At 34.7% G+C, this 576,716-nt stretch overlaps 1 long non-coding RNA gene and 1 other non-coding gene across 2 annotated transcripts; one reads left to right on the top strand and one right to left on the bottom strand.

Annotated features, from left to right (window-relative positions):
• The first annotated feature begins 507,994 nt into the window (after nt 1–507,994).
• LOC146938602 (small nucleolar RNA R71) lies at nt 507,995–508,101 on the top strand. The gene has a single exon (XR_015033645.1). It is a non-coding gene; the product is annotated as a small nucleolar RNA R71 (small nucleolar RNA).
• A 33,841-nt stretch (nt 508,102–541,942) lies between these two features.
• On the bottom strand, nt 541,943–544,350 carry LOC146938601 (uncharacterized). Its single transcript, XR_015033393.1, has 3 exons — nt 542,620–544,350; nt 542,126–542,463; nt 541,943–541,981 (listed from the first exon to the last, which is right to left on the bottom strand). It is a non-coding gene; the product is annotated as an uncharacterized LOC146938601 (long non-coding RNA).
• Nucleotides 544,351–576,716: the final 32,366 nt, after the last annotated feature.

Raw genomic sequence — 576,716 nt, 5'->3', positions numbered from 1 at the left:
ATGGTGGTAAAGTGAATTTCCTGGTTAATTTACGGATTTTACTCGTTTTTGACCCTTTTTCTTTCACAAAAAAGGGCATAAAGTGGCCTAGCCTTATCGAATGGAAGCATGTAATAGTTCCTAGGGAATCTAACGAGCATATCTACGACTTCCATGGTTGATTTTAGAAATTTCAAAAAGGCCAAAATGGTGGTAAAGTGAATTTCCTTGTTAATTTACGGATTTTACTCGATTTTGATCCTTTTTCTTTCACTAAAAAGGGCATAACGTGGTCTAGCCTTATCGAATCGAACCATGTAATAGTTCCTAGGAATTCTAGCAAACAAATATACGACTTCCATGGTTTATATTAGAATATTAAAAAATGGCTAAAATGGGGGTTAAGTTAATTTCCTTGTTAATTTACGGATTTTACTCGTTTTTGACCCTTTTTCTTTCACTAAAAAAGGCATAAAGTGGCCTAGTCTTATCGAATCGAAGAATGTAATAGTTCCTAGGAAATCTAACGAGCATATCTACGACTTCCATGGTTGATTTTTGAAATTTCAAAAACGGCCAAAAATGGTGGTAAAGTGAATTTCCTTGTCAATTTACGGATTTTACTCGTTTTTGACCCTTTTTCTTTCACTAAAAAGGGCATAAAGTGGCCTAGCCTTATCGAATCGAAGCATGTAATAGTTCCTAGGAAATCTAACGAGCATATCTACGACTTCCAAGGTTGATTTTAGAAATTTCAAAAACGGCCAAAATGGTGGTAAAGTGAATTTCCTTGTTAATTTACGGATTTTACTCGATTTTGATCCTTTTTCTTTCACTAAAAAGGGCATAACGTGGCCTAGCCTTATCGAATCAAACCATGTCATAGTTCCTAGGAATTCTAGCAAACATATATACGACTTCCATGGGTTATATTAGAATATTAAAAAACGGCTAAAATGGGGGTTAAGTTAATTTCCTTGTTAATTTACGGATTTTACTCGTTTTTGACCCTTTTTCTTTCACTAAAAAAGGCATAAAGTGGCCTAGTCTTATCGAATCAAAGAATGTAATAGTTCCTAGGAAATCTAACGAGCATATCTACGACTTCCATGGTTGATTTTAGAAATTTCAAAAACGGCAAAAATGGTGGTAAAGTGAATTTCCTTGTTAATTTACGGATTTTACTCGTTTTTGACCCTTTTTCCTTCACTAAAAAGGGCATAACGTGGCCTAGCCTTATCGAATCGAAGCATGTAATAGTTCCGAGGAAATCTAACGAGCATATCTACGACTTCCATGGTTGATTTTAGAAATTTCAAAAACGGCAAAAATGGTGGTAAAGTGAATTTCCTTGTTAAATTACGGATTTTACTCGATTTTGACCCTTTTTCTTTCACTAAAAAGGGCATAAAGTGGCCTAGTCTTATCGAGTCGAAGCATGTAATAGTTCCTAGGAAATCTAACGAGCATATCTATGACTTCCATGGTTGATTTTAGAAATTTCAAAAACGGCCAAAATGGTGGTAAAGTGAATTTCCTGGTTAATTTACGGATTTTACTCGTTTTTGACCCTTTTTCTTTCACAAAAAAGGGCATAAAGTGGCCTAGCCTTATCGAATGGAAGCATGTAATAGTTCCTAGGGAATCTAACGAGCATATCTACGACTTCCATGGTTGATTTTAGAAATTTCAAAAAGGCCAAAATGGTGGTAAAGTGAATTTCCTTGTTAATTTACGGATTTTACTCGATTTTGATCCTTTTTCTTTCACTAAAAAGGGCATAACGTGGTCTAGCCTTATCGAATCGAACCATGTAATAGTTCCTAGGAATTCTAGCAAACAAATATACGACTTCCATGGTTTATATTAGAATATTAAAAAATGGCTAAAATGGGGGTTAAGTTAATTTCCTTGTTAATTTACGGATTTTACTCGTTTTTGACCCTTTTTCTTTCACTAAAAAAGGCATAAAGTGGCCTAGTCTTATCGAATCGAAGAATGTAATAGTTCCTAGGAAATCTAACGAGCATATCTACGACTTCCATGGTTGATTTTTGAAATTTCAAAAACGGCCAAAAATGGTGGTAAAGTGAATTTCCTTGTCAATTTACGGATTTTACTCGTTTTTGACCCTTTTTCTTTCACTAAAAAGGGCATAAAGTGGCCTAGCCTTATCGAATCGAAGCATGTAATAGTTCCTAGGAAATCTAACGAGCATATCTACGACTTCCAAGGTTGATTTTAGAAATTTCAAAAACGGCCAAAATGGTGGTAAAGTGAATTTCCTGGATAATTTACGGATTTTACTCGTTTTTGACCCTTTTTCCTTCACTAAAAAGGGCATAAAGTGGCCTAACCTTATCGAATCGAAGCATGTAATAGTTCCTAGGAAATCTAACAAGCATATCTACGACTTCCATGGTTGATTTTAGAAATTTCAAAAACGGCCAAAATGGTGGTAAAGTGAATTTCCTTGTTAATTTACGGATTTTACTCGATTTTGATCCTTTTTCTTTCACTAAAAAGGGCATAACGTGGCCTAGCCTTATCGAATCGAACCATGTCATAGTTCCTAGGAATTCTAGCAAACATATATACGACTTCCATGGTCTATATTAGAATATTAAAAAACGGCTAAAATGGGGGTTAAGTTAATTTCCTTGTTAATTTACGGATTTTACTCGTTTTTGACCCTTTTTCTTTCACTAAAAAAGGCATAAAGTGGCCTAGTCTTATCGAATCGAAGAATGTAATAGTTCCTAGGAAATCTAACGAGCATATCTACGACTTCCATGGTTGATTTTAGAAATTTCAAAAACGGCAAAAATGGTGGTAAAGTGAATTTCCTTGTTAAGTTACGGATTTTACTCGTTTTTGACCCTTTTTCCTTCACTAAAAAGGGCATAACGTGGCCTAGCCTTATCGAATCGAAGCATGTAATAGTTCCGAGAAAATCTAACGAGCATATCTACGACTTCCATGGTTGATTTTAGAAATTTCAAAATGTCCAAAATGGTGGTAAAATGAATTTCCTTGTTAATTTACGGATTTTACTCGATTTTGATCCTTTTTCTTTGACTAAAAAGGGCATAAAGTGGCCTAGCCTTATCGAATCGAAGCATGTAATAGTTCCTAGGAAATCTAACGAGCATATCTACGACTTCCATGGTTGATTTTAGAAATTTCAAAAACGGCCAAAATGGTGGCAAAGTGAATTTCCGTATTAATTTACGGATTTTACTCGTTTTTGACCATTTTTCTTTCACTAAAAAGGGCATAAAGTGGCCTAGCCTTATCGAATCGAAGCATGTAATAGTTCCTAGGAAATCTAACGAGCATATCTACGACTTCCATGGTTGATTTTAGAAATTTCAAAAACGGCCAAAAATGGTGGTAAAGTGAATTTCCTTGTCAATTTACGGATTTTACTCGTTTTTGACCCTTTTTCTTTCACTAAAAAGGGCATAAAGTGGCCTAGCCTTATCGAATCGAAGCATGTAATAGTTCCTAGGAAATCTAACGAGCATATCTACGACTTCCATGGTTGATTTTAGAAATTTCAAAAACGGCCAAAATGGTGGTAAAGTGAATTTCCTGGATAATTTACGGATTTTACTCGTTTTTGACCCTTTTTCCTTCACTAAAAAGGGCATAAAGTGGCCTAGCCTTATCGAATCGAAGCATGTAATAGTTCCTAGGAAATCTAACGAGCATATCTACGACTTCCATGGTTGATTTTAGAAATTTCAAAAACGGCCAAAATGGTGGTAAAGTGAATTTCCTTGTTAATTTACGGATTTTACTCGATTTTGATCCTTTTTCTTTCACTAAAAAGGGCATAACGTGGCCTAGCCTTATCGAATCAAACCATGTCATAGTTCCTAGGAATTCTAGCAAACATATATACGACTTCCATGGGTTATATTAGAATATTAAAAAACGGCTAAAATGGGGGTTAAGTTAATTTCCTTGTTAATTTACGGATTTTACTCGTTTTTGACCCTTTTTCTTTCACTAAAAAAGGCATAAAGTGGCCTAGTCTTATCGAATCAAAGAATGTAATAGTTCCTAGGAAATCTAACGAGCATATCTACGACTTCCATGGTTGATTTTAGAAATTTCAAAAACGGCAAAAATGGTGGTAAAGTGAATTTCCTTGTTAATTTACGGATTTTACTCGTTTTTGACCCTTTTTCCTTCACTAAAAAGGGCATAACGTGGCCTAGCCTTATCGAATCGAAGCATGTAATAGTTCCGAGGAAATCTAACGAGCATATCTACGACTTCCATGGTTGATTTTAGAAATTTCAAAAACGGCAAAAATGGTGGTAAAGTGAATTTCCTTGTTAAATTACGGATTTTACTCGTTTTTGACCCTTTTTCTTTCACTAAAAAGGGCATAAAGTGGCCTAGTCTTATCGAGTCGAAGCATGTAATAGTTCCTAGGAAATCTAACGAGCATATCTATGACTTCCATGGTTGATTTTAGAAATTTCAAAAACGGCCAAAATGGTGGTAAAGTGAATTTCCTGGTTAATTTACGGATTTTACTCGTTTTTGACCCTTTTTCTTTCACAAAAAAGGGCATAAAGTGGCCTAGCCTTATCGAATGGAAGCATGTAATAGTTCCTAGGGAATCTAACGAGCATATCTACGACTTCCATGGTTGATTTTAGAAATTTCAAAAAGGCCAAAATGGTGGTAAAGTGAATTTCCTTGTTAATTTACGGATTTTACTCGATTTTGATCCTTTTTCTTTCACTAAAAAGGGCATAACGTGGTCTAGCCTTATCGAATCGAACCATGTAATAGTTCCTAGGAATTCTAGCAAACAAATATACGACTTCCATGGTTTATATTAGAATATTAAAAAATGGCTAAAATGGGGGTTAAGTTAATTTCCTTGTTAATTTACGGATTTTACTCGTTTTTGACCCTTTTTCTTTCACTAAAAAAGGCATAAAGTGGCCTAGTCTTATCGAATCGAAGAATGTAATAGTTCCTAGGAAATCTAACGAGCATATCTACGACTTCCATGGTTGATTTTTGAAATTTCAAAAACGGCCAAAAATGGTGGTAAAGTGAATTTCCTTGTCAATTTACGGATTTTACTCGTTTTTGACCCTTTTTCTTTCACTAAAAAGGGCATAAAGTGGCCTAGCCTTATCGAATCGAAGCATGTAATAGTTCCTAGGAAATCTAACGAGCATATCTACGACTTCCAAGGTTGATTTTAGAAATTTCAAAAACGGCCAAAATGGTGGTAAAGTGAATTTCCTTGTTAATTTACGGATTTTACTCGATTTTGATCCTTTTTCTTTCACTAAAAAGGGCATAACGTGGCCTAGCCTTATCGAATCAAACCATGTCATAGTTCCTAGGAATTCTAGCAAACATATATACGACTTCCATGGGTTATATTAGAATATTAAAAAACGGCTAAAATGGGGGTTAAGTTAATTTCCTTGTTAATTTACGGATTTTACTCGTTTTTGACCCTTTTTCTTTCACTAAAAAAGGCATAAAGTGGCCTAGTCTTATCGAATCAAAGAATGTAATAGTTCCTAGGAAATCTAACGAGCATATCTACGACTTCCATGGTTGATTTTAGAAATTTCAAAAACGGCAAAAATGGTGGTAAAGTGAATTTCCTTGTCAATTTACGGATTTTACTCGTTTTTGACCCTTTTTCTTTCACTAAAAAGGGCATAAAGTGGCCTAGCCTTATCGAATCGAAGCATGTAATAGTTCCTAGGAAATCTAACGAGCATATCTACGACTTCCAAGGTTGATTTTAGAAATTTCAAAAACGGCCAAAATGGTGGTAAAGTGAATTTCCTGGATAATTTACGGATTTTACTCGTTTTTGACCCTTTTTCCTTCACTAAAAAGGGCATAAAGTGGCCTAACCTTATCGAATCGAAGCATGTAATAGTTCCTAGGAAATCTAACGAGCATATCTACGACTTCCATGGTTGATTTTAGAAATTTCAAAAACGGCCAAAATGGTGGTAAAGTGAATTTCCTTGTTAATTTACGGATTTTACTCGATTTTGATCCTTTTTCTTTCACTAAAAAGGGCATAACGTGGCCTAGCCTTATCGAATCGAACCATGTCATAGTTCCTAGGAATTCTAGCAAACATATATACGACTTCCATGGTCTATATTAGAATATTAAAAAACGGCTAAAATGGGGGTTAAGTTAATTTCCTTGTTAATTTACGGATTTTACTCGTTTTTGACCCTTTTTCTTTCACTAAAAAAGGCATAAAGTGGCCTAGTCTTATCGAATCGAAGAATGTAATAGTTCCTAGGAAATCTAACGAGCATATCTACGACTTCCATGGTTGATTTTAGAAATTTCAAAAACGGCAAAAATGGTGGTAAAGTGAATTTCCTTGTTAATTTACGGATTTTACTCGTTTTTGACCCTTTTTCCTTCACTAAAAAGGGCATAACGTGGCCTAGCCTTATCGAATCGAAGCATGTAATAGTTCCGAGGAAATCTAACGAGCATATCTACGACTTCCATGGTTGATTTTAGAAATTTCAAAAACGGCAAAAATGGTGGTAAAGTGAATTTCCTTGTTAAATTACGGATTTTACTCGTTTTTGACCCTTTTTCTTTCACTAAAAAGGGCATAAAGTGGCCTAGTCTTATCGAGTCGAAGCATGTAATAGTTCCTAGGAAATCTAACGAGCATATCTACGACTTCCATGGTTGATTTTAGAAGTTTCAAAAACGGCCAAAATGGTGGTAAAGTGAATTTCCTGGTTAATTTACGGATTTTACTCGTTTTTGACCCTTTTTCTTTCACAAAAAAGGGCATAAAGTGGCCTAGCCTTATCGAATCGAAGCATGTAATAGTTCCTAGGGAATCTAACGAGCATATCTACGACTTCCATGGTTGATTTTAGAAATTTCAAAAAGGCCAAAATGGTGGTAAAGTGAATTTCCTTGTTAATTTACGGATTTTACTCGATTTTGATCCTTTTTCTTTCACTAAAAAGGGCATAACGTGGTCTAGCCTTATCGAATCGAACCATGTAATAGTTCCTAGGAATTCTAGCAAACAAATATACGACTTCCATGGTTTATATTAGAATATTAAAAAATGGCTAAAATGGGGGTTAAGTTAATTTCCTTGTTAATTTACGGATTTTACTCGTTTTTGACCCTTTTTCTTTCACTAAAAAAGGCATAAAGTGGCCTAGTCTTATCGAATCGAAGAATGTAATAGTTCCTAGGAAATCTAACGAGCATATCTACGACTTCCATGGTTGATTTTTGAAATTTCAAAAACGGCCAAAAATGGTGGTAAAGTGAATTTCCTTGTCAATTTACGGATTTTACTCGTTTTTGACCCTTTTTCTTTCACTAAAAAGGGCATAAAGTGGCCTAGCCTTATCGAATCGAAGCATGTAATAGTTCCTAGGAAATCTAACGAGCATATCTACGACTTCCATGGTTGATTTTAGAAATTTCAAAAACGGCCAAAATGGTGGTAAAGTGAATTTCCTGGATAATTTACGGATTTTACTCGTTTTTGACCCTTTTTCCTTCACTAAAAAGGGCATAAAGTGGCCTAACCTTATCGAATCGAAGCATGTAATAGTTCCTAGGAAATCTAACGAGCATATCTACGACTTCCATGGTTGATTTTAGAAATTTCAAAAACGGCCAAAATGGTGGTAAAGTGAATTTCCTTGTTAATTTACGGATTTTACTCGATTTTGATCCTTTTTCTTTCACTAAAAAGGGCATAACGTGGCCTAGCCTTATCGAATCGAACCATGTCATAGTTCCTAGGAATTCTAGCAAACATATATACGACTTCCATGGTTTATATTAGAATATTAAAAAACGGCTAAAATGGGGGTTAAGTTAATTTCCTTGTTAATTTACGGATTTTACTCGTTTTTGACCCTTTTTCTTTCACTAAAAAAGGCATAAAGTGGCCTAGTCTTATCGAATCGAAGAATGTAATAGTTCCTAGGAAATCTAACGAGCATATCTACGACTTCCATGGTTGATTTTAGAAATTTCAAAAACGGCAAAAATGGTGGTAAAGTGAATTTCCTTGTTAATTTACGGATTTTACTCGTTTTTGACCCTTTTTCCTTCACTAAAAAGGGCATAACGTGGCCTAGCCTTATCGAATCGAAGCATGTAATAGTTCCGAGGAAATCTAACGAGCATATCTACGACTTCCATGGTTGATTTTAGAAATTTCAAAAACGGCAAAAATGGTGGTAAAGTGAATTTCCTTGTGAAATTACGGATTTTACTCGTTTTTGACCCTTTTTCTTTCACTAAAAAGGGCATAAAGTGGCCTAGTCTTATCGAGTCGAAGCATGTAATAGTTCCTAGGAAATCTAACGAGCATATCTATGACTTCCATGGTTGATTTTAGAAGTTTCAAAAACGGCCAAAATGGTGGTAAAGTGAATTTCCTGGTTAATTTACGGATTTTACTCGTTTTTGACCCTTTTTCCTTCACTAAAAAGGGCATAACGTGGCCTAGCCTTATCGAATCGAAGCATGTAATAGTTCCGAGGAAATCTAACGAGCATATCTACGACTTCCATGGTTGATTTTAGAAATTTCAAAAACGGCAAAAATGGTGGTAAAGTGAATTTCCTTCTTAAATTACGGATTTTACTCGTTTTTGACCCTTTTTCTTTCACTAAAAAGGGCATAAAGTGGCCTAGTCTTATCGAGTCGAAGCATGTAATAGTTCCTAGGAAATCTAACGAGCATATCTATGACTTCCATGGTTGATTTTAGAAGTTTCAAAAACGGCCAAAATGGTGGTAAAGTGAATTTCCTGGTTAATTTACGGATTTTACTCGTTTTTGACCCTTTTTCTTTCACAAAAAAGGGCATAAAGTGGCCTAGCCTTATCGAATCGAAGCATGTAATAGTTCCTAGGGAATCTAACGAGCATATCTACGACTTCCATGGTTGATTTTAGAAATTTCAAAAACGGCCAAAATGGTGGTAAAGTGAATTTCCTTGTTAATTTACGGATTTTACTCGATTTTGATCCTTTTTCTTTCACTAAAAAGGGCATAACGTGGCCTAGCCTTATCGAATCGAACCATGTCATAGTTCCTAGGAATTCTAGCAAACATATATACGACTTCCATGGTTTATATTAGAATATTAAAAAACGGCTAAAATGGGGGTTAAGTTAATTTCCTTGTTAATTTACGGATTTTACTCGTTTTTGACCCTTTTTATTTCACTAAAAAAGGCATAAAGTGGCCTAGTCTTATCGAATCGAAGAATGTAATAGTTCCTAGGAAATCTAACGAGCATATCTACGACTTCCATGGTTGATTTTAGAAATTTCAAAAACGGCCAAAATGGTGGTAAAGTGAATTTCCTGGTTAATTTACGGATTTTACTCGTTTTTGACCCTTTTTCTTTCACAAAAAAGGGCATAAAGTGGCCTAGCCTTATCGAATCGAAGCATGTAATAGTTCCTAGGGAATCTAACGAGCATATCTACGACTTCCATGGTTGATTTTAGAAATTTCAAAAAGGCCAAAATGGTGGTAAAGTGAATTTCCTTGTTAATTTACGGATTTTACTCGATTTTGATCCTTTTTCTTTCACTAAAAAGGGCATAACGTGGTCTAGCCTTATCGAATCGAACCATGTAATAGTTCCTAGGAATTCTAGCAAACAAATATACGACTTCCATGGTTTATATTAGAATATTAAAAATTGGCTAAAATGGGGGTTAAGTTAATTTCCTTGTTAATTTACGGATTTTACTCGTTTTTGACCCTTTTTCTTTCACTAAAAAAGGCATAAAGTGGCCTAGTCTTATCGAATCGAAGAATGTAATAGTTCCTAGGAAATCTAACGAGCATATCTACGACTTCCATGGTTGATTTTAGAAATTTCAAAAACGGCCAAAAATGGTGGTAAAGTGAATTTCCTTGTCAATTTACGGATTTTACTCGTTTTTGACCCTTTTTCTTTCACTAAAAAGGGCATAAAGTGGCCTAGCCTTATCGAATCGAAGCATGTAATAGTTCCTAGGAAATCTAACGAGCATATCTACGACTTCCTTGGTTGATTTTAGAAATTTCAAAAACGGCCAAAATGGTGGTAAAGTGAATTTCCTGGATAATTTACGGATTTTACTCGTTTTTGACCCTTTTTCCTTCACTAAAAAGGGCATAAAGTGGCCTAACCTTATCGAATCGAAGCATGTAATAGTTCCTAGGAAATCTAACGAGCATATCTACGACTTCCATGGTTGATTTTAGAAATTTCAAAAACGGCCAAAATGGTGGTAAAGTGAATTTCCTGGTTAATTTACGGATTTTACTCGTTTTTGACCCTTTTTCTTTCACAAAAAAGGGCATAAAGTGGCCTAGCCTTATCGAATCGAAGCATGTAATAGTTCCTAGGGAATCTAACGAGCATATCTACGACTTCCATGGTTGACTTTAGAAATTTCAAAAAGGCCAAAATGGTGGTAAAGTGAATTTCCTTGTTAATTTACGGATTTTACTCGATTTTGATCCTTTTTCTTTCACTAAAAAGGGCATAACGTGGTCTAGCCTTATCGAATCGAACCATGTAATAGTTCCTAGGAATTCTAGCAAACAAATATACGACTTCCATGGTTTATATTAGAATATTAAAAAATGGCTAAAATGGGGGTTAAGTTAATTTCCTTGTTAATTTACGGATTTTACTCGTTTTTGACCCTTTTTCTTTCACTAAAAAAGGCATAAAGTGGCCTAGTCTTATCGAATCGAAGAATGTAATAGTTCCTAGGAAATCTAACGAGCATATCTACGACTTCCATGGTTGATTTTAGAAATTTCAAAAACGGCAAAAATGGTGGTAAAGTGAATTTCCTTGTTAAATTACGGATTTTACTCGTTTTTGACCCTTTTTCTTTCACTAAAAAGGGCATAACGTGGCCTAGCCTTATCGAATCGAACCATGTCATAGTTCCTAGGAATTCTAGCAAACATATATACGACTTCCATGGTTTATATTAGAATATTAAAAAACGGCTAAAATGGGGGTTAAGTTAATTTCCTTGTTAATTTACGGATTTTACTCGTTTTTGACCCTTTTTCTTTCACTAAAAAAGGCATAAAGTGGCCTAGTCTTATCGAATCGAAGAATGTAATAGTTCCTAGGAAATCTAACGAGCATATCTACGACTTCCATGGTTGATTTTAGAAATTTCAAAAACGGCAAAAATGGTGGTAAAGTGAATTTCCTGGATAATTTACGGATTTTACTCGTTTTTGACCCTTTTTCCTTCACTAAAAAGGGCATAAAGTGGCCTAACCTTATCGAATCGAAGCATGTAATAGTTCCTAGGAAATCTAACGAGCATATCTACGACTTCCATGGTTGATTTTAGAAATTTCAAAAACGGCCAAAATGGTGGTAAAGTGAATTTCCTTGTTAATTTACGGATTTTACTCGATTTTGATCCTTTTTCTTTCACTAAAAAGGGCATAACGTGGCCTAGCCTTATCGAATCGAACCATGTCATAGTTCCTAGGAATTCTAGCAAACATATATACGACTTCCATGGTTTATATTAGAATATTAAAAAACGGCTAAAATGGGGGTTAAGTTAATTTCCTTGTTAATTTACGGATTTTACTCGTTTTTGACCCTTTTTCTTTCACTAAAAAAGGCATAAAGTGGCCTAGTCTTATCGAATCGAAGAATGTAATAGTTCCTAGGAAATCTAACGAGCATATCTACGACTTCCATGGTTGATTTTAGAAATTTCAAAAACGGCAAAAATGGTGGTAAAGTGAATTTCCTTGTTAATTTACGGATTTCACTCGTTTTTGACCCTTTTTCCTTCACTAAAAAGGGCATAACGTGGCATAGCCTTATCGAATCGAAGCATGTAATAGTTCCGAGGAAATCTAACGAGCATATCTACGACTTCCATGGTTGATTTTAGAAATTTCAAAAACGGCAAAAATGGTGGTAAAGTCAATTTCCTTGTTAAATTACGGATTTTACTCGTTTTTGACCCTTTTTCTTTCACTAAAAAGGGCATAAAGTGGCCTAGTCTTATCGAGTCGAAGCATGTAATAGTTCCTAGGAAATCTAACGAGCATATCTATGACTTCCATGGTTGATTTTAGAAATTTCAAAAACGGCCAAAATGGTGGTAAAGTGAATTTCCTGGTTAATTTACGGATTTTACTCGTTTTTGACCCTTTTTCTTTCACAAAAAAGGGCATAAAGTGGCCTAGCCTTATCGAATCGAAGCATGTAATAGTTCCTAGGGAATCTAACGAGCATATCTACGACTTCCATGGTTGATTTTAGAAATTTCAAAAACGGCCAAAATGGTGGTAAAGTGAATTTCCTTGTTAATTTACGGATTTTACTCGATTTTGATCCTTTTTCTTACACTAAAAAGGGCATAACGTGGCCTAGCCTTATCGAATCGAACCATGTCATAGTTCCTAGGAATTCTAGCAAACATATATACGACTTCCATGGTTTATATTAGAATATTAAAAAACGGCTAAAATGGGGGTTAAGTTAATTTCCTTGTTAATTTACGGATTTTACTCGTTTTTGACCCTTTTTCTTTCACTAAAAAAGGCATAAAGTGGCCTAGTCTTATCGAATCGAAGAATGTAATAGTTCCTAGGAAATCTAACGAGCATATCTACGACTTCCATGGTTGATTTTAGAAATTTCAAAAACGGCAAAAATGGTGGTAAAGTGAATTTCCTTGTTAATTTACGGATTTTACTCGTTTTTGACCCTTTTTCCTTCACTAAAAAGGGCATAACGTGGCCTAGCCTTATCGAATCGAAGCATGTAATAGTTTCGAGGAAATCTAACGAGCATATCTACGACTTCCATGGTTGATTTTAGAAATTTCAAAAACGGCAAAAATGGTGGTAAAGTGAATTTCCTTGTTAAATTACGGATTTTACTCGTTTTTGACCCTTTTTCTTTCACTAAAAAGGGCATAAAGTGGCCTAGTCTTATCGAGTCGAAGCATGTAATAGTTCCTAGGAAATCTAACGAGCATATCTATGACTTCCATGGTTGATTTTAGAAATTTCAAAAACGGCCAAAATGGTGGTAAAGTGAATTTCCTGGTTAATTTACGGATTTTACTCGTTTTTGACCCTTTTTCTTTCACAAAAAAGGGCATAAAGTGGCCTAGCCTTATCGAATCGAAGCATGTAATAGTTCCTAGGGAATCTAACGAGCATGTCTACGACTTCCATGGTTGATTTTAGAAATTTCAAAAAGGCCAAAATGGTGGTAAAGTGAATTTCCTTGTTAATTTACGGATTTTACTCGATTTTGATCCTTTTTCTTTCACTAAAAAGGGCATAACGTGGTCTAGCCTTATCGAATCGAACCATGTAATAGTTCCTAGGAATTCTAGCAAACAAATATACGACTTCCATGGTTTATATTAGAATATTAAAAAATGGCTAAAATGGGGGTTAAGTTAATTTCCTTGTTAATTTACGGATTTTACTCGTTTTTGACCCCTTTTCTTTCACTAAAAAAGGCATAAAGTGGCCTAGTCTTATCGAATCGAAGAATGTAATAGTTCCTAGGAAATCTAACGAGCATATCTACGACTTCCATGGTTGATTTTAGAAATTTCAAAAACGGCAAAAATGGTGGTAAAGTGAATTTCCTTGTTAATTTACGGATTTTACTCGTTTTTGACCCTTTTTCCTTCACTAAAAAGGGCATAACGTGGCCTAGCCTTATCGAATCGAAGCATGTAATAGTTCCGAGGAAATCTAACGAGCATATCTACGACTTCCATGGTTGATTTTAGAAATTTCAAAACGGCCAAAATGGTGGTAAAATGAATTTCCTTGTTAATTTACGGATTTTACTCGATTTTGATCCTTTTTCTTTCACTAAAAAGGGCAAAAAGTGGCCTAGCCTTATCGAATCGAAGCATGTAATAGTTCCTAGGAAATCTAACGAGCATATCTACGACTTCCATGGTTGATTTTAGAAATTTCAAAAAGGCCAAAATGGTGGTAAAGTGAATTTCCTTGTTAATTTACGGATTTTACTCGATTTTGATCCTTTTTCTTTCACTAAAAAGGGCATAACGTGGTCTAGCCTTATCGAATCGAACCATGTAATAGTTCCTAGGAATTCTAGCAAACAAATATACGACTTCCATGGTTTATATTAGAATATTAAAAAATGGCTAAAATGGGGGTTAAGTTAATTTCCTTGTTAATTTACGGATTTTACTCGTTTTTGACCCTTTTTCTTTCACTAAAAAAGGCATAAAGTGGCCTAGTCTTATCGAATCGAAGAATGTAATAGTTCCTAGGAAATCTAACGAGCATATCTACGACTTCCATGGTTGATTTTAGAAATTTCAAAAACGGCCAAAAATGGTGGTAAAGTGAATTTCCTTGTCAATTTACGGATTTTACTCGTTTTTGACCCTTTTTCTTTCACTAAAAAGGGCATAAAGTGGCCTAGTCTTATCGAGTCGAAGCATGTAATAGTTCCTAGGAAATCTAACGAGCATATCTATGACTTCCATGGTTGATTTTAGAAATTTCAAAAACGGCCAAAATGGTGGTAAAGTGAATTTCCTGGTTAATTTACGGATTTTACTCGTTTTTGACCCTTTTTCTTTCACAAAAAAGGGCATAAAGTGGCCTAGCCTTATCGAATCGAAGCATGTAATAGTTCCTAGGGAATCTAACGAGCATGTCTACGACTTCCATGGTTGATTTTAGAAATTTCAAAAAGGCCAAAATGGTGGTAAAGTGAATTTCCTTGTTAATTTACGGATTTTACTCGATTTTGATCCTTTTTCTTTCACTAAAAAGGGCATAACGTGGTCTAGCCTTATCGAATCGAACCATGTAATAGTTCCTAGGAATTCTAGCAAACAAATATACGACTTCCATGGTTTATATTAGAATATTAAAAAATGGCTAAAATGGGGGTTAAGTTAATTTCCTTGTTAATTTACGGATTTTACTCGTTTTTGACCCCTTTTCTTTCACTAAAAAAGGCAAATAGTGGCCTAGTCTTATCGAATCGAAGAATGTAATAGTTCCTAGGAAATCTAACGAGCATATCTACGACTTCCATGGTTGATTTTAGAAATTTCAAAAACGGCAAAAATGGTGGTAAAGTGAATTTCCTTGTTAATTTACGGATTTTACTCGTTTTTGACCCTTTTTCCTTCACTAAAAAGGGCATAACGTGGCCTAGCCTTATCGAATCGAAGCATGTAATAGTTCCGAGGAAATCTAACGAGCATATCTACGACTTCCATGGTTGATTTTAGAAATTTCAAAACGGCCAAAATGGTGGTAAAATGAATTTCCTTGTTAATTTACGGATTTTACTCGATTTTGATCCTTTTTCTTTCACTAAAAAGGGCAAAAAGTGGCCTAGCCTTATCGAATCGAAGCATGTAATAGTTCCTAGGAAATCTAACGAGCATATCTACGACTTCCATGGTTGATTTTAGAAATTTCAAAAAGGCCAAAATGGTGGTAAAGTGAATTTCCTTGTTAATTTACGGATTTTACTCGATTTTGATCCTTTTTCTTTCACTAAAAAGGGCATAACGTGGTCTAGCCTTATCGAATCGAACCATGTAATAGTTCCTAGGAATTCTAGCAAACAAATATACGACTTCCATGGTTTATATTAGAATATTAAAAAATGGCTAAAATGGGGGTTAAGTTAATTTCCTTGTTAATTTACGGATTTTACTCGTTTTTGACCCTTTTTCTTTCACTAAAAAAGGCATAAAGTGGCCTAGTCTTATCGAATCGAAGAATGTAATAGTTCCTAGGAAATCTAACGAGCATATCTACGACTTCCATGGTTGATTTTAGAAATTTCAAAAACGGCCAAAAATGGTGGTAAAGTGAATTTCCTTGTCAATTTACGGATTTTACTCGTTTTTGACCCTTTTTCTTTCACTAAAAAGGGCATCAAGTGGCCTAGCCTTATCGAATCGAAGCATGTAATAGTTCCTAGGAAATCTAACGAGCATATCTACGACTTCCATGGTTGATTTTAGAAATTTCAAAAACGGCCAAAATGGTGGTAAAGTTTCCTGGATAATTTACGGATTTTACTCGTTTTTGACCCTTTTTCCTTCACTAAAAAGGGCATAAAGTGGCCTAACCTTATCGAATCGAAGCATGTAATAGTTCCTAGGAAATCTAACGAGCATATCTACGACTTCCATGGTTGATTTTAGAAATTTCAAAAACGGCCAAAATGGTGGTAAAGTGAATTTCCTTGTTAATTTACGGATTTTACTCGATTTTGATCCTTTTTCTTTCACTAAAAAGGGCATAATGTGGCCTAGCCTTATCGAATCGAACCATGTCATAGTTCCTAGGAATTCTAGCAAACATATATACGACTTCCATGGTTTATATTAGAATATTAAAAAACGGCTAAAATGGGGGTTAAGTTAATTTCCTTGTTAATTTACGGATTTTACTCGTTTTTGACCCTTTTTCTTTCACTAAAAAAGGCATAAAGTGGCCTAGTCTTATCGAATCGAAGAATGTAATAGTTCCTAGGAAATCTAACGAGCATATCTACGACTTCCACGGTTGATTTTAGAAATTTCAAAAACGGCAAAAATGGTGGTAAAGTGAATTTCCTTGTTAATTTACGGATTTTACTCGTTTTTGACCCTTTTTCCTTCACTAAAAAGGGCATAACGTGGCCTAGCCTTATCGAATCGAAGCATGTAATAGTTCCAAGGAAATCTAACGAGCATATCTACGACTTCCATGGTTGATTTTAGAAATTTCAAAAACGGCAAAAATGGTGGTAAAGTGAATTTCCTTGTTAAATTACGGATTTTACTCGTTTTTGACCCTTTTTCTTTCACTAAAAAGGGCATAAAGTGGCCTAGTCTTATCGAGTCGAAGCATGTAATAGTTCCTAGGAAATCTAACGAGCATATCTACGACTTCCATGGTTGATTTTAGAAATTTCAAAAACGGCCAAAATGGTGGTAAAGTGAATTTCCGTATTAATTTACGGATTTTACTCGTTTTTGACCATTTTTTTTCACTAAAAAGGGCATAAAGTGGCCTAGCATTATCGAATCGAAGCATGTAATAGTTCCTAGGAAATCTAACGATCATATCTACGACTTCCATGGTTGATATTAGAAATTTCAAAAACGGCCAAAAATGGTGGTAAAGTGAATTTCCTTGTTAATTTACGGATTTTACTCGATTTTGATCCTTTTTCTTTCACTAAAAAGGGCATAACGTGGTCTAGCCTTATCGAATCGAACCATGTAATAGTTCCTAGGAATTCTAGCAAACAAATATACGACTTCCATGGTTTATATTAGAATATTAAAAAATGGCTAAAATGGGGGTTAAGTTAATTTCCTTGTTAATTTACGGATTTTACTCGTTTTTGACCCTTTTTCTTTCACTAAAAAAGGCATAAAGTGGCCTAGTCTTATCGAATCGAAGAATGTAATAGTTCCTAGGAAATCTAACGAGCATATCTACGACTTCCATGGTTGATTTTAGAAATTTCAAAAACGGCCAAAAATGGTGGTAAAGTGAATTTCCTTGTCAATTTACGGATTTTACTCGTTTTTGACCCTTTTTCTTTCACTAAAAAGGGCATAAAGTGGCCTAGTCTTATCGAGTCGAAGCATGTAATAGTTCCTAGGAAATCTAACGAGCATATCTATGACTTCCATGGTTGATTTTAGAAATTTCAAAAACGGCCAAAATGGTGGTAAAGTGAATTTCCTGGTTAATTTACGGATTTTACTCGTTTTTGACCCTTTTTCTTTCACAAAAAAGGGCATAAAGTGGCCTAGCCTTATCGAATCGAAGCATGTAATAGTTCCTAGGGAATCTAACGAGCATGTCTACGACTTCCATGGTTGATTTTAGAAATTTCAAAAAGGCCAAAATGGTGGTAAAGTGAATTTCCTTGTTAATTTACGGATTTTACTCGATTTTGATCCTTTTTCTTTCACTAAAAAGGGCATAACGTGGTCTAGCCTTATCGAATCGAACCATGTAATAGTTCCTAGGAATTCTAGCAAACAAATATACGACTTCCATGGTTTATATTAGAATATTAAAAAATGGCTAAAATGGGGGTTAAGTTAATTTCCTTGTTAATTTACGGATTTTACTCGTTTTTGACCCCTTTTCTTTCACTAAAAAAGGCATAAAGTGGCCTAGTCTTATCGAATCGAAGAATGTAATAGTTCCTAGGAAATCTAACGAGCATATCTACGACTTCCATGGTTGATTTTAGAAATTTCAAAAACGGCAAAAATGGTGGTAAAGTGAATTTCCTTGTTAATTTACGGATTTTACTCGTTTTTGACCCTTTTTCCTTCACTAAAAAGGGCATAACGTGGCCTAGCCTTATCGAATCGAAGCATGTAATAGTTCCGAGGAAATCTAACGAGCATATCTACGACTTCCATGGTTGATTTTAGAAATTTCAAAACGGCCAAAATGGTGGTAAAATGAATTTCCTTGTTAATTTACGGATTTTACTCGATTTTGATCCTTTTTCTTTCACTAAAAAGGGCAAAAAGTGGCCTAGCCTTATCGAATCGAAGCATGTAATAGTTCCTAGGAAATCTAACGAGCATATCTACGACTTCCATGGTTGATTTTAGAAATTTCAAAAAGGCCAAAATGGTGGTAAAGTGAATTTCCTTGTTAATTTACGGATTTTACTCGATTTTGATCCTTTTTCTTTCACTAAAAAGGGCATAACGTGGTCTAGCCTTATCGAATCGAACCATGTAATAGTTCCTAGGAATTCTAGCAAACAAATATACGACTTCCATGGTTTATATTAGAATATTAAAAAATGGCTAAAATGGGGGTTAAGTTAATTTCCTTGTTAATTTACGGATTTTACTCGTTTTTGACCCTTTTTCTTTCACTAAAAAAGGCATAAAGTGGCCTAGTCTTATCGAATCGAAGAATGTAATAGTTCCTAGGAAATCTAACGAGCATATCTACGACTTCCATGGTTGATTTTAGAAATTTCAAAAACGGCCAAAAATGGTGGTAAAGTGAATTTCCTTGTCAATTTACGGATTTTACTCGTTTTTGACCCTTTTTCTTTCACTAAAAAGGGCATCAAGTGGCCTAGCCTTATCGAATCGAAGCATGTAATAGTTCCTAGGAAATCTAACGAGCATATCTACGACTTCCATGGTTGATTTTAGAAATTTCAAAAACGGCCAAAATGGTGGTAAAGTTTCCTGGATAATTTACGGATTTTACTCGTTTTTGACCCTTTTTCCTTCACTAAAAAGGGCATAAAGTGGCCTAACCTTATCGAATCGAAGCATGTAATAGTTCCTAGGAAATCTAACGAGCATATCTACGACTTCCATGGTTGATTTTAGAAATTTCAAAAACGGCCAAAATGGTGGTAAAGTGAATTTCCTTGTTAATTTACGGATTTTACTCGATTTTGATCCTTTTTCTTTCACTAAAAAGGGCATAATGTGGCCTAGCCTTATCGAATCGAACCATGTCATAGTTCCTAGGAATTCTAGCAAACATATATACGACTTCCATGGTTTATATTAGAATATTAAAAAACGGCTAAAATGGGGGTTAAGTTAATTTCCTTGTTAATTTACGGATTTTACTCGTTTTTGACCCTTTTTCTTTCACTAAAAAAGGCATAAAGTGGCCTAGTCTTATCGAATCGAAGAATGTAATAGTTCCTAGGAAATCTAACGAGCATATCTACGACTTCCACGGTTGATTTTAGAAATTTCAAAAACGGCAAAAATGGTGGTAAAGTGAATTTCCTTGTTAATTTACGGATTTTACTCGTTTTTGACCCTTTTTCCTTCACTAAAAAGGGCATAACGTGGCCTAGCCTTATCGAATCGAAGCATGTAATAGTTCCAAGGAAATCTAACGAGCATATCTACGACTTCCATGGTTGATTTTAGAAATTTCAAAAACGGCAAAAATGGTGGTAAAGTGAATTTCCTTGTTAAATTACGGATTTTACTCGTTTTTGACCCTTTTTCTTTCACTAAAAAGGGCATAAAGTGGCCTAGTCTTATCGAGTCGAAGCATGTAATAGTTCCTAGGAAATCTAACGAGCATATCTACGACTTCCATGGTTGATTTTAGAAATTTCAAAAACGGCCAAAATGGTGGTAAAGTGAATTTCCGTATTAATTTACGGATTTTACTCGTTTTTGACCATTTTTTTTCACTAAAAAGGGCATAAAGTGGCCTAGCATTATCGAATCGAAGCATGTAATAGTTCCTAGGAAATCTAACGATCATATCTACGACTTCCATGGTTGATATTAGAAATTTCAAAAACGGCCAAAAATGGTGGTAATGTGAATTTCCTTGTTAATTTACGGATTTTACTCGTTTTTGATCTTTTTTCTTTCACTAAAAAGGGCATAAAGTGGCCTAGCCTTATCGAATCGAAGCATGCAATAGTTCCTAGGAAATCTAACGAGCATATCTACGACTTCCATGGTTGATTTTAGAAATTTCAAAAATGGCCAAAAATGGTGGTAAAGTGAATTTCCTTGTTAATTTACGGATTTTACTCGTTTTTGACCCTTTTTCTTTCACTAAAAAGGGCATAAAGTAGCCTAGCCTTATCGAATCGAAGCATGTAATAGTTCCTAGGAAATCTAACGAGCATATCTACGACTTCCATGGTTGATTTTAGAAATTTGAAAAACGGCCAAAATGGTGGTAAAGTGAATTTCCTTGTTAATTTACGGATTTTACTCGTTTTTGACCCTTTTTCTTTCACTAAAAAGGGCATAAAGTAGCCTAGCCTTATCGAATCGAAGCATGTAATAGTTCCTAGGAAATCTAACGAGCATATCTACGACTTCCATGGTTGATTTTAGAAATTTCAAAAACGGCCAAAATGGTGGTAAAGTGAATTTCCTGGTTAATTTACGGATTTTACTCGATTTTGACCCTTTTTATTTCACTAAAAAGGGCATAAAGTGGCCTAGCCTTATCGAATCAAAGCACGTAATAGTTCCTTGGAAATCTAACGAGCATATCTACGACTTCCATGGTTGATTTTAGAAATTTGAAAAACGGCCAAAATGGTGGTAAAGTGAATTTCCTTGTTAATTTACGGATTTTACTCGTTTTTGACCCTTTTTCTTTCACTAAAAAGGGCATAAAGTGGCCTAGCCTTATCGAATCGAAGCATGTAATAGTTCCTAGGAAATCTAACGAGCATATCTACGACTTCCATGGTTGATTTTAGAAATTTCAAAAACGGCCAAAAATGGTGGTAAAGTGAATTTCCTTGTTAATTTACGGATTTTACTCGATTTTGATCCTTTTTCTTTCACTAAAAAGGGCAAAAAGTGGCCTAGCCTTATCGAATCGAAGCATGTAATAGTTCCTAGGAAATCTAACGAGCATATCTACGACTTCCATGGTTGATTTTAGAAATTTCAAAAACGGCCAAAATGGTGGTAAAGTGAATTTCCGTATTAATTTACGGATTTTACTCGTTTTTGACCATTTTTCTTTCACTAAAAAGGGCATAAAGTGGCCTAGCATTATCGAATCGAAGCATGTAATAGTTCCTAGGAAATCTAACGAGCATATCTACGACTTCCATGGTTGATTTTAGAAATTTCAAAAACGGCCAAAAATGGTGGTAAAGTGAATTTCCTTGTTAATTTACGGATTTTACTCGTTTTTGATCTTTTTTCTTTCACTAAAAAGGGCATAAAGTGGCCTAGCCTTATCGAATCGAAGCATGTAATAGTTCCTAGGAAATCTAACGAGCATATCTACGACTTCCATGGTTGATTTTAGAAATTTCAAAAACGGCCAAAATGGTGGTAAAGTGAATTTCCTGGTTAATTTACGGATTTTACTCGATTTTGACCCTTTTTATTTCACTAAAAAGGGCATAAAGTGGCCTAGCCTTATCGAATCAAAGCACGTAATAGTTCCTAGGAAATCTAACGAGCATATCTACGACTTCCATGGTTGATTTTAGAAATTTCAAAAACGGCCAAAATGGTGGTAAAGTGAATTTCCGTATTAATTTACGGATTTTACTCGTTTTTGACCATTTTTCTTTCACTAAAAAGGGCATAAAGTGGCCTAGCATTATCGAATCGAAGCATGTAATAGTTCCTAGGAAATCTAACGAGCATATCTACGACTTCCATGGTTGATTTTAGAAATTTCAAAAACGGCCAAAAATGGTGGTAAAGTGAATTTCCTTGTTAATTTACGGATTTTACTCGTTTTTGATCTTTTTTCTTTCACTAAAAAGGGCATAAAGTGGCCTAGCCTTATCGAATCGAAGCATGTAATAGTTCCTAGGAAATCTAACGAGCATATCTACGACTTCCATGGTTGATTTTAGAAATTTCAAAAACGGCCAAAAATGGTGGTAAAGTGAATTTCCTTGTTAATTTACGGATTTTACTCGTTTTTGACCCTTTTTCTTTCACTAAAAAGGGCATAAAGTAGCCTAGCCTTATCGAATCGAAGCATGTAATAGTTCCTAGGAAATCTAACGAGCATATCTACGACTTCCATGGTTGATTTTAGAAATTTCAAAAACGGCCAAAATGGTGGTAAAGTGAATTTCCTGGTTAATTTACGGATTTTACTCGATTTTGACCCTTTTTATTTCACTAAAAAGGGCATAAAGTGGCCTAGCCTTATCGAATCAAAGCACGTAATAGTTCCTAGGAAATCTAACGAGCATATCTACGACTTCCATGGTTGATTTTAGAAATTTCAAAAACGGCCAAAATGGTGGTAAAGTGAATTTCCTTGTTAATTTACGGATTTTACTCGTTTTTGACCCTTTTTCTTTCACTAAAAAGGGCATAAAGTGGCCTAGCCTTATCGAATCGAGGCATGTAATAGTTCCTAGGAAATCTAACGAGCATATCTACGACTTCCATGGTTGATTTTAGAAATTTCAAAAACGGCCAAAAATGGTGGTAAAGTGAATTTCCTTGTTAATTTACGGATTATACTCGTTTTTGACCCTTTTTCTTTCACTAAAAAGGCCATAAAGTGGCCTAGCCTTATCGAATCGAAGCATGTAATAGTTCCTAGGAAATCTAACGAGCATATCTACGACTTCCATGGTTGATTTTAGAAATTTCAAAAACGGCCAAAATGGTGGTAAAGTGAATTTCCTAGTTAATTTACGGATTTTACTCGATTTTGACCCTTTTTCCTTCACTAAAAAGGGCATAAAATGGCCTAGCCTTATCGAATCGAAGCATGTAATAGTTCCTAGGAAATCTAACGAGCATATCTACGACTTCCATGGTTGATTTTAGAAATTTCAAAAATGGCCAAAATGGTGGTAAAGTGAATTTCCGTATTAATTTACGGATTTTACTCGTTTTGACCCTTTTTCTTTCACTAAAAAGGGCATAAAGTGGCCTAGCCTTATCGAATCGAAGCATGTAATAGTTCCTAGGAAATCTAACGAGCATATCTACGACTTCCATGGTTGAATTTAGAAATTTCAAAAACGGCCAAAATGGTGGTAAAGTGAATTTCCTTGTTAAATTACGTATTTTACTCGTTTTTGACCCTTTTTCTTTCACTAAAAAGGGCATAAAGTGGCCTAGCCTTATCGAATCGAAGCATGTAATAGTTCCTAGGGAATCTAACGAGCATATCTACGACTTCCATGGTTGATTTTAGAAATTTCAAAAAGGCCAAAATGGTGGTAAAGTGAATTTCCTTGTTAATTTACGGATTTTACTCGATTTTGATCCTTTTTTCTTTCACTAAAAAGGGCATAACGTGGCCTAGCCTTATCGAATCGAACCATGTAATAGTTCCTAGGAATTCTAGCAAACATATATACGACTTCCATGGTTTATATTAGAATATTAAAAAACGGCTAAAATGGGGGTTAAGTTAATTTCCTTGTTAATTTACGGATTTTACTCGTTTTTGACCCTTTTTCTTTCACTAAAAAAGGCATAAAGTGGCCTAGTCTTATCGAATCGAAGAATGTAATAGTTCCTAGGAAATCTAACGAGCATATCTACGACTTCCATGGTTGATTTTAGAAATTTCAAAAACGGCAAAAATGGTGGTAAAGTGAATTTCCTTGTTAAGTTACGGATTTTACTCGTTTTTGACCCTTTTTCCTTCACTAAAAAGGGCATAACGTGGCCTAGCCTTATCGAATCGAAGCATGTAATAGTTCCGAGAAAATCTAACGAGCATATCTACGACTTCCATGGTTGATTTTAGAAATTTCAAAATGTCCAAAATGGTGGTAAAATGAATTTCCTTGTTAATTTACGGATTTTACTCGATTTTGATCCTTTTTCTTTGACTAAAAAGGGCATAAAGTGGCCTAGCCTTATCGAATCGAAGCATGTAATAGTTCCTAGGAAATCTAACGAGCATATCTACGACTTCCATGGTTGATTTTAGAAATTTCAAAAACGGCCAAAATGGTGGTAAAGTGAATTTCCGTATTAATTTACGGATTTTACTCGTTTTTGACCATTTTTCTTTCACTAAAAAGGGCATAAAGTGGCCTAGCCTTATCGAATCGAAGCATGTAATAGTTCCTAGGAAATCTAACGAGCATATCTACGACTTCCATGGTTGATTTTAGAAATTTCAAAAACGGCCAAAAATGGTGGTAAAGTGAATTTCCTTGTCAATTTACGGATTTTACTCGTTTTTGACCCATTTTCTTTCACTAAAAAGGGCATAAAGTGGCCTAGCCTTATCGAATCGAAGCATGTAATAGTTCCTAGGAAATCTAACGAGCATATCTACGACTTCCATGGTTGATTTTAGAAATTTCAAAAACGGCCAAAATGGTGGTAAAGTGAATTTCCGTATTAATTTACGGATTTTACTCGTTTTTGACCATTTTTCTTTCACTAAAAAGGGCATAAAGTGGCCTAGCATTATCGAATCGAAGCATGTAATAGTTCCTAGGAAATCTAACGAGCATATCTACGACTTCCATGGTTGATTTTAGAAATTTCAAAAACGGCCAAAAATGGTGGTAAAGTGAATTTCCTTGTTAATTTACGGATTTTACTCGTTTTTGATCTTTTTTCTTTCACTAAAAAGGGCATAAAGTGGCCTAGCCTTATCGAATCGAAGCATGTAATAGTTCCTAGGAAATCTAACGAGCATATCTACGACTTCCATGGTTGATTTTAGAAATTTCAAAAACGGCCAAAAATGGTGGTAAAGTGAATTTCCTTGTTAATTTACGGATTTTACTCGTTTTTGACCCTTTTTCTTTCACTAAAAAGGGCATAAAGTAGCCTAGCCTTATCGAATCGAAGCATGTAATAGTTCCTAGGAAATCTAACGAGCATATCTACGACTTCCATGGTTGATTTTAGAAATTTCAAAAACGGCCAAAATGGTGGTAAAGTGAATTTCCTGGTTAATTTACGGATTTTACTCGATTTTGACCCTTTTTATTTCACTAAAAAGGGCATAAAGTGGCCTAGCCTTATCGAATCAAAGCACGTAATAGTTCCTAGGAAATCTAACGAGCATATCTACGACTTCCATGGTTGATTTTAGAAATTTCAAAAACGGCCAAAATGGTGGTAAAGTGAATTTCCTTGTTAATTTACGGATTTTACTCGTTTTTGACCCTTTTTCTTTCACTAAAAAGGGCATAAAGTGGCCTAGCCTTATCGAATCGAGGCATGTAATAGTTCCTAGGAAATCTAACGAGCATATCTACGACTTCCATGGTTGATTTTAGAAATTTCAAAAACGGCCAAAAATGGTGGTAAAGTGAATTTCCTAGTTAATTTACGGATTTTACTCGATTTTGACCCTTTTTCCTTCACTAAAAAGGGCATAAAATGGCCTAGCCTTATCGAATCGAAGCATGTAATAGTTCCTAGGAAATCTAACGAGCATATCTACGACTTCCATGGTTGATTTTAGAAATTTCAAAAATGGCCAAAATGGTGGTAAAGTGAATTTCCGTATTAATTTACGGATTTTACTCGTTTTGACCCTTTTTCTTTCACTAAAAAGGGCATAAAGTGGCCTAGCCTTATCGAATCGAAGCATGTAATAGTTCCTAGGAAATCTAACGAGCATATCTACGACTTCCATGGTTGAATTTAGAAATTTCAAAAACGGCCAAAATGGTGGTAAAGTGAATTTCCTTGTTAAATTACGTATTTTACTCGTTTTTGACCCTTTTTCTTTCACTAAAAAGGGCATAAAGTGGCCTAGCCTTATCGAATCGAAGCATGTAATAGTTCCTAGGGAATCTAACGAGCATATCTACGACTTCCATGGTTGATTTTAGAAATTTCAAAAAGGCCAAAATGGTGGTAAAGTGAATTTCCTTGTTAATTTACGGATTTTACTCGATTTTGATCCTTTTTTCTTTCACTAAAAAGGGCATAACGTGGCCTAGCCTTATCGAATCGAACCATGTAATAGTTCCTAGGAATTCTAGCAAACATATATACGACTTCCATGGTTTATATTAGAATATTAAAAAACGGCTAAAATGGGGGTTAAGTTAATTTCCTTGTTAATTTACGGATTTTACTCGTTTTTGACCCTTTTTCTTTCACTAAAAAAGGCATAAAGTGGCCTAGTCTTATCGAATCGAAGAATGTAATAGTTCCTAGGAAATCTAACGAGCATATCTACGACTTCCATGGTTGATTTTAGAAATTTCAAAAACGGCAAAAATGGTGGTAAAGTGAATTTCCTTGTTAAGTTACGGATTTTACTCGTTTTTGACCCTTTTTCCTTCACTAAAAAGGGCATAACGTGGCCTAGCCTTATCGAATCGAAGCATGTAATAGTTCCGAGAAAATCTAACGAGCATATCTACGACTTCCATGGTTGATTTTAGAAATTTCAAAATGTCCAAAATGGTGGTAAAATGAATTTCCTTGTTAATTTACGGATTTTACTCGATTTTGATCCTTTTTCTTTGACTAAAAAGGGCATAAAGTGGCCTAGCCTTATCGAATCGAAGCATGTAATAGTTCCTAGGAAATCTAACGAGCATATCTACGACTTCCATGGTTGATTTTAGAAATTTCAAAAACGGCCAAAATGGTGGTAAAGTGAATTTCCGTATTAATTTACGGATTTTACTCGTTTTTGACCATTTTTCTTTCACTAAAAAGGGCATAAAGTGGCCTAGCCTTATCGAATCGAAGCATGTAATAGTTCCTAGGAAATCTAACGAGCATATCTACGACTTCCATGGTTGATTTTAGAAATTTCAAAAACGGCCAAAAATGGTGGTAAAGTGAATTTCCTTGTCAATTTACGGATTTTACTCGTTTTTGACCCATTTTCTTTCACTAAAAAGGGCATAAAGTGGCCTAGCCTTATCGAATCGAAGCATGTAATAGTTCCTAGGAAATCTAACGAGCATATCTACGACTTCCATGGTTGATTTTAGAAATTTCAAAAACGGCCAAAATGGTGGTAAAGTGAATTTCCGTATTAATTTACGGATTTTACTCGTTTTTGACCATTTTTCTTTCACTAAAAAGGGCATAAAGTGGCCTAGCATTATCGAATCGAAGCATGTAATAGTTCCTAGGAAATCTAACGAGCATATCTACGACTTCCATGGTTGATTTTAGAAATTTCAAAAACGGCCAAAAATGGTGGTAAAGTGAATTTCCTTGTTAATTTACGGATTTTACTCGTTTTTGATCTTTTTTCTTTCACTAAAAAGGGCATAAAGTGGCCTAGCCTTATCGAATCGAAGCATGTAATAGTTCCTAGGAAATCTAACGAGCATATCTACGACTTCCATGGTTGATTTTAGAAATTTCAAAAACGGCCAAAAATGGTGGTAAAGTGAATTTCCTTGTTAATTTACGGATTTTACTCGTTTTTGACCCTTTTTCTTTCACTAAAAAGGGCATAAAGTAGCCTAGCCTTATCGAATCGAAGCATGTAATAGTTCCTAGGAAATCTAACGAGCATATCTACGACTTCCATGGTTGATTTTAGAAATTTCAAAAACGGCCAAAATGGTGGTAAAGTGAATTTCCTGGTTAATTTACGGATTTTACTCGATTTTGACCCTTTTTATTTCACTAAAAAGGGCATAAAGTGGCCTAGCCTTATCGAATCAAAGCACGTAATAGTTCCTAGGAAATCTAACGAGCATATCTACGACTTCCATGGTTGATTTTAGAAATTTCAAAAACGGCCAAAATGGTGGTAAAGTGAATTTCCTTGTTAATTTACGGATTTTACTCGTTTTTGACCCTTTTTCTTTCACTAAAAAGGGCATAAAGTGGCCTAGCCTTATCGAATCGAGGCATGTAATAGTTCCTAGGAAATCTAACGAGCATATCTACGACTTCCATGGTTGATTTTAGAAATTTCAAAAACGGCCAAAAATGGTGGTAAAGTGAATTTCCTTGTTAATTTACGGATTATACTCGTTTTTGACCCTTTTTCTTTCACTAAAAAGGCCATAAAGTGGCCTAGCCTTATCGAATCGAAGCATGTAATAGTTCCTAGGAAATCTAACGAGCATATCTACGACTTCCATGGTTGATTTTAGAAATTTCAAAAACGGCCAAAATGGTGGTAAAGTGAATTTCCTAGTTAATTTACGGATTTTACTCGATTTTGACCCTTTTTCCTTCACTAAAAAGGGCATAAAATGGCCTAGCCTTATCGAATCGAAGCATGTAATAGTTCCTAGGAAATCTAACGAGCATATCTACGACTTCCATGGTTGATTTTAGAAATTTCAAAAATGGCCAAAATGGTGGTAAAGTGAATTTCCGTATTAATTTACGGATTTTACTCGTTTTGACCCTTTTTCTTTCACTAAAAAGGGCATAAAGTGGCCTAGCCTTATCGAATCGAAGCATGTAATAGTTCCTAGGAAATCTAACGAGCATATCTACGACTTCCATGGTTGAATTTAGAAATTTCAAAAACGGCCAAAATGGTGGTAAAGTGAATTTCCTTGTTAAATTACGTATTTTACTCGTTTTTGACCCTTTTTCTTTCACTAAAAAGGGCATAAAGTGGCCTAGCCTTATCGAATCGAAGCATGTAATAGTTCCTAGGGAATCTAACGAGCATATCTACGACTTCCATGGTTGATTTTAGAAATTTCAAAAAGGCCAAAATGGTGGTAAAGTGAATTTCCTTGTTAATTTACGGATTTTACTCGATTTTGATCCTTTTTTCTTTCACTAAAAAGGGCATAACGTGGCCTAGCCTTATCGAATCGAACCATGTAATAGTTCCTAGGAATTCTAGCAAACATATATACGACTTCCATGGTTTATATTAGAATATTAAAAAACGGCTAAAATGGGGGTTAAGTTAATTTCCTTGTTAATTTACGGATTTTACTCGTTTTTGACCCTTTTTCTTTCACTAAAAAAGGCATAAAGTGGCCTAGTCTTATCGAATCGAAGAATGTAATAGTTCCTAGGAAATCTAACGAGCATATCTACGACTTCCATGGTTGATTTTAGAAATTTCAAAAACGGCAAAAATGGTGGTAAAGTGAATTTCCTTGTTAAGTTACGGATTTTACTCGTTTTTGACCCTTTTTCCTTCACTAAAAAGGGCATAACGTGGCCTAGCCTTATCGAATCGAAGCATGTAATAGTTCCGAGAAAATCTAACGAGCATATCTACGACTTCCATGGTTGATTTTAGAAATTTCAAAATGTCCAAAATGGTGGTAAAATGAATTTCCTTGTTAATTTACGGATTTTACTCGATTTTGATCCTTTTTCTTTGACTAAAAAGGGCATAAAGTGGCCTAGCCTTATCGAATCGAAGCATGTAATAGTTCCTAGGAAATCTAACGAGCATATCTACGACTTCCATGGTTGATTTTAGAAATTTCAAAAACGGCCAAAATGGTGGTAAAGTGAATTTCCGTATTAATTTACGGATTTTACTCGTTTTTGACCATTTTTCTTTCACTAAAAAGGGCATAAAGTGGCCTAGCCTTATCGAATCGAAGCATGTAATAGTTCCTAGGAAATCTAACGAGCATATCTACGACTTCCATGGTTGATTTTAGAAATTTCAAAAACGGCCAAAAATGGTGGTAAAGTGAATTTCCTTGTCAATTTACGGATTTTACTCGTTTTTGACCCATTTTCTTTCACTAAAAAGGGCATAAAGTGGCCTAGCCTTATCGAATCGAAGCATGTAATAGTTCCTAGGAAATCTAACGAGCATATCTACGACTTCCATGGTTGATTTTAGAAATTTCAAAAACGGCCAAAATGGTGGTAAAGTGAATTTCCTGGATAATTTACGGATTTTACTCGTTTTTGACCCTTTTTCCTTCACTAAAAAGGGCATAAAGTGGCCTAGCCTTATCGAATCGAAGCATGTAATAGTTCCTAGGAAATCTAACGAGCATATCTACGACTTCCATGGTTGATTTTAGAAATTTCAAAAACGGCCAAAATGGTGGTAAAGTGAATTTCCTTGTTAATTTACGGATTTTACTCGATTTTGATCCTTTTTCTTTCACTAAAAAGGGCATAACGTGGCCTAGCCTTATCGAATCGAACCATGTCATAGTTCCTAGGAATTCTAGCAAACATATATACGACTTCCATGGTTTATATTAGAATATTAAAAAACGGCTAAAATGGGGGTTAAGTTAATTTCCTTGTTAATTTACGGATTTTACTCGTTTTTGACCCTTTTTCTTTCACTAAAAAAGGCATAAAGTGGCCTAGTCTTATCGAATCGAAGAATGTAATAGTTCCTAGGAAATCTAACGAGCATATCTACGACTTCCATGGTTGATTTTAGAAATTTCAAAAACGGCAAAAATGGTGGTAAAGTGAATTTCCTTGTTAATTTACGGATTTTACTCGTTTTTGACCCTTTTTCCTTCACTAAAAAGGGCATAACGTGGCCTAGCCTTATCGAATCGAAGCATGTAATAGTTCCGAGGAAATCTAACGAGCATATCTACGACTTCTATGGTTGATTTTAGAAATTTCAAAATGTCCAAAATGGTGGTAAAATGAATTTCCTTGTTAATTTACGGATTTTACTCGATTTTGATCCTTTTTCTTTCACTAAAAAGGGCATAAAGTGGCCTAGCCTTATCGAATCGAAGCATGTAATAGTTCCTAGGAAATCTAACGAGCATATCTACGACTTCCATGGTTGATTTTAGAAATTTCAAAAACGGCCAAAATGGTGGTAAAGTGAATTTCCGTATTAATTTACGGATTTTACTCGTTTTTGACCATTTTTCTTTCACTAAAAAGGGCATAAAGTGGCCTAGCCTTATCGAATCGAAGCATGTAATAGTTCCTAGGAAATCTAACGAGCATATCTATGACTTCCATGGTTGATTTTAGAAATTTCAAAAACGGCCAAAAATGGTGGTAAAGTGAATTTCCTTGACAATTTACGGATTTTACTCGTTTTTGACCCTTTTTCTTTCACTAAAAAGGGCATAAAGTGGCCTAGCCTTATCGAATCGAAGCATGTAATAGTTCCTAGGAAATCTAACGAGCATATCTACGACTTCCATGGTTGATTTTACAAATTTCAAAAACGGCCAAAATGGTGGTAAAGTGAATTTCCTGGATAATTTACGGATTTTACTCGTTTTTGACCCTTTTTCCTTCACTAAAAAGGGCATAAAGTGGCCTAGCCTTATCGAATCGAAGCATGTAATAGTTCCTAGGAAATCTAACGAGCATATCTACGACTTCCATGGTTGATTTTAGAAATTTCAAAAACGGCCAAAATGGTGGTAAAGTTAATTTCCTGGTTAATTTACGGATTTTACTCGTTTTTGACCCTTTTTCTTTCACAAAAAAGGGCATAAAGTGGCCTAGCTTTATCGAATCGAAGCATGTAATAGTTCCTAGGGAATCTAACGAGCATATCTACGACTTCCATGGTTGAATTTAGAAATTTCAAAAACGGCCAAAATGGTGGTAAAGTGAATTTCCTTGTTAAATTACGTATTTTACTCGTTTTTGACCCTTTTTCTTTCACTAAAAAGGGCATAAAGTGGCCTAGCCTTATCGAATCGAAGCATGTAATAGTTCCTAGGGAATCTAACGAGCATATCTACGACTTCCATGGTTGATTTTAGAAATTTCAAAAAGGCCAAAATGGTGGTAAAGTGAATTTCCTTGTTAATTTACGGATTTTACTCGATTTTGATCCTTTTTTCTTTCACTAAAAAGGGCATAACGTGGCCTAGCCTTATCGAATCGAACCATGTAATAGTTCCTAGGAATTCTAGCAAACATATATACGACTTCCATGGTTTATATTAGAATATTAAAAAACGGCTAAAATGGGGGTTAAGTTAATTTCCTTGTTAATTTACGGATTTTACTCGTTTTTGACCCTTTTTCTTTCACTAAAAAAGGCATAAAGTGGCCTAGTCTTATCGAATCGAAGAATGTAATAGTTCCTAGGAAATCTAACGAGCATATCTACGACTTCCATGGTTGATTTTAGAAATTTCAAAAACGGCAAAAATGGTGGTAAAGTGAATTTCCTTGTTAAGTTACGGATTTTACTCGTTTTTGACCCTTTTTCCTTCACTAAAAAGGGCATAACGTGGCCTAGCCTTATCGAATCGAAGCATGTAATAGTTCCGAGAAAATCTAACGAGCATATCTACGACTTCCATGGTTGATTTTAGAAATTTCAAAATGTCCAAAATGGTGGTAAAATGAATTTCCTTGTTAATTTACGGATTTTACTCGATTTTGATCCTTTTTCTTTGACTAAAAAGGGCATAAAGTGGCCTAGCCTTATCGAATCGAAGCATGTAATAGTTCCTAGGAAATCTAACGAGCATATCTACGACTTCCATGGTTGATTTTAGAAATTTCAAAAACGGCCAAAATGGTGGTAAAGTGAATTTCCGTATTAATTTACGGATTTTACTCGTTTTTGACCATTTTTCTTTCACTAAAAAGGGCATAAAGTGGCCTAGCCTTATCGAATCGAAGCATGTAATAGTTCCTAGGAAATCTAACGAGCATATCTACGACTTCCATGGTTGATTTTAGAAATTTCAAAAACGGCCAAAAATGGTGGTAAAGTGAATTTCCTTGTCAATTTACGGATTTTACTCGTTTTTGACCCATTTTCTTTCACTAAAAAGGGCATAAAGTGGCCTAGCCTTATCGAATCGAAGCATGTAATAGTTCCTAGGAAATCTAACGAGCATATCTACGACTTCCATGGTTGATTTTAGAAATTTCAAAAACGGCCAAAATGGTGGTAAAGTGAATTTCCTGGATAATTTACGGATTTTACTCGTTTTTGACCCTTTTTCCTTCACTAAAAAGGGCATAAAGTGGCCTAGCCTTATCGAATCGAAGCATGTAATAGTTCCTAGGAAATCTAACGAGCATATCTACGACTTCCATGGTTGATTTTAGAAATTTCAAAAACGGCCAAAATGGTGGTAAAGTGAATTTCCTTGTTAATTTACGGATTTTACTCGATTTTGATCCTTTTTCTTTCACTAAAAAGGGCATAACGTGGCCTAGCCTTATCGAATCGAACCATGTCATAGTTCCTAGGAATTCTAGCAAACATATATACGACTTCCATGGTTTATATTAGAATATTAAAAAACGGCTAAAATGGGGGTTAAGTTAATTTCCTTGTTAATTTATGGATTTTACTCGTTTTTGACCCTTTTTCTTTCACTAAAAAAGGCATAAAGTGGCCTAGTCTTATCGAATCGAAGAATGTAATAGTTCCTAGGAAATCTAACGAGCATATCTACGACTTCCATGGTTGATTTTAGAAATTTCAAAAACGGCAAAAATGGTGGTAAAGTGAATTTCCTTGTTAATTTACGGATTTTACTCGTTTTTGACCCTTTTTCCTTCACTAAAAAGGGCATAACGTGGCCTAGCCTTATCGAATCGAAGCATGTAATAGTTCCGAGGAAATCTAACGAGCATATCTACGACTTCTATGGTTGATTTTAGAAATTTCAAAATGTCCAAAATGGTGGTAAAATGAATTTCCTTGTTAATTTACGGATTTTACTCGATTTTGATCCTTTTTCTTTCACTAAAAAGGGCATAAAGTGGCCTAGCCTTATCGAATCGAAGCATGTAATAGTTCCTAGGAAATCTAACGAGCATATCTACGACTTCCATGGTTGATTTTAGAAATTTCAAAAACGGCCAAAATGGTGGTAAAGTGAATTTCCGTATTAATTTACGGATTTTACTCGTTTTTGACCATTTTTCTTTCACTAAAAAGGGCATAAAGTGGCCTAGCCTTATCGAATCGAAGCATGTAATAGTTCCTAGGAAATCTAACGAGCATATCTATGACTTCCATGGTTGATTTTAGAAATTTCAAAAACGGCCAAAAATGGTGGTAAAGTGAATTTCCTTGACAATTTACGGATTTTACTCGTTTTTGACCCTTTTTCTTTCACTAAAAAGGGCATAAAGTGGCCTAGCCTTATCGAATCGAAGCATGTAATAGTTCCTAGGAAATCTAACGAGCATATCTACGACTTCCATGGTTGATTTTACAAATTTCAAAAACGGCCAAAATGGTGGTAAAGTGAATTTCCTGGATAATTTACGGATTTTACTCGTTTTTGACCCTTTTTCCTTCACTAAAAAGGGCATAAAGTGGCCTAGCCTTATCGAATCGAAGCATGTAATAGTTCCTAGGAAATCTAACGAGCATATCTACGACTTCCATGGTTGATTTTAGAAATTTCAAAAACGGCCAAAATGGTGGTAAAGTTAATTTCCTGGTTAATTTACGGATTTTACTCGTTTTTGACCCTTTTTCTTTCACAAAAAAGGGCATAAAGTGGCCTAGCTTTATCGAATCGAAGCATGTAATAGTTCCTAGGGAATCTAACGAGCATATCTACGACTTCCATGGTTGATTTTAGAAATTTCAAAAAGGCCAAAATGGTGGTAAAGTGAATTTCCTTGTTAATTTACGGATTTTACTCGATTTTGATCCTTTTTCTTTCACTAAAAAGGGCATAACATGGCCTAGCCTTATCGAATCGAAGCATGTAATAGTTCCTAGGAAATCTAACGAGCATATCTACGACTTCCATGGTTGATTTTAGAAATTTCAAAAATGGCCAAAATGGTGGTAAAGTGAATTTCCGTATTAATTTACGGATTTTACTCGTTTTGACCCTTTTTCTTTCACTAAAAAGGGCATAAAGTGGCCTAGCCTTATCGAATCGAAGCATGTAATAGTTCCTAGGGAATCTAACGAGCATATCTACGACTTCCATGGTTGATTTTAGAAATTTCAAAAAGGCCAAAATGGTGGTAAAGTGAATTTCCTTGTTAATTTACGGATTTTACTCGATTTTGATCCTTTTTTCTTTCACTAAAAAGGGCATAACGTGGCCTAGCCTTATCGAATCGAACCATGTAATAGTTCCTAGGAATTCTAGCAAACATATATACGACTTCCATGGTTTATATTAGAATATTAAAAAACGGCTAAAATGGGGGTTAAGTTAATTTCCTTGTTAATTTACGGATTTTACTCGTTTTTGACCCTTTTTCTTTCACTAAAAAAGGCATAAAGTGGCCTAGTCTTATCGAATCGAAGAATGTAATAGTTCCTAGGGAATCTAACGAGCATATCTACGACTTCCATGGTTGATTTTAGAAATTTCAAAAAGGCCAAAATGGTGGTAAAGTGAATTTCCTTGTTAATTTACGGATTTTACTCGATTTTGATCCTTTTTCTTTCACTAAAAAGGGCATAACATGGCCTAGCCTTATCGAATCGAAGCATGTAATAGTTCCTAGGAAATCTAACGAGCATATCTACGACTTCCATGGTTGATTTTAGAAATTTCAAAAATGGCCAAAATGGTGGTAAAGTGAATTTCCGTACTAATTTACGGATTTTACTCGTTTTGACCCTTTTTCTTTCACTAAAAAGGGCATAAAGTGGCCTAGCCTTATCGAATCGAAGCATGTAATAGTTCCTAGGAAATCTAACGAGCATATCTACGACTTCCATGGTTGAATTTAGAAATTTCAAAAACGGCCAAAATGGTGGTAAAGTGAATTTCCTTGTTAAATTACGTATTTTACTCGTTTTTGACCCTTTTTCTTTCACTAAAAAGGGCATAAAGTGGCCTAGCCTTATCGAATCGAAGCATGTAATAGTTTCTAGGGAATCTAACGAGCATATCTACGACTTCCATGGTTGATTTTAGAAATTTCAAAAAGGCCAAAATGGTGGTAAAGTGAATTTCCTTGTTAATTTACGGATTTTACTCGATTTTGATCCTTTTTTCTTTCACTAAAAAGGGCATAACGTGGCCTAGCCTTATCGAATCGAACCATGTAATAGTTCCTAGGAATTCTAGCAAACATATATACGACTTCCATGGTTTATATTAGAATATTAAAAAACGGCTAAAATGGGGGTTAAGTTAATTTCCTTGTTAATTTACGGATTTTACTCGTTTTTGACCCTTTTTCTTTCACTAAAAAAGGCATAAAGTGGCCTAGTCTTATCGAATCGAAGAATGTAATAGTTCCTAGGAAATCTAACGAGCATATCTACGACTTCCATGGTTGATTTTAGAAATTTCAAAAACGGCAAAAATGGTGGTAAAGTGAATTTCCTTGTTAAGTTACGGATTTTACTCGTTTTTGACCCTTTTTCCTTCACTAAAAAGGGCATAACGTGGCCTAGCCTTATCGAATCGAAGCATGTAATAGTTCCGAGAAAATCTAACGAGCATATCTACGACTTCCATGGTTGATTTTAGAAATTTCAAAATGTCCAAAATGGTGGTAAAATGAATTTCCTTGTTAATTTACGGATTTTACTCGATTTTGATCCTTTTTCTTTGACTAAAAAGGGCATAAAGTGGCCTAGCCTTATCGAATCGAAGCATGTAATAGTTCCTAGGAAATCTAACGAGCATATCTACGACTTCCATGGTTGATTTTAGAAATTTCAAAAACGGCCAAAATGGTGGTAAAGTGAATTTCCGTATTAATTTACGGATTTTACTCGTTTTTGACCATTTTTCTTTCACTAAAAAGGGCATAAAGTGGCCTAGCCTTATCGAATCGAAGCATGTAATAGTTCCTAGGAAATCTAACGAGCATATCTACGACTTCCATGGTTGATTTTAGAAATTTCAAAAACGGCCAAAAATGGTGGTAAAGTGAATTTCCTTGTCAATTTACGGATTTTACTCGTTTTTGACCCTTTTTCTTTCACTAAAAAGGGCATAAAGTGGCCTAGCCTTATCGAATCGAAGCATGTAATAGTTCCTAGGAAATCTAACGAGCATATCTACGACTTCCATGGTTGATTTTAGAAATTTCAAAAACGGCCAAAATGGTGGTAAAGTGAATTTCCTGGATAATTTACGGATTTTACTCGTTTTTGACCCTTTTTCCTTCACTAAAAAGGGCATAAAGTGGCCTAGCCTTATCGAATCGAAGCATGTAATAGTTCCTAGGAAATCTAACGAGCATATCTACGACTTCCATGGTTGATTTTAGAAATTTCAAAAACGGCCAAAATGGTGGTAAAGTGAATTTCCTTGTTAATTTACGGATTTTACTCGATTTTGATCCTTTTTCTTTCACTAAAAAGGGCATAACGTGGCCTAGCCTTATCGAATCGAACCATGTCATAGTTCCTAGGAATTCTAGCAAACATATATACGACTTCCATGGTTTATATTAGAATATTAAAAAACGGCTAAAATGGGGGTTAAGTTAATTTCCTTGTTAATTTACGGATTTTACTCGTTTTTGACCCTTTTTCTTTCACTAAAAAAGGCATAAAGTGGCCTAGTCTTATCGAATCGAAGAATGTAATAGTTCCTAGGAAATCTAACGAGCATATCTACGACTTCCATGGTTGATTTTAGAAATTTCAAAAACGGCAAAAATGGTGGTAAAGTGAATTTCCTTGTTAATTTACGGATTTTACTCGTTTTTGACCCTTTTTCCTTCACTAAAAAGGGCATAACGTGGCCTAGCCTTATCGAATCGAAGCATGTAATAGTTTCGAGGAAATCTAACGAGCATATCTACGACTTCTATGGTTGATTTTAGAAATTTCAAAATGTCCAAAATGGTGGTAAAATGAATTTCCTTGTTAATTTACGGATTTTACTCGATTTTGATCCTTTTTCTTTCACTAAAAAGGGCATAAAGTGGCCTAGCCTTATCGAATCGAAGCATGTAATAGTTCCTAGGAAATCTAACGAGCATATCTACGACTTCCATGGTTGATTTTAGAAATTTCAAAAACGGCCAAAATGGTGGTAAAGTGAATTTCCGTATTAATTTACGGATTTTACTCGTTTTTGACCATTTTTCTTTCACTAAAAAGGGCATAAAGTGGCCTAGCCTTATCGAATCGAAGCATGTAATAGTTCCTAGGGAATCTAACGAGCATATCTACGACTTCCATGGTTGATTTTAGAAATTTCAAAAAGGCCAAAATGGTGGTAAAGTGAATTTCCTTGTTAATTTACGGATTTTACTCGATTTTGATCCTTTTTCTTTCACTAAAAAGGGCATAACATGGCCTAGCCTTATCGAATCGAAGCATGTAATAGTTCCTAGGAAATCTAACGAGCATATCTACGACTTCCATGGTTGATTTTAGAAATTTCAAAAATGGCCAAAATGGTGGTAAAGTGAATTTCCGTACTAATTTACGGATTTTACTCGTTTTGACCCTTTTTCTTTCACTAAAAAGGGCATAAAGTGGCCTAGCCTTATCGAATCGAAGCATGTAATAGTTCCTAGGAAATCTAACGAGCATATCTACGACTTCCATGGTTGAATTTAGAAATTTCAAAAACGGCCAAAATGGTGGTAAAGTGAATTTCCTTGTTAAATTACGTATTTTACTCGTTTTTGACCCTTTTTCTTTCACTAAAAAGGGCATAAAGTGGCCTAGCCTTATCGAATCGAAGCATGTAATAGTTCCTAGGGAATCTAACGAGCATATCTACGACTTCCATGGTTGATTTTAGAAATTTCAAAAAGGCCAAAATGGTGGTAAAGTGAATTTCCTTGTTAATTTACGGATTTTACTCGATTTTGATCCTTTTTTCTTTCACTAAAAAGGGCATAACGTGGCCTAGCCTTATCGAATCGAACCATGTAATAGTTCCTAGGAATTCTAGCAAACATATATACGACTTCCATGGTTTATATTAGAATATTAAAAAACGGCTAAAATGGGGGTTAAGTTAATTTCCTTGTTAATTTACGGATTTTACTCGTTTTTGACCCTTTTTCTTTCACTAAAAAAGGCATAAAGTGGCCTAGTCTTATCGAATCGAAGACTGTAATAGTTCCTAGGAAATATAACAAGCATATCTAGGACATCCACGGTCGATTTTAGAATTTTCAAAAACGGCCAAAATGGGGGTTAAGTTAATTTCCTTTTAAATTTACGAATTTTACTCGTTTTTAACCCTTTTTCTTTCACTAAAAAGGTCATAAAGTGGCCTAGCCTTATCGAATCGAAGCATGTAATAGTTCCTAGAAAATCTAACGAGCATATCTACGACTTCCATGGTTGATTTTAGAAATTTCAAAAACGGCAAAAATGGTGGTAAAGTGAATTTCCTTGTTAAGTTACGGATTTTACTCGTTTTTGACCCTTTTTCCTTCACTAAAAAGGGCATAACGTGGCCTAGCCTTATCGAATCGAAGCATGTAATAGTTCCGAGAAAATCTAACGAGCATATCTACGACTTCCATGGTTGATTTTAGAAATTTCAAAATGTCCAAAATGGTGGTAAAATGAATTTCCTTGTTAATTTACGGATTTTACTCGATTTTGATCCTTTTTCTTTGACTAAAAAGGGCATAAAGTGGCCTAGCCTTATCGAATCGAAGCATGTAATAGTTCCTAGGAAATCTAACGAGCATATCTACGACTTCCATGGTTGATTTTAGAAATTTCAAAAACGGCCAAAATGGTGGTAAAGTGAATTTCCGTATTACTTTACGGATTTTACTCGTTTTTGACCATTTTTCTTTCACTAAAAAGGGCATAAAGTGGCCTAGCCTTATCAAATCGAAGCATGTAATAGTTCCTAGGAAATCTAACGAGCATATCTACGACTTCCATGGTTGATTTTAGAAATTTCAAAAACGGCCAAAAATGGTGGTAAAGTGAATTTCCTTGTCAATTTACGGATTTTACTCGTTTTTGACCCTTTTTCTTTCACTAAAAAGGGCATAAAGTGGCCTAGCCTTATCGAATCGAAGCATGTAATAGTTCCTAGGAAATCTAACGAGCATATCTACGACTTCCATGGTTGATTTTAGAAATTTCAAAAACGGCCAAAATGGTGGTAAAGTGAATTTCCTGGATAATTTACGGATTTTACTCGTTTTTGACCCTTTTTCCTTCACTAAAAAGGGCATAAAGTGGCCTAGCCTTATCGAATCGAAGCATGTAATAGTTCCTAGGAAATCTAACGAGCATATCTACGACTTCCATGGTTGATTTTAGAAATTTCAAAAACGGCCAAAATGGTGGTAAAGTGAATTTCCTTGTTAATTTACGGATTTTACTCGATTTTGATCCTTTTTCTTTCACTAAAAAGGGCATAACGTGGCCTAGCCTTATCGAATCGAACCATGTCATAGTTCCTAGGAATTCTAGCAAACATATATACGACTTCCATGGTTTATATTAGAATATTAAAAAACGGCTAAAATGGGGGTTAAGTTAATTTCCTTGTTAATTTACGGATTTTACTCGTTTTTGACCCTTTTTCTTTCACTAAAAAAGGCATAAAGTGGCCTAGTCTTATCGAATCGAAGAATGTAATAGTTCCTAGGAAATCTAACGAGCATATCTACGACTTCCATGGTTGATTTTAGAAATTTCAAAAACGGCAAAAATGGTGGTAAAGTGAATTTCCTTGTTAATTTACGGATTTTACTCGTTTTTGACCCTTTTTCCTTCACTAAAAAGGGCATAACGTGGCCTAGCCTTATCGAATCGAAGCATGTAATAGTTCCGAGGAAATCTAACGAGCATATCTACGACTTCTATGGTTGATTTTAGAAATTTCAAAATGTCCAAAATGGTGGTAAAATGAATTTCCTTGTTAATTTACGGATTTTACTCGATTTTGATCCTTTTTCTTTCACTAAAAAGGGCATAAAGTGGCCTAGCCTTATCGAATCGAAGCATGTAATAGTTCCTAGGAAATCTAACGAGCATATCTACGACTTCCATGGTTGATTTTAGAAATTTCAAAAACGGCCAAAATGGTGGTAAAGTGAATTTCCGTATTAATTTACGGATTTTACTCGTTTTTGACCATTTTTCTTTCACTAAAAAGGGCATAAAGTGGCCTAGCCTTATCGAATCGAAGCATGTAATAGTTCCTAGGAAATCTAACGAGCATATCTACGACTTCCATGGTTGATTTTAGAAATTTCAAAAAGGCCAAAATGGTGGTAAAGTGAATTTCCTTGTTAATTTACGGATTTTACTCGATTTTGATCCTTTTTTCTTTCACTAAAAAGGGCATAACGTGGCCTAGCCTTATCGAATCGAACCATGTAATAGTTCCTAGGAATTCTAGCAAACATATATACGACTTCCATGGTTTATATTAGAATATTAAAAAACGGCTAAAATGGGGGTTAAGTTAATTTCCTTGTTAATTTACGGATTTTACTCGTTTTTGACCCTTTTTCTTTCACTAAAAAAGGCATAAAGTGGCCTAGTCTTATCGAATCGAAGAATGTAATAGTTCCTAGGGAATCTAACGAGCATATCTACGACTTCCATGGTTGATTTTAGAAATTTCAAAAAGGCCAAAATGGTGGTAAAGTGAATTTCCTTGTTAATTTACGGATTTTACTCGATTTTGATCCTTTTTTCTTTCACTAAAAAGGGCATAACGTGGCCTAGCCTTATCGAATCGAACCATGTAATAGTTCATAGGAATTCTAGCAAACATATATACGACTTCCATGGTTTATATTAGAATATTAAAAAACGGCTAAAATGGGGGTTAAGTTAATTTCCTTGTTAATTTACGGATTTTACTCGTTTTTGACCATTTTTCTTTCACTAAAAAAGGCATAAAGTGGCCTAGTCTTATCGAATCGAAGAATGTAATAGTTCCTAGGGAATCTAACGAGCATATCTACGACTTCCATGGTTGATTTTAGAAATTTCAAAAAGGCCAAAATGGTGGTAAAGTGAATTTCCTTGTTAATTTACGGATTTTACTCGATTTTGATCCTTTTTCTTTCACTAAAAAGGGCATAACATGGCCTAGCCTTATCGAATCGAAGCATGTAATAGTTCCTAGGAAATCTAACGAGCATATCTACGACTTCCATGGTTGATTTTAGAAATTTCAAAAATGGCCAAAATGGTGGTAAAGTGAATTTCCGTATTAATTTACGGATTTTACTCGTTTTGACCCTTTTTCTTTCACTAAAAAGGGCATAAAGTGGCCTAGCCTTATCGAATCGAAGCATGTAATAGTTCCTAGGAAATCTAACGAGCATATCTACGACTTCCATGGTTGAATTTAGAAATTTCAAAAACGGCCAAAATGGTGGTAAAGTGAATTTCCTTGTTAAATTACGTATTTTACTCGTTTTTGACCCTTTTTCTTTCACTAAAAAGGGCATAAAGTGGCCTAGCCTTATCGAATCGAAGCATGTAATAGTTCCTAGGGAATCTAACGAGCATATCTACGACTTCCATGGTTGATTTTAGAAATTTCAAAAAGGCCAAAATGGTGGTAAAGTGAATTTCCTTGTTAATTTACGGATTTTACTCGATTTTGATCCTTTTTTCTTTCACTAAAAAGGGCATAACGTGGCCTAGCCTTATCGAATCGAACCATGTAATAGTTCCTAGGAATTCTAGCAAACATATATACGACTTCCATGGTTTATATTAGAATATTAAAAAACGGCTAAAATGGGGGTTAAGTTAATTTCCTTGTTAATTTACGGATTTTACTCGTTTTTGACCCTTTTTCTTTCACTAAAAAAGGCATAAAGTGGCCTAGTCTTATCGAATCGAAGAATGTAATAGTTCCTAGGGAATCTAACGAGCATATCTACGACTTCCATGGTTGATTTTAGAAATTTCAAAAAGGCCAAAATGGTGGTAAAGTGAATTTCCTTGTTAATTTACGGATTTTACTCGATTTTGATCCTTTTTCTTTCACTAAAAAGGGCATAACATGGCCTAGCCTTATCGAATCGAAGCATGTAATAGTTCCTAGGAAATCTAACGAGCATATCTACGACTTCCATGGTTGATTTTAGAAATTTCAAAAATGGCCAAAATGGTGGTAAAGTGAATTTCCGTATTAATTTACGGATTTTACTCGTTTTGACCCTTTTTCTTTCACTAAAAAGGGCATAAAGTGGCCTAGCCTTATCGAATCGAAGCATGTAATAGTTCCTAGGAAATCTAACGAGCATATCTACGACTTCCATGGTTGAATTTAGAAATTTCAAAAACGGCCAAAATGGTGGTAAAGTGAATTTCCTTGTTAAATTACGTATTTTACTCGTTTTTGACCCTTTTTCTTTCACTAAAAAGGGCATAAAGTGGCCTAGCCTTATCGAATCGAAGCATGTAATAGTTCCTAGGGAATCTAACGAGCATATCTACGACTTCCATGGTTGATTTTAGAAATTTCAAAAAGGCCAAAATGGTGGTAAAGTGAATTTCCTTGTTAATTTACGGATTTTACTCGATTTTGATCCTTTTTTCTTTCACTAAAAAGGGCATAACGTGGCCTAGCCTTATCGAATCGAACCATGTAATAGTTCCTAGGAATTCTAGCAAACATATATACGACTTCCATGGTTTATATTAGAATATTAAAAAACGGCTAAAATGGGGGTTAAGTTAATTTCCTTGTTAATTTACGGATTTTACTCGTTTTTGACCCTTTTTCTTTCACTAAAAAAGGCATAAAGTGGCCTAGTCTTATCGAATCGAAGAATGTAATAGTTCCTAGGAAATCTAACGAGCATATCTACGACTTCCATGGTTGATTTTAGAAATTTCAAAAACGGCAAAAATGGTGGTAAAGTGAATTTCCTTGTTAAGTTACGGATTTAACTCGTTTTTGACCCTTTTTCCTTCACTAAAAAGGGCATAACGTGGCCTTGCCTTATCGAATCGAAGCATGTAATAGTTCCGAGAAAATCTAACGAGCATATCTACGACTTCCATGGTTGATTTTAGAAATTTCAAAATGTCCAAAATGGTGGTAAAATGAATTTCCTTGTTAATTTACGGATTTTACTCGATTTTGATCCTTTTTCTTTGACTAAAAAGGGCATAAAGTGGCCTAGCCTTATCGAATCGAAGCATGTAATAGTTCCTAGGAAATCTAACGAGCATATCTACGACTTCCATGGTTGATTTTAGAAATTTCAAAAACGGCCAAAATGGTGGTAAAGTGAATTTCCGTATTAATTTACGGATTTTACTCGTTTTTGACCATTTTTCTTTCACTAAAAAGGGCATAAAGTGGCCTAGCCTTATCGAATCGAAGCATGTAATAGTTCCTAGGAAATCTAACGAGCATATCTACGACTTCCATGGTTGATTTTACAAATTTCAAAAACGGCCAAAAATGGTGGTAAAGTGAATTTCCTTGTCAATTTACGGATTTTACTCGTTTTTGACCCTTTTTCTTTCACTAAAAAGGGCATAAAGTGGCCTAGCCTTATCGAATCGAAGCATGTAATAGTTCCTAGGGAATCTAACGAGCATATCTACGACTTCCATGGTTGATTTTAGAAATTTCAAAAAGGCCAAAATGGTGGTAAAGTGAATTTCCTTGTTAATTTACGGATTTTACTCGATTTTGATCCTTTTTTCTTTCACTAAAAAGGGCATAACGTGGCCTAGCCTTATCGAATCGAACCATGTAATAGTTCCTAGGAATTCTAGCAAACATATATACGACTTCCATGGTTTATATTAGAATATTAAAAAACGGCTAAAATGGGGGTTAAGTTAATTTCCTTGTTAATTTACGGATTTTACTCGTTTTTGACCCTTTTTCTTTCACTAAAAAAGGCATAAAGTGGCCTAGTCTTATCGAATCGAAGAATGTAATAGTTCCTAGGGAATCTAACGAGCATATCTACGACTTCCATGGTTGATTTTAGAAATTTCAAAAAGGCCAAAATGGTGGTAAAGTGAATTTCCTTGTTAATTTACGGATTTTACTCGATTTTGATCCTTTTTCTTTCACTAAAAAGGGCATAACATGGCCTAGCCTTATCGAATCGAAGCATGTAATAGTTCCTAGGAAATCTAACGAGCATATCTACGACTTCCATGGTTGATTTTAGAAATTTCAAAAATGGCCAAAATGGTGGTAAAGTGAATTTCCGTATTAATTTACGGATTTTACTCGTTTTGACCCTTTTTCTTTCACTAAAAAGGGTATAAAGTGGCCTAGCCTTATCGAATCGAAGCATGTAATAGTTCCTAGGAAATCTAACGAGCATATCTACGACTTCCATGGTTGAATTTAGAAATTTCAAAAACGGCCAAAATGGTGGTAAAGTGAATTTCCTTGTTAAATTACGTATTTTACTCGTTTTTGACCCTTTTTCTTTCACTAAAAAGGGCATAAAGTGGCCTAGCCTTATCGAATCGAAGCATGTAATAGTTCCTAGGGAATCTAACGAGCATATCTACGACTTCCATGGTTGATTTTAGAAATTTCAAAAAGGCCAAAATGGTGGTAAAGTGAATTTCCTTGTTAATTTACGGATTTTACTCGATTTTGATCCTTTTTTCTTTCACTAAAAAGGGCATAACGTGGCCTAGCCTTATCGAATCGAACCATGTAATAGTTCCTAGGAATTCTAGCAAACATATATACGACTTCCATGGTTTATATTAGAATATTAAAAAACGGCTAAAATGGGGGTTAAGTTAATTTCCTTGTTAATTTACGGATTTTACTCGTTTTTGACCCTTTTTCTTTCACTAAAAAAGGCATAAAGTGGCCTAGTCTTATCGAATCGAAGAATGTAATAGTTCCTAGGGAATCTAACGAGCATATCTACGACTTCCATGGTTGATTTTAGAAATTTCAAAAAGGCCAAAATGGTGGTAAAGTGAATTTCCTTGTTAATTTACGGATTTTACTCGATTTTGATCCTTTTTCTTTCACTAAAAAGGGCATAACATGGCCTAGCCTTATCGAATCGAAGCATGTAATAGTTCCTAGGAAATCTAACGAGCATATCTACGACTTCCATGGTTGATTTTAGAAATTTCAAAAATGGCCAAAATGGTGGTAAAGTGAATTTCCGTATTAATTTACGGATTTTACTCGTTTTGACCCTTTTTCTTTCACTAAAAAGGGCATAAAGTGGCCTAGCCTTATCGAATCGAAGCATGTAATAGTTCCTAGGAAATCTAACGAGCATATCTACGACTTCCATGGTTGAATTTAGAAATTTCAAAAACGGCCAAAATGGTGGTAAAGTGAATTTCCTTGTTAAATTACGTATTTTACTCGTTTTTGACCCTTTTTCTTTCACTAAAAAGGGCATAAAGTGGCCTAGCCTTATCGAATCGAAGCATGTAATAGTTCCTAGGGAATCTAACGAGCATATCTACGACTTCCATGGTTGATTTTAGAAATTTCAAAAAGGCCAAAATGGTGGTAAAGTGAATTTCCTTGTTAATTTACGGATTTTACTCGATTTTGATCCTTTTTTCTTTCACTAAAAAGGGCATAACGTGGCCTAGCCTTATCGAATCGAACCATGTAATAGTTCCTAGGAATTCTAGCAAACATATATACGACTTCCATGGTTTATATTAGAATATTAAAAAACGGCTAAAATGGGGGTTAAGTTAATTTCCTTGTTAATTTACGGATTTTACTCGTTTTTGACCCTTTTTCTTTCACTAAAAAAGGCATAAAGTGGCCTAGTCTTATCGAATCGAAGAATGTAATAGTTCCTAGGAAATCTAACGAGCATATCTACGACTTCCATGGTTGATTTTAGAAATTTCAAAAACGGCAAAAATGGTGGTAAAGTGAATTTCCTTGTTAAGTTACGGATTTTACTCGTTTTTGACCCTTTTTCCTTCACTAAAAAGGGCATAACGTGGCCTTGCCTTATCGAATCGAAGCATGTAATAGTTCCGAGAAAATCTAACGAGCATATCTACGACTTCCATGGTTGATTTTAGAAATTTCAAAAATGGCCAAAATGGTGGTAAAGTGAATTTCCGTATTAATTTACGGATTTTACTCGTTTTGACCCTTTTTCTTTCACTAAAAAGGGCATAAAGTGGCCTAGCCTTATCGAATCGAAGCATGTAATAGTTCCTAGGAAATCTAACGAGCATATCTACGACTTCCATGGTTGAATTTAGAAATTTCAAAAACGGCCAAAATGGTGGTAAAGTGAATTTCCTTGTTAAATTACGTATTTTACTCGTTTTTGACCCTTTTTCTTTCACTAAAAAGGGCATAAAGTGGCCTAGCCTTATCGAATCGAAGCATGTAATAGTTCCTAGGGAATCTAACGAGCATATCTACGACTTCCATGGTTGATTTTAGAAATTTCAAAAAGGCCAAAATGGTGGTAAAGTGAATTTCCTTGTTAATTTACGGATTTTACTCGATTTTGATCCTTTTTTCTTTCACTAAAAAGGGCATAACGTGGCCTAGCCTTATCGAATCGAACCATGTAATAGTTCCTAGGAATTCTAGCAAACATATATACGACTTCCATGGTTTATATTAGAATATTAAAAAACGGCTAAAATGGGGGTTAAGTTAATTTCCTTGTTAATTTACGGATTTTACTCGTTTTTGACCCTTTTTCTTTCACTAAAAAAGGCATAAAGTGGCCTAGTCTTATCGAATCGAAGAATGTAATAGTTCCTAGGAAATCTAACGAGCATATCTACGACTTCCATGGTTGATTTTAGAAATTTCAAAAACGGCAAAAATGGTGGTAAAGTGAATTTCCTTGTTAAGTTACGGATTTAACTCGTTTTTGACCCTTTTTCCTTCACTAAAAAGGGCATAACGTGGCCTTGCCTTATCGAATCGAAGCATGTAATAGTTCCGAGAAAATCTAACGAGCATATCTACGACTTCCATGGTTGATTTTAGAAATTTCAAAATGTCCAAAATGGTGGTAAAATGAATTTCCTTGTTAATTTACGGATTTTACTCGATTTTGATCCTTTTTCTTTGACTAAAAAGGGCATAAAGTGGCCTAGCCTTATCGAATCGAAGCATGTAATAGTTCCTAGGAAATCTAACGAGCATATCTACGACTTCCATGGTTGATTTTAGAAATTTCAAAAACGGCCAAAATGGTGGTAAAGTGAATTTCCGTATTAATTTACGGATTTTACTCGTTTTTGACCATTTTTCTTTCACTAAAAAGGGCATAAAGTGGCCTAGCCTTATCGAATCGAAGCATGTAATAGTTCCTAGGAAATCTAACGAGCATATCTACGACTTCCATGGTTGATTTTACAAATTTCAAAAACGGCCAAAAATGGTGGTAAAGTGAATTTCCTTGTCAATTTACGGATTTTACTCGTTTTTGACCCTTTTTCTTTCACTAAAAAGGGCATAAAGTGGCCTAGCCTTATCGAATCGAAGCATGTAATAGTTCCTAGGGAATCTAACGAGCATATCTACGACTTCCATGGTTGATTTTAGAAATTTCAAAAAGGCCAAAATGGTGGTAAAGTGAATTTCCTTGTTAATTTACGGATTTTACTCGATTTTGATCCTTTTTTCTTTCACTAAAAAGGGCATAACGTGGCCTAGCCTTATCGAATCGAACCATGTAATAGTTCCTAGGAATTCTAGCAAACATATATACGACTTCCATGGTTTATATTAGAATATTAAAAAACGGCTAAAATGGGGGTTAAGTTAATTTCCTTGTTAATTTACGGATTTTACTCGTTTTTGACCCTTTTTCTTTCACTAAAAAAGGCATAAAGTGGCCTAGTCTTATCGAATCGAAGAATGTAATAGTTCCTAGGGAATCTAACGAGCATATCTACGACTTCCATGGTTGATTTTAGAAATTTCAAAAAGGCCAAAATGGTGGTAAAGTGAATTTCCTTGTTAATTTACGGATTTTACTCGATTTTGATCCTTTTTCTTTCACTAAAAAGGGCATAACATGGCCTAGCCTTATCGAATCGAAGCATGTAATAGTTCCTAGGAAATCTAACGAGCATATCTACGACTTCCATGGTTGATTTTAGAAATTTCAAAAATGGCCAAAATGGTGGTAAAGTGAATTTCCGTATTAATTTACGGATTTTACTCGTTTTGACCCTTTTTCTTTCACTAAAAAGGGTATAAAGTGGCCTAGCCTTATCGAATCGAAGCATGTAATAGTTCCTAGGAAATCTAACGAGCATATCTACGACTTCCATGGTTGAATTTAGAAATTTCAAAAACGGCCAAAATGGTGGTAAAGTGAATTTCCTTGTTAAATTACGTATTTTACTCGTTTTTGACCCTTTTTCTTTCACTAAAAAGGGCATAAAGTGGCCTAGCCTTATCGAATCGAAGCATGTAATAGTTCCTAGGGAATCTAACGAGCATATCTACGACTTCCATGGTTGATTTTAGAAATTTCAAAAAGGCCAAAATGGTGGTAAAGTGAATTTCCTTGTTAATTTACGGATTTTACTCGATTTTGATCCTTTTTTCTTTCACTAAAAAGGGCATAACGTGGCCTAGCCTTATCGAATCGAACCATGTAATAGTTCCTAGGAATTCTAGCAAACATATATACGACTTCCATGGTTTATATTAGAATATTAAAAAACGGCTAAAATGGGGGTTAAGTTAATTTCCTTGTTAATTTACGGATTTTACTCGTTTTTGACCCTTTTTCTTTCACTAAAAAAGGCATAAAGTGGCCTAGTCTTATCGAATCGAAGAATGTAATAGTTCCTAGGGAATCTAACGAGCATATCTACGACTTCCATGGTTGATTTTAGAAATTTCAAAAAGGCCAAAATGGTGGTAAAGTGAATTTCCTTGTTAATTTACGGATTTTACTCGATTTTGATCCTTTTTCTTTCACTAAAAAGGGCATAACATGGCCTAGCCTTATCGAATCGAAGCATGTAATAGTTCCTAGGAAATCTAACGAGCATATCTACGACTTCCATGGTTGATTTTAGAAATTTCAAAAATGGCCAAAATGGTGGTAAAGTGAATTTCCGTATTAATTTACGGATTTTACTCGTTTTGACCCTTTTTCTTTCACTAAAAAGGGCATAAAGTGGCCTAGCCTTATCGAATCGAAGCATGTAATAGTTCCTAGGAAATCTAACGAGCATATCTACGACTTCCATGGTTGAATTTAGAAATTTCAAAAACGGCCAAAATGGTGGTAAAGTGAATTTCCTTGTTAAATTACGTATTTTACTCGTTTTTGACCCTTTTTCTTTCACTAAAAAGGGCATAAAGTGGCCTAGCCTTATCGAATCGAAGCATGTAATAGTTCCTAGGGAATCTAACGAGCATATCTACGACTTCCATGGTTGATTTTAGAAATTTCAAAAAGGCCAAAATGGTGGTAAAGTGAATTTCCTTGTTAATTTACGGATTTTACTCGATTTTGATCCTTTTTTCTTTCACTAAAAAGGGCATAACGTGGCCTAGCCTTATCGAATCGAACCATGTAATAGTTCCTAGGAATTCTAGCAAACATATATACGACTTCCATGGTTTATATTAGAATATTAAAAAACGGCTAAAATGGGGGTTAAGTTAATTTCCTTGTTAATTTACGGATTTTACTCGTTTTTGACCCTTTTTCTTTCACTAAAAAAGGCATAAAGTGGCCTAGTCTTATCGAATCGAAGAATGTAATAGTTCCTAGGAAATCTAACGAGCATATCTACGACTTCCATGGTTGATTTTAGAAATTTCAAAAACGGCAAAAATGGTGGTAAAGTGAATTTCCTTGTTAAGTTACGGATTTTACTCGTTTTTGACCCTTTTTCCTTCACTAAAAAGGGCATAACGTGGCCTTGCCTTATCGAATCGAAGCATGTAATAGTTCCGAGAAAATCTAACGAGCATATCTACGACTTCCATGGTTGATTTTAGAAATTTCAAAATGTCCAAAATGGTGGTAAAATGAATTTCCTTGTTAATTTACGGATTTTACTCGATTTTGATCCTTTTTCTTTGACTAAAAAGGGCATAAAGTGGCCTAGCCTTATCGAATCGAAGCATGTAATAGTTCCTAGGAAATCTAACGAGCATATCTACGACTTCCATGGTTGATTTTAGAAATTTCAAAAACGGCCAAAATGGTGGTAAAGTGAATTTCCGTATTAATTTACGGATTTTACTCGTTTTTGACCATTTTTCTTTCACTAAAAAGGGCATAAAGTGGCCTAGCCTTATCGAATCGAAGCATGTAATAGTTCCTAGGAAATCTAACGAGCATATCTACGACTTCCATGGTTGATTTTACAAATTTCAAAAACGGCCAAAAATGGTGGTAAAGTGAATTTCCTTGTCAATTTACGGATTTTACTCGTTTTTGACCCTTTTTCTTTCACTAAAAAGGGCATAAAGTGGCCTAGCCTTATCGAATCGAAGCATGTAATAGTTCCTAGGGAATCTAACGAGCATATCTACGACTTCCATGGTTGATTTTAGAAATTTCAAAAAGGCCAAAATGGTGGTAAAGTGAATTTCCTTGTTAATTTACGGATTTTACTCGATTTTGATCCTTTTTTCTTTCACTAAAAAGGGCATAACGTGGCCTAGCCTTATCGAATCGAACCATGTAATAGTTCCTAGGAATTCTAGCAAACATATATACGACTTCCATGGTTTATATTAGAATATTAAAAAACGGCTAAAATGGGGGTTAAGTTAATTTCCTTGTTAATTTACGGATTTTACTCGTTTTTGACCCTTTTTCTTTCACTAAAAAAGGCATAAAGTGGCCTAGTCTTATCGAATCGAAGAATGTAATAGTTCCTAGGGAATCTAACGAGCATATCTACGACTTCCATGGTTGATTTTAGAAATTTCAAAAAGGCCAAAATGGTGGTAAAGTGAATTTCCTTGTTAATTTACGGATTTTACTCGATTTTGATCCTTTTTCTTTCACTAAAAAGGGCATAACATGGCCTAGCCTTATCGAATCGAAGCATGTAATAGTTCCTAGGAAATCTAACGAGCATATCTACGACTTCCATGGTTGATTTTAGAAATTTCAAAAATGGCCAAAATGGTGGTAAAGTGAATTTCCGTATTAATTTACGGATTTTACTCGTTTTGACCCTTTTTCTTTCACTAAAAAGGGCATAAAGTGGCCTAGCCTTATCGAATCGAAGCATGTAATAGTTCCTAGGAAATCTAACGAGCATATCTACGACTTCCATGGTTGAATTTAGAAATTTCAAAAACGGCCAAAATGGTGGTAAAGTGAATTTCCTTGTTAAATTACGTATTTTACTCGTTTTTGACCCTTTTTCTTTCACTAAAAAGGGCATAAAGTGGCCTAGCCTTATCGAATCGAAGCATGTAATAGTTCCTAGGGAATCTAACGAGCATATCTACGACTTCCATGGTTGATTTTAGAAATTTCAAAAAGGCCAAAATGGTGGTAAAGTGAATTTCCTTGTTAATTTACGGATTTTACTCGTTTTTGACCCTTTTTCTTTCACTAAAAAAGGCATAAAGTGGCCTAGTCTTATCGAATCGAAGAATGTAATAGTTCCTAGGAAATCTAACGAGCATATCTACGACTTCCATGGTTGATTTTAGAAATTTCAAAAACGGCAAAAATGGTGGTAAAGTGAATTTCCTTGTTAAGTTACGGATTTTACTCGTTTTTGACCCTTTTTCCTTCACTAAAAAGGGCATAACGTGGCCTTGCCTTATCGAATCGAAGCATGTAATAGTTCCGAGAAAATCTAACGAGCATATCTACGACTTCCATGGTTGATTTTAGAAATTTCAAAATGTCCAAAATGGTGGTAAAATGAATTTCCTTGTTAATTTACGGATTTTACTCGATTTTGATCCTTTTTCTTTGACTAAAAAGGGCATAAAGTGGCCTAGCCTTATCGAATCGAAGCATGTAATAGTTCCTAGGAAATCTAACGAGCATATCTACGACTTCCATGGTTGATTTTAGAAATTTCAAAAACGGCCAAAATGGTGGTAAAGTGAATTTCCGTATTAATTTACGGATTTTACTCGTTTTTGACCATTTTTCTTTCACTAAAAAGGGCATAAAGTGGCCTAGCCTTATCGAATCGAAGCATGTAATAGTTCCTAGGAAATCTAACGAGCATATCTACGACTTCCATGGTTGATTTTACAAATTTCAAAAACGGCCAAAAATGGTGGTAAAGTGAATTTCCTTGTCAATTTACGGATTTTACTCGTTTTTGACCCTTTTTCTTTCACTAAAAAGGGCATAAAGTGGCCTAGCCTTATCGAATCGAAGCATGTAATAGTTCCTAGGGAATCTAACGAGCATATCTACGACTTCCATGGTTGATTTTAGAAATTTCAAAAAGGCCAAAATGGTGGTAAAGTGAATTTCCTTGTTAATTTACGGATTTTACTCGATTTTGATCCTTTTTTCTTTCACTAAAAAGGGCATAACGTGGCCTAGCCTTATCGAATCGAACCATGTAATAGTTCCTAGGAATTCTAGCAAACATATATACGACTTCCATGGTTTATATTAGAATATTAAAAAACGGCTAAAATGGGGGTTAAGTTAATTTCCTTGTTAATTTACGGATTTTACTCGTTTTTGACCCTTTTTCTTTCACTAAAAAAGGCATAAAGTGGCCTAGTCTTATCGAATCGAAGAATGTAATAGTTCCTAGGGAATCTAACGAGCATATCTACGACTTCCATGGTTGATTTTAGAAATTTCAAAAAGGCCAAAATGGTGGTAAAGTGAATTTCCTTGTTAATTTACGGATTTTACTCGATTTTGATCCTTTTTCTTTCACTAAAAAGGGCATAACATGGCCTAGCCTTATCGAATCGAAGCATGTAATAGTTCCTAGGAAATCTAACGAGCATATCTACGACTTCCATGGTTGATTTTAGAAATTTCAAAAATGGCCAAAATGGTGGTAAAGTGAATTTCCGTATTAATTTACGGATTTTACTCGTTTTGACCCTTTTTCTTTCACTAAAAAGGGCATAAAGTGGCCTAGCCTTATCGAATCGAAGCATGTAATAGTTCCTAGGAAATCTAACGAGCATATCTACGACTTCCATGGTTGAATTTAGAAATTTCAAAAACGGCCAAAATGGTGGTAAAGTGAATTTCCTTGTTAAATTACGTATTTTACTCGTTTTTGACCCTTTTTCTTTCACTAAAAAGGGCATAAAGTGGCCTAGCCTTATCGAATCGAAGCATGTAATAGTTCCTAGGGAATCTAACGAGCATATCTACGACTTCCATGGTTGATTTTAGAAATTTCAAAAAGGCCAAAATGGTGGTAAAGTGAATTTCCTTGTTAATTTACGGATTTTACTCGTTTTTGACCCTTTTTCTTTCACTAAAAAAGGCATAAAGTGGCCTAGTCTTATCGAATCGAAGAATGTAATAGTTCCTAGGAAATCTAACGAGCATATCTACGACTTCCATGGTTGATTTTAGAAATTTCAAAAACGGCAAAAATGGTGGTAAAGTGAATTTCCTTGTTAAGTTACGGATTTTACTCGTTTTTGACCCTTTTTCCTTCACTAAAAAGGGCATAACGTGGCCTTGCCTTATCGAATCGAAGCATGTAATAGTTCCGAGAAAATCTAACGAGCATATCTACGACTTCCATGGTTGATTTTAGAAATTTCAAAATGTCCAAAATGGTGGTAAAATGAATTTCCTTGTTAATTTACGGATTTTACTCGATTTTGATCCTTTTTCTTTGACTAAAAAGGGCATAAAGTGGCCTAGCCTTATCGAATCGAAGCATGTAATAGTTCCTAGGAAATCTAACGAGCATATCTACGACTTCCATGGTTGATTTTAGAAATTTCAAAAACGGCCAAAATGGTGGTAAAGTGAATTTCCGTATTAATTTACGGATTTTACTCGTTTTTGACCATTTTTCTTTCACTAAAAAGGGCATAAAGTGGCCTAGCCTTATCGAATCGAAGCATGTAATAGTTCCTAGGAAATCTAACGAGCATATCTACGACTTCCATGGTTGATTTTACAAATTTCAAAAACGGCCAAAAATGGTGGTAAAGTGAATTTCCTTGTCAATTTACGGATTTTACTCGTTTTTGACCCTTTTTCTTTCACTAAAAAGGGCATAAAGTGGCCTAGCCTTATCGAATCGAAGCATGTAATAGTTCCTAGGAAATCTAACGAGCATATCTACGACTTCCATGGTTGATTTTAGAAATTTCAAAAACGGCCAAAATGGTGGTAAAGTGAATTTCCTGGATAATTTACGGATTTTACTCGTTTTTGACCCTTTTTCCTTCACTAAAAAGGGCATAAAGTGGCCTAGCCTTATCGAATCGAAGCATGTAATAGTTCCTAGGAAATCTAACGAGCATATCTACGACTTCCATGGTTGATTTTAGAAATTTCAAAAACGGCCAAAATGGTGGTAAAGTGAATTTCCTTGTTAATTTACGGATTTTACTCGATTTTGATCCTTTTTCTTTCACTAAAAAGGGCATAACGTGGCCTAGCCTTATCAAATCGAACCATGTCATAGTTCCTAGGAATTCTAGCAAACATATATACGACTTCCATGGTTTATATTAGAATATTAAAAAACGGCTAAAATGGGGGTTAAGTTAATTTCCTTGTTAATTTACGGATTTTACTCGTTTTTGACCCTTTTTCTTTCACTAAAAAAGGCATAAAGTGGCCTAGTCTTATCGAATCGAAGAATGTAATAGTTCCTAGGGAATCTAACGAGCATATCTACGACTTCCATGGTTGATTTTAGAAATTTCAAAAAGGCCAAAATGGTGGTAAAGTGAATTTCCTTGTTAATTTACGGATTTTACTCGATTTTGATCCTTTTTCTTTCACTAAAAAGGGCATAACATGGCCTAGCCTTATCGAATCGAAGCATGTAATAGTTCCTAGGAAATCTAACGAGCATATCTACGACTTCCATGGTTGATTTTAGAAATTTCAAAAATGGCCAAAATGGTGGTAAAGTGAATTTCCGTATTAATTTACGGATTTTACTCGTTTTGACCCTTTTTCTTTCACTAAAAAGGGCATAAAGTGGCCTAGCCTTATCGAATCGAAGCATGTAATAGTTCCTAGGAAATCTAACGAGCATATCTACGACTTCCATGGTTGATTTTAGAAATTTCAAAAACGGCCAAAATGGTGGTAAAGTGAATTTCCTGGATAATTTACGGATTTTACTCGTTTTTGACCCTTTTTCCTTCACTAAAAAGGGCATAAAGTGGCCTAGCCTTATCGAATCGAAGCATGTAATAGTTCCTAGGAAATCTAACGAGCATATCTACGACTTCCATGGTTGATTTTAGAAATTTCAAAAACGGCCAAAATGGTGGTAAAGTGAATTTCCTTGTTAATTTACGGATTTTACTCGATTTTGATCCTTTTTCTTTCACTAAAAAGGGCATAACGTGGCCTAGCCTTATCAAATCGAACCATGTCATAGTTCCTAGGAATTCTAGCAAACATATATACGACTTCCATGGTTTATATTAGAATATTAAAAAACGGCTAAAATGGGGGTTAAGTTAATTTCCTTGTTAATTTACGGATTTTACTCGTTTTTGACCCTTTTTCTTTCACTAAAAAAGGCATAAAGTGGCCTAGTCTTATCGAATCGAAGAATGTAATAGTTCCTAGGGAATCTAACGAGCATATCTACGACTTCCATGGTTGATTTTAGAAATTTCAAAAACGGCCAAAATGGTGGTAAAGTGAATTTCCTTGTTAATTTACGGATTTTACTCGATTTTGATCCTTTTTCTTTCACTAAAAAGGGCATAACGTGGCCTAGCCTTATCAAATCGAACCATGTCATAGTTCCTAGGAATTCTAGCAAACATATATACGACTTCCATGGTTTATATTGGAATATTAAAAAACGGCTAAAATGGGGGTTAAGTTAATTTCCTTGTTAATTTACGGATTTTACTCGTTTTTGACCCTTTTTCTTTCACTAAAAAAGGCATAAAGTGGCCTAGTCTTATCGAATCGAAGAATGTAATAGTTCCTACGGAATCTAACGAGCATATCTACGACTTCCATGGTTGATTTTAGAAATTTCAAAAAGGCCAAAATGGTGGTAAAGTGAATTTCCTTGTTAATTTACGGATTTTACTCGATTTTGATCCTTTTTCTTTCACTAAAAAGGGCATAACATGGCCTAGCCTTATCGAATCGAAGCATGTAATAGTTCCTAGGAAATCTAACGAGCATATCTACGACTTCCATGGTTGATTTTAGAAATTTCAAAAATGGCCAAAATGGTGGTAAAGTGAATTTCCGTATTAATTTACGGATTTTACTCGTTTTGACCCTTTTTCTTTCACTAAAAAGGGCATAAAGTGGCCTAGCCTTATCGAATCGAAGCATGTAATAGTTCCTAGGAAATCTAACGAGCATATCTACGACTTCCATGGTTGAATTTAGAAATTTCAAAAACGGCCAAAATGGTGGTAAAGTGAATTTCCTTGTTAAATTACGTATTTTACTCGTTTTTGACCCTTTTTCTTTCACTAAAAAGGGCATAAAGTGGCCTAGCCTTATCGAATCGAAGCATGTAATAGTTCCTAGGGAATCTAACGAGCATATCTACGACTTCCATGGTTGATTTTAGAAATTTCAAAAAGGCCAAAATGGTGGTAAAGTGAATTTCCTTGTTAATTTACGGATTTTACTCGATTTTGATCCTTTTTTCTTTCACTAAAAAGGGCATAACGTGGCCTAGCCTTATCGAATCGAACCATGTAATAGTTCCTAGGAATTCTAGCAAACATATATACGACTTCCATGGTTTATATTAGAATATTAAAAAACGGCTAAAATGGGGGTTAAGTTAATTTCCTTGTTAATTTACGGATTTTACTCGTTTTTGACCCTTTTTCTTTCACTAAAAAAGGCATAAAGTGGCCTAGTCTTATCGAATCGAAGAATGTAATAGTTCCTAGGAAATCTAACGAGCATATCTACGACTTCCATGGTTGATTTTAGAAATTTCAAAAACGGCAAAAATGGTGGTAAAGTGAATTTCCTTGTTAAGTTACGGATTTTACTCGTTTTTGACCCTTTTTCCTTCACTAAAAAGGGCATAACGTGGCCTTGCCTTATCGAATCGAAGCATGTAATAGTTCCGAGAAAATCTAACGAGCATATCTACGACTTCCATGGTTGATTTTAGAAATTTCAAAATGTCCAAAATGGTGGTAAAATGAATTTCCTTGTTAATTTACGGATTTTACTCGATTTTGATCCTTTTTCTTTGACTAAAAAGGGCATAAAGTGGCCTAGCCTTATCGAATCGAAGCATGTAATAGTTCCTAGGAAATCTAACGAGCATATCTACGACTTCCATGGTTGATTTTAGAAATTTCAAAAACGGCCAAAATGGTGGTAAAGTGAATTTCCGTATTAATTTACGGATTTTACTCGTTTTTGACCATTTTTCTTTCACTAAAAAGGGCATAAAGTGGCCTAGCCTGATCGAATCGAAGCATGTAATAGTTCCTAGGAAATCTAACGAGCATATCTACGACTTCCATGGTTGATTTTAGAAATTTCAAAAACGGCCAAAAATGGTGGTAAAGTGAATTTCCTTGTCAATTTACGGATTTTACTCGTTTTTGACCCTTTTTCTTTCACTAAAAAGGGCATAAAGTGGCCTAGCCTTATCGAATCGAAGCATGTAATAGTTCCTAGGAAATCTAACGAGCATATCTACGACTTCCATGGTTGATTTTAGAAATTTCAAAAACGGCAAAAATGGTGGTAAAGTGAATTTCCTTGTTAAGTTACGGATTTTACTCGTTTTTGACCCTTTTTCCTTCACTAAAAAGGGCATAACGTGGCCTAGCCTTATCGAATCGAAGCATGTAATAGTTCCGAGGAAATCTAACGAGCATATCTACGACTTCTATGGTTGATTTTAGAAATTTCAAAATGTCCAAAATGGTGGTAAAATGAATTTCCTTGTTAATTTACGGATTTTACTCGATTTTGATCCTTTTTCTTTCACTAAAAAGGGCATAAAGTGGCCTAGCCTTATCGAATCGAAGCATGTAATAGTTCCTAGGAAATCTAACGAGCATATCTACGACTTCCATGGTTGATTTTAGAAATTTCAAAAACGGCCAAAATGGTGGTAAAGTGAATTTCCGTATTAATTTACGGATTTTACTCGTTTTGACCCTTTTTCTTTCACTAAAAAAGGCATAAAGTGGCCTAGTCTTATCGAATCGAAGAATGTAATAGTTCCTAGGAAATCTAACGAGCATATCTACGACTTCCATGGTTGATTTTAGAAATTTCAAAAACGGCCAAAATGGTGGTAAAGTGAATTTCCGTATTAATTTACGGATTTTACTCGTTTTTGACCATTTTTCTTTCACTAAAAAGGGCATAAAGTGGCCTAGCCTGATCGAATCGAAGCATGTAATAGTTCCTAGGAAATCTAACGAGCATATCTACGACTTCCATGGTTGATTTTAGAAATTTCAAAAACGGCCAAAAATGGTGGTAAAGTGAATTTCCTTGTCAATTTACGGATTTTACTCGTTTTTGACCCTTTTTCTTTCACTAAAAAGGGCATAAAGTGGCCTAGCCTTATCGAATCGAAGCATGTAATAGTTCCTAGGAAATCTAACGAGCATATCTACGACTTCCATGGTTGATTTTAGAAATTTCAAAAACGGCCAAAATGGTGGTAAAGTGAATTTCCTGGATAATTTACGGATTTTACTCGTTTTTGACCCTTTTTCCTTCACTAAAAAGGGCATAAAGTGGCCTAGCCTTATCGAATCGAAGCATGTAATAGTTCCTAGGAAATCTAACGAGCATATCTACGACTTCCATGGTTGATTTTAGAAATTTCAAAAACGGCCAAAATGGTGGTAAAGTGAATTTCCTTGTTAATTTACGGATTTTACTCGATTTTGATCCTTTTTCTTTCACTAAAAAGGGCATAACGTGGCCTAGCCTTATCGAATCGAACCATGTCATAGTTCCTAGGAATTCTAGCAAACATATATACGACTTCCATGGTTTATATTAGAATATTAAAAAACGGCTAAAATGGGGGTTAAGTTAATTTCCTTGTTAATTTACGGATTTTACTCGTTTTTGACCCTTTTTCTTTCACTAAAAAAGGCATAAAGTGGCCTAGTCTTATCGAATCGAAGAATGTAATAGTTTTTAGGAAATCTAACGAGCATATCTACGACTTCCATGGTTGATTTTAGAAATTTCAAAAACGGCAAAAATGGTGGTAAAGTGAATTTCCTTGTTAATTTACGGATTTTACTCGTTTTTGACCCTTTTTCCTTCACTAAAAAGGGCATAACGTGGCCTAGCCTTATCGAATCGAAGCATGTAATAGTTCCGAGGAAATCTAACGAGCATATCTACGACTTCTATGGTTGATTTTAGAAATTTCAAAATGTCCAAAATGGTGGTAAAATGAATTTCCTTGTTAATTTACGGATTTTACTCGATTTTGATCCTTTTTCTTTCACTAAAAAGGGCATAAAGTGGCCTAGCCTTATCGAATCGAAGCATGTAATAGTTCCTAGGAAATCTAACGAGCATATCTACGACTTCCATGGTTGATTTTAGAAATTTCAAAAACGGCCAAAATGGTGGTAAAGTGAATTTCCGTATTAATTTACGGATTTTACTCATTTTTGACCATTTTTCTTTCACTAAAAAGGGCATAAAGTGGCCTAGCCTTATCGAATCGAAGCATGTAATAGTTCCTAGGAAATCTAACGAGCATATCTACGACTTCCATGGTTGATTTTAGAAATTTCAAAAACGGCCAAAAATGGTGGTAAAGTGAATTTCCTTGTCAATTTACGGATTTTACTCGTTTTTGACCCTTTTTCTTTCACTAAAAAGGGCATAAAGTGGCCTAGCCTTATCGAATCGAAGCATGTAATAGTTCCTAGGAAATCTAACGAGCATATCTACGACTTCCATGGTTGATTTTACAAATTTCAAAAACGGCCAAAATGGTGGTAAAGTGAATTTCCTGGATAATTTACGGATTTTACTCGTTTTTGACCCTTTTTCCTTCACTAAAAAGGGCATAAAGTGGCCTAGCCTTATCGAATCGAAGCATGTAATAGTTCCTAGGAAATCTAACGAGCATATCTACGACTTCCATGGTTGATTTTAGAAATTTCAAAAACGGCCAAAATGGTGGTAAAGTTAATTTCCTTGTTAATTTACGGATTTTACTCGTTTTTGACCCTTTTTCTTTCACAAAAAAGGGCATAAAGTGGCCTAGCTTTATCGAATCGAAGCATGTAATAGTTCCTAGGGAATCTAACGAGCATATCTACGACTTCCATGGTTGATTTTAGAAATTTCAAAAAGGCCAAAATGGTGGTAAAGTGAATTTCCTTGTTAATTTACGGATTTTACTCGATTTTGATCCTTTTTCTTTCACTTAAAAAGGCATAACATGGCCTAGCCTTATCGAATCGAACCATGTCATAGTTCCTAGGAATTCTAGCAAACATATATACGACTTCCATGGTTTATATTAGAATATTAAAAAACGGCTAAAATGGGGGTTAAGTTAATTTCCTTGTTAATTTACGGATTTTACTCGTTTTTGACCCTTTTTCTTTCACTAAAAAAGGCATAAAGTGGCCTAGTCTTATCGAATCGAAGAATGTAATAGTTCCTAGGAAATCTAACGAGCATATCTACGACTTCCATGGTTGATTTTAGAAATTTCAAAATGTCCAAAATGGTGGTAAAATGAATTTCCTTGTTAATTTACGGATTTTACTCGATTTTGATCCTTTTTCTTTCACTAAAAAGGGCATAAAGTGGCCTAGCCTTATCGAATCGAAGCATGTAATAGTTCCTAGGAAATCTAACGAGCATATCTACGACTTCCATGGTTGATTTTAGAAATTTCAAAAACGGCCAAAATGGTGGTAAAGTGAATTTCCGTATTAATTTACGGATTTTACTCGTTTTTGACCATTTTTCTTTCACTAAAAAGGGCATAAAGTGGCCTAGCCTTATCGAATCGAAGCATGTAATAGTTCCTAGGAAATCTAACGAGCATATCTACGACTTCCATGGTTGATTTTAGAAATTTCAAAAACGGCCAAAAATGGTGGTAAAGTGAATTTCCTTGTCAATTTACGGATTTTACTCGTTTTTGACCCTTTTTCTTTCACTAAAAAGGGCATAAAGTGGCCTAGCCTTATCGAATCGAAGCATGTAATAGTTCCTAGGAAATCTAACGAGCATATCTACGACTTCCATGGTTGATTTTAGAAATTTCAAAAACGGCCAAAATGGTGGTAAAGTGAATTTCCTGGATAATTTACGGATTTTACTCGTTTTTGACCCTTTTTCCTTCACTAAAAAGGGCATAAAGTGGCCTAGCCTTATCGAATCGAAGCATGTAATAGTTCCTACGAAATCTAACGAGCATATCTACGACTTCCATGGTTGATTTTAGAAATTTCAAAAACGGCCAAAATGGTGGTAAAGTGAATTTCCTTGTTAATCTACGGATTTTACTCGATTTTGATCCTTTTTCTTTCACTAAAAAGGGCATAACGTGGCCTAGCCTTATCGAATCGAACCATGTCATAGTTCCTAGGAATTCTAGCAAACATATATACGACTTCCATGGTTTATATTAGAATATTAAAAAACGGCTAAAATGGGGGTTAAGTTAATTTCCTTGTTAATTTACGGATTTTACTCGTTTTTGACCCTTTTTCTTTCACTAAAAAAGGCATAAAGTGGCCTAGTCTTATCGAATCGAAGAATGTAATAGTTCCTAGGAAATCTAACGAGCATATCTACGACTTCCATGGTTGATTTTAGAAATTTCAAAAACGGAAAAAATGGTGGTAAAGTGAATTTCCTTGTTAATTTACGGATTTTACTCGTTTTTGACCCTTTTTCCTTCACTAAAAAGGGCATAACGTGGCCTAGCCTTATCGAATCGAAGCATGTAATAGTTCCGAGGAAATCTAACGAGCATATCTACGACTTCCATGGTTGATTTTAGAAATTTCAAAATGTCCAAAATGGTGGTAAAATGAATTTCCTTGTTAATTTACGGATTTTACTCGATTTTGATCCTTTTTCTTTCACTAAAAATGGCATAAAGTGGCCTAGCCTTATCGAATCGAAGCATGTAATAGTTCCTAGGAAATCTAACGAGCATATCTACGACTTCCATGGTTGATTTTAGAAATTTCAAAAACGGCCAAAAATGGTGGTAAAGTGAATTTCCTTGTCAATTTACGGATATTACTCGTTTTTTACCCTTTTTCTTTCACTAAAAAGGGCATAAAGTGGCCTAGCCTTATCGAATCGAAGCATGTAATAGTTCCTAGGAAATCTAACGAGCATATCTACGACTTCCATGGTTGATTTTACAAATTTCAAAAACGGCCAAAATGGTGGTAAAGTGAATTTCCTGGATAATTTACGGATTTTACTCGTTTTTGACCCTTTTTCCTTCACTAAAAAGGGCATAAAGTGGCCTAGCCTTATCGAATCGAAGCATGTAATAGTTCCTAGGAAATCTAACGAGCATATCTACGACTTCCATGGTTGATTTTAGAAATTTCAAAAACGGCCAAAATGGTGGTAAAGTTAATTTCCTGGTTAATTTACGGATTTTACTCGTTTTTCACCCTTTTTCTTTCACAAAAAAGGGCATAAAGTGGCCTAGCTTTATCGAATCGAAGCATGTAATAGTTCCTAGGGAATCGAACGAGCATATCTACGACTTCCATGGTTGCTTTTAGAAATTTCAAAAAGGCCAAAATGGTGGTAAAGTGAATTTCCTTGTTAATTTACGGATTTTACTCGATTTTGATCCTTTTTCTTTCACTAAAAAGGGCATAACATGGCCTAGCCTTATCGAATCGAACCATGTCATAGTTCCTAGGAATTCTAGCAAACATATATACGACTTCCATGGTTTATATTAGAATATTAAAAAACGGCTAAAATGGGGGTTAAGTTAATTTCCTTGTTAATTTACGGATTTTACTCGTTTTTGACCCTTTTTCTTTCACTAAAAAAGGCATAAAGTGGCCTAGTCTTATCGAATCGAAGAATGTAATAGTTCCTAGGAAATCTAACGAGCATATCTACGACTTCCATGGTTGATTTTAGAAATTCCAAAAACGGCAAAAATGGTGGTAAAGTGAATTTCCTTGTTAATTTACGGATTTTACTCGTTTTTGACCCTTTTTCCTTCACTAAAAAGGGCATAACGTGGCCTAGCCTTATCGAATCGAAGCATGTAATAGTTCCGAGGAAATCTAACGAGCATATCTACGACTTCCATGGTTGATTTTAGAAATTTCAAAATGTCCAAAATGGTGGTAAAATGAATTTCCTTGTTAATTTACGGATTTTACTCGATTTTGATCCTTTTTCTTTCACTAAAAAGGGCATAAAGTGGCCTAGCCTTATCGAATCGAAGCATGTAATAGTTCCTAGGAAATCTAACGAGCATATCTACGACTTCCATGGCTGATTTTAGAAATTTCAAAAACGGCCAAAATGGTGGTAAAATGAATTTCCTTGTTAATTTACGGATTTTACTCGATTTTGATCCTTTTTCTTTCACTAAAAAGGGCATAAAGTGGCCTAGCCTTATCGAATCGAAGCATGTAATAGTTCCGAGGAAATCTAACGAGCATATCTACGACTTCCATGGTTGATTTTAGAAATTTCAAAATGTCCAAAATGGTGGTAAAATGAATTTCCTTGTTAATTTACGGATTTTACTCGATTTTGATCCTTTTTCTTTCACTAAAAAGGGCATAAAGTGGCCTAGCCTTATCGAATCGAAGCATGTAATAGTTCCTAGGAAATCTAACGAGCATATCTACGACTTCCATGGTTGATTTTAGAAATTTCAAAATGTCCAAAATGGTGGTAAAATGAATTTCCTTGTTAATTTACGGATTTTACTCGATTTTGATCCTTTTTCTTTCACTAAAAAGGGCATAAAGTGGCCTAGCCTTATCGAATCGAAGCATGTAATAGTTCCTAGGAAATCTAACGAGCATATCTACGACTTCCATGGTTGATTTTAGAAATTTCAAAAACGGCCAAAATGGTGGTAAAGTGAATTTCCGTATTAATTTACGGATTTTACTCGTTTTTGACCATTTTTCTTTCACTAAAAAGGGCATAAAGTGGCCTAGCCTTATCGAATCGAAGCATGTAATAGTTCCTAGGAAATCTAACGAGCATATCTACGACTTCCATGGTTGATTTTAGAAATTTCAAAAACGGCCAAAAATGGTGGTAAAGTGAATTTCCTTGTCAATTTACGGATTTTACTCGTTTTTGACCCTTTTTCTTTCACTAAAAAGGGCATAAAGTGGCCTAGCCTTATCGAATCGAAGCATGTAATAGTTCCTAGGAAATCTAACGAGCATATCTACGACTTCCACGGTTGATTTTAGAAATTTCAAAAACGGCCAAAATGATGGTAAAGTGAATTTCCTGGATAATTTACGGATTTTACTCGTTTTTGACCCTTTTTCCTTCACTAAAAAGGGCATAAAGTGGCCTAGCCTTATCGAATCGAAGCATGTAATAGTTCCTAGGAAATCTAACGAGCATATCTACGACTTCCATGGTTGATTTTAGAAATTTCAAAAACGGCCAAAATGGTGGTAAAGTTAATTTCCTTGTTAATTTACGGATTTTACTCGTTTTTGACCCTTTTTCTTTCACAAAAAAGGGCATAAAGTGGCCTAGCTTTATCGAATCGAAGCATGTAATAGTTCCTAGGGAATCTAACGAGCATATCTACGACTTCCATGGTTGATTTTAGAAATTTCAAAAAGGCCAAAATGGTGGTAAAGTGAATTTCCTTGTTAATTTACGGATTTTACTCGATTTTGATCCTTTTTCTTTCACTAAAAAAGGCATAACATGGCCTAGCCTTATCGAATCGAACCATGTCATAGTTCCTAGGAATTCTAGCAAACATATATACGACTTCCATGGTTTATATTAGAATATTAAAAAACGGCTAAAATGGGGGTTAAGTTAATTTCCTTGTTAATTTACGGATTTTACTCGTTTTTGACCCTTTTTCTTTCACTAAAAAAGGCATAAAGTGGCCTAGTCTTATCGAATCGAAGAATGTAATAGTTCCTAGGAAATCTAACGAGCATATCTACGACTTCCATGGTTGATTTTAGAAATTTCAAAATGTCCAAAATGGTGGTAAAATGAATTTCCTTGTTAATTTACGGATTTTACTCGATTTTGATCCTTTTTCTTTCACTAAAAAGGGCATAAAGTGGCCTAGCCTTATCGAATCGAAGCATGTAATAGTTCCTAGGAAATCTAACGAGCATATCTACGACTTCCATGGTTGATTTTAGAAATTTCAAAAACGGCCAAAATGGTGGTAAAGTGAATTTCCGTATTAATTTACGGATTTTACTCGTTTTTGACCATTTTTCTTTCACTAAAAAGGGCATAAAGTGGCCTAGCCTTATCGAATCGAAGCATGTAATAGTTCCTAGGAAATCTAACGAGCATATCTACGACTTCCATGGTTGATTTTAGAAATTTCAAAAACGGCCAAAAATGGTGGTAAAGTGAATTTCCTTGTCAATTTACGGATTTTACTCGTTTTTGACCCTTTTTCTTTCACTAAAAAGGGCATAAAGTGGCCTAGCCTTATCGAATCGAAGCATGTAATAGTTCCTAGGAAATCTAACGAGCATATCTACGACTTCCATGGTTGATTTTAGAAATTTCAAAAACGGCCAAAATGGTGGTAAAGTGAATTTCCTGGATAATTTACGGATTTTACTCGTTTTTGACCCTTTTTCCTTCACTAAAAAGGGCATAAAGTGGCCTAGCCTTATCGAATCGAAGCATGTAATAGTTCCTACGAAATCTAACGAGCATATCTACGACTTCCATGGTTGATTTTAGAAATTTCAAAAACGGCCAAAATGGTGGTAAAGTGAATTTCCTTGTTAATCTACGGATTTTACTCGATTTTGATCCTTTTTCTTTCACTAAAAAGGGCATAACGTGGCCTAGCCTTATCGAATCGAACCATGTCATAGTTCCTAGGAATTCTAGCAAACATATATACGACTTCCATGGTTTATATTAGAATATTAAAAAACGGCTAAAATGGGGGTTAAGTTAATTTCCTTGTTAATTTACGGATTTTACTCGTTTTTGACCCTTTTTCTTTCACTAAAAAAGGCATAAAGTGGCCTAGTCTTATCGAATCGAAGAATGTAATAGTTCCTAGGAAATCTAACGAGCATATCTACGACTTCCATGGTTGATTTTAGAAATTTCAAAAACGGAAAAAATGGTGGTAAAGTGAATTTCCTTGTTAATTTACGGATTTTACTCGTTTTTGACCCTTTTTCCTTCACTAAAAAGGGCATAACGTGGCCTAGCCTTATCGAATCGAAGCATGTAATAGTTCCGAGGAAATCTAACGAGCATATCTACGACTTCCATGGTTGATTTTAGAAATTTCAAAATGTCCAAAATGGTGGTAAAATGAATTTCCTTGTTAATTTACGGATTTTACTCGATTTTGATCCTTTTTCTTTCACTAAAAATGGCATAAAGTGGCCTAGCCTTATCGAATCGAAGCATGTAATAGTTCCTAGGAAATCTAACGAGCATATCTACGACTTCCATGGTTGATTTTAGAAATTTCAAAAACGGCCAAAAATGGTGGTAAAGTGAATTTCCTTGTCAATTTACGGATATTACTCGTTTTTTACCCTTTTTCTTTCACTAAAAAGGGCATATAGTGGCCTAGCCTTATCGAATCGAAGCATGTAATAGTTCCTAGGAAATCTAACGAGCATATCTACGACTTCCATGGTTGATTTTACAAATTTCAAAAACGGCCAAAATGGTGGTAAAGTGAATTTCCTGGATAATTTACGGATTTTACTCGTTTTTGACCCTTTTTCCTTCACTAAAAAGGGCATAAAGTGGCCTAGCCTTATCGAATCGAAGCATGTAATAGTTCCTAGGAAATCTAACGAGCATATCTACGACTTCCATGGTTGATTTTAGAAATTTCAAAAACGGCCAAAATGGTGGTAAAGTTAATTTCCTGGTTAATTTACGGATTTTACTCGTTTTTCACCCTTTTTCTTTCACAAAAAAGGGCATAAAGTGGCCTAGCTTTATCGAATCGAAGCATGTAATAGTTCCTAGGGAATCGAACGAGCATATCTACGACTTCCATGGTTGCTTTTAGAAATTTCAAAAAGGCCAAAATGGTGGTAAAGTGAATTTCCTTGTTAATTTACGGATTTTACTCGATTTTGATCCTTTTTCTTTCACTAAAAAGGGCATAACATGGCCTAGCCTTATCGAATCGAACCATGTCATAGTTCCTAGGAATTCTAGCAAACATATATACGACTTCCATGGTTTATATTAGAATATTAAAAATCGGCTAAAATGGGGGTTAAGTTAATTTCCTTGTTAATTTACGGATTTTACTCGTTTTTGACCCTTTTTCTTTCACTAAAAAAGGCATAAAGTGGCCTAGTCTTATCGAATCGAAGAATGTAATAGTTCCTAGGAAATCTAACGAGCATATCTACGACTTCCATGGTTGATTTTAGAAATTCCAAAAACGGCAAAAATGGTGGTAAAGTGAATTTCCTTGTTAATTTACGGATTTTACTCGTTTTTGACCCTTTTTCCTTCACTAAAAAGGGCATAACGTGGCCTAGCCTTATCGAATCGAAGCATGTAATAGTTCCGAGGAAATCTAACGAGCATATCTACGACTTCCATGGTTGATTTTAGAAATTTCAAAATGTCCAAAATGGTGGTAAAATGAATTTCCTTGTTAATTTACGGATTTTACTCGATTTTGATCCTTTTTCTTTCACTAAAAAGGGCATAAAGTGGCCTAGCCTTATCGAATCGAAGCATGTAATAGTTCCTAGGAAATCTAACGAGCATATCTACGACTTCCATGGTTGATTTTAGAAATTTCAAAAACGGCCAAAATGGTGGTAAAATGAATTTCCTTGTTAATTTACGGATTTTACTCGATTTTGATCCTTTTTCTTTCACTAAAAAGGGCATAAAGTGGCCTAGCCTTATCGAATCGAAGCATGTAATAGTTCCGAGGAAATCTAACGAGCATATCTACGACTTCCATGGTTGATTTTAGAAATTTCAAAATGTCCAAAATGGTGGTAAAATGAATTTCCTTGTTAATTTACGGATTTTACTCGATTTTGATCCTTTTTCTTTCACTAAAAAGGGCATAAAGTGGCCTAGCCTTATCGAATCGAAGCATGTAATAGTTCCTAGGAAATCTAACGAGCATATCTACGACTTCCATGGTTGATTTTAGAAATTTCAAAATGTCCAAAATGGTGGTAAAATGAATTTCCTTGTTAATTTACGGATTTTACTCGATTTTGATCCTTTTTCTTTCACTAAAAAGGGCATAAAGTGGCCTAGCCTTATCGAATCGAAGCATGTAATAGTTCCTAGGAAATCTAACGAGCATATCTACGACTTCCATGGTTGATTTTAGAAATTTCAAAAACGGCCAAAATGGTGGTAAAGTGAATTTCCGTATTAATTTACGGATTTTACTCGTTTTTGACCATTTTTCTTTCACTAAAAAGGGCATAAAGTGGCCTAGCCTTATCGAATCGAAGCATGTAATAGTTCCTAGGAAATCTAACGAGCATATCTACGACTTCCATGGTTGATTTTAGAAATTTCAAAAACGGCCAAAAATGGTGGTAAAGTGAATTTCCTTGTCAATTTACGGATTTTACTCGTTTTTGACCCTTTTTCTTTCACTAAAAAGGGCATAAAGTGGCCTAGCCTTATCGAATCGAAGCATGTAATAGTTCCTAGGAAATCTAACGAGCATATCTACGACTTCCACGGTTGATTTTAGAAATTTCAAAAACGGCCAAAATGGTGGTAAAGTGAATTTCCTGGATAATTTACGGATTTTACTCGTTTTTGACCCTTTTTCCTTCACTAAAAAGGGCATAAAGTGGCCTAGCCTTATCGAATCGAAGCATGTAATAGTTCCTACGAAATCTAACGAGCATATCTACGACTTCCATGGTTGATTTTAGAAATTTCAAAAACGGCCAAAATGGTGGTAAAGTGAATTTCCTTGTTAATCTACGGATTTTACTCGATTTTGATCCTTTTTCTTTCACTAAAAAGGGCATAACGTGGCCTAGCCTTATCGAATCGAACCATGTCATAGTTCCTAGGAATTCTAGCAAACATATATACGACTTCCATGGTTTATATTAGAATATTAAAAAACGGCTAAAATGGGGGTTAAGTTAATTTCCTTGTTAATTTACGGATTTTACTCGTTTTTGACCCTTTTTCTTTCACTAAAAAAGGCATAAAGTGGCCTAGTCTTATCGAATCGAAGAATGTAATAGTTCCTAGGAAATCTAACGAGCATATCTACGACTTCCATGGTTGATTTTAGAAATTTCAAAAACGGAAAAAATGGTGGTAAAGTGAATTTCCTTGTTAATTTACGGATTTTACTCGATTTTGATCCTTTTTCTTTCACTAAAAATGGCATAAAGTGGCCTAGCCTTATCGAATCGAAGCATGTAATAGTTCCTAGGAAATCTAACGAGCATATCTACGACTTCCATGGTTGATTTTAGAAATTTCAAAAACGGCCAAAATGGTGGTAAAGTGAATTTCCGTATTAATTTACGGATTTTACTCGTTTTTGACCATTTTTCTTTCACTAAAAAGGGCATAAAGTGGCCTAGCCTTATCGAATCGAAGCATGTAATAGTTCCTAGGAAATCTAACGAGCATATCTACGACTTCCATGGTTGATTTTAGAAATTTCAAAAACGGCCAAAAATGGTGGTAAAGTGAATTTCCTTGTCAATTTACGGATTTTACTCATTTTTTACCCTTTTTCTTTCACTAAAAAGGGCATAAAGTGGCCTAGCCTTATCGAATCGAAGCATGTAATAGTTCCTAGGAAATCTAACGAGCATATCTACGACTTCCATGGTTGATTTTACAAATTTCAAAAACGGCCAAAATGGTGGTAAAGTGAATTTCCTGGATAATTTACGGATTTTACTCGTTTTTGACCCTTTTTCCTTCACTAAAAAGGGCATAAAGTGGCCTAGCCTTATCGAATCGAAGCATGTAATAGTTCCTAGGAAATCTAACGAGCATATTTACGACTTCCATGGTTGATTTTAGAAATTTCAAAAACGGCCAAAATGGTGGTAAAGTTAATTTCCTGGTTAATTTACGGATTTTACTCGTTTTTGACCCTTTTTCTTTCACAAAAAAGGGCATAAAGTGGCCTAGCTTTATCGAATCGAAGCATGTAATAGTTCCTAGGGAATCTAACGAGCATATCTACGACTTCCATGGTTGATTTTAGAAATTTCAAAAAGGCCAAAATGGTGGTAAAGTGAATTTCCTTGTTAATTTACGGATTTTACTCGATTTTGATCCTTTTTCTTTCACTAAAAAGGGCATAACATGGCCTAGCCTTATCGAATCGAACCATGTCATAGATCCTAGGAATTCTAGCAAACATATATACGACTTCCATGGTTTATATTAGAATATTAAAAAACGGCTAAAATGGGGGTTAAGTTAATTTCCTTGTTAATTTACGGATTTTACTCATTTTTGACCCTTTTTCTTTCACTAAAAAAGGCATAAAGTGGCCTAGTCTTATCGAATCGAAGAATGTAATAGTTCCTAGGAAATCTAACGAGCATATCTACGACTTCCATGGTTGATTTTAGAAATTTCAAAAACGGCAAAAATGGTGGTAAAGTGAATTTCCTTGTTAATTTACGGATTTTACTCGTTTTTGACCCTTTTTCCTTCACTAAAAAGAGCATAACGTGGCCTAGCCTTATCGAATCGAAGCATGTAATAGTTCCGAGGAAATCTAACGAGCATATCTACGACTTCCATGGTTGATTTTAGAAATTTCAAAATGTCCAAAATGGTGGTAAAATGAATTTCCTTGTTAATTTACGGATTTTACTCGATTTTGATCCTTTTTCTTTCACTAAAAAGGGCATAAAGTGGCCTAGCCTTATCGAATCGAAGCATGTAATAGTTCCTAGGAAATCTAACGAGCATATCTACGACTTCCATGGTTGATTTTAGAAATTTCAAAAACGGCCAAAATGGTGGTAAAGTGAATTTCCGTATTAATTTACGGATTTTACTCGTTTTTGACCATTTTTCTTTCACTAAAAAGGGCATAAAGTGGCCTAGCCTTATCGAATCGAAGCATGTAATAGTTCCTAGAAAATCTAACGAGCATATCTACGACTTCCATGGTTGATTTTAGAAATTTCAAAAATGGCCAAAAATGGTGGTAAAGTGAATTTACTTGTCAATTTACGGATTTTACTCGTTTTTGACCCTTTTTCTTTCACTAAAAAGGGCATAAAGTGGCCTAGCCTTATCGAATCGAAGCATGTAATAGTTCCTAGGAAATCTAACGAGCATATCTACGACTTCCATGGTTGATTTTACAAATTTCAAAAACGGCCAAAATGGTGGTAAAGTGAATTTCCTGGATAATTTTCGGATTTTACTCGTTTTTGACCCTTTTTCCTTCACTAAAAAGGGCATAAAGTGGCCTAGCCTTATCGAATCGAAGCATGTAATAGTTCCTAGGAAATCTAACGAGCATATCTACGACTTCCATGGTTGATTTTAGAAATTTCAAAAACGGCCAAAAATGGTGGTAAAGTGAATTTCCTTGTCAATTTACGGATTTTACTCGTTTTTTACCCTTTTTCTTTCACTAAAAAGGGCATAAAGTGGCCTAGCCTTATCGAATCGAAGCATGTAATAGTTCCTAGGAAATCTAACGAGCATATCTACGACTTCCATGGTTGATTTTACAAATTTCAAAAACGGCCAAAATGGTGGTAAAGTGAATTTCCTGGATAATTTACGGATTTTACTCGTTTTTGACCCTTTTTCCTTCACTAAAAAGGGCATAAAGTGGCCTAGCCTTATCGAATCGAAGCATGTAATAGTTCCTAGGAAATCTAACGAGCATATCTACGACTTCCATGGTTGATTTTAGAAATTTCAAAAACGGCCAAAATGGTGGTAAAGTTAATTTCCTGGTTAATTTACGGATTTTACTCGTTTTTGACCCTTTTTCTTTCACAAAAAAGGGCATAAAGTGGCCTAGCTTTATCGAATCGAAGCATGTAATAGTTCCTAGGGAATCTAACGAGCATATCTACGACTTCCATGGTTGATTTTAGAAATTTCAAAAAGGCCAAAATGGTGGTAAAGTGAATTTCCTTGTTAATTTACGGATTTTACTCGATTTTGATCCTTTTTCTTTCACTAAAAAGGGCATAAAGTGGCCTAGCCTTATCGAATCGAAGCATGTAATAGTTCCTAGGAAATCTAACGAGCATATCTACGACTTCCATGGTTGATTTTAGAAATTTCAAAAACGGCCAAAATGGTGGTAAAGTGAATTTCCGTATTAATTTACGGATTTTACTCGTTTTTGACCATTTTTCTTTCACTAAAAAGGGCATAAAGTGGCCTAGCCTTATCGAATCGAAGCATGTAATAGTTCCTAGAAAATCTAACGAGCATATCTACGACTTCCATGGTTGATTTTAGAAATTTCAAAAACGGCCAAAAATGGTGGTAAAGTGAATTTACTTGTCAATTTACGGATTTTACTCGTTTTTGACCCTTTTTCTTTCACTAAAAAGGGCATAAAGTGGCCTAGCCTTATCGAATCGAAGCATGTAATAGTTCCTAGGAAATCTAACGAGCATATCTACGACTTCCATGGTTGATTTTAGAAATTTCAAAAACGGCCAAAATGGTGGTAAAGTGAATTTCCGTATTAATTTACGGATTTTACTCGTTTTTGACCATTTTTCTTTCACTAAAAAGGGCATAAAGTGGCCTAGCCTTATCGAATCGAAGCATGTAATAGTTCCTAGAAAATCTAACGAGCATATCTACGACTTCCATGGTTGATTTTAGAAATTTCAAAAACGGCCAAAAATGGTGGTAAAGTGAATTTACTTGTCAATTTACGGATTTTACTCGTTTTTGACCCTTTTTCTTTCACTAAAAAGGGCATAAAGTGGCCTAGCCTTATCGAATCGAAGCATGTAATAGTTCCTAGGAAATCTAACGAGCATATCTACGACTTCCATGGTTGATTTTACAAATTTCAAAAACGGCCAAAATGGTGGTAAAGTGAATTTCCTGGATAATTTACGGATTTTACTCGTTTTTGACCCTTTTTCCTTCACTAAAAAGGGCATAAAGTGGCCTTGCCTTATCGAATCGAAGCATGTAATAGTTCCTAGGAAATCTAACGAGCATATCTACGACTTCCATGGTTGATTTTAGAAATTTCAAAAACGGCCAAAAATGGTGGTAAAGTGAATTTCCTTGTCAATTTACGGATTTTACTCGTTTTTTACCCTTTTTCTTTCACTAAAAAGGGCATAAAGTGGCCTAGCCTTATCGAATCGAAGCATGTAATAGTTCCTAGGAAATCTAACGAGCATATCTACGACTTCCATGGTTGATTTTACAAATTTCAAAAACGGCCAAAATGGTGGTAAAGTGAATTTCCTGGATAATTTACGGATTTTACTCGTTTTTGACCCTTTTTCCTTCACTAAAAAGGGCATAAAGTGGCCTAGCCTTATCGAATCGAAGCATGTAATAGTTCCTAGGAAATCTAACGAGCATATCTACGACTTCCATGGTTGATTTTAGAAATTTCAAAAACGGCCAAAATGGTGGTAAAGTTAATTTCCTGGTTAATTTACGGATTTTACTCGTTTTTGACCCTTTTTCTTTCACAAAAAAGGGCATAAAGTGGCCTAGCTTTATCGAATCGAAGCATGTAATAGTTCCTAGGGAATCTAACGAGCATATCTACGACTTCCATGGTTGATTTTAGAAATTTCAAAAAGGCCAAAATGGTGGTAAAGTGAATTTCCTTGTTAATTTACGGATTTTACTCGATTTTGATCCTTTTTCTTTCACTAAAAAGGGCATAACATGGCCTAGCCTTATCGAATCGAACCATGTCATAGATCCTAGGAATTCTAGCAAACATATATACGACTTCCATGGTTTATATTAGAATATTAAAAAACGGCTAAAATGGGGGTTAAGTTAATTTCCTTGTTAATTTACGGATTTTACTCATTTTTGACCCTTTTTCTTTCACTAAAAAAGGCATAAAGTGGCCTAGTCTTATCGAATCGAAGAATGTAATAGTTCCTAGGAAATCTAACGAGCATATCTACGACTTCCATGGTTGATTTTAGAAATTTCAAAAACGGCAAAAATGGTGGTAAAGTGAATTTCCTTGTTAATTTACGGATTTTACTCGTTTTTGACCCTTTTTCCTTCACTAAAAAGAGCATAACGTGGCCTAGCCTTATCGAATCGAAGCATGTAATAGTTCCGAGGAAATCTAACGAGCATATCTACGACTTTCATGGTTGATTTTAGAAATTTCAAAATGTCCAAAATGGTGGTAAAATGAATTTCCTTGTTAATTTACGGATTTTACTCGATTTTGATCCTTTTTCTTTCACTAAAAAGGGCATAAAGTGGCCTAGCCTTATCGAATCGAAGCATGTAATAGTTCCTAGGAAATCTAACGAGCATATCTACGACTTCCATGGTTGATTTTAGAAATTTCAAAAACGGCCAAAATGGTGGTAAAGTGAATTTCCGTATTAATTTACGGATTTTACTCGTTTTTGACCATTTTTCTTTCACTAAAAAGGGCATAAAGTGGCCTAGCCTTATCGAATCGAAGCATGTAATAGTTCCTAGAAAATCTAACGAGCATATCTACGACTTCCATGGTTGATTTTAGAAATTTCAAAAACGGCCAAAAATGGTGGTAAAGTGAATTTCCTGGTTAATTTACGGATTTTACTCGTTTTTGACCCTTTTTCTTTCACAAAAAAGGGCATAAAGTGGCCTAGCTTTATCGAATCGAAGCATGTAATAGTTCCTAGGGAATCTAACGAGCATATCTACGACTTCCATGGTTGATTTTAGAAATTTCAAAAAGGCCAAAATGGTGGTAAAGTGAATTTCCTTGTTAATTTACGAATTTTACTCGATTTTGATCCTTTTTCTTTCACTAAAAAGGGCATAACATGGCCTAGCCTTATCGAATCAAACCATGTCATAGTTCCTAGGAATTCTAGCAAACATATATACGACTTCCATGGTTTATATTAGAATATTAAAAAACGGCTAAAATGGGGGTTAAGTTAATTTCCTTGTTAATTTACGGATTTTACTCGTTTTTGACCCTTTTTCTTTCACTAAAAAAGGCATAAAGTGGCCTAGTCTTATCGAATCGAAGAATGTAATAGTTCCTAGGAAATCTAACGAGCATATCTACGACTTCCATGGTTGATTTTAGAAATTTCAAAATGTCCAAAATGGTGGTAAAATGAATTTCCTTGTTAATTTACGGATTTTACTCGATTTTGATCCTTTTTCTTTCACTAAAAAGGGCATAAAGTGGCCTAGCCTTATCGAATCGAAGCATGTAATAGTTCCTAGGAAATCTAACGAGCATATCTACGACTTCCATGGTTGATTTTAGAAATTTCAAAAACGGCCAAAATGGTGGTAAAGTGAATTTCCGTATTAATTTACGGATTTTACTCGTTTTTGACCATTTTTCTTTCACTAAAAAGGGCATAAAGTGGCCTAGCCTTATCGAATCGAAGCATGTAATAGTTCCTAGGAAATCTAACGAGCATATCTACGACTTCCATGGTTGATTTTAGAAATTTCAAAAACGGCCAAAAATGGTGGTAAAGTGAATTTCCTTGTCAATTTACGGATTTTACTCGTTTTTGACCCTTTTTCTTTCACTAAAAAGGGCATAAAGTGGCCTAGCCTTATCGAATCGAAGCATGTAATAGTTCCTAGGAAATCTAACGAGCATATCTACGACTTCCATGGTTGATTTTAGAAATTTCAAAAACGGCCAAAAATGGTGGTAAAGTGAATTTCCTTGTCAATTTACGGATTTTACTCGTTTTTGACCCTTTTTCTTTCACTAAAAAGGGCATAAAGTGGCCTAGCCTTATCGAATCGAAGCATGTAATAGTTCCTAGGAAATCTAACGAGCATATCTACGACTTCCATGGTTGATTTTACAAATTTCAAAAAGGCCAAAATGGTGGTAAAGTGAATTTCCTTGTTAATTTACGGATTTTACTCGATTTTGATCCTTTTTCTTTCACTAAAAAGGGCATAACATGGCCTAGCCTTATCGAATCGAACCATGTCATAGTTCCTAGGAATTCTAGCAAACATATATACGACTTCCATGGTTTATATTAGAATATTAAAAAACGGCTAAAATGGGGGTTAAGTTAATTTCCTTGTTAATTTACGGATTTTACTCGTTTTTGACCCTTTTTCTTTCACTAAAAAAGGCATAAAGTGGCCTAGTCTTATCGAATCGAAGAATGTAATAGTTCCTAGGAAATCTAACGAGCATATCTACGACTTCCATGGTTGATTTTAGAAATTTCAAAAACGGCAAAAATGGTGGTAAAGTGAATTTCCTTGTTAATTTACGGATTTTACTCGTTTTTGACCCTTTTTCCTTCACTAAAAAGGGCATAACGTGGCCTAGCCTTATCGAATCGAAGCATGTAATAGTTCCGAGGAAATCTAACGAGCATATCTACGACTTCCATGGTTGATTTTAGAAATTTCAAAATGTCCAAAATGGTGGTAAAATGAATTTCCTTGTTAATTTACGGATTTTACTCGATTTTGATCCTTTTTCTTTCACTAAAAAGGGCATAAAAGTGGCCTAGCCTTATCGAATCGAAGCATGTAATAGTTCCTAGGAAATCTAACGAGCATATCTACGACTTCCATGGTTGATTTTAGAAATTTCAAAAACGGCCAAAATGGTGGTAAAGTGAATTTCCGTATTAATTTACGGATTTTACTCGTTTTTGACCATTTTTCTTTCACTAAAAAGGGCATAAAGTGGCCTAGCCTTATCGAATCGAAGCATGTAATAGTTCCTAGGAAATCTAACGAGCATATCTACGACTTCCATGGTTGATTTTAGAAATTTCAAAAACGGCCAAAAATGGTGGTAAAGTGAATTTCCTTGTCAATTTACGGATTTTACTCGTTTTTGACTCTTTTTCTTTCACTAAAAAGGGCATAAAGTGGCCTAGCCTTATCGAATCGAAGCATGTAATAGTTCCTAGGAAATCTAACGAGCATATCTACGACTTCCATGGTTGATTTTACAAATTTCAAAAAGGCCAAAATGGTGGTAAAGTGAATTTCCTTGTTAATTTACGGATTTTACTCGATTTTGATCCTTTTTCTTTCACTAAAAAGGGCATAACATGGCCTAGCCTTATCGAATCGAACCATGTCATAGTTCCTAGGAATTCTAGCAAACATATATACGACTTCCATTGTTTATATTAGAATATTAAAAAACGGCTAAAATGGGGGTTAAGTTAATTTCCTTGTTAATTTACGGATTTTACTCGTTTTTGACCCTTTTTCTTTCACTAAAAAAGGCATAAAGTGGCCTAGTCTTATCGAATCGAAGAATGTAATAGTTCCTAGGAAATCTAACGAGCATATCTACGACTTCCATGGTTGATTTTAGAAATTTCAAAAACGGCAAAAATGGTGGTAAAGTGAATTTCCTTGTTAATTTACGGATTTTACTCGTTTTTGACCCTTTTTCCTTCACTAAAAAGGGCATAACGTGGCCTAGCCTTATCGAATCGAAGCATGTAATAGTTCCGAGGAAATCTAACGAGCATATCTACGACTTCCATGGTTGATTTTAGAAATTTCAAAATGTCCAAAATGGTGGTAAAATGAATTTCCTTGTTAATTTACGGATTTTACTCGATTTTGATCCTTTTTCTTTCACTAAAAAGGGCATAAAAGTGGCCTAGCCTTATCGAATCGAAGCATGTAATAGTTCCTAGGAAATCTAACGAGCATATCTACGACTTCCATGGTTGATTTTAGAAATTTCAAAAACGGCCAAAATGGTGGTAAAGTGAATTTCCGTATTAATTTACGGATTTTACTCGTTTTTGACCATTTTTCTTTCACTAAAAAGGGCATAAAGTGGCCTAGCCTTATCGAATCGAAGCATGTAATAGTTCCTAGGAAATCTAACGAGCATATCTACGACTTCCATGGTTGATTTTAGAAATTTCAAAAACGGCCAAAAATGGTGGTAAAGTGAATTTCCTTGTCAATTTACGGATTTTACTCGTTTTTGACCCTTTTTCTTTCACTAAAAAGGGCATAAAGTGGCCTAGCCTTATCGAATCGAAGCATGTAATAGTTCCTAGGAAATCTAACGAGCATATCTACGACTTCCATGGTTGATTTTAGAAATTTCAAAAACGGCCAAAAATGGTGGTAAAGTGAATTTCCTTGTCAATTTACGGATTTTACTCGTTTTTGACCCTTTTTCCTTCACTAAAAAGGGCATAACGTGGCCTAGCCTTATCGAATCGAAGCATGTAATAGTTCCGAGGAAATCTAACGAGCATATCTACGACTTCCATGGTTGATTTTAGAAATTTCAAAATGTCCAAAATGGTGGTAAAATGAATTTCCTTGTTAATTTACGGATTTTACTCGATTTTGATCCTTTTTCTTTCACTAAAAAGGGCATAAAAGTGGCCTAGCCTTATCGAATCGAAGCATGTAATAGTTCCTAGGAAATCTAACGAGCATATCTACGACTTCCGTGGTTGATTTTAGAAATTTCAAAAACGGCCAAAATGGTGGTAAAGTGAATTTCCGTATTAATTTACGGATTTTACTCGTTTTTGACCATTTTTCTTTCACTAAAAAGGGCATAAAGTGGCCTAGCCTTATCGAATCGAAGCATGTAATAGTTCCTAGGAAATCTAACGAGCATATCTACGACTTCCATGGTTGATTTTAGAAATTTCAAAAACGGCCAAAAATGGTGGTAAAGTGAATTTCCTTGTCAATTTACGGATTTTACTCGTTTTTGACCCTTTTTCTTTCACTAAAAAGGGCATAAAGTGGCCTAGCCTTATCGAATCGAAGCATGTAATAGTTCCTAGGAAATCTAACGAGCATATCTACGACTTCCATGGTTGATTTTACAAATTTCAAAAAGGCCAAAATGGTGGTAAAGTGAATTTCCTTGTTAATTTACGGATTTTACTCGATTTTGATCCTTTTTCTTTCACTAAAAAGGGCATAACATGGCCTAGCCTTATCGAATCGAACCATGTCATAGTTCCTAGGAATTCTAGCAAACATATATACGACTTCCATTGTTTATATTAGAATATTAAAAAACGGCTAAAATGGGGGTTAAGTTAATTTCCTTGTTAATTTACGGATTTTACTCGTTTTTGACCCTTTTTCTTTCACTAAAAAAGGCATAAAGTGGCCTAGTCTTATCGAATCGAAGAATGTAATAGTTCCTAGGAAATCTAACGAGCATATCTACGACTTCCATGGTTGATTTTAGAAATTTCAAAAACGGCAAAAATGGTGGTAAAGTGAATTTCCTTGTTAATTTACGGATTTTACTCGTTTTTGACCCTTTTTCCTTCACTAAAAAGGGCATAACGTGGCCTAGCCTTATCGAATCGAAGCATGTAATAGTTCCGAGGAAATCTAACGAGCATATCTACGACTTCCATGGTTGATTTTAGAAATTTCAAAATGTCCAAAATGGTGGTAAAATGAATTTCCTTGTTAATTTACGGATTTTACTCGATTTTGATCCTTTTTCTTTCACTAAAAAGGGCATAAAAGTGGCCTAGCCTTATCGAATCGAAGCATGTAATAGTTCCTAGGAAATCTAACGAGCATATCTACGACTTCCATGGTTGATTTTAGAAATTTCAAAAACGGCCAAAATGGTGGTAAAGTGAATTTCCGTATTAATTTACGGATTTTACTCGTTTTTGACCATTTTTCTTTCACTAAAAAGGGCATAAAGTGGCCTAGCCTTATCGAATCGAAGCATGTAATAGTTCCTAGGAAATCTAACGAGCATATCTACGACTTCCATGGTTGATTTTAGAAATTTCAAAAACGGCCAAAAATGGTGGTAAAGTGAATTTCCTTGTCAATTTACGGATTTTACTCGTTTTTGACCCTTTTTCTTTCACTAAAAAGGGCATAAAGTGGCCTAGCCTTATCGAATCGAAGCATGTAATAGTTCCTAGGAAATCTAACGAGCATATCTACGACTTCCATGGTTGATTTTAGAAATTTCAAAAACGGCCAAAAATGGTGGTAAAGTGAATTTCCTTGTCAATTTACGGATTTTACTCGTTTTTGACCCTTTTTCTTTCACTAAAAAGGGCATAAAGTGGCCTAGCCTTATCGAATCGAAGCATGTAATAGTTCCTAGGAAATCTAACGAGCATATCTACGACTTCCATGGTTGATTTTACAAATTTCAAAAAGGCCAAAATGGTGGTAAAGTGAATTTCCTTGTTAATTTACGGATTTTACTCGATTTTGATCCTTTTTCTTTCACTAAAAAGGGCATAACATGGCCTAGCCTTATCGAATCGAACCATGTCATAGTTCCTAGGAATTCTAGCAAACATATATACGACTTCCATGGTTTATATTAGAATATTAAAAAACGGCTAAAATGGGGGTTAAGTTAATTTCCTTGTTAATTTACGGATTTTACTCGTTTTTGACCCTTTTTCTTTCACTAAAAAAGGCATAAAGTGGCCTAGTCTTATCGAATCGAAGAATGTAATAGTTCCTAGGAAATCTAACGAGCATATCTACGACTTCCATGGTTGATTTTAGAAATTTCAAAAACGGCAAAAATGGTGGTAAAGTGAATTTCCTTGTTAATTTACGGATTTTACTCGTTTTTGACCCTTTTTCCTTCACTAAAAAGGGCATAACGTGGCCTAGCCTTATCGAATCGAAGGATGTAATAGTTCCTAGGAAATCTAACGAGCATATCTACGACTTCCATGGTTGATTTTAGAAATTTCAAAAACGGCCAAAATGGTGGTAAAGTGAATTTCCGTATTAATTTACGGATTTTACTCGTTTTTGACCATTTTTCTTTCACTAAAAAGGGCATAAAGTGGCCTAGCCTTATCGAATCGAAGCATGTAATAGTTCCTAGGAAATCTAACGAGCATATCTACGACTTCCATGGTTGATTTTAGAAATTTCAAAAACGGCCAAAAATGGTGGTAAAGTGAATTTCCTTGTCAATTTACGGATTTTACTCGTTTTTGACCCTTTTTCTTTCACTAAAAAGGGCATAAAGTGGCCTAGCCTTATCGAATCGAAGCATGTAATAGTTCCTAGGAAATCTAACGAGCATATCTACGACTTCCATGGTTGATTTTAGAAATTTCAAAAACGGCCAAAAATGGTGGTAAAGTGAATTTCCTTGTCAATTTACGGATTTTACTCGTTTTTGACCCTTTTTCTTTCACTAAAAAGGGCATAAAGTGGCCTAGCCTTATCGAATCGAAGCATGTAATAGTTCCTAGGAAATCTAACGAGCATATCTACGACTTCCATGGTTGATTTTACAAATTTCAAAAACGGCCAAAATGGTGGTAAAGTGAATTTTCTGGATAATTTACGGATTTTACTCGTTTTTGACCCTTTTTCCTTCACTAAAAAGGGCATAAAGTGGCCTAGCCTTATCGAATCGAAGCATGTAATAGTTCCTAGGAAATCTAACGAGCATATCTACGACTTCCATGGTTGATTTTAGAAATTTCAAAAACGGCCAAAAATGGTGGTAAAGTGAATTTCCTTGTCAATTTACGGATTTTACTCGTTTTTGACCCTTTTCCTTTCACTAAAAAGGGCATAAAGTGGCCTAGTCTTATCGAATCGAAGCATGTAATAGTTCCTAGGAAATCTAACGAGCATATCTACGACTTCCATGGTTGATTTTAGAAATTTCAAAAACGGCCAAAAATGGTGGTAAAGTGAATTTCCTTGTCAATTTACGGATTTTACTCGTTTTTGACCCTTTTTCTTTCACTAAAAAGGGCATAAAGTGGCCTAGCCTTATCGAATCGAAGCATGTAATAGTTCCTAGGAAATCTAACGAGCATATCTACGACTTCCATGGTTGATTTTACAAATTTCAAAAACGGCCAAAATGGTGGTAAAGTGAATTTCCTGGATAATTTACGGATTTTACTCGTTTTTGACCCTTTTTCCTTCACTAAAAAGGGCATAAAGTGGCCTAGCCTTATCGAATCGAAGCATGTAATAGTTCCTAGGAAATCTAACGAGCATATCTACGACTTCCATGGTTGATTTTAGAAATTTCAAAAACGGCCAAAATGGTGGTAAAGTTAATTTCCTGGTTAATTTACGGATTTTACTCGTTTTTGACCCTTTTTCTTTCAAAAAAAAGGGCATAAAGTGGCCTAGCTTTATCGAATCGAAGCATGTAATAGTTCCTAGGGAATCTAACGAGCATATCTACGACTTCCATCGTTGATTTTAGAAATTTCAAAAAGGCCAAAATGGTGGTAAAATGAATTTCCTTGTTAATTTACGGATTTTACTCGATTTTGATCCTTTTTCTTTCACTAAAAAGGGCATAAAGTGGCCTAGCCTTATCGAATCGAAGCATGTAATAGTTCCTAGGAAATCTAACGGGCATATCTACGACTTCCATGGTTGATTTTAGAAATTTCAAAAACGGCCAAAATGGTGGTAAAGTTAATTTCCTGGTTAATTTACGGATTTTACTCGTTTTTGACCCTTTTTCTTTCACAAAAAAGGGCATAAAGTGGCCTAGCTTTATCGAATCGAAGCATGTAATAGTTCCTAGGGAATCTAACGAGCATATCTACGACTTCCATCGTTGATTTTAGAAATTTCAAAAAGGCCAAAATGGTGGTAAAGTGAATTTCCTTGTTAATTTACGGATTTTACTCGATTTTGATCCTTTTTCTTTCACTAAAAAGGGCATAACGTGGCCTAGCCTTATCGAATCGAACCATGTCATAGTTCCTAGGAATTCTAGCAAAAATATATACGACTTCCATGGTTTATATTAGAATATTAAAAAACGGCTAAAATGGGGGTTAAGTTAATTTCCTTGTTAATTTACGGATTTTACTCGTTTTTGACCCTTTTTCTTTCGCTAAAAAAGGCATAAAGTGGCCTAGCCTTATCGAATCGAAGCATGTAATAGTTCCGAGGAAATCTAACGAGCATATCTACGACTTCCATGGTTGATTTTAGAAATTTCAAAATGTCCAAAATGGTGGTAAAATGAATTTCCTTGTTAATTTACGGATTTTACTCGATTTTGATCCTTTTTCTTTCACTAAAAAGGGCATAAAGTGGCCTAGCCTTATCGAATCGAAGCATGTAATAGTTCCTAGGAAATCTAACGAGCATATCTACGACTTCCATGGTTGATTTTAGAAATTTCAAAAACGGCAAAAATGGTGGTAAAGTGAATTTCCTTGTTAATTTACGGATTTTACTCGTTTTTGACCCTTTTTCCTTCACTAAAAAGGGCATAACGTGGCCTAGCCTTATCGAATCGAAGCATGTAATAGTTCCGAGGAAATCTAACGAGCATATCTACGACTTCCATGGTTGATTTTAGAAATTTCAAAATGTCCAAAATGGTGGTAAAATGAATTTCCTTGTTAATTTACGGATTTTACTCGATTTTGATCCTTTTTCTTTCACTAAAAAGGGCATAAAGTGGCCTAGCCTTATCGAATCGAAGCATGTAATAGTTCCTAGGAAATCTAACGAGCATATCTACGACTTCCATGGTTGATTTTAGAAATTTCAAAAACGGCCAAAATGGTGGTAAAGTGAATTTCCGTATTAATTTACGGATTTTACTCGTTTTTGACCATTTTTCTTTCACTAAAAAGGGCATAAAGTGGCCTAGCCTTATCGAATCGAAGCATGTAATAGTTCCTAGGAAATCTAACGAGCATATCTACGACTTCCATGGTTGATTTTAGAAATTTCAAAAACGGCCAAAAATGGTGGTAAAGTGAATTTCCTGGTCAATTTACGGATTTTACTCGTTTTTGACCCTTTTTCTTTCACTAAAAAGGGCATAAAGTGGCCTAGCCTTATCGAATCGAAGCATGTAATAGTTCCTAGGAAATCTAACGAGCATATCTACGACTTCCATGGTTGATTTTAGAAATTTCAAAAACGGCCAAAAATGGTGGTAAAGTGAATTTCCTTGTCAATTTACGGATTTTACTCGTTTTTGACCCTTTTTCTTTCACTAAAAAGGGCATAAAGTGGCCTAGCCTTATCGAATCGAAGCATGTAATAGTTCCTAGGAAATCTAACGAGCATATCTACGACTTCCATGGTTGATTTTACAAATTTCAAAAACGGCCAAAATGGTGGTAAAGTGAATTTCCTGGATAATTTAGGGATTTTACTCGTTTTTGACCCTTTTTCCTTCACTAAAAAGGGCATAAAGTGGCCTAGCCTTATCGAATCGAAGCATGTAATAGTTCCTAGGGAATCTAACGAGCATATTTACGACTTCCATGGTTGATTTTAGAAATTTCAAAAAGGCCAAAATGGTGGTAAAGTGAATTTCCTTGTTAATTTACGGATTTTACTCGATTTTGATCCTTTTTCTTTCACTAAAAAGGGCATAACGTGGCCTAGCCTTATCGAATCGAACCATGTCATAGTTCCTAGGAATTCTAGAAAACATATATACGACTTCCATGGTTTATATTAGAATATTAAAAAACGGCTAAAATGGGGGTTAAGTTAATTTCCTTGTTAATTTACGGATTTTACTCGTTTTTGACCCTTTTTCTTTCACTAAAAAAGGCATAAAGTGGCCTAGTCTTATCGAATCGAAGAATGTAATAGTTCCTAGGAAATCTAACGAGCATATCTACGACTTCCATGGTTGATTTTAGAAATTTCAAAAACGGCAAAAATGGTGGTAAAGTGAATTTCCTTGTTAATTTACGGATTTTACTCATTTTTGACCCTTTTTCCCTCACTAAAAAGGGCATAACGTGGCCTAGCCTTATCGAATCGAAGCATGTAATAGTTCCGAGGAAATCTAACGAGCATATCTACGACTTCCATGGTTGATTTTAGAAATTTCAAAATGTCCAAAATGGTGGTAAAATGAATTTCCTTGTTAATTTACAGATTTTACTCGATTTTGATCCTTTTTCTTTCACTAAAAAGGGCATAAAGTGGCCTAGCCTTATCGAATCGAAGCATGTAATAGTTCCGAGGAAATCTAACGAGCATATCTACGACTTCCATGGTTGATTTTAGAAATTTCAAAATGTCCAAAATGGTGGTAAAATGAATTTCCTTGTTAATTTACGGATTTTACTCGATTTTGATCCTTTTTCTTTGACTAAAAAGGGCATAAAGTGGCCTAGCCTTATCGAATCGAAGCATGTAATAGTTCCTTGGAAATCTAACGAGCATATCTACGACTTCCATGGTTGATTTTAGAAATTTCAAAAACGGCCAAAATGGTGGTAAAGTGAATTTCCTTGTTAAATTACGGATTTTACTCGATTTTGATCCTTTTTCTTTCACTAAAAAGGGCATAACGTGGCCTAGCCTTATCGAATCGAAGCATGTAATAGTTCCTAGGAAATCTAACGAGCATATCTACGACTTCCATGGTTGATTTTACAAATTTCAAAAACGGCCAAAATGGTGGTAAAGTGAATTTCCTGGATAATTTACGGATTTTACTCATTTTTGACCCTTTTTCCTTCACTAAAAAGGGCATAAAGTGGCCTAGCCTTATCGAATCGAAGCATGTAATAGTTCCTAGGGAATCTAACGAGCATATTTACGACTTCCATGGTTGATTTTAGAAATTTCAAAAACGGCAAAAATGGTGGTAAAGTGAATTTCCTTGTTAATTTACGGATTTTACTCATTTTTGACCCTTTTTCCCTCACTAAAAAGGGCATAACGTGGCCTAGCCTTATCGAATCGAAGCATGTAATAGTTCCGAGGAAATCTAACGAGCATATCTACGACTTCCATGGTTGATTTTAGAAATTTCAAAATGTCCAAAATGGTGGTAAAATGAATTTCCTTGTTAATTTACGGATTTTACTTGATTTTGATCCTTTTTCTTTCACTAAAAAGGGCATAAAGTGGCCTAGCCTTATCGAATCGAAGCATGTAATAGTTCCGAGGAAATCTAACGAGCATATCTACGACTTCCATGGTTGATTTTAGAAATTTCAAAATGTCCAAAATGGTGGTAAAATGAATTTCCTTGTTAATTTACGGATTTTACTCGATTTTGATCCTTTTTCTTTGACTAAAAAGGGCATAAAGTGGCCTAGCCTTATCGAATCGAAGCATGTAATAGTTCCTAGGAAATCTAACGAGCATATCTACGACTTCCATGGTTGATTTTAGAAATTTCAAAAACGGCCAAAATGGTGGTAAAGTGAATTTCCTTGTTAAATTACGGATTTTACTCGATTTTGATCCTTTTTCTTTCACTAAAAAGGGCATAACGTGGCCTAGCCTTATCGAATCGAAGCATGTAATAGTTCCTAGGAAATCTAACGAGCATATCTACGACTTCCATGGTTGATTTTAGAAATTTCCAAAACGGCCAAAATGGTGGTAAAGTTAATTTCCTGGTTAATTTACGGATTTTACTCGTTTTTGGCCCTTTTTCTTTCACAAAAAAGGGCATAAAGTGGCCTAGCTTTATCGAATCGAAGCATGTAATAGTTCCTAGGGAATCTAACGAGCATATCTACGACTTCCATCGTTGATTTTAGAAATTTCAAAAAGGCCAAAATGGTGGTAAAGTGAATTTCCTTGTTAATTTACGGATTTTACTCGATTTTGATCCTTTTTCTTTCACTAAAAAGGGCATAACGTGGCCTAGCCTTATCGAATCGAACCATGTCATAGTTCCTAGGAATTCTAGCAAAAATATATACGACTTCCATGGTTTATATTAGAATATTAAAAAACGGCTAAAATGGGGGTTAAGTTAATTTCCTTATTAATTTACGGATTTTACTCGTTTTTGACCCTTTTTCTTTCGCTAAAAAAGGCATAAAGTGGCCTAGTCTTATCGAATCGAAGAATGTAATAGTTCCTAGGAAATCTAACGAGCATATCTACGACTTCCATGGTTGATTTTAGAAATTTCAAAAACGGCAAAAATGGTGGTAAAGTGAATTTCCTTGTTAATTTACGGATTTTACTCGTTTTTGACCCTTTTTCCTTCACTAAAAAGGGCATAACGTGGCCTAGCCTTATCGAATCGAAGCATGTAATAGTTCCGAGGAAATCTAACGAGCATATCTACGACTTCCATGGTTGATTTTAGAAATTTCAAAATGTCCAAAATGGTGGTAAAATGAATTTCCTTGTTAATTTACGGATTTTACTCGATTTTGATCCTTTTTCTTTCACTAAAAAGGGCATAAAGTGGCCTAGCCTTATCGAATCGAAGCATGTAATAGTTCCTAGGAAATCTAACGAGCATATCTACGACTTCCATGGTTGATTTTAGAAATTTCAAAAACGGCCAAAATGGTGGTAAAGTGAATTTCCGTATTAATTTACGGATTTTACTCGTTTTTGACCATTTTTCTTTCACTAAAAAGGGCATAAAGTGGCCTAGCCTTATCGAATCGAAGCATGTAATAGTTCCTAGGAAATCTAACGAGCATATCTACGACTTCCATGGTTGATTTTAGAAATTTCAAAAACGGCCAAAAATGGTGGTAAAGTGAATTTCCTGGTCAATTTACGGATTTTACTCGTTTTTGACCCTTTTTCTTTCACTAAAAAGGGCATAAAGTGGCCTAGCCTTATCGAATCGAAGCATGTAATAGTTCCTAGGAAATCTAACGAGCATATCTACGACTTCCATGGTTGATTTTAGAAATTTCAAAAACGGCCAAAAATGGTGGTAAAGTGAATTTCCTTGTCAATTTACGGATTTTACTCGTTTTTGACCCTTTTTCTTTCACTAAAAAGGGCATAAAGTGGCCTAGCCTTATCGAATCGAAGCATGTAATAGTTCCTAGGAAATCTAACGAGCATATCTACGACTTCCATGGTTGATTTTACAAATTTCAAAAACGGCCAAAATGGTGGTAAAGTGAATTTCCTGGATAATTTAGGGATTTTACTCGTTTTTGACCCTTTTTCCTTCACTAAAAAGGGCATAAAGTGGCCTAGCCTTATCGAATCGAAGCATGTAATAGTTCCTAGGGAATCTAACGAGCATATTTACGACTTCCATGGTTGATTTTAGAAATTTCAAAAACGGCAAAAATGGTGGTAAAGTGAATTTCCTTGTTAATTTACGGATTTTACTCATTTTTGACCCTTTTTCCCTCACTAAAAAGGGCATAACGTGGCCTAGCCTTATCGAATCGAAGCATGTAATAGTTCCTAGGGAATCTAACGAGCATATTTACGACTTCCATGGTTGATTTTAGAAATTTCAAAAACGGCAAAAATGGTGGTAAAGTGAATTTCCTTGTTAATTTACGGATTTTACTCATTTTTGACCCTTTTTCCCTCACTAAAAAGGGCATAACGTGGCCTAGCCTTATCGAATCGAAGCATGTAATAGTTCCGAGGAAATCTAACGAGCATATCTACGACTTCCATGGTTGATTTTAGAAATTTCAAAATGTCCAAAATGGTGGTAAAATGAATTTCCTTGTTAATTTACGGATTTTACTTGATTTTGATCCTTTTTCTTTCACTAAAAAGGGCATAAAGTGGCCTAGCCTTATCGAATCGAAGCATGTAATAGTTCCGAGGAAATCTAACGAGCATATCTACGACTTCCATGGTTGATTTTAGAAATTTCAAAATGTCCAAAATGGTGGTAAAATGAATTTCCTTGTTAATTTACGGATTTTACTCGATTTTGATCCTTTTTCTTTGACTAAAAAGGGCATAAAGTGGCCTAGCCTTATCGAATCGAAGCATGTAATAGTTCCTAGGAAATCTAACGATCATATCTACGACTTCCATGGTTGATTTTAGAAATTTCAAAAACGGCCAAAATGGTGGTAAAGTGAATTTCCTTGTTAAATTACGGATTTTACTCGATTTTGATCCTTTTTCTTTCACTAAAAAGGGCATAACGTGGCCTAGCCTTATCGAATCGAAGCATGTAATAGTTCCTAGGAAATCTAACGAGCATATCTACGACTTCCATGGTTGATTTTAGAAATTTCAAAAACGGCCAAAATGGTGGTAAAGTTAATTTCCTGGTTAATTTACGGATTTTACTCGTTTTTGGCCCTTTTTCTTTCACAAAAAAGGGCATAAAGTGGCCTAGCTTTATCGAATCGAAGCATGTAATAGTTCCTAGGGAATCTAACGAGCATATCTACGACTTCCATCGTTGATTTTAGAAATTTCAAAAAGGCCAAAATGGTGGTAAAGTGAATTTCCTTGTTAATTTACGGATTTTACTCGATTTTGATCCTTTTTCTTTCACTAAAAAGGGCATAACGTGGCCTAGCCTTATCGAATCGAACCATGTCATAGTTCCTAGGAATTCTAGCAAAAATATATACGACTTCCATGGTTTATATTAGAATATTAAAAAACGGCTAAAATGGGGGTTAAGTTAATTTCCTTATTAATTTACGGATTTTACTCGTTTTTGACCCTTTTTCTTTCGCTAAAAAAGGCATAAAGTGGCCTAGTCTTATCGAATCGAAGAATGTAATAGTTCCTAGGAAATCTAACGAGCATATCTACGACTTCCATGGTTGATTTTAGAAATTTCAAAAACGGCAAAAATGGTGGTAAAGTGAATTTCCTTGTTAATTTACGGATTTTACTCGTTTTTGACCCTTTTTCCTTCACTAAAAAGGGCATAACGTGGCCTAGCCTTATCGAATCGAAGCATGTAATAGTTCCGAGGAAATCTAACGAGCATATCTACGACTTCCATGGTTGATTTTAGAAATTTCAAAATGTCCAAAATGGTGGTAAAATGAATTTCCTTGTTAATTTACGGATTTTACTCGATTTTGATCCTTTTTCTTTCACTAAAAAGGGCATAAAGTGGCCTAGCCTTATCGAATCGAAGCATGTAATAGTTCCTAGGAAATCTAACGAGCATATCTACGACTTCCATGGTTGATTTTAGAAATTTCAAAAACGGCCAAAATGGTGGTAAAGTGAATTTCCGTATTAATTTACGGATTTTACTCGTTTTTGACCATTTTTCTTTCACTAAAAAGGGCATAAAGTGGCCTAGCCTTATCGAATCGAAGCATGTAATAGTTCCTAGGAAATCTAACGAGCATATCTACGACTTCCATGGTTGATTTTAGAAATTTCAAAAACGGCCAAAAATGGTGGTAAAGTGAATTTCCTGGTCAATTTACGGATTTTACTCGTTTTTGACCCTTTTTCTTTCACTAAAAAGGGCATAAAGTGGCCTAGCCTTATCGAATCGAAGCATGTAATAGTTCCTAGGAAATCTAACGAGCATATCTACGACTTCCATGGTTGATTTTAGAAATTTCAAAAACGGCCAAAAATGGTGGTAAAGTGAATTTCCTTGTCAATTTACGGATTTTACTCGTTTTTGACCCTTTTTCTTTCACTAAAAAGGGCATAAAGTGGCCTAGCCTTATCGAATCGAAGCATGTAATAGTTCCTAGGAAATCTAACGAGCATATCTACGACTTCCATGGTTGATTTTACAAATTTCAAAAACGGCCAAAATGGTGGTAAAGTGAATTTCCTGGATAATTTAGGGATTTTACTCGTTTTTGACCCTTTTTCCTTCACTAAAAAGGGCATAAAGTGGCCTAGCCTTATCGAATCGAAGCATGTAATAGTTCCTAGGGAATCTAACGAGCATATTTACGACTTCCATGGTTGATTTTAGAAATTTCAAAAAGGCCAAAATGGTGGTAAAGTGAATTTCCTTGTTAATTTACGGATTTTACTCGATTTTGATCCTTTTTCTTTCACTAAAAAGGGCATAACGTGGCCTAGCCTTATCGAATCGAACCATGTCATAGTTCCTAGGAATTCTAGCAAACATATATACGACTTCCATGGTTTATATTAGAATATTAAAAAACGGCTAAAATGGGGGTTAAGTTAATTTCCTTGTTAATTTACGGATTTTACTCGTTTTTGACCCTTTTTCTTTCACTAAAAAAGGCATAAAGTGGCCTAGTCTTATCGAATCGAAGAATGTAATAGTTCCTAGGAAATCTAACGAGCATATCTACGACTTCCATGGTTGATTTTAGAAATTTCAAAAACGGCAAAAATGGTGGTAAAGTGAATTTCCTTGTTAATTTACGGATTTTACTCATTTTTGACCCTTTTTCCCTCACTAAAAAGGGCATAACGTGGCCTAGCCTTATCGAATCGAAGCATGTAATAGTTCCGAGGAAATCTAACGAGCATATCTACGACTTCCATGGTTGATTTTAGAAATTTCAAAATGTCCAAAATGGTGGTAAAATGAATTTCCTTGTTAATTTACAGATTTTACTCGATTTTGATCCTTTTTCTTTCACTAAAAAGGGCATAAAGTGGCCTAGCCTTATCGAATCGAAGCATGTAATAGTTCCGAGGAAATCTAACGAGCATATCTACGACTTCCATGGTTGATTTTAGAAATTTCAAAATGTCCAAAATGGTGGTAAAATGAATTTCCTTGTTAATTTACGGATTTTACTCGATTTTGATCCTTTTTCTTTGACTAAAAAGGGCATAAAGTGGCCTAGCCTTATCGAATCGAAGCATGTAATAGTTCCGAGGAAATCTAACGAGCATATCTACGACTTCCATGGTTGATTTTAGAAATTTCAAAAACGGCCAAAATGGTGGTAAAGTGAATTTCCTTGTTAAATTACGGATTTTACTCGATTTTGATCCTTTTTCTTTCACTAAAAAGGGCATAACGTGGCCTAGCCTTATCGAATCGAAGCATGTAATAGTTCCTAGGAAATCTAACGAGCATATCTACGACTTCCATGGTTGATTTTACAAATTTCAAAAACGGCCAAAATGGTGGTAAAGTGAATTTCCTGGATAATTTACGGATTTTACTCATTTTTGACCCTTTTTCCTTCACTAAAAAGGGCTTAAAGTGGCCTAGCCTTATCGAATCGAAGCATGTAATAGTTCCTAGGGAATCTAACGAGCATATTTACGACTTCCATGGTTGATTTTAGAAATTTCAAAAACGGCAAAAATGGTGGTAAAGTGAATTTCCTTGTTAATTTACGGATTTTACTCATTTTTGACCCTTTTTCCCTCACTAAAAAGGGCATAACGTGGCCTAGCCTTATCGAATCGAAGCATGTAATAGTTCCGAGGAAATCTAACGAGCATATCTACGACTTCCATGGTTGATTTTAGAAATTTCAAAATGTCCAAAATGGTGGTAAAATGAATTTCCTTGTTAATTTACGGATTTTACTCGATTTTGATCCTTTTTCTTTCACTAAAAAGGGCATAAAGTGGCCTAGCCTTATCGAATCGAAGCATGTAATAGTTCCGAGGAAATCTAACGAGCATATCTACGACTTCCATGGTTGATTTTAGAAATTTCAAAATGTCCAAAATGGTGGTAAAATGAATTTCCTTGTTAATTTACGGATTTTACTCGATTTTGATCCTTTTTCTTTGACTAAAAAGGGCATAAAGTGGCCTAGCCTTATCGAATCGAAGCATGTAATAGTTCCTAGGAAATCTAACGAGCATATCTACGACTTCCATGGTTGATTTTAGAAATTTCAAAAACGGCCAAAATGGTGGTAAAGTGAATTTCCTTGTTAAATTACGTATTTTACTCGATTTTGATCCTTTTTCTTTCACTAAAAAGGGCATAACGTGGCCTAGCCTTATCGAATCGAAGCATGTAATAGTTCCTAGGAAATCTAACGAGCATATCTACGACTTCCATGGTTGATTTTAGAAATTTCAAAAACGGCCAAAATGGTGGTAAAGTGAATTTCCGTATTAATTTACGGATTTTACTCGTTTTTGACCATTTTTCTTTCACTAAAAAGGGCATAAAGTGGCCTAGCCTTATCGAATCGAAGCATGTAATAGTTCCTAGGAAATCTAACGAGCATATCTACGACTTCCATGGTTGATTTTAGAAATTTCAAAAACGGCCAAAAATGGTGGTAAAGTGAATTTCCTTGTCAATTTACGGATTTTACTCGTTTTTGACCCTTTTTCTTTCACTAAAAAGGGCATAAAGTGGCCTAGCCTTATCGAATCGAAGCATGTAATAGTTCCTAGGAAATCTAACGAGCATATCTACGACTTCCATGGTTGATTTTACAAATTTCAAAAACGGCCAAAATGGTGGTAAAGTGAATTTCCTGGATAATTTACGGATTTTACTCATTTTTGACCCTTTTTCCTTCACTAAAAAGGGCATAAAGTGGCCTAGCCTTATCGAATCGAAGCATGTAATAGTTCCTAGGGAATCTAACGAGCATATTTACGACTTCCATGGTTGATTTTAGAAATTTCAAAAAGGCCAAAATGGTGGTAAAGTGAATTTCCTTGTTAATTTACGGATTTTACTCGATTTTGATCCTTTTTCTTTCACTAAAAAGGGCATAACGTGGCCTAGCCTTATCGAATCGAACCATGTCATAGTTCCTAGGAATTCTAGCAAACATATATACGACTTCCATGGTTTATATTAGAATATTAAAAAACGGCTAAAATGGGGGTTAAGTTAATTTCCTTGTTAATTTACGGATTTTACTCGTTTTTGACCCTTTTTCTTTCACTAAAAAAGGCATAAAGTGGCCTAGTCTTATCGAATCGAAGAATGTAATAGTTCCTAGGAAATCTAACGAGCATATCTACGACTTCCATGGTTGATTTTAGAAATTTCAAAAAAGGCAAAAATGGTGGTAAAGTGAATTTCCTTGTTAATTTACGGATTTTACTCGTTTTTGACCCTTTTTCCTTCACTAAAAAGGGCATAACGTGGCCTAGCCTTATCGAATCGAAGCATGTAATAGTTCCGAGGAAATCTAACGAGCATATCTACGACTTCCATGGTTGATTTTAGAAATTTCAAAATGTCCAAAATGGTGGTAAAATGAATTTCCTTGTTAATTTACGGATTTTACTCGATTTTGATCCTTTTTCTTTCACTAAAAAGGGCATAAAGTGGCCTAGCCTTATCGAATCGAAGCATGTAATAGTTCCTAGGAAATCTAACGAGCATATCTACGACTTCCATGGTTGATTTTAGAAATTTCAAAAACGGCCAAAATGGTGGTAAAGTGAATTTCCGTATTAATTTACGGATTTTACTCGTTTTTGACCATTTTTCTTTCACTAAAAAGGGCATAAAGTGGCCTAGCCTTATCGAATCGAAGCATGTAATAGTTCCTAGGAAATCTAACGAGCATATCTACGACTTCCATGGTTGATTTTAGAAATTTCAAAAACGGCCAAAAATGGTGGTAAAGTGAATTTCCTTGTCAATTTACGGATTTTACTCGTTTTTGACCCTTTTTCTTTCACTAAAAAGGGCATAAAGTGGCCTAGCCTTATCGAATCGAAGCATGTAATAGTTCCTAGGAAATCTAACGAGCATATCTACGACTTCCATGGTTGATTTTACAAATTTCAAAAACGGCCAAAATGGTGGTAAAGTGAATTTCCTGGATAATTTACGGATTTTACTCATTTTTGACCCTTTTTCCTTCACTAAAAAGGGCATAAAGTGGCCTAGCCTTATCGAATCGAAGCATGTAATAGTTTCTAGGGAATCTAACGAGCATATTTACGACTTCCATGGTTGATTTTAGAAATTTCAAAAAGGCCAAAATGGTGGTAAAGTGAATTTCCTTGTTAATTTACGGATTTTACTCGATTTTGATCCTTTTTCTTTCACTAAAAAGGGCATAACGTGGCCTAGCCTTATCGAATCGAACCATGTCATAGTTCCTAGGAATTCTAGCAAACATATATACGACTTCCATGGTTTATATTAGAATATTAAAAAACGGCTAAAATGGGGGTTAAGTTAATTTCCTTGTTAATTTACGGATTTTACTCGTTTTTGACCCTTTTTCTTTCACTAAAAAAGGCATAAAGTGGCCTAGTCTTATCGAATCGAAGAATGTAATAGTTCCTAGGAAATCTAACGAGCATATCTACGACTTCCATGGTTGATTTTAGAAATTTCAAAAACGGCAAAAATGGTGGTAAAGTGAATTTCCTTGTTAATTTACGGATTTTACTCGTTTTTGACCCTTTTTCCTTCACTAAAAAGGGCATAACGTGGCCTAGCCTTATCGAATCGAAGCATGTAATAGTTCCGAGGAAATCTAACGAGCATATCTACGAATTCCATGGTTGATTTAGAAATTTCAAAATGTCCAAAATGGTGGTAAAATGAATTTCCTTGTTAATTTACGGATTTTACTCAATTTTGATCCTTTTTCTTTCACTAAAAAGGACATAAAGTGGCCTAGCCTTATCGAATCGAAGCATGTAATAGTTCCTAGGAAATCTAACGAGCATATCTACGACTTCCATGGTTGATTTTAGAAATTTCAAAAACGGCCAAAATTGTGGTAAAGTGAATTTCCGTATTAATTTACGGATTTTACTCGTTTTTGACCATTTTTCTTTCACTAAAAAGGGCATAAAGTGGCCTAGCCTTATCGAATCGAAGCATGTAATAGTTCCTAGGAAATCTAACGAGCATATCTACGACTTCCATGGTTGATTTTAGAAATTTCAAAAACGGCCAAAAATGGTGGTAAAGTGAATTTCCTTGTCAATTTACGGATTTTACTCGTTTTTGACCCTTTTTCTTTCACTAAAAAGGGCATAAAGTGGCCTAGCCTTATCGAATCGAAGCATGTAATAGTTCCTAGGAAATATAACGAGCATATCTACGACTTCCATGGTTGATTTTACAAGTTTCAAAAACGGCCAAAATGGTGGTAAAGTGAATTTCCTGGATAATTTACGGATTTTACTCGTTTTTGACCCTTTTTCCTTCACTAAAAAGGGCATAAAGTGGCCTAGCCTTATCGAATCGAAGCATGTAATAGTTCCTAGGAAATCTAACGAGCATATCTACGACTTCCATGGTTGATTTTAGAAATTTCAAAAACGGCCAAAATGGTGGTAAAGTGAATTTCCTGGTTAATTTACGGATTTTACTCGTTTTTTGACCCTTTTTCTTTCACAAAAAAGGGCATAAAGTGGCCTAGATTTATCGAATCGAAGCATGTAATAGTTCCTAGGGAATCTAACGAGCATATCTACGACTTCCATGGTTGATTTTAGAAATTTCAAAAAGGCCAAAATGGTGGTAAAGTGAATTTCCTTGTTAATTTACGGATTTTACTCGATTTTGATCCTTTTTCTTTCACTAAAAAGGGCGTAACGTGGCCTAGCCTTATCGAATCGAACCATGTAATAGTTCCTAGGAATTCTAGCAAACATATATACGACTTCCATGGTTTATATTAGAATATTAAAAAACGGCTAAAATGGGGGTTAAGTTAATTTCCTTGTTAATTTACGGATTTTACTCGTTTTTGACCCTTTTTCTTTCACTAAAAAAGGCATAAAGTGGCCTAGTCTTATCGAATCGAAGAATGTAATAGTTCCTAGGAAATCTAACGAGCATATCTACGACTTCCATGGTTGATTTTAGAAATTTCAAAAATGGCAAAAATGGTGGTAAAGTGAATTTCCTTGTTAATTTACGGATTTTACTCGTTTTTGACCCTTTTTCCTTCACTAAAAAGGGCATAAAGTGGCCTAGCCTTATCGAATCGAAGCATGTAATAGTTCCTAGGAAATCTAACGAGCATATCTACGACTTCCATGGTTGATTTTAGAAATTTCAAAATGGCCAAAATGGTGGTAAAGTGAATTTCCTTGTTAATTTACGAATTTTACTCGATTTTGATCCTTTTTCTTTCACTAAAAAGGGCATAAAGTGGCCTAGCCTTATCGAATCGAAGCATGTAATAGTTCCTAGGAAATCTAACGAGCATATCTACGACTTCCATGGTTGATTTTAGAAATTTCAAAAACGGCCAAAATGGTGGTAAAGTGAATTTCCGTATTAATTTACGGATTTTACTCGTTTTTGACCATTTTTCTTTCACTAAAAAGGGCATAAAGTGGCCTAGCCTTATCGAATCGAAGCATGTAATAGTTCCTAGGAAATCTAACGAGCATATCTACGACTTCCATGGTTGATTTTAGAAATTTCAAAAACGGCCAAAAATGGTGGTAAAGTGAATTTCCTTGTTAATTTACGGATTTTACTCGTTTTTGATCTTTTTTCTTTCACTAAAAAGGGCATAAAGTGGCCTAGCCTTATCGAATCGAAGCATGTAATAGTTCCTAGGGAATCTAACGAGCATATCTACGACTTCCATGGTTGATTTTAGAAATTTCAAAAAGGCCAAAATGATGGTAAAGTGAATTTCCTTGTTAATTTATGGATTTTACTCGATTTTGATCCTTTTTCTTTCACTAAGAAGGGCATAACGTGGCCTAGCCTTATCGAATCGAACCATGTAATAGTTCCTAGGAATTCTAGCAAACATATATACGACTTCCATGGTTTATATTAGAATTTTAAAAAACGGCTAAAATGGGGGTTAAGTTAATTTCCTTGTTAATTTACGGATTTTACTCGTTTTTGACCCTTTTTCTTTCACTAAAAAAGGCATAAAGTGGCGTAGTCTTATCGAATCGAAGAATGTAATAGTTCCTAGGAAATATAACAAGCATGTCTACGACATCCATGGTCAATTTTAGAATTTTCAAAAACGGCCAAAATGGGGGTTAAGTTAATTTCATTGTAAATTTACGAATTTTACTCGTTTTTAACCCTTTTTCTTTCACTAAAAAGGTCATTAAGTGGCCCAGCCTTATCGAATCGAAGCATGTAATAGTTCCTAGGAAATCTAACGCGCATATCTACGACTTCCATGGTTGATTTTAGAAATTTCAAAAACGGCCAAAATGGTGGTAAAGTGAATTTCCTTGTTAATTTACGGATTTTACTTGTTTTTGACCCTTTTTACTTCACTAAAAAGGGCATAAAGTGGCCTAGCCTTATCGAATCGAAGCATGTAATAGTTCCTAGGAAATCTAACGAGCATATCTACGACTTCCATGGTTGATTTTAGAAATTTCAAAAACGGCCAAAATGATGGTAAAGTGAATTTCCTTGTTAAATCATGGATTTTACTCGTTTTTGACCCTTTTTCTTTCAATAAAAAGGGCATAAAGTGGCCTAGCTTTATCGAGTCGAAGCATGTAATAGTTCCTAGGAAATCTAACGAGCATATCTACGACTTCCATTGTTGATTTTAGAAATTTCAAAAACGGCCAAAATGGTGGTAAAGTGAATTTCCTGGTTAATTTACGGATTTTACTCGTTTTTACCCCTTTTTCTTTCACAAAAAAGGGCATAAAGTGGCCTAGCTTTATCGAATCGAAGCATGTAATAGTTCCTAGGAAATCTAACGGGCATATCTACGACTTCCACGGTTGATTTTAGAAATTTCAAAAACGGCCAAAAATGGTGGTAAAGTGAATTTCCTTGTTAATTTACGGATTTTACTCGTTTTTGATCCTTTTTCTTACACTAAAAAGGGCATAAAGTGGCCTAGCCTTATCGAATCGAAGCATGTAATAGTTCCTAGGGAATCTAACGAGCATTTCTACGACTTCCATGGTTGATTTTAGAAATTTCAAAAAGGCCAAAATGGTGGTAAAGTGAATTTCCTTGTTAATTTACGGATTTTACTCGATTTTGATCCTTTTTCTTTCACTAAAAAGGGCATAACGTGGCCTAGCCTTATCGAATCGAACCATGTAATAGTTCCTAGGAAATCTAACGAGCATATCTACGACTTCCATGGTTGATTTTAGAAATTTCAAAAACGGCCAAAATGGTGGTAAAGTGAATTTCCTTGTTAATTTACGGATTTTACTCGTTTTTGACCCTTTTTCCGTCACTAAAAAGGGCATAAAGTGGCCTAGCCTTATCGAATCGAAGCATGTAATAGTTCCTAGGAAATCTAACGAGCATATCTACGACTTCCATGGTTGATTTTAGAAATTTCAAAAACGGCCAAAATGGTGGTAAAGTGAATTTCCGTATTAATTTACGGATTTTACTCGTTTTTGACCCTTTTTCTTTCACTAAAAAGGGCATAAAGTGGCGTAGCCTTATCGAATCCAAGCATGTAATAGTTCCTAGGAAATCTAACGAGCATATCTACGACTTCCATGGTTGATTTTAGAAATTTCAAAAAGGCCAAAATGGTGGTAAAGTGAATTTCCTTGTTAATTTACGGATTTTACTCGATTTTGATCCTTTTTCTTTCACTAAAAAGGGCGTAACGTGGCCTAGCCTTATCGAATCGAACCATGTAATAGTTCCTAGGAATTCTAGCAAACATATATACGACTTCCATGGTTTATATTAGAATATTAAAAAACGGCTAAAATGGGGGTTAAGTTAATTTCCTTGTTAATTTACGGATTTTACTCGTTTTTGACCCTTTTTCTTTCACTAAAAAAGGCATAACGTGGCCTAGTCTTATCGAATCGAAGAATGTAATAATTCCTAGGAAATCTAACGAGCATATCTACGACTTCCATGGTTGATTTTAGAAATTTCAAAAGTGGCAAAAATGGTGGTAAAGTGAATTTCCTTGTTAATTTACGGATTTTACTCGTTTTTGACCCTTTTTCCTTCACTAAAAAGGGCATAAAGTGGCCTAGCCTTATCGAATCGAAGCATGTAATAGTTCCTAGGAAATCTAACGAGCATATCTACGACTTCCATGGTTGATTTTAGAAATTTCAAAATGGCCAAAATGGTGGTAAAGTGAATTTCCTGGTTAATTTACGGATTTTACTCGATTTTGATCCTTTTTCTTTCACTAAAAAGGGCATAAAGTGGCCTAGCCTTATCGAATCGAAGCATGTAATAGTTCCTAGGAAATCTAACGAGCATATCTACGACTTCCATGGTTGATTTTAGAAATTTCAAAAACGGCCAAAATGGTGGTAAAGTGAATTTCCGTATTAATTTACGGATTTTACTCGTTTTTGACCATTTTTCTTTCACTAAAAAGGGCATAAAGTGGCCTAGCCTTATCGAATCGAAGCATGTAATAGTTCCTAGGAAATCTAACGAGCATATCTACGACTTCCATGGTTGATTTTAGAAATTTCAAAAACGGCCAAAAATGGTGGTAAAGTGAATTTCCTTGTTAATTTACGGATTTTACTCGTTTTTGATCTTTTTTCTTTCACTAAAAAGGGCATAAAGTGGCCTAGCCTTATCGAATCGAAGCATGTAATAGTTCCTAGGGAATCTAACGAGCATATCTACGACTTCCATGGTTGATTTTAGAAATTTCAAAAAGGCCAAAATGATGGTAAAGTGAATTTCCTTGTTAATTTACGGATTTTACTCGATTTTGATCCTTTTTCTTTCACTAAGAAGGGCATAACGTGGCCTAGCCTTATCGAATCGAACCATGTAATAGTTCCTAGGAATTCTAGCAAACATATATACGACTTCCATGGTTTATATTAGAATTTTAAAAAACGGCTAAAATGGGGGTTAAGTTAATTTCCTTGTTAATTTACGGATTTTACTCGTTTTTGACCCTTTTTCTTTCACTAAAAAAGGCATAAAGTGGCGTAGTCTTATCGAATCGAAGAATGTAATAGTTCCTAGGAAATATAACAAGCATATCTACGACATCCATGGTCAATTTTAGAATTTTCAAAAACGGCCAAAATGGGGGTTAAGATAATTTCATTGTAAATTTACGAATTTTACTCGTTTTTAACCCTTTTTCTTTCACTAAAAAGGTCATTAAGTGGCCCAGCCTTATCGAATCGAAGCATGTAATAGTTCCTAGGAAATCTAACGCGCATATCTACGACTTCCATGGTTGATTTTAGAAATTTCAAAAACGGCCAAAATGGTGGTAAAGTGAATTTCCTTGTTAATTTACGGATTTTACTTGTTTTTGACCCTTTTTACTTCACTAAAAAGGGCATAAAGTGGCCTAGCCTTATCGAATCGAAGCATGTAATAGTTCCTAGGAAATCTAACGAGCATATCTACGACTTCCATGGTTGATTTTAGAAATTTCAAAAACGGCCAAAATGATGGTAAAGTGAATTTCCTTGTTAAATCATGGATTTTACTCGTTTTTGACCCTTTTTCTTTCAATAAAAAGGGCATAAAGTGGCCTAGCTTTATCGAGTCGAAGCATGTAATAGTTCCTAGGAAATCTAACGAGCATATCTACGACTTCCATTGTTGATTTTAGAAATTTCAAAAACGGCCAAAATGGTGGTAAAGTGAATTTCCTGGTTAATTTACGGATTTTACTCGTTTTTACCCCTTTTTCTTTCACAAAAAAGGGCATAAAGTGGCCTAGCTTTATCGAATCGAAGCATGTAATAGTTCCTAGGAAATCTAACGGGCATATCTACGACTTCCATGGTTGATTTTAGAAATTTCAAAAACGGCCAAAAATGGTGGTAAAGTGAATTTCCTTGTTAATTTACGGATTTTACTCGTTTTTGATCCTTTTTCTTACACTAAAAAGGGCATAAAGTGGCCTAGCCTTATCGAATCGAAGCATGTAATAGTTCCTAGGGAATCTAACGAGCATTTCTACGACTTCCATGGTTGATTTTAGAAATTTCAAAAAGGCCAAAATGGTGGTAAAGTGAATTTCCTTGTTAATTTACGGATTTTACTCGATTTTGATCCTTTTTCTTTCACTAAAAAGGGCATAACGTGGCCTAGCCTTATCGAATCGAACCATGTAATAGTTCCTAGGAAATCTAACGAGCATATCTACGACTTCCATGGTTTATTTTAGAAATTTCAAAAACGGCCAAAATGGTGGTAAAGTGAATTTCCTTGTTAATTTACGGATTTTACTCGTTTTTGACCCTTTTTCCGTCACTAAAAAGGGCATAAAGTGGCCTAGCCTTATCGAATCGAAGCATGTAATAGTTCCTAGGAAATCTAACGAGCATATCTACGACTTCCATGGTTGATTTTAGAAATTTCAAAAACGGCCAAAATGGTGGTAAAGTGAATTTCCGTATTAATTTACGGATTTTACTCGTTTTTGACCCTTTTTCTTTCACTAAAAAGGGCATAAAGTGGCGTAGCCTTATCGAATCCAAGCATGTAATAGTTCCTAGGAAATCTAACGAGCATATCTACGACTTCCATGGTTGATTTTAGAAATTTCAAAAACGGCCAAAAATGGTGGTAAAGTGAATTTCCTTGTTAAATTACGGATTTTACTCGTTTTTGACCCTTTTTCTTTCACTAAAAAGGGCATAAAGTGGCCTAGCTTTATCGAGTCGAAGCATGTAATAGTTCCTAGGAAATCTAATGAGCATATCTACGACTTCCATTGTTGATTTTAGAAATTTTAAACACGGCCAAAATGGTGGTAAAGTGAATTACCTGGTTAATTTACGGATTTTACTCTTTTTTGACCCTTTTTCTTTCACTAAAAAGGGCATAAAGTGGCGTAGCCTTATCGAATCGAAGCATGTAATAGTTCCTAGGAAATCTAACGAGCATATCTACGACTTCCATGGTTGATTTTATAAATTTCAAAAACGGCCAAAATGGTGGTAAAGTGAATTTCCTTGTTAATTTACGGATTTTACACGTTTTTGACCCTTTTTCCTTCACTAAAAAGGGCATAAAGTGGCCTAGCCTTATCGAATCGAAGCATGTAATAGTTCCTAGGAAATCTAACGAGCATATCTACGACTTGCATGGTTGATTTTTGAAATTTCAAAAACGGCCAAAATGGTGGGAAAGTGAATTTCCTTGTTAAATCACGGATTTTACTCGTTTTTGACCCTTTTTCTTTCAATAAAAAGGGCATAAAGTGGCCTAGCCTTATCGAATCGAAGCATGTCATAGTTCCTAGGAAATCTAACGAGCATATCTACGACTTCCATGGTTGATTTTAGAAATTTCAAAAACGGCCAAAATGGTGGTAAAGTGAATTTCCTTGTTAATTTACGGATTTTACTCGTTTTTGACCCTTTTTCCGTCACTAAAAAGGGCATAAAGTGGCCTAGCCTTATCGAATCGAAGAATGTAATAGTTCCTAGGAAATCTAACGAGCATATTTACGACTTCCATGGTTGATTTTAGAAATTTCAAAAACGGCCAAAAATGGTGGTAAAGTGAATTTCCTTGTTAATTTACGGATTTTACTCGTTTTTGATCCTTTTTCTTTCACTAAAAAGGGCATAAAGTGGCCTAGCCTTATCGAATCGAAGCATGTAATAGTTCCTAGGAAATCTAACGAGCATATTTACGACTTCCATGGTTGATTTTAGAAATTTCAAAAACGGCCAAAAATGGTGGTAAAGTGAATTTCCTTGTTAATTTACGGATTTTACTCGATTTTGATCCTTTTTCTTTCACTAAAAAGGGCATAAAGTGGCTAGCCTTATCGAATCGAACCATGTAATAGTTCCTAGGGAATCTAACGAGCATATCTACGACTTCCATGGTTGATTTTAGAAATTTCAAAAACGGCCAAAATGGTGGTAAAGTGAATTTCCTTGTTAATTTACGGATTTTACTCGTTTTTGACCCTTTTTCCGTCACTAAAAAGGGCATAAAGTGGCCTAGCCTTATCGAATCGAAGCATGTAATAGTTCCTAGGAAATCTAACGAGCATATCTACGACTTCCATGGTTGATTTTTGAAATTTAAAAAACGGCCAAAATGGTGGTAAAGTGAATTTCCGTATTAATTTACGGAATTTACTCGTTTTTGACCCTTTTTCTTTCACTAAAAAGGGCATAAAGTGACGTAGCCTTATCGAATCGAAGCATGTAATAGTTCCTAGGAAATCTAACGAGCATATCTACGACTTCCTTGGTTGATTTTAGAAATTTCAAAAACGGCCAAAATGGTGGTAAAGTGAATTTCCTTGTTATATTACGGATTTTACTCGTTTTTGACCCTTTTTATTTCACTAAAAAGGGCATAAAGTGGCCTAGCCTTATCGAATCGAAGCATGTAATAGTTCCTAGGAAATCTAACGAGCATATCTACGACTTCCATGGTTGATTTTAGAAATTTCAAAAACGGCCAAAATGGTGGTAAAGTGAATTTCCTTGTTAAATCACGGATTTTACTCGTTTTTGACCCTTTTTCTTTCACTAAAAAGGGCATAAAGTGGCGTAGCCTTATCGAATCCAAGCATGTAATAGTTCCTAGGAAATCTAACGAGCATATCTACGACTTCCATGGTTGATTTTAGAAATTTCAAAAACGGCCAAAAATGGTGGTAAAGTGAATTTCCTTGTTAAATTACGGATTTTACTCGTTTTTGACCCTTTTTCTTTCACTAAAAAGGGCATAAAGTGGCCTAGCTTTATCGAGTCGAAGCATGTAATAGTTCCTAGGAAATCTAATGAGCATATCTACGACTTCCATTGTTGATTTTAGAAATTTTAAACACGGCCAAAATGGTGGTAAAGTGAATTACCTGGTTAATTTACGGATTTTACTCTTTTTTGACCCTTTTTCTTTCACTAAAAAGGGCATAAAGTGGCGTAGCCTTATCGAATCGAAGCATGTAATAGTTCCTAGGAAATCTAACGAGCATATCTACGACTTCCATGGTTGATTTTATAAATTTCAAAAACGGCCAAAATGGTGGTAAAGTGAATTTCCTTGTTAATTTACGGATTTTACACGTTTTTGACCCTTTTTCCTTCACTAAAAAGGGCATAAAGTGGCCTAGCCTTATCGAATCGAAGCATGTAATAGTTCCTAGGAAATCTAACGAGCATATCTACGACTTCCATGGTTGATTTTTGAAATTTCAAAAACGGCCAAAATGGTGGGAAAGTGAATTTCCTTGTTAAATCACGGATTTTACTCGTTTTTGACCCTTTTTCTTTCAATAAAAAGGGCATAAAGTGGCCTAGCCTTATCGAATCGAAGCATGTCATAGTTCCTAGGAAATCTAACGAGCATATCTACGACTTCCATGGTTGATTTTAGAAATTTCAAAAACGGCCAAAATGGTGGTAAAGTGAATTTCCTTGTTAATTTACGGATTTTACTCGTTTTTGACCCTTTTTCCGTCACTAAAAAGGGCATAAAGTGGCCTAGCCTTATCGAATCGAAGAATGTAATAGTTCCTAGGAAATCTAACGAGCATATTTACGACTTCCATGGTTGATTTTAGAAATTTCAAAAACGGCCAAAAATGGTGGTAAAGTGAATTTCCTTGTTAATTTACGGATTTTACTCGTTTTTGATCCTTTTTCTTTCACTAAAAAGGGCATAAAGTGGCCTAGCCTTATCGAATCGAAGCATGTAATAGTTCCTAGGGAATCTAACGAGCATATCTACGAGTTCCATGGTTGATTTTAGAAATTTCAAAAAGGCCAAAATGGTGGTAAAGTGAATTTCCTTGTTAATTTACGGATTTTACTCGATTTTGATCCTTTTTCTTTCACTAAAAAGGGCATAAAGTGGCTAGCCTTATCGAATCGAACCATGTAATAGTTCCTAGGGAATCTAACGAGCATATCTACGACTTCCATGGTTGATTTTAGAAATTTCAAAAACGGCCAAAATGGTGGTAAAGTGAATTTCCTTGTTAATTTACGGATTTTACTCGTTTTTGACCCTTTTTCCGTCACTAAAAAGGGCATAAAGTGGCCTAGCCTTATCGAATCGAAGCATGTAATAGTTCCTAGGAAATCTAAGGAGCATATCTACGACTTCCATGGTTGATTTTTGAAATTTAAAAAACGGCCAAAATGGTGGTAAAGTGAATTTCCGTATTAATTTACGGAATTTACTCGTTTTTGACCCTTTTTCTTTCACTAAAAAGGGCATAAAGTGGCGTAGCCTTATCGAATCGAAGCATGTAATAGTTCCTAGGAAATCTAACGAGCATATCTACGACTTCCTTGGTTGATTTTAGAAATTTCAAAAACGGCCAAAATGGTGGTAAAGTGAATTTCCTTGTTATATTACGGATTTTACTCGTTTTTGACCCTTTTTATTTCACTAAAAAGGGCATAAAGTGGCCTAGCCTTATCGAATCGAAGCATGTAATAGTTCCTAGGAAATCTAACGAGCATATCTACGACTTCCATGGTTGATTTTAGAAATTTCAAAAACGGCCAAAATGGTGGTAAAGTGAATTTCCTTGTTAAATCACGGATTTTACTCGTTTTTGACCCTTTTTCTTTCACTAAAAAGGGCATAAAGTGGCGTAGCCTTATCGAATCCAAGCATGTAATAGTTCCTAGGAAATCTAACGAGCATATCTACGACTTCCATGGTTGATTTTAGAAATTTCAAAAACGGCCAAAATGGTGGTAAAGTGAATTTCCTTGTTAAATTACGGATTTTATACGTTTTTGACCCTTTTTCTGTCACTAAAAAGGGCATAAAGTGGCCTAGCCTTATCGAGTCAAAGCATGTAATAGTTCCTAGGAAATCTAACGAGCATATCTACGACTTCCATTGTTGATTTTAGAAATTTCAAAAACGGCCAAAATGGTGGTAAAGTGAATTTCCTTGTTAATTTACGGATTTTACTCGTTTTTGTCCCTTTTTCTTTCACTAAAAAGGGCATAAAGTGGCCTAGCCTTATCGAATCGAAGCATGTAATAGTTCCTAGGAAATCTAACGAGCATATCTACGACTTCCATGGTTGATTTTAGAAATTTCAAAAACGGCCAAAATGGTGGTAAAGTGAATTTCCTTGTTATATTACGGATTTTACTCGTTTTTGACCCTTTTTATTTCACTAAAAAGGGCATAAAGTGGCCTAGACTTATCGAATCGAAGCATGTAATAGTTCCTAGGAAATCTAACGAGCATATCTACGACTTCCATGGTTGATTTTAGAAATTTCAAAAACGGCCAAAATGGTGGTAAAGTGAATTTCCTTGTTAAATCACGGATTTTACTCGTTTTTGACCCTTTTTCTTTCAATAAAAAGGGCATAAAGTGGCCTAGCCTTATCGAATCGAAGCATGTAATAGTTCCTAGGAAATCTAACGAGCATATCTACGACTTCCATGGTTGATTTTAGAAATTTCAAAAACGGCCAAAATGGTGGTAAAGTGAATTTCCTTGTTAATTTACGGATTTTACTCGTTTTTGACCCTTTTTCCGTCACTAAAAAGGGCATAAAGTGGCCTAGCCTTATCGAATCGAAGAATGTAATAGTTCCTAGGAAATCTAACGAGCATATTTACGACTTCCATGGTTGATTTTAGAAATTTCAAAAACGGCCAAAATGGTGGTAAAGTGAATTTCCTTGTTAAATCACGGATTTTACTCGTTTTTGACCTTTTTTCTTTCAATAAAAAGGGCATAAAGTGGCCTAGCCTTATCGAATCGAAGCATGTAATAGTTTGTAGGAAAACTAACGAGCATATCTACGACTTCCATGGTTGATTTTAGAAATTTCAAAAACGGCCAAAATGGTGGTAAAGTGAATTTCCTTGTTAAATTACGGATTTTATTCGTTTTTGACCCTTTTTCTTTCACTAAAAAGGGCATAAAGTGCCCTAGCCTTATCGAGTCGAAGCATGTAATAGTTCCTAGGAAATCTAACGAGCATATCTACGACTTCCATTGTTGATTTTAGAAATTTCAAAAACGGCCAAAATGGTGGTAAAGTGAATTTCCTTGTTAATTTACGGATTTTACTCGTTTTTGTCCCTTTTTCTTTCACTAAAAAGGGCATAAAGTGGCCTAGCCTTATCGAATCGAAGCATGTAATAGTTCCTAGGAAATCTAACGAGCATATCTACGACTTCCATGGTTGATTTTAGAAATTTCAAAAACGGCCAAAATGGTGGTAAAGTGAATTTCCTTGTTAAATTACGGATTTTACTCGTTTTTGACCCTTTTTCTTTCACTAAAAAGGGCATAAAGTGGCATAGCCTTATCGAGTCGAAGCATGTAATAGTTCTTAGGAAATCTAACAAGCATATCTATGACTTCCATGGTTGATTTTAGAAATTTCAAAAACGGCCAAAATGGTGGTAAAGTGAATTTCCTTGTTAATTTACGGATTTTACTCGTTTTTGACCCTTTTTCCTTCACTAAAAAGGGCATAAAGTGGCCTAGCCTTATCGAATCGAAGCATGTAAAAGTTCCTAGGAAATCTAACGAGCAATCTACGACTTCCATGGTTGATTTTAGAAATTTCAAAAACGGCCAAAATGGTGGTAAAGTGAATTTCCTTGTCAATTTACGGATTTTACTCGTTTTTGACCCTTTTTCTTTCACTAAAAAGGGCATAAAGTGGCCTAGCCTTATCGAATCAAAGCATGTAATAGTTCCTAGGAAATCTAACGCGCATATCTACGACTTCCATGGTTGATTTTAGAAATTTCAAAAACGGCCAAAATGGTGGTAAAGTGAATTTCCTTGTTAATTTACGGATTTTACTCGTTTTTGACCCTTTTTCTTTCACTAAAAAAGGCATAAAGTGGCCTAGTCTTATCGAATCGAAGAATGTAATAGTTCCTATGAAATATAACAAGCATATCTACGACATCCACGGTCGATTTTAGAATTTTCAAAAACGGCCAAAATGGGGGTTAAGTTAATTTCCTTGTAAATTTACGAATTTTACTCGTTTTTAACCCTTTTTCTTTCACTAAAAAGGGCATAAAGTGGCCTAGCCTTATCGAATCGAAGCATGTAATAGTTCCTAGGAAATCTAACGAGCATATCTACGACTTCCATGGTTGATTTTAGAAATTTCAAAAACGGCCAAAATGGTGGTAAAGTGAATTTCCTTGTTAAATCACGGATTTTACTCGTTTTTGACCCCTTTTCTTTCAATAAAAAGGGCATAAAGTGGCCTAGCCTTATCGAATCGAAGCATGTAATAGTTCCTAGGAAATCTAACGAGCATATCTACGACTTCCATGGTTGATTTTAGAAATTTCAAAAACGGCCAAAATGGTGGTAAAGTGAATTTCCTTGTTAATTTACGGATTTTACTCGTTTTTGACCCTTTTTCCGTCACTAAAAAGGGCATAAAGTGGCCTAGCCTTATCGAATCGAAGAATGTAATAGTTCCTAGGAAATCTAACGAGCATATTTACGACTTCCATGGTTGATTTTAGAAATTTCAAAAACGGCCAAAATGGTGGTAAAGTGAATTTCCTTGTTAAATCACGGATTTTACTCGTTTTTGACCCTTTTTCTTTCAATAAAAAGGGCATAAAGTGGCCTAGCCTTATCGAATCGAAGCATGTAATAGTTTGTAAGAAATCTAACGAGCATATCTACGACTTCCATGGTTGATTTTAGAAATTTCAAAAACGGCCAAAATGGTGGTAAAGTGAATTTCCTTGTTAATTTACGGATTTTACTCGTTTTTGTCCCTTTTTCTTTCACTAAAAAGGGCATAAAGTGGCCTAGCCTTATCGAGTCGAAGCATGTAATAGTTCCTAGGAAATCTAACGAGCATATCTACGACTTCCATTGTTGATTTTAGAAATTTCAAAAACGGCCAAAATGGTGGTAAAGTGAATTTCCTTGTTAATTTACGGATTTTACTCGTTTTTGTCCCTTTTTCTTTCACTAAAAAGGGCATAAAGTGGCCTAGCCTTATCGAATCGAAGCATGTAATAGTTCCTAGGAAATCTAACGAGCATATCTACGACTTCCATGGTTGATTTTAGAAATTTCAAAAACGGCCAAAATGGTGGTAAAGTGAATTTCCTTGTTAAATTACGGATTTTACTCGTTTTTGACCCTTTTTCTTTCACTAAAAAGGGCATAAAGTGGCCTAGCCTTATCGAGTCGAAGCATGTAATAGTTCTTAGGAAATCTAACAAGCATATCTATGACTTCCATGGTTGATTTTAGAAATTTCAAAAATGGCCAAAATGGTGGTAAAGTGAATTTCCTTGTTAATTTACGGATTTTACTCGTTTTTGACCCTTTTTCCTTCACCAAAAAGGGCATAAAGTGGCCTAGCCTTATCGAATCGAAGCATGTAAAAGTTCCTAGGAAATCTAACGAGCAATCTACGACTTCCATGGTTGATTTTAGAAATTTCAAAAACGGCCAAAATGGTGGTAAAGTGAATTTCCTTGTCAATTTACGGATTTTACTCGTTTTTAACCCTTTTTCTTTCACTAAAAAGGGCATAAAGTGGCCTAGCCTTATCGAATCAAAGCATGTAATAGTTCCTAGGAAATCTAACGCGCATATCTACGACTTCCATGGTTGATTTTAGAAATTTCAAAAACGGCCAAAATGGTGGTAAAGTGAATTTCCTTGTTAATTTACGGATTTTACTCGTTTTTGACCCTTTTTCTTTCACTAAAAAAGGCATAAAGTGGCCTAGTCTTATCGAATCGAAGAATGTAATAGTTCCTATGAAATATAACAAGCATATCTACGACATCCACGGTCGATTTTAGAATTTTCAAAAACGGCCAAAATGGGGGTTAAGTTAATTTCCTTGTAAATTTACGAATTTTACTCGTTTTTAACCCTTTTTCTTTCACTAAAAAGGGCATAAAGTGGCCTAGCCTTATCGAATCGAAGCATGTAATAGTTCCTAGGAAATCTAACGAGCATATCTACGACTTCCATGGTTTGATTTTAGAAATTTCAAAAACGGCCAAAATGGTGGTAAAGTGAATTTCCTTGTTAAATTACGGATTTTACTCGTTTTTGACCCTTTTTCTTTCACTAAAAAGGGCATAAAGTGGCCTAGCCTTATCGAGTCGAAGCATGTAATAGTTCTTAGGAAATCTAACAAGCATATCTATGACTTCCATGGTTGATTTTAGAAATTTCAAAAACGGCCAAAATGGTGGTAAAGTGAATTTCCTTGTTAATTTACGGATTTTACTCGTTTTTGACCCTTTTTCCGTCACTAAAAAGGGCATAAAGTGGCCTAGCCTTATCGAATCGAAGCATGTAATAGTTCCTAGGAAATCTAACGAGCATATCTACGACTTCCATGGTTGATTTTTGAAATTTAAAAAACGGCCAAAATGGTGGTAAAGTGAATTTCCGTATTAATTTACGGAATTTACTCGTTTTTGACCCTTTTTCTTTCACTAAAAAGGGCATAAAGTGGCGTAGCCTTATCGACTCGAAGCATGTAATAGTTCCTAGGAAATCTAACAAGCATATCTACGACTTCCTTGGTTGATTTTAGAAATTTCAAAAACGGCCAAAATGGTGGTAAAGTGAATTTCCTTGTTATATTACGGATTTTACTCGTTTTTGACCCTTTTTATTTCACTAAAAAGGGCATAAAGTGGCCTAGCCTTATCGAATCGAAGCATGTAATAGTTCCTAGGAAATCTAACGAGCATATCTACGACTTCCATGGTTGATTTTAGAAATTTCAAAAACGGCCAAAATGGTGGTAAAGTGAATTTCCTTGTTAATTTACGGATTTTACTCGTTTTTGTCCCTTTTTCTTTCACTAAAAAGGGCATAAAGTGGCCTAGCCTTATCGAATCGAAGCATGTAATAGTTCCTAGGAAATCTAACGAGCATATCTACGACTTCCATGGTTGATTTTAGAAATTTCAAAAACGGCCAAAATGGTGGTAAAGTGAATTTCCTTGTTAAATTACGGATTTTACTCGTTTTTGACCCTTTTTCTTTCACTAAAAAGGGCATAAAGTGGCCTAGCCTTATCGAGTCGAAGCATGTAATAGTTCTTAGGAAATCTAACAAGCATATCTATGACTTCCATGGTTGATTTTAGAAATTTCAAAAACGGCCAAAATGGTGGTAAAGTGAATTTCCTTGTTAATTTACGGATTTTACTCGTTTTTGACCCTTTTTCCTTCACTAAAAAGGGCATAAAGTGGCCTAGCCTTATCGAATCGAAGCATGTAAAAGTTCCTAGGAAATCTAACGAGCAATCTACGACTTCCATGGTTGATTTTAGAAATTTCAAAAACGGCCAAAATGGTGGTAAAGTGAATTTCCTTGTCAATTTAAGGATTTTACTCGTTTTTAACCCTTTTTCTTTCACTAAAAAGGGCATAAAGTGGCCTAGCCTTATCGAATCAAAGCATGTAATAGTTCCTACGAAATCTAACGCGCATATCTACGACTTCCATGGTTGATTTTAGAAATTTCAAAAACGGCCAAAATGGTGGTAAAGTGAATTTCCTTGTTAAATTACGGATTTTACTCGTTTTTGACCCTTTTTCTTTCACTAAAAAGGGCATAAAGTGGCCTAGCCTTATCGAGTCGAAGCATGTAATAGTTCTTAGGAAATCTAACAAGCATATCTATGACTTCCATGGTTGATTTTAGAAATTTCAAAAACGGCCAAAATGGTGGTAAAGTGAATTTCCTTGTTAATTTACGGATTTTACTCGTTTTTGACCCTTTTTCCGTCACTAAAAAGGGCATAAAGTGGCCTAGCCTTATCGAATCGAAGCATGTAATAGTTCCTAGGAAATCTAACGAGCATATCTACGACTTCCATGGTTGATTTTTGAAATTTAAAAAACGGCCAAAATGGTGGTAAAGTGAATTTCCGTATTAATTTACGGAATTTACTCGTTTTTGACCCTTTTTCTTTCACTAAAAAGGGCATAAAGTGGCGTAGCCTTATCGACTCGAAGCATGTAATAGTTCCTAGGAAATCTAACGAGCATATCTACGACTTCCTTGGTTGATTTTAGAAATTTCAAAAACGGCCAAAATGGTGGTAAAGTGAATTTCCTTGTTATATTACGGATTTTACTCGTTTTTGACCCTTTTTATTTCACTAAAAAGGGCATAAAGTGGCCTAGCCTTATCGAATCGAAGCATGTAATAGTTCCTAGGAAATCTAACGAGCATATCTACGACTTCCATGGTTGATTTTAGAAATTTCAAAAACGGCCAAAATGGTGGTAAAGTGAATTTCCTTGTTAAATCACGGATTTTACTCGTTTTTGACCCTTTTTCTTTCAATAAAAAGGGCATAAAGTGGCCTAGCCTTATCGAATCGAAGCATGTAATAGTTTGTAGGAAATCTAACGAGCATATCTACAACTTCCATGGTTGATTTTAGAAATTTCAAAAACGGCCAAAATGGTGGTAAAGTGAATTTCCTTGTTAAATTACGGATTTTATTCGTTTTTGACCCTTTTTCTGTCACTAAAAAGGGCATAAAGTGGCCTAGCCTTATCGAGTCGAAGCATGTAATAGTTCCTAGGAAATCTAACGAGCATATCTACGACTTCCATTGTTGATTTTAGAAATTTCAAAAACGGCCAAAATGGTGGTAAAGTGAATTTCCTTGTTAATTTACGGATTTTACTCGTTTTTGTCCCTTTTTCTTTCACTAAAAAGGGCATAAAGTGGCCTAGCCTTATCGAATCGAAGCATGTAATAGTTCCTAGGAAATCTAACGAGCATATCTACGACTTCCATGGTTGATTTTAGAAATTTCAAAAACGGCCAAAATGGTGGTAAAGTGAATTTCCTTGTTATATTACGGATTTTACTCGTTTTTGACCCTTTTTATTTCACTAAAAAGGGCATAAAGTGGCCTAGACTTATCGAATCGAAGCATGTAATAGTTCCTAGGAAATCTAACGAGCATATCTACGACTTCCATGGTTGATTTTAGAAATTTCAAAAACGGCCAAAATGGTGGTAAAGTGAATTTCCTTGTTAAATCACGGATTTTACTCGTTTTTGACCCTTTTTCTTTCAATAAAAAGGGCATAAAGTGGCCTAGCCTTATCGAATCGAAGCATGTAATAGTTCCTAGGAAATCTAACGAGCATATCTACGACTTCCATGGTTGATTTTAGAAATTTCAAAAACGGCCAAAATGGTGGTAAAGTGAATTTCCTTGTTAAATCACGGATTTTACTCGTTTTTGACCCTTTTTCTTTCAATAAAAAGGGCATAAAGTGGCCTAGCCTTATCGAATCGAAGCATGTAATAGTTTGTAGGAAATCTAACGAGCATATCTACGACTTCCATGGTTGATTTTAGAAATTTCAAAAACGGCCAAAATGGTGGTAAAGTGAATTTCCTTGTTAAATTACGGATTTTATTCGTTTTTGACCCTTTTTCTGTCACTAAAAAGGGCATAAAGTGGCCTAGCCTTATCGAGTCGAAGCATGTAATAGTTCCTAGGAAATCTAACGAGCATATCTACGACTTCCATTGTTGATTTTAGAAATTTCAAAAACGGCCAAAATGGTGGTAAAGTGAATTTCCTTGTTAATTTACGGATTTTACTCGTTTTTGTCCCTTTTTCTTTCACTAAAAAGGGCATAAAGTGGCCTAGCCTTATCGAATCGAAGCATGTAATAGTTCCTAGGAAATCTAACGAGCATATCTACGACTTCCATGGTTGATTTTAGAAATTTCAAAAACGGCCAAAATGGTGGTAAAGTGAATTTCCTTGTTATATTACGGATTTTACTCGTTTTTGACCCTTTTTATTTCACTAAAAAGGGCATAAAGTGGCCTAGACTTATCGAATCGAAGCATGTAATAGTTCCTAGGAAATCTAACGAGCATATCTACGACTTCCATGGTTGATTTTAGAAATTTCAAAAACGGCCAAAATGGTGGTAAAGTGAATTTCCTTGTTAAATCACGGATTTTACTCGTTTTTGACCCTTTTTCTTTCAATAAAAAGGGCATAAAGTGGCCTAGCCTTATCGAATCGAAGCATGTAATAGTTCCTAGGAAATCTAACGAGCATATCTACGACTTCCATGGTTGATTTTAGAAATTTCAAAAACGGCCAAAATGGTGGTAAAGTGAATTTCCTTGTTATATTACGGATTTTACTCGTTTTTGACCCTTTTTATTTCACTAAAAAGGGCATAAAGTGGCCTAGACTTATCGAATCGAAGCATGTAATAGTTCCTAGGAAATCTAACGAGCATATCTACGACTTCCATGGTTGATTTTAGAAATTTCAAAAACGGCCAAAATGGTGGTAAAGTGAATTTCCTTGTTAAATCACGGATTTTACTCGTTTTTGACCCTTTTTCTTTCAATAAAAAGGGCATAAAGTGGCCTAGCCTTATCGAATCGAAGCATGTAATAGTTCCTAGGAAATCTAACGAGCATATCTACGACTTCCATGGTTGATTTTAGAAATTTCAAAAACGGCCAAAATGGTGGTAAAGTGAATTTCCTTGTTAAATCACGGATTTTACTCGTTTTTGACCCTTTTTCTTTCAATAAAAAGGGCATAAAGTGGCCTAGCCTTATCGAATCGAAGCATGTAATAGTTTGTAGGAAATCTAACGAGCATATCTACGACTTCCATGGTTGATTTTAGAAATTTCAAAAACGGCCAAAATGGTGGTAAAGTGAATTTCCTTGTTAAATTACGGATTTTATTCGTTTTTGACCCTTTTTCTGTCACTAAAAAGGGCATAAAGTGGCCTAGCCTTATCGAGTCGAAGAATGTAATAGTTCCTAGGAAATCTAACGAGCATATTTACGACTTCCATGGTTGATTTTAGAAATTTCAAAAACGGCCAAAATGGTGGTAAAGTGAATTTCCTTGTTAAATCACGGATTTTACTCGTTTTTGACCTTTTTTCTTTCAATAAAAAGGGCATAAAGTGGCCTAGCCTTATCGAATCGAAGCATGTAATAGTTTGTAGGAAAACTAACGAGCATATCTACGACTTCCATGGTTGATTTTAGAAATTTCAAAAACGGCCAAAATGGTGGTAAAGTGAATTTCCTTGTTAAATTACGGATTTTATTCGTTTTTGACCCTTTTTCTTTCACTAAAAAGGGCATAAAGTGGCCTAGCCTTATCGAGTCGAAGCATGTAATAGTTCCTAGGAAATCTAACGAGCATATCTACGACTTCCATTGTTGATTTTAGAAATTTCAAAAACGGCCAAAATGGTGGTAAAGTGAATTTCCTTGTTAATTTACGGATTTTACTCGTTTTTGTCCCTTTTTCTTTCACTAAAAAGGGCATAAAGTGGCCTAGCCTTATCGAATCGAAGCATGTAATAGTTCCTAGGAAATCTAACGAGCATATCTACGACTTCCATGGTTGATTTTAGAAATTTCAAAAACGGCCAAAATGGTGGTAAAGTGAATTTCCTTGTTAAATTACGGATTTTACTCGTTTTTGACCCTTTTTCTTTCACTAAAAAGGGCATAAAGTGGCCTAGCCTTATCGAGTCGAAGCATGTAATAGTTCTTAGGAAATCTAACAAGCATATCTATGACTTCCATGGTTGATTTTAGAAATTTCAAAAACGGCCAAAATGGTGGTAAAGTGAATTTCCTTGTTAATTTACGGATTTTACTCGTTTTTGACCCTTTTTCCTTCACTAAAAAGGGCATAAAGTGGCCTAGCCTTATCGAATCGAAGCATGTAAAAGTTCCTAGGAAATCTAACGAGCAATCTACGACTTCCATGGTTGATTTTAGAAATTTCAAAAACGGCCAAAATGGTGGTAAAGTGAATTTCCTTGTCAATTTACGGATTTTACTCGTTTTTGACCCTTTTTCTTTCACTAAAAAGGGCATAAAGTGGCCTAGCCTTATCGAATCAAAGCATGTAATAGTTCCTAGGAAATCTAACGCGCATATCTACGACTTCCATGGTTGATTTTAGAAATTTCAAAAACGGCCAAAATGGTGGTAAAGTGAATTTCCTTGTTAATTTACGGATTTTACTCGTTTTTGACCCTTTTTCTTTCACTAAAAAAGGCATAAAGTGGCCTAGTCTTATCGAATCGAAGAATGTAATAGTTCCTATGAAATATAACGAGCATATCTACGACTTCCATGGTTGATTTTAGAAATTTCAAAAACGGCCAAAATGGTGGTAAAGTGAATTTCCTTGTTAAATCACGGATTTTACTCGTTTTTGACCCTTTTTCTTTCAATAAAAAGGGCATAAAGTGGCCTAGCCTTATCGAATCGAAGCATGTAATAGTTTGTAGGAAATCTAACGAGCATATCTAAGACTTCCATGGTTGATTTTAGAAATTTCAAAAACGGCCAAAATGGTGGTAAAGTGAATTTCCTTGTTAATTTACGGATTTTACTCGTTTTTGACCCTTTTTCCTTCACTAAAAAGGGCATAAAGTGGCCTAGCCTTATCGAATCGAAGCATGTAAAAGTTCCTAGGAAATCTAACGAGCAATCTACGACTTCCATGGTTGATTTTAGAAATTTCAAAAACGGCCAAAATGGTGGTAAAGTGAATTTCCTTGTTAAATTACGGATTTTATTCGTTTTTGACCCTTTTTCTTTCACTAAAAAGGGCATAAAGTGGCCTAGCCTTATCGAGTCGAAGCATGTAATAGTTCCTAGGAAATCTAACGAGCATATCTACGACTTCCATTGTTGATTTTAGAAATTTCAAAAACGGCCAAAATGGTGGTAAAGTGAATTTCCTTGTTAATTTACGGATTTTACTCGTTTTTGTCCCTTTTTCTTTCACTAAAAAGGGCATAAAGTGGCCTAGCCTTATCGAATCGAAGCATGTAATAGTTCCTAGGAAATCTAACGAGCATATCTACGACTTCCATGGTTGATTTTAGAAATTTCAAAAACGGCCAAAATGGTGGTAAAGTGAATTTCCTTGTTAAATTACGGATTTTACTCGTTTTTGACCCTTTTTCTTTCACTAAAAAGGGCATAAAGTGGCCTAGCCTTATCGAGTCGAAGCATGTAATAGTTCTTAGGAAATCTAACAAGCATATCTATGACTTCCATGGTTGATTTTAGAAATTTCAAAAACGGCCAAAATGGTGGTAAAGTGAATTTCCTTGTTAAATTACGGATTTTATTCGTTTTTGACCCTTTTTCTGTCACTAAAAAGGGCATAAAGTGGCCTAGCCTTATCGAGTCGAAGAATGTAATAGTTCCTAGGAAATCTAACGAGCATATTTACGACTTCCATGGTTGATTTTAGAAATTTCAAAAACGGCCAAAATGGTGGTAAAGTGAATTTCCTTGTTAAATCACGGATTTTACTCGTTTTTGACCTTTTTTCTTTCAATAAAAAGGGCATAAAGTGGCCTAGCCTTATCGAATCGAAGCATGTAATAGTTTGTAGGAAAACTAACGAGCATATCTACGACTTCCATGGTTGATTTTAGAAATTTCAAAAACGGCCAAAATGGTGGTAAAGTGAATTTCCTTGTTAAATTACGGATTTTATTCGTTTTTGACCCTTTTTCTTTCACTAAAAAGGGCATAAAGTGGCCTAGCCTTATCGAGTCGAAGCATGTAATAGTTCCTAGGAAATCTAACGAGCATATCTACGACTTCCATTGTTGATTTTAGAAATTTCAAAAACGGCCAAAATGGTGGTAAAGTGAATTTCCTTGTTAATTTACGGATTTTACTCGTTTTTGTCCCTTTTTCTTTCACTAAAAAGGGCATAAAGTGGCCTAGCCTTATCGAATCGAAGCATGTAATAGTTCCTAGGAAATCTAACGAGCATATCTACGACTTCCATGGTTGATTTTAGAAATTTCAAAAACGGCCAAAATGGTGGTAAAGTGAATTTCCTTGTTAAATTACGGATTTTACTCGTTTTTGACCCTTTTTCTTTCACTAAAAAGGGCATAAAGTGGCCTAGCCTTATCGAGTCGAAGCATGTAATAGTTCTTAGGAAATCTAACAAGCATATCTATGACTTCCATGGTTGATTTTAGAAATTTCAAAAACGGCCAAAATGGTGGTAAAGTGAATTTCCTTGTTAATTTACGGATTTTACTCGTTTTTGACCCTTTTTCCTTCACTAAAAAGGGCATAAAGTGGCCTAGCCTTATCGAATCGAAGCATGTAAAAGTTCCTAGGAAATCTAACGAGCAATCTACGACTTCCATGGTTGATTTTAGAAATTTCAAAAACGGCCAAAATGGTGGTAAAGTGAATTTCCTTGTCAATTTACGGATTTTACTCGTTTTTGACCCTTTTTCTTTCACTAAAAAGGGCATAAAGTGGCCTAGCCTTATCGAATCAAAGCATGTAATAGTTCCTAGGAAATCTAACGCGCATATCTACGACTTCCATGGTTGATTTTAGAAATTTCAAAAACGGCCAAAATGGTGGTAAAGTGAATTTCCTTGTTAATTTACGGATTTTACTCGTTTTTGACCCTTTTTCTTTCACTAAAAAAGGCATAAAGTGGCCTAGTCTTATCGAATCGAAGAATGTAATAGTTCCTATGAAATATAACGAGCATATCTACGACTTCCATGGTTGATTTTAGAAATTTCAAAAACGGCCAAAATGGTGGTAAAGTGAATTTCCTTGTTAAATCACGGATTTTACTCGTTTTTGACCCTTTTTCTTTCAATAAAAAGGGCATAAAGTGGCCTAGCCTTATCGAATCGAAGCATGTAATAGTTTGTAGGAAATCTAACGAGCATATCTAAGACTTCCATGGTTGATTTTAGAAATTTCAAAAACGGCCAAAATGGTGGTAAAGTGAATTTCCTTGTTAATTTACGGATTTTACTCGTTTTTGACCCTTTTTCCTTCACTAAAAAGGGCATAAAGTGGCCTAGCCTTATCGAATCGAAGCATGTAAAAGTTCCTAGGAAATCTAACGAGCAATCTACGACTTCCATGGTTGATTTTAGAAATTTCAAAAACGGCCAAAATGGTGGTAAAGTGAATTTCCTTGTTAAATTACGGATTTTATTCGTTTTTGACCCTTTTTCTTTCACTAAAAAGGGCATAAAGTGGCCTAGCCTTATCGAGTCGAAGCATGTAATAGTTCCTAGGAAATCTAACGAGCATATCTACGACTTCCATTGTTGATTTTAGAAATTTCAAAAACGGCCAAAATGGTGGTAAAGTGAATTTCCTTGTTAATTTACGGATTTTACTCGTTTTTGTCCCTTTTTCTTTCACTAAAAAGGGCATAAAGTGGCCTAGCCTTATCGAATCGAAGCATGTAATAGTTCCTAGGAAATCTAACGAGCATATCTACGACTTCCATGGTTGATTTTAGAAATTTCAAAAACGGCCAAAATGGTGGTAAAGTGAATTTCCTTGTTAAATTACGGATTTTACTCGTTTTTGACCCTTTTTCTTTCACTAAAAAGGGCATAAAGTGGCCTAGCCTTATCGAGTCGAAGCATGTAATAGTTCTTAGGAAATCTAACAAGCATATCTATGACTTCCATGGTTGATTTTAGAAATTTCAAAAACGGCCAAAATGGTGGTAAAGTGAATTTCCTTGTTAATTTACGGATTTTACTCGTTTTTGACCCTTTTTCCTTCACTAAAAAGGGCATAAAGTGGCCTAGCCTTATCGAATCGAAGCATGTAAAAGTTCCTAGGAAATCTAACGAGCAATCTACGACTTCCATGGTTGATTTTAGAAATTTCAAAAACGGCCAAAATGGTGGTAAAGTGAATTTCCTTGTCAATTTACGGATTTTACTCGTTTTTGACCCTTTTTCTTTCACTAAAAAGGGCATAAAGTGGCCTAGCCTTATCGAATCAAAGCATGTAATAGTTCCTAGGAAATCTAACGCGCATATCTACGACTTCCATGGTTGATTTTAGAAATTTCAAAAACGGCCAAAATGGTGGTAAAGTGAATTTCCTTGTTAATTTACGGATTTTACTCGTTTTTGACCCTTTTTCTTTCACTAAAAAAGGCATAAAGTGGCCTAGTCTTATCGAATCGAAGAATGTAATAGTTCCTATGAAATATAACGAGCATATCTACGACTTCCATGGTTGATTTTAGAAATTTCAAAAACGGCCAAAATGGTGGTAAAGTGAATTTCCTTGTTAAATCACGGATTTTACTCGTTTTTGACCCTTTTTCTTTCAATAAAAAGGGCATAAAGTGGCCTAGCCTTATCGAATCGAAGCATGTAATAGTTTGTAGGAAATCTAACGAGCATATCTAAGACTTCCATGGTTGATTTTAGAAATTTCAAAAACGGCCAAAATGGTGGTAAAGTGAATTTCCTTGTTAAATTACGGATTTTACTCGTTTTTGACCCTTTTTCTTTCACTAAAAAGGGCATAAAGTGGCCTAGCCTTATCGAGTCGAAGCATGTAATAGTTCTTCGGAAATCTAACAAGCATATCTATGACTTCCATGGTTGATTTTAGAAATTTCAAAAACGGCCAAAATGGTGGTAAAGTGAATTTCCTTGTTAATTTACGGATTTTACTCGTTTTTGACCCTTTTTCCTTCACTAAAAAGGGCATAAAGTGGCCTAGCCTTATCGAATCGAAGCATGTAAAAGTTCCTAGGAAATCTAACGAGCAATCTACGACTTCCATGGTTGATTTTAGAAATTTCAAAAACGGCCAAAATGGTGGTAAAGTGAATTTCCTTGTCAATTTACGGATTTTACTCGTTTTTGACCCTTTTTCTTTCACTAAAAAGGGCATAAAGTGGCCTAGCCTTATCGAATCAAAGCATGTAATAGTTCCTAGGAAATCTAACGCGCATATCTACGACTTCCATGGTTGATTTTAGAAATTTCAAAAACGGCCAAAATGGTGGTAAAGTGAATTTCCTTGTTAATTTACGGATTTTACTCGTTTTTGACCCTTTTTCTTTCACTAAAAAAGGCATAAAGTGGCCTAGTCTTATCGAATCGAAGAATGTAATAGTTCCTATGAAATATAACGAGCATATCTACGACTTCCATGGTTGATTTTAGAAATTTCAAAAACGGCCAAAATGGTGGTAAAGTGAATTTCCTTGTTAAATCACGGATTTTACTCGTTTTTGACCCTTTTTCTTTCAATAAAAAGGGCATAAAGTGGCCTAGCCTTATCGAATCGAAGCATGTAATAGTTTGTAGGAAATCTAACGAGCATATCTACGACTTCCATGGTTGATTTTAGAAATTTCAAAAACGGCCAAAATGGTGGTAAAGTGAATTTCCTTGTTAAATTACGGATTTTATTCGTTTTTGACCCTTTTTCTGTCACTAAAAAGGGCATAAAGTGGCCTAGCCTTATCGAGTCGAAGCATGTAATAGTTCCTAGGAAATCTAACGAGCATATCTACGACTTCCATTGTTGATTTTAGAAATTTCAAAAACGGCCAAAATGGTGGTAAAGTGAATTTCCTTGTTAATTTACGGATTTTACTCGTTTTTGTCCCTTTTTCTTTCACTAAAAAGGGCATAAAGTGGCCTAGCCTTATCGAATCGAAGCATGTAATAGTTCCTAGGAAATCTAACGAGCATATCTACGACTTCCATGGTTGATTTTAGAAATTTCAAAAACGGCCAAAATGGTGGTAAAGTGAATTTCCTTGTTATATTACGGATTTTACTCGTTTTTGACCCTTTTTATTTCACTAAAAAGGGCATAAAGTGGCCTAGACTTATCGAATCGAAGCATGTAATAGTTCCTAGGAAATCTAACGAGCATATCTACGACTTCCATGGTTGATTTTAGAAATTTCAAAAACGGCCAAAATGGTGGTAAAGTGAATTTCCTTGTTAAATCACGGATTTTACTCGTTTTTGACCCTTTTTCTTTCAATAAAAAGGGCATAAAGTGGCCTAGCCTTATCGAATCGAAGCATGTAATAGTTTGTAGGAAATCTAACGAGCATATCTACGACTTCCATGGTTGATTTTAGAAATTTCAAAAACGGCCAAAATGGTGGTAAAGTGAATTTCCTTGTTAAATTACGGATTTTATTCGTTTTTGACCCTTTTTCTGTCACTAAAAAGGGCATAAAGTGGCCTAGCCTTATCGAGTCGAAGCATGTAATAGTTCCTAGGAAATCTAACGAGCATATCTACGACTTCCATTGTTGATTTTAGAAATTTCAAAAACGGCCAAAATGGTGGTAAAGTGAATTTCCTTGTTAATTTACGGATTTTACTCGTTTTTGTCCCTTTTTCTTTCACTAAAAAGGGCATAAAGTGGCCTAGCCTTATCGAATCGAAGCATGTAATAGTTCCTAGGAAATCTAACGAGCATATCTACGACTTCCATGGTTGATTTTAGAAATTTCAAAAACGGCCAAAATGGTGGTAAAGTGAATTTCCTTGTTATATTACGGATTTTACTCGTTTTTGACCCTTTTTATTTCACTAAAAAGGGCATAAAGTGGCCTAGACTTATCGAATCGAAGCATGTAATAGTTCCTAGGAAATCTAACGAGCATATCTACGACTTCCATGGTTGATTTTAGAAATTTCAAAAACGGCCAAAATGGTGGTAAAGTGAATTTCCTTGTTAAATCACGGATTTTACTCGTTTTTGACCCTTTTTCTTTCAATAAAAAGGGCATAAAGTGGCCTAGCCTTATCGAATCGAAGCATGTAATAGTTCCTAGGAAATCTAACGAGCATATCTACGACTTCCATGGTTGATTTTAGAAATTTCAAAAATGGCCAAAATGGTGGTAAAGTGAATTTCCTTGTTAAATCACGGATTTTACTCGTTTTTGACCCTTTTTCTTTCAATAAAAAGGGCATAAAGTGGCCTAGCCTTATCGAATCGAAGCATGTAATAGTTTGTAGGAAATCTAACGAGCATATCTACGACTTCCATGGTTGATTTTAGAAATTTCAAAAACGGCCAAAATGGTGGTAAAGTGAATTTCCTTGTTAAATTACGGATTTTATTCGTTTTTGACCCTTTTTCTGTCACTAAAAAGGGCATAAAGTGGCCTAGCCTTATCGAGTCGAAGCATGTAATAGTTCCTAGGAAATCTAACGAGCATATCTACGACTTCCATTGTTGATTTTAGAAATTTCAAAAACGGCCAAAATGGTGGTAAAGTGAATTTCCTTGTTAATTTACGGATTTTACTCGTTTTTGTCCCTTTTTCTTTCACTAAAAAGGGCATAAAGTGGCCTAGCCTTATCGAATCGAAGCATGTAATAGTTCCTAGGAAATCTAACGAGCATATCTACGACTTCCATGGTTGATTTTAGAAATTTCAAAAACGGCCAAAATGGTGGTAAAGTGAATTTCCTTGTTATATTACGGATTTTACTCGTTTTTGACCCTTTTTATTTCACTAAAAAGGGCATAAAGTGGCCTAGACTTATCGAATCGAAGCATGTAATAGTTCCTAGGAAATCTAACGAGCATATCTACGACTTCCATGGTTGATTTTAGAAATTTCAAAAACGGCCAAAATGGTGGTAAAGTGAATTTCCTTGTTAAATCACGGATTTTACTCGTTTTTGACCCTTTTTCTTTCAATAAAAAGGGCATAAAGTGGCCTAGCCTTATCGAATCGAAGCATGTAATAGTTCCTAGGAAATCTAACGAGCATATCTACGACTTCCATGGTTGATTTTAGAAATTTCAAAAACGGCCAAAATGGTGGTAAAGTGAATTTCCTTGTTAATTTACGGATTTTACTCGTTTTTGACCCTTTTTCCGTCACGAAAAAGGGCATAAAGTGGCCTAGCCTTATCGAATCGAAGAATGTAATAGTTCCTAGGAAATCTAACGAGCATATTTACGACTTCCATGGTTGATTTTAGAAATTTCAAAAACGGCCAAAATGGTGGTAAAGTGAATTTCCTTGTTAAATTACGGATTTTATTCGTTTTTGACCCTTTTTCTTTCACTAAAAAGGGCATAAAGTGGCCTAGCCTTATCGAGTCGAAGCATGTAATAGTTCCTAGGAAATCTAACGAGCATATCTACGACTTCCATTGTTGATTTTAGAAATTTCAAAAACGGCCAAAATGGTGGTAAAGTGAATTTCCTTGTTAATTTACGGATTTTACTCGTTTTTGTCCCTTTTTCTTTCACTAAAAAGGGCATAAAGTGGCCTAGCCTTATCGAATCGAAGCATGTAATAGTTCCTAGGAAATCTAACGAGCATATCTACGACTTCCATGGTTGATTTTAGAAATTTCAAAAACGGCCAAAATGGTGGTAAAGTGAATTTCCTTGTTAAATTACGGATTTTACTCGTTTTTGACCCTTTTTCTTTCACTAAAAAGGGCATAAAGTGGCCTAGCCTTATCGAGTCGAAGCATGTAATAGTTCTTAGGAAATCTAACAAGCATATCTATGACTTCCATGGTTGATTTTAGAAATTTCAAAAACGGCCAAAATGGTGGTAAAGTGAATTTCCTTGTTAATTTACGGATTTTACTCGTTTTTGACCCTTTTTCCTTCACTAAAAAGGGCATAAAGTGGCCTAGCCTTATCGAATCGAAGCATGTAAAAGTTCCTAGGAAATCTAACGAGCAATCTACGACTTCCATGGTTGATTTTAGAAATTTCAAAAACGGCCAAAATGGTGGTAAAGTGAATTTCCTTGTCAATTTACGGATTTTACTCGTTTTTGACCCTTTTTCTTTCACTAAAAAGGGCATAAAGTGGCCTAGCCTTATCGAATCAAAGCATGTAATAGTTCCTAGGAAATCTAACGCGCATATCTACGACTTCCATGGTTGATTTTAGAAATTTCAAAAACGGCCAAAATGGTGGTAAAGTGAATTTCCTTGTTAATTTACGGATTTTACTCGTTTTTGACCCTTTTTCTTTCACTAAAAAAGGCATAAAGTGGCCTAGTCTTATCGAATCGAAGAATGTAATAGTTCCTATGAAATATAACAAGCATATCTACGACATCCACGGTCGATTTTAGAATTTTCAAAAACGGCCAAAATGGGGGTTAAGTTAATTTCCTTGTAAATTTACGAATTTTACTCGTTTTTAACCCTTTTTCTTTCACTAAAAAGGGCATAAAGTGGCCTAGCCTTATCGAATCGAAGCATGTAATAGTTCCTAGGAAATCTAACGAGCATATCTACGACTTCCATGGTTGATTTTAGAAATTTCAAAAACGGCCAAAATGGTGGTAAAGTGAATTTCCTTGTTAAATCGCGGATTTTACTCGTTTTTGACCCTTTTTCTTTCAATAAAAAGGGCATAAAGTGGCCTAGCCTTATCGAATCGAAGCATGTAATAGTTCCTAGGAAATCTAACGAGCATATCTACGACTTCCATGGTTGATTTTAGAAATTTCAAAAACGGCCAAAATGGTGGTAAAGTGAATTTCCTTGTTAATTTACGGATTTTACTCGTTTTTGACCCTTTTTCCGTCACTAAAAAGGGCATAAAGTGGCCTAGCCTTATCGAATCGAAGAATGTAATAGTTCCTAGGAAATCTAACGAGCATATTTACGACTTCCATGGTTGATTTTAGAAATTTCAAAAACGGCCAAAATGGTGGTAAAGTGAATTTCCTTGTTAAATCACGGATTTTACTCGTTTTTGACCCTTTTTCTTTCAATAAAAAGGGCATAAAGTGGCCTAGCCTTATCGAATCGAAGCATGTAATAGTTTGTAGGAAATCTAACGAGCATATCTACGACTTCCATGGTTGATTTTAGAAATTTCAAAAACGGCCAAAATGGTGGTAAAGTGAATTTCCTTGTTAAATTACGGATTTTATTCGTTTTTGACCCTTTTTCTTTCACTAAAAAGGGCATAAAGTGGCATAGCCTTATCGAGTCGAAGCATGTAATAGTTCCTAGGAAATCTAACGAGCATATCTACGACTTCCATTGTTGATTTTAGAAATTTCAAAAACGGCCAAAATGGTGGTAAAGTGAATTTCCTTGTTAATTTACGGATTTTACTCGTTTTTGTCCCTTTTTCTTTCACTAAAAAGGGCATAAAGTGGCCTAGCCTTATCGAATCGAAGCATGTAATAGTTCCTAGGAAATCTAACGAGCATATCTACGACTTCCATGGTTGATTTTAGAAATTTCAAAAACGCCCAAAATGGTGGTAAAGTGAATTTCCTTGTTATATTACGGATTTTACTCGTTTTTGACCCTTTTTATTTCACTAAAAAGGGCATAAAGTGGCCTAGACTTATCGAATCGAAGCATGTAATAGTTCCTAGGAAATCTAACGAGCATATCTACGACTTCCATGGTTGATTTTAGAAATTTCAAAAACGGCCAAAATGGTGGTAAAGTGAATTTCCTTGTTAAATCACGGATTTTACTCGTTTTTGACCCTTTTTCTTTCAATAAAAAGGGCATAAAGTGGCCTAGCCTTATCGAATCGAAGCATGTAATAGTTCCTAGGAAATCTAACGAGCATATCTACGACTTCCATGGTTGATTTTAGAAATTTCAAAAACGGCCAAAATGGTGGTAAAGTGAATTTCCTTGTTAAATCACGGATTTTACTCGTTTTTGACCCTTTTTCTTTCAATAAAAAGGGCATAAAGTGGCCTAGCCTTATCGAATCGAAGCATGTAATAGTTTGTAGGAAATCTAACGAGCATATCTACGACTTCCATGGTTGATTTTAGAAATTTCAAAAACGGCCAAAATGGTGGTAAAGTGAATTTCCTTGTTAAATTACGGATTTTATTCGTTTTTGACCCTTTTTCTGTCACTAAAAAGGGCATAAAGTGGCCTAGCCTTATCGAGTCGAAGCATGTAATAGTTCCTAGGAAATCTAACGAGCATATCTACGACTTCCATTGTTGATTTTAGAAATTTCAAAAACGGCCAAAATGGTGGTAAAGTGAATTTCCTTGTTAATTTACGGATTTTACTCGTTTTTGTCCCTTTTTCTTTCACAAAAAAGGGCATAAAGTGGCCTAGCCTTATCGAATCGAAGCATGTAATAGTTCCTAGGAAATCTAACGAGCATATCTACGACTTCCATGGTTGATTTTAGAAATTTCAAAAACGGCCAAAATGGTGGTAAAGTGAATTTCCTTGTTATATTACGGATTTTACTCGTTTTTGACCCTTTTTATTTCACTAAAAAGGGCATAAAGTGGCCTAGACTTATCGAATCGAAGCATGTAATAGTTCCTAGGAAATCTAACGAGCATATCTACGACTTCCATGGTTGATTTTAGAAATTTCAAAAACGGCCAAAATGGTGGTAAAGTGAATTTCCTTGTTAAATCACGGATTTTACTCGTTTTTGACCCTTTTTCTTTCAATAAAAAGGGCATAAAGTGGCCTAGCCTTATCGAATCGAAGCATGTAATAGTTCCTAGGAAATCTAACGAGCATATCTACGACTTCCATGGTTGATTTTAGAAATTTCAAAAACGGCCAAAATGGTGGTAAAGTGAATTTCCTTGTTAATTTACGGATTTTACTCGTTTTTGACCCTTTTTCCGTCACTAAAAAGGGCATAAAGTGGCCTAGCCTTATCGAATCGAAGAATGTAATAGTTCCTAGGAAATCTAACGAGCATATTTACGACTTCCATGGTTGATTTTAGAAATTTCAAAAACGGCCAAAATGGTGGTAAAGTGAATTTCCTTGTTAAATTACGGATTTTATTCGTTTTTGACCCTTTTTCTTTCACTAAAAAGGGCATAAAGTGGCCTAGCCTTATCGAGTCGAAGCATGTAATAGTTCCTAGGAAATCTAACGAGCATATCTACGACTTCCATTGTTGATTTTAGAAATTTCAAAAACGGCCAAAATGGTGGTAAAGTGAATTTCCTTGTTAATTTACGGATTTTACTCGTTTTTGTCCCTTTTTCTTTCACTAAAAAGGGCATAAAGTGGCCTAGCCTTATCGAATCGAAGCATGTAATAGTTCCTAGGAAATCTAACGAGCATATCTACGACTTCCATGGTTGATTTTAGAAATTTCAAAAACGGCCAAAATGGTGGTAAAGTGAATTTCCTTGTTAAATTACGGATTTTACTCGTTTTTGACCCTTTTTCTTTCACTAAAAAGGGCATAAAGTGGCCTAGCCTTATCGAGTCGAAGCATGTAATAGTTCTTAGGAAATCTAACAAGCATATCTATGACTTCCATGGTTGATTTTAGAAATTTCAAAAACGGCCAAAATGGTGGTAAAGTGAATTTCCTTGTTAATTTACGGATTTTACTCGTTTTTGACCCTTTTTCCTTCACTAAAAAGGGCATAAAGTGGCCTAGCCTTATCGAATCGAAGCATGTAAAAGTTCCTAGGAAATCTAACGATCAATCTACGACTTCCATGGTTGATTTTAGAAATTTCAAAAACGGCCAAAATGGTGGTAAAGTGAATTTCCTTGTCAATTTACGGATTTTACTCGTTTTTGACCCTTTTTCTTTCACTAAAAAGGGCATAAAGTGGCCTAGCCTTATCGAATCAAAGCATGTAATAGTTCCTAGGAAATCTAACGCGCATATCTACGACTTCCATGGTTGATTTTAGAAATTTCAAAAACGGCCAAAATGGTGGTAAAGTGAATTTCCTTGTTAATTTACGGATTTTACTCGTTTTTGACCCTTTTTCTTTCACTAAAAAAGGCATAAAGTGGCCTAGTCTTATCGAATCGAAGAATGTAATAGTTCCTATGAAATATAACAAGCATATCTACGACATCCACGGTCGATTTTAGAATTTTCAAAAACGGCCAAAATGGGGGTTAAGTTAATTTCCTTGTAAATTTACGAATTTTACTCGTTTTTAACCCTTTTCTTTCAATAAAAAGGGCATAAAGTGGCCTAGCCTTATCGAATCGAAGCATGTAATAGTTCCTAGGAAATCTAACGAGCATATCTACGACTTCCATGGTTGATTTTAGAAATTTCAAAAACGGCCAAAATGGTGGTAAAGTGAATTTCCTTGTTAATTTACGGATTTTACTCGTTTTTGACCCTTTTTCCGTCACTAAAAAGGGCATAAAGTGGCCTAGCCTTATCGAATCGAAGAATGTAATAGTTCCTAGGAAATCTAACGAGCATATTTACGACTTCCATGGTTGATTTTAGAAATTTCAAAAACGGCCAAAATGGTGGTAAAGTGAATTTCCTTGTTAAATCACGGATTTTACTCGTTTTTGACCCTTTTTCTTTCAATAAAAAGGGCATAAAGTGGCCTAGCCTTATCGAATCGAAGCATGTAATAGTTTGTAGGAAATCTAACGAGCATATCTACGACTTCCATGGTTGATTTTAGAAATTTCAAAAACGGCCAAAATGGTGGTAAAGTGAATTTCCTTGTTAAATTACGGATTTTATTCGTTTTTGACCCTTTTTCTTTCACTAAAAAGGGCATAAAGTGGCCTAGCCTTATCGAGTCGAAGCATGTAATAGTTCCTGGGAAATCTAACGAGCATATCTACGACTTCCATTGTTGATTTTAGAAATTTCAAAAACGGCCAAAATGGTGGTAAAGTGAATTTCCTTGTTAATTTACGGATTTTACTCGTTTTTGTCCCTTTTTCTTTCACTAAAAAGGGCATAAAGTGGCCTAGCCTTATCGAATCGAAGCATGTAATAGTTCCTAGGAAATCTAACGAGCATATCTACGACTTCCATGGTTGATTTTAGAAATTTCAAAAACGGCCAAAATGGTGGTAAAGTGAATTTCCTTGTTAAATTACGGATTTTACTCGTTTTTGACCCTTTTTCTTTCACTAAAAAGGGCATAAAGTGGCCTAGCCTTATCGAGTCGAAGCATGTAATAGTTCTTAGGAAATCTAACAAGCATATCTATGACTTCCATGGTTGATTTTAGAAATTTCAAAAACGGCCAAAATGGTGGTAAAGTGAATTTCCTTGTTAATTTACGGATTTTACTCGTTTTTGACCCTTTTTCCTTCACTAAAAAGGGCATCAAGTGGCCTAGCCTTATCGAATCGAAGCATGTAAAAGTTCCTAGGAAATCTAACGAGCAATCTACGACTTCCATGGTTGATTTTAGAAATTTCAAAAACGGCCAAAATGGTGGTAAAGTGAATTTCCTTGTCAATTTACGGATTTTACTCGTTTTTAACCCTTTTTCTTTCACTAAAAAGGGCATAAAGTGGCCTAGCCTTATCGAATCAAAGCATGTAATAGTTCCTAGGAAATCTAACGCGCATATCTACGACTTCCATGGTTGATTTTAGAAATTTCAAAAACGGCCAAAATGGTGGTAAAGTGAATTTCCTTGTTAATTTACGGATTTTACTCGTTTTTGACCCTTTTTCTTTCACTAAAAAAGGCATAAAGTGGCCTAGTCTTATCGAATCGAAGAATGTAATAGTTCCTATGAAATATAACAAGCATATCTACGACATCCACGGTCGATTTTAGAATTTTCAAAAACGGCCAAAATGGGGGTTAAGTTAATTTCCTTGTAAATTTACGAATTTTACTCGTTTTTAACCCTTTTTCTTTCACTAAAAAGGGCATAAAGTGGCCTAGCCTTATCGAATCGAAGCATGTAATAGTTCCTAGGAAATCTAACGAGCATATCTACGACTTCCATGGTTTGATTTTAGAAATTTCAAAAACGGCCAAAATGGTGGTAAAGTGAATTTCCTTGTTAAATTACGGATTTTACTCGTTTTTGACCCTTTTTCTTTCACTAAAAAGGGCATAAAGTGGCCTAGCCTTATCGAGTCGAAGCATGTAATAGTTCTTAGGAAATCTAACAAGCATATCTATGACTTCCATGGTTGATTTTAGAAATTTCAAAAACGGCCAAAATGGTGGTAAAGTGAATTTCCTTGTTAATTTACGGATTTTACTCGTTTTTGACCCTTTTTCCTTCACTAAAAAGGGCATAAAGTGGCCTAGCCTTATCGAATCGAAGCATGTAAAAGTTCCTAGGAAATCTAACGAGCATATCTACGACTTCCATGGTTGATTTTAGAAATTTCAAAAACGGCCAATATGGTGGTAAAGTGAATTTCCTTGTCAATTTACGGATTTTACTCGTTTTTGACCCTTTTTCTTTCACTAAAAAGGGCATAAAGTGGCCTAGCCTTATCGAATCAAAGCATGTAATAGTTCCTAGGAAATCTAACGCGCATATCTACGACTTCCATGGTTGATTTTAGAAATTTCAAAAACGGCCAAAATGGTGGTAAAGTGAATTTCCTTGTTAATTTACGGATTTTACTCGTTTTTGACCCTTTTTCTTTCACTAAAAAAGGCATAAAGTGGCCTAGTCTTATCGAATCGAAGAATGTAATAGTTCCTATGAAATATAACAAGCATATCTACGACATCCACGGTCGATTTTAGAATTTTCAAAAACGGCCAAAATGGGGGTTAAGTTAATTTCCTTGTAAATTTACGAATTTTACTCGTTTTTAACCCTTTTTCTTTCACTAAAAAGGGCATAAAGTGGCCTAGCCTTATCGAATCGAAGCATGTAATAGTTCCTAGGAAATCTAACGAGCATATCTACGACTTCCATGGTTGATTTTAGAAATTTCAAAAACGGCCAAAATGGTGGTAAAGTGAATTTCCTTGTTAAATTACGGATTTTACTCGTTTTTGACCCTTTTTCTTTCACTAAAAAGGGCATAAAGTGGCCTAGCCTTATCGAGTCGAAGCATGTAATAGTTCTTAGGAAATCTAACAAGCATATCTATGACTTCCATGGTTGATTTTAGAAATTTCAAAAACGGCCAAAATGGTGGTAAAGTGAATTTCCTTGTTAATTTACGGATTTTACTCGTTTTTGACCCTTTTTCCTTCACTAAAAAGGGCATAAAGTGGCCTAGCCTTATCGAATCGAAGCATGTAAAAGTTCCTAGGAAATCTAACGAGCATATCTACGACTTCCATGGTTGATTTTAGAAATTTCAAAAACGGCCAAAATGGTGGTAAAGTGAATTTCCTTGTCAATTTACGGATTTTACTCGTTTTTGACCCTTTTTCTTTCACTAAAAAGGGCATAAAGTGGCCTAGCCTTATCGAATCAAAGCATGTAATAGTTCCTAGGAAATCTAACGCGCATATCTACGACTTCCATGGTTGATTTTAGAAATTTCAAAAACGGCCAAAATGGTGGTAAAGTGAATTTCCTTGTTAATTTACGGATTTTACTCGTTTTTGACCCTTTTTCTTTCACTAAAAAAGGCATAAAGTGGCCTAGTCTTATCGAATCGAAGAATGTAATAGTTCCTATGAAATATAACAAGCATATCTACGACATCCACGGTCGATTTTAGAATTTTCAAAAACGGCCAAATTGGGGGTTTAGTTAATTTCCTTGTAAATTTACGAATTTTACTCGTTTTTAACCCTTTTTCTTTCTCTAAAAAGGGCATAAAGTGGCCTAGCCTTATCGAATCGAAGCATGTAATAGTTCCTAGGAAATCTAACGAGCATATCTACGACTTCCATGGTTGATTTTAGAAATTTCAAAAACGGCCAAAATGGTGGTAAAGTGAATTTCCTTGTTAAATTACGGATTTTACTCGTTTTTGACCCTTTTTCTTTCACTAAAAAGGGCATAAAGTGGCCTAGCCTTATCGAGTCGAAGCATGTAATAGTTCTTAGGAAATCTAACAAGCATATCTATGACTTCCATGGTTGATTTTAGAAATTTCAAAAACGGCCAAAATGGTGGTAAAGTGAATTTCCTTGTTAATTTACGGATTTTACTCGTTTTTGACCCTTTTTCCTTCACTAAAAAGGGCATAAAGTGGCCTAGCCTTATCGAATCGAAGCATGTAATAGTTCTTAGGAAATCTAACAAGCATATCTATGACTTCCATGGTTGATTTTAGAAATTTCAAAAACGGCCAAAATGGTGGTAAAGTGAATTTCCTTGTTAATTTACGGATTTTACTCGTTTTTGACCCTTTTTCCTTCACTAAAAAGGGCATAAAGTGGCCTAGCCTTATCGAATCGAAGCATGTAAAAGTTCCTAGGAAATCTAACGAGCAATCTACGACTTCCATGGTTGATTTTAGAAATTTCAAAAACGGCCAAAATGGTGGTAAAGTGAATTTCCTTGTCAATTTACGGATTTTACTCGTTTTTAACCCTTTTTCTTTCACTAAAAAGGGCATAAAGTGGCCTAGCCTTATCGAATCAAAGCATGTAATAGTTCCTAGGAAATCTAACGCGCATATCTACGACTTCCATGGTTGATTTTAGAAATTTCAAAAACGGCCAAAATGGTGGTAAAGTGAATTTCCTTGTTAATTTACGGATTTTACTCGTTTTTGACCCTTTTTCTTTCACTAAAAAAGGCATAAAGTGGCCTAGTCTTATCGAATCGAAGAATGTAATAGTTCCTATGAAATATAACAAGCATATCTACGACATCCACGGTCGATTTTAGAATTTTCAAAAACGGCCAAAATGGGGGTTAAGTTAATTTCCTTGTAAATTTACGAATTTTACTCGTTTTTAACCCTTTTTCTTTCACTAAAAAGGGCATAAAGTGGCCTAGCCTTATCGAATCGAAGCATGTAATAGTTCCTAGGAAATCTAACGAGCATATCTACGACTTCCATGGTTTGATTTTAGAAATTTCAAAAACGGCCAAAATGGTGGTAAAGTGAATTTCCTTGTTAAATTACGGATTTTACTCGTTTTTGACCCTTTTTCTTTCACTAAAAAGGGCATAAAGTGGCCTAGACTTATCGAGTCGAAGCATGTAATAGTTCTTAGGAAATCTAACAAGCATATCTATGACTTCCATGGTTGATTTTAGAAATTTCAAAAACGGCCAAAATGGTGGTAAAGTGAATTTCCTTGTTAATTTACGGATTTTACTCGTTTTTGACCCTTTTTCCTTCACTAAAAAGGGCATAAAGTGGCCTAGCCTTATCGAATCGAAGCATGTAAAAGTTCCTAGGAAATCTAACGAGCATATCTACGACTTCCATGGTTGATTTTAGAAATTTCAAAAACGGCCAATATGGTGGTAAAGTGAATTTCCTTGTCAATTTACGGATTTTACTCGTTTTTGACCCTTTTTCTTTCACTAAAAAGGGCATAAAGTGGCCTAGCCTTATCGAATCAAAGCATGTAATAGTTCCTAGGAAATCTAACGCGCATATCTACGACTTCCATGGTTGATTTTAGAAATTTCAAAAACGGCCAAAATGGTGGTAAAGTGAATTTCCTTGTTAATTTACGGATTTTACTCGTTTTTGACCCTTTTTCTTTCACTAAAAAAGGCATAAAGTGGCCTAGTCTTATCGAATCGAAGAATGTAATAGTTCCTATGAAATATAACAAGCATATCTACGACATCCACGGTCGATTTTAGAATTTTCAAAAACGGCCAAAATGGGGGTTAAGTTAATTTCCTTGTAAATTTACGAATTTTACTCGTTTTTAACCCTTTTTCTTTCACTAAAAAGGGCATAAAGTGGCCTAGCCTTATCGAATCGAAGCATGTAATAGTTCCTAGGAAATCTAACGAGCATATCTATGACTTCCATGGTTGATTTTAGAAATTTCAAAAACGGCCAAAATGGTGGTAAAGTGAATTTCCTTGTTAAATTACGGATTTTACTCGTTTTTGACCCTTTTTCTTTCACTAAAAAGGGCATAAAGTGGCCTAGCCTTATCGAGTCGAAGCATGTAATAGTTCTTAGGAAATCTAACAAGCATATCTATGACTTCCATGGTTGATTTTAGAAATTTCAAAAACGGCCAAAATGGTGGTAAAGTGAATTTCCTTGTTAATTTACGGATTTTACTCGTTTTTGACCCTTTTTCCTTCACTAAAAAGGGCATAAAGTGGCCTAGCCTTATCGAATCGAAGCATGTAAAAGTTCCTAGGAAATCTAACGAGCATATCTACGACTTCCATGGTTGATTTTAGAAATTTCAAAAACGGCCAAAATGGTGGTAAAGTAAATTTCCTTGTCAATTTACGGATTTTACTCGTTTTTGACCCTTTTTCTTTCACTAAAAAGGGCATAAAGTGGCCTAGCCTTATCGAATCAAAGCATGTAATAGTTCCTAGGAAATCTAACGCGCATATCTACGACTTCCATGGTTGATTTTAGAAATTTCAAAAACGGCCAAAATGGTGGTAAAGTGAATTTCCTTGTTAATTTACGGATTTTACTCGTTTTTGACCCTTTTTCTTTCACTAAAAAAGGCATAAAGTGGCCTAGTCTTATCGAATCGAAGAATGTAATAGTTCCTATGAAATATAACAAGCATATCTACGACATCCACGGTCGATTTTAGAATTTTCAAAAACGGCCAAATTGGGGGTTTAGTTAATTTCCTTGTAAATTTACGAATTTTACTCGTTTTTAACCCTTTTTCTTTCTCTAAAAAGGGCATAAAGTGGCCTAGCCTTATCGAATCGAAGCATGTAATAGTTCCTAGGAAATCTAACGAGCATATCTACGACTTCCATGGTTGATTTTAGAAATTTCAAAAACGGCCAAAATGGTGGTAAAGTGAATTTCCTTGTTAAATTACGGATTTTACTCGTTTTTGACCCTTTTTCTTTCACTAAAAAGGGCATAAAGTGGCCTAGCCTTATCGAGTCGAAGCATGTAATAGTTCTTAGGAAATCTAACAAGCATATCTATGACTTCCATGGTTGATTTTAGAAATTTCAAAAACGGCCAAAATGGTGGTAAAGTGAATTTCCTTGTTAATTTACGGATTTTACTCGTTTTTGACCCTTTTTCCTTCACTAAAAAGGGCATAAAGTGGCCTAGCCTTATCGAATCGAAGCATGTAAAAGTTCCTAGGAAATATAACGAGCAATCTACGACTTCCATGGTTGATTTTAGAAATTTCAAAAAACGGCCAAAATGGTGGTAAAGTGAATTTCCTTGTCAATTTACGGATTTTACTCGTTTTTGACCCTTTTTCTTTCACTAAAAAGGGCATAAAGTGGCCTAGCCTTATCGAATCAAAGCATGTAATAGTTCCTAGGAAATCTAACGCGCATATCTACGACTTCCATGGTTGATTTTAGAAATTTCAAAAACGGCCAAAATGGTGGTAAAGTGAATTTCCTTGTTAATTTACGGATTTTACTCGTTTTTGACCCTTTTTCTTTCACTAAAAAAGGCATAAAGTGGCCTAGTCTTATCGAATCGAAGAATGTAATAGTTCCTATGAAATATAACAAGCATATCTACGACATCCACGGTCGATTTTAGAATTTTCAAAAACGGCCAAATTGGGGGTTTAGTTAATTTCCTTGTAAATTTACGAATTTTACTCGTTTTTAACCCTTTTTCTTTCTCTAAAAAGGGCATAAAGTGGCCTAGCCTTATCGAATCGAAGCATGTAATAGTTCCTAGGAAATCTAACGAGCATATCTACGACTTCCATGGTTGATTTTAGAAATTTCAAAAACGGCCAAAATGGTGGTAAAGTGAATTTCCTTGTTAAATTACGGATTTTACTCGTTTTTGACCCTTTTTCTTTCACTAAAAAGGGCATAAAGTGGCCTAGCCTTATCGAGCCGAAGCATGTAATAGTTCTTAGGAAATCTAACAAGCATATCTATGACTTCCATGGTTGATTTTAGAAATTTCAAAAACGGCCAAAATGGTGGTAAAGTGAATTTCCTTGTTAATTTACGGATTTTACTCGTTTTTGACCCTTTTTCCTTCACTAAAAAGGGCATAAAGTGGCCTAGCCTTATCGAATCGAAGCATGTAATAGTTCTTAGGAAATCTAACAAGCATATCTATGACTTCCATGGTTGATTTTAGAAATTTCAAAAACGGCCAAAATGGTGGTAAAGTGAATTTCCTTGTTAATTTACGGATTTTACTCGTTTTTGACCCTTTTTCCTTCACTAAAAAGGGCATAAAGTGGCCTAGCCTTATCGAATCGAAGCATGTAAAAGTTCCTAGGAAATCTAACGAGCAATCTACGACTTCCATGGTTGATTTTAGAAATTTCAAAAACGGCCAAAATGGTGGTAAAGTGAATTTCCTTGTCAATTTACGGATTTTACTCGTTTTTAACCCTTTTTCTTTCACTAAAAAGGGCATAAAGTGGCCTAGCCTTATCGAATCAAAGCATGTAATAGTTCCTAGGAAATCTAACGCGCATATCTACGACTTCCATGGTTGATTTTAGAAATTTCAAAAACGGCCAAAATGGTGGTAAAGTGAATTTCCTTGTTAATTTACGGATTTTACTCGTTTTTGACCCTTTTTCTTTCACTAAAAAAGGCATAAAGTGGCCTAGTCTTATCGAATCGAAGAATGTAATAGTTCCTATGAAATATAACAAGCATATCTACGACATCCACGGTCGATTTTAGAATTTTCAAAAACGGCCAAAATGGGGGTTAAGTTAATTTCCTTGTAAATTTACGAATTTTACTCGTTTTTAACCCTTTTTCTTTCACTAAAAAGGGCATAAAGTGGCCTAGCCTTATCGAATCGAAGCATGTAATAGTTCCTAGGAAATCTAACGAGCATATCTACGACTTCCATGGTTTGATTTTAGAAATTTCAAAAACGGCCAAAATGGTGGTAAAGTGAATTTCCTTGTTAAATTACGGATTTTACTCGTTTTTGACCCTTTTTCTTTCACTAAAAAGGGCATAAAGTGGCCTAGCCTTATCGAGTCGAAGCATGTAATAGTTCTTAGGAAATCTAACAAGCATATCTATGACTTCCATGGTTGATTTTAGAAATTTCAAAAACGGCCAAAATGGTGGTAAAGTGAATTTCCTTGTTAATTTACGGATTTTACTCGTTTTTGACCCTTTTTCCTTCACTAAAAAGGGCATAAAGTGGCCTAGCCTTATCGAATCGAAGCATGTAAAAGTTCCTAGGAAATCTAACGAGCATATCTACGACTTCCATGGTTGATTTTAGAAATTTCAAAAACGGCCAATATGGTGGTAAAGTGAATTTCCTTGTCAATTTACGGATTTTACTCGTTTTTGACCCTTTTTCTTTCACTAAAAAGGGCATAAAGTGGCCTAGCCTTATCGAATCAAAGCATGTAATAGTTCCTAGGAAATCTAACGCGCATATCTACGACTTCCATGGTTGATTTTAGAAATTTCAAAAACGGCCAAAATGGTGGTAAAGTGAATTTCCTTGTTAATTTACGGATTTTACTCGTTTTTGACCCTTTTTCTTTCACTAAAAAAGGCATAAAGTGGCCTAGTCTTATCGAATCGAAGAATGTAATAGTTCCTATGAAATATAACAAGCATATCTACGACATCCACGGTCGATTTTAGAATTTTCAAAAACGGCCAAAATGGGGGTTAAGTTAATTTCCTTGTAAATTTACGAATTTTACTCGTTTTTAACCCTTTTTCTTTCACTAAAAAGGGCATAAAGTGGCCTAGCCTTATCGAATCGAAGCATGTAATAGTTCCTAGGAAATCTAACGAGCATATCTATGACTTCCATGGTTGATTTTAGAAATTTCAAAAACGGCCAAAATGGTGGTAAAGTGAATTTCCTTGTTAAATTACGGATTTTACTCGTTTTTGACCCTTTTTCTTTCACTAAAAAGGGCATAAAGTGGCCTAGCCTTATCGAGTCGAAGCATGTAATAGTTCTTAGGAAATCTAACAAGCATATCTATGACTTCCATGGTTGATTTTAGAAATTTCAAAAACGGCCAAAATGGTGGTAAAGTGAATTTCCTTGTTAATTTACGGATTTTACTCGTTTTTGACCCTTTTTCCTTCACTAAAAAGGGCATAAAGTGGCCTAGCCTTATCGAATCGAAGCATGTAAAAGTTCCTAGGAAATCTAACGAGCATATCTACGACTTCCATGGTTGATTTTAGAAATTTCAAAAACGGCCAAAATGGTGGTAAAGTAAATTTCCTTGTCAATTTACGGATTTTACTCGTTTTTGACCCTTTTTCTTTCACTAAAAAGGGCATAAAGTGGCCTAGCCTTATCGAATCAAAGCATGTAATAGTTCCTAGGAAATCTAACGCGCATATCTACGACTTCCATGGTTGATTTTAGAAATTTCAAAAACGGCCAAAATGGTGGTAAAGTGAATTTCCTTGTTAATTTACGGATTTTACTCGTTTTTGACCCTTTTTCTTTCACTAAAAAAGGCATAAAGTGGCCTAGTCTTATCGAATCGAAGAATGTAATAGTTCCTATGAAATATAACAAGCATATCTACGACATCCACGGTCGATTTTAGAATTTTCAAAAACGGCCAAATTGGGGGTTTAGTTAATTTCCTTGTAAATTTACGAATTTTACTCGTTTTTAACCCTTTTTCTTTCTCTAAAAAGGGCATAAAGTGGCCTAGCCTTATCGAATCGAAGCATGTAATAGTTCCTAGGAAATCTAACGAGCATATCTACGACTTCCATGGTTGATTTTAGAAATTTCAAAAACGGCCAAAATGGTGGTAAAGTGAATTTCCTTGTTAAATTACGGATTTTACTCGTTTTTGACCCTTTTTCTTTCACTAAAAAGGGCATAAAGTGGCCTAGCCTTATCGAGTCGAAGCATGTAATAGTTCTTAGGAAATCTAACAAGCATATCTATGACTTCCATGGTTGATTTTAGAAATTTCAAAAACGGCCAAAATGGTGGTAAAGTGAATTTCCTTGTTAATTTACGGATTTTACTCGTTTTTGACCCTTTTTCCTTCACTAAAAAGGGCATAAAGTGGCCTAGCCTTATCGAATCGAAGCATGTAAAAGTTCCTAGGAAATATAACGAGCAATCTACGACTTCCATGGTTGATTTTAGAAATTTCAAAAACGGCCAAAATGGTGGTAAAGTGAATTTCCTTGTCAATTTACGGATTTTACTCGTTTTTGACCCTTTTTCTTTCACTAAAAAGGGCATAAAGTGGCCTAGCCTTATCGAATCAAAGCATGTAATAGTTCCTAGGAAATCTAACGCGCATATCTACGACTTCCATGGTTGATTTTAGAAATTTCAAAAACGGCCAAAATGGTGGTAAAGTGAATTTCCTTGTTAATTTACGGATTTTACTCGTTTTTGACCCTTTTTCTTTCACTAAAAAAGGCATAAAGTGGCCTAGTCTTATCGAATCGAAGAATGTAATAGTTCCTATGAAATATAACAAGCATATCTACGACATCCACGGTCGATTTTAGAATTTTCAAAAACGGCCAAAATGGGGGTTAAGTTAATTTCCTTGTAAATTTACGAATTTTACTCGTTTTTAACCCTTTTTCTTTCACTAAAAAGGGCATAAAGTGCCCTAGCCTTATCGAATCGAAGCATGTAATAGTTCCTAGGAAATCTAACGAGCATATCTACGACTTCCATGGTTGATTTTAGAAATTTCAAAAACGGCCAAAATGGTGGTAAAGTGAATTTCCTTGTTAAATTACGGATTTTACTCGTTTTTGACCCTTTTTCTTTCACTAAAAAGGGCATAAAGTGGCCTAGCCTTATCGAGTCGAAGCATGTAATAGTTCTTAGGAAATCTAACAAGCATATCTATGACTTCCATGGTTGATTTTAGAAATTTCAAAAACGGCCAAAATGGTGGTAAAGTGAATTTCCTTGTTAATTTACGGATTTTACTCGTTTTTGACCCTTTTTCCTTCACTAAAAAGGGCATAAAGTGGCCTAGCCTTATCGAATCGAAGCATGTAAAAGTTCCTAGGAAATCTAACGAGCATATCTACGACTTCCATGGTTGATTTTAGAAATTTCAAAAACGGCCAAAATGGTGGTAAAGTGAATTTCCTTGTCAATTTACGGATTTTACTCGTTTTTGACCCTTTTTCTTTCACTAAAAAGGGCATAAAGTGGCCTAGCCTTATCGAATCAAAGCATGTAATAGTTCCTAGGAAATCTAACGCGCATATCTACGACTTCCATGGTTGATTTTAGAAATTTCAAAAATGGCCAAAATGGTGGTATAGTGAATTTCCTTGTTAATTTACGGATTTTACTCGTTTTTGACCCTTTTTCTTTCACTAAAAAAGGCATAAAGTGGCCTAGTCTTATCGAATCGAAGAATGTAATAGTTCCTATGAAATATAACAAGCATATCTACGACATCCACGGTCGATTTTAGAATTTTCAAAAACGGCCAAAATGGGGGTTAAGTTAATTTCCTTGTAAATTTACGAATTTTACTCGTTTTTAACCCTTTTTCTTTCACTAAAAAGGGCATAAAGTGGCCTAGCCTTATCGAATCGAAGCATGTAATAGTTCCTAGGAAATCTAACGAGCATATCTACGACTTCCATGGTTGATTTTAGAAATTTCAAAAACGGCCAAAATGGTGGTAAAGTGAATTTCCTTGTTAAATTACGGATTTTACTCGTTTTTGACCCTTTTTCTTTCACTAAAAAGGGCATAAAGTGGCCTAGCCTTATCGAGTCGAAGCATGTAAAAGTTCCTAGGAAATCTAACGAGCATATCTACGACATCCATGGTTGATTTTAGAAATTTCAAAAACGGCCAAAATGGGGGTTAAGTTAATTTCCTTGTAAATTTACGAATTTTACTCGTTTTTAACCCTTTTTCTTTCACTAAAAAGGGCATAAAGTGGCCTAGTCTTATCGAATCGAAGAATGTAATAGTGGCCTTATCGAATCAAAGCATGTAATAGTTCCTAGGAAATCTAACGCGCATATCTACGACTTCCATGGTTGATTTTAGAAATTTCAAAAACGGCCAAAATGGTGGTAAAGTGAATTTCCTTGTTAATTTACGGATTTTACTCGTTTTTGACCCTTTTTCTTTCACTAAAAAAGGCATAAAGTGGCCTAGTCTTATCGAATCGAAGAATGTAATAGTTCCTATGAAATATAACAAGCATATTTACGACATCCACGGTCGATTTTAGAATTTTCAAAAACGGCCAAAATGGGGGTTAAGTTAATTTCCTTGTAAATTTACGAATTTTACTCGTTTTTAACCCTTTTTCTTTCACTAAAAAGGGCATAAAGTGGCCTAGCCTTATCGAATCGAAGCATGTAATAGTTCCTAGGAAATCTAACGAGCATATCTACGACTTCCATGGTTTGATTTTAGAAATTTCAAAAACGGCCAAAATGGTGGTAAAGTGAATTTCCTTGTTAAATTACGGATTTTACTCGTTTTTGACCCTTTTTCTTTCACTAAAAAGGGCATAAAGTGGCCTAGCCTTATCGAGTCGAAGCATGTAATAGTTCTTAGGAAATCTAACAAGCATATCTATGACTTCCATGGTTGATTTTAGAAATTTCAAAAACGGCCAAAATGGTGGTAAAGTGAATTTCCTTGTTAATTTACGGATTTTACTCGTTTTTGACCCTTTTTCCTTCACTAAAAAGGGCATAAAGTGGCCTAGCCTTATCGAATCGAAGCATGTAAAAGTTCCTAGGAAATCTAACGAGCATATCTACGACTTCCATGGTTGATTTTAGAAATTTCAAAAACGGCCAATATGGTGGTAAAGTGAATTTCCTTGTCAATTTACGGATTTTACTCGTTTTTGACCCTTTTTCTTTCACTAAAAAGGGCATAAAGTGGCCTAGCCTTATCGAATCAAAGCATGTAATAGTTCCTAGGAAATCTAACGCGCATATCTACGACTTCCATGGTTGATTTTAGAAATTTCAAAAACGGCCAAAATGGTGGTAAAGTGAATTTCCTTGTTAATTTACGGATTTTACTCGTTTTTGACCCTTTTTCTTTCACTAAAAAAGGCATAAAGTGGCCTAGTCTTATCGAATCGAAGAATGTAATAGTTCCTATGAAATATAACAAGCATATCTACGACATCCACGGTCGATTTTAGAATTTTCAAAAACGGCCAAAATGGGGGTTAAGTTAATTTCCTTGTAAATTTACGAATTTTACTCGTTTTTAACCCTTTTTCTTTCACTAAAAAGGGCATAAAGTGGCCTAGCCTTATCGAATCGAAGCATGTAATAGTTCCTAGGAAATCTAACGAGCATATCTATGACTTCCATGGTTGATTTTAGAAATTTCAAAAACGGCCAAAATGGTGGTAAAGTGAATTTCCTTGTTAAATTACGGATTTTACTCGTTTTTGACCCTTTTTCTTTCACTAAAAAGGGCATAAAGTGGCCTAGCCTTATCGAGTCGAAGCATGTAATAGTTCTTAGGAAATCTAACAAGCATATCTATGACTTCCATGGTTGATTTTAGAAATTTCAAAAACGGCCAAAATGGTGGTAAAGTGAATTTCCTTGTTAATTTACGGATTTTACTCGTTTTTGACCCTTTTTCCTTCACTAAAAAGGGCATAAAGTGGCCTAGCCTTATCGAATCGAAGCATGTAAAAGTTCCTAGGAAATCTAACGAGCATATCTACGACTTCCATGGTTGATTTTAGAAATTTCAAAAACGGCCAAAATGGTGGTAAAGTAAATTTCCTTGTCAATTTACGGATTTTACTCGTTTTTGACCCTTTTTCTTTCACTAAAAAGGGCATAAAGTGGCCTAGCCTTATCGAATCAAAGCATGTAATAGTTCCTAGGAAATCTAACGCGCATATCTACGACTTCCATGGTTGATTTTAGAAATTTCAAAAACGGCCAAAATGGTGGTAAAGTGAATTTCCTTGTTAATTTACGGATTTTACTCGTTTTTGACCCTTTTTCTTTCACTAAAAAAGGCATAAAGTGGCCTAGTCTTATCGAATCGAAGAATGTAATAGTTCCTATGAAATATAACAAGCATATCTACGACATCCACGGTCGATTTTAGAATTTTCAAAAACGGCCAAAATGGGGGTTAAGTTAATTTCCTTGTAAATTTACGAATTTTACTCGTTTTTAACCCTTTTTCTTTCACTAAAAAGGGCATAAAGTGGCCTAGCCTTATCGAATCGAAGCATGTAATAGTTCCTAGGAAATCTAACGAGCATATCTACGACTTCCATGGTTTGATTTTAGAAATTTCAAAAACGGCCAAAATGGTGGTAAAGTGAATTTCCTTGTTAAATTACGGATTTTACTCGTTTTTGACCCTTTTTCTTTCACTAAAAAGGGCATAAAGTGGCCTAGCCTTATCGAGTCGAAGCATGTAATAGTTCTTAGGAAATCTAACAAGCATATCTATGACTTCCATGGTTGATTTTAGAAATTTCAAAAACGGCCAAAATGGTGGTAAAGTGAATTTCCTTGTTAATTTACGGATTTTACTCGTTTTTGACCCTTTTTCCTTCACTAAAAAGGGCATAAAGTGGCCTAGCCTTATCGAATCGAAGCATGTAAAAGTTCCTAGGAAATCTAACGAGCATATCTACGACTTCCATGGTTGATTTTAGAAATTTCAAAAACGGCCAATATGGTGGTAAAGTGAATTTCCTTGTCAATTTACGGATTTTACTCGTTTTTGACCCTTTTTCTTTCACTAAAAAGGGCATAAAGTGGCCTAGCCTTATCGAATCAAAGCATGTAATAGTTCCTAGGAAATCTAACGCGCATATCTACGACTTCCATGGTTGATTTTAGAAATTTCAAAAACGGCCAAAATGGTGGTAAAGTGAATTTCCTTGTTAATTTACGGATTTTACTCGTTTTTGACCCTTTTTCTTTCACTAAAAAAGGCATAAAGTGGCCTAGTCTTATCGAATCGAAGAATGTAATAGTTCCTATGAAATATAACAAGCATATCTACGACATCCACGGTCGATTTTAGAATTTTCAAAAACGGCCAAAATGGGGGTTAAGTTAATTTCCTTGTAAATTTACGAATTTTACTCGTTTTTAACCCTTTTTCTTTCACTAAAAAGGGCATAAAGTGGCCTAGCCTTATCGAATCGAAGCATGTAATAGTTCCTAGGAAATCTAACGAGCATATCTATGACTTCCATGGTTGATTTTAGAAATTTCAAAAACGGCCAAAATGGTGGTAAAGTGAATTTCCTTGTTAAATTACGGATTTTACTCGTTTTTGACCCTTTTTCTTTCACTAAAAAGGGCATAAAGTGGCCTAGCCTTATCGAGTCGAAGCATGTAATAGTTCTTAGGAAATCTAACAAGCATATCTATGACTTCCATGGTTGATTTTAGAAATTTCAAAAACGGCCAAAATGGTGGTAAAGTGAATTTCCTTGTTAATTTACGGATTTTACTCGTTTTTGACCCTTTTTCCTTCACTAAAAAGGGCATAAAGTGGCCTAGCCTTATCGAATCGAAGCATGTAAAAGTTCCTAGGAAATCTAACGAGCATATCTACGACTTCCATGGTTGATTTTAGAAATTTCAAAAACGGCCAAAATGGTGGTAAAGTAAATTTCCTTGTCAATTTACGGATTTTACTCGTTTTTGACCCTTTTTCTTTCACTAAAAAGGGCATAAAGTGGCCTAGCCTTATCGAATCAAAGCATGTAATAGTTCCTAGGAAATCTAACGCGCATATCTACGACTTCCATGGTTGATTTTAGAAATTTCAAAAACGGCCAAAATGGTGGTAAAGTGAATTTCCTTGTTAATTTACGGATTTTACTCGTTTTTGACCCTTTTTCTTTCACTAAAAAAGGCATAAAGTGGCCTAGTCTTATCGAATCGAAGAATGTAATAGTTCCTATGAAATATAACAAGCATATCTACGACATCCACGGTCGATTTTAGAATTTTCAAAAACGGCCAAATTGGGGGTTTAGTTAATTTCCTTGTAAATTTACGAATTTTACTCGTTTTTAACCCTTTTTCTTTCTCTAAAAAGGGCATAAAGTGGCCTAGCCTTATCGAATCGAAGCATGTAATAGTTCCTAGGAAATCTAACGAGCATATCTACGACTTCCATGGTTGATTTTAGAAATATCAAAAACGGCCAAAATGGAGGTAAAGTGAATTTCCTTGTTAAATTACGGATTTTACTCGTTTTTGACCCTTTTTCTTTCACTAAAAAGGGCATAAAGTGGCCTAGCCTTATCGAGTCGAAGCATGTAATAGTTCTTAGGAAATCTAACAAGCATATCTATGACTTCCATGGTTGATTTTAGAAATTTCAAAAACGGCCAAAATGGTGGTAAAGTGAATTTCCTTGTTAATTTACGGATTTTACTCGTTTTTGACCCTTTTTCCTTCACTAAAAAGGGGCATAAAGTGGCCTAGCCTTATCGAATCGAAGCATGTAAAAGTTCCTAGGAAATATAACGAGCAATCTACGACTTCCATGGTTGATTTTAGAAATTTCAAAAACGGCCAAAATGGTGGTAAAGTGAATTTCCTTGTCAATTTACGGATTTTACTCGTTTTTGACCCTTTTTCTTTCACTAAAAAGGGCATAAAGTGGCCTAGCCTTATCGAATCAAAGCATGTAATAGTTCCTAGGAAATCTAACGCGCATATCTACGACTTCCATGGTTGATTTTAGAAATTTCAAAAACGGCCAAAATGGTGGTAAAGTGAATTTCCTTGTTAATTTACGGATTTTACTCGTTTTTGACCCTTTTTCTTTCACTAAAAAAGGCATAAAGTGGCCTAGTCTTATCGAATCGAAGAATGTAATAGTTCCTATGAAATATAACAAGCATATCTACGACATCCACGGTCGATTTTAGAATTTTCAAAAACGGCCAAAATGGGGGTTAAGTTAATTTCCTTGTAAATTTACGAATTTTACTCGTTTTTAACCCTTTTTCTTTCACTAAAAAGGGCATAAAGTGCCCTAGCCTTATCGAATCGAAGCATGTAATAGTTCCTAGGAAATCTAACGAGCATATCTACGACTTCCATGGTTGATTTTAGAAATTTCAAAAACGGCCAAAATGGTGGTAAAGTGAATTTCCTTGTTAAATTACGGATTTTACTCGTTTTTGACCCTTTTTCTTTCACTAAAAAGGGCATAAAGTGGCCTAGCCTTATCGAGTCGAAGCATGTAATAGTTCTTAGGAAATCTAACAAGCATATCTATGACTTCCATGGTTGATTTTAGAAATTTCAAAAACGGCCAAAATGGTGGTAAAGTGAATTTCCTTGTTAATTTACGGATTTTACTCGTTTTTGACCCTTTTTCCTTCACTAAAAAGGGCATAAAGTGGCCTAGCCTTATCGAATCGAAGCATGTAAAAGTTCCTAGGAAATATAACGAGCATATCTACGACTTCCATGGTTGATTTTAGAAATTTCAAAAACGGCCAAAATGGTGGTAAAGTGAATTTCCTTGTCAATTTACGGATTTTACTCGTTTTTGACCCTTTTTCTTTCACTAAAAAGGGCATAAAGTGGCCTAGCCTTATCGAATCAAAGCATGTAATAGTTCCTAGGAAATCTAACGCGCATATCTACGACTTCCATGGTTGATTTTAGAAATTTCAAAAATGGCCAAAATGGTGGTATAGTGAATTTCCTTGTTAATTTACGGATTTTACTCGTTTTTGACCCTTTTTCTTTCACTAAAAAAGGCATAAAGTGGCCTAGTCTTATCGAATCGAAGAATGTAATAGTTCCTATGAAATATAACAAGCATATCTACGACATCCACGGTCGATTTTAGAAATTTCAAAAACGGCCAAAATGGTGGTAAAGTGAATTTCCTTGTTAAATTACGGATTTTACTCGTTTTTGACCCTTTTTCTTTCACTAAAAAGGGCATAAAGTGGCCTAGCCTTATCGAGTCGAAGCATGTAATAGTTCTTAGGAAATCTAACAAGCATATCTATGACTTCCATGGTTGATTTTAGAAATTTCAAAAACGGCCAAAATGGTGGTAAAGTGAATTTCCTTGTTAATTTACGGATTTTACTCGTTTTTGACCCTTTTTCCTTCACTAAAAAGGGCATAAAGTGGCCTAGCCTTATCGAATCGAAGCATGTAAAAGTTCCTAGGAAATCTAACGAGCATATCTACGACTTCCATGGTTGATTTTAGAAATTTCAAAAACGGCCAAAATGGTGGTAAAGTGAATTTCCTTGTCAATTTACGGATTTTACTCGTTTTTGACCCTTTTTCTTTCACTAAAAAGGGCATAAAGTGGCCTAGCCTTATCGAATCAAAGCATGTAATAGTTCCTAGGAAATCTAACGCGCATATCTACGACTTCCATGGTTGATTTTAGAAATTTCAAAAATGGCCAAAATGGTGGTATAGTGAATTTCCTTGTTAATTTACGGATTTTACTCGTTTTTGACCCTTTTTCTTTCACTAAAAAAGGCATAAAGTGGCCTAGTCTTATCGAATCGAAGAATGTAATAGTTCCTATGAAATATAACAAGCATATCTACGACATCCACGGTCGATTTTAGAATTTTCAAAAACGGCCAAAATGGGGGTTAAGTTAATTTCCTTGTAAATTTACGAATTTTACTCGTTTTTAACCCTTTTTCTTTCACTAAAAAGGGCATAAAGTGGCCTAGCCTTATCGAATCGAAGCATGTAATAGTTCCTAGGAAATCTAACGAGCATATCTACGACTTCCATGGTTGATTTTAGAAATTTCAAAAACGGCCAAAATGGTGGTAAAGTGAATTTCCTTGTTAAATTACGGATTTTACTCGTTTTTGACCCTTTTTCTTTCACTAAAAAGGGCATAAAGTGGCCTAGCCTTATCGAGTCGAAGCATGTAATAGTTCTTAGGAAATCTAACAAGCATATCTATGACTTCCATGGTTGATTTTAGAAATTTCAAAAACGGCCAAAATGGTGGTAAAGTGAATTTCCTTGTTAATTTACGGATTTTACTCGTTTTTGACCCTTTTTCCTTCACTAAAAAGGGCATAAAGTGGCCTAGCCTTATCGAATCGAAGCATGTAAAAGTTCCTAGGAAATCTAACGAGCATATCTACGACTTCCATGGTTGATTTTAGAAATTTCAAAAACGGCCAAAATGGTGGTAAAGTGAATTTCCGTGTCAATTTACGGATTTTACTCGTTTTTGACCCTTTTTCTTTCACTAAAAAGGGCATAAAGTGGCCTAGCCTTATCGAATCAAAGCATGTAATAGTTCCTAGGAAATCTAACGCGCATATCTACGACTTCCATGGTTGATTTTAGAAATTTCAAAAACGGCCAAAATGGTGGTAAAGTGAATTTCCTTGTTAATTTACGGATTTTACTCGTTTTTGACCCTTTTTCGTTCACTAAAAAAGGCATAAAGTGGCCTAGTCTTATCGAATCGAAGAATGTAATAGTTCCTATGAAATATAACAAGCATATCTACGACATCCACGGTCGATTTTAGAATTTTCAAAAACGGCCAAATTGGGGGTTTAGTTAATTTCCTTGTAAATTTACGAATTTTACTCGTTTTTGACCCTTTTTCTTTCACTAAAAAAGGCATAAAGTGGCCTAGTCTTATCGAATCGAAGAATGTAATAGTTCCTAGGAAATCTAACGAGCATATCTACGACATCCACGGTCGATTTTAGAATTTTCAAAAACGGCCAAAATGGGGGTTAAGTTAATTTCCTTGTAAATTTACGAATTTTACTCGTTTTTAACCCTTTTTCTTTCACTAAAAAGGGCATAAAGTGGCCTAGCCTTATCGAATCGAAGCATGTAATAGTTCCTAGGAAATCTAACGAGCATATCTACGACTTCCATGGTTGATTTTAGAAATTTCAAAAACGGCCAAAATGGTGGTAAAGTGAATTTCCTTGTTAAATTACGGATTTTACTCGTTTTTGACCCTTTTTCTTTCACTAAAAAGGGCATAAAGTGGCCTAGCCTTATCGAATCGAAGCATGTAAAAGTTCCTAGGAAATCTAACGAGCATATCTACGACTTCCATGGTTGATTTTAGAAATTTCAAAAACGGCCAAAATGGTGGTAAAGTGAATTTCCTTGTCAATTTACGGATTTTACTCGTTTTTGACCCTTTTTCTTTCACTAAAAAGGGCATAAAGTGGCCTAGCCTTATCGAATCAAAGCATGTAATAGTTCCTAGGAAATCTAACGCGCATATCTACGACTTCCATGGTTGATTTTAGAAATTTCAAAAACGGCCAAAATGGTGGTAAAGTGAATTTCCTTGTTAATTTACGGATTTTACTCGTTTTTGACCCTTTTTCGTTCACTAAAAAAGGCATAAAGTGGCCTAGTCTTATCGAATCGAAGAATGTAATAGTTCCTATGAAATATAACAAGCATATCTACGACATCCACGGTCGATTTTAGAATTTTCAAAAACGGCCAAATTGGGGGTTTAGTTAATTTCCTTGTAAATTTACGAATTTTACTCGTTTTTAACCCTTTTTCTTTCTCTAAAAAGGGCATAAAGTGGCCTAGCCTTATCGAATCGAAGCATGTAATAGTTCCTAGGAAATCTAACGAGCATATCTACGACTTCCATGGTTGATTTTAGAAATTTCAAAAACGGCCAAAATGGTGGTTAAGTGAATTTCCTTGTTAATTTACGGATTTTACTCGTTTTTGTCCCTTTTTCTTTCACTAAAAAGGGCATTAAGTGGCCTAGCCTTATCGAATCGAAGCATGTAATAGTTCCTAGGAAATCTAACGAGCATATCTATGACTTCCATGGTTGATTTTAGAATTTTCAAAAACGGCCAAAATGGGGGTTAAGTTAATTTCCTTGTAAATTTACGAATTTTACTCGTTTTTAACCCTTTTTCTTTCACTAAAAAGGGCATAAAGTGGCCTAGCCTTATCGAATCGAAGCATGTAATAGTTCCTAGGAAATCTAACGAGCATATCTATGACTTCCATGGTTGATTTTAGAATTTTCAAAAACGGCCAAAATGGGGGTTAAGTTAATTTCCTTGTAAATTTACGAATTTTACTCGTTTTTAACCCTTTTTCTTTCACTAAAAAGGGCATAAAGTGGCCTAGCCTTATCGAATCGAAGCATGTAATAGTTCCTAGGAAATCTAACGAGCATATCTACGACATCCATGGTTTATATTAGAATTTTAAAAAACGGCTAAAATGGGGGTTAATTGTTAATTTACGGATTTTACTCGTTTTTGACCCTTTTTCTTTCACTAAAAAAGGCATAAAGTGACCTAGTCTTATCGAATCGAAGAATTTAATAGTTCCTAGGAAATATAACAAGCATATCTACGACATCCATGGTTGATTTTAGAAATTTCAAAAAATGCCAAAATGGTGGTAAAGTGAATTTCCTTGTTATATTACGGATTTTACTCGATTTTGATCCTTTTTCTTTCACTAAATAGGGCATAAAGTGGCCTAGCCTTATCGAATCGAAGCATGTAATAGTTCCTAGGAAATCTAACGAGCATATCTAAGACTTCCATGTTTGATTTTAAAAATTTCAAAAATGGCCAAAATGGTGGTAAAGTGAATTTCCTTGTTAATTTACGGATTTTACTCGTTTTTGACCCTTTTTCCTTCACTAAAAAGGGCATAAATTAGCCTAGACTTATCGAATCGAAGCATGTAATAGTTCCTAGGAAATCTAACGAGCATATCTACGACTTCCATGGGTGATTTTAGAAATTTGAAAAACGGCCAAAATGGTAGTAAAGTGAATTTCCTTGTTAATTGACGGATTTTACTCGTTTTTGACCCTTTTTCCTTCACTAAAAAGGGCATAAATTAGCCTAGACTTATCGAATCGAAGCATGTAATAGTTCCTAGGAAATCTAACGAGCATATCTACGACTTCCATGGTTGATTTTAGAAATTTGAAAAACGGCCAAAATGGTGGTAAAGTGAATTTCCTTGTTAATTTACGGATTTTACTCGTTTTTGACCCTTTTTCTTTCACTAAAAAAGGCATAAAGTGGCCTAGTCTTATCGAATCGAAGAATGTAATAGTTCCTATGAAATATAACAAGCATATCTACGACATCCACGGTCGATTTTAGAATTTTCAAAAACGGCCAAATTGGGGGTTTAGTTAATTTCCTTGTAAATTTACGAATTTTACTCGTTTTTAACCCTTTTTCTTTCTCTAAAAAGGGCATAAAGTGGCCTAGCCTTATCGAATCGAAGCATGTAATAGTTCCTAGGAAATCTAACGAGCATATCTACGACTTCCATGGTTGATTTTAGAAATTTCAAAAACGGCCAAAATGGTGGTTAAGTGAATTTCCTTGTTAATTTACGGATTTTACTCGTTTTTGTCCCTTTTTCTTTCACTAAAAAGGGCATTAAGTGGCCTAGCCTTATCGAATCGAAGCATGTAATAGTTCCTAGGAAATCTAACGAGCATATCTACGACTTCCATGGTTGATTTTAGAAATTTCAAAAACGGCCAAAATGGTGGTAAAGTGAATTTCCTTGTCAATTTACGGATTTTACTCGTTTTTGACCCTTTTTCTTTCACTAAAAAGGGCATAAAGTGGCCTAGCCTTATCGAATCAAAGCATGTAATAGTTCCTAGGAAATCTAACGAGCATATCTATGACTTCCATGGTTGAATTTAGAATTTTCAAAAACGGCCAAAATGGGGGTTAAGTTAATTTCCTTGTAAATTTACGAATTTTACTCGTTTTTGACCCTTTTTCTTTCACTAAAAAGGGCATAAAGTGGCCTAGTCTTATCGAATCGAAGAATGTAATAGTTCCTATGAAATATAACAAGCATATCTACGACATCCATGGTTTATATTAGAATTTTAAAAAACGGCTAAAATGGGGGTTAATTGTTAATTTACGGATTTTACTCGTTTTTGACCCTTTTTCTTTCACTAAAAAAGGCATAAAGTGGCCTAGTCTTATCGAATCGAAGAATTTAATAGTTCCTAGGAAATATAACAAGCATATCTACGACATCCATGGTTGATTTTAGAAATTTCAAAAAAGGCCAAAATGGTGGTAAAGTGAATTTCCTTGTTATATTACGGATTTTACTCGATTTTGACCCTTTTTCTTTCACTAAATAGGGCATAAAGTGGCCTAGCCTTATCGAATCGAAGCATGTAATAGTTCCTAGGAAATCTAACGAGCATATCTAAGACTTCCATGTTTGATTTTAAAAATTTCAAAAATGGCCAAAATGGTGGTAAAGTGAATTTCCTTGTTAATTTACGGATTTTACTCGTTTTTGACCCTTTTTCCTTCACTAAAAAGGGCATAAAGTGGCCTAGCCTTATCGAATCGAAGCATGTAATAGTTCCTAGGAAATCTAACGAGCATATCTACGACTTCCATGGGTGATTTTAGAAATTTGAAAAACGGCCAAAATGGTAGTAAAGTGAATTTCCTTGTTAATTGACGGATTTTACTCGTTTTTGACCCTTTTTCCTTCACTAAAAAGGGCATAAATTAGCCTAGACTTATCGAATCGAAGCATGTAATAGTTCCTAGGAAATCTAACGAGCATATCTACGACTTCCATGGTTGATTTTAGAAATTTGAAAAACGGCCAAAATGGTGGTAAAGTGAATTTCCTTGTTAATTTACGGATTTTACTCGTTTTTGACCCATTTTCTTTCACTAAAAAAGGCATAAAGTGGCCTAGTCTTATCGAATCGAAGAATGTAATAGTTCCTATGAAATATAACAAGCATATCTACGACATCCACGGTCGATTTTAGAATTTTCAAAAACGGCCAAATTGGGGGTTTAGTTAATTTCCTTGTAAATTTACGAATTTTACTCGTTTTTAACCCTTTTTCTTTCTCTAAAAAGTGCATAAAGTGGCCTAGCCTTATCGAATCGAAGCATGTAATAGTTCCTAGGAAATCTAACGAGCATATCTACGACTTCCATGGTTGATTTTAAAAATTTCAAAAACGGCCAAAATGGTGGTTAAGTGAATTTCCTTGTTAATTTACGGATTTTACTCGTTTTTGTCCCTTTTTCTTTCACTAAAAAGGGCATTAAATGGCCTAGCCTTATCGAATCGAAGCATGTAATAGTTCCTAGGAAATCTAACGAGCATATCTACGACTTCCATGGTTGATTTTAGAAATTTCAAAAACGGCCAAAATGGTGGTAAAGTGAATTTCCTTGTTAAATTACGGATTTTACTCGTTTTTGACCCTTTTTCTTTCACTAAAAAGGGCATAAAGTGGCCTAGCCTTATCGAGTCAAAGCATATAATAGTTCCTAGGAAATCTAACGAGCATATCTATGACTTCCATGGTTGATTTTAGAATTTTCAAAAACGGCCAAAATGGGGGTTAAGTTAATTTCCTTGTAAATTTACGAATTTTAGTCGTTTTTAACCCTTTTTCTTTCACTAAAAAGGGCATAAAGTGGCCTAGCCTTATCGAATCGAAGCATGTAATAGTTCCTAGGAAATCTAACGAGCATATCTACGACATCCATGGTTTATATTAGAATTTTAAAAAACGGCTAAAATGGGGGTTAATTGTTAATTTACGGATTTTACTCGTTTTTGACCCTTTTTCTTTCACTAAAAAAGGCATAAAGTGGCCTAGTCTTATCGAATCGAAGAATTTAATAGTTCCTAGGAAATCTAACGAGCATATCTAAGACTTCCATGTTTGATTTGAAAAATTTCAAAAATGGCCAAAATGGTGGTAAAGTGAATTTCCTTGTTAATTTACGGATTTTACTCGTTTTTGACCCTTTTTCCTTCACTAAAAAGGGCATAAATTAGCCTAGACTTATCGAATCGAAGCATGTAATAGTTCCTAGGAAATCTAACGAGCATATCTACGACTTCCATGGGTGATTTTAGAAATTTGAAAAACGGCCAAAATGGTAGTAAAGTGAATTTCCTTGTTAATTGACGGATTTTACTCGTTTTTGACCCTTTTTCCTTCACTAAAAAGGGCATAAATTAGCCTAGACTTATCGAATCGAAGCATGTAATAGTTCCTAGGAAATCTAACGAGCATATCTACGACTTCCATGGTTGATTTTAGAAATTTGAAAAACGGCCAAAATGGTGGTAAAGTGAATTTCCTTGTTAATTTACGGATTTTACTCGTTTTTGACCCTTTTTCTTTCACTAAAAAAGGCATAAAGTGGCCTAGTCTTATCGAATCGAAGAATGTAATAGTTCCTATGAAATATAACAAGCATATCTACGACATCCACGGTCGATTTTAGAATTTTCAAAAACGGCCAAATTGGGGGTTTAGTTAATTTCCTTGTAAATTTACGAATTTTACTCGTTTTTAACCCTTTTTCTTTCTCTAAAAAGGGCATAAAGTGGCCTAGCCTTATCGAATCGAAGCATGTAATAGTTCCTAGGAAATCTAACGAGCATATCTACGACTTCCATGGTTGATTTTAGAAATTTCAAAAACGGCCAAAATGGTGGTTAAGTGAATTTCCTTGTTAATTTACGGATTTTACTCGTTTTTGTCCCTTTTTCTTTCACTAAAAAGGGCATTAAGTGGCCTTGCCTTATCGAATCGAAGCATGTAATAGTTCCTAGGAAATCTAACGAGCATATCTACGACTTCCATGGTTGATTTTAGAAATTTCAAAAACGGCCAAAATGGTGGTAAAGTGAATTTCCTTGTTAAATTACGGATTTTACTCGTTTTTGACCCTTTTTCTTTCACTAAAAAGGGCATAAAGTGGCCTAGCCTTATCGAGTCAAAGCATATAATAGTTCCTAGGAAATCTAACGAGCATATCTATGACTTCCATGGTTGATTTTAGAATTTTCAAAAACGGCCAAAATGGGGGTTAAGTTAATTTCCTTGTAAATTTACGAATTTTACTCGTTTTTAACCCTTTTTCTTTCACTAAAAAGGGCATAAAGTGGCCTAGCCTTATCGAATCGAAGCATGTAATAGTTCCTAGGAAATCTAACGAGCATATCTACGACATCCATGGTTTATATTAGAATTTTAAAAAACGGCTAAAATGGGGGTTAATTGTTAATTTACGGATTTTACTCGTTTTTGACCCTTTTTCTGTCACTAAAAAAGGCATAAAGTGGCCTAGTCTTATCGAATCGAAGAATTTAATAGTTCCTAGGAAATATAACAAGCATATCTACGACATCCATGGTTGATTTTAGAAATTTCAAAAAAGGCCAAAATGGTGGTAAAGTGAATTTCCTTGTTATATTACGGATTTTACTCGATTTTGATCCTTTTTCTTTCACTAAAAAGGGCATAAAGTGGCCTAGCCTTATCGAATCAAAGCATGTAATAGTTCCTAGGAAATCTAACGCGCATATCTACGACTTCCATGGTTGATTTTAGAAATTTCAAAAATGGCCAAAATGGTGGTATAGTGAATTTCCTTGTTAATTTACGGATTTTACTCGTTTTTGACCCTTTTTCTTTCACTAAAAAAGGCATAAAGTGGCCTAGTCTTATCGAATCGAAGAATGTAATAGTTCCTATGAAATATAACAAGCATATCTACGACATCCACGGTCGATTTTAGAATTTTCAAAAACGGCCAAAATGGGGGTTAAGTTAATTTCCTTGTAAATTTACGAATTTTACTCGTTTTTAACCCTTTTTCTTTCACTAAAAAGGGCATAAAGTGGCCTAGCCTTATCGAATCGAAGCATGTAATAGTTCCTAGGAAATCTAACGAGCATATCTACGACTTCCATGGTTGATTTTAGAAATTTCAAAAACGGCCAAAATGGTGGTAAAGTGAATTTCCTTGTTAAATTACGGATTTTACTCGTTTTTGACCCTTTTTCTTTCACTAAAAAGGGCATAAAGTGGCCTAGCCTTATCGAGTCGAAGCATGTAATAGTTCTTAGGAAATCTAACAAGCATATCTATGACTTCCATGGTTGATTTTAGAAATTTCAAAAACGGCCAAAATGGTGGTAAAGTGAATTTCCTTGTTAATTTACGGATTTTACTCGTTTTTGACCCTTTTTCCTTCACTAAAAAGGGCATAAAGTGGCCTAGCCTTATCGAATCGAAGCATGTAAAAGTTCCTAGGAAATCTAACGAGCATATCTACGACTTCCATGGTTGATTTTAGAAATTTCAAAAACGGCCAAAATGGTGGTAAAGTGAATTTCCTTGTCAATTTACGGATTTTACTCGTTTTTGACCCTTTTTCTTTCACTAAAAAGGGCATAAAGTGGCCTAGCCTTATCGAATCAAAGCATGTAATAGTTCCTAGGAAATCTAACGCGCATATCTACGACTTCCATGGTTGATTTTAGAAATTTCAAAAACGGCCAAAATGGTGGTAAAGTGAATTTCCTTGTTAATTTACGGATTTTACTCGTTTTTGACCCTTTTTCTTTCACTAAAAAAGGCATAAAGTGGCCTAGTCTTATCAAATCGAAGAATGTAATAGTTCCTATGAAATATAACAAGCATATCTACGACATCCACGGTCGATTTTAGAATTTTCAAAAACGGCCAAATTGGGGGTTTAGTTAATTTCCTTGTAAATTTACGAATTTTACTCGTTTTTAACCCTTTTTCTTTCTCTAAAAAGGGCATAAAGTGGCCTAGCCTTATCGAATCGAAGCATGTAATAGTTCCTAGGAAATCTAACGAGCATATCTACGACTTCCATGGTTGATTTTAGAAATTTCAAAAACGGCCAAAATGGTGGTAAAGTGAATTTCCTTGTTAAATTACGGATTTTACTCGTTTTTGACCCTTTTTCTTTCACTAAAAAGGGCATAAAGTGGCCTAGCCTTATCGAATCGAAGCATGTAATAGTTCCTAGGAAATCTAACGAGCATATCTACGACATCCATGGTTTATATTAGAATTTTAAAAAACGGCTAAAATGGGGGTTAATTGTTAATTTACGGATTTTACTCGTTTTTGACCCTTTTTCTTTCACTAAAAAAGGCATAAAGTGGCCTAGTCTTATCGAATCGAAGAATTTAATAGTTCCTAGGAAATATAACAAGCATATCTACGACATCCATGGTTGATTTTAGAAATTTCAAAAAAGGCCAAAATGGTGGTAAAGTGAATTTCCTTGTTATATTACGGATTTTACTCGATTTTGATCCTTTTTCTTTCACTAAATAGGGCATAAAGTGGCCTAGCCTTATCGAATCGAAGCATGTAATAGTTCCTAGGAAATCTAACGAGCATATCTAAGACTTCCATGTTTGATTTTAAAAATTTCAAAAATGGCCAAAATGGTGGTAAAGTGAATTTCCTTGTTAATTTACGGATTTTACTCGTTTTTGACCCTTTTTCCTTCACTAAAAAGGGCATAAATTAGCCTAGACTTATCGAATCGAAGCATGTAATAGTTCCTAGGAAATCTAACGAGCATATCTACGACTTCCATGGGTGATTTTAGAAATTTGAAAAACGGCCAAAATGGTAGTAAAGTGAATTTCCTTGTTAATTGACGGATTTTACTCGTTTTTGACCCTTTTTCCTTCACTAAAAAGGGCATAAATTAGCCTAGACTTATCGAATCGAAGCATGTAATAGTTCCTAGGAAATCTAACGAGCATATCTACGACTTCCATGGTTGATTTTAGAAATTTGAAAAACGGCCAAAATGGTGGTAAAGTGAATTTCCTTGTTAATTTACGGATTTTACTCGTTTTTGACCCATTTTCTTTCACTAAAAAAGGCATAAAGTGGCCTAGTCTTATCGAATCGAAGAATGTAATAGTTCCTATGAAATATAACAAGCATATCTACGACATCCACGGTCGATTTTAGAATTTTCAAAAACGGCCAAATTGGGGGTTTAGTTAATTTCCTTGTAAATTTACGAATTTTACTCGTTTTTAACCCTTTTTCTTTCTCTAAAAAGGGCATAAAGTGGCCTAGCCTTATCGAATCGAAGCATGTAATAGTTCCTAGGAAATCTAACGAGCATATCTACGACTTCCATGGTTGATTTTAAAAATTTCAAAAACGGCCAAAATGGTGGTTAAGTGAATTTCCTTGTTAATTTACGGATTTTACTCGTTTTTGTCCCTTTTTCTTTCACTAAAAAGGGCATTAAATGGCCTAGCCTTATCGAATCGAAGCATGTAATAGTTCCTAGGAAATCTAACGAGCATATCTACGACTTCCATGGTTGATTTTAGAAATTTCAAAAACGGCCAAAATGGTGGTAAAGTGAATTTCCTTGTTAAATTACGGATTTTACTCGTTTTTGACCCTTTTTCTTTCACTAAAAAGGGCATAAAGTGGCCTAGCCTTATCGAGTCAAAGCATATAATAGTTCCTAGGAAATCTAACGAGCATATCTATGACTTCCATGGTTGATTTTAGAATTTTCAAAAACGGCCAAAATGGGGGTTAAGTTAATTTCCTTGTAAATTTACGAATTTTAGTCGTTTTTAACCCTTTTTCTTTCACTAAAAAGGGCATAAAGTGGCCTAGCCTTATCGAATCGTAGCATGTAATAGTTCCTAGGAAATCTAACGAGCATATCTACGACATCCATGGTTTATATTAGAATTTTAAAAAACGGCTAAAATGGGGGTTAATTGTTAATTTACGGATTTTACTCGTTTTTGACCCTTTTTCTTTCACTAAAAAAGGCATAAAGTGGCCTAGTCTTATCGAATCGAAGAATTTAATAGTTCCTAGGAAATCTAACGAGCATATCTAAGACTTCCATGTTTGATTTTAAAAATTTCAAAAATGGCCAAAATGGTGGTAAAGTGAATTTCCTTGTTAATTTACGGATTTTACTCGTTTTTGACCCTTTTTCCTTCACTAAAAAGGGCATAAATTAGCCTAGACTTATCGAATCGAAGCATGTAATAGTTCCTAGGAAATCTAACGAGCATATCTACGACTTCCATGGGTGATTTTAGAAATTTGAAAAACGGCCAAAATGGTAGTAAAGTGAATTTCCTTGTTAATTGACGGATTTTACTCGTTTTTGACCCTTTTTCCTTCACTAAAAAGGGCATAAATTAGCCTAGACTTATCGAATCGAAGCATGTAATAGTTCCTAGGAAATCTAACGAGCATATCTACGACTTCCATGGTTGATTTTAGAAATTTGAAAAACGGCCAAAATGGTGGTAAAGTGAATTTCCTTGTTAATTTACGGATTTTACTCGTTTTTGACCCTTTTTCTTTCACTAAAAAAGGCATAAAGTGGCCTAGTCTTATCGAATCGAAGAATGTAATAGTTCCTATGAAATATAACAAGCATATCTACGACATCCACGGTCGATTTTAGAATTTTCAAAAACGGCCAAATTGGGGGTTTAGTTAATTTCCTTGTAAATTTACGAATTTTACTCGTTTTTAACCCTTTTTCTTTCTCTAAAAAGGGCATAAAGTGGCCTAGCCTTATCGAATCGAAGCATGTAATAGTTCCTAGGAAATCTAACGAGCATATCTACGACTTCCATGGTTGATTTTAGAAATTTCAAAAACGGCCAAAATGGTGGTTAAGTGAATTTCCTTGTTAATTTACGGATTTTACTCGTTTTTGTCCCTTTTTCTTTCACTAAAAAGGGCATTAAGTGGCCTTGCCTTATCGAATCGAAGCATGTAATAGTTCCTAGGAAATCTAACGAGCATATCTACGACTTCCATGGTTGATTTTAGAAATTTCAAAAACGGCCAAAATGGTGGTAAAGTGAATTTCCTTGTTAAATTACGGATTTTACTCGTTTTTGACCCTTTTTCTTTCACTAAAAAGGGCATAAAGTGGCCTAGCCTTATCGAGTCAAAGCATATAATAGTTCCTAGGAAATCTAACGAGCATATCTATGACTTCCATGGTTGATTTTAGAATTTTCAAAAACGGCCAAAATGGGGGTTAAGTTAATTTCCTTGTAAATTTACGAATTTTACTCGTTTTTAACCCTTTTTCTTTCACTAAAAAGGGCATAAAGTGGCCTAGCCTTATCGAATCGAAGCATGTAATAGTTCCTAGGAAATCTAACGAGCATATCTACGACATCCATGGTTTATATTAGAATTTTAAAAAACGGCTAAAATGGGGGTTAATTGTTAATTTACGGATTTTACTCGTTTTTGACCCTTTTTCTGTCACTAAAAAAGGCATAAAGTGGCCTAGTCTTATCGAATCGAAGAATTTAATAGTTCCTAGGAAATATAACAAGCATATCTACGACATCCATGGTTGATTTTAGAAATTTCAAAAAAGGCCAAAATGGTGGTAAAGTGAATTTCCTTGTTATATTACGGATTTTACTCGATTTTGATCCTTTTTCTTTCACTAAAAAGGGCATAAAGTGGCCTAGCCTTATCGAATCAAAGCATGTAATAGTTCCTAGGAAATCTAACGCGCATATCTACGACTTCCATGGTTGATTTTAGAAATTTCAAAAATGGCCAAAATGGTGGTATAGTGAATTTCCTTGTTAATTTACGGATTTTACTCGTTTTTGACCCTTTTTCTTTCACTAAAAAAGGCATAAAGTGGCCTAGTCTTATCGAATCGAAGAATGTAATAGTTCCTATGAAATATAACAAGCATATCTACGACATCCACGGTCGATTTTAGAATTTTCAAAAACGGCCAAAATGGGGGTTAAGTTAATTTCCTTGTAAATTTACGAATTTTACTCGTTTTTAACCCTTTTTCTTTCACTAAAAAGGGCATAAAGTGGCTTAGCCTTATCGAATCGAAGCATGTAATAGTTCCTAGGAAATCTAACGAGCATATCTACGACTTCCATGGTTGATTTTAGAAATTTCAAAAACGGCCAAAATGGTGGTAAAGTGAATTTCCTTGTTAAATTACGGATTTTACTCGTTTTTGACCCTTTTTCTTTCACTAAAAAGGGCATAAAGTGGCCTAGCCTTATCGAGTCGAAGCATGTAATAGTTCTTAGGAAATCTAACAAGCATATCTATGACTTCCATGGTTGATTTTAGAAATTTCAAAAACGGCCAAAATGGTGGTAAAGTGAATTTCCTTGTTAATTTACGGATTTTACTCGTTTTTGACCCTTTTTCCTTCACTAAAAAGGGCATAAAGTGGCCTAGCCTTATCGAATCGAAGCATGTAAAAGTTCCTAGGAAATCTAACGAGCATATCTACGACTTCCATGGTTGATTTTAGAAATTTCAAAAACGGCCAAAATGGTGGTAAAGTGAATTTCCTTGTCAATTTACGGATTTTACTCGTTTTTGACCCTTTTTCTTTCACTAAAAAGGGCATAAAGTGGCCTAGCCTTATCGAATCAAAGCATGTAATAGTTCCTAGGAAATCTAACGCGCATATCTACGACTTCCATGGTTGATTTTAGAAATTTCAAAAACGGCCAAAATGGTGGTAAAGTGAATTTCCTTGTTAATTTACGGATTTTACTCGTTTTTGACCCTTTTTCTTTCACTAAAAAAGGCATAAAGTGGCCTAGTCTTATCAAATCGAAGAATGTAATAGTTCCTATGAAATATAACAAGCATATCTACGACATCCACGGTCGATTTTAGAATTTTCAAAAACGGCCAAATTGGGGGTTTAGTTAATTTCCTTGTAAATTTACGAATTTTACTCGTTTTTAACCCTTTTTCTTTCTCTAAAAAGGGCATAAAGTGGCCTAGCCTTATCGAATCGAAGCATGTAATAGTTCCTAGGAAATCTAACGAGCATATCTACGACTTCCATGGTTGATTTTAGAAATTTCAAAAACGGCCAAAATGGTGGTAAAGTGAATTTCCTTGTTAAATTACGGATTTTACTCGTTTTTGACCCTTTTTCTTTCACTAAAAAGGGCATAAAGTGGCCTAGCCTTATCGAATCGAAGCATGTAATAGTTCCTAGGAAATCTAACGAGCATATCTACGACATCCATGGTTTATATTAGAATTTTAAAAAACGGCTAAAATGGGGGTTAATTGTTAATTTACGGATTTTACTCGTTTTTGACCCTTTTTCTTTCACTAAAAAAGGCATAAAGTGGCCTAGTCTTATCGAATCGAAGAATTTAATAGTTCCTAGGAAATATAACAAGCATATCTACGACATCCATGGTTGATTTTAGAAATTTCAAAAAAGGCCAAAATGGTGGTAAAGTGAATTTCCTTGTTATATTACGGATTTTACTCGATTTTGATCCTTTTTCTTTCACTAAATAGGGCATAAAGTGGCCTAGCCTTATCGAATCGAAGCATGTAATAGTTCCTAGGAAATCTAACGAGCATATCTAAGACTTCCATGTTTGATTTTAAAAATTTCAAAAATGGCCAAAATGGTGGTAAAGTGAATTTCCTTGTTAATTTACGGATTTTACTCGTTTTTGACCCTTTTTCCTTCACTAAAAAGGGCATAAATTAGCCTAGACTTATCGAATCGAAGCATGTAATAGTTCCTAGGAAATCTAACGAGCATATCTACGACTTCCATGGGTGATTTTAGAAATTTGAAAAACGGCCAAAATGGTAGTAAAGTGAATTTCCTTGTTAATTGACGGATTTTACTCGTTTTTGACCCTTTTTCCTTCACTAAAAAGGGCATAAATTAGCCTAGACTTATCGAATCGAAGCATGTAATAGTTCCTAGGAAATCTAACGAGCATATCTACGACTTCCATGGTTGATTTTAGAAATTTGAAAAACGGCCAAAATGGTGGTAAAGTGAATTTCCTTGTTAATTTACGGATTTTACTCGTTTTTGACCCATTTTCTTTCACTAAAAAAGGCATAAAGTGGCCTAGTCTTATCGAATCGAAGAATGTAATAGTTCCTATGAAATATAACAAGCATATCTACGACATCCACGGTCGATTTTAGAATTTTCAAAAACGGCCAAATTGGGGGTTTAGTTAATTTCCTTGTAAATTTACGAATTTTACTCGTTTTTAACCCTTTTTCTTTCTCTAAAAAGGGCATAAAGTGGCCTAGCCTTATCGAATCGAAGCATGTAATAGTTCCTAGGAAATCTAACGAGCATATCTACGACTTCCATGGTTGATTTTAAAAATTTCAAAAACGGCCAAAATGGTGGTTAAGTGAATTTCCTTGTTAATTTACGGATTTTACTCGTTTTTGTCCCTTTTTCTTTCACTAAAAAGGGCATTAAATGGCCTAGCCTTATCGAATCGAAGCATGTAATAGTTCCTAGGAAATCTAACGAGCATATCTACGACTTCCATGGTTGATTTTAGAAATTTCAAAAACGGCCAAAATGGTGGTAAAGTGAATTTCCTTGTTAAATTACGGATTTTACTCGTTTTTGACCCTTTTTCTTTCACTAAAAAGGGCATAAAGTGGCCTAGCCTTATCGAGTCAAAGCATATAATAGTTCCTAGGAAATCTAACGAGCATATCTATGACTTCCATGGTTGATTTTAGAATTTTCAAAAACGGCCAAAATGGGGGTTAAGTTAATTTCCTTGTAAATTTACGAATTTTACTCGTTTTTAACCCTTTTTCTTTCACTAAAAAGGGCATAAAGTGGCCTAGCCTTATCGAATCGAAGCATGTAATAGTTCCTAGGAAATCTAACGAGCATATCTACGACATCCATGGTTTATATTAGAATTTTAAAAAACGGCTAAAATGGGGGTTAATTGTTAATTTACGGATTTTACTCGTTTTTGACCCTTTTTCTTTCACTAAAAAAGGCATAAAGTGGCCTAGTCTTATCGAATCGAAGAATTTAATAGTTCCTAGGAAATATAACAAGCATATCTACGACATCCATGGTTGATTTTAGAAATTTCAAAAAAGGCCAAAATGGTGGTAAAGTGAATTTCCTTGTTATATTACGGATTTTACTCGATTTTGATCCTTTTTCTTTCACTAAATAGGGCATAAAGTGGCCTAGCCTTATCGAATCGAAGCATGTAATAGTTCCTAGGAAATCTAACGAGCATATCTAAGACTTCCATGTTTGATTTTAAAAATTTCAAAAATGGCCAAAATGGTGGTAAAGTGAATTTCCTTGTTAATTTACGGATTTTACTCGTTTTTGACCCTTTTTCCTTCACTAAAAAGGGCATAAATTAGCCTAGACTTATCGAATCGAAGCATGTAATAGTTCCTAGGAAATCTAACGAGCATATCTACGACTTCCATGGGTGATTTTAGAAATTTGAAAAACGGCCAAAATGGTAGTAAAGTGAATTTCCTTGTTAATTGACGGATTTTACTCGTTTTTGACCCTTTTTCCTTCACTAAAAAGGGCATAAATTAGCCTAGACTTATCGAATCGAAGCATGTAATAGTTCCTAGGAAATCTAACGAGCATATCTACGACTTCCATGGTTGATTTTAGAAATTTGAAAAACGGCCAAAATGGTGGTAAAGTGAATTTCCTTGTTAATTTACGGATTTTACTCGTTTTTGACCCATTTTCTTTCACTAAAAAAGGCATAAAGTGGCCTAGTCTTATCGAATCGAAGAATGTAATAGTTCCTATGAAATATAACAAGCATATCTACGACATCCACGGTCGATTTTAGAATTTTCAAAAACGGCCAAATTGGGGGTTTAGTTAATTTCCTTGTAAATTTACGAATTTTACTCGTTTTTAACCCTTTTTCTTTCTCTAAAAAGGGCATAAAGTGGCCTAGCCTTATCGAATCGAAGCATGTAATAGTTCCTAGGAAATCTAACGAGCATATCTACGACTTCCATGGTTGATTTTAAAAATTTCAAAAACGGCCAAAATGGTGGTTAAGTGAATTTCCTTGTTAATTTACGGATTTTACTCGTTTTTGTCCCTTTTTCTTTCACTAAAAAGGGCATTAAATGGCCTAGCCTTATCGAATCGAAGCATGTAATAGTTCCTAGGAAATCTAACGAGCATATCTACGACTTCCATGGTTGATTTTAGAAATTTCAAAAACGGCCAAAATGGTGGTAAAGTGAATTTCCTTGTTAAATTACGGATTTTACTCGTTTTTGACCCTTTTTCTTTCACTAAAAAGGGCATAAAGTGGCCTAGCCTTATCGAGTCAAAGCATATAATAGTTCCTAGGAAATCTAACGAGCATATCTATGACTTCCATGGTTGATTTTAGAATTTTCAAAAACGGCCAAAATGGGGGTTAAGTTAATTTCCTTGTAAATTTACGAATTTTACTCGTTTTTAACCCTTTTTCTTTCACTAAAAAGGGCATAAAGTGGCCTAGCCTTATCGAATCGAAGCATGTAATAGTTCCTAGGAAATCTAACGAGCATATCTACGACATCCATGGTTTATATTAGAATTTTAAAAAACGGCTAAAATGGGGGTTAATTGTTAATTTACGGATTTTACTCGTTTTTGACCCTTTTTCTTTCACTAAAAAAGGCATAAAGTGGCCTAGTCTTATCGAATCGAAGAATTTAATAGTTCCTAGGAAATATAACAAGCATATCTACGACATCCATGGTTGATTTTAGAAATTTCAAAAAAGGCCAAAATGGTGGTAAAGTGAATTTCCTTGTTATATTACGGATTTTACTCGATTTTGATCCTTTTTCTTTCACTAAATAGGGCATAAAGTGGCCTAGCCTTATCGAATCGAAGCATGTAATAGTTCCTAGGAAATCTAACGAGCATATCTAAGACTTCCATGTTTGATTTTAAAAATTTCAAAAATGGCCAAAATGGTGGTAAAGTGAATTTCCTTGTTAATTTACGGATTTTACTCGTTTTTGACCCTTTTTCCTTCACTAAAAAGGGCATAAATTAGCCTAGACTTATCGAATCGAAGCATGTAATAGTTCCTAGGAAATCTAACGAGCATATCTACGACTTCCATGGGTGATTTTAGAAATTTGAAAAACGGCCAAAATGGTGGTAAAGTGAATTTCCTTGTTAATTTACGGATTTTACTCGTTTTTGACCCTTTTTCTTTCACTAAAAAAGGCATAAAGTGGCCTAGTCTTATCGAATCGAAGAATGTAATAGTTCCTATGAAATATAACAAGCATATCTACGACATCCACGGTCGATTTTAGAATTTTCAAAAACGGCCAAAATGGGGGTAAAGTTAATTTCCTTGTAAATTTACGAATTTTACTCGTTTTTAACCTTTTTTCTTTCACTAAAAAGGGCATAAAGTGGCCTAGCCTTATCGAATCGAAGCATGTAATAGTTCCTAGGAAATCTAACGAGCATATCTACGACTTCCATGGTTGATTTTAGAAATTTCAAAAACGGCCAAAATGGTGGTAAAGTGAATTTCCTTGTTAAATTACGGATTTTACTCGTTTTTGACCCTTTTTCTTTCACTAAAAAGGGCATAAAGTGGCCTAGCCTTATCGAGTCGAAGCATGTAATAGTTCTTAGGAAATCTAACAAGCATATCTATGACTTCCATGGTTGATTTTAGAAATTTCAAAAACGGCCAAAATGGTGGTAAAGTGAATTTCCTTGTTAATTTACGGATTTTACTCGTTTTTGACCCTTTTTCCTTCACTAAAAAGGGCATAAAGTGGCCTAGCCTTATCGAATCGAAGCATGTAAAAGTTCCTAGGAAATCTAACGAGCATATCTACGACTTCCATGGTTGATTTTAGAAATTTCAAAAACGGCCAAAATGGTGGTAAAGTGAATTTCCTTGTCAATTTACGGATTTTACTCGTTTTTGACCCTTTTTCTTTCACTAAAAAGGGCATAAAGTGGCCTAGCCTTATCGAATCAAAGCATGTAATAGTTCCTAGGAAATCTAACGCGCATATCTACGACTTCCATGGTTGATTTTAGAAATTTCAAAAACGGCCAAAATGGTGGTAAAGTGAATTTCCTTGTTAATTTACGGATTTTACTCGTTTTTGACCCTTTTTCTTTCACTAAAAAAGGCATAAAGTGGCCTAGTCTTATCGAATCGAAGAATGTAATAGTTCCTATGAAATATAACAAGCATATCTACGACATCCACGGTCGATTTTAGAATTTTCAAAAACGGCCAAAATGGGGTTAAGTTAATTTCCTTGTAAATTTACGAATTTTACTCGTTTTTAACCCTTTTTCTTTCACTAAAAAGGGCATAAAGTGGCCTAGCCTTATCGAATCGAAGCATGTAATAGTTCCTAGGAAATCTAACGAGCATATCTACGACTTCCATGGTTGATTTTAGAAATTTCAAAAACGGCCAAAATGGTGGTTAAGTGAATTTCCTTGTTAATTTACGAATTTTACTCGTTTTTGTCCCTTTTTCTTTCACTAAAAAGGGCATAAAGTGGCCTAGCCTTATCGAATCGAAGCATGTAATAGTTCCTAGGAAATCTAACGAGCATATCTACGACTTCCATGGTTGAATTTAGAAATTTCAAAAACGGCCAAAATGGTGGTAAAGAGAATTTCCTTGTTAAATTACGGATTTTACTCGTTTTTGACCCTTTTTCTTTCACTAAAAAGGGCATAAAGTGGCCTAGCCTTATCGAGTCGAAGCATATAATAGTTCCTAGGAAATCTAACGAGCATATCTACGACTTCCATGGTTGATTTTAGAATTTTCAAAAACGGCCAAAATGGGGGTTAAGTTAATTTCCTTGTAAATTTACGAATTTTACTCGTTTTTAACCCTTTTTCTTTCACTAAAAAGGGCATAAAGTGGCCTAGCCTTATCGAATCGAAGCATGTAATAGTTCCTAGGAAATCTAACGAGCATATCTACGACATCCATGGTTTATATTAGAATTTTAAAAAACGGCTAAAATGGGGGTTAATTGTTAATTTACGGATTTTACTCGTTTTTGACCCTTTTTCTTTCACTAAAAAAGGCATAAAGTGGCCTAGTCTTATCGAATCGAAGAATTTAATAGTTCCTAGGAAATATAACAAGCATATCTACGACATCCATGGTTGATTTTAGAAATTTCAAAAAAGGCCAAAATGGTGGTAAAGTGAATTTCCTAGTTATATTACGGATTTTACTCGATTTTGATCCTTTTTCTTTCACTAAATAGGGCATAAAGTGGCCTAGCCTTATCGAATCGAAGCATGTAATAGTTCCTAGGAAATCTAACGAGCATATCTACGACTTCCATGGTTGATTTTAGAAATTTGAAAAACGGCCAAAATGGTAGTAAAGTGAATTTCCTTCTTAATTTACGGATTTTACTCGTTTTTGACCCTTTTTCCTTCACTAAAAAGGGCATAAAGTGGCCTAGCGTTATTGAATCGAAGCATGTAATAGTTATTAGGAAATCTAACGAGCATATCTACAACTTCCATGGTTGATTTTAGAAATTTCAAAAACGGCCCAAATGGTGGTAAAGTGAATTTCCTTGTTAATTTACGGATTTTACTCGATTTTGATCCTTTTTCCTTCACTAAAAAGGGCATAAAGTGGCCTAGCCTTATCGAATCGAACCATGTAATAGTTCCTAGGAATTCTAGCAAGCATATATACGACTTCCATGGTTTATATTAGAATTTTAAAAAACGGCTAAAATGGGGGTTAAGTTAATTTCCTTGTTAATTTACGGATTTTACTCGTTTTTGACCCATTTTCTTTCACTAAAAAGGGCATAAAGTGGCCTAGCCTTATCGAATCGAAGCATGTAATAGTTCCTAGGAAATCTAACGAGCATATCTACGACTTCCATGGTTGATTTTAGAAATTTCAAAAACAGCCAAAATGGTGGTAAAGTGAATTTCCTTGTTAAATCACGGATTTTACTCGTTTTTGACCCTTTTTCTTTCAATAAAAAGGGCATAAAGTGGCCTAGCCTTATCGAATCGAAGCATGTAATAGTTCCTAGGAAATCTAACGAGCATATCTACGACTTCCATAGTTGATTTTAGAAATTTCAAAAACGGCCAAAATGGTGGTAAAGTGAATTTCCTTGTTAAATCACGGATTTTACTCGTTTTTGACCCTTTTTCTTTCAATAAAAAGGGCATAAAGTGGCCTAGCCTTATCGAATCGAAGCATGTAATAGTTCCTAGGAAATCTAACGAGCATATCTACGACTTCCATGGTTGATTTTAGAAATTTCAAAAACGGCCAAAATGGTGGTAAAGTGAATTTCCTTGTTAATTTACGGATTTTACTCGTTTTTGACCCTTTTTCCGTCACTAAAAAGGGCATAAAGTGGCCTAGCCTTATCGAATCGAAGAATGTAATAGTTCCTAGGAAATGTAACGAGCATATTTACGACTTCCATGGTTGATTTTAGAAATTTCAAAAACGGCCAAAAATGGTGGTAAAGTGAATTTCCTTGTTAATTTACGGATTTTACTCGTTTTTGATCCTTTTTCTTTCACTAAAAAGGGCATAAAGTGGCCTAGCCTTATCGAATCGAAGCATGTAATAGTTCCTAGGGAATCTAACGAGCATATCTACGACTTCCATGGTTGATTTTAGAAATTTCAAAAAGGCCAAAATGGTGGTAAAGTGAATTTCCTTGTTAATTTACGGATTTTACTCGTTTTTGACCCTTTTTCCTTCACTAAAAAGGGCATAAAGTGGCCTAGCCTTATCGAATCGAAGCATGTAAAAGTTCCTAGGAAATCTAACGAGCATATCTACGACTTCCATGGTTGATTTTAGAAATTTCAAAAACGGCCAAAATGGTGGTAAAGTGAATTTCCTTGTCAATTTACGGATTTTACTCGTTTTTGACCCTTTTTCTTTCACTAAAAAGGGCATAAAGTGGCCTAGCCTTATCGAATCAAAGCATGTAATAGTTCCTAGGAAATCTAACGCGCATATCTACGACTTCCATGGTTGATTTTAGAAATTTCAAAAACGGCCAAAATGGTGGTAAAGTGAATTTCCTTGTTAATTTACGGATTTTACTCGTTTTTGACCCTTTTTCTTTCACTAAAAAAGGCATAAAGTGGCCTAGTCTTATCGAATCGAAGAATGTAATAGTTCCTATGAAATATAACAAGCATATCTACGACATCCACGGTCGATTTTAGAATTTTCAAAAACGGCCAAAATGGGGTTAAGTTAATTTCCTTGTAAATTTACGAATTTTACTCGTTTTTAACCCTTTTTCTTTCACTAAAAAGGGCATAAAGTGGCCTAGCCTTATCGAATCGAAGCATGTAATAGTTCCTAGGAAATCTAACGAGCATATCTACGACTTCCATGGTTGATTTTAGAAATTTCAAAAACGGCCAAAATGGTGGTTAAGTGAATTTCCTTGTTAATTTACGAATTTTACTCGTTTTTGTCCCTTTTTCTTTCACTAAAAAGGGCATAAAGTGGCCTAGCCTTATCGAATCGAAGCATGTAATAGTTCCTAGGAAATCTAACGAGCATATCTACGACTTCCATGGTTGAATTTAGAAATTTCAAAAACGGCCAAAATGGGGGTTAAGTTAATTTCCTTGTAAATTTACGAATTTTACTCGTTTTTAACCCTTTTTCTTTCACTAAAAAGGGCATAAAGTGGCCTAGCCTTATCGAATCGAAGCATGTAATAGTTCCTAGGAAATCTAACGAGCATATCTACGACATCCATGGTTTATATTAGAATTTTAAAAAACGGCTAAAATGGGGGTTAATTGTTAATTTACGGATTTTACTCGTTTTTGACCCTTTTTCTTTCACTAAAAAAGGCATAAAGTGGCCTAGTCTTATCGAATCGAAGAATTTAATAGTTCCTAGGAAATATAACAAGCATATCTACGACATCCATGGTTGATTTTAGAAATTTCAAAAAAGGCCAAAATGGTGGTAAAGTGAATTTCCTAGTTATATTACGGATTTTACTCGATTTTGATCCTTTTTCTTTCACTAAATAGGGCATAAAGTGGCCTAGCCTTATCGAATCGAAGCATGTAATAGTTCCTAGGAAATCTAACGAGCATATCTACGACTTCCATGGTTGATTTTAGAAATTTGAAAAACGGCCAAAATGGTAGTAAAGTGAATTTCCTTCTTAATTTACGGATTTTACTCGTTTTTGACCCTTTTTCCTTCACTAAAAAGGGCATAAAGTGGCCTAGCGTTATTGAATCGAAGCATGTAATAGTTATTAGGAAATCTAACGAGCATATCTACAACTTCCATGGTTGATTTTAGAAATTTCAAAAACGGCCCAAATGGTGGTAAAGTGAATTTCCTTGTTAATTTACGGATTTTACTCGATTTTGATCCTTTTTCCTTCACTAAAAAGGGCATAAAGTGGCCTAGCCTTATCGAATCGAACCATGTAATAGTTCCTAGGAATTCTAGCAAGCATATATACGACTTCCATGGTTTATATTAGAATTTTAAAAAACGGCTAAAATGGGGGTTAAGTTAATTTCCTTGTTAATTTACGGATTTTACTCGTTTTTGACCCATTTTCTTTCACTAAAAAGGGCATAAAGTGGCCTAGCCTTATCGAATCGAAGCATGTAATAGTTCCTAGGAAATCTAACGAGCATATCTACGACTTCCATGGTTGATTTTAGAAATTTCAAAAACAGCCAAAATGGTGGTAAAGTGAATTTCCTTGTTAAATCACGGATTTTACTCGTTTTTGACCCTTTTTCTTTCAATAAAAAGGGCATAAAGTGGCCTAGCCTTATCGAATCGAAGCATGTAATAGTTCCTAGGAAATCTAACGAGCATATCTACGACTTCCATAGTTGATTTTAGAAATTTCAAAAACGGCCAAAATGGTGGTAAAGTGAATTTCCTTGTTAAATCACGGATTTTACTCGTTTTTGACCCTTTTTCTTTCAATAAAAAGGGCATAAAGTGGCCTAGCCTTATCGAATCGAAGCATGTAATAGTTCCTAGGAAATCTAACGAGCATATCTACGACTTCCATGGTTGATTTTAGAAATTTCAAAAACGGCCAAAATGGTGGTAAAGTGAATTTCCTTGTTAATTTACGGATTTTACTCGTTTTTGACCCTTTTTCCGTCACTAAAAAGGGCATAAAGTGGCCTAGCCTTATCGAATCGAAGAATGTAATAGTTCCTAGGAAATGTAACGAGCATATTTACGACTTCCATGGTTGATTTTAGAAATTTCAAAAACGGCCAAAAATGGTGGTAAAGTGAATTTCCTTGTTAATTTACGGATTTTACTCGTTTTTGATCCTTTTTCTTTCACTAAAAAGGGCATAAAGTGGCCTAGCCTTATCGAATCGAAGCATGTAATAGTTCCTAGGGAATCTAACGAGCATATCTACGACTTCCATGGTTGATTTTAGAAATTTCAAAAAGGCCAAAATGGTGGTAAAGTGAATTTCCTTGTTAATTTACGGATTTTACTCGTTTTTGACCCTTTTTCCTTCACTAAAAAGGGCATAAAGTGGCCTAGCCTTATCGAATCGAAGCATGTAAAAGTTCCTAGGAAATCTAACGAGCATATCTACGACTTCCATGGTTGATTTTAGAAATTTCAAAAACGGCCAAAATGGTGGTAAAGTGAATTTCCTTGTCAATTTACGGATTTTACTCGTTTTTGACCCTTTTTCTTTCACTAAAAAGGGCATAAAGTGGCCTAGCCTTATCGAATCAAAGCATGTAATAGTTCCTAGGAAATCTAACGCGCATATCTACGACTTCCATGGTTGATTTTAGAAATTTCAAAAACGGCCAAAATGGTGGTAAAGTGAATTTCCTTGTTAATTTACGGATTTTACTCGTTTTTGACCCTTTTTCTTTCACTAAAAAAGGCATAAAGTGGCCTAGTCTTATCGAATCGAAGAATGTAATAGTTCCTATGAAATATAACAAGCATATCTACGACATCCACGGTCGATTTTAGAATTTTCAAAAACGGCCAAAATGGGGTTAAGTTAATTTCCTTGTAAATTTACGAATTTTACTCGTTTTTAACCCTTTTTCTTTCACTAAAAAGGGCATAAAGTGGCCTAGCCTTATCGAATCGAAGCATGTAATAGTTCCTAGGAAATCTAACGAGCATATCTACGACTTCCATGGTTGATTTTAGAAATTTCAAAAACGGCCAAAATGGTGGTTAAGTGAATTTCCTTGTTAATTTACGAATTTTACTCGTTTTTGTCCCTTTTTCTTTCACTAAAAAGGGCATAAAGTGGCCTAGCCTTATCGAATCGAAGCATGTAATAGTTCCTAGGAAATCTAACGAGCATATCTACGACTTCCATGGTTGAATTTAGAAATTTCAAAAACGGCCAAAATGGTGGTAAAGAGAATTTCCTTGTTAAATTACGGATTTTACTCGTTTTTGACCCTTTTTCTTTCACTAAAAAGGGCATAAAGTGGCCTAGCCTTATCGAGTCGAAGCATATAATAGTTCCTAGGAAATCTAACGAGCATATCTACGACTTCCATGGTTGATTTTAGAATTTTCAAAAACGGCCAAAATGGGGGTTAAGTTAATTTCCTTGTAAATTTACGAATTTTACTCGTTTTTAACCCTTTTTCTTTCACTAAAAAGGGCATAAAGTGGCCTAGCCTTATCGAATCGAAGCATGTAATAGTTCCTAGGAAATCTAACGAGCATATCTACGACATCCATGGTTTATATTAGAATTTTAAAAAACGGCTAAAATGGGGGTTAATTGTTAATTTACGGATTTTACTCGTTTTTGACCCTTTTTCTTTCACTAAAAAAGGCATAAAGTGGCCTAGTCTTATCGAATCGAAGAATTTAATAGTTCCTAGGAAATATAACAAGCATATCTACGACATCCATGGTTGATTTTAGAAATTTCAAAAAAGGCCAAAATGGTGGTAAAGTGAATTTCCTAGTTATATTACGGATTTTACTCGATTTTGATCCTTTTTCTTTCACTAAATAGGGCATAAAGTGGCCTAGCCTTATCGAATCGAAGCATGTAATAGTTCCTAGGAAATCTAACGAGCATATCTACGACTTCCATGGTTGATTTTAGAAATTTGAAAAACGGCCAAAATGGTAGTAAAGTGAATTTCCTTCTTAATTTACGGATTTTACTCGTTTTTGACCCTTTTTCCTTCACTAAAAAGGGCATAAAGTGGCCTAGCGTTATTGAATCGAAGCATGTAATAGTTATTAGGAAATCTAACGAGCATATCTACAACTTCCATGGTTGATTTTAGAAATTTCAAAAACGGCCCAAATGGTGGTAAAGTGAATTTCCTTGTTAATTTACGGATTTTACTCGATTTTGATCCTTTTTCCTTCACTAAAAAGGGCATAAAGTGGCCTAGCCTTATCGAATCGAACCATGTAATAGTTCCTAGGAATTCTAGCAAGCATATATACGACTTCCATGGTTTATATTAGAATTTTAAAAAACGGCTAAAATGGGGGTTAAGTTAATTTCCTTGTTAATTTACGGATTTTACTCGTTTTTGACCCATTTTCTTTCACTAAAAAGGGCATAAAGTGGCCTAGCCTTATCGAATCGAAGCATGTAATAGTTCCTAGGAAATCTAACGAGCATATCTACGACTTCCATGGTTGATTTTAGAAATTTCAAAAACAGCCAAAATGGTGGTAAAGTGAATTTCCTTGTTAAATCACGGATTTTACTCGTTTTTGACCCTTTTTCTTTCAATAAAAAGGGCATAAAGTGGCCTAGCCTTATCGAATCGAAGCATGTAATAGTTCCTAGGAAATCTAACGAGCATATCTACGACTTCCATAGTTGATTTTAGAAATTTCAAAAACGGCCAAAATGGTGGTAAAGTGAATTTCCTTGTTAAATCACGGATTTTACTCGTTTTTGACCCTTTTTCTTTCAATAAAAAGGGCATAAAGTGGCCTAGCCTTATCGAATCGAAGCATGTAATAGTTCCTAGGAAATCTAACGAGCATATCTACGACTTCCATGGTTGATTTTAGAAATTTCAAAAACGGCCAAAATGGTGGTAAAGTGAATTTCCTTGTTAATTTACGGATTTTACTCGTTTTTGACCCTTTTTCCGTCACTAAAAAGGGCATAAAGTGGCCTAGCCTTATCGAATCGAAGAATGTAATAGTTCCTAGGAAATGTAACGAGCATATTTACGACTTCCATGGTTGATTTTAGAAATTTCAAAAACGGCCAAAAATGGTGGTAAAGTGAATTTCCTTGTTAATTTACGGATTTTACTCGTTTTTGATCCTTTTTCTTTCACTAAAAAGGGCATAAAGTGGCCTAGCCTTATCGAATCGAAGCATGTAATAGTTCCTAGGGAATCTAACGAGCATATCTACGACTTCCATGGTTGATTTTAGAAATTTCAAAAAGGCCAAAATGGTGGTAAAGTGAATTTCCTTGTTAATTTACGGATTTTACTCGATTTTGATCCTTTTTCTTTCACTAAAAAGGGCATAAAGTGGCCTAGCCTTATCGAATCGAACCATGTAATAGTTCCTAGGAATTCTAGCAAGCATATATACGACTTCCATGGTTTATATTAGAATTTTAAAAAACGGCTAAAATGGGGGTTAAGTTAATTTCCTTGTTAATTTACAGATTTTACTCGTTTTTGACCCTTTTTCTTTCACTAAAAAAGGCATAAAGTGGCCTAGTCTTAACGAATCGAAGAATGTAATAGTTCCTACGAAATTCAACAAGCATATCTACGACATCCACGGTCGATTTTAGAATTTTCAAAAACGGCTAAAATGGGGGTTAAGTGAATTTCCTTGTAAATTTACGAATTTTACTCGTGTTTAACCCTTCTTCTTTCACTAAAGAGGTCATAAAGTGGCCTAGCCTTATCGAATCGAAGCATGTAATAGTTCCTAGGAAATCTAATGAGCATATCTACGACTTCCATGGTTGATTTTAGAAATTTCAAAAACGGCCAAAATGGTGGTAAAGTGAATTTCCTTGTTATATTACGGATTTTACTCGATTTTGATCCTTTTTCTTTCACTAAAAACGGCATAACGTGGCCTAGCCTTATCGAATCGAACCATGTAATAGTTCCTAGGAATTCTAGCAAGCATATATACGACTTCCATGGTTTATATTAGAATTTTAAAAAACGGCTAAAATGGGGGTTAAGTTAATTTCCTTGTTAATTTACAGATTTTACTCGTTTTTGACCCTTTTTCTTTCACTAAAAAAGGCATAAAGTGGCCTAGTCTTAACGAATCGAAGAATGTAATAGTTCCTACGAAATTCAACAAGCATATCTACGACATCCACGGTCGATTTTAGAATTTTCAAAAACGGCTAAAATGGGGGTTAAGTGAATTTCCTTGTAAATTTACGAATTTTACTCGTGTTTAACCCTTCTTCTTTCACTAAAGAGGTCATAAAGTGGCCTAGCCTTATCGAATCGAAGCATGTAATAGTTCCTAGGAAATCTAATGAGCATATCTACGACTTCCATGGTTGATTTTAGAAATTTCAAAAACGGCCAAAATGGTGGTAAAGTGAATTTCCTTGTTATATTACGGATTTTACTCGATTTTGATCCTTTTTCTTTCACTAAAAACGGCATAACGTGGCCTAGCCTTATCGAATCAAACAATGTAATAGTTCCTAGGAATTCTAGCAAGCATATATACGACTTCCAAGGTTTATATTAGAATTTTAAAAAACGGCTAAAATGGGGGTTAAGTTAATTTCCTTGTTAATTTACGGATTTTACTCGTTTTTGACCCATTTTCTTTCACTAAAAAGGGCATAAAGTGGCCTAGCCTTATCGAATCGAAGCATGTAATAGTTCCTAGGAAATCTAACGAGCATATCTACGACTTCCATGGTTGATTTTAGAAATTTCAAAAACAGCCAAAATGGTGGCAAAGTGAATTTCCTTGTTAAATCACGGATTTTACTCGTTTTGACCCTTTTTCTTTCAATAAAAAGGGCATAAAGTGGCCTAGCCTTATCGAATCGAAGCATGTAATAGTTCCTAGGAAATCTAACGAGCATATCTACGACTTCCATAGTTGATTTTAGAAATTTCAAAAACGGCCAAAATGGTGGTAAAGTGAATTTCCTTGTTAAATCACGGATTTTACTCGTTTTTGACCCTTTTTCTTTCAATAAAAAGGGCATAAAGTGGCCTAGCCTTATCGAATCGAAGCATGTAATAGTTCCTAGGAAATCTAACGAGCATATCTACGACTTCCAAGGTTGATTTTAGAAATTTCAAAAACGGCCAAAATGGTGGTAAAGTGAATTTCCTTGTTAATTTACGGATTTTACTCGTTTTTGACCCTTTTTCCGTCACTAAAAAGGGCATAAAGTGGCCTAGCCTTATCGAATCGAAGAATGTAATAGTTCCTAGGAAATGTAACGAGCATATTTACGACTTCCATGGTTGATTTTAGAAATTTCAAAAACGGCCAAAAATGGTGGTAAAGTGAATTTCCTTGTTAATTTACGGATTTTACTCGTTTTTGATCCTTTTTCTTTCACTAAAAAGGGCATAAAGTGGCCTAGCCTTATCGAATCGAAGCATGTAATAGTTCCTAGGGAATCTAACGAGCATATCTACGACTTCCATGGTTGATTTTAGAAATTTCAAAAAGGCCAAAATGGTGGTATAGTGAATTTCCTTGTTAATTTACGGATTTTACTCGATTTTGATCCTTTTTCTTTCACTAAAAAGGGCATAAAGTGGCCTAGCCTTATCGAATCGAACCATGTAATAGTTCCTAGGAATTCTAGCAAGCATATATACGACTTCCATGGTTTATATTAGAATTTTAAAAAACGGCTAAAATGGGGGTTAAGTTAATTTCCTTGTTAATTTACAGATTTTACTCGTTTTTGACCCTTTTTCTTTCACTAAAAAAGGCATGAAGTGGCCTAGTCTTAACGAATCGAAGAATGTAATAGTTCCTACGAAATTCAACAAGCATATCTACGACATCCACGGTCGATTTTAGAATTTTCAAAAACGGCTAAAATGGGGGTTAAGTGAATTTCCTTGTAAATTTACGAATTTTACTCGTGTTTAACCCTTCTTCTTTCACTAAAGAGGTCATAAAGTGGCCTAGCCTTATCGAATCGAAGCATGTAATAGTTCCTAGGAAATCTAATGAGCATATCTACGACTTCCATGGTTGATTTTAGAAATTTCAAAAACGGCCAAAATGGTGGTAAAGTGAATTTCCTTGTTATATTACGGATTTTACTCGATTTTGATCCTTTTTCTTTCACTAAAAACGGCATAACGTGGCCTAGCCTTATCGAATCAAACAATGTAATAGTTCCTAGGAATTCTAGCAAGCATATATACGACTTCCATGGTTTATATTAGAATTTTAAAAAACGGCTAAAATGGGGGTTAAGTTAATTTCCTTGTTAATTTACGGATTTTACTCGTTTTTGACCCATTTTCTTTCACTAAAAAGGGCATAAAGTGGCCTAGCCTTATCGAATCGAAGCATGTAATAGTTCCTAGGAAATCTAACGAGCATATCTACGACTTCCATGGTTGATTTTAGAAATTTCAAAAACAGCCAAAATGGTGGCAAAGTGAATTTCCTTGTTAAATCACGGATTTTACTCGTTTTTGACCCTTTTTCTTTCAATAAAAAGGGCATAAAGTGGCCTAGCCTTATCGAATCGAAGCATGTAATAGTTCCTAGGAAATCTAACGAGCATATCTACGACTTCCATAGTTGATTTTAGAAATTTCAAAAACGGCCAAAATGGTGGTAAAGTGAATTTCCTTGTTAAATCACGGATTTTACTCGTTTTTGACCCTTTTTCTTTCAATAAAAAGGGCATAAAGTGGCCTAGCCTTATCGAATCGAAGCATGTAATAGTTCCTAGGAAATCTAACGAGCATATCTACGACTTCCATGGTTGATTTTAGAAATTTCAAAAACGGCCAAAATGGTGGTAAAGTGAATTTCCTTGTTAATTTACGGATTTTACTCGTTTTTGACCCTTTTTCCGTAACTAAATAGGGCATAAAGTGGCCTAGCCTTATCGAATCGAAGAATGTAATAGTTCCTAGGAAATGTAACGAGCATATTTACGACTTCCATGGTTGATTTTAGAAATTTCAAAAACGGCCAAAAATGGTGGTAAAGTGAATTTCCTTGTTAATTTACGGATTTTACTCGTTTTTGATCCTTTTTCTTTCACTAAAAAGGGCATAAAGTGGCCTAGCCTTATCGAATCGAAGCATGTAATAGTTCCTAGGGAATCTAACGAGCATATCTACGACTTCCATGGTTGATTTTAGAAATTTCAAAAAGGCCAAAATGGTGGTAAAGTGAATTTCCTTGTTAATTTACGGATTTTACTCGATTTTGATCCTTTTTCTTTCACTAAAAAGGGCATAAAGTGGCCTAGCCTTATCGAATCGAACCATGTAATAGTTCCTAGGAATTCTAGCAAGCATATATACGACTTCCATGGTTTATATTAGAATTTTAAAAAACGGCTAAAATGGGGGTTAAGTTAATTTCCTTGTTAATTTACAGATTTTACTCGTTTTTGACCCTTTTTCTTTCACTAAAAAAGGCATAAAGTGGCCTAGTCTTAACGAATCGAAGAATGTAATAGTTCCTACGAAATTCAACAAGCATATCTACGACATCCACGGTCGATTTTAGAATTTTCAAAAACGGCTAAAATGGGGGTTAAGTGAATTTCCTTGTAAATTTACGAATTTTACTCGTGTTTAACCCTTCTTCTTTCACTAAAGAGGTCATAAAGTGGCCTAGCCTTATCGAATCGAAGCATGTAATAGTTCCTAGGAAATCTAATGAGCATATCTACGACTTCCATGGTTGATTTTAGAAATTTCAAAAACGGCCAAAATGGTGGTAAAGTGAATTTCCTTGTTATATTACGGATTTTACTCGATTTTGATCCTTTTTCTTTCACTAAAAACGGCATAACGTGGCCTAGCCTTATCGAATCGAACCATGTAATAGTTCCTAGGAATTCTAGCAAGCATATATACGACTTCCATGGTTTATATTAGAATTTTAAAAAACGGCTAAAATGGGGGTTAAGTTAATTTCCTTGTTAATTTACAGATTTTACTCGTTTTTGACCCTTTTTCTTTCACTAAAAAAGGCATAAAGTGGCCTAGTCTTAACGAATCGAAGAATGTAATAGTTCCTACGAAATTCAACAAGCATATCTACGACATCCACGGTCGATTTTAGAATTTTCAAAAACGGCTAAAATGGGGGTTAAGTGAATTTCCTTGTAAATTTACGAATTTTACTCGTGTTTAACCCTTCTTCTTTCACTAAAGAGGTCATAAAGTGGCCTAGCCTTATCGAATCGAAGCATGTAATAGTTCCTAGGAAATCTAATGAGCATATCTACGACTTCCATGGTTGATTTTAGAAATTTCAAAAACGGCCAAAATGGTGGTAAAGTGAATTTCCTTGTTATATTACGGATTTTACTCGATTTTGATCCTTTTTCTTTCACTAAAAACGGCATAACGTGGCCTAGCCTTATCGAATCAAACAATGTAATAGTTCCTAGGAATTCTAGCAAGCATATATACGACTTCCATGGTTTATATTAGAATTTTAAAAAACGGCTAAAATGGGGGTTAAGTTAATTTCCTTGTTAATTTACGGATTTTACTCGTTTTTGACCCATTTTCTTTCACTAAAAAGGGCATAAAGTGGCCTAGCCTTATCGAATCGAAGCATGTAATAGTTCCTAGGAAATCTAACGAGCATATCTACGACTTCCATGGTTGATTTTAGAAATTTCAAAAACAGCCAAAATGGTGGCAAAGTGAATTTCCTTGTTAAATCACGGATTTTACTCGTTTTTGACCCTTTTTCTTTCAATAAAAAGGGCATAAAGTGGCCTAGCCTTATCGAATCGAAGCATGTAATAGTTCCTAGGAAATCTAACGAGCATATCTACGACTTCCATAGTTGATTTTAGAAATTTCAAAAACGGCCAAAATGGTGGTAAAGTGAATTTCCTTGTTAAATCACGGATTTTACTCGTTTTTGACCCTTTTTCTTTCAATAAAAAGGGCATAAAGTGGCCTAGCCTTATCGAATCGAAGCATGTAATAGTTCCTAGGAAATCTAACGAGCATATCTACGACTTCCATGGTTGATTTTAGAAATTTCAAAAACGGCCAAAATGGTGGTAAAGTGAATTTCCTTGTTAATTTACGGATTTTACTCGTTTTTGACCCTTTTTCCGTCACTAAAAATGGCATAAAGTGGCCTAGCCTTATCGAATCGAAGAATGTAATAGTTCCTAGGAAATGTAACGAGCATATTTACGACTTCCATGGTTGATTTCAGAAATTTCAAAAACGGCCAAAAATGGTGGTAAAGTGAATTTCCTTGTTAATTTACGGATTTTACTCGTTTTTGATCCTTTTTCTTTCGCTAAAAAGGGCATAAAGTGGCCTAGCCTTATCGAATCGAAGCATGTAATAGTTCCTAGGGAATCTAACGAGCATATCTACGACTTCCATGGTTGATTTTAGAAATTTCAAAAAGGCCAAAATGGTGGTAAAGTGAATTTCCTTGTTAATTTACGGATTTTACTCGATTTTGATCCTTTTTCTTTCACTAAAAAGGGCATAAAGTGGCCTAGCCTTATCGAATCGAACCATGTAATAGTTCCTAGGAATTCTAGCAAGCATATATACGACTTCCATGGTTTATATTAGAATTTTAAAAAACGGCTAAAATGGGGGTTAAGTTAATTTCCTTGTTAATTTACAGATTTTACTCGTTTTTGACCCTTTTTCTTTCACTAAAAAAGGCATAAAGTGGCCTAGTCTTAACGAATCGAAGAATGTAATAGTTCCTACGAAATTCAACAAGCATATCTACGACATCCACGGTCGATTTTAGAATTTTCAAAAACGGCTAAAATGGGGGTTAAGTGAATTTCCTTGTAAATTTACGAATTTTACTCGTGTTTAACCCTTCTTCTTTCACTAAAGAGGTCATAAAGTGGCCTAGCCTTATCGAATCGAAGCATGTAATAGTTCCTAGGAAATCTAATGAGCATATCTACGACTTCCATGGTTGATTTTAGAAATTTCAAAAACGGCCAAAATGGTGGTAAAGTGAATTTCCTTGTTATATTACGGATTTTACTCGATTTTGATCCTTTTTCTTTCACTAAAAACGGCATAACGTGGCCTAGCCTTATCGAATCAAACAATGTAATAGTTCCTAGGAATTCTAGCAAGCATATATACGACTTCCATGGTTTATATTAGAATTTTAAAAAACGGCTAAAATGGGGGTTAAGTTAATTTCCTTGTTAATTTACGGATTTTACTCGTTTTTGACCCATTTTCTTTCACTAAAAAGGGCATAAAGTGGCCTAGCCTTATCGAATCGAAGCATGTAATAGTTCCTAGGAAATCTAACGAGCATATCTACGACTTCCATGGTTGATTTTAGAAATTTCAAAAACAGCCAAAATGGTGGTAAAGTGAATTTCCTTGTTAAATCACGGATTTTACTCGTTTTTGACCCTTTTTCTTTCAATAAAAAGGGCATAAAGTGGCCTAGCCTTATCGAATCGAAGCATGTAATAGTTCCTAGGAAATCTAACGAGCATATCTACGACTTCCATAGTTGATTTTAGAAATTTCAAAAACGGCCAAAATGGTGGTAAAGTGAATTTCCTTGGATTTTACTCGTTTTTGACCCTTTTTCTTTCAATAAAAAGGGCATAAAGTGGCCTAGCCTTATCGAATCGAAGCATGTAATAGTTCCTAGGAAATCTAACGAGCATATCTACGACTTCCATGGTTGATTTTAGAAATTTCAAAAACGGCCAAAATGGTGGTAAAGTGAATTTCCTTGTTAATTTACGGATTTTACTCGTTTTTGACCCTTTTTCCGTCACTAAAAAGGGCATAAAGTGGCCTAGCCTTATCGAATCGAAGAATGTAATAGTTCCTAGGAAATGTAACGAGCATATTTACGACTTCCATGGTTGATTTTAGAAATTTCAAAAACGGCCAAAAATGGTGGTAAAGTGAATTTCCTTGTTAATTTACGGATTTTACTCGTTTTTGATCCTTTTTCTTTCACTAAAAAGGGCATAAAGCGGCCTAGCCTTATCGAATCGAAGCATGTAATAGTTCCTAGGGAATCTAACGAGCATATCTACGACTTCCATGGTTGATTTTAGAAATTTCAAAAAGGCCAAAATGGTGGTAAAGTGAATTTCCTTGTTAATTTACAGATTTTACTCGATTTTGATCCTTTTTCTTTCACTAAAAAGGGCATAAAGTGGCCTAGCCTTATCGAATCGAACCATGTAATAGTTCCTAGGAATTCTAGCAAGCATATATACGACTTCCATGGTTTATATTAGAATTTTAAAAAACGGCTAAAATGGGGGTTAAGTTAATTTCCTTGTTAATTTACAGATTTTACTCGTTTTTGACCCTTTTTCTTTCACTAAAAAAGGCATAAAGTGGCCTAGTCTTAACGAATCGAAGAATGTAATAGTTCCTACGAAATTCAACAAGCATATCTACGACATCCACGGTCGATTTTAGAATTTTCAAAAACGGCTAAAATGGGGGTTAAGTGAATTTCCTTGTAAATTTACGAATTTTACTCGTGTTTAACCCTTCTTCTTTCACTAAAGAGGTCATAAAGTGGCCTAGCCTTATCGAATCGAAGCATGTAATAGTTCCTAGGAAATCTAATGAGCATATCTACGACTTCCATGGTTGATTTTAGAAATTTCAAAAACGGCCAAAATGGTGGTAAAGTGAATTTCCTTGTTATATTACGGATTTTACTCGATTTTGATCCTTTTTCTTTCACTAAAAACGGCATAACGTGGCCTAGCCTTATCGAATCAAACAATGTAATAGTTCCTAGGAATTCTAGCAAGCATATATACGACTTCCATGGTTTATATTAGAATTTTAAAAAACGGCTAAAATGGGGGTTAAGTTAATTTCCTTGTTAATTTACGGATTTTACTCGTTTTTGACCCATTTTCTTTCACTAAAAAGGGCATAAAGTGGCCTAGCCTTATCGAATCGAAGCATGTAATAGTTCCTAGGAAATCTAACGAGCATATCTACGACTTCCATGGTTGATTTTAGAAATTTCAAAAACAGCCAAAATGGTGGTAAAGTGAATTTCCTTGTTAAATCACGGATTTTACTCGTTTTTGACCCTTTTTCTTTCAATAAAAAGGGCATAAAGTGGCCTAGCCTTATCGAATCGAAGCATGTAATAGTTCCTAGGAAATCTAACGAGCATATCTACGACTTCCATAGTTGATTTTAGAAATTTCAAAAACGGCCAAAATGGTGGTAAAGTGAATTTCCTTGTTAAATCACGGATTTTACTCGTTTTTGACCCTTTTTCTTTCAATAAAAAGGGCATAAAGTGGCCTAGCCTTATCGAATCGAAGCATGTAATAGTTCCTAGGAAATCTAACGAGCATATCTACGACTTCCATGGTTGATTTTAGAAATTTCAAAAACGGCCAAAATGGTGGTAAAGTGAATTTCCTTGTTAATTTACGGATTTTACTCGTTTTTGACCCTTTTTCCGTCACTAAAAAGGGCATAAAGTGGCCTAGCCTTATCGAATCGAAGAATGTAATAGTTCCTAGGAAATGTAACGAGCATATTTACGACTTCCATGGTTGATTTTAGAAATTTCAAAAACGGCCGAAAATGGTGGTAAAGTGAATTTCCTTGTTAATTTACGGATTTTACTCGTTTTTGATCCTTTTTCTTTCACTAAAAAGGGCATAAAGTGGCCTAGCCTTATCGAATCGAAGCATGTAATAGTTCCTAGGGAATCTAACGAGCATATCTACGACTTCCATGGTTGATTTTAGAAATTTTAAAAAGGCCAAAATGGTGGTAAAGTGAATTTCCTTGTTAATTTACGGATTTTACTCGATTTTGATCCTTTTTCTTTCACTAAAAAGGGCATAAAGTGGCCTAGCCTTATCGAATCGAACCATGTAATAGTTCCTAGGAATTCTAGCAAGCATATATACGACTTCCATGGTTTATATTAGAATTTTAAAAAACGGCTAAAATGGGGGTTAAGTTAATTTCCTTGTTAATTTACAGATTTTACTCGTTTTTGACCCTTTTTCTTTCACTAAAAAAGGCATAAAGTGGCCTAGTCTTAACGAATCAAAGAATGTAATAGTTCCTACGAAATTCAACAAGCATATCTACGACATCCACGGTCGATTTTAGAATTTTCAAAAACGGCTAAAATGGGGGTTAAGTGAATTTCCTTGTAAATTTACGAATTTTACTCGTGTTTAACCCTTCTTCTTTCACTAAAGAGGTCATAAAGTGGCCTAGCCTTATCGAATCGAAGCATGTAATAGTTCCTAGGAAATCTAATGAGCATATCTACGACTTCCATGGTTGATTTTAGAAATTTCAAAAACGGCCAAAATGGTGGTAAAGTGAATTTCCTTGTTATATTACGGATTTTACTCGATTTTGATCCTTTTTCTTTCACTAAAAACGGCATAACGTGGCCTAGCCTTATCGAATCAAACAATGTAATAGTTCCTAGGAATTCTAGCAAGCATATATACGACTTCCATGGTTTATATTAGAATTTTAAAAAACGGCTAAAATGGGGGTTAAGTTAATTTCCTTGTTAATTTACGGATTTTACTCGTTTTTGACCCATTTTCTTTCACTAAAAAGGGCATAAAGTGGCCTAGCCTTATCGAATCGAAGCATGTAATAGTTCCTAGGAAATCTAACGAGCATATCTACGACTTCCATGGTTGATTTTAGAAATTTCAAAAACAGCCAAAATGGTGGTAAAGTGAATTTCCTTGTTAAATCACGGATTTTACTCGTTTTTGACCCTTTTTCTTTCAATAAAAAGGGCATAAAGTGGCCTAGCCTTATCGAATCGAAGCATGTAATAGTTCCTAGGAAATCTAACGAGCATATCTACGACTTCCATAGTTGATTTTAGAAATTTCAAAAACGGCCAAAATGGTGGTAAAGTGAATTTCCTTGTTAAATCACGGATTTTACTCGTTTTTGACCGTTTTTCCTTCACTGAAAAGGGCATAAAGTGGCCTAGCCTTATTGAATCGAAGCATGTAATAGTTATTAGGAAATCTAACGAGCATATCTACGACTTCCATGGTTGATTTTAGAAATTTCAAAAACGGCCCAAATGGTGGTAAAGTGAATTTCCTTGTTAATTTACGGATTTTACTCGATTTTGATCCTTTTTCCTTCACTAAAAAGGGCATAAAGTGGCCTAGCCTTATCGAATCGAACCATGTAATAGTTCCTAGGAATTCTAGCAAGCATATATACGACTTCCATGGTTTATATTAGAATTTTAAAAAACGGCTAAAATGGGGGTTAAGTTAATTTCCTTGTTAATTTACAGATTTTACTCGTTTTTGACCCTTTTTCTTTCACTAAAAAAGGCATAAAGTGGCCTAGTCTTAACGAATCAAAGAATGTAATAGTTCCTACGAAATTCAACAAGCATATCTACGACATCCACGGTCGATTTTAGAATTTTCAAAAACGGCTAAAATGGGGGTTAAGTGAATTTCCTTGTAAATTTACGAATTTTACTCGTGTTTAACCCTTCTTCTTTCACTAAAGAGGTCATAAAGTGGCCTAGCCTTATCGAATCGAAGCATGTAATAGTTCCTAGGAAATCTAATGAGCATATCTACGACTTCCATGGTTGATTTTAGAAATTTCAAAAACGGCCAAAATGGTGGTAAAGTGAATTTCCTTGTTATATTACGGATTTTACTCGATTTTGATCCTTTTTCTTTCACTAAAAACGGCATAACGTGGCCTAGCCTTATCGAATCAAACAATGTAATAGTTCCTAGGAATTCTAGCAAGCATATATACGACTTCCATGGTTTATATTAGAATTTTAAAAAACGGCTAAAATGGGGGTTAAGTTAATTTCCTTGTTAATTTACGGATTTTACTCGTTTTTGACCCATTTTCTTTCACTAAAAAGGGCATAAAGTGGCCTAGCCTTATCGAATCGAAGCATGTAATAGTTCCTAGGAAATCTAACGAGCATATCTACGACTTCCATGGTTGATTTTAGAAATTTCAAAAACAGCCAAAATGGTGGTAAAGTGAATTTCCTTGTTAAATCACGGATTTTACTCGTTTTTGACCCTTTTTCTTTCAATAAAAAGGGCATAAAGTGGCCTAGCCTTATCGAATCGAAGCATGTAATAGTTCCTAGGAAATCTAACGAGCATATCTACGACTTCCATAGTTGATTTTAGAAATTTCAAAAACGGCCAAAATGGTGGTAAAGTGAATTTCCTTGTTAAATCACGGATTTTACTCGTTTTTGACCGTTTTTCCTTCACTGAAAAGGGCATAAAGTGGCCTAGCCTTATTGAATCGAAGCATGTAATAGTTATTAGGAAATCTAACGAGCATATCTACGACTTCCATGGTTGATTTTAGAAATTTCAAAAACGGCCCAAATGGTGGTAAAGTGAATTTCCTTGTTAATTTACGGATTTTACTCGATTTTGATCCTTTTTCCTTCACTAAAAAGGGCATAAAGTGGCCTAGCCTTATCGAATCGAACCATGTAATAGTTCCTAGGAATTCTAGCAAGCATATATACGACTTCCATGGTTTATATTAGAATTTTAAAAAACGGCTAAAATGGGGGTTAAGTTAATTTCCTTGTTAATTTACAGATTTTACTCGTTTTTGACCCTTTTTCTTTCACTAAAAAAGGCATAAAGTGGCCTAGTCTTAACGAATCGAAGAATGTAATAGTTCCTACGAAATTCAACAAGCATATCTACGACATCCACGGTCGATTTTAGAATTTTCAAAAACAGCTAAAATGGGGGTTAAGTGAATTTCCTTGTAAATTTACGAATTTTACTCGTGTTTAACCCTTCTTCTTTCACTAAAGAGGTCATAAAGTGGCCTAGCCTTATCGAATCAAAGCATGTAATAGTTCCTAGGAAATCTAATGAGCATATCTACGACTTCCATGGTTGATTTTAGAAATTTCAAAAACGGCCAAAATGGTGGTAAAGTGAATTTCCTTGTTATATTACGGATTTTACTCGATTTTGATCCTTTTTCTTTCACTAAAAACGGCATAACGTGGCCTAGCCTTATCGAATCAAACAATGTAATAGTTCCTAGGAATTCTAGCAAGCATATATACGACTTCCATGGTTTATATTAGAATTTTAAAAAACGGCTAAAATGGGGGTTAAGTTAATTTCCTTGTTAATTTACGGATTTTACTCGTTTTTGACCCATTTTCTTTCACTAAAAAGGGCATAAAGTGGCCTAGCCTTATCGAATCGAAGCATGTAATAGTTCCTAGGAAATCTAACGAGCATATCTACGACTTCCATGGTTGATTTTAGAAATTTCAAAAACAGCCAAAATGGTGGTAAAGTGAATTTCCTTGTTAAATCACGGATTTTACTCGTTTTTGACCCTTTTTCTTTCAATAAAAAGGGCATAAAGTGGCCTAGCCTTATCGAATCGAAGCATGTAATAGTTCCTAGGAAATCTAACGAGCATATCTACGACTTCCATAGTTGATTTTAGAAATTTCAAAAACGGCCAAAATGGTGGTAAAGTGAATTTCCTTGTTAAATCACGGATTTTACTCGTTTTTGACCGTTTTTCCGTCACTGAAAAGGGCATAAAGTGGCCTAGCCTTATTGAATCGAAGCATGTAATAGTTATTAGGAAATCTAACGAGCATATCTACGACTTCCATGGTTGATTTTAGAAATTTCAAAAACGGCCCAAATGGTGGTAAAGTGAATTTCCTTGTTAATTTACGGATTTTACTCGATTTTGATCCTTTTTCCTTCACTAAAAAGGGCATAAAGTGGCCTAGCCTTATCGAATCGAACCATGTAATAGTTCCTAGGAATTCTAGCAAGCATATATACGACTTCCATGGTTTATATTAGAATTTTAAAAAACGGCTAAAATGGGGGTTAAGTTAATTTCCTTGTTAATTTACAGATTTTACTCGTTTTTGACCCTTTTTCTTTCACTAAAAAAGGCATAAAGTGGCCTAGTCTTAACGAATCGAAGAATGTAATAGTTCCTACGAAATTCAACAAGCATATCTACGACATCCACGGTCGATTTTAGAATTTTCAAAAACAGCTAAAATGGGGGTTAAGTGAATTTCCTTGTAAATTTACGAATTTTACTCGTGTTTAACCCTTCTTCTTTCACTAAAGAGGTCATAAAGTGGCCTAGCCTTATCGAATCGAAGCATGTAATAGTTCCAAGGAAATCTAATGAGCATATCTACGACTTCCATGGTTGATTTTAGAAATTTCAAAAACGGCCAAAATGGTGGTAAAGTGAATTTCCTTGTTATATTACGGATTTTACTCGATTTTGATCCTTTTTCTTTCACTAAAAACGGCATAACGTGGCCTAGCCTTATCGAATCAAACAATGTAATAGTTCCTAGGAATTCTAGCAAGCATATATACGACTTCCATGGTTTATATTAGAATTTTAAAAAACGGCTAAAATGGGGGTTAAGTTAATTTCCTTGTTAATTTACGGATTTTACTCGTTTTTGACCCATTTTCTTTCACTAAAAAGGGCATAAAGTGGCCTAGCCTTATCGAATCGAAGCATGTAATAGTTCCTAGGAAATCTAACGAGCATATCTACGACTTCCATGGTTGATTTTAGAAATTTCAAAAACAGCCAAAATGGTGGTAAAGTGAATTTCCTTGTTAAATCACGGATTTTACTCGTTTTTGACCCTTTTTCTTTCAATAAAAAGGGCATAAAGTGGCCTAGCCTTATCGAATCGAAGCATGTAATAGTTCCTAGGAAATCTAACGAGCATATCTACGACTTCCATAGTTGATTTTAGAAATTTCAAAAACGGCCAAAATGGTGGTAAAGTGAATTTCCTTGTTAAATCACGGATTTTACTCGTTTTTGACCCTTTTTCTTTCAATAAAAAGGGCATAAAGTGGCCTAGCCTTATCGAATCGAAGCATGTAATAGTTCCTAGGAAATCTAACGAGCATATCTACGACTTCCATGGTTGATTTTAGAAATTTCAAAAACGGCCAAAATGGTGGTAAAGTGAATTTCCTTGTTAATTTACGGATTTTACTCGTTTTTGACCCTTTTTCCGTCACTAAAAAGGGCATAAAGTGGCCTAGCCTTATCGAATCGAAGAATGTAATAGTTCCTAGGAAATGTAACGAGCATATTTACGACTTCCATGGTTGATTTTAGAAATTTCAAAAACGGCCAAAAATGGTGGTAAAGTGAATTTCCTTGTTAATTTACGGATTTTACTCGTTTTTGATCCTTTTTCTTTCACTAAAAAGGGCATAAAGTGGCCTAGCCTTATCGAATCGAAGCATGAAATAGTTCCTAGGGAATCTAACGAGCATATCTACGACTTCCATGGTTGATTTTAGAAATTTCAAAAAGGCCAAAATGGTGGTAAAGTGAATTTCCTTGTTAATTTACGGATTTTACTCGATTTTGATCCTTTTTCTTTCACTAAAAAGGGCATAAAGTGGCCCAGCCTTATCGAATCAAACCATGTAATAGTTCCTAGGGAATCTAACGAGCATATCTACGACTTCCATGGTTTATTTTAGAAATTTCAAAAACGGCCAAAATGGTGGTAAAGTGAATTTCCTTGTTAATTTACGGATTTTACTCGTTTTTGACCCTTTTTCCGTCACTAAAAAGGGCATAAAATGGCCCATCCTTATCGAATCGAAGCATGTAATAGTTCCTACGAAATTCAACAAGCATATCTACGACATCCACGGTCGATTTTAGAATTTTCAAAAACGGCTAAAATGGGGGTTAAGTGAATTTCCTTGTAAATTTGCGAATTTTACTCGTGTTTAACCCTTCTTCTTTCACTAAAGAGGTCATAAAGTGGCCTAGCCTTATCGAATCGAAGCATGTAATAGTTCCTAGGAAATCTAATGAGCATATCTACTACTTCCATGGTTGATTTTAGAAATTTCAAAAACGGCCAAAATGGTGGTAAAGTGAATTTCCTTGTTATATTACGGATTTTACTCGATTTTGATCCTTTTTCTTTCACTAAATAGGGCATAACGTGGCCTAGCCTTATCGAATCAAACAATGTAATAGTTCCTAGGAATTCTAGCAAGCATATATACGACTTCCATGGTTTATATTAGAATTTTAAAAAACGGCTAAAATGGGGGTTAAGTTAATTTCCTTGTTAATTTACGGATTTGACTCGTTTTTGACCCATTTTCTTTCACTAAAAAGGGCATAAAGTGGCCTAGCCTTATCGAATCGAAGCATGTAATAGTTCCTAGGAAATCTAACGAGCATATCTACGACTTCCATGGTTGATTTTAGAAATTTCAAAAACGGCCAAAATGGTGGTAAAGTGAATTTCCTTGTTAAATCACGGATTTTACTCGTTTTTGACCCTTTTTCTTTCAATAAAAAGGGCATAAAGTGGCCTAGCCTTATCGAATCGAAGCATGTAATAGTTCCTAGGAAATCTAACGAGCATATCTACGACTTCCATGGTTGATTTTAGAAATTTCAAAAACGGCCAAAATGGTGGTAAAGTGAATTTCCTTGTTAATTTACGGATTTTACTCGTTTTTGACCCTTTTTCCGTCACTAAAAAGGGCATAAAGTGGCCTAGCCTTATCGAATCGAAGAATGTAATAGTTCCTAGGAAATGTAACGAGCATATTTACGACTTCCATGGTTGATTTTAGAAATTTCAAAAACGGCCAAAAATGGTGGTAAAGTGAATTTCCTTGTTAATTTACGGATTTTACTCGTTTTTGATCCTTTTTCTTTCACTAAAAAGGGCATAAAGTGGCCTAGCCTTATCGAATCGAAGCATGAAATAGTTCCTAGGGAATCTAACGAGCATATCTACGACTTCCATGGTTGATTTTAGAAATTTCAAAAAGGCCAAAATGGTGGTAAAGTGAATTTCCTTGTTAATTTACGGATTTTACTCGATTTTGATCCTTTTTCTTTCACTAAAAAGGGCATAAAGTGGCCTAGCCTTATCGAATCGAACCATGTAATAGTTCCTAGGGAATCTAACGAGCATATCTACGACTTCCATGGTTGATTTTAGAAATTTCAAAAACGGCCAAAATGGTGGTAAAGTGAATTTCCTTGTTAATTTACGGATTTTACTCGTTTTTGACCCTTTTTCCGTCACTAAAAAGGGCATAAAGTGGCCCAGCCTTATCGAATCGAACCATGTAATAGTTCCTACGAAATTCAACAAGCATATCTACGACATCCACTGTCGATTTTAGAATTTTCAAAAACGGCTAAAATGGGGGTTAAGTGAATTTCCTTGTAAATTTACGAATTTTACTCGTGTTTAACCCTTCTTCTTTCACTAAAGAGGTCATAAAGTGGCCTAGCCTTATCGAATCGAAGCATGTAATAGTTCCTAGGAAATCTAATGAGCATATCTACTACTTCCATGGTTGATTTTAGAAATTTCAAAAACGGCCAAAATGGTGGTAAAGTGAATTTCCTTGTTATATTACGGATTTTACTCGATTTTGATCCTTTTTCTTTCACTAAATAGGGCATAACGTGGCCTAGCCTTATCGAATCAAACAATGTAATAGTTCCTAGGAATTCTAGCAAGCATATATACGACTTCCATGGTTTATATTAGAATTTTAAAAAACGGCTAAAATGGGGGTTAAGTTAATTTCCTTGTTAATTTACGGATTTGACTCGTTTTTGACCCATTTTCTTTCACTAAAAAGGGCATAAAGTGGCCTAGCCTTATCGAATCGAAGCATGTAATAGTTCCTAGGAAATCTAACGAGCATATCTACGACTTCCATGGTTGATTTTAGAAATTTCAAAAACGGCCAAAATGGTGGTAAAGTGAATTTCCTTGTTAAATCACGGATTTTACTCGTTTTTGACCCTTTTTCCGTCACTAAAAAGGGCATAAAGTGGCCTAGCCTTATCGAATCGAAGAATGTAATAGTTCCTAGGAAATGTAACGAGCATATTTACGACTTCCATGGTTGATTTTAGAAATTTCAAAAACGGCCAAAAATGGTGGTAAAGTGAATTTCCTTGTTAATTTACGGATTTTACTCGTTTTTGATCCTTTTTCTTTCACTAAAAAGGGCATAAAGTGGCCTAGCCTTATCGAATCGAAGCATGAAATAGTTCCTAGGGAATCTAACGAGCATATCTACGACTTCCATGGTTGATTTTAGAAATTTCAAAAAGGCCAAAATGGTGGTAAAGTGAATTTCCTTGTTAATTTACGGATTTTACTCGATTTTGATCCTTTTTCTTTCACTAAAAAGGGCATAAAGTGGCCTAGCCTTATCGAATCGAACCATGTAATAGTTCCTAGGGAATCTAACGAGCATATCTACGACTTCCATGGTTGATTTTAGAAATTTCAAAAACGGCCAAAATGGTGGTAAAGTGAATTTCCTTGTTAATTTACGGATTTTACTCGTTTTTGACCCTTTTTCCGTCACTAAAAAGGGCATAAAGTGGCCCAGCCTTATCGAATCGAACCATGTAATAGTTCCTACGAAATTCAACAAGCATATCTACGACATCCACGGTCGATTTTAGAATTTTCAAAAACGGCTAAAATGGGGGTTAAGTGAATTTCCTTGTAAATTTGCGAATTTTACTCGTGTTTAACCCTTCTTCTTTCACTAAAGAGGTCATAAAGTGGCCTAGCCTTATCGAATCGAAGCATGTAATAGTTCCTAGGAAATCTAATGAGCATATCTACTACTTCCATGGTTGATTTTAGAAATTTCAAAAACGGCCAAAATGGTGGTAAAGTGAATTTCCTTGTTATATTACGGATTTTACTCGATTTTGATCCTTTTTCTTTCACTAAATAGGGCATAACGTGGCCTAGCCTTATCGAATCAAACAATGTAATAGTTCCTAGGAATTCTAGCAAGCATATATACGACTTCCATGGTTTATATTAGAATTTTAAAAAACGGCTAAAATGGGGGTTAAGTTAATTTCCTTGTTAATTTACGGATTTGACTCGTTTTTGACCCATTTTCTTTCACTAAAAAGGGCATAAAGTGGCCTAGCCTTATCGAATCGAAGCATGTAATAGTTCCTAGGAAATCTAACGAGCATATCTACGACTTCCATGGTTGATTTTAGAAATTTCAAAAACGGCCAAAATGGTGGTAAAGTGAATTTCCTTGTTAAATCACGGATTTTACTCGTTTTTGACCCTTTTTCTTTCAATAAAAAGGGCATAAAGTGGCCTAGCCTTATCGAATCGAAGCATGTAATAGTTCCTAGGAAATCTAACGAGCATATCTACGACTTCCATGGTTGATTTTAGAAATTTCAAAAACGGCCAAAATGGTGGTAAAGTGAATTTCCTTGTTAATTTACGGATTTTACTCGTTTTTGACCCTTTTTCCGTCACTAAAAAGGGCATAAAGTGGCCTAGCCTTATCGAATCGAAGAATGTAATAGTTCCTAGGAAATGTAACGAGCATATTTACGACTTCCATGGTTGATTTTAGAAATTTCAAAAACGGCCAAAAATGGTGGTAAAGTGAATTTCCTTGTTAATTTACGGATTTTACTCGTTTTTGATCCTTTTTCTTTCACTAAAAAGGGCATAAAGTGGCCTAGCCTTATCGAATCGAAGCATGAAATAGTTCCTAGGGAATCTAACGAGCATATCTACGACTTCCATGGTTGATTTTAGAAATTTCAAAAAGGCCAAAATGGTGGTAAAGTGAATTTCCTTGTTAATTTACGGATTTTACTCGATTTTGATCCTTTTTCTTTCACTAAAAAGGGCATAAAGTGGCCTAGCCTTATCGAATCGAACCATGTAATAGTTCCTAGGGAATCTAACGAGCATATCTACGACTTCCATGGTTGATTTTAGAAATTTCAAAAACGGCCAAAATGGTGGTAAAGTGAATTTCCTTGTTAATTTACGGATTTTACTCGTTTTTGACCCTTTTTCCGTCACTAAAAAGGGCATAAAGTGGCCCAGCCTTATCGAATCGAACCATGTAATAGTTCCTACGAAATTCAACAAGCATATCTACGACATCCACGGTCGATTTTAGAATTTTCAAAAACGGCTAAAATGGGGGTTAAGTGAATTTCCTTGTAAATTTACGAATTTTACTCGTGTTTAACCCTTCTTCTTTCACTAAAGAGGTCATAAAGTGGCCTAGCCTTATCGAATCGAAGCATGTAATAGTTCCTAGGAAATCTAATGAGCATATCTACTACTTCCATGGTTGATTTTAGAAATTTCAAAAACGGCCAAAATGGTGGTAAAGTGAATTTCCTTGTTATATTACGGATTTTACTCGATTTTGATCCTTTTTCTTTCACTAAATAGGGCATAACGTGGCCTAGCCTTATCGAATCAAACAATGTAATAGTTCCTAGGAATTCTAGCAAGCATATATACGACTTCCATGGTTTATATTAGAATTTTAAAAAACGGCTAAAATGGGGGTTAAGTTAATTTCCTTGTTAATTTACGGATTTGACTCGTTTTTGACCCATTTTCTTTCACTAAAAAGGGCATAAAGTGGCCTAGCCTTATCGAATCGAAGCATGTAATAGTTCCTAGGAAATCTAACGAGCATATCTACGACTTCCATGGTTGATTTTAGAAATTTCAAAAACGGCCAAAATGGTGGTAAAGTGAATTTCCTTGTTAAATCACGGATTTTACTCGTTTTTGACCCTTTTTCCGTCACTAAAAAGGGCATAAAGTGGCCTAGCCTTATCGAATCGAAGAATGTAATAGTTCCTAGGAAATGTAACGAGCATATTTACGACTTCCATGGTTGATTTTAGAAATTTCAAAAACGGCCAAAAATGGTGGTAAAGTGAATTTCCTTGTTAATTTACGGATTTTACTCGTTTTTGATCCTTTTTCTTTCACTAAAAAGGGCATAAAGTGGCCTAGCCTTATCGAATCGAAGCATGAAATAGTTCCTAGGGAATCTAACGAGCATATCTACGACTTCCATGGTTGATTTTAGAAATTTCAAAAAGGCCAAAATGGTGGTAAAGTGAATTTCCTTGTTAATTTACGGATTTTACTCGATTTTGATCCTTTTTCTTTCACTAAAAAGGGCATAAAGTGGCCTAGCCTTATCGAATCGAAGAATGTAATAGTTCCTAGGAAATGTAACGAGCATATTTACGACTTCCATGGTTGATTTTAGAAATTTCAAAAACGGCCAAAAATGGTGGTAAAGTGAATTTCCTTGTTAATTTACGGATTTTACTCGTTTTTGATCCTTTTTCTTTCACTAAAAAGGGCATAAAGTGGCCTAGCCTTATCGAATCGAAGCATGAAATAGTTCCTAGGGAATCTAACGAGCATATCTACGACTTCCATGGTTGATTTTAGAAATTTCAAAAAGGCCAAAATGGTGGTAAAGTGAATTTCCTTGTTAATTTACGGATTTTACTCGATTTTGATCCTTTTTCTTTCACTAAAAAGGGCATAAAGTGGCCTAGCCTTATCGAATCGAACCATGTAATAGTTCCTAGGGAATCTAACGAGCATATCTACGACTTCCATGGTTGATTTTAGAAATTTCAAAAACGGCCAAAATGGTGGTAAAGTGAATTTCCTTGTTAATTTACGGATTTTACTCGTTTTTGACCCTTTTTCCGTCACTAAAAAGGGCATAAAGTGGCCCAGCCTTATCGAATCGAACCATGTAATAGTTCCTACGAAATTCAACAAGCATATCTACGACATCCACGGTCGATTTTAGAATTTTCAAAAACGGCTAAAATGGGGGTTAAGTGAATTTCCTTGTAAATTTACGAATTTTACTCGTGTTTAACCCTTCTTCTTTCACTAAAGAGGTCATAAAGTGGCCTAGCCTTATCGAATCGAAGCATATAATAGTTCCTAGGAAATCTAATGAGCATATCTACTACTTCCATGGTTGATTTTAGAAATTTCAAAAACGGCCAAAATGGTGGTAAAGTGAATTTCCTTGTTATATTACGGATTTTACTCGATTTTGATCCTTTTTCTTTCACTAAATAGGGCATAACGTGGCCTAGCCTTATCGAATCAAACAATGTAATAGTTCCTAGGAATTCTAGCAAGCATATATACGACTTCCATGGTTTATATTAGAATTTTAAAAAACGGCTAAAATGGGGGTTAAGTTAATTTCCTTGTTAATTTACGGATTTGACTCGTTTTTGACCCATTTTCTTTCACTAAAAAGGGCATAAAGTGGCCTAGCCTTATCGAATCGAAGCATGTAATAGTTCCTAGGAAATCTAACGAGCATATCTACGACTTCCATGGTTGATTTTAGAAATTTCAAAAACGGCCAAAATGGTGGTAAAGTGAATTTCCTTGTTAAATCACGGATTTTACTCGTTTTTGACCCTTTTTCCGTCACTAAAAAGGGCATAAAGTGGCCTAGCCTTATCGAATCGAAGAATGTAATAGTTCCTAGGAAATGTAACGAGCATATTTACGACTTCCATGGTTGATTTTAGAAATTTCAAAAACGGCCAAAAATGGTGGTAAAGTGAATTTCCTTGTTAATTTACGGATTTTACTCGTTTTTGATCCTTTTTCTTTCACTAAAAAGGGCATAAAGTGGCCTAGCCTTATCGAATCGAAGCATGAAATAGTTCCTAGGGAATCTAACGAGCATATCTACGACTTCCATGGTTGATTTTAGAAATTTCAAAAAGGCCAAAATGGTGGTAAAGTGAATTTCCTTGTTAATTTACGGATTTTACTCGATTTTGATCCTTTTTCTTTCACTAAAAAGGGCATAAAGTGGCCTAGCCTTATCGAATCGAACCATGTAATAGTTCCTAGGGAATCTAACGAGCATATCTACGACTTCCATGGTTGATTTTAGAAATTTCAAAAACGGCCAAAATGGTGGTAAAGTGAATTTCCTTGTTAATTTACGGATTTTACTCGTTTTTGACCCTTTTTCCGTCACTAAAAAGGGCATAAAGTGGCCCAGCCTTATCGAATCGAACCATGTAATAGTTCCTACGAAATTCAACAAGCATATCTACGACATCCACGGTCGATTTTAGAATTTTCAAAAACGGCTAAAATGGGGGTTAAGTGAATTTCCTTGTAAATTTACGAATTTTACTCGTGTTTAACCCTTCTTCTTTCACTAAAGAGGTCATAAAGTGGCCTAGCCTTATCGAATCGAAGCATGTAATAGTTCCTAGGAAATCTAATGAGCATATCTACTACTTCCATGGTTGATTTTAGAAATTTCAAAAACGGCCAAAATGGTGGTAAAGTGAATTTCCTTGTTATATTACGGATTTTACTCGATTTTGATCCTTTTTCTTTCACTAAATAGGGCATAACGTGGCCTAGCCTTATCGAATCAAACAATGTAATAGTTCCTAGGAATTCTAGCAAGCATATATACGACTTCCATGGTTTATATTAGAATTTTAAAAAACGGCTAAAATGGGGGTTAAGTTAATTTCCTTGTTAATTTACGGATTTGACTCGTTTTTGACCCATTTTCTTTCATTAAAAAGGGCATAAAGTGGCCTAGCCTTATCGAATCGAAGCATGTAATAGTTCCTAGGAAATCTAACGAGCATATCTACGACTTCCATGGTTGATTTTAGAAATTTCAAAAACGGCCAAAATGGTGGTAAAGTGAATTTCCTTGTTAAATCACGGATTTTACTCGTTTTTGACCCTTTTTCCGTCACTAAAAAGGGCATAAAGTGGCCTAGCCTTATCGAATCGAAGAATGTAATAGTTCCTAGGAAATGTAACGAGCATATTTACGACTTCCATGGTTGATTTTAGAAATTTCAAAAACGGCCAAAAATGGTGGTAAAGTGAATTTCCTTGTTAATTTACGGATTTTACTCGTTTTTGATCCTTTTTCTTTCACTAAAAAGGGCATAAAGTGGCCTAGCCTTATCGAATCGAAGCATGAAATAGTTCCTAGGGAATCTAACGAGCATATCTACGACTTCCATGGTTGATTTTAGAAATTTCAAAAAGGCCAAAATGGTGGTAAAGTGAATTTCCTTGTTAATTTACGGATTTTACTCGATTTTGATCCTTTTTCTTTCACTAAAAAGGGCATAAAGTGGCCTAGCCTTATCGAATCGAAGAATGTAATAGTTCCTAGGAAATGTAACGAGCATATTTACGACTTCCATGGTTGATTTTAGAAATTTCAAAAACGGCCAAAAATGGTGGTAAAGTGAATTTCCTTGTTAATTTACGGATTTTACTCGTTTTTGATCCTTTTTCTTTCACTAAAAAGGGCATAAAGTGGCCTAGCCTTATCGAATCGAAGCATGAAATAGTTCCTAGGGAATCTAACGAGCATATCTACGACTTCCATGGTTGATTTTAGAAATTTCAAAAAGGCCAAAATGGTGGTAAAGTGAATTTCCTTGTTAATTTACGGATTTTACTCGATTTTGATCCTTTTTCTTTCACTAAAAAGGGCATAAAGTGGCCTAGCCTTATCGAATCGAACCATGTAATAGTTCCTAGGGAATCTAACGAGCATATCTACGACTTCCATGGTTGATTTTAGAAATTTCAAAAACGGCCAAAATGGTGGTAAAGTGAATTTCCTTGTTAATTTACGGATTTTACTCGTTTTTGACCCTTTTTCCGTCACTAAAAAGGGCATAAAGTGGCCCAGCCTTATCGAATCGAACCATGTAATAGTTCCTACGAAATTCAACAAGCATATCTACGACATCCACGGTCGATTTTAGAATTTTCAAAAACGGCTAAAATGGGGGTTAAGTGAATTTCCTTGTAAATTTACGAATTTTACTCGTGTTTAACCCTTCTTCTTTCACTAAAGAGGTCATAAAGTGGCCTAGCCTTATCGAATCGAAGCATGTAATAGTTCCTAGGAAATCTAATGAGCATATCTACTACTTCCATGGTTGATTTTAGAAATTTCAAAAACGGCCAAAATGGTGGTAAAGTGAATTTCCTTGTTATATTACGGATTTTACTAGATTTTGATCCTTTTTCTTTCACTAAATAGGGCATAACGTGGCCTAGCCTTATCGAATCAAACAATGTAATAGTTCCTAGGAATTCTAGCAAGCATATATACGACTTCCATGGTTTATATTAGAATTTTAAAAAACGGCTAAAATGGGGGTTAAGTTAATTTCCTTGTTAATTTACGGATTTGACTCGTTTTTGACCCATTTTCTTTCACTAAAAAGGGCATAAAGTGGCCTAGCCTTATCGAATCGAAGCATGAAATAGTTCCTAGGGAATCTAACGAGCATATCTACGACTTCCATGGTTGATTTTAGAAATTTCAAAAAGGCCAAAATGGTGGTAAAGTGAATTTCCTTGTTAATTTACGGATTTTACTCGATTTTGATCCTTTTTCTTTCACTAAAAAGGGCATAAAGTGGCCTAGCCTTATCGAATCGAACCATGTAATAGTTCCTAGGGAATCTAACGAGCATATCTACGACTTCCATGGTTGATTTTAGAAATTTCAAAAACGGCCAAAATGGTGGTAAAGTGAATTTCCTTGTTAATTTACGGATTTTACTCGTTTTTGACCCTTTTTCCGTCACTAAAAAGGGCATAAAGTGGCCCAGCCTTATCGAATCGAACCATGTAATAGTTCCTACGAAATTCAACAAGCATATCTACGACATCCACGGTCGATTTTAGAATTTTCAAAAACGGCTAAAATGGGGGTTAAGTGAATTTCCTTGTAAATTTACGAATTTTACTCGTGTTTAACCCTTCTTCTTTCACTAAAGAGGTCATAAAGTGGCCTAGCCTTATCGAATCGAAGCATGTAATAGTTCCTAGGAAATCTAATGAGCATATCTACTACTTCCATGGTTGATTTTAGAAATTTCAAAAACGGCCAAAATGGTGGTAAAGTGAATTTCCTTGTTATATTACGGATTTTACTAGATTTTGATCCTTTTTCTTTCACTAAATAGGGCATAACGTGGCCTAGCCTTATCGAATCAAACAATGTAATAGTTCCTAGGAATTCTAGCAAGCATATATACGACTTCCATGGTTTATATTAGAATTTTAAAAAACGGCTAAAATGGGGGTTAAGTTAATTTCCTTGTTAATTTACGGATTTGACTCGTTTTTGACCCATTTTCTTTCACTAAAAAGGGCATAAAGTGGCCTAGCCTTATCGAATCGAACCATGTAATAGTTCCTAGGGAATCTAACGAGCATATCTACGACTTCCATGGTTGATTTTAGAAATTTCAAAAACGGCCAAAATGGTGGTAAAGTGAATTTCCTTGTTAATTTACGGATTTTACTCGTTTTTGACCCTTTTTCCGTCACTAAAAAGGGCATAAAGTGGCCCAGCCTTATCGAATCGAACCATGTAATAGTTCCTACGAAATTCAACAAGCATATCTACGACATCCACGGTCGATTTTAGAATTTTCAAAAACGGCTAAAATGGGGGTTAAGTGAATTTCCTTGTAAATTTACGAATTTTACTCGTGTTTAACCCTTCTTCTTTCACTAAAGAGGTCATAAAGTGGCCTAGCCTTATCGAATCGAAGCATGTAATAGTTCCTAGGAAATCTAATGAGCATATCTACTACTTCCATGGTTGATTTTAGAAATTTCAAAAACGGCCAAAATGGTGGTAAAGTGAATTTCCTTGTTATATTACGGATTTTACTCGATTTTGATCCTTTTTCTTTCACTAAATAGGGCATAACGTGGCCTAGCCTTATCGAATCAAACAATGTAATAGTTCCTAGGAATTCTAGCAAGCATATATACGACTTCCATGGTTTATATTAGAATTTTAAAAAACGGCTAAAATGGGGGTTAAGTTAATTTCCTTGTTAATTTACGGATTTGACTCGTTTTTGACCCATTTTCTTTCACTAAAAAGGGCATAAAGTGGCCTAGCCTTATCGAATCGAAGCATGTAATAGTTCCTAGGAAATCTAACGAGCATATCTACGACTTCCATGGTTGATTTTAGAAATTTCAAAAACGGCCAAAATGGTGGTAAAGTGAATTTCCTTGTTAAATCACGGATTTTACTCGTTTTTGACCCTTTTTCTTTCAATAAAAAGGGCATAAAGTGGCCTAGCCTTATCGAATCGAAGCATGTAATAGTTCCTAGGAAATCTAACGAGCATATCTACGACTTCCATAGTTGATTTTAGAAATTTCAAAAACGGCCAAAATGGTGGTAAAGTGAATTTCCTTGTTAAATCACGGATTTTACTCGTTTTTGACCCTTTTTCTTTCAATAAAAAGGGCATAAAGTGGCCTAGCCTTATCGAATCGAAGCATGTAATAGTTCCTAGGAAATCTAACGAGCATATCTACGACTTCCATGGTTGATTTTAGAAATTTCAAAAACGGCCAAAATGGTGGTAAAGTGAATTTCCTTGTTAATTTACGGATTTTACTCGTTTTTGACCCTTTTTCCGTCACTAAAAAGGGCATAAAGTGGCCTAGCCTTATCGAATCGAAGAATGTAATAGTTCCTAGGAAATGTAACGAGCATATTTACGACTTCCATGGTTGATTTTAGAAATTTCAAAAACGGCCAAAAATGGTGGTAAAGTGAATTTCCTTGTTAATTTACGGATTTTACTCGATTTTGATCCTTTTTCTTTCACTAAAAAGGGCATAAAGTGGCCTAGCCTTATCGAATCGAACCATGTAATAGTTCCTAGGGAATCTAACGAGCATATCTACGACTTCCATGGTTGATTTTAGAAATTTCAAAAACGGCCAAAATGGTGGTAAAGTGAATTTCCTTGTTAATTTACGGATTTTACTCGTTTTTGACCCTTTTTCCGTCACTAAAAAGGGCATAAAGTGGCCCAGCCTTATCGAATCGAACCATGTAATAGTTCCTACGAAATTCAACAAGCATATCTACGACATCCACGGTCGATTTTAGAATTTTCAAAAACGGCTAAAATGGGGGTTAAGTGAATTTCCTTGTAAATTTACGAATTTTACTCGTGTTTAACCCTTCTTCTTTCACTAAAGAGGTCATAAAGTGGCCTAGCCTTATCGAATCGAAGCATGTAATAGTTCCTAGGAAATCTAATGAGCATATCTACTACTTCCATGGTTGATTTTAGAAATTTCAAAAACGGCCAAAATGGTGGTAAAGTGAATTTCCTTGTTATATTACGGATTTTACTCGATTTTGATCCTTTTTCTTTCACTAAATAGGGCATAACGTGGCCTAGCCTTATCGAATCAAACAATGTAATAGTTCCTAGGAATTCTAGCAAGCATATATACGACTTCCATGGTTTATATTAGAATTTTAAAAAACGGCTAAAATGGGGGTTAAGTTAATTTCCTTGTTAATTTACGGATTTGACTCGTTTTTGACCCATTTTCTTTCACTAAAAAGGGCATAAAGTGGCCTAGCCTTATCGAATCGAAGCATGTAATAGTTCCTAGGAAATCTAACGAGCATATCTACGACTTCCATGGTTGATTTTAGAAATTTCAAAAACGGCCAAAATGGTGGTAAAGTGAATTTCCTTGTTAAATCACGGATTTTACTCGTTTTTGACCCTTTTTCTTTCAATAAAAAGGGCATAAAGTGGCCTAGCCTTATCGAATCGAAGCATGTAATAGTTCCTAGGAAATCTAACGAGCATATCTACGACTTCCATAGTTGATTTTAGAAATTTCAAAAACGGCCAAAATGGTGGTAAAGTGAATTTCCTTGTTAAATCACGGATTTTACTCGTTTTTGACCCTTTTTCTTTCAATAAAAAGGGCATAAAGTGGCCTAGCCTTATCGAATCGAAGCATGTAATAGTTCCTAGGAAATCTAACGAGCATATCTACGACTTCCATGGTTGATTTTAGAAATTTCAAAAACGGCCAAAATGGTGGTAAAGTGAATTTCCTTGTTAATTTACGGATTTTACTCGTTTTTGACCCTTTTTCCGTCACTAAAAAGGGCATAAAGTGGCCTAGCCTTATCGAATCGAAGAATGTAATAGTTCCTAGGAAATGTAACGAGCATATTTACGACTTCCATGGTTGATTTTAGAAATTTCAAAAACGGCCAAAAATGGTGGTAAAGTGAATTTCCTTGTTAATTTACGGATTTTACTCGTTTTTGATCCTTTTTCTTTCACTAAAAAGGGCATAAAGTGGCCTAGCCTTATCGAATCGAAGCATGTAATAGTTCCTAGGGAATCTAACGAGCATATCTACGACTTCCATGGTTGATTTTAGAAATTTCAAAAAGGCCAAAATGGTGGTAAAGTGAATTTCCTTGTTAATTTACGGATTTTACTCGATTTTGATTCTTTTTCTTTCACTAAAAAGGGCATAAAGTGGCCTAGCCTTATCGAATCGAACCATGTAATAGTTCCTAGGGAATCTAACGAGCATATCTACGACTTCCATGGTTGATTTTAGAAATTTCAAAAACGGCCAAAATGGTGGTAAAGTGAATTTCCTTGTTAATTTACGGATTTTACTCGTTTTTGACCCTTTTTCCGTCACTAAAAAGGGCATAAAGTGGCCTAGCCTTATCGAATCGAAGCATGTAATAGTTCCTAGGAAATCTAACGAGCATATCTACGACTTCCATGGTTGATTTTTGAAATTTAAAAAACGGCCAAAATGGTGGTAAAGTGAATTTCCGTATTAATTTACGGATTTTACTCGTTTTTGACCCTTTTTCTTTCACTAAAAAGGGCATAAAGTGGCGTAGCCTTATCGAATCGAAGCATGTAATAGTTCCTAGGAAATCTAACGAGCATATCTACGACTTCCTTGGTTGATTTTAGAAATTTCAAAAACGGCCAAAATGGTGGTAAAGTGAATTTCCTTGTTATATTACGGATTTTACTCGTTTTTGACCCTTTTTATTTCACTAAAAAGGGCATAAAGTGGCCTAGCCTTATCGAATCGAAACATGTAATAGTTCCTAGGAAATCTAACGAGCATATCTACGACTTCCATGGTTGATTTTAGAAATTTCAAAAACGGCCAAAATGGTGGTAAAGTGAATTTCCTTGTTAAATCACGGATTTTACTCGTTTTTGACCCTTTTTCTTTCAATAAAAAGGGCATAAAGTGGCCTAGCCTTATCGAATCGAAGCATGTAATAGTTTCTAGGAAATCTAACGAGCATATCTACGACTTCCATGGTTGATTTTAGAAATTTCAAAAACGGCCAAAATGGTGGTAAAGTGAATTTCCTTGTTAAATTACGGATTTCATTCGTTTTTGACCCTTTTTCTTTCACTAAAAAGGGCATAAAGTGGCCTAGCCTTATCGAGTCGAAGCATGTAATAGTTCCTAGGAAATCTAACGAGCATATCTACGACTTCCATTGTTGATTTTAGAAATTTCAAAAACGGCCAAAATGGTGGTAAAGTGAATTTCCTTGTTAATTTACGGATTTTACTCGTTTTTGTCCCTTTTTCTTTCACTAAAAAGGGCATAAAGTGGCCTAGCCTTATCGAATCGAAGCATTTAATAGTTCCTAGGAAATCTAACGAGCATATCTACGACTTCCATGGTTTATTTTAGAAATTTCAAAAACGGCCAAAATGGTGGTAAAGTGAATTTCATTGTTAAATTACGGATTTTACTCGTTTTTGACCCTTTTTATTTCACTAAAAAGGGCATAAAGTGGCCTAGCCTTATCGAATCGAAACATGTAATAGTTCCTAGGAAATCTAACGAGCATATCTACGACTTCCATGGTTGATTTTAGAAATTTCAAAAACGGCCAAAATGGTGGTAAAGTGAATTTCCTTGTTAAATCACGGATTTTACTCGTTTTTGACCCTTTTTCTTTCAATAAAAAGGGCATAAAGTGGCCTAGCCTTATCGAATCGAACCATGTAATAGTTCCTAGGGAATCTAACGAGCATATCTACGACTTCCATGGTTGATTTTAGAAATTTCAAAAACGGCCAAAATGGTGGTAAAGTGAATTTCCTTGTTAATTTACGGATTTTACTCGTTTTTGACCCTTTTTCCGTCACTAAAAAGGGCATAAAGTGGCCCAGCCTTATCGAATCGAACCATGTAATAGTTCCTACGAAATTCAACAAGCATATCTACGACATCCACGGTCGATTTTAGAATTTTCAAAAACGGCTAAAATGGGGGTTAAGTGAATTTCCTTGTAAATTTACGAATTTTACTCGTGTTTAACCCTTCTTCTTTCACTAAAGAGGTCATAAAGTGGCCTAGCCTTATCGAATCGAAGCATGTAATAGTTCCTAGGAAATCTAATGAGCATATCTACTACTTCCATGGTTGATTTTAGAAATTTCAAAAACGGCCAAAATGGTGGTAAAGTGAATTTCCTTGTTATATTACGGATTTTACTCGATTTTGATCCTTTTTATTTCACTAAAAAGGGCATAAAGTGGCCTAGCCTTATCGAATCGAAACATGTAATAGTTCCTAGGAAATCTAACGAGCATATCTACGACTTCCATGGTTGATTTTAGAAATTTCAAAAACGGCCAAAAATGGTGGTAAAGTGAATTTCCTTGTTAATTTACGGATTTTACTCGATTTTGATCCTTTTTCTTTCACTAAAAAGGGCATAAAGTGGCCTAGCCTTATCGAATCGAACCATGTAATAGTTCCTAGGGAATCTAACGAGCATATCTACGACTTCCATGGTTGATTTTAGAAATTTCAAAAACGGCCAAAATGGTGGTAAAGTGAATTTCCTTGTTAATTTACGGATTTTACTCGTTTTTGACCCTTTTTCCGTCACTAAAAAGGGCATAAAGTGGCCCAGCCTTATCGAATCGAACCATGTAATAGTTCCTACGAAATTCAACAAGCATATCTACGACATCCACGGTCGATTTTAGAATTTTCAAAAACGGCTAAAATGGGGGTTAAGTGAATTTCCTTGTAAATTTACGAATTTTACTCGTGTTTAACCCTTCTTCTTTCACTAAAGAGGTCATAAAGTGGCCTAGCCTTATCGAATCGAAGCATGTAATAGTTCCTAGGAAATCTAATGAGCATATCTACTACTTCCATGGTTGATTTTAGAAATTTCAAAAACGGCCAAAATGGTGGTAAAGTGAATTTCCTTGTTATATTACGGATTTTACTCGATTTTGATCCTTTTTCTTTCACTAAATAGGGCATAACGTGGCCTAGCCTTATCGAATCAAACAATGTAATAGTTCCTAGGAATTCTAGCAAGCATATATACGACTTCCATGGTTTATATTAGAATTTTAAAAAACGGCTAAAATGGGGGTTAAGTTAATTTCCTTGTTAATTTACGGATTTGACTCGTTTTTGACCCATTTTCTTTCACTAAAAAGGGCATAAAGTGGCCTAGCCTTATCGAATCGAAGCATGTAATAGTTCCTAGGAAATCTAACGAGCATATCTACGACTTCCATGGTTGATTTTAGAAATTTCAAAAACGGCCAAAATGGTGGTAAAGTGAATTTCCTTGTTAAATCACGGATTTTACTCGTTTTTGACCCTTTTTCTTTCAATAAAAAGGGCATAAAGTGGCCTAGCCTTATCGAATCGAAGCATGTAATAGTTCCTAGGAAATCTAACGAGCATATCTACGACTTCCATAGTTGATTTTAGAAATTTCAAAAACGGCCAAAATGGTGGTAAAGTGAATTTCCTTGTTAAATCACGGATTTTACTCGTTTTTGACCCTTTTTCTTTCAATAAAAAGGGCATAAAGTGGCCTAGCCTTATCGAATCGAAGCATGTAATAGTTCCTAGGAAATCTAACGAGCATATCTACGACTTCCATGGTTGATTTTAGAAATTTCAAAAACGGCCAAAATGGTGGTAAAGTGAATTTCCTTGTTAATTTACGGATTTTACTCGTTTTTGACCCTTTTTCCGTCACTAAAAAGGGCATAAAGTGGCCTAGCCTTATCGAATCGAAGAATGTAATAGTTCCTAGGAAATGTAACGAGCATATTTACGACTTCCATGGTTGATTTTAGAAATTTCAAAAACGGCCAAAAATGGTGGTAAAGTGAATTTCCTTGTTAATTTACGGATTTTACTCGTTTTTGATCCTTTTTCTTTCACTAAAAAGGGCATAAAGTGGCCTAGCCTTATCGAATCGAAGCATGTAATAGTTCCTAGGGAATCTAACGAGCATATCTACGACTTCCATGGTTGATTTTAGAAATTTCAAAAAGGCCAAAATGGTGGTAAAGTGAATTTCCTTGTTAATTTACGGATTTTACTCGATTTTGATTCTTTTTCTTTCACTAAAAAGGGCATAAAGTGGCCTAGCCTTATCGAATCGAACCATGTAATAGTTCCTAGGGAATCTAACGAGCATATCTACGACTTCCATGGTTGATTTTAGAAATTTCAAAAACGGCCAAAATGGTGGTAAAGTGAATTTCCTTGTTAATTTACGGATTTTACTCGTTTTTGACCCTTTTTCCGTCACTAAAAAGGGCATAAAGTGGCCTAGCCTTATCGAATCGAAGCATGTAATAGTTCCTAGGAAATCTAACGAGCATATCTACGACTTCCATGGTTGATTTTTGAAATTTAAAAAACGGCCAAAATGGTGGTAAAGTGAATTTCCGTATTAATTTACGGATTTTACTCGTTTTTGACCCTTTTTCTTTCACTAAAAAGGGCATAAAGTGGCGTAGCCTTATCGAATCGAAGCATGTAATAGTTCCTAGGAAATCTAACGAGCATATCTACGACTTCCTTGGTTGATTTTAGAAATTTCAAAAACGGCCAAAATGGTGGTAAAGTGAATTTCCTTGTTATATTACGGATTTTACTCGTTTTTGACCCTTTTTATTTCACTAAAAAGGGCATAAAGTGGCCTAGCCTTATCGAATCGAAACATGTAATAGTTCCTAGGAAATCTAACGAGCATATCTACGACTTCCATGGTTGATTTTAGAAATTTCAAAAACGGCCAAAATGGTGGTAAAGTGAATTTCCTTGTTAAATCACGGATTTTACTCGTTTTTGACCCTTTTTCTTTCAATAAAAAGGGCATAAAGTGGCCTAGCCTTATCGAATCGAAGCATGTAATAGTTTCTAGGAAATCTAACGAGCATATCTACGACTTCCATGGTTGATTTTAGAAATTTCAAAAACGGCCAAAATGGTGGTAAAGTGAATTTCCTTGTTAAATTACGGATTTCATTCGTTTTTGACCCTTTTTCTTTCACTAAAAAGGGCATAAAGTGGCCTAGCCTTATCGAGTCGAAGCATGTAATAGTTCCTAGGAAATCTAACGAGCATATCTACGACTTCCATTGTTGATTTTAGAAATTTCAAAAACGGCCAAAATGGTGGTAAAGTGAATTTCCTTGTTAATTTACGGATTTTACTCGTTTTTGTCCCTTTTTCTTTCACTAAAAAGGGCATAAAGTGGCCTAGCCTTATCGAATCGAAGCATTTAATAGTTCCTAGGAAATCTAACGAGCATATCTACGACTTCCATGGTTTATTTTAGAAATTTCAAAAACGGCCAAAATGGTGGTAAAGTGAATTTCATTGTTAAATTACGGATTTTACTCGTTTTTGACCCTTTTTATTTCACTAAAAAGGGCATAAAGTGGCCTAGCCTTATCGAATCGAAACATGTAATAGTTCCTAGGAAATCTAACGAGCATATCTACGACTTCCATGGTTGATTTTAGAAATTTCAAAAACGGCCAAAATGGTGGTAAAGTGAATTTCCTTGTTAAATCACGGATTTTACTCGTTTTTGACCCTTTTTCTTTCAATAAAAAGGGCATAAAGTGGCCTAGCCTTATCGAATCGAACCATGTAATAGTTCCTAGGGAATCTAACGAGCATATCTACGACTTCCATGGTTGATTTTAGAAATTTCAAAAACGGCCAAAATGGTGGTAAAGTGAATTTCCTTGTTAATTTACGGATTTTACTCGTTTTTGACCCTTTTTCCGTCACTAAAAAGGGCATAAAGTGGCCCAGCCTTATCGAATCGAACCATGTAATAGTTCCTACGAAATTCAACAAGCATATCTACGACATCCACGGTCGATTTTAGAATTTTCAAAAACGGCTAAAATGGGGGTTAAGTGAATTTCCTTGTAAATTTACGAATTTTACTCGTGTTTAACCCTTCTTCTTTCACTAAAGAGGTCATAAAGTGGCCTAGCCTTATCGAATCGAAGCATGTAATAGTTCCTAGGAAATCTAATGAGCATATCTACTACTTCCATGGTTGATTTTAGAAATTTCAAAAACGGCCAAAATGGTGGTAAAGTGAATTTCCTTGTTATATTACGGATTTTACTCGATTTTGATCCTTTTTATTTCACTAAAAAGGGCATAAAGTGGCCTAGCCTTATCGAATCGAAACATGTAATAGTTCCTAGGAAATCTAACGAGCATATCTACGACTTCCATGGTTGATTTTAGAAATTTCAAAAACGGCCAAAAATGGTGGTAAAGTGAATTTCCTTGTTAATTTACGGATTTTACTCGATTTTGATCCTTTTTCTTTCACTAAAAAGGGCATAAAGTGGCCTAGCCTTATCGAATCGAACCATGTAATAGTTCCTAGGGAATCTAACGAGCATATCTATGACTTCCATGGTTGATTTTAGAAATTTCAAAAACGGCCAAAATGGTGGTAAAGTGAATTTCCTTGTTAATTTACGGATTTTACTCGTTTTTGACCCTTTTTCCGTCACTAAAAAGGGCATAAAGTGGCCCAGCCTTATCGAATCGAACCATGTAATAGTTCCTACGAAATTCAACAAGCATATCTACGACATCCACGGTCGATTTTAGAATTTTCAAAAACGGCTAAAATGGGGGTTAAGTGAATTTCCTTGTAAATTTACGAATTTTACTCGTGTTTAACCCTTCTTCTTTCACTAAAGAGGTCATAAAGTGGCCTAGCCTTATCGAATCGAAGCATGTAATAGTTCCTAGGAAATCTAATGAGCATATCTACTACTTCCATGGTTGATTTTAGAAATTTCAAAAACGGCCAAAATGGTGGTAAAGTGAATTTCCTTGTTATATTACGGATTTTACTCGATTTTGATCCTTTTTCTTTCACTAAATAGGGCATAACGTGGCCTAGCCTTATCGAATCAAACAATGTAATAGTTCCTAGGAATTCTAGCAAGCATATATACGACTTCCATGGTTTATATTAGAATTTTAAAAAACGGCTAAAATGGGGGTTAAGTTAATTTCCTTGTTAATTTACGGATTTGACTCGTTTTTGACCCATTTTCTTTCACTAAAAAGGGCATAAAGTGGCCTAGCCTTATCGAATCGAAGCATGTAATAGTTCCTAGGAAATCTAACGAGCATATCTACGACTTCCATGGTTGATTTTAGAAATTTCAAAAACGGCCAAAATGGTGGTAAAGTGAATTTCCTTGTTAAATCACGGATTTTACTCGTTTTTGACCCTTTTTCTTTCAATAAAAAGGGCATAAAGTGGCCTAGCCTTATCGAATCGAAGCATGTAATAGTTCCTAGGAAATCTAACGAGCATATCTACGACTTCCATAGTTGATTTTAGAAATTTCAAAAACGGCCAAAATGGTGGTAAAGTGAATTTCCTTGTTAAATCACGGATTTTACTCGTTTTTGACCCTTTTTCTTTCAATAAAAAGGGCATAAAGTGGCCTAGCCTTATCGAATCGAAGCATGTAATAGTTCCTAGGAAATCTAACGAGCATATCTACGACTTCCATGGTTGATTTTAGAAATTTCAAAAACGGCCAAAATGGTGGTAAAGTGAATTTCCTTGTTAATTTACGGATTTTACTCGTTTTTGACCCTTTTTCCGTCACTAAAAAGGGCATAAAGTGGCCTAGCCTTATCGAATCGAAGAATGTAATAGTTCCTAGGAAATGTAACGAGCATATTTACGACTTCCATGGTTGATTTTAGAAATTTCAAAAACGGCCAAAAATGGTGGTAAAGTGAATTTCCTTGTTAATTTACGGATTTTACTCGTTTTTGATCCTTTTTCTTTCACTAAAAAGGGCATAAAGTGGCCTAGCCTTATCGAATCGAAGCATGTAATAGTTCCTAGGGAATCTAACGAGCATATCTACGACTTCCATGGTTGATTTTAGAAATTTCAAAAAGGCCAAAATGGTGGTAAAGTGAATTTCCTTGTTAATTTACGGATTTTACTCGATTTTGATTCTTTTTCTTTCACTAAAAAGGGCATAAAGTGGCCTAGCCTTATCGAATCGAACCATGTAATAGTTCCTAGGGAATCTAACGAGCATATCTACGACTTCCATGGTTGATTTTAGAAATTTCAAAAACGGCCAAAATGGTGGTAAAGTGAATTTCCTTGTTAATTTACGGATTTTACTCGTTTTTGACCCTTTTTCCGTCACTAAAAAGGGCATAAAGTGGCCTAGCCTTATCGAATCGAAGCATGTAATAGTTCCTAGGAAATCTAACGAGCATATCTACGACTTCCATGGTTGATTTTTGAAATTTAAAAAACGGCCAAAATGGTGGTAAAGTGAATTTCCGTATTAATTTACGGATTTTACTCGTTTTTGACCCTTTTTCTTTCACTAAAAAGGGCATAAAGTGGCGTAGCCTTATCGAATCGAAGCATGTAATAGTTCCTAGGAAATCTAACGAGCATATCTACGACTTCCTTGGTTGATTTTAGAAATTTCAAAAACGGCCAAAATGGTGGTAAAGTGAATTTCCTTGTTATATTACGGATTTTACTCGTTTTTGACCCTTTTTATTTCACTAAAAAGGGCATAAAGTGGCCTAGCCTTATCGAATCGAAACATGTAATAGTTCCTAGGAAATCTAACGAGCATATCTACGACTTCCATGGTTGATTTTAGAAATTTCAAAAACGGCCAAAATGGTGGTAAAGTGAATTTCCTTGTTAAATCACGGATTTTACTCGTTTTTGACCCTTTTTCTTTCAATAAAAAGGGCATAAAGTGGCCTAGCCTTATCGAATCGAAGCATGTAATAGTTTCTAGGAAATCTAACGAGCATATCTACGACTTCCATGGTTGATTTTAGAAATTTCAAAAACGGCCAAAATGGTGGTAAAGTGAATTTCCTTGTTAAATTACGGATTTCATTCGTTTTTGACCCTTTTTCTTTCACTAAAAAGGGCATAAAGTGGCCTAGCCTTATCGAGTCGAAGCATGTAATAGTTCCTAGGAAATCTAACGAGCATATCTACGACTTCCATTGTTGATTTTAGAAATTTCAAAAACGGCCAAAATGGTGGTAAAGTGAATTTCCTTGTTAATTTACGGATTTTACTCGTTTTTGTCCCTTTTTCTTTCACTAAAAAGGGCATAAAGTGGCCTAGCCTTATCGAATCGAAGCATTTAATAGTTCCTAGGAAATCTAACGAGCATATCTACGACTTCCATGGTTTATTTTAGAAATTTCAAAAACGGCCAAAATGGTGGTAAAGTGAATTTCCTTGTTAATTTACGGATTTTACTCGTTTTAGACCCTTTTTCCTTCAATAAAAAGGGCATAAAGTGGCCTAGCCTTATCGAATCGAAACATGTAATAGTTCCTAGGAAATCTAACGAGCATATCTACGACTTCAATGGTTGAATTTAGAAATTTCAAAAACGGCCAAAATGGTGGTAAAGTGAATTTCCTTGATAATTTACGGATTTTACTCGTTTTTGTCCCTTTTTCTTTCAATAAAAAGGGCATAAAGTGGCCTAGCCTTATCGAATCGAAGCATGTAATAGTTCCTAGGAAATCTAACGAGCATATCTACGACTTCCATGGTTGATTTTAGAAATTTCAAAAACGGCCAAAATGGTGGTAAAGTGAATTTCCTTGTTAATTTACGGATTTTACTCGTTTTTGACCCTTTTTCCGTCACTAAAAAGGGCATAAAGTGGCCTAGCCTTATCGAATCGAAGCATGTAATAGTTCCTAGGAAATCTAACGAGCATATCTACGACTTCCATGGTTGATTTTTGAAATTTAAAAAACGGCCAAAATGGTGGTAAAGTGAATTTCCGTATTAATTTACGGATTTTACTCGTTTTTGACCCTTTTTCTTTCACTAAAAAGGGCATAAAGTGGCGTAGCCTTATCGAATCGAAGCATGTAATAGTTCCGAGGAAATCTAACGAGCATATCTACGACTTCCTTGGTTGATTTTAGAAATTTCAAAAACGGCCAAAATGGTGGTAAAGTGAATTTCCTTGTTATATTACGGATTTTACTCGTTTTTGACCCTTTTTATTTCACTAAAAAGGGCATAAAGTGGCCTAGCCTTATCGAATCGAAACATGTAATAGTTCCTAGGAAATCTAACGAGCATATCTACGACTTCCATGGTTGATTTTAGAAATTTCAAAAACGGCCAAAATGGTGGTAAAGTGAATTTCCTTGTTAAATCACGGATTTTACTCGTTTTTGACCCTTTTTCTTTCAATAAAAAGGGCATAAAGTGGCCTAGCCTTATCGAATCGAAGCATGTAATAGTTTCTAGGAAATCTAACGAGCATATCTACGACTTCCATGGTTGATTTTAGAAATTTCAAAAACGGCCAAAATGGTGGTAAAGTGAATTTCCTTGTTAAATTACGGATTTCATTCGTTTTTGACCCTTTTTCTTTCACTAAAAAGGGCATAAAGTGGCCTAGCCTTATCGAGTCGAAGCATGTAATAGTTCCTAGGAAATCTAACGAGCATATCTACGACTTCCATTGTTGATTTTAGAAATTTCAAAAACGGCCAAAATGGTGGTAAAGTGAATTTCCTTGTTAATTTACGGATTTTACTCGTTTTTGTCCCTTTTTCTTTCACTAAAAAGGGCATAAAGTGGCCTAGCCTTATCGAATCGAAGCATTTAATAGTTCCTAGGAAATCTAACGAGCATATCTACGACTTCCATGGTTTATTTTAGAAATTTCAAAAACGGCCAAAATGGTGGTAAAGCGAATTTCATTGTTAAATTACGGATTTTACTCGTTTTTGACCCTTTTTATTTCACTAAAAAGGGCATAAAGTGGCCTAGCCTTATCGAATCGAAACATGTAATAGTTCCTAGGAAATCTAACGAGCATATCTACGACTTCCATGGTTGATTTTAGAAATTTCAAAAACGGCCAAAATGGTGGTAAAGTGAATTTCCTTGTTAAATCACGGATTTTACTCGTTTTTGACCCTTTTTCTTTCAATAAAAAGGGCATAAAGTGGCCTAGCCTTATCGAATCGAAGCATGTAATAGTTCCTAGGAAATCTAACGAGCATATCTACGACTTCCATGGTTGATTTTAGAAATTTCAAAAACGGCCAAAATGGTGGTAAAGTGAATTTCCTTGTTAATTTACGGATTTTACTCGTTTTTGACCCTTTTTCCGTCACTAAAAAGGGCATAAAGTGGCCTAGCCTTATCGAATCGAAGAATGTAATAGTTCCTAGGAAATGTAACGAGCATATTTACGACTTCCATGGTTGATTTTAGAAATTTCAAAAACGGCCAAAAATGGTGGTAAAGTGAATTTCCTTGTTAATTTACGGATTTTACTCGTTTTTGATCCTTTTTCTTTCACTAAAAAGGGCATAAAGTGGCCTAGCCTTATCGAATCGAAGCATGTAATAGTTCCTAGGGAATCTAACGAGCATATCTACGACTTCCATGGTTGATTTTAGAAATTTCAAAAAGGCCAAAATGGTGGTAAAGTGAATTTCCTTGTTAATTTACGGATTTTACTCGATTTTGATCCTTTTTCTTTCACTAAAAAGGGCATAAAGTGGCCTAGCCTTATCGAATCGAAGCATGTAATAGTTCCTAGGGAATCTAACGAGCATATCTACGACTTCCATGGTTGATTTTAGAAATTTCAAAAAGGCCAAAATGGTGGTAAAGTGAATTTCCTTGTTAATTTACGGATTTTACTCGATTTTGATCCTTTTTCTTTCACTAAAAAGGGCATAAAGTGGCCTAGCCTTATCGAATCGAACCATGTAATAGTTCCTAGGGAATCTAACGAGCATATCTACGACTTCCATGGTTGATTTTAGAAATTTCAAAAACGGCCAAAATGGTGGTAAAGTGAATTTCCTTGTTAATTTACGGATTTTACTCGTTTTTGACCCTTTTTCCGTCACTAAAAAGGGCATAAAGTGGCCTAGCCTTATCGAATCGAAGCATGTAATAGTTCCTAGGAAATCTAACGAGCATATCTACGACTTCCATGGTTGATTTTTGAAATTTAAAAAACGGCCAAAATGGTGGTAAAGTGAATTTCCGTATTAATTTACGGATTTTACTCGTTTTTGACCCTTTTTCTTTCACTAAAAAGGGCATAAAGTGGCGTAGCCTTATCGAATCGAAGCATGTAATAGTTCCTAGGAAATCTAACGAGCATATCTACGACTTCCTTGGTTGATTTTAGAAATTTCAAAAACGGCCAAAATGGTGGTAAAGTGAATTTCCTTGTTATATTACGGATTTTACTCGTTTTTGACCCTTTTTATTTCACTAAAAAGGGCATAAAGTGGCCTAGCCTTATCGAATCGAAACATGTAATAGTTCCTAGGAAATCTAACGAGCATATCTACGACTTCCATGGTTGATTTTAGAAATTTCAAAAACGGCCAAAATGGTGGTAAAGTGAATTTCCTTGTTAAATCACGGATTTTACTCGTTTTTGACCCTTTTTCTTTCAATAAAAAGGGCATAAAGTGGCCTAGCCTTATCGAATCGAAGCATGTAATAGTTTCTAGGAAATCTAACGAGCATATCTACGACTTCCATGGTTGATTTTAGAAATTTCAAAAACGGCCAAAATGGTGGTAACGTGAATTTCCTTGTTAAATTACGGATTTCATTCGTTTTTGACCCTTTTTCTTTCACTAAAAGGGGCATAAAGTGGCCTAGCCTTATCGAGTCGAAGCATGTAATAGTTCCTAGGAAATCTAACGAGCATATCTACGACTTCCATTGTTGATTTTAGAAATTTCAAAAACGGCCAAAATGGTGGTAAAGTGAATTTCCTTGTTAATTTACGGATTTTACTCGTTTTTGTCCCTTTTTCTTTCACTAAAAAGGGCATAAAGTGGCCTAGCCTTATCGAATCGAAGCATTTAATAGTTCCTAGGAAATCTAACGAGCATATCTACGACTTCCATGGTTTATTTTAGAAATTTCAAAAACGGCCAAAATGGTGGTAAAGTGAATTTCATTGTTAAATCACGGATTTTACTCGTTTTTGACCCTTTTTATTTCACTAAAAAGGGCATAAAGTGGCCTAGCCTTATCGAATCGAAACATGTAATAGTTCCTAGGAAATCTAACGAGCATATCTACGACTTCCATGGTTGATTTTAGAAATTTCAAAAACGGCCAAAATGGTGGTAAAGTGAATTTCCTTGTTAAATCACGGATTTTACTCGTTTTTGACCCTTTTTCTTTCAATAAAAAGGGCATAAAGTGGCCTAGCCTTATCGAATCGAAGCATGTAATAGTTTCTAGGAAATCTAACGAGCATATCTACGACTTCCATGGTTGATTTTAGAAATTTCAAAAACGGCCAAAATGGTGGTAAAGTGAATTTCCTTGTTAAATTACGGATTTCATTCGTTTTTGACCCTTTTTCTTTCACTAAAAAGGGCATAAAGTGGCCTAGCCTTATCGAGTCGAAGCATGTAATAGTTCCTAGGAAATCTAACGAGCATATCTACGACTTCCATGGTTGATTTTAGAAATTTCAAAAACGGCCAAAATGGTGGTAAAGTGAATTTCCTTGTTAAATCACGGATTTTACTCGTTTTTGACCCTTTTTCTTTCAATAAAAAGGGCATAAAGTGGCCTAGCCTTATCGAATCGAAGCATGTAATAGTTTCTAGGAAATCTAACGAGCATATCTACGACTTCCATGGTTGATTTTAGAAATTTCAAAAACGGCCAAAATGGTGGTAAAGTGAATTTCCTTGTTAAATTACGGATTTCATTCGTTTTTGACCCTTTTTCTTTCACTAAAAAGGGCATAAAGTGGCCTAGCCTTATCGAGTCGAAGCATGTAATAGTTCCTAGGAAATCTAACGAGCATATCTACGACTTCCATTGTTGATTTTAGAAATTTCAAAAACGGCCAAAATGGTGGTAAAGTGAATTTCCTTGTTAATTTACGGATTTTACTCGTTTTTGTCCCTTTTTCTTTCACTAAAAAGGGCATAAAGTGGCCTAGCCTTATCGAATCGAAGAATGTAATAGTTCCTAGGAAATGTAACGAGCATATTTACGACTTCCATGGTTGATTTTAGAAATTTCAAAAACGGCCAAAAATGGTGGTAAAGTGAATTTCCTTGTTAATTTACGGATTTTACTCGTTTTTGATCCTTTTTCTTTCACTAAAAAGGGCATAAAGTGGCCTAGCCTTATCGAATCGAAGCATGTAATAGTTCCTAGGGAATCTAACGAGCATATCTACGACTTCCATGGTTGATTTTAGAAATTTCAAAAAGGCCAAAATGGTGGTAAAGTGAATTTCCTTGTTAATTTACGGATTTTACTCGATTTTGATCCTTTTTCTTTCACTAAAAAGGGCATAAAGTGGCCTAGCCTTATCGAATCGAAGCATGTAATAGTTCCTAGGGAATCTAACGAGCATATCTACGACTTCCATGGTTGATTTTAGAAATTTCAAAAAGGCCAAAATGGTGGTAAAGTGAATTTCCTTGTTAATTTACGGATTTTACTCGATTTTGATCCTTTTTCTTTCACTAAAAAGGGCATAAAGTGGCCTAGCCTTATCGAATCGAACCATGTAATAGTTCCTAGGGAATCTAACGAGCATATCTACGACTTCCATGGTTGATTTTAGAAATTTCAAAAACGGCCAAAATGGTGGTAAAGTGAATTTCCTTGTTAATTTACGGATTTTACTCGTTTTTGACCCTTTTTCCGTCACTAAAAAGGGCATAAAGTGGCCTAGCCTTATCGAATCGAAGCATGTAATAGTTCCTAGGAAATCTAACGAGCATATCTACGACTTCCATGGTTGATTTTTGAAATTTAAAAAACGGCCAAAATGGTGGTAAAGTGAATTTCCGTATTAATTTACGGATTTTACTCGTTTTTGACCCTTTTTCTTTCACTAAAAAGGGCATAAAGTGGCGTAGCCTTATCGAATCGAAGCATGTAATAGTTCCTAGGAAATCTAACGAGCATATCTACGACTTCCTTGGTTGATTTTAGAAATTTCAAAAACGGCCAAAATGGTGGTAAAGTGAATTTCCTTGTTATATTACGGATTTTACTCGTTTTTGACCCTTTTTATTTCACTAAAAAGGGCATAAAGTGGCCTAGCCTTATCGAATCGAAACATGTAATAGTTCCTAGGAAATCTAACGAGCATATCTACGACTTCCATGGTTGATTTTAGAAATTTCAAAAACGGCCAAAATGGTGGTAAAGTGAATTTCCTTGTTAAATCACGGATTTTACTCGTTTTTGACCCTTTTTCTTTCAATAAAAAGGGCATAAAGTGGCCTAGCCTTATCGAATCGAAGCATGTAATAGTTTCTAGGAAATCTAACGAGCATATCTACGACTTCCATGGTTGATTTTAGAAATTTCAAAAACGGCCAAAATGGTGGTAACGTGAATTTCCTTGTTAAATTACGGATTTCATTCGTTTTTGACCCTTTTTCTTTCACTAAAAGGGGCATAAAGTGGCCTAGCCTTATCGAGTCGAAGCATGTAATAGTTCCTAGGAAATCTAACGAGCATATCTACGACTTCCATTGTTGATTTTAGAAATTTCAAAAACGGCCAAAATGGTGGTAAAGTGAATTTCCTTGTTAATTTACGGATTTTACTCGTTTTTGTCCCTTTTTCTTTCACTAAAAAGGGCATAAAGTGGCCTAGCCTTATCGAATCGAAGCATTTAATAGTTCCTAGGAAATCTAACGAGCATATCTACGACTTCCATGGTTTATTTTAGAAATTTCAAAAACGGCCAAAATGGTGGTAAAGTGAATTTCATTGTTAAATCACGGATTTTACTCGTTTTTGACCCTTTTTATTTCACTAAAAAGGGCATAAAGTGGCCTAGCCTTATCGAATCGAAACATGTAATAGTTCCTAGGAAATCTAACGAGCATATCTACGACTTCCATGGTTGATTTTAGAAATTTCAAAAACGGCCAAAATGGTGGTAAAGTGAATTTCCTTGTTAAATCACGGATTTTACTCGTTTTTGACCCTTTTTCTTTCAATAAAAAGGGCATAAAGTGGCCTAGCCTTATCGAATCGAAGCATGTAATAGTTTCTAGGAAATCTAACGAGCATATCTACGACTTCCATGGTTGATTTTAGAAATTTCAAAAACGGCCAAAATGGTGGTAAAGTGAATTTCCTTGTTAAATTACGGATTTCATTCGTTTTTGACCCTTTTTCTTTCACTAAAAAGGGCATAAAGTGGCCTAGCCTTATCGAGTCGAAGCATGTAATAGTTCCTAGGAAATCTAACGAGCATATCTACGACTTCCATGGTTGATTTTAGAAATTTCAAAAACGGCCAAAATGGTGGTAAAGTGAATTTCCTTGTTAAATCACGGATTTTACTCGTTTTTGACCCTTTTTCTTTCAATAAAAAGGGCATAAAGTGGCCTAGCCTTATCGAATCGAAGCATGTAATAGTTTCTAGGAAATCTAACGAGCATATCTACGACTTCCATGGTTGATTTTAGAAATTTCAAAAACGGCCAAAATGGTGGTAAAGTGAATTTCCTTGTTAAATTACGGATTTCATTCGTTTTTGACCCTTTTTCTTTCACTAAAAAGGGCATAAAGTGGCCTAGCCTTATCGAGTCGAAGCATGTAATAGTTCCTAGGAAATCTAACGAGCATATCTACGACTTCCATTGTTGATTTTAGAAATTTCAAAAACGGCCAAAATGGTGGTAAAGTGAATTTCCTTGTTAATTTACGGATTTTACTCGTTTTTGTCCCTTTTTCTTTCACTAAAAAGGGCATAAAGTGGCCTAGCCTTATCGAATCGAAGCATTTAATAGTTCCTAGGAAATCTAACGAGCATATCTACGACTTCCATGGTTGATTTTAGAAATTTCAAAAACGGCCAAAATGGTGGTAAAGTGAATTTCATTGTTAAATTACGGATTTTACTCGTTTTTGACCCTTTTTATTTCACTAAAAAGGGCATAAAGTGGCCTAGCCTTATCGAATCGAAACATGTAATAGTTCCTAGGAAATCTAACGAGCATATCTACGACTTCCATGGTTGATTTTAGAAATTTCAAAAACGGCCAAAATGGTGGTAAAGTGAATTTCCTTGTTAAATCACGGATTTTACTCGTTTTTGACCCTTTTTCTTTCAATAAAAAGGGCATAAAGTGGCCTAGCCTTATCGAATCGAAGCATGTAATAGTTTCTAGGAAATCTAACGAGCATATCTACGACTTCCATGGTTGATTTTAGAAATTTCAAAAACGGCCAAAATGGTGGTAAAGTGAATTTCCTTGTTAAATTACGGATTTCATTCGTTTTTGACCCTTTTTCTTTCACTAAAAAGGGCATAAAGTGGCCTAGCCTTATCGAGTCGAAGCATGTAATAGTTCCTAGGAAATCTAACGAGCATATCTATGACTTCCATTGTTGATTTTAGAAATTTCAAAAACGGCCAAAATGGTGGTAAAGTGAATTTCCTTGTTAATTTACGGATTTTACTCGTTTTTGTCCCTTTTTCTTTCACTAAAAAGGGCATAAAGTGGCCTAGCCTTATCGAATCGAAGCATTTAATAGTTCCTAGGAAATCTAACGAGCATATCTACGACTTCCATGGTTGATTTTAGAAATTTCAAAAACGGCCAAAATGGTGGTAAAGTGAATTTCATTGTTAAATTACGGATTTTACTCGTTTTTGACCCTTTTTCTTTCACTAAAAAGGGCATAAAGTGGCCTAGCCTTATCGAATCGAAGCATGTAATAGTTCCTAGGAAATCTCACGAGCATATCTACGACTTCCATGGTTGATTTTAGAAATTTCAAAAACGGCCAAAATGGTGGTAAAGTGAATTTCCTTGTTAATTTACGGATTTTACTCGTTTTTGTCCCTTTTTCTTTCACTAAAAAGGGCATAAAGTGGCCTAGCCTTATCGAATCGAAGCATTTAATAGTTCCTAGGAAATCTAACGAGCATATCTACGACTTCCATGGTTGATTTTAGAAATTTCAAAAACGGCCAAAATGGTGGTAAAGTGAATTTCATTGTTAAATTACGGATTTTACTCGTTTTTGACCCTTTTTATTTCACTAAAAAGGGCATAAAGTGGCCTAGCCTTATCGAATCGAAACATGTAATAGTTCCTAGGAAATCTAACGAGCATATCTACGACTTCCATGGTTGATTTTAGAAATTTCAAAAACGGCCAAAATGGTGGTAAAGTGAATTTCCTTGTTAAATCACGGATTTTACTCGTTTTTGACCCTTTTTCTTTCAATAAAAAGGGCATAAAGTGGCCTAGCCTTATCGAATCGAAGCATGTAATAGTTTCTAGGAAATCTAACGAGCATATCTACGACTTCCATGGTTGATTTTAGAAATTTCAAAAACGGCCAAAATGGTGGTAAAGTGAATTTCCTTGTTAAATTACGGATTTCATTCGTTTTTGACCCTTTTTCTTTCACTAAAAAGGGCATAAAGTGGCCTAGCCTTATCGAGTCGAAGCATGTAATAGTTCCTAGGAAATCTAACGAGCATATCTACGACTTCCATTGTTGATTTTAGAAATTTCAAAAACGGCCAAAATGGTGGTAAAGTGAATTTCCTTGTTAATTTACGGATTTTACTCGTTTTTGTCCCTTTTTCTTTCACTAAAAAGGGCATAAAGTGGCCTAGCCTTATCGAATCGAAGCATTTAATAGTTCCTAGGAAATCTAACGAGCATATCTACGACTTCCATGGTTTATTTTAGAAATTTCAAAAACGGCCAAAATGGTGGTAAAGTGAATTTCATTGTTAAATCACGGATTTTACTCGTTTTTGACCCTTTTTATTTCACTAAAAAGGGCATAAAGTGGCCTAGCCTTATCGAATCGAAACATGTAATAGTTCCTAGGAAATCTAACGAGCATATCTACGACTTCCATGGTTGATTTTAGAAATTTCAAAAACGGCCAAAATGGTGGTAAAGTGAATTTCCTTGTTAAATCACGGATTTTACTCGTTTTTGACCCTTTTTCTTTCAATAAAAAGGGCATAAAGTGGCCTAGCCTTATCGAATCGAAGCATGTAATAGTTTCTAGGAAATCTAACGAGCATATCTACGACTTCCATGGTTGATTTTAGAAATTTCAAAAACGGCCAAAATGGTGGTAAAGTGAATTTCCTTGTTAAATTACGGATTTCATTCGTTTTTGACCCTTTTTCTTTCACTAAAAAGGGCATAAAGTGGCCTAGCCTTATCGAGTCGAAGCATGTAATAGTTCCTAGGAAATCTAACGAGCATATCTACGACTTCCATGGTTGATTTTAGAAATTTCAAAAACGGCCAAAATGGTGGTAAAGTGAATTTCCTTGTTAAATCACGGATTTTACTCGTTTTTGACCCTTTTTCTTTCAATAAAAAGGGCATAAAGTGGCCTAGCCTTATCGAATCGAAGCATGTAATAGTTTCTAGGAAATCTAACGAGCATATCTACGACTTCCATGGTTGATTTTAGAAATTTCAAAAACGGCCAAAATGGTGGTAAAGTGAATTTCCTTGTTAAATTACGGATTTCATTCGTTTTTGACCCTTTTTCTTTCACTAAAAAGGGCATAAAGTGGCCTAGCCTTATCGAGTCGAAGCATGTAATAGTTCCTAGGAAATCTAACGAGCATATCTACGACTTCCATTGTTGATTTTAGAAATTTCAAAAACGGCCAAAATGGTGGTAAAGTGAATTTCCTTGTTAATTTACGGATTTTACTCGTTTTTGTCCCTTTTTCTTTCACTAAAAAGGGCATAAAGTGGCCTAGCCTTATCGAATCGAAGCATTTAATAGTTCCTAGGAAATCTAACGAGCATATCTACGACTTCCATGGTTGATTTTAGAAATTTCAAAAACGGCCAAAATGGTGGTAAAGTGAATTTCATTGTTAAATTACGGATTTTACTCGTTTTTGACCCTTTTTATTTCACTAAAAAGGGCATAAAGTGGCCTAGCCTTATCGAATCGAAACATGTAATAGTTCCTAGGAAATCTAACGAGCATATCTACGACTTCCATGGTTGATTTTAGAAATTTCAAAAACGGCCAAAATGGTGGTAAAGTGAATTTCCTTGTTAAATCACGGATTTTACTCGTTTTTGACCCTTTTTCTTTCAATAAAAAGGGCATAAAGTGGCCTAGCCTTATCGAATCGAAGCATGTAATAGTTTCTAGGAAATCTAACGAGCATATCTACGACTTCCATGGTTGATTTTAGAAATTTCAAAAACGGCCAAAATGGTGGTAAAGTGAATTTCCTTGTTAAATTACGGATTTCATTCGTTTTTGACCCTTTTTCTTTCACTAAAAAGGGCATAAAGTGGCCTAGCCTTATCGAGTCGAAGCATGTAATAGTTCCTAGGAAATCTAACGAGCATATCTATGACTTCCATTGTTGATTTTAGAAATTTCAAAAACGGCCAAAATGGTGGTAAAGTGAATTTCCTTGTTAATTTACGGATTTTACTCGTTTTTGTCCCTTTTTCTTTCACTAAAAAGGGCATAAAGTGGCCTAGCCTTATCGAATCGAAGCATTTAATAGTTCCTAGGAAATCTAACGAGCATATCTACGACTTCCATGGTTGATTTTAGAAATTTCAAAAACGGCCAAAATGGTGGTAAAGTGAATTTCATTGTTAAATTACGGATTTTACTCGTTTTTGACCCTTTTTCTTTCACTAAAAAGGGCATAAAGTGGCCTAGCCTTATCGAATCGAAGCATGTAATAGTTCCTAGGAAATCTCACGAGCATATCTACGACTTCCATGGTTGATTTTAGAAATTTCAAAAACGGCCAAAATGGTGGTAAAGTGAATTTCCTTGTTAATTTACGGATTTTACTCGTTTTTGTCCCTTTTTCTTTCACTAAAAAGGGCATAAAGTGGCCTAGCCTTATCGAATCGAAGCATTTAATAGTTCCTAGGAAATCTAACGAGCATATCTACGACTTCCATGGTTGATTTTAGAAATTTCAAAAACGGCCAAAATGGTGGTAAAGTGAATTTCATTGTTAAATTACGGATTTTACTCGTTTTTGACCCTTTTTATTTCACTAAAAAGGGCATAAAGTGGCCTAGCCTTATCGAATCGAAACATGTAATAGTTCCTAGGAAATCTAACGAGCATATCTACGACTTCCATGGTTGATTTTAGAAATTTCAAAAACGGCCAAAATGGTGGTAAAGTGAATTTCCTTGTTAAATCACGGATTTTACTCGTTTTTGACCCTTTTTCTTTCAATAAAAAGGGCATAAAGTGGCCTAGCCTTATCGAATCGAAGCATGTAATAGTTTCTAGGAAATCTAACGAGCATATCTACGACTTCCATGGTTGATTTTAGAAATTTCAAAAACGGCCAAAATGGTGGTAAAGTGAATTTCCTTGTTAAATTACGGATTTCATTCGTTTTTGACCCTTTTTCTTTCACTAAAAAGGGCATAAAGTGGCCTAGCCTTATCGAGTCGAAGCATGTAATAGTTCCTAGGAAATCTAACGAGCATATCTATGACTTCCATTGTTGATTTTAGAAATTTCAAAAACGGCCAAAATGGTGGTAAAGTGAATTTCCTTGTTAATTTACGGATTTTACTCGTTTTTGTCCCTTTTTCTTTCACTAAAAAGGGCATAAAGTGGCCTAGCCTTATCGAATCGAAGCATTTAATAGTTCCTAGGAAATCTAACGAGCATATCTACGACTTCCATGGTTGATTTTAGAAATTTCAAAAACGGCCAAAATGGTGGTAAAGTGAATTTCATTGTTAAATTACGGATTTTACTCGTTTTTGACCCTTTTTCTTTCACTAAAAAGGGCATAAAGTGGCCTAGCCTTATCGAATCGAAGCATGTAATAGTTCCTAGGAAATCTCACGAGCATATCTACGACTTCCATGGTTGATTTTAGAAATTTCAAAAACGGCCAAAATGGTGGTAAAGTGAATTTCCTTGTTAATTTACGGATTTTACTCGTTTTTGACCCTTTTTCCTTCACTAAAAAGGGCATAAAGTGGCCTAGCCTTATCGAATCGAAGCATCTAATAGTTCCTAGGAAATCTCACGAGCATATCTACGACTTCCATGGTTGATTTTAGAAATTTCAAAAACGGCCAAAATGGTGGTAAAGTGAATTTCCTTGTTAATTTACGGATTTTACTCGTTTTTGTCCCTTTTTCTTTCACTAAAAAGGGCATAAAGTGGCCTAGCCTTATCGAATCGAAGCATTTAATAGTTCCTAGGAAATCTAACGAGCATATCTACGACTTCCATGGTTGATTTTAGAAATTTCAAAAACGGCCAAAATGGTGGTAAAGTGAATTTCCTTGTTAATTTACGGATTTTACTCGTTTTTGTCCCTTTTTCTTTCACTAAAAAGGGCATAAAGTGGCCTAGCCTTATCGAATCGAAACATGTAATAGTTCCTAGGACATCTAACGAGCATATCTACGACTTCCATGGTTGATTTTAGAAATTTCAAAAACGGCCAAAATGGTGGTAAAGTGAATTTCCTTGTTAAATCACGGATTTTACTCGTTTTTGACCCTTTTTCTTTCAATAAAAAGGGCATAAAGTGGCCTAGCCTTATCGAATCGAAGCATGTAATAGTTTCTAGGAAATCTAACGAGCATATCTACGACTTCCATGGTTGATTTTAGAAATTTCAAAAACGGCCAAAATGGTGGTAAAGTGAATTTCCTTGTTAAATCACGGATTTTACTCGTTTTTGACCCTTTTTCTTTCAATAAAAAGGGCATAAAGTGGCCTAGCCTTATCGAATCGAAGCATGTAATAGTTTCTAGGAAATCTAACGAGCATATCTACGACTTCCATGGTTGATTTTAGAAATTTCAAAAACGGCCAAAATGGTGGTAAAGTGAATTTCCTTGTTAAATTACGGATTTCATTCGTTTTTGACCCTTTTTCTTTCACTAAAAAGGGCATAAAGTGGCCTAGCCTTATCGAGTCGAAGCATGTAATAGTTCCTAGGAAATCTAACGAGCATATCTACGACTTCCATGGTTGATTTTAGAAATTTCAAAAACGGCCAAAATGGTGGTAAAGTGAATTTCCTTGTTAAATCACGGATTTTACTCGTTTTTGACCCTTTTTCTTTCAATAAAAAGGGCATAAAGTGGCCTAGCCTTATCGAATCGAAGCATGTAATAGTTTCTAGGAAATCTAACGAGCATATCTACGACTTCCATGGTTGATTTTAGAAATTTCAAAAACGGCCAAAATGGTGGTAAAGTGAATTTCCTTGTTAAATTACGGATTTCATTCGTTTTTGACCCTTTTTCTTTCACTAAAAAGGGCATAAAGTGGCCTAGCCTTATCGAGTCGAAGCATGTAATAGTTCCTAGGAAATCTAACGAGCATATCTACGACTTCCATGGTTGATTTTAGAAATTTCAAAAACGGCCAAAATGGTTGTAAAGTGAATTTCCTTGTTAAATCACGGATTTTACTCGTTTTTGACCCTTTTTCTTTCAATAAAAAGGGCATAAAGTGGCCTAGCCTTATCGAATCGAAGCATGTAATAGTTTCTAGGAAATCTAACGAGCATATCTACGACTTCCATGGTTGATTTTAGAAATTTCAAAAACGGCCAAAATGGTGGTAAAGTGAATTTCCTTGTTAAATTACGGATTTCATTCGTTTTTGACCTTTTTTCTTTCACTAAAAAGGGCATAAAGTGGCCTAGCCTTATCGAGTCGAAGCATGTAATAGTTCCTAGGAAATCTAACGAGCATATCTACGACTTCCATTGTTGATTTTAGAAATTTCAAAAACGGCCAAAATGGTGGTAAAGTGAATTTCCTTGTTAATTTACGGATTTTACTCGTTTTTGTCCCTTTTTCTTTCACTAAAAAGGGCATAAAGTGGCCTAGCCTTATCGAATCGAAGATGTAATAGTTTCTAGGAAATCTAACGAGCATATCTACGACTTCCATGGTTGATTTTAGAAATTTCAAAAACGGCCAAAATGGTGGTAAAGTGAATTTCCTTGTTAAATTACGGATTTCATTCGTTTTTGACCCTTTTTCTTTCACTAAAAAGGGCATAAAGTGGCCTAGCCTTATCGAGTCGAAGCATGTAATAGTTCCTAGGAAATCTAACGAGCATATCTACGACTTCCATTGTTGATTTTAGAAATTTCAAAAACGGCCAAAATGGTGGTAAAGTGAATTTCCTTGTTAATTTACGGATTTTACTCGTTTTTGTCCCTTTTTCTTTCACTAAAAAGGGCATAAAGTGGCCTAGCCTTATCGAATCGAAGCATTTAATAGTTCCTAGGAAATCTAACGAGCATATCTACGACTTCCATGGTTGATTTTAGAAATTTCAAAAACGGCCAAAATGGTGGTAAAGTGAATTTCATTGTTAAATTACGGATTTTACTCGTTTTTGACCCTTTTTATTTCACTAAAAAGGGCATAAAGTGGCCTAGCCTTATCGAATCGAAACATGTAATAGTTCCTAGGACATCTAACGAGCATATCTACGACTTCCATGGTTGATTTTAGAAATTTCAAAAACGGCCAAAATGGTGGTAAAGTGAATTTCCTTGTTAAATCACGGATTTTACTCGTTTTTGACCCTTTTTCTTTCAATAAAAAGGGCATAAAGTGGCCTAGCCTTATCGAATCGAAGCATGTAATAGTTTCTAGGAAATCTAACGAGCATATCTACGACTTCCATGGTTGATTTTAGAAATTTCAAAAACGGCCAAAATGGTGGTAAAGTGAATTTCCTTGTTAAATTACGGATTTCATTCGTTTTTGACCCTTTTTCTTTCACTAAAAAGGGCATAAAGTGGCCTAGCCTTATCGAGTCGAAGCATGTAATAGTTCCTAGGAAATCTAACGAGCATATCTATGACTTCCATTGTTGATTTTAGAAATTTCAAAAACGGCCAAAATGGTGGTAAAGTGAATTTCCTTGTTAATTTACGGATTTTACTCGTTTTTGTCCCTTTTTCTTTCACTAAAAAGGGCATAAAGTGGCCTAGCCTTATCGAATCGAAGCATTTAATAGTTCCTAGGAAATCTAACGAGCATATCTACGACTTCCATGGTTGATTTTAGAAATTTCAAAAACGGCCAAAATGGTGGTAAAGTGAATTTCATTGTTAAATTACGGATTTTACTCGTTTTTGACCCTTTTTCTTTCACTAAAAAGGGCATAAAGTGGCCTAGCCTTATCGAATCGAAGCATGTAATAGTTCCTAGGAAATCTCACGAGCATATCTACGACTTCCATGGTTGATTTTAGAAATTTCAAAAACGGCCAAAATGGTGGTAAAGTGAATTTCCTTGTTAATTTACGGATTTTACTCGTTTTTGACCCTTTTTCCTTCACTAAAAAGGGCATAAAGTGGCCTAGCCTTATCGAGTCGAAGCATGTAATAGTTCCTAGGAAATCTAACGAGCATATCTATGACTTCCATTGTTGATTTTAGAAATTTCAAAAACGGCCAAAATGGTGGTAAAGTGAATTTCCTTGTTAATTTACGGATTTTACTCGTTTTTGACCCTTTTTCCTTCACTAAAAAGGGCATAAAGTGGCCTAGCCTTATCGAATCGAAGCATGTAATAGTTTCTAGGAAATCTAACGAGCATATCTACGACTTCCATGGTTGATTTTAGAAATTTCAAAAACGGCCAAAATGGTGGTAAAGTGAATTTCCTTGTTAAATTACGGATTTCATTCGTTTTTGACCCTTTTTCTTTCACTAAAAAGGGCATAAAGTGGCCTAGCCTTATCGAGTCGAAGCATGTAATAGTTCCTAGGAAATCTAACGAGCATATCTACGACTTCCATTGTTGATTTTAGAAATTTCAAAAACGGCCAAAATGGTGGTAAAGTGAATTTCCTTGTTAATTTACGGATTTTACTCGTTTTTGTCCCTTTTTCTTTCACTAAAAAGGGCATAAAGTGGCCTAGCCTTATCGAATCGAAGCATTTAATAGTTCCTAGGAAATCTAACGAGCATATCTACGACTTCCATGGTTGATTTTAGAAATTTCAAAAACGGCCAAAATGGTGGTAAAGTGAATTTCATTGTTAAATTACGGATTTTACTCGTTTTTGACCCTTTTTATTTCACTAAAAAGGGCATAAAGTGGCCTAGCCTTATCGAATCGAAACATGTAATAGTTCCTAGGAAATCTAACGAGCATATCTACGACTTCCATGGTTGATTTTAGAAATTTCAAAAACGGCCAAAATGGTGGTAAAGTGAATTTCCTTGTTAAATCACGGATTTTACTCGTTTTTGACCCTTTTTCTTTCAATAAAAAGGGCATAAAGTGGCCTAGCCTTATCGAATCGAAGCATGTAATAGTTTCTAGGAAATCTAACGAGCATATCTACGACTTCCATGGTTGATTTTAGAAATTTCAAAAACGGCCAAAATGGTGGTAAAGTGAATTTCCTTGTTAAATTACGGATTTCATTCGTTTTTGACCCTTTTTCTTTCACTAAAAAGGGCATAAAGTGGCCTAGCCTTATCGAGTCGAAGCATGTAATAGTTCCTAGGAAATCTAACGAGCATATCTACGACTTCCATGGTTGATTTTAGAAATTTCAAAAACGGCCAAAATGGTGGTAAAGTGAATTTCCTTGTTAAATCACGGATTTTACTCGTTTTTGACCCTTTTTCTTTCAATAAAAAGGGCATAAAGTGGCCTAGCCTTATCGAATCGAAGCATGTAATAGTTTCTAGGAAATCTAACGAGCATATCTACGACTTCCATGGTTGATTTTAGAAATTTCAAAAACGGCCAAAATGGTGGTAAAGTGAATTTCCTTGTTAAATTACGGATTTCATTCGTTTTTGACCCTTTTTCTTTCACTAAAAAGGGCATAAAGTGGCCTAGCCTTATCGAGTCGAAGCATGTAATAGTTCCTAGGAAATCTAACGAGCATATCTACGACTTCCATTGTTGATTTTAGAAATTTCAAAAACGGCCAAAATGGTGGTAAAGTGAATTTCCTTGTTAATTTACGGATTTTACTCGTTTTTGTCCCTTTTTCTTTCACTAAAAAGGGCATAAAGTGGCCTAGCCTTATCGAATCGAAGCATGTAATAGTTTCTAGGAAATCTAACGAGCATATCTACGACTTCCATGGTTGATTTTAGAAATTTCAAAAACGGCCAAAATGGTGGTAAAGTGAATTTCCTTGTTAAATTACGGATTTCATTCGTTTTTGACCCTTTTTCTTTCACTAAAAAGGGCATAAAGTGGCCTAGCCTTATCGAGTCGAAGCATGTAATAGTTCCTAGGAAATCTAACGAGCATATCTACGACTTCCATTGTTGATTTTAGAAATTTCAAAAACGGCCAAAATGGTGGTAAAGTGAATTTCCTTGTTAATTTACGGATTTTACTCGTTTTTGTCCCTTTTTCTTTCACTAAAAAGGGCATAAAGTGGCCTAGCCTTATCGAATCGAAGCATTTAATAGTTCCTAGGAAATCTAACGAGCATATCTACGACTTCCATGGTTGATTTTAGAAATTTCAAAAACGGCCAAAATGGTGGTAAAGTGAATTTCATTGTTAAATTACGGATTTTACTCGTTTTTGACCCTTTTTATTTCACTAAAAAGGGCATAAAGTGGCCTAGCCTTATCGAATCGAAACATGTAATAGTTCCTAGGAAATCTAACGAGCATATCTACGACTTCCATGGTTGATTTTAGAAATTTCAAAAACGGCCAAAATGGTGGTAAAGTGAATTTCCTTGTTAAATCACGGATTTTACTCGTTTTTGACCCTTTTTCTTTCAATAAAAAGGGCATAAAGTGGCCTAGCCTTATCGAATCGAAGCATGTAATAGTTTCTAGGAAATCTAACGAGCATATCTACGACTTCCATGGTTGATTTTAGAAATTTCAAAAACGGCCAAAATGGTGGTAAAGTGAATTTCCTTGTTAAATTACGGATTTCATTCGTTTTTGACCCTTTTTCTTTCACTAAAAAGGGCATAAAGTGGCCTAGCCTTATCGAGTCGAAGCATGTAATAGTTCCTAGGAAATCTAACGAGCATATCTACGACTTCCATGGTTGATTTTAGAAATTTCAAAAACGGCCAAAATGGTGGTAAAGTGAATTTCCTTGTTAAATCACGGATTTTACTCGTTTTTGACCCTTTTTCTTTCAATAAAAAGGGCATAAAGTGGCCTAGCCTTATCGAATCGAAGCATGTAATAGTTTCTAGGAAATCTAACGAGCATATCTACGACTTCCATGGTTGATTTTAGAAATTTCAAAAACGGCCAAAATGGTGGTAAAGTGAATTTCCTTGTTAAATTACGGATTTCATTCGTTTTTGACCCTTTTTCTTTCACTAAAAAGGGCATAAAGTGGCCTAGCCTTATCGAGTCGAAGCATGTAATAGTTCCTAGGAAATCTAACGAGCATATCTACGACTTCCATTGTTGATTTTAGAAATTTCAAAAACGGCCAAAATGGTGGTAAAGTGAATTTCCTTGTTAATTTACGGATTTTACTCGTTTTTGTCCCTTTTTCTTTCACTAAAAAGGGCATAAAGTGGCCTAGCCTTATCGAATCGAAGCATGTAATAGTTTCTAGGAAATCTAACGAGCATATCTACGACTTCCATGGTTGATTTTAGAAATTTCAAAAACGGCCAAAATGGTGGTAAAGTGAATTTCCTTGTTAAATTACGGATTTCATTCGTTTTTGACCCTTTTTCTTTCACTAAAAAGGGCATAAAGTGGCCTAGCCTTATCGAGTCGAAGCATGTAATAGTTCCTAGGAAATCTAACGAGCATATCTACGACTTCCATTGTTGATTTTAGAAATTTCAAAAACGGCCAAAATGGTGGTAAAGTGAATTTCCTTGTTAATTTACGGATTTTACTCGTTTTTGTCCCTTTTTCTTTCACTAAAAAGGGCATAAAGTGGCCTAGCCTTATCGAATCGAAGCATTTAATAGTTCCTAGGAAATCTAACGAGCATATCTACGACTTCCATGGTTGATTTTAGAAATTTCAAAAACGGCCAAAATGGTGGTAAAGTGAATTTCATTGTTAAATTACGGATTTTACTCGTTTTTGACCCTTTTTATTTCACTAAAAAGGGCATAAAGTGGCCTAGCCTTATCGAATCGAAACATGTAATAGTTCCTAGGAAATCTAACGAGCATATCTACGACTTCCATGGTTGATTTTAGAAATTTCAAAAACGGCCAAAATGGTGGTAAAGTGAATTTCCTTGTTAAATCACGGATTTTACTCGTTTTTGACCCTTTTTCTTTCAATAAAAAGGGCATAAAGTGGCCTAGCCTTATCGAATCGAAGCATGTAATAGTTTCTAGGAAATCTAACGAGCATATCTACGACTTCCATGGTTGATTTTAGAAATTTCAAAAACGGCCAAAATGGTGGTAAAGTGAATTTCCTTGTTAAATTACGGATTTCATTCGTTTTTGACCCTTTTTCTTTCACTAAAAAGGGCATAAAGTGGCCTAGCCTTATCGAGTCGAAGCATGTAATAGTTCCTAGGAAATCTAACGAGCATATCTATGACTTCCATTGTTGATTTTAGAAATTTCAAAAACGGCCAAAATGGTGGTAAAGTGAATTTCCTTGTTAATTTACGGATTTTACTCGTTTTTGTCCCTTTTTCTTTCACTAAAAAGGGCATAAAGTGGCCTAGCCTTATCGAATCGAAGCATTTAATAGTTCCTAGGAAATCTAACGAGCATATCTACGACTTCCATGGTTGATTTTAGAAATTTCAAAAACGGCCAAAATGGTGGTAAAGTGAATTTCATTGTTAAATTACGGATTTTACTCGTTTTTGACCCTTTTTCTTTCACTAAAAAGGGCATAAAGTGGCCTAGCCTTATCGAATCGAAGCATGTAATAGTTCCTAGGAAATCTCACGAGCATATCTACGACTTCCATGGTTGATTTTAGAAATTTCAAAAACGGCCAAAATGGTGGTAAAGTGAATTTCCTTGTTAATTTACGGATTTTACTCGTTTTTGACCCTTTTTCCTTCACTAAAAAGGGCATAAAGTGGCCTAGCCTTATCGAATCGAAGCATCTAATAGTTCCTAGGAAATCTCACGAGCATATCTACGACTTCCATGGTTGATTTTATAAATTTCAAAAACGGCCAAAATGGTGGTAAAGTGAATTTCCGTATTAATTTACGGATTTTACTCATTTTTGACCTTTTTTCTTTCACTAAAAAGGGCATAAAGTGACCTAGCCTTATCGAATCGAAGCATGTAATAGTTCCTAGGAAATCTAACGAGCATATCTACGACTTCCATGGTTGATTTTAGAAATTTCAAAAACGGCCAAAATGGTGGTAAAGTGAATTTCCTTGTTAATTTACGGATTTTACTCGTTTTTGTCCCTTTTTCTTTCACTAAAAAGGGCATAAAGTGGCCTAGCCTTATCGAATCGAAGCATTTAATAGTTCCTAGGAAATCTAACGAGCATATCTACGACTTCCATGGTTTATTTTAGAAATTTCAAAAACGGCCAAAATGGTGGTAAAGTGAATTTCATTGTTAAATTACGGATTTTACTCGTTTTTGACCCTTTTTATTTCACTAAAAAGGGCATAAAGTGGCCTAGCCTTATCGAATCGAAACATGTAATAGTTCCTAGGAAATCTAACGAGCATATCTACGACTTCCATGGTTGATTTTAGAAATTTCAAAAACGGCCAAAATGGTGGTAAAGTGAATTTCCTTGTTAAATCACGGATTTTACTCGTTTTTGACCCTTTTTCTTTCAATAAAAAGGGCATAAAGTGGCCTAGCCTTATCGAATCGAAGCATGTAATAGTTTCTAGGAAATCTAACGAGCATATCTACGACTTCCATGGTTGATTTTAGAAATTTCAAAAACGGCCAAAATGGTGGTAAAGTGAATTTCCTTGTTAAATTACGGATTTCATTCGTTTTTGACCCTTTTTCTTTCACTAAAAAGGGCATAAAGTGGCCTAGCCTTATCGAGTCGAAGCATGTAATAGTTCCTAGGAAATCTAACGAGCATATCTACGACTTCCATGGTTGATTTTAGAAATTTCAAAAACGGCCAAAATGGTGGTAAAGTGAATTTCCTTGTTAAATCACGGATTTTACTCGTTTTTGACCCTTTTTCTTTCAATAAAAAGGGCATAAAGTGGCCTAGCCTTATCGAATCGAAGCATGTAATAGTTTCTAGGAAATCTAACGAGCATATCTACGACTTCCATGGTTGATTTTAGAAATTTCAAAAACGGCCAAAATGGTGGTAAAGTGAATTTCCTTGTTAAATTACGGATTTCATTCGTTTTTGACCCTTTTTCTTTCACTAAAAAGGGCATAAAGTGGCCTAGCCTTATCGAGTCGAAGCATGTAATAGTTCCTAGGAAATCTAACGAGCATATCTACGACTTCCATTGTTGATTTTAGAAATTTCAAAAACGGCCAAAATGGTGGTAAAGTGAATTTCCTTGTTAAATTACGGATTTCATTCGTTTTTGACCCTTTTTCTTTCACTAAAAAGGGCATAAAGTGGCCTAGCCTTATCGAGTCGAAGCATGTAATAGTTCATAGGAAATCTAACGAGCATATCTACGACTTCCATGGTTGATTTTAGAAATTTCAAAAACGGCCAAAATGGTGGTAAAGTGAATTTCCTTGTTAAATCACGGATTTTACTCGTTTTTGACCCTTTTTCTTTCAATAAAAAGGGCATAAAGTGGCCTAGCCTTATCGAATCGAAGCATGTAATAGTTTCTAGGAAATCTAACGAGCATATCTACGACTTCCATGGTTGATTTTAGAAATTTCAAAAACGGCCAAAATGGTGGTAAAGTGAATTTCCTTGTTAAATTACGGATTTCATTCGTTTTTGACCCTTTTTCTTTCACTAAAAAGGGCATAAAGTGGCCTAGCCTTATCGAGTCGAAGCATGTAATAGTTCCTAGGAAATCTAACGAGCATATCTACGACTTCCATTGTTGATTTTAGAAATTTCAAAAACGGCCAAAATGGTGGTAAAGTGAATTTCCTTGTTAATTTACGGATTTTACTCGTTTTTGTCCCTTTTTCTTTCACTAAAAAGGGCATAAAGTGGCCTAGCCTTATCGAATCGAAGCATTTAATAGTTCCTAGGAAATCTAACGAGCATATCTACGACTTCCATGGTTGATTTTAGAAATTTCAAAAACGGCCAAAATGGTGGTAAAGTGAATTTCATTGTTAAATTACGGATTTTACTCGTTTTTGACCCTTTTTATTTCACTAAAAAGGGCATAAAGTGGCCTAGCCTTATCGAATCGAAACATGTAATAGTTCCTAGGAAATCTAACGAGCATATCTACGACTTCCATGGTTGATTTTAGAAATTTCAAAAACGGCCAAAATGGTGGTAAAGTGAATTTCCTTGTTAAATCACGGATTTTACTCGTTTTTGACCCTTTTTCTTTCAATAAAAAGGGCATAAAGTGGCCTAGCCTTATCGAATCGAAGCATGTAATAGTTTCTAGGAAATCTAACGAGCATATCTACGACTTCCATGGTTGATTTTAGAAATTTCAAAAACGGCCAAAATGGTGGTAAAGTGAATTTCCTTGTTAAATTACGGATTTCATTCGTTTTTGACCCTTTTTCTTTCACTAAAAAGGGCATAAAGTGATCGAGTCGAAGCATGTAATAGTTCCTAGGAAATCTAACGAGCATATCTATGACTTCCATTGTTGATTTTAGAAATTTCAAAAACGGCCAAAATGGTGGTAAAGTGAATTTCCTTGTTAATTTACGGATTTTACTCGTTTTTGTCCCTTTTTCTTTCACTAAAAAGGGCATAAAGTGGCCTAGCCTTATCGAATCGAAGCATTTAATAGTTCCTAGGAAATCTAACGAGCATATCTACGACTTCCATGGTTGATTTTAGAAATTTCAAAAACGGCCAAAATGGTGGTAAAGTGAATTTCATTGTTAAATTACGGATTTTACTCGTTTTTGACCCTTTTTCTTTCACTAAAAAGGGCATAAAGTGGCCTAGCCTTATCGAATCGAAGCATGTAATAGTTCCTAGGAAATCTCACGAGCATATCTACGACTTCCATGGTTGATTTTAGAAATTTCAAAAACGGCCAAAATGGTGGTAAAGTGAATTTCCTTGTTAATTTACGGATTTTACTCGTTTTTGACCCTTTTTCCTTCACTAAAAAGGGCATAAAGTGGCCTAGCCTTATCGAATCGAAGCATCTAATAGTTCCTAGGAAATCTCACGAGCATATCTACGACTTCCATGGTTGATTTTAGAAATTTCAAAAACGGCCAAAATGGTGGTAAAGTGAATTTCCGTATTAATTTACGGATTTTACTCATTTTTGACCTTTTTTCTTTCACTAAAAAGGGCATAAAGTGACCTAGCCTTATCGAATCGAAGCATGTAATAGTTCCTAGGAAATCTAACGAGCATATCTACGACTTCCATGGTTGATTTTAGAAATTTCAAAAACGGCCAAAATGGTGGTAAAGTGAATTTCCTTGTTAAATCACGGATTTTACTCGTTTTTGACCATTTTTCTTTCAATAAAAAGGGCATAAAGTGGCCTAGCCTTATCGAATCGAAGCATGTAGTAGTTTCTAGGAAATCTAACGAGCATATCTACGACTTCCATGGTTGATTTTAGAAATTTCAAAAACGGCCAAAATGGTGGTAAAGTGAATTTCCTTGTTAAATTACGGATTTTACTCGTTTTTGACCCTTTTTCCTTCACTAAAAAGGGCATAAAGTGGCCTAGCCTTATCGAATCGAAGCATGTAATAGTTCCTAGGAAATCTCACGAGCATATCTACGACTTCCATGGTTGATTTTAGAAATTTCAAAAACGGCCAAAATGGTGGTAAAGTGAATTTCCTTGTTAAATCACGGATTTTACTCGTTTTTGACCCTTTTTCTTTCAATAAAAAGGGCATAAAGTGGCCTAGCCTTATCGAATCGAAGCATGTAATAGTTTCTAGGAAATCTAACGAGCATATCTACGACTTCCATGGTTGATTTTAGAAATTTCAAAAACGGCCAAAATGGTGGTAAAGTGAATTTCCTTGTTAAATTACGGATTTCATTCGTTTTTGACCCTTTTTCTTTCACTAAAAAGGGCATAAAGTGGCCTAGCCTTATCGAGTCGAAGCATGTAATAGTTCCTAGGAAATCTAACGAGCATATCTATGACTTCCATTGTTGATTTTAGAAATTTCAAAAACGGCCAAAATGGTGGTAAAGTGAATTTCCTTGTTAATTTACGGATTTTACTCGTTTTTGTCCCTTTTTCTTTCACTAAAAAGGGCATAAAGTGGCCTAGCCTTATCGAATCGAAGCATTTAATAGTTCCTAGGAAATCTAACGAGCATATCTACGACTTCCATGGTTGATTTTAGAAATTTCAAAAACGGCCAAAATGGTGGTAAAGTGAATTTCCTTGTTAAATTACGGATTTTACTCGTTTTTGACCCTTTTTCTTTCACTAAAAAGGGCATAAAGTGGCCTAGCCTTATCGAATCGAAGCATGTAATAGTTCCTAGGAAATCTCACGAGCATATCTACGACTTCCATGGTTGATTTTAGAAATTTCAAAAACGGCCAAAATGGTGGTAAAGTGAATTTCCTTGTTAATTTACGGATTTTACTCGTTTTTGACCCTTTTTCCTTCACTAAAAAGGGCATAAAGTGGCCTAGCCTTATCGAATCGAAGCATCTAATAGTTCCTAGGAAATCTCACGAGCATATCTACGACTTCCATGGTTGATTTTAGAAATTTCAAAAACGGCCAAAATGGTGGTAAAGTGAATTTCCGTATTAATTTACGGATTTTACTCATTTTTGACCTTTTTTCTTTCACTAAAAAGGGCATAAAGTGGCCTAGCCTTATCGAATCGAAGCATGTAATAGTTCCTAGGAAATCTAACGAGCATATCTACGACTTCCATGGTTGATTTTAGAAATTTCAAAAACGGCCAAAATGGTGGTAAAGTGAATTTCCTTGTTAAATCACGGATTTTACTCGTTTTTGACCCTTTTTCTTTCAATAAAAAGGGCATAAAGTGGCCTAGCCTTATCGAATCGAAGCATGTAATAGTTTCTAGGAAATCTAACGAGCATATCTACGACTTCCATGGTTGATTTTAGAAATTTCAAAAACGGCCAAAATGGTGGTAAAGTGAATTTCCTTGTTAAATTACGGATTTTACTCGTTTTTGACCCTTTTTCCTTCACTAAAAAGGGCATAAAGTGGCCTAGCCTTATCGAATCGAAGCATGTAATAGTTCCTAGGAAATCTCACGAGCATATCTACGACTTCCATGGTTAATTTTAGAAATTTCAAAAACGGCCAAAATGGTGGTAAATTGAATTTCCTTGTTAAATCACGGATTTTACTCGTTTTTGACCCTTTTTCTTTCAATAAAAAGGGCATAAAGTGGCCTAGCCTTATCGAATCGAAGCATGTAATAGTTTCTAGGAAATCTAACGAGCATATCTACGACTTCCATGGTTGATTTTAGAAATTTCAAAAACGGCCAAAATGGTGGTAAAGTGAATTTCCTTGTTAAATTACGGATTTCAATCGTTTTTGACCCTTTTTCTTTCACTAAAAAGGGCATAAAGTGGCCTAGCCTTATCGAGTCGAAGCATGTAATAGTTCCTAGGAAATCTAACGAGCATATCTATGACTTCCATTGTTGATTTTAGAAATTTCAAAAACGGCCAAAATGGTGGTAAAGTGAATTTCCTTGTTAATTTACGGATTTTACTCGTTTTTGTCCCTTTTTCTTTCACTAAAAAGGGCATAAAGTGGCCTAGCCTTATCGAATCGAAGCATGTAATAGTTCCTAGGAAATCTAACGAGCATATCTACGACTTCCATGGTTGATTTTAGAAATTTCAAAAACGGCCAAAATGGTGGTAAAGTGAATTTCCTTGTTAAATTACGGATTTTACTCGTTTTTGACCCTTTTTCTTTCACTAAAAAGGGCATAAAGTGGCCTAGCCTTATCGAATCGAAGCATGTAATAGTTCCTAGGAAATCTAACGAGCATATCTACGACTTCCATGGTTGATTTTAGAAATTTCAAAAACGGCCAAAATGGTGGTAAAGTGAATTTCCTTGTTAAATTACGGATTTTACTCGTTTTTGACCCTTTTTCTTTCAATAAAAAGGGCATAAAGTGGCCTAGCCTTATCGAGTCGAAGCATGTAATAGTTCTTAGGAAATCTAACAAGCATATCTATGACTTCCATGGTTGATTTTAGAAATTTCAAAAACGGCCAAAATGGTGGTAAAGTGAATTTCCTTGTTAATTTACGGATTTTACTCTTTTTTGACCCTTTTTCCGTCACTAAAAAGGGCATAAAGTGGCCTAGCCTTATCGAATCGAAGCATGTAAAAGTTCCTAGGAAATCTAACGAGCATATCTACGACTTCCATGGTTGAATTTAGAAATTTCAAAAACGGCCAAAATGGTTGTAAAGTGAATTTCCTTGTCAATTTACGGATTTTACTCGTTTTTGACCCTTTTTCTTTCACTAAAAAGGGCATAAAGTGGCCTAGCCTTATCGAATCAAAGCATGTAACAGTTCCTAGGAAATCTAACGTGCATATCTACGACTTCCATGGTTGATTTTAGAAATTTTAAAAACGGCCAAAATGGTGGTAAAGTGAATTTCCTTGTTAATTTACGGATTTTATTCGTTTTTGACCCTTTTTCTTTCACTAAAAAAGGCATAAAGTGGCCTAGTCTTATCGAATCGAAGAATGTAATAGTTCCTATGAAATATAACAAGCATATCTACGACATCCACGGTCGATTTTAGAATTTTCAAAATCGGCCAAAATGGGGGTTAAGTTAATTTCCTTGTAAATTTACGAATTTTACTCGTTTTTAACCCTTTTTCTTTCACTAAAAAGGGCATAAAGTGGCCTAGCCTTATCGAATCGAAGCATGTAATAGTTCCTAGGAAATCTAACGAGCATATCTACGACTTCCATGGTTGATTTTAGAAATTTCAAAAACGGCCAAAATGGTGGTAAAGTGAATTTCCTTGTTAAATTACGGATTTTACTCGTTTTTGACCCTTTTTCTTTCAATAAAAAGGGCATAAAGTGGCCTAGCCTTATCGAGTCGAAGCATGTAATAGTTCTTAGGAAATCTAACAAGCATATCTATGACTTCCATGGTTGATTTTAGAAATTTCAAAAACGGCCAAAATGGTGGTAAAGTGAATTTCCTTGTTAATTTACGGATTTTACTCTTTTTTGACCCTTTTTCCTTCACTAAAAAGGGCATAAAGTGGCCTAGCCTTATCGAATCGAAGCATGTAAAAGTTCCTAGGAAATCTAACGAGCATATCTACGACTTCCATGGTTGAATTTAGAAATTTCAAAAACGGCCAAAATGGTTGTAAAGTGAATTTCCTTGTCAATTTACGGATTTTACTCGTTTTTGACCCTTTTTCTTTCACTAAAAAGGGCATAAAGTGGCCTAGCCTTATCGAATCAAAGCATGTAACAGTTCCTAGGAAATCTAACGTGCATATCTACGACTTCCATGGTTGATTTTAGAAATTTTAAAAACGGCCAAAATGGTGGTAAAGTGAATTTCCTTGTTAATTTACGGATTTTATTCGTTTTTGACCCTTTTTCTTTCACTAAAAAAGGCATAAAGTGGCCTAGTCTTATCGAATCGAAGAATGTAATAGTTCCTATGAAATATAACAAGCATATCTACGACATCCACGGTCGATTTTAGAATTTTCAAAATCGGCCAAAATGGGGGTTAAGTTAATTTCCTTGTAAATTTACGAATTTTACTCGTTTTTAACCCTTTTTCTTTCACTAAAAAGGGCATAAAGTGGCCTAGCCTTATCGAATCGAAGCATGTAATAGTTCCTAGGAAATCTAACGAGCATATCTACGACTTCCATGGTTGATTTTAGAAATTTCAAAAACGGCCAAAATGGTGGTTAAGTGAATTTCCTTGTTAAATTACGGATTTTACTCGTTTTTGACCCTTTTTCTTTCACTAAAAAGGGCATAAAGTGGCCTAGCCTTATCGAATCGAAGCATGTAATAGTTCCTAGGAAATCTAACGAGCATATCTACGACTTCCATGGTTGATTTTAGAAATTTCAAAAACGGCCAAAATGGTGGTAAAGTGAATTTCCTTGTTAATTTACGGATTTTACTCGTTTTTGACCCTTTTTCCTTCACTAAAAAGGGCATAAAGTGGCCTAGCCTTATCGAATCGAAGCATGTAATAGTTCCTAGGAAATCTCACGAGCATATCTACGACTTCCATGGTTGATTTTAGAAATTTCAAAAACGGCCAAAATGGTGGTAAAGTGAATTTCCGTATTAATTTACGGATTTTACTCATTTTTGACCCTTTTTCTTTCACTAAAAAGGGCATAAAGTGGCCTAGCCTTATCGAATCGAAGCATGTAATAGTTCCTAGGAAATCTAACGAGCATATCTACGACTTCCATGGTTGATTTTAGAAATTTCAAAAACGGCCAAAATGGTGGTAAAGTGAATTTCCTTGTTAAATTACGGATTTTACTCGTTTTTGACCCTTTTTCCTTCACTAAAAAGGGCATAAAGTGGCCTAGCCTTATCGAATCGAAGCATGTAATAGTTCCTAGGAAATCTCACGAGCATATCTACGACTTCCATGGTTGATTTTAGAAATTTCAAAAACGGCCAAAATGGTGGTAAATTGAATTTCCTTGTTAAATCACGGATTTTACTCGTTTTTGACCCTTTTTCTTTCAATAAAAAGGGCATAAAGTGGCCTAGCCTTATCGAATCGAAGCATGTAATAGTTTCTAGGAAATCTAACGAGCATATCTACGACTTCCATGGTTGATTTTAGAAATTTCAAAAACGGCCAAAATGGTGGTAAAGTGAATTTCCTTGTTAAATTACGGATTTCAATCGTTTTTGACCCTTTTTCTTTCACTAAAAAGGGCATAAAGTGGCCTAGCCTTATCGAGTCGAAGCATGTAATAGTTCCTAGGAAATCTAACGAGCATATCTATGACTTCCATTGTTGATTTTAGAAATTTCAAAAACGGCCAAAATGGTGGTAAAGTGAATTTCCTTGTTAATTTACGGATTTTACTCGTTTTTGTCCCTTTTTCTTTCACTAAAAAGGGCATAAAGTGGCCTAGCCTTATCGAATCGAAGCATGTAATAGTTCCTAGGAAATCTAACGAGCATATCTACGACTTCCATGGTTGATTTTAGAAATTTCAAAAACGGCCAAAATGGTGGTAAAGTGAATTTCCTTGTTAAATTACGGATTTTACTCGTTTTTGACCCTTTTTCTTTCACTAAAAAGGGCATAAAGTGGCCTAGCCTTATCGAATCGAAGCATGTAATAGTTCCTAGGAAATCTAACGAGCATATCTACGACTTCCATGGTTGATTTTAGAAATTTCAAAAACGGCCAAAATGGTGGTAAAGTGAATTTCCTTGTTAAATTACGGATTTTACTCGTTTTTGACCCTTTTTCTTTCAATAAAAAGGGCATAAAGTGGCCTAGCCTTATCGAGTCGAAGCATGTAATAGTTCTTAGGAAATCTAACAAGCATATCTATGACTTCCATGGTTGATTTTAGAAATTTCAAAAACGGCCAAAATGGTGGTAAAGTGAATTTCCTTGTTAATTTACGGATTTTACTCTTTTTTGACCCTTTTTCCTTCACTAAAAAGGGCATAAAGTGGCCTAGCCTTATCGAATCGAAGCATGTAAAAGTTCCTAGGAAATCTAACGAGCATATCTACGACTTCCATGGTTGAATTTAGAAATTTCAAAAACGGCCAAAATGGTTGTAAAGTGAATTTCCTTGTCAATTTACGGATTTTACTCGTTTTTGACCCTTTTTCTTTCACTAAAAAGGGCATAAAGTGGCCTAGCCTTATCGAATCAAAGCATGTAACAGTTCCTAGGAAATCTAACGTGCATATCTACGACTTCCATGGTTGATTTTAGAAATTTTAAAAACGGCCAAAATGGTGGTAAAGTGAATTTCCTTGTTAATTTACGGATTTTATTCGTTTTTGACCCTTTTTCTTTCACTAAAAAAGGCATAAAGTGGCCTAGTCTTATCGAATCGAAGAATGTAATAGTTCCTATGAAATATAACAAGCATATCTACGACATCCACGGTCGATTTTAGAATTTTCAAAATCGGCCAAAATGGGGGTTAAGTTAATTTCCTTGTAAATTTACGAATTTTACTCGTTTTTAACCCTTTTTCTTTCACTAAAAAGGGCATAAAGTGGCCTAGCCTTATCGAATCGAAGCATGTAATAGTTCCTAGGAAATCTAACGAGCATATCTACGACTTCCATGGTTGATTTTAGAAATTTCAAAAACGGCCAAAATGGTGGTAAAGTGAATTTCCTTGTTAAATTACGGATTTTACTCGTTTTTGACCCTTTTTCTTTCAATAAAAAGGGCATAAAGTGGCCTAGCCTTATCGAGTCGAAGCATGTAATAGTTCTTAGGAAATCTAACAAGCATATCTATGACTTCCATGGTTGATTTTAGAAATTTCAAAAACGGCCAAAATGGTGGTAAAGTGAATTTCCTTGTTAATTTACGGATTTTACTCTTTTTTGACCCTTTTTCCTTCACTAAAAAGGGCATAAAGTGGCCTAGCCTTATCGAATCGAAGCATGTAAAAGTTCCTAGGAAATCTAACGAGCATATCTACGACTTCCATGGTTGAATTTAGAAATTTCAAAAACGGCCAAAATGGTTGTAAAGTGAATTTCCTTGTCAATTTACGGATTTTACTCGTTTTTGACCCTTTTTCTTTCACTAAAAAGGGCATAAAGTGGCCTAGCCTTATCGAATCAAAGCATGTAACAGTTCCTAGGAAATCTAACGTGCATATCTACGACTTCCATGGTTGATTTTAGAAATTTTAAAAACGGCCAAAATGGTGGTAAAGTGAATTTCCTTGTTAATTTACGGATTTTATTCGTTTTTGACCCTTTTTCTTTCACTAAAAAAGGCATAAAGTGGCCTAGTCTTATCGAATCGAAGAATGTAATAGTTCCTATGAAATATAACAAGCATATCTACGACATCCACGGTCGATTTTAGAATTTTCAAAATCGGCCAAAATGGGGGTTAAGTTAATTTCCTTGTAAATTTACGAATTTTACTCGTTTTTAACCCTTTTTCTTTCACTAAAAAGGGCATAAAGTGGCCTAGCCTTATCGAATCGAAGCATGTAATAGTTCCTAGGAAATCTAACGAGCATATCTACGACTTCCATGGTTGATTTTAGAAATTTCAAAAACGGCCAAAATGGTGGTTAAGTGAATTTCCTTGTTAAATTACGGATTTTACTCGTTTTTGACCCTTTTTCTTTCACTAAAAAGGGCATAAAGTGGCCTAGCCTTATCGAATCGAAGCATGTAATAGTTCCTAGGAAATCTAACGAGCATATCTACGACTTCCATGGTTGATTTTAGAAATTTCAAAAACGGCCAAAATGGTGGTAAAGTGAATTTCCTTGTTAATTTACGGATTTTACTCGTTTTTGACCCTTTTTCCTTCACTAAAAAGGGCATAAAGTGGCCTAGCCTTATCGAATCGAAGCATGTAATAGTTCCTAGGAAATCTCACGAGCATATCTACGACTTCCATGGTTGATTTTAGAAATTTCAAAAACGGCCAAAATGGTGGTAAAGTGAATTTCCGTATTAATTTACGGATTTTACTCATTTTTGACCCTTTTTCTTTCACTAAAAAGGGCATAAAGTGGCCTAGCCTTATCGAATCGAAGCATGTAATAGTTCCTAGGAAATCTAACGAGCATATCTACGACTTCCATGGTTGATTTTAGAAATTTCAAAAACGGCCAAAATGGTGGTAAAGTGAATTTCCTTGTTAAATTACGGATTTTACTCGTTTTTGACCCTTTTTCTTTCAATAAAAAGGGCATAAAGTGGCCTAGCCTTATCGAGTCGAAGCATGTAATAGTTCTTAGGAAATCTAACAAGCATATCTATGACTTCCATGGTTGATTTTAGAAATTTCAAAAACGGCCAAAATGGTGGTAAAGTGAATTTCCTTGTTAATTTACGGATTTTACTCGATTTTGATCCTTTTTCTTTCACTAAAAAGGGCATAAAGTGGCCTAGCCTTATCGAATCGAAGCATGTAATAGTTCCTAGGAAATCTAACGAGCATATCTACGACATCCATGGTTTATATTAGAATTTTAAAAAACGGCTAAAATGGGGGTTAATTGTTAATTTACGGATTTTACTCGTTTTTGACCCTTTTTCTTTCACTAAAAAAGGCATAAAGTGGCCTAGTCTTATCGAATCGAAGAATTTAATAGTTCCTAGGAAATATAACAAGCATATCTACGACATCCATGGTTGATTTTAGAAATTTCAAAAAAGGCCAAAATGGTGGTAAAGTGAATTTCCTTGTTATATTACGGATTTTACTCGATTTTGATCCTTTTTCTTTCACTAAATAGGGCATAAAGTGGCCTAGCCTTATCGAATCGAAGCATGAAATAGTTCCTAGGAAATCTAACGAGCATATCTACGACTTCCATGTTTGATTTTAAAAATTTCAAAAATGGCCAAAATGGTGGTAAAGTGAATTTCCTTGTTAATTTACGGATTTTACTCGTTTTTGACCCTTTTTCCTTCACTAAAAAGGGCATAAATTAGCCTAGACTTATCGAATCGAAGCATGTAATAGTTCCTAGGAAATCTAACGAGCATATCTACGACTTCCATGGTTGATTTTAGAAATTTGAAAAACGGCCAAAATGGTAGTAAAGTGAATTTCCTTGTTAATTTACGGATTTTACTCGTTTTTGACCCATTTTCCTTCACTAAAAAGGGCATAAAGTGGCCTAGCCTTATTGAATCGAAGCATGTAATAGTTATTAGGAAATCTAACGAGCATATCTACGACTTCCATGGTTGATTTTAGAAATTTCAAAAACGGCCAAAATGGTGGTAAAGTGAATTTCCTTGTTAATTTACGGATTTTACTCGATTTTGATCCTTTTTCCTTCACTAAAAAGGGCATAAAGTGGCCTAGCCTTATCGAATCGAACCATGTAATAGTTCCTAAGAATTCTAGCAAGCATATATACGACTTCCATGGTTTATATTAGAATTTTAAAAAATGTCTAAAATGGGGGTTAAGTTAATTTCCTTGATAATTTACAGATTTTACTCGTTTTTGACCCTTTTTCTTTCACTAAAAAAGGCATAAAGTGGCCTAGTCTTAACGAATCTAAGAATGTAATAGTTCCTACGAAATATAACAAGCATATCTACGACTTCCATGGTTGATTTTAGAAATTTCAAAAATGGCCAAAATGGTGGTAAAGTGAATTTCCTTGTTAATTTACGGATTTTACTCGTTTTTGACCCTTTTTCTTTCACTAAAAAGGGCATAAAGTGGCCTAGCCTTATCGAATCGAAGCATGTAATAGTTCCTAGGAAATCTAACGAGCATATCTACGACTTCCATGGTTGATTTTAGAAATTTCAAAAACGGCGAAAATGGTGGTAAAGTGAATTTCCTTGTTAAATTACGGATTTTACTCGTTTTTGACCCTTTTTCTTTCACTAAAAAGGGCATAAAGTGGCCTAGCCTTATCGAATCGAAGCATGAATAGTTCCTAGGAAATCTAACGAGCATATCTACGACTTCCATGGTTGATTTTAGAATTTTCAAAAACGGCCAAAATGGTGGTAAAGTTGATTTCCTTGTTAATTTACGGATTTTACTCGTTTTTGTCCCTTTTTCTTTCACTAAAAAGGGCATAAAGTGGCCTAGCCTTATTGAATCGAAGCATGTAATAGTTCCTAGGAAATCTAACGAGCATATCTACGACTTCCATGGTTGATTTTAGACATTTCAAAAAAGGCCAAAATGGTGGTAAAGTGAATTTCCTTGTTATATTACGGATTTTACTCGATTTTGATCCTTTTTCTTTCACTAAAAAGGGCATAAAGTGGCCTAGCCTTATCGAATCGAAGCATGTAATAGTTCCTAGGAAATCTAACGAGCATATCTACGACATCCATGGTTTATATTAGAATTTTAAAAAACGGCTAAAATGGGGGTTAATTGTTAATTTACGGATTTTACTCGTTTTTGACCCTTTTTCTTTCACTAAAAAAGGCATAAAGTGGCCTAGTCTTATCGAATCGAAGAATTTAATAGTTCCTAGGAAATATAACAAGCATATCTACGACATCCATGGTTGATTTTAGAAATTTCAAAAAAGGCCAAAATGGTGGTAAAGTGAATTTCCTTGTTATATTACGGATTTTACTCGATTTTGATCCTTTTTCTTTCACTAAATAGGGCATAAAGTGGCCTAGCCTTATCGAATCGAAGCATGAAATAGTTCCTAGGAAATCTAACGAGCATATCTACGACTTCCATGTTTGTTTTTAAAAATTTCAAAAATGGCCAAAATGGTGGTAAAGTGAATTTCCTTGTTAATTTACGGATTTTACTCGTTTTTGACCCTTTTTCCTTCACTAAAAAGGGCATAAATTAGCCTAGACTTATCGAATCGAAGCATGTAATAGTTCCTAGGAAATCTAACGAGCATATCTACGACTTCCATGGTTGATTTTAGAAATTTGAAAAACGGCCAAAATGGTAGTAAAGTGAATTTCCTTGTTAATTTACGGATTTTACTCGTTTTTGACCCATTTTCCTTCACTAAAAAGGGCATAAAGTGGCCTAGCCTTATTGAATCGAAGCATGTAATAGTTATTAGGAAATCTAACGAGCATATCTACGACTTCCATGGTTGATTTTAGAAATTTCAAAAACGGCCAAAATGGTGGTAAAGTGAATTTCCTTGTTAATTTACGGATTTTACTCGATTTTGATCCTTTTTCCTTCACTAAAAAGGGCATAAAGTGGCCTAGCCTTATCGAATCGAACCATGTAATAGTTCCTAAGAATTCTAGCAAGCATATATACGACTTCCATGGTTTATATTAGAATTTTAAAAAATGTCTAAAATGGGGGTTAAGTTAATTTCCTTGATAATTTACAGATTTTACTCGTTTTTGACCCTTTTTCTTTCACTAAAAAAGGCATAAAGTGGCCTAGTCTTAACGAATCTAAGAATGTAATAGTTCCTGCGAAATATAACAAGCATATCTACGACTTCCATGGTTGATTTTAGAAATTTCAAAAACGGCCAAAATGGTGGTAAAGTGAATTTCCTTGTTATATTACGGATTTTACTCGATTTTGATCCTTTTTCTTTCACTAAATAGGGCATAAAGTGGCCTAGCCTTATCGAATCGAAGCATGAAATAGTTCCTAGGAAATCTAACGAGCATATCTACGACTCCATGGTTGATTTTAGAAATTTCAAAAATGGCCAAAATGGTGGTAAAGTGAATTTCCTTGTTAATTTACGGATTTTACTCGTTTTTGACCCTTTTTCTTTCACTAAAAAGGGCATAAAGTGGCCTAGCCTTATTGAATCGAAGCATGTAATAGTTCCTAGGAAATCTAACGCGCATATCTACGACTTCCATGGTTGATTTTAGAAATTTCAAAAACGGTCAAAATGGTGGTAAAGTGAATTTCCTTGTTATATTACGGATTTTACTCGATTTTGATCCTTTTTCTTTCACTAAAAAGGGCATAACGTGGCCTAGCCTTATCGAATCAAACAATGTAATAGTTCCTAGGAATTCTAGCAAGCATATATACGACTTCCATGGTTTATATTAGAATTTTAAAAAACGGCTAAAATGGGGGTTAAGTTAATTTCCTTGTTAATTTGCGGATTTTACTCGTTTTTGACCCTTTTTCTTTCACTAAAAAGGGCATAAATTGGCCTAGCCTTATCGAATCGAAGCATGTAATAGTTCCTAGGAAATCTAACGAGCATATCTACGACTTCCATGGTTGATTTTAGAAATTTCAAAAATGGCCAAAATGGTGGTAAAGTGAATTTCCTTGTTAATTTACGGATTTTACTCGTTTTTGACCCTTTTTCTTTCACTAAAAAGGGCATAAAGTGGCCTAGCCTTATTGAATCGAAGCATGTAATAGTTCCTAGGAAATCTAACGCGCATATCTACGACTTCCATGGTTGATTTTAGAAATTTCAAAAACGGCCAAAATGGTGGTAAAGTGAATTTCCTTGTTAATTTACGGATTTTACTCGTTTTTGACCCTTTTTCTTTCACTAAAAAAGGCATAAAGTGGCCTAGTCTTATCGAATCGAAGAATGTAATAGTTCCTATGAAATATAACAAGCATATCTACAACATCCACGGTCGATTTTAGAATTTTCAAAAACGGCCAAAATGGGGGTTAATTTAATTTCCTTGTAAATTTACGAATGTTACTCGTTTTTAACCCTTTTTCTTTCACTAAAAAGGTCATAAAGTGGCCTAGCCTTATCGAATCGAAGCATGTAATAGTTCCTTGGAAATCTAACGAGCATATCTACGACTTCCATGGTTGATTTTAGAAATTTCAAAAACGGCCAAAATGGTGGTAAAGTGAATTTCCTGGTTAATTTACGGATTTTACTCGTTTTTGTCCCTTTTTCTTTCACTAAAAAGGGCATAAAGTGGCCTAGCCTTATCGAATCGAAGCATGTAATAGTTCCTAGGAAATCTAACGAGCATATCTACGACTTCCATGGTTGATTTTAGAAATTTCAAAAACGGCGAAAATGGTGGTAAAGTGAATTTCCTTGTTAAATTACGAATTTTACTCGTTTTTGACCCTTTTTCTTTCACTAAAAAGGGCATAAAGTGGCCTAGCCTTATCGAGTCGAAGCATGTAATAGTTCCTAGGAAATCTAACGAGCATATCTACGACTTCCATGGTTGATTTTAGAATTTTCAAAAACGGCCAAAATGGGGGTTAAGTTGATTTCCTTGTAAATTTACGAATTTTACTCGTTTTTAACCCTTTTTCTTTCACTAAAAAGGGCATAAAGTGGCCTAGCCTTATCGAATCGAAGCATGAATAGTTCCTAGGAAATCTAACGAGCATATCTACGACTTCCATGGTTGATTTTAGAAATTTCAAAAACGGCGAAAATGGTGGTAAAGTGAATTTCCTTGTTAAATTACGGATTTTACTCGTTTTCGACCCTTTTTCTTTCACTAAAAAGGGCATAAAGTGGCCTAGCCTTATCGAGTCGAAGCATGTAATAGTTCCTAGGAAATCTAACGAGCATATCTACGACTTCCATGGTTGATTTTAGAATTTTCAAAAACGGCCAAAATGGGGGTTAAGTTAATTTCCTTGTAAATTTACGAATTTTACTCATTTTTAACCCTTTTTCTTTCACTAAAAAGGGCATAAAGTGGCCTAGCCTTATCGAATCGAAGCATGAATAGTTCCAAGGAAATCTAACGAGCATATCTACGACTTCCATGGTTGATTTTAGAATTTTCAAAAACGGCCAAAATGGTGGTAAAGTTGATTTCCTTGTTAATTTACGGATTTTACTCGTTTTTGTCCCTTTTTCTTTCACTAAAAAGGGCATAAAGTGGCCTAGCCTTATTGAATCGAAGCATGTAATAGTTCCTAGGAAATCTAACGAGCATATCTACGACTTCCATGGTTGATTTTAGACATTTCAAAAAAGGCCAAAATGGTGGTAAAGTGAATTTCCTTGTTATATTACGGATTTTACTCGATTTTGATCCTTTTTCTTTCACTAAAAAGGGCATAAAGTGGCCTAGCCTTATCGAATCGAAGCATGTAATAGTTCCTAGGAAATCTAACGAGCATATCTACGACATCCATGGTTTATATTAGAATTTTAAAAAACGGCTAAAATGGGGGTTAATTGTTAATTTACGGATTTTACTCGTTTTTGACCCTTTTTCTTTCACTAAAAAAGGCATAAAGTGGCCTAGTCTTATCGAATCGAAGAATTTAATAGTTCCTAGGAAATATAACAAGCATATCTATGACATCCATGGTTGATTTTAGAAATTTCAAAAAAGGCCAAAATGGTGGTAAAGTGAATTTCCTTGTTATATTACGGATTTTACTCGATTTTGATCCTTTTTCTTTCACTAAATAGGGCATAAAGTGGCCTAGCCTTATCGAATCGAAGCATGAAATAGTTCCTAGGAAATCTAACGAGCATATCTACGACTTCCATGTTTGATTTTAAAAATTTCAAAAATGGCCAAAATGGTGGTAAAGTGAATTTCCTTGTTAATTTACGGATTTTACTCGTTTTTGACCCTTTTTCCTTCACTAAAAAGGGCATAAATTAGCCTAGACTTATCGAATCGAAGCATGTAATAGTTCCTAGGAAATCTAACGAGCATATCTATGACTTCCATGGTTGATTTTAGAAATTTGAAAAACGGCCAAAATGGTAGTAAAGTGAATTTCCTTGTTAATTTACGGATTTTACTCGTTTTTGACCCATTTTCCTTCACTAAAAAGGGCATAAAGTGGCCTAGCCTTATTGAATCGAAGCATGTAATAGTTATTAGGAAATCTAACGAGCATATCTACGACTTCCATGGTTGATTTTAGAAATTTCAAAAACGGCCAAAATGGTGGTAAAGTGAATTTCCTTGTTAATTTACGGATTTTACTCGATTTTGATCCTTTTTCCTTCACTAAAAAGGGCATAAAGTGGCCTAGCCTTATCGAATCGAACCATGTAATAGTTCCTAAGAATTCTAGCAAGCATATATACGACTTCCATGGTTTATATTAGAATTTTAAAAAATGGCTAAAATGGGGGTTAAGTTAATTTCCTTGATAATTTACAGATTTTACTCGTTTTTGACCCTTTTTCTTTCACTAAAAAAGGCATAAAGTGGCCTAGTCTTAACGAATCTAAGAATGTAATAGTTCCTACGAAATATAACAAGCATATCTACGACTTCCATGGTTGATTTTAGAAATTTCAAAAACGGCCAAAATGGTGGTAAAGTGAATTTCCTTGTTATATTACGGATTTTACTCGATTTTGATCCTTTTTCTTTCACTAAAAAGGGCATAACGTGGCCTAGCCTTATCGAATCAAACAATGTAATAGTTCCTAGGAATTCTAGCAAGCATATATACGACTTCCATGGTTTATATTAGAATTTTAAAAAACGGCTAAAATGGGGGTTAAGTTAATTTCCTTGTTAATTTGCGGATTTTACTCGTTTTTGACCCTTTTTCTTTCACTAAAAAGGGCATAAATTGGCCTAGCCTTATCGAATCGAAGCATGTAATAGTTCCTAGGAAATCTAACGAGCATATCTACGACTTCCATGGTTGATTTTAGAAATTTCAAAAATGGCCAAAATGGTGGTAAAGTGAATTTCCTTGTTAATTTACGGATTTTACTCGTTTTTGACCCTTTTTCTTTCACTAAAAAGGGCATAAAGTGGCCTAGCCTTATTGAATCGAAGCATGTAATAGTTCCTAGGAAATCTAACGAGCATATCTACGACTTCCATGGTTGATTTTAGAAATTTCAAAAATGGCCAAAATGGTGGTAAAGTGAATTTCCTTGTTAATTTACGGATTTTACTCGTTTTTGACCCTTTTTCTTTCACTAAAAAGGGCATAAAGTGGCCTAGCCTTATTGAATCGAAGCATGTAATAGTTCCTAGGAAATCTAACGCGCATATCTACGACTTCCATGGTTGATTTTAGAAATTTCAAAAACGGCCAAAATGGTGGTAAAGTGAATTTCCTTGTTAATTTACTGATTTTACTCGTTTTTGACCCTTTTTCTTTCACTAAAAAAGGCATAAAGTGGCCTAGTCTTATCGAATCGAAGAATGTAATAGTTCCTATGAAATATAACAAGCATATCTACAACATCCACGGTCGATTTTAGAATTTTCAAAAACGGCCAAAATGGGGGTTAATTTAATTTCCTTGTAAATTTACGAATGTTACTCGTTTTTAACCCTTTTTCTTTCACTAAAAAGGTCATAAAGTGGCCTAGCCTTATCGAATCGAAGCATGTAATAGTTCCTAGGAAATCTAACGAGCATATCTACGACTTCCATGGTTGATTTTAGAAATTTCAAAAACGGCCAAAATGGTGGTAAAGTGAATTTCCTGGTTAATTTACGGATTTTACTCGTTTTTGTCCCTTTTTCTTTCACTAAAAAGGGCATAAAGTGGCCTAGCCTTATCGAATCGAAGCATGTAATAGTTCCTAGGAAATCTAACGAGCATATCTACGACTTCCATGGTTGATTTTAGAAATTTCAAAAACGGCGAAAATGGTGGTAAAGTGAATTTCCTTGTTCAATTACGAATTTTACTCGTTTTTGACCCTTTTTCTTTCACTAAAAAGGGCATAAAGTGGCCTAGCCTTATCGAGTCGAAGCATGTAATAGTTCCTAGGAAATCTAACGAGCATATCTACGACTTCCATGGTTGATTTTAGAATTTTCAAAAACGGCCAAAATGGGGGTTAAGTTGATTTCCTTGTAAATTTACGAATTTTACTCGTTTTTAACCCTTTTTCTTTCACTAAAAAGGGCATAAAGTGGCCTAGCCTTATCGAATCGAAGCATGAATAGTTCCTAGGAAATCTAACGAGCATATCTACGACTTCCATGGTTGATTTTAGAATTTTCAAAAACGGCCAAAATGGTGGTAAAGTTGATTTCCTTGTTAATTTACGGATTTTACTCGTTTTTGTCCCTTTTTCTTTCACTAAAAAGGGCATAAAGTGGCCTAGCCTTATCGAATCGAACCATGTAATAGTTCCTAGGAATTCTAGCAAGCATATATACGACTTCCATGGTTTATATTAGAATTTTAAAAAATGGCTAAAATGGGGGTTAAGTTAATTTCCTTGTTAATTTACGGATTTTACTCGTTTTTGACCCATTTTCTTTCACTAAAAAGGGCATAAAGTGGCCTAGCCTTATCGAATCGAAGCATGTAATAGTTCCTAGGAAATCTAACGAGCATATCTACGACTTCCATGGTTGATCATAGAAATTTCAAAAATGGCCAAAATGGTGGTAAAGTGAATTTCCTTGTTAATTTACGGATTTTACTCGTTTTTGACCCTTTTTCTTTCACTAAAAAAGGCATAAAGTGGCCTAGTCTTATCGAATCGAAGAATGTAATAGTTCCTATGAAATATAACAAGCATATCTACGACATCCACGGTCGATTTTAGAATTTTCAAAAACGGCCAAAATGGGGGTTAAGTTAATTTCCATGTAAATTTACGAATTTTACTCGTTTTTAACCCTTTTTCTTTCACTAAATAGGGCATAAAGTGGCCTAGCCTTATCGAATCGAAGCATGAAATAGTTCCTAGGAAATCTAACGAGCATATCTACGACTTCCATGTTTGATTTTAAAAATTTCAAAAATGGCCAAAATGGTGGTAAAGTGAATTTCCTTGTTAATTTACGGATTTTACTCGTTTTTGACCCTTTTTCCTTCACTAAAAAGGGCATAAATTAGCCTAGACTTATCGAATCGAAGCATGTAATAGTTCCTAGGGAATCTAACGAGCATATCTACAACTTCCATGGTTGATTTTATAAATTTGAAAAACGGCCAAAATGGTAGTAAAGTGAATTTCCTTGTTAATTTACGGATTTTACTCGTTTTTGACCCATTTTCCTTCACTAAAAAGGGCATAAAGTGGCCTAGCCTTATTGAATCGAAGCATGTAATAGTTATTAGGAAATCTAACGAGCATATCTACGACTTCCATGGTTGATTTTAGAAATTTCAAAAACGGCCAAAATGGTGGTAAAGTGAATTTCCTTGTTAATTTACGGATTTTACTCGTTTTTGACCCTTTTTCTTTCACTAAAAAAGGCATAAAGTGGCCTAGTCTTATCGAATCGAAGAATGTAATAGTTCCTATGAAATATAACAAGCATATCTACAACATCCACGGTCGATTTTAGAATTTTCAAAAACGGCCAAAATGGGGGTTAATTTAATTTCCTTGTAAATTTACGAATGTTACTCGTTTTTAACCCTTTTTCTTTCACTAAAAAGGTCATAAAGTGGCCTAGCCTTATCGAATCGAAGCATGTAATAGTTCCTAGGAAATCTAACGAGCATATCTACGACTTCCATGGTTGATTTTAGAAATTTCAAAAACGGCCAAAATGGTGGTAAAGTGAATTTCCTGGTTAATTTACGGATTTTACTCGTTTTTGTCCCTTTTTCTTTCACTAAAAAGGGCATAAAGTGGCCTAGCCTTATCGAATCGAAGCATGTAATAGTTCCTAGGAATTCTAGCAAGCATATATACGACTTCCATGGTTTATATTAGAATTTTAAAAAATGGCTAAAATGGGGGTTAAGTTAATTTCCTTGTTAATTTACGGATTTTACTCGTTTTTGACCCATTTTCTTTCACTAAAAAGGGCATAAAGTGGCCTAGCCTTATCGAATCGAAGCATGTAATAGTTCCTAGGAAATCTAACGAGCATATCTACGACTTCCATGGTTGATCATAGAAATTTCAAAAATGGCCAAAATGGTGGTAAAGTGAATTTCCTTGTTAATTTACGGATTTTACTCGTTTTTGACCCTTTTTCTTTCACTAAAAAAGGCATAAAGTGGCCTAGTCTTATCGAATCGAAGAATGTAATAGTTCCTATGAAATATAACAAGCATATCTACGACATCCACGGTCGATTTTAGAATTTTCAAAAACGGCCAAAATGGGGGTTAAGTTAATTTCCATGTAAATTTACGAATTTTACTCGTTTTTAACCCTTTTTCTTTCACTAAATAGGGCATAAAGTGGCCTAGCCTTATCGAATCGAAGCATGAAATAGTTCCTAGGAAATCTAACGAGCATATCTACGACTTCCATGTTTGATTTTAAAAATTTCAAAAATGGCCAAAATGGTGGTAAAGTGAATTTCCTTGTTAATTTACGGATTTTACTCGTTTTTGACCCTTTTTCCTTCACTAAAAAGGGCATAAATTAGCCTAGACTTATCGAATCGAAGCATGTAATAGTTCCTAGGGAATCTAACGAGCATATCTACAACTTCCATGGTTGATTTTATAAATTTGAAAAACGGCCAAAATGGTAGTAAAGTGAATTTCCTTGTTAATTTACGGATTTTACTCGTTTTTGACCCATTTTCCTTCACTAAAAAGGGCATAAAGTGGCCTAGCCTTATTGAATCGAAGCATGTAATAGTTATTAGGAAATCTAACGAGCATATCTACGACTTCCATGGTTGATTTTAGAAATTTCAAAAACGGCCAAAATGGTGGTAAAGTGAATTTCCTTGTTAATTTACGGATTTTACTCGTTTTTGACCCTTTTTCTTTCACTAAAAAAGGCATAAAGTGGCCTAGTCTTATCGAATCGAAGAATGTAATAGTTCCTATGAAATATAACAAGCATATCTACCACATCCACGATCGATTTTAGAATTTTCAAAAACGGCCAACATGGGGGTTAATTTAATTTCCTTGTAAATTTACGAATGTTACTCGTTTTTAACCCTTTTTCTTTTCACTAAAAAGGTCATAAAGTGGCCTAGCCTTATCGAATCGAAGCATGTAATAGTTCCTAGGAAATCTAACGAGCATATCTACGACTTCCATGGTTGATTTTAGAAATTTCAAAAACGGCCAAAATGGTGGTAAAGTGAATTTCCTGGTTAATTTACGGATTTTACTCGTTTTTGTCCCTTTTTCTTTCACTAAAAAGGGCATAAAGTGGCCTAGCCTTATCGCATCGAAGCATGTAATAGTTCCTAGGAAATCTAACGAGCATATCTACGACTTCCATGGTTGATTTTAGAAATTTCAAAAACGGCGAAAATGGTGGTAAAGTGAATTTCCTTGTTCAATTACGAATTTTACTCGTTTTTGGCCCTTTTTCTTTCACTAAAAAGGGCATAAAGTGGCCTAGCCTTATCGAGTCGAAGCATGTAATAGTTCCTAGGAAATCTAACGAGCATATCTACGACTTCCATGGTTGATTTTAGAATTTTCAAAAACGGCCAAAATGGGGGTTAAGTTGATTTCCTTGTAAATTTACGAATTTTACTCGTTTTTAACCCTTTTTCTTTCACTAAAAAGGGCATAAAGTGGCCTAGCCTTATCGAATCGAAGCATGAATAGTTTCTAGGAAATCTAACGAGCATATCTACGACTTCCATGGTTGATTTTAGAATTTTCAAAAACGGCCAAAATGGTGGTAAAGTTGATTTCCTTGTTAATTTACGGATTTTACTCGTTTTTGTCCCTTTTTCTTTCACTAAAAAGGGCATAAAGTGGCCTAGCCTTATCGAATCGAACCATGTAATAGTTCCTAGGAATTCTAGCAAGCATATATACGACTTCCATGGTTTATATTAGAATTTTAAAAAATGGCTAAAATGGGGGTTAAGTTAATTTCCTTGTTAATTTACGGATTTTACTCGTTTTTGACCCATTTTCTTTCACTAAAAAGGGCATAAAGTGGCCTAGCCTTATCGAATCGAAGCATGTAATAGTTCCTAGGAAATCTAACGAGCATATCTACGACTTCCATGGTTGATCATAGAAATTTCAAAAATGGCCAAAATGGTGGTAAAGTGAATTTCCTTGTTAATTTACGGATTTTACTCGTTTTTGACCCTTTTTCTTTCACTAAAAAAGGCATAAAGTGGCCTAGTCTTATCGAATCGAAGAATGTAATAGTTCCTATGAAATATAACAAGCATATCTACGACATCCACGGTCGATTTTAGAATTTTCAAAAACGGCCAAAATGGGGGTTAAGTTAATTTCCATGTAAATTTACGAATTTTACTCGTTTTTAACCCTTTTTCTTTCACTAAATAGGGCATAAAGTGGCCTAGCCTTATCGAATCGAAGCATGAAATAGTTCCTAGGAAATCTAACGAGCATATCTACGACTTCCATGTTTGATTTTAAAAATTTCAAAAATGGCCAAAATGGTGGTAAAGTGAATTTCCTTGTTAATTTACGGATTTTACTCGTTTTTGACCCTTTTTCCTTCACTAAAAAGGGCATAAATTAGCCTAGACTTATCGAATCGAAGCATGTAATAGTTCCTAGGGAATCTAACGAGCATATCTACAACTTCCATGGTTGATTTTATAAATTTGAAAAACGGCCAAAATGGTAGTAAAGTGAATTTCCTTGTTAATTTACGGATTTTACTCGTTTTTGACCCATTTTCCTTCACTAAAAAGGGCATAAAGTGGCCTAGCCTTATTGAATCGAAGCATGTAATAGTTATTAGGAAATCTAACGAGCATATCTACGACTTCCATGGTTGATTTTAGAAATTTCAAAAACGGCCAAAATGGTGGTAAAGTGAATTTCCTTGTTAATTTACGGATTTTACTCGATTTTGATCCTTTTTCCTTCACTAAAAAGGGCATAAAGTGGCCTAGCCTTATCGAATCGAACCATGTAATAGTTCCTAGGAATTCTAGCAAGCATATATACGACTTCCATGGTTTATATTAGAATTTTAAAAAATGGCTAAAATGGGGGTTAAGTTAATTTCCTTGTTAATTTACGGATTTTACTCGTTTTTGACCCATTTTCTTTCACTAAAAAGGGCATAAAGTGGCCTAGCCTTATCGAATCGAAGCATGTAATAGTTCCTAGGAAATCTAACGAGCATATCTACGACTTCCATGGTTGATCATAGAAATTTCAAAAATGGCCAAAATGGTGGTAAAGTGAATTTCCTTGTTAATTTACGGATTTTACTCGTTTTTGACCCTTTTTCTTTCACTAAAAAAGGCATAAAGTGGCCTAGTCTTATCGAATCGAAGAATGTAATAGTTCCTATGAAATATAACAAGCATATCTACGACATCCACGGTCGATTTTAGAATTTTCAAAAACGGCCAAAATGGGGGTTAAGTTAATTTCCATGTAAATTTACGAATTTTGCTCGTTTTTAACCCTTTTTCTTTCACTAAATAGGGCATAAAGTGGCCTAGCCTTATCGAATCGAAGCATGAAATAGTTCCTAGGAAATCTAACGAGCATATCTACGACTTCCATGTTTGATTTTAAAAATTTCAAAAATGGCCAAAATGGTGGTAAAGTGAATTTCCTTGTTAATTTACGGATTTTACTCGTTTTTGACCCTTTTTCCTTCACTAAAAAGGGCATAAATTAGCCTAGACTTATCGAATCGAAGCATGTAATAGTTCCTAGGGAATCTAACGAGCATATCTACAACTTCCATGGTTGATTTTATAAATTTGAAAAACGGCCAAAATGGTAGTAAAGTGAATTTCCTTGTTAATTTACGGATTTTACTCGTTTTTGACCCATTTTCCTTCACTAAAAAGGGCATAAAGTGGCCTAGCCTTATTGAATCGAAGCATGTAATAGTTATTAGGAAATCTAACGAGCATATCTACGACTTCCATGGTTGATTTTAGAGATTTCAAAAACGGCCAAAATGGTGGTAAAGTGAATTTCCTTGTTAATTTACGGATTTTACTCGATTTTGATCCTTTTTCCTTCACTAAAAAGGGCATAAAGTGGCCTAGCCTTATCGAATCGAACCATGTAATAGTTCCTAGGAATTCTAGCAAGCATATATACGACTTCCATGGTTTATATTAGAATTTTAAAAAATGGCTAAAATGGGGGTTAAGTTAATTTCCTTGTTAATTTACGGATTTTACTCGTTTTTGACCCATTTTCTTTCACTAAAAAGGGCATAAAGTGGCCTAGCCTTATCGAATCGAAGCATGTAATAGTTCCTAGGAAATCTAACGAGCATATCTACGACTTCCATGGTTGATCATAGAAATTTCAAAAATGGCCAAAATGGTGGTAAAGTGAATTTCCTTGTTAATTTACGGATTTTACTCGTTTTTGACCCTTTTTCTTTCACTAAAAAAGGCATAAAGTGGCCTAGTCTTATCGAATCGAAGAATGTAATAGTTCCTATGAAATATAACAAGCATATCTACGACATCCACGGTCGATTTTAGAATTTTCAAAAACGGCCAAAATGGGGGTTAAGTTAATTTCCATGTAAATTTACGAATTTTACTCGTTTTTAACCCTTTTTCTTTCACTAAAAAGGGCATAAAGTGGCCTAGCCTTATCAAATCGAAGCATGTAATAGTTCCTAGGAAATCTAACGAGCATATCTACGACTTCCATGGTTGATTTTAGAAATTTCAAAAACGGCCAAAATGGTGGTAAAGTGAATTTCCTTGTTAATTTACGGATTTTACTCGTTTTTGTCCCTTTTTCTTTCACTAAAAAGGGCATAAAGTGGCCTAGCCTTATCGAATCGAAGCATGTAATAGTTCCTAGGAAATCTAACGAGCATATCTACGACTTCCATGGTTGATTTTAGAAATTTCAAAAACGGCCAAAATGGTGGTAAAGTGAATTTCCTTGTTAAATTACTGATTTTACTCGTTTTTGACCCTTTTTCTTTCACTAAAAAGGGCATAAAGTGGCCTAGCCTTATCAAGTCGAAGCATGTAATAGTTCCTAGGAAATCTAACGAGCATATCTACGACTTCCATGGTTGATTTTAGAATTTTCAAAAACGGCCAAATTGGGGGTTAAGTTAATTTCCTTGTAAATTTACGAATTTTACTCGTTTTTAACCCTTTTTCTTTCACTAAAAAGGGCATAAAGTGGCCTAGCCTTATCGAATCGAAGCATGTAATAGTTCCTAGGAAATCTAACGAGCATATCTACGACTTCGATGGTTGATTTTAAAAATTTCAAAAATGGCCAAAATGGTGGTAAAGTGAATTTCCTTGTTAATTTACGGATTTTACTCGTATTTGACCCTTTTTCCTTCACTAAAAAGGGCATAAAGTGGCCTAGCCTTATTGAATCGAAGCATGTAATAGTTATTAGGAAATCTAACGAGCATATCTACGACTTCCATGGTTGATTTTAGAAATTTCAAAAACGGCCAAAATGGTGGTAAAGTGAATTTCCTTGTTAATTTACGGATTTTACTCGATTTTGATCCTTTTTCCTTCACTAAAAAGGGCATAAAGTGGCCTAGCCTTATCGAATCGAACCATGTAATAGTTCCTAGGAATTCTAGCAAGCATATATACGACTTCCATGGTTTATATTAGAATTTTAAAAAATGGCTAAAATGGGGGTTAAGTTAATTTCCTTGTTAATTTACGGATTTTACTTGTTTTTGACCCATTTTCTTTCACTAAAAAGGGCATAAAGTGGCCTAGCCTTATCGAATCGAAGCATGTAATAGTTCCTAGGAAATCTAACGAGCATATCTACGACTTCCATGGTTGATCATAGAAATTTCAAAAATGGCCAAAATGGTGGTAAAGTGAATTTCCTTGTTAATTTACGGATTTTACTCGTTTTTGACCCTTTTTCTTTCACTAAAAAAGGCATAAAGTGGCCTAGTCTTATCGAATCGAAGAATGTAATCGTTCCTATGAAATATAACAAGCATATCTACGACATCCACGGTCGATTTTAGAATTTTCAAAAACGGCCAAAATGGGGGTTAAGTTAATTTCCATGTAAATTTACGAATTTTACTCGTTTTTAACCCTTTTTCTTTCACTAAAAAGGGCATAAAGTGGCCTAGCCTTATCGAATCGAAGCATGTAATAGTTCCTAGGAAATCTAACGAGCATATCTACGACTTCCATGGTTGATTTTAGAAATTTCAAAAACGGCCAAAATGGTGGTAAAGTGAATTTCCTTGTTAATTTACGGATTTTACTCGTTTTTGTCCCTTTTTCTTTCACTAAAAAGGGCATAAAGTGGCCTAGCCTTATCGAATCGAAGCATGTAATAGTTCCTAGGAAATCTAACGAGCATATCTACGACTTCCATGGTTGATTTTAGAAATTTCAAAAACGGCCAAAATGGTGGTAAAGTGAATTTCCTTGTTAAATTACGGATTTTACTCGTTTTTGACCCTTTTTCTTTCACTAAAAAGGGCATAAAGTGGCCTAGCCTTATCAAGTCGAAGCATGTAATAGTTCCTAGGAAATCTAACGAGCATATCTACGACTTCCATGGTTGATTTTAGAATTTTCAAAAACGGCCAAATTGGGGGTTAAGTTAATTTCCTTGTAAATTTACGAATTTTACTCGTTTTTAACCCTTTTTCTTTCACTAAAAAGGGCATAAAGTGGCCTAGCCTTATCGAATCGAAGCATGTAATAGTTCCTAGGAAATCTAACGAGCATATCTACGACTTCGATGGTTGATTTTAAAAATTTCAAAAATGGCCAAAATGGTGGTAAAGTGAATTTCCTTGTTAATTTACGGATTTTACTCGTTTTTGACCCTTTTTCCTTCACTAAAAAGGGCATAAAGCAGCCTAGCCTTATCGAATCGAAGCATGTAATAGTTCCTAGGAAATCTAACGAGCATATCATCGACTTCCATGGTTGATTTTAGAAATTTGAAAAACGGCCAAAATGGTAGTAAAGTGAATTTCCTTGTTAATTTACGGATTTTACTCGTTTTTGACCCTTTTTCCTTCACTAAAAAGGGCATAAAGTGGCCTAGCCTTATTGAATCGAAGCATGTAATAGTTAATAGGAAATCTAACGAGCATATCTACGACTTCCATGGTTGATTTTAGAAATTTCAAAAACGGCCAAAATGGTGGTAAAGTGAATTTCCTTGTTAATTTACGGATTTTACTCGATTTTGATCCTTTTTCCTTCACTAAAAAGGGCATAAAGTGGCCTAGCCTTATCGAATCGAACCATGTAATAGTTCCTAGGAATTCTAGCAAGCATATATACGACTTCCATGGTTTATATTAGAATTTTAAAAAATGGCTAAAATGGGGGTTAAGTTAATTTCCTTGTTAATTTACGGATTTTACTTGTTTTTGACCCATTTTCTTTCACTAAAAAGGGCATAAAGTGGCCTAGCCTTATCGAATCGAAGCATGTAATAGTTCCTAGGAAATCTAACGAGCATATCTACGACTTCCATGGTTGATCATAGAAATTTCAAAAATGGCCAAAATGGTGGTAAAGTGAATTTCCTTGTTAATTTACGGATTTTACTCGTTTTTGACCCTTTTTCTTTCACTAAAAAAGGCATAAAGTGGCCTAGTCTTATCGAATCGAAGAATGTAATCGTTCCTATGAAATATAACAAGCATATCTACGACATCCACGGTCGATTTTAGAATTTTCAAAAACGGCCAAAATGGGGGTTAAGTTAATTTCCATGTAAATTTACGAATTTTACTCGTTTTTAACCCTTTTTCTTTCACTAAAAAGGGCATAAAGTGGCCTAGCCTTATCGAATCGAAGCATGTAATAGTTCCTAGGAAATCTAACGAGCATATCTACGACTTCCATGGTTGATTTTAGAAATTTCAAAAACGGCCAAAATGGTGGTAAAGTGAATTTCCTTGTTAATTTACGGATTTTACTCGTTTTTGTCCCTTTTTCTTTCACTAAAAAGGGCATAAAGTGGCCTAGCCTTATCGAATCGAAGCATGTAATAGTTCCTAGGAAATCTAACGAGCATATCTACGACTTCCATGGTTGATTTTAGAAATTTCAAAAACGGCCAAAATGGTGGTAAAGTGAATTTCCTTGTTAAATTACGGATTTTACTCGTTTTTGACCCTTTTTCTTTCACTAAAAAGGGCATAAAGTGGCCTAGCCTTATCAAGTCGAAGCATGTAATAGTTCCTAGGAAATCTAACGAGCATATCTACGACTTCCATGGTTGATTTTAGAATTTTCAAAAACGGCCAAATTGGGGGTTAAGTTAATTTCCTTGTAAATTTACGAATTTTACTCGTTTTTAACCCTTTTTCTTTCACTAAAAAGGGCATAAAGTGGCCTAGCCTTATCGAATCGAAGCATGTAATAGTTCCTAGGAAATCTAACGAGCATATCTACGACTTCGATGGTTGATTTTAAAAATTTCAAAAATGGCCAAAATGGTGGTAAAGTGAATTTCCTTGTTAATTTACGGATTTTACTCGTTTTTGACCCTTTTTCCTTCACTAAAAAGGGCATAAAGCAGCCTAGCCTTATCGAATCGAAGCATGTAATAGTTCCTAGGAAATCTAACGAGCATATCATCGACTTCCATGGTTGATTTTAGAAATTTGAAAAACGGCCAAAATGGTAGTAAAGTGAATTTCCTTGTTAATTTACGGATTTTACTCGTTTTTGACCCTTTTTCCTTCACTAAAAAGGGCATAAAGTGGCCTAGCCTTATTGAATCGAAGCATGTAATAGTTAATAGGAAATCTAACGAGCATATCTACGACTTCCATGGTTGATTTTAGAAATTTCAAAAACGGCCAAAATGGTGGTAAAGTGAATTTCCTTGTTAATTTACGGATTTTACTCGATTTTGATCCTTTTTCCTTTACTAAAAAGGGCATAAAGTGGCCTAGCCTTATCGAATCGAACCATGTAATAGTTCCTAGGAATTCTAGCAAGCATATATACGACTTCCATGGTTTATATTAGAATTTTAAAAAATGGCTAAAATGGGGGTTAAGTTAATTTCCTTGTTAATTTACGGATTTTACTCGTTTTTGACCCATTTTCTTTCACTAAAAAGGGCATAAAGTGGCCTAGCCTTATCGAATCGAAGCATGTAATAGTTCCTAGGAAATCTAACGAGCATATCTACGACTTCCATGGTTGATCATAGAAATTTCAAAAATGGCCAAAATGGTGGTAAAGTGAATTTCCTTGTTAATTTACGGATTTTACTCGTTTTTGACCCTTTTTCTTTCACTAAAAAAGGCATAAAGTGGCCTAGTCTTATCGAATCGAAGAATGTAATAGTTCCTATGAAATATAACAAGCATATCTACGACATCCACGGTCGATTTTAGAATTTTCAAAAACGGCCAAAATGGGGGTTAAGTTAATTTCCATATAAATTTACGAATTTTACTCGTTTTTAACCCTTTTTCTTTCACTAAAAAGGGCATAAAGTGGCCTAGCCTTATCGAATCGAAGCATGTAATAGTTCCTAGGAAATCTAACGAGCATATCTACGACTTCCATGGTTGATTTTAGAAATTTCAAAAACGGCCAAAATGGTGGTAAAGTGAATTTCCTTGTTAATTTACGGATTTTACTCGTTTTTGTCCCTTTTTCTTTCACTAAAAAGGGCATAAAGTGGCCTAGCCTTATCGAATCGAAGCATGTAATAGTTCCTAGGAAATCTAACGAGCATATCTACGACTTCCATGGTTGATTTTAGAAATTTCAAAAACGGCCAAAATGGTGGTAAAGTGAATTTCCTTGTTAAATTACGGATTTTACTCGTTTTTGACCCTTTTTCTTTCACTAAAAAGGGCATAAAGTGGCCTAGCCTTATCAAGTCGAAGCATGTAATAGTTCCTAGGAAATCTAACGAGCATATCTACGACTTCCATGGTTGATTTTAGAATTTTCAAAAACGGCCAAATTGGGGGTTAAGTTAATTTCCTTGTAAATTTACGAATTTTACTCGTTTTTAACCCTTTTTCTTTCACTAAAAAGGGCATAAAGTGGCCTAGCCTTATCGAATCGAAGCATGTAATAGTTCCTAGGAAATCTAACGAGCATATCTACGACTTCGATGGTTGATTTTAAAAATTTCAAAAATGGCCAAAATGGTGGTAAAGTGAATTTCCTTGTTAATTTACGGATTTTACTCGTTTTTGACCCTTTTTCCTTCACTAAAAAGGGCATAAAGCAGCCTAGCCTTATCGAATCGAAGCATGTAATAGTTCCTAGGAAATCTAACGAGCATATCATCGACTTCCATGGTTGATTTTAGAAATTTGAAAAACGGCCAAAATGGTAGTAAAGTGAATTTCCTTGTTAATTTACGGATTTTACTCGTTTTTGACCCTTTTTCCTTCACTAAAAAGGGCATAAAGTGTCCTAGCCTTATTGAATCGAAGCATGTAATAGTTATTAGGAAATCTAACGAGCATATCTACGACTTCCATGGTTGATTTTAGAAATTTCAAAAACGGCCAAAATGGTGGTAAAGTGAATTTCCTTGTTAATTTACGGATTTTACTCGATTTTGATCCTTTTTCCTTTACTAAAAAGGGCATAAAGTGGCCTAGCCTTATCGAATCGAACCATGTAATAGTTCCTAGGAATTCTAGCAAGCATATATACGACTTCCATGGTTTATATTAGAATTTTAAAAAATGGCTAAAATGGGGGTTAAGTTAATTTCCTTGTTAATTTACGGATTTTACTCGTTTTTGACCCATTTTCTTTCACTAAAAAGGGCATAAAGTGGCCTAGCCTTATCGAATCGAAGCATGTAATAGTTCCGAGGAAATCTAACGAGCATATCTACGACTTCCATGGTTGATCATAGAAATTTCAAAAATGGCCAAAATGGTGGTAAAGTGAATTTCCTTGTTAATTTACGGATTTTACTCGTTTTTGACCCTTTTTCTTTCACTAAAAAAGGCATAAAGTGGCCTAGTCTTATCGAATCGAAGAATGTAATAGTTCCTATGAAATATAACAAGCATATCTACGACATCCACGGTCGATTTTAGAATTTTCAAAAACGGCCAAAATGGGGGTTAAGTTAATTTCCATGTAAATTTACGAATTTTACTCGTTTTTAACCCTTTTTCTTTCACTAAAAAGGGCATAAAGTGGCCTAGCCTTATCGAATCGAAGCATGTAATAGTTCCTAGGAAATCTAACGAGCATATCTACGACTTCCATGGTTGATTTTAGAAATTTCAAAAACGGCCAAAATGGTGGTAAAGTGAATTTCCTTGTTAATTTACGGATTTTACTCGTTTTTGTCCCTTTTTCTTTCACTAAAAAGGGCATAAAGTGGCCTAGCCTTATCGAATCGAAGCATGTAATAGTTCCTAGGAAATCTAACGAGCATATCTACGACTTCCATGGTTGATTTTAGAAATTTCAAAAACGGCCAAAATGGTGGTAAAGTGAATTTCCTTGTTAAATTACGGATTTTACTCGTTTTTGACCCTTTTTCTTTCACTAAAAAGGGCATAAAGTGGCCTAGCCTTATCAAGTCGAAGCATGTAATAGTTCCTAGGAAATCTAACGAGCATATCTACGACTTCCATGGTTGATTTTAGAATTTTCAAAAACGGCCAAATTGGGGGTTAAGTTAATTTCCTTGTAAATTTACGAATTTTACTCGTTTTTAACCCTTTTTCTTTCACTAAAAAGGGCATAAAGTGGCCTAGCCTTATCGAATCGAAGCATGTAATAGTTCCTAGGAAATCTAACGAGCATATCTACGACTTCGATGGTTGATTTTAAAAATTTCAAAAATGGCCAAAATGGTGGTAAAGTGAATTTCCTTGTTAATTTACGGATTTTACTCGTTTTTGACCCTTTTTCCCTCACTACAAAAGGGCATAAAGCAGCCTAGCCTTATCGAATCGAAGCATGTAATAGTTCCTAGGAAATCTAACGAGCATATCATCGACTTCCATGGTTGATTTTAGAAATTTGAAAAACGGCCAAAATGGTAGTAAAGTGAATTTCCTTGTTAATTTACGGATTTTACTCGTTTTTGACCCTTTTTCCTTCACTAAAAAGGGCATAAAGTGGCCTAGCCTTATTGAATCGAAGCATGTAATAGTTATTAGGAAATCTAACGAGCATATCTACGACTTCCATGGTTGATTTTAGAAATTTCAAAAACGGCCAAAATGGTGGTAAAGTGAATTTCCTTGTTAATTTACGGATTTTACTCGATTTTGATCCTTTTTCCTTTACTAAAAAGGGCATAAAGTGGCCTAGCCTTATCGAATCGAACCATGTAATAGTTCCTAGGAATTCTAGCAAGCATATATACGACTTCCATGGTTTATATTAGAATTTTAAAAAATGGCTAAAATGGGGGTTAAGTTAATTTCCTTGTTAATTTACGGATTTTACTCGTTTTTGACCCATTTTCTTTCACTAAAAAGGGCATAAAGTGGCCTAGCCTTATCGAATCGAAGCATGTAATAGTTCCGAGGAAATCTAACGAGCATATCTACGACTTCCATGGTTGATCATAGAAATTTCAAAAATGGCCAAAATGGTGGTAAAGTGAATTTCCTTGTTAATTTACGGATTTTACTCGTTTTTGACCCTTTTTCTTTCACTAAAAAAGGCATAAAGTGGCCTAGTCTTATCGAATCGAAGAATGTAATAGTTCCTATGAAATATAACAAGCATATCTACGACATCCACGGTCGATTTTAGAATTTTCAAAAACGGCCAAAATGGGGGTTAAGTTAATTTCCATGTAAATTTACGAATTTTACTCGTTTTTAACCCTTTTTCTTTCACTAAAAAGGGCATAAAGTGGCCTAGCCTTATCGAATCGAAGCATGTAATAGTTCCTAGGAAATCTAACGAGCATATCTACGACTTCCATGGTTGATTTTAGAAATTTCAAAAACGGCCAAAATGGTGGTAAAGTGAATTTCCTTGTTAATTTACGGATTTTACTCGTTTTTGTCCCTTTTTCTTTCACTAAAAAGGGCATAAAGTGGCCTAGCCTTATCGAATCGAAGCATGTAATAGTTCCTAGGAAATCTAACGAGCATATCTACGACTTCCATGGTTGATTTTAGAAATTTCAAAAACGGCCAAAATGGTGGTAAAGTGAATTTCCTTGTTAAATTACGGATTTTACTCGTTTTTGACCCTTTTTCTTTCACTAAAAAGGGCATAAAGTGGCCTAGCCTTATCAAGTCGAAGCATGTAATAGTTCCTAGGAAATCTAACGAGCATATCTACGACTTCCATGGTTGATTTTAGAATTTTCAAAAACGGCCAAATTGGGGGTTAAGTTAATTTCCTTGTAAATTTACGAATTTTACTCGTTTTTAACCCTTTTTCTTTCACTAAAAAGGGCATAAAGTGGCCTAGCCTTATCGAATCGAAGCATGTAATAGTTCCTAGGAAATCTAACGAGCATATCTACGACTTCGATGGTTGATTTTAAAAATTTCAAAAATGGCCAAAATGGTGGTAAAGTGAATTTCCTTGTTAATTTACGGATTTTACTCGTTTTTGACCCTTTTTCCCTCACTACAAAAGGGCATAAAGCAGCCTAGCCTTATCGAATCGAAGCATGTAATAGTTCCTAGGAAATCTAACGAGCATATCATCGACTTCCATGGTTGATTTTAGAAATTTGAAAAACGGCCAAAATGGTAGTAAAGTGAATTTCCTTGTTAATTTACGGATTTTACTCGTTTTTGACCCTTTTTCCTTCACTAAAAAGGGCATAAAGTGGCCTAGCCTTATTGAATCGAAGCATGTAATAGTTATTAGGAAATCTAACGAGCATATCTACGACTTCCATGGTTGATTTTAGAAATTTCAAAAACGGCCAAAATGGTGGTAAAGTGAATTTCCTTGTTAATTTACGGATTTTACTCGATTTTGATCCTTTTTCCTTTACTAAAAAGGGCATAAAGTGGCCTAGCCTTATCGAATCGAACCATGTAATAGTTCCTAGGAATTCTAGCAAGCATATATACGACTTCCATAGTTTATATTAGAATTTTAAAAAATGGCTAAAATGGGGGTTAAGTTAATTTCCTTGTTAATTTACGGATTTTACTCGTTTTTGACCCATTTTCTTTCACTAAAAAGGGCATAAAGTTGCCTAGCCTTATCGAATCGAAGCATGTAATAGTTCCTAGGAAATCTAACGAGCATATCTACGACTTCCATGGTTGATCATAGAAATTTAAAAAATGGCCAAAATGGTGGTAAAGTGAATTTCCTTGTTAATTTACGGATTTTACTCGTTTTTGACCCTTTTTCTTTCACTAAAAAAGGCATAAAGTGGCCAAGTCTTATCGAATCGAAGAATGTAATAGTTCCTATGAAATATAACAAGCATATCTACGACATCCACGGTCGATTTTAGAATTTTCAAAAACGGCCAAAATGGGGGTTAAGTTAATTTCCATGTAAATTTACGAATTTTACTCATTTTTAACCCTTTTTCTTTCACTAAAAAGGGCATAAAGTGGCCTAGCCTTATCGAATCGAAGCATGTAATAGTTCCTAGGAAATCTAACGAGCATATCTACGACTTCCATGGTTGATTTTAGAAATTTCAAAAACGGCCAAAATGGTGGTAAAGTGAATTTCCTTGTTAATTTACGGATTTTACTCGTTTTTGTCCCTTTTTCTTTCACTAAAAAGGGCATAAAGTGGCCTAGCCTTATCGAATCGAAGCATGTAATAGTTCCTAGGAAATCTAACGAGCATATCTACGACTTCCATGGTTGATTTTAGAAATTTCAAAAACGGCCAAAATGGTGGTAAAGTGAATTTCCTTGTTAAATTACGGATTTTACTCGTTTTTGACCCTTTTTCTTTCACTAAAAAGGGCATAAAGTGGCCTAGCCTTATCAAGTCGAAGCATGTAATAGTTCCTAGGAAATCTAACGAGCATATCTACGACTTCCATGGTTGATTTTAGAATTTTCAAAAACGGCCAAATTGGGGGTTAAGTTAATTTCCTTGTAAATTTACGAATTTTACTCGTTTTTAACCCTTTTTCTTTCACTAAAAAGGGCATAAAGTGGCCTAGCCTTATCGAATCGAAGCATGTAATAGTTCCTAGGAAATCTAACGAGCATATCTACGACTTCGATGGTTGATTTTAAAAATTTCAAAAATGGCCAAATTGGTGGTAAAGTGAATTTCCTTGTTAATTTACGGATTTTACTCGTTTTTGACCCTTTTTCCTTCACTACAAAAGGGCATAAAGCAGCCTAGCCTTATCGAATCGAAGCATGTAATAGTTCCTAGGAAATCTAACGAGCATATCATCGACTTCCATGGTTGATTTTAGAAATTTGAAAAACGGCCAAAATGGTAGTAAAGTGAATTTCCTTGTTAATTTACGGATTTTACTCGTTTTTGACCCTTTTTCCTTCACTAAAAAGGGCATAAAGTGGCCTAGCCTTATTGAATCGAAGCATGTAATAGTTATTAGGAAATCTAACGAGCATATCTACGACTTCCATGGTTGATTTTAGAAATTTCAAAAACGGCCAAAATGGTGGTAAAGTGAATTTCCTTGTTAATTTACGGATTTTACTCGATTTTGATCCTTTTTCCTTTACTAAAAAGGGCATAAAGTGGCCTAGCCTTATCGAATCGAACCATGTAATAGTTCCTAGGAATTCTAGCAAGCATATATACGACTTCCATAGTTTATATTAGAATTTTAAAAAATGGCTAAAATGGGGGTTAAGTTAATTTCCTTGTTAATTTACGGATTTTACTCGTTTTTGACCCATTTTCTTTCACTAAAAAGGGCATAAAGTGGCCTAGCCTTATCGAATCGAAGCATGTAATAGTTCCTAGGAAATCTAACGAGCATATCTACGACTTCCATGGTTGATCATAGAAATTTAAAAAATGGCCAAAATGGTGGTAAAGTGAATTTCCTTGTTAATTTACGGATTTTACTCGTTTTTGACCCTTTTTCTTTCACTAAAAAAGGCATAAAGTGGCCAAGTCTTATCGAATCGAAGAATGTAATAGTTCCTATGAAATATAACAAGCATATCTACGACATCCACGGTCGATTTTAGAATTTTCAAAAACGGCCAAAATGGGGGTTAAGTTAATTTCCATGTAAATTTACGAATTTTACTCATTTTTAACCCTTTTTCTTTCACTAAAAAGGGCATAAAGTGGCCTAGCCTTATCGAATCGAAGCATGTAATAGTTCCTAGGAAATCTAACGAGCATATCTACGACTTCCATGGTTGATTTTAGAAATTTCAAAAACGGCCAAAATGGTGGTAAAGTGAATTTCCTTGTTAATTTACGGATTTTACTCGTTTTTGTCCCTTTTTCTTTCCCTAAAAAGGGCATAAAGTGGCCTAGCCTTATCGAATCGAAGCATGTAATAGTTCCTAGGAAATCTAACGAGCATATCTACGACTTCCATGGTTGATTTTAGAAATTTCAAAAACGGCCAAAATGGTGGTAAAGTGAATTTCCTTGTTAAATTACGGATTTTACTCGTTTTTGACCCTTTTTCTTTCACTAAAAAGGGCATAAAGTGGCCTAGCCTTATCAAGTCGAAGCATGTAATAGTTCCTAGGAAATCTAACGAGCATATCTACGACTTCCATGGTTGATTTTAGAATTTTCAAAAACGGCCAAATTGGGGGTTAAGTTAATTTCCTTGTAAATTTACGAATTTTACTCGTTTTTAACCCTTTTTCTTTCACTAAAAAGGGCATAAAGTGGCCTAGCCTTATCGAATCGAAGCATGTAATAGTTCCTAGGAAATCTAACGAGCATATCTACGACTTCGATGGTTGATTTTAAAAATTTCAAAAATGGCCAAAATGGTGGTAAAGTGAATTTCCTTGTTAATTTACGGATTTTACTCGTTTTTGACCCTTTTTCCTTCACTAAAAAGGGCATAAAGCAGCCTAGCCTTATCGAATCGAAGCATGTAATAGTTCCTAGGAAATCTAACGAGCATATCATCGACTTCCATGGTTGATTTTAGAAATTTGAAAAACGGCCAAAATGGTAGTAAAGTGAATTTCCTTGTTAATTTACGGATTTTACTCGTTTTTGACCCTTTTTCCTTCACTAAAAAGGGCATAAAGTGGCCTAGCCTTATTGAATCGAAGCATGTAATAGTTATTAGGAAATCTAACGAGCATATCTACGACTTCCATGGTTGATTTTAGAAATTTCAAAAACGGCCAAAATGGTGGTAAAGTGAATTTCCTTGTTAATTTACGGATTTTACTCGATTTTGATCCTTTTTCCTTTACTAAAAAGGGCATAAAGTGGCCTAGCCTTATCGAATCGAACCATGTAATAGTTCCTAGGAATTCTAGCAAGCATATATACGACTTCCATGGTTTATATTAGAATTTTAAAAAATGGCTAAAATGGGGGTTAAGTTAATTTCCTTGTTAATTTACGGATTTTACTCGTTTTTGACCCATTTTCTTTCACTAAAAAGGGCATAAAGTGGCCTAGCCTTATCGAATCGAAGCATGTAATAGTTCCTAGGAAATCTAACGAGCATATCTACGACTTCCATGGTTGATCATAGAAATTTCAAAAATGGCCAAAATGGTGGTAAAGTGAATTTCCTTGTTAATTTACGGATTTTACTCGTTTTTGACCCTTTTTCTTTCACTAAAAAAGGCACAAAGTGGCCTAGTCTTATCGAATCGAAGAATGTAATAGTTCCTATGAAATATAACAAGCATATCTACGACATCCACGGTCGATTTTAGAATTTTCAAAAACGGCCAAAATGGGGGTAAAGTTAATTTCCATGTAAATTTACGAATTTTACTCGTTTTTAACCCTTTTTCTTTCACTAAAAAGGGCATAAAGTGGCCTAGCCTTATCGAATCGAAGCATGTAATAGTTCCTAGGAAATCTAACGAGCATATCTACGACTTCCATGGTTGATTTTAGAAATTTCAAAAACGGCCAAAATGGTGGTAAAGTGAATTTCCTTGTTAATTTACGGATTTTACTCGTTTTTGTCCCTTTTTCTTTCACTAAAAAGGGCATAAAGTGGCCTAGCCTTATCGAATCGAAGCATGTAATAGTTCCTAGGAAATCTAACGAGCATATCTACGACTTCCATGGTTGATTTTAGAAATTTCAAAAACGGCCAAAATGGTGGTAAAGTGAATTTCCTTGTTAAATTACGGATTTTACTCGTTTTTGACCCTTTTTCTTTCACTAAAAAGGGCATAAAGTGGCCTAGCCTTATCAAGTCGAAGCATGTAATAGTTCCTAGGAAATCTAACGAGCATATCTACGACTTCCATGGTTGATTTTAGAATTTTCAAAAACGGCCAAATTGGGGGTTAAGTTAATTTCCTTGTAAATTTACGAATTTTACTCGTTTTTAACCCTTTTTCTTTCACTAAAAAGGGCATAAAGTGGCCTAGCCTTATCGAATCGAAGCATGTAATAGTTCCTAGGAAATCTAACGAGCATATCTACGACTTCCATGGTTGATTTTAGAAATTTCAAAAAAGGCCAAAATGGTGGTAAAGTGAATTTCCTTGTTATATTACGGATTTTACTCGATTTTGATCCTTTTTCTTTCACTAAAAAGGGCATAAAGTGGCCTAGCCTTATCGAATCGAAGCATGTAATAGTTCCTAGGAAATCTAACGAGCATATCTACGACTTCCATGGTTGATTTTAGAAATTTCAAAAACGGCCAAAATGGTGGTAAAGTGAATTTCCTTGTTAAATTACGGATTTTACTCGTTTTTGACCCTTTTTCTTTCACTAAAAAGGGCATAAAGTGGCCTAGCCTTATCAAGTCGAAGCATGTAATAGTTCCTAGGAAATCTAACGAGCATATCTACGACTTCCATGGTTGATTTTAGAATTTTCAAAAACGGCCAAATTGGGGGTTAAGTTAATTTCCTTGTAAATTTACGAATTTTACTCGTTTTTAACCCTTTTTCTTTCACTAAAAAGGGCATAAAGTGGCCTAGCCTTATCGAATCGAAGCATGTAATAGTTCCTAGGAAATCTAACGAGCATATCTACGACTTCCATGGTTGATTTTAGAAATTTCAAAAACGGCCAAAATGGTGGTAAAGTGAATTTCCTTGTTAAATTACGGATTTTACTCGTTTTTGACCCTTTTTCTTTCACTAAAAAGGGCATAAAGTGGCCTAGCCTTATCAAGTCGAAGCATGTAATAGTTCCTAGGAAATCTAACGGGCATATCTACGACTTCCACGGTTGATTTTAGAATTTTCAAAAACGGCCAAATTGGGGGTTAAGTTAATTTCCTTGTAAATTTACGAATTTTACTCGTTTTTAACCCTTTTTCTTTCACTAAAAAGGGCATAAAGTGGCCTAGCCTTATCGAATCGAAGCATGTAATAGTTCCTAGGAAATCTAACGAGCATATCTACGACTTCCATGGTTTATTTTAGAAATTTCAAAAAAGGCCAAAATGGTGGTAAAGTGAATTTCCTTGTTAAATTACGGATTTTACTCGTTTTTGATCCTTTTTCTTTCACTAAAAAGGGCATAAAGTGGCCTAGCCTTATCGAATCGAAGCATGTAATAGTTCCTAGGAAATCTAACGAGCATATCTACGACTTCCATGGTTGATTTTAGAAATTTCAAAAACGGCCAAAATGGTGGTAAAGTGAATTTCCTTGTTAAATTACGGATTTTACTCGTTTTTGACCCTTTTTCTTTCACTAAAAAGGGCATAAAGTGGCCTAGCCTTATCAAGTCGAAGCATGTAATAGTTCCTAGGAAATCTAACGAGCATATCTACGACTTCCATGGTTGATTTTAGAATTTTCAAAAACGGCCAAATTGGGGGTTAAGTTAATTTCCTTGTAAATTTACGAATTTTACTCGTTTTTAACCCTTTTTCTTTCACTAAAAAGGGCATAAAGTGGCCTAGCCTTATCGAATCGAAGCATGTAATAGTTCCTAGGAAATCTAACGAGCATATCTACGACTTCGATGGTTGATTTTAAAAATTTCAAAAATGGCCAAAATGGCGGTAAGGTGAATTTCCTTGTTAATTTATGGATTTTACTCGTTTTTGACCCTTTTTCCTTCACTAAAAAGGGCATAAAGCAGCCTAGCCTTATCGAATCGAAGCATGTAATAGTTCCTAGGAAATCTAACGAGCATATCTACGACTTCCATGGTTGATTTTAGAAATTTCAAAAACGGCCAAAATGGTGGTAAAGTGAATTTCCTTGTTAATTTACGGATTTTACTCGTTTTTGTCCCTTTTTCTTTCACTAAAAAGGGCATAAAGTGGCCTAGCCTTATCGAATCGAAGCATGTAATAGTTCCTAGGAAATCTAACGAGCATATCTACGACTTCCACGGTTGATTTTAGAAATTTCAAAAACGGCCAAAATGGTGGTAAAGTGAATTTCCTTGTTAAATTACGGATTTTACTCGTTTTTGACCCTTTTTCTTTCACTAAAAAGGGCATAAAGTGGCCTAGCCTTATCAAGTCGAAGCATGTAATAGTTCCTAGGAAATCTAACGAGCATATCTACGACTTCCATGGTTGATTTTAGAATTTTCAAAAACGGCCAAATTGGGGGTTAAGTTAATTTCCTTGTAAATTTACGAATTTTACTCGTTTTTAACCCTTTTTCTTTCACTAAAAAGGGCATAAAGTGGCCTAGCCTTATCGAATCGAAGCATGTAATAGTTCCTAGGAAATCTAACGAGCATATCTACGACTTCCATGGTTGATTTTAGAAATTTCAAAAAAGGCCAAAATGGTGGTAAAGTGAATTTCCTTGTTATATTACGGATTTTACTCGATTTTGATCCTTTTTCTTTCACTAAAAAGGGCATAAAGTGGCCTAGCCTTATCGAATCGAAGCATGTAATAGTTCCTAGGAAATCTAACGAGCATATCTACGACTTCCATGGTTGATTTTAGAAATTTCAAAAACGGCCAAAATGGTGGTAAAGTGAATTTCCTTGTTAAATTACGGATTTTACTCGTTTTTGACCCTTTTTCTTTCACTAAAAAGGGCATAAAGTGGCCTAGCCTTATCAAGTCGAAGCATGTAATAGTTCCTAGGAAATCTAACGGGCATATCTACGACTTCCACGGTTGATTTTAGAATTTTCAAAAACGGCCAAATTGGGGGTTAAGTTAATTTCCTTGTAAATTTACGAATTTTACTCGTTTTTAACCCTTTTTCTTTCACTAAAAAGGGCATAAAGTGGCCTAGCCTTATCGAATCGAAGCATGTAATAGTTCCTAGGAAATCTAACGAGCATATCTACGACTTCCATGGTTGATTTTAGAAATTTCAAAAACGGCCAAAATGGTGGTAAAGTGAATTTCCTTGTTAAATTACGGATTTTACTCGTTTTTGACCCTTTTTCTTTCACTAAAAAGGGCATAAAGTGGCCTAGCCTTATCAAGTCGAAGCATGTAATAGTTCCTAGGAAATCTAACGGGCATATCTACGACTTCCACGGTTGATTTTAGAATTTTCAAAAACGGCCAAATTGGGGGTTAAGTTAATTTCCTTGTAAATTTACGAATTTTACTCGTTTTTAACCCTTTTTCTTTCACTAAAAAGGGCATAAAGTGGCCTAGCCTTATCGAATCGAAGCATGTAATAGTTCCTAGGAAATCTAACGAGCATATCTACGACTTCCATGGTTTATTTTAGAAATTTCAAAAAAGGCCAAAATGGTGGTAAAGTGAATTTCCTTGTTAAATTACGGATTTTACTCGTTTTTGATCCTTTTTCTTTCACTAAAAAGGGCATAAAGTGGCCTAGCCTTATCGAATCGAAGCATGTAATAGTTCCTAGGAAATCTAACGAGCATATCTACGACTTCCATGGTTGATTTTAGAAATTTCAAAAACGGCCAAAATGGTGGTAAAGTGAATTTCCTTGTTAAATTACGGATTTTACTCGTTTTTGACCCTTTTTCTTTCACTAAAAAGGGCATAAAGTGGCCTAGCCTTATCAAGTCGAAGCATGTAATAGTTCCTAGGAAATCTAACGAGCATATCTACGACTTCCATGGTTGATTTTAGAATTTTCAAAAACGGCCAAATTGGGGGTTAAGTTAATTTCCTTGTAAATTTACGAATTTTACTCGTTTTTAACCCTTTTTCTTTCACTAAAAAGGGCATAAAGTGGCCTAGCCTTATCGAATCGAAGCATGTAATAGTTCCTAGGAAATCTAACGAGCATATCTACGACTTCGATGGTTGATTTTAAAAATTTCAAAAATGGCCAAAATGGCGGTAAGGTGAATTTCCTTGTTAATTTATGGATTTTACTCGTTTTTGACCCTTTTTCCTTCACTAAAAAGGGCATAAAGCAGCCTAGCCTTATCGAATCGAAGCATGTAATAGTTCCTAGGAAATCTAACGAGCATATCTACGACTTCCATGGTTGATTTTAGAAATTTCAAAAACGGCCAAAATGGTGGTAAAGTGAATTTCCTTGTTAATTTACGGATTTTACTCGTTTTTGTCCCTTTTTCTTTCACTAAAAAGGGCATAAAGTGGCCTAGCCTTATCGAATCGAAGCATGTAATAGTTCCTAGGAAATCTAACGAGCATATCTACGACTTCCACGGTTGATTTTAGAAATTTCAAAAACGGCCAAAATGGTGGTAAAGTGAATTTCCTTGTTAAATTACGGATTTTACTCGTTTTTGACCCTTTTTCTTTCACTAAAAAGGGCATAAAGTGGCCTAGCCTTATCAAGTCGAAGCATGTAATAGTTCCTAGGAAATCTAACGAGCATATCTACGACTTCCATGGTTGATTTTAGAATTTTCAAAAACGGCCAAATTGGGGGTTAAGTTAATTTCCTTGTAAATTTACGAATTTTACTCGTTTTTAACCCTTTTTCTTTCACTAAAAAGGGCATAAAGTGGCCTAGCCTTATCGAATCGAAGCATGTAATAGTTCCTAGGAAATCTAACGAGCATATCTACGACTTCCATGGTTGATTTTAGAAATTTCAAAAAAGGCCAAAATGGTGGTAAAGTGAATTTCCTTGTTATATTACGGATTTTACTCGATTTTGATCCTTTTTCTTTCACTAAAAAGGGCATAAAGTGGCCTAGCCTTATCGAATCGAAGCATGTAATAGTTCCTAGGAAATCTAACGAGCATATCTACGACTTCCATGGTTGATTTTAGAAATTTCAAAAACGGCCAAAATGGTGGTAAAGTGAATTTCCTTGTTAAATTACGGATTTTACTCGTTTTTGACCCTTTTTCTTTCACTAAAAAGGGCATAAAGTGGCATAGCCTTATCAAGTCGAAGCATGTAATAGTTCCTAGGAAATCTAACGAGCATATCTACGACTTCCATGGTTGATTTTAGAATTTTCAAAAACGGCCAAATTGGGGGTTAAGTTAATTTCCTTGTAAATTTACGAATTTTACTCGTTTTTAACCCTTTTTCTTTCACTAAAAAGGGCATAAAGTGGCCTAGCCTTATCGAATCGAAGCATGTAATAGTTCCTAGGAAATCTAACGAGCATATCTACGACTTCCATGGTTGATTTTAGAAATTTCAAAAACGGCCAAAATGGTGGTAAAGTGAATTTCCTTGTTAAATTACGGATTTTACTCGTTTTTGACCCTTTTTCTTTCACTAAAAAGGGCATAAAGTGGCCTAGCCTTATCAAGTCGAAGCATGTAATAGTTCCTAGGAAATCTAACGAGCATATCTACGACTTCCACGGTTGATTTTAGAATTTTCAAAAACGGCCAAATTGGGGGTTAAGTTAATTTCCTTGTAAATTTACGAATTTTACTCGTTTTTAACCCTTTTTCTTTCACTAAAAAGGGCATAAAGTGGCCTAGCCTTATCGAATCGAAGCATGTAATAGTTCCTAGGAAATCTAACGAGAATATCTACGACTTCCATGGTTGATTTTAGAAATTTCAAAAAAGGCCAAAATGGTGGTAAAGTGAATTTCCTTGTTAAATTACGGATTTTACTCGTTTTTGATCCTTTTTCTTTCACTAAAAAGGGCATAAAGTGGCCTAGCCTTATCGAATCGAAGCATGTAATAGTTCCTAGGAAATCTAACGAGCATATCTACGACTTCCATGGTTGATTTTAGAAATTTCAAAAACGGCCAAAATGGTGGTAAAGTGAATTTCCTTGTTAAATTACGTATTTTACTCGTTTTTGACCCTTTTTCTTTCACTAAAAAGGGCATAAAGTGGCCTAGCCTTATCAAGTCGAAGCATGTAATAGTTCCTAGGAAATCTAACGAGCATATCTACGACTTCCATGGTTGATTTTAGAATTTTCAAAAACGGCCAAATTGGGGGTTAAGTTAATTTCCTTGTAAATTTACGAATTTTACTCGTTTTTAACCCTTTTTCTTTCACTAAAAAGGGCATAAAGTGGCCTAGCCTTATCGAATCGAAGCATGTAATAGTTCCTAGGAAATCTAACGAGCATATCTACGACTTCCATGGTTGATTTTAGAAATTTCAAAAAAGGCCAAAATGGTGGTAAAGTGAATTTCCTTGTTATATTACGGATTTTACTCGATTTTGATCCTTTTTCTTTCACTAAAAAGGGCATAAAGTGGCCTAGCCTTATCGAATCGAAGCATGTAATAGTTCCTAGGAAATCTAACGAGCATATCTACGACTTCCATGGTTGATTTTAGAAATTTCAAAAACGGCCAAAATGGTGGTAAAGTGAATTTCCTTGTTAAATTACGGATTTTACTCGTTTTTGACCCTTTTTCTTTCACTAAAAAGGGCATAAAGTGGCATAGCCTTATCAAGTCGAAGCATGTAATAGTTCCTAGGAAATCTAACGAGCATATCTACGACTTCCATGGTTGATTTTAGAATTTTCAAAAACGGCAAAATTGGGGGTTAAGTTAATTTCCTTGTAAATTTACGAATTTTACTCGTTTTTAACCCTTTTTCTTTCAGTAAAAAGGGCATAAAGTGGCCTAGCCTTATCGAATCGAAGCATGTAATAGTTCCTAGGAAATCTAACGAGCATATCTACGACTTCCATGGTTGATTTTAGAAATTTCAAAAACGGCCAAAATGGTGGTAAAGTGAATTTCCTTGTTAAATTACGGATTTTACTCGTTTTTGACCCTTTTTCTTTCACTAAAAAGGGCATAAAGTGGCCTAGCCTTATCAAGTCGAAGCATGTAATAGTTCCTAGGAAATCTAACGAGCATATCTACGACTTCCACGGTTGATTTTAGAATTTTCAAAAACGGCCAAATTGGGGGTTAAGTTAATTTCCTTGTAAATTTACGAATTTTACTCGTTTTTAACCCTTTTTCTTTCACTAAAAAGGGCATAAAGTGGCCTAGCCTTATCGAATCGAAGCATGTAATAGTTCCTAGGAAATCTAACGAGCATATCTACGACTTCCATGGTTGATTTTAGAAATTTCAAAAAAGGCCAAAATGGTGGTAAAGTGAATTTCCTTGTTAAATTACGGATTTTACTCGTTTTTGATCCTTTTTCTTTCACTAAAAAGGGCATAAAGTGGCCTAGCCTTATCGAATCGAAGCATGTAATAGTTCCTAGGAAATCTAACGAGCATATCTACGACTTCCATGGTTGATTTTAGAAATTTCAAAAACGGCCAAAATGGTGGTAAAGTGAATTTCCTTGTTAAATTACGTATTTTACTCGTTTTTGACCCTTTTTCTTTCACTAAAAAGGGCATAAAGTGGCCTAGCCTTATCAAGTCGAAGCATGTAATAGTTCCTAGGAAATCTAACGAGCATATCTACGACTTCCATGGTTGATTTTAGAATTTTCAAAAACGGCCAAATTGGGGGTTAAGTTAATTTCCTTGTAAATTTACGAATTTTACTCGTTTTTAACCCTTTTTCTTTCACTAAAAAGGGCATAAAGTGGCCTAGCCTTATCGAATCGAAGCATGTAATAGTTCCTAGGAAATCTAACAAGCATATCTACGACTTCCATGGTTGATTTTAGAAATTTCAAAAAAGGCCAAAATGGTGGTAAAGTGTATTTCCTTGTTATATTACGGATTTTACTCGATTTTGATCCTTTTTCATTCACTAAAAAGGGCATAAAGTGGCCTAGCCTTATCGAATCGAAGCATGTAATAGTTCCTAGGAAATCTAACGAGCATATCTACGACTTCGATGGTTGATTTTAAAAATTTCAAAAATGGCCAAAATGGTGGTAAAGTGAATTTCCTTGTTAATTTACGGATTTTACTCGTTTTTGACCCTTTTTCCTTCACTAAAAAGGGCATAAAGCAGCCTAGCCTTATCGAATCGAAGCATGTAATAGTTCCTAGGAAATCTAACGAGCATATCTACGACTTCCATGGTTGATTTTAGAAATTTCAAAAACGGCCAAAATGGTGGTAAAGTGAATTTCCTTGTTAATTTACGGATTTTACTCGTTTTTGTCCCTTTTTCTTTCACTAAAAAGGGCATAAAGTGGCCTAGCCTTATCGAATCGAAGCATGTAATAGTTCCTAGGAAATCTAACGAGCATATCTACGACTTCCACGGTTGATTTTAGAAATTTCAAAAACGGCCAAAATGGTGGTAAAGTGAATTTCCTTGTTAAATTACGGATTTTACTCGTTTTTGACCCTTTTTCTTTCACTAAAAAGGGCATAAAGTGGCCTAGCCTTATCAAGTCGAAGCATGTAATAGTTCCTAGGAAATCTAACGAGCATATCTACGACTTCCATGGTTGATTTTAGAATTTTCAAAAACGGCCAAATTGGGGGTTAAGTTAATTTCCTTGTAAATTTACGAATTTTACTCGTTTTTAACCCTTTTTCTTTCACTAAAAAGGGCATAAAGTGGCCTAGCCTTATCGAATCGAAGCATGTAATAGTTCCTAGGAAATCTAACGAGCATATCTACGACTTCCATGGTTGATGTTAGAAATTTCAAAAAAGGCCAAAATGGTGGTAAAGTGAATTTCCTTGTTATATTACGGATTTTACTCGATTTTGATCCTTTTTCTTTCACTAAAAAGGGCATAAAGTGGCCTAGCCTTATCGAATCGAAGCATGTAATAGTTCCTAGGAAATCTAACGAGCATATCTACGACTTCCATGGTTGATTTTAGAAATTTCAAAAACGGCCAAAATGGTGGTAAAGTGAATTTCCTTGTTAAATTACGGATTTTACTCGTTTTTGACCCTTTTTCTTTCACTAAAAAGGGCATAAAGTGGCCTAGCCTTATCAAGTCGAAGCATGTAATAGTTCCTAGGAAATCTAACGAGCATATCTACGACTTCCATGGTTGATTTTAGAATTTTCAAAAACGGCCAAATTGGGGGTTAAGTTAATTTCCTTGTAAATTTACGAATTTTACTCGTTTTTAACCCTTTTTCTTTCACTAAAAAGGGCATAAAGTGGCCTAGCCTTATCGAATCGAAGCATGTAATAGTTCCTAGGAAATCTAACGAGCATATCTACGACTTCCATGGTTGATTTTAGAAATTTCAAAAACGGCCAAAATGGTGGTAAAGTGAATTTCCTTGTTAAATTACGGATTTTACTCGTTTTTGACCCTTTTTCTTTCACTAAAAAGGGCATAAAGTGGCCTAGCCTTATCAAGTCGAAGCATGTAATAGTTCCTAGGAAATCTAACGAGCATATCTACGACTTCCACGGTTGATTTTAGAATTTTCAAAAACGGCCAAATTGGGGGTTAAGTTAATTTCCTTGTAAATTTACGAATTTTACTCGTTTTTAACCCTTTTTCTTTCACTAAAAAGGGCATAAAGTGGCCTAGCCTTATCGAATCGAAGCATGTAATAGTTCCTAGGAAATCTAACGAGCATATCTACGACTTCCATGGTTGATTTTAGAAATTTCAAAAAAGGCCAAAATGGTGGTAAAGTGAATTTCCTTGTTAAATTACGGATTTTACTCGTTTTTGATCCTTTTTCTTTCACTAAAAAGGGCATAAAGTGGCCTAGCCTTATCGAATCGAAGCATGTAATAGTTCCTAGGAAATCTAACGAGCATATCTACGACTTCCATGGTTGATTTTAGAAATTTCAAAAACGGCCAAAATGGTGGTAAAGTGAATTTCCTTGTTAAATTACGGATTTTACTCGTTTTTGACCCTTTTTCTTTCACTAAAAAGGGCATAAAGTGGCCTAGCCTTATCAAGTCGAAGCATGTAATAGTTCCTAGGAAATCTAACGAGCATATCTACGACTTCCATGGTTGATTTTAGAATTTTCAAAAACGGCCAAATTGGGGGTTAAGTTAATTTCCTTGTAAATTTACGAATTTTACTCGTTTTTAACCCTTTTTCTTTCACTAAAAAGGGCATAAAGTGGCCTAGCCTTATCGAATCGAAGCATGTAATAGTTCCTAGGAAATCTAACAAGCATATCTACGACTTCCATGGTTGATTTTAGAAATTTCAAAAAAGGCCAAAATGGTGGTAAAGTGTATTTCCTTGTTATATTACGGATTTTACTCGATTTTGATCCTTTTTCATTCACTAAAAAGGGCATAAAGTGGCCTAGCCTTATCGAATCGAAGCATGTAATAGTTCCTAGGAAATCTAACGAGCATATCTACGACTTCGATGGTTGATTTTAAAAATTTCAAAAATGGCCAAAATGGTGGTAAAGTGAATTTCCTTGTTAATTTACGGATTTTACTCGTTTTTGACCCTTTTTCCTTCACTAAAAAGGGCATAAAGCAGCCTAGCCTTATCGAATCGAAGCATGTAATAGTTCCTAGGAAATCTAACGAGCATATCTACGACTTCCATGGTTGATTTTAGAAATTTGAAAAACGGCCAAAATGGTAGTAAAGTGAATTTCCTTGTTAATTTACGGATTTTACTCGTTTTTGACCCTTTTTCCTTCACTAAAAAGGGCATAAACTGGCCTAGCCTTATTGAATCGAAGCATGCAATAGTTATTAGGAAATCTAACGAGCATATCTACGACTTCCATGGTTGATTTTAGAAATTTCAAAAACGGCCAAAATGGTGGTAAAGTGAATTTCCTTTTTAATTTACGGATTTTACTCGATTTTGATCCTTTTTCCTTCACAAAAAAGGGCATAAAGTGGCCTAGCCTTATCGAATCGAACCATGTAATAGTTCCTAGGAATTCTAGCAAGCATATATACGACTTCCATGGTTTATATTAGAATTTTTAAAAACGGCTAAAATGGGGGTTAAGTTAATTTCCTTGTTAATTTACGGATTTTACTCGTTTTTGACCCATTTTCTTTCACTAAAAAGGGCATAAAGTGGCCTAGCCTTATCGAATTGAAGCATGTAATAGTTCCTAGGAAATCTAACGAGCATATCTACGACTTCCATGGTTGATCATAGAAATTTCAAAAATGGACAAAATGGTGGTAAAGTGAATTTCCTTGTTAATTTACAGATTTTACTCGTTTTTGACCCTTTTTCTTTCACTAAAAAGGGCATAAAGTGGCCTAGCCTTATCGAATCGAAGCTTGTAATAGTTCCTAGGAAATCTAACGAGCATATCTACGACTTCCATGGTTGATTTTAGAAATTTCAAAAACGGCCAAAATGGTTGTAAAGTGAATTTCCTTGTTAAATTACGGATTTTACTCGTTTTTGACCCTTTTTCTTTCACTAAAAAGGGCATAAAGTGACCTAGCCTTATCAAGTCGAAGCATGTAATAGTTCCTAGGAAATCTAACGAGCATATCTACGACTTCCATGGTTGATTTTAGAATTTTCAAAAACGGCCAAATTGGGGGTTAAGTTAATTTCCTTGTAAATTTACGAATTTTACTCGTTTTTAACCCTTTTTCTTTCACTAAAAATGGCATAAAGTGGCCTAGCCTTATCGAATCGAAGCATGTAATAGTTCCTAGGAAATCTAACGAGCATATCTACGACTTCGATGGTTGATTTTAAAAATTTCAAAAATGGCCAAAATGGTGGTAAAGTGAATTTCCTTGTTAATTTACGGACTTTACTCGTTTTTGACCCTTTTTCCTTCACTAAAAAGGGCATAAAGCAGCCTAGCCTTATCGAATCGAAGCATGTAATAGTTCCTAGGAAATCTAACGAGCATATCATCGACTTCCATGGTTGATTTTAGAAATTTGAAAAACGGCCAAAATGGTAGTAAAGTGAATTTCCTTGTTAATTTACGGATTTTACTCGTTTTTGACCCTTTTTCCTTCACTAAAAAGGGCATAAAGTGGCCTAGCCTTATTGAATCGAAGCATGTAATAGTTATTAGGAAATCTAACGAGCATATCTACGACTTCCATGGTTGATTTTAGAAATTTCAAAAACGGCCAAAATGGTGGTAAAGTGAATTTCCTTGTTATATTACGGATTTTACTCGATTTTGATCCTTTTTCTTTCACTAAAAAAGGCATAAAGTGGCCTAGCCTTATCGAATCAAAGCATGTAATAGTTCCTAGGAAATCTAACGAGCATATCTACGACTTCCATGGTTGATTTTAGAAATTTCAAAAAAGGCCAAAATGGTGGTAAAGTGAATTTCCTTGTTATATTACGGATTTTACTCGATTTTGATCCTTTTTCTTTCACTAAAAAGGGCATAACGTGGCCTAGCCTTATCGAATCAAACAATGTAATAGTTCCTAGGAATTCTAGCAAGCATATATACGACTTCCATGGTTTATATTAGAATTTTAAAAAACGGCTAAAATGGGGGTTAAGTTAATTTCCTTGTTAATTTACGGATTTTACTCGTTTTTGACCCATTTTCTTTCACTAAAAAGGGCATAAAGTGGCCTAGCCTTATCGAATCGAAGCATGTAATAGTTCCTAGGAAATCTAACGAGCATATCTACGACTTCCATGGTTGATCATAGAAATTTCAAAAATGGCCAAAATGGTGGTAAAGTGAATTTCCTTGTTAATTTACGGATTTTACTCGTTTTTGACCCTTTTTCTTTCACTAAAAAAGGCATAAAGTGGCCTAGTCTTATCGAATCGAAGAATGTAATAGTTCCTATGAAATATAACAAGCATATCTACGACATCCACGGTCGATTTTAGAATTTTCAAAAACGGCCAAAATGGGGGTTAAGTTAATTTCCTTGTAAATTTACGAATTTTACTCGTTTTTAACCCTTTTTCTTTCACTAAAAATGGCATAAAGTGGCCTAGCCTTATCGAATCGAAGCATGTAATAGTTCCTAGGAAATCTAACGAGCATATCTACGACTTCGATGGTTGATTTTAAAAATTTCAAAAATGGCCAAAATGGTGGTAAAGTGAATTTCCTTGTTAATTTACGGACTTTACTCGTTTTTGACCCTTTTTCCTTCACTAAAAAGGGCATAAAGCAGCCTAGCCTTATCGAATCGAAGCATGTAATAGTTCCTAGGAAATCTAACGAGCATATCATCGACTTCCATGGTTGATTTTAGAAATTTGAAAAACGGCCAAAATGGTAGTAAAGTGAATTTCCTTGTTAATTTACGGATTTTACTCGTTTTTGACCCTTTTTCCTTCACTAAAAAGGGCATAAAGTGGCCTAGCCTTATTGAATCGAAGCATGTAATAGTTATTAGGAAATCTAACGAGCATATCTACGACTTCCATGGTTGATTTTAGAAATTTCAAAAACGGCCAAAATGGTGGTAAAGTGAATTTCCTTGTTATATTACGGATTTTACTCGATTTTGATCCTTTTTCTTTCACTAAAAAAGGCATAAAGTGGCCTAGCCTTATCGAATCAAAGCATGTAATAGTTCCTAGGAAATCTAACGAGCATATCTACGACTTCCATGGTTGATTTTAGAAATTTCAAAAAAGGCCAAAATGGTGGTAAAGTGAATTTCCTTGTTATATTACGGATTTTACTCGATTTTGATCCTTTTTCTTTCACTAAAAAGGGCATAACGTGGCCTAGCCTTATCGAATCAAACAATGTAATAGTTCCTAGGAATTCTAGCAAGCATATATACGACTTCCATGGTTTATATTAGAATTTTAAAAAACGGCTAAAATGGGGGTTAAGTTAATTTCCTTGTTAATTTACGGATTTTACTCGTTTTTGACCCATTTTCTTTCACTAAAAAGGGCATAAAGTGGCCTAGCCTTATCGAATCGAAGCATGTAATAGTTCCTAGGAAATCTAACGAGCATATCTACGACTTCCATGGTTGATCATAGAAATTTCAAAAATGGCCAAAATGGTGGTAAAGTGAATTTCCTTGTTAATTTACGGATTTTACTCGTTTTTGACCCTTTTTCTTTCACTAAAAAAGGCATAAAGTGGCCTAGTCTTATCGAATCGAAGAATGTAATAGTTCCTATGAAATATAACAAGCATATCTACGACATCCACGGTCGATTTTAGAATTTTCAAAAACGGCCAAAATGGGGGTTAAGTTAATTTCCTTGTAAATTTACGAATTTTACTCGTTTTTAACCCTTTTTCTTTCACTAAAAAGGGCATAAAGTGGCCTAGCCTTATCGAATCGAAGCATGTAATAGTTCCTAGGAAATCTAACGAGCATATCTACGACTTCCATGGTTGATTTTAGAAATTTCAAAAACGGCCAAAATGGTGGTAAAGTGAATTTCCTTGTTAAATTACGGATTTTACTCGTTTTTGACCCTTTTTCTTTCACTAAAAAGGGCATAAAGTGGCCTAGCCTTATCCAGTCGAAGCATGTAATAGTTCCTAGGAAATCTAACGAGCATATCTACGACTTCCACGGTTGATTTTAGAATTTTCAAAAACGGCCAAATTGGGGTTTAAGTTAATTTCCTTGTAAATTTACGAATTTTACTCGTTTTTAACCCTTTTTCTTTCACTAAAAAGGGCATAAAGTGGCCTAGCCTTATTGAATCGAAGCATGTAATAGTTCTTAGGAAATCTAACGAGCATATCTACGACTTCCATGGTTGATTTTAGAAATTTCAAAAAAGGCCAAAATGGTGGTAAAGTGAATTTCCTTGTTAATTTACGGATTTTACTTGTTTTTGACCCTTTTTCCTTCACTAAAAAGGGCATAAAGCAGCCTAGCCTTATCGAATCGAAGCATGTAATAGTTCCTAGGAAATCTAACGAGCATATCTACGACTTCCATGGTTGATTTTAGAAATTTGAAAAATGGCCAAAATGGTAGTAAAGTGAATTTCCTTGTTATTTTACGGATTTTACTCGTTTTTGACCCTTTTTCCTTCACTAAAAAGGGCATAAACTGGCCTAGCCTTATAGAATCGAAGCATGCAATAGTTATTAGGAAATCTAACGAGCATATCTACGACTTCCATGGTTGATTTTAGAAATTTCAAAAACGGCCAAAATGGTGGTAAAGTGAATTTCCTTGTTAATTTACGGATTTTACTCGATTTTGATCCTTTTTCCTTCACAAAAAAAGGGCATAAAGTGGCCTAGCCTTATCGAATCGAACCATGTAATAGTTCCTTGGAATTCTAGCAAGCATATATACGACTTCCATGGTTTATATTAGAATTTTTAAAAACGGCTAAAATGGGGGTTAAGTTAATTTCCTTGTTAATTTACAGATTTTACTCGTTTTTGACCCTTTTTCTTTCACTAAAAAAGGCATAAAGTGGCCTAGTCTTAACGAATCGAAGAATGTAATAGTTCCTACGAAATATAACAAGCATATCTACAACATCCACGGTCGATTTTAGAATTTTCAAAAACGGCCAAAATGGGGGTTAAGTGAATTTCCTTGTAAATTTACGAATTTTACTCGTGTTTAACCCTTCTTCTTTCACTAAAGAGGTCATAAAGTGGCCTAGCCTTATCGAATCGAAGCATGTAATAGTTCCTAGGAAATCTAATGAGCATATCTACGACTTCCATGGTTGATTTTAGAAATTTCAAAAACGGCCAAAATGGTGGTAAAGTGAATTTCCTTGTTATATTACGGATTTTACTCGATTTTGATCTTTTTTCTTTCACTAAAAAGGGCATAACGTGGCCTAGCCTTATCGAATCAAACAATGTAATAGTTCCTAGGAATTCTAGCAAGCATATATACGACTTCCATGGTTTATATTAGAATTTTAAAAAACGGCTAAAATGGGGGTTAAGTTAATTTCCTTGTTAATTTACGGATTTTACTCGTTTTTGACCCATTTTCTTTCACTAAAAAGGGCATAAAGTGGCCTAGCCTTATCGAATCGAAGCATGTAATAGTTCCTAGGAAATCTAACGAGCATATCTACGACTTCCATGGTTGATCATAGAAATTTCAAAAATGGACAAAATGGTGGTAAAGTGAATTTCCTTGTTAATTTATGGATTTTACTCGTTTTTGACCCTTTTTCTTTCACTAAAAAAGGCATAAAGTGGCCTAGTCTTATCGAATCGAAGAATGTAATAGTTCCTATGAAATATAACAAGCATATCTACGACATCCACGGTCGATTTTTGAATTTTCAAAAACGGCCAAAATGGGGGTTAAGTTAATTTCCTTGTAAATTTACGAATTTTACTCGTTTTTAACCCTTTTTCTTTCACTAAAAAGGGCATAAAGTGGCCTAACCTTATCGAATCGAAGCATGTAATAGTTCCTAGGAAATCTAACGAGCATATCTACGACTTCCATGGTTGATTTTAGAAATTTCAAAAACGGCCAAAATGGTGGTAAAGTGAATTTCCTTGTTAATTTACGGATTTTACTCGTTTTTGTCCCTTTTTCTTTCACTAAAAAGGGCATAAAGCGGCCTAGCCTTATCGAATCGAAGCTTGTAATAGTTCCTAGGAAATCTAACGAGCATATCTACGACTTCCATGGTTGATTTTAGAAATTTCAAAAACGGCCAAAATGGTGGTAAAGTGAATTTCCTTGTTAAATTACGGATTTTACTCGTTTTTGACCCTTTTTCTTTCACTAAAAAGGGCATAAAGTGGCCTAGCCTTATCAAGTCGAAGCATGTAATAGTTCCTAGGAAATCTAACGAGCATATCTACGACTTCCATGGTTGATTTTAGAATTTTCAAAAACGGCCAAATTGGGGGTTAAGTTAATTTCCTTGTAAATTTACGAATTTTACTCGTTTTTAACCCTTTTTCTTTCACTAAAAAGGGCATAAAGTGGCCTAGCCTTATCGAATCGAAGCATGTAATAGTTCCTAGGAAATCTAACGAGCATATCTACGACTTCCATGGTTGATTTTAGAAATTTCAAAAAAGGCCAAAATGGTGGTAAAGTGAATTTCCTTGTTATATTACGGATTTTACTCGATTTTGATCCTTTTTCTTTCACTAAAAAGGGCATAACGTGGCCTAGCCTTATCGAATCAAACAATGTAATAGTTCCTAGGAATTCTAGCAAGCATATATACGACTTCCATGGTTTATATTAGAATTTTAAAAAACGGCTAAAATGGGGGTTAAGTTAATTTCCTTGTTAATTTACGGATTTTACTCGTTTTTGACCCATTTTCTTTCACTAAAAAGGGCATAAAGTGGCCTAGCCTTATCGAATCGAAGCATGTAATAGTTCCTAGGAAATCTAACGAGCATATCTACGACTTCCATGGTTGATCATAGAAATTTCAAAAATGGCCAAAATGGTGGTAAAGTGAATTTCCTTGTTAATTTACGGATTTTACTCGTTTTTGACCCTTTTTCTTTCACTAAAAAAGGCATAAAGTGGCCTAGTCTTATCGAATCGAAGAATGTAATAGTTCCTATGAAATATAACAAGCATATCTACGACATCCACGGTCGATTTTAGAATTTTCAAAAACGGCCAAAATGGGGGTTAAGTTAATTTCCTTGTAAATTTACGAATTTTACTCGTTTTTAACCCTTTTTCTTTCACTAAAAAGGGCATAAAGTGGCCTAGCCTTATCGAATCGAAGCATGTAATAGTTCCTAGGAAATCTAACGAGCATATCTACGACTTCCATGGTTGATTTTAGAAATTTCAAAAACGGCCAAAATGGTGGTAAAGTGAATTTCCTTGTTAAATTACGGATTTTACTCGTTTTTGACCCTTTTTCTTTCACTAAAAAGGGCATAAAGTGGCCTAGCCTTATCCAGTCGAAGCATGTAATAGTTCCTAGGAAATCTAACGAGCATATCTACGACTTCCACGGTTGATTTTAGAATTTTCAAAAACGGCCAAATTGGGGTTTAAGTTAATTTCCTTGTAAATTTACGAATTTTACTCGTTTTTAACCCTTTTTCTTTCACTAAAAAGGGCATAAAGTGGCCTAGCCTTATTGAATCGAAGCATGTAATAGTTCTTAGGAAATCTAACGAGCATATCTACGACTTCCATGGTTGATTTTAGAAATTTCAAAAAAGGCCAAAATGGTGGTAAAGTGAATTTCCTTGTTATATTACGGATTTTACTCGATTTTGATCCTTTTTCATTCACTAAAAAGGGCATAAAGTGGCCTAGCCTTATCGAATCGAAGCATGTAATAGTTCCTAGGAAATCTAACGAGCATATCTACGACTTCGATGGTTGATTTTAAAAATTTCAAAAATGGCCAAAATGGTGGTAAAGTGAATTTCCTTGTTAATTTACGGATTTTACTTGTTTTTGACCCTTTTTCCATCACTAAAAAGGGCATAAAGCAGCCTAGCCTTATCGAATCGAAGCATGTAATAGTTCCTAGGAAATCTAACGAGCATATCTACGACTTCCATGGTTGATTTTAGAAATTTGAAAAATGGCCAAAATGGTAGTAAAGTGAATTTCCTTGTTAATTTACGGATTTTACTCGTTTTTGACCCTTTTTCCTTCACTAAAAAGGGCATAAACTGGCCTAGCCTTATTGAATCGAAGCATGCAATAGTTATTAGGAAATCTAACGAGCATATCTACGACTTCCATGGTTGATTTTAGAAATTTCAAAAACGGCCAAAATGGTGGTAAAGTGAATTTCCTTGTTAATTTACGGATTTTACTCGATTTTGATCCTTTTTCCTTCACAAAAAAGGGCATAAAGTGGCCTAGCCTTATCGAATCGAACCATGTAATAGTTCCTTGGAATTCTAGCAAGCATATATACGACTTCCATGGTTTATATTAGAATTTTTAAAAACGGCTAAAATGGGGGTTAAGTTAATTTCCTTGTTAATTTACAGATTTTACTCGTTTTTGACCCTTTTTCTTTCACTAAAAAAGGCATAAAGTGGCCTAGTCTTAACGAATCGAAGAATGTAATAGTTCCTACGAAATATAACAAGCATATCTACAACATCCACGGTCGATTTTAGAATTTTCAAAAACGGCCAAAATGGGGGTTAAGTGAATTTCCTTGTAAATTTACGAATTTTACTCGTGTTTAACCCTTCTTCTTTCACTAAAGAGGTCATAAAGTGGCCTAGCCTTATCGAATCGAAGCATGTAATAGTTCCTAGGAAATCTAATGAGCATATCTACGACTTCCATGGTTGATTTTAGAAATTTCAAAAACGGCCAAAATGGTGGTAAAGTGAATTTCCTTGTTATATTACGGATTTCACTCGATTTTGATCTTTTTTCTTTCACTAAAAAGGGCATAACGTGGCCTAGCCTTATCGAATCAAACAATGTAATAGTTCCTAGGAATTCTAGCAAGCATATATACGACTTCCATGGTTTATATTAGAATTTTAAAAAACGGCTAAAATGGGGGTTAAGTTAATTTCCTTGTTAATTTACGGATTTTACTCGTTTTTGACCCATTTTCTTTCACTAAAAAGGGCATAAAGTGGCCTAGCCTTATCGAATCGAAGCATGTAATAGTTCCTAGGAAATCTAACGAGCATATCTACGACTTCCATGGTTGATCATAGAAATTTCAAAAATGGCCAAAATGGTGGTAAAGTGAATTTCCTTGTTAATTTACGGATTTTACTCGTTTTTGACCCTTTTTCTTTCACTAAAAAAGGCATAAAGTGGCCTAGTCTTATCGAATCGAAGAATGTAATAGTTCCTATGAAATATAACAAGCATATCTACGACATCCACGGTCGATTTTAGAATTTTCAAAAACGGCCAAAATGGGGGTTAAGTTAATTTCCTTGTAAATTTACGAATTTTACTCGTTTTTAACCCTTTTTCTTTCACTAAAAAGGGCATAAAGTGGCCTAGCCTTATCGAATCGAAGCATGTAATAGTTCCTAGGAAATCTAACGAGCATATCTACGACTTCCATGGTTGATTTTAGAAATTTCAAAAACGGCCAAAATGGTGGTAAAGTGAATTTCCTTGTTAAATTACGGATTTTACTCGTTTTTGACCCTTTTTCTTTCACTAAAAAGGGCATAAAGTGGCCTAGCCTTATCCAGTCGAAGCATGTAATAGTTCCTAGGAAATCTAACGAGCATATCTACGACTTCCACGGTTGATTTTAGAATTTTCAAAAACGGCCAAATTGGGGTTTAAGTTAATTTCCTTGTAAATTTACGAATTTTACTCGTTTTTAACCCTTTTTCTTTCACTAAAAAGGGCATAAAGTGGCCTAGCCTTATTGAATCGAAGCATGTAATAGTTCTTAGGAAATCTAACGAGCATATCTACGACTTCCATGGTTGATTTTAGAAATTTCAAAAAAGGCCAAAATGGTGGTAAAGTGAATTTCCTTGTTATATTACGGATTTTACTCGATTTTGATCCTTTTTCATTCACTAAAAAGGGCATAAAGTGGCCTAGCCTTATCGAATCGAAGCATGTAATAGTTCCTAGGAAATCTAACGAGCATATCTACGACTTCGATGGTTGATTTTAAAAATTTCAAAAATGGCCAAAATGGTGGTAAAGTGAATTTCCTTGTTAATTTACGGATTTTACTTGTTTTTGACCCTTTTTCCATCACTAAAAAGGGCATAAAGCAGCCTAGCCTTATCGAATCGAAGCATGTAATAGTTCCTAGGAAATCTAACGAGCATATCTACGACTTCCATGGTTGATCATAGAAATTTCAAAAATGGCCAAAATGGTGGTAAAGTTAATTTCCTTGTTAATTTACGGATTTTACTCGTTTTTGACCCATTTTCTTTCACTAAAAAGGGCATAAAGTGGCCTAGCCTTATCGAATCGAAGCATGTAATAGTTCCTAGGAAATCTAACGAGCATATCTACGACTTCCATGGTTGATCATAGAAATTTCAAAAATGGCCAAAATGGTGGTAAAGTGAATTTCCTTGTTAATTTACGGATTTTACTCGTTTTTGACCCTTTTTCTTTCACTAAAAAAGGCATAAAGTGGCCTAGTCTTATCGAATCGAAGAATGTAATAGTTCCTATGAAATATAACAAGCATATCTACGACATCCACGGTCGATTTTAGAATTTTCAAAAACGGCCAAAATGGGGGTTAAGTTAATTTCCTTGTAAATTTACGAATTTTACTCGTTTTTAACCCTTTTTCTTTCACTAAAAAGGGCATAAAGTGGCCTAGCCTTATCGAATCGAAGCATGTAATAGTTCCTAGGAAATCTAACGAGCATATCTACGACTTCCATGGTTGATTTTAGAAATTTCAAAAACGGCCAAAATGGTGGTAAAGTGAATTTCCTTGTTAAATTACGGATTTTACTCGTTTTTGACCCTTTTTCTTTCACTAAAAAGGGCATAAAGTGGCCTAGCCTTATCCAGTCGAAGCATGTAATAGTTCCTAGGAAATCTAACGAGCATATCTACGACTTCCACGGTTGATTTTAGAATTTTCAAAAACGGCCAAATTGGGGTTTAAGTTAATTTCCTTGTAAATTTACGAATTTTACTCGTTTTTAACCCTTTTTCTTTCACTAAAAAGGGCATAAAGTGGCCTAGCCTTATTGAATCGAAGCATGTAATAGTTCTTAGGAAATCTAACGAGCATATCTACGACTTCCATGGTTGATTTTAGAAATTTCAAAAAAGGCCAAAATGGTGGTAAAGTGAATTTCCTTGTTATATTACGGATTTTACTCGATTTTGATCCTTTTTCATTCACTAAAAAGGGCATAAAGTGGCCTAGCCTTATCGAATCGAAGCATGTAATAGTTCCTAGGAAATCTAACGAGCATATCTACGACTTCGATGGTTGATTTTAAAAATTTCAAAAATGGCCAAAATGGTGGTAAAGTGAATTTCCTTGTTAATTTACGGATTTTACTTGTTTTTGACCCTTTTTCCATCACTAAAAAGGGCATAAAGCAGCCTAGCCTTATCGAATCGAAGCATGTAATAGTTCCTAGGAAATCTAACGAGCATATCTACGACTTCCATGGTTGATTTTAGAAATTTGAAAAATGGCCAAAATGGTAGTAAAGTGAATTTCCTTGTTAATTTACGGATTTTACTCGTTTTTGACCCTTTTTCCTTCACTAAAAAGGGCATAAACTGGCCTAGCCTTATTGAATCGAAGCATGCAATAGTTATTAGGAAATCTAACGAGCATATCTACGACTTCCATGGTTGATTTTAGAAATTTCAAAAACGGCCAAAATGGTGGTAAAGTGAATTTCCTTGTTAATTTACGGATTTTACTCGATTTTGATCCTTTTTCCTTCACAAAAAAGGGCATAAAGTGGCCTAGCCTTATCGAATCGAACCATGTAATAGTTCCTTGGAATTCTAGCAAGCATATATACGACTTCCATGGTTTATATTAGAATTTTTAAAAACGGCTAAAATGGGGGTTAAGTTAATTTCCTTGTTAATTTACAGATTTTACTCGTTTTTGACCCTTTTTCTTTCACTAAAAAAGGCATAAAGTGGCCTAGTCTTAACGAATCGAAGAATGTAATAGTTCCTACGAAATATAACAAGCATATCTACAACATCCACGGTCGATTTTAGAATTTTCAAAAACGGCCAAAATGGGGGTTAAGTGAATTTCCTTGTAAATTTACGAATTTTACTCGTGTTTAACCCTTCTTCTTTCACTAAAGAGGTCATAAAGTGGCCTAGCCTTATCGAATCGAAGCATGTAATAGTTCCTAGGAAATCTAATGAGCATATCTACGACTTCCATGGTTGATTTTAGAAATTTCAAAAACGGCCAAAATGGTGGTAAAGTGAATTTCCTTGTTATATTACGGATTTTACTCGATTTTGATCTTTTTTCTTTCACTAAAAAGGGCATAACGTGGCCTAGCCTTATCGAATCAAACAATGTAATAGTTCCTAGGAATTCTAGCAAGCATATATACGACTTCCATGGTTTATATTAGAATTTTAAAAAACAGCTAAAATGGGGGTTAAGTTAATTTCCTTGTTAATTTACGGATTTTACTCGTTTTTGACCCATTTTCTTTCACTAAAAAGGGCATAAAGTGGCCTAGCCTTATCGAATCGAAGCATGTAATAGTTCCTAGGAAATCTAACGAGCATATCTACGACTTCCATGGTTGATCATAGAAATTTCAAAAATGGCCAAAATGGTGGTAAAGTGAATTTCCTTGTTAATTTACGGATTTTACTCGTTTTTGACCCTTTTTCTTTCACTAAAAAAGGCATAAAGTGGCCTAGTCTTATCGAATCGAAGAATGTAATAGTTCCTATGAAATATAACAAGCATATCTACGACATCCACGGTCGATTTTAGAATTTTCAAAAACGGCCAAAATGGGGGTTAAGTTAATTTCCTTGTAAATTTACGAATTTTACTCGTTTTTAACCCTTTTTCTTTCACTAAAAAGGGCATAAAGTGGCCTAGCCTTATCGAATCGAAGCATGTAATAGTTCCTAGGAAATCTAACGAGCATATCTACGACTTCCATGGTTGATTTTAGAAATTTCAAAAACGGCCAAAATGGTGGTAAAGTGAATTTCCTTGTTAAATTACGGATTTTACTCGTTTTTGACCCTTTTTCTTTCACTAAAAAGGGCATAAAGTGGCCTAGCCTTATCCAGTCGAAGCATGTAATAGTTCCTAGGAAATCTAACGAGCATATCTACGACTTCCACGGTTGATTTTAGAATTTTCAAAAACGGCCAAATTGGGGTTTAAGTTAATTTCCTTGTAAATTTACGAATTTTACTCGTTTTTAACCCTTTTTCTTTCACTAAAAAGGGCATAAAGTGGCCTAGCCTTATTGAATCGAAGCATGTAATAGTTCTTAGGAAATCTAACGAGCATATCTACGACTTCCATGGTTGATTTTAGAAATTTCAAAAAAGGCCAAAATGGTGGTAAAGTGAATTTCCTTGTTATATTACGGATTTTACTCGATTTTGATCCTTTTTCATTCACTAAAAAGGGCATAAAGTGGCCTAGCCTTATCGAATCGAAGCATGTAATAGTTCCTAGGAAATCTAACGAGCATATCTACGACTTCGATGGTTGATTTTAAAAATTTCAAAAATGGCCAAAATGGTGGTAAAGTGAATTTCCTTGTTAATTTACGGATTTTACTTGTTTTTGACCCTTTTTCCATCACTAAAAAGGGCATAAAGCAGCCTAGCCTTATCGAATCGAAGCATGTAATAGTTCCTAGGAAATCTAACGAGCATATCTACGACTTCCATGGTTGATTTTAGAAATTTGAAAAATGGCCAAAATGGTAGTAAAGTGAATTTCCTTGTTAATTTACGGATTTTACTCGTTTTTGACCCTTTTTCCTTCACTAAAAAGGGCATAAACTGGCCTAGCCTTATTGAATCGAAGCATGCAATAGTTATTAGGAAATCTAACGAGCATATCTACGACTTCCATGGTTGATTTTAGAAATTTCAAAAACGGCCAAAATGGTGGTAAAGTGAATTTCCTTGTTAATTTACGGATTTTACTCGATTTTGATCCTTTTTCCTTCACAAAAAAGGGCATAAAGTGGCCTAGCCTTATCGAATCGAACCATGTAATAGTTCCTTGGAATTCTAGCAAGCATATATACGACTTCCATGGTTTATATTAGAATTTTTAAAAACGGCTAAAATGGGGGTTAAGTTAATTTCCTTGTTAATTTACAGATTTTACTCGTTTTTGACCCTTTTTCTTTCACTAAAAAAGGCATAAAGTGGCCTAGTCTTAACGAATCGAAGAATGTAATAGTTCCTACGAAATATAACAAGCATATCTACAACATCCACGGTCGATTTTAGAATTTTCAAAAACGGCCAAAATGGGGGTTAAGTGAATTTCCTTGTAAATTTACGAATTTTACTCGTGTTTAACCCTTCTTCTTTCACTAAAGAGGTCATAAAGTGGCCTAGCCTTATCGAATCGAAGCATGTAATAGTTCCTAGGAAATCTAATGAGCATATCTACGACTTCCATGGTTGATTTTAGAAATTTCAAAAACGGCCAAAATGGTGGTAAAGTGAATTTCCTTGTTATATTACGGATTTTACTCGATTTTGATCTTTTTTCTTTCACTAAAAAGGGCATAACGTGGCCTAGCCTTATCGAATCAAACAATGTAATAGTTCCTAGGAATTCTAGCAAGCATATATACGACTTCCATGGTTTATATTAGAATTTTAAAAAACGGCTAAAATGGGGGTTAAGTTAATTTCCTTGTTAATTTACGGATTTTACTCGTTTTTGACCCATTTTCTTTCACTAAAAAGGGCATAAAGTGGCCTAGCCTTATCGAATCGAAGCATGTAATAGTTCCTAGGAAATCTAACGAGCATATCTACGACTTCCATGGTTGATCATAGAAATTTCAAAAATGGCCAAAATGGTGGTAAAGTGAATTTCCTTGTTAATTTACGGATTTTACTCGTTTTTGACCCTTTTTCTTTCACTAAAAAAGGCATAAAGTGGCCTAGTCTTATCGAATCGAAGAATGTAATAGTTCCTATGAAATATAACAAGCATATCTACGACATCCACGGTCGATTTTAGAATTTTCAAAAACGGCCAAAATGGGGGTTAAGTTAATTTCCTTGTAAATTTACGAATTTTACTCGTTTTTAACCCTTTTTCTTTCACTAAAAAGGGCATAAAGTGGCCTAGCCTTATCGAATCGAAGCATGTAATAGTTCCTAGGAAATCTAACGAGCATATCTACGACTTCCATGGTTGATTTTAGAAATTTCAAAAACGGCCAAAATGGTGGTAAAGTGAATTTCCTTGTTAAATTACGGATTTTACTCGTTTTTGACCCTTTTTCTTTCACTAAAAAGGGCATAAAGTGGCCTAGCCTTATCCAGTCGAAGCATGTAATAGTTCCTAGGAAATCTAACGAGCATATCTACGACTTCCACGGTTGATTTTAGAATTTTCAAAAACGGCCAAATTGGGGTTTAAGTTAATTTCCTTGTAAATTTACGAATTTTACTCGTTTTTAACCCTTTTTCTTTCACTAAAAAGGGCATAAAGTGGCCTAGCCTTATTGAATCGAAGCATGTAATAGTTCTTAGGAAATCTAACGAGCATATCTACGACTTCCATGGTTGATTTTAGAAATTTCAAAAAAGGCCAAAATGGTGGTAAAGTGAATTTCCTTGTTATATTACGGATTTTACTCGATTTTGATCCTTTTTCATTCACTAAAAAGGGCATAAAGTGGCCTAGCCTTATCGAATCGAAGCATGTAATAGTTCCTAGGAAATCTAACGAGCATATCTACGACTTCGATGGTTGATTTTAAAAATTTCAAAAATGGCCAAAATGGTGGTAAAGTGAATTTCCTTGTTAATTTACGGATTTTACTTGTTTTTGACCCTTTTTCCATCACTAAAAAGGGCATAAAGCAGCCTAGCCTTATCGAATCGAAGCATGTAATAGTTCCTAGGAAATCTAACGAGCATATCTACGACTTCCATGGTTGATTTTAGAAATTTGAAAAATGGCCAAAATGGTAGTAAAGTGAATTTCCTTGTTAATTTACGGATTTTACTCGTTTTTGACCCTTTTTCCTTCACTAAAAAGGGCATAAACTGGCCTAGCCTTATTGAATCGAAGCATGCAATAGTTATTAGGAAATCTAACGAGCATATCTACGACTTCCATGGTTGATTTTAGAAATTTCAAAAACGGCCAAAATGGTGGTAAAGTGAATTTCCTTGTTAATTTACGGATTTTACTCGATTTTGATCCTTTTTCCTTCACAAAAAAGGGCATAAAGTGGCCTAGCCTTATCGAATCGAACCATGTAATAGTTCCTTGGAATTCTAGCAAGCATATATACGACTTCCATGGTTTATATTAGAATTTTTAAAAACGGCTAAAATGGGGGTTAAGTTAATTTCCTTGTTAATTTACAGATTTTACTCGTTTTTGACCCTTTTTCTTTCACTAAAAAAGGCATAAAGTGGCCTAGTCTTAACGAATCGAAGAATGTAATAGTTCCTACGAAATATAACAAGCATATCTACAACATCCACGGTCGATTTTAGAATTTTCAAAAACGGCCAAAATGGGGGTTAAGTGAATTTCCTTGTAAATTTACGAATTTTACTCGTGTTTAACCCTTCTTCTTTCACTAAAGAGGTCATAAAGTGGCCTAGCCTTATCGAATCGAAGCATGTAATAGTTCCTAGGAAATCTAATGAGCATATCTACGACTTCCATGGTTGATTTTAGAAATTTCAAAAACGGCCAAAATGGTGGTAAAGTGAATTTCCTTGTTATATTACGGATTTTACTCGATTTTGATCTTTTTTCTTTCACTAAAAAGGGCATAACGTGGCCTAGCCTTATCGAATCAAACAATGTAATAGTTCCTAGGAATTCTAGCAAGCATATATACGACTTCCATGGTTTATATTAGAATTTTAAAAAACGGCTAAAATGGGGGTTAAGTTAATTTCCTTGTTAATTTACGGATTTTACTCGTTTTTGACCCATTTTCTTTCACTAAAAAGGGCATAAAGTGGCCTAGCCTTATCGAATCGAAGCATGTAATAGTTCCTAGGAAATCTAATGAGCATATCTACGACTTCCATGGTTGATCATAGAAATTTCAAAAATGGACAAAATGGTGGTAAAGTGAATTTCCTTGTTAATTTATGGATTTTACTCGTTTTTGACCCTTTTTCTTTCACTAAAAAAGGCATAAAGTGGCCTAGTCTTATCGAATCGAAGAATGTAATAGTTCCTATGAAATATAACAAGCATATCTACGACATCCACGGTCGATTTTAGAATTTTCAAAAACGGCCAAAATGGGGGTTAAGTTAATTTCCTTGTAAATTTACGAATTTTACTCGTTTTTAACCCTTTTTCTTTCACTAAAAAGGGCATAAAGTGGCCTAACCTTATCGAATCGAAGCATGTAATAGTTCCTAGGAAATCTAACGAGCATATCTACGACTTCCATGGTTGATTTTAGAAATTTCAAAAACGGCCAAAATGGTGGTAAAGTGAATTTCCTTGTTAATTTACGGATTTTACTCGTTTTTGTCCCTTTTTCTTTCACTAAAAAGGGCATAAAGTGGCCTAGCCTTATCGAATCGAAGCTTGTAATAGTTCCTAGGAAATCTAACGAGCATATCTACGACTTCCATGGTTGATTTTAGAAATTTCAAAAACGGCCAAAATGGTGGTAAAGTGAATTTCCTTGTTAAATTACGGATTTTACTCGTTTTTGACCCTTTTTCTTTCACTAAAAAGGGCATAAAGTGGCCTAGCCTTATCAAGTCGAAGCATGTAATAGTTCCTAGGAAATCTAACGAGCATATCTACGACTTCCATGGTTGATTTTAGAATTTTCAAAAACGGCCAAATTGGGGGTTAAGTTAATTTCCTTGTAAATTTACGAATTTTACTCGTTTTTAACCCTTTTTCTTTCACTAAAAAGGGCATAAAGTGGCCTAGCCTTATCGAATCGAAGCATGTAATAGTTCCTAGGAAATCTAACGAGCATATCTACGACTTCCATGGTTGATTTTAGAAATTTCAAAAAAGGCCAAAATGGTGGTAAAGTGAATTTCCTTGTTATATTACGGATTTTACTCGATTTTGATCCTTTTTCTTTCACTAAAAAGGGCATAAAGTGGCCTAGCCTTATCGAATCGAAGCATGTAATAGTTCCTAGGAAATCTAACGAGCATATCTACGACTTCCATGGTTGATTTTAGAAATTTGAAAAATGGCCAAAATGGTAGTAAAGTGAATTTCCTTGTTAATTTACGGATTTTACTCGTTTTTGACCCTTTTTCCTTCACTAAAAAGGGCATAAACTGGCCTAGCCTTATTGAATCGAAGCATGCAATAGTTATTAGGAAATCTAACGAGCATATCTACGACTTCCATGGTTGATTTTAGAAATTTCAAAAACGGCCAAAATGGTGGTAAAGTGAATTTCCTTGTTAATTTACGGATTTTACTCGATTTTGATCCTTTTTCCTTCACAAAAAAGGGCATAAAGTGGCCTAGCCTTATCGAATCGAACCATGTAATAGTTCCTTGGAATTCTAGCAAGCATATATACGACTTCCATGGTTTATATTAGAATTTTTAAAAACGGCTAAAATGGGGGTTAAGTTAATTTCCTTGTTAATTTACAGATTTTACTCATTTTTGACCCTTTTTCTTTCACTAAAAAAGGCATAAAGTGGCCTAGTCTTAACGAATCGAAGAATGTAATAGTTCCTACGAAATATAACAAGCATATCTACAACATCCACGGTCGATTTTAGAATTTTCAAAAACGGCCAAAATGGGGGTTAAGTGAATTTCCTTGTAAATTTACGAATTTTACTCGTGTTTAACCCTTCTTCTTTCACTAAAGAGGTCATAAAGTGGCCTAGCCTTATCGAATCGAAGCATGTAATAGTTCCTAGGAAATCTAATGAGCATATCTACGACTTCCATGGTTGATTTTAGAAATTTCAAAAACGGCCAAAATGGTGGTAAAGTGAATTTCCTTGTTATACTACGGATTTTACTCGATTTTGATCTTTTTTCTTTCACTAAAAAGGGCATAACGTGGCCTAGCCTTATCGAATCAAACAATGTAATAGTTCCTAGGAATTCTAGCAAGCATATATACGACTTCCATGGTTTATATTAGAATTTTAAAAAACGGCTAAAATGGGGGTTAAGTTAATTTCCTTGTTAATTTACGGATTTTACTCGTTTTTGACCCATTTTCTTTCACTAAAAAGGGCATAAAGTGGCCTAGCCTTATCGAATCGAAGCATGTAATAGTTCCTAGGAAATCTAATGAGCATATCTACGACTTCCATGGTTGATCATAGAAATTTCAAAAATGGACAAAATGGTGGTAAAGTGAATTTCCTTGTTAATTTATGGATTTTACTCGTTTTTGACCCTTTTTCTTTCACTAAAAAAGGCATAAAGTGGCCTAGTCTTATCGAATCGAAGAATGTAATAGTTCCTATGAAATATAACAAGCATATCTACGACATCCACGGTCGATTTTAGAATTTTCAAAAACGGCCAAAATGGGGGTTAAGTTAATTTCCTTGTAAATTTACGAATTTTACTCGTTTTTAACCCTTTTTCTTTCACTAAAAAGGGCATAAAGTGGCCTAACCTTATCGAATCGAAGCATGTAATAGTTCCTAGGAAATCTAACGAGCATATCTACGACTTCCATGGTTGATTTTAGAAATTTCAAAAACGGCCAAAATGGTGGTAAAGTGAATTTCCTTGTTAATTTACGGATTTTACTCGTTTTTGTCCCTTTTTCTTTCACTAAAAAGGGCATAAAGTGGCCTAGCCTTATCGAATCGAAGCTTGTAATAGTTCCTAGGAAATCTAACGAGCATATCTACGACTTCCATGGTTGATTTTAGAAATTTCAAAAACGGCCAAAATGGTGGTAAAGTGAATTTCCTTGTTAAATTACGGATTTTACTCGTTTTTGACCCTTTTTCTTTCACTAAAAAGGGCATAAAGTGGCCTAGCCTTATCAAGTCGAAGCATGTAATAGTTCCTAGGAAATCTAACGAGCATATCTACGACTTCCATGGTTGATTTTAGAATTTTCAAAAACGGCCAAATTGGGGGTTAAGTTAATTTCCTTGTAAATTTACGAATTTTACTCGTTTTTAACCCTTTTTCTTTCACTAAAAAGGGCATAAAGTGGCCTAGCCTTATCGAATCGAAGCATGTAATAGTTCCTAGGAAATCTAACGAGCATATCTACGACTTCCATGGTTGATTTTAGAAATTTCAAAAAAGGCCAAAATGGTGGTAAAGTGAATTTCCTTGTTATATTACGGATTTTACTCGATTTTGATCCTTTTTCTTTCACTAAAAAGGGCATAAAGTGGCCTAGCCTTATCGAATCGAAGCATGTAATAGTTCCTAGGAAATCTAACGAGCATATCTACGACTTCCATGGTTGATTTTAGAAATTTGAAAAATGGCCAAAATGGTAGTAAAGTGAATTTCCTTGTTAATTTACGGATTTTACTCGTTTTTGACCCTTTTTCCTTCACTAAAAAGGGCATAAACTGGCCTAGCCTTATTGAATCGAAGCATGCAATAGTTATTAGGAAATCTAACGAGCATATCTACGACTTCCATGGTTGATTTTAGAAATTTCAAAAACGGCCAAAATGGTGGTAAAGTGAATTTCCTTGTTAATTTACGGATTTTACTCGATTTTGATCCTTTTTCCTTCACAAAAAAGGGCATAAAGTGGCCTAGCCTTATCGAATCGAACCATGTAATAGTTCCTTGGAATTCTAGCAAGCATATATACGACTTCCATGGTTTATATTAGAATTTTTAAAAACGGCTAAAATGGGGGTTAAGTTAATTTCCTTGTTAATTTACAGATTTTACTCATTTTTGACCCTTTTTCTTTCACTAAAAAAGGCATAAAGTGGCCTAGTCTTAACGAATCGAAGAATGTAATAGTTCCTACGAAATATAACAAGCATATCTACAACATCCACGGTCGATTTTAGAATTTTCAAAAACGGCCAAAATGGGGGTTAAGTGAATTTCCTTGTAAATTTACGAATTTTACTCGTGTTTAACCCTTCTTCTTTCACTAAAGAGGTCATAAAGTGGCCTAGCCTTATCGAATCGAAGCATGTAATAGTTCCTAGGAAATCTAATGAGCATATCTACGACTTCCATGGTTGATTTTAGAAATTTCAAAAACGGCCAAAATGGTGGTAAAGTGAATTTCCTTGTTATACTACGGATTTTACTCGATTTTGATCTTTTTTCTTTCACTAAAAAGGGCATAACGTGGCCTAGCCTTATCGAATCGAAGCATGTAATAGTTCCTAGGAAATCTAACGAGCATATCTACGACTTCCATGGTTGATTTTAGAAATTTCAAAAAAGGCCAAAATGGTGGTAAAGTGAATTTCCTTGTTATATTACGGATTTTACTCGATTTTGATCCTTTTTCTTTCACTAAAAAGGGCATAAAGTGGCCTAGCCTTATCGAATCGAAGCATGTAATAGTTCCTAGAAAATCTAACGAGCATATCTACGACTTCCATGGTTGATTTTAGAAATTTCAAAAAAGGCCAAAATGGTGGTAAAGTGAATTTCCTTGTTATATTACGGATTTTACTCGATTTTGATCCTTTTTCTTTCACTAAAAAGGGCATAAAGTGGCCTAGCCTTATCGAATCGAAGCATGTAATAGTTCCTAGGAAATCTAACGAGCATATCTACGACTTCCATGGTTGATTTTAGAAATTTGAAAAATGGCCAAAATGGTAGTAAAGTGAATTTCCTTGTTAATTTACGGATTTTACTCGTTTTTGACCCTTTTTCCTTCACTAAAAAGGGCATAAACTGGCCTAGCCTTATTGAATCGAAGCATGCAATAGTTATTAGGAAATCTAACGAGCATATCTACGACTTCCATGGTTGATTTTAGAAATTTCAAAAACGGCCAAAATGGTGGTAAAGTGAATTTCCTTGTTAATTTACGGATTTTACTCGATTTTGATCCTTTTTCCTTCACAAAAAAGGGCATAAAGTGGCCTAGCCTTATCGAATCGAACCATGTAATAGTTCCTTGGAATTCTAGCAAGCATATATACGACTTCCATGGTTTATATTAGAATTTTTAAAAACGGCTAAAATGGGGGTTAAGTTAATTTCCTTGTTAATTTACAGATTTTACTCATTTTTGACCCTTTTTCTTTCACTAAAAAAGGCATAAAGTGGCCTAGTCTTAACGAATCGAAGAATGTAATAGTTCCTACGAAATATAACAAGCATATCTACAACATCCACGGTCGATTTTAGAATTTTCAAAAACGGCCAAAATGGGGGTTAAGTGAATTTCCTTGTAAATTTACGAATTTTACTCGTGTTTAACCCTTCTTCTTTCACTAAAGAGGTCATAAAGTGGCCTAGCCTTATCGAATCGAAGCATGTAATAGTTCCTAGGAAATCTAATGAGCATATCTACGACTTCCATGGTTGATTTTAGAAATTTCAAAAACGGCCAAAATGGTGGTAAAGTGAATTTCCTTGTTATACTACGGATTTTACTCGATTTTGATCTTTTTTCTTTCACTAAAAAGGGCATAACGTGGCCTAGCCTTATCGAATCAAACAATGTAATAGTTCCTAGGAATTCTAGCAAGCATATATACGACTTCCATGGTTTATATTAGAATTTTAAAAAACGGCTAAAATGGGGGTTAAGTTAATTTCCTTGTTAATTTACGGATTTTACTCGTTTTTGACCCATTTTCTTTCACTAAAAAGGGCATAAAGTGGCCTAGCCTTATCGAATCGAAGCATGTAATGGTTCCTAGGAAATCTAACGAGCATATCTACGACTTCCATGGTTGATCATAGAAATTTCAAAAATGGACAAAATGGTGGTAAAGTGAATTTCCTTGTTAATTTATGGATTTTACTCGTTTTTGACCCTTTTTCTTTCACTAAAAAAGGCATAAAGTGGCCTAGTCTTATCGAATCGAAGAATGTAATAGTTCCTATGAAATATAACAAGCATATCTACGACATCCACGGTCGATTTTAGAATTTTCAAAAACGGCCAAAATGGGGGTTAAGTTAATTTCCTTGTAAATTTACGAATTTTACTCGTTTTTAACCCTTTTTCTTTCACTAAAAAGGGCATAAAGTGGCCTAACCTTATCGAATCGAAGCATGTAATAGTTCCTAGGAAATCTAACGAGCATATCTACGACTTCCATGGTTGATTTTAGAAATTTCAAAAATGGCCAAAATGGTGGTAAAGTGAATTTCCTTGTTAATTTACGGATTTTACTCGTTTTTGTCCCTTTTTCTTTCACTAAAAAGGGCATAAAGTGGCCTAGCCTTATCGAATCGAAGCTTGTAATAATTCCTAGGAAATCTAACGAGCATATCTACGACTTCCATGGTTGATTTTAGAAATTTCAAAAACGGCCAAAATGGTGGTAAAGTGAATTTCCTTGTTAAGTTACGGATTTTACTCGTTTTTGACCCTTTTTCTTTCACTAAAAAGGGCATAAAGTGGCCTAGCCTTATCAAGTCGAAGCATGTAATAGTTCCTAGGAAATCTAACGAGCATATCTACGACTTCCATGGTTGATTTTAGAATTTTCAAAAACGGCCAAATTGGGGGTTAAGTTAATTTCCTTGTAAATTTACGAATTTTACTCGTTTTTAACCCTTTTTCTTTCACTAAAAAGGGCATAAAGTGGCCTAGCCTTATCGAATCGAAGCATGTAATAGTTCCTAGGAAATCTAACGAGCATATCTACGACTTCCATGGTTGATTTTAGAAATTTCAAAAAAGGCCAAAATGGTGGTAAAGTGAATTTCCTTGTTATATTACGGATTTTACTCGATTTTGATCCTTTTTCTTTCACTAAAAAGGGCATAAAGTGGCCTAGCCTTATCGAATCGAAGCATGTAATAGTTCCTAGGAAATCTAACGAGCATATCTACGACTTCGATGGTTGATTTTAAAAATTTCAAAAATGGCCAAAATGGTGGTAAAGTGAATTTCCTTGTTAATTTACGGATTTTACTCGTTTTTGACCCTTTTTCCTTCACTAAAAAGGGCATAAAGCAGCCTAGCCTTATCGAATCGAAGCATGTAATAGTTCCTAGGAAATCTAACGAGCATATCATCGACTTCCATGGTTTATTTTAGAAATTTGAAAAACGGCCAAAATGGTAGTAAAGTGAATTTCCTTGTTAATTTACGGATTTTACTCGTTTTTGACCCTTTTTCCTTCACTAAAAAGGGCATAAAGTGGCCTAGCCTTATTGAATCGAAGCATGTAATAGTTATTAGGAAATCTAACGAGCATATCTACGACTTCCATGGTTGATTTTAGAAATTTCAAAAACGGCCAAAATGGTGGTAAAGTGAATTTCCTTGTTAATTTACGGATTTTACTCGATTTTGATCCTTTTTCCTTCACTAAAAAGGGCATAAAGTGGCCTAGCCTTATCGAATCGAACCATGTAATAGTTCCTAGGAATTCTAGCAAGCATATATACGACTTCCATGGTTTATATTAGAATTTTAAAAAATGGCTAAAATGGGGGTTAAGTTAATTTCCTTGTTAATTTACAGATTTTACTCGTTTTTGACCCTTTTTCTTTCACTAAAAAAGGCATAAAGTGGCCTAGTCTTAACGAATCGAAGAATGTAATAGTTCCTACAAAATATAACAAGCATATCTACAACATCCACGATCGATTTTAGAATTTTCAAAAACGGCCAAAATGGGGGTTAAGTGAATTTCCTTGTAAATTTACAAATTTTACTCGTGTTTAACCCTTCTTCTTTCACTAAAGAGGTCATAAAGTGGCCTAGCCTTATCGAATCGAAGCATGTAATAGTACCTAGGAAATCTAATGAGCATATCTACGACTTCCATGGTTGATTTTAGAAATTTCAAAAACGGCCAAAATGGTGGTAAAGTGAATTTCCTTGTTATATTACGGATTTTACTCGATTTTGATCCTTTTTCCTTCACTAAAAAGGGCATAAAGTGGCCTAGCCTTATTGAATCGAAGCATGTAATAGTTATTAGGAAATCTAACGAGCATATCTACGACTTCCATGGTTGATTTTAGAAATTTCAAAAACGGCCAAAATGGTGGTAAAGTGAATTTCCTTGTTAATTTACGGATTTTACTCGATTTTGATCCTTTTTCCTTCACTAAAAAGGGTATAAAGTGGCCTAGCCTTATCGAATCGAACCATGTAATAGTTCCTAGGAATTCTAGCAAGCATATATACGACTTCCATGGTTTATATTAGAATTTTTAAAAAGGGCTAAAATGGGGGTTAAGTTATTTTCCTTGTTAATTTACAGATTTTACTCGTTTTTGACCCTTTTTCTTTCACTAAAAAAGGCATAAAGTGGCCTAGTCTTAACGAATCGAAGAATGTAATAGTTCCTACGAAATATAACAAGCATATCTACAACATCCATGATCGATTTTAGAATTTTCAAAAACGGCCAAAATGGGGGTTAAGTGAATTTCCTTGTAAATTTACGAATTTTACTCGTGTTTAACCCTTCCTCTTTCACTAAAGAGGTCATAAAGTGGCCTAGCCTTATCGAATCGAAGCATGTAATAGTTCCTAGGAAATCTAATGAGCATATCTACGACTTCCATGGTTGATTTTAGAAATTTCAAAAACGGCCAAAATGGTGGTAAAGTGAATTTCCTTGTTATATTACGGATTTTACTCGATTTTGATGCTTTTTCTTTCACTAAAAAGGGCATAACGTGGCCTAGCCTTATCGAATCAAACAATGTAATAGTTCCTAGGAATTCTAGCAAGCATATATACGACTTCCATGGTTTATATTAGAATTTTAAAAAACGGCTAAAATGGGGGTTAAGTTAATTTCCTTGTTAATTTACGGATTTTACTCGTTTTTGACCCATTTTCTTTCACTAAAAAGGGCATAAAGTGGCCTAGCCTTATCGAATCGAAGCATGTAATAGTTCCTAGGAAATCTAACGAGCATATCTACGACTTCCATGGTTGATCATAGAAATTTCAAAAATGGCCAAAATGGTGGTAAAGTGAATTTCCTTGTTAATTTACGGATTTTACTTGTTTTTGACCCTTTTTCTTTCACTAAAAAAGGCATAAAGTGGCCTAGTCTTATCAAATCGAAGAATGTAATAGTTCCTATGAAATATAACAAGCATATCTACGACATCCACGGTCGATTTTAGAATTTTCAAAAACGGCCAAAATGGGGGTTAAGTTAATTTCCTTGTAAATTTACGAATTTTACTCATTTTTAACCCTTTTTCTTTCACTAAAAAGGGCATAAAGTGGCCTAGCCTTATCGAATCGAAGCATGTAATAGTTCCTAGGAAATCTAACGAGCATATCTACGACTTCCATGGTTGATTTTAGAAATTTCAAAAACGGCCAAAATGGTGGTAAAGTGAATTTCCTTGTTAAATTACGGATTTTACTCGTTTTTGACCCTTTTTCTTTCACTAAAAAGGGCATAAAGTGGCCTAGCCTTATCAAGTCGAAGCATGTAATAGTTCCTAGGAAATCTAACGAGCATATCTACGACTTCCAAGGTTGATTTTAGAATTTTCAAAAACGGCCAAATTGGGGGTTAAGTTCATTTCCTTGTAAATTTACGAATTTTACTCGTTTTTAACCCTTTTTCTTTCACTAAAAAGGGCGTAAAGTGGCCTAGCCTTATCGAATCGAAGCATGTAATAGTTCCTAGGAAATCTAACTAGCATATCTACGACTTCCATGGTTGATTTTAGAAATTTCAAAAAAGGCCAAAATGGTGGTAAAGTGAATTTCCTTGTTATATTACGGATTTTACTCGATTTTGATCCTTTTTCTTTCACTAAAAAGGGCATAAAGTGGCCTAGCCTTATCGAATTGAAGCATGTAATAGTTCCTAGGAAATCTAACGAGCATATCTACGACTTCGATGGTTGATTTTAAAAATTTCAAAAATGGCCAAAATTGTTGGAGTAAGCCCGAATATCCAATCAAAATTGATTGGGTTTGGCTTTGTATCATGATATTGATATAAATATATATTGTGAATATATATAATAATAAAGCATTTCTTTATTGATTTTGTTATGTTTCAAAATAATAAAGTCCCTAGAATAGAGAGTTCATGTAATGGAATATTAAGTGTGACTTAATCATGAGATTACATTACGTAAAGAACGCTATTCTTAAACATATCCATAGTCAAGCTTTAATATGAATTGGGATAATAATAAAGCATAAAGACTATTATGTATGTAGACTGATGACCACATCTCATGGGTCATTGATATTGAGATATTAAGTCTATACATAGGTATAAATATTAGGAGTAATATTTATACTGGATTGACCCACCGTGAGAATACTACATAGTATGTTATGAAAATGTCATAAGATATTCTCACAATGATAATAATGTATATCGCTCTTAGACCTGAAACCACTATGATCCCTAGATGTGGACTCAAGTGCTTTGTTGCCATTCTAACGTTGTCTGTAAAAGGATAACCATAACGTTGGTTGATGGGTACTTGATGAATCATGCTGAGGGACATGAGTGTCCTAGATGGGATTTGTCCCTCCTCATAAACAGGAGATATATCTTTAGGCCTCTTGATGAAATATGACTGTAAAATTGCATGGCCATGCCGAACTAAGTCAATATAAGATATTGGACTTATTCGTTATTCAGTATATTTCGGAATCAAGGAATATAAATATTGATCTATACAAGCGTGACAATATCTATGCCTTGGGATCAATAAAGATATCAAGACAAAGGAGTAAGTGTACACATGAGTATTATCATGGAAAGGTTTCGTCGGATCACTTGACATTCTTGTCACTTGGGTAGCAATGATGTGTTGCTAGATACCACTCATTGTTTATAATATTAAATATTAGATTTAATATTATTGCCAACGTGACTAGAACCTATAGGGTCACACACAAAGAACAGTCAAAAGAGAAATATATAAGTATGACTTATATAAGGGGTGCGTTTAGTAAATAACGCTAATTAGTTAGCAAAATTACTAAACTCATTGTTGGGCTTACTGAAGCCCAATAGTGACTTGTGACTTGCAGAGCACACTAGAAGTTCTATAAATAGAACTCTGGTGCTGAAGTTTTTGGTTACACGTTTTGAAGCAACCCCTTTCTTCTCTGCACTTCCAATTCATTGGCTAGCACCGAGTTTTGGAGGAGCACTGTTCGTGTGGACTTGCTAGAGGCTTTGCTGCTTGCTTGGCTGTGATCGAGATTCCAGTTTCCAGTTCCAGCTTTCAGATTCCACAGTTCAAGGTAACAATCGAATCACTGATTCATGTTTGAATTTCGTAATGATCCAAGGAATGAAAATTGAAATTTTTTCCGCTGCTTCTACTCCATTCTTCTATTCGATTTTCCTTCAGTGGTATCAGAGCCAATTACGAAACCATGAATCGGATTGCTTTGTTACTGCTTTATGTTTTAATATGATTAAACATTTTGAATCGGAATTAAATAATAAAGAGAATTAAAATTGGCATCGTATCATGTTTTCTGTGCATGGCTTTTCGATTTGTTTGATGTTTCAGAAACCGTTTCTGGTGAAGTATCGACATATCGATTATACATATCGACGAGAACATGATTGGAAACAAATCAAATTAGATTATCTTTTAAAATTGTTTTAAGAGATAATAATATTTTCGCAAATATTTGATTTGCTAATATTTTGATATTCTATAAGGAATTAATTTGGAATGCAAATCCGTTAATAAAATAGAATATTAAGTGTTAATATTTTATTATTTAAATTTAAATATTAATTAAAATTGATTGATCAATATCATATATGTGATATATGATTTTAATACAACATCATTATATGTGATATATTGATGATATCATTCGTTCAATAGGTTTATATAGTTGATTGTGAATTTGTAGTCAACTCGTGAGATTGAGCTTCGAATACCGATTCTGGTGAAGCATCAAAGATCCGGTTGTCCATACTGAACAAACAATTGTTAAAACTATTGATGTTTGATTGTTGTATTAGGATACCTAACTATACAAGCGTTGTATTATTATGGTTGTATCATTTGATCAATTGTTTTCAAAGAGATTGTTGTAAATTTGAACAATTCGTGAGAGTGAGCTTCAATATCCGAATCTGGTGAAGCATCATAGATCCGGTTGTTCATGCTAAACAAACAATCCTTGAAAATATTTATGTTTAATTAATTTATTTAATTGGAGAAAGGTAGTAAATTTAAAAGATCATGATTTTGAAAGAGTTTCAATATCAGATATGATTTTTGAATTTGGTAATAAAATATTTGCTTAATTTTAGCCCTGTAATTTGTTTTGGAAACAAATTGATTGCCTAAATAAAGCAGATTTAATTATAATAATTATTGAGTGTCAATATTAATATAATTAAGCAAATAAAAAATTCTACCTTTTGGATTGTTTTTCAAAAGTTGTTTGAAAGGTAATAAACGATCCTAAATTGATAGTTAATTTAAAAAATATGATTTGAAATAGTTTCAATGTCATATATGATCTTTTGAAATTATTTAATCGATTTGCATGACTTTAACTTGATTTGCTTATAATTTAAAAGAATCATGATTTGAAAGAGTTTCAATATCATATATGATCTTTTGGATTTGATCATAATATTTGCCGAAACGATTTGGGTGTTCATAAACGTGTCAAGTGTTGATGCGAAATACGCAATCTAGAATATTTTGGAACACAATCTGAGATATTTTGGTATGCAATCTAATATATTTTAGTACTTGATCTGAAATATATTTTGGTACATAATATAATATATTTTGGTACTCAATAAAATATATTTTGGTACATAATTTGAGATATTTTTGTACTTAATATAATATATTTGTGTACTCAATATAATATATTTTGGTACTCAATTAAACCCCCAGCTAATCTGCGTAGTGTGATCATATGTCAAATTTTAATTTAATTTATTTAATTATAAGGTATAATTAATAATAATAAAAGTGTGTTTGTTATTATTATCATGTGAATGATTATGGCCTTAGTCCTTTTATTTTATTTCTTTTGGATATTAAAATACGGCATGCGTGTCGTGCCTCACTCTTATATCTCTATTGTACATTCTCTTCTCATCCACTCCCTCGTATGTAAAACGAGTTTCTTTCATATGTAATGTAAATAGAATGTAAAGAAGTAATAGGGCTCATGACGTTAGGATAGTCCTGGAGGTCAAGCTTGGAGAAGCAAGGTCGTTTCTAGGATTAGTTTAGATTCTCTCATTGGCTTGAGAGAGTCATAGCGTTAGGATGGCCATAATCATGTCACTTTTATTATTGTATAATCGTTATGCATGTTATGATTGGAGTGTGAATATATATGATATATAAGCCGTGGTGAGGTGAGATCAAACTTAATAAAAATCCTTCAATTCAAAATATTAAGTTTAATGTTTTCCAAAAGTTTAACACCCTTCAAGACTAATATCGAAATGTGTAGGTTTCGCCTCCGCGAGGTGCACTTTCTATACTAGTAAGTTGCGGTGCGGTAATCCAATTTACCCAAGTGTTATTCTTTTGGGTTTAACTTAACTAAATTAATTTTAATAAGATTAAAATAAATTTAGAAGCAATGTTTGGGAACATCTATATGATAGATTAGAGTAAGGAGTTATTCACTCAAATGATTTGAAAGTTGTATGAGATACAATTGGAAGGAGTTCCTACCTAAATAACTGAGTTTTGAGTACAGCCCCCGTTGACTTAAAGCAAGGTGAAATATGGATTTCAACCCACTAGAAAATCTTCCAACGGGATTTTCTGAATCAAGTGTTTTGAAGGTCATTTGATTTGAGTAAAATAGTGGGAGCGTATTTAATTAAAGACCTATTTAAATATGTTTTAAATCATGATACATTTATTTTATTTATTTTCTGTATTTAGAATTTCTTTAGCATATAAATTTTATTATACTGTTAAAAGTTCTTATGAAGAACAAAATTTTCAGAAAAGAGTTTCTGAATTGGTACAAAATTTAAGAATTGTTCTTAAGAATGAGAAAAACTGTATATTCTCGAGCAGTAATTTCCTAGCAACTTTCTATGTCTATATTTGAAAAACAACGCTTATCAGAAGCATTGGGTCAAATGAGTAGATATAGGATATCTCATAGTGGTAACGACGATGGAGAATGATATGATCATTCAACCTCAATGTTATAAGATGAATAGTTTAAGCCTATCAAGTAGATGTACATGGATAAGAATAAAATTCAAATTCTGTTTTTCTACCTTTGAAAGGTTAAACACGGTTGCAAAAAGGGGAAGCAATTATTTCAAAAGTTGAAAAACAAAAATTGCTCGTAGTTTTGAAAGGGTCAAAATATAAGATAGAAGTAAGACTTCTTATCTACCCATATAGTTATAGAAAGTTAAATTTCTACTTCTACATCATAAGTATATGATATTTGATGATTAGTCTCATATTTGTTGAAATATAGAGAGTTCTAAAGAAGTGGGAGATTAACTATAAATGAAGTCCACTTACGTCTAAAATGAAACAAATTGTTTTATTGACATAGGAGCTAATGCTTGGACTTAAATTTAACTTGATATGGAACCAAATAATTGTTATTAAATTCCATATAAAATAGAAGCATCAAATCATATATCTTGCATTGACAAGGGAATGATTGTGTAGTTGAATAAAAAGACAAATGTTGTCTTATTATCCAAATAATGATTTCTATACAAGTGTGTTAATCAAGTAATGGAATTGAGTTCCATGATCTTGATAAGCTGGTCTATAACTTATGTGAAAAGAGGATCAAATGAGATTTGAACCTTTTGTAGATTATTGGCATCAACGTTTAGTACAAACAAGTGTGATTCACATTTCCAAAATCCATGGATATGGACTATTGGACTCATTTGATTTTATATCATTTGAAGGATGTGAGCCCCACTTTTCAAAAATAGATTAGTACACCGGTCACCAAAAAAGGTGAAAGGGCACGTAATTTATTTGAGTTTATATACATATGAGATGTATATGGAGAACTAAACATATTTGCTAGATATTGTTTCTATTACTTCATCTAACATTACTAAATCATTTAGTAGAGAAGAAAAGTGTATTTGGCACGATTCAAGAAGACTTTGAAATTGTTCAAAAAATTTTAACAATGAAGTAAAAGGAATAAGTTTGAAAAGTATAAAGACTATACGAGTAAGTCGTGATGGTAAATGCTTGATTAATGAGTATAATTATTTATATCGTTTCATGTTTGACATGACTTGATCTAAAATAGTTAGATTATAGCTCAAAGACTCTTGAAATTAATTAAATTACAGTTATTCTTCACCTACAACTAGTTCTAATTGAGTAATCATAAAGGCACCATATTAGATATGGAGGTAAGAGTACCTATTCTTGACTTTATGATAATTTGAGGTTATATGGTTTACTAGATAAACTAAACTTAAAATTAAATGAATGTATACTTGTGGAGGTTCTCTTAGGAAACTAGAGAATACTATTTCTACATCTTCTCCCTTGACAAAAGTTGTTTGTCGCTAGAACTGAAGTATTCCTTTTCAAGGAATATAGCTTTGCAAGAGCCAGTGGGAGTGATGTAGAACTTGAATTAAGTCAAGTAACACAAAATACACATCTCTCTAAGAATGGAACACGAGTTGATTCAACAAAGGGTTGTTGTTAAATCACCAGTTTGAGTAGCACAAGATCTAAATGGCTTGAACTTTGAGAAGTGGCTATATGCCATGGGATCTTATAAAGAATCTATGTACACAGACCATATATGGATATTGGAATGTGAGTTTTCTTTTAAAAAACTGACATGGATGGTATTATAAATACCTTTAAGATGTGATTGATTGTAGAAGGTTTCTTGCAACTCGTGATGCAAATCATGACAAAACTATTACATCATTGTAATGCTTAAATCTATCGATCCCAAATTCCCGTTGTTGTATAATACATGTTCTAGAAGATGGATAACGAGGTTGTATTCCTTAATTGGAATAACCTTATATATGTATTTGACATATGTAGGATTTCGTTAATCCAAAGGATACTAGAAAGGTAGATGTATTATCAAATTCATTTATGAATTAGAGAAAACTTCTCGAAGTTGAATTGTTTATTTTATTAATGAAGTTTTATGAAAACTATGATTAATAAAGAAATCTTGTGCACACAAGTAAATTGGTGGGAGCATTTATATTAGTTTGGTGGAGTATGTAGATGACATACTAGTCACCAAAACAATTCATCTACACATGTAAGACATGGTTAGAAAATTATTTCTAATATGTACCAAAATTGATTATAGTGTTCGACACTAGAATACCTTCAAGAATATCCTTGATGTCTTAAAAGATATTGGATTGTTTCTTGAACACAGATGAAAGAAACGTTGTAAATGAGTTACAATGCTGTTGACTTTCATATCAGTGTACAGTATATGCTAGGATATAACCTATGAAATTTGTAAAAGTACAAGCTTCAGATAGTTGTTGTTCTATTACAGATGTCAAATATATATGATTTGGATTGTTTCGCTCAAAATTGAGTGAAAGCATGTGTTTCACGCATTGCAGATTCCATTGATCTCGTCTGAGGTAAAATTGGTTTAAATCTTGCGAGCAATGAAAACTTGATCTCACCAATAATCCAAATGTATACTTTGACACTTCAATTTCTTTTCGATGGAAGATCGAAAGTGGAAATTGAAAGAAGTGTAACCTACCAACATAGGAAAGAGTTCCTTATCTACTAGAATAGTATCATGCCCAGGGTGTGCTTGATGCTAACACTTGATCAATATATATTGAGTTAATATTTGATTGGCTTTTAGTGCTAGTGGGAGATTGTTGGAGTAAGCCCTAATATCCAATCAAAATTGATTGGGTTTGGCTTTGTATCATGATATTGATATAAATATATATTGTGAATATATATAATAATAAAGCATTTCTTTATTGATTTTGTTATGTTTCAAAATAATAAAGTCCCTAGAATAGAGAGTTCATGTAATGGAATATTAAGTGTGACTTAATCATGAGATTACATTACGTAAAGAACGCTATTCTTAAACATATCCATAGTCAAGCTTTAATATGAATTGGGATAATAATAAAGCATAAAGACTATTATGTATATAGACTGATGACCGCATCTCATGGGTCATTGATATTGAGATATTAAGTCTATACATAGGTATAAATATTAGGAGTAATATTTATACTGGATTGACCCACCGTGAGAATACTACATAGTATGTTATGAAAATGTCATAAGATATTCTCACAATGATAATAATGTATATCGCTCTTAGACCTGAAACCACTATGATCCCTAGATGTGGACTCAAGTGCTTTGTTGCCATTCTAACGTTGTCTGTAAAAGGATAACCATAACGTTGGTTGATGGGTACTTGATGAATCATGTTGAGGGACATGAGTGTCCTAGATGGGATTTGTCCCTCCTCATAAACAGGAGATATATCTTTAGGCCTCTTGATGAAATATGACTGTAAAATTGCATGGCCATGTCGAACTAAGTCAATATAAGATATTGGACTTATTCGTTATTCAGTATATTTCGGAATCAAGGAATATAAATATTGATCTGTACAAGGGTGACAATATCTATGCCTTGGGATCAATAAAGATATCGAGACAAAGGAGTAAGTGTACACATGAGTATTATCATGGAAAGGTTTCGTCGGATCACTTGACATTCTTGTCACTTGGGTAGCAATGATGTGTTGCTAGATACCGCTCATTGTTTATAATATTAAATATTAGATTTAATATTATTGCCAATGTGACTAGAACCTATAGGGTCACACACAAAGAACAGTCAAAAGAGAAATATATAAGTATGACTTATATAAGGGGTGCGTTTAGTAAATAACGCTAATTAGTTAGCAAAATTACTAAACTCATTGTTGGGCTTACTGAAGCCCAATAGTGACTTGTGACTTGCAGAGCACACTAGAAGTTCTATAAATAGAACTCTGGTGCTGAAGTTTGTGGTTACACGTTTTGAAGCAACCCCTTTCTTCTCTGCACTTCCAATTCATTGGCTAGCACCGAGTTTTGGAGGAGCACTGTTCATGTGGACTTGCTAGAGGCTTTGCTGCTTGCTTGGCTGTGATCGAGATTCCAGTTTCCAGTTCCAGCTTTCAGATTCCACAGTTCAAGGTAACAATCGAATCACTGATTCATGTTTGAATTTCGTAATGATCCAAGGAATGAAAATCGAAATTTTTTCCGCTGCTTCTACTCCATTCTTCTATTCGATTTTCCTTCAAAAATGGTGGTAAAGTGAATTTCCTTGTTAATTTACGGATTTTACTCGTTTTTGACCCTTTTTCCTTCACTAAAAAGGGCATAAAGCAGCCTAGCCTTATCGAATCGAAGCATGTAATAGTTCCTAGGAAATCTAACGAGCATATCTACAACTTCCATGGTTGATTTTAGAAATTTGAAAAACGGCCAAAATGGTAGTAAAGTGAATTTCCTTGTTAATTTACGGATTTTACTCGTTTTTGACCCTTTTTCCTTCACTAAAAAGGGCATAAAGTGGCCTAGCCTTATTGAATCGAAGCATGTAATAGTTATTAGGAAATCTAACGAGCATATCTACGACTTCCATGGTTGATTTTAGAAATTTCAAAAACGGCCAAAATGGATGTAAAGTGAATTTCCTTGTTAATTTACGGATTTTACTCGATTTTGATCCTTTTTCCTTCACTAAAAAAGGCATAAAGTGGCCTAGCCTTATCGAATCGAACCATGTAATAGTTCCTAGGAATTCTAGCAAGCATATATACGACTTCCATGGTTTATATTAGAATTTTAAAAAACGGCTAAAATGGGGGTTAAGTTAATTTCCTTGTTAATTTACAGATTTTACTCGTTTTTGACCCTTTTTCTTTCACTAAAAAAGGCATAAAGTGGCCTAGTCTTAACGAATCGAAGAATGTAATAGTTCCTAAGAAATATAACAAGCATATCTACGACATCCACGGTCGATTTTAGAATTTTCAAAAACGGCCAAAATGGGGGTTAAGTGAATTTCCTTGTAAATTTACGAATTTTACTCGTGTTTAACCCTTCTTCGTTCACTAAAGAGGTCATAAAGTGGCCTAGCCTTATCGAATCGAAGCATGTAATAGTTCCTAGGAAATCTATTGAGCATATCTACGACTTCCATGGCTGATTTTAGAAATTTCAAAAACGGCCAAAATGGTGGTAAAGTGAATTTCCTTGTTAAATTACGGATTTTACTCGTTTTTGACCCTTTTTCTTTCACTAAAAAGGGCATAAAGTGGCCTAGCCTTATCAAGTCGAAGCATGTAATAGTTCCTAGGAAATCTAACGAGCATATCTACGACTTCCACGGTTGATTTTAGAATTTTCAAAAACGGCCAAATTGGGGGTTAAGTTAATTTCCTTGTAAATTTACGAATTTTACTCGTTTTTAACCCTTTTTCTTTCACTAAAAAGGGCATAAAGTGGCCTAGCCTTATTGAATCGAAGCATGTAATAGTTCCTAGGAAATCTAAGGAGCATATCTACGACTTCCATGGTTGATTTTAGAAATTTGAAAAACGGCCAAAATGGTAGTAAAGTGAATTTCCTTGTTAATTTACGGATTTTACTCGATTTTGATCCTTTTTCCTTCACTAAAAAAGGCATAAAGTGGCCTAGCCTTATCGAATCGAACCATGTAATAGTTCCTAGGAATTCAAGCAAGCATATATACGACTTCCATGGTTTATATTAGAATTTTAAAAAACGGCTAAAATGGGGGTTAAGTTAATTTCCTTGTTAATTTACAGATTTTACTCGTTTTTGACCCTTTTTCTTTCACGAAAAAAGGCATAAAGTGGCCTAGTCTTAACGAATCGAAGAATGTAATAGTTCCTACGAAATATAACAAGCATATCTACGACATCCACGGTCGATTTTAGAATTTTCAAAAACGGCCAAAATGGGGGTTAAGTGAATTTCCTTGTAAATTTACGAATTTTACTCGTGTTTAACCCTTCTTCGTTCACTAAAGAGGTCATAAAGTGGCCTAGCCTTATCGAATAAAAGCATGTAATAGTTCCTAGGAAATCTAATGAGCATATCTACGACTTCCATGGTTGATTTTAGAAATTTCAAAAACGGCCAAAATGGTGGTAAAGTGAATTTCCTTGTTAAATTACGGATTTTACTCGTTTTTGACCCTTTTTCTTTCACTAAAAAGGGCATAAAGTGGCCTAGCCTTATCAAGTCGAAGCATGTAATAGTTCCTAGGAAATCTAACGAGCATATCTACGACTTCCACGGTTGATTTTAGAATTTTCAAAAACGGCCAAATTGGGGGTTAAGTTAATTTCCTTGTAAATTTACGAATTTTACTCGTTTTTAACCCTTTTTCTTTCACTAAAAAGGGCATAAAGTGGCCTAGCCTTATTGAATCGAAGCATGTAATAGTTCCTAGGAAATCTAACGAGCATATCTACGACTTCCATGGTTGATTTTAGAAATTTCAAAAAAGGCCAAAATGGTGGTAAAGTGAATTTCCTTGTTATATTACGGATTTTACTCGATTTTGATCCTTTTTCATTCACTAAAAAGGGCATAAAGTGGCCTAGCCTTATCGAATCGAAGTAGGAAATCTAACGAGCATATCTACGACTTTGATGGTTGATTTTAAAAATTTCAAAAATGGCCAAAATGGTGGTAAAGTGAATTTCCTTATTAATTTACGGATTTTATTCGTTTTTGACCCTTTTTCCTTCACTAAAAAGGGCATAAAGCAGCCTAGCCCTATCGAATCGAAGCATGTAATAGTTCCTAGGAAATCTAACGAGCATATCTACGACTTCCATGGTTGATTTTAGAAATTTGAAAAACGGCCAAAATGGTAGTAAAGTGAATTTCCTTGTTAATTTACGGATTTTACTCGTTTTTGACCCTTTTTCCTTCACTAAAAAGGGCATAAACTGGCCTAGCCTTATTGAATCGAAGCATGCAATAGTTATTAGGAAATCTAACGAGCATATCTACGACTTCCATGGTTGATTTTAGAAATTTCAAAAACGGCCAAAATGGTGGTAAAGTGAATTTCCTTGTTAATTTACGGATTTTACTCGATTTTGATCCTTTTTCCTTCACTAAAAAGGGCATAAAGTGGCCTAGCCTTATCGAATCGAACCATGTAATAGTTCCAAGGAATTCTAGCAAGCATATATACGACTTCCATGGTTTATATTAGAATTTTTAAAAACGGCTAAAATGGGGGTTAAGTTAATTTCCTTGTTAATTTACAGATTTGACTCGTTTTTGACCCTTTTTCTTTCACTAAAAAAGGCATAAAGTGGCCTAGTCTTAACGAATCGAAGAATGTAATAGTTCCTACGAAATATAACAAGCATATCTACAACATCCACGGTCGATTTTAGAATTTTCAAAAACGGCCAAAATGGGGGTTAAGTGAATTTCCTTGTAAATTTACGAATTTTACTCGTGTTTAACCCTTCTTCGTTCACTAAAGAGGTCATAAAGTGGCCTAGCCTTATCGAATCGAAGCATGTAATAGTTCCTAGGAAATCTATTGAGCATATCTACGACTTCCATGGCTGATTTTAGAAATTTCAAAAACGGCCAAAATGGTGGTAAAGTGAATTTCCTTGTTAAATTACGGATTTTACTCGTTTTTGACCCTTTTTCTTTCACTAAAAAGGGCATAAAGTGGCCTAGCCTTATCAAGTCGAAGCATGTAATAGTTCCTAGGAAATCTAACGAGCATATCTACGACTTCCACGGTTGATTTTAGAAATTTCAAAAACGGCCAAATTGGGGGTTAAGTTAATTTCCTTGTAAATTTACGAATTTTACTCGTTTTTAACCCTTTTTCTTTCACTAAAAAGGGCATAAAGTGGCCTAGCCTTATTGAATCGAAGCATGTAATAGTTCCTAGGAAATCTAACGAGCATATCTACGACTTCCATGGTTGATTTTAGAAATTTCAAAAAAGGCCAAAATGGTGGTAAAGTGAATTTCCTTGTTATATTACGGATTTTACTCGATTTTGATCCTTTTTCATTCACTAAAAAGGGCATAAAGTGGCCTAGCCTTATCGAATCGAAGCATGTAATAGTTCCTAGGAAATCTAACGAGCATATCTACGACTTCGATGGTTGATTTTAAAAATTTCAAAAATGGCCAAAATGGTGGTAAAGTGAATTTCCTTGTTAATTTACGGATTTTACTCGTTTTTAACCCTTTTTCCTTCACTAAAAAGGGCATAAAGCAGCCTAGCCTTATCGAATCGAAGCATGTAATAGTTCCTAGGAAATCTAACGAGCATATCTACTACTTCCATGGTTGATTTTAGAAATTTGAAAAACGGCCAAAATGGTAGTAAAGTGAATTTCCTTGTTAATTTACGGATTTTACTCGATTTTGATCCTTTTTCCTTCACTAAAAAAGGCATAAAGTGGCCTAGCCTTATCGAATCGAACCATGTAATAGTTCCTAGGAATTCTAGCAAGCATATATACGACTTCCATGGTTTATATTAGAATTTTAAAAAACGGCTAAAATGGGGGTTAAGTTAATTTCCTTGTTAATTTACAGATTTTACTCGTTTTTGACCCTTTTTCTTTCACTAAAAAAGGCATAAAGTGGCCTAGTCTTAACGAATCGAAGAATGTAATAGTTCCTACGAAATATAACAAGCATATCTACGACATCCACGGTCGATTTTAGAATTTTCAAAAACGGCCAAATTGGGGGTTAAGTTAATTTCCTTGTAAATTTACGAATTTTACTCGTTTTTAACCCTTTTTCTTTCACTAAAAAGGGCATAAAGTGGCCTAGCCTTATTGAATCGAAGCATGTAATAGTTCCTAGGAAATCTAACGAGCATATCTACGACTTCCATGGTTGATTTTAGAAATTTCAAAAAAGGCCAAAATGGTGGTAAAGTGAATTTCCTTGTTATATTACGGATTTTACTCGATTTTGATCCTTTTTCATTCACTAAAAAGGGCATAAAGTGGCCTAGCCTTATCGAATCGAAGCATGTAATAGTTCCTAGGAAATCTAACGAGCATATCTACGACTTCGATGGTTGATTTTAAAAATTTCAAAAATGGCCAAAATGGTGGTAAAGTGAATTTCCTTATTAATTTACGGATTTTATTCGTTTTTGACCCTTTTTCCTTCACTAAAAAGGGCATAAAGCAGCCTAGCCCTATCGAATCGAAGCATGTAATAGTTCCTAGGAAATCTAACGAGCATATCTACGACTTCCATGGTTGATTTTAGAAATTTGAAAAACGGCCAAAATGGTAGTAAAGTGAATTTCCTTGTTAATTTACGGATTTTACTCGTTTTTGACCCTTTTTCCTTCACTAAAAAGGGCATAAAGTGGCCTAGCCTTATCGAATCGAAGCATGTAATAGTTCCTAGGAAATCTAACGAGCATATCTACTACTTCCATGGTTGATTTTAGAAATTTGAAAAACGGCCAAAATGGTAGTAAAGTGAATTTCCTTGTTAATTTACGTATTTTACTCGATTTTGATCCTTTTTCCTTCACTAAAAAAGGCATAAAGTGGCCTAGCCTTATCGAATCGAACCATGTAATAGTTCCTAGGAATTCTAGCAAGCATATATACGACTTCCATGGTTTATATTAGAATTTTAAAAAACGGCTAAAATGGGGGTTAAGTTAATTTCCTTGTTAATTTACAGATTTTACTCGTTTTTGACCCTTTTTCTTTCACTAAAAAAGGCATAAAGTGGCCTAGTCTTAACGAATCGAAGAATGTAATAGTTCCTACGAAATATAACAAGCATATCTACGACATCCACGGTCGATTTTAGAATTTTCAAAAACGGCCAAATTGGGGGTTAAGTTAATTTCCTTGTAAATTTACGAATTTTACTCGTTTTTAACCCTTTTTCTTTCACTAAAAAGGGCATAAAGTGGCCTAGCCTTATTGAATCGAAGCATGTAATAGTTCCTAGGAAATCTAACGAGCATATCTACGACTTCCATGGTTGATTTTAGAAATTTCAAAAAAGGCCAAAATGGTGGTAAAGTGAATTTCCTTGTTATATTACGGATTTTACTCGATTTTGATCCTTTTTCATTCACTAAAAAGGGCATAAAGTGGCCTAGCCTTATCGAATCGAAGCATGTAATAGTTCCTAGGAAATCTAACGAGCATATCTACGACTTCGATGGTTGATTTTAAAAATTTCAAAAATGGCCAAAATGGTGGTAAAGTGAATTTCCTTATTAATTTACGGATTTTATTCGTTTTTGACCCTTTTTCCTTCACTAAAAAGGGCATAAAGCAGCCTAGCCCTATCGAATCGAAGCATGTAATAGTTCCTAGGAAATCTAACGAGCATATCTACGACTTCCATGGTTGATTTTAGAAATTTGAAAAACGGCCAAAATGGTAGTAAAGTGAATTTCCTTGTTAATTTACGGATTTTACTCGTTTTTGACCCTTTTTCCTTCACTAAAAAGGGCATAAAGTGGCCTAGCCTTATTGAATCGAAGCATGTAATAGTTATTAGGAAATCTAACGAGCATATCTACGACTTCCATGGTTGATTTTAGAAATTTCAAAAACGGCCAAAATGGTGGTAAAGTGAATTTCCTTGTTAATTTACGGATTTTACTCGATTTTGATCCTTTTTCCTTCACTAAAAAGGGCATAAAGTGGCCTAGCCTTATCGAATCGAACCATGTAATAGTTCCTAGGAATTCTAGCAAGCATATATACGACTTCCATGGTTTATATTAGAATTTTTAAAAAGGGCTAAAATGGGGGTTAAGTTAATTTCCTTGTTAATTTACAGATTTTACTCGTTTTTGACCCTTTTTCTTTCACTAAAAAAGGCATAAAGTGGCCTAGTCTTAACGAATCGAAGAATGTAATAGTTCCTACGAAATATAACAAGCATATCTACAACATCCACGATCGATTTTAGAATTTTCAAAAACGGCCAAAATGGGGGTAAGTGAATTTCCTTGTAAATTTAAGAATTTTACTCGTGTTTAACCCTTCTTCTTTCACTAAAGAGGTCATAAAGTGGCCTAGCCTTATCGAATCGAAGCATGTAATAGTTCCTAGGAAATCTAATGAGCATATCTACGACTTCCATGGTCGATTTTAGAAATTTCAAAAACGGCCAAAATGGTGGTAAAGTGAATTTCCTTGTTATATTACGGATTTTACTCGATTTTGATCCTTTTTCTTTCACTAAAAAGGGCATAACGTGGCCTAGCCTTATCGAATCAAACAATGTAATAGTTCCTTGGAATTCTAGCAAGCATATATACGACTTCCATGGTTTATATTAGAATTTTAAAAAACGGCTAAAATGGGGGTTAAGTTAATTTCCTTGTTAATTTACGGATTTTACTCGTTTTTGACCCATTTTCTTTCACTAAAAAGGGCATAAAGTGGCCTAGCCTTATCGAATCGAAGCATGTAATAGTTCCTAGGAAATCTAACGAGCATATCTACGACTTCCATCGTTGATCATAGAAATTTCAAAAATGGCCAAAATGGTGGTAAAGTGAATTTCCTTGTAAATTTACGGATTTTACTCGTTTTTGACCCTTTTTCTTTCACTAAAAAAGGCATAAAGTGGCCTAGTCTTATCAAATCGAAGAATGTAATAGTTCCTATGAAATATAACAAGCATATCTACGACATCCACGGTCGATTTTAGAATTTTCAAAAACGGCCAAAATGGGGGTTAAGTTAATTTCCTTGTAAATTTACGAATTTTACTCATTTTTAACCCTTTTTCTTTCACTAAAAAGGGCATAAAGTGGCCCAGCCTTATCGAATCGAAGCATGTAATAGTTCCTAGGAAATCTAACGAGCATATCTACGACTTCCATGGTTGATTTTAGAAATTTCAAAAATGGCCAAAATGGTGGTAAAGTGAATTTCCTTGTTAAATTACGGATTTTACTCGTTTTTGACCTTTTTCCTTTCACTAAAAAGGGCATAAAGTGGCCTAGCCTTATCAAGTCGAAGCATGTAATAGTTCCTAGGAAATCTAACGAGCATATCTACGACTTCCAAGGTTGATTTTAGAATTTTCAAAAACGGCCAAATTGGGGGTTAAGTTCATTTCCTTGTAAATTTACGAATTTTACTCGTTTTTAACCCTTTTTCTTTCACTAAAAAGGGCATAAAGTGGCCTAGCCTTATCGAATCGAAGCATGTAATAGTTCCTAGGAAATCTAACGAGCATATCTACGACTTCCATGGTTGATTTTAGAAATTTCAGAAAAGGCCAAAATGGTGGTAAAGTGAATTTCCTTGTTATATTACGGATTTTACTCGATTTTGATCCTTTTTCTTTCACTAAAAAGGGCATAAAGTGGCCTAGCCTTATCGAATCGAAGCATGTAATAGTTCCTAGGAAATCTAACGAGCATATCTACGACTTCGATGGTTGATTTTAAAAATTTCAAAAATGGCCAAAATGGTGGTAAAGTGAATTTCCTTGTTAAATTACGGATTTTACTCGTTTTTGACCTTTTTCCTTTCACTAAAAAGGGCATAAAGTGGCCTAGCCTTATCAAGTCGAAGCATGTAATAGTTCCTAGGAAATCTAACGAGCATATCTACGACTTCCAAGGTTGATTTTAGAATTTTCAAAAACGGCCAAATTGGGGGTTAAGTTCATTTCCTTGTAAATTTACGAATTTTACTCGTTTTTAACCCTTTTTCTTTCACTAAAAAGGGCATAAAGTGGCCTAGCCTTATCGAATCGAAGCATGTAATAGTTCCTAGGAAATCTAACGAGCATATCTACGACTTCCATGGTTGATTTTAGAAATTTCAGAAAAGGCCAAAATGGTGGTAAAGTGAATTTCCTTGTTATATTACGGATTTTACTCGATTTTGATCCTTTTTCTTTCACTAAAAAGGGCATAAAGTGGCCTAGCCTTATCGAATCGAAGCATGTAATAGTTCCTAGGAAATCTAACGAGCATATCTACGACTTCGATGGTTGATTTTAAAAATTTCAAAAATGGCCAAAATGGTGGTAAAGTGAATTTCCTTGTTAATTTACGGATTTTACTCGTTTTTGACCCTTTTTCCTTCACTAAAAAGGGCATAAAGCAGCCTAGCCTTATCGAATCGAAGCATGTAATAGTTCCTAGGAAATCTAACGAGCATATCTACGACTTCCACGGTTGATTTTAGAAATTTGAAAAACGGCCAAAATGGTAGTAAAGTGAATTTCCTTGTTAATTTACGGATTTTACTCGTTTTTGACCCTTTTTCCTTCACTAAAAAATTCATAAAGTTGCCTAGCCTTATTGAATCGAAGCATGTAATAGTTATTAGGAAATCTAACGAGCATATCTACGACTTCCATGGTTGATTTTAGAAATTTCAAAAACGGCCAAAATGGATGTAAAGTGAATTTCCTTGTTAATTTACGGATTTTACTCGATTTTGATCCTTTTTCCTTCACTAAAAAAGGCATAAAGGGGCCTAGCCTTATCGAATCGAACCATGTAATAGTTCCTAGGAATTCTAGCAAGCATATATACGACTTCCATGGTTTATATTAGAATTTTAAAAAACGGCTAAAATGGGGGTTAAGTTAATTTCCTTGTTAATTTACAGATTTTACTCGTTTTTGACCCTTTTTCTTTCACTAAAAAAGGCATAAAGTGGCCTAGCCTGAACGAATCGAAGAATGTAATAGTTCCTACGAAATATAACAAGCATATCTACGACATCCACGGTCGATTTTAGAATTTTCAAAAACGGCCAAAATGGGGGTTAAGTGAATTTACTTGTAAATTTACGAATTTTACTCGTGTTTAACCCTTCTTCGTTCACTAAAGAGGTCATAAAGTGGCCTAGCCTTATCGAATCGAAGCATGTAATAGTTCCTAGGAAATCTAATGAGCATATCTACGACTTCCATCGTTGATTTTAGAAATTTCAAAAACGGCCAAAATGGTGGTAAAGTGAATTTCCTTGTTAAATTACGGATTTTACTCGATTTTGATCCTTTTTCTTTCACTAAAAAGGGCATAACGTGGCCTAGCCTTATCGAATCAAACAATGTAATAGTTCCTAGGAATTCTAGCAAGCATATATACGACTTCCATGGTTTATATTAGAATTTTAAAAAACGGCTAAAATGGGGGTTAAGTTAATTTCCTTGTTAATTTACGGATTTTACTCGTTTTTGACCCATTTTCTTTCACTAAAAAGGGCATAAAGTGGCCTAGCCTTATCGAATCGAAGCATGTAATAGTTCATAGGAAATCTAACAAGCATATCTACGACTTCCATGGTTGATCTTAGAAATTTCAAAAATGGCCAAAATGGTGGTAAAGTGAATTTCCTTGTTAATTTACGGATTTTACTCGTTTTTGACCCTTTTTCTTTCACCCAAAAGGGCATAAAGTGGCCTAGCCTTATCGAATCGAAGCATGTAATAGTTCCTAGGAAATCTAACGAGCATATCTACGACTTCCATGGTTGATTTTAGAATTTTCAAAAACGGCCAAAATGGTGGTAAAGTGAATTTCCTTGTTAATTTACGGATTTTACTCGTTTTTGACCCTTTTTCCTTCACTAAAAAGGGCATAAAGTGGCCTAGCCTTATTGAATCGAAGAATGTAATAGTTCCTACGAAATATAACGAGCATATCTACGACATCCACGGTCGATTTTAGAATTTTCAAAAACGGCCAAAATGGGGGTTAAGTGAATTTCCTTGTAAATTTACGAATTTTACTCGTGTTTAACCCTTCTTCGTTCACTAAAGAGGTCATAAAGTGGCCTAGCCTTATCGAATCGAAGCATGTAATAGTTCCTAGGAAATCTAACGAGCATATCTACGACTTCAATGGTTGATTTTAGAAATTTCAAAAAAGGCCAAAATGGTGGTAAAGTGAATTTCCTTGTTATATTACGGATTTTACTCGATTTTGATCCTTTTTCCTTCACTAAAAAGGGCATAAAGCAGCCTAGCCTTATCGAATCGAAGCATGTAATAGTTCCTAGGAAATCTAACGAGCATATCTACGACTTCCATGGTTGATTTTAGAAATTTCAAAAAAGGCCAAAATGGTGGTAAAGTGAATTTCCTTGTTATATTACGGATTTTACTCGATTTAGATCCTTTTTCTTTCACTAAAAAGGGCATAAAGTGGCCTAGCCTTATCGAATCGAAGCATGTAATAGTTCCTAGGAAATCTAACGAGCATATCTACGACTTCGATGGTTGATTTTAAAAATTTCAAAAATGGCCAAAATGGTGGTAAAGTGAATTTCCTTGTTAATTTACGGATTTTACTCGTTTTTGACCCTTTTTCCTTCACTAAAAAGGGCATAAAGCAGCCTAGCCTTATCGAATCGAAGCATGTAATAGTTCCTAGGAAATCTAACGAGCATATCTACGACTTCCATGGTTGATTTTAGAAATTTAAAAAACGGCCAAAATGGTAGTAAAGTGAATTTCCTTGTTAATTAACGGATTTTACTCGTTTTTGACCCTTTTTCCTTCACTAAAAAGGGCATAAAGTGGCCTAGCCTTATCGAATCGAACCATGTAATAGTTCCTAGGAATTCTAGCAAGCATATATACGACTTCCATGGTTTATATTAGAATTTTAAAAAACGGCTAAAATGGGGGTTAAGTTAATTTCCTTGTTAATTTACAGATTTTACTCGTTTTTGACCCTTTTTCTTTCACTAAAAAAGGCATAAAGTGGCCTAGTCTTAACGAATCGAAGAATGTAATAGTTCCTACGAAATATAACAAGCATATCTACGACATCCACGGTCGATTTTAGAATTTTCAAAAACGGCCAAAATGGGGGTTAAGTGAATTTCCTTTTAAATTTACGAATTTTACTCGTGTTTAACCCTTCTTCGTTCACTAAAGAGGTCATAAAGTGGCCTAGCCTTATCGAATCGAAGCATGTAATAGTTCCTAGGAAATCTAACGAGCATATCTACGACTTCCATGGTTGATTTTAGAAATTTCAAAAAAGGCGAAAATGGTGGTAAAGTGAATTTCCTTGTTATATTACGGATTTTACTCGATTTTGATCCTTTTTCTTTCACTAAAAAGGGCATAAAGCAGCCTAGCCTTATCGAATCGAAGCATGTAATAGTTCCTAGGAAATCTAACGAGCATATCTACGACTTCCATGGTTGATTTTAGAAATTTCAAAAAAGGCCAAAATGGTGGTAAAGTGAATTTCCTTGTTATATTACGGATTTTACTCGATTTTGATCCTTTTTCTTTCACTAAAAAGGGCATAAAGTGGCCTAGCCTTATCGAATCGAAGCATGTAATAGTTCCTAGGAAATCTAACGAGCATATCTACGACTTCGATGGTTGATTTTAAAAATTTCAAAAATGGCCAAAATGGTGGTAAAGTGAATTTCCTTGTTAATTTACGGATTTTACTCGTTTTTGACCCTTTTTCCTTCACTAAAAAGGGCATAAAGCAGCCTAGCCTTATCGAATCGAAGCATGTAATAGTTCCTAGGAAATCTAACGAGCATATCTACGACTTCCATGGTTGATTTTAGAAATTTAAAAAACGGCCAAAATGGTAGTAAAGTGAATTTCCTTGTTAATTTACGGATTTTACTCGTTTTTGACCCTTTTTCCTTCACTAAAAAGGGCATAAAGTGGCCTAGCCTTATTGAATCGAAGCATGTAATAGTTATTAGGAAATCTAACGAGCATATCTACGACTTCCATGGTTGATTTTAGAAATTTCAAAAACGGCCAAAATGGTGGTAAAGTGAATTTCCTTGTTAATTTACGGATTTTACTCGATTTTGATCCTTTTTCCTTCACTAAAAAGGGCATAAAGTGGCCTAGCCTTATCGAATCGAACCATGTAATAGTTCCTAGGAATTCTAGCAAGCATATATACGACTTCCATGGTTTATATTAGAATTTTAAAAAACGGCTAAAATGGGGGTTAAGTTAATTTCCTTGTTAATTTACAGATTTTACTCGTTTTTGACCCTTTTTCTTTCACTAAAAAAGGCATAAAGTGGCCTAGTCTTAACGAATCGAAGAATGTAATAGTTCCTACGAAATATAACAAGCATATCTACGACATCCACGGTCGATTTTAGAATTTTCAAAAACGGCCAAAATGGGGGTTAAGTGAATTTCCTTGTAAATTTACGACTTTTACTCGTGTTTAACCCTTCTTCGTTCACTAAAGAGGTCATAAAGTGGCCTAGCCTTATCGAATCGAAGCATGTAATAGTTCCTAGGAAATCTAACGAGCATATCTACGACTTCCATGGTTGATTTTAGAAATTTCAAAAAAGGCCAAAATGGTGGTAAAGTGAATTTCCTTGTTATATTACGGATTTTACTCGATTTTGATCCTTTTTCTTTCACTAAAAAGGGCATAAAGAGGCCTAGCCTTATCGAATCGAAGCATGTAATAGTTCCTAGGAAATCTAACGAGCATATCTACGACTTCGATGGTTGATTTTAAAAATTTCAAAAATGGCCAAAATGGTGGTAAAGTGAATTTCCTTGTTAATTTACGGATTTTACTCGTTTTTGACCCTTTTTCCTTCACTAAAAAGGGCATAAAGCAGCCTAGCCTTATCGAATCGAAGCATGTAATAGTTCCTAGGAAATCTAACGAGCATATCTACGACTTCCATGGTTGATTTTAGAAATTTCAAAAAAGGCCAAAATGGTGGTAAAGTGAATTTCCTTGTTATATTACGGATTTTACTCGATTTTGATCCTTTTTCTTTCACTAAAAAGGGCATAAAGTGGCCTAGCCTTATCGAATCGAAGCATGTAATAGTTCCTAGGAAATCTAACGAGCATATCTACGACTTCGATGGTTGATTTTAAAAATTTCAAAAATGGCCAAAATGGTGGTAAAGTGAATTTCCTTGTTAATTTACGGATTTTACTCGTTTTTGACCCTTTTTCCTTCACTAAAAAGGGCATAAAGCAGCCTAGCCTTATCGGATCGAAGCATGTAATAGTTCCTAGGAAATCTAACGAGCATATCTACGACTTCCATGGTTGATTTTAGAAATTTGAAAAACGGCCAAAATGGTAGTAAAGTGAATTTCCTTGTTAATTTACGGATTTTACTCGTTTTTGACCCTTTTTCCTTCACTAAAAAGGGCATAAAGTGGCCTAGCCTTATTGAATCGAAGCATGTAATAGTTATTAGGAAATCTAACGAGCATATCTACGACTTCCATGGTTGATTTTAGAAATTTTAAAAACGGCCAAAATGGTGGTAAAGTGAATTTCCTTGTTAATTTATGGATTTTACTCGATTTTGATCCTTTTTCCTTCACTAAAAAGGGCATAAAGTGGCCTAGCCTTATCGAATCGAACCATGTAATAGTTCCTAGGAATTCTAGCAAGCATATATACGACTTCCATGGTTTATATTAGAATTTTAAAAAACGGCTAAAATGGGGGTTAAGTTAATTTCCTTGTTAATTTACAGATTTTACTCTTTTTTGACCATTTTTCTTTCACTAAAAAAGGCATAAAGTGGCCTAGTCTTAACGAATCGAAGAATGTAATAGTTCCTACGAAATATAACAAGCATATCTACGACATCCACGGTCGATTTTAGAATTTTCAAAAACGGGCAAAATGGGGGTTAAGTGAATTTCCTTGTAAATTTACGAATTTTACTCGTGTTTAACCCTTCTTCGTTCACTAAAGAGGTCATAAAGTGGCCTAGCCTTATCGAATCGAAGCATGTAATAGTTCCTAGGAAATCTAACGAGCATATCTACGACTTCCATCGTTGATTTTAGAAATTTCAAAAAAGGCCAAAATGGTGGTAAAGTGAATTTCCTTGTTATATTACGGATTTTACTCGATTTTGATCCTTTTTCTTTCACTAAAAAGGGCATAAAGAGGCCTAGCCTTATCGAATCGAAGCATGTAATAGTTCCTAGGAAATCTAACGAGCATATCTACGACTTCGATGGTTGATTTTAAAAATTTCAAAAATGGCCAAAATGGTGGTAAAGTGAATTTCCTTGTTAATTTACGGATTTTACTCGTTTTTGACCCTTTTTCCTTCACTAAAAAGGGCATAAAGCAGCCTAGCCTTATCGAATCGAAGCATGTAATAGTTCCTAGGAAATCTAACGAGCATATCTACGACTTCCATGGTTGATTTTAGAAATTTCAAAAAAGGCCAAAATGGTGGTAAAGTGAATTTCCTTGTTATATTACGGATTTTACTCGATTTTGATCCTTTTTCTTTCACTAAAAAGGGCATAAAGTGGCCTAGCCTTATCGAATCGAAGCATGTAATAGTTCCTAGGAAATCTAACGAGCATATCTACGACTTCGATGGTTGATTTTAAAAATTTCAAAAATGGCCAAAATGGTGGTAAAGTGAATTTCCATGTTAATTTACGGATTTTACTCGTTTTTGACCCTTTTTCCTTCACTAAAAAGGGCATAAAGCAGCCTAGCCTTATCGGATCGAAGCATGTAATAGTTCCTAGGAAATCTAACGAGCATATCTACGACTTCCATGGTTGATTTTAGAAATTTGAAAAACGGCCAAAATGGTAGTAAAGTGAATTTCCTTGTTAATTTACGGATTTTACTCGTTTTTGACCCTTTTTCCTTCACTAAAAAGGGCATAAAGTGGCCTAGCCTTATTGAATCGAAGCATGTAATAGTTATTAGGAAATCTAACGAGCATATCTACGACTTCCATGGTTGATTTTAGAAATTTTAAAAACGGCCAAAATGGTGGTAAAGTGAATTTCCTTGTTAATTTACGGATTTTACTCGATTTTGATCCTTTTTCCTTCACTAAAAAGGGCATAAAGTGGCCTAGCCTTATCGAATCGAACCATGTAATAGTTCCTAGGAATTCTAGCAAGCATATATACGACTTCCATGGTTTATATTAGAATTTTAAAAAACGGCTAAAATGGGGGTTAAGTTAATTTCCTTGTTAATTTACAGATTTTACTCTTTTTTGACCCTTTTTCTTTCACTAAAAAAGGCATAAAGTGGCCTAGTCTTAACGAATCGAAGAATGTAATAGTTCCTACGAAATATAACAAGCATATCTACGACATCCACGGTCGATTTTAGAATTTTCAAAAACGGCCAAAATGGGGGTTAAGTGAATTTCCTTGTAAATTTACGAATTTTACTCGTGTTTAACCCTTCTTCGTTCACTAAAGAGGTCATAAAGTGGCCTAGCCTTATCGAATCGAAGCATGTAATAGTTCCTAGGAAATCTAACGAGCATATCTACGACTTCGATGGTTGATTTTAAAAATTTCAAAAATGGCCAAAATGGTGGTAAAGTGAATTTCCTTGTTAATTTACGGATTTTACTCGTTTTTGACCCTTTTTCCTTCACTAAAAAGGGCATAAAGCAGCCTAGCCTTATCGGATCGAAGCATGTAATAGTTCCTAGGAAATCTAACGAGCATATCTACGACTTCCATGGTTGATTTTAGAAATTTGAAAAACGGCCAAAATGGTAGTAAAGTGAATTTCCTTGTTAATTTACGGATTTTACTCGTTTTTGACCCTTTTTCCTTCACTAAAAAGGGCATAAAGTGGCCTAGCCTTATTGAATCGAAGCATGTAATAGTTATTAGGAAATCTAACGAGCATATCTACGACTTCCATGGTTGATTTTAGAAATTTTAAAAACGGCCAAAATGGTGGTAAAGTGAATTTCCTTGTTAATTTACGGATTTTACTCGATTTTGATCCTTTTTCCTTCACTAAAAAGGGCATAAAGTGGCCTAGCCTTATCGAATCGAACCATGTAATAGTTCCTAGGAATTCTAGCAAGCATATATACGACTTCCATGGTTTATATTAGAATTTTAAAAAACGGCTAAAATGGGGGTTAAGTTAATTTCCTTGTTAATTTACAGATTTTACTCTTTTTTGACCCTTTTTCTTTCACTAAAAAAGGCATAAAGTGGCCTAGTCTTAACGAATCGAAGAATGTAATAGTTCCTACGAAATATAACAAGCATATCTACGACATCCACGGTCGATTTTAGAATTTTCAAAAACGGCCAAAATGGGGGTTAAGTGAATTTCCTTGTAAATTTACGAATTTTACTCGTGTTTAACCCTTCTTCGTTCACTAAAGAGGTCATAAAGTGGCCTAGCCTTATCGAATCGAAGCATGTAATAGTTCCTAGGAAATCTAACGAGCATATCTACGACTTCCATGGTTGATTTTAGAAATTTCAAAAAAGGCCAAAATGGTGGTAAAGTGAATTTCCTTGTTATATTACGGATTTTACTCGATTTTGATCCTTTTTCTTTCACTAAAAAGGGCATAAAGAGGCCTAGCCTTATCGAATCGAAGCATGTAATAGTTCCTAGGAAATCTAACGAGCATATCTACGACTTCGATGGTTGATTTTAAAAATTTCAAAAATGGCCAAAATGGTGGTAAAGTGAATTTCCTTGTTAATTTACGGATTTTACTCGTTTTTGACCCTTTTTCCTTCACTAAAAAGGGCATAAAGCAGCCTAGCCTTATCGAATCGAAGCATGTAATAGTTCCTAGGAAATCTAACGAGCATATCTACGACTTCCATGGTTGATTTTAGAAATTTCAAAAAAGGCCAAAATGGTGGTAAAGTGAATTTCCTTGTTATATTACGGATTTTACTCGATTTTGATCCTTTTTCTTTCACTAAAAAGGGCATAAAGTGGCCTAGCCTTATCGAATCGAAGCATGTAATAGTTCCTAGGAAATCTAACGAGCATATCTACGACTTCGATGGTTGATTTTAAAAATTTCAAAAATGGCCAAAATGGTGGTAAAGTGAATTTCCTTGTTAATTTACGGATTTTACTCGTTTTTGACCCTTTTTCCTTCACTAAAAAGGGCATAAAGCAGCCTAGCCTTATCGGATCGAAGCATGTAATAGTTCCTAGGAAATCTAACGAGCATATCTACGACTTCCATGGTTGATTTTAGAAATTTGAAAAACGGCCAAAATGGTAGTAAAGTGAATTTCCTTGTTAATTTACGGATTTTACTCGTTTTTGACCCTATTTCCTTCACTAAAAAGGGCATAAAGTGGCCTAGCCTTATTGAATCGAAGCATGTAATAGTTATTAGGAAATCTAACGAGCATATCTACGACTTCCATGGTTGATTTTAGAAATTTTAAAAACGGCGAAAATGGTGGTAAAGTGAATTTCCTTGTTAATTTACGGATTTTACTCGATTTTGATCCTTTTTCCTTCACTAAAAAGGGCATAAAGTGGCCTAGCCTTATCGAATCGAACCATGTAATAGTTCCTAGGAATTCTAGCAAGCATATATACGACTTCCATGGTTTATATTAGAATTTTAAAAAACGGCTAAAATGGGGGTTAAGTTAATTTCCTTGTTAATTTACAGATTTTACTCGTTTTTGACCCTTTTTCTTTCACTAAAAAAGGCATAAAGTGGCCTAGTCTTAACGAATCGAAGAATGTAATAGTTCCTACGAAATATAACAAGCATATCTACGACATCCACGGTCGATTTTAGAATTTTCAAAAACGGCCAAAATGGGGGTTAAGTGAATTTCCTTGTAAATTTACGAATTTTACTCGTGTTTAACCCTTCTTCGTTCACTAAAGAGGTCATAAAGTGGCCTAGCCTTATCGAATCGAAGCATGTAATAGTTCCTAGGAAATCTAATGAGCATATCTACGACTTCCATGGTTGATTTTAGAAATTTCAAAAACGGCCAAAATGGTGGTAAAGTGAATTTCCTTGTTAAATTACGGATTTTACTCGATTTTGATCCTTTTTCTTTCACTAAAAAGGGCATAACGTGGCCTAGCCTTATCGAATCAAACAATGTAATAGTTCCTAGGAATTCTAGCAAGCATATATACGACTTCCATGGTTTATATTAGAATTTTAAAAAACGGCTAAAATGGGGGTTAAGTTAATTTCCTAGTTAATTTACAGATTTTACTCGTTTTTGACCCATTTTCTTTCACTAAAAAGGGCATAAAGCGGCCTAGCCTTATCGAATCGAAGCATGTAATAGTTCATAGGAAATCTAACGAGCATATCTACGACTTCCATGGTTGATCTTAGAAATTTCAAAAATGGCCAAAATGGTGGTAAAGTGAATTTCCTTGTTAATTTACGGATTTTACTCGTTTTTGACCCTTTTTCTTTCACTAAAAAGGGCATAAAGTGGCCTAGCCTTATTGAATCGAAGCATGTAATAGTTCCTAGGAAATCTAACGAGCATATCTACGACTTCCATGGTTGATTTTAGAATTTTCAAAAACGGCCAAAATGGTGGTAAAGTGAATTTCCTTGTTAATTGACGGATTTTACTCGTTTTTGTCCCTTTTTCTTTCACTAAAAAGGGCATAAAGTGGCCTAGCCTTATTGAATCGAAGCATGTAATAGTTCCTAGGAAATCTAACGAGCATATCTACGACTTCCATGGTTGATTTTAGAAATTTCAGAAAAGGCCAACATGGTGGTAAAGTGAATTTCCTTGTTATATTACGGATTTTACTCGATTTTGATCCTTTTTCTTTCACTAAAAAGGGCATAAAGTGGCCTAGCCTTATCGAATCGAAGCATGTAATAGTTCCTAGGAAATCTAACGAGCATATCTACGACTTCCATGGTTGATTTTAAAAATTTCAAAAATGGCCAAAATGGTGGTAAAGTGAATTTCCTTGTTAATTTACGGATTTTACTCGTTTTTGACCCTTTTACCTTCACTAAAAAGGGCATAAAGCAGCCTAGCCTTATCGAATTGAAGCATGTAATAGTTCCTAGGAAATCTAACGAGCATATCTACGACTTCCATGGTTGATTTTAGAAATTTGAAAAACGGCCAAAATGGTAGTAAAGTGAATTTCCTTGTTAATTTACGGATTTTACTCGTTTTTGACCCTTTTTCCTTCACTAAAAAGGGCATAAAGTGGCCTAGCCTTATTGAATCGAAGCATGTAATAGTTATTAGGAAATCTAACGAGCATATCTACGACTTCCATGGTTGATTTTAGAAATTTCAAAAACGGCCAAAATGGTGGTAAAGTGAATTTCCTTGTTAATTTACGGATTTTACTCGATTTTGATCCTTTTTCCTTCACTAAAAAGGGCATAAAGTGGCCTAGCCTTATCGAATCGAACCATGTAATAGTTCCTAGGAATTCTAGCAAGCATATATACGACTTCCATGGTTTATATTAGAATTTTAAAAAATGGCTAAAATGGGGGTTAAGTTAATTTCCTTGTTAATTTACAGATTTTACTCGTTTTTGACCCTTTTTCTTTCACTAAAAAAGGCATAAAGTGGCCTAGTCTTAACGAATCGAAGAATGTAATAGTTCCTACGAAATATAACAAGCATATCTACGACATCCACGGTCGATTTTAGAATTTTCAAAAACGGCCAAAATGGGGGTTATGTGAATTTCCTTGTAAATTTACGAATTTTACTCGTGTTTAACCCTTCTTCTTTCACTAAAGAGGTCATAAAGTGGCCTAGCCTTATCGAATCGAAGCATGTAATAGTTCCTAGGAAATCTAATGAGCATATCTACGACTTCCATGGTTGATTTTAGAAATTTCAAAAACGGCCAAAATGGTGGTAAAGTGAATTTCCTTGTTAAATTACGGATTTTACTCGATTTTGATCCTTTTTCTTTCACTAAAAAGGGCATAACGTGGCCTAGCCTTATCGAATCAAACAATGTAATAGTTCCTAGGAATTCTAGCAAGCATATATACGACTTCCATGGTTTATATTAGAATTTTAAAAAACGGCTAAAATGGGGGTTAAGTTAATTTCCTTGTTAATTTACGGATTTTACTCGTTTTTGACCCATTTTCTTTCACTAAAAAGGGCATAAAGCGGCCTAGCCTTATCGAATCGAAGCATGTAATAGTTCATAGGAAATCTAACGAGCATATCTACGACTTCCATGGTTGATCTTTGAAATTTCAAAAATGGCCAAAATGGTGGTAAAGTGAATTTCCTTGTTAATTTACGGATTTTACTCGTTTTTGACCCTTTTTCTTTCACTAAAAAGGGCATAAAGTGGCCTAGCCTTATTGAATCGAAGCATGTAATAGTTCCTAGGAAATCTAACGAGCATATCTACGACTTCCATGGTTGATTTTAGAAATTTCAAAAAAGGCCAAAATGGTGGTAAAGTGAATTTCCTTGTTATATTACGGATTTTACTCGATTTTGATCCTTTTTCTTTCACTAAAAAGGGCATAAAGTGGCCTAGCTTTATCGAATCGAAGCATGTAATAGTTCCTAGGAAATCTAACGAGCATATCTACGACTTCCATGGTTGATTTTAGAAATTTCAAAAACGGCCAAAATGGTGGTAAAGTGAATTTCCTTGTTAAATTACGGATTTTACTCGATTTTGATCCTTTTTCTTTCACTAAAAAGGGCATAACGTGGCCTAGCCTTATCGAATCAAACAATGTAATAGTTCCTAGGAATTCTAGCAAGCATATATACGACTTCCATGGTTTATATTAGAATTTTAAAAAACGGCTAAAATGGGGGTTAAGTTAATTTCCTAGTTAATTTACAGATTTTACTCGTTTTTGACCCATTTTCTTTCACTAAAAAGGGCATAAAGCGGCCTAGCCTTATCGAATCGAAGCATGTAATAGTTCATAGGAAATCTAACGAGCATATCTACGACTTCCATGGTTGATCTTAGAAATTTCAAAAATGGCCAAAATGGTGGTAAAGTGAATTTCCTTGTTAATTTACGGATTTTACTCGTTTTTGACCCTTTTTCTTTCACTAAAAAGGGCATAAAGTGGCCTAGCCTTATTGAATCGAAGCATGTAATAGTTCCTAGGAAATCTAACGAGCATATCTACGACTTCCATGGTTGATTTTAGAATTTTCAAAAACGGCCAAAATGGTGGTAAAGTGAATTTCCTTGTTAATTGACGGATTTTACTCGTTTTTGTCCCTTTTTCTTTCACTAAAAAGGGCATAAAGTGGCCTAGCCTTATTGAATCGAAGCATGTAATAGTTCCTAGGAAATCTAACGAGCATATCTGCGACTTCCATGGTTGATTTTAGAAATTTCAGAAAAGGCCAACATGGTGGTAAAGTGAATTTCCTTGTTATATTACGGATTTTACTCGATTTTGATCCTTTTTCTTTCACTAAAAAGGGCATAAAGTGGCCTAGCCTTATCGAATCGAAGCATGTAATAGTTCCTAGGAAATCTAACGAGCATATCTACGACTTCCATGGTTGATTTTAAAAATTTCAAAAATGGCCAAAATGGTGGTAAAGTGAATTTCCTTGTTAATTTACGGATTTTACTCGTTTTTGACCCTTTTACCTTCACTAAAAAGGGCATAAAGCAGCCTAGCCTTATCGAATTGAAGCATGTAATAGTTCCTAGGAAATCTAACGAGCATATCTACGACTTCCATGGTTGATTTTAGAAATTTGAAAAACGGCCAAAATGGTAGTAAAGTGAATTTCCTTGTTAATTTACGGATTTTACTCGTTTTTGACCCTTTTTCCTTCACTAAAAAGGGCATAAAGTGGCCTAGCCTTATTGAATCGAAGCATGTAATAGTTATTAGGAAATCTAACGAGCATATCTACGACTTCCATGGTTGATTTTAGAAATTTCAAAAACGGCCAAAATGGTGGTAAAGTGAATTTCCTTGTTAATTTACGGATTTTACTCGATTTTGATCCTTTTTCCTTCACTAAAAAGGGCATAAAGTGGCCTAGCCTTATCGAATCGAACCATGTAATAGTTCCTAGGAATTCTAGCAAGCATATATACGACTTCCATGGTTTATATTAGAATTTTAAAAAATGGCTAAAATGGGGGTTAAGTTAATTTCCTTGTTAATTTACAGATTTTACTCGTTTTTGACCCTTTTGCTTTCACTAAAAAAGGCATAAAGTGGCCTAGTCTTAACGAATCGAAGAATGTAATAGTTCCTACGAATTATAACAAGCATATCTACGACATCCACGGTCGATTTTAGAATTTTCAAAAACGGCCAAAATGGGGGTTATGTGAATTTCCTTGTAAATTTACGAATTTTACTCGTGTTTAACCCTTCTTCTTTCACTAAAGAGGTCATAAAGTGGCCTAGCCTTATCGAATCGAAGCATGTAATAGTTCCTAGGAAATCTAATGAGCATATCTACGACTTCCATGGTTGATTTTAGAAATTTCAAAAACGGCCAAAATGGTGGTAAAGTGAATTTCCTTGTTAAATTACGGATTTTACTCGATTTTGATCCTTTTTCTTTCACTAAAAAGGGCATAACGTGGCCTAGCCTTATCGAATCAAACAATGTAATAGTTCCTAGGAATTCTAGCAAGCATATATACAACTTCCATGGTTTATATTAGAATTTTAAAAAACGGCTAAAATGGGGGTTAAGTTAATTTCCTTGTTAATTTACGGATTTTACTCGTTTTTGACCCATTTTCTTTCACTAAAAAGGGCATAAAGCGGCCTAGCCTTATCGAATCGAAGCATGTAATAGTTCATAGGAAATCTAACGAGCATATCTACGACTTCCATGGTTGATCTTTGAAATTTCAAAAATGGCCAAAATGGTGGTAAAGTGAATTTCCTTGTTAATTTACGGATTTTACTCGTTTTTGTCCCTTTTTCTTTCACTAAAAAGGGCATAAAGTGGCCTAGCCTTATTGAATCGAAGCATGTAATAGTTCCTAGGAAATCTAACGAGCATATCTACGACTTCCATGGTTGATTTTAGAAATTTCAAAAAAGGCCAAAATGGTGGTAAAGTGAATTTCCTTGTTATATTACGGATTTTACTCGATTTTAATCCTTTTTCTTTCACTAAAAAGGGCATAAAGTGGCCTAGCCTTATCGAATCGAAGCATGTAATAGTTCCTAGGAAATCTAACGAGCATATCTACGACTTCCATGGTTGATTTTAAAAATTTCAAAAATGGCCAAAATGGTGGTAAAGTGAATTTCCTTGTTAATTTACGGATTTTACTCGTTTTTGACCCTTTTACCTTCACTAAAAAGGGCATAAAGCAGCCTAGCCTTATCGAATCGAAGAATGTAATAGTTCCTAGGAAATCTAACGAGCATATCTACGACTTCCATGGTTGATTTTAGAAATTTGAAAAACGGCCAAAATGGTAGTAAAGTGAATTTCCTTGTTAATTTACGGATTTTACTCGTTTTTGACCCTTTTTCCTTCACTAAAAAGGGCATAAAGTGGCCTAGCCTTATTGAATCGAAGCATGTAATAGTTATTAGGAAATCTAACGAGCATATCTACGACTTCCATGGTTGATTTTAGAAATTTCAAAAACGGCCAAAATGGTGGTAAAGTGAATTTCCTTGTTAATTTACGGATTTTACTCGATTTTGATCCTTTTTCCTTCACTAAAAAGGGCATAAAGTGGCCTAGCCTTATCGAATCGAACCATGTAATAGTTCCTAGGAATTCTAGCAAGCATATATACGACTTCCATGGTTTATATTAGAATTTTAAAAAATGGCTAAAATGGGGGTTAAGTTAATTTCCTTGTTAATTTACAGATTTTACTCGTTTTTGACCCTTTTTCTTTCACTAAAAAAGGCATAAAGTGGCCTAGTCTTAACGAATCGAAGAATGTAATAGATCCTACGAAATATAACAAGCATATCTATGACATCCATGGTCGATTTTAGAATTTTCAAAAACGGCCAAAATGGGGGTTAAGTGAATTTCCTTGTAAATTTACGAATTTTACTCGTGTTTAACCCTTCTTCTTTCACTAAAGAGGTCATAAAGTGGCCTAGTCTTATCGAATCGAAGCATGTAATAGTTCCTAGGAAATCTAATGAGCATATCTACGACTTCCATGGTTGATTTTAGAAATTTCAAAAACGGCCAAAATGGTGGTAAAGTGAATTTCCTTGTTAAATTACAGATTTTACTCGATTTTGATTCTTTTTCTTTCACTAAAAAGGGCATAACGTGGCCTAGCCTTATCGAATCAAACAATGTAATAGTTCCTAGGAATTCTAGCAAGCATATATACGACTTCCATTGTTTATATTAGAATTTTAAAAAACGGCTAAAATGGGGGTTAAGTTAATTTCCTTGTTAATTTACGGATTTTACTCGTTTTTGACCCATTTTCTTTCACTAAAAAGGGCATAAAGTGGCCTAGCCTTATCGAATCGAAGCATGTAATAGTTCCTAGGAAATCTAACGAGCATATCTACGACTTCCATGGTTGATCTTAGAAATTTCAAAAATGGCCAAAATGGTGGTAAAGTGAATTTCCTTGTTAATTTACGGATTTTACTCGTTTTTGACCCTTTTTCTTTCACTAAAAAGGGCATAAAGTGGCCTAGCCTTATTGAATCGAAGCATGTAATAGTTCCTAGGAAATCTAACGAGCATATCTACGACTTCCATGGTTGATTTTAGAAATTTCAAAAAAGGCCAAAATGGTGGTAAAGTGAATTTCCTTGTTATATTACGGATTTTACTCGATTTTAATCCTTTTTCTTTCACTTAAAAGGGCATAACGTGGCCCAGCCTTATCGAATCAAACAATGTAATAGTTCCTAGGAATTCTAGCAAGCATATATACGACTTCCATGGTTGATTTTAAAAATTTCAAAAATGGCCAAAATGGTGGTAAAGTGAATTTCCTTGTTAATTTACGGATTTTACTCGTTTTTGACCCTTTTACCTTCACTAAAAAGGGCATAAAGCAGCCTAGCCTTATCGAATCGAAGCATGTAATAGTTCCTAGGAAATCTAACGAGCATATCTACGACTTCCATGGTTGATTTTAGAAATTTGAAAAACGGCCAAAATGGTACTAAAGTGAATTTCCTTGTTAATTTACGGATTTTACTCGTTTTTGACCCTTTTTCCTTCACTAAAAAGGGCATAAAGTGGCCTAGCCTTATTGAATCGAAACATGTAATAGTTCCTAGGAAATCTAACGAGCATATCTACGACTTCCATGGTTGATTTTAGAAATTTCAAAAAAGGCCAAAATGGTGGTAAAGTGAATTTCCTTGTTATATTACGGATTTTACTCGATTTTGATCCTTTTTCTTTCACTAAAAAGGGCATAAAGTGGCCTAGCCTTATCGAATCGAAGCATGTAATAGTTCCTAGGAAATCTAACGAGCATATCTACGACTTCCATGGTTGATTTTAAAAATTTCAAAAATGGCCAAAATGGTGGTAAAGTGAATTTCCTTGTTAATTTACGGATTTTACTCGATTTTGATCCTTTTTCCTTCACTAAAAAGGGCATAAAGTGGCCTAGCCTTATCGAATCGAACCATGTAATAGTTCCTAGGAATTCTAGCAAGCATATATACGACTTCCATGGTTTATATTAGAATTTTAAAAAATGGCTAAAATGGGGGTTAAGTTAATTTCCTTGTTAATTTACAGATTTTACTCGTTTTTGACCCTTTTTCTTTCACTAAAAAAGGCATAAAGTGGCCTAGTCTTAACGAATCGAAGAATGTAATAGATCCTACGAAATATAACAAGCATATCTATGACATCCATGGTCGATTTTAGAATTTTCAAAAACGGCCAAAATGGGGGTTAAGTGAATTTCCTTGTAAATTTACGAATTTTACTCGTGTTTAACCCTTCTTCTTTCACTAAAGAGGTCATAAAGTGGCCTAGTCTTATCGAATCGAAGCATGTAATAGTTCCTAGGAAATCTAATGAGCATATCTACGACTTCCATGGTTGATTTTAGAAATTTCAAAAACGGCCAAAATGGTGGTAAAGTGAATTTCCTTGTTAAATTACAGATTTTACTCGATTTTGATTCTTTTTCTTTCACTAAAAAGGGCATAACGTGGCCTAGCCTTATCGAATCAAACAATGTAATAGTTCCTAGGAATTCTAGCAAGCATATATACGACTTCCATTGTTTATATTAGAATTTTAAAAAACGGCTAAAATGGGGGTTAAGTTAATTTCCTTGTTAATTTACGGATTTTACTCGTTTTTGACCCATTTTCTTTCACTAAAAAGGGCATAAAGTGGCCTAGCCTTATCGAATCGAAGCATGTAATAGTTCCTAGGAAATCTAACGAGCATATCTACGACTTCCATGGTTGATCTTAGAAATTTCAAAAATGGCCAAAATGGTGGTAAAGTGAATTTCCTTGTTAATTTACGGATTTTACTCGTTTTTGACCCTTTTTCTTTCACTAAAAAGGGCATAAAGTGGCCTAGCCTTATTGAATCGAAGCATGTAATAGTTCCTAGGAAATCTAACGAGCATATCTACGACTTCCATGGTTGATTTTAGAAATTTCAAAAAAGGCCAAAATGGTGGTAAAGTGAATTTCCTTGTTATATTACGGATTTTACTCGATTTTGATCCTTTTTCTTTCACTTAAAAGGGCATAACGTGGCCCAGCCTTATCGAATCAAACAATGTAATAGTTCCTAGGAATTCTAGCAAGCATATATACGACTTCCATGGTTGATTTTAAAAATTTCAAAAATGGCCAAAATGGTGGTAAAGTGAATTTCCTTGTTAATTTACGGATTTTACTCGTTTTTGACCCTTTTACCTTCACTAAAAAGGGCATAAAGCAGCCTAGCCTTATCGAATCGAAGCATGTAATAGTTCCTAGGAAATCTAACGAGCATATCTACGACTTCCATGGTTGATTTTAGAAATTTGAAAAACGGCCAAAATGGTACTAAAGTGAATTTCCTTGTTAATTTACGGATTTTACTCGTTTTTGACCCTTTTTCCTTCACTAAAAAGGGCATAAAGTGGCCTAGCCTTATTGAATCGAAACATGTAATAGTTCCTAGGAAATCTAACGAGCATATCTACGACTTCCATGGTTGATTTTAGAAATTTCAAAAAAGGCCAAAATGGTGGTAAAGTGAATTTCCTTGTTATATTACGGATTTTACTCGATTTTGATCCTTTTTCTTTCACTAAAAAGGGCATAAAGTGGCCTAGCCTTATCGAATCGAAGCATGTAATAGTTCCTAGGAAATCTAACGAGCATATCTACGACTTCCATGGTTGATTTTAAAAATTTCAAAAATGGCCAAAATGGTGGTAAAGTGAATTTCCTTGTTAATTTACGGATTTTACTCGTTTTTGACCCTTTTACCTTCACTAAAAAGGGCATAAAGCAGCCTAGCCTTATCGAATCGAAGCATGTAATAGTTCCTAGGAAATCTAACGAGCATATCTACGACTTCCATGGTTGATTTTAGAAATTTGAAAAACGGCCAAAATGGTAGTAAAGTGAATTTCCTTGTTAATTTACGGATTTTACTCGTTTTTGACCCTTTTTCCTTCACTAAAAAGGGCATAAAGTGGCCTAGCCTTATTGAATCGAAGCATGTAATAGTTATTAGGAAATCTAACGAGCATATCTACGACTTCCATGGTTGATTTTAGAAATTTCAAAAACGGCCAAAATGGTGGTAAAGTGAATTTCCTTGTTAATTTACGGATTTTACTCGATTTTGATCCTTTTTCCTTCACTAAAAAGGGCATAAAGTGGCCTAGCCTTATCGAATCGAACCATGTAATAGTTCCTAGGAATTCTAGCAAGCATATATACTACTTCCATGGTTTATTTTAGAATTTTAAAAAATGCCTAAAATGGGGGTTAAGTTAATTTCCTTGTTAATTTACAGATTTTACTCGTTTTTGACCCTTTTTCTTTCACTAGAAAAGGCATAAAGTGGCCTAGTCTTAACGAATCGAAGAATGTAAGAGTTCCTACGAAATATAACAAGCATATCTACGACATCCACGGTCGATTTTAGAATTTTCAAAAACGGCCAAAATGGGGGTTAAGTGAATTTCCTTGTAAATTTACGAATTCTACTCGTGTTTAACCCTTCTTCTTTCACTAAAGAGGTCATAAAGTGGCCTAGACTTATCAAATCGAAGCATGTAATAGTTCCTAGGAAATCTAATGAGCATATCTACGACTTCCATGGTTGATTTTAGAAATTTCAAAAATGGCCAAAATGGTGGTAAAGTGAATTTCCTTGTTAAATTACGGATTTTACTCGATTTTGATCCTTTTTCTTTCACTAAAAAGGGCATAACGTGGCCTAGCCTTATCGAATCAAACAATGTAATAGTTCCTAGGAATTCTAGCAAGCATATATACGACTTCCATGGTTTATATTAGAATTTTAAAAAACGGCTAAAATGGGGGTTAAGTTAATTTCCTTGTTAATTTACGGATTTTACTCGTTTTTGACCCATTTTCTTTCACTAAAAAGGGCATAAAGTGGCCTAGCCTTATCGAATCGAAGCATGTAATAGTTCCTAGGAAATCTAACGAGCATATCTACGACTTCCATGGTTGATCTTAGAAATTTCAAAAATGGCCAAAATGGTGGTAAAGTGAATTTCCTTGTTATATTACGGATTTTACTCGATTTTGATCCTTTTTCTTTCACTTAAAAGGGCATAACGTGGCTCAGCCTTATCGAATCAAACAATGTAGTAGTTCCTAGGAATTCTAGCAAGCATATTTACGACTTCCATGGTTTATATTAGAATTTTAAAAAACGTCTAAAATGGGGGTTAAGTTAATTTCCTTGTTAATTTACGGATTTTACTCGTTTTTGACCCTTTTTCTTTCACTAAAAAAGGCATAAAGTGGCCTAGTCTTATCGAATCGAAGAATGTAATAGTTCCTAGGAAATATAACAAGCATATCTACGACATCCACGGTCGATTTTAGAATTTTCAAAAACGCCCAAAATGGGGGTTAAGTTAATTTCCTTGTAAATTTACGAATTTTAATCGTTTTTAACCCTTTTTCTTTCACTAAAAAGGGCATAAAGTGGCCTAGCCTTATCGAATCGAAGCATGTAATAGTTCCTAGGAAATCTAACGAGCATATCTACGACTTCCATGGTTGATTTTAGAAATTTCAAAAACGGCCAAAATGGTGGTAAAGTGAATTTCCTTGTTATATTACGGATTTTACTCGATTTTGATCCTTTTTCTTTCACTAAAAAGGGCATAAAGTGGCCTAGCCTTATCGAATCGAAGCATGTAATAGTTTCTAGGAAATCTAACGAGCATATCTACGACTTCCATGGTTGATTTTAAAAATTTCAAAAATGGCCAAAATGGTGGTAAAGTGAATATCCTTGTTAATTTACGGATTTTACTCGTTTTTGACCCTTTTACCTTCACTAAAAAGGGCATAAAGCAGCCTAGCCTTATCGAATCGAAGCATGTAATAGTTCCTAGGAAATCTAACGAGCATATCTACGACTTCCATGGTTGATTTTAGAAATTCGAAAAACGGCCAAAATGGTAGTAAAGTGAATTTCCTTGTTAATTTACGGATTTTACTCGTTTTTGACCCATTTTCTTTCACTAAAAAGGGCATAAAGTGGCCTAGCCTTATCGAACCGAAACATGTAATAGTTCCTAGGAAATCTAACGAGCATATCTACGACTTCCCTGGTTGATCTTAGAAATTTCAAAAATGGCCAAAATGGTGGTAAAGTGAATTTCCTTGTTAATTTACGGATTTTACTCGTTTTTGACCCTTTTTCTTTCTCTAAAAAGGGCATAAAGTGGCCTAGCCTTATTGAACCGAAGCATGTAATAGTTCCTAGGAAATCTAACGAGCATATCTACGACTTCCATGGTTGATTTTAGAAATTTCAAAAAAGGCCAAAATGGTGGTAAAGTGAATTTCCTTGTTATATTACGGATTTTACTCGATTTTGATCCTTTTTCTTTCACTTAAAAGGGCATAACGTGGCCCAGCCTTATCGAATCAAACAATGTAATAGTTCCTAGGAATTCTAGCAAGCATATATACGACTTCAATGGTTTATATTAGAATTTTAAAAAAGGCCAAAATGGTGGTAAAGTGAATTTCCTTGTTAATTTACGGATTTTACTCGTTTTTGACCCATTTTCTTTCACTAAAAAGGGCATAAAGTGGCCTAGCCTTATCGAATCGAAGCATGTAATAGTTCCTAGGAAATCTAACGAGCATATCTACGACTTCCATGGTTGATCTTAGAAATTTCAAAAATGGCCAAAATGGTGGTAAAGTGAATTTCCTTGTTAATTTACGGATTTTACTCGATTTTGATCCTTTTTCTTTCACTAAAAAGGGCATAAAGTGGCCTAGCCTTATCGAATCGAAGCATGTAATAGTTCCTAGGAAATCTAACGAGCATATCTACGACTTCCATGGTTGATTTTAGAAATTTCAAAAACGGCCAAAATGGTGGTAAAGTGAATTTCCTTGTTATATTACGGATTTTACTCGATTTTGATCCTTTTTCTTTCACTAAAAAGGGCTTAAAGTGGCCTAGCCTTATCGAATCGAAGCATGTAATAGTTCCTAGGAAATCTAACGAGCATATCTACGACTTCCATGGTTGATTTTAAAAATTTCAAAAATGGCCAAAATGGTGGTAAAGTGAATTTCCTTGTTAATTTACGGATTTTACTCGTTTTTGACCCTTTTACCTTCACTAAAAAGGGCATAAAGCAGCCTAGCCTTATCGAATCGAAGCATGTAATAGTTCCTAGGAAATCTAACGAGCATATCTACGACTTCCATGGTTGATTTTAGAAATTTGAAAAACGGCCAAAATGGTAGTAATGTGAATTTCCTTGTTAATTTACGGATTTTACTCGATTTTGATCCTTTTTCCTTCACTAAAAAGGGCATAAAGTGGCCTAGCCTTATCGAATCGAACCATGTAATAGTTCCTAGGAATTCTAGCAAGCATATATACGACTTCCATGGTTTATGTTAGAATTTTAAAAAACGGCTAAAATGGGGGTTAAGTTAATTTCCTTGTTAATTTACAGATTTTACTCGTTTTTGACCCTTTTTATTTCACTAAAAAAGGCATAAAGTGGCCTAGTCTTAACGAGTCGAAGAATGTAATAGTTCCTACGAAATATAACAAGCATATCTACGACATCCTCGGTCGATTTTAGAATTTTCAAAAACGGCCAAAATGGGGGTTAAGTGAATTTCCTTGTAAATTTACGAATTTTACTCGTGTTTAACCCTTCTTCTTTCACTAAAGAGGTCATAAAGTGGCCTAGCCTTATCGAATCGAAGCATGTAATAGTTCCTAGGAAATCTAATGAGCATATCTACGACTTCCATGGTTGATTTTAGAAATTTCAAAAACGGCCAAAATGGTGGTAAAGTGAATTTCCTTGTTAAATTACGGATTTTACTCGATTTTGATCCTTTTTCTTTCACTAAAAAGGGCATAACGTGGCCTAGCCTTATCGAATCAAACAATGTAATAGTTGCTAGGAATTCTAGCAAGCATATATACGACTTCCATGGTTTATATTAGAATTTTAAAAAACGGCTAAAATGGGGGTTAAGTTAATTTCCTTGTTAATTTACGGATTTTACTCGTTTTTGACCCATTTTCTTTCACTAAAAAGGGCATAAAGTGGCCTAGCCTTATCGAATCGAAGCATGTAATAGTTCCTAGGAAATCTAACGAGCATATCTACGACTTCCATGGTTGATCTTAGAAATTTCAAAAATGGCCAAAATGGTGGTAAAGTGAATTTCCTTGTTAATTTACGGATTTTACTCGTTTTTGACCCTTTTTCTTTCACTAAAAAGGGCATAAAGTGGCCTAGCCTTATTGAATCGAAGCATGTAATAGTTCCTAGGAAATCTAACGAGCATATCTACGACTTCCATGGTTGATTTTAGAAATTTCAAAAAAGGCCAAAATGGTGGTAAAGTGAATTTCCTTGTTATATTACGGATTTTACTCGATTTTGATCCTTTTTCTTTCACTTAAAAGGGCATAACGTGGCCCAGCCTTATCGAATCAAACAATGTAATAGTTCCTAGGAATTCTAGCAAGCATATATACGACTTCAATGGTTTATATTAGAATTTTAAAAAAGGCCAAAATGGTGGTAAAGTGAATTTCCTTGTTAATTTACGGATTTTACTCGTTTTTGACCCATTTTCTTTCACTAAAAAGGGCATAAAGTGGCCTAGCCTTATCGAATCGAAGCATGTAATAGTTCCTAGGAAATCTAACGAGCATATCTACGACTTCCATGGTTGATCTTAGAAATTTCAAAAATGGCCAAAATGGTGGTAAAGTGAATTTCCTTGTTAATTTACGGATTTTACTCGATTTTGATCCTTTTTCTTTCACTAAAAAGGGCATAAAGTGGCCTAGCCTTATCGAATCGAAGCATGTAATAGTTCCTAGGAAATCTAACGAGCATATCTACGACTTCCATGGTTGATTTTAGAAATTTCAAAAAAGGCCAAAATGGTGGTAAAGTGAATTTCCTTGTTATATTACGGATTTTACTCGATTTTGATCCTTTTTCTTTCACTAAAAAGGGCTTAAAGTGGCCTAGCCTTATCGAATCGAAGCATGTAATAGTTCCTAGGAAATCTAACGAGCATATCTACGACTTCCATGGTTGATTTTAAAAATTTCAAAAATGGCCAAAATGGTGGTAAAGTGAATTTCCTTGTTAATTTACGGATTTTACTCGTTTTTGACCCTTTTACCTTCACTAAAAAGGGCATAAAGCAGCCTAGCCTTATCGAATCGAAGCATGTAATAGTTCCTAGGAAATCTAACGAGCATATCTACGACTTCCATGGTTGATTTTAGAAATTTGAAAAACGGCCAAAATGGTAGTAATGTGAATTTCCTTGTTAATTTACGGATTTTACTCGATTTTGATCCTTTTTCCTTCACTAAAAAGGGCATAAAGTGGCCTAGCCTTATCGAATCGAACCATGTAATAGTTCCTAGGAATTCTAGCAAGCATATATACGACTTCCATGGTTTATGTTAGAATTTTAAAAAACGGCTAAAATGGGGGTTAAGTTAATTTCCTTGTTAATTTACAGATTTTACTCGTTTTTGACCCTTTTTATTTCACTAAAAAAGGCATAAAGTGGCCTAGTCTTAACGAGTCGAAGAATGTAATAGTTCCTACGAAATATAACAAGCATATCTACGACATCCTCGGTCGATTTTAGAATTTTCAAAAACGGCCAAAATGGGGGTTAAGTGAATTTCCTTGTAAATTTACGAATTTTACTCGTGTTTAACCCTTCTTCTTTCACTAAAGAGGTCATAAAGTGGCCTAGCCTTATCGAATCGAAGCATGTAATAGTTCCTAGGAAATCTAATGAGCATATCTACGACTTCCATGGTTGATTTTAGAAATTTCAAAAACGGCCAAAATGGTGGTAAAGTGAATTTCCTTGTTAAATTACGGATTTTACTCGATTTTGATCCTTTTTCTTTCACTAAAAAGGGCATAACGTGGCCTAGCCTTATCGAATCAAACAATGTAATAGTTGCTAGGAATTCTAGCAAGCATATATACGACTTCCATGGTTTATATTAGAATTTTAAAAAACGGCTAAAATGGGGGTTAAGTTAATTTCCTTGTTAATTTACGGATTTTACTCGTTTTTGACCCATTTTCTTTCACTAAAAAGGGCATAAAGTGGCCTAGCCTTATCGAATCGAAGCATGTAATAGTTCCTAGGAAATCTAACGAGCATATCTACGACTTCCATGGTTGATCTTAGAAATTTCAAAAATGGCCAAAATGGTGGTAAAGTGAATTTCCTTGTTAATTTACGGATTTTACTCGTTTTTGACCCTTTTTCTTTCACTAAAAAGGGCATAAAGTGGCCTAGCCTTATTGAATCGAAGCATGTAATAGTTCCTAGGAAATCTAACGAGCATATCTACGACTTCCATGGTTGATTTTAGAAATTTCAAAAAAGGCCAAAATGGTGGTAAAGTGAATTTCCTTGTTATATTACGGATTTTACTCGATTTTGATCCTTTTTCTTTCACTTAAAAGGGCATAACGTGGCCCAGCCTTATCGAATCAAACAATGTAATAGTTCCTAGGAATTCTAGCAAGCATATATACGACTTCAATGGTTTATATTAGAATTTTAAAAAAGGCCAAAATGGTGGTAAAGTGAATTTCCTTGTTAATTTACGGATTTTACTCGTTTTTGACCCATTTTCTTTCACTAAAAAGGGCATAAAGTGGCCTAGCCTTATCGAATCGAAGCATGTAATAGTTCCTAGGAAATCTAACGAGCATATCTACGACTTCCATGGTTGATCTTAGAAATTTCAAAAATGGCCAAAATGGTGGTAAAGTGAATTTCCTTGTTAATTTACGGATTTTACTCGATTTTGATCCTTTTTCTTTCACTAAAAAGGGCATAAAGTGGCCTAGCCTTATCGAATCGAAGCATGTAATAGTTCCTAGGAAATCTAACGAGCATATCTACGACTTCCATGGTTGATTTTAGAAATTTCAAAAAAGGCCAAAATGGTGGTAAAGTGAATTTCCTTGTTATATTACAGATTTTACTCGATTTTGATCCTTTTTCTTTCACTAAAAAGGGCATAAAGTGGCCTAGCCTTATCGAATCGAAGCATGTAATAGTTCCTAGGAAATCTAACGAGCATATCTACGACTTCCATGGTTGATTTTAGAAATTTCAAAAAAGGCCAAAATGGTGGTAAAGTGAATTTCCTTGTTATATTACGGATTTTACTCGATTTTGATCCTTTTTCTTTCACTAAAAAGGGCATAAAGTGGCCTAGCCTTATCGAATCGAAGCATGTAATAGTTCCTAGGAAATCTAACGAGCATATCTACGACTTCCATGGTTGATTTTAGAAATTTCAAAAACGGCCAAAATGGTGGTAAAGTGAATTTCCTTGTTAATTTACGGATTTTACTCGTTTTTGACCCTTTTTCTTTCACTAAAAAGGGCATAAAGTGGCCTAGCCTTATTGAATCGAAGCATGTAATAGTTCCTAGGAAATCTAACGAGCATATCTACGACTTCCATGGTTGATTTTAGAAATTTCAAAAAAGGCCAAAATGGTGGTAAAGTGAATTTCCTTGTTATATTACGGATTTTACTCGATTTTGATCCTTTTTCTTTCACTTAAAAGGGCATAACGTGGCCCAGCCTTATCGAATCAAACAATGTAATAGTTCCTAGGAATTCTAGCAAGCATATATACGACTTCAATGGTTTATATTAGAATTTTAAAAAAGGCCAAAATGGTGGTAAAGTGAATTTCCTTGTTAATTTACGGATTTTACTCGTTTTTGACCCATTTTCTTTCACTAAAAAGGGCATAAAGTGGCCTAGCCTTATCGAATCGAAGCATGTAATAGTTCCTAGGAAATCTAACGAGCATATCTACGACTTCCATGGTTGATCTTAGAAATTTCAAAAATGGCCAAAATGGTGGTAAAGTGAATTTCCTTGTTAATTTACGGATTTTACTCGATTTTGATCCTTTTTCTTTCACTAAAAAGGGCATAAAGTGGCCTAGCCTTAACGAGTCGAAGAATGTAATAGTTCCTACGAAATATAACAAGCATATCTACGACATCCTCGGTCGATTTTAGAATTTTCAAAAACGGCCAAAATGGGGGTTAAGTGAATTTCCTTGTAAATTTACGAATTTTACTCGTGTTTAACCCTTCTTCTTTCACTAAAGAGGTCATAAAGTGGCCTAGCCTTATCGAATCGAAGCATGTAATAGTTCCTAGGAAATCTAATGAGCATATCTACGACTTCCATGGTTGATTTTAGAAATTTCAAAAACGGCCAAAATGGTGGTAAAGTGAATTTCCTTGTTAAGTTACGGATTTTACTCGATTTTGATCCTTTTTCTTTCACTAAAAAGGGCATAACGTGGCCTAGCCTTATCGAATCAAACAATGTAATAGTTGCTAGGAATTCTAGCAAGCATATATACGACTTCCATGGTTTATATTAGAATTTTAAAAAACGGCTAAAATGGGGGTTAAGTTAATTTCCTTGTTAATTTACGGATTTTACTCGTTTTTGACCCATTTTCTTTCACTAAAAAGGGCATAAAGTGGCCTAGCCTTATCGAATCGAAGCATGTAATAGTTCCTAGGAAATCTAACGAGCATATCTACGACTTCCATGGTTGATCTTAGAAATTTCAAAAATGGCCAAAATGGTGGTAAAGTGAATTTCCTTGTTAATTTACGGATTTTACTCGTTTTTGACCCTTTTTCTTTCACTAAAAAGGGCATAAAGTGGCCTAGCCTTATTGAATCGAAGCATGTAATAGTTCCTAGGAAATCTAACGAGCATATCTACGACTTCCATGGTTGATTTTAGAAATTTCAAAAAAGGCCAAAATGGTGGTAAAGTGAATTTCCTTGTTATATTACGGATTTTACTCGATTTTGATCCTTTTTCTTTCACTTAAAAGGGCATAACGTGGCCCAGCCTTATCGAATCAAACAATGTAATAGTTCCTAGGAATTCTAGCAAGCATATATACGACTTCAATGGTTTATATTAGAATTTTAAAAAAGGCCAAAATGGTGGTAAAGTGAATTTCCTTGTTAATTTACGGATTTTACTCGTTTTTGACCCATTTTCTTTCACTAAAAAGGGCATAAAGTGGCCTAGCCTTATCGAATCGAAGCATGTAATAGTTCCTAGGAAATCTAACGAGCATATCTACGACTTCCATGGTTGATCTTAGAAATTTCAAAAATGGCCAAAATGGTGGTAAAGTGAATTTCCTTGTTAATTTACGGATTTTACTCGATTTTGATCCTTTTTCTTTCACTAAAAAGGGCATAAAGTGGCCTAGCCTTATCGAATCGAAGCATGTAATAGTTCCTAGGAAATCTAACGAGCATATCTACGACTTCCATGGTTGATTTTAGAAATTTCAAAAAAGGCCAAAATGGTGGTAAAGTGAATTTCCTTGTTATATTACGGATTTTACTCGATTTTGATCCTTTTTCTTTCACTAAAAAGGGCATAAAGTGGCCTAGCCTTATCGAATCGAAGCATGTAATAGTTCCTAGGAAATCTAACGAGCATATCTACGACTTCCATGGTTGATTTTAGAAATTTCAAAAAAGGCCAAAATGGTGGTAAAGTGAATTTCCTTGTTATATTACGGATTTTACTCGATTTTGATCCTTTTTCTTTCACTAAAAAGGGCATAAAGTGGCCTAGCCTTATCGAATCAAAGCATGTAATAGTTCCTAGGAAATCTAACGAGCATATCTACGACTTCCATGGTTGATCTTAGAAATTTCAAAAATGGCCAAAATGGTGGTAAAGTGAATTTCCTTGTTAATTTACGGATTTTACTCGATTTTGATCCTTTTTCTTTCACTAAAAAGGGCATAAAGTGGCCTAGCCTTAACGAGTCGAAGAATGTAATAGTTCCTACGAAATATAACAAGCATATCTACGACATCCTCGGTCGATTTTAGAATTTTCAAAAACGGCCAAAATGGGGGTTAAGTGAATTTCCTTGTAAATTTACGAATTTTACTCGTGTTTAACCCTTCTTCTTTCACTAAAGAGGTCATAAAGTGGCCTAGCCTTATCGAATCGAAGCATGTAATAGTTCCTAGGAAATCTAATGAGCATATCTACGACTTCCATGGTTGATTTTAGAAATTTCAAAAACGGCCAAAATGGTGGTAAAGTGAATTTCCTTGTTAAATTACGGATTTTACTCGATTTTGATCCTTTTTCTTTCACTGAAAAGGGCATAACGTGGCCTAGCCTTATCGAATCAAACAATGTAATAGTTGCTAGGAATTCTAGCAAGCATATATACGACTTCCATGGTTTATATTAGAATTTTAAAAAACGGCTAAAATGGGGGTTAAGTTAATTTCCTTGTTAATTTACGGATTTTACTCGTTTTTGACCCATTTTCTTTCACTAAAAAGGGCATAAAGTGGCCTAGCCTTATCGAATCGAAGCATGTAATAGTTCCTAGGAAATCTAACGAGCATATCTACGACTTCCATGGTTGATCTTAGAAATTTCAAAAATGGCCAAAATGGTGGTAAAGTGAATTTCCTTGTTAATTTACGGATTTTACTCGTTTTTGACCCTTTTTCTTTCACTAAAAAGGGCATAAAGTGGCCTAGCCTTATTGAATCGAAGCATGTAATAGTTCCTAGGAAATCTAACGAGCATATCTACGACTTCCATGGTTGATTTTAGAAATTTCAAAAAAGGCCAAAATGGTGGTAAAGTGAATTTCCTTGTTATATTACGGATTTTACTCGATTTTGATCCTTTTTCTTTCACTTAAAAGGGCATAACGTGGCCCAGCCTTATCGAATCAAACAATGTAATAGTTCCTAGGAATTCTAGCAAGCATATATACGACTTCAATGGTTTATATTAGAATTTTAAAAAAGGCCAAAATGGTGGTAAAGTGAATTTCCTTGTTAATTTACGGATTTTACTCGTTTTTGACCCATTTTCTTTCACTAAAAAGGGCATAAAGTGGCCTAGCCTTATCGAATCGAAGCATGTAATAGTTCCTAGGAAATCTAACGAGCATATCTACGACTTCCATGGTTGATCTTAGAAATTTCAAAAATGGCCAAAATGGTGGTAAAGTGAATTTCCTTGTTAATTGACGGATTTTACTCGATTTTGATCCTTTTTCTTTCACTAAAAAGGGCATAAAGTGGCCTAGCCTTATCGAATCGAAGCATGTAATAGTTCTTAGGAAATCTAACGAGCATATCTACGACTTCCATGGTTGATTTTAGAAATTTCAAAAAAGGCCAAAATGGTGGTAAAGTGAATTTCCTTGTTATATTACGGATTTTACTCGATTTTGATCCTTTTTCTTTCACTAAAAAGGGCATAAAGTGGCCTAGCCTTATCGAATCGAAGCATGTAATAGTTCCTAGGAAATCTAACGAGCATATCTACGACTTCCATGGTTGATTTTAGAAATTTCAAAAAAGGCCAAAATGGTGGTAAAGTGAATTTCCTTGTTATATTACGGATTTTACTCGATTTTGATCCTTTTTCTTTCACTAAAAAGGGCATAAAGTGGCCTAGCCTTATCGAATCGAAGCATGTAATAGTTCCTAGGAAATCTAACGAGCATATCTACGACTTCCATGGTTGATTTTAGAAATTTCAAAAACGGCCAAAATGGTGGTAAAGTGAATTTCCTTGTTAATTTACGGATTTTACTCGTTTTTGACCCTTTTTCTTTCACTAAAAAGGGCATAAAGTGGCCTAGCCTTATTGAATCGAAGCATGTAATAGTTCCTAGGAAATCTAACGAGCATATCTACGACTTCCATGGTTGATTTTAGAAATTTCAAAAAAGGCCAAAATGGTGGTAAAGTGAATTTCCTTGTTATATTACGGATTTTACTCGATTTTGATCCTTTTTCTTTCACTTAAAAGGGCATAACGTGGCCCAGCCTTATCGAATCAAACAATGTAATAGTTCCTAGGAATTCTAGCAAGCATATATACGACGTCAATGGTTTATACTAGAATTTTAAAAAAGGCCAAAATGGTGGTAAAGTGAATTTCCTTGTTAATTTACGGATTTTACTCGTTTTTGACCCATTTTCTTTCACTAAAAAGGGCATAAAGTGGCCTAACCTTATCGAATCGAAGCATGTAATAGTTCCTAGGAAATCTAACGAGCATATCTACGACTTCCATGGTTGATCTTAGAAATTTCAAAAATGGCCAAAATGGTGGTAAAGTGAATTTCCTTGTTAATTTACGGATTTTACTCGATTTTGATCCTTTTTCTTTCACTAAAAAGGGCATAAAGTGGCCTAGCCTTATTGAATCGAAGCATGTAATAGTTCCTAGGAAATCTAACGAGGATATCTACGACTTCCATGGTTGATTTTAGAAATTTCAAAAAAGGCCAAAATGGTGGTAAAGTGAATTTCCTTGTTTTATTACGGATTTTACTCGATTTTGATCCTTTTTCTTTCACTAAAAAGGGCATAAAGTGGCCTAGCCTTATTGAATCGAAGCATGTAATAGTTCCTAGGAAATCTAACGACCATATCTACGACTTCCATGGTTGATTTTAGAAATTTGAAAAAAGGCCAAAATGGTGGTAAAGTGAATTTCCTTGTTATATTACGGATTTTACTCGATTTTGATCCTTTTTCTTTCACTTAAAAGGGCATAACGTGGCCCAGCCTTATCGAATCAAACAATGTAATAGTTCCTAGGAATTCTAGCAAGCATATATACGACTTCAATGGTTTATATTAGAATTTTAAAAAAGGCCAAAATGGTGGTAAAGTGAATTTCCTTGTTAATTTACGGATTTTACTCGTTTTTGACCCATTTTCTTTCACTAAAAAGGGCATAAAGTGGCCTAGCCTTATCGAATCGAAGCATGTAATAGTTCCTAGGAAATCTAACGAGCATATCTACGACTTCCATGGTTGATCTTAGAAATTTCAAAAATGGCCAAAATGGTGGTAAAGTGAATTTCCTTGTTAATTTACGGATTTTACTCGTTTTTGACCCATTTTCTTTCACTAAAAAGGGCATAAAGTGGCCTAGCCTTATCGAATCGAAGCATGTAATAGTTCCTAGGAAATCTAACGAGCATATCTACGACTTCCATGGTTGATCTTAGAAATTTCAAAAATGGCCAAAATGGTGGTAAAGTGAATTTCCTTGTTAATTTACGGATTTTACTCGTTTTTGACCCTTTTTCTTTCACTAAAAAGGGCATAAAGTGGCCTAGCCTTATTGAATCGAAGCATGTAATAGTTCCTAGGAAATCTAACGAGCATATCTACGACTTCCATGGTTGATTTTAGAAATTTCAAAAAAGGCCAAAATGGTGGTAAAGTGAATTTCCTTGTTATATTACGGATTTTACTCGATTTTGATCCTTTTTCTTTCACTTAAAAGGGCATAACGTGGCCCAGCCTTATCGAATCAAACAATGTAATAGTTCCTAGGAATTCTAGCAAGCATATATACGACTTCAATGGTTTATATTAGAATTTTAAAAAAGGCCAAAATGGTGGTAAAGTGAATTTCCTTGTTAATTTACGGATTTTACTCGTTTTTGACCCATTTTCTTTCACTAAAAAGGGCATAAAGTGGCCTAGCCTTATCGAATCGAAGCATGTAATAGTTCCTAGGAAATCTAACGAGCATATCTACGACTTCCATGGTTGATCTTAGAAATTTCAAAAATGGCCAAAATGGTGGTAAAGTGAATTTCCTTGTTAATTTACGGATTTTACTCGATTTTGATCCTTTTTCTTTCACTAAAAAGGGCATAAAGTGGCCTAGCCTTATCGAATCGAAGCATGTAATAGTTCCTAGGAAATCTAACGAGCATATCTACAACTTCCATAGTTGATTTTAAAAATTTCAAAAATGGCCAAAATGGTGGTAAAGTGAATTTCCTTGTTAATTTACGGATTTTACTCGTTTTTGTCCCTTTTACCTTCACTAAAAAGGGCATAAAGCAGCCTAGCCTTATCGAATCGAAGCATGTAATAGTTCCTAGGAAATCTAACGAGCATATCTACGACTTCCATGGTTGATTTTAGAAATTTGAAAAACGGCCAAAATGGTAGTAAAGTGAATTTCCTTGTTAATTTACGGATTTTACTCGATTTTGATCCTTTTTCCTTCACTAAAAAGGGCATAAAGTGGCCTAGCCTTATCGAATCGAACCATGTAATAGTTCCTAGGAATTCTAGCAAGCATATATACGACTTCCATGGTTTATATTAGAATTTTAAAAAACGGCTAAAATGGGGGTTAAGTTAATTTCCTTGTTAATTTACAGTTTTTACTCGTTTTTGACCCTTTTTCTTTCACTAAAAAAGGCATAAAGTGGCCTAGTCTTAACGAATCGAAGAATGTAATAGTTCCTACGAAATATAACAAGCATATCTACGACATCCATGGTCGATTTTAGAATTTTCAAAAACGGCCAAAATGGGGGTTAAGTGAATTTCCTTGTAAATTTACGAATTTTACTCGTGTTTAACCCTTCTTCTTTCACTAAAGAGGTCATAAAGTGGCCTAGCCTTATCGAATCGAAGCATGTAATAGTTCCTAGGAAATCTAATGAGCATATCTACGACTTCCATGGTTGATTTTAGAAATTTCAAAAACGGCCAAAATGGTGGTAAAGTGAATTTCCTTGTTAAATTACGGATTTTACTCGATTTTGATCCTTTTTCTTTCACTAAAAAGGGCATAACGTGGCCTAGCCTTATCGAATCAAACAATGTAATAGTTCCTAGGAATTCTAGCAAGCATATATACGACTTCCATGGTTTATATTAGAATTTTAAAAAACGGCTAAAATGGGGGTTAAGTTAATTTCCTCGTTAATTTACGGATTTTACTCGTTTTTGACCCATTTTCTTTCACTAAAAAGGGCATAAAGTGGCCTAGCCTTATCGAATCGAAGTATGTAATAGTTCCTAGGAAATCTAACGAGCATATCTACGACTTCCATGGTTGATTTTAGAAATTTCAAAAACGGCCAAAATGGTGGTAAAGTGAATTTCCTTGTTATATTACGGATTTTACTCGATTTTGATCCTTTTTCTTTCACTAAAAAGGGCATAAAGTGGCCTAGCCTTATCGAATCGAAGCATGTAATAGTTCCTAGGAAATCTAACGAGCATATCTACGACTTCCATGGTTGATTTTAAAAATTTCAAAAATGGCCAAAATGGTGGTAAAGTGAATATCCTTGTTAATTTACGGATTTTACTCGTTTTTGACCCTTTTACCTTCACTAAAAAGGGCATAAAGCAGCCTAGCCTTATCGAATCGAAGCATGTAATAGTTCCTAGGAAATCTAACGAGCATATCTACGACTTCCATGGTTGATTTTAGAAATTCGAAAAACGGCCAAAATGGTAGTAAAGTGAATTTCCTTGTTAATTTACGGATTTTACTCGTTTTTGACCCATTTTCTTTCACTAAAAAGGGCATAAAGTGGCCTCCTTATCGAACCGAAACATGTAATAGTTCCTAGGAAATCTAACGAGCATATCTATGACTTCCATGGTTGATCTTAGAAATTTCAAAAATGGCCAAAATGGTGGTAAAGTGAATTTCCTTGTTAATTTACGGATTTTACTCGTTTTTGACCCTTTTTCTTTCTCTAAAAAGGGCATAAAGTGGCCTAGCCTTATTGAACCGAAGCATGTAATAGTTCCTAGGAAATCTAACGAGCATATCTACGACTTCCATGGTTGATTTTAGAAATTTCAAAAAAGGCCAAAATGGTGGTAAAGTGAATTTCCTTGTTATATTACGGATTTTACTCGATTTTGATCCTTTTTCTTTCACTTAAAAGGTCATAACGTGGCCCAGCCTTATCGAATCAAACAATGTAATAGTTCCTAGGAATTCTAGCAAGCATATATACGACTTCAATGGTTTATATTAGAATTTTAAAAAAGGCCAAAATGGTGGTAAAGTGAATTTCCTTGTTAATTTACGGATTTTACTCGTTTTTGACCCATTTTCTTTCACTAAAAAGGGCATAAAGTGGCCTAGCCTTATCGAATCGAAGCATGTAATAGTTCCTAGGAAATCTAACGAGCATATCTACGACTTCCATGGTTGATCTTAGAAATTTCAAAAATGGCCAAAATGGTGGTAAAGTGAATTTCCTTGTTAATTTACGGATTTTACTCGATTTTGATCCTTTTTCTTTCACTAAAAAGGGCATAAAGTGGCCTAGCCTTATTGAATCGAAGCATGTAATAGTTCCTAGGAAATCTAACGAGCATATCTATGACTTCCATGGTTGATTTTAGAAATTTCAAAAAAGGCCAAAATGGTGGTAAAGTGAATTTCCTTGTTATATTACGGATTTTACTCGATTTTGATCCTTTTTCTTTCACTAAAAAGGGCATAAAGTGGCCTAGCCTTATCGAATCGAAGCATGTAATAGTTCCTAGGAAATCTAACGAGCATATCTACAACTTCTATGGTTGATTTTAAAAATTTCAAAAATGGCCAAAATGGTGGTAAAGTGAATTTCCTTGTTAATTTACGGATTTTACTCGTTTTTGACCCTTTTACCTTCACTAAAAAGGGCATAAAGCAGCCTAGCCTTATCGAATCGAAGCATGTAATAGTTCCTAGGAAATCTAACGAGCATATCTACGACTTCCATGGTTGATTTTAGAAATTTGAAAAACGGCCAAAATGGTAGTAAAGTGAATTTCCTTGTTAATTTACGGATTTTACTCGATTTTGATCCTTTTTCCTTCACTAAAAAGGGCATAAAGTGGCCTAGCCTTATCGAATCGAACCATGTAATAGTTCCTAGGAATTCTAGCAAGCATATATACGACTTCCATGGTTTATATTAGAATTTTAAAAAACGGCTAAAATGGGGGTTAAGTTAATTTCCTTGTTAATTTACAGTTTTTACTCGTTTTTGACCCTTTTTCTTTCACTAAAAAAGGCATAAAGTGGCCTAGTCTTAACGAATCGAAGAATGTAATAGTTCCTACGAAATATAACAAGCATATCTACGACATCCATGGTCGATTTTAGAATTTTCAAAAACGGCCAAAATGGGGGTTAAGTGAATTTCCTTGTAAATTTACGAATTTTACTCGTGTTTAACCCTTCTTCTTTCACTAAAGAGGTCATAAAGTGGCCTAGCCTTATCGAATCGAAGCATGTAATAGTTCCTAGGAAATCTAATGAGCATATCTACGACTTCCATGGTTGATTTTAGAAATTTCAAAAACGGCCAAAATGGTGGTAAAGTGAATTTCCTTGTTAAATTACGGATTTTACTCGATTTTGATCCTTTTTCTTTCACTAAAAAGGGCATAACGTGGCCTAGCCTTATCGAATCAAACAATGTAATAGTTCCTAGGAATTCTAGCAAGCATATATACGACTTCCATGGTTTATATTAGAATTTTAAAAAACGGCTAAAATGGGGGTTAAGTTAATTTCCTTGTTAATTTACGGATTTTACTCGTTTTTGACCCATTTTCTTTCACTAAAAAGGGCATAAAGTGGCCTAGCCTTATCGAATCGAAGCATGTAATAGTTCCTAGGAAATCTAACGAGCATATCTACGACTTCCATGGTTGATTTTAGAAATTTCAAAAACGGCCAAAATGGTGGTAAAGTGAATTTCCTTGTTATATTACGGATTTTACTCGATTTTGATCCTTTTTCTTTCACTAAAAAGGGCATAAAGTGGCCTAGCCTTATCGAATCGAAGCATGTAATAGTTCCTAGGAAATCTAACGAGCATATCTACGACTTCCATGGTTGATTTTAAAAATTTCAAAAATGGCCAAAATGGTGGTAAAGTGAATATCCTTGTTAATTTACGGATTTTACTCGTTTTTGACCCTTTTACCTTCACTAAAAAGGGCATAAAGCAGCCTAGCCTTATCGAATCGAAGCATGTAATAGTTCCTAGGAAATCTAACGAGCATATCTACGACTTCCATGGTTGATTTTAGAAATTTGAAAAACGGCCAAAATGGTAGTAAAGTTAATTTCCTTGTTAATTTACGGATTTTACTCGTTTTTGACCCATTTTCTTTCACTAAAAAGGGCATAAAGTGGCCTAGCCTTATCGAACCGAAACATGTAATAGTTCCTAGGAAATCTAACGAGCATATCTACGACTTCCATGGTTGATCTTAGAAATTTCAAAAATGGCCAAAATGGTGGTAAAGTGAATTTCCTTGTTAATTTACGGATTTTACTCGTTTTTGACCCTTTTTCTTTCTCTAAAAAGGGCATAAAGTGGCCTAGCCTTATTGAACCGAAGCATGTAATAGTTCCTAGGAAATCTAACGAGCATATCTACGACTTCCATGGTTGATTTTAGAAATTTCAAAAAAGGCCAAAATGGTGGTAAAGTGAATTTCCTTGTTATATTACGGATTTTACTCGATTTTGATCCTTTTTCTTTCACTTAAAAGGGCATAACGTGGCCCAGCCTTATCGAATCAAACAATGTAATAGTTCCTAGGAATTCTAGCAAGCATATATACGACTTCAATGGTTTATATTAGAATTTTAAAAAAGGCCAAAATGGTGGTAAAGTGAATTTCCTTGTTAATTTACGGATTTTACTCGTTTTTGACCCATTTTCTTTCACTAAAAAGGGCATAAAGTGGCCTAGCCTTATCGAATCGAAGCATGTAATAGTTCCTAGGAAATCTAACGAGCATATCTACGACTTCCATGGTTGATCTTAGAAATTTCAAAAATGGCCAAAATGGTGGTAAAGTGAATTTCCTTGTTAATTTACGGATTTTACTCGATTTTGATCCTTTTTCTTTCACTAAAAAGGGCATAAAGTGGCCTAGCCTTATTGAATCGAAGCATGTAATAGTTCCTAGGAAATCTAACGAGCATATCTATGACTTCCATGGTTGATTTTAGAAATTTCAAAAAAGGCCAAAATGGTGGTAAAGTGAATTTCCTTGTTATATTACGGATTTTACTCGATTTTGATCCTTTTTCTTTCACTAAAAAGGGCATAAAGTGGCCTAGCCTTATCGAATCGAAGCATGTAATAGTTCCTAGGAAATCTAACGAGCATATCTACGACTTCCATGGTTGATTTTAGAAATTTCAAAAACGGCCAAAATGGTGGTAAAGTGAATTTCCTTGTTATATTACGGATTTTACTCGATTTTGATCCTTTTTCTTTCACTAAAAAGGGCATAAAGTGGCCTAGCCTTATCGAATCGAAGCATGTAATAGTTCCTAGGAAATCTAACGAGCATATCTACGACTTCCATGGTTGATTTTAAAAATTTCAAAAATGGCCAAAATGGTGGTAAAGTGAATTTCCTTGTTAATTTACGGATTTTACTCGTTTTTGACCCTTTTACCTTCACTAAAAAGGGCATAAAGCAGCCTAGCCTTATCGAATCGAAGCATGTAATAGTTCCTAGGAAATCTAACGAGCATATCTACGACTTCCATGGTTGATTTTAGAAATTTGAAAAACGGCCAAAATGGTAGTAATGTGAATTTCCTTGTTAATTTACGGATTTTACTCGATTTTGATCCTTTTTCCTTCACTAAAAAGGGCATAAAGTGGCCTAGCCTTATCGAATCGAACCATGTAATAGTTCCTAGGAATTCTAGCAAGCATATATACGACTTCCATGGTTTATGTTAGAATTTTAAAAAACGGCTAAAATGGGGGTTAAGTTAATTTCCTTGTTAATTTACAGATTTTACTCGTTTTTGACCCTTTTTATTTCACTAAAAAAGGCATAAAGTGGCCTAGTCTTAACGAGTCGAAGAATGTAATAGTTCCTACGAAATATAACAAGCATATCTACGACAGCCTCGGTCGATTTTAGAATTTTCAAAAACGGCCAAAATGGGGGTTAAGTGAATTTCCTTGTAAATTTACGAATTTTACTCGTGTTTAACCCTTCTTCTTTCACTAAAGAGGTCATAAAGTGGCCTAGCCTTATCGAATCGAAGCATGTAATAGTTCCTAGGAAATCTAATGAGCATATCTACGACTTCCATGGTTGATTTTAGAAATTTCAAAAACGGCCAAAATGGTGGTAAAGTGAATTTCCTTGTTAAATTACGGATTTTACTCGATTTTGATCCTTTTTCTTTCACTAAAAAGGGCATAACGTGGCCTAGCCTTATCGAATCAAACAATGTAATAGTTCCTAGGAATTCTAGCAAGCATATATACGACTTCCATGGTTTATATTAGAATTTTAAAAAACGGCTAAAATGGGGGTTAAGTTAATTTCCTTGTTAATTTACGGATTTTACTCGTTTTTGACCCATTTTCTTTCACTAAAAAGGGCATAAAGTGGCCTAGCCTTATCGAATCGAAGCATGTAATAGTTCCTAGGAAATCTAACGAGCATATCTACGACTTCCATGGTTGATTTTAGAAATTTCAAAAACGGCCAAAATGGTGGTAAAGTGAATTTCCTTGTTATATTACGGATTTTACTCGATTTTGATCCTTTTTCTTTCACTAAAAAGGGCATAAAGTGGCCTAGCCTTATCGAATCGAAGCATGTAATAGTTCCTAGGAAATCTAACGAGCATATCTACGACTTCCATGGTTGATTTTAAAAATTTCAAAAATGGCCAAAATGGTGGTAAAGTGAATATCCTTGTTAATTTACGGATTTTACTCGTTTTTGACCCTTTTACCTTCACTAAAAAGGGCATAAAGCAGCCTAGCCTTATCGAATCGAAGCATGTAATAGTTCCTAGGAAATCTAACGAGCATATCTACGACTTCCATGGTTGATTTTAGAAATTTGAAAAACGGCCAAAATGGTAGTAAAGTTAATTTCCTTGTTAATTTACGGATTTTACTCGTTTTTGACCCATTTTCTTTCACTAAAAAGGGCATAAAGTGGCCTAGCCTTATCGAACCGAAACATGTAATAGTTACTAGGAAATCTAACGAGCATATCTACGACTTCCATGGTTGATCTTAGAAATTTCAAAAATGGCCAAAATGGTGGTAAAGTGAATTTCCTTGTTAATTTACGGATTTTACTCGTTTTTGACCCTTTTTCTTTCTCTAAAAAGGGCATAAAGTGGCCTAGCCTTATTGAACCGAAGCATGTAATAGTTCCTAGGAAATCTAACGAGCATATCTACGACTTCCATGGTTGATTTTAGAAATTTCAAAAAAGGCCAAAATGGTGGTAAAGTGAATTTCCTTGTTATATTACGGATTTTACTCGATTTTGATCCTTTTTCTTTCACTAAAAAGGGCATAAAGTGGCCTAGCCTTATCGAATCGAAGCATGTAATAGTTCCTAGGAAATCTAACGAGCATATCTACGACTTCCATGGTTGATTTTAGAAATTTCAAAAACGGCCAAAATGGTGGTAAAGTGAATTTCCTTGTTATATTACGGATTTTACTCGATTTTGATCCTTTTTCTTTCACTAAAAAGGGCATAAAGTGGCCTAGCCTTATCGAATCGAAGCATGTAATAGTTCCTAGGAAATCTAACGAGCATATCTACGACTTCCATGGTTGATTTTAAAAATTTCAAAAATGGCCAAAATGGTGGTAAAGTGAATTTCCTTGTTAATTTACGGATTTTACTCGTTTTTGACCCTTTTACCTTCACTAAAAAGGGCATAAAGCAGCCTAGCCTTATCGAATCGAAGCATGTAATAGTTCCTAGGAAATCTAACGAGCATATCTACGACTTCCATGGTTGATTTTAGAAATTTGAAAAACGGCCAAAATGGTAGTAATGTGAATTTCCTTGTTAATTTACGGATTTTACTCGATTTTGATCCTTTTTCCTTCACTAAAAAGGGCATAAAGTGGCCTAGCCTTATCGAATCGAACCATGTAATAGTTCCTAGGAATTCTAGCAAGCATATATACGACTTCCATGGTTTATGTTAGAATTTTAAAAAACGGCTAAAATGGGGGTTAAGTTAATTTCCTTGTTAATTTACAGATTTTACTCGTTTTTGACCCTTTTTATTTCACTAAAAAAGGCATAAAGTGGCCTAGTCTTAACGAGTCGAAGAATGTAATAGTTCCTACGAAATATAACAAGCATATCTACGACAGCCTCGGTCGATTTTAGAATTTTCAAAAACGGCCAAAATGGGGGTTAAGTGAATTTCCTTGTAAATTTACGAATTTTACTCGTGTTTAACCCTTCTTCTTTCACTAAAGAGGTCATAAAGTGGCCTAGCCTTATCGAATCGAAGCATGTAATAGTTCCTAGGAAATCTAATGAGCATATCTACGACTTCCATGGTTGATTTTAGAAATTTCAAAAACGGCCAAAATGGTGGTAAAGTGAATTTCCTTGTTAAATTACGGATTTTACTCGATTTTGATCCTTTTTCTTTCACTAAAAAGGGCATAACGTGGCCTAGCCTTATCGAATCAAACAATGTAATAGTTCCTAGGAATTCTAGCAAGCATATATACGACTTCCATGGTTTATATTAGAATTTTAAAAAACGGCTAAAATGGGGGTTAAGTTAATTTCCTTGTTAATTTACGGATTTTACTCGTTTTTGACCCATTTTCTTTCACTAAAAAGGGCATAAAGTGGCCTAGCCTTATCGAATCGAAGCATGTAATAGTTCCTAGGAAATCTAACGAGCATATCTACGACTTCCATGGTTGATTTTAGAAATTTCAAAAACGGCCAAAATGGTGGTAAAGTGAATTTCCTTGTTATATTACGGATTTTACTCGATTTTGATCCTTTTTCTTTCACTAAAAAGGGCATAAAGTGGCCTAGCCTTATCGAATCGAAGCATGTAATAGTTCCTAGGAAATCTAACGAGCATATCTACGACTTCCATGGTTGATTTTAAAAATTTCAAAAATGGCCAAAATGGTGGTAAAGTGAATATCCTTGTTAATTTACGGATTTTACTCGTTTTTGACCCTTTTACCTTCACTAAAAAGGGCATAAAGCAGCCTAGCCTTATCGAATCGAAGCATGTAATAGTTCCTAGGAAATCTAACGAGCATATCTACGACTTCCATGGTTGATTTTAGAAATTTGAAAAACGGCCAAAATGGTAGTAAAGTTAATTTCCTTGTTAATTTACGGATTTTACTCGTTTTTGACCCATTTTCTTTCACTAAAAAGGGCATAAAGTGGCCTAGCCTTATCGAACCGAAACATGTAATAGTTACTAGGAAATCTAACGAGCATATCTACGACTTCCATGGTTGATCTTAGAAATTTCAAAAATGGCCAAAATGGTGGTAAAGTGAATTTCCTTGTTAATTTACGGATTTTACTCGTTTTTGACCCTTTTTCTTTCTCTAAAAAGGGCATAAAGTGGCCTAGCCTTATTGAACCGAAGCATGTAATAGTTCCTAGGAAATCTAACGAGCATATCTACGACTTCCATGGTTGATTTTAGAAATTTCAAAAAAGGCCAAAATGGTGGTAAAGTGAATTTCCTTGTTATATTACGGATTTTACTCGATTTTGATCCTTTTTCTTTCACTTAAAAGGGCATAACGTGGCCCAGCCTTATCGAATCAAACAATGTAATAGTTCCTAGGAATTCTAGCAAGCATATATACGACTTCAATGGTTTATATTAGAATTTTAAAAAAGGCCAAAATGGTGGTAAAGTGAATTTCCTTGTTAATTTACGGATTTTACTCGTTTTTGACCCATTTTCTTTCACTAAAAAGGGCATAAAGTGGCCTAGCCTTATCGAATCGAAGCATGTAATAGTTCCTAGGAAATCTAACGAGCATATCTACGACTTCCATGGTTGATCTTAGAAATTTCAAAAATGGCCAAAATGGTGGTAAAGTGAATTTCCTTGTTAATTTACGGATTTTACTCGATTTTGATCCTTTTTCTTTCACTAAAAAGGGCATAAAGTGGCCTAGCCTTATTGAATCGAAGCATGTAATAGTTCCTAGGAAATCTAACGAGCATATCTATGACTTCCATGGTTGATTTTAGAAATTTCAAAAAAGGCCAAAATGGTGGTAAAGTGAATTTCCTTGTTATATTACGGATTTTACTCGATTTTGATCCTTTATCTTTCACTAAAAAGGGCATAAAGTGGCCTAGCCTTATCGAATCGAAGCATGTAATAGTTCCTAGGAAATCTAACGAGCATATCTACGACTTCCATGGTTGATTTTAGAAATTTCAAAAACGGCCAAAATGGTGGTAAAGTGAATTTCCTTGTTATATTACGGATTTTACTCGATTTTGATCCTTTTTCTTTCACTAAAAAGGGCATAAAGTGGCCTAGCCTTATCGAATCGAAGCATGTAATAGTTCCTAGGAAATCTAACGAGCATATCTACGACTTCCATGGTTGATTTTAAAAATTTCAAAAATGGCCAAAATGGTGGTAAAGTGAATTTCCTTGTTAATTTACGGATTTTACTCGTTTTTGACCCTTTTACCTTCACTAAAAAGGGCATAAAGCAGCCTAGCCTTATCGAATCGAAGCATGTAATAGTTCCTAGGAAATCTAACGAGCATATCTACGACTTCCATGGTTGATTTTAGAAATTTGAAAAACGGCCAAAATGGTAGTAATGTGAATTTCCTTGTTAATTTACGGATTTTACTCGATTTTGATCCTTTTTCCTTCACTAAAAAGGGCATAAAGTGGCCTAGCCTTATCGAATCGAACCATGTAATAGTTCCTAGGAATTCTAGCAAGCATATATACGACTTCCATGGTTTATGTTAGAATTTTAAAAAACGGCTAAAATGGGGGTTAAGTTAATTTCCTTGTTAATTTACAGATTTTACTCGTTTTTGACCCTTTTTATTTCACTAAAAAAGGCATAAAGTGGCCTAGTCTTAACGAGTCGAAGAATGTAATAGTTCCTACGAAATATAACAAGCATATCCACGACATCCTCGGTCGATTTTAGAATTTTCAAAAACGGCCAAAATGGGGGTTAAGTGAATTTCCTTGTAAATTTACGAATTTTACTCGTGTTTAACCCTTCTTCTTTCACTAAAGAGGTCATAAAGTGGCCTAGCCTTATCGAATCGAAGCATGTAATAGTTCCTAGGAAATCTAATGAGCATATCTACGACTTCCATGGTCGATTTTAGAAATTTCAAAAACGGCCAAAATGGTGGTAAAGTGAATTTCCTTGTTAAATTACGGATTTTACTCGATTTTGATCCTTTTTCTTTCACTAAAAAGGGCATAACGTGGCCTAGCCTTATCGAATCAAACAATGTAATAGTTCCTAGGAATTCTAGCAAGCATATATACGACTTCCATGGTTTATAGTAGAATTTTAAAAAACGGCTAAAATGGGGGTTAAGTTAATTTCCTTGTTAATTTACGGATTTTACTCGTTTTTGACCCATTTTCTTTCACTAAAAAGGGCATAAAGTGGCCTAGCCTTATCGAATCGAAGCATGTAATAGTTCCTAGGAAATCTAACGAGCATATCTACGACTTCCATGGTTGATCTTAGAAATTTCAAAAATGGCCAAAATGGTGGTAAAGTGAATTTCCTTGTTAATTTACGGATTTTACTCGTTTTTGACCCTTTTTCTTTCACTAAAAAGGGCATAAAGTGGCCTAGCCTTATTGAATCGAAGCATGTAATAGTTCCTAGGAAATCTAACGAGCATATCTACGACTTCCATGGTTGATTTTAGAAATTTCAAAAAAGGCCAAAATGGTGGTAAAGTGAATTTCCTTGTTATATTACGGATTTTACTCGATTTTGATCCTTTTTCTTTCACTTAAAAGGGCATAACGTGGCCCAGCCTTATCGAATCAAACAATGTAATAGTTCCTAGGAATTCTAGCAAGCATATATACGACTTCAATGGTTTATATTAGAATTTTAAAAAAGGCCAAAATGGTGGTAAAGTGAATTTCCTTGTTAATTTACAGATTTTACTCGTTTTTGACCCATTTTCTTTCACTAAAAAGGGCATAAAGTGGCCTAGCCTTATCGAATCGAAGCATGTAATAGTTCCTAGGAAATCTAACGAGCATATCTACGACTTCCATGGTTGATCTTAGAAATTTCAAAAATGGCCAAAATGGTGGTAAAGTGAATTTCCTTGTTAATTTACGGATTTTACTCGATTTTGATCCTTTTTCTTTCGCTAAAAAGGGCATAAAGTGGCCTAGCCTTATTGAATCGAAGCATGTAATAGTTCCTAGGAAATCTAACGAGCATATCTACGACTTCCATGGTTGATTTTAGAAATTTCAAAAAAGGCCAAAATGGTGGTAAAGTGAATTTCCTTGTTATATTACGGATTTTACTCGATTTTGATCCTTTTTCTTTCACTAAAAAGGGCATAAAGTGGCCTAGCCTTATCGAATCGAAGCATGTAATAGTTCCTAGGAAATCTAACGAGCATATCTACGACTTCCATGGTTGATTTTAGAAATTTCAAAAACGGCCAAAATGGTGGTAAAGTGAATTTCCTTGTTATATTACGGATTTTACTCGATTTTGATCCTTTTTCTTTCACTAAAAAGGGCATAAAGTGGCCTAGCCTTATCGAATCGAAGCATGTAATAGTTCCTAGGAAATCTAACGAGCATATCTACGACTTCCATGGTTGATTTTAAAAATTTCAAAAATGGCCAAAATGGTGGTAAAGTGAATTTCCTTGTTAATTTACGGATTTTACTCGTTTTTGACCCTTTTACCTTCACTAAAAAGGGCATAAAGCAGCCTAGCCTTATCGAATCGAAGCATGTAATAGTTCCTAGGAAATCTAACGAGCATATCTACGACTTCCATGGTTGATTTTAGAAATTTGAAAAACGGCCAAAATGGTAGTAATGTGAATTTCCTTGTTAATTTACGGATTTTACTCGATTTTGATCCTTTTTCCTTCACTAAAAAGGGCATAAAGTGGCCTAGCCTTATCGAATCGAACCATGTAATAGTTCCTAGGAATTCTAGCAAGCATATATACGACTTCCATGGTTTATGTTAGAATTTTAAAAAACGGCTAAAATGGGGGTTAAGTTAATTTCCTTGTTAATTTACAGATTTTACTCGTTTTTGACCCTTTTTATTTCACTAAAAAAGGCATAAAGTGGCCTAGTCTTAACGAGTCGAAGAATGTAATAGTTCCTACGAAATATAACAAGCATATCTACGACATCCTCGGTCGATTTTAGAATTTTCAAAAACGGCCAAAATGGGGGTTAAGTGAATTTCCTTGTAAATTTACGAATTTTACTCGTGTTTAACCCTTCTTCTTTCACTAAAGAGGTCATAAAGTGGCCTAGCCTTATCGAATCGAAGCATGTAATAGTTCCTAGGAAATCTAATGAGCATATCTACGACTTCCATGGTCGATTTTAGAAATTTCAAAAACGGCCAAAATGGTGGTAAAGTGAATTTCCTTGTTAAATTACGGATTTTACTCGATTTTGATCCTTTTTCTTTCACTAAAAAGGGCATAACGTGGCCTAGCCTTATCGAATCAAACAATGTAATAGTTCCTAGGAATTCTAGCAAGCATATATACGACTTCCATGGTTTATATTAGAATTTTAAAAAACGGCTAAAATGGGGGTTAAGTTAATTTCCTTGTTAATTTACGGATTTTACTCGTTTTTGACCCATTTTCTTTCACTAAAAAGGGCATAAAGTGGCCTAGCCTTATCGAATCGAAGCATGTAATAGTTCCTAGGAAATCTAACGAGCATATCTACGACTTCCATGGTTGATCTTAGAAATTTCAAAAATGGCCAAAATGGTGGTAAAGTGAATTTCCTTGTTAATTTACGGATTTTACTCGTTTTTGACCCTTTTTCTTTCACTAAAAAGGGCATAAAGTGGCCTAGCCTTATTGAATCGAAGCATGTAATAGTTCCTAGGAAATCTAACGAGCATATCTACGACTTCCATGGTTGATTTTAGAAATTTCAAAAAAGGCCAAAATGGTGGTAAAGTGAATTTCCTTGTTATATTACGGATTTTACTCGATTTTGATCCTTTTTCTTTCACTTAAAAGGGCATAACGTGGCCCAGCCTTATCGAATCAAACAATGTAATAGTTCCTAGGAATTCTAGCAAGCATATATACGACTTCAATGATTTATATTAGAATTTTAAAAAAGGCCAAAATGGTGGTAAAGTGAATTTCCTTGTTAATTTACGGATTTTACTCGTTTTTGACCCATTTTCTTTCACTAAAAAGGGCATAAAGTGGCCTAGCCTTATCGAATCGAAGCATGTAATAGTTCCTAGGAAATCTAACGAGCATATCTACGACTTCCATGGTTGATCTTAGAAATTTCAAAAATGGCCAAAATGGTGGTAAAGTGAATTTCCTTGTTAATTTACGGATTTTACTCGATTTTGATCCTTTTTCTTTCGCTAAAAAGGGCATAAAGTGGCCTAGCCTTATTGAATCGAAGCATGTAATAGTTCCTAGGAAATCTAACGAGCATATCTACGACTTCCATGGTTGATTTTAGAAATTTCAAAAAAGGCCAAAATGGTGGTAAAGTGAATTTCCTTGTTATATTACGGATTTTACTCGATTTTGATCCTTTTTCTTTCACTAAAAAGGGCATAAAGTGGCCTAGCCTTATCGAATCGAAGCATGTAATAGTTCCTAGGAAATCTAACGAGCATATCTACGACTTCCATGGTTGATTTTAGAAATTTCAAAAACGGCCAAAATGGTGGTAAAGTGAATTTCCTTGTTATATTACGGATTTTACTCGATTTTGATCCTTTTTCTTTCACTAAAAAGGGCATAAAGTGGCCTAGCCTTATCGAATCGAACCATGTAATAGTCCCTAGGAATTCTAGCAAGCATATATACGACTTCCATGGTTTATGTTAGAATTTTAAAAAACGGCTAAAATGGGGGTTAAGTTAATTTCCTTGTTAATTTACAGATTTTACTCGTTTTTGACCCTTTTTATTTCACTAAAAAAGGCATAAAGTGGCCTAGTCTTAACGAGTCGAAGAATGTAATAGTTCCTACGAAATATAACAAGCATATCTACGACATCCTCGGTCGATTTTAGAATTTTCAAAAACGGCCAAAATGGGGGTTAAGTGAATTTCCTTGTAAATTTACGAATTTTACTCGTGTTTAACCCTTCTTCTTTCACTAAAGAGGTCATAAAGTGGCCTAGCCTTATCGAATCGAAGCATGTAATAGTTCCTAGGAAATCTAATGAGCATATCTACGACTTCCATGGTCGATTTTAGAAATTTCAAAAACGGCCAAAATGGTGGTAAAGTGAATTTCCTTGTTAAATTACGGATTTTACTCGATTTTGATCCTTTTTCTTTCACTAAAAAGGGCATAACGTGGCCTAGCCTTATCGAATCAAACAATGTAATAGTTCCTAGGAATTCTAGCAAGCATATATACGACTTCCATGGTTTATATTAGAATTTTAAAAAACGGCTAAAATGGGGGTTAATTTAATTTCCTTGTTAATTTACGGATTTTACTCGTTTTTGACCCATTTTCTTTCACTAAAAAGGGCATAAAGTGGCCTAGCCTTATCGAATCGAAGCATGTAATAGTTCCTAGGAAATCTAACGAGCATATCTACGACTTCCATGGTTGATCTTAGAAATTTCAAAAATGGCCAAAATGGTGGTAAAGTGAATTTCATTGTTAATTTACGGATTTTACTCGTTTTTGACCCTTTTTCTTTCACTAAAAAGGGCATAAAGTGGCCTAGCCTTATTGAATCGAAGCATGTAATAGTTCCTAGGAAATCTAACGAGCATATCTACGACTTCCATGGTTGATTTTAGAAATTTCAAAAAAGGCCAAAATGGTGGTAAAGTGAATTTCCTTGTTATATTACGGATTTTACTCGATTTTGATCCTTTTTCTTTCACTTAAAAGGGCATAACGTGGCCCAGCCTTATCGAATCAAACAATGTAATAGTTCCTAGGAATTCTAGCAAGCATATATACGACTTCAATGGTTTATATTAGAATTTTAAAAAAGGCCAAAATGGTGGTAAAGTGAATTTCCTTGTTAATTTACGGATTTTACTCGTTTTTGACCCATTTTCTTTCACTAAAAAGGGCATAAAGTGGCCTAGCCTTATCGAATCGAAGCATGTAATAGTTCCTAGGAAATCTAACGAGCATATCTACGACTTCCATGGTTGATCTTAGAAATTTCAAAAATGGCCAAAATGGTGGTAAAGTGAATTTCCTTGTTAATTTACGGATTTTACTCGATTTTGATCCTTTTTCTTTCGCTAAAAAGGGCATAAAGTGGCCTAGCCTTATTGAATCGAAGCATGTAATTGTTCCTAGGAAATCTAACGAGCATATCTACGACTTCCATGGTTGATTTTAGAAATTTCAAAAAAGGCCAAAATGGTGGTAAAGTGAATTTCCTTGTTATATTACGGATTTTACTCGATTTTGATCCTTTTTCTTTCACTAAAAAGGGCATAAAGTGGCCTAGCCTTATCGAATCGAAGCATGTAATAGTTCCTACGAAATCTAACGAGCATATCTACGACTTCCATGGTTGATTTTAGAAATTTCAAAAACGGCCAAAATGGTGGTAAAGTGAATTTCCTTGTTATATTACGGATTTTACTCGATTTTGATCCTTTTTCTTTCACTAAAAAGGGCATAAAGTGGCCTAGCCTTATCGAATCGAAGCATGTAATAGTTCCTAGGAAATCTAACGAGCATATCTACAACTTCCATGGTTGATTTTAAAAATTTCAAAAATGGCCAAAATGGTGGTAAAGTGAATTTCCTTGTTAATTTACGGATTTTACTCGTTTTTGACCCTTTTACCTTCACTAAAAAGGGCATAAAGCAGCCTAGCCTTATCGAATCGAAGCATGTAATAGTTCCTAGGAAATCTAACGAGCATATCTACGACTTCCATGGTTGATTTTAGAAATTTGAAAAACGGCCAAAATGGTAGTAAAGTGAATTTCCTTGTTAATTTACGGATTTTACTCGATTTTGATCCTTTTTCCTTCACTAAAAAGGGCATAAAGTGGCCTAGCCTTATCGAATCGAACCATGTAATAGTTCCTAGGAATTCTAGCAAGCATATATACGACTTCCATGGTTTATATTAGAATTTTAAAAAACGGCTAAAATGGGGGTTAAGTTAATTTCCTTTACAGTTTTTACTCGTTTTTGACCCTTTTTCTTTCACTAAAAAAGGCATAAAGTGGCCTAGTCTTAACGAATCGAAGAATGTAATAGTTCCTACGAAATATAACAAGCATATCTACGACATCCATGGTCGATTTTAGAATTTTCAAAAACGGCCAAAATGGGGGTTAAGTGAATATCCTTGTAAATTTACGAATTTTACTCGTGTTTAACCCTTCTTCTTTCACTAAAGAGGTCATAAAGTGGCCTAGCCTTATCGAATCGAAGCATGTAATAGTTCCTAGGAAATCTAATGAGCATATCTACGACTTCCATGGTTGATTTTAGAAATTTCAAAAACGGCCAAAATGGTGGTAAAGTGAATTTCCTTGTTAAATTACGGATTTTACTCGATTTTGATCCTTTTTCTTTCACTAAAAAGGGCATAACGTGGCCTAGCCTTATCGAATCAAACAATGTAATAGTTCCTAGGAATTCTAGCAAGCATATATACGACTTCCATGGTTTATATTAGAATTTTAAAAAACGGATAAAATGGGGGTTAAGTTAATTTCCTTGTTAATTTACGGATTTTACTCGTTTTTGACCCATTTTCTTTCACTAAAAAGGGCATAAAGTGGCCTAGCCTTATCGAATCGAAGCATGTAATAGTTACTAGGAAATCTAACGAGCATATCTACGACTTCCATGGTTGATCTTAGAAATTTCAAAAATGGCCAAAATGGTGGTAAAGTGAATTTCCTTGTTAATTTACGGATTTTACTCGTTTTTGACCCTTTTTCTTTCACTAAAAAGGGCATAAAGTGGCCTAGCCTTATTGAATCGAAGCATGTAATAGTTCCTAGGAAATCTAACGAGCATATCTACGACTTCCATGGTTGATTTTAGAAATTTCAAAAAAGGCCAAAATGGTGGTAAAGTGAATTTCCTTGTTATATTACGGATTTTACTCGATTTTGATCCTTTTTCTTTCACTTAAAAGGGCATAACGTGGCCCAGCCTTATCGAATCAAACAATGTAATAGTTCCTAGGAATTCTAGCAAGCATATATACGACTTCAATGGTTTATATTAGAATTTTAAAAAAGGCCAAAATGGTGGTAAAGTGAATTTCCTTGTTAATTTACGGATTTTACTCGTTTTTGACCCATTTTCTTTCACTAAAAAGGGCATAAAGTGGCCTAGCCTTATCGAATCGAAGCATGTAATAGTTCCTAGGAAATCTAACGAGCATATCTACGACTTCCATGGTTGATCTTAGAAATTTCAAAAATGGCCAAAATGGTGGTAAAGTGAATTTCCTTGTTAATTTACGGATTTTACTCGATTTTGATCCTTTTTCTTTCACTAAAAAGGGCATAAAGTGGCCTAGCCTTATTGAATCGAAGCATGTAATAGTTCCTAGGAAATCTAACGAGCATATCTACGACTTCCATGGTTGATTTTAGAAATTTCAAAAAAGGCCAAAATGGTGGTAAAGTGAATTTCCTTGTTATATTACGGATTTTACTCGATTTTGATCCTTTTTCTTTCACTAAAAAGGGCATAAAGTGGCCTAGCCTTATCGAATCGAAGCATGTAATAGTTCATAGGAAATCTAACGAGCATATCTACGACTTCCATGGTTGATTTTAGAAATTTCAAAAACGGCCAAAATGGTGGCAAAGTGAATTTCCTTGTTATATTACGGATTTTACTCGATTTTGATCCTTTTTCTTTCACTAAAAAGGGCATAAAGTGGCCTAGCCTTATCGAATCGAAGCATGTAATAGTTCCTAGGAAATCTAACGAGCATATCTACAACTTCCATGGTTGATTTTAAAAATTTCAAAAATGGCCAAAATGGTGGTAAAGTGAATTTCCTTGTTAATTTACGGATTTTACTCGTTTTTGACCCTTTTACCTTCACTAAAAAGGGCATAAAGCAGCCTAGCCTTATCGAATCGAAGCATGTAATAGTTCCTAGGAAATCTAACGAGCATATCTACGACTTCCATGGTTGATTTTAGAAATTTGAAAAACGGCCAAAATGGTAGTAAAGTGAATTTCCTTGTTAATTTACGGATTTTACTCGATTTTGATCCTTTTTCCTTCACTAAAAAGGGCATAAAGTGGCCTAGCCTTATCGAATCGAACCATGTAATAGTTCCTAGGAATTCTAGCAAGCATATATACGACTTCCATGGTTTATATTAGAATTTTAAAAAACAGCTAAAATGGGGGTTAAGTTAATTTCCTTGTTGATTTACAGTTTTTACTCGTTTTTGACCCTTTTTCTTTCACTAAAAAAGGCATAAAGTGGCCTAGTCTTAACGAATCGAAGAATGTAATAGTTCCTACGAAATATAACAAGCATATCTACGACATCCATGGTCGATTTTAGAATTTTCAAAAACGGCCAAAATGGGGGTTAAGTGAATTTCCTTGTAAATTTACGAATTTTACTCGTGTTTAACCCTTCTTCTTTCACTAAAGAGGTCATAAAGTGGCCTAGCCTTATCGAATCGAAGCATGTAATAGTTCCTAGGAAATCTAATGAGCATATCTACGACTTCCATGGTTGATTTTAGAAATTTCAAAAACGGCCAAAATGGTGGTAAAGTGAATTTCCTTGTTAAATTACGGATTTTACTCGATTTTGATCCTTTTTCTTTCACTAAAAAGGGCATAACGTGGCCTAGCCTTATCGAATCAAACAATGTAATAGTTCCTAGGAATTCTAGCAAGCATATATACGACTTCCATGGTTTATATTAGAATTTTAAAAAACGGCTAAAATGGGGGTTAAGTTAATTTCCTTGTTAATTTACGGATTTTACTCGTTTTTGACCCATTTTCTTTCACTAAAAAGGGCATAAAGTGGCCTAGCCTTATCGAATCGAAGCATGTAATAGTTCCTAGTAAATCTAACGAGCATATCTACGACTTCCATGGTTGATCTTAGAAATTTCAAAAATGGCCAAAATGGTGGTAAAGTGAATTTCCTTGTTAATTTACGGATTTTACTCGTTTTTGACCCTTTTTCTTTCACTAAAAAGGGCATAAAGTGGCCTAGCCTTATTGAATCGAAGCATGTAATAGTTCCTAGGAAATCTAACGAGCATATCTACGACTTCCATGGTTGATTTTAGAAATTTCAAAAACGGCCAAAATGGTGGTAAAGTGAATTTCTTTGTTATATTACGGATTTTACTCAATTTTGATCCTTTTTCTTTCACTAAAAAGGGCATAAAGTGGCCTAGCCTTATCGAATCGAAGCATGTAATAGTTCCTAGGAAATCTAACGAGCATATCTACGACTTCCATGGTTGATTTTAAAAATTTCAAAAATGGCCAAAATGGTGGTAAAGTGAATTTCCTTGTTAATTTACGGATTTTACTCGTTTTTGACCCTTTTACCTTCACTAAAAAGGGCATAAAGCAGCCTAGCCTTATCGAATCGAAGCATGTAATAGTTCCTAGGAAATCTAACGAGCATATCTACGACTTCCATGGTTGATTTTAGAAATTTGAAAAACGGCCAAAATGGTAGTAAAGTGAATTTCCTTGTTAATTTACGGATTTTACTCGATTTTGATCCTTTTTCCTTCACTAAAAAGAGCATAAAGTGGCCTAGCCTTATCGAATCGAACCATGTAATAGTTCCTAGGAATTCTAGCAAGCATATATACGACTTCCATGGTTTATATTAGAATTTTAAAAAACGGCTAAAATGAGGGTTAAGTTAATTTCCTTGTTAATTTACAGATTTTACTCGTTTTTGACCCTTTTTCTTTCACTAAAAAAGGCATAAAGTGGCCTAGTCTTAACGAATCGAAGAATGTAATAGTTCCTACGAAATATAACAAGCATATCTACGACATCCACGGTCGATTTTAGAATTTTCAAAAACGGCCAAAATGGGGGTTAAGTGAATTTCCTTGTAAATTTACGAATTTTACTCGTGTTTAACCCTTCTTCTTTCACTAAAGAGGTCATAAAGTGGCCTAGCCTTATCGAATCGAAGCATGTAATAGTTCCTAGGAAATCTAAGGAGCATATCTACGACTTCCATGGTTGATTTTAGAAATTTCAAAAACGGCCAAAATGGTGGTAAAGTGAATTTCCTTGTTAAATTACGGATTTTACTCGATTTTGATCCTTTTTCTTTCACTTAAAAGGGCATAACGTGGCCCAGCCTTATCGAATCAAACAATGTAATAGTTCCTAGGAATTCTAGCAAGCATATATACGACTTCCATGGTTTATATTAGAATTTTAAAAAAGGCCAAAATGGTGGTAAAGTGAATTTCCTTGTTAATTTACGGATTTTACTCGATTTTGATCCTTTTTCTTTCACTAAAAATGGCATAAAGTGGCCTAGCCTTATCGAATCGAAGCATGTAATAGTTCCTAGGAAATCTAACGAGCATATCTACGACTTCCATGGTTGATCTTAGAAATTTCAAAAATGGCCAAAATGGTGGTAAAGTGAATTTCCTTGTTAATTTACGGATTTTACTCGATTTTGATCCTTTTTCTTTCACTAAAAAGGGCATAAAGTGGCCTAGCCTTATTGAATCGAAGCATGTAATAGTTCCTAGGAAATCTAACGAGCATATCTACGACTTCCATGGTTGATTTTAGAAATTTCAAAAAAGGCCAAAATGGTGGTAAAGTGAATTTCCTTGTTATATTACGGATTTTACTCGATTTTGATCCTTTTTCTTTCACTAAAAAGGGCATAAAGTGGCCTAGCCTTATCGAATCGAAGCATGTAATAGTTCCTAGGAAATCTAACGAGCATATCTACGACTTCCATGGTTGATTTTAGAAATTTCAAAAACGGCCAAAATGGTGGTAAAGTGAATTTCCTTGTTATATTACGGATTTTACTCGATTTTGATCCTTTTTCTTTCACTAAAAAGGGCATAAAGTGGCCTAGCCTTATCGAATCGAAGCATGTAATAGTTCCTAGGAAATCTAACGAGCATATCTACAACTTCCATGGTTGATTTTAAAAATTTCAAAAATGGCCAAAATGGTGGTAAAGTGAATTTCCTTGTTAATTTACGGATTTTACTCGTTTTTGACCCTTTTACCTTCACTAAAAAGGGCATAAAGCAGCCTAGCCTTATCGAATCGAAGCATGTAATAGTTCCTAGGAAATCTAACGAGCATATCTACGACTTCCATGGTTGATTTTAGAAATTTGAAAAACGGCCAAAATGGTAGTAAAGTGAATTTCCTTGTTAATTTACGGATTTTACTCGATTTTGATCCTTTTTCCTTCACTAAAAAGGGCATAAAGTGGCCTAGCCTTATCGAATCGAACCATGTAATAGTTCCTAGGAATTCTAGCAAGCATATATACGACTTCCATGGTTTATATTAGAATTTTAAAAAACGGCTAAAATGGGGGTTAAGTTAATTTCCTTGTTAATTTACGGATTTTACTCGTTTTTGACCCATTTTCTTTCACTAAAAAGGGCATAAAGTGGCCTAGCCTTATCGAATCGAAGCATGTAATAGTTCCTAGGAAATCTAACGAGCATATCTACGACTTCCATGGTTGATCTTAGAAATTTCAAAAATGGCCAAAATGGTGGTAAAGTGAATTTCCTTGTTAATTTACGGATTTTACTCGTTTTTGACCCTTTTTCTTTCACTAAAAAGGGCATAAAGTGGCCTAGCCTTATTGAATCGAAGCATGTAATAGTTCCTAGGAAATCTAACGAGCATATCTACGACTTCCATGGTTGATTTTAGAAATTTCAAAAAAGGCCAAAATGGTGGTAAAGTGAATTTCCTTGTTATATTACGGATTTTACTCGACTTTGATCCTTTTTCTTTCACTTAAAAGGGCATAACGTGGCCCAGCCTTATCGAATCAAACAATGTAATAGTTCCTAGGAATTCTAGCAAGCATATATACGACTTCCATGGTTTATATTAGAATTTTAAAAAACGGCTAAAATGGGGGTTAAGTTAATTTCCTTGTTAATTTACGGATTTTACTCGTTTTTGACCCATTTTCTTTCACTAAAAAGGGCATAAAGTGGCCTAGCCTTATCGAATCGAAGCATGTAATAGTTCCTAGGAAATCTAACGAGCATATCTACGACTTCCATGGTTGATCTTCGAAATTTCAAAAATGGCCAAAATGGTGGTAAAGTGAATTTCCTTGTTAATTTACGGATTTTACTCGTTTTTGACCCTTTTTCTTTCACTAAAAAGGGCATAAAGTGGCCTAGCCTTATTGAATCGAAGCATGTAATAGTTCCTAGGAAATCTAACGAGCATATCTACGACTTCCATGGTTGATTTTAGAAATTTCAAAAACGGCCAAAATGGTGGTAAAGTGAATTTCTTTGTTATATTACGGATTTTACTCAATTTTGATCCTTTTTCTTTCACTAAAAAGGGCATAAAGTGGCCTAGCCTTATCGAATCGAAGCATGTAATAGTTCCTAGGAAATCTAACGAGCATATCTACGACTTCCATGGTTGATTTTAAAAATTTCAAAAATGGCCAAAATGGTGGTAAAGTGAATTTCCTTGTTAATTTACGGATTTTACTCGTTTTTGACCCTTTTACCTTCACTTAAAAGGGCATAAAGCAGCCTAGCCTTATCGAATCGAAGCATGTAATAGTTCCTAGGAAATCTAACGAGCATATCTACGACTTCCATGGTTGATTTTAGAAATTTCAAAAACGGCCAAAATGGTGGTAAAGTGAATTTCTTTGTTATATTACGGATTTTACTCAATTTTGATCCTTTTTCTTTCACTAAAAAGGGCATAAAGTGGCCTAGCCTTATCGAATCGAAGCATGTAATAGTTCCTAGGAAATCTAACGAGCATATCTACGACTTCCATGGTTGATTTTAAAAATTTCAAAAATGGCCAAATTGGTGGTAAAGTGAATTTCCTTGTTAATTTACGGATTTTACTCGTTTTTGACCCTTTTACCTTCACTAAAAAGGGCATAAAGCAGCCTAGCCTTATCGAATCGAAGCATGTAATAGTTCCTACGAAATATAACAAGCATATCTACGACATCCACGGTCGATTTTAGAATTTTCAAAAACGGCCAAAATGGGGGTTAAGTGAATTTCCTTGTAAATTTACGAATTTTACTCGTGTTTAACCCTTCTTCTTTCACTAAAGAGGTCATAAAGTGGCCTAGCCTTATCGAATCGAAGCATGTAATAGTTCCTAGGAAATCTAATGAGCATATCTACGACTTCCATGGTTGATTTTAGAAATTTCAAAAACGGCCAAAATGGTGGTAAAGTGAATTTCCTTGTTAAATTACGGATTTTACTCGATTTTGATCCTTTTTCTTTCACTAAAAAGGGCATAACGTGGCCTAGCCTTATCGAATCAAACAATGTAATAGTTCCTAGGAATTCTAGCAAGCATATATACGACTTCCATGGTTTATATTAGAATTTTAAAAAACGGCTAAAATGGGGGTTAAGTTAATTTCCTTGTTAATTTACGGATTTTACTCGTTTTTGACCCATTTTCTTTCACTAAAAAGGGCATAAAGTGGCCTAGCCTTATCGAATCGAAGCATGTAATAGTTCCTAGGAAATCTAACGAGCATATCTACGACTTCCATGGTTGATCTTAGAAATTTCAAAAATGGCCAAAATGGTGGTAAAGTGAATTTCCTTGTTAATTTACGGATTTTACTCGTTTTTGACCCTTTTTCTTTCACTAAAAAGGGCATAAAGTGGCCTAGCCTTATTGAATCGAAGCATGTAATAGTTCCTAGGAAATCTAACGAGCATATCTACGACTTCCATGGTTGATTTTAGAAATTTCAAAAAAGGCCAAAATGGTGGTAAAGTGAATTTCCTTGTTATATTACGGATTTTACTCGATTTTGATCCTTTCTCTTTCACTTAAAAGGGCATAACGTGGCCCAGCCTTATCGAATCAAACAATGTAATAGTTCCTAGGAATTCTAGCAAGCATATATACGACTTCCATGGTTTATATTAGAATTTAAAAAAAGGCCAAAATGGTTGTAAAGTGAATTTCCTTGTTAATTTACGGATTTTACTCGTTTTTGACCCATTTTCTTTCACTAAAAAGGGCATAAAGTGGCCTAGCCTTATCGAATCGAAGCATGTAATAGTTCCTAGGAAATCTAACGAGCATATCTACGACTTCCACGGTTGATCTTAGAAATTTCAAAAATGGCCAAAATGGTGGTAAAGTGAATTTCCTTGTTAATTTACGGATTTTACTCGATTTTGATCCTTTTTCTTTCACTAAAAAGGGCATAAAGTGGCCTAGCCTTATTGAATCGAAGCATGTAATAGTTCCCAGGAAATCTAACGAGCATATCTACGACTTCCATGGTTGATTTTAGAAATTTCAAAAAAGGCCAAAATGGTGGTAAAGTGAATTTCCTTGTTATATTACGGATTTTACTCGATTTTGATCCTTTTTCTTTCACTAAAAAGGGCATAAAGTGGCCTAGCCTTATCGAATCGAAGCATGTAATAGTTCCTAGGAAATCTAACGAGCATATCTACGACTTCCATGGTTGATTTTAGAAATTTCAAAAACGGCCAAAATGGTGGTAAAGTGAATTTCTTTGTTATATTACGGATTTTACTCGATTTTGATCCTTTTTCTTTCACTAAAAAGGGCATAAAGTGGCCTAGCCTTATCGAATCGAAGCATGTAATAGTTCCTAGGAAATCTAACGAGCATATCTACGACTTCCACGGTTGATTTTAAAAATTTCAAAAATGGCCAAAATGGTGGTAAAGTGAATTTCCTTGTTAATTTACGGATTTTACTCGTTTTTGACCCTTTTACCTTCACTAAAAAGGCATAAAGCAGCCTAGCCTTATCGAATCGAAGCATGTAATAGTTCCTAGGAAATCTAACGAGCATATCTACGACTTCCATGGTTGATTTTAGAAATTTCAAAAAAGGCCAAAATGGTGGTAAAGTGAATTTCCTTGTTATATTACGGATTTTACTCGATTTTGATCCTTTCTCTTTCACTTAAAAGGGCATAACGTGGCCCAGCCTTATCGAATCAAACAATGTAATAGTTCCTAGGAATTCTAGCAAGCATATATACGACTTCCATGGTTTATATTAGAATTTAAAAAAAGGCCAAAATGGTTGTAAAGTGAATTTCCTTGTTAATTTACGGATTTTACTCGTTTTTGACCCATTTTCTTTCACTAAAAAGGGCATAAAGTGGCCTAGCCTTATCGAATCGAAGCATGTAATAGTTCCTAGGAAATCTAACGAGCATATCTACGACTTCCATGGTTGATCTTAGAAATTTCAAAAATGGCCAAAATGGTGGTAAAGTGAATTTCCTTGTTAATTTACGGATTTTACTCGTTTTTGACCCTTTTTCTTTCACTAAAAAGGGCATAAAGTGGCCTAGCCTTATTGAATCGAAGCATGTAATAGTTCCTAGGAAATCTAACGAGCATATCTACGACTTCCATGGTTGATTTTAGAAATTTCAAAAACGGCCAAAATGGTGGTAAAGTGAATTTCTTTGTTATATTACGGATTTTACTCAATTTTGATCCTTTTTCTTTCACTAAAAAGGGCATAAAGTGGCCTAGCCTTATCGAATCGAAGCATGTAATAGTTCCTAGGAAATCTAACGAGCATATCTACGACTTCCATGGTTGATTTTAAAAATTTCAAAAATGGCCAAAATTGTGGTAAAGTGAATTTCCTTGTTAATTTACGGATTTTACTCGTTTTTGACCCTTTTACCTTCACTTAAAAGGGCATAAAGCAGCCTAGCCTTATCGAATCGAAGCATGTAATAGTTCCTAGGAAATCTAACGAGCATATCTACGACTTCCATGGTTGATTTTAGAAATTTCAAAAACGGCCAAAATGGTGGTAAAGTGAATTTCTTTGTTATATTACGGATTTTACTCAATTTTGATCCTTTTTCTTTCACTAAAAAGGGCATAAAGTGGCCTAGCCTTATCGAATCGAAGCATGTAATAGTTCCTAGGAATTCTAACGAGCACATCTACGACTTCCATGGTTGATTTTAAAAATTTCAAAAATGGCCAAATTGGTGGTAAAGTGAATTTCCTTGTTAATTTACGGATTTTACTCGTTTTTGACCCTTTTACCTTCACTAAAAAGGGCATAAAGCAGCCTAGCCTTATCGAATCGAAGCATGTAATAGTTCCTACGAAATATAACAAGCATATCTACGACATCCACGGTCGATTTTAGAATTTTCAAAAACGGCCAAAATGGGGGTTAAGTGAATTTCCTTGTAAATTTACGAATTTTACTCGTGTTTAACCCTTCTTCTTTCACTAAAGAGGTCATAAAGTGGCCTAGCCTTATCGAATCGAAGCATGTAATAGTTCCTAGGAAATCTAATGAGCATATCTACGACTTCCATGGTTGATTTTAGAAATTTCAAAAACGGCCAAAATGGTGGTAAAGTGAATTTCCTTGTTAAATTACGGATTTTACTCGATTTTGATCCTTTTTCTTTCACTAAAAAGGGCATAACGTGGCCTAGCCTTATCGAATCAAACAATGTAATAGTTCCTAGGAATTCTAGCAAGCATATATACGACTTCCATGGTTTATATTAGAATTTTAAAAAACGGCTAAAATGGGGGTTAAGTTAATTTCCTTGTTAATTTACGGATTTTACTCGTTTTTGACCCATTTTCTTTCACTAAAAAGGGCATAAAGTGGCCTAGCCTTATCGAATCGAAGCATGTAATAGTTCCTAGGAAATCTAACGAGCATATCTACGACTTCCATGGTTGATCTTAGAAATTTCAAAAATGGCCAAAATGGTGGTAAAGTGAATTTCCTTGTTAATTTACGGATTTTACTCGTTTTTGACCCTTTTTCTTTCACTAAAAAGGGCATAAAGTGGCCTAGCCTTATTGAATCGAAGCATGTAATAGTTCCTAGGAAATCTAACGAGCATATCTACGACTTCCATGGTTGATTTTAGAAATTTCAAAAAAGGCCAAAATGGTGGTAAAGTGAATTTCCTTGTTATATTACGGATTTTACTCGATTTTGATCCTTTCTCTTTCACTTAAAAGGGCATAACGTGGCCCAGCCTTATCGAATCAAACAATGTAATAGTTCCTAGGAATTCTAGCAAGCATATATACGACTTCCATGGTTTATATTAGAATTTAAAAAAAGGCCAAAATGGTTGTAAAGTGAATTTCCTTGTTAATTTACGGATTTTACTCGTTTTTGACCCATTTTCTTTCACTAAAAAGGGCATAAAGTGGCCTAGCCTTATCGAATCGAAGCATGTAATAGTTCCTAGGAAATCTAACGAGCATATCTACGACTTCCACGGTTGATCTTAGAAATTTCAAAAATGGCCAAAATGGTGGTAAAGTGAATTTCCTTGTTAATTTACGGATTTTACTCGATTTTGATCCTTTTTCTTTCACTAAAAAGGGCATAAAGTGGCCTAGCCTTATTGAATCGAAGCATGTAATAGTTCCCAGGAAATCTAACGAGCATATCTACGACTTCCATGGTTGATTTTAGAAATTTCAAAAAAGGCCAAAATGGTGGTAAAGTGAATTTCCTTGTTATATTACGGATTTTACTCGATTTTGATCCTTTTTCTTTCACTAAAAAGGGCATAAAGTGGCCTAGCCTTATCGAATCGAAGCATGTAATAGTTCCTAGGAAATCTAACGAGCATATCTACGACTTCCATGGTTGATTTTAGAAATTTCAAAAACGGCCAAAATGGTGGTAAAGTGAATTTCTTTGTTATATTACGGATTTTACTCGATTTTGATCCTTTTTCTTTCACTAAAAAGGGCATAAAGTGGCCTAGCCTTATCGAATCGAAGCATGTAATAGTTCCTAGGAAATCTAACGAGCATATCTACGACTTCCACGGTTGATTTTAAAAATTTCAAAAATGGCCAAAATGGTGGTAAAGTGAATTTCCTTGTTAATTTACGGATTTTACTCGTTTTTGACCCTTTTACCTTCACTAAAAAGGCATAAAGCAGCCTAGCCTTATCGAATCGAAGCATGTAATAGTTCCTAGGAAATCTAACGAGCATATCTACGACTTCCATGGTTGATTTTAGAAATTTCAAAAAAGGCCAAAATGGTGGTAAAGTGAATTTCCTTGTTATATTACGGATTTTACTCGATTTTGATCCTTTCTCTTTCACTTAAAAGGGCATAACGTGGCCCAGCCTTATCGAATCAAACAATGTAATAGTTCCTAGGAATTCTAGCAAGCATATATACGACTTCCATGGTTTATATTAGAATTTAAAAAAAGGCCAAAATGGTTGTAAAGTGAATTTCCTTGTTAATTTACGGATTTTACTCGTTTTTGACCCATTTTCTTTCACTAAAAAGGGCATAAAGTGGCCTAGCCTTATCGAATCGAAGCATGTAATAGTTCCTAGGAAATCTAACGAGCATATCTACAACTTCCACGGTTGATCTTAGAAATTTCAAAAATGGCCAAAATGGTGGTAAAGTGAATTTCCTTGTTAATTTACGGATTTTACTCGATTTTGATCCTTTTTCTTTCACTAAAAAGGGCATAAAGTGGGCTAGCCTTATTGAATCGAAGCATGTAATAGTTCCCAGGAAATCTAACGAGCATATCTACGACTTCCATGGTTGATTTTAGAAATTTCAAAAAAGGCCAAAATGGTGGTAAAGTGAATTTCCTTGTTATATTACGGATTTTACTCGATTTTGATCCTTTTTCTTTCACTAAAAAGGGCATAAAGTGGCCTAGCCTTATCGAATCGAAGCATGTAATAGTTCCTAGGAAATCTAACGAGCATATCTACGACTTCCATGGTTGATTTTAGAAATTTCAAAAACGGCCAAAATGGTGGTAAAGTGAATTTCTTTGTTATATTACGGATTTTACTCGATTTTGATCCTTTTTCTTTCACTAAAAAGGGCATAAAGTGGCCTAGCCTTATCGAATCGAAGCATGTAATAGTTCCTAGGAAATCTAACGAGCATATCTACGACTTCCACGGTTGATTTTAAAAATTTCAAAAATGGCCAAAATGGTGGTAAAGTGAATTTCCTTGTTAATTTACGGATTTTACTCGTTTTTGACCCATTTTCTTTCACTAAAAAGGGCATAAAGTGGCCTAGCCTTATCGAATCGAAGCATGTAATAGTTCCTAGGAAATCTAACGAGCATATCTACGACTTCCATGGTTGATCTTAGAAATTTCAAAAATGGCCAAAATGGTGGTAAAGTGAATTTCCTTGTTAATTTACGGATTTTACTCGTTTTTGACCCTTTTTCTTTCACTAAAAAGGGCATAAAGTGGCCTAGCCTTATTGAATCGAAGCATGTAATAGTTCCTAGGAAATCTAACGAGCATATCTACGACTTCCATGGTTGATTTTAGAAATTTCAAAAACGGCCAAAATGGTGGTAAAGTGAATTTCTTTGTTATATTACGGATTTTACTCAATTTTGATCCTTTTTCTTTCACTAAAAAGGGCATAAAGTGGCCTAGCCTTATCGAATCGAAGCATGTAATAGTTCCTAGGAAATCTAACGAGCATATCTACGACTTCCATGGTTGATTTTAAAAATTTCAAAAATGGCCAAAATGGTGGTAAAGTGAATTTCCTTGTTAATTTACGGATTTTACTCGTTTTTGACCCTTTTACCTTCACTTAAAAGGGCATAAAGCAGCCTAGCCTTATCGAATCGAAGCATGTAATAGTTCCTAGGAAATCTAACGAGCATATCTACGACTTCCATGGTTGATTTTAGAAATTTCAAAAACGGCCAAAATGGTGGTAAAGTGAATTTCTTTGTTATATTACGGATTTTACTCAATTTTGATCCTTTTTCTTTCACTAAAAAGGGCATAAAGTGGCCTAGCCTTATCGAATCGAAGCATGTAATAGTTCCTAGGAATTCTAACGAGCACATCTACGACTTCCATGGTTGATTTTAAAAATTTCAAAAATGGCCAAATTGGTGGTAAAGTGAATTTCCTTGTTAATTTACGGATTTTACTCGTTTTTGACCCTTTTACCTTCACTAAAAAGGGCATAAAGCAGCCTAGCCTTATCGAATCGAAGCATGTAATAGTTCCTACGAAATATAACAAGCATATCTACGACATCCACGGTCGATTTTAGAATTTTCAAAAACGGCCAAAATGGGGGTTAAGTGAATTTCCTTGTAAATTTACGAATTTTACTCGTGTTTAACCCTTCTTCTTTCACTAAAGAGGTCATAAAGTGGCCTAGCCTTATCGAATCGAAGCATGTAATAGTTCCTAGGAAATCTAATGAGCATATCTACGACTTCCATGGTTGATTTTAGAAATTTCAAAAACGGCCAAAATGGTGGTAAAGTGAATTTCCTTGTTAAATTACGGATTTTACTCGATTTTGATCCTTTTTCTTTCACTAAAAAGGGCATAACGTGGCCTAGCCTTATCGAATCAAACAATGTAATAGTTCCTAGGAATTCTAGCAAGCATATATACGACTTCCATGGTTTATATTAGAATTTTAAAAAACGGCTAAAATGGGGGTTAAGTTAATTTCCTTGTTAATTTACGGATTTTACTCGTTTTTGACCCATTTTCTTTCACTAAAAAGGGCATAAAGTGGCCTAGCCTTATCGAATCGAAGCATGTAATAGTTCCTAGGAAATCTAACGAGCATATCTACGACTTCCATGGTTGATCTTAGAAATTTCAAAAATGGCCAAAATGGTGGTAAAGTGAATTTCCTTGTTAATTTACGGATTTTACTCGTTTTTGACCCTTTTTCTTTCACTAAAAAGGGCATAAAGTGGCCTAGCCTTATTGAATCGAAGCATGTAATAGTTCCTAGGAAATCTAACGAGCATATCTACGACTTCCATGGTTGATTTTAGAAATTTCAAAAAAGGCCAAAATGGTGGTAAAGTGAATTTCCTTGTTATATTACGGATTTTACTCGATTTTGATCCTTTCTCTTTCACTTAAAAGGGCATAACGTGGCCCAGCCTTATCGAATCAAACAATGTAATAGTTCCTAGGAATTCTAGCAAGCATATATACGACTTCCATGGTTTATATTAGAATTTAAAAAAAGGCCAAAATGGTTGTAAAGTGAATTTCCTTGTTAATTTACGGATTTTACTCGTTTTTGACCCATTTTCTTTCACTAAAAAGGGCATAAAGTGGCCTAGCCTTATCGAATCGAAGCATGTAATAGTTCCTAGGAAATCTAACGAGCATATCTACGACTTCCACGGTTGATCTTAGAAATTTCAAAAATGGCCAAAATGGTGGTAAAGTGAATTTCCTTGTTAATTTACGGATTTTACTCGATTTTGATCCTTTTTCTTTCACTAAAAAGGGCATAAAGTGGCCTAGCCTTATTGAATCGAAGCATGTAATAGTTCCCAGGAAATCTAACGAGCATATCTACGACTTCCATGGTTGATTTTAGAAATTTCAAAAAAGGCCAAAATGGTGGTAAAGTGAATTTCCTTGTTATATTACGGATTTTACTCGATTTTGATCCTTTTTCTTTCACTAAAAAGGGCATAAAGTGGCCTAGCCTTATCGAATCGAAGCATGTAATAGTTCCTAGGAAATCTAACGAGCATATCTACGACTTCCATGGTTGATTTTAGAAATTTCAAAAACGGCCAAAATGGTGGTAAAGTGAATTTCTTTGTTATATTACGGATTTTACTCGATTTTGATCCTTTTTCTTTCACTAAAAAGGGCATAAAGTGGCCTAGCCTTATCGAATCGAAGCATGTAATAGTTCCTAGGAAATCTAACGAGCATATCTACGACTTCCACGGTTGATTTTAAAAATTTCAAAAATGGCCAAAATGGTGGTAAAGTGAATTTCCTTGTTAATTTACGGATTTTACTCGTTTTTGACCCTTTTACCTTCACTAAAAAGGCATAAAGCAGCCTAGCCTTATCGAATCGAAGCATGTAATAGTTCCTAGGAAATCTAACGAGCATATCTACGACTTCCATGGTTGATTTTAGAAATTTCAAAAAAGGCCAAAATGGTGGTAAAGTGAATTTCCTTGTTATATTACGGATTTTACTCGATTTTGATCCTTTCTCTTTCACTTAAAAGGGCATAACGTGGCCCAGCCTTATCGAATCAAACAATGTAATAGTTCCTAGGAATTCTAGCAAGCATATATACGACTTCCATGGTTTATATTAGAATTTAAAAAAAGGCCAAAATGGTTGTAAAGTGAATTTCCTTGTTAATTTACGGATTTTACTCGTTTTTGACCCATTTTCTTTCACTAAAAAGGGCATAAAGTGGCCTAGCCTTATCGAATCGAAGCATGTAATAGTTCCTAGGAAATCTAACGAGCATATCTACAACTTCCACGGTTGATCTTAGAAATTTCAAAAATGGCCAAAATGGTGGTAAAGTGAATTTCCTTGTTAATTTACGGATTTTACTCGATTTTGATCCTTTTTCTTTCACTAAAAAGGGCATAAAGTGGGCTAGCCTTATTGAATCGAAGCATGTAATAGTTCCCAGGAAATCTAACGAGCATATCTACGACTTCCATGGTTGATTTTAGAAATTTCAAAAAAGGCCAAAATGGTGGTAAAGTGAATTTCCTTGTTATATTACGGATTTTACTCGATTTTGATCCTTTTTCTTTCACTAAAAAGGGCATAAAGTGGCCTAGCCTTATCGAATCGAAGCATGTAATAGTTCCTAGGAAATCTAACGAGCATATCTACGACTTCCATGGTTGATTTTAGAAATTTCAAAAACGGCCAAAATGGTGGTAAAGTGAATTTCTTTGTTATATTACGGATTTTACTCGATTTTGATCCTTTTTCTTTCACTAAAAAGGGCATAAAGTGGCCTAGCCTTATCGAATCGAAGCATGTAATAGTTCCTAGGAAATCTAACGAGCATATCTACGACTTCCACGGTTGATTTTAAAAATTTCAAAAATGGCCAAAATGGTGGTAAAGTGAATTTCCTTGTTAATTTACGGATTTTACTCGTTTTTGACCCTTTTACCTTCACTAAAAAGGCATAAAGCAGCCTAGCCTTATCGAATCGAAGCATGTAATAGTTCCTAGGAAATCTAACGAGCATATCTACGACTTCCATGGTTGATTTTAGAAATTTGAAAAACGGCCAAAATGGTAGTAAAGTGAATTTCCTTGTTAATTTACGGATTTTACTCGATTTTGATCCTTTTTCCTTCACTAAAAAGGGCATAAAGTGGCCTAGCCTTATCGAATCGAAGCATGTAATAGTTCCTAGGAAATCTAATGAGCATATCTACGACTTCCATGGTTGATTTTAGAAATTTCAAAAACGGCCAAAATGGTGGTAAAGTGAATTTCCTTGTTAAATTACGGATTTTACTCGATTTTGATCCTTTTTCTTTCACTAAAAAGGGCATAAAGTGGCCTAGCCTTATCGAATCGAAGCATGTAATAGTTCCTAGGAAATCTAACGAGCATATCTACGACTTCCATGGTTGATTTTAAAAATTTCAAAAATGGCCAAAATGGTGGTAAAGTGAATTTCCTTGTTAATTTACGGATTTTACTCGTTTTTGACCCTTTTACCTTCACTAAAAAGGGCATAAAGCAGCCTAGCCTTATCGAATCGAAGCATGTAATAGTTCCTAGGAAATCTAACGAGCATATCTACGACTTCCATGGTTGATTTTAGAAATTTGAAAAACGGCCAAAATGGTAGTAAAGTGAATTTCCTTGTTAATTTACGGATTTTACTCGATTTTGATCCTTTTTCCTTCACTAAAAAGGGCATAAAGTGGCCTAGCCTTATCGAATCGCACCATGTAATAGTTCCTAGGAATTCTAGCAAGCATATATACGACTTCCATGGTTTATATTAGAATTTTAAAAAACGGCTAAAATGGGGGTTAAGTTAATTTCCTTGTTAATTTACGGATTTTACTCGTTTTTGACCCATTTTCTTTCACTAAAAAGGGCATAAAGTGGCCTAGCCTTATCGAATCGAAGCATGTAATAGTTCCTAGGAAATCTAACGAGCATATCTACGACTTCCATGGTTGATCTTAGAAATTTCAAAAATGGCCAAAATGGTGGTAAAGTGAATTTCCTTGTTAATTTACGGATTTTACTCGTTTTTGACCCTTTTTCTTTCACTAAAAAGGGCATAAAGTGGCCTAGCCTTATTGAATCGAAGCATGTAATAGTTCCTAGGAAATCTAACGAGCATATCTACGACTTCCATGGTTGATTTTAGAAATTTCAAAAAAGGCCAAAATGGTGGTAAAGTGAATTTCCTTGTTATATTACGGATTTTACTCGATTTTGATCCTTTTTCTTTCACTTAAAAGGGCATAACGTGGCACAGCCTTATCGAATCAAACAATGTAATAGTTCCTAGGAATTCTAGCAAGCATATATACGACTTCCATGGTTTATATTAGAATTTAAAAAAAGGCCAAAATGGTTGTAAAGTGAATTTCCTTGTTAATTTACGGATTTTACTCGTTTTTGACCCATTTTCTTTCACTAAAAAGGGCATAAAGTGGCCTAGCCTTATCGAATCGAAGCATGTAATAGTTCCTAGGAAATCTAACGAGCATATCTACGACTTCCACGGTTGATCTTAGAAATTTCAAAAATGGCCAAAATGGTGGTAAAGTGAATTTCCTTGTTAATTTACGGATTTTACTCGATTTTGATCCTTTTTCTTTCACTAAAAAGGGCATAAAGTGGCCTAGCCTTATTGAATCGAAGCATGTAATAGTTCCCAGGAAATCTAACGAGCATATCTACGACTTCCATGGTTGATTTTAGAAATTTCAAAAAAGGCCAAAATGGTGGTAAAGTGAATTTCCTTGTTATATTACGGATTTTACTCGATTTTGATCCTTTTTCTTTCACTAAAAAGGGCATAAAGTGGCCTAGCCTTATCGAATCGAAGCATGTAATAGTTCCTAGGAAATCTAACGAGCATATCTACGACTTCCATGGTTGATTTTAGAAATTTCAAAAACGGCCAAAATGGTGGTAAAGTGAATTTCTTTGTTATATTACGGATTTTACTCGATTTTGATCCTTTTTCTTTCACTAAAAAGGGCATAAAGTGGCCTAGCCTTATCGAATCGAAGCATGTAATAGTTCCTAGGAAATCTAACGAGCATATCTACGACTTCCATGGTTGATTTTAAAAATTTCAAAAATGGCCAAAATGGTGGTAAAGTGAATTTCCTTGTTAATTTACGGATTTTACTCGTTTTTGACCCTTTTACCTTCACTAAAAAGGCATAAAGCTGCCTAGCCTTATCGAATCGAAGCATGTAATAGTTCCTAGGAAATCTAACGAGCATATCTACGACTTCCATGGTTGATTTAGAAATTTGAAAAATGGCCAAAATGGTAGTAAAGTGAATTTCCTTGTTAATTTACGGATTTTACTCGATTTTGATCCTTTTTCCTTCACTAAAAAGGGCATAAAGTGGCCTAGCCTTATCGAATCGAAGCATGTAATAGTTCCTAGGAAATCTAATGAGCATATCTACGACTTCCATGGTTGATTTTAGAAATTTCAAAAACGGCCAAAATGGTGGTAAAGTGAATTTCCTTGTTAAATTACGGATTTTTCTCGATTTTGATCCATTTTCTTTCACTAAAAAGGGCATAAAGTGGCCTAGCCTTATCGAATCGAAGCATGTAATAGTTCCTAGGAAATCTAACGAGCATATCTACGACTTCCATGGTTGATTTTAGAAATTTCAAAAACGGCCAAAATGGTGGTAAAGTGAATTTCCTTGTTATATTACGGATTTTACTCGATTTTGATCCTTTTTCTTTCACTAAAAAGGGCATAAAGTGGCCTAGCCTTATCGAATCGAAGCATGTAATAGTTCCTAGGAAATCTAACGAGCATATCTACGACTTCCATGGTTGATTTTAAAAATTTCAAAAATGGCCAAAATGGTGGTAAAGTGAATTTCCTTGTTAATTTACGGATTTTACTCGTTTTTGACCCTTTTACCTTCACTAAAAAGGGCATAAAGCAGCCTAGCCTTATCGAATCGAAGCATGTAATAGTTCCTAGGAAATCTAACGAGCATATCTACGACTTCCATGGTTGATTTTAGAAATTTGAAAAACGGCCAAAATGGTAGTAAAGTGAATTTCCTTGTTAATTTACGGATTTTACCCGATTTTGATCCTTTTTCCTTCACTAAAAAGGGCATAAAGTGGCCTAGCCTTATCGAATCGCACCATGTAATAGTTCCTAGGAATTCTAGCAAGCATATATACGACTTCCATGGTTTATATTAGAATTTTAAAAAACGGCTAAAATGGGGGTTAAGTTAATTTCCTTGTTAATTTACAGATTTTACTCGTTTTTGACCCTTTTTCTTTCACTAAAAAAGGCATAAAGTGGCCTAGTTTTAACGAATCGAAGAATGTAATAGTTCCTACGAAATATAACAAGTATATCTACGACATCCACGGTCGATTTTAGAATTTTCAAAAACGGGGGTTAAGTGAATTTCCTTGTAAATTTACGAATTTTACTCGTGTTTAACCCTTCTTCTTTCACTAAAGAGGTCATAAAGTGGCCTAGCCTTATCGAATCGAAGCATGTAATAGTTCCTAGGAAATCTAATGAGCATATCTACGACTTCCATGGTTGATTTTAGAAATTTCAAAAACGGCCAAAATGGTGGTAAAGTGAATTTCCTTGTTAAATTACGGATTTTACTCGATTTTGATCCTTTTTCTTTCACTAAAAAGGGCATAACGTGGCCTAGCCTTATCGAATCAAACAATGTAATAGTTCCTAGGAATTCTAGCAAGCATATATACGACTTCCATGGTTTATATTAGAATTTTAAAAAACGGCTAAAATGGGGGTTAAGTTAATTTCCTTGTTAATTTACGGATTTTACTCGTTTTTGACCCATTTTCTTTCACTAAAAAGGGCATAAAGTGGCCTAGCCTTATCGAATCGAAGCATGTAATAGTTCCTAGGAAATCTAACGAGCATATCTACGACTTCCATGGTTGATCTTAGAAATTTCAAAAATGGCCAAAATGGTGGTAAAGTGAATTTCCTTGTTAATTTACGGATTTTACTCGTTTTTGACCCTTTTTCTTTCACTAAAAAGGGCATAAAGTGGCCTAGCCTTATTGAATCGAAGCATGTAATAGTTCCTAGGAAATCTAACGAGCATATCTACGACTTCCATGGTTGATTTTAGAAATTTCAAAAAAGGCCAAAATGGTGGTAAAGTGAATTTCCTTGTTATATTACGGATTTTACTCGATTTTGATCCTTTTTCTTTCACTTAAAAGGGCATAACGTGGCCCAGCCTTATCGAATCAAACAATGTAATAGTTCCTAGGAATTCTAGCAAGCATATATACGACTTCCATGGTTTATATTAGAATTTTAAAAAAGGCCAAAATGGTTGTAAAGTGAATTTCCTTGTTAATTTACGGATTTTACTCGTTTTTGACCCATTTTCTTTCACTAAAAAGGGCATAAAGTGGCCTAGCCATATCGAATCGAAGCATGTAATAGTTCCTAGGAAATCTAACGAGCATATCTACGACTTCCATGGTTGATCTTAGAAATTTCAAAAATGGCCAAAATGGTGGTAAAGTGAATTTCCTTGTTAATTTACGGATTTTACTCGATTTTGATCCTTTTTCTTTCACTAAAAAGGGCATAAAGTGGCCTAGCCTTATTGAATCGAAGCATGTAATAGTTCCTAGGAAATCTAACGAGCATATCTACGACTTCCATGGTTGATTTTAGAAATTTCAAAAAAGGCCAAAATGGTGGTAAAGTGAATTTCCTTGTTATATTACGGATTTTACTCGATTTTGATCCTTTTTCTTTCACTTAAAAGGGCATAACGTGGCCCAGCCATATCGAATCAAACAATGTAATAGTTCCTAGGAATTCTAGCAAGCATATATACAACTTCCATGGTTTATATTAGAATTTTAAAAAACGGCTAAAATGGGGGTTAAGTTAATTTCCTTGTTAATTTACGGATTTTACTCGTTTTTGACCCATTTTCTTTCAATAAAAAGGGCATAAAGTGGCCTAGCCTTATCGAATCGAAGCATGTAATAGTTCCTAGGAAATCTAACGAGCATATCTACGACTTCCATGGTTGATCTTAGAAATTTCAAAAATGGCCAAAATGGTGGTAAAGTGATTTTCCTTGTTAATTTACGGATTTTACTCGTTTTTGACCCTTTTTCTTTCACTAAAAAGGGCATAAAGTGGCCCAGCCTTATTGAATCGAAGCATGTAATAGTTCCTAGGAAATCTAACGAGCATATCTACGACTTCCATGGTTGATTTTAGAAATTTCAAAAAAGGCCAAAATGGTGGTAAAGTGAATTTCCTTGTTATATTACCGATTTTACTCGATTTTGATCCTTTTTCTTTCACTTAAAAGGGCATAACGTGGCCCAGCCTTATCGAATCAAACAATGCAATAGTTCCTAGGAATTCTAGCAAGCATATATACGACTTCCATGGTTTATATTAGAATTTTAAAAAAGGCCAAAATGGTTGTAAAGTGAATTTCCTTGTTAATTTACGGATTTTACTCGTTTTTGTCCCTTTTACCTTCACTAAAAAGGGCATAAAGCAGCCTAGCCTTATCGAATCGAAGCATGTAATAGTTCCTAGGAAATCTAACGAGCATATCTACGACTTCCATGGTTGATTTTAGAAATTTGAAAAACGGCCAAAATGGTAGTAAAGTGAATTTCCTTGTTAATTTACGGATTTTACTCGATTTTGATCCTTTTTCCTTCACTAAAAAGGGCATAAAGTGGCCTAGCCTTATCGAATCGAACCATGTAATAGTTCCTAGGAATTCTAGCAAGCATATATACGACTTCCATGGTTTATATTAGAATTTTAAAAAACGGCTAAAATGGGGGTTAAGTTAATTTCCTTGTTAATTTACAGATTTTACTCGTTTTTGACCCTTTTTCTTTCACTAAAAAAGGCATAAAGTGGCCTAGTCTTAACGAATCGAAGAATGTAATAGTTCCTACGAAATATAACAAGCATATCTACGACATCCACGGTCGATTTTAGAATTTTCAAAAACGGGGGTTAAGTGAATTTCCTTGTAAATTTACGAATTTTACTCGTGTTTAACCCTTCTTCTTTCACTAAAGAGGTCATAAAGTGGCCTAGCCTTATCGAATCGAAGCATGTAATAGTTCCTAGGAAATCTAATGAGCATATCTACGACTTCCATGGTTGATTTTAGAAATTTCAAAAACGGCCAAAATGGTGGTAAAGTGAATTTCCTTGTTAAATTACGGATTTTACTCGATTTTGATCCTTTTTCTTTCACTAAAAAGGGCATAAAGCAGCCTAGCCTTATCGAATCGAAGCATGTAATAGTTCCTAGGAAATCTAACGAGCATATCTACGACTTCCATGGTTGATTTTAGAAATTTGAAAAACGGCCAAAATGGTAGTAAAGTGAATTTCCTTGTTAATTTACGGATTTTACTCGATTTTGATCCTTTTTCCTTCACTAAAAAGGGCATAAAGTGGCCTAGCCTTATCGAATCGAACCATGTAATAGTTCCTAGGAATTCTAGCAAGCATATATACGACTTCCATGGTTTATATTAGAATTTTAAAAAACGGCTAAAATGGGGGTTAAGTTAATTTCCTTGTTAATTTACAGATTTTACTCGTTTTTGACCCTTTTTCTTTCACTAAAAAAGGCATAAAGTGGCCTAGCCTTATTGAATTGAAGCATGTAATAGTTCCTAGGAAATCTAACGAGCATATCTACGACTTCCATGGTTGATTTTAGAAATTTCAAAAAAGGCCAAAATGGTGGTAAAGTGAATTTCCTTGTTATATTACGGATTTTACTCGTTTTTGACCCATTTTCTTTCAATAAAAAGGGCATAAAGTGGCCTAGCCTTATCGAATCGAAGCATGTAATAGTTCCTAGGAAATCTAACGAGCATATCTACGACTTCCATGGTTGATCTTAGAAATTTCAAAAATGGCCAAAATGGTGGTAAAGTGATTTTCCTTGTTAATTTACGGATTTTACTCGTTTTTGACCCTTTTTCTTTCACTAAAAAGGGCAAAAAGTGGCCCAGCCTTATTGAATCGAAGCATGTAATAGTTCCTAGGAAATCTAACGAGCATATCTACGACTTCCATGGTTGATTTTAGAAATTTCAAAAAAGGCCAAAATGGTGGTAAAGTGAATTTCCTTGTTATATTACCGATTTTACTCGATTTTGATCCTTTTTCTTTCACTTAAAAGGGCATAACGTGGCCCAGCCTTATCGAATCAAACAATGTAATAGTTCCTAGGAATTCTAGCAAGCATATATACGACTTCCATGGTTTATATTAGAATTTTAAAAAAGGCCAAAATGGTTGTAAAGTGAATTTCCTTGTTAATTTACGGATTTTACTCGTTTTTGTCCCTTTTACCTTCACTAAAAAGGGCATAAAGCAGCCTAGCCTTATCGAATCGAAGCATGTAATAGTTCCTAGGAAATCTAACGAGCATATCTACGACTTCCATGGTTGATTTTAGAAATTTGAAAAACGGCCAAAATGGTAGTAAAGTGAATTTCCTTGTTAATTTACGGATTTTACTCGATTTTGATCCTTTTTCCTTCACTAAAAAGGGCATAAAGTGGCCTAGCCTTATCGAATCGAACCATGTAATAGTTCCTAGGAATTCTAGCAAGCATATATACGACTTCCATGGTTTATATTAGAATTTTAAAAAACGGCTAAAATGGGGGTTAAGTTAATTTCCTTGTTAATTTACAGATTTTACTCGTTTTTGACCCTTTTTCTTTCACTAAAAAAGGCATAAAGTGGCCTAGTCTTAACGAATCGAAGAATGTAATAGTTCCTACGAAATATAACAAGCATATCTACGACATCCACGGTCGATTTTAGAATTTTCAAAAACGGGGGTTAAGTGAATTTCCTTGTAAATTTACGAATTTTACTCGTGTTTAACCCTTCTTCTTTCACTAAAGAGGTCATAAAGTGGCCTAGCCTTATCGAATCGAAGCATGTAATAGTTCCTAGGAAATCTAATGAGCATATCTACGACTTCCATGGTTGATTTTAGAAATTTCAAAAACGGCCAAAATGGTGGTAAAGTGAATTTCCTTGTTAAATTACGGATTTTACTCGATTTTGATCCTTTTTCTTTCACTAAAAAGGGCATAAAGCAGCCTAGCCTTATCGAATCGAAGCATGTAATAGTTCCTAGGAAATCTAACGAGCATATCTACGACTTCCATGGTTGATTTTAGAAATTTGAAAAACGGCCAAAATGGTAGTAAAGTGAATTTCCTTGTTAATTTACGGATTTTACTCGATTTTGATCCTTTTTCCTTCACTAAAAAGGGCATAAAGTGGCCTAGCCTTATCGAATCGAACCATGTAATAGTTCCTAGGAATTCTAGCAAGCATATATACGACTTCCATGGTTTATATTAGAATTTTAAAAAACGGCTAAAATGGGGGTTAAGTTAATTTCCTTGTTAATTTACAGATTTTACTCGTTTTTGACCCTTTTTCTTTCACTAAAAAAGGCATAAAGTGGCCTAGCCTTATTGAATTGAAGCATGTAATAGTTCCTAGGAAATCTAACGAGCATATCTACGACTTCCATGGTTGATTTTAGAAATTTCAAAAAAGGCCAAAATGGTGGTAAAGTGAATTTCCTTGTTATATTACGGATTTTACTCGATTTTGATCCTTTTTCTTTCACTTAAAAGGGCATAACGTGGCCCAGCCTTATCGAATCAAACAATGTAATAGTTCCTAGGAATTCTAGCAAGCATATATACGACTTCCATGGTTTATATTAGAATTTTAAAAAAGGCCAAAATGGTTGTAAAGTGAATTTCCTTGTTAATTTACGGATTTTACTCGTTTTTGTCCCTTTTACCTTCACTAAAAAGGGCATAAAGCAGCCTAGCCTTATCGAATCGAAGCATGTAATAGTTCCTAGGAAATCTAACGAGCATATCTACGACTTCCACGGTTGATTTTAGAAATTTCAAAACCGGCCAAAATGGTGGTAAAGTGAATTTCCTTGTTAATTTACGGATTTTACTCGTTTTTGACCCTTTTACCTTCACTAAAAAGGGCATAAAGCAGCCTAGCCTTATCGAATCGAAGCATGTAATAGTTCCTAGGAAATCTAACGAGCATATCTACGACTTCCATGGTTGATTTTAGAAATTTCAAAACCGGCCAAAATGGTAGTAAAGTGAATTTCCTTGTTAATTTACGGATTTTACTCGATTTTGATCCTTTTTCCTTCACTAAAAAGGGCATAAAGTGGCCTAGCCTTATCGAATCGAACCATGTAGTAGTTCCTAGGAATTCTAGCAAGCATATATACGACTTCCATGGTTTATATTAGAATTTTAAAAAACGGCTAAAATGGGGGTTAAGTTAATTTCCTTGTTAATTTACAGATTTTACTCGTTTTTGACCCTTTTTCTTTCACTAAAAAAGGCATAAAGTGGCCTAGTCTTAACGAATCGAAGAATGTAATAGTTCCTACGAAATATAACAAGCATATCTACGACATCCACGGTCGATTTTAGAATTTTCAAAAACGGGGGTTAAGTGAATTTCCTTGTAAATTTACGAATTTTACTCGTGTTTAACCCTTCTTCTTTCACTAAAGAGGTCATAAAGTGGCCTAGCCTTATCGAATCGAAGCATGTAAAAGTTCCTAGGAAATCTAACGAGCATATCTACGACTTCCATGGTTGATTTTAAAAATTTCAAAAATGGCCAAAATGGTGGTAAAGTGAATTTCCTTGTTAATTTACGGATTTTACTCGTTTTTGACCCTTTTACCTTCACTAAAAAGGGCATAAAGCAGCCTAGCCTTATCGAATCGAAGCATGTAATAGTTCCTAGGAAATCTAACGAGCATATCTACGACTTCCATGGTTGATTTTAGAAATTTGAAAAACGGCCAAAATGGTAGTAAAGTGAATTTCCTTGTTAATTTACGGATTTTACTCGATTTTGATCCTTTTTCCTTCACTAAAAAGGGCATAAAGTGGCCTAGCCTTATCGAATCGAACCATGTAGTAGTTCCTAGGAATTCTAGCAAGCATATATACGACTTCCATGGTTTATATTAGAATTTTAAAAAACGGCTAAAATGGGGGTTAAGTTAATTTCCTTGTTAATTTACAGATTTTACTCGTTTTTGACCCTTTAGCTTTCACTAAAAAAGGCATAAAGTGACCTAGTCTTAACGAATCGAAGAATGTAATAGTTCCTACGAAATATAAAAAGCTTATCTACGACATCCACGGTCGATTTTAGAATTTTCAAAAACGGGGGTTAAGTGAATTTCCTTGTAAATTTACGAATTTTACTCGTGTTTAACCCTTCTTCTTTCACTAAAGAGGTCATAAAGTGGCCTAGCCTTATCGAATCGAAGCATGTAATAGTTCCTAGGAAATCTAATGAGCATATCTACGACTTCCATGGCTGATTTTAGAAATTTCAAAAACGGCCAAAATGGTGGTAAAGTGAATTTCCTTGTTAAATTACGGATTTTACTCGATTTTGATCCTTTTTCTTTCACTAAAAAGGGTATAACGTGGCCTAGCCTTATCGAATCAAACAATGTAATAGTTCCTAGGAATTCTAGCAAGCATATATACGACTTCCATGGTTTATATTAGAATTTTAAAAAACGGCTAAAATGGGGGTTAAGTTAATTTCCTTGTTAATTTACGGATTTTACTCGTTTTTGACCCATTTTCTTTCACTAAAAAGGGCATAAAGTGGCCTAGCCTTATCGAATCGAAGCATGTAATAGTTCCTAGGAAATCTAACGAGCATATCTACGACTTCCATGGTTGATCTTAGAAATTTCAAAAATGGCCAAAATGGTGGTAAAGTGAATTTCCTTGTTAATTTACGGATTTTACTCGATTTTGATCCTTTTTCCTTCACTAAAAAGGGCATAAAGTGGCCTAGCCTTATCGAATCGAACCATGTAATAGTTCCTAGGAATTCTAGCAAGCATATATACGACTTCCATGGTTGATTTTAGAAATTTGAAAAACGGCCAAAATGGTAGTAAAGTGAATTTCCTTGTTAATTTACGGATTTTACTCGATTTTGATCCTTTTTCCTTCACTAAAAAGGGCATAAAGTGGCCTAGCCTTATCGAATCGAACCATGTAATAGTTCCTAGGAATTCTAGAAAGCATATATACGACTTCCATGGTTTATATTAGAATTTTAAAAAACGGCTAAAATGGGGGTTAAGTTAATTTCCTTGTTAATTTACAGATTTTACTCGTTTTTGACCCTTTTTCTTTCACTAAAAAAGTCATAAAGTGGCCTAGTCTTAACGAATCGAAGAATGTAATAGTTCCTACGAAATATAACAAGCTTATCTACGACATCCACGGTCGATTTTAGAATTTTCAAAAACGGGGGTTAAGTGAATTTCCTTGTAAATTTACGAATTTTACTCGTGTTTAACCCTTCTTCTTTCACTAAAGAGGTCATAAAGTGGCCTAGCCTTATCGAATCGAAGCATGTAATAGTTCCTAGGAAATCTAACGAGCATATCTACGACTTCCATGGTTGATTTTAGAAATTTGAAAAACGGCCAAAATGGTAGTAAAGTGAATTTCCTTGTTAATTTACGGATTTTACTCGATTTTGATCCTTTTTCCTTCACTAAAAAGGGCATAAAGTGGCCTAGCCTTATCGAATCGAACCATGTAATAGTTCCTAGGAATTCTAGCAAGCATATATACGACTTCCATGGTTTATATTAGAATTTTAAAAAACGGCTAAAATGGGGGTTAAGTTAATTTCCTTGTTAATTTACAGATTTTACTCGTTTTTGACCCTTTTTCTTTCACTAAAAAAGGCATAAAGTGGCCTAGCCTTATTGAATCGAAGCATGTAATAGTTCCTAGGAAATCTAACGAGCATATCTACGACTTCCATGGTTGATTTTAGAAATTTCAAAAAAGGCCAAAATGGTGGTAAAGTGAATTTCCTTGTTATATTACGGATTTTACTCGATTTTGATCCTTTTTCTTTCACTTAAAAGGGCATAACGTGGCCCAGCCTTATCGAATCAAACAATGTAATAGTTCCTAGGAATTCTAGCAAGCATATATACGACTTCCATGGTTTATATTAGAATTTTAAAAAAGGCCAAAATGGTTGTAAAGTGAATTTCCTTGTTAATTTACGGATTTTACTCGTTTTTGTCCCTTTTACCTTCACTAAAAAGGGCATAAAGCAGCCTAGCCTTATCGAATCGAAGCATGTAATAGTTCCTAGGAAATCTAATGAGCATATCTACGACTTCCATGGTTGATTTTAGAAATTTCAAAAACGGCCAAAATGGTGGTAAAGTGAATTTCCTAGTTAAATTACGGATTTTACTCGATTTTGATCCTTTTTCTTTCCCTAAAAAGGGCATAACGTGGCCTAGCCTTATCGAATCAAACAATGTAATAGTTCCTAGGAATTCTAGCAAGCATATATACTACTTCCATGGTTTATATTAGAATTTTAAAAAACGGCTAAAATGGGGGTTAAGTTAATTTCCTTGTTAATTTACGGATTTTACTCGTTTTTGACCCATTTTCTTTCACTAAAAAGGGCATAAAGTGGCCTAGCCTTATCGAATCGAAGCATGTAATAGTTCCTAGGAAATCTAACGAGCATATCTATGACTTCCATGGTTGATCTTAGAAATTTCAAAAATGGCCAAAATGGTGGTAAAGTGAATTTCCTTGTTAATTTACGGATTTTACTCGATTTTGATCCTTTTTCCTTCACTAAAAAGGGCATAAAGTGGCCTAGCCTTATCGAATCGAACCATGTAATAGTTCTTAGGAATTCTAGCAAGCATATATACGACTTCCATGGTTGATTTTAGAAATTTGAAAAACGGCCAAAATGGTAGTAAAGTGAATTTCCTTGTTAATTTACGGATTTTACTCGATTTTGATCCTTTTTCCTTCACTAAAAAGGGCATAAAGTGGCCTAGCCTTATCGAATCGAACCATGTAATAGTTCCTAGGAATTCTAGCAAGCATATATACGACTTCCATGGTTTATATTAGAATTTTAAAAAACGGCTAAAATGGGGGTTAAGTTAATTTCCTTGTTAATTTACAGATTTTACTCGTTTTTGACCCTTTTTCTTTCACTAAAAAAGGCATAAAGTGGCCTAGCCTTATTGAATCGAAGCATGTAATAGTTCCTAGGAAATCTAACGAGCATATCTACGACTTCCATGGTTGATTTTAGAAATTTCAAAAAAGGCCAAAATGGTGGTAAAGTGAATTTCCTTGTTATATTACGGATTTTACTCGATTTTGATCCTTTTTCTTTCACTTAAAAGGGCATAACGTGGCCCAGCCTTATCGAATCAAACAATGTAATAGTTCCTAGGAATTCTAGCAAGCATATATACGACTTCCATGGTTTATATTAGAATTTTAAAAAAGGCCAAAATGGTTGTAAAGTGAATTTCCTTGTTAATTTACGGATTTTACTCGTTTTTGTCCCTTTTACCTTCACTAAAAAGGGCATAAAGCAGCCTAGCCTTATCGAATCGAAGCATGTAATAGTTCCTAGGAAATCTAATGAGCATATCTACGACTTCCATGGTTGATTTTAGAAATTTCAAAAACGGCCAAAATGGTGGTAAAGTGAATTTCCTTGTTAAATTACGGATTTTACTCGATTTTGATCCTTTTTCTTTCCCTAAAAAGGGCATAACGTGGCCTAGCCTTATCGAATCAAACAATGTAATAGTTCCTAGGAATTCTAGCAAGCATATATACGACTTCCATGGTTTATATTAGAATTTTAAAAAACGGCTAAAATGGGGGTTAAGTTAATTTCCTTGTTAATTTACAGATTTTACTCGTTTTTGACCCTTTTTCTTTCACTAAAAAAGGCATAAAGTGGCCTAGTCTTAACGAATCGAAGAATGTAATAGTTCCTACGAAATATAACAAGCTTATCTACGACATCCACGGTCGATTTTAGAATTTTCAAAAACGGGGGTTAAGTGAATTTCCTTGTAAATTTACGAATTTTACTCGTGTTTAACCCTTCTTCTTTCACTAAAGAGGTCATAAAGTGGCCTAGCCTTATCGAATCGAAGCATGTAATAGTTCCTAGGAAATCTAACGAGCATATCTACGACTTCCATGGTTGATTTTAGAAATTTGAAAAACGGCCAAAATGGTAGTAAAGTGAATTTCCTTGTTAATTTACGGATTTTACTCGATTTTGATCCTTTTTCCTTCACTAAAAAGGGCATAAAGTGGCCTAGCCTTATCGAATCGAACCATGTAATAGTTCCTAGGAATTCTAGCAAGCATATATACGACTTCCATGGTTTATATTAGAATTTTAAAAAACGGCTAAAATGGGGGTTAAGTTAATTTCCTTGTTAATTTACAGATTTTACTCGTTTTTGACCCTTTTTCTTTCACTAAAAAAGGCATAAAGTGGCCTAGCCTTATTGAATCGAAGCATGTAATAGTTCCTAGGAAATCTAACGAGCATATCTACGACTTCCATGGTTGATTTTAGAAATTTCAAAAAAGGCCAAAATGGTGGTAAAGTGAATTTCCTTGTTATATTACGGATTTTACTCGATTTTGATCCTTTTTCTTTCACTTAAAAGGGCATAACGTGGCCCAGCCTTATCGAATCAAACAATGTAATAGTTCCAAGGAATTCTAGCAAGCATATATACGACTTCCATGGTTTATATTAGAATTTTAAAAAAGGCCAAAATGGTTGTAAAGTGAATTTCCTTGTTAATTTACGGATTTTACTCGTTTTTGTCCCTTTTACCTTCACTAAAAAGGGCATAAAGCAGCCTAGCCTTATCGAATCGAAGCATGTAATAGTTCCTAGGAAATCTAATGAGCATATCTACGACTTCCATGGTTGATTTTAGAAATTTCAAAAACGGCCAAAATGGTGGTAAAGTGAATTTCCTTGTTAAATTACGGATTTTACTCGATTTTGATCCTTTTTCTTTCCCTAAAAAGGGCATAACGTGGCCTAGCCTTATCGAATCAAACAATGTAATAGTTCCTAGGAATTCTAGCAAGCATATATACGACTTCCATGGTTTATATTAGAATTTTAAAAAACGGCTAAAATGGGGGTTAAGTTAATTTCCTTGTTAATTTACAGATTTTACTCGTTTTTGACCCTTTTTCTTTCACTAAAAAAGGCATAAAGTGGCCTAGTCTTAACGAATCGAAGAATGTAATAGTTCCTACGAAATATAACAAGCTTATCTACGACATCCACGGTCGATTTTAGAATTTTCAAAAACGGGGGTTAAGTGAATTTCCTTGTAAATTTACGAATTTTACTCGTGTTTAACCCTTCTTCTTTCACTAAAGAGGTCATAAAGTGGCCTAGCCTTATCGAATCGAAGCATGTAATAGTTCCTAGGAAATCTAACGAGCATATCTACGACTTCCATGGTTGATTTTAGAAATTTGAAAAACGGCCAAAATGGTAGTAAAGTGAATTTCCTTGTTAATTTACGGATTTTACTCGATTTTGATCCTTTTTCCTTCACTAAAAAGGGCATAAAGTGGCCTAGCCTTATCGAATCGAACCATGTAATAGTTCCTAGGAATTCTAGCAAGCATATATACGACTTCCATGGTTTATATTAGAATTTTAAAAAACGGCTAAAATGGGGGTTAAGTTAATTTCCTTGTTAATTTACAGATTTTACTCGTTTTTGACCCTTTTTCTTTCACTAAAAAAGGCATAAAGTGGCCTAGCCTTATTGAATCGAAGCATGTAATAGTTCCTAGGAAATCTAACGAGCATATCTACGACTTCCATGGTTGATTTTAGAAATTTCAAAAAAGGCCAAAATGGTGGTAAAGTGAATTTCCTTGTTATATTACGGATTTTACTCGATTTTGATCCTTTTTCTTTCACTTAAAAGGGCATAACGTGGCCCAGCCTTATCGAATCAAACAATGTAATAGTTCCTAGGAATTCTAGCAAGCATATATACGACTTCCATGGTTTATATTAGAATTTTAAAAAAGGCCAAAATGGTTGTAAAGTGAATTTCCTTGTTAATTTACGGATTTTACTCGTTTTTGTCTCTTTTACCTTCACTAAAAAGGGCATAAAGCAGCCTAGCCTTATCGAATCGAAGCATGTAATAGTTCCTAGGAAATCTAATGAGCATATCTACGACTTCCATGGTTGATTTTAGAAATTTCAAAAACGGCCAAAATGGTGGTAAAGTGAATTTCCTTGTTAAATTACGGATTTTACTCGATTTTGATCCTTTTTCTTTCCCTAAAAAGGGCATAACGTGGCCTAGCCTTATCGAATCAAACAATGTAATAGTTCCTAGGAATTCTAGCAAGCATATATACGACTTCCATGGTTTATATTAGAATTTTAAAAAACGGCTAAAATGGGGGTTAAGTTAATTTCCTTGTTAATTTACGGATTTTACTCGTTTTTGACCCATTTTCTTTCACTAAAAAGGGCATAAAGTGGCCTAGCCTTATCGAATCGAAGCATGTAATAGTTCCTAGGAAATCTAACGAGCATATCTATGACTTCCATGGTTGATCTTAGAAATTTCAAAAATGGCCAAAATGGTGGTAAAGTGAATTTCCTTGTTAATTTACGGATTTTACTCGATTTTGATCCTTTTTCCTTCACTAAAAAGGGCATAAAGCGGCCTAGCCTTATCGAATCGAACCATGTAATAGTTCTTAGGAATTCTAGCAAGCATATATACGACTTCCATGGTTGATTTTAGAAATTTGAAAAACGGCCAAAATGGTAGTAAAGTGAATTTCCTTGTTAATTTACGGATTTTACTCGATTTTGATCCTTTTTCCTTCACTAAAAAGGGCATAAAGTGGCCTAGCCTTATCGAATCGAACCATGTAATAGTTCCTAGGAATTCTAGCAAGCATATATACGACTTCCATGGTTTATATTAGAATTTTAAAAAACGGCTAAAATGGGGGTTAAGTTAATTTCCTTGTTAATTTACAGATTTTACTCGTTTTTGACCCTTTTTCTTTCACTAAAAAAGGCATAAAGTGGCCTAGCCTTATTGAATCGAAGCATGTAATAGTTCCTAGGAAATCTAACGAGCATATCTACGACTTCCATGGTTGATTTTAGAAATTTCAAAAAAGGCCAAAATGGTGGTAAAGTGAATTTCCTTGTTATATTACGGATTTTACTCGATTTTGATCCTTTTTCTTTCACTTAAAAGGGCATAACGTGGCCCAGCCTTATCGAATCAAACAATGTAATAGTTCCTAGGAATTCTAGCAAGCATATATACGACTTCCATGGTTTATATTAGAATTTTAAAAAAGGCCAAAATGGTTGTAAAGTGAATTTCCTTGTTAATTTACGGATTTTACTCGTTTTTGTCCCTTTTACCTTCACTAAAAAGGGCATAAAGCAGCCTAGCCTTATCGAATCGAAGCATGTAATAGTTCCTAGGAAATCTAATGAGCATATCTACGACTTCCATGGTTGATTTTAGAAATTTCAAAAACGGCCAAAATGGTGGTAAAGTGAATTTCCTTGTTAAATTACGGATTTTACTCGATTTTGATCCTTTTTCTTTCCCTAAAAAGGGCATAACGTGGCCTAGCCTTATCGAATCAAACAATGTAATAGTTCCTAGGAATTCTAGCAAGCATATATACGACTTCCATGGTTTATATTAGAATTTTAAAAAACGGCTAAAATGGGGGTTAAGTTAATTTCCTTGTTAATTTACGGATTTTACTCGTTTTTGACCCATTTTCTTTCACTAAAAAGGGCATAAAGTGGCCTAGCCTTATCGAATCGAAGCATGTAATAGTTCCTAGGAAATCTAACGAGCATATCTATGACTTCCATGGTTGATCTTAGAAATTTCAAAAATGGCCAAAATGGTGGTAAAGTGAATTTCCTTGTTAATTTACGGATTTTACTCGATTTTGATCCTTTTTCCTTCACTAAAAAGGGCATAAAGTGGCCTAGCCTTATCGAATCGAACCATGTAATAGTTCTTAGGAATTCTAGCAAGCATATATACGACTTCCATGGTTGATTTTAGAAATTTGAAAAACGGCCAAAATGGTAGTAAAGTGAATTTCCTTGTTAATTTACGGATTTTACTCGATTTTGATCCTTTTTCCTTCACTAAAAAGGGCATAAAGTGGCCTAGCCTTATCGAATCGAACCATGTAATAGTTCCTAGGAATTCTAGAAAGCATATATACGACTTCCATGGTTTATATTAGAATTTTAAAAAACGGCTAAAATGGGGGTTAAGTTAATTTCCTTGTTAATTTACAGATTTTACTCGTTTTTGACCCTTTTTCTTTCACTAAAAAAGGCATAAAGTGACCTAGTCTTAACGAATCGAAGAATGTAATAGTTCCTACGAAATATAACAAGCTTATCTACGACATCCACGGTCGATTTTAGAATTTTCAAAAACGGGGGTTAAGTGAATTTCCTTGTAAATTTACGAATTTTACTCGTGTTTAACCCTTCTTCTTTCACTAAAGAGGTCATAAAGTGGCCTAGCCTTATCGAATCGAAGCATGTAATAGTTCCTAGGAAATCTAACGAGCATATCTACGACTTCCATGGTTGATTTTAGAAATTTGAAAAACGGCCAAAATGGTAGTAAAGTGAATTTCCTTGTTAATTTACGGATTTTACTCGATTTTGATCCTTTTTCCTTCACTAAAAAGGGCATAAAGTGGCCTAGCCTTATCGAATCGAACCATGTAATAGTTCCTAGGAATTCTAGCAAGCATATATACGACTTCCATGGTTTATATTAGAATTTTAAAAAACGGCTAAAATGGGGGTTAAGTTAATTTCCTTGTTAATTTACAGATTTTACTCGTTTTTGACCCTTTTTCTTTCACTAAAAAAGGCATAAAGTGGCCTAGCCTTATTGAATCGAAGCATGTAATAGTTCCTAGGAAATCTAACGAGCATATCTACGACTTCCATGGTTGATTTTAGAAATTTCAAAAAAGGCCAAAATGGTGGTAAAGTGAATTTCCTTGTTATATTACGGATTTTACTCGATTTTGATCCTTTTTCTTTCACTTAAAAGGGCATAACGTGGCCCAGCCTTATCGAATCAAACAATGTAATAGTTCCTAGGAATTCTAGCAAGCATATATACGACTTCCATGGTTTATATTAGAATTTTAAAAAAGGCCAAAATGGTTGTAAAGTGAATTTCCTTGTTAATTTACGGATTTTACTCGTTTTTGTCCCTTTTACCTTCACTAAAAAGGGCATAAAGCAGCCTAGCCTTATCGAATCGAAGCATGTAATAGTTCCTAGGAAATCTAACGAGCATATCTACGACTTCCATGGTTGATTTTAGAAATTTGAAAAACGGCCAAAATGGTAGTAAAGTGAATTTCCTTGTTAATTTACGGATTTTACTCGATTTTGATCCTTTTTCCTTCACTAAAAAGGGCATAAAGTGGCCTAGCCTTATCGAATCGAACCATGTAATAGTTCCTAGGAATTCTAGCAAGCATATATACGACTTCCATGGTTTATATTAGAATTATAAAAAACGGCTAAAATGGGGGTTAAGTTAATTTCCTTGTTAATTTACAGATTTTACTCGTTTTTGACCCTTTTTCTTTCACTAAAAAAGGCATAAAGTGGCCTAGTCTTAACGAATCGAAGAATGTAATAGTTCCTACGAAATATAACAAGCATATCTACGACATCCACGGTCGATTTTAGAATTTTCAAAAACGGGGGTTAAGTGAATTTCCTTGTAAATTTACGAATTTTACTCAGGTTTAACCCTTCTTCTTTCACTAAAGAGGTCATAAAGTGGCCTAGCCTTATCGAATCGAAGCATGTAATAGTTCCTAGGAAATCTAATGAGCATATCTACGACTTCCATGGTTGATTTTAGAAATTTCAAAAACGGCCAAAATGGTGGTAAAGTGAATTTCCTTGTTAAATTACGGATTTTACTCGATTTTGATCCTTTTTCCTTCACTAAAAAGGGCATAAAGTGGCCTAGCCTTATCGAATCGAACCATGTAATAGTTCTTAGGAATTCTAGCAAGCATATATACGACTTCCATGGTTTATATTAGAATTTTAAAAAACGGCTAAAATGGGGGTTAAGTTAATTTCCTTGTTAATTTACAGATTTTACTCGTTTTTGACCCTTTTTCTTTCACTAAAAAAGGCATAAAGTGACCTAGTCTTAACGAATCGAAGAATGTAATAGTTCCTACGAAATATAACAAGCATATCTACGACATCCACGGTCGATTTTAGAATTTTCAAAAACGGGGGTTAAGTGAATTTCCTTGTAAATTTACGAATTTTACTCGTGTTTAACCCTTCTTCTTTCACTAAAGAGGTCATAAAGTGGCCTAGCCTTATCGAATCGAAGCATGTAATAGTTCCTAGGAAATCTAACGAGCATATCTACGACTTCCATGGTTGATTTTAGAAATTTGAAAAACGGCCAAAATGGTAGTAAAGTGAATTTCCTTGTTAATTTACGGATTTTACTCGATTTTGATCCTTTTTCCTTCACTAAAAAGGGCATAAAGTGGCCTAGCCTTATCGAATCGAACCATGTAATAGTTCCTAGGAATTCTAGCAAGCATATATACGACTTCCATGGTTTATATTAGAATTTTAAAAAACGGCTAAAATGGGGGTTAAGTTAATTTCCTTGTTAATTTACAGATTTTACTCGTTTTTGACCCTTTTTCTTTCACTAAAAAAGGCATAAAGTGGCCTAGCCTTATTGAATCGAAGCATGTAATAGTTCCTAGGAAATCTAACGAGCATATCTACGACTTCCATGGTTGATTTTAGAAATTTCAAAAAAGGCCAAAATGGTGGTAAAGTGAATTTCCTTGTTATATTACGGATTTTACTCGATTTTGATCCTTTTTCTTTCACTTAAAAGGGCATAACGTGGCCCAGCCTTATCGAATCAAACAATGTAATAGTTCCTAGGAATTCTAGCAAGCATATATACGACTTCCATGGTTTATATTAGAATTTTAAAAAAGGCCAAAATGGTTGTAAAGTGAATTTCCTTGTTAATTTACGGATTTTACTCGTTTTTGTCCCTTTTACCTTCACTAAAAAGGGCATAAAGCAGCCTAGCCTTATCGAATCGAAGCATGTAATAGTTCCTAGGAAATCTAACGAGCATATCTACGACTTCCATGGTTGATTTTAGAAATTTGAAAAACGGCCAAAATGGTAGTAAAGTGAATTTCCTTGTTAATTTACGGATTTTACTCGATTTTGATCCTTTTTCCTTCACTAAAAAGGGCATAAAGTGGCCTAGCCTTATCGAATCGAACCATGTAATAGTTCCTAGGAATTCTAGCAAGCATATATACGACTTCCATGGTTTATATTAGAATTATAAAAAACGGCTAAAATGGGGGTTAAGTTAATTTCCTTGTTAATTTACAGATTTTACTCGTTTTTGACCCTTTTTCTTTCACTAAAAAAGGCATAAAGTGGCCTAGTCTTAACGAATCGAAGAATGTAATAGTTCCTACGAAATATAACAAGCATATCTACGACATCCACGGTCGATTTTAGAATTTTCAAAAACGGGGGTTAAGTGAATTTCCTTGTAAATTTACGAATTTTACTCAGGTTTAACCCTTCTTCTTTCACTAAAGAGGTCATAAAGTGGCCTAGCCTTATCGAATCGAAGCATGTAATAGTTCCTAGGAAATCTAATGAGCATATCTACGACTTCCATGGTTGATTTTAGAAATTTCAAAAACGGCCAAAATGGTGGTAAAGTGAATTTCCTTGTTAAATTACGGATTTTACTCGATTTTGATCCTTTTTCTTTCACTAAAAAGGGCATAAAGTGGCCTAGCCTTATCGAATCGAAGCATGTAATAGTTCCTAGGAAATCTAACGAGCATATCTACGACTTCCATGGTTGATTTTAGAAATTTCAAAAACGGCCAAAATGGTGGTAAAGTGAATTTCCTTGTTATATTACGGATTTTACTCGATTTTGATCCTTTTTCTTTCACTAAAAAGGGCATAAAGTGGCCTAGCCTTATCGAATCAAAGCATGTAATAGTTCCTAGGAAATCTAACGAGCATATCTACGACTTCCATGGTTGATTTTAAAAATTTCAAAAATGGCCAAAATGGTGGTAAAGTGAATTTCCTTGTTAATTTACGGATTTTACTCGTTTTTGACCCTTTTACCTTCACTAAAAAGGGCATAAAGCAGCCTAGCCTTATCGAATCGAAGCATGTAATAGTTCCTAGGAAATCTAACGAGCATATCTACGACTTCCATGGTTGATTTTAGAAATTTGAAACACGGCCAAAAGGGTAGTAAAGTGAATTTCCTTGTTAATTTACGGATTTTACTCGATTTTGATCCTTTTTCCTTCACTAAAAAGGGCATAAAGTGGCCTAGCCTTATCGAATCGAACCATGTAATAGTTCCTAGGAATTTTAGCAAGCATATATACGACTTCCATGGTTTATATTAGAATTTTAAAAAACGGCTAAAATGGGGGTTAAGTTAATTTCCTTGTTAATTTACAGATTTTACTCGTTTTTGACCCTTTTTCTTTCACTAAAAAAGGCATAAAGTGACCTAGTCTTAACGAATCGAAGAATGTAATAGTTCCTACGAAATATAACAAGCTTATCTACGACATCCACGGTCGATTTTAGAATTTTCAAAAACGGGGGTTAAGTGAATTTCCTTGTAAATTTACGAATTTTACTCGTGTTTAACCCTTCTTCTTTCACTAAAGAGGTCATAAAGTGGCCTAGCCTTATCGAATCGAAGCATGTAATAGTTCCTAGGAAATCTAATGAGCATATCTACGACTTCCATGGTTGATTTTAGAAATTTCAAAAACGGCCAAAATGGTGGTAAAGTGAATTTCCTTGTTAAATTACGGATTTTACTCGATTTTGATCCTTTTTCTTTCACTAAAAAGGGCATAACGTGGCCTAGCCTTATCGAATCAAACAATGTAATAGTTCCTAGGAATTCTAGCAAGCATATATACGACTTCCATGGTTTATATTAGAATTTTAAAAAACGGCTAAAATGGGGGTTAAGTTAATTTCCTTGTTAATTTACGGATTTTACTCGTTTTTGACCCATTTTCTTTCACTAAAAAGGGCATAAAGTGGCCTAGCCTTATCGAATCGAAGCATGTAATAGTTCCTAGGAAATCTAACGAGCATATCTACGACTTCCATGGTTGATCTTAGAAATTTCAAAAATGGCCAAAATGGTGGTAAAGTGAATTTCCTTGTTAATTTACGGATTTTACTCGTTTTTGACCCTTTTTCTTTCACTAAAAAGGGCATAAAGTGGCCTAGCCTTATTGAATCGAAGCATGTAATAGTTCCTAGGAAATCTAACGAGCATATCTACGACATCCATGGTTGATTTTAGAAATTTCAAAAAAGGCCAAAATGGTGGTAAAGTGAATTTCCTTGTTATATTACGGATTTTACTCGATTTTGATCCTTTTTCCTTCACTAAAAAGGGCATAAAGTGGCCTAGCCTTATCGAATCGAACCATGTAATAGTTCCTAGGAATTCTAGCAAGCATATATACGACTTCCATGGTTTATATTAGAATTTTAAAAAACGGCTAAAATGGGGGTTAAGTTAATTTCCTTGTTAATTTACAGATTTTACTCGTTTTTGACCCTTTTTCTTTCACTAAAAAAGGCATAAAGTGGCCTAGTCTTAACGAATCGAAGAATGTAATAGTTCCTACGAAATATAACAAGCATATCTACGACATCCACGGTCGATTTTAGAATTTTCAAAAACGGGGGTTAAGTGAATTTCCTTGTAAATTTACGAATTTTACTCGTGTTTAACCCTTCTTCTTTCACTAAAGAGGTCATAAAGTGGCCTAGCCTTATCGAATCGAAGCATGTAATAGTTCCTAGGAAATCTAATGAGCATATCTACGACTTCCATGGTTGATTTTAGAAATTTCAAAAACGGCCAAAATGGTGGTAAAGTGAATTTCCTTGTTAAATTACGGATTTTACTCGATTTTGATCCTTTTTCTTTCACTAAAAAGGGCATAACGTGGCCTAGCCTTATCGAATCAAACAATGTAATAGTTCCTAGGAATTCTAGCAAGCATATATACGACTTCCATGGTTTATATTAGAATTTTAAAAAACGGCTAAAATGGGGGTTAAGTTAATTTCCTTGTTAATTTACGGATTTTACTCGTTTTTGACCCATTTTCTTTCACTAAAAAGGGCATAAAGTGGCCTAGCCTTATCGAATCGAAGCATGTAATAGTTCCTAGGAAATCTAACGAGCATATCTACGACTTCCATGGTTGATCTTAGAAATTTCAAAAATGGCCAAAATGGTGGTAAAGTGAATTTCCTTGTTAATTTACGGATTTTACTCGTTTTTGACCCTTTTTCTTTCACTAAAAAGGGCATAAAGTGGCCTAGCCTTATTGAATCGAAGCATGTAATAGTTCCTAGGAAATCTAACGAGCATATCTACGACATCCATGGTTGATTTTAGAAATTTCAAAAAAGGCCAAAATGGTGGTAAAGTGAATTTCCTTGTTATATTACGGATTTTACTCGATTTTGATCCTTTTTCCTTCACTAAAAAGGGCATAAAGTGGCCTAGCCTTATCGAATCGAACCATGTAATAGTTCCTAGGAATTCTAGCAAGCATATATACGACTTCCATGGTTTATATTAGAATTTTAAAAAACGGCTAAAATGGGGGTTAAGTTAATTTCCTTGTTAATTTACAGATTTTACTCGTTTTTGACCCTTTTTCTTTCACTAAAAAAGGCATAAAGTGGCCTAGTCTTAACGAATCGAAGAATGTAATAGTTCCTACGAAATATAACAAGCATATCTACGACATCCACGGTCGATTTTAGAATTTTCAAAAACGGGGGTTAAGTGAATTTCCTTGTAAATTTACGAATTTTACTCGTGTTTAACCCTTCTTCTTTCACTAAAGAGGTCATAAAGTGGCCTAGCCTTATCGAATCGAAGCATGTAATAGTTCCTAGGAAATCTAATGAGCATATCTACGACTTCCATGGTTGATTTTAGAAATTTCAAAAACGGCCAAAATGGTGGTAAAGTGAATTTCCTTGTTAAATTACGGATTTTACTCAATTTTGATCCTTTTTCTTTCACTAAAAAGGGCATAACGTGGCCGAGCCTTATCGAATCAAACAATGTAATAGTTCCTAGGAATTCTAGCAAGCATATATACGACTTCCATGGTTTATATTAGAATTTTAAAAAACGGCTAAAATGGGGGTTAAGTTAATTTCCTTGTTAATTTACGGATTTTACTCGTTTTTGACCCATTTTCTTTCACTAAAAAGGGCATAAAGTGGCCTAGCCTTATCGAATCGAAGCATGTAATAGTTCCTAGGAAATCTAACGAGCATATCTACGACTTCCATGGTTGATCTTAGAAATTTCAAAAATGGCCAAAATGGTGGTAAAGTGAATTTCCTTGTTAATTTACGGATTTTACTCGTTTTTGACCCTTTTTCTTTCACTAAAAAGGGCATAAAGTGGCCTAGCCTTATTGAATCGAAGCATGTAATAGTTCCTAGGAAATCTAACGAGCATATCTACGACTTCCATGGTTGATTTTAGAAATTTCAAAAAAGGCCAAAATGGTGGTAAAGTGAATTTCCTTGTTATATTACGGATTTTACTCGATTTTGATCCTTTTTCTTTCACTTAAAAGGGCATAACGTGGCCCAGCCTTATCGAATCAAACAATGTAATAGTTCCTAGGAATTCTAGCAAGCATATATACGACTTCCATGGTTTATATTAGAATTTTAAAAAAGGCCAAAATGGTGGTAAAGTGAATTTGCTTGTTAATTTACGGATTTTACTCGTTTTTGACCCATTTTCTTTCACTAAAAAGGGCATAAAGTGGCCTAGCCTTATCGAATCGAAGCATGTAATAGTTCCTAGGAAATCTAACGAGCATATCTACGACTTCCATGGTTGATTTTAGAAATTTCAAAAAAGGCCAAAATGGTGGTAAAGTGAATTTCCTTGTTATATTACGGATTTTACTCGATTTTGATCCTTTTTCTTTCACTAAAAAGGGCATAAAGTGGCCTAGCATTATCGAATCGAAGCATGTAATAGTTCCTAGGAAATCTAACGAGCATATCTACGACTTCCATGGTTGATTTTAGAAATTTCAAAAAAGGCCAAAATGGTGGTAAAGTGAATTTCCTTGTTATATTACGGATTTTACTCGATTTTGATCCTTTTTCTTTCACTAAAAAGGGGATAAAGTGGCCTAGCCTTATCGAATCAAAGCATGTAATAGTTCCTAGGAAATCTAACGAGCATATCTACGACTTCCATTGTTGATTTTAAAAATTTCAAAAATGGCCAAAATGGTGGTAAAGTGAATTTCCTTGTTAATTTACGGATTTTACTCGTTTTTGACCCTTTTACCTTCACTAAAAAGGGCATAAAGCAGCCTAGCCTTATCGAATCGAAGCATGTAATAGTTCCTAGGAAATCTAACGAGCATATCTACGACTTCCATGGTTGATTTTAGAAATTTGAAAAACGGCCAAAATGGTAGTAAAGTGAATTTCCTTGTTAATTTACGGATTTTACTCGTTTTTGACCCTTTTTCCTTCACTAAAAAGGGCATAAAGTGGCCTAGCCTTATTGAATCGAAGCATGTAATAGTTATTAGGAAATCTAACGAGCATATCTACGACTTCCATGATTGATTTTAGAAATTTCAAAAACGGCCAAAATGGTGGTAAAGTGAATTTCCTTGTTAATTTACGGATTTTACTCGATTTTGATCCTTTTTCCTTCACTAAAAAGGGCATAAAGTGGCCTAGCCTTATCGAATCGAACCATGTAATAGTTCCTAGAAATTCTAGCAAGCATATATACGACTTCCATGGTTTATATTAGAATTTTAAAAAATGGCTAAAATGGGGGTTAAGTTAATTTCCTTGTTAATTTACAGATTTTACTCGTTTTTGACCCTTTTTCTTTCACTAAAAAAGACATAAAGTGGCCTAGTCTTAACGAATCGAAGAATGTAATAGTTCCTACGAAATATAACAAGCATATCTACGACATCCACGGTCGATTTTAGAATTTTCAAAAATGGCCAAAATGGGGGTTAAGTGAATTTCCTTGTAAATTTACGAATTCTACTCGTGTTTAACCCTTCTTCTTTCACTAAAGAGGTCATAAAGTGGCCTAGCCTTATCGAATCGAACCATGTAATAGTTCCTAGGAATTCTAGCAAGCATATATACGACTTCCATGGTTTATATTAGAATTTTAAAAAACGGCTAAAATGGGGGTTAAGTTAATTTCCTTGTTAATTTACGGATTTTACTCGTTTTTGACCCATTTTCTTTCACTAAAAAGGGCATAAAGTGGCCTAGCCCTATTGAATCGAAGCATGTAATAGTTCCTAGGAAATCTAACGAGCATATCTACGACTTCCATGGTTGATTTTAGAAATTTCAAAAAAGGCCAAAATGGTGGTAAAGTGAATTTCCTTGTTATATTACGGATTTTACTCGATTTTGATCCTTTTTCTTTCACTTAAAAGGGCATAACGTGGTCCAGCCTTATCGAATCAAACAATGTAATAGTTCCTAGGAATTCTAGCAAGCATATATATGACTTCCATGGTTTATATTAGAATTTTAAAAAACGTCTAAAATGGGGGTTAAGTTAATTTCCTTGTTAATTTACGGATTTTACTCGTTTTTGACCCTTTTTCTTTCACTAAAAAAGGCATAAAGTGGCCTAGTCTTATCGAATCGAAGAATGTAATAGTTCCTAGGAAATATAACAAGCATATCTACGACATCCACGGTCGATTTTAGAATTTTCAAAAACGGCCAAAATGGGGGTTAAGTTAATTTCCTTGTAAATTTACGAATTTTACTCGTTTTTAACCCTTTTTCTTTCACTAAAAAGGGCATAAAGTGGCCTAGCCTTATCGAATCGAAGCATGTAATAGTTCCTAGGAAATCTAACGAGCATATCTACGACTTCCATGGTGGATTTTAGAAATTTCAAAAACGGCCAAAATGGTTGTAAAGTGAATTTCCTTGTTAATTTACGGATTTTACTCGTTTTTGACCCTTTTTCCTTCACTAAAAAGGGCATAAAGTGGCCTAGCCTTATCGAATCGAAGCATGTAATAGTTCCTAGGAAATCTAACGAGCATATCTACGACTTCCACGGTTGATTTTAGAAATTTCAAAAACTGCCAAAATGGTGGTAAAGTGAATTTCCTTGTTAATTTACGGATTTTACTCGATTTTGATCATTTTTTCTTCACTAAAAAGGGCATAAAGTGGCATAGCCTTATCGAATCGAACCATGTAATAGTTCCTAGGAATTCTAGCAAGCATATATAAGACTTCCATGGTTTATATTAGAATTTTAAAAAACGGCTAAAATGGGGGTTAAGTTAATTTCCTTGTTAATTTGCGGATTTTACTCGTTTTTGACCCTTTTTCTTTCACTAAAAAGGGCATAAAGTGGCCTAGCCTTATCGAATCGAAGCATGTAATAGTTCCTAGGAAATCTAACGGGCATATCTACGACTTCCATGGTTGATTTTAGAAATTTCAAAAATGGCCAAAATGGTGGTAAAGTGAATTTCCTTGTTAATTTACGGATTTTACTCGTTTTTGACCCTTTTTCTTTCACTAAAAAAGGCATAAAGTGGCCTAGCCTTATTGAATCGAAGCATGTAATAGTTCCTAGGAAATCTAACGAGCATATCTACGACTTCCATGGTTGATTTTAGAAATTTCAAAAAAGGCCAAAATGGTGGTAAAGTGAATTTCCTTGTTATATTACGGATTTTACTCGATTTTGATCCTTTTTCTTTCACTAAAAAGGGGATAAAGTGGCCTAGCCTTATCGAATCAAAGCATGTAATAGTTCCTAGGAAATCTAACGAGCATATCTACGACTTCCATTGTTGATTTTAAAAATTTCAAAAATGGCCAAAATGGTCGTAAAGTGAATTTCCTTGTTAATTTACGGATTTTACTCGTTTTTGACCCTTTTACCTTCACTAAAAAGGGCATAAAGCAGCCTAGCCTTATCGAATCGAAGCATGTAATAGTTCCTAGGAAATCTAACGAGCATATCTACGACTTCCATGGTTGATTTTAGAAATTTGAAAAACGGCCAAAATGGTAGTAAAGTGAATTTCCTTGTTAATTTACGGATTTTACTCGTTTTTGACCCTTTTTCCTTCACTAAAAAGGGCATAAAGTGGCCTAGCCTTATTGAATCGAAGCATGTAATAGTTATTAGGAAATCTAACGAGCATATCTACGACTTCCATGATTGATTTTAGAAATTTCAAAAACGGCCAAAATGGTGGTAAAGTGAATTTCCTTGTTAATTTACGGATTTTACTCGATTTTGATCCTTTTTCCTTCACTAAAAAGGGCATAAAGTGGCCTAGCCTTATCGAATCGAACCATGTAATAGTTCCTAGAAATTCTAGCAAGCATATATACGACTTCCATGGTTTATATTAGAATTTTAAAAAATGGCTAAAATGGGGGTTAAGTTAATTTCCTTGTTAATTTACAGATTTTACTCGTTTTTGACCCTTTTTCTTTCACTAAAAAAGGCATAAAGTGGCCTAGTCTTAACGAATCGAAGAATGTAATAGTTCCTACGAAATATAACAAGCATATCTACGACATCCACGATCGATTTTAGAATTTTCAAAATTGGCCAAAATGGGGGTTAAGTGAATTTCCTTGTAAATTTACGAATTCTACTCGTGTTTAACCCTTCTTCTTTCACTAAAGAGGTCATAAAGTGGCCTAGCCTTATCGAATCGAACCATGTAATAGTTCCTAGGAATTCTAGCAAGCATATATACGACTTCCATGGTTTATATTAGAATTTTAAAAAACGGCTAAAATGGGGGTTAAGTTAATTTCCTTGTTAATTTAAAGATTTTACTCGTTTTTAACCCATTTTCTTTCACTAAAAAGGGCATAAAGTGGCCTAGCCTTATTGAATCGAAGCATGTAATAGTTCCTAGGAAATCTAACGAGCATATCTACGACTTCCATGGTTGATTTTAGAAATTTCAAAAAAGGCCAAAATGGTGGTAAAGTGAATTTCCTTGTTATATTACGGATTTTACTCGATTTTGATCCTTTTTCTTTCACTTAAAAGGGCATAACGTGGTCCAGCCTTATCGAATCAAACAATGTAATAGTTCCTAGGAATTCTAGCAAGCATATATATGACTTCCATGGTTTATATTAGAATTTTAAAAAACGTCTAAAATGGGGGTTAAGTTAATTTCCTTGTTAATTTACGGATTTTACTCGTTTTTGACCCTTTTTCTTTCACTAAAAAAGGCATAAAGTGGCCTAGTCTTATCGAATCGAAGAATGTAATAGTTCCTAGGAAATATAACAAGCATATCTACGACATCCACGGTCGATTTTAGAATTTTCAAAAACGGCCAAAATGGGGGTTAAGTTAATTTCCTTGTAAATTTACGAATTTTACTCGTTTTTAACCCTTTTTCTTTCACTAAAAAGGGCATAAAGTGGCCTAGCCTTATCGAATCGAAGCATGTAATAGTTCCTAGGAAATCTAACGAGCATATCTACGACTTCCATGGTGGATTTTAGAAATTTCAAAAACGGCCAAAATGGTTGTAAAGTGAATTTCCTTGTTAATTTACGGATTTTACTCGTTTTTGACCCTTTTTCCTTCACTAAAAAGGGCATAAAGTGGCCTAGCCTTATCGAATCGAAGCATGTAATAGTTCCTAGGAAATCTAACGAGCATATCTACGACTTCCACGGTTGATTTTAGAAATTTCAAAAACTGCCAAAATGGTGGTAAAGTGAATTTCCTTGTTAATTTACGGATTTTACTCGATTTTGATCATTTTTTCTTCACTAAAAAGGGCATAAAGTGGCATAGCCTTATCGAATCGAACCATGTAATAGTTCCTAGGAATTCTAGCAAGCATATATAAGACTTCCATGGTTTATATTAGAATTTTAAAAAACGGCTAAAATGGGGGTTAAGTTAATTTCCTTGTTAATTTGCGGATTTTACTCGTTTTTGACCCTTTTTCTTTCACTAAAAAGGGCATAAAGTGGCCTAGCCTTATCGAATCGAAGCATGTAATAGTTCCTAGGAAATCTAACGGGCATATCTACGACTTCCATGGTTGATTTTAGAAATTTCAAAAATGGCCAAAATGGTGGTAAAGTGAATTTCCTTGTTAATTTACGGATTTTACTCGTTTTTGACCCTTTTTCTTTCACTAAAAAGGGCATAAAGTGGCCTAGCCTTATTGTATCGAAGCATGTAATAGTTCCTAGGAAATCTAACGAGCATATCTACGACTTCCATGGTTGATTTTAGAAATTTCAAAAAAGGCCAAAATGGTGGTAAAGTGAATTTCCTTGTTATATTACGGATTTTACTCGATTTTGATCCTTTTTCTTTCACTAAAAAGGGCATAAAGTGGCCTAGCCTTATCGAATCGAAGCATGTAATAGTTCCTAGGAAATCTAACGAGCATATCTACGACTTCCATGGTTGATTTTAAAAATTTCAAAAATGGCCAAAATGGTGGTAAAGTGAATTTCCTTGTTAATTTACGGATTTTACTCGTTTTTGACCCTTTTTCCTTCACTAAAAAGGGCATAAAGTAGCCTAGCCTTATCGAATCGAAGCATGTAATAGTTCATGGGAAATATAACTAGCATATCTACGACTTCCATGGTTGATTTTAGAAATTTGAAAAACGGCCAAAATGGTAGTAAAGTGAATTTCCTTGTTAATTTACGGATTTTACTCGTTTTTAACCCTTTTTCCTTCACTAAAAAGGGCATAAAGTGGCCTAGCCTTATTGAATCGAAGCATGTAATAGTTATTAGGAAATCTAACGAGCATATCTACGACTTCCATGGTTGATTTTAGAAATTTCAAAAACGGCCAAAATGGTGGTAAAGTGAATTTCCTTGTTAATTTACGGATTTTACTCGATTTTGATCCTTTTTCCTTCACTAAAAAGGGCATAAAGTGGCCTAGCCTTATCGAATCGAACCATGTAATAGTTCCTAGGAATTCTAGCAAGCATATATACGACTTCCATGGTTTATATTAGAATTTTAAAAAACGGCTAAAATGGGGGTTAAGTTAATTTCCTTGTTAATTTACGGATTTTACTCGTTTTTGACCCTTTTTCTTTCACTAAAAAAGGCATAAAGTGGCCTAGTCTTATCGAATCGAAGAATGTAATAGTTCCTAGGAAATATAACAAGCATATCTACGACATCCACGGTCGATTTTAGAATTTTCAAAAACGGCCAAAATGGGGGTTAAGTTAATTTCCTTGTAAATTTACGAATTTTACTCGTTTTTAACCCTTTTTCTTTCACTAAAAAGGGCATAAAGTGGCCTAGCCTTATCGAATCGAAGCATGTAATAGTTCCTAGGAAATCTAACGAGCATATCTACGACTTCCATGGTTGATTTTAGAAATTTCAAAAACAGCCAAAATGGTTGTAAAGTGAATTTCCTTGTTAATTTACGGATTTTACTCGTTTTTGACCCTTTTTCCTTCACTAAAAAAGGCATAAAGTGGCCTAGCCTTATCGAATCAAAACGTAATAGTTCCTAGGAAATCTAACGAGCATATCTACGACTTCCACGGTTGATTTTAGAAATTTCAAAACCGGCCAAAATGGTGGTAAAGTGAATTTCCTTGGTAATTTACGGATTTTACTCGATTTTGATCATTTTTCCTTCACTAAAAAGGGCATAAAGTGGCCTAGCCTTATCGAATCGAACCATGTAATAGTTCCTAGGAATTCTAGAAAGCATATATACGACTTCCATGGTTTATATTAGAATTTTAAAAAACGGATAAAATGGGGGTTAAGTTAATTTCCTTGTTAATTTGCGGATTTTACTCTTTTTTGACCCTTTTTCTTTCACTAAAAAGGGCATAAAGTGGCCTAGCCTTATCGAATCGAAGCATGTAATAGTTCCTAGGAAATCTAACGAGCATATCTACGACTTCCATGGTTGATTTTATAAATTTCAAAAATGGCCAAAATGGTGGTAAAGTGAATTTCCTTGTTAATTTACGAATTTTACTCGTTTTTGACCCTTTTTCTTTCACTAAAAAGGGCATAAAGTGGCCTAGCCTTATCGAATCGAAGCATGCAATAGTTCCTAGGAAATCTAACGGGCATATCTACGACTTCCATGGTTGATTTTAGAAATTTCAAAAATGGCCAAAATGGTGTTAAAGTGAATTTCCTTGTTAATTTACGGATTTTACTCGTTTTTGACCCTTTTTCTTTCACTAAAAAGGGCATAAAGTGGCCTAGCCTTATTGTATCGAAGCATGTAATAGTTCCTAGGAAATCTAACGAGCATATCTACGACTTCCATGGTTGATTTTAGAAATTTCAAAAAAGGCCAAAATGGTGGTAAAGTGAATTTCCTTGTTATATTACGGATTTTACTCGATTTTGATCCTTTTTCTTTCACTAAAAAGGGCATAAAGTGGCCTAGCCTTATCGAATCGAAGCATGTAATAGTTCCTAGGAAATCTAACGAGCATATCTACGACTTCCATGGTTGATTTTAAAAATTTCAAAAATGGCCAAAATGGTGGTAAAGTGAATTTCCTTGTTAATTTACGGATTTTACTCGTTTTTGACCCTTTTTCCTTCACTAAAAAGGGCATAAAGTAGCCTAGCCTTATTGAATCGAAGCATGTAATAGTTCATGGGAAATATAACTAGCATATCTACGACTTCCATGGTAGATTTTAGAAATTTGAAAAACGGCCAAAATGGTAGTAAAGTGAATTTCCTTGTTAATTTACGGATTTTACTCGTTTTTAACCCTTTTTCCTTCACTAAAAAGGGGCAAAAAGTGGCCTAGCCTTATCGAATCGAAGCATGTAATAGTTCCTAGGAAATCTAATGAGCATATCTACGACTTCCATGGTTGATTTTAGAAATTTCAAAAACGGCCAAAATGGTGGTAAAGTGAATTTCCTTGTTAAATTACGGATTTTACTCGATTTTGATCCTTTTTCTTTCACTAAAAAGGGCATAACGTGGCCTAGCCTTATCGAATCAAACAATGTAATAGTTCCTAGGAATTCTAGCAAGCATATATACGACTTCCATGGTTTATATTAGAATTTTAAAAAACGGCTAAAATGGGGGTTAAGTTAATTTCCTTGTTAATTTACGGATTTTACTCGTTTTTGACCCATTTTCTTTCACTAAAAAGGGCATAAAGTGGCCTAGCCTTATCGAATCGAAGCATGTAATAGTTCCTAGGAAATCTAACGAGCATATCTACGACTTCCATGGTTGATCTTAGAAATTTCAAAAATGGCCAAAATGGTGGTAAAGTGAATTTCCTTGTTAATTTACGGATTTTATTCGTTTTTGACCCTTTTTCTTTCACTAAAAAGGGCATAAAGTGGCCTAGCCTTATTGAATCGAAGCATGTAATAGTTCCTAGGAAATCTAACGAGCATATCTACGACTTCCATGGTTGATTTTAGAAATTTCAAAAAAGGCCAAAATGGTGGTAAAGTGAATTTCCTTGTTATATTACGGATTTTACTCGATTTTGATCCTTTTTCTTTCACTTAAAAGGGCATAACGTGGCCCAGCCTTATCGAATCAAACAATGTAATAGTTCCTAGGAATTCTAGCAAGCATATATACGACTTCCATGGTTTATATTAGAATTTTAAAAAAGGCCAAAATGGTGGTAAAGTGAATTTCCTTGTTAATTTACGGATTTTACTCGTTTTTGACCCATTTTCTTTCACTAAAAAGGGCATAAAGTGGCCTAGCCTTATCGAATCGAAGCATGTAATAGTTCCTAGGAAATCTAACGAGCATATCTACGACTTCCATGGTTGATTTTAGAAATTTCAAAAAAGGCCAAAATGGTGGTAAAGTGAATTTCCTTGTTAATTTACGGATTTTACTCGATTTTGATCCTTTTTCTTTCACTAAAAAGGGCATAAAGTGGCCTAGCCTTATTGAATCGAAGCATGTAATAGTTCCTAGGAAATCTAACGAGCATATCTACGACTTCCATGGTTGATTTTAGAAATTTCAAAAAACGCCAAAATGGTGGTAAAGTGAATTTCCTTGTTATATTACGGATTTTACTCGATTTTGATCCTTTTTCTTTCACTAAAAAGGGCATAAAGTGGCCTAGCCTTATCGAATCGAAGCATGTAATAGTTCCTAGGAAATCTAACGAGCATATCTACGACTTCCATGGTTGATTTTAAAAATTTCAAAAATGGCCAAAATGGTGGTAAAGTGAATTTCCTTGTTAATTTACGGATTTTACTCGTTTTTGACCCTTTTTCCTTCACTAAAAAGGGCATAAAGTAGCCTAGCCTTATTGAATCGAAGCATGTAATAGTTCATGGGAAATATAACTAGCATATCTACGACTTCCATGGTAGATTTTAGAAATTTGAAAAACGGCCAAAATGGTAGTAAAGTGAATTTCCTTGTTAATTTACGGATTTTACTCGTTTTTAACCCTTTTTCCTTCACTAAAAAGGGCAAAAAGTGGCCTAGCCTTATTGAATCGAAGCATGTAATAGTTATTAGGAAATCTAACGAGCATATCTACGACTTCCATGGTTGATTTTAGAAATTTCAAAAACGGCCAAAATGGTGGTAAAGTGAATTTCCTTGTTAATTTACGGATTTGACTCGATTTTGATCCTTTTTCCTTCACTAAAAAGGGCATAAAGTGGCCTAGCCTTATCGAATCGAACCATGTAATAGTTCCTAGGAATTCTAGCAAGCATATATACGACTTCCATGGTTTATATTAGAATTTTAAAAAACGGCTAAAATGGGGGTTAAGTTAATTTCCTTGTTAATTTACGGATTTTACTCGTTTTTGACCCTTTTTCTTTCACTAAAAAAGGCATAAAGTGGCCTAGTCTTATCGAATCGAAGAATGTAATAGTTCCTATGAAATATAACAAGCATATCTACGACATCCACGGTCGATTTTAGAATTTTCAAAAACGGCCAAAATGGGGGTTAAGTTAATTTCCTTGTAAATTTACGAATTTTACTCGTTTTTAACCCTTTTTCTTTCACTAAAAAGGGCATAAAGTGGCCTAGCCTTATCGAATCGAAGCATGTAATAGTTCCTAGGAAATCTAACGAGCATATCTACGACTTCCATGGTTGATTTTAGAAATTTAAAAACGGCCAAAATGGTTGTAAAGTGAATTTCCATGTTAATTTACAGATTTTACTCGTTTTTGACCCTTTTTCTTTCACTAAAAAAGGCATAAAGTGGCCTAGTCTTAACGAATCGAAGAATGTAATAGTTCCTACGAAATATAACAAGCATATCTACGACATCCACGGTCGATTTTAGAATTTTCAAAAACGGGGGTTAAGTGAATTTCCCTGTAAATTTACGAATTTTACTCGTGTTTAACCCTTCTTCTTTCACTAAAGAGGTCATAAAGTGGCCTAGCCTTATCGAATCGAAGCATGTAATAGTTCCTAGGAAATCTAATGAGCATATCTACGACTTCCATGGTTGATTTTAGAAATTTCAAAAACGGCCAAAATGGTGGTAAAGTGAATTTCCTTGTTAAATTACGGATTTTACTCGATTTTGATCCTTTTTCTTTCACTAAAAAGGGCATAACGTGGCCTAGCCTTATCGAATCAAACAATGTAATAGTTCCTAGGAATTCTAGCAAGCATATATACGACTTCCATGGTTTATATTAGAATTTTAAAAAACGGCTAAAATGGGGGTTAAGTTAATTTCCTTGTTAATTTACGGATTTTACTCGTTTTTGACCCATTTTCTTTCACTAAAAAGGGCATAAAGTGGCCTAGCCTTATCGAATCGAAGCATGTAATAGTTCCTAGGAAATCTAACGAGCATATCTACGACTTCCATGGTTGATCTTAGAAATTTCAAAAATGGCCAAAATGGTGGTAAAGTGAATTTCCTTGTTAATTTACGGATTTTATTCGTTTTTGACCCTTTTTCTTTCACTAAAAAGGGCATAAAGTGGCCTAGCCTTATTGAATCGAAGCATGTAATAGTTCCTAGGAAATCTAACGAGCATATCTACGACTTCCATGGTTGATTTTAGAAATTTCAAAAAAGGCCAAAATGGTGGTAAAGTGAATTTCCTTGTTATATTACGGATTTTACTCGATTTTGATCCTTTTTCTTTCACTTAAAAGGGCATAACGTGGCCCAGCCTTATCGAATCAAACAATGTAATAGTTCCTAGGAATTCTAGCAAGCATATATACGACTTCCATGGTTTATATTAGAATTTTAAAAAAGGCCAAAATGGTGGTAAAGTGAATTTCCTTGTTAATTTACGGATTTTACTCGTTTTTGACCCATTTTCTTTCACTAAAAAGGGCATAAAGTGGCCTAGCCTTATCGAATCGAAGCATGTAATAGTTCCTAGGAAATCTAACGAGCATATCTACGACTTCCATGGTTGATTTTAGAAATTTCAAAAAAGGCCAAAATGGTGGTAAAGTGAATTTCCTTGTTAATTTACGGATTTTACTCGATTTTGATCCTTTTTCTTTCACTAAAAAGGGCATAAAGTGGCCTAGCCTTATTGAATCGAAGCATGTAATAGTTCCTAGGAAATCTAACGAGCATATCTACGACTTCCATGGTTGATTTTAGAAATTTCAAAAAACGCCAAAATGGTGGTAAAGTGAATTTCCTTGTTATATTACGGATTTTACTCGATTTTGATCCTTTTTCTTTCACTAAAAAGGGCATAAAGTGGCCTAGCCTTATCGAATCGAAGCATGTAATAGTTCCTAGGAAATCTAACGAGCATATCTACGACTTCCATGGTTGATTTTAAAAATTTCAAAAATGGCCAAAATGGTGGTAAAGTGAATTTCCTTGTTAATTTACGGATTTTACTCGTTTTTGACCCTTTTTCCTTCACTAAAAAGGGCATAAAGTAGCCTAGCCTTATTGAATTGAAGCATGTAATAGTTATTAGGAAATCTAACGAGCATATCTACGACTTCCATGGTTGATTTTAGAAATTTCAAAAACGGCCAAAATGGTGGTAAAGTGAATTTCCTTGTTAATTTACGGATTTTACTCGATTTTGATCCTTTTTCCTTCACTAAAAAGGGCATAAAGTGGCCTAGCCTTATCGAATCGAACCATGTAATAGTTCCTAGGAATTCTAGCAAGCATATATACGACTTCCATGGTTTATATTAGAATTTTAAAAAACGGCTAAAATGGGGGTTAAGTTAATTTCCTTGTTAATTTACGGATTTTACTCGTTTTTGACCCTTTTTCTTTCACTAAAAAAGGCATAAAGTGGCCTAGTCTTATCGAATCGAAGAATGTAATAGTTCCTATGAAATATAACAAGCATATCTACGACATCCACGGTCGATTTTAGAATTTTCAAAAACGGCCAAAATGGGGGTTAAGTTAATTTCCTTGTAAATTTACGAATTTTACTCGTTTTTAACCCTTTTTCTTTCACTAAAAAGGGCATAAAGTGGCCTAGCCTTATCGAATCGAAGCATGTAATAGTTCCTAGGAAATCTAACGAGCATATCTACGACTTCCATGGTTGATTTTAGAAATTTAAAAACGGCCAAAATGGTTGTAAAGTGAATTTCCTTGTTAATTTACAGATTTTACTCGTTTTTGACCCTTTTTCTTTCACTAAAAAAGGCATAAAGTGGCCTAGTCTTAACGAATCGAAGAATGTAATAGTTCCTACGAAATATAACAAGCATATCTACGACATCCACGGTCGATTTTAGAATTTTCAAAAACGGGGGTTAAGTGAATTTCCCCGTAAATTTACGAATTTTACTCGTGTTTAACCCTTCTTCTTTCACTAAAGAGGTCATAAAGTGGCCTAGCCTTATCGAATCGAAGCATGTAATAGTTCCTAGGAAATCTAATGAGCATATCTACGACTTCCATGGTTGATTTTAGAAATTTCAAAAACGGCCAAAATGGTGGTAAAGTGAATTTCCTTGTTAAATTACGGATTTTACTCGATTTTGATCCTTTTTCTTTCACTAAAAAGGGCATAACGTGGCCTAGCCTTATCGAATCACACAATGTAATAGTTCCTAGGAATTCTAGCAAGCATATATACGACTTCCATGGTTTATATTAGAATTTTAAAAAACGGCTAAAATGGGGGTTAAGTTAATTTCCTTGTTAATTTACGGATTTTACTCGTTTTTGACCCATTTTCTTTCACTAAAAAGGGCATAAAGTGGCCTAGCCTTATCGAATCGAAGCATGTAATAGTTCCTAGGAAATCTAACGAGCATATCTACGACTTCCATGGTTGATCTTAGAAATTTCAAAAATGGCCAAAATGGTGGTAAAGTGAATTTCCTTGTTAATTTACGGATTTTATTCGTTTTTGACCCTTTTTCTTTCACTAAAAAGGGCATAAAGTGGCCTAGCCTTATTGAATCGAAGCATGTAATAGTTCCTAGGAAATCTAACGAGCATATCTACGACTTCCATGGTTGATTTTAGAAATTTCAAAAAAGGCCAAAATGGTGGTAAAGTGAATTTCCTTGTTATATTACGGATTTTACTCGATTTTGATCCTTTTTCTTTCACTTAAAAGGGCATAACGTGGCCCAGCCTTATCGAATCAAACAATGTAATAGTTCCTAGGAATTCTAGCAAGCATATATACGACTTCCATGGTTTATATTAGAATTTTAAAAAAGGCCAAAATGGTGGTAAAGTGAATTTCCTTGTTAATTTACGGATTTTACTCGTTTTTGACCCATTTTCTTTCACTAAAAAGGGCATAAAGTGGCATAGCCTTATCGAATCGAAGCATGTAATAGTTCCTAGGAAATCTAACGAGCATATCTACGACTTCCATGGTTGATTTTAGAAATTTCAAAAAAGGCCAAAATGGTGGTAAAGTGAATTTCCTTGTTAATTTACGGATTTTACTCGATTTTGATCCTTTTTCTTTCACTAAAAAGGGCATAAAGTGGCCTAGCCTTATTGAATCGAAGCATGTAATAGTTCCTAGGAAATCTAACGAGCATATCTACGACTTCCATGGTTGATTTTAGAAATTTCAAAAAACGCCAAAATGGTGGTAAAGTGAATTTCCTTGTTATATTACGGATTTTACTCGATTTTGATCCTTTTTCTTTCACTAAAAAGGGCATAAAGTGGCCTAGCCTTATCGAATCGAAGCATGTAATAGTTCCTAGGAAATCTAACGAGCATATCTACGACTTCCATGGTTGATTTTAAAAATTTCAAAAATGGCCAAAATGGTGGTAAAGTGAATTTCCTTGTTAATTTACGGATTTTACTCATTTTTGACCCTTTTTCCTTCACTAAAAAGGGCATAAAGTAGCCTAGCCTTATTGAATCGAAGCATGTAATAGTTCCTGGGAAATATAACTAGCATATCTACGACTTCCATGGTAGATTTTAGAAATTTGAAAAACGGCCAAAATGGTAGTAAAGTGAATTTCCTTGTTAATTTACGGATTTTACTCGTTTTTAACCCTTTTTCCTTCACTAAAAAGGGCATAAAGTGGCCTAGCCTTATTGAATCGAAGCATGTAATAGTTATTAGGAAATCTAACGAGCATATCTACGACTTCCATGGTTGATTTTAGAAATTTCAAAAACGGCCAAAATGGTGGTAAAGTGAATTTCCTTGTTAATTTACGGATTTTACTCGATTTTGATCCTTTTTCCTTCACTAAAAAGGGCATAAAGTGGCCTAGCCTTATCGAATCGAACCATGTAATAGTTCCTAGGAATTCTAGCAAGCATATATACGACTTCCATGGTTTATATTAGAATTTTAAAAAACGGCTAAAATGGGGGTTAAGTTAATTTCCTTGTTAATTTACGGATTTTACTCGTTTTTGACCCTTTTTCTTTCACTAAAAAAGGCATAAAGTGGCCTAGTCTTATCGAATCGAAGAATGTAATAGTTCCTATGAAATATAACAAGCATATCTACGACATCCACGGTCGATTTTTGAATTTTCAAAAACGGCCAAAATGGGGGTTAAGTTAATTTCCTTGTAAATTTACGAATTTTACTCGTTTTTAACCCTTTTTCTTTCACTAAAAAGGGCATAAAGTGGCCTAGCCTTATCGAATCGAAGCATGTAATAGTTCCTAGGAAATCTAACGAGCATATCTACGACTTCCATGGTTGATTTTAGAAATTTAAAAACGGCCAAAATGGTTGTAAAGTGAATTTCCTTGTTAATTTATAGATTTTACTCGTTTTCGACCCTTTTTCTTTCACTAAAAAAGGCATAAAGTGGCCTAGTCTTAACGAATCGAAGAATGTAATAGTTCCTACGAAATATAACAAGCATATCTACGACATCCACGGTCGATTTTAGAATTTTCAAAAACGGGGGTTAAGTGAATTTCCCTGTAAATTTACGAATTTTACTCGTGTTTAACCCTTCTTCTTTCACTAAAGAGGTCATAAAGTGGCCTAGCCTTATCGAATCGAAGCATGTAATAGTTCCTAGGAAATCTAATGAGCATATCTACGACTTCCATGGTTGATTTTAGAAATTTCAAAAACGGCCAAAATGGTGGTAAAGTGAATTTCCTTGTTAAATTACGGATTTTACTCGATTTTGATCCTTTTTCTTTCACTAAAAAGGGCATAACGTGGCCTAGCCTTATCGAATCAAACAATGTAATAGTTCCTAGTAATTCTAGCAAGCATATATACGACTTCCATGGTTTATATTAGAATTTTAAAAAACGGCTAAAATGGGGGTTAAGTTAATTTCCTTGTTAATTTACGGATTTTACTCGTTTTTGACCCATTTTCTTTCACTAAAAAGGGCATAAAGTGGCCTAGCCTTATCGAATCGAAGCATGTAATAGTTCCTAGGAAATCTAACGAGCATATCTACGACTTCCATGGTTGATCTTAGAAATTTCAAAAATGGCCAAAATGGTGGTAAAGTGAATTTCCTTGTTAATTTACGGATTTTATTCGTTTTTGACCCTTTTTCTTTCACTAAAAAGGGCATAAAGTGGCCTAGCCTTATTGAATCGAAGCATGTAATAGTTCCTAGGAAATCTAACGAGCATATCTACGACTTCCATGGTTGATTTTAGAAATTTCAAAAAAGGCCAAAATGGTGGTAAAGTGAATTTCCTTGTTAATTTACGGATTTTACTCGATTTTGATCCTTTTTCTTTCACTAAAAAGGGCATAAAGTGGCCTAGCCTTATTGAATCGAAGCATGTAATAGTTCCTAGGAAATCTAACGAGCATATCTACGACTTCCATGGTTGATTTTAGAAATTTCAAAAAAGGCCAAAATGGTGGTGAAGTGAATTTCCTTGTTAATTTACGGATTTTACTCGTTTTTGACCCATTTTCTTTCACTAAAAAGGGCATAAAGTGGCCAAGCCTTATCGAATCGAAGCATGTAATAGTTCCTAGGAAATCTAACGAGCATATCTACGACTTCCATGGTTGATTTTAGAAATTTCAAAAAAGGCCAAAATGGTGGTAAAGTGAATTTCCTTGTTAATTTACGGATTTTACTCGATTTTGATCCTTTTTCTTTCACTAAAAAGGGCATAAAGTGGCCTAGCCTTATTGAATCGAAGCATGTAATAGTTCCTAGGAAATCTAACGAGCATATCTACGACTTCCATGGTTGATTTTAGAAATTTCAAAAAACGCCAAAATGGTGGTAAAGTGAATTTCCTTGTTATATTACGGATTTTACTCGATTTTGATCCTTTTTCTTTCACTAAAAAGGGCATAAAGTGGCCTAGCCTTATCGAATCGAAGCATGTAATAGTTCCTAGGAAATCTAAGGAGCATATCTACGACTTCCATGGTTGATTTTAGAAATTTCAAAAACGGCCAAAATGGTGGTAAAGTGAATTTCCTTGTTATATTACGGATTTTACTCGATTTTGATCCTTTTTCTTTCACTAAAAAGGGCATAAAGTGGCCTAGCCTTATCGAATCGAAGCATGTAATAGTTCCTAGGAAATCTAACGAGCATATCTACGACTTCCATTGTTGATTTTAAAAATTTCAAAAATGGCCAAAATGGTGGTAAAGTGAATTTCCTTGTTAATTTACGGATTTTACTCGTTTTTGACCCTTTTACCTTCACTAAAAAGGGCATAAAGCAGCTTAGCCTTATCGAATCGAAGCATGTAATAGTTCCTAGGAAATCTAACGAGCATATCTACGACTTCCATGGTTGATTTTAGAAATTTGAAAAACGGACAAAATGGTAGTAAAGTGAATTTCCTTGTTAATTTACGGATTTTACTCGATTTTGATCCTTTTTCCTTCACTAAAAAGGGCATAAAGTGGCCTAGCCTTATCGAATCGAACCATGTAATAGTTCCTAGGAATTCTAGCAAGCATATATACGACTTCCATGGTTTATATTAGAATTTTAAAAAACGGCTAAAATGGGGGTTAAGTTAATTTCCTTGTTAATTTACAGATTTTACTCGTTTTTGACCCTTTTTCTTTCACTAAAAAAGGCATAAAGTGGCCTAGTCTTAACAAATCGAAGAATGTAATAGTTCCTACGAAATATAACAAGCATATCTACGACATCCACGGTCGATTTTAGAATTTTCAAAAACGGGGGTTAAGTGAATTTCCTTGTAAATTTACGAATTTTACTCGTGTTTAACCCTTCTTCTTTCACTAAAGAGGTCATAAAGTGGCCTAGCCTTATCGAATCGAAGCATGTAATAGTTCCTAGGAAATCTAATGAGCATATCTACGACTTCCATGGTTGATTTTAGAAATTTCAAAAACGGCCAAAATGGTGGTAAAGTGAATTTCCTTGTTAAATTACGGATTTTACTCGATTTTGATCCTTTTTCTTTCACTAAAAAGGGCATAACGTGGCCTAGCCTTATCGAATCAAACAATGTAATAGTTCCTAGGAATTCTAGCAAGCATATATACGACTTCCATGGTTTATATTAGAATTTTAAAAAACGGCTAAAATGGGGGTTAAGTTAATTTCCTTGTTAATTTACGGATTTTACTCGTTTTTGACCCATTTTCTTTCACTAAAAAGGGCATAAAGTGGCCTAGCCTTATTGAATCGAAGCATGTAATAGTTCCTAGGAAATCTAACGAGCATATCTACGACTTCCATGGTTGATTTTAGAAATTTCAAAAAAGGCCAAAATGGTGGTAAAGTGAATTTCCTTGTTAATTTACGGATTTTACTCGATTTTGATCCTTTTTCTTTCACTAAAAAGGGCATAAAGTGGCCTAGCCTTATTGAATCGAAGCATGTAATAGTTCCTAGGAAATCTAACGAGCATATCTACGACTTCCATGGTTGATTTTAGAAATTTCAAAAAAGGCCAAAATGGTGGTGAAGTGAATTTCCTTGTTAATTTACGGATTTTACTCGTTTTTGACCCATTTTCTTTCACTAAAAAGGGCATAAAGTGGCCTAGCCTTATCGAATCGAAGCATGTAATAGTTCCTAGGAAATCTAACGAGCATATCTACGACTTCCATGGTTGATTTTAGAAATTTCAAAAAAGGCCAAAATGGTGGTAAAGTGAATTTCCTTGTTAATTTACGGATTTTACTCGATTTTGATCCTTTTTCTTTCACTAAAAAGGGCATAAAGTGGCCTAGCCTTATTGAATCGAAGCATGTAATAGTTCCTAGGAAATCTAACGAGCATATCTACGACTTCCATGGTTGATTTTAGAAATTTCAAAAAACGCCAAAATGGTGGTAAAGTGAATTTCCTTGTTATATTACGGATTTTACTCGATTTTGATCCTTTTTCTTTCACTAAAAAGGGCATAAAGTGGCCTAGCCTTATCGAATCGAAGCATGTAATAGTTCCTAGGAAATCTAAGGAGCATATCTACGACTTCCATGGTTGATTTTAGAAATTTCAAAAACGGCCAAAATGGTGGTAAAGTGAATTTCCTTGTTATATTACGGATTTTACTCGATTTTGATCCTTTTTCTTTCACTAAAAAGGGCATAAAGTGGCCTAGCCTTATCGAATCGAAGCATGTAATAGTTCCTAGGAAATCTAACGAGCATATCTACGACTTCCATTGTTGATTTTAAAAATTTCAAAAATGGCCAAAATGGTGGTAAAGTGAATTTCCTTGTTAATTTACGGATTTTACTCGTTTTTGACCCTTTTACCTTCACTAAAAAGGGCATAAAGCAGCTTAGCCTTATCGAATCGAAGCATGTAATAGTTCCTAGGAAATCTAACGAGCATATCTACGACTTCCGTGGTTGATTTTAGAAATTTGAAAAACGGACAAAATGGTAGTAAAGTGAATTTCCTTGTTAATTTACGGATTTTACTCGATTTTGATCCTTTTTCCTTCACTAAAAAGGGCATAAAGTGGCCTAGCCTTATCGAATCGAACCATGTAATAGTTCCTAGGAATTCTAGCAAGCATATATACGACTTCCATGGTTTATATTAGAATTTTAAAAAACGGCTAAAATGGGGGTTAAGTTAATTTCCTTGTTAATTTACAGATTTTACTCGTTTTTGACCCTTTTTCTTTCACTAAAAAAGGCATAAAGTGGCCTAGTCTTAACAAATCGAAGAATGTAATAGTTCCTACGAAATATAACAAGCATATCTACGACATCCACGGTCGATTTTAGAATTTTCAAAAACGGGGGTTAAGTGAATTTCCTTGTAAATTTACGAATTTTACTCGTGTTTAACCCTTCTTCTTTCACTAAAGAGGTCATAAAGTGGCCTAGCCTTATCGAATCGAAGCATGTAATAGTTCCTAGGAAATCTAATGAGCATATCTACGACTTCCATGGTTGATTTTAGAAATTTCAAAAACGGCCAAAATGGTGGTAAAGTGAATTTCCTTGTTAAATTACGGATTTTACTCGATTTTGATCCTTTTTCTTTCACTAAAAAGGGCATAACGTGGCCTAGCCTTATCGAATCAAACAATGTAATAGTTCCTAGGAATTCTAGCAAGCATATATACGACTTCCATGGTTTATATTAGAATTTTAAAAAACGGCTAAAATGGGGGTTAAGTTAATTTCCTTGTTAATTTACGGATTTTACTCGTTTTTGACCCATTTTCTTTCACTAAAAAGGGCATAAAGTGGCCTAGCCTTATCGAATCGAAGCATGTAATAGTTCCTAGGAAATCTAACGAGCATATCTACGACTTCCATGGTTGATCTTAGAAATTTCAAAAATGGCCAAAATGGTGGTAAAGTGAATTTCCTTGTTAATTTACGGATTTTATTCGTTTTTGACCATTTTTCTTTCACTAAAAAGGGCATAAAGTGGCCTAGCCTTATTGAATCGAAGCATGTAATAGTTCCTAGGAAATCTAACGAGCATATCTACGACTTCCATGGTTGATTTTAGAAATTTCAAAAATGGCCAAAATGGTGGTAAAGTGAATTTCCTTGTTAATTTACGGATTTTACTCGATTTTGATCCTTTTTCTTTCACTAAAAAGGGCATAAAGTGGCCTAGCCTTATTGAATCGAAGCATGTAATAGTTCCTAGGAAATCTAACGAGCATATCTACGACTTCCATGGTTGATTTTAGAAATTTCAAAAAAGGCCAAAATGGTGGTAAAGTGAATTTCCTTGTTAATTTACGGATTTTACTCGTTTTTGACCCATTTTCTTTCACTAAAAAGGGCATAAAGTGGCCTAGCCTTATCGAATCGAAGCATGTAATAGTTCCTAGGAAATCTAACGAGCATATCTACGACTTCCATGGTTGATTTTAGAAATTTCAAAAAAGGCCAAAATGGTGGTAAAGTGAATTTCCTTGTTAATTTACGGATTTTACTCGATTTTGATCCTTTTTCTTTCACTAAAAAGGGCATAAAGTGGCCTAGCCTTATTGAATCGAAGCATGTAATAGTTCCTAGGAAATCTAACGAGCATATCTACGACTTCCATGGTTGATTTTAGAAATTTCAAAAAACGCCAAAATGGTGGTAAAGTGAATTTCCTTGTTATATTACGGATTTTACTCGATTTTGATCCTTTTTCTTTCACTAAAAAGGGCATAAAGTGGCCTAGCCTTATCGAATCGAAGCATGTAATAGTTCCTAGGAAATCTAAGGAGCATATCTACGACTTCCATGGTTGATTTTAGAAATTTCAAAAACGGCCAAAATGGTGGTAAAGTGAATTTCCTTGTTATATTACGGATTTTACTCGATTTTGATCCTTTTTCTTTCACTAAAAAGGGCATAAAGTGGCCTAGCCTTATCGAATCGAAGCATGTAATAATTCCTAGGAAATCTAACGAGCATATCTACGACTTCCATTGTTGATTTTAAAAATTTCAAAAATGGCCAAAATGGTGGTAAAGTGAATTTCCTTGTTAATTTACGGATTTTACTCGTTTTTGACCCTTTTACCTTCACTAAAAAGGGCATAAAGCAGCTTAGCCTTATCGAATCGAAGCATGTAATAGTTCCTAGGAAATCTAACGAGCATATCTACGACTTCCATGGTTGATTTTAGAAATTTGAAAAACGGACAAAATGGTAGTAAAGTGAATTTCCTTGTTAATTTACGGATTTTACTCGATTTTGATCCTTTTTCCTTCACTAAAAAGGGCATAAAGTGGCCTAGCCTTATCGAATCGAACCATGTAATAGTTCCTAGGAATTCTAGCAAGCATATATACGACTTCCATGGTTTATATTAGAATTTTAAAAAACGGCTAAAATGGGGGTTAAGTTAATTTCCTTGTTAATTTACAGATTTTACTCGTTTTTGACCCTTTTTCTTTCACTAAAAAAGGCATAAAGTGGCCTAGTCTTAACAAATCGAAGAATGTAATAGTTCCTACGAAATATAACAAGCATATCTACGACATCCACGGTCGATTTTAGAATTTTCAAAAACGGGGGTTAAGTGAATTTCCTTGTAAATTTACGAATTTTACTCGTGTTTAACCCTTCTTCTTTCACTAAAGAGGTCATAAAGTGGCCTAGCCTTATCGAATCGAAGCATGTAATAGTTCCTAGGAAATCTAATGAGCATATCTACGACTTCCATGGTTGATTTTAGAAATTTCAAAAACGGCCAAAATGGTGGTAAAGTGAATTTCCTTGTTAAATTACGGATTTTACTCGATTTTGATCCTTTTTCTTTCACTAAAAAGGGCATAACGTGGCCTAGCCTTATCGAATCAAACAATGTAATAGTTCCTAGGAATTCTAGCAAGCATATATACGACTTCCATGGTTTATATTAGAATTTTAAAAAACGGCTAAAATGGGGGTTAAGTTAATTTCCTTGTTAATTTACGGATTTTACTCGTTTTTGACCCATTTTCTTTCACTAAAAAGGGCATAAAGTGGCCTAGCCTTATCGAATCGAAGCATGTAATAGTTCCTAGGAAATCTAACGAGCATATCTACGACTTCCATGGTTGATCTTAGAAATTTCAAAAATGGCCAAAATGGTGGTAAAGTGAATTTCCTTGTTAATTTACGGATTTTACTCGTTTTTGACCCTTTTTCTTTCACTAAAAAGGGCATAAAGTGGCCTAGCCTTATTGAATCGAAGCATGTAATAGTTCCTAGGAAATCTAACGAGCATATCTACGACTTCCATGGTTGATCTTAGAAATTTCAAAAATGGCCAAAATGGTGGTAAAGTGAATTTCCTTGTTAATTTACGGATTTTATTCGTTTTTGACCCTTTTTCTTTCACTAAAAAGGGCATAAAGTGGCCTAGCCTTATTGAATCGAAGCATGTAATAGTTCCTAGGAAATCTAACGAGCTTATCTACGACTTCCATGGTTGATTTTAGAAATTTCAAAAAAGGCCAAAATGGTGGTAAAGTGAATTTCCTTGTTATATTACGGATTTTACTCGATTTTGATCCTTTTTCTTTCACTGAAAAGGGCATAACGTGGCCCAGCCTTATCGAATCAAACAATGTAATAGTTCCTAGGAATTCTAGCAAGCATATATACGACTTCCATGGTTTATATTAGAATTTTAAAAAAGGCCAAAATGGTGGTAAAGTGAATTTCCTTGTTAATTTACGGATTTTACTCGTTTTTGACCCATTTTCTTTCACTAAAAAGGGCATAAAGTGGCCTAGCCTTATCGAATCGAAGCATGTAATAGTTCCTAGGAAATCTAACGAGCATATCTACGACTTCCATGGTTGATTTTAGAAATTTCAAAAAAGGCCAAAATGGTGGTAAAGTGAATTTCCTTGTTAATTTACGGATTTTACTCGATTTTGATCCTTTTTCTTTCACTAAAAAGGGCATAAAGTGGCCTAGCCTTATTGAATCGAAGCATGTAATAGTTCCTAGGAAATCTAACGAGCATATCTACGACTTCCATGGTTGATTTTAGAAATTTCAAAAAACGCCAAAATGGTGGTAAAGTGAATTTCCTTGTTATATTACGGATTTTACTCGATTTTGATCCTTTTTCTTTCACTAAAAAGGGCATAAAGTGGCCTAGCCTTATCGAATCGAAGCATGTAATAGTTCCTAGGAAATCTAAGGAGCATATCTACGACTTCCATGGTTGATTTTAGAAATTTCAAAAACGGCCAAAATGGTGGTAAAGTGAATTTCCTTGTTATATTACGGATTTTACTCGATTTTGATCCTTTTTCTTTCACTAAAAAGGGCATAAAGTGGCCTAGCCTTATCGAATCGAAGCATGTAATAGTTCCTAGGAAATCTAACGAGCATATCTACGACTTCCATTGTTGATTTTAAAAATTTCAAAAATGGCCAAAATGGTGGTAAAGTGAATTTCCTTGTTAATTTACGGATTTTACTCGTTTTTGACCCTTTTACCTTCACTAAAAAGGGCATAAAGCAGCTTAGCCTTATCGAATCGAAGCATGTAATAGTTCCTAGGAAATCTAACGAGCATATCTACGACTTCCATGGTTGATTTTAGAAATTTGAAAAACGGACAAAATGGTAGTAAAGTGAATTTCCTTGTTAATTTACGGATTTTACTCGATTTTGATCCTTTTTCCTTCACTAAAAAGGGCATAAAGTGGCCTAGCCTTATCGAATCGAACCATGTAATAGTTCCTAGGAATTCTAGCAAGCATATATACGACTTCCATGGTTTATATTAGAATTTTAAAAAACGGCTAAAATGGGGGTTAAGTTAATTTCCTTGTTAATTTACAGATTTTACTCGTTTTTGACCCTTTTTCTTTCACTAAAAAAGGCATAAAGTGGCCTAGTCTTAACAAATCGAAGAATGTAATAGTTCCTACGAAATATAACAAGCATATCTACGACATCCACGGTCGATTTTAGAATTTTCAAAAACGGGGGTTAAGTGAATTTCCTTGTAAATTTACGAATTTTACTCGTGTTTAACCCTTCTTCTTTCACTAAAGAGGTCATAAAGTGGCCTAGCCTTATCGAATCGAAGCATGTAATAGTTCCTAGGAAATCTAATGAGCATATCTACGACTTCCATGGTTGATTTTAGAAATTTCAAAAACGGCCAAAATGGTGGTAAAGTGAATTTCCTTGTTAAATTACGGATTTTACTCGATTTTGATCCTTTTTCTTTCACTAAAAAGGGCATAACGTGGCCTAGCCTTATCGAATCAAACAATGTAATAGTTCCTAGGAATTCTAGCAAGCATATATACGACTTCCATGGTTTATATTAGAATTTTAAAAAACGGCTAAAATGGGGGTTAAGTTAATTTCCTTGTTAATTTACGGATTTTACTCGTTTTTGACCCATTTTCTTTCACTAAAAAGGGCATAAAGTGGCCTAGCCTTATCGAATCGAAGCATGTAATAGTTCCTAGGAAATCTAACGAGCATATCTACGACTTCCATGGTTGATCTTAGAAATTTCAAAAATGGCCAAAATGGTGGTAAAGTGAATTTCCTTGTTAATTTACGGATTTTACTCGTTTTTGACCCTTTTTCTTTCACTAAAAAGGGCATAAAGTGGCCTAGCCTTATTGAATCGAAGCATGTAATAGTTCCTAGGAAATCTAACGAGCATATCTACGACTTCCATGGTTGATCTTAGAAATTTCAAAAATGGCCAAAATGGTGGTAAAGTGAATTTCCTTGTTAATTTACGGATTTTATTCGTTTTTGACCCTTTTTCTTTCACTAAAAAGGGCATAAAGTGGCCTAGCCTTATTGAATCGAAGCATGTAATAGTTCCTAGGAAATCTAACGAGCATATCTACGACTTCCATGGTTGATTTTAGAAATTTCAAAAAAGGCCAAAATGGTGGTAAAGTGAATTTCCTTGTTATATTACGGATTTTACTCGATTTTGATCCTTTTTCTTTCACTTAAAAGGGCATAACGTGGCCCAGCCTTATCGAATCAAACAATGTAATAGTTCCTAGGAATTCTAGCAAGCATATATACGACTTCCATGGTTTATATTAGAATTTTAAAAAAGGCCAAAATGGTGGTAAAGTGAATTTCCTTGTTAATTTACGGATTTTACTCGTTTTTGACCCATTTTCTTTCACTAAAAAGGGCATAAAGTGGCCTAGCCTTATCGAATCGAAGCATGTAATAGTTCCTAGGAAATCTAACGAGCATATCTACGACTTCCATGGTTGATTTTAGAAATTTCAAAAAAGGCCAAAATGGTGGTAAAGTGAATTTCCTTGTTAATTTACGGATTTTACTCGATTTTGATCCTTTTTCTTTCACTAAAAAGGGCATAAAGTGGCCTAGCCTTATTGAATCGAAGCATGTAATAGTTCCTAGGAAATCTAACGAGCATATCTACGACTTCCATGGTTGATTTTAGAAATTTCAAAAAACGCCAAAATGGTGGTAAAGTGAATTTCCTTGTTATATTACGGATTTTACTCGATTTTGATCCTTTTTCTTTCACTAAAAAGGGCATAAAGTGGCCTAGCCTTATCGAATCGAAGCATGTAATAGTTCCTAGGAAATCTAAGGAGCATATCTACGACTTCCATGGTTGATTTTAGAAATTTCAAAAACGGCCAAAATGGTGGTAAAGTGAATTTCCTTGTTATATTACGGATTTTACTCGATTTTGATCCTTTTTCTTTCACTAAAAAGGGCATAAAGTGGCCTAGCCTTATCGAATCGAAGCATGTAATAGTTCCTAGGAAATCTAACGAGCATATCTACGACTTCCATGGTTGATCTTAGAAATTTCAAAAATGGCCAAAATGGTGGTAAAGTGAATTTCCTTGTTAATTTACGGATTTTATTCGTTTTTGACCCTTTTTCTTTCACTAAAAAGGGCATAAAGTGGCCTAGCCTTATTGAATCGAAGCATGTAATAGTTCCTAGGAAATCTAACGAGCATATCTACGACTTCCATGGTTGATTTTAGAAATTTCAAAAAAGGCCAAAATGGTGGTAAAGTGAATTTCCTTGTTATATTACGGATTTTACTCGATTTTGATCCTTTTTCTTTCACTTAAAAGGGCATAACGTGGCCCAGCCTTATCGAATCAAACAATGTAATAGTTCCTAGGAATTCTAGCAAGCATATATACGACTTCCATGGTTTATATTAGAATTTTAAAAAAGGCCAAAATGGTGGTAAAGTGAATTTCCTTGTTAATTTACGGATTTTACTCGTTTTTGACCCATTTTCTTTCACTAAAAAGGGCATAAAGTGGCCTAGCCTTATCGAATCGAAGCATGTAATAGTTCCTAGGAAATCTAACGAGCATATCTACGACTTCCATGGTTGATTTTAGAAATTTCAAAAAAGGCCAAAATGGTGGTAAAGTGAATTTCCTTGTTAATTTACGGATTTTACTCGATTTTGATCCTTTTTCTTTCACTAAAAAGGGCATAAAGTGGCCTAGCCTTATTGAATCGAAGCATGTAATAGTTCCTAGGAAATCTAACGAGCATATCTACGACTTCCATGGTTGATTTTAGAAATTTCAAAAAACGCCAAAATGGTGGTAAAGTGAATTTCCTTGTTATATTACGGATTTTACTCGATTTTGATCCTTTTTCTTTCACTAAAAAGGGCATAAAGTGGCCTAGCCTTATCGAATCGAAGCATGTAATAGTTCCTAGGAAATCTAAGGAGCATATCTACGACTTCCATGGTTGATTTTAGAAATTTCAAAAACGGCCAAAATGGTGGTAAAGTGAATTTCCTTGTTATATTACGGATTTTACTCGATTTTGATCCTTTTTCTTTCACTAAAAAGGGCATAAAGTGGCCTAGCCTTATCGAATCGAAGCATGTAATAGTTCCTAGGAAATCTAACGAGCATATCTACGACTTCCATTGTTGATTTTAAAAATTTCAAAAATGGCCAAAATGGTGGTAAAGTGAATTTCCTTGTTAATTTACGGATTTTACTCGTTTTTGACCCTTTTACCTTCACTAAAAAGGGCATAAAGCAGCTTAGCCTTATCGAATCGAAGCATGTAATAGTTCCTAGGAAATCTAACGAGCATATCTACGACTTCCATGGTTGATTTTAGAAATTTGAAAAACGGACAAAATGGTAGTAAAGTGAATTTCCTTGTTAATTTACGGATTTTACTCGATTTTGATCCTTTTTCCTTCACTAAAAAGGGCATAAAGTGGCCTAGCCTTATCGAATCGAACCATGTAATAGTTCCTAGGAATTCTAGCAAGCATATATACGACTTCCATGGTTTATATTAGAATTTTAAAAAACGGCTAAAATGGGGGTTAAGTTAATTTCCTTGTTAATTTACAGATTTTACTCGTTTTTGACCCTTTTTCTTTCACTAAAAAAGGCATAAAGTGGCCTAGTCTTAACAAATCGAAGAATGTAATAGTTCCTACGAAATATAACAAGCATATCTACGACATCCACGGTCGATTTTAGAATTTTCAAAAACGGGGGTTAAGTGAATTTCCTTGTAAATTTACGAATTTTACTCGTGTTTAACCCTTCTTCTTTCACTAAAGAGGTCATAAAGTGGCCTAGCCTTATCGAATCGAAGCATGTAATAGTTCCTAGGAAATCTAATGAGCATATCTACGACTTCCATGGTTGATTTTAGAAATTTCAAAAACGGCCAAAATGGTGGTAAAGTGAATTTCCTTGTTAAATTACGGATTTTACTCGATTTTGATCCTTTTTCTTTCACTAAAAAGGGCATAACGTGGCCTAGCCTTATCGAATCAAACAATGTAATAGTTCCTAGGAATTCTAGCAAGCATATATACGACTTCCATGGTTTATATTAGAATTTTAAAAAACGGCTAAAATGGGGGTTAAGTTAATTTCCTTGTTAATTTACGGATTTTACTCGTTTTTGACCCATTTTCTTTCACTAAAAAGGGCATAAAGTGGCCTAGCCTTATCGAATCGAAGCATGTAATAGTTCCTAGGAAATCTAACGAGCATATCTACGACTTCCATGGTTGATCTTAGAAATTTCAAAAATGGCCAAAATGGTGGTAAAGTGAATTTCCTTGTTAATTTACGGATTTTACTCGTTTTTGACCCTTTTTCTTTCACTAAAAAGGGCATAAAGTGGCCTAGCCTTATTGAATCGAAGCATGTAATAGTTCCTAGGAAATCTAACGAGCATATCTACGACTTCCATGGTTGATTTTAGAAATTTCAAAAAAGGCCAAAATGGTGGTAAAGTGAATTTCCTTGTTATATTACGGATTTTACTCGATTTTGATCCTTTTTCTTTCACTTAAAAGGGCATAACGTGGCCCAGCCTTATCGAATCAAACAATGTAATAGTTCCTAGGAATTCTAGCAAGCATACATACGACTTCCAAGGTTTATATTAGAATTTTAAAAAAGGCCAAAATGGTGGTAAAGTGAATTTCCTTGTTAATTTACGGATTTTACTCGTTTTTGACCCATTTTCTTTCACTAAAAAGGGCATAAAGTGGCCTAGCCTTATCGAATCGAAGCATGTAATAGTTCCTAGGAAATCTAACGAGCATATCTACGACTTCCATGGTTGATTTTAGAAATTTCAAAAAAGGCCAAAATGGTGGTAAAGTGAATTTCCTTGTTAATTTACGGATTTTACTCGATTTTGATCCTTTTTCTTTCACTAAAAAGGGCATAAAGTGGCCTAGCCTTATTGAATCGAAGCATGTAATAGTTCCTAGGAAATCTAACGAGCATATCTACGACTTCCATGGTTGATTTTAGAAATTTCAAAAAAGGCCAAAATGGTGGTAAAGTGAATTTCCTTGTTATATTACGGATTTTACTCGATTTTGATCCTTTTTCTTTCACTAAAAAGGGCATAAAGTGGCCTAGCCTTATCGAATCGAAGCATGTAATAGTTCCTAGGAAATCTAACGAGCATATCTACGACTTCCATGGTTGATTTTAAAAATTTCAAAAATGGCCAAAATGGTGGTAAAGTGAATTTCCTTGTTAATTTACGGATTTTACTCGTTTTTGACCCTTTTACCTTCACTAAAAAGGGCATAAAGCAGCCTAGCCTTATCGAATCGAAGCATGTAATAGTTCCTAGGAAATCTAACGAGCATATCTACGACTTCCATGGTTGATTTTAGAAATTTTAAAAACGGACAAAATGGTAGTAAAGTGAATTTCCTTGTTAATTTACGGATTTTACTCGATTTTGATCCTTTTTCCTTCACTAAAAAGGGCATAAAGTGGCCTAGCCTTATCGAATCGAACCATGTAATAGTTCCTAGGAATTCTAGCAAGCATATATACAACTTCCATGGTTTATATTAGAATTTTAAAAAACGGCTAAAATGGGGGTTAAGTTAATTTCCTTGTTAATTTACAGATTTTACTCGTTTTTGACCCTTTTTCTTTCACTAAAAAAGGCATAAAGTGGCCTAGTCTTAACGAATCGAAGAATGTAATAGTTCCTACGAAATATAACAAGCATATCTACGACATCCACGGTCGATTTTAGAATTTTCAAAAACGGGGGTTAAGTGAATTTCCTTGTAAATTTACGAATTTTACTCGTGTTTAACCCTTCTTCTTTCACTAAAGAGGTCATAAAGTGGCCTAGCCTTATCGAATCGAAGCATGTAATAGTTCCTAGGAAATCTAATGAGCATATCTACGACTTCCATGGTTGATTTTAGAAATTTGAAAAACGGCCAAAATGGTGGTAAAGTGAATTTCCTTGTTAAATTACAGATTTTACTCGATTTTGATCCTTTTTCTTTCACTAAAAAGGGCATAACGTGGCCTAGCCTTATCGAATCAAACAATGTAATAGTTCCTAGGAATTCTAGCAAGCATATATACGACTTCCATGGTTTATATTAGAATTTTAAAAAACGGCTAAAATGGGGGTTAAGTTAATTTCCTTGTTAATTTACGGATTTTACTCGTTTTTGACCCATTTTCTTTCACTAAAAAGGGCATAAAGTGGCCTAGCCTTATCGAATCGAAGCATGTAATAGTTCCTAGGAAATCTAACGAGCATATCTACGACTTCCATGGTTGATCTTAGAAATTTCAAAAATGGCCAAAATGGTGGTAAAGTGAATTTCCTTGTTAATTTACGGATTTTACTCGTTTTTGACCCTTTTTCTTTCACTAAAAAGGGCATAAAGTGGCCTAGCCTTATTGAATCGAAGCATGTAATAGTTCCTAGGAAATCTAACGAGCATATCTACGACTTCCATGGTTGATTTTAGAAATTTCAAAAAAGGCCAAAATGGTGGTAAAGTGAATTTCCTTGTTATATTACGGATTTTACTCGATTTTGATCCTTTTTCTTTCACTAAAAAGGGCATAAAGTGGCCTAGCCTTATCGAATCGAAGCATGTAATAGTTCCTAGGAAATCTAACGAGCATATCTACGACTTCCATGGTTGATTTTAAAAATTTCAAAAATGGCCAAAATGGTGGTAAAGTGAATTTCCTTGTTAATTTACGGATTTTACTCGTTTTTGACCCTTTTACCTTCACTAAAAAGGGCATAAAGCAGCCTAGCCTTATCGAATCGAAGCATGTAATAGTTCCTAGGAAATCTAACGAGCATATCTACGACTTCCATGGTTGATTTTAGAAATTTTAAAAACGGACAAAATGGTAGTAAAGTGAATTTCCTTGTTAATTTACGGATTTTACTCGATTTTGATCCTTTTTCCTTCACTAAAAAGGGCATAAAGTGGCCTAGCCTTATCGAATCGAACCATGTAATAGTTCCTAGGAATTCTAGCAAGCATATATACAACTTCCATGGTTTATATTAGAATTTTAAAAAACGGCTAAAATGGGGGTTAAGTTAATTTCCTTGTTAATTTACAGATTTTACTCGTTTTTGACCCTTTTTCTTTCACTAAAAAAGGCATAAAGTGGCCTAGTCTTAACGAATCGAAGAATGTAATAGTTCCTACGAAATATAACAAGCATATCTACGACATCCACGGTCGATTTTAGAATTTTCAAAAACGGGGGTTAAGTGAATTTCCTTGTAAATTTACGAATTTTACTCGTGTTTAACCCTTCTTCTTTCACTAAAGAGGTCATAAAGTGGCCTAGCCTTATCGAATCGAAGCATGTAATAGTTCCTAGGAAATCTAATGAGCATATCTACGACTTCCATGGTTGATTTTAGAAATTTGAAAAACGGCCAAAATGGTGGTAAAGTGAATTTCCTTGTTAAATTACAGATTTTACTCGATTTTGATCCTTTTTCTTTCACTAAAAAGGGCATAACGTGGCCTAGCCTTATCGAATCAAACAATGTAATAGTTCCTAGGAATTCTAGCAAGCATATATACGACTTCCATGGTTTATATTAGAATTTTAAAAAACGGCTAAAATGGGGGTTAAGTTAATTTCCTTGTTAATTTACGGATTTTACTCGTTTTTGACCCATTTTCTTTCACTAAAAAGGGCATAAAGTGGCCTAGCCTTATCGAATCGAAGCATGTAATAGTTCCTAGGAAATCTAACGAGCATATCTACGACTTCCATGGTTGATCTTAGAAATTTCAAAAATGGCCAAAATGGTGGTAAAGTGAATTTCCTTGTTAATTTACGGATTTTACTCGTTTTTGACCCTTTTTCTTTCACTAAAAAGGGCATAAAGTGGCCTAGCCTTATTGAATCGAAGCATGTAATAGTTCCTAGGAAATCTAACGAGCATATCTACGACTTCCATGGTTGATTTTAGAAATTTCAAAAAAGGCCAAAATGGTGGTAAAGTGAATTTCCTTGTTATATTACGGATTTTACTCGATTTTGATCCTTTTTCTTTCACTAAAAAGGGCATAAAGTGGCCTAGCCTTATCGAATCGAAGCATGTAATAGTTCCTAGGAAATCTAACGAGCATATCTACGACTTCCATGGTTGATTTTAAAAATTTCAAAAATGGCCAAAATGGTGGTAAAGTGAATTTCCTTGTTAATTTACGGATTTTACTCGTTTTTGACCCTTTTACCTTCACTAAAAAGGGCATAAAGCAGCCTAGCCTTATCGAATCGAAGCATGTAATAGTTCCTAGGAAATCTAACGAGCATATCTACGACTTCCATGGTTGATTTTAGAAATTTTAAAAACGGACAAAATGGTAGTAAAGTGAATTTCCTTGTTAATTTACGGATTTTACTCGATTTTGATCCTTTTTCCTTCACTAAAAAGGGCATAAAGTGGCCTAGCCTTATCGAATCGAACCATGTAATAGTTCCTAGGAATTCTAGCAAGCATATATACAACTTCCATGGTTTATATTAGAATTTTAAAAAACGGCTAAAATGGGGGTTAAGTTAATTTCCTTGTTAATTTACAGATTTTACTCGTTTTTGACCCTTTTTCTTTCACTAAAAAAGGCATAAAGTGGCCTAGTCTTAACGAATCGAAGAATGTAATAGTTCCTACGAAATATAACAAGCATATCTACGACATCCACGGTCGATTTTAGAATTTTCAAAAACGGGGGTTAAGTGAATTTCCTTGTAAATTTACGAATTTTACTCGTGTTTAACCCTTCTTCTTTCACTAAAGAGGTCATAAAGTGGCCTAGCCTTATCGAATCGAAGCATGTAATAGTTCCTAGGAAATCTAATGAGCATATCTACGACTTCCATGGTTGATTTTAGAAATTTGAAAAACGGCCAAAATGGTGGTAAAGTGAATTTCCTTGTTAAATTACAGATTTTACTCGATTTTGATCCTTTTTCTTTCACTAAAAAGGGCATAACGTGGCCTAGCCTTATCGAATCAAACAATGTAATAGTTCCTAGGAATTCTAGCAAGCATATATACGACTTCCATGGTTTATATTAGAATTTTAAAAAACGGCTAAAATGGGGGTTAAGTTAATTTCCTTGTTAATTTACGGATTTTACTCGTTTTTGACCCATTTTCTTTCACTAAAAAGGGCATAAAGTGGCCTAGCCTTATCGAATCGAAGCATGTAATAGTTCCTAGGAAATCTAACGAGCATATCTACGACTTCCATGGTTGATCTTAGAAATTTCAAAAATGGCCAAAATGGTGGTAAAGTGAATTTCCTTGTTAATTTACGGATTTTACTCGTTTTTGACCCTTTTTCTTTCACTAAAAAGGGCATAAAGTGGCCTAGCCTTATTGAATCGAAGCATGTAATAGTTCCTAGGAAATCTAACGAGCATATCTACGACTTCCATGGTTGATTTTAGAAATTTCAAAAAAGGCCAAAATGGTGGTAAAGTGAATTTCCTTGTTATATTACGGATTTTACTCGATTTTGATCCTTTTTCTTTCACTAAAAAGGGCATAAAGTGGCCTAGCCTTATCGAATCGAAGCATGTAATAGTTCCTAGGAAATCTAACGAGCATATCTACGACTTCCATGGTTGATTTTAAAAATTTCAAAAATGGCCAAAATGGTGGTAAAGTGAATTTCCTTGTTAATTTACGGATTTTACTCGTTTTTGACCCTTTTACCTTCACTAAAAAGGGCATAAAGCAGCCTAGCCTTATCGAATCGAAGCATGTAATAGTTCCTAGGAAATCTAACGAGCATATCTACGACTTCCATGGTTGATTTTAGAAATTTTAAAAACGGACAAAATGGTAGTAAAGTGAATTTCCTTGTTAATTTACGGATTTTACTCGATTTTGATCCTTTTTCCTTCACTAAAAAGGGCATAAAGTGGCCTAGCCTTATCGAATCGAACCATGTAATAGTTCCTAGGAATTCTAGCAAGCATATATACAACTTCCATGGTTTATATTAGAATTTTAAAAAACGGCTAAAATGGGGGTTAAGTTAATTTCCTTGTTAATTTACAGATTTTACTCGTTTTTGACCCTTTTTCTTTCACTAAAAAAGGCATAAAGTGGCCTAGTCTTAACGAATCGAAGAATGTAATAGTTCCTACGAAATATAACAAGCATATCTACGACATCCACGGTCGATTTTAGAATTTTCAAAAACGGGGGTTAAGTGAATTTCCTTGTAAATTTACGAATTTTACTCGTGTTTAACCCTTCTTCTTTCACTAAAGAGGTCATAAAGTGGCCTAGCCTTATCGAATCGAAGCATGTAATAGTTCCTAGGAAATCTAATGAGCATATCTACGACTTCCATGGTTGATTTTAGAAATTTGAAAAACGGCCAAAATGGTGGTAAAGTGAATTTCCTTGTTAAATTACAGATTTTACTCGATTTTGATCCTTTTTCTTTCACTAAAAAGGGCATAACGTGGCCTAGCCTTATCGAATCAAACAATGTAATAGTTCCTAGGAATTCTAGCAAGCATATATACGACTTCCATGGTTTATATTAGAATTTTAAAAAACGGCTAAAATGGGGGTTAAGTTAATTTCCTTGTTAATTTACGGATTTTACTCGTTTTTGACCCATTTTCTTTCACTAAAAAGGGCATAAAGTGGCCTAGCCTTATCGAATCGAAGCATGTAATAGTTCCTAGGAAATCTAACGAGCATATCTACGACTTCCATGGTTGATCTTAGAAATTTCAAAAATGGCCAAAATGGTGGTAAAGTGAATTTCCTTGTTAATTTACGGATTTTACTCGTTTTTGACCCTTTTTCTTTCACTAAAAAGGGCATAAAGTGGCCTAGCCTTATTGAATCGAAGCATGTAATAGTTCCTAGGAAATCTAACGAGCATATCTACGACTTCCATGGTTGATTTTAGAAATTTCAAAAAAGGCCAAAATGGTGGTAAAGTGAATTTCCTTGTTATATTACGGATTTTACTCGATTTTGATCCTTTTTCTTTCACTTAAAAGGGCATAACGTGGCCCAGCCTTATCGAATCAAACAATGTAATAGTTCCTAGGAATTCTAGCAAGCATACATACGACTTCCAAGGTTTATATTAGAATTTTAAAAAAGGCCAAAATGGTGGTAAAGTGAATTTCCTTGTTAATTTACGGATTTTACTCGTTTTTGACCCATTTTCTTTCACTAAAAAGGGCATAAAGTGGCCTAGCCTTATCGAATCGAAGCATGTAATAGTTCCTAGGAAATCTAACGACCATATCTACGACTTCCATGGTTGATTTTAGAAATTTCAAAAAAGGCCAAAATGGTGGTAAAGTGAATTTCCTTGTTAATTTACGGATTTTACTCGATTTTGATCCTTTTTCTTTCACTAAAAAGGGCATAAAGTGGCCTAGCCTTATTGAATCGAAGCATGTAATAGTTCCTAGGAAATCTAACGAGCATATCTACGACTTCCATGGTTGATTTTAGAAATTTCAAAAAAGGCCAAAATGGTGGTAAAGTGAATTTCCTTGTTATATTACGGATTTTACTCGATTTTGATCCTTTTTCTTTCACTAAAAAGGGCATAAAGTGGCCTAGCCTTATCGAATCGAAGCATGTAATAGTTCCTAGGAAATCTAACGAGCATATCTACGACTTCCATGGTTGATTTTAAAAATTTCAAAAATGGCCAAAATGGTGGTAAAGTGAATTTCCTTGTTAATTTACGGATTTTACTCGTTTTTGACCCTTTTACCTTCACTAAAAAGGGCATAAAGCAGCCTAGCCTTATCGAATCGAAGCATGTAATAGTTCCTAGGAAATCTAACGAGCATATCTACGACTTCCATGGTTGATTTTAGAAATTTTAAAAACGGACAAAATGGTAGTAAAGTGAATTTCCTTGTTAATTTACGGATTTTACTCGATTTTGATCCTTTTTCCTTCACTAAAAAGGGCATAAAGTGGCCTAGCCTTATCGAATCGAACCATGTAATAGTTCCTAGGAATTCTAGCAAGCATATATACAACTTCCATGGTTTATATTAGAATTTTAAAAAACGGCTAAAATGGGGGTTAAGTTAATTTCCTTGTTAATTTACAGATTTTACTCGTTTTTGACCCTTTTTCTTTCACTAAAAAAGGCATAAAGTGGCCTAGTCTTAACGAATCGAAGAATGTAATAGTTCCTACGAAATATAACAAGCATATCTACGACATCCACGGTCGATTTTAGAATTTTCAAAAACGGGGGTTAAGTGAATTTCCTTGTAAATTTACGAATTTTACTCGTGTTTAACCCTTCTTCTTTCACTAAAGAGGTCATAAAGTGGCCTAGCCTTATCGAATCGAAGCATGTAATAGTTCCTAGGAAATCTAATGAGCATATCTACGACTTCCATGGTTGATTTTAGAAATTTGAAAAACGGCCAAAATGGTGGTAAAGTGAATTTCCTTGTTAAATTACAGATTTTACTCGATTTTGATCCTTTTTCTTTCACTAAAAAGGGCATAACGTGGCCTAGCCTTATCGAATCAAACAATGTAATAGTTCCTAGGAATTCTAGCAAGCATATATACGACTTCCATGGTTTATATTAGAATTTTAAAAAACGGCTAAAATGGGGGTTAAGTTAATTTCCTTGTTAATTTACGGATTTTACTCGTTTTTGACCCATTTTCTTTCACTAAAAAGGGCATAAAGTGGCCTAGCCTTATCGAATCGAAGCATGTAATAGTTTCTAGGAAATCTAACGAGCATATCTACGACTTCCATGGTTGATCTTAGAAATTTCAAAAATGGCCAAAATGGTGGTAAAGTGAATTTCCTTGTTAATTTACGGATTTTACTCGTTTTTGACCCTTTTTCTTTCACTAAAAAGGGCATAAAGTGGCCTAGCCTTATTGAATCGAAGCATGTAATAGTTCCTAGGAAATCTAACGAGCATATCTACGACTTCCATGGTTGATTTTAGAAATTTCAAAAAAGGTCAAAATGGTGGTAAAGTGAATTTCCTTGTTATATTACGGATTTTACTCGATTTTGATCCTTTTTCTTTCACTTAAAAAGGCATAACGTGGCCCAGCCTTATCGAATCAAACAATGTAATAGTTCCTAGGAATTCTAGCAAGCATATATACGACTTCCATGGTTTATATTAGAATTTTAAAAAAGGCCAAAATGGTTGTAAAGTGAATTTCCTTGTTAATTTACGGATTTTACTCGTTTTTGACCCATTTTCTTTCACTAAAAAGGGCATAAAGTGGCCTAGCCTTATCGAATCGAAGCATGTAATAGTTCCTAGGAAATCTAACGAGCATATCTACGACTTCCATGGTTGATCTTAGAAATTTCAAAAATGGCCAAAATGGTGGTAAAGTGAATTTCCTTGTTAATTTACGGATTTTACTCGATTTTGATCCTTTTTCTTTCACTAAAAAGGGCATAAAGTGGCCTAGCCTTATTGAATCGAAGCATGTAATAGTTCCTAGGAAATCTAACGAGCATATCTACGACTTCCATGGTTGATTTTAGAAATTTCAAAAAAGGCCAAAATGGTGGTAAAGTGAATTTCCTTGTTATATTACGGATTTTACTCGATTTTGATCCTTTTTCTTTCACTAAAAAGGGCATAAAGTGGCCTAGCCTTATCGAATCGAAGCATGTAATAGTTCCTAGGAAATCTAACGAGCATATCTACGACTTCCATAGTTGATTTTAGAAATTTCAAAAACGGCCAAAATGGTGGTAAAGTGAATTTCCTTGTTATATTACGGATTTTACTCGATTTTGATCCTTTTTCTTTCACTAAAAAGGGCATAAAGTGGCCTAGCCTTATCGAATCGAAGCATGTAATAGTTCCTAGGAAATCTAACAAGCATATCTACGACTTCCATGGTTGATTTTAAAAATTTCAAAAATGGCCAAAATGGTGGTAAAGTGAATTTCCTTGTTAATTTACGGATTTTACTCGTTTTTGACCCTTTTACCTTCACTAAAAAGGGCATAAAGCAGCCTAGCCTTATCGAATCGAAGCATGTAATAGTTCCTAGGAAATCTAACGAGCATATCTACGACTTCCATGGTTGATTTTAGAAATTTGAAAAACGGACAAAATGGTAGTAAAGTGAATTTCCTTGTTAATTTACGGATTTTACTCGATTTTGATCCTTTTTCCTTCACTAAAAAGGGCATAAAGTGGCCTAGCCTTATCGAATCGAACCATGTAATAGTTCCTAGGAATTCTAGCAAGCATATATACAACTTCCATGGTTTATATTAGAATTTTAAAAAACGGCTAAAATGGGGGTTAAGTTAATTTCCTTGTTAATTTACAGATTTTACTCGTTTTTGACCCTTTTTCTTTCACTAAAAAAGGCATAAAGTGGCCTAGTCTTAACGAATCGAAGAATGTAATAGTTCCTACGAAATATAACAAGCATATCTACGACATCCACGGTCGATTTTAGAATTTTCAAAAACGGGGGTTAAGTGAATTTCCTTGTAAATTTACGAATTTTACTCGTGTTTAACCCTTCTTCTTTCACTAAAGAGGTCATAAAGTGGCCTAGCCTTATCGAATCGAAGCATGTAATAGTTCCTAGGAAATCTAATGAGCATATCTACGACTTCCATGGTTGATTTTAGAAATTTCAAAAACGGCCAAAATGGTGGTAAAGTGAATTTCCTTGTTAAATTACAGATTTTACTCGATTTTGATCCTTTTTCTTTCACTAAAAAGGGCATAACGTGGCCTAGCCTTATCGAATCAAACAATGTAATAGTTCCTAGGAATTCTAGCAAGCATATATACGACTTCCATGGTTTATATTAGAATTTTAAAAAACGGCTAAAATGGGGGTTAAGTTAATTTCCTTGTTAATTTACGGATTTTACTCGTTTTTGACCCATTTTCTTTCACTAAAAAGGGCATAAAGTGGCCTAGCCTTATCGAATCGAAGCATGTAATAGTTCCTAGGAAATCTAACGAGCATATCTACGACTTCCATGGTTGATCTTAGAAATTTCAAAAATGGCCAAAATGGTGGTAAAGTGAATTTCCTTGTTAATTTACGGATTTTACTCGTTTTTGACCCTTTTTCTTTCACTAAAAAGGGCATAAAGTGGCCTAGCCTTATTGAATCGAAGCATGTAATAGTTCCTAGGAAATCTAACGAGCATATCTACGACTTCCATGGTTGATTTTAGAAATTTCAAAAAAGGTCAAAATGGTGGTAAAGTGAATTTCCTTGTTATATTACGAATTTTACTCGATTTTGATCCTTTTTCTTTCACTTAAAAGGGCATAACGTGGCCCAGCCTTATCGAATCAAACAATGTAATAGTTCCTAGGAATTCTAGCAAGTATATATACGACTTCCATGGTTTATATTAGAATTTTAAAAAAGGCCAAAATGGTTGTAAAGTGAATTTCCTTGTTAATTTACGGATTTTACTCGTTTTTGACCCATTTTCTTTCACTAAAAAGGGCATAAAGTGGCCTAGCCTTATCGAATCGAAGCATGTAATAGTTCCTAGGAAATCTAACGAGCATATCTACGACTTCCATGGTTGATCTTAGAAATTTCAAAAATGGCCAAAATGGTGGTAAAGTGAATTTCCTTGTTAATTTACGGATTTTACTCGATTTTGATCCTTTTTCTTTCACTAAAAAGGGCATAAAGTGGCCTAGCCTTATTGAATCGAAGCATGTAATAGTTCCTAGGAAATCTAACGAGCATATCTACGACTTCCATGGTTGATTTTAGAAATTTCAAAAAAGGCCAAAATGGTGGTAAAGTGAATTTCCTTGTTATATTACGGATTTTACTCGATTTTGATCCTTTTTCTTTCACTAAAAAGGGCATAAAGTGGCCTAGCCTTATCGAATCGAAGCATGTAATAGTTCCTAGGAAATCTAACGAGCATATCTACGACTTCCATGGTTGATTTTAGAAATTTCAAAAACGGCCAAAATGGTGGTAAAGTGAATTTCCTTGTTATATTACGGATTTTACTCGATTTTGATCCTTTTTCTTTCACTAAAAAGGGCATAAAGTGGCCTAGCCTTATCGAATCGAAGCATGTAATAGTTCCTAGGAAATCTAACGAGCATATCTACGACTTCCATGGTTGATTTTAGAAATTTGAAAAACGGACAAAATGGTAGTAAAGTGAATTTCCTTGTTAATTTACGGATTTTACTCGATTTTGATCCTTTTTCCTTCACTAAAAAGGGCATAAAGTGGCCTAGCCTTATCGAATCGAACCATGTAATAGTTCCTAGGAATTCTAGCAAGCATATATACAACTTCCATGGTTTATATTAGAATTTTAAAAAACGGCTAAAATGGGGGTTAAGTTAATTTCCTTGTTAATTTACAGATTTTACTCGTTTTTGACCCTTTTTCTTTCACTAAAAAAGGCATAAAGTGGCCTAGTCTTAACGAATCGAAGAATGTAATAGTTCCTACGAAATATAACAAGCATATCTACGACATCCACGGTCGATTTTAGAATTTTCAAAAACGGGGGTTAAGTGAATTTCCTTGTAAATTTACGAATTTTACTCGTGTTTAACCCTTCTTCTTTCACTAAAGAGGTCATAAAGTGGCCTAGCCTTATCGAATCGAAGCATGTAATAGTTCCTAGGAAATCTAATGAGCATATCTACGACTTCCATGGTTGATTTTAGAAATTTCAAAAACGGCCAAAATGGTGGTAAAGTGAATTTCCTTGTTAAATTACAGATTTTACTCGATTTTGATCCTTTTTCTTTCACTAAAAAGGGCATAACGTGGCCTAGCCTTATCGAATCAAACAATGTAATAGTTCCTAGGAATTCTAGCAAGCATATATACGACTTCCATGGTTTATATTAGAATTTTAAAAAACGGCTAAAATGGGGGTTAAGTTAATTTCCTTGTTAATTTACGGATTTTACTCGTTTTTGACCCATTTTCTTTCACTAAAAAGGGCATAAAGTGGCCTAGCCTTATCGAATCGAAGCATGTAATAGTTCCTAGGAAATCTAACGAGCATATCTACGACTTCCATGGTTGATCTTAGAAATTTCAAAAATGGCCAAAATGGTGGTAAAGTGAATTTCCTTGTTAATTTACGGATTTTACTCGTTTTTGACCCTTTTTCTTTCACTAAAAAGGGCATAAAGTGGCCTAGCCTTATTGAATCGAAGCATGTAATAGTTCCTAGGAAATCTAACGAGCATATCTACGACTTCCATGGTTGATTTTAGAAATTTCAAAAAAGGTCAAAATGGTGGTAAAGTGAATTTCCTTGTTATATTACGGATTTTACTCGATTTTGATCCTTTTTCTTTCACTTAAAAGGGCATAACGTGGCCCAGCCTTATCGAATCAAACAATGTAATAGTTCCTAGGAATTCTAGCAAGCATATATACGACTTCCATGGTTTATATTAGAATTTTAAAAAAGGCCAAAATGGTTGTAAAGTGAATTTCCTTGTTAATTTACGGATTTTACTCGTTTTTGACCCATTTTCTTTCACTAAAAAGGGCATAAAGTGGCCTAGCCTTATCGAATCGAAGCATGTAATAGTTCCTAGGAAATCTAACGAGCATATCTACGACTTCCATGGTTGATCTTAGAAATTTCAAAAATGGCCAAAATGGTGGTAAAGTGAATTTCCTTGTTAATTTACGGATTTTACTCGATTTTGATCCTTTTTCTTTCACTAAAAAGGGCATAAAGTGGCCTAGCCTTATTGAATCGAAGCATGTAATAGTTCCTAGGAAATCTAACGAGCATATCTACGACTTCCATGGTTGATTTTAGAAATTTCAAAAAAGGCCAAAATGGTGGTAAAGTGAATTTCCTTGTTATATTACGGATTTTACTCGATTTTGATCCTTTTTCTTTCACTAAAAAGGGCATAAAGTGGCCTAGCCTTATCGAATCGAAGCATGTAATAGTTCCTAGGAAATCTAACGAGCATATCTACGACTTCCATGGTTGATTTTAGAAATTTCAAAAACGGCCAAAATGGTGGTAAAGTGAATTTCCTTGTTATATTACGGATTTTACTCGATTTTGATCCTTTTTCTTTCACTAAAAAGGGCATAAAGTGGCCTAGCCTTATCGAATCGAAGCATGTAATAGTTCCTAGGAAATCTAACGAGCATATCTACGACTTCCATGGTTGATTTTAAAAATTTCAAAAATGGCCAAAATGGTGGTAAAGTGAATTTCCTTGTTAATTTACGGATTTTACTCGTTTTTGACCCTTTTACCTTCACTAAAAAGGGCATAAAGCAGCCTAGCCTTATCGAATCGAAGCATGTAATAGTTCCTAGGAAATCTAACGAGCATATCTACGACTTCCATGGTTGATTTTAGAAATTTGAAAAACGGACAAAATGGTAGTAAAGTGAATTTCCTTGTTAATTTACGGATTTTACTCGATTTTGATCCTTTTTCCTTCACTAAAAAGGGCATAAAGTGGCCTAGCCTTATCGAATCGAACCATGTAATAGTTCCTAGGAATTCTAGCAAGCATATATACAACTTCCACGGTTTATATTAGAATTTTAAAAAACGGCTAAAATGGGGGTTAAGTTAATTTCCTTGTTAATTTACAGATTTTACTCGTTTTTGACCCTTTTTCTTTCACTAAAAAAGGCATAAAGTGGCATAGTCTTAACAAATCGAAGAATGTAATAGTTCCTACGAAATATAACAAGCATATCTACGACATCCACGGTCGATTTTAGAATTTTCAAAAACGGGGGTTAAGTGAATTTCCTTGTAAATTTACGAATTTTACTCGTGTTTAACCCTTCTTCTTTCACTAAAGAGGGCATAAAGTGGCCTAGCCTTATCGAATCGAAGCATGTAATAGTTCCTAGGAAATCTAACGAGCATATCTACGACTTCCATGGTTGATCTTAGAAATTTCAAAAATGGCCAAAATGGTGGTAAAGTGAATTTCCTTGTTAATTTACGGATTTTACTCGTTTTTGACCCTTTTTCTTTCACTAAAAAGGGCATAAAGTGGCCTAGCCTTATTGAATCGAAGCATGTAATAGTTCCTAGGAAATCTAACGAGCATATCTACGACTTCCATGGTTGATTTTAGAAATTTCAAAAAAGGTCAAAATGGTGGTAAAGTGAATTTCCTTGTTATATTACAGATTTTACTCGATTTTGATCCTTTTTCTTTCACTTAAAAGGGCATAACGTGGCCCAGCCTTATCGAATCAAACAATGTAATAGTTCCTAGGAATTCTAGCAAGCATATATACGACTTCCATGGTTTATATTAGAATTTTAAAAAAGGCCAAAATGGTTGTAAAGTGAATTTCCTTGTTAATTTACGGATTTTACTCGTTTTTGACCCATTTTCTTTCACTAAAAAGGGCATAAAGTGGCCTAGCCTTATCGAATCGAAGCATGTAATAGTTCCTAGGAAATCTAACGAGCATATCTACGACTTCCATGGTTGATCTTAGAAATTTCAAAAATGGCCAAAATGGTGGTAAAGTGAATTTCCTTGTTAATTTACGGATTTTACTCGATTTTGATCCTTTTTCTTTCACTAAAAAGGGCATAAAGTGGCCTAGCCTTATTGAATCGAAGCATGTAATAGTTCCTAGGAAATCTAACGAGCATATCTACGACTTCCATGGTTGATTTTAGAAATTTCAAAAAAGGCCAAAATGGTGGTAAAGTGAATTTCCTTGTTATATTACGGATTTTACTCGATTTTGATCCTTTTTCTTTCACTAAAAAGGGCATAAAGTGGCCTAGCCTTATCGAATCGAAGCATGTAATAGTTCCTAGGAAATCTAACGAGCATATCTACGACTTCCATGGTTGATTTTAGAAATTTCAAAAACGGCCAAAATGGTGGTAAAGTGAATTTCCTTGTTATATTACGGATTTTACTCGATTTTGATCCTTTTTCTTTCACTAAAAAGGGCATAAAGTGGCCTAGCCTTATCGAATCGAAGCATGTAATAGTTCCTAGGAAATCTAACGAGCATATCTACGACCTCCATGGTTGATTTTAAAAATTTCAAAAATGGCCAAAATGGTGGTAAAGTGAATTTCCTTGTTAATTTACGGATTTTACTCGTTTTTGACCCTTTTACCTTCACTAAAAAGGGCATAAAGCAGCCTAGCCTTATCGAATCGAAGCATGTAATAGTTCCTAGGAAATCTAACGAGCATATCTACGACTTCCATGGTTGATTTTAGAAATTTGAAAAACGGACAAAATGGTAGTAAAGTGACTTTCCTTGTTAATTTACGGATTTTACTCGATTTTGATCCTTTTTCCTTCACTAAAAAGGGCATAAAGTGGCCTAGCCTTATCGAATCGAACCATGTAATAGTTCCTAGGAATTCTAGCAAGCATATATACAACTTCCATGGTTTATATTAGAATTTTAAAAAACGGCTAAAATGGGGGTTAAGTTAATTTCCTTGTTAATTTACAGATTTTACTCGTTTTTGACCCTTTTTCTTTCACTAAAAAAGGCATAAAGTGGCATAGTCTTAACAAATCGAAGAATGTAATAGTTCCTACGAAATATAACAAGCATATCTACGACATCCACGGTCGATTTTAGAATTTTCAAAAACGGGGGTTAAGTGAATTTCCTTGTAAATTTACGAATTTTACTCGTGTTTAACCCTTCTTCTTTCACTAAAGAGGTCATAAAGTGGCCTAGCCTTATCGAATCGAAGCATGTAATAGTTCCTAGGAAATCTAATGAGCATATCTACGACATCCATGGTTGATTTTAGAAATTTCAAAAACGGCCAAAATGGTGGTAAAGTGAATTTCCTTGTTAAATTACGGATTTTACTCAATTTTGATCCTTTTTCTTTCACTAAAAAGGGCATAACGTGGCCTAGCCTTATCGAATCAAACAATGTAATAGTTCCTAGGAATTCTAGCAAGCATATATACGACTTCCATGGTTTATATTAGAATTTTAAAAAACGGCTAAAATGGGGGTTAAGTTAATTTCCTTGTTAATTTACGGATTTTACTCGTTTTTGACCCATTTTCTTTCACTAAAAAGGGCATAAAGTGGCCTAGCCTTATCGAATCGAAGCATGTAATAGTTCCTAGGAAATCTAACGAGCATATCTACGACTTCCATGGTTGATCTTAGAAATTTCAAAAATGGCCAAAATGGTGGTAAAGTGAATTTCCTTGTTAATTTACGGATTTTACTCGTTTTTGACCCTTTTTCTTTCACTAAAAAGGGCATAAAGTGGCCTAGCCTTATTGAATCGAAGCATGTAATAGTTCCTAGGAAATCTAACGAGCATATCTACGACTTCCATGGTTGATTTTAGAAATTTCAAAAAAGGCCAAAATGGTGGTAAAGTGAATTTCCTTGTTATATTACGGATTTTACTCGATTTTGATCCTTTTTCTTTCACTTAAAAGGGCATAACGTGGCCCAGCCTTATCGAATCAAACAATGTAATAGTTCCTAGGAATTCTAGCAAGCATATATACGACTTCCATGGTTTATATTAGAATTTTAAAAAAGGCCAAAATGGTGGTAAAGTGAATTTCCTTGTTAATTTACGGATTTTACTCGTTTTTGACCCATTTTCTTTCACTAAAAAGGGCATAAAGTGGCCTAGCCTTATCGAATCGAAGCATGTAATAGTTCCTAGGAAATCTAACGAGCATATCTACGACTTCCATGGTTGATTTTAGAAATTTCAAAAAAGGCCAAAATGGTGGTAAAGTGAATTTCCTTGTTATATTACGGATTTTACTCGATTTTGATCCTTTTTCTTTCACTAAAAAGGGCATAAAGTGGCCTAGCCTTATCGAATCGAAGCATGTAATAGTTCCTAGGAAATCTAACGAGCATATCTACGACTTCCATGGTTGATTTTAGAAATTTCAAAAAAGGCCAAAATGGTGGTAAAGTGAATTTCCTTGTTATATTACGGATTTTACTCGATTTTGATCCTTTTTCTTTCACTAAAAAGGGAATAAAGTGGCCTAGCCTTATCGAATCGAAGCATGTAATAGTTCCTAGGAAATCTAACGAGCATATCTACGACTTCCATGGTTGATTTTAAAAATTTCAAAAATGGCCAAAATGGTGGTAAAGTGAATTTCCTTGTTAATTTACGGATTTTACTCGTTTTTGACCCTTTTACCTTCACTAAAAAGGGCATAAAGCAGCCTAGCCTTATCGAATCGAAGCATGTAATAGTTCCTAGGAAATCTAACGAGCATATCTACGACTTCCATGGTTGATTTTAGAAATTTGAAAAACGGCCAAAATGGTAGTAAAGTGAATTTCCTTGTTAATTTACGGATTTTACTAGTTTTTGACCCTTTTTCCTTCACTAAAAAGGGCATAAAGTGGCCTAGCCTTATTGAATCGAACCATGTAATAGTTATTAGGAAATCTAACGAGCATATCTACGACTTCCATGGTTGATTTTAGAAATTTCAAAAACGGCCAAAATGGTGGTAAAGTGAATTTCCTTGTTAATTTACGGATTTTACTCGATTTTGATCCCTTTTCCTTCACTAAAAAGGGCATAAAGTGGCCTAGCCTTATCGAATCGAACCATGTAATAGTTCCTAGGAATTCTAGCAAGCATATATACGACTTCCATGGTTTATATTAGAATTTTAAAAAATGGCTAAAATGGGGGTTAAGTTAATTTCCTTGTTAATTTACAGATTTTACTCGTTTTTGACCCTTTTTCTTTCACTAAAAAAGGCATAAAGTGGCCTAGTCTTAACGAATCGAAGAATGTAATAGTTCCTACGAAATATAACAAGCATATCTACGACATCCACGGTCGATTTTAGAATTTTCAAAATTGGCCAAAATGGGGGTTAAGTGAATTTCCTTGTAAATTTACGAATTCTACTCGTGTTTAACCCTTCTTCTTTCACTAAAGAGGTCATAAAGTGGCCTAGCCTTATCGAATCGAAGCATGTAATAGTTCCTAGGAAATCTAATGAGCATATCTACGACTTCCATGGTTGATTTTAGAAATTTCAAAAACGGCCAAAATGGTGGTAAAGTGAATTTCCTTCTTAAATTACGGATTTTACTCGATTTTGATCCTTTTTCTTTCACTAAAAAGGGCATAACGTGGCCTAGCCTTATCGAATCAAACAATGTAATAGTTCCTAGGAATTCTAGCAAGCATATATACGACTTCCATGGTTTATATTAGAATTATAAAAAATGGCTAAAATGGGGGTTAAGTTAATTTCCTTGTTAATTTACGGATTTTACTCGTTTTTGACCCATTTTCTTTCACTAAAAAGGGCATAAAGTGGCCTAGCCTTATCGAATCGAAGCATGTAATAGTTCCTAGGAAATCTAACGAGCATATCTACGACTTCCATGGTTGATCTTAGAAATTTCAAAAATGGCCAAAATGGTGGTAAAGTGAATTTCCTTGTTATATTACGGATTTTACTCGATTTTGATCCTTTTTCTTTCACTTAAAAGGGCATAACGTGGCCCAGCCTTATCGAATCAAACAATGTAAAAGTTCCTAGGAATTCTAGCAAGCATATATACGACTTCCATGGTTTATATTAGAATTTTAAAAAACGTCTAAAATGGGGGTTAAGTTAATTTCCTTGTTAATTTACGGATTTTACTCGTTTTTGACCCTTTTTCTTTCACTAAAAAAGGCATAAAGTGGCCTAGGCTTATCGAATCGAAGAATGTAATAGTTCCTAGGAAATATAACAAGCATATCTACGACATCCACGGTCGATTTTAGAATTTTCAAAAACGGCCAAAATGGGGGTTAAGTTAATTTCCTTGTAAATTTACGAATTTTACTCGTGTTTAACCCTTCTTCTTTCACTAAAGAGGTCATAAAGTGGCCTAGCCTTATCGAATCGAAGCATGTAATAGTTCCTAGGAAATCTAATGAGCATATCTACGACATCCATGGTTGATTTTAGAAATTTCAAAAACGGCCAAAATGGTGGTAAAGTGAATTTCCTTGTTAAATTACGGATTTTACTCAATTTTGATCCTTTTTCTTTCACTAAAAAGGGCATAACGTGGCCTAGCCTTATCGAATCAAACAATGTAATAGTTCCTAGGAATTCTAGCAAGCATATATACGACTTCCATGGTTTATATTAGAATTTTAAAAAACGGCTAAAATGGGGGTTAAGTTAATTTCCTTGTTAATTTACGGATTTTACTCGTTTTTGACCCATTTTCTTTCACTAAAAAGGGCATAAAGTGGCCTAGCCTTATCGAATCGAAGCATGTAATAGTTCCTAGGAAATCTAACGAGCATATCTACGACTTCCATGGTTGATCTTAGAAATTTCAAAAATGGCCAAAATGGTGGTAAAGTGAATTTCCTTGTTAATTTACGGATTTTACTCGTTTTTGACCCTTTTTCTTTCACTAAAAAGGGCATAAAGTGGCCTAGCCTTATTGAATCGAAGCATGTAATAGTTCCTAGGAAATCTAACGAACATATCTACGACTTCCATGGTTGATTTTAGAAATTTCAAAAAAGGCCAAAATGGTGGTAAAGTGAATTTCCTTGTTATATTACGGATTTTACTCGATTTTGATCCTTTTTCTTTCACTTAAAAGGGCATAACGTGGCCCAGCCTTATCGAATCAAACAATGTAATAGTTCCTAGGAATTCTAGCAAGCATATATACGACTTCCATGGTTTATATTAGAATTTTAAAAAAGGCCAAAATGGTGGTAAAGTGAATTTCCTTGTTAATTTACGGATTTTACTCGTTTTTGACCCATTTTCTTTCACTAAAAAGGGCATAAAGTGGCCTAGCCTTATCGAATCGAAGCATGTAATAGTTCCTAGGAAATCTAACGAGCATATCTACGACTTCCATGGTTGATTTTAGAAATTTCAAAAAAGGCCAAAATGGTGGTAAAGTGAATTTCCTTGTTATATTACGGATTTTACTCGATTTTGATCCTTTTTCTTTCACTAAAAAGGGCATAAAGTGGCCTAGCCTTATCGAATCGAAGCATGTAATAGTTCCTAGGAAATCTAACGAGCATATCTACGACTTCCATGGTTGATTTTAGAAATTTCAAAAAAGGCCAAAATGGTGGTAAAGTGAATTTCCTTGTTATATTACGGATTTTACTCGATTTTGATCCTTTTTCTTTCACTAAAAAGGGAATAAAGTGGCCTAGCCTTATCGAATCGAAGCATGTAATAGTTCCTAGGAAATCTAACGAGCATATCTACGACTTCCATGGTTGATTTTAAAAATTTCAAAAATGGCCAAAATGGTGGTAAAGTGAATTTCCTTGTTAATTTACGGATTTTACTCGTTTTTGACCCTTTTACCTTCACTAAAAAGGGCATAAAGCAGCCTAGCCTTATCGAATCGAAGCATGTAATAGTTCCTAGGAAATCTAACGAGCATATCTACGACTTCCATGGTTGATTTTAGAAATTTGAAAAACGGCCAAAATGGTAGTAAAGTGAATTTCCTTGTTAATTTACGGATTTTACTAGTTTTTGACCCTTTTTCCTTCACTAAAAAGGGCATAAAGTGGCCTAGCCTTATTGAATCGAACCATGTAATAGTTATTAGGAAATCTAACGAGCATATCTACGACTTCCATGGTTGATTTTAGAAATTTCAAAAACGGCCAAAATGGTGGTAAAGTGAATTTCCTTGTTAATTTACGGATTTTACTCGATTTTGATCCCTTTTCCTTCACTAAAAAGGGCATAAAGTGGCCTAGCCTTATCGAATCGAACCATGTAATAGTTCCTAGGAATTCTAGCAAGCATATATACGACTTCCATGGTTTATATTAGAATTTTAAAAAATGGCTAAAATGGGGGTTAAGTTAATTTCCTTGTTAATTTACAGATTTTACTCGTTTTTGACCCTTTTTCTTTCACTAAAAAAGGCATAAAGTGGCCTAGTCTTAACGAATCGAAGAATGTAATAGTTCCTACGAAATATAACAAGCATATCTACGACATCCACGGTCGATTTTAGAATTTTCAAAATTGGCCAAAATGGGGGTTAAGTGAATTTCCTTGTAAATTTACGAATTCTACTCGTGTTTAACCCTTCTTCTTTCACTAAAGAGGTCATAAAGTGGCCTAGCCTTATCGAATCGAAGCATGTAATAGTTCCTAGGAAATCTAATGAGCATATCTACGACTTCCATGGTTGATTTTAGAAATTTCAAAAACGGCCAAAATGGTGGTAAAGTGAATTTCCTTCTTAAATTACGGATTTTACTCGATTTTGATCCTTTTTCTTTCACTAAAAAGGGCATAACGTGGCCTAGCCTTATCGAATCAAACAATGTAATAGTTCCTAGGAATTCTAGCAAGCATATATACGACTTCCATGGTTTATATTAGAATTATAAAAAATGGCTAAAATGGGGGTTAAGTTAATTTCCTTGTTAATTTACGGATTTTACTCGTTTTTGACCCATTTTCTTTCACTAAAAAGGGCATAAAGTGGCCTAGCCTTATCGAATCGAAGCATGTAATAGTTCCTAGGAAATCTAACGAGCATATCTACGACTTCCATGGTTGATCTTAGAAATTTCAAAAATGGCCAAAATGGTGGTAAAGTGAATTTCCTTGTTATATTACGGATTTTACTCGATTTTGATCCTTTTTCTTTCACTTAAAAGGGCATAACGTGGCCCAGCCTTATCGAATCAAACAATGTAATAGTTCCTAGGAATTCTAGCAAGCATATATACGACTTCCATGGTTTATATTAGAATTTTAAAAAACGTCTAAAATGGGGGTTAAGTTAATTTCCTTGTTAATTTACGGATTTTACTCGTTTTTGACCCTTTTTCTTTCACTAAAAAAGGCATAAAGTGGCCTAGGCTTATCGAATCGAAGAATGTAATAGTTCCTAGGAAATATAACAAGCATATCTACGACATCCACGGTCGATTTTAGAATTTTCAAAAACGGCCAAAATGGGGGTTAAGTTAATTTCCTTGTAAATTTACGAATTTTACTCGTTTTTAACCCTTTTTCTTTCACTAAAAAGGGCATAAAGTGGCCTAGCCTTATCGAATCGAAGCATGTAATAGTTCCTAGGAAATCTAACGAGCATATCTACGACTTCCATGGTTGATCTTAGAAATTTCAAAAATGGCCAAAATGGTGGTAAAGTGAATTTCCTTGTTAATTTACGGATTTTACTCGATTTTGATCCTTTTTCTTTCACTAAAAAGGGCATAAAGTGGCCTAGCCTTATTGAATCGAAGCATGTAATAGTTCCTAGGAAATCTAACGAGCATATCTACGACTTCCATGGTTGATTTTAGAAATTTCAAAAAAGGCCAAAATGGTGGTAAAGTGAATTTCCTTGTTATATTACGGATTTTACTCGATTTTGATCCTTTTTCTTTCACTAAAAAGGGCATAAAGTGGCCTAGCCTTATCGAATCGAAGCATGTAATAGTTCCTAGGAAATCTAACGAGCATATCTACGACTTCCATGGTTGATTTTAGAAATTTCAAAAACGGCCAAAATGGTGGTAAAGTGAATTTCCTTGTTATATTACGGATTTTACTCGATTTTGATCCTTTTTCTTTCACTAAAAAGGGCATAAAGTGGCCTAGCCTTATCGAATCGAAGCATGTAATAGTTCCTAGGAAATCTAACGAGCATATCTACGACTTCCATGGTTGATTTTAAAAATTTCAAAAATGGCCAAAATGGTGGTAAAGTGAATTTCCTTGTTAATTTACGGATTTTACTCGTTTTTGACCCTTTTACCTTCACTAAAAAGGGCATAAAGCAGCCTAGCCTTATCGAATCGAAGCATGTAATAGTTCCTAGGAAATCTAACGAGCATATCTACGACTTCCATGGTTGATTTTAGAAATTTGAAAAACGGACAAAATGGTAGTAAAGTGAATTTCCTTGTTAATTTACGGATTTTACTCGATTTTGATCCTTTTTCCTTCACTAAAAAGGGCATAAAGTGGCCTAGCCTTATCGAATCGAACCATGTAATAGTTCCTAGGAATTCTAGCAAGCATATATACAACTTCCATGGTTTATATTAGAATTTTAAAAAACGGCTAAAATGGGGGTTAAGTTAATTTCCTTGTTAATTTACAGATTTTACTCGTTTTTGACCCTTTTTCTTTCACTAAAAAAGGCATAAAGTGGCATAGTCTTAACAAATCGAAGAATGTAATAGTTCCTACGAAATATAACAAGCATATCTACGACATCCACGGTCGATTTTAGAATTTTCAAAAACGGGGGTTAAGTGAATTTCCTTGTAAATTTACGAATTTTACTCGTGTTTAACCCTTCTTCTTTCACTAAAGAGGTCATAAAGTGGCCTAGCCTTATCGAATCGAAGCATGTAATAGTTCCTAGGAAATCTAATGAGCATATCTACGACTTCCATGGTTGATTTTAGAAATTTCAAAAACGGCCAAAATGGTGGTAAAGTGAATTTCCTTGTTAAATTACGGATTTTACTCAATTTTGATCCTTTTTCTTTCACTAAAAAGGGCATAACGTGGCCTAGCCTTATCGAATCAAACAATGTAATAGTTCCTAGGAATTCTAGCAAGCATATATACGACTTCCATGGTTTATATTAGAATTTTAAAAAACGGCTAAAATGGGGGTTAAGTTAATTTCCTTGTTAATTTACGGATTTTACTCGTTTTTGACCCTTTTTCTTTCACTAAAAAGGGCATAAAGTGGCCTAGCCTTATCGAATCGAAGCATGTAATAGTTCCTAGGAAATCTAACGAGCATATCTACGACTTCCATGGTTGATCTTAGAAATTTCAAAAATGGCCAAAATGGTGGTAAAGTGAATTTCCTTGTTAATTTACGGATTTTACTCGTTTTTGACCCTTTTCTTTCACTAAAAAGGGCATAAAGTGGCCTAGCCTTATTGAATCGAAGCATGTAATAGTTCCTAGGAAATCTAACGAGCATATCTACGACTTCCATGGTTGATTTTAGAAATTTCAAAAAAGGCCAAAATGGTGGTAAAGTGAATTTCCTTGTTATATTACGGATTTTACTCGATTTTGATCCTTTTTCTTTCACTTAAAAGGGCATAACGTGGCCCAACCTTATCGAATCAAACAATGTAATAGTTCCTAGGAATTCTAGCAAGCATATATACGACTTCCATGGTTTATATTAGAATTTTAAAAAAGGCCAAAATGGTGGTAAAGTGAATTTGCTTGTTAATTTACGGATTTTACTCGTTTTTGACCCATTTTCTTTCACTAAAAAGGGCATAAAGTGGCCTAGCCTTATCGAATCGAAGCATGTAATAGTTCCTAGGAAATCTAACGAGCATATCTACGACTTCCATGGTTGATTTTAGAAATTTCAAAAAAGGCCAAAATGGTGGTAAAGTGAATTTCCTTGTTATATTACGGATTTTACTCGATTTTGATCCTTTTTCTTTCACTAAAAAGGGCATAAAGTGGCCTAGCCTTATCGAATCGAAGCATGTAATAGTTCCTAGGAAATCTAACGAGCATATCTACGACTTCCATGGTTGATTTTAGAAATTTCAAAAAAGGCCAAAATGGTGGTAAAGTGAATTTCCTTGTTATATTACGGATTTTACTCGATTTTGATCCTTTTTCTTTCACTAAAAAGGGGATAAAGTGGCCTAGCCTTATCGAATCGAAGCATGTAATAGTTCCTAGGAAATCTAACGAGCATATCTACGACTTCCATGGTTGATTTTAAAAATTTCAAAAATGGCCAAAATGGTGGTAAAGTGAATTTCCTTGTTAATTTACGGATTTTACTCGTTTTTGACCCTTTTACCTTCACTAAAAAGGGCATAAAGCAGCCTAGCCTTATCGAATCGAAGCATGTAATAGTTCCTAGGAAATCTAACGAGCATATCTACGACTTCCATGGTTGATTTTAGAAATTTGAAAAACGGCCAAAATGGTAGTAAAGTGAATTTCCTTGTTAATTTACGGATTTTACTAGTTTTTGACCCTTTTTCCTTCACTAAAAAGGGCATAAAGTGGCCTAGCCTTATTGAATCGAAGCATGTAATAGTTATTAGGAAATCTAACGAGCATATCTACGACTTCCATGGTTGATTTTAGAAATTTCAAAAACGGCCAAAATGGTGGTAAAGTGAATTTCCTTGTTAATTTACGGATTTTACTCGATTTTGATCCCTTTTCCTTCACTAAAAAGGGCATAAAGTGGCCTAGCCTTATCGAATCGAACCATGTAATAGTTCCTAGGAATTCTAGCAAGCATATATACGACTTCCATGGTTTATATTAGAATTTTAAAAAATGGCTAAAATGGGGGTTAAGTTAATTTCCTTGTTAATTTACAGATTTTACTCGTTTTTGACCCTTTTTCTTTCACTAAAAAAGGCATAAAGTGGCCTAGTCTTAACGAATCGAAGAATGTAATAGTTCCTACGAAATATAACAAGCATATCTACGACATCCACGGTCGATTTTAGAATTTTCAAAATTGGCCAAAATGGGGGTTAAGTGAATTTCCTTGTAAATTTACGAATTCTACTCGTGTTTAACCCTTCTTCTTTCACTAAAGAGGTCATAAAGTGGCCTAGCCTTATCGAATCGAAGCATGTAATAGTTCCTAGGAAATCTAATGAGCATATCTACGACTTCCATGGTTGATTTTAGAAATTTCAAAAACGGCCAAAATGGTGGTAAAGTGAATTTCCTTCTTAAATTACGGATTTTACTCGATTTTGATCCTTTTTCTTTCACTAAAAAGGGCATAACGTGGCCTAGCCTTATCGAATCAAACAATGTAATAGTTCCTAGGAATTCTAGCAAGCATATATACGACTTCCATGGTTTATATTAGAATTATAAAAAATGGCTAAAATGGGGGTTAAGTTAATTTCCTTGTTAATTTACGGATTTTACTCGTTTTTGACCCATTTTCTTTCACTAAAAAGGGCATAAAGTGGCCTAGCCTTATCGAATCGAAGCATGTAATAGTTCCTAGGAAATCTAACGAGCATATCTACGACTTCCATGGTTGATCTTAGAAATTTCAAAAATGGCCAAAATGGTGGTAAAGTGAATTTCCTTGTTATATTACGGATTTTACTCGATTTTGATCCTTTTTCTTTCACTTAAAAGGGCATAACGTGGCCCAGCCTTATCGAATCAAACAATGTAATAGTTCCTAGGAATTCTAGCAAGCATATATACGACTTCCATGGTTTATATTAGAATTTTAAAAAACGTCTAAAATGGGGGTTAAGTTAATTTCCTTGTTAATTTACGGATTTTACTCGTTTTTGACCCTTTTTCTTTCACTAAAAAAGGCATAAAGTGGCCTAGGCTTATCGAATCGAAGAATGTAATAGTTCCTAGGAAATATAACAAGCATATCTACGACATCCACGGTCGATTTTAGAATTTTCAAAAACGGCCAAAATGGGGGTTAAGTTAATTTCCTTGTAAATTTACGAATTTTACTCGTTTTTAACCCTTTTTCTTTCACTAAAAAGGGCATAAAGTGGCCTAGCCTTATCGAATCGAAGCATGTAATAGTTCCTAGGAAATCTAACGAGCATATCTACGACTTCCATGGTTGATTTTAGAAATTTCAAAAACGGCCAAAATGGTGGTAAAGTGAATTTCCTTGTTATATTACGGATTTTACTCGATTTTGATCCTTTTTCTTTCACTAAAAAGGGCATAAAGTGGCCTAGCCTTATCGAATCGAAGCATGTAATAGTTCCTAGGAAATCTAACGAGCATATCTACGACTTCCATGGTTGATTTTAAAAATTTCAAAAATGGCCAAAATGGTGGTAAAGTGAATTTCCTTGTTAATTTACGGATTTTACTCGTTTTTGACCCTTTTACCTTCACTAAAAAGGGCATAAAGCAGCCTAGCCTTATCGAATCGAAGCATGTAATAGTTCCTAGGAAATCTAACGAGCATATCTACGACTTCCATGGTTGATCTTAGAAATTTCAAAAATGGCCAAAATGGTGGTAAAGTGAATTTCCTTGTTAATTTACGGATTTTACTCGTTTTTGACCCTTTTTCTTTCACTAAAAAGGGCATAAAGTGGCCTAGCCTTATTGAATCGAAGCATGTAATAGTTCCTAGGAAATCTAACGAGCATATCTACGACTTCCATGGTTGATTTTAGAAATTTCAAAAAAGGCCAAAATGGTGGTAAAGTGAATTTCCTTGTTATATTACGGAATTTACTCGATTTTGATCCTTTTTCTTTCACTTAAAAGGGCATAACGTGGCCCAGCCTTATCGAATCAAACAATGTAATAGTTCCTAGGAATTCTAGCAAGCATATATACGACTTCCATGGTTTATATTAGAATTTTAAAAAAGGCCAAAATGGTGGTAAAGTGAATTTGCTTGTTAATTTACGGATTTTACTCGTTTTTGAACCATTTTCTTTCACTAAAAAGGGCATAAAGTGGCCTAGCCTTATCGAATCGAAGCATGTAATAGTTCCTAGGAAATCTAACGAGCATATCTACGACTTCCATGGTTGATTTTAGAAATTTCAAAAAAGGCCAAAATGGTGGTAAAGTGAATTTCCTTGTTATATTACGGATTTTACTCGATTTTGATCCTTTTTCTTTCACTAAAAAGGGCATAAAGTGGCCTAGCCTTATCGAATCGAAGCATGTAATAGTTCCTAGGAAATCTAACGAGCATATCTACGACTTCCATGGTTGATTTTAGAAATTTCAAAAAAGGCCAAAATGGTGGTAAAGTGAATTTCCTTGTTATATTACGGATTTTACTCGATTTTGATCCTTTTTCTTTCACTAAAAAGGGGATAAAGTGGCCTAGCCTTATCGAATCGAAGCATGTAATAGTTCCTAGGAAATCTAACGAGCATAACTACGACTTCCATGGTTGATTTTAAAAATTTCAAAAATGGCCAAAATGGTGGTAAAGTGAATTTCCTTGTTAATTTACGGATTTTACTCGTTTTTGACCCTTTTACCTTCACTAAAAAGGGCATAAAGCAGCCTAGCCTTATCGAATCGAAGCATGTAATAGTTCCTAGGAAATCTAACGAGCATATCTACGACTTCCATGGTTGATTTTAGAAATTTGAAAAACGGCCAAAATGGTAGTAAAGTGAATTTCCTTGTTAATTTACGGATTTTACTAGTTTTTGACCCTTTTTCCTTCACTAAAAAGGGCATAAAGTGGCCTAGCCTTATTGAATCGAAGCATGTAATAGTTATTAGGAAATCTAACGAGCATATCTACGACTTCCATGGTTGATTTTAGAAATTTCAAAAACGGCCAAAATGGTGGTAAAGTGAATTTCCTTGTTAATTTACGGATTTTACTCGATTTTGATCCCTTTTCCTTCACTAAAAAGGGCATAAAGTGGCCTAGCCTTATCGAATCGAACCATGTAATAGTTCCTAGGAATTCTAGCAAGCATATATACGACTTCCATGGTTTATATTAGAATTTTAAAAAATGGCTAAAATGGGGGTTAAGTTAATTTCCTTGTTAATTTACAGATTTTACTCGTTTTTGACCCTTTTTCTTTCACTAAAAAAGGCATAAAGTGGCCTAGTCTTAACGAATCGAAGAATGTAATAGTTCCTACGAAATATAACAAGCATATCTACGACATCCACGGTCGATTTTAGAATTTTCAAAATTGGCCAAAATGGGGGTTAAGTGAATTTCCTTGTAAATTTACGAATTCTACTCGTGTTTAACCCTTCTTCTTTCACTAAAGAGGTCATAAAGTGGCCTAGCCTTATCGAATCGAAGCATGTAATAGTTCCTAGGAAATCTAATGAGCATATCTACGACTTCCATGGTTGATTTTAGAAATTTCAAAAACGGCCAAAATGGTGGTAAAGTGAATTTCCTTCTTAAATTACGGATTTTACTCGATTTTGATCCTTTTTCTTTCACTAAAAAGGGCATAACGTGGCCTAGCCTTATCGAATCAAACAATGTAATAGTTCCTAGGAATTCTAGCAAGCATATATACGACTTCCATGGTTTATATTAGAATTATAAAAAACGGCTAAAATGGGGGTTAAGTTAATTTCCTTGTTAATTTACGGATTTTACTCGTTTTTGACCCATTTTCTTTCACTAAAAAGGGCATAAAGTGGCCTAGCCTTATCGAATCGAAGCATGTAATAGTTCCTAGGAAATCTAACGAGCATATCTACGACTTCCATGGTTGATCTTAGAAATTTCAAAAATGGCCAAAATGGTGGTAAAGTGAATTTCCTTGTTATATTACGGATTTTACTCGATTTTGATCCTTTTTCTTTCACTTAAAAGGGCATAACGTGGCCCAGCCTTATCGAATCAACCAATGTAATAGTTCCTAGGAATTCTAGCAAGCATATATACGACTTCCATGGTTTATATTAGAATTTTAAAAAACGTCTAAAATGGGGGTTAAGTTAATTTCCTTGTTAATTTACCGATTTTACTCGTTTTTGACCCTTTTTCTTTCACTAAAAAAGGCATAAAGTGGCCTAGGCTTATCGAATCGAAGAATGTAATAGTTCCTAGGAAATATAACAAGCATATCTACGACATCCACGGTCGATTTTAGAATTTTCAAAAACGGCCAAAATGGGGGTTAAGTTAATTTCCTTGTAAATTTACGAATTTTACTCGTTTTTAACCCTTTTTCTTTCACTAAAAAGGGCATAAAGTGGCCTAGCCTTATCGAATCGAAGCATGTAATAGTTCCTAGGAAATCTAACGAGCATATCTACGATTTCCATGGTTGATTTTAGAAATTTCAAAAACGGCCAAAATGGTGGTAAAGTGAATTTCCTTGTTATATTACGGATTTTACTCGATTTTGATCCTTTTTCTTTCACTAAAAAGGGCATAAAGTGGCCTAGCCTTATCGAATCGAAGCATGTAATAGTTCCTAGGAAATCTAACGAGCATATCTACGACTTCCATGGTTGATTTTAAAAATTCCAAAAATGGCCAAAATGGTGGTAAAGTGAATTTCCTTGTTAATTTACGGATTTTACTCGTTTTTGACCCTTTTACCTTCACTAAAAAGGGCATAAAGCAGCCTAGCCTTATCGAATCGAAGCATGTAATAGTTCCTAGGAAATCTAACGAGCATATCTACGACTTCCATGGTTGATTTTAGAAATTTGAAAAACGGCCAAAATGGTAGTAAAGTGAATTTCCTTGTTAATTTACGGATTTTACTCGTTTTTGACCCTTTTTCCTTCACTAAAAAGGGCATAAAGTGGCCTAGCCTTATTGAATCGAAGCATGTAATAGTTCCTAGGAAATCTAACGAGCATATCTACGACTTCCATGGTTGATCTTAGAAATTTCAAAAATGGCCAAAATGGTGGTAAAGTTAATTTCCTTGTTAATTTACAGATTTTACTCGTTTTTGACCCTTTTTCTTTCACTAAAAAAGGCATAAAGTGGCCTAGTCTTAACGAATGGAAGAATGTAATAGTTCCTACGAAATATAACAAGCATATCTACGACATCCATGGTCGATTTTAGAATTTTCAAAAATGGCCAAAATGGGGGTTAAGTGAATTTCCTTGTAAATTTACGAATTCTACTCGTGTTTAACCCTTCTTCTTTCACTAAAGAGGTCATAAAGTGGCCTAGCCTTATCGAATCGAAGCATGTAATAGTTCCTAGGAAATCTAATGAGCATATCTACGACTTCCATGGTTGATTTTAGAAATTTCAAAAACGGCCAAAATGGTGGTAAAGTGAATTTCCTTGTTAAATTACGGATTTTACTCGATTTTGATCCTTTTTCTTTCACTAAAAAGGGCATAACGTGGCCTAGCCTTATCGAATCAAACAATGTAATAGTTCCTAGGAATTCTAGCAAGCATATATACGACTTCCATGGTTTATATTAGAATTTTAAAAAACGGCTAAAATGGGGGTTAAGTTAATTTCCTTGTTAATTTACGGATTTTACTCGTTTTTGACCCATTTTCTTTCACTAAAAAGGGCATAAAGTGGCCTAGCCTTATCGAATCGAAGCATGTAATAGTTCCTAGGAAATCTAACGAGCATATCTACGACTTCCATGGTTGATCTTAGAAATTTCAAAAATGGCCAAAATGGTGGTAAAGTGAATTTCCTTGTTATATTACGGATTTTACTTGATTTTGATCCTTTTTCTTTCACTTAAAAGGGCATAACGTGGCCCAGCCTTATCGAATCAAACAATGTAATAGTTCCTAGGAATTCTAGCAAGCATATATACGACTTCCATGGTTTATATTAGAATTTTAAAAAACGTCTAAAATGGGGGTTAAGTTAATTTCCTTGTTAATTTACGGATTTTACTCGTTTTTGACCCTTTTTCTTTCACTAAAAAAGGCATAAAGTGGCCTAGGCTTATCGAATCGAAGAATGTAATAGTTCCTAGGAAATATAACAAGCATATCTACGACATCCACGGTCGATTTTAGAATTTTCAAAAACGGCCAAAATGGGGGTTAAGTTAATTTCCTTGTAAATTTACGAATTTTACTCGTGTTTAACCCTTCTTCTTTCACTAAAGAGGTCATAAAGTGGCCTAGCCTTATCGAATCGAAGCATGTAATAGTTCCTAGGAAATCTAATGAGCATATCTACGACTTCCATGGTTGATTTTAGAAATTTCAAAAACGGCCAAAATGGTGGTAAAGTGAATTTCCTTGTTATATTAGGGATTTTACTCGATTTTGATCCTTTTTCTTTCACTAAAAAGGGCATAAAGTGGCCTAGCCTTATCGAATCAAAGCATGTAATAGTTCCTAGGAAATCTAACGAGCATATCTACGACTTCCATGGTTGATTTTAAAAATTTCAAAAATGGCCAAAATGGTGGTAAAGTGAATTTCCTTGTTAATTTACGGATTTTACTCGTTTTTGACCCTTTTACCTTCACTAAAAAGGGCATAAAGCAGCCTAGCCTTATCGAATCGAAGCATGTAATAGTTCCTAGGAAATCTAATGAGCATATCTACGACTTCCATGGTTGATTTTAGAAATTTCAAAAACGGCCAAAATGGTGGTAAAGTGAATTTCCTTGTTAAATTACGGATTTTACTCGATTTTGATCCTTTTTCTTTCACTAAAAAGGGCATAACGTGGCCTAGCCTTATCGAATCAAACAATGTAATAGTTCCTAGGAATTCTAGCAAGCATATATACGACTTCCATGGTTTATATTAGAATTTTAAAAAACGGCTAAAATGGGGGTTAAGTTAATTTCCTTGTTAATTTACGGATTTTACTCGTTTTTGACCCATTTTCTTTCACTAAAAAGGGCATAAAGTGGCCTAGCCTTATCGAATCGAAGCATGTAATAGTTCCTAGGAAATCTAACGAGCATATCTACGACTTCCATGGTTGATCTTAGAAATTTCAAAAATGGCCAAAATGGTGGTAAAGTGAATTTCCTTGTTATATTACGGATTTTACTTGATTTTGATCCTTTTTCTTTCACTTAAAAGGGCATAACGTGGCCCAGCCTTATCGAATCAAACAATGTAATAGTTCCTAGGAATTCTAGCAAGCATATATACGACTTCCATGGTTTATATTAGAATTTTAAAAAACGTCTAAAATGGGGGTTAAGTTAATTTCCTTGTTAATTTACGGATTTTACTCGTTTTTGACCCTTTTTCTTTCACTAAAAAAGGCATAAAGTGGCCTAGGCTTATCGAATCGAAGAATGTAATAGTTCCTAGGAAATATAACAAGCATATCTACGACATCCACGGTCGATTTTAGAATTTTCAAAAACGGCCAAAATGGGGGTTAAGTTAATTTCCTTGTAAATTTACGAATTTTACTCGTGTTTAACCCTTCTTCTTTCACTAAAGAGGTCATAAAGTGGCCTAGCCTTATCGAATCGAAGCATGTAATAGTTCCTAGGAAATCTAATGAGCATATCTACGACTTCCATGGTTGATTTTAGAAATTTCAAAAACGGCCAAAATGGTGGTAAAGTGAATTTCCTTGTTAAATTACGGATTTTACTCGATTTTGATCCTTTTTCTTTCACTAAAAAGGGCATAACGTGGCCTAGCCTTATCGAATCAAACAATGTAATAGTTCCTAGGAATTCTAGCAAGCATATATACGACTTCCATGGTTTATATTAGAATTTTAAAAAACGGCTAAAATGGTGGTTAAGTTAATTTCCTTGTTAATTTACGGATTTTACTCGTTTTTGACCCATTTTCTTTCACTAAAAAGGACATAAAGTGGCCTAGCCTTATCGAATCGAAGCATGTAATAGTTCCTAGGAAATCTAACGAGCATATCTACGACTTCCATGGTTGATCTTAGAAATTTCAAAAATGGCCAAAATGGTGGTAAAGTGAATTTCCTTGTTAATTTACGGATTTTACTCGTTTTTGACCCTTTTTCTTTCACTAAAATGGGCATAAAGTGGCCTAGCCTTATTGAATCGAAGCATGTAATAGTTCCTAGGAAATCTAACGAGCATATCTACGACTTCCATGGTTGATTTTAGAAATTTCAAAAAAGGCTAAAATGGTGGTAAAGTGAATTTCCTTGTTATATTACTGATTTTACTCGATTTTGATCCTTTTTCTTTCACTTAAAAGGGCATAACGTGGTCCAGCCTTATCGAATCAAACAATGTAATAGTTCCTAGGAATTCTAGCAAGCATATATACGACTTCCATGGTTTATATTAGAATTTTAAAAAACGTCTAAAATGGGGGTTAAGTTAATTTCCTTGTTAATTTACGGATTCTACTCGTTTTTGACCCTTTTTCTTTCACTAAAAAAGGCATAAAGTGGCCTAGTCTTATCGAATCGAAGAATGTAATAGTTCCTAGGAAATATAACAAGCATATCTACGACATCCACGGTCGATTTTAGAATTTTCAAAAACGGCCAAAATGGGGGTTAAGTTAATTTCCTTGTAAATTTAAGAATTTTACTCGTTTTTGACCCTTTTTCTTTCACTAAAAAGGGCATAAAGTGGCCTAGCCTTATCGAATCGAAGCATGTAATAGTTCCTAGGAAATCTAACGAGCATATCTACGACTTCCATGGTGGATTTTAGAAATTTCAAAAACGGCCAAAATGGTTGTAAAGTGAATTTCCTTGTTAATTTACAGATTTAACTCGTTTTTGACCCTTTTTCCTTCACTAAAAAGGGCATAAAGTGGCCTAGCCTTATCGAATCGAAGCATGTAATAGTTCCTAGGAAATCTAACGAGCATATCTACGACTTCCACGGTTGATTTTAGAAATTTCAAAAACGGCCAAAATGGTGGTAAAGTGAATTTCCTTGTTAATTTACGGATTTTACTCGATTTTGATCATTTTTTCTTCACTAAAAAGGGCATAAAGTGGCATAGCCTTATCGAATCGAACCATGTAATAGTTCCTAGGAATTCTAGCAAGCATATATAAGACTTCCATGGTTTATATTAGAATTTTAAAAAACGGCTAAAATGGGGGTTAAGTTAATTTCCTTGTTAATTTGCGGATTTTACTCGTTTTTGACCCTTTTTCTTTCACTAAAAAGGGCATAAAGTGGCCTAGCCTTATCGAATCGAAGCATGTAATAGTTCCTAGGAAATCTAACGGGCATATCTACGACTTCCACGGTTGATTTTAGAAATTTCAAAAATGGCCAAAATGGTGGTAAAGTGAATTTCCTTGTTAATTTACGGATTTTACTCGTTTTTGACCCTTTTTCTTTCACTAAAAAGGGCATAAAGTGGCCTAGCCTTATTGTATCGAAGCATGTAATAGTTCCTAGGAAATCTAACGAGCATATCTACGACTTCCATGGTTGATTTTAGAAATTTCAAAAAAGGCCAAAATGGTGGTAAAGTGAATTTCCTTGTTATATTACGGATTTTACTCGATTTTGATCCTTTTTCTTTCACTAAAAAGGGCATAAAGTGGCCTAGCCTTATCGAATCGAAGCATGTAATAGTTCCTAGGAAATCTAACGAGCATATCTACGACTTCCATGGTTGATTTTAAAAATTTCAAAAATGGCCAAAATGGTGGTAAAGTGAATTTCCTTGTTAATTTACGGATTTTACTCGTTTTTGACCCTTTTTCCTTCACTAAAAAGGGCATAAAGTAGCCTAGCCTTATCGAATCGAAGCATGTAATAGTTCATGGGAAATATAACTAGCATATCTACGACTTCCATGGTTGATTTTAAAAATTTGAAAAACGGCCAAAATGGTAGTAAAGTGAATTTCCTTGTTAATTTTCGGATTTTACTCGTTTTTAACCCTTTTTCCTTCACTAAAAAGGGCATAAAGTGGCCTAGCCTTATTGAATCGAAGCATGTAATAGTTATTAGGAAATCTAACGAGCATATCTACGACTTCCATGGTTGATTTTAGAAATTTCAAAAACGGCCAAAATGGTGGTAAAGTGAATTTCCTTGTTAATTTACGGATTTTACTCGATTTTGATCCTTTTTCCTTCACTAAAAAGGGCATAAAGTGGCCTAGCCTTATTGAATCGAACCATGTAATAGTTCCTAGGAATTCTAGCAAGCATATATACGACTTCCATGGTTTATACTAGAATTTTAAAAAACGGCTAAAATGGGGGTTAAGTTAATTTCCTTGTTAATTTACGGATTTTACACGTTTTTGACCCTTTTTCTTTCACTAAAAAAGGCATAAAGTGGCCTAGTCTTATCGAATCGAAGAATGTAATAGTTCCTAGGAAATATAACAAGCATATCTACGACATCCACGGTCGATTTTAGAATTTTCAAAAACGGCCAAAATGGGGGTTAAGTTAATTTCCTTGTAAATTTACGAATTTTACTCGTTTTTAACCCTTTTTCTTTCACTAAAAAGGGCATAAAGTGGCCTAGCCTTATCGAATCGAAGCATGTAATAGTTCCTAGGAAATCTAACGAGCATATCTACGACTTCCATGGTTGATTTTAGAAATTTCAAAAACGGCCAAAATGGTTGTAAAGTGAATTTCCTTGTTAATTTACGGATTTTACTCGTTTTTGACCCTTTTTCCTTCACTAAAAAAGGCATAAAGTGGCCTAGCCTTATCGAATCGAAACGTAATAGTTCCTAGGAAATCTAACGAGCATATCTACGACTTCCACGGTTGATTTTAGAAATTTCAAAACCGGCCAAAATGGTGGTAAAGTGAATTTCCTTGGTAATTTACGGATTTTACTCGATTTTGATCATTTTTCCTTCACTAAAAAGGGCATAAAGTGGCCTAGCCTTATCGAATCGAACCATGTAATAGTTCCTAGGAATTCTAGAAAGCATATATACGACTTCCATGGTTTATATTAGAATTTTAAAAAACGGATAAAATGGGGGTTAAGTTAATTTCCTTGTTAATTTGCGGATTTTACTCGTTTTTGACCCTTTTTCTTTCACTAAAAAGGGCATAAAGTGGCCTAGCCTTATTGTATCGAAGCATGTAATAGTTCCTAGGAAATCTAACGAGCATATCTACGACTTCCATTGTTGATTTTAGAAATTTCAAAAAAGGCCAAAATGGTGGTAAAGTGAATTTCCTCGTTATATTACGGATTTTACTCGATTTTGATCCTTTTTCTTTCACTAAAAAGGGAATAAAGTGGCCTAGCCTTATCGAATCGAAGCATGTAATAGTTCCTAGGAAATCTAACGAGCATATCTACGACTTCCAGGGTTGATTTTAAAAATTTCAAAAATGGCCAAAATGGTGGTAAAGTGAATTTCCTTGTTAATTTACGGATTTTACTCGTTTTTAACCCTTTTTCTTTCACTAAAAAGGGCATAAAGTGGCCTAGCCTTATCGAATCGAAGCATGTAATAGTTCCTAGGAAATCTAACGAGCATATCTACGACTTCCATGGTGGATTTTAGAAATTTCAAAAACGGCCAAAATGGTTGTAAAGTGAATTTCCTTGTTAATTTACGGATTTTACTCGTTTTTGACCCTTTTTCCTTCACTAAAAAGGGCATAAAGTGGCCTAGCCTTATCGAATCGAAGCATGTAATAGTTCCTAGGAAATCTAACGAGCATATCTACGACTTCCACGGTTGATTTTAGAAATTTCAAAAACGGCCAAAATGGTGGTAAAGTGAATTTCCTTGTTAATTTACGGATTTTACTCGATTTTGATCATTTTTTCTTCACTAAAAAGGGCATGAAGTGGCATAGCCTTATCGAATCGAACCATGTAATAGTTCCTAGGAATTCTAGCAAGCATATATAAGACTTCCATGGTTTATATTAGAATTTTAAAAAACGGCTAAAATGGGGGTTAAGTTAATTTCCTTGTTAATTTGCGGATTTTACTCGTTTTTGACCCTTTTTCTTTCACTAAAAAGGGCATAAAGTGGCCTAGCCTTATCGAATCGAAGCATGTAATAGTTCCTAGGAAATCTAACGGGCATATCTACGACTTCCATGGTTGATTTTAGAAATTTCAAAAATGGCCAAAATGGTGGTAAGGTGAATTTCCTTGTTAATTTACGGATTTTACTCGTTTTTGACCCTTTTTCTTTCACTAAAAAGGGCATAAAGTGGCCTAGCCTTATTGTATCGAAGCATGTAATAGTTCCTAGGAAATCTAATGAGCATATCTACGACTTCCATGGTTGATTTTAGAAATTTCAAAAAAGGCCAAAATGGCGGTAAAGTGAATTTCCTTGTTATATTACGGATTTTACTCGATTTTGATCCTTTTTCTTTCACTAAAAAGGGCATAAAGTGGCCTAGCCTTATCGAATCGAAGCATGTAATAGTTCCTAGGAAATCTAACGAGCATATCTACGACTTCCATGGTTGATTTTAAAAATTTCAAAAATGGCCAAAATGGTGGTAAAGTGAATTTCCTTGTTAATTTACGGATTTTACTTGTTTTTGACCCTTTTTCCTTCACTAAAAAGGGCATAAAGTAGCCTAGCCTTATCGAATCGAAGCATGTAATAGTTCATGGGAAATATAACTAGCATATCTACGACTTCCATGGTTGATTTTAGAAATTTGAAAAACGGCCAAAATGGTAGTAAAGTGAATTTCCTTGTTAATTTACGGATTTTACTCGTTTTTAACCCTTTTTCCTTCACTAAAAAGGGCATAAAGTGGCCTAGCCTTATTGAATCGAAGCATGTAATAGTTATTAGGAAATCTAACGAGCATATCTACGACTTCCATGGTTGATTTTAGAAATTTCAAAAACGGCCAAAATGGTGGTAAAGTGAATTTCCTTGTTAATTTACGGATTTTACTCGATTTTGATCCTTTTTCCTTCACTAAAAAGGGCATAAAGTGGCCTAGCCTTATCGAATCGAACCATGTAATAGTTCCTAGGAATTCTAGCAAGCATATATACGACTTCCATGGTTTATATTAGAATTTTAAAAAACGGCTAAAATGGGGGTTAAGTTAATTTCCTTGTTAATTAACGGATTTTACTCGTTTTTGACCCTTTTTCTTTCACTAAAAAAGGCATAAAGTGGCCTAGTCTTATCGAATCGAAGAATGTAATAGTTCCTAGGAAATATAACAAGCATATCTACGACATCCACGGTCGATTTTAGAATTTTCAAAAACGGCCAAAATGGGGGTTAAGTTAATTTCCTTGTAAATTTACGAATTTTACTCGTTTTTAACCCTTTTTCTTTCACTAAAAAGGGCATAGAGTGGCCTAGCCTTATCGAATCGAAGCATGTAATAGTTCCTAGGAAATCTAACGAGCATATCTACGACTTCCATGGTTGATTTTAGAAATTTCAAAAACGGCCAAAATGGTTGTAAAGTGAATTTCCTTGTTAATTTACGGATTATACTCGTTTTTGACCCTTTTTCCTTCACTAAAAAAGGCATAAAGTGGCCTAGCCTTATCGAATCGAAACGTAATAGTTCCTAGGAAATCTAACGAGCATATCTACGACTTCCACGGTTGATTTTAGAAATTTCAAAACCGGCCAAAATGGTGGTAAAGTGAATTTCCTTGGTAATTTACGGATTTTACTCGATTTTGATCATTTTTCCTTCACTAAAAAGGGCATAAAGTGGCCTAGCCTTATCGAATCGAACCATGTATTAGTTCCTAGGAATTCTAGCAAGCATATATACGACTTCCATGGTTTATATTAGAATTTTAAAAAACGGATAAAATGGGGGTTAAGTTAATTTCCTTGTTAATTTGCGGATTTTACTCTTTTTTGACCCTTTTTCTTTCACTAAAAAGGGCATAAAGTGGCCTAGCCTTATCGAATCGAAGCATGTAATAGTTCCTAGGAAATCTAACGAGCATATCTACGACTTCCATGGTTGATTTTAGAAATTTCAAAAATGGCCAAAATGGTGGTAAAGTGAATTTCCTTGTTAATTTACAGATTTTACTCGTTTTTGACCCTTTTTCTTTCACTAAAAAGGGCATAAAGTGGCCTAGCCTTATTGTATCGAAGCATGTAATAGTTCCTAGGAAATCTAACGAGCATATCTACGACTTCCATTGTTGATTTTAGAAATTTCAAAAAAGGCCAAAATGGTGGTAAAGTGAATTTCCTTGTTATATTACGGATTTTACTCGATTTTGATCCTTTTTCTTTCACTAAAAAGGGCATAAAGTGGCCTAGCCTTATCGAATCGAAGCATGTAATAGTTCCTAGGAAATCTAACGAGCATATCTACGACTTCCATGGTTGATTTTAAAAATTTCAAAAATGGCCAAAATGGTGGTAAAGTGAATTTCCTTGTTAATTTACGGATTTTACTTGTTTTTGACCCTTTTTCCTTCACTAAAAAGGGCATAAAGTAGCCTAGCCTTATCGAATCGAAGCATGTAATAGTTCATGGGAAATATAACTAGCATATCTACGACTTCCATGGTTGATTTTAGAAATTTGAAAAACGGCCAAAATGGTAGTAAAGTGAATTTCCTTGTTAATTTACGGATTTTACTCGTTTTTAACCCTTTTTCCTTCACTAAAAAGGGCATAAAGTGGCCTAGCCTTATTGAATCGAAGCATGTAATAGTTATTAGGAAATCTAACGAGCATATCTACGACTTCCATGGTTGATTTTGTGAATATATGCCTTGACAGGAATATTTTAGTTTTGATGATTGACAAAAGAAGTCCTAGAAGAACAACGATGCAAAAAGCGGAATAGAAGATTCAAGCTTTCAAGTATTTGATTTGTTTTTATTTGTTTTAGGACTTTTATGTAAGTAGTAGAAAAAGCTCTCATGAAAATAAATCACACACTCACAATGATTTTCATTAAAATGTGATTTTACATGAAAATGTTTTTACATAAAAAGACCGAATTTATTTTACAAATTGCATAATTATTTTGGACATTAAAAATATTTTTAGCATAGTCAACTATGTAATTGATAATGGAATGGACACTTCAAAATAGATACGCATGTAATTATTTTTCTAAGAGGTATAATTGAATTTATATATTGCATGCATCTTTGATTTCAATGCTATTTTGTGCCTTCCAAATTGAGAACATTACCGTTGACATATACAAATTCTTGTTTCATATAATTGATTTCCAACGGCTATTTCTCACATAAATTGTCTAACGGCTACAATTATTTTAATAGCACCTCATACTAGTTTTTGCATATAAATAGGTGCATTGTCGTAGCTCATAAACACAGAACTCGTATTTGCACTAAACATTGTCAAAAACATTATTCATCATTCTCATTATTTTTACACTTGCTAATTTATTATCTTGAGAGCTCTTTTATACTACATAGTTTATCTTGTAGTTCTTATGCTTCAATTTGTTATATCTACACATTTGGTGTATTATTTAATTATTGTAACTCTTATTTGTATTGGGTGCGATCCCAAGGTTTCAAGAGAGGTGATATCTCTTGGTTTTAGAGACTCTTCTACAAAGGATTGTTTTGTTTGGAGAGTGCTCGTTATTTGTAAAGGTTACCAGCTTATCCTAATTAAAAGCTAGAGCAGTGAAAATCTCAAGGGGCTTTTCCTTGGGGACTAGACTAGGCCTTGTTGTTTTAGGCCGAACTAGTATAAACTTCTTGTGTCTTTTCTCTCATCCCTTTATCTCTTTTACTTTGTTTGTCATTTATTTTATCTCACCATATCTATTTTTATATTTATTTAAACCTTTTATAAGCACTTTATTTTATTTGGTTAAAACCTTTTTTTTAAGTGCTTATTTTAAATCGTTTTCTAAAGAACACAATTCACCCCCCTCTTGTGTGTTTGAAGTCACTTGTTCAACAAGTGGCATCCGAGCTTGAACTCTTGTTAAGGACTAATCGTCTCAAGAGGCAAGATGACTTCAAACAACAATTCCATAAATTTTCCCCCATCTTTCAATGGTGAAGGGTATGGTTATTGGAAAGAGAGAATGAAAATTTTCATTGAGGGAATTGATTGTGATATTTGGGATGCTATTGAAAATGGTCCATTTATTCCCACTCATTTAGTCAATAATGTTGTGGTGAATAAACCAAGATCCCTTTGGACCAAAGATGAAAAGAAAAAGGTTCAATATAATTTGAAAGCTAAGAACATTATCACCGCTTCATTAAGCATTGATGATTTCTATCGTGTATCAAATTGTACAACGGCCAAGGAAATGTGGGACACCCTTAAATTGACCCATGAAGGTACTACCGAGGTCAAAAGGGCTCGAATGAACACATTGACTCATGAGTATGAATTATTTAGGATGAAATCGGGAGAAAGCATCCAAGATATGCATAAACGATTTATCCATATTATAAATCACCTTAGAGCTCTTGGAAAATCTTTTAACAATGAGGATTTAATCAATAAAGTTCTTAGATGCTTGAGTCGAAGTTGGCTACCAAAAGTGACCGCGATTTGTGAATCTAAAGATTTATCTTTTATGTCTTTGGCAACTTTGTTTGGAAAATTGCAAGAACATGAGCTTGAATTGAATCGACTTGTTGAAAGTGAAGAAGGTGAAAAGAAGAAGAATGGTCTTGCACTCAAAGCTTGGAACAATGAAAGAACTTCCTTCAATCCAAAATGCTATAAGTGTAGTGAAAAGGGTCACATAAAATCCAATTGTCCTATAAATCAAAAGAGATATACAAAAGGAAAGAGGGCTTATATCACTTGGGATGACAAAGACACAAACTCATGCAATGAATCAACAAATGAAGTAGCATATTCATGTTTCATGGCAAACAATGAGGAAGATGAGGTAAACTCTATTGAATCTGAATATGACTTAACTTATGATGAGTTATTTACTATTTGTAAAGAATTAAATGATGAGTCAACTAAGCTTAGAAAAATTGTTTCTACCTCTAAGAAAACTATTTCTACTCTTGAATCAAAAATTGATATTTTAAATAAGGAAATAGAAATTCTTAAAGAGAAACAAGTTTTTGTAAGTGAAGTTTCTTCTTGTACCTCTTGTGAAAATAAAAAGGAAAATATTTTAAAGTGTGATGATTGCAATATTTTGAAAATTGAAATTGAGGATTTGCAAAACACACTTGCAAAATTCACAATGGGAAGAGAAAACTTGAACATCATTTTGGGGAATCAAAAGGGAACTTATAATAAAGCCGGTTTGGGCTATCATCCAAAAAATCATGAAAAACTTTTTAGAAAATTCTTTCATCCAAACAAAACATCAAGTTCCCCTTTTGTTAAATGTTTTTATTGTGGAAGAGAAGGTCATACATCTTCTATTTGTAATATTAGAAAGAACATTGGTATGAATGATAAAATGAAGTGGATTCCAAAGGGCACTTTGCCTAATGCTAACTCTCAAGGACCCAAAATGTTTTGGGTACCAAAAGCGAAAACTTGATTTTGTTTTGCAGGTGTGCTTGAAGGCTAAGAACTAAAAATTGGTATAATTATAGAGGCTATTCAAAGCACATGAAAGGGGAAGAAAGAGAAGTTCTCCTATTATTACAAGAATATTGGTTACACAACATATGGTGTCTTTATCAATAGCTTTCTCCAAAAAGAAAGTGCAATTTCAAGAGAAGCAAATATGGTTTACACATTTCACTTAATTCTCTTTATTTTTTGCTTTAAATTTTCCTGAATATATGCCTTGCCATGATTGTTTCTTTCCCGCTTTTTGATAATGCCAAAAGGGGGAGAGTTATGTGATTTGCATGTTTCAGGGGGAGTGAATTTTAATTGTTTGCATATAGTGAGGGGGAGTTAAATCTGCACTTATCTCTGTCATATATTTTAATATTTGATTATTATTGTATTAACCCTTTCATTGAGAAAATCACTCCAAGAGATGTTTGTCATCATCAAAAAGGGGGAGAATGTGAATATATGCCTTGACAGGAATATTTTAGTTTTGATGATTGACAAAAGAAGTCCTAGAAGAACAACGATGCAAAAAGCGGAATAGAAGATTCAAGCTTTCAAGTATTTGATTTGTTTTTATTTGTTTTAGGACTTTTATGTAAGTAGTAGAAAAAGCTCTCATGAAAATAAATCACACACTCACAATGATTTTCATTAAAATGTGATTTTACATGAAAATGTTTTTACATAAAAAGACCGAATTTATTTTACAAATTGCATAATTATTTTGGACATTAAAAATATTTTTAGCATAGTCAACTATGTAATTGATAATGGAATGGACACTTCAAAATAGATACGCATGTAATTATTTTTCTAAGAGGTATAATTGAATTTATATATTGCATGCATCTTTGATTTCAATGCTATTTTGTGCCTTCCAAATTGAGAACATTACCGTTGACATATACAAATTCTTGTTTCATATAATTGATTTCCAACGGCTATTTCTCACATAAATTGTCTAACGGCTACAATTATTTTAATAGCACCTCATACTAGTTTTTGCATATAAATAGGTGCATTGTCGTAGCTCATAAACACAGAACTCGTATTTGCACTAAACATTGTCAAAAACATTATTCATCATTCTCATTATTTTTACACTTGCTAATTTATTATCTTGAGAGCTCTTTTATACTACATAGTTTATCTTGTAGTTCTTATGCTTCAATTTGTTATATCTACACATTTGGTGTATTATTTAATTATTGTAACTCTTATTTGTATTGGGTGCGATCCCAAGGTTTCAAGAGAGGTGATATCTCTTGGTTTTAGAGACTCTTCTACAAAGGATTGTTTTGTTTGGAGAGTGCTCGTTATTTGTAAAGGTTACCAGCTTATCCTAATTAAAAGCTAGAGCAGTGAAAATCTCAAGGGGCTTTTCCTTGGGGACTAGACTAGGCCTTGTTGTTTTAGGCCGAACTAGTATAAACTTCTTGTGTCTTTTCTCTCATCCCTTTATCTCTTTTACTTTGTTTGTCATTTATTTTATCTCACCATATCTATTTTTATATTTATTTAAACCTTTTATAAGCACTTTATTTTAATTGGTTAAAACATTTTTTTTAAGTGCTTATTTTAAATCGTTTTCTAAAGAACACAATTCACCCCCCTCTTGTGTGTTTGAAGTCACTTGTTCAACAGATTTTAGAAATTTCAAAAACGGCCAAAATGGTGGTAAAGTGAATTTCCTTGTTAATTTACGGATTTTACTCGATTTTGATCCTTTTTCCTTCACTAAAAAGGGCATAAAGTGGCCTAGCCTTATCGAATCGAACCATGTAATAGTTCCTAGGAATTCTAGCAAGCATATATACGACTTCCATGGTTTATATTAGAATTTTAAAAAACGGCTAAAATGGGGGTTAAGTTAATTTCCTTGTTAATTTACGGATTTTACTCGTTTTTGACCCTTTTTCTTTCACTAAAAAAGGCATAAAGTGGCCTAGTCTTATCGAATCGAAGAATGTAATAGTTCCTAGGAAATATAACAAGCATATCTACGACATCCACGGTCGATTTTAGAATTTTCAAATACGGCCAAAATGGGGGTTAAGTTAATTTCCTTGTAAATTTACGAATTTTACTCGTTTTTAACCCTTTTTCTTTCACTAAAAAGGGCATAGAGTGGCCTAGCCTTATCGAATCGAAGCATGTAATAGTTCCTAGGAAATCTAACGAGCATATCTACGACTTCCATGGTTGATTTTAGAAATTTCAAAAACGGCCAAAATGGTTGTAAAGTGAATTTCCTTGTTAATTTACGGATTATACTCGTTTTTGACCCTTTTTCCTTCACTAAAAAAGGCATAAAGTGGCCTAGCCTTATCGAATCGAAACGTAATAGTTCCTAGGAAATCTAACGAGCATATCTACGACTTCCACGGTTGATTTTAGAAATTTCAAAACCGGCCAAAATGGTGGTAAAGTGAATTTCCTTGGTAATTTACGGATTTTACTCGATTTTGATCATTTTTCCTTCACTAAAAAGGGCATAAAGTGGCCTAGCCTTATCGAATCGAACCATGTATTAGTTCCTAGGAATTCTAGCAAGCATATATACGACTTCCATGGTTTATATTAGAATTTTAAAAAACGGATAAAATGGGGGTTAAGTTAATTTCCTTGTTAATTTGCGGATTTTACTCTTTTTTGACCCTTTTTCTTTCACTAAAAAGGGCATAAAGTGGCCTAGCCTTATCGAATCGAAGCATGTAATAGTTCCTAGGAAATCTAACGAGCATATCTACGACTTCCATGGTTGATTTTAGAAATTTCAAAAATGGCCAAAATGGTGGTAAAGTGAATTTCCTTGTTAATTTACAGATTTTACTCGTTTTTGACCCTTTTTCTTTCACTAAAAAGGGCATAAAGTGGCCTAGCCTTATTGTATCGAAGCATGTAATAGTTCCTAGGAAATCTAACAAGCATATCTATGACTTCCATTGTTGATTTTAGAAATTTCAAAAAAGGCCAAAATGGTGGTAAAGTGAATTTCCTCGTTATATTACGGATTTTACTCGATTTTGATCCTTTTTCTTTCACTAAAAAGGGCATAAAGTGGCCTAGCCTTATCGAATCGAAGCATGTAATAGTTCCTAGGAAATCTAACGAGCATATCTACGACTTCCATGGTTGATTTTAAAAATTTCAAAAATGGCCAAAATGGTGGTAAAGTGAATTTCCTTGTTAATTTACGGATTTTACTCGTTTTTGACCCTTTTTCCTTTACTGAAAAGGGCATAAAGTAGCCTAGCCTTATCGAATCGAAGCATGTAATAGTTCCTAGGAAATCTAACGAGCATATCTACGACTTCCATGGTTGATTTTAGAAATTTGAAAAACGGCCAAAATGGTAGTAAAGTGAATTTCCTTGTTAATTTACGGATTTTACTCGTTTTTGACCCTTTTTCCTTCACTAAAAAGGGCATAAAGTGGCCTAGCCTTATTGAATCGAAGCATGTAATAGTTATTAGGAAATCTAACGAGCATATCTACGACTTCCATGGTTGATTTTAGATATTTCAAAAACGGCCAAAATGGTGGTAAAGTGAATTTCCTTGTTAATTTACGGATTTTACTCGATTTTGATCCTTTTTCCTTCACCAAAAAGGGCATAAAGTGGCCTAGCCTTATCGAATCGAACCATGTAATAGTTCCTAGGAATTCTAGCAAGCATATATACGACTTCCATGGTTTATATTAGAATTTTAAAAAACGGCTAAAATGGGGGTTAAGTTAATTTCCTTGTTAATTTACGGATTTTACTCGTTTTTGACCCTTTTTCTTTCACTAAAAAAGGCATAAAGTGGCCTAGTCTTATCGAATCAAAGAATGTAATAGTTCCTACGAAATATAACAAGCATATCTACGACATCTGATAGAGCCAAACCGCAAGTGCACGGCCTATCGAAGTAATAGTAGTAAGTAGAGTATCGTTCCGCTAGGGAGTTGTTCAACTTAATTAACTTTTAATGAATGATTAGAGGAGAGAAAGTTGATAAGAAAGGGTTTGATTGCTGAAGGTAAAAACAATAATAATAAAAGGGCCTTAGGATCATTGGTTCATCTTAATAACTAATCCTTCACTAGACAAAACCTAAACATCTAATTTCATGATTTACACACTAATTTCTAAAGACCGGTTTCCCTTAGCCCCTCACCTTTCCGATGAAAGTCCGGTGAGAGTTTACTTCTAGAAACCAAGCCTATTTCACTGACATGATTACTAGAAGATGCATAGAGGATTGAAACTACTCTTTGTCTCAATAATTGCAAAGACTATTTCACTGTTTTGCAATTATTGTCTAGATTCACTTGTTCCAACATCAAGACTCCGCTCTCGCTTTATGAATTGATGTTTGGGATGATGGATTAACGATTATCAAACCCTCCGCTTTCGCTTCCACAGTTTGATAATTGTTAATCCACGTTAAGACGGTGAATCTAGATTAGAAATTAGGGTTACATGGAAATTAGGGTTTAGACATGTTTTGTTTAGGATTGAGTCATTAGACTCCCCAACAATCCTAAGACTAAGAAGTCTACTCACTCATGTTCATCGTAGACATGGAGGAAGAAGAGAGAAATGCGGTAAAATAAATTGCAAAGAAAGTAAAAGGGAAAATAAAGACTTTTATTAAAATAGCAATTGAAATAAACAAAGTAAAGCATGATTGTTTATGGTGGAGAGCTACTCTATTTATAGCTTTACAATTGACTTAGAAACTAAGCAACTAAAGGGATAAAACGGTAAAGCCGCAACAGGGTAACTTGGCCTTGAAGAAAAAGCAGCAAAAGTGGTTTCTGGGACGGGCACGGCCGTGCCACATGTTGGCACGGGCCGTGCCAAGCTTCTGAGTTGGGGGAATATATTTTTGCCCCGTATCTTCGTATTCTTGCGCTGTATTTTGCTCCAGTCCTCTTTCTTTTGCTCCAAGGCACCTTCCACCATATATTTATTCCTAAAATAAAATAAAATACAATTTGAAGTAAAATATTCTAATATAAAATAAAATGCAATAAAACTAAATCAAATCTAAAATAAAATTAAACTAAATAAGGCAATAATTAATACTATCTATGACTCATCAAACTCCCCCACACTTGAATCTTTGCTTGTCCTCAAGCAAAAGGCAACAAACATAGTAGCAACAAAAGATTGATTATGGCAATATTAAGAACAAATGTCTCCAGAGAAAGGCTTTGCCTCAAGTACACTAATTACAATTTCAAATACTTCTCATGAACCTATTCTACCCAACATCAAGTCTCAAGTGAGTGTGTTGTGTGCAGTCCAACCCTTTTCTTGCTCCTGTATAAGACAGATATTATGAGGAACAGGTTCTATCCTTAGTGCTAAAGTAACCGAGAAAAGTCCTTTCTTCATTTCATATAAGAGTGATGGGAATTCAAGTTAAAAATTAAATTAGACATAACAATTAAGCACAAGGGGCTGCAGATGCTTAGGGGCTATCTATCCTCATAGGAAGTCTTCTCGGATGTAATTGTCCTTTCCCCCTAGATTCAAAATCACCCTAAGCAGTGCTGCAAAATTATTATTTGTTTCATCTCCGCGTAGGAAGTCTTTTTGGATGTAATTGTCCTTTCCCCCTAGCATTGATGAATTAGTTTCACTTTAAGTTCAAATTAAGGAGTCACCACCACAATTAGGAAGTTAGGATGTAATTGTCCTTTCCCCCACATGTTGGTGCCATTCTCCTGCCCCATTTAACATTAACAAATTAAAGAATATAACAATTAAGAACAATTTGATTAATTTTCCCACACAAACTTATACTACTTTTACTCTTAAGACTTTAAAGGGTCTAAGTTAACACTAAAGATAGAACGTGCTCCTTAAAATACCTATTCATACATTTGCTCAAAGATTGCAACCGAGTGCTTTTCTCATTGGAGATTTTCACAATAAAACAAGATGTGGGTATAACAAGAACATAAGAAACACAAGAAACTACTTTCATGTACAAGAAGCAACCTAAAGAAGAGACAAAACAAAAATTTTCATGCCATATTGTACATTAAACACAAGCTACTTAGTCATGCCTCTTGCTATAAAAACAAAACAAAAGAATAAAGTTCAAGGGAGTTTGGGAACACTACGACTCTAGACACTTTATTAGGCCCCCCCCACACTTAGGGGAAGCATTGTCCTCAATGATTCAAAAGAAAAAGAAATTAAAAGAAGGAGAAGAAGTAAGAAGAAGGAAGGAGTGAAGAGAAGAAGAGTAGGAGAAAGAGATGAGTAGAAGAAGAATGAGAGAGATAGGAAGAAGAAGAAGGGAAGAGAGGAAGAGGAAAGCTCACATTTGTTTATTGAGGTCCGTAAGGAGGACCTTGAAGTTGGAGGTGTTGCATCATCCGACGGAGCATCTCATTATTTTCATCATTGATACGGTTGCCCCTTTGAACTTCATTGCGAAGGCCGGAGATCTCAACACCTTGCCTTTGTTGCTCGGTGCTCATCCTCTCGATTTCATTATGAATCCATGTCCATCTTTGATTTTCATTAAGCTCACCGGCTGCATGGCCATGGTGCCCCTCTTGGTGCAAGTTAGCACCTTCTCCTTCATCATGGTGCAAGTGAGCACCTTCTCCCTCATCATCTTGTTGTTCTAGAACCTGCACATCATCAACATACAACCAATTTTCTTCCACCTCGGTGGTAGTCCGAGATGGGTTAGGCAATAAAAACACAATTGGCACATTTAGCCTATGTTGGTAATGGAGAGGTGGGCGATGTTTGATGAAATTCATAGCAATAAGGGTTTCTATGTTAAGCCTATTGTTTCCCTCAATTGGCTTGATCCCCTCATCCTCACCCACTCCAAAACACCTAGCTATATATGTAATGATGCCACCCACCACTATGTCTTCTCTACCGGCCGGTCTAGTACCGACAAAGTCTAGGTAATCAATCAAATAAAAACAAGTATTGACGGGGTGGTTGTGGAGCATTGCCCATAACATGAACAATTCATCGGTTCTAGTGTTTCCTAGCTCGGTTCTACCCCAAATAGTGCAAGCCATTACCCTTTGGAGGTACCTAAGTACGGGGTTGTGGATGTTGCTAGCTTTGTTGGCTCTAGGAACATAGTTGGAAACGCCGGTGATACGTGTCCAAAAGGCAGCTGGGTCATAGTTATCCGGTTTTAGGCTAGGATCCCAATGATCATGAATATATCCCTCATTTGCAAAACCTAAGGCCTCACAAAAGTGCTGAAGTGACATGTCATAATCAATATTCATCAACCGAAAAACAACTCTATGGTTAGGGTTATCAAAATTCAACTTATCTTTAGTGAAAACAATTGAGCTTAAAAATTCATAAGTGAAGTTTTCATAACCCCGCATAGGTTTCAGCAATTCAGTCCAACCTAACTTTCCTATCAACCTAGAAACATCATCAAACAGCTCTAGCACATCTAAAGTATTGGGATCAGGATAACGAGAAGGATGCAAGTGTTTAGAGATTAGAATTTTATACCTGTCCCGTTGCTTGTTGTTCTTGAAGTTTATTCCATGATTCTTCACTTGTGCTTGCTTCTTTGGGGGAGGTCCTCCTTGTGAGCTCGCTGGTTCTATACCACTTCTTCTTGAAGCCATTTACCCTTGTTGGAATTGGTTTTGAAGGTTTAGGGTTTGGGAGGATTTTTGGTGGAAAGGATTGGTTTAGGGTTGGGGTTGATGTTTAAGGAAGGTTTGTTGGTTTGGATGTGGAGATTGGTTAAGGTTTTGTGGTGTTTGGGTTAGGTTTTGAAAGATTAGGGTTTTGGTGAATTATGGGTTTGAATGGATGAAAGATGTTTTTGATTGGTGGTTTTTGTTTGGGATGAAGTTTATGATTGATTGGTGAAAGAATTGAATGGTTTGGTGAAGAATTGAGGGAGATATGAAGGTTTGAAGGTTTGAAGGTTGTGGAGGTTTAGAGAGAAGTTTGAAAGATGAAAGAGGGTTGTTGTTTGTGAATGAGGAAGAAGAAAGAAAAATTTGTGGATATATGGGGTGTAGAGGTCGGGCACGGCCGTGCCACCTATTGGCACGGGCCGTGCCATCTTTCTGACTTCATGGCCAATTTTTGCCTTAAAAACTTGGCACGGCCGTGCCATTCCTAGCACGGGCCGTGCCACCTTTCTGGTCATGAGGCTTCAAAATTTTTCCATTTTTTTCGAATCAACTCGGACAATTACCTACAAAGACACATAGAACAAAGAAAAACAAAACAAAAGCGATTAAATGCGTGGGTTGCCTCCCACGAAGCGCTCTTTTAATGTCATTAGCTTGACGGTTAGAAAGAGTCCTTAGAATGGATCAAAGATATCATATTGTGTAGATGACGCTATAAAACGTTCTTTCACAACATGATCGTTAAGCATGCAACAAGAGTAAAGAGCGGGACCTTTCATAACGTTTTCCAACTCAAATCCTACCATCTTATCACTCACTTGAAACACTATCCTACCAAGTTTAACATCAATGAGAGCTCCTGCAGTTGCAAGGAAAGGTCTACCTAGGATTATGGGGACGTCATCATCCTCTTCAATGTCAACGACTACAAAATCAGTTGGGATGTATATCCCTTCTATCTTAACAGGTATATCCTCGACAAATCCTACAAGTTTCATGGTAGAACGATCAGCAATTTTTAATTCCATCTCGGTAGGTTTCAACTCTCCTATCCCTATCCTTTTAAGAAGAGACAAAGGCAGCAAACTAACACTAGCTCCTAAGTCACATAAGGCTTTGTTTATGGTTTCATTCCCAATTTCACACGGTATGGCAAAGCTACCTGGATCTCTAAGCTTAGGGGGGGCTTCTTGTATGATTGCACTAGTTTCCTTAGCCAAGGCTATTGTCTCATTATGCTCTATAGCCCTTTTCTTTGAAAAAATTTCCTTTAAAAACTTGGCATATAGAGGCATCCTAGACAAAGCTTCAGCAAAGGGAAGTTTAATGCAAATCTTCCTAAGTATGTTAACAAATTTTTCAAACTTACCCTCTAGTTTAAGCTTATCAGGATTTAAAGGGGATGGAGTTTTGTTTTCTTCAAGTGGTTTTGCTTCTTCTATCACGACTTTATCACCTAAGGGCTTGACATTTTCTTTCCCAATGTTTTTAACCTTAGCAAGAGTTTCGCCTAACTTACTACCCCCAAAAGATATGACATTAACTTGGGCTTTGGGATTGGCTTCGGTTTGACCAGGAAAGACTCCCGGTGTTTGGGAAGATGTAGCCACTTGTTGGGCTATTTGGGCGATTTGTGTTTCAAGCATTTTAGAGTGAGTACCAATAGAATCAACCTTGGTATTGAGCTTGGAAAGAGATTCATTCAGAAATCCAGTTTGGTTTTTAAGTTCTTGAAGTTGTTTGTTTTGGTTGGCAATAGAATTTTCCAACAAAATTTCCAAATTGGACTTCTGAGTGAACCTTTGGTTGTTTGCATAACCGGGTGGTGCTACTTGTCCATAGGGATTTTGGTTTTTATAAAAATTTTGATTTTGTCGCATCCCTTGGTTGTATTGAGCATAATTCATTTGCTCAACACCATTAATAGCACTACCTAGTTGGCAATCAACACCAGCATGACCAGTTATACCACATATTTCACAAGAAGGAGTAGAAGCAGAATTGATAGCACTAACATTGAGTTTTTCGAGTTTTTCAGTTAGTGTATCAATTTTAGAAGCAAGGTGGTCATAGTTAGAGACTTCGTGTATACCTGCCTCCTTTTTGGAGGGTGAAGAACTAGTGATGGCTCTCTCGTCGGTCCACTTGTAGTGATTCTGAGCCATGTCTTCGATCAAGGCATACGCCTCCGTGTAATTCTTGTTCTTAAGTGCTCCACCTGCAGCTGCATCAACCGACATCTTAGTGGTACAAGACAAGCCATTATAAAAAGTGTGGACTATAAGCCACTTCTCTAGGCCATGGTGGGGACAAAGTCTTAGCATTTCTTTGAAACGCTCCCACGCCTCATAGAGAGATTCCCCATCTTTTTGGTTGAACCGCGTGATTTGGTCTCTAAGTTTAGCGGTTTTAGATGGTGGAAAGAAACGGGCAAGGAATGCTTGCCTCATATGATCCCATGAAGTAATGGAACCGACTTCAAGGGAATGGAACCAAGCGCTAGCTCTATCCCTTAAGGAAAAGGGAAAGAGATGAAGTCTTACGGCCTCTTGGTTCTCCTTCATGGTTCCACTAATTCGTAGGAAAACAGAGATGTGAAGATTGGGATCCTCAGTGGGGGATCCCGAGAATTGGTTTTGCTGCACCAAGTTAAGTAGGGCAGGCTTAATTTCAAAATTGTCATCCTCAACCGTTGGGTACACAATAACAGCTTGTGGCTCAGCCGTAGACGGCGTTGCATACTCTTTGAGAGTGCGATTGGCCATGGCGGTGTTATTTTGTGCGTCTCTCCTTCGTCTATGCAAATACCTTTCGATCTCGTTGATTATTACAACTCGATTTCTGGTTTTTCGCATAAGAAATTGAGAACCCAAGAAGTTAGTGATAACAGAAAAATAAAAATAAAAATAAAAACAGAAAAAGAAAAAGAAGAAGAGAGGATTCTAATCACTAAGAAAAAGCTAATTAAATTAGTTAACTCCCCGGCAACGGCGCCAAAAACTTGATAGAGCCAAACCGCAAGTGCACGGCCTATCGAAGTAATAGTAGTAAGTAGAGTATCGTTCCGCTAGGGAGTTGTTCAACTTAATTAACTTTTAATGAATGATTAGAGGAGAGAAAGTTGATAAGAAAGGGTTTGATTGCTGAAGGTAAAAACAATAATAATAAAAGGGCCTTAGGATCATTGGTTCATCTTAATAACTAATCCTTCACTAGACAAAACCTAAACATCTAATTTCATGATTTACACACTAATTTCTAAAGACCGGTTTCCCTTAGCCCCTCACCTTTCCGATGAAAGTCCGGTGAGAGTTTACTTCTAGCAACCAAGCCTATTTCACTGACATGATTACTAGAAGATGCATAGAGGATTGAAACTACTCTTTGTCTCAATAATTGCAAAGACTATTTCACTGTTTTGCAATTATTGTCTAGATTCACTTGTTCCAACATCAAGACTCCGCTCTCGCTTTATGAATTGATGTTTGGGATGATGGATTAACGATTATCAAACCCTCCGCTTTCGCTTCCACAGTTTGATAATTGTTAATCCACGTTAAGACGGTGAATCTAGATTAGAAATTAGGGTTACATGGAAATTAGGGTTTAGACATGTTTTGTTTAGGATTGAGTCATTAGACTCCCCAACAATCCTAAGACTAAGAAGTCTACTCACTCATGTTCATCGTAGACATGGAGGAAGAAGAGAGAAATGCGGTAAAATAAATTGCAAAGAAAGTAAAAGGGAAAATAAAGACTTTTATTAAAATAGCAATTGAAATAAACAAAGTAAAGCATGATTGTTTATGGTGGAGAGCTACTCTATTTATAGCTTTACAATTGACTTAGAAACTAAGCAACTAAAGGGATAAAACGGTAAAGCCGCAACAGGGTAACTTGGCCTTGAAGAAAAAGCAGCAAAAGTGGTTTCTGGGACGGGCACGGCCGTGCCACATGTTGGCACGGGCCGTGCCAAGCTTCTGAGTTGGGGGAATATATTTTTGCCCCGTATCTTCGTATTCTTGCGCTGTATTTTGCTCCAGTCCTCTTTCTTTTGCTCCAAGGCACCTTCCACCATATATTTATTCCTAAAATAAAATAAAATACAATTTGAAGTAAAATATTCTAATATAAAATAAAATGCAATAAAACAAAATCAAATCTAAAATAAAATTAAACTAAATAAGGCAATAATTAATACTATCTATGACTCATCAACATCCACGGTCGATTTTAGAATTTTCAAAAATGGCCAAAATGGGGGTTAAGTTAATTTCCTTGTAAATTTACGAATTTTACTCGTTTTTAACCCTTTTTCTTTCACTAAAAAGGGCATAAAGTGGCCTAGCCTTATCGAATCGAAGCATGTAATAGTTCCTAGGAAATCTAACGAGCATATCTACGACTTCCATGGTTGATTTTAGAAATTTCAAAAACGGCCAAAATGGTGGTAAAGTGAATTTCCTTGTTAATTTACGGATTTTACTCGTTTTTGACCCTTTTTCCTTCACTAAAAAAGGCATAAAGTGGCCTAGCCTTATCGAATCGAGGCATGTAATAGTTCCTAGGAAATCTAACGAGCATATCTACGACTTCCATGGTTGATTTTAGAAATTTCAAAAACGGCCAAAATGGTAGTAAAGTGAATTTCCTTGTTAATTTACGGATTTTACTCGTTTTTGACCCTTTTTCCTTCACTAAAAAGGGCATAAAGTGGCCTAGCCTTATCGAATCGAACCATGTAATAGTTCCTAGGAAATCTAACGAGCATATCTACGACTTCCATGGTTGATTTTAGAAATTTCAAAAACGGCCAAAATGGTGGTAAAGTGAATTTCCTTGTTAATTTACGGATTTTACTCGATTTTGATCATTTTTCCTTCACTAAAAAGGGCATAAAATGGCCTAGCCTTATCGAATCGAACCATGTAATAGTTCCTAGGAATTCTAGCAAGCATATATACGACTTCCATGGTTTATATTAGAATTTTAAAAAATGGCTAAAATGGGGGTGAAGTTAATTTCCTTGTTAATTTACAGATTTTACTCGTTTTTGACCCTTTTTCTTTCACTAAAAAAGGCATAAAGTGGCCTAGTCTTAACGAATCGAAGAATGTAATAGTTCCTACGAAATATAACAAGCCTATCTACGACTTCCATGGTTGATTTTAGAAATTTCATAAACGGCCAAAATGGTGGTAAAGTGAATTTCCTTGTTATATTACGGATTTTACTCAATTTTGATCCTTTTTCCTTCACTAAAAAGGGCATAAAGTGGCCTAGCCTTATCGAATCGAACCATGTAATAGTTCATAGGAATTCTAGCAAGCATATATACGACTTCCATGGTTTATATTAGAATTTGAAAAAACGGCTAAAATGGGGTTTAAGTTAATTTCCTTGTTAATTTACGGATTTTACTCGTTTTTGAACCTTTTTCTTTCACTAAAAAAGGCATAAAGTGGCCTAGTCTTATCGAATCGAAGAATGTAATAGTTCCTAGGAAATATAACAAGCATATCTACGACATCTATGGTCGATTTTAGAATTTTCAAAAACGGCCAAAATGGGGGTTAAGTTAATTTCCTTGTAAATTTACGAATTTTACTCGTTTTTAACCCTTTTTCTTTCACTAAAAAGGGCATAAAGTGGCCTAGCCTGATCGAATCGAAGCATGTAATAGTTCCAAGGAAATCTAACGAGCATATCTACGACTTCCATGGTTGATTTTAGAAATTTGAAAAACGGCCAAAATGGTAGTAAAGTGAATTTCCTTGTTAATTTACGGATTTTACTCGTTTTTGACCCTTTTTCCTTCACTAAAAAGGGCATAAAGTGGCCTAGCCTTATCGAATCGAAGCATGTAATAGTTCCTAGGAAATCTAACGAGCATATCGACGACTTCCATGGTTGATTTTAGAAATTTCAAAAATGGCCAAAATGGTGGTAAAGTGAATTTCCTTGTTAATTTACGGATTTTACTCGATTTTGATCATTTTTCCTTCACTAAAAAGGGCATAAAGTGGCCTAGCCTTATCGAATCGAACCATGTAATAGTTCCTAGGAATTCTAGCAAGCATATATACGACTTCCATGGTTTATATTAGAATTTTAAAAAATGGCTAAAATGGGGGTTAAGTTAATTTCCTTGTTAATTTACAGATTTTACTCGTTTTTGACCCTTTTTCTTTCACTAAAAAAGGCATAAAGTGGCCTAGCCTTATCGAATCGAAGCATGTAATAGTTCCTAGGAAATCTAACGAGCATATCTACGACTTCCATGGTTGATTTTAGAAATTTCAAAAACGGCCAAAATGGTGGTAAAGTGAATTTCCTTGTTAATTTACGGATTTTACTCGTTTTTGACCCTTTTTCCTTCACTAAAAAGGGCATAAAGTGGCCTAGCCTTATCGAATCGAGGCATGTAATAGTTCCTAGGAAATCTAACGAGCATATCTACGACTTCCATGGTTGATTTTAGAAATTTCAAAAACGGCCAAAATGGTAGTAAAGTGAATTTCCTTGTTAATTTACGGATTTTACTCGTTTTTGACCCTTTTTCCTTCACTAAAAAGGGCATAAAGTGGCCTAGCCTTATCGAATCGAACCATGTAATAGTTCATAGGAATTCTAGCAAGCATATATACGACTTCCATGGTTTATATTAGAATTTGAAAAAACGGCTAAAATGGGGTTTAAGTTAATTTCCTTGTTAATTTACGGATTTTACTCGTTTTTGAACCTTTTTCTTTCACTAAAAAAGGCATAAAGTGGCCTAGTCTTATCGAATCGAAGAATGTAATAGTTCCTAGGAAATATAACAAGCATATCTACGACATCTATGGTCGATTTTAGAATTTTCAAAAACGGCCAAAATGGGGGTTAAGTTAATTTCCTTGTAAATTTACGAATTTTACTCGTTTTTAACCCTTTTTCTTTCACTAAAAAGGGCATAAAGTGGCCTAGCCTGATCGAATCGAAGCATGTAATAGTTCCAAGGAAATCTAACGAGCATATCTACGACTTCCATGGTTGATTTTAGAAATTTGAAAAACGGCCAAAATGGTAGTAAAGTGAATTTCCTTGTTAATTTACGGATTTTACTCGTTTTTGACCCTTTTTCCTTCACTAAAAAGGGCATAAAGTGGCCTAGCCTTATCGAATCGAAGCATGTAATAGTTCCTAGGAAATCTAACGAGCATATCGACGACTTCCATGGTTGATTTTAGAAATTTCAAAAATGGCCAAAATGGTGGTAAAGTGAATTTCCTTGTTAATTTACGGATTTTACTCGATTTTGATCATTTTTCCTTCACTAAAAAGGGCATAAAGTGGCCTAGCCTTATCGAATCGAACCATGTAATAGTTCCTAGGAATTCTAGCAAGCATATATACGACTTCCATGGTTTATATTAGAATTTTAAAAAATGGCTAAAATGGGGGTTAAGTTAATTTCCTTGTTAATTTACAGATTTTACTCGTTTTTGACCCTTTTTCTTTCACTAAAAAAGGCATAAAGTGGCCTAGCCTTATCGAATCGAAGCATGTAATAGTTCCTAGGAAATCTAACGAGCATATCTACGACTTCCATGGTTGATTTTAGAAATTTCAAAAACGGCCAAAATGGTGGTAAAGTGAATTTCCTTGTTAATTTACGGATTTTACTCGTTTTTGACCCTTTTTCCTTCACTAAAAAGGGCATAAAGTGGCCTAGCCTTATCGAATCGAGGCATGTAATAGTTCCTAGGAAATCTAACGAGCATATCTACGACTTCCATGGTTGATTTTAGAAATTTCAAAAACGGCCAAAATGGTAGTAAAGTGAATTTCCTTGTTAATTTACGGATTTTACTCGTTTTTGACCCTTTTTCCTTCACTAAAAAGGGCATAAAGTGGCCTAGCCTTATCGAATCGAACCATGTAATAGTTCCTAGGAAATCTAACGAGCATATCTACGACTTCCATGGTTGATTTTAGAAATTTCAAAAACGGCCAAAATGGTGGTAAAGTGAATTTCCTTGTTAATTTACGGATTTTACTCGATTTTGATCATTTTTCCTTCACTAAAAAGGGCATAAAGTGGCCTAGCCTTATCGAATCGAACCATGTAATAGTTCCTAGGAATTCTAGCAAGCATATATACGACTTTCATGGTTTATATTAGAATTTTAAAAAATGGCTAAAATGGGGGTTAAGTTAATTTCCTTGTTAATTTACAGATTTTACTCGTTTTTGACCCTTTTTCTTTCACTAAAAAAGGCATAAAGTGGCCTAGTCTTAACGAATCGAAGAATGTAATAGTTCCTACGAAATATAACAAGCCTATCTACGACTTCCATGGTTGATTTTAGAAATTTCATAAACGGCCAAAATGGTGGTAAAGTGAATTTCCTTGTTATATTACGGATTTTACTCAATTTTGATCCTTTTTCCTTCACTAAAAAGGGCATAAAGTGGCCTAGCCTTATCGAATCGAACCATGTAATAGTTCATAGGAATTTTAGCAAGCATATATACGACTTCCATGGTTTATATTAGAATTTGAAAAAACGGCTAAAATGGGGTTTAAGTTAATTTCCTTGTTAATTTACGGATTTTACTCGTTTTTGAACCTTTTTCTTTCACTAAAAAAGGCATAAAGTGGCCTAGTCTTATCGAATCGAAGAATGTAATAGTTCCTAGGAAATATAACAAGCATATCTACGACATCCATGGTCGATTTTAGAATTTTTAAAAACGGCCAAAATGGGGGTTAAGTTAATTTCCTTGTAAATTTACGAATTTTACTCGTTTTTAACCCTTTTTCTTTCACTAAAAAGGGCATAAAGTGGCCTAGCCTGATCGAATCGAAGCATGTAATAGTTCCAAGGAAATCTAACGAGCATATCTACGACTTCCATGGTTGATTTTAGAAATTTGAAAAACGGCCAAAATGGTAGTAAAGTGAATTTCCTTGTTAATTTACGGATTTTACTCGTTTTTGACCCTTTTTCCTTCACTAAAAAGGGCATAAAGTGGCCTAGCCTTATCGAATCGAAGCATGTAATAGTTCCTAGGAAATCTAACGAGCATATCGACGACTTCCATGGTTGATTTTAGAAATTTCAAAAATGGCCAAAATGGTGGTAAAGTGAATTTCCTTGTTAATTTACGGATTTTACTCGATTTTGATCATTTTTCCTTCACTAAAAAGGGCATAAAGTGGCCTAGCCTTATCGAATCGAACCATGTAATAGTTCCTAGGAATTCTAGCAAGCATATATACGACTTCCATGGTTTATATTAGAATTTTAAAAAATGGCTAAAATGGGGGTTAAGTTAATTTCCTTGTTAATTTACAGATTTTACTCGTTTTTGACCCTTTTTCTTTCACTAAAAAAGGCATAAAGTGGCCTAGCCTTATCGAATCGAAGCATGTAATAGTTCCTAGGAAATCTAACGAGCATATCTACGACTTCCATGGTTGATTTTAGAAATTTCAAAAACGGCCAAAATGGTGGTAAAGTGAATTTCCTTGTTAATATACGGATTTTACTCGTTTTTGACCCTTTTTCCTTCACTAAAAAGGGCATAAAGTGGCCTAGCCTTATCGAATCGAGGCATGTAATAGTTCCTAGGAAATCTAACGAGCATATCTACGACTTCCATGGTTGATTTTAGAAATTTCAAAAACGGCCAAAATGGTAGTAAAGTGAATTTCCTTGTTAATTTACGGATTTTACTCGTTTTTGACCCTTTTTCCTTCACTAAAAAGGGCATAAAGTGGCCTAGCCTTATCGAATCGAAGCATGTAATAGTTCCTAGGAAATCTAACGAGCATATCGACGACTTCCTTGGTTGATTTTAGAAATTTCAAAAATGGCCAAAATGGTGGTAAAGTGAATTTCCTTGTTAATTTACGGATTTTACTCGATTTTGATCATTTTTCCTTCACTAAAAAGGGCATAAAGTGGCCTAGCCTTATCGAATCGAACCATGTAATAGTTCCTAGGAATTCTAGCAAGCATATATACGACTTCCATGGTTTATATTAGAATTTTAAAAAATGGCTAAAATGGGGGTTAAGTTAATTTCCTTGTTAATTTACAGATTTTACTCGTTTTTGACCCTTTTTCTTTCACTAAAAAAGGCATAAAGTGGCCTAGTCTTAACGAATCGAAGAATGTAATAGTTCCTACGAAATATAACAAGCATATCTACGACTTCCATAGTTGATTTTAGAAATTTCAAAAAGGGCCAAAATGGTGGTAAAGTGAATTTCCTTGTTATATTACGGATTTTACTCGATTTTGATCCTTTTTCCTTCACTAAAAAGGGCATAAAGTGGCCTAGCCTTATCGAATCGAACCATGTAATAGTTCCTAGGAAATCTAACGAGCATATCTACGACTTCCATGGTTGATTTTAGAAATTTCAAAAACGGCCAAAATGGTGGTAAAGTGAATTTCCTTGTTAATTTACGGATTTTACTCGATTTTGATCATTTTTCCTTCACTAAAAAGGGCATAAAGTGGCCTAGCCTTATCGAATCGAACCATGTAATAGTTCCTAGGAATTCTAGCAAGCATATATACGACTTCCATGGTTTATATTAGAATTTTAAAAAATGGCTAAAATGGGGGTTAAGTTAATTTCCTTGTTAATTTACAGATTTTACTCGTTTTTGACCCTTTTTCTTTCACTAAAAAAGGCATAAAGTGGCCTAGTCTTAACGAATCGAAGAATGTAATAGTTCCTACGAAATATAACAAGCCTATCTACGACTTCCATGGTTGATTTTAGAAATTTCATAAACGGCCAAAATGGTGGTAAAGTGAATTTCCTTGTTATATTACGGATTTTACTCAATTTTGATCCTTTTTCCTTCACTAAAAAGGGCATAAAGTGGCCTAGCCTTATCGAATCGAACCATGTAATAGTTCCTAGGAATTCTAGCAAGCATATATACGACTTCCATGGTTTATATTAGAATTTGAAAAAACGGCTAAAATGGGGTTTAAGTTAATTTCCTTGTTAATTTACGGATTTTACTCGTTTTTGAACCTTTTTCTTTCACTAAAAAAGGCATAAAGTGGCCTAGTCTTATCGAATCGAAGAATGTAATAGTTCCTAGGAAATATAACAAGCATATCTACGACATCCATGGTCGATTTTAGAATTTTCAAAAACGGCCAAAATGGGGGTTAAGTTAATTTCCTTGTAAATTTACGAATTTTACTCGTTTTTAACCCTTTTTCTTTCACTAAAAAGGGCATAAAGTGGCCTAGCCTGATCGAATCGAAGCATGTAATAGTTCCTAGGAAATCTAACGAGCATATCTACGACTTCCATGGTTGATTTTAGAAATTTCAAAAACGGCCAAAATGGTAGTAAAGTGAATTTCCTTGTTAATTTACGGATTTTACTCGTTTTTGACCCTTTTTCCTTCACTAAAAAGGGCATAAAGTGGCCTAGCCTTATCGAATCGAAGCATGTAATAGTTCCTAGGAAATCTAACGAGCATATCGACGACTTCCTTGGTTGATTTTAGAAATTTCAAAAATGGCCAAAATGGTGGTAAAGTGAATTTCCTTGTTAATTTACGGATTTTACTCGATTTTGATCATTTTTCCTTCACTAAAAAGGGCATAAAGTGGCCTAGCCTTATCGAATCGAACCATGTAATAGTTCCTAGGAATTCTAGCAAGCATATATACGACTTCCATGGTTTATATTAGAATTTTAAAAAATGGCTAAAATGGGGGTTAAGTTAATTTCCTTGTTAATTTACAGATTTTACTCGTTTTTGACCCTTTTTCTTTCACTAAAAAAGGCATAAAGTGGCCTAGTCTTAACGAATCGAAGAATGTAATAGTTCCTACGAAATATAACAAGCATATCTACGACTTCCATAGTTGATTTTAGAAATTTCAAAAAGGGCCAAAATGGTGGTAAAGTGAATTTCCTTGTTATATTACGGATTTTACTCGATTTTGATCCTTTTTCCTTCACTAAAAAGGGCATAAAGTGGCCTAGCCTTATCGAATCGAACCATGTAATAGTTCCTAGGAAATCTAACGAGCATATCTACGACTTCCATGGTTGATTTTAGAAATTTCAAAAACGGCCAAAATGGTGGTAAAGTGAATTTCCTTGTTAATTTACGGATTTTACTCGATTTTGATCATTTTTCCTTCACTAAAAAGGGCATAAAGTGGCCTAGCCTTATCGAATCGAACCATGTAATAGTTCCTAGGAATTCTAGCAAGCATATATACGACTTCCATGGTTTATATTAGAATTTTAAAAAATGGCTAAAATGGGGGTTAAGTTAATTTCCTTGTTAATTTACAGATTTTACTCGTTTTTGACCCTTTTTCTTTCACTAAAAAAGGCATAAAGTGGCCTAGTCTTAACGAATCGAAGAATGTAATAGTTCCTACGAAATATAACAAGCCTATCTACGACTTCCATGGTTGATTTTAGAAATTTCATAAACGGCCAAAATGGTGGTAAAGTGAATTTCCTTGTTATATTACGGATTTTACTCAATTTTGATCCTTTTTCCTTCACTAAAAAGGGCATAAAGTGGCCTAGCCTTATCGAATCGAACCATGTAATAGTTCCTAGGAATTCTAGCAAGCATATATACGACTTCCATGGTTTATATTAGAATTTGAAAAAACGGCTAAAATGGGGTTTAAGTTAATTTCCTTGTTAATTTACGGATTTTACTCGTTTTTGAACCTTTTTCTTTCACTAAAAAAGGCATAAAGTGGCCTAGTCTTATCGAATCGAAGAATGTAATAGTTCCTAGGAAATATAACAAGCATATCTACGACATCCATGGTCGATTTTAGAATTTTCAAAAACGGCCAAAATGGGGGTTAAGTTAATTTCCTTGTAAATTTACGAATTTTACTCGTTTTTAACCCTTTTTCTTTCACTAAAAAGGGCATAAAGTGGCCTAGCCTGATCGAATCGAAGCATGTAATAGTTCCAAGGAAATCTAACGAGCATATCTACGACGTCCATGGTTGATTTTAGAAATTTGAAAAACGGCCAAAATGGTAGTAAAGTGAATTTCCTTGTTAATTTACGGATTTTACTCGTTTTTGACCCTTTTTCCTTCACTAAAAAGGGCATAAAGTGGCCTAGCCTTATCGAATCGAAGCATGTAATAGTTCCTAGGAAATCTAACGAGCATATCGACGACTTCCATGGTTGATTTTAGAAATTTCAAAAATGGCCAAAATGGTGGTAAAGTGAATTTCCTTGTTAATTTACGGATTTTACTCGATTTTGATCATTTTTCCTTCACTAAAAAGGGCATAAAGTGGCCTAGCCTTATCGAATCGAACCATGTAATAGTTCCTAGGAATTCTAGCAAGCATATATACGACTTCCATGGTTTATATTAGAATTTTAAAAAATGGCTAAAATGGGGGTTAAGTTAATTTCCTTGTTAATTTACAGATTTTACTCGTTTTTGACCCTTTTTCTTTTACTAAAAAAGGCATAAAGTGGCCTAGTCTTAACGAATCGAAGAATGTAATAGTTCCTACGAAATATAACAAGCATATCTACGACTTCCATAGTTGATTTTAGAAATTTCAAAAAGGGCCAAAATGGTGGTAAAGTGAATTTCCTTGTTATATTATGGATTTTACTCGATTTTGATCCTTTTTCCTTCACTAAAAAGGGCATAAAGTGGCCTAGCCTTATCGAATCGAACCATGTAATAGTTCCTAGGAAATCTAACGAGCATATCTACGACTTCCATGGTTGATTTTAGAAATTTCAAAAACGGCCAAAATGGTGGTAAAGTGAATTTCCTTGTTAATTTACGGATTTTACTCGATTTTGATCATTTTTCCTTCACTAAAAAGGGCATAAAGTGGTCTAGCCTTATCGAATCGAACCATGTAATAGTTCCTAGGAATTCTAGCAAGCATATATACGACTTCCATGGTTTATATTAGAATTTTAAAAAATGGCTAAAATGGGGGTTAAGTTAATTTCCTTGTTAATTTACAGATTTTACTCGTTTTTGACCCTTTTTCTTTCACTAAAAAAGGCATAAAGTGGCCTAGTCTTAACGAATCGAAGAATGTAATAGTTCCTACGAAATATAACAAGCATATCTACGACTTCCATGGTTGATTTTAGAAATTTCATAAACGGCCAAAATGGTGGTAAAGTGAATTTCCTTGTTATATTACGGATTTTACTCGATTTTGATCCTTTTTCCTTCACTAAAAAGGGCATAAAGTGGCCTAGCCTTATCGAATCGAACCATGTAATAGTTCCTAGGAATTCTAGCAAGCATATATACGATTTCCATGGTTTATATTAGAATTTTAAAAAATGGCTAAAATGGGGGTTAAGTTAATTTCCTTGTTAATTTACGGATTTTACTCGTTTTTGAACCTTTTTCTTTCACTAAAAAAGGCATAAAGTGGCCTAGTCTTATCGAATCGAAGAATGTAATAGTTCCTAGGAAATATAACAAGCATATCTACGACATCCACGGTCGATTTTAGAATTTTCAAAAACGGCCAAAATGGGGGTTAAGTTAATTTCCTTGTAAATTTACGAATTTTACTCGTTTTTAACCCTTTTTCTTTCACTAAAAAAGGCATAAAGTGGCCTAGTCTTAACGAATCGAAGAATGTAATAGTTCCTACGAAATATAACAAGCATATCTACGACTTCCATGGTTGATTTTAGAAATTTCATAAACGGCCAAAATGGTGGTAAAGTGAATTTCCTTGTTATATTACGGATTTTACTCAATTTTGATCCTTTTTCCTTCACTAAAAAGGGCATAAAGTGGCCTAGCCTTATCGAATCGAACCATGTAATAGTTCCTAGGAATTCTAGCAAGCATATATACGACTTCCATGGTTTATATTAGAATTTTAAAAAATGGCTAAAATGGGGGTTAAGTTAATTTCCTTGTTAATTTACAGATTTTACTCGTTTTTGACCCTTTTTCTTTCACTAAAAAAGGCATAAAGTGGCCTAGTCTTAACGAATCGAAGAAATGTAATAGTTCCTAGGAAATATAACAAGCATATCTACGACATCCACGGTCGATTTTAGAATTTTCAAAAACGGCCAAAATGGGGGTTAAGTTAATTTCCTTGTAAATTTACGAATTTTACTCGTTTTTAACCCTTTTTCTTTCACTAAAAAGGGCATAAAGTGGCCTAGCCTTATCGAATCGAAGCATGTAATAGTTCCTAGGAAATCTAACGAGCATATCTACGACTTCCATGGTTGATTTTAGAAATTTCAAAAATGCCCAAAATGGTGGTGAAGTGAATTTCCTTGTTAATTTACGGATTTTACTCGATTTTGATCATTTTTCCTTCACTAAAAAGGGCATAAAGTGGCCTAGCCTTATCGAATCGAACCATGTAATAGTTCCTAGGAATTCTAGCAAGCATATATACGACTTCCATGGTTTATATTAGAATTTTAAAAAATGGCTAAAATGGGGGTTAAGTTAATTTCCTTGTTAATTTACAGATTTTACTCGTTTTTGACCCTTTTTCTTTCACTAAAAAAGGCATAAAGTGGCCTAGTCTTAACGAATCGAAGAATGTAATAGTTCCTACGAAATATAACAAGCATATCTACGACTTCCATGGTTGATTTTAGAAATTTCAAAAACGGCCAAAATGGTGGTAAAGTGAATTTCCTTGTTATATTACGGATTTTACTCGATTTTGATCCTTGTTCCTTCACTAAAAAGGGCATAAAGTGGCCTAGCCTTATCGAATGGAACCATGTAATAGTTCCTTGGAAATCTAACGAGCATATCTACGACTTCCATGGTTGATTTTAGAAATTTCAAAAACGGCCAAAATGGTGGTAAAGTGAATTTCCTTGTTAATTTACGGATTTTACTCGATTTTGATCATTTTTCCTTCACTAAAAAGGGCATAAAGTGGCCTAGCCTTATCGAATCGAACCATGTAATAGTTCCTAGGAATTCTAGCAAGCATATATACGACTTCCATGGTTTATATTAGAATTTTAAAAAATGGCTAAAATGGGGGTGAAGTTAATTTCCTTGTTAATTTACAGATTTTACTCGTTTTTGACCCTTTTTCTTTCACTAAAAAAGGCATAAAGTGGCCTAGTCTTAACGAATCGAAGAACGTAATAGTTCCTACGAAATATAACAAGCATATCTACGACTTCCATGGTTGATTTTAGAAATTTCATAAACGGCCAAAATGGTGGTAAAGTGAATTTCCTTGTTATATTACGGATTTTACTCAATTTTGATCATTTTTCCTTCACTAAAAAGGGCATAAAGTGGCCTAGCCTTATCGAATCGAACCATGTAATAGTTCCTAGGAATTCTAGCAAGCATATATACGAATTCCATGGTTTATATTAGAATTTTAAAAAACGACTAAAATGGGGTTTAAGTTAATTTCCTTGTTAATTTACGGATTTTACTCGTTTTTGAACCTTTTTCTTTCACTAAAAAAGGCATAAAGTGGCCTAGTCTTATCGAATCGAAGAATGTAATAGTTCCTAGGCAATATAACAAGCATATCTACGACATCCATGGTCAATTTTAGAATTTTCAAAAACGGCCAAAATGGGGGTTAAGTTAATTTCCTTGTAAATTTACGAATTTTACTCGTTTTTAACCCTTTTTCTTTCACTAAAAAGGGCATAAAGTGACCTAGCCTTATCGAATCGAAGCATGTAATAGTTCCTAGGAAATCTAACGAGCATATCTACGACTTCCATGGTTGATTTTAGAAATTTGAAAAACGGCCAAAATGGTGGTAAAGTGAATTTCCTTGTTATATTACGGATTTTACTCGATTTTGATCCTTTTTCCTTCACTAAAAAGGGCATAAAGTGGCCTAGCCTTATCGAATCGAACCATGTAATAGTTCCTAGGAATTCTAGCAAGCATATATACGATTTCCATGGTTTATATTAGAATTTTAAAAAATGGCTAAAATGGGGGTTAAGTTAATTTCCTTGTTAATTTACGGATTTTACTCGTTTTTGAACCTTTTTCTTTCACTAAAAAAGGCATAAAGTGGCCTAGTCTTATCGAATCGAAGAATGTAATAGTTCCTAGGAAATATAACAAGCATATCTACGACATCCATGGTCGATTTTAGAATTTTCAAAAACGGCCAAAATGGGGGTTAAGTTAATTTCCTTGTAAATTTACGAATTTTACTCGTTTTTAACCCTTTTTCTTTCACTAAAAAGGGCATAAAGTGGCCTAGCCTTATCGAATCGAAGCATGTAATAGGTCCTAGGAAATCTAACGAGCATATCTACGACTTCCCTGGTTGATTTTAGAAATTTCAAAAACGGCCAAAATGGTAGTAAAGTGAATTTCCTTGTTAATTTACGGATTTTACTCGTTTTTGACCCTTTTTCCTTCACTAAAAAGGGCATAAAGTGGCCTAGCCTTATCGAATCGAAGCATGTAATAGTTCCTAGGAAATCTAACGAGCATATCTACGACTTCCATGGTTGATTTTAGAAATTTCAAAAATGCCCAAAATGGTGGTGAAGTGAATTTCCTTGTTAATTTACGGATTTTACTCGATTTTGATCATTTTTCCTTCACTAAAAAGGGCATAAAGTGGCCTAGCCTTATCGAATCGAACCATGTAATAGTTCCTAGGAATTCTAGCAAGCATATATACGACCTCCATGGTTTATATTAGAATTTTAAAAAATGGCTAAAATGGGGGTTAAGTTAATTTCCTTGTTAATTTACAGATTTTACTCGTTTTTGACCCTTTTTCTTTCACTAAAAAAGGCATAAAGTGGCCTAGTCTTAACGAATCGAAGAATGTAATAGTTCCTACGAAATATAACAAGCATATCTACGACTTCCATGGTTGATTTTAGAAATTTCAAAAACGGCCAAAATGGTGGTAAAGTGAATTTCCTTGTTATATTACGGATTTTACTCGATTTTGATCCTTGTTCCTTCACTAAAAAGGGCATAAAGTGGCCTAGCCTTATCGAATGGAACCATGTAATAGTTCCTTGGAAATCTAACGAGCATATCTACGACTTCCATGGTTGATTTTAGAAATTTCAAAAACGGCCAAAATGGTGGTAAAGTGAATTTCCTTGTTAATTTACGGATTTTACTCGATTTTGATCATTTTTCCTTCACTAAAAAGGGCATAAAGTGGCCTAGCCTTATCGAATCGAACCATGTAATAGTTCCTAGGAATTCTAGCAAGCATATATACGACTTCCATGGTTTATATTAGAATTTTAAAAAATGGCTAAAATGGGGGTGAAGTTAATTTCCTTGTTAATTTACAGATTTTACTCGTTTTTGACCCTTTTTCTTTCACTAAAAAAGGCATAAAGTGGCCTAGTCTTAACGAATCGAAGAACGTAATAGTTCCTACGAAATTTAACAAGCATATCTACGACTTCCATGGTTGATTTTAGAAATTTCATAAAAGGCCAAAATGGTGGTAAAGTGAATTTCCTTGTTATATTACGGATTTTACTCAATTTTGATCATTTTTCCTTCACTAAAAAGGGCATAAAGTGGCCTAGCCTTATCGAATCGAACCATGTAATAGTTCCTAGGAATTCTAGCAAGCATATATACGAATTCCATGGTTTATATTAGAATTTTAAAAAACGACTAAAATGGGGTTTAAGTTAATTTCCTTGTTAATTTACGGATTTTACTCGTTTTTGAACCTTTTTCTTTCACTAAAAAAGGCATAAAGTGGCCTAGTCTTATCGAATCGAAGAATGTAATAGTTCCTAGGAAATATAACAAGCATATCTACGACATCCATGGTCAATTTTAGAATTTTCAAAAACGGCCAAAATGGGGGTTAAGTTAATTTCCTTGTAAATTTACGAATTTTACTCGTTTTTAACCCTTTTTCTTTCACTAAAAAGGGCATAAAGTGGCCTAGCCTTATCGAATCGAAGCATGTAATAGTTCCTAGGAAATCTAACGAGCATATCTACGACTTCCATGGTTGATTTTAGAAATTTGAAAAACGGCCAAAATGGTAGTAAAGTGAATTTCCTTGTTAATTTACGGATTTTACTCGTTTTTGACCCTTTTTCCTTCACTAAAAAGGGCATAAAGTGGCCTAGCCTTATCGAATCGAAGCATGTAATAGTTCCTAGGAAATCTAACGAGCATATCGACGACTTCCATGGTTGATTTTAGAAATTTCAAAAATGGCCAAAATGGTGGAAAAGTGAATTTCCTTGTTAATTTACGGATTTTACTCGATTTTGATCATTTTTCCTTCACTAAAAAGGGCATAAAGTGGCCTAGCCTTATCGAATCGAACCATGTAATAGTTCCTAGGAATTCTAGCAAGCATATATACGACTTCCATGGTTTATATTAGAATTTTAAAAAACGGCTAAAATGGGGTTTAAGTTAATTTCCTTGTTAATTTACGGATTTTACTCGTTTTTGAACCTTTTTCTTTCACTAAAAAAGGCATAAAGTGGCCTAGTCTTATCGAATCGAAGAATGTAATAGTTCCTAGGAAATATAACAAGCATATCTACGACATCCATGGTCGATTTTAGAATTTTCAAAAACGGCCAAAATGGGGGTTAAGTTAATTTCCTTGTAAATTTACGAATTTTACTCGTTTTTAACCCTTTTTCTTTCACTAAAAAGGGCATAAAGTGGCCTAGCCTTATCGAATCGAAGCATGTAATAGTTCCTAGGAAATCTAACGAGTATATCTACGACTTCCATGGTTGATTTTAGAAATTTGAAAAACGGCCAAAATGGTGGTAAAGTGAATTTCCTTGTTATATTACGGATTTTTCTCGATTTTGATCCTTTTTCCTTCACTAAAAAGGGCATAAAGTGGCCTAGCCTTATCGAATCGAACCATGTAATAGTTCCTAGGAATTCTAGCAAGCATATATACGATTTCCATGGTTTATATTAGAATTTTAAAAAATGGCTAAAATGGGGGTTAAGTTAATTTCCTTGTTAATTTACGGATTTTACTCGTTTTTGAACCTTTTTCTTTCACTAAAAAAGGCATAAAGTGGCCTAGTCTTATCGAATCGAAGAATGTAATAGTTCCTAGGAAATATAACAAGCATATCTACGACATCCATGGTCGATTTTAGAATTTTCAAAAACGGCCAAAATGGGGGTTAAGTTAATTTCCTTGTAAATTTACGAATTTTACTCGTTTTTAACCCTTTTTCTTTCACTAAAAAGGGCATAAAGTGGCCTAGCCTTATCGAATCGAAGCATGTAATAGGTCCTAGGAAATCTAACGAGCATATCTACGACTTCCATGGTTGATTTTAGAAATTTCAAAAACGGCCAAAATGGTAGTAAAGTGAATTTCCTTGTTAATTTACGGATTTTACTCGTTTTTGACCCTTTTTCCTTCACTAAAAAGGGCATAAAGTGGCCTAGCCTTATCGAATCGAAGCATGTAATAGTTCCTAGGAAATCTAACGAGCATATCTACGACTTCCATGGTTGATTTTAGAAATTTCAAAAATGCCCAAAATGGTGGTGAAGTGAATTTCCTTGTTAATTTACGGATTTTACTCGATTTTGATCATTTTTCCTTCACTAAAAAGGGCATAAAGTGGCCTAGCCTTATCGAATCGAACCATGTAATAGTTCCTAGGAATTCTAGCAAGCATATATACGACCTCCATGGTTTATATTAGAATTTTAAAAAATGGCTAAAATGGGGGTTAAGTTAATTTCCTTGTTAATTTACAGATTTTACTCGTTTTTGACCCTTTTTCTTTCACTAAAAAAGGCATAAAGTGGCCTAGTCTTAACGAATCGAAGAATGTAATAGTTCCTACGAAATATAACAAGCATATCTACGACTTCCATGGTTGATTTTAGAAATTTCAAAAACGGCCAAAATGGTGGTAAAGTGAATTTCCTTGTTATATTACGGATTTTACTCGATTTTGATCCTTGTTCCTTCACTAAAAAGGGCATAAAGTGGCCTAGCCTTATCGAATGGAACCATGTAATAGTTCCTTGGAAATCTAACGAGCATATCTACGACTTCCATGGTTGATTTTAGAAATTTCAAAAACGGCCAAAATGGTGGTAAAGTGAATTTCCTTGTTAATTTACGGATTTTACTCGATTTTGATCATTTTTCCTTCACTAAAAAGGGCATAAAGTGGCCTAGCCTTATCGAATCGAACCATGTAATAGTTCCTAGGAATTCTAGCAAGCATATATACGAATTCCATGGTTTATATTAGAATTTTAAAAAACGACTAAAATGGGGTTTAAGTTAATTTCCTTGTTAATTTACGGATTTTACTCGTTTTTGAACCTTTTTCTTTCACTAAAAAAGGCATAAAGTGGCCTAGTCTTATCGAATCGAAGAATGTAATAGTTCCTAGGAAATATAACAAGCATATCTACGACATCCATGGTCAATTTTAGAATTTTCAAAAACGGCCAAAATGGGGGTTAAGTTAATTTCCTTGTAAATTTACGAATTTTACTCGTTTTTAACCCTTTTTCTTTCACTAAAAAGGGCATAAAGTGACCTAGCCTTATCGAATCGAAGCATGTAATAGTTCCTAGGAAATCTAACGAGCATATCTACGACTTCCATGGTTGATTTTAGAAATTTGAAAAACGGCCAAAATGGTGGTAAAGTGAATTTCCTTGTTATATTACGGATTTTACTCGATTTTGATCCTTTTTCCTTCACTAAAAAGGGCATAAAGTGGCCTAGCCTTATCGAATCGAACCATGTAATAGTTCCTAGGAATTCTAGCAAGCATATATACGATTTCCATGGTTTATATTAGAATTTTAAAAAATGGCTAAAATGGGGGTTAAGTTAATTGCCTTGTTAATTTACGGATTTTACTCGTTTTTGAACCTTTTTCTTTCACTAAAAAAGGCATAAAGTGGCCTAGTCTTATCGAATCGAAGAATGTAATAGTTCCTAGGAAATATAACAAGCATATCTACGACATCCATGGTCGATTTTAGAATTTTCAAAAACGGCCAAAATGGGGGTTAAGTTAATTTCCTTGTAAATTTACGAATTTTACTCGTTTTTAACCCTTTTTCTTTCACTAAAAAGGGCATAAAGTGGCCTAGCCTTATCGAATCGAAGCATGTAATAGGTCCTAGGAAATCTAACGAGCATATCTACGACTTCCATGGTTGATTTTAGAAATTTCAAAAACGGCCAAAATGGTAGTAAAGTGAATTTCCTTGTTAATTTACGGATTTTACTCGTTTTTGACCCTTTTTCCTTCACTAAAAAGGGCATAAAGTGGCCTAGCCTTATCGAATCGAAGCATGTAATAGTTCCTAGGAAATCTAACGAGCATATCTACGACTTCCATGGTTGATTTTAGAAATTTCAAAAATGCCCAAAATGGTGGTGAAGTGAATTTCCTTGTTAATTTACGGATTTTACTCGATTTTGATCATTTTTCCTTCACTAAAAAGGGCATAAAGTGGCCTAGCCTTATCGAATCGAACCATGTAATAGTTCCTAGGAATTCTAGCAAGCATATATACGACCTCCATGGTTTATATTAGAATTTTAAAAAATGGCTAAAATGGGGGTTAAGTTAATTTCCTTGTTAATTTACAGATTTTACTCGTTTTTGACCCTTTTTCTTTCACTAAAAAAGGCATAAAGTGGCCTAGTCTTAACGAATCGAAGAATGTAATAGTTCCTACGAAATATAACAAGCATATCTACGACTTCCATGGTTGATTTTAGAAATTTCAAAAACGGCCAAAATGGTGGTAAAGTGAATTTCCTTGTTATATTACGGATTTTACTCGATTTTGATCCTTGTTCCTTCACTAAAAAGGGCATAAAGTGGCCTAGCCTTATCGAATGGAACCATGTAATAGTTCCTTGGAAATCTAACGAGCATATCTACGACTTCCATGGTTGATTTTAGAAATTTCAAAAACGGCCAAAATGGTGGTAAAGTGAATTTCCTTGTTAATTTACGGATTTTACTCGATTTTGATCATTTTTCCTTCACTAAAAAGGGCATAAAGTGGCCTAGCCTTATCGAATCGAACCATGTAATAGTTCCTAGGAATTCTAGCAAGCATATATACGACTTCCATGGTTTATATTAGAATTTTAAAAAATGGCTAAAATGGGGGTGAAGTTAATTTCCTTGTTAATTTACAGATTTTACTCGTTTTTGACCCTTTTTCTTTCACTAAAAAAGGCATAAAGTGGCCTAGTCTTAACGAATCGAAGAACGTAATAGTTCCTACGAAATATAACAAGCATATCTACGACTTCCATGGTTGATTTTAGAAATTTCATAAACGGCCAAAATGGTGGTAAAGTGAATTTCCTTGTTATATTACGGATTTTACTCAATTTTGATCATTTTTCCTTCACTAAAAAGGGCATAAAGTGGCCTAGCCTTATCGAATCGAACCATGTAATAGTTCCTAGGAATTCTAGCAAGCATATATACGAATTCCATGGTTTATATTAGAATTTTAAAAAACGACTAAAATGGGGTTTAAGTTAATTTCCTTGTTAATTTACGGATTTTACTCGTTTTTGAACCTTTTTCTTTCACTAAAAAAGGCATAAAGTGGCCTAGTCTTATCGAATCGAAGAATGTAATAGTTCCTAGGAAATATAACAAGCATATCTACGACATCCATGGTCAATTTTAGAATTTTCAAAAACGGCCAAAATGGGGGTTAAGTTAATTTCCTTGTAAATTTACGAATTTTACTCGTTTTTAACCCTTTTTCTTTCACTAAAAAGGGCATAAAGTGGCCTAGCCTTATCGAATCGAAGCATGTAATAGGTCCTAGGAAATCTAACGAGCATATCTACGACTTCCATGGTTGATTTTAGAAATTTCAAAAACGGCCAAAATGGTAGTAAAGTGAATTTCCTTGTTAATTTACGGATTTTACTCGTTTTTGACCCTTTTTCCTTCACTAAAAAGGGCATAAAGTGGCCTAGCCTTATCGAATCGAAGCATGTAATAGTTCCTAGGAAATCTAACGAGCATATCTACGACTTCCATGGTTGATTTTAGAAATTTCAAAAATGCCCAAAATGGTGGTGAAGTGAATTTCCTTGTTAATTTACGGATTTTACTCGATTTTGATCATTTTTCCTTCACTAAAAAGGGCATAAAGTGGCCTAGCCTTATCGAATCGAACCATGTAATAGTTCCTAGGAATTCTAGCAAGCATATATACGACCTCCATGGTTTATATTAGAATTTTAAAAAATGGCTAAAATGGGGGTTAAGTTAATTTCCTTGTTAATTTACAGATTTTACTCGTTTTTGACCCTTTTTCTTTCACTAAAAAAGGCATAAAGTGGCCTAGTCTTAACGAATCGAAGAATGTAATAGTTCCTACGAAATATAACAAGCATATCTACGACTTCCATGGTTGATTTTAGAAATTTCAAAAACGGCCAAAATGGTGGTAAAGTGAATTTCCTTGTTATATTACGGATTTTACTCGATTTTGATCCTTGTTCCTTCACTAAAAAGGGCATAAAGTGGCCTAGCCTTATCGAATGGAACCATGTAATAGTTCCTTGGAAATCTAACGAGCATATCTACGACTTCCATGGTTGATTTTAGAAATTTCAAAAACGGCCAAAATGGTGGTAAAGTGAATTTCCTTGTTAATTTACGGATTTTACTCGATTTTGATCATTTTTCCTTCACTAAAAAGGGCATAAAGTGGCCTAGCCTTATCGAATCGAACCATGTAATAGTTCCTAGGAATTCTAGCAAGCATATATACGACTTCCATGGTTTATATTAGAATTTTAAAAAATGGCTAAAATGGGGGTGAAGTTAATTTCCTTGTTAATTTACAGATTTTACTCGTTTTTGACCCTTTTTCTTTCACTAAAAAAGGCATAAAGTGGCCTAGTCTTAACGAATCGAAGAACGTAATAGTTCCTACGAAATATAACAAGCATATCTACGACTTCCATGGTTGATTTTAGAAATTTCATAAACGGCCAAAATGGTGGTAAAGTGAATTTCCTTGTTATATTACGGATTTTACTCAATTTTGATCATTTTTCCTTCACTAAAAAGGGCATAAAGTGGCCTAGCCTTATCGAATCGAACCATGTAATAGTTCCTAGGAATTCTAGCAAGCATATATACGAATTCCATGGTTTATATTAGAATTTTAAAAAACGACTAAAATGGGGTTTAAGTTAATTTCCTTGTTAATTTACGGATTTTACTCGTTTTTGAACCTTTTTCTTTCACTAAAAAAGGCATAAAGTGGCCTAGTCTTATCGAATCGAAGAATGTAATAGTTCCTAGGAAATATAACAAGCATATCTACGACATCCATGGTCAATTTTAGAATTTTCAAAAACGGCCAAAATGGGGGTTAAGTTAATTTCCTTGTAAATTTACGAATTTTACTCGTTTTTAACCCTTTTTCTTTCACTAAAAAGGGCATAAAGTGGCCTAGCCTTATCGAATCGAAGCATGTAATAGGTCCTAGGAAATCTAACGAGCATATCTACGACTTCCATGGTTGATTTTAGAAATTTCAAAAACGGCCAAAATGGTAGTAAAGTGAATTTCCTTGTTAATTTACGGATTTTACTCGTTTTTGACCCTTTTTCCTTCACTAAAAAGGGCATAAAGTGGCCTAGCCTTATCGAATCGAAGCATGTAATAGTTCCTAGGAAATCTAACGAGCATATCTACGACTTCCATGGTTGATTTTAGAAATTTCAAAAATGCCCAAAATGGTGGTGAAGTGAATTTCCTTGTTAATTTACGGATTTTACTCGATTTTGATCATTTTTCCTTCACTAAAAAGGGCATAAAGTGGCCTAGCCTTATCGAATCGAACCATGTAATAGTTCCTAGGAATTCTAGCAAGCATATATACGACCTCCATGGTTTATATTAGAATTTTAAAAAATGGCTAAAATGGGGGTTAAGTTAATTTCCTTGTTAATTTACAGATTTTACTCGTTTTTGACCCTTTTTCTTTCACTAAAAAAGGCATAAAGTGGCCTAGTCTTAACGAATCGAAGAATGTAATAGTTCCTACGAAATATAACAAGCATATCTACGACTTCCATGGTTGATTTTAGAAATTTCAAAAACGGCCAAAATGGTGGTAAAGTGAATTTCCTTGTTATATTACGGATTTTACTCGATTTTGATCCTTGTTCCTTCACTAAAAAGGGCATAAAGTGGCCTAGCCTTATCGAATGGAACCATGTAATAGTTCCTTGGAAATCTAACGAGCATATCTACGACTTCCATGGTTGATTTTAGAAATTTCAAAAACGGCCAAAATGGTGGTAAAGTGAATTTCCTTGTTAATTTACGGATTTTACTCGATTTTGATCATTTTTCCTTCACTAAAAAGGGCATAAAGTGGCCTAGCCTTATCGAATCGAACCATGTAATAGTTCCTAGGAATTCTAGCAAGCATATATACGAATTCCATGGTTTATATTAGAATTTTAAAAAACGACTAAAATGGGGTTTAAGTTAATTTCCTTGTTAATTTACGGATTTTACTCGTTTTTGAACCTTTTTCTTTCACTAAAAAAGGCATAAAGTGGCCTAGTCTTATCGAATCGAAGAATGTAATAGTTCCTAGGAAATATAACAAGCATATCTACGACATCCATGGTCAATTTTAGAATTTTCAAAAACGGCCAAAATGGGGGTTAAGTTAATTTCCTTGTAAATTTACGAATTTTACTCGTTTTTAACCCTTTTTCTTTCACTAAAAAGGGCATAAAGTGACCTAGCCTTATCGAATCGAAGCATGTAATAGTTCCTAGGAAATCTAACGAGCATATCTACGACTTCCATGGTTGATTTTAGAAATTTGAAAAACGGCCAAAATGGTGGTAAAGTGAATTTCCTTGTTATATTACGGATTTTACTCGATTTTGATCCTTTTTCCTTCACTAAAAAGGGCATAAAGTGGCCTAGCCTTATCGAATCGAACCATGTAATAGTTCCTAGGAATTCTAGCAAGCATATATACGATTTCCATGGTTTATATTAGAATTTTAAAAAATGGCTAAAATGGGGGTTAAGTTAATTGCCTTGTTAATTTACGGATTTTACTCGTTTTTGAACCTTTTTCTTTCACTAAAAAAGGCATAAAGTGGCCTAGTCTTATCGAATCGAAGAATGTAATAGTTCCTAGGAAATATAACAAGCATATCTACGACATCCATGGTCGATTTTAGAATTTTCAAAAACGGCCAAAATGGGGGTTAAGTTAATTTCCTTGTAAATTTACGAATTTTACTCGTTTTTAACCCTTTTTCTTTCACTAAAAAGGGCATAAAGTGGCCTAGCCTTATCGAATCGAAGCATGTAATAGGTCCTAGGAAATCTAACGAGCATATCTACGACTTCCATGGTTGATTTTAGAAATTTCAAAAACGGCCAAAATGGTAGTAAAGTGAATTTCCTTGTTAATTTACGGATTTTACTCGTTTTTGACCCTTTTTCCTTCACTAAAAAGGGCATAAAGTGGCCTAGCCTTATCGAATCGAAGCATGTAATAGTTCCTAGGAAATCTAACGAGCATATCTACGACTTCCATGGTTGATTTTAGAAATTTCAAAAATGCCCAAAATGGTGGTGAAGTGAATTTCCTTGTTAATTTACGGATTTTACTCGATTTTGATCATTTTTCCTTCACTAAAAAGGGCATAAAGTGGCCTAGCCTTATCGAATCGAACCATGTAATAGTTCCTAGGAATTCTAGCAAGCATATATACGACCTCCATGGTTTATATTAGAATTTTAAAAAATGGCTAAAATGGGGGTTAAGTTAATTTCCTTGTTAATTTACAGATTTTACTCGTTTTTGACCCTTTTTCTTTCACTAAAAAAGGCATAAAGTGGCCTAGTCTTAACGAATCGAAGAATGTAATAGTTCCTACGAAATATAACAAGCATATCTACGACTTCCATGGTTGATTTTAGAAATTTCAAAAACGGCCAAAATGGTGGTAAAGTGAATTTCCTTGTTATATTACGGATTTTACTCGATTTTGATCCTTGTTCCTTCACTAAAAAGGGCATAAAGTGGCCTAGCCTTATCGAATGGAACCATGTAATAGTTCCTTGGAAATCTAACGAGCATATCTACGACTTCCATGGTTGATTTTAGAAATTTCAAAAACGGCCAAAATGGTGGTAAAGTGAATTTCCTTGTTAATTTACGGATTTTACTCGATTTTGATCATTTTTCCTTCACTAAAAAGGGCATAAAGTGGCCTAGCCTTATCGAATCGAACCATGTAATAGTTCCTAGGAATTCTAGCAAGCATATATACGACTTCCATGGTTTATATTAGAATTTTAAAAAATGGCTAAAATGGGGGTGAAGTTAATTTCCTTGTTAATTTACAGATTTTACTCGTTTTTGACCCTTTTTCTTTCACTAAAAAAGGCATAAAGTGGCCTAGTCTTAACGAATCGAAGAACGTAATAGTTCCTACGAAATATAACAAGCATATCTACGACTTCCATGGTTGATTTTAGAAATTTCATAAACGGCCAAAATGGTGGTAAAGTGAATTTCCTTGTTATATTACGGATTTTACTCAATTTTGATCATTTTTCCTTCACTAAAAAGGGCATAAAGTGGCCTAGCCTTATCGAATCGAACCATGTAATAGTTCCTAGGAATTCTAGCAAGCATATATACGAATTCCATGGTTTATATTAGAATTTTAAAAAACGACTAAAATGGGGTTTAAGTTAATTTCCTTGTTAATTTACGGATTTTACTCGTTTTTGAACCTTTTTCTTTCACTAAAAAAGGCATAAAGTGGCCTAGTCTTATCGAATCGAAGAATGTAATAGTTCCTAGGAAATATAACAAGCATATCTACGACATCCATGGTCAATTTTAGAATTTTCAAAAACGGCCAAAATGGGGGTTAAGTTAATTTCCTTGTAAATTTACGAATTTTACTCGTTTTTAACCCTTTTTCTTTCACTAAAAAGGGCATAAAGTGGCCTAGCCTTATCGAATCGAAGCATGTAATAGTTCCTAGGAAATCTAACGAGCATATCTACGACTTCCATGGTTGATTTTAGAAATTTGAAAAACGGCCAAAATGGTGGTAAAGTGAATTTCCTTGTTATATTACGGATTTTACTCGATTTTGATCCTTTTTCCTTCACTAAAAAGGGCATAAAGTGGCCTAGCCTTATCGAATCGAACCATGTAATAGTTCCTAGGAATTCTAGCAAGCATATATACGATTTCCATGGTTTATATTAGAATTTTAAAAAATGGCTAAAATGGGGGTTAAGTTAATTTCCTTGTTAATTTACGGATTTTACTCGTTTTTGAACCTTTTTCTTTCACTAAAAAAGGCATAAAGTGGCCTAGTCTTATCGAATCGAAGAATGTAATAGTTCCTAGGAAATATAACAAGCATATCTACGACATCCATGGTCGATTTTAGAATTTTCAAAAACGGCCAAAATGGGGGTTAAGTTAATTTCCTTGTAAATTTACGAATTTTACTCGTTTTTAACCCTTTTTCTTTCACTAAAAAGGGCATAAAGTGGCCTAGCCTTATCGAATCGAAGCATGTAATAGGTCCTAGGAAATCTAACGAGCATATCTACGACTTCCATGGTTGATTTTAGAAATTTCAAAAACGGCCAAAATGGTAGTAAAGTGAATTTCCTTGTTAATTTACGGATTTTACTCGTTTTTGACCCTTTTTCCTTCACTAAAAAGGGCATAAAGTGGCCTAGCCTTATCGAATCGAAGCATGTAATAGTTCCTAGGAAATCTAACGAGCATATCTACGACTTCCATGGTTGATTTTAGAAATTTCAAAAATGCCCAAAATGGTGGTGAAGTGAATTTCCTTGTTAATTTACGGATTTTACTCGATTTTGATCATTTTTCCTTCACTAAAAAGGGCATAAAGTGGCCTAGCCTTATCGAATCGAACCATGTAATAGTTCCTAGGAATTCTAGCAAGCATATATACGACCTCCATGGTTTATATTAGAATTTTAAAAAATGGCTAAAATGGGGGTTAAGTTAATTTCCTTGTTAATTTACAGATTTTACTCGTTTTTGACCCTTTTTCTTTCACTAAAAAAGGCATAAAGTGGCCTAGTCTTAACGAATCGAAGAATGTAATAGTTCCTACGAAATATAACAAGCATATCTACGACTTCCATGGTTGATTTTAGAAATTTCAAAAACGGCCAAAATGGTGGTAAAGTGAATTTCCTTGTTATATTACGGATTTTACTCGATTTTGATCCTTGTTCCTTCACTAAAAAGGGCATAAAGTGGCCTAGCCTTATCGAATGGAACCATGTAATAGTTCCTTGGAAATCTAACGAGCATATCTACGACTTCCATGGTTGATTTTAGAAATTTCAAAAACGGCCAAAATGGTGGTAAAGTGAATTTCCTTGTTAATTTACGGATTTTACTCGATTTTGATCATTTTTCCTTCACTAAAAAGGGCATAAAGTGGCCTAGCCTTATCGAATCGAACCATGTAATAGTTCCTAGGAATTCTAGCAAGCATATATACGACTTCCATGGTTTATATTAGAATTTTAAAAAATGGCTAAAATGGGGGTGAAGTTAATTTCCTTGTTAATTTACAGATTTTACTCGTTTTTGACCCTTTTTCTTTCACTAAAAAAGGCATAAAGTGGCCTAGTCTTAACGAATCAAAGAACGTAATAGTTCCTACGAAATTTAACAAGCATATCTACGACTTCCATGGTTGATTTTAGAAATTTCATAAACGGCCAAAATGGTGGTAAAGTGAATTTCCTTGTTATATTACGGATTTTACTCAATTTTGATCATTTTTCCTTCACTAAAAAGGGCATAAAGTGGCCTAGCCTTATCGAATCGAACCATGTAATAGTTCCTAGGAATTCTAGCAAGCATATATACGAATTCCATGGTTTATATTAGAATTTTAAAAAACGACTAAAATGGGGTTTAAGTTAATTTCCTTGTTAATTTACGGATTTTACTCGTTTTTGAACCTTTTTCTTTCACTAAAAAAGGCATAAAGTGGCCTAGTCTTATCGAATCGAAGAATGTAATAGTTCCTAGGAAATATAACAAGCATATCTACGACATCCATGGTCAATTTTAGAATTTTCAAAAACGGCCAAAATGGGGGTTAAGTTAATTTCCTTGTAAATTTACGAATTTTACTCGTTTTTAACCCTTTTTCTTTCACTAAAAAGGGCATAAAGTGGCCTAGCCTTATCGAATCGAAGCATGTAATAGTTCCTAGGAAATCTAACGAGCATATCTACGACTTCCATGGTTGATTTTAGAAATTTGAAAAACGGCCAAAATGGTAGTAAAGTGAATTTCCTTGTTAATTTACGGATTTTACTCGTTTTTGACCCTTTTTCCTTCACTAAAAAGGGCATAAAGTGGCCTAGCCTTATCGAATCGAAGCATGTAATAGTTCCTAGGAAATCTAACGAGCATATCGACGACTTCCATGGTTGATTTTAGAAATTTCAAAAATGGCCAAAATGGTGGAAAAGTGAATTTCCTTGTTAATTTACGGATTTTACTCGATTTTGATCATTTTTCCTTCACTAAAAAGGGCATAAAGTGGCCTAGCCTTATCGAATCGAACCATGTAATAGTTCCTAGGAATTCTAGCAAGCATATATACGACTTCCATGGTTTATATTAGAATTTTAAAAAACGGCTAAAATGGGGTTTAAGTTAATTTCCTTGTTAATTTACGGATTTTACTCGTTTTTGAACCTTTTTCTTTCACTAAAAAAGGCATAAAGTGGCCTAGTCTTATCGAATCGAAGAATGTAATAGTTCCTAGGAAATATAACAAGCATATCTACGACATCCATGGTCGATTTTAGAATTTTCAAAAACGGCCAAAATGGGGGTTAAGTTAATTTCCTTGTAAATTTACGAATTTTACTCGTTTTTAACCCTTTTTCTTTCACTAAAAAGGGCATAAAGTGGCCTAGCCTTATCGAATCGAAGCATGTAATAGTTCCTAGGAAATCTAACGAGTATATCTACGACTTCCATGGTTGATTTTAGAAATTTGAAAAACGGCCAAAATGGTAGTAAAGTGAATTTCCTTGTTAATTTACGGATTTTACTCGTTTTTGACCCTTTTTCCTTCACTAAAAAGGGCATAAAGTGGCCTAGCCTTATCGAATCGAAGCATGTAATAGTTCCTAGGAAATCTAACGAGCATATCGACGACTTCCATGGTTGATTTTTGAAATTTCAAAAATGGCCAAAATGGTGGTAAAGAGAATTTCCTTGTTAATTTACGGATTTCACCCGATTTTGATCATTTTTCCTTCACTAAAAAGGGCATAAAGTGGCCTAGCCTTATCGAATCGAACCATGTAATAGTTCCTAGGAATTCTAGCAAGCATATATACGACTTCCATGGTTTATATTAGAATTTTAAAAAATGGCTAAAATGGGGGTGAAGTTAATTTCCTTGTTAATTTACAGATTTTACTCGTTTTTGACCCTATTTCTTTCACTAAAAAAGGCATAAAGTGGCCTAGTCTTAACGAATCGAAGAATGTAATAGTTCCTACGAAATATAACAAGCATATCTACGACTTCCATGGTTGATTTTTGAAATTTCATAAACGGCCAAAATGGTGGTAAAGTGAATTTCCTTGTTATATTTAGGATTTTACTCAATTTTGATCCTTTTTCCTTCACTAAAAAGGGCATAAAGTGGCCTAGCCTTATCGAATCGAACCATGTAATAGTTCCTAGGAATTCTAGCAAGCATATATACGACTTCCATGGTTTATATTAGAATTTTAAAAAACGGCTAAAATGGGGTTTAATTTAATTTCCTTGTTAATTTACGGATTTTACTCGTTTTTGAACCTTTTTCTTTCACTAAAAAAGGCATAAAGTGGCCTAGTATTATCGAATCGAAGAATGTAATAGTTCCTAGGAAATATAACAAGCATATCTACGACATCCATGGTCGATTTTAGAATTTTCAAAAACGGCCGAAATGGGGGTTAAGTTAATTTCCTTGTAAATTTACGAATTTTACTCGTTTTTAACCCTTTTTCTTTCACTAAAAAGGGCATAAAGTGGCCTAGCTTTATCGAATCGAAGCATGTAATAGTTCCTAGGAAATCTAACGAGCATATCTACGACTTCCATGGTTGATTTTAGAAATTTGAAAAACGGCCAAAATGGTAGTAAAGTGAATTTCCTTGTTAATTTACGGATTTTACTCGTTTTTGGCCCTTTTTCCTTCACTAAAAAGGGCATAAAGTGGCCTAGCCTTATCGAATCGAAGCATGTAATAGTTCCTAGGAAATCTAACGAGCATATCGACGACTTCCATGGTTGATTTTAGAAATTTCAAAAATGGCCAAAATGGTGGTAAAGTGAATTTCCTTGTTAATTTACGGATTTTACTCGATTTTGATCATTTTTCCTTCACTAAAAAGGGCATAAAGTGGCCTAGCCTTATCGAATCGAACCATGTAATAGTTCCTAGGAATTCTAGCAAGCATATATACGACTTCCATGGTTTATATTAGAATTTTAAAAAATGGCTAAAATGGGGGTTAAGTTAATTTCCTTGTTAATTTACAGATTTTACTCGTTTTTGACCCTTTTTCTTTCACTAAAAAAGGCATAAAGTGGCCTAGTCTTAACGAATCGAAGAATGTAATAGTTCCTACGAAATATAACAAGCATATCTACGACTTCCATGGTTGATTTTAGAAATTTCAAAAACGGCCAAAATGGTGGTAAAGTGAATTTCCTTGTTATATTACGGATTTTACTCGATTTTGATCCTTGTTCCTTCACTAAAAAGGGCATAAAGTGGCCTAGCCTTATCGAATCGAACCATGTAATAGTTCCTAGGAAATCTAACGAGCATATCTACGACTTCCATGGTTGATTTTAGAAATTTCAAAAACGGCCAAAATGGTGGTAAAGTGAATTTCCTTGTTAATTTACGGATTTTACTCGATTTTGATCATTTTTCCTTCACTAAAAAGGGCATAAAGTGGCCTAGCCTTATCGAATCGAACCATGTAATAGTTCCTAGGAATTCTAGCAAGCATATATACGACTTCCATGATTTATATTAGAATTTTAAAAAATGGCTAAAATGGGGGTGAAGTTAATTTCCTTGTTAATTTACAGATTTTACTCGTTTTTGACCCTTTTTCTTTCACTAAAAAAGGCATAAAGTGGCCTAGTCTTAACGAATCGAAGAATGTAATAGTTCCTACGAAATATAACAAGCATATCTACGACTTCCATGGTTGATTTTAGAAATTTCATAAACGGCCAAAATGGTGGTAAAGTGAATTTCCTTGTTATATTACGGATTTTACTCAATTTTGATCCTTTTTCCTTCACTAAAAAGGGCATAAAGTGGCCTAGCCTTATCGAATCGAACCATGTAATAGTTCCTAGGAATTCTAGCAAGCATATATACGACTTCCATGGTTTATATTAGAATTTTAAAAAATGGCTAAAATGGGGGTTAAGTTAATTTCCTTGTTAATTTACAGATTTTACTCGTTTTTGACCCTTTTTCTTTCACTAAAAAAGGCATAAAGTGGCCTAGTCTTAACGAATCGAAGAAATGTAGTAGTTCCTACGAAATATAACAAGCATATCTACGACTTCCATGGTTGATTTTAGAAATTTCAAAAACGGCCAAAATGGTGGTAAAGTGAATTTCCTTGTTATATTACGGATTTTACTCGATTTTGATCCTTTTTCCTTCACTAAAAAGGGCATAAAGTGGCCTAGCCTTATCGAATCGAACCATGTAATAGTTCCTAGGAAATCTAACGAGCATATCTACGACTTCCATGGTTGATTTTAGAAATTTCAAAAACGGCCAAAATGGTGGTAAAGTGAATTTCCTTGTTAATTTCACTACTACAAAAATGAGCTTATATAGCGCTTTTTTTTTGCTTTAGATAGCGCTTTTGAAGCGCTACTATAAATGGCGCTGGTAAAAGTAATATAGCGCTTTTTTTTCTGTATAAAGCGCTAGCTAAAGCAGGGTTTATATAGCGCTTTAGGTCAAAAAGCGCTAGCAAAGGTTCTCCTTAGATAGCGCTTTTTAAAAAAAAACGCCATCTAAGACAGATTTAAAGACAGCGTTTTTGTTTTAAAAGCGCTATGTAACAATATGTTTAGATAACACTTTATAAAGGAAAAAAAGCGCTAGGAGAAGCATTTATTTTTATTTTTATTTTTTGTCAATTTTTTTTCCTTTGCAGATAACATTTTTTATTAATTTAAAGTAAAATATGTATAAAGTCAAAAATTTAAAGGGAAATATATATAATATTGGCACATTATAATTGGGACTATTATTTATCAAAGAAAACTTAACCATATCATAAAAAATGTATGTATATATAGCATAAAAGTCAGAAATGTATAGCCTCTAATATGGTAACATAGATATTTCTAGGAGTTACAACTAATTAGTTAACATAAAGATCAAAATCTTCTATGGTATCATGCAGTCTTCATCTATCTTCTTGGTCTTCTCAACATTTTTATCCAAAACAAGCAGACAAATCATCCTTCATTACCAAATTTCGTTCACTCTCATCCACCTGAATATATACCAGAAAACACCATTAAGCAATAACACTATATTATATTAAAGATAAATTCAAAGTACTACTGATCATGAGTACAAATTAAAGCAAGATTATAAATTAAAACAACTACCACTTCTAGCAAATATATTTAGAAACATGAAACCCACCTTATCATAAAAATATCATATAACTTTTAGGCTGAGCATGAACTGACACCATTCTTCTTGGATTTCTCTTAGTTTATCTTTTGAGTATGTCACACACTTGAAATCATCAATGTACTGCATATATTATAACAAAAAAAAAACCATGTTACTTAATAAACTTAATTATATACAAATATTATACTTTAATATAAAAATAACATACCAGCTTTGGAATCTCGTTTAGTTTTGAAATGAGAATCTCTTTCATAAACCTCATCACAAAGTACCCGCAAGCTATACCATTTTCTTGGCGAGGACACTACAAAAAATAAGATAAGTTTGTATCAATCAAATTATTTATATTATTCATACACTAATTTTTTAAGGTTGTTATATTATTAAACCTGTACTCGGACCCATGATATGTTGTTAAATTTACTCTTTGATACTTGAGTCTCCTAATATCTTTTGTCCAATATTTTTTTTTAAAGGTCTGTCCAAATTAATTGAAATGTTTCAGGTGTAATATATACCTATAAATCAGAATATGAATATAATATATCCCTCAAAAGCCAACATATAAAATTCAGTAGAAAAAAAAAGGATCAAGACAAGAAAAGCTATATTATCAACTTACCTCAATATAAGCCCGTAAGACCTTATGCAATCTTGTCCATCATTGAATTGCATGTTTAGAAAAACTAAATCCATCATTTGACGCTAAAGTAAGATGGCAATAACAACAATGTGAGTCTTCCAAGCAATAAAGGTTGAGATAGATATCACAAATGTTAACTTGAGGTTTACATTTTTTCCCCCATATTTCATTGGACGTAATAGTGATGGATACTAATGGGTTATAGCATTCTTTTGAACATTTTCCTTAAATATATTCTCAATCTTTAGCAACATTAGTCGCAAATGTGACTCCCTGATCCCACTTGAATCCAATGAATTCAAAAGTGCATCAAAGGCCTGTATAATTAGTTAAATATATTCTATTAGAACTAATACAACAAAGCCGAAAACAACATTTAAATTCACAAAACAGTACCACCTAAAGATACAAAGAACCACAACAAAACGAGTAAAAATCCTATGCAAAGACATGGTAGAAAATACAATTCATACTTGTTTGTTGTTGATGATATGAGAGTCCTCAATGACTTTATCAACCATAAATGGATCGGCATAAGTAATAAACCCAAATCCACGAGGCTGTCCAGTTTTTCTGTCCTTCGTGATGACAGAATCAGTAATCTCACCATATTTACCGAAGTGCTTGATAAATTGGGATGCAAAACACGAAACCCAACCGAAACAGGTATGAAATTGATACACAAAGCTACAAATCACCACAATTCGAAGGGAATAACAACTCTAAAATAATTAAAATCAAATTAAAACTAAATGAAGACAAAGCAAGCACTAACCAATGGTCGTTTCTCTCACTAAACCACCTATAATTATCTTTCTGCAAATTATGGAAAACCAAATCTAAAAATATTAGCATCTAATCTAATCTAACAGCACATGTAACAACAACAACAACAAAAAAAAAAAAACTTTTCTTTCAAAAGTCAAAAAAATCAATCTTTATAAACTGATTTACTCAAGGTTCAAATTCATCAATTTCTTATGAAACAAACAGATTTAGTAAAAAAAAATCCTAAGACATTTTGATATTATAAATAACGATATATTTCAATTTAATTAACAAAAAAAAACCCTTTAATTGAAAACCTTAAAAAATTGAATCTTTGTAAACTGATTTTCTCAAGGTTCCTATTATACAATTTATCGAGAAAAAAAAAACAGAATTAGTGATCAATTCTTAAAAAATGTGAATTTATATATACAACTTAATCAACAAAAAAACCACTATTCTAGAGAAGAAAAAAAAACTAAAAATTAAATTATACTAAACTGATTTCTCAAATTTCTTCAGAAAACAAACAAAAATAGTGAAAAATCTAAAAAAAAAACCTAAAATTGAACAGTTATAAACTGATTTTCTCAAGGCCCCGATCCTTCAATTGACAAAAACCCTTTACTTGTATTTAATTAACAAAAAAAAAACCCTTTTCTTAGATACCTTAAAAATTGAATCCTTATAAACTAATTTTCTCAAATTTTAACGTCCCAATTCATAAATTAACAAACAGAAAAATGAATTAAAAAAATCAACAAAGAGGAAAAAAAGAGTTACCCATGATTGAGAGTTATGATGTTGATGTTCATGTTCATAGTTTCTACCGACGTCCTGTTCCAATCATGTGATAGTTTTTGGGTGATTCCATTGGTTTTGATGAATTGAGATTAAGTGGAGATAATGTTTGCCTTCATTATCTATTTCATGCAAGTAAATCAAAGGCAAAATCGGTTCCAATCTCCCTTGCATGAAACAATAAACGCAAAATTGGAGGGAAAGAGAGGTTCAACAGAGAGAGAGAGAGAGAGAGAGAGAGAGAGGTTCGATTGATGGGGCTTCGATTGAGGGACTATGAAAGTGGGAATGTAGGACAAGAGATTTCTGAAAGGGAAGTGGTGGTGATGGTCGCAGCTGTACCGTCGACGAGTGGAGGAGGTTGAGAGATTTTGGTTGAGTTTGGAGTTAGAGAGAAGGTAGAGAGATAATGAAATCTGTGAATGAGTGAATTTTGGAGGAGGATTTGTTTTTTTGGAAAAGTTTGGATTTAGTTTGTTATATATTTGATTTGTTTTTTTAGTTTGGATTTGTTTTTTGGAAAAAGTTTGAATTTGTTTTTTTGGAAAAATTTGGATTTAGTTTGTTATATATTTGATTTGTTTTTTTTTTAGTTTGGATTTGTTTTTTGGAAAAAGTTTGAATTTGTTTTTTTGAAAAAGTTTGGATTTAGTTTTTTTATTTAGGGGGGGATTTAGTTTGTTATATACATAACAAACTAAATCCCCCCTCAAAAAAAAAAAAAAAGGTGTGCTTTGTTACTGCAATCCCTTTTTCATTAAAATTCAAAAAAATAATTGAAATATGCTATGCAGGGGATCGAACAGGGGACCTGTTAGTTAATGTACATTAAATCACTTTATAAAATGACGCTTTTTTTAAGCTACAAGCGCTATCTTTCTCAAGCATACAGTAGCGCTTTTTTTAACTTATAAGCGCTATTTAAGGTTGATTTATATATAGCGCTTTTCATAAAAAGCGCCATATACGATTAATCATGTTTTTTATTTAAATATATATTATTTTTATTTAACCTATACTGACGCTTTCAATACAAAGCGCTATATATACTTAAAAGGATAGATAGTGCTTTTTCAAAAAAGCGCTAGCTAAGACCTCCGTGTTTTAATTTATAGCGCTTTAGTGTTAAAAGCGCTATTTATGAGGCGCTATATTTTCCCAATTTTGTAGTAGTGTTTACGGATTTTACTCGATTTTGATCATTTTTCCTTCACTAAAAAGGGCATAAAGTGGCCTAGCCTTATCGAATCGAACCATGTAATAGTTCCTAGGAATTCTAGCAAGCATATATACGACTTCCATGGTTTATATTAGAATTTTAAAAAATGGCTAAAATGGGGGTGAAGTTAATTTCCTTGTTAATTTACAGATTTTACTCGTTTTTGACCCTTTTTCTTTCACTAAAAAAGGCATAAAGTGGCCTAGTCTTAACGAATCGAAGAATGTAATAGTTCCTACGAAATATAACAAGCATATCTACGACTTCCATGGTTGATTTTAGAAATTTCATAAACGGCCAAAATGGTGGTAAAGTGAATTTCCTTGTTATATTACGGATTTTACTCAATTTTGATCCTTTTTCCTTCACTAAAAAGGGCATAAAGTGGCCTAGCCTTATCGAATCGAACCATGTAATAGTTCCTAGGAATTCTAGCAAGCATATATACGACTTCCATGGTTTATATTAGAATTTTAAAAAATGGCTAAAATGGGGGTTAAGTTAATTTCCTTGTTAATTTACAGATTTTACTCGTTTTTGACCCTTTTTCTTTCACTAAAAAAGGCATAAAGTGGCCTAGTCTTAACGAATCGAAGAAATGTAATAGTTCCTACGAAATATAACAAGCATATCTACGACTTCCATGGTTGATTTTAGAAATTTCAAAAACGGCCAAAATGGTGGTAAAGTGAATTTCCTTGTTAATTTACGGATTTTACTCGATTTTGATCATTTTTCCTTCACTAAAAAGGGCATAAAGTGGCCTAGCCTTATCGAATCGAACCATGTAATAGTTCCTAGGAATTCTAGCAAGCATATATACGACTTCCATGGTTTATATTAGAATTTTAAAAAATGGCTAAAATGGGGGTTAAGTTAATTTCCTTGATAATTTACAGATTTTACTCGTTTTTAACCCTTTTTCTTTCACTAAAAAAGGCATAAAGTGGCCTAGTCTTAACGAATCGAAGAATGTAATAGTTCCTACGAAATATAACAAGCATATCTACGACTTCCATGGTTGATTTTAGAAATTTCATAAACGGCCAAAATGGTGGTAAAGTGAATTTCCTTGTTATATTACGGATTTTACTCGAATTTGATCCTTTTTCCTTCACTAAAAAGGGCATAAAGTGGCCTAGCCTTATCGAATCGAACCATGTAATAGTTCCTAGGAATTCTAGCAAGCATATATACGACTTCCATGGTTTATATTAGAATTTTAAAAAATGGCTAAAATGGGGCTTAAGTTAATTTCCTTGTTAATTTACAGATTTTACTCGTTTTTGACCCTTTTTCTTTCACTAAAAAAGGCATAAAGTGGCCTAGTCTTAACGAATCGAAGAACGTAATAGTTCCTACGAAATATAACAAGCATATCCACGACTTCCATGGTTGATTTTAGAAATTTCATAAACGGCCAAAATGGTGGTAAAGTGAATTTCCTTGTTATATTACGGATTTTACTCGATTTTGATCCTTTTTCCTTCACTAAAAAGGGCATAAAGTGGCCTAGCCTTATCGAATCGAACCATGTAATAGTTCCTAGGAATTCTAGCAAGCATATATACGACTTCCATGGTTTATATTAGAATTTTAAAAAATGGCTAAAATGGGGGTTAAGTTAATTTCCTTGTTAATTTACGGATTTTACTCGTTTTTGAACCTTTTTCTTTCACTAAAAAAGGCATAAAGTGGCCTAGTCTTATCGAATCGAAGAATGTAATAGTTCCTAGGAAATATAACAAGCATATCTATGACATCCACGGTCGATTTTAGAATTTTCAAAAACGGCCAAAATGGGGGTTAAGTTAATTTCCTTGTAAATTTACGAATTTTACTCGTTTTTAACCCTTTTTCTTTCACTAAAAAGGGCATAAAGTGGCCTAGCCTTATCGAATCGAAGCATGTAATAGTTCCTAGGAAATCTAACGAGCATATCTACGACTTCCATGGTTGATTTTAGAAATTTCAAAAACGGCCAAAATGGTAGTAAAGTGAATTTCCTTGTTAATTTACGGATTTTACTCGTTTTTGACCCTTTTTCCTTCACTAAAAAGGGCATAAAGTGGCCTAGCCTTATCGAATCGAAGCATGTAATAGTTCCTAGGAAATCTAACGAGCATATCTACGACTTCCATGGTTGATTTTAGAAATTTCAAAAATGCCCAAAATGGTGGTAAAGTGAATTTCCTTGTTAATTTACGGATTTTACTCGATTTTGATCATTTTTCCTTCACTAAAAAGGGCATAAAGTGGCCTAGCCTTATCGAATCGAACCATGTAATAGTTCCTAGGAATTCTAGCAAGCATATATACGACTTCCATGGTTTATATTAGAATTTTAAAAATGGCTAAAATGGGGGTGAAGTTAATTTCCTTGTTAATTTACAGATTTTACTCGTTTTTGACCCTTTTTCTTTCACTAAAAAAGGCATATAGTGACCTAGTCTTAACGAATCGAAGAATGTAATAGTTCCTACGAAATATAACAAGCATATCTACGACTTCCATGGTTGATTTTAGAAATTTCATAAACGGCCAAAATGGTGGTAAAGTGAATTTCCTTGTTATATTACGGATTTTACTTAATTTTGATCCTTTTTCCTTCACTAAAAAGGGCATAAAGTGGCCTAGCCTTATCGAATCGAACAATGTAATAGTTCCTAGGAAATCTAACAAGCATATCTACGACATCCATGGTCAATTTTAGAATTTTCAAAAACGGCCAAAATGGGGGTTAAGTTAATTTCCTTGTAAATTTACGAATTTTACTCGTTTTTAACCCTTTTTCTTTCACTAAAAAGGGCATAAAGTGGCCTAGCCTTATCAAATCGAAGCATGTAATAGTTCCTAGGAAATCTAACGAGCATATCTACGACTTCCATGGTTGATTTTAGAAATTTGAAAAACGGCCAAAATGGTAGTAAAGTGAATTTCCTTGTTAATTTACGGATTTTACTCGTTTTTGACCCTTTTTCCTTCACTAAAAAGGGCATAAAGTGGCCTAGCCTTATCGAATCGAAGCATGTAACAGTTCCTAGGAAATCTAACGAGCATATCGACGACTTCCATGGTTGATATTAGAAATTTCAAAAATGGCCAAAATGGTGGTAAAGTGAATTTCCTTGTTAATTTATGGATTTCACTCGATTTTGATCATTTTTCCTTCACTAAAAAGGGCATAAAGTGGCCTAGCCTTATCGAATCGAACCATGTAATAGTTCCTAGGAATTGTAGCAAGCATATATACGACTTCCATGGTTTATATTAGAATTTTAAAAAATGGCTAAAATGGGGGTGAAGTTAATTTCCTTGTTAATTTACAGATTTTACTCGTTTTTGACCCTATTTCTTTCACTAAAAAAGGCATAAAGTGGCCTAGTCTTAACGAATCGAAGAATGTAATAGTTCCTACGAAATATAACAAGCATATCTACGACTTCCATGGTTGATTTTTGAAATTTCATAAACGGCCAAAATGGTGGTAAAGTGAATTTCCTTGTTATATTACGGATTTTACTCAATTTTGATCATTTTTCCTTCACTAAAAAGGGCATAAAGTGGCCTAGCCTTATCGAATCGAACCATGTAATAGTTCCTAGGAATTCTAGCAAGCATATATACGACTTCCATGGTTTATATTAGAATTTTAAAAAATGGCTAAAATGGGGGTTAAGTTAATTTCCTTGTTAATTTACAGATTTTACTCGTTTTTGACCCTTTTTCTTTCACTAAAAAAGGCATAAAGTGGCCTAGTCTTAACGAATCAAAGAATGTAATAGTTCCTACGAAATATAACAAGCATATCTACGACTTCCATGGTTGATTTTAGAAATTTCAAAAACGGCCAAAATGGTGGTAAAGTGAATTTCCTTGTTATATTACGGATTTTACTCGATTTTGATCCTTGTTCCTTCACTAAAAAGGGCATAAAGTGGCCTAGCCTTATCGAATCGAACCATGTAATAGTTCCTAGGAAATCTAACGAGCATATCTACGACTTCCATGGTTGATTTTAGAAATTTCAAAAACGGCCAAAATGGTGGTAAAGTGAATTTCCTTGTTAATTTACGGATTTTACTCGATTTTGATCATTTTTCCTTCACTAAAAAGGGCATAAAGTGGCCTAGCCTTATCGAATCGAACCATGTAATAGTTCCTCGGAATTCTAGCAAGCATATATACGACTTCCATGGTTTATATTAGAATTTTAAAAAATGGCTAAAATGGGGGTGAAGTTAATTTCCTTGTTAATTTACAGATTTTACTCGTTTTTGACCCTTTTTCTTTCACTAAAAAAGGCATAAAGTGGCCTAGTCTTAACGAATCGAAGAATGTAATAGTTCCTACGAAATATAACAAGCATATCTACGACTTCCATGGTTGATTTTAGAAATTTCATAAACGGCCAAAATGGTGGTAAAGTGAATTTCCTTGTTATATTACGGATTTTACTCAATTTTGATCCTTTTTCCTTCACTAAAAAGGGCATAAAGTGGCCTAGCCTTATCGAATCGAACCATGTAATAGTTCCTAGGAATTCTAGAAAGCATATATACGACTTCCATGGTTTATATTAGAATTTTAAAAAATGGCTAAAATGGGGGTTAAGTTAATTTCCGTGTTAATTTACAGATTTTACTCGTTTTTGACCCTTTTTCTTTCACTAAAAAAGGCATAAAGTGGCCTAGTCTTAACGAATCGAAGAATGTAATAGTTCCTACGAAATATAACAAGCATATCTACGACTTCCATGGTTGATTTTAGAAATTTCAAAAACGGCCAAAATGGTGGTAAAGTTAATTTCCTTGTTATATTACGGATTTTACTCGATTTTGATCCTTTTTCCTTCACTAAAAAGGGCATAAAGTGGCCTAGCCTTATCGAATCGAACCATGTAATAGTTCCTAGGAAATCTAACGAGCATATCCACGACTTCCATGGTTGATTTTAGAAATTTCAAAAACGGCCAAAATGGTGGTAAAGTGAATTTCCTTGTTAATTTACGGATTTTACTCGATTTTGATCATTTTTCCTTCACTAAAAAGGGCATAAAGTGGCCTAGCCTTATCGAATCGAACCATGTAATAGTTCCTAGGAATTCTAGCAAGCATATATACGACTTCCATGGTTTATATTAGAATTTTAAAAAATGGCTAAAATGGGGGTTAAGTTAATTTCCTTGTTAATTTACAGATTTTACTCGTTTTTGACCCTTTTTCTTTCACTAAAAAAGGCATAAAGTGGCCTAGTCTTAACGAATCGAAGAATGTAATAGTTCCTACGAAATATAACAAGCATATCTACGACTTCCATGGTTGATTTTAGAAATTTCATAAACGGCCAAAATGGTGGTAAAGTGAATTTCCTTGTTATATTACGGATTTTACTCGATTTTGATCCTTTTTCCTTCACTAAAAAGGGCATAAAGTGGCCTAGCCTTATCGAATCGAACCATGTAATAGTTCCTAGGAATTCTAGCAAGCATATATACGACTTCCATGGTTTATATTAGAATTTTAAAAAATGGCTAAAATGGGGGTTAAGTTAATTTCCTTGTTAATTTACAGATTTTACTCGTTTTTGACCCTTTTTCTTTCACTAAAAAAGGCATAAAGTGGCCTAGTCTTAACGAATCGAAGAATGTAATAGTTCCTACGAAATATAACAAGCATATCTACGACTTCCATGGTTGATTTTAGAAATTTCATAAAAGGCCAAAATGGTGGTAAAGTGAATTTCCTTGTTATATTACGGATTTTACTCGATTTTGATCCTTTTTCCTTCACTAAAAAGGGCATAAAGTGGCCTAGCCTTATCGAATCGAACCATGTAATAGTTCCTAGGAATTCTAGCAAGCATATATACGACTTCCATGGTTTATATTAGAATTTTAAAAAATGGCTAAAATGGGGGTTAAGTTAATTTCCTTGTTAATTTACGGATTTTACTCGTTTTTGACCCTTTTTCTTTCACTAAAAAAGGCATAAAGTGGCCTAGTCTTAACGAATCGAAGAATGTAATAGTTCCTACGAAATATAACAAGCATATCTACGACTTCCATGGTTGATTTTAGAAATTTCATAAACGGCCAAAATGGTGGTAAAGTGAATTTCCTTGTTATATTACGGATTTTACTCGATTTTGATCCTTTTTCCTTCACTAAAAAGGGCATAAAGTGGCCTAGCCTTATCGAATCGAACCATGTAATAGTTCCTAGGAATTCTAGCAAGCATATATACGACTTCCATGGTTTATATTAGAATTTTAAAAAATGGCTAAAATGGGGGTTAAGTTAATTTCCTTGTTAATTTACAGATTTTACTCGTTTTTGACCCTTTTTCTTTCACTAAAAAAGGCATAAAGTGGCCTAGTCTTAACGAATCGAAGAATGTAATAGTTCCTACGAAATATAACAAGCATATCTACGACTTCCATGGTTGATTTTAGAAATTTCATAAACGGCCAAAATGGTGGTAAAGTGAATTTCCTTGTTATATTACGGATTTTACTCGATTTTGATCCTTTTTCCTTCACTAAAAAGGGCATAAAGTGGCCTAGCCTTATCGAATCGAACCATGTAATAGTTCCTAGGAATTCTAGCAAGCATATATACGACTTCCATGGTTTATATTAGAATTTTAAAAAATGGCTAAAATGGGGGTTAAGTTAATTTCCTTGTTAATTTACGGATTTTACTCGTTTTTGAACCTTTTTCTTTCACTAAAAAAGGCATAAAGTGGCCTAGTCTTATCGAATCGAAGAATGTAATAGTTCCTAGGAAATATAATAAGCATATCTATGACATCCACGGTCGATTTTAGAATTTTCAAAAACGGCCAAAATGGGGGTTAAGTTAATTTCCTTGTAAATTTACGAATTTTACTCTTTTTTAACCCTTTTTCTTTCACTAAAAAGGGCATAAAGTGGCCTAGCCTTATCGAATCGAAGCATGTAATAGTTCCTAGGAAATCTAACGAGCATATCTACGACTTCCATGGTTGATTTTAGAAATTTCAAAAACGGCCAAAATGGTAGTAAAGTGAATTTCCTTGTTAATTTACGGAATTTACTCGTTTTTGACCCTTTTTCCTTCACTAAAAAGGGCATAAAGTGGCCTAGCCTTATCGAATCGAAGCATGTAATAGTTCCTAGGAAATCTAACGAGCATATCTACGACTTCGATGGTTGATTTTAGAAATTTCAAAAATGCCCAAAATGGTGGTAAAGTGAATTTCCTTGTTAATTTACGGATTTTACTCGATTTTGATCATTTTTCCTTCACTAAAAAGGGCATAAAGTGGCCTAGCCTTATCGAATCGAACCATGTAATAGTTCCTAGGAATTCTAGCAAGCATATATACGACTTCCATGGTTTATATTAGAATTTTAAAAAATGGCTAAAATGGGGGTTAAGTTAATTTCCTTGTTAATTTACAGATTTTACTCGTTTTTGACCCTTTTTCTTTCACTAAAAAAGGCATAAAGTGGCCTAGTCTTAACGAATCGAAGAATGTAATAGTTCCTACGAAATATAACAAGCATATCTACGACTTCCATGGTTGATTTTAGAAATTTCATAAACGGCCAAAATGGTGGTAAAGTGAATTTCCTTGTTATATTACGGATTTTACTCGATTTTGATCCTTTTTCCTTCACTAAAAAGGGCATAAAGTGGCCTAGCCTTATCGAATCGAACCATGTAATAGTTCCTAGGAATTCTAGCAAGCATATATACGACTTCCATGGTTTATATTAGAATTTTAAAAAATGGCTAAAATGGGGGTTAAGTTAATTTCCTTGTTAATTTACAGATTTTACTCGTTTTTGACCCTTTTTCTTTCACTAAAAAAGGCATAAAGTGGCCTAGTCTTAACGAATCGAAGAATGTAATAGTTCCTACGAAATATAACAAGCATATCTACGACTTCCATGGTTGATTTTAGAAATTTCATAAACGGCCAAAATGGTGGTAAAGTGAATTTCCTTGTTATATTACGGATTTTACTCGATTTTGATCCTTTTTCCTTCACTAAAAAGGGCATAAAGTGGCCTAGCCTTATCGAATCGAACCATGTAATAGTTCCTAGGAATTCTAGCAAGCATATATACGACTTCCATGGTTTATATTAGAATTTTAAAAAATGGCTAAAATGGGGGTTAAGTTAATTTCCTTGTTAATTTACGGATTTTACTCGTTTTTGAACCTTTTTCTTTCACTAAAAAAGGCATAAAGTGGCCTAGTCTTATCGAATCGAAGAATGTAATAGTTCCTAGGAAATATAATAAGCATATCTATGACATCCACGGTCGATTTTAGAATTTTCAAAAACGGCCAAAATGGGGGTTAAGTTAATTTCCTTGTAAATTTACGAATTTTACTCTTTTTTAACCCTTTTTCTTTCACTAAAAAGGGCATAAAGTGGCCTAGCCTTATCGAATCGAAGCATGTAATAGTTCCTTGGAAATCTAACGAGCATATCTACGACTTCCATGGTTGATTTTAGAAATTTCAAAAACGGCCAAAATGGTAGTAAAGTGAATTTCCTTGTTAATTTACGGAATTTACTCGTTTTTGACCCTTTTTCCTTCACTAAAAAGGGCATAAAGTGGCCTAGCCTTATCGAATCGAAGCATGTAATAGTTCCTAGGAAATCTAACGAGCATATCTACGACTTCGATGGTTGATTTTAGAAATTTCAAAAATGCCCAAAATGGTGGTAAAGTGAATTTCCTTGTTAATTTACGGATTTTACTCGATTTTGATCATTTTTCCTTCACTAAAAAGGGCATAAAGTGGCCTAGCCTTATCGAATCGAACCATGTAATAGTTCCTAGGAATTCTAGCAAGCATATATACGACTTCCATGGTTTATATTAGAATTTTAAAAAATGGCTAAAATGGGGGTTAAGTTAATTTCCTTGTTAATTTACAGATTTTACTCGTTTTTGACCCTTTTTCTTTCACTAAAAAAGGCATAAAGTGGCCTAGTCTTAACGAATCGAAGAATGTAATAGTTCCTACGAAATATAACAAGTATATCTACGACTTCCATGGTTGATTTTAGAAATTTCAAAAACGGCCAAAATGGTGGTAAAGTGAATTTCCTTGTTATATTACGGATTTTACTCGATTTTAATCCTTTTTCTTTCACTAAAAAGGGCATAACGTGGCCTAGGCTTATCGAATCAAACAATGTAGTAGTTCCTAGGAATTCTAGCAAGCATATATATGACTTCCATGGTTTATATTAGAATTTTAAAAAATGGCTAAAATGGGGGTTAAGTTAATTTCCTTGTTAATTTGCGGATTTTACTCGTTTTTGACCCTTTTTCTTTCACTAAAAAGGGCATAAAGTGGCCTAGCCTTATCGAATCGAAGCATGTAATAGTTCCTAGGAAATCTACCGAGCATATCTACGACTTCCATGGTTGATTTTAGAAATTTCAAAAATGGTCAAAATGGTGGTAAAGTGAATTTCCTTGTTAATTTACGGATTTTACTCGTTTTTGACACTTTTTCTTTCACTAAAAAGGGCATAAAGTGGCCTAGCCATATTGAATCGAAGCATGTAATAGTTCCTAGGAAATCTAACGAGCATATCTACGACTTCCATGGTTGATTTTAGAAATTTCAAAAAAGGCCAAAATGGTGGTAAAGTGAATTTCCTTGTTATATTACGGATTTTACTCGATTTTGATCCTTTTTCTTTCACTAAAAAGGGCATAAAGTGGCCTAGCCTTATCGAATCGAAGCATGTAATAGTTCCTAGGAAATCTAACGAGCATATCTACGACTTCCATGGTTGATTTTAGAAATTTCAAAAACGGCCAAAATGGTAGTAAAGTGAATTTCCTTGTTAATTTACGGATTTTACTCGTTTTTGACCCTTTTTCCTTCACTAAAAAGGGCATAAAGTGGCCTAGCCTTATCGAATCGAAGCATGTAATAGTTCCTAGGAAATCTAACGAGCATATCTACGACTTCGATGGTTGATTTTAGAAATTTCAAAAATGCCCAAAATGGTGGTAAAGTGAATTTCCTTGTTAATTTACGGATTTTACTCGATTTTGATCATTTTTCCTTCACTAAAAAGGGCATAAAGTGGCCTAGCCTTATCGAATCGAACCATGTAATAGTTCCTAGGAATTCTAGCAAGCATATATACGACTTCCATGGTTTATATTAGAATTTTAAAAAATGGCTAAAATGGGGGTTAAGTTAATTTCCTTGTTAATTTACAGATTTTACTCGTTTTTGACCCTTTTTCTTTCACTAAAAAAGGCATAAAGTGGCCTAGTCTTAACGAATCGAAGAATGTAATAGTTCCTACGAAATATAACAAGCATATCTACGACTTCCATGGTTGATTTTAGAAATTTCAAAAACGGCCAAAATGGTGGTAAAGTGAATTTCCTTGTTATATTACGGATTTTACTCGATTTTAATCCTTTTTCTTTCACTAAAAAGGGCATAACGTGGCCTAGGCTTATCGAATCAAACAATGTAGTAGTTCCTAGGAATTCTAGCAAGCATATATATGACTTCCATGGTTTATATTAGAATTTTAAAAAATGGCTAAAATGGGGGTTAAGTTAATTTCCTTGTTAATTTGCGGATTTTACTCGTTTTTGACCCTTTTTCTTTCACTAAAAAGGGCATAAAGTGGCCTAGCCTTATCGAATCGAAGCATGTAATAGTTCCTAGGAAATCTACCGAGCATATCTACGACTTCCATGGTTGATTTTAGAAATTTCAAAAATGGTCAAAATGGTGGTAAAGTGAATTTCCTTGTTAATTTACGGATTTTACTCGTTTTTGACCCTTTTTCTTTCACTAAAAAGGGCATAAAGTGGCCTAGCCATATTGAATCGAAGCATGTAATAGTTCCTAGGAAATCTAACGAGCATATCTACGACTTCCATGGTTGATTTTAGAAATTTCAAAAAAGGCCAAAATGGTGGTAAAGTGAATTTCCTTGTTATATTACGGATTTTACTCGATTTTGATCCTTTTTCTTTCACTAAAAAGGGCATAAAGTGGCCTAGCCTTATCGAATCGAAGCATGTAATAGTTCCTAGGAAATCTAACGAGCATATCTACGACTTCCAAGGTTGATTTTAGAAATTTCAAAAACGGCCAAAATGGTAGTAAAGTGAATTTCCTTGTTAATTTACGGATTTTACTCGTTTTTGACCCTTTTTCCTTCACTAAAAAGGGCATAAAGTGGCCTAGCCTTATCGAATCGAAGCATGTAATAGTTCCTAGGAAATCTAACGAGCATATCTACGACTTCGATGGTTGATTTTAGAAATTTCAAAAATGCCCAAAATGGTGGTAAAGTGAATTTCCTTGTTAATTTACGGATTTTACTCGATTTTGATCATTTTTCCTTCACTAAAAAGGGCATAAAGTGGCCTAGCCTTATCGAATCGAACCATGTAATAGTTCCTAGGAATTCTAGCAAGCATATATACGACTTCCATGGTTTATATTAGAATTTTAAAAAATGGCTAAAATGGGGGTTAAGTTAATTTCCTTGTTAATTTACAGATTTTACTCGTTTTTGACCCTTTTTCTTTCACTAAAAAAGGCATAAAGTGGCCTAGTCTTAACGAATCGAAGAATGTAATAGTTCCTACGAAATATAACAAGCATATCTACGACTTCCATGGTTGATTTTAGAAATTTCAAAAACGGCCAAAATGGTGGTAAAGTGAATTTCCTTGTTATATTACGGATTTTACTCGATTTTAATCCTTTTTCTTTCACTAAAAAGGGCATAACGTGGCCTAGGCTTATCGAATCAAACAATGTAGTAGTTCCTAGGAATTCTAGCAAGCATATATACGACTTCCATGGTTTATATTAGAATTTTAAAAAATGGCTAAAATGGGGGTTAAGTTAGTTTCCTTGTTAATTTGCGGATTTTACTCGTTTTTGACCCTTTTTCTTTCACTAAAAAGGGCATAAAGTGGCCTAGCCTTATCGAATCGAAGCATGTAATAGTTCCTAGGAAATCTACCGAGCATATCTACGACTTCCATGGTTGATTTTAGAAATTTCAAAAATGGCCAAAATGGTGGTAAAGTGAATTTCCTTGTTAATTTACGGATTTTACTCGTTTTTGACACTTTTTCTTTCACTAAAAAGGGCATAAAGTGGCCTAGCCATATTGAATCGAAGCATGTAATAGTTCCTAGGAAATCTAACGAGCATATCTACGACTTCCATGGTTGATTTTAGAAATTTCAAAAAAGGCCAAAATGGTGGTAAAGTGAATTTCCTTGTTATATTACGGATTTTACTCGATTTTGATCCTTTTTCTTTCACTAAAAAGGGCATAAAGTGGCCTAGCCTTATCGAATCGAAGCATGTAATAGTTCCTAGGAAATCTAACGAGCATATCTACGACTTCCATGGTTGATTTTAAAAATTTCAAAAATGGCCAAAATGGTGGTAAAGTGAATTTCCTTGTTATATTACGGATTTTACTCGTTTTTGACCCTTTTTCCTTCACTAAAAAGGGCATAAAGTAGCCTAGCCTTATCGAATCGAAGCATGTAATAGTTCCTAGGAAATCTAACGAGCATATCTACGACTTCCATGGTTGATTTTAGAAATTTGAAAAACGGCCAAAATGGTAGTAAAGTGAATTTCCTTGTTAATTTACGGATTTTACTCGTTTTTGACCCTTTTTCCTTCACTAAAAAGGGCATAAAGTGGCCTAGCCTTATTGAATCGAAGCATGTAATAGTTATTAGGAAATCTACCGAGCATATCTACGACTTCCATGGTTGATTTTAGAAATTTCAAAAATGGCCAAAATGGTGGTAAAGTGAATTTCCTTGTTAATTTACGGATTTTACTCGTTTTTGACACTTTTTCTTTCACTAAAAAGGGCATAAAGTGGCCTAGCCTTATCGAATCGAAGCATGTAATAGTTCCTAGGAAATCTACCGAGCATATCTACGACTTCCATGGTTGATTTTAGAAATTTCAAAAATGGCCAAAATGGTGGTAAAGTGAATTTCCTTGTTAATTTACGGATTTTACTCGTTTTTGACACTTTTTCTTTCACTAAAAAGGGCATAAAGTGGCCTAGCCATATTGAATCGAAGCATGTAATAGTTCCTAGGAAATCTAACGAGCATATCTACGACTTCCATGGTTGATTTTAGAAATGTAACACCCATACTAAACGTATCTAGAAAGTTTAGCATGAACGTTATTCTTAGTACTGGATACATTAAATTATACAACATTAAAACTTCGAATGAATATTCTCATACAACAAATGCGTTTGTTCATCATAAATACAACTCAACTTTTCATAAATATACTATGAGCAACCTTGATTATCCATACATCCTGCAGCAGTACAAACAAACACTTGTCGCAGTATCCATCCGGCTACTAGCTTGCTAATCCAACCTGTTTATCTGAAACAAATAAGGATTGGTATGAGACATAATGTCTCAGTGAGTTCCCCTAAATCCTAGGCTATAGGCAACCTCAAGGGGAAACCTACGGTCACCACGTGTCTACATTACAACCTGACGGTTGATTATACGTGTGTGGGGCCTTGCATACTTAGACGGTAGTGCATACTATAGCCGTCATATTCATATCTTACTTGTTATAGGCTTCTCATCTATACATGTCATGGCGGTTGAGGGAACCTAAACCGCATTGCTAAGTGTACGCTTTACGTAACAAGGCTTAAACATAAATAACATAGCATATTCATGACATGATTCTAATCCGGACGATTAGGGAAACCTAAGGTCGTCACGGGCATAGCTTTCTTTACTTGTCCTATACACATCTTGCTCTCGTCTAATAGCATTTCATGCTCTTGTTCTTGTTCTTAAACATAATCATACATGGGCTCGTTCATGAGCATAAACATAATCATAATCATATTAAACATAAACGTATCTAAGTTCATTCATAGGTTAGCGTTGAACAAACAGTTATTATCTTGATTCATTTTACGGATAGTCCCGAGTGGAGTAACCCCGAGATCAATCCCATACATGACCGATGTACGCACATCGGACTCCCTCAGTGTCGTGCGGGTCCCTTGCGGCTTAAACCGTTCCCCTTAGGTCGAGAACCTCCCGTATCCCCCTGGCGTGGATAACAAGAGACACGAACACCTACGTCTTGTTTACTCAGTGACATGCGGGTCCCTTACGGCTTGAATCGTTCTCATTACGAGAACCCCTTGTATCCCTCTGATGTGGATATCAAGAGACATGTCACCTACACATATTAAGTCATGGTCTTGTCGTGCATATAAGTTAAACATATTCATACATACATGTTTACCTCGGAACCTTGATCGATCCGATTAGCGGTAACTTATACTTGTTCATATACATACCTAATCATGGTGGAAAGATCAACTAGTCAATCCACGGCTCACATACTTGTTAAGGCATACTTGATCATATGCGAAGAGAATACACTTCGCGCCTTATCATTCTAGGGATTCATATCCTATACTTGCCATACTTATCATTCCTGCTATTTTTCTAGTTCTCAACACTATGTCGAGGCTCTACATTCGTTCCCTTTCTTAATTCTTCACTACCTGGACATATTGCATATCATAACACTCTTGCGTATCATTTATCATCAATCATTGTTAACAATTGCCATGCCTTTCCCTTGTTTAAAACCTTGTTTGGAAATGTACTTTAGGCACTTGGAATTGAGGGGTTCATAGTTTAAAAAGATACTGCAAGATCGAGCCTCGGATAGCCCTTGCTGGCCACAAAACGAATTGACAACACATGCTGTGCAGTCAATTTCGCCATGGCTAAAAATTCTGCCAGGCCAAAAATTCCGCCATGGCCAAATATTCCGCCAGGCGAAATTTTTCGCCATGGCTAGCTAAAAGGCGAGCTATTCCAGAGAGCACTGATCCTAGCTCGCCATGGCGAGCTAAATTCCGCCTGGCGAACTGTAGCAGTCCAGAATTCTGCAGAAAACGTGATTTTGCATAAAAACCTCAATTCAAGTGTTCTAATTCATTCTAATCATCCAAAACATCATAAAAACAACTTATATCATGTGCATGGCATCAATTAACATGTTTTGATCATAAATGGTACAAAGGGGGTACTAAAACCCTAAAATATATACTAACATAAATCATAATTTCTTCACAAGATTAATCAAACCCAAAGGTAGGTAATCTATCTATGGAACTCACCTAATCATGTTTGCTTGCTTTCCTTCAAGTTCCAAGCTCAAACCCTAGATTCCTCTTCATTCTTGATTCTTTACTTTCAACCCAAACCATGCTTAGATCCTTTCTTTCACTTGTTTCTTGCTTGCTAAACCATGCTTGATCATGTATTGAAGAAGTATGGATGACTTAGAGAGGAGAGGGAGGCGAAAATTCTTAGAGAGAAGGGGGAGAGAAAGGTTTTCCAAAACCTAGAGAGAGAAGTGAAATGGGAAAATGAATATTTTGGGTTCAAACTTGCTTATATACTCCTTGCGTGCGAATACCCAAAATGCCCTTGGTCTTAGTCGTGGTTACCTGACACTGATACATAAGTCCATACTTGAGTGATATTACATAATAATATCTTCCATCTTACTTAACATTCCTCATTACTTAACCTCTGATACATTTGACTGGTAATTCCATTAGCTGATGAGCGGGATGTTACATTCTACCCCCCTTAAAAAAAAATTTCGTCCTCGAAATTTAGAGATCTACTACCAATCATCATGACAAAGACTTATCATCTATGGTCTGAGTCAAACATTTTTCCATTCATACATATCCAAAGGGTTTATCGAATCATGTCGTCATCTTGTTTCTTAACCCACATGTAACTGAACATAGCCTTCTTGATCTTAATATCATTCAACTTAGAGTTTTCTTAGTATATTATGATTCAGCACTTACCTTGCTACACATAATCTTATTGTCTCAAACTCGTATCTTACCGCTTAACAAAAACCATCCCTAAAGGTATCTTGTCATAAACATGAACACTCAGGATTTGCCTTTTAACTGGAATCCTACTAGAAACCAGGTTTGCCCTGCAGTGCTTACTTGAAACTTTAAAACACCTTTTTATGCATACATAATCTTATCGGGTAAACATATAATTCATACATCAGTTACTTATCGTACCTTGAAACATGTGCATCATTCTGACATTACTTATCTTGACGATTTCACGAATCCACGAATCTCTTGTCTCTTTTCAGAGTCTTATTAATTCTTTTGATTTCATTACCATTCTTATTGCACCCAAATTCATGGATGACTCATATAACTTGTCGTAGAGAGGTGAAATTAAATACACCGATACATATGTCATTCATCAACCCATCTTGTAGCTTACATGCTCTTAAAACTTCCGACTTAGACCTCTTGCATCTGAATACTCTTAACATATACTTGTGCGTCTCATAAGACTTTTCGAAAACTGTTGTTTACCTCATCAAATCTTACCTTACATGGTGTCCTACATACTCTCATGTGTCGCATCTTGTGAGATAATAACGATACTTGTTCTTACATCTTGATTTAGAAATTTTTCTAAACTTTGGTATTTGGGTCCTTGGAACGAATAATTGTATAACTTAAAAGAAGACATTACGAAATCATATTTTTAAAATAATCATCGTTCCGAATTCCCTTACTACCCATTTTAACTTTAAAAGTTATAAATCATAGTTCAAAATCTTCATAACAAGTATCGTGATCATTTAACAAGTTTGACACAAGAGAGTATGCACTTCATCGTGCATAACTCATGATTTATATCTCCATCCATAATGAAATTCTTGAACTTCAAAAGTAACTTCTTTCTTATTCTTTCTTGACTTACATACATACCTTGGAGACTCACATAATTGCATAACATAAATCATATAGGATCCTTGACCCTCATATCTACATCTCATTCCTCGTTCTAAGAACAATAAACTTGAATCTTCATACATCATATCCGGTTACTATCACATATTGTTACCTTATCCTGCATAATACTTCTTCTTTAATACCGGTTCCACACTTGAAAATTTAATCATTACTTGGAGTCACAAAAAGAAACCTTTTGACTCTTACCATCATTTTTTTTTCTTGTCATAGCACATCCTCTTACATGTATTTCTCTTATCCTACTTAGATGAAGACACATCCATTATACCTTTGTCATACCCTTCACTGTCTGTATCGGTTTCATTACTTATTTAACAGTTTGAGAACTCTTCGCTTGTTCCATAATGCTTCTTAAGAAGACTCTTACTATCAAGTTCCATGGTTACTGTCAAAACCCCATCTATTATCATTTCATTGCGCCACTCTGATTCCCACCGGTTGACCTTAACAAATACTCTGGTCCATGGAGACGACTGAACACCCCATTCTTTTTCTCATATGAGCTTCATCTTCTTGAGCCTTTCTTATAACCTTTTATATAGCAACCATTGCCATAAACATGCACCTCACAATACCTTGCAAGATTGGATCTCACGGTAGACTTATCGAATTACCATATTATTTTACTTGGGAATCGACCCTACTTTCTTACTGGTTGAGTTCACCTCATGACATACACTTATCATACATAAACTTGTTTCTGAGAAAAACTCGAATCCTCATAGTAGATTCACCATAAATTTATACATACTTTTCTTGATCATACTTCATTGTATTCTCGCGTACTATGTTTTGCGTAATCAAACTAAGGCTTGCTCGTTAATTTCTTTCTTTAAGAAAACATCATAATTTAACACACGGGTCATTGGCTTTTGACGATTTCTCTTTATATAAAAATGTAATAAGTTTGGCCGCAGTCGTTACTCTAAAATCACGGAATAAGTTGACAACACAATTGTGTCATCCAACCTTAGTCCGGTGAGTTTAGCCCACTCTATGTGAGTCGTAACAACCGGTACCTGCAAAAATTTCTTTTTAAATCCAAGAATGTCATCTCCAATCACCCATATGCATGTATCTTTCTAAAATCTTGTAAACTTTTTGATTCATCATCATAACGAGCTTTAATAATTCAATTAAGCAAAACATAGATCCGGGGGAATACTCATAACTTCATTGAATCTGAAAATCTTGTGACTTTGCATAATTCTTTACCACTACCTTTCATCTCATGCCTTCGCATCCACTTTATCCATTCATACGTCGGAACTTTAAAACTTCTGACTCAAGCTCTTTGTCAGCTCTTGCCACATTAACTTCTAATGTTACCTTAAATCGGATTGATTCCGTTAATACTTGTCCATCATTTTCTTCCTTAGAAATCTTAGGATAGGATGTGTATTCGATACTTGATGTTATATAAAATGTTTGTTACATAAAAGATTGTGAAAACAGCTCCCAATAGCTACTAAGGCCCTAGAGACGAAATGACAGTTTCCGGAAAAAAAAACTGAAAATTTTCGCTCCAGGTTCGCTATTAGCGAAATCCTCTTGAGAGATTTCGCTATTAGCGAAATTTTCGCTATTGGCGTGTTTTCTTCAGCTCAGTTTTCCAAAAATCATATTTTACATAAAATCTTATTCCCTCAAGTATTCCAATGCATATCATTCCTTTCAAACATCTTAAAACGATTATATAACCTTTGCATGGCAAGCATTAACATCAATCGATTCAATTCACGGCACATCAGAAACTAATATCTTGTTCATCATATCGCTTAACATAAAACTTCCACATAAAACCTTAACTTCGTCCGCTAAGAACGGCTTAACTTATTTCTCACTGAACATATAAATCTTTATCTTCCGTTCTCATATCTCAATCCCTGAGAGCTTACTAATTCCATCAACACATGTCGACTTCTCCTTAACTTTTAATCTTGTACTTACGTTCCAGAATATATATTCCTTTGCATACAGTAAACCCGTTCCAACAACAACTCTTGCCGCAACTTCATACCATACTTAGATATTTCAAATTCTTCACTTATGGGTATACGAAATATCATTAACATCTTACCCTACACTGTTGGAACATTCCTTCTTATCATAACCTTACATTCACGGAGGATTTACACTTTCCAGTGCATCTTCATCACATACTTCGTTCCTCCTGGGTCCTATTCAGCTCTCAGGCATCCGTTCTAATCATCGAATGTTAAATTGAGTTGATCAGGCTCAACTAACAACAACAAATAGAACATCTACCCGGAACCCAATGGTCCCACTACCTTAGTTGTAATTTAATGACCCAAGGCATGGTCTGAATCGACCTGCTCTGATACCAATTGTAACACCCATACTAAACGTATCTAGAAAGTTTAGCATGAACGTTATTCTTAGTACTGGATACATTAAATTATACAACATTAAAACTTCGAATGAATATTCTCATACAACAAATGCGTTTGTTCATCATAAATACAACTCAACTTTTCATAAATATACTATGAGCAACCTTGATTATCCATACATCCTGCAGCAGTACAAACAAACACTTGTCGCAGTATCCATCCGGCTACTAGCTTGCTAATCCAACCTGTTTATCTGAAACAAATAAGGATTGGTATGAGACATAATGTCTCAGTGAGTTCCCCTAAATCCTAGGCTATAGGCAACCTCAAGGGGAAACCTACGGTCACCACGTGTCTACATTACAACCTGACGGTTGATTATACGTGTGTGGGGCCTTGCATACTTAGACGGTAGTGCATACTATAGCCGTCATATTCATATCTTACTTGTTATAGGCTTCTCATCTATACATGTCATGGCGGTTGAGGGAACCTAAACCGCATTGCTAAGTGTACGCTTTACGTAACAAGGCTTAAACATAAATAACATAGCATATTCATGACATGATTCTAATCCGGACGATTAGGGAAACCTAAGGTCGTCACGGGCATAGCTTTCTTTACTTGTCCTATACACATCTTGCTCTCGTCTAATAGCATTTCATGCTCTTGTTCTTGTTCTTAAACATAATCATACATGGGCTCGTTCATGAGCATAAACATAATCATAATCATATTAAACATAAACGTATCTAAGTTCATTCATAGGTTAGCGTTGAACAAACAGTTATTATCTTGACTCATTTTACGGATAGTCCCGAGTGGAGTAACCCCGAGATCAATCCCATACATGACCGATGTACGCACATCGGACTCCCTCAGTGTCGTGCGGGTCCCTTGCGGCTTAAACCGTTCCCCTTAGGTCGAGAACCTCCCGTATCCCCCTGGCGTGGATAACAAGAGACACGAACACCTACGTCTTGTTTACTCAGTGACATGAGGGTCCCTTACGGCTTGAATCGTTCTCATTACGAGAACCCCTTGTATCCCTCTGATGTGGATATCAAGAGACATGTCACCTACACATATTAAGTCATGGTCTTGTCGTGCATATAAGTTAAACATATTCATACATACATGTTTACCTCGGAACCTTGATCGATCCGATTAGCGGTAACTTATACTTGTTCATATACATACCTAATCATGGTGGAAAGATCAACTAGTCAATCCACGGCTCACATACTTGTTAAGGCATACTTGATCATATGCGAAGAGAATACACTTCGCGCCTTATCATTCTAGGGATTCATATCCTATACTTGCCATACTTATCATTCCTGCTATTTTTCTAGTTCTCAACACTATGTCGAGGCTCTACATTCGTTCCCTTTCTTAATTCTTCACTACCTGGACATATTGCATATCATAACACTCTTGCGTATCATTTATCATCAATCATTGTTAACAATTGCCATGCCTTTCCCTTGTTTAAAACCTTGTTTGGAAATGTACTTTAGGCACTTGGAATTGAGGGGTTCATAGTTTAAAAAGATACTGCAAGATCGAGCCTCGGATAGCCCTTGCTGGCCACAAAACGAATTGACAACACATGCTGTGCAGTCAATTTCGCCATGGCTAAAAATTCTGCCAGGCCAAAAATTCCGCCATGGCCAAATATTCCGCCAGGCGAAATTTTTCGCCATGGCTAGCTAAAAGGCGAGCTATTCCAGAGAGCACTGATCCTAGCTCGCCATGGCGAGCTAAATTCCGCCTGGCGAACTGTAGCAGTCCAGAATTCTGCAGAAAACGTGATTTTGCATAAAAACCTCAATTCAAGTGTTCTAATTCATTCTAATCATCCAAAACATCATAAAAACAACTTATATCATGTGCATGGCATCAATTAACATGTTTTGATCATAAATGGTACAAAGGGGGTACTAAAACCCTAAAATATATACTAACATAAATCATAATTTCTTCACAAGATTAATCAAACCCAAAGGTAGGTAATCTATCTATGGAACTCACCTAATCATGTTTGCTTGCTTTCCTTCAAGTTCCAAGCTCAAACCCTAGATTCCTCTTCATTCTTGATTCTTTACTTTCAACCCAAACCATGCTTAGATCCTTTCTTTCACTTGTTTCTTGCTTGCTAAACCATGCTTGATCATGTATTGAAGAAGTATGGATGACTTAGAGAGGAGAGGGAGGCGAAAATGGTGGTAAAGTGAATTTCCTTGTTATATTACGGATTTTACTCGATTTTGATCCTTTTTCTTTCACTAAAAAGGGCATAAAGTGGCCTAGCCTTATCGAATCGAAGCATGTAATAGTTCCTAGGAAATCTAACGAGCATATCTACGACTTCCATGGTTGATTTTAGAAATTTCAAAAACGGCCAAAATGGTAGTAAAGTGAATTTCCTTGTTAATTTACGGATTTTACTCGTTTTTGACCCTTTTTCCTTCACTAAAAAGGGCATAAAGTGGCCTAGCCTTATCGAATCGAAGCATGTAATAGTTCCTAGGAAATCTAACGAGCATATCTACGACTTCGATGGTTGATTTTAGAAATTTCAAAAATGGCCAAAATGGTGGTAAAGTGAATTTCCTTGTTAATTTACGGATTTTACTCGATTTTGATCATTTTTCCTTCACTAAAAAGGGCATAAAGTGGCCTAGCCTTATCGAATCGAACCATGTAATAGTTCCTAGGAATTCTAGCAAGCATATATACGACTTCCATGGTTTATATTAGAATTTTAAAAAATGGCTAAAATGGGGGTTAAGTTAATTTCCTTGTTAATTTACAGATTTTACTCGTTTTTGACCCTTTTTCTTTCACTAAAAAAGGCATAAAGTGGCCTAGTCTTAACGAATCGAAGAATGTAATAGTTCCTACGAAATATAACAAGCATATCTACGACTTCCATGGTTGATTTTAGAAATTTCAAAAACGGCCAAAATGGTGGTAAAGTTAATTTCCTTGTTATATTACGGATTTTACTCGATTTTAATCCTTTTTCTTTCACTAAAAAGGGCATAACGTGGCCTAGGCTTATCGAATCAAACAATGTAGTAGTTCCTAGGAATTCTAGCAAGCATATATACGACTTCCATGGTTTATATTAGAATTTTAAAAAATGGCTAAAATGGGGGTTAAGTTAGTTTCCTTGTTAATTTGCGGATTTTACTCGTTTTTGACCCTTTTTCTTTCACTAAAAAGGGCATAAAGTGGCCTAGCCTTATCGAATCGAAGCATGTAATAGTTCCTAGGAAATCTACCGAGCATATCTACGACTTCCATGGTTGATTTTAGAAATTTCAAAAATGGCCAAAATGGTGGTAAAGTGAATTTCCTTGTTAATTTACGGATTTTACTCGTTTTTGACACTTTTTCTTTCACTAAAAAGGGCATAAAGTGGCCTAGCCATATTGAATCGAAGCATGTAATAGTTCCTAGGAAATCTAACGAGCATATCTACGACTTCCATGGTTGATTTTAGAAATTTCAAAAAAGGCCAAAATGGTGGTAAAGTGAATTTCCTTGTTATATTACGGATTTTACTCGATTTTGATCCTTTTTCTTTCACTAAAAAGGGCATAAAGTGGCCTAGCCTTATCGAATCGAAGCATGTAATAGTTCCTAGGAAATCTAACGAGCATATCTACGACTTCCATGGTTGATTTTAAAAATTTCAAAAATGGCCAAAATGGTGGTAAAGTGAATTTCCTTGTTATATTACGGATTTTACTCGTTTTTGACCCTTTTTCCTTCACTAAAAAGGGCATAAAGTAGCCTAGCCTTATCGAATCGAAGCATGTAATAGTTCCTAGGAAATCTAACGAGCATATCTACGACTTCCATGGTTGATTTTAGAAATTTGAAAAACGGCCAAAATGGTAGTAAAGTGAATTTCCTTGTTAATTTACGGATTTTACTCGTTTTTGACCCTTTTTCCTTCACTAAAAAGGGCATAAAGTGGCCTAGCCTTATTGAATCGAAGCATGTAATAGTTATTAGGAAATCTAACGAGCATATCTACGACTTCCATGGTTGATTTTAGAAATTTCAAAAACGGCCAAAATGGTGGTAAAGTGAATTTCCTTGTTAATTTACGGATTTTACTCGATTTTGATCCTTTTTCCTTCACTAAAAAGGGCATAAAGTGGCATAGCCTTATCGAATCGAACCATGTAATAGTTCCTAGGAATTCTAGCAAGCATATATACGACTTCCATGGTTTATATTAGAATTTTAAAAAACGACTAAAATGGGGGTTAAGTTAATTTCCTTGTTAATTTACAGATTTTACTCATTTTTGACCCTTTTTCCTTCACTAAAAAGGGCATAAAGTGGCCTAGCCTTATCGAATCGAAGCATGTAATAGTTCCTAGGAAATCTAACGAGCATATCTACGACTTCCATGGTTGATTTTAGAAATTTCAAAAATGCCCAAAATGGTGGTAAAGTGAATTTCCTTGTTAATTTACGGATTTGACTCGATTTTGATCATTTTTCCTTCACTAAAAAGGGCATAAAGTGGCCTAGCCTTATCGAATCGAACCATGTAATAGTTCCTAGGAATTCTAGCAAGCATATATACGACTTCCATGGTTTATATTAGAATTTTAAAAAATGGCTAAAATGGGGGTTAACTTAATTTCCTTGTTAATTTACAGATTTTACTCGTTTTTGACCCTTTTTCTTTCACTAAAAAAGGCATAAAGTGGCCTAGTCTTAACGAATCGAAGAATGTAATAGTTCCTACGAAATATAACAAGCATATCTACGACTTCCATGGTTGATTTTAGAAATTTCAAAAACGGCCAAAATGGTGGTAAAGTGAATTTCCTTGTTAATTTACGGATTTTACTCGTTTTTGACACTTTTTCTTTCACTAAAAAGGGCATAAAGTGGCCTAGCCATATTGAATCGAAGCATGTAATAGTTCCTAGGAAATCTAACGAGCATATCTGCGACTTCCATGGTTGATTTTAGAAATTTCAAAAAAGGCCAAAATGGTGGTAAAGTGAATTTCCTTGTTATATTACGGATTTTACTCGATTTTGATCCTTTTTCTTTCACTAAAAAGGGCATAAAGTGGCCTAGCCTTATCGAATCGAAGCATGTAATAGTTCCTAGGAAATCTAACGAGCATATCTACGACTTCCATGGTTGATTTTAAAAATTTCAAAAATGGCCAAAATGGTGGTAAAGTGAATTTCCTTGTTATATTACGGATTTTACTCGTTTTTGACCCTTTTTCCTTCACTAAAAAGGGCATAAAGTAGCCTAGCCTTATCGAATCGAAGCATGTAATAGTTCCTAGGAAATCTAACGAGCATATCTACGACTTCCATGGTTGATTTTAGAAATTTGAAAAACGGCCAAAATGGTAGTAAAGTGAATTTCCTTGTTAATTTACGGATTTTACTCGTTTTTGACCCTTTTTCCTTCACTAAAAAGGGCATAAAGTGGCCTAGCCTTATTGAATCGAAGCATGTAATAGTTATTAGGAAATCTAACGAGCATATCTACGACTTCCATGGTTGATTTTAGAAATTTCAAAAACGGCCAAAATGGTGGTGAAGTGAATTTCCTTGTTAATTTACGGATTTTACTCGATTTTGATCCTTTTTCCTTCACTAAAAAGGGCATAAAGTGGCCTAGCCTTATCGAATCGAACCATGTAATAGTTCCTAGGAATTCTAGCAAGCATATATACGACTTCCATGGTTTATATTAGAATTTTAAAAAACGACTAAAATGGGGGTTAAGTTAATTTCCTTGTTAATTTACAGATTTTACTCATTTTTGACCCTTTTTCCTTCACTAAAAAGGGCATAAAGTGGCCTAGCCTTATCGAATCGAAGCATGTAATAGTTCCTAGGAAATCTAACGAGCATATCTACGACTTCCATGGTTGATTTTAGAAATTTCAAAAATGCCCAAAATGGTGGTAAAGTGAATTTCCTTGTTAATTTACGGATTTTACTCGATTTTGATCATTTTTCCTTCACTAAAAAGGGCATAAAGTGGCCTAGCCTTATCGAATCGAACCATGTAATAGTTCCTAGGAATTCTAGCAAGCATATATACGACTTCCATGGTTTATATTAGAATTTTAAAAAATGGCTAAAATGGGGGTTAACTTAATTTCCTTGTTAATTTACAGATTTTACTCGTTTTTGACCCTTTTTCTTTCACTAAAAAAGGCATAAAGTGGCCTAGTCTTAACGAATCGAAGAATGTAATAGTTCCTACGAAATATAACAAGCATATCTACGACTTCCATGGTTGATTTTAGAAATTTCAAAAACGGCCAAAATGGTGGTAAAGTGAATTTCCTTGTTATATTACGGATTTTACTCGATTTTCATCCTTTTTCTTTCACTAAAAAGGGCATAACGTGGCCTAGCCTTATCGAATCAAACAATGTAGTAGTTCCTAGGAATTCTAGCAAGCATATATACGACTTCCATGGTTTATATTAGAATTTTAAAAAATGGCTAAAATGGGGGTTAAGTTAATTTCCTTGTTAATTTGCGGATTTTACTCGTTTTTGACCCTTTTTCTTTCACTAAAAAGGGCATAAAGTGGCCTAGCCTTATCGAATCGAAGCATGTAATAGTTCCTAGGAAATCTACCGAGCATATCTACGACTTCCATGGTTGATTTTAGAAATTTCAAAAATGGCCAAAATGGTGGTAAAGTGAATTTCCTTGTTAATTTACGGATTTTACTCGTTTTTGACACTTTTTCTTTCACTAAAAAGGGCATAAAGTGGCCTAGCCATATTGAATCGAAGCATGTAATAGTTCCTAGGAAATCTAACGAGCATATCTACGACTTCCATGGTTGATTTTAGAAATTTCAAAAAAGGCCAAAATGGTGGTAAAGTGAATTTCCTTGTTATATTACGGATTTTACTCGATTTTGATCCTTTTTCTTTCACTAAAAAGGGCATAAAGTGGCCTAGCCTTATCGAATCGAAGCATGTAATAGTTCCTAGGAAATCTAACGAGCATATCTACGACTTCCATGGTTGATTTTAAAAATTTCAAAAATGGCCAAAATGGTGGTAAAGTGAATTTCCTTGTTATATTACGGATTTTACTCGTTTTTGACCCTTTTTCCTTCACTAAAAAGGGCATAAAGTAGCCTAGCCTTATCGAATCGAAGCATGTAATAGTTCCTAGGAAATCTAACGAGCATATCTATGACATCCATGGTTGATTTTAGAAATTTGAAAAACGGCCAAAATGGTAGTAAAGTGAATTTCCTTGTTAATTTACGGATTTTACTCGTTTTTGACCCTTTTTCCTTCACTAAAAAGGGCATAAAGTGGCCTAGCCTTATTGAATCGAAGCATGTAATAGTTATTAGGAAATCTAACCAGCATATCTACGACTTCCATGGTTGATTTTAGAAATTTCAAAAACGGCCAAAATGGTGGTAAAGTGAATTTCCTTGTTAATTTACGGATTTTACTCGATTTTGATCCTTTTTCCTTCACTAAAAAGGGCATAAAGTGGCCTAGCCTTATCGAATCAAACCATGTAATAGTTCCTAGGAATTCTAGCAAGCATATATACGATTTCCATGGTTTATATTAGAATTTTAAAAAACGACTAAAATGGGGGTTAAGTTAATTTCCTTGTTAATTTACAGATTTTACTCATTTTTGACCCTTTTTCCTTCACTAAAAAGGGCATAAAGTGGCCTAGCCTTATCGAATCGAAGCATGTAATAGTTCCTAGGAAATCTAACGAGCATATCTACGACTTCCATGGTTGATTTTAGAAATTTCAAAAATGCCCAAAATGGTGGTAAAGTGAATTTCCTTGTTAATTTACGGATTTTACTCGATTTTGATCATTTTTCCTTCACTAAAAAGGGCATAAAGTGGCCTAGCCTTATCGAATCGAACCATGTAATAGTTCCTAGGAATTCTAGCAAGCATATATACGACTTCCATGGTTTATATTAGAATTTTATAAAATGGCTAAAATGGGGGTTAACTTAATTTCCTTGTTAATTTACAGATTTTACTCGTTTTTGACCCTTTTTCTTTCACTAAAAAAGGCATAAAGTGGCCTAGTCTTAACGAATCGAAGAATGTAATAGTTCCTACGAAATATAACAAGCATATCTACGACTTCCATGGTTGATTTTAGAAATTTCAAAAACGGCCAAAATGGTGGTAAAGTGAATTTCCTTGTTATATTACGGATTTTACTCGATTTTCATCCTTTTTCTTTCACTAAAAAGGGCATAACGTGGCCTAGCCTTATCGAATCAAACAATGTAGTAGTTCCTAGGAATTCTAGCAAGCATATATACGACTTCCATGGTTTATATTAGAATTTTAAAAAATGGCTAAAATGGGGGTTAAGTTAATTTCCTTGTTAATTTGCGGATTTTACTCGTTTTTGACCCTTTTTCTTTCACTAAAAAGGGCATAAAGTGGCCTAGCCTTATCGAATCGAAGCATGTAATAGTTCCTAGGAAATCTACCGAGCATATCTACGACTTCCATGGTTGATTATAGAAATTTCAAAAATGGCCAAAATGGTGGTAAAGTGAATTTCCTTGTTAATTTACGGATTTTACTCGTTTTTGACACTTTTTCTTTCACTAAAAAGGGCATAAAGTGGCCTAGCCATATTGAATCGAAGCATGTAATAGTTCCTAGGAAATCTAACGAGCATATCTACGACTTCCATGGTTGATTTTAGAAATTTCAAAAAAGGCCAAAATGGTGGTAAAGTGAATTTCCTTGTTATATTACGGATTTTACTCGATTTTGATCCTTTTTCTTTCACTAAAAAGGGCATAAAGTGGCCTAGCCTTATCGAATCGAAGCATGTAATAGTTCCAAGGAAATCTAACGAGCATATCTACGACTTCCATGGTTGATTTTAAAAATTTCAAAAATGGCCAAAATGGTGGTAAAGTGAATTTCCTTGTTATATTACGGATTTTACTCGTTTTTGACCCTTTTTCCTTCACTAAAAAGGGCATAAAGTAGCCTAGCCTTATCGAATCGAAGCATGTAATAGTTCCTAGGAAATCTAACGAGCATATCTACGACTTCCATGGTTGATTTTAGAAATTTGAAAAACGGCCAAAATGGTAGTAAAGTGAATTTCCTTGTTAATTTACGGATTTTACTCGTTTTTGACCCTTTTTCCTTCACTAAAAAGGGCATAAAGTGGCCTAGCCTTATTGAATCGAAGCATGTAATAGTTATTAGGAAATCTAACGAGCATATCTACGACTTCCATGGTTGATTTTAGAAATTTCAAAAACGGCCAAAATGGTGGTAAAGTGAATTTCCTTGTTAATTTACGGATTTTACTCGATTTTGATCCTTTTTCCTTCACTAAAAAGGGCATAAAGTGGCCTAGCCTTATCGAATCGAACCATGTAATAGTTCCTAGGAATTCTAGCAAGCATATATACGACTTCCATGGTTTATATTAGAATTTTAAAAAACGACTAAAATGGGGGTTAAGTTAATTTCCTTGTTAATTTACAGATTTTACTCATTTTTGACCCTTTTTCCTTCACTAAAAAGGGCATAAAGTGGCCTAGCCTTATCGAATCGAAGCATGTAATAGTTCCTAGGAAATCTACCGAGCATATCTACGACTTCCATGGTTGATTTTAGAAATTTCAAAAATGGCCAAAATGGTGGTAAAGTGAATTTCCTTGTTAATTTACGGATTTTACTCGTTTTTGACACTTTTTCTTTCACTAAAAAGGGCATAAAGTGGCCTAGCCATATTGAATCGAAGCATGTAATAGTTCCTAGGAAATCTAACGAGCATATCTACGACTTCCATGGTTGATTTTAGAAATTTCAAAAAAGGCCAAAATGGTGGTAAAGTGAATTTCCTTGTTATATTACGGATTTTACTCGATTTTGATCCTTTTTCTTTCACTAAAAAGGGCATAAAGTGGCCTAGCCTTATCGAATCGAAGCATGTAATAGTTCCTAGGAAATCTAACGAGCATATCTACGACTTCCATGGTTGATTTTAAAAATTTCAAAAATGGCCAAAATGGTGGTAAAGTGAATTTCCTTGTTATATTACGGATTTTACTCGTTTTTGACCCTTTTTCCTTCACTAAAAAGGGCATAAAGTAGCCTAGCCTTATCGAATCGAAGCATGTAATAGTTCCTAGGAAATCTAACGAGCATATCTACGACTTCCATGGTTGATTTTAGAAATTTGAAAAACGGCCAAAATGGTAGTAAAGTGAATTTCCTTGTTAATTTACGGATTTTACTCGTTTTTGACCCTTTTTCCTTCACTAAAAAGGGCATAAAGTGGCCTAGCCTTATTGAATCGAAGCATGTAATAGTTATTAGGAAATCTAACGAGCATATCTACGACTTCCATGGTTGATTTTAGAAATTTCAAAAACGGCCAAAATGGTGGTAAAGTGAATTTCCTTGTTAATTTACGGATTTTACTCGATTTTGATCCTTTTTCCTTCACTAAAAAGGGCATAAAGTGGCCTAGCCTTATCGAATCGAACCATGTAATAGTTCCTAGGAATTCTAGCAAGCATATATACGACTTCCATGGTTTATATTAGAATTTTAAAAAACGACTAAAATGGGGGTTAAGTTAATTTCCTTGTTAATTTACAGATTTTACTCATTTTTGACCCTTTTTCCTTCACTAAAAAGGGCATAAAGTGGCCTAGCCTTATCGAATCGAAGCATGTAATAGTTCCTAGGAAATCTAACGAGCATATCTACGACTTCCATGGTTGATTTTAGAAATTTCAAAAATGCCCAAAATGGTGGTAAAGTGAATTTCCTTGTTAATTTACGGATTTTACTCGATTTTGATCATTTTTCCTTCACTAAAATGGGCATAAAGTGGCCTAGCCTTATCGAATCGAACCATGTAATAGTTCCTAGGAATTCTAGCAAGCATATATACGACTTCCATGGTTTATATTAGAATTTTAAAAAATGGCTAAAATGGGGGTTAACTTAATTTCCTTGTTAATTTACAGATTTTACTCGTTTTTGACCCTTTTTCTTTCACTAAAAAAGGCATAAAGTGGCCTAGTCTTAACGAATCGAAGAATGTAATAGTTCCTACGAAATATAACAAGCATATCTACGACTTCCATGGTTGATTTTAGAAATTTCAAAAACGGCCAAAATGGTGGTAAAGTGAATTTCCTTGTTATATTACGGATTTTACTCGTTTTTGATCCTTTTTCCTTCACTAAAAAGGGCATAAAGTGGCCTAGCCTTATTGAATCGAAGCATGTAATAGTTATTAGGAAATCTAACGAGCATATCTACGACTTCCATGGTTGATTTTAGAAATTTCAAAAACGGCCAAAATGGTGGTAAAGTGAATTTCCTTGTTAATTTACGGATTTTACTCGATTTTGATCCTTTTTCCTTCACTAAAAAGGGCATAAAGTGGCCTAGCCTTATCGAATCGAACCATGTAATAGTTCCTAGGAATTCTAGCAAGCATATATACGACTTCCATGGTTTATATTAGAATTTTAAAAAACGACTAAAATGGGGGTTAAGTTAATTTCCTTGTTAATTTACAGATTTTACTCATTTTTGACCCTTTTTCCTTCACTAAAAAGGGCATAAAGTGGCCTAGCCTTATCGAATCGAAGCATGTAATAGTTCCTAGGAAATCTAACGAGCATATCTACGACTTCCATGGTTGATTTTAGAAATTTCAAAAATGCCCAAAATGGTGGTAAAGTGAATTTCCTTGTTAATTTACGGATTTTACTCGATTTTGATCATTTTTCCTTCACTAAAAAGGGCATAAAGTGGCCTAGCCTTATCGAATCGAACCATGTAATAGTTCCTAGGAATTCTAGCAAGCATATATACGACTTCCATGGTTTATATTAGAATTTTAAAAAATGGCTAAAATGGGGGTTAACTTAATTTCCTTGTTAATTTACAGATTTTACTCGTTTTTGACCCTTTTTCTTTCACTAAAAAAGGCATAAAGTGGCCTAGTCTTAACGAATCGAAGAATGTAATAGTTTCTACGAAATATAACAAGCATATCTACGACTTCCATGGTTGATTTTAGAAATTTCAAAAACGGCCAAAATGGTGGTAAAGTGAATTTCCTTGTTATATTACGGATTTTACTCGATTTTCATCCTTTTTCTTTCACTAAAAAGGGCATAACGTGGCCTAGCCTTATCGAATCAAACAATGTAGTAGTTCCTAGGAATTCTAGCAAGCATATATACGACTTCCATGGTTTATATTAGAATTTTAAAAAATGGCTAAAATGGGGGTTAAGTTAATTTCCTTGTTAATTTGCGGATTTTACTCGTCTTTGACCCTTTTTCTTTCACTAAAAAGGGCATAAAGTGGCCTAGCCTTATCGAATCGAAGCATGTAATAGTTCCTAGGAAATCTACCGAGCATATCTACGACTTCCATGGTTGATGTTAGAAATTTCAAAAATGGCCAA

The sequence above is a fragment of the Medicago sativa genome, chromosome 3 (genome assembly GCF_051527215.1).
Source record: "Medicago sativa cultivar Bolivia chromosome 3, Bolivia_mono, whole genome shotgun sequence".
In the NCBI taxonomy this organism is placed as follows: Eukaryota; Viridiplantae; Streptophyta; class Magnoliopsida; order Fabales; family Fabaceae; genus Medicago; species Medicago sativa.
Note: the sequence above shows the minus strand (reverse complement) of the source record. Positions and strands in the feature narration are given on the sequence as shown.